At 43.0% G+C, this 489,296-nt stretch overlaps 2 protein-coding genes and 3 long non-coding RNA genes across 11 annotated transcripts; 3 read left to right on the plus strand and 2 right to left on the minus strand.

Annotated features, from left to right (window-relative positions):
- Positions 1-18,505: 18,505 nt before the first annotated feature.
- Positions 18,506-366,595, plus strand: STAG1 (stromal antigen 1). 4 transcript variants are annotated; one of them, XM_030574674.1, is made up of 36 exons: positions 18,506-18,635; positions 25,569-25,703; positions 55,807-55,858; positions 98,115-98,255; positions 105,203-105,305; positions 113,419-113,586; positions 128,828-128,924; positions 172,017-172,093; positions 181,189-181,393; positions 186,667-186,818; positions 200,924-200,997; positions 208,538-208,661; positions 216,181-216,279; positions 224,926-225,005; positions 231,915-232,022; positions 237,830-237,944; positions 242,201-242,318; positions 249,516-249,619; positions 266,469-266,561; positions 266,670-266,759; positions 266,957-267,160; positions 271,532-271,602; positions 284,534-284,621; positions 286,333-286,413; positions 299,398-299,490; positions 310,417-310,591; positions 314,600-314,739; positions 325,261-325,362; positions 329,950-330,098; positions 331,763-331,891; positions 342,563-342,768; positions 346,382-346,553; positions 347,529-347,639; positions 359,770-359,884; positions 364,173-364,253; positions 364,345-366,595. In XM_030574674.1, exons 4-36 carry the CDS (start codon positions 98,227-98,229, stop codon positions 364,366-364,368), a joined length of 3,777 nt encoding a protein of 1,258 aa, XP_030430534.1. In that variant the 5' UTR covers positions 18,506-18,635; positions 25,569-25,703; positions 55,807-55,858; positions 98,115-98,226; the 3' UTR covers positions 364,369-366,595. The 4 variants fall into 4 exon arrangements, with proteins under 4 accessions (XP_030430534.1, XP_030430532.1, XP_030430536.1 ...); XM_030574672.1 differs by lacking the exon at positions 25,569-25,703; XM_030574675.1 differs by lacking the exons at positions 18,506-18,635; positions 25,569-25,703 and adding an exon at positions 50,593-50,613.
- On the minus strand, positions 337,883-343,751 carry LOC115657211. 2 transcript variants are annotated; one of them, XR_004001917.1, is made up of 4 exons: positions 343,269-343,751; positions 339,409-339,531; positions 338,958-339,064; positions 337,883-338,087 (listed from the first exon to the last, which is right to left on the minus strand). It is a non-coding gene; the product is annotated as an uncharacterized LOC115657211 (long non-coding RNA). The 2 variants fall into 2 exon arrangements; XR_004001916.1 differs by having other exon boundaries at positions 338,958-339,067.
- Positions 366,596-379,536: 12,941 nt separating the features above from the next.
- On the minus strand, positions 379,537-387,857 carry LOC115657210. Its single transcript, XR_004001915.1, has 2 exons — positions 387,662-387,857; positions 379,537-379,933 (listed from the first exon to the last, which is right to left on the minus strand). It is a non-coding gene; the product is annotated as an uncharacterized LOC115657210 (long non-coding RNA).
- A 217-nt stretch (positions 387,858-388,074) lies between these two features.
- PCCB (propionyl-CoA carboxylase subunit beta) lies at positions 388,075-465,547 on the plus strand. 3 transcript variants are annotated; one of them, XM_030574677.1, is made up of 14 exons: positions 388,075-388,252; positions 405,198-405,266; positions 416,581-416,637; positions 418,592-418,705; positions 422,421-422,531; positions 428,401-428,509; positions 430,407-430,527; positions 433,801-433,882; positions 436,579-436,702; positions 451,550-451,657; positions 456,469-456,569; positions 462,050-462,148; positions 462,386-462,479; positions 463,785-465,547. In XM_030574677.1, exons 1-14 carry the CDS (start codon positions 388,085-388,087, stop codon positions 463,904-463,906), a joined length of 1,479 nt encoding a protein of 492 aa, XP_030430537.1. In that variant the 5' UTR covers positions 388,075-388,084; the 3' UTR covers positions 463,907-465,547. The 3 variants fall into 3 exon arrangements, 2 of the variants coding, with proteins under 2 accessions (XP_030430537.1, XP_030430538.1); XM_030574678.1 differs by lacking the exon at positions 388,075-388,252 and adding an exon at positions 403,151-403,218; XR_004001914.1 differs by lacking the exons at positions 456,469-456,569; positions 463,785-465,547 and adding an exon at positions 395,408-395,527 and having other exon boundaries at positions 462,386-462,477.
- Positions 427,453-428,111, plus strand: LOC115657212. The gene is made up of 3 exons (XR_004001918.1): positions 427,453-427,564; positions 427,655-427,660; positions 428,102-428,111. It is a non-coding gene; the product is annotated as an uncharacterized LOC115657212 (long non-coding RNA).
- Positions 465,548-489,296: the final 23,749 nt, after the last annotated feature.

A 489,296-nucleotide genomic window follows, 5' to 3' on the forward strand; every position in this document is an offset into this window, starting at 1 on the left:
CTGCAGAAAAAATTCAGTTCACACATTCTCAGTACAGACTTGTACTTGCTGCTCTGGTGCTGATACAAGAACAGAGAGCAGGGAATGATTGTGCTCTCAATGATTCTGATGGCTCCGACACAGCAAGAAGCCAGCCTTACTCAAGTGTAGAAGGGACAAAAGCCAGACCTGAGGAAGAGGGATGTGGAGGAAGTAGATTGAGACAGACAGCTGGGGGAGGGGGAGGCGTGTGGAAACTGACAGACTGGCTGGGCAAGGAGACTGGGAACTGGATTTTGAGATGGGGGAGTCCTAGAGCATGTACTGAGATTGGATAAGGAGCCATGGATGGCAGAGACTGGAACTGACTGGGCAAGAAGACTGGGATGAAAAACCCAGGGTAGAGAATGGGACAAGAAGATGGAGAAAGGCTGGAACACTGAGATGAGCTAGGATGTGGAATAATTGGCTTTGTTAAATCCTAGGAAACTACACACAAATAACTATGTTAAAAGAACATTAAGAATCACTGCTAAGTTCCAAACCCTATCAACTAATGGTAGATGCATTCGCTCAAGTCAAAGAGACTGATATTACCTGGGCTGCTTCTCCCACCCACCATGATCACCTCCGTCTTGTCTAGCTTAAGCTTCAGCTAGCTTAGTCTCATTCATGCCCCAATATCCACTAGATGCTGGCTAAGGCACTGAATTGAGTCAGAAAAGCATACAGTTGGTGGTCACCCGTTTTCCATGGGAACAGCAAAGGGAATGGAAGTAACTCCCTCCTTCTTTTTTTTTTTCTCTCAAGTCCCTGCTCCAAAGCATGGATTTTTGTGACAAGGGCAAAGTAACATTTCCTCTAATGTCTGAACTACTGTTGCTGAAACTTTCCAATATCATTGTGCCTGAGGCAGAGCCCCCAACATGGAAAATTTCAGTTCAAATGATTAAAGTTTGGCAAAACGATAAACTGAAAATAACATCTTCCCATGGAATGCATGAGACAACCTGAACTATAGATGGTGCTACCAGCTTCTACCTTTAACATAAGATTAATTCCACGCTCTTGACAAATGTGGTGGTGCTAACAATGTTGTATCTAGAGCTGGCACATCCATGGTGTTTTCATACCATAAATACACATGGATTTCACCCTAAATATCTCCCAGGGCAGTGAAGCCAGCATGCTAATGTGGAGAAAGCTTTCTTAACCTTGCCTACCAGCTTATACTTAAGGATCATTGAGAGATGTGGAGAGCACCAAATCTGGTTTGAATGGGCTAGGTGAGAGAGTCATAGGAACACTCAAGATTGTGTGGGATGGCTAGGAAAACGTAACTTCATTCTGTTCCTGCAACTGAAGAAAAAATAATCTGACTTTGCAGGTAAACCAAGACTAGACAAAATTAAATATACATGTAGGCTGTTTATTTTAAAACCCTTTCCCCACCCTCTACTAGCTTGTTCCAACTTGTAAGTAAAATATTTTTGTTTTAAGGGGACTCTTGGTCACAGATCCCTGAAGGTGGAAAACCAGGTGCCCCAAACCCAGTTAGGCCTGCAGTGTGACAAGAGGAGCCACATGCTCAGGTTTTGGTCTGGAAGTGGAATAATTGTGAGATTCCATCCCAACACAGGGGAAGGCAAGAGACCAAACCTCTGGGTGTGATTTGGGTGCACTTGGTGAGATCAGAAAGGAGGCAGAGATGCAGCAAGTCCCACAAACATGAGACATAAGACTCCATTTTTTCCCTACCCTTCAAGGAGTAGTCCCTTTAAAAACAAGGAGCTATAGAAGACATTTTGCTTATTTTAACAATCATATGTAAACATTTTATTTTTCACTCTTACAGAAAAGTTCAGATTCCAATTTCTTCCAGTATCTATGGAAAAGAGAATTGTAAGGGCAAAATGCATTTGTAGACAGTCTCTACAGTGTAGTCAAAGCATCCCTGAGGGAAATAAATAGGACCCATCCTGGGCAACTGTCTGAAAGGGGATGTTGAATTCATTTGGAGTTTTGTATAGATGTTTGATATTTCTGTTAGTGCTGCACTTTAAAGCACTGATAATTTCAGTGGATGGAAGAGATGTAAATAAGGAGCTGTTGCATGTAGAGTAGAGAGAAATAGAGAAAGGAGAATGAGGGGAGGCGGGAAGAACCAGTTGATTATAATGATGGTTCTAATATTGAGCATATTTTCCTATTGAGTATTTGAGTAACCATGAAAGGGGGTCAATATTTATGAATTCACCAAGGTGCCAGCTACACTTTAAAGCTAAAATCTAACAAACTAGATTTGCCAACTGGGTGAGTGTTGTACCCATTACAGAATGGAATCTAACAGGATAGCCGCTTTTTTTTTTTTTTGAGTCCAGGGAGCATTAGTGTGCAGAATGAATCCTTGTATTCGCACCATTGAATAATCTTTGTATAAAAATCTGCCTTGTAAGGTATCATTTGAAAACTAACTCCTCACTGGTCAATAATATGATGAAATGGGAGTAGCAACATTATATGTAAAGTTATTAATTACCCCTGAATAATGTTGGTAGCACATGTTCAAACCCACATAACCCTGTTTAGGCAGGACTAGTCAAGCAGGTCTTAAAGGAATGTGTTTACTTCAGTTTACATAGTAGTGAACAAGGTCCTTGCAACAGCAAGAGGAAGACAAGGCAAATTTGCATTTTTAGCAAACAGCACGAAACCTGTTTCAAGCCAAGACCCCATGTCTCCATCCGCACAACTGGAAAGAACTTTATCTAGGGGTAACCTTCAGGAAAATGCATTTCAAAGGGTGACTTAACTATGAAACTGAGGGGCAAAAACATTCTCTCTCCTTAGCTGTCTCTCTCTTCTTAACCTAAGATGACAAAAGAAACTGCCTATGGATGTTGGAAGCAGATTCTGACCTGGAACTTGGTCAGCAATGTTGCTGGGAACCTGTGGTAAGAATTTCACCTTGAACAAATTAAATGTTAAAGACTTAAACCTCTTGTTTAAGTTTGGAAAGCATTTTTTTTCTCTTGTAACCATTTCTGACTTGACTGCCTTATACTAGTACTTACATAGACCTATCTCTTTGTAGTTAAATAAACTTGTTTTATTCTTTAATTAAAACAAATCTAGTGTTGTGAATTGTTTGGGAAACTTCATTTAAGGTAGCAGGCTGTCCTACATTGATCCCCTTTGGCCCTAATCTATGTAGTACACACATTTAGGAGTAAAAACTCAGGATTGGGAGTGTGTTGGGGTCACCCTGCAATTAGTGACCAAAGGCTGCTGGAAGCAAAGTGTAGCTGGTGTTTGCTGATAGACTACAGGGGTGAGAGGTGCTGGACCAAGGCTGTGGCTATACTCTCACACTCGAGGTGCAACCTGCATGCTGGCAGCTTGTTTGTGAGTATCCCTGGAGTGAGCTACAGCAGTAAAGCATTGGGAGGAACCCCAGGTTATAGGACAAGGGTGACACAGCCCCTCATCAATCTAAACTGCATCCTGGAAAGTCAACATTAACTTACTAATTTTAATGCTGGTTTTTCAGGTCAACTTTAAGTTAAACAGTATTTCTCAAAGCAGGACACTTGCTTATTCTTAACCAACAACTTACTAATTCATCCAGAATCACAGTAATATATAATCAACAATTCACCATTCAAATGTAGACAACCAATATTGGCAGGTATGTACTACAGACACAATTGTTTGCAAGATTGTATTATCACAGATGAGAGGTGAGGCTCAGCCGTTATATCAAGGAATAATTCAAATTACCAAGATTTCTTATTACATTTACTCATTATCATTAATTTTCAAGTCTTTAGTGCCTAACACATTTAACACACAACCAAAGATGCATGTAACTTTCAGGCATTTTGAACAGTATGGTTACTACTGTTTGAATGAATTGGTCTAAAACAGTGGTTACCAAACTGGGGTTCATGAACCCCTGGGAGTTTGCAAAATGTTACAGGGGGTTGTTGGGGGGCAGGGATTCCCTAATGGTGGACAGAGCTGTCCCTACGGATCCCGGACAGCATGGGACCAGCAGCCCGGAGCCCCTGGACTTCTAAGAGCTAAGCAGATCAAAGCAAGGATATCTATCTCACTGAGGACATTTAAACTTCAAGACTCCTTATAAGAAATGGAAAGGGAGGTGGATATTTTTTGCTGTTTTTAAAATGAATTAGGCAGCTTGTATTGTTTTTAAAAAGATTATGAAGAATGAGTTTAAGCTTTGTTGTAACATGTGTGGTTTGCCTGGACTGCTCAGACCTGAATGCTTGTGTAGGAGGAACTCTTTGAGTTGGCTTCTTAAATACCTTCATGCTGTTTCACATCTGATACTCCTTGATGGAACATAGGAGCCTTGTCTTATAACAGGCTTATTCAAAGTGATACAAGCTACAAAAGTGAGCTCTTGGAAAAGTGTTGCCATTTTCATAATGTAATAAAAAATACTGTAATAAATAATAATTAATAGTGTGTAATAATGTCATAAAAACCAATTTTATATTTCCAAGATAACTGCTTTTATAATTTATGTGCAGGTAAAGGAAAATCCCTGGAAATATTCATTTTTTAGGAGGAGGTTCACCAGACTTGATTTGACATAAAGGGGTTCACAGGTTGTTCAAGTTTGGGAACCACTGGTCCAAAAGGAAGGAATTTAGAATATTAAAAGCAACTGCTTAAAGTTATTGTTTTCAATCTCATGGGCCAATTTGTCTGGAGTTATAAAGGAATTAAAATCTAAAATATGGGTGCTTGAGGTCTCACCAGAGTGGAGACTTAGCAAGATAACCTACACTTATTTATATTAAAAAATAAAAGGGAAAATACAACCTGTGAAGTCTCCCTATTTCTTATGCTACTAACTATGGAATGGGAAAGAGTCTGTTCCACACAACTAGTCTAAGCATTAGGTGTACTTAGACTCTAAGGTCAGAATGGACCATCACTATCATCTAGTCTGACCTGCTGCACATTACAGGCCACAAACCCTCACCCACTCACTCCAATAATAGACACCTAACCTCTGGTTAAGTTACTGAAGTTTTCAAATAATGGTTTAAAAATGTAAAGTTACAGAGAATCCACCATTTACACTAGTTTAAATCTACAAGTGACCTTTGCCCTATGCTGCAGAGGAAGGTGAAAAGCTCTAGGCTCTCTGCCAAATCCAATCTGACTTGGACAGGGGCAGTGACTTATGGACCCATGGGGCCCATGCTCCAGCAATAGTCAGGAGCTGGGGGCCCAGCTCCACCAATGTTCAGGGCCAGGTCTCTTCCCCCCTGCCACCCTTGCATATCTCCCTCACATGTCCCTGCCTGTGCCCTGGGCTGCGGGTGGCTGCTCCCTGCAGTTCCATGCTGTGCTCTGCTCTGCCGGCTCCTGGCATCAACTGCTGCTGCAGGGTCCTAGAGCTGCCCCCAACCACTAGTGCCAGGGCAGGTTGGCCCTGACCTTTCCCCATAGATGGACCCTTCCCTTTTCCAGTGGGCTCTTCCGTCAGCACAGGGGGTCCCCCCACCTGCAGTAACCGCTCCTGCCACAGACTGGGCAAGGGGCAGCCCCATCCTCCACCCCAAGTGAGGCTACAGTGAGGTACAGGAGCAGGGGAGGAGGTGCACACATGATGGAAGCCCTTCCCCTGCACCCACCACAGGGGAGGTGAGGGGGCTCCCTGGACCTGAGGGGCCCTAAGAGCATGTGGTGGTGTGAGATGAGTGTGCTGTCGGGGGAGGGGAGGGAGAAGAGGTGAAAGAGCGTGCAGGGGGGACCTCACCTGGAGCTCACTGCTGCCAGCAGGGAGAGGGCTGGAGGAGTCCTCTCTGGCTCCAGCTGGGGCCAGCCTGCACACCAAACTCCTCATCCCCAGCCTTGCCCCACCCCAGAGCCCACACCCTCAACCCTCTGCCCCTTCCTGGACAATGAACCCCTGGACCCCACCCAAGCCCTCACATTTTTACATTTAAAATATATATATATATCAGCTTACAAGGCAGGTATTGGGGGGTGGGACACAGTTGGACCCATTCTGGGCACTACCAAAAATTATACAAACCTGCTGCCCCTGGACTTGGGAGAAAATTCCTTCCCAACCCCAAATATGGTGGTCAGTTGGACCCTGAGCATGCGCCAAGTGAGTGCTTGGATTTCAGTTCTTCCTTCCTCTCCTGTTTCCATCAGCTTCCACTATATGGAGTTTGTGTTCAACAGTTTTCTTTGATTCTCTGATGGGAGGCTTTTCAGATTTGATTTATTTTAAGGATTCTATTTCATTAATCAGCCCGTAATATCAATTGGGACTCCTTCCTTTTAAGCAATTACTCTTAATATTCCAAACTTATACCCTGGCTTCTCTTTTAACATTCCTTCCTCCTTGTTGCAGACAATTTCTAATAATTCTGCAGTGCAACAATTATTTACAATGAAAATGAACAAAATCCCTAAATCATCTAAATTTGGAGGATGTACACCACACATTCTTTGACTGTAAACTGATAATGGGTGTTGTTATCTTAGGAATGGACATGGAAATATGCATCCGTCAAGTTGAGGGCAATATACCACTTGCCAGGATCAAAGGAGGGGATAATGAAGGCTAGAGTGAGAATACAAAATCTTATTTTTATTATATATTTATTTAGCCCTCACAGGTCAAGTATGGGTCAGAGACCTCCTTTTGCCTTTGGAACCAGGATGTAGCATGAATAAAACCCTTTATCCCGGTGAAGAGGAGGAATCTCCCCAATAGCTTCCCAAATGGAGAAGAGACTGGACCTCCTTGAGGAGGACAACCTTGTGAGAGTGGTCCCTGAAGAGGGAAAGAGAAGGGGGTGGGAGGGATTGAAACAAACCACTGCACTTCCAACCCATTGATTCGTGGTAACATGGATCCAAGCATCTAGACTATGGGCTAGACTTTTGGAAAACAGGGGCAGGAGAAGCTGGCGTAAGCAAAACTAATACACTGCGCTCAACATGGCAGTCAGACTGCTTACCACTTCCAGGCTGCCTAGAAACAGTTTCCAAAGAAGAATACAGAAATAGAATTCTCCTCCTATAATTCTTCCTGGACTGGTCAGATTGTCTAAGCATAAAACAGTGGTATCATTGAGATGACTGAGGGTGGAATTGTTTCTCTTTAGGATATGGCTTGTAAATCTCCACTAATCGCAATGTAGCCCTTGAGTTGGAGATTCTAAAGTTTCTCATCAGTTTGCTGGGAGAAGAGGATTTGATTCTCAAAAGGGAGATCCTCTATACTGTTGTGGACCTCATGTGGAAGACTTGAAGTTTGAAGCCAGGAACACTGTGCATTGTTACTGAAGATGCCATGGCTCTTGCTGCTGGATCTGTCCCATTCAACACAGCTTGGAGAGAGGTACTAGCCATGAATTTGCCTTCCTCCAATATGGCCTGAAACTCCTGCCTGGCATTCTTTGGTAACTTGTCTATGAATACAAGCTCATTGTCCTAGAGGGAGAAGTAATATCTGGCCAGTAAGCCTTGCTGGTTTGAGACAAGAAACTAAGTCAGAAGTAGAATAAATCTTTCTACTGAAGAGGCTGCATCTCTTTGCCTCTTTTGTCTCTGGAGTAGAAGAAGGGTGCACCCTTTATGCTCCTTTTTGTTTGATGCCAATGCAACCAAGGAGCCTGAGGGTGGAAGGGATGCAGAAATGTTCATATCCCATGAGGACGAATATGGTATCTCCACTCCATCCTCTCGGCTGATGGCAGCAGAAATGGTGACATTTGCCACAATACTTTTGTGAGTTACAGTAGGGCTTTGTTTACAGGCAGACACACCAAGGAAGATTCAGCTGACTCCAGTATATAGATTCCAAGGCCAGAAGGGATCATTGAGATAATCTAATCTGACTTCCTGTATAACACAGGCCATAGAACTTTCCCAAAATAATTCCCAACAGCATGTCTTTTAGAAAAACATCCAATCTTGATTATCCATTATGGAGAATCCACCAGCATGCTTGGTAAATTGTTCCCATGGTTAATTACTCTGTTAAAAATGTATGCCTTACTTCCAGTCTGAAATGGTCTAACTTCAACTTCCAGACATTAGATTGTGTTATACCTTTCTACTAGATTGAAGAGCCCATTACAAAATCTCTGTTCCCCACATAGATACTCACTGACTGCAAACTACTTAACCTTCTCTGTTATACTAAATAGACTGAGCACTTTCAGTCTCTCTCTACAAGGCATTTTTTTCTAATCCTTTACTCATTGCTGTGGCCTTTCTCTGAATAATCTCCAATTTATCAACATCCTTCTTGAATTGAGGGCACCAGAACTGGACGCTGTTCCCGTAACATCAGTGCCAAACACAGAGGTAAAATAAACTAACTCCTACTTGAGATTTCCATTTATGCACCCCAAGACTACAATAGCTCTTTTGGCCACAGCATCACAGTGAGAATTTATGTTCAGCTGATTATCCACTATGACCCACAAATCTCTTCAGTCACTGCTTCCCCAGATAGAGTCCTTCAGTCTGTAAATATGGTCTATGTTCTTTGTTCCTAGACATATACATTTTCATTTAGACATATTAAAATGCATATTGTTTGCTTATAACTAGTTCACCAAGTGATCCAGATCATTCTGGAGCATTGATCTGTCCTTCATGATTTACCACTTCTCCAATGTGTGTGTTTGTCATCTGCAATCTTTATCAGTGATTATTTTATGTTTTCTTCCAGGTCATAGCATAGGGCCAATTCCTCCAGGACTCCACTGGAAACACTTTAGCTCAATGACCATTCCCCATTTACAATTATAGTTTGAGGCCTATCAGTTAGCCAGCTTTTAATCCATTTAATGTATGCTATGTTAATTTTATTATTCTAGTTTAATCAAAATGTCATGTGGTACCAGGTCAAATATCTTACCTCAGCACTATACAGTTATCAAACTTTTAATCTCCTCTAAAAAGAGTTAGTTTGACAGCATCTATCTTCCATAAACCCATTTTTTACATTAGTTACATTATCCTCCTTTAATTCTTTATTAATTAAGCCACATATCAGCCCCTCCATTATCTTGCCTGGAGAATTGATCTCAAGTCTATCATTACCCAGGTAATCTGACCAGTCTATAGGAGTCTTCTTGTATTACCTTAATCTGGATATCCAGAGAGGGGGAAAAACCCTGCTAAATCCTGGTTAACCCTGTGGTCAACCTGAAGAGGGGAAGACCACCCAATGAGGCAGTGGTGTCTGTGGGGAAGAGGAGCATAAAGGAGGCTGAGATGGAGTCTTCTGTAGCTTTGCATCCCCAAGGCATGTTCTGGTGGGCAAGACTGCCTATGCTCAATACCAACCCTGGTACTGGGGGAAATGTTCTGAGCCTTTTCCCAAAAAGTACAACAACATGTGGAAGATCTGGAGGGAGGAGGAAGTAGGGAGGATTTGGCAGTGAGAGTAAACTCCCATGGATTCTAGTATGGCTACTGATAGGACACAAGGCCCCCACCCCTACACAAAAAAGTATCCAGGACCTTAGATCGTCATGGGACCTCCACTGGGTACCAAGAGCAGAATCCACTCAATGCTGGAGAATGACCCCCTTATATCCTTGCAATAAGGGTATAGGAGCATATTTCTAACTCCAAGGAAGAGCCCAAATTGCCCAACCATGAAGGCATGGTACACTGAACTCAAGGGGACCGGTGATGCATCCCTGGAGACACCAGTACCAAAGGCAGCATGCTGGACTTGCCTCTTGACAGTACCAGGTGAGAAGGCACTGAATGGTGCAAACCTGCCCACAGTACTGAGAGTTGGATGCTACTCACAGGAAAGTCGAATTAGGTTTGAGGATCAATCAGTACTGGATTACTTGACTCTTGTACAGGGCCAGCCTATAACATTTTGGCACCTGAGGCGGGGAGCTCAAATGATGCCACCATGCCCCCTCACTTGGGCCAAAACTTTGAAAGGTCTCAATTGTGTCTTCTTCCTGTTCTACTCCTCTCATGGTACTGCTCTGCTACCTACCCCAATAAAGGAGAACTAATCATTTTAAATGCCTTGTTCCTGTCATAGCATTATCCTCCATAATGGCAACTATGGCATCATCTATCTTCCCAATTTGGTGTTTGATAGGCTTTATCACCTCCATTTGACTTTCCCATCATGTGGCACTCAGTGGTTTCAGTGTCAGAGAGGATGTTTCCAGATGTTGCTTCAAAATTTGGCATCGATGAGTTGATGCAGAGAAAAATAGACATAGACACTTTGAATTACATTAAAAAATTCAGCAGCCTCACTAGAAGCTGATGCTGCATCAATGACCACCAAGTTCAATGAATGAGAACTGCATGGGACAAAAAAAGCTCGAGGGTTTAACTCTTGGATCTGTGTCTGCGCTCCTCTGTTCTTTCCTCTCATGTCGGCACCATTATCGTAGCCCTGAACTCTAGGTCATAGAATTCTATGATTCTATGACCTCTCATGTCAGCTATCGCAATTCCTATATCTTCCAGCTTTTTAAGAAGCACGTTTGTTATACCAGCTCCTGTAGTATCATCAATGTCAATAAATTCTAGAAAATGCTGTCTGACAATCACCATTGCAGGGATATTTTCACTAGGTTCTGTTGTTACAAAATGCACCATTAAAGTCATTTGTTCTGTATGGTTGCTGTCAGGTGTGCAGTAGAGAATAACAGAGTAATATTCTTGCTGACATCAGATCTGCCACAATCTTCCGTTTGACTTTTGTTGCCAGTAACTGCATGATCTCATTTTGAATTGTTTTTCCAAGGTAGTGGTGTGTGTACACTTCTTGAGTGGTGACTCTTCTTAGATGCTCCTGGACTACAGCATTAAACTCAGCCATCAGCTCCATAATTTTAAGGAAGTTTCCATTGTTTGGCACATACAGTTGATCTGAATTGCCATGCAGCACTAGGTTTTGGGTAGCAAGCATTCTCACAATGGCAATGAGCCTTATCAGAACACTTTGCCAGTAAAGAGACTCTGATCCAATCTTCTCTTGATGATGATCATCTATGGTGGCCTTTAATCTTAGTCTCATTTTAAGCTCTTTCCACCTATGGAATTCTCTCTGGTGATTTGCTGCCTTCTCATGGAATGCCAGATTTCTCCAGTCCTTTGTTCCTGTAGAACCCAATGTGGCTGGAACATTAGACTGAAAGAGTTTGCACCAAAAACAGAATGCAGCATTATGGGTTTTTGAGTACATAAGCCATGGCCTCTTCACTTCGTCACCATTGGGAATTTCACGCCAGTAATGTCTTGAATGGAAACTTCTATTTTCATTGTCCTTGGGGAACATGAAGTTTTTCACTTGCTGTGGTCCATGCTGTACAAGGAAGTCCCTCAGGCTTCTGCTCAAGTGGGTCCACAGTCCTGGATCATCTAGACTTATAGAACTAAACTCAGCAACAGCTGTTTCTTGCGCCTCCACCACAGTCTTCTTTGATCTACACTTTTTTTTTCAGGAAAAAGTGCATGGTTACATCCATTTGAGATGGAGATATGGATGCTGCAGTAGCTGCCAGGTCACCGGCACTCTCACTAACTGGAAGATCAGGCATCTCCTCAACATTCACATCCTCACTGGGGCCAGAAGGCTCACCCTAAACATTTGTGTCTATGCATCTCAGGAGAGCTCCTTCTTGCTTAGATAGAAAAGCTTCCTTTGCTTTATTTCTTTTTCTGAATGCTGCCCCAGAGGGGAGTTTTCTTCTTTCACTCATGACTGCTGTTCTGTGCCAGCTATAGTGACTCTCAACATTCAATTGAAGGGGACAATTAAGCAGGCGGGTAGCCAGGCCTGAGTGAGGGAAGATATCAGCCTCTTAAGGGCCTAACTGGCTCCTACTACTTCAGTTGACTGCCTGCTCTCCTCAAGTGGGTTCAGGGAAGCAGCAGGAAACAGGAAGCTACCTGAGAAGCTGGTGTTAATCAGTCCAGGCTCCTGGGGGTGCTAGAGAGGTACATAAGAGGCTGCTCCTCCTTTCTCTCCCTGCAGCTCCTGCTGCTTTCTGTTATTCCTTCTCACCTTTTCCCCTGCCTGCCTGTTATGTCTCTTGTGCCCTCCTTCCTCCAGCACAGCACTCCACCATCTCTGTGCATCTAGAGCAGAGAGAATACACATGCACCAGCAGCAGACACAATTTTCTACACTCTGGGTCATAGTGGTACCCCCACCCCAAGGCTGGCATCTGAAGCGGCCGCCTCAGTTCACCTCATGGTAAGACCAGCCCTTCTCTTGTACCACTGGAGTATCCAGTACCAAGAGGCATAGTAGATACCATGCTGCAGCATACGCCTCTGATGTTGTCAGTACTGAGATGCTGCTGCATTGAAGAGGTCTGTACTGCAGAAGAGGTTGGCCTTAATGGCACAGATGGCAGTGTTGGCAACCCGGTACCAACTTCATCTCATAGAAGGACTTCATCTCTGAGGATACTGTACCCAGTCTTCCAGCTTTTTCATGGTAGATGGTATAGGAAACCTTGATTTCTTGGTAGAGGCTGGCTTCTTGGAAGCATACTGTGTATTTCTTCTTTAGTACTGGGGAAGGAGAGCTATGCAGAGTCTTCAACAATGTCTGGAGGGATACTTCTGAGGTAGAAGTGGTTGGTGCCTCCCCAAATGGGAAGGTTGTGAGGGTGGATACAAGGCTGCCGCCATGAGGAGGGGGTGCAATCTCACCTCTCTATCATTCTTAGTCTGGGGTTTGAAGTCTCTACAAATTTGACACTTGTTCTGGATGTGACTCTCACTGAGGCACTTTAGACACATTGAAGGACGATAACTCACTGGTATCGACTTCTTGCAGCCAGTACAAGCTTAACACCCAGAGCCCAAGGCATTGCTCACTACTGAGAGTCGGTACCTAGAACAAACAGGAAACAACTGTCTAAATAAGAATAATGAATTAAACTTATCCTAAACTACTAACTATATACAGGAGAAAAATTCCTGAAAGGGAGAACAGTTGCAAAGCAAGCCAATATACTCAGACTACAGATCACAGGCAGTAAAATGGAATTGAGGGGTGTCAGGGGCAGCTCTGCTCTTCATACCATTGCACAGCAGCATGACATGACAGAGGGCACATGTGCCACCCTACTAGGTACCATTAAGAAAAATATGTGTGGGGCTTATGCACTGGGCATGAAAACACCTCAAGTGGAATGGTCATGTGAGAAATCTCAAAGAACATCATCTACAACAATACCTCATTCTTGTCGCATGTTCCTTGTGAGGGTATCCAGGATGATGCTAAATAAGAGAGGACTCAATGCTGATCCCTGATGCACTCCCAACCTTTACCAATGGTTTGTCTGTTAAACCAGTAGAAGTTCCAACTATTGACATTGCACCTACATACATGTCTTGGACAAGCTGCACATAACATTTCTCCCTCAAACACCACCAGGTTACTTCCCTTCTAACTTGGTCAAAGGCCTTTTCCAAATGAATAAACATCATGGGAATATCTTTTTCTCTCTAACTTTTTCCATTTGCTGCCTCAGTGGGGGAAAAAAACTGCATTAGCTAATTTTCCTAGCATAAAGCCATAGTGATTTGCAGTAATACCTACTCCACTTCTCAGTCTCTTATAAATGATTCTTGCCCACAATTTCATTGTACGACTCATTAACTCTTTACCTCTATAATTTATAGAGGTGCCAATGTCACCTTTTCTATTATACATTGGCACTACTATGCTTTTCCTCCATCATGCCCATCCAGAACCTCAAATTGAACCCAAGATTCCTTGTGCTGTAGTAAATAGTGGTGAAATACATTAGCAAAATGTCTCTTATTCCCCTCCAGTGACAAATGAAGATCAAAAACATGCTACTGCGATAATTGTTTCAATAGCTCAAGAGGTAATGGACAGCACTGCAGATCTGAAGGTCCTAACATCATGTAGTGGTCAATATGATTTCACATGATGGCATTTCTGATGTATTTTTTAAAAATGTAGGAAGTTGCATTTAAAGAAACTTACATGGAAAGAATGTTAAGGATGCAAAAATCAATACTCTAAAGGTAGAAGACAACAGAATTAAAGTTGCCTACACAACATTAATTCAGTTTCCTTCTGTATATGCTTTTGACAGTCTTTAACTATATGATCACATACTATTTACTTCATAGGACCCCTATGATAAAAATGTAGAAAGTGTATTATTGTAATAACTTTCCCTCCATTTTTTTCTTTACTTAGGATGATCACAAGAGCAGATCTTCTGTTCCGTGGAGCCTTTACAGGCCACAGTATTGGAGCTCCTCTCTTAAGAAGGTATTAAGGCAATTTTCTCTTCCTCACACGCCAGGAGTCCCAATCTAAACAGACCAAACCTAGGGTAGGTTTACACAGCAACTAAAAACCTGTGGCTAACCCATGCTTGCAGGCTCACGTTGCTGGGCTGTTTCATTGCTGTGTAGACTTTTGAAGTCAGTCTGGAGCCCAGGCTCCAGGACTTGGCCGCCCAAATCCCACAAGCCTGACTTGGCTGGCATAGGTCAGCCATAGGTTTTTCTTTGCAGTGTAGGTGAACCCATAGGTTACCTGGAGGCTCAGTCTAGACCAATTGACAACTGTGGTCAGGGAAAACTGCCTTCTTCTCTTTTTAAGTTATCTAGGTGTCAGGTCATAGTCATAGAGTGTAAGGCTAGAAGAGATTACCAGATCATTTAGTCCAACCTCCTGCACACCATAGGCCACCAAACAGCACCCAGCCACTGCCATACCAAATCCAACAACCAGAATTAGACCGAAGTATTACAGCTCTCAGGAGCCTAAACTATTCTGTACCACAGACAGAGAACAGGAGGGACCGAGGTGTACCAATGCCCGAGGCCCCTGCAATGGCAGGCAAATGATTGTCAGATATACCCAGAAGATCCTAGCAAATGACCCACACCCCATGCTGCATAGGAAGGTGACCTGCTCTTTCTTTCTCTCTCCCCCTGCCCCTTCTTGATCCCTGTCACTCTGACCTGGGAGAAAATTCCTTCCCAATGCTGCACATGCACATCAATTAGAGCCTGAGCATGTGAATAACACTCACCAGCCAAGCATCTAAGAAAGATAATTTTCAATATTGCCTCAGAGCACTGACCCACCCCAGCCAGTGTTCCATTTCCAGCTATGGCCATTTCTGATGCTTCAAGGGAAGGAGGGGACAAAACCCCAAACCTCCAGAATATACTGGGGGAAAAAATCCTTTCTGATCCCTATAGATGACCAACTGAAGCCTTGAAGCATAACATTTTAGAACTGTAAAATGTAAACCAGAGAGGACCGCCAGGCCTCCTACCACTGCAGGCAACCTCATCATACACTTTACTGAAAGGTACCAAGCTCTGTCTTAAAGCTAATTAGGCTGCCTGCACCTACAACTCCTGTTGGAAAGCTGTTCCTGAACCTCATCCCTCTGAAGGCAAGAAACCTTCTAACTTCCAGCCTAAGTTTATTCATGGCTAGATTATACCCATTTGTTCTTGAGCCAACATTGTCCTTTAACTTAAATAGCTCTTCGCCCTCCCTGGTGTTTACCCCTCCCCTTACCAATGTATTTATAGAGAACAATCATATCCACTTTCAACCTTCATTTTGCTAGACTAAACAAGCCAAATTCTTTTAGTCTCCTCTTGTAAAATAGGCTCTCCACTCCTCTGAACATCTGAGTAGCTCTTCTCTGCATCTGTTCATATCCCCCTCACACACATAAAACAGGGATGAGCTGAGAACAAGTATACTCAGTGGATGTCAGAGAGACCTGAAGAGAACACTCAGTGAGATAAATGTCAGAGTAGCAGCCGTGTTAGTCTGTCTCCGCAAAAAGAATAGGAGAACTTGTGGCACCTTAGAGACTAACAAATTTATTTGAACATAAGCTTTCTTCGGCTACAGCCCACTTCATCAGATGCATAGAATGGAACATACAATAAGATATATATACATACAGAGAACATAAAAGGTGGAAGTTGCCATACCAACTCTAAGAGGCTAATTAAGATGAGCTATTATCAGCAGGAGAAAAAAAAATTTTGTATTGATAATCAAGACGGCCTATTTCAAACAGCTGACAAAAAGGTGTGAGGATACTTAACATGGGGAAATAGATTCAATTTGTGTAATGACCCAGCCACTCCCAGTCTCTATTCAAGCCAAAGGTAATGGTACCTTTGGGTGCCTCCTATGCTGCAGATTGGCATGTCAAGCCAAGTCCCTTCACTTCTCCCTACATTAGCTTCAAAGTAGGAACTTTTAGGCCATTTCCTGCCTCCAGCTGGTAGATGCACTCCTCACAGCCCATTGACTACCACCTTCTCTCCAGTCCTACACGGAGGAGCTGTGAGGAAGGCAGAGCTGGTAATTGACTGGCAGCAAGGAATGGCCAGGAAGTCTCTTTGTGCCCTTCAACTGTGCCTTCCTTCAAAAATGAAGGGAATTTGCTAGCCATGCCCTGCAGACAATTCTGCTCCTTTTGAGTGATGTCTCAAGCAATACCTCAGCAATCATAGGCCTGTATCCTTCTGGAGCATGTTGTTTTTTCTTAAGGATAGGTGAAGTTTGGTTTGGTCTCAATGCTTACTGCCAGCGTCAAGCAATGCTAAGGGAGTGTGCAAGACATTATCTTAACTCTGTAAAAAGCAACAGAGTCCAGTAGAGTAGCTAGTGGAGTGCAGTGGAAGCAGCCGCTTCCCCTCAGGACATTTAAGAGTCCTGTGGCACCTTAAAGACTAACAGATGTATTGGAGCATAAGCTTTCATGGGTGAATATGAAGTGGGTGTTCACCCCCAAAAGCTTATGCTCCAATACATCTGTTTGTCTATAAGGTGCCACAGAACTCTTTGTTGCTTTTTACAAATCCAGACTAACATGGCTACCCCTCTGGTATCTTAACTCTGCATTTCTTGGTTTTCAGATGTTAAAGTTAATTCTAGAATGGCCCAAGGTAGTGTTAGACAATCTGAACTCGAGATTAACAAAGTTTTTAGTAGTGAATTATAGGTCTATTGCAAGTACCAGCATGACACTTGGTTAGATAACATCATTTTTTCTCCCCTTTCTGTCCATTGGACCCTTAAAAAGACAGAAGAGGAGAGCCAGGGATGTCTGTCTTGAAACTGGAAGCCAATCCCAGAGCCTAGTGGGAGATCAAAGCCTTGTCACTGGCTTGACCACACATTCATTGAGTGAAAGAAGTCAGGCCTACTTTGGTGTGAAATCATCTTCCTCTGCTGGAGTCTGCACTTAAATAAATGTCCCTGCATTAATTACACTTGGTTCATATTTAAAAGATTCCTCCATCATGCAACAACCATAAAGGCTAGAAACACAGCTTTTCTTCATGAAAGCTAAGATTCTGACTCATCACAAGACTGGGAGGCAAAGCCCAAGGTACATGTCTATAGGGCCTCAATTCTGCTGAAGGGCATATCTCAGCACTACTGAAAGAGACCAGCAAGGCCTGTAGGATCTTATTTTGAAGATCTACACAGTCTGTGGTGACAACTCCTTCATTCTCAGCTCTCCAGGGGCTTGTAGGAGGACCAGAGAAGAAAAATATTACTTCCTCCCTCTTCCAATTCAAGCCATGGTTCTGGCTGGTTGGATCAGAGCCAGCATAGGGCAGCATACCAGAATCAGTTCATGCCAGGCTACCAGGGGTATGCTGTACAGGAGCCTGAAATTAGGCCCGGTGTCAGATGCAAATGAAACCTTGGCAGGGTATGTCTTAGAAAGCAGATTGGAGCATCCCGACAACCCAAGTCCTGTCCCTAGGCAGAACAGGCCCTAAGAGGAGCAGGGGACGAGGCAGCACACTAGGGACCACGAGCTCCAAACTCGCTTCCACCACCAGGGGCTATTCCGTCCTTCACTCAGCAAGGTCCAGCGGGAGACAACCCAGCTCCTCAGCCCACGCCCCGGAACACGGCCTGCTGCGGGCACCCTCAGGTGAGTGCGGAGAGCGCGCCAGGAAGGCGCGAGCCCTTCGCCCCAGCCCCACGCACGCGGCCCGGCAGACTCCACTACGCCCCTTCGCACGCGCTCCGCCCACCAGCTGGCACCCTGGAAGAGGAATTCCAGCGGGCGGGGCATGGGAAGAGCAAGTCTAAGGACCCCCGCGCTCTTTCTGTCTTCCAGTCCCAGAGGCAGCGCCCGCTAACTCCGCCCATTGCTGCTAATCTGGGACAAACACCGGCGAACCTTGACGCCTTACGCTCCTTAGGCCAGCGTGCGCGCACACTACTCCCGTGCACGGGGGCGCACGGGCACAGAACGTTCTGCGCATGTCCACGGTTTTCGCGCGAAAGTGGTGTGCGGCGCTCCGCCCCCGAGTGCCGCGCTCAGACGGAGGCGGGGCCGATCGACCAGTTTGGGAGGGGGTAGTGGCGGCGCGCGGCCAGCAGGGGGTGCTCGGGGTCCGGCGCGCGGCGGCGGCTGCGCCATTGGCGGGTCGGAAATGCCGCCAGATGGCGGTTTAGGATTGCGGCTCCGCTGAGCGCGGCCCCCGCGAACGCCACCGCCCCGGCCCCGGCCTGGCTCCGGCCCGCACCCACCTAGACCCCACGCGCCAGCCGTAGCGCAGGCTCCAGGGGCGCTGCCCGGCCCGAGGTGAGCGGGGCGCGCGCGGGGGGGGACGACTCTAAGGCGCCGATCCAAGATGGAGGCGCGGGGGGCGGGGGCAGCGGGTTGGGGCCGCTCGCTCGGTCTCCGCGGCGGCTGGGCCGGGAGCTGGCGCTGCCCGTGCGGGGAGGGGAGGAGAGAGAAGAGGAGGCGGGGCGGTGCGGCTCCTGCCGGAGCAGCGGGTGCCCCGGGCGGGGCGATCGCCGCCATCTCATTGTCTCCGGCGGGGCTGCCGGGGGCGCCGGGCGGGTAGAGCGGCCTCTCCTGCCGCCGGGCCTGGGCCTTAGCGGCGATGTGGGGATAAGGTCCCCCTGCCCTGCGTTGGGCCAGGCCCGCTGTTTCCTCAGCAACCCCTAAAGCTGCGATGTGCTGCGGGTGGTGGGAGCGCGAGCGGGGTTGGCGGGTCTGTCATGGGGGGAGGGAGGACGGTACGGTAGTCTGAGGGAAGGGACAGCGGGGAACGAAGGTCCTGTGACCTGGGGGCACGAGCAGGGCTGGTGGCGCTCTGACTTGGGGCGAGACTGAAGAGTGCGAGTGGGGTGTTTGGTGGTGCTGTGACCTGGGGCAGGCTGTGGGGTCAAAAGCGCTGTTGAACTGAACTGGGCTGGGCTGTGTATGGCGGGGGTACAGCGCTGTCACTTGGCTGGGGCGGGTGATGGGGGCTGTAATGCTTTCAGTGGGGGCAGGCTGCAGATAGTGGGAGCGCAGGCAAGTTGCACTGTTATCTGTGCTGGGTGATGGGGTGGGGTTAGTGGCACTGTGATTTGGGGTTGGTGGCAGTGCTGGGATCTGGGTGAGAGATGGGCAGTGATATAATTGGCTGCACTGAGTTGCAGAGGGAGGTGGGCAATATGAGGGGGGTTGGGCAGTGGTGTGAGCTGTGAAGCAGCTTGGTAAGCAGGGGTGGGATTGAAGGTGCTGTGACATGGATTGGGAAGTGGGTTGCAGTAGTGGGTTGGTGGTTCTGTGACTGGAGGGGGGATGTGGGTGGTTAGCAGGAGCAGGGTCTTTGGCAGTGCTGTGACCAGGGGATGAAGGGGCAGGTGGGTAGTAGGGGAGGAAAGTGTGCAGTGGAAGCAAGATTGGCAGCAAACCTGGGCAGGGATGTGGGCCACAGTAGCAATGGTGTTGGGATATCTGGTAGGTGGACAGCAGTAGCAGCAGTGGTTGGAGGAAGACATAGGAAGCAATAACCTGTGGTTGTTGGGGTTAAGAATCATTGGCAGCCTCAATGTGACTTAGAGGGGGCAAGTGGGGCATATCTCTGGCGGGGTTGACACTTGGGAGGGATGTAGGGGCTAAGAGTGTCATCAGAGCTTTGACCTATGTGGATTGGATGGAGGTGTAGTAATTTGTATGTCTGGGAAGTGGCAGCAATGGCATTATAACTTGGTGGCACTGTGACCTGTGGGGAACAATTGATTGGCAGTGGTGGTGGCAATACGGTGAGCTGGACAGGGAAGGGGGGAGGTGGACAGCAGGGCATACCCTGTGACTTGGTGGTGAAGTGAGAAGGAATGACATTGATGCTGTGGCCTTATGGTGTGATAGGCAGAAGTTGTACTGGTGGTGCTGTGACTCATTGGGGTAGGAGGTTTATTGGAAGCAGCAATGATAATGGTGACCATTGTGGTGGTGGGGGGGTGAGCAGTGGTGCTGTGACTGGAGGTGGGTTATGGACCATTGTGGCTTTGTGACTTGGGAAGCAGGGTGCAACCATCAATATTTCTAGCACAGTACCCAGTGAGGTAGGTTGGAGGCAGTATCGGCAGCTTTATGGCCTGGGAGCAAAAGAAAACATTGGAACTGGGAGCACTGAGATCCGAAGATGAGGAAGGGGCAGGAGCAAGGTGACATGGTGTTAGCAGTGGGAAGAGGTGGTGCTGTGACCTGGCAGAAAGCATGAAAGCAGCATAAGGATGAGGAAGGGGAACAGCAGCAGCAGTGTGGTGATCTGTGGATGAGACGATAAGGGCTGATGAGGCAGGGTAACTCATTATGTTTCCAACAATTGTTTTTATTTCTCTGTGATTGCCTTGCACCACTCAAACTCCCCTCACTCCCTGGTAATCTGCAGGGATTCCCCCTCTCCACCCCTGCTTGTTTTAATGGATGGGAGGCCTTTGGCCTCTGACAGGTGAAATGTGAAGTAGTTTGAATTATAATTGCAATATAATTATTTATGGTTTGAATTATGTACTACAGATAAATTCTGTTTCTGAAATTAGGGGAGGCAGGGATAGATGAAGGCCTGAGTACATAGGCAATAGGTCTTGCTTTTTCCACTTTCCAAGATTGCAGTATAAGGTAGCTGTTGGAGGTAAAGGCTTGTCTAGACTAGAGTTACCTGGGTTGTTCTTAACTTGAGTTGTGTATCTGAGGGTATGGCTACACTTGCAGCCGTACAGCGCTGCTGCGGGAGCGCTCCCGTGGCAGCGCTTTGAAGTGCGAGTGTGCTCGCGGTGCCAGCGCTGGGAGAGTGCTCTCCCAGCGCTGCAGGTACTCCACCTCCCCGTGGGGATTAGCTTACAGCGCTGAGAGCCATGCTCCCAGCACTGGGGCAGTGTTTACACTGGCGCTTTACAGCGCTGTAACATGCTGTGCTCAGGGGGGTGTTTTTTCACACTCCTGAGTGAGAAAGTTGCAGCAGTGTAAAGCACCAGTGTAGCCAAAGCCTCAATTATAATAACATAATCACATCTACACACAATAGTCATGTGTTTAAAACTTTAGTCTTTCTTTGTATATTGGTGCATCATTCATTCATGTTAGGGTCAATGATTTATGCATTCCAGAATTCCTGGGCCAAGCTGATTTTGCATGGCCTTTTGAGAGGTCTTATTTGTTCATTTGCGGATTGTAGATGGCTAGATGACTTTAATAAATGAGCTCAGGAATTCACTGGTCGGGAAGGCTGTACCCTTATCAGCTACCTGGTTGTGAGCACCTTTCCTTGCCTGGGAGCTTGGATTCCTCACTTGAATGCCTCTTGCTGCACTTTCCGGCATCTTATTTTTTCTCCAGCCAATGAGAGGTCTCAGTGAGGGTGTCCTGAGTAGATTGCTGATCCAGGAATGGCAGTCCAAACAATTGTGAATTATTGGTGACCAAGCTGCAGGAGATACTTCTCAGTTATTATGATTTCTTGTATTGATTAATGAAACGCAGTAGATTGAGTGGTGGTTCTGGGATTAGCCCTCAAACATATTGTTGAGACTATTGGTTCTGGTGACCTTGGATGACCAGTAGTGAGTGCAGGCTTTCAGATGAACAAGGCCACATTTTCGAAGTTGTCTGAGGAGTCCATCAGGCTCAGATGACAAGGCCTCAATATCAGGTCAGATGGGTGTGTGTTACCCTTTAGTAAGAGTCAGATGTTGCAAGTTTCCTATCTGTTGGGAATAAGTTTGGGGTTGGTAGGTTCATTGTGGGTGCCTTAGTCTGTGGGGTTTATTTGGCTATAAAAGTGTTAGGCTGTAGACATGTTGTGAAGGCGGCTGATGTCCCTGAAATCATTGAGGTGTTCTTGCAGCTGGGATTTCCAAACTGTACAGGAGCTATACATACCCATAATCTGCTGTCCACAAAGTGCAAATGAGTACATTAATAAAAAGGGCTATTACTCAATTGTGATTCAGGTGTTTTAGGAGTGTTTTATGGGTATAAATACTGTAAGTACTTTCAAAGTGCAGGACACCAGGATGCTTGTGAGCAAGCAGGAATGCATTTCTGAAGAACAACATATACATCAATGTTCCCACTACTGTTCTTGGGGATTTTGCTACCTACTGTTTCCCTGGGTCATTACGAGACTTACCCTGACTCAAGGCAGCCAGATAGAAGATGTAACTACAACCTTGGCAGATGGATTGAAAGTGCTTCTGGATGGCTCAAGACTTGATGGAGAAGCTTACTTAATCATAATTACTGGTCACTACAAAATGTTCTGGCGGTGATAGGAACGTGTTTCTGCATATTTGACTTTTTCATCAGAGTAGTTGGCAAATGCAAATGCCTTGCAGGCAGCTTTCAGCCAGCCCGAAAGCAGACTACTGACTCATGGGTTTAGCACCAGGTGAACTTTGGAAATTTGTATGGAGACTGTCAATGCACTTTATGATTGGGAATGCATTTGCAATTACTATGGATTTTGTTGGGAACTGTCTCATGTTTCAAGCAGTAATGGCGATACATTTATGGATGATATATACCGTATGATATTACTTGTGCATTGTCAATAAATGTATTTGTGCAGAGGTCTCCTCAAAGAATAGGGAGGCCTATTCTGGGGATTCACCAACTGTTTAGATTGCAGTGGTGGAATCTTTTAGTAGCAATGATAATTGGAGCATTCTTGTTCTTCTTTTCCCTTACAGTTCTGAACGTTTGGAACTGAGTGCCTCTGTTCCTTCCAACTGTGGTAGTAGACTGACTAGAAACCTCATTGTGTCCTTCAGAATGGATTGTTTCCAGTACTGCTGCCATGTTTCTAGTATACTCAGTTTTAAAATTTTGTTTGTTGTTTTTGCCAAAGATTTTTGGTAGATTTTGGTGGGAATGCTTAACTGTTTTTTTTAGGAGCCTAAATCTCATTTTCAAAAGAGATTTAGGCTCTGAAATCAGGATTTGAAACACTAAGTGCAGCAGTGCCTAAATACCTTAAAAAATTTGGGCCTGAGTGGAGATCTGTGGTTCACACATGTTATAACTGTAAATTAAGGAACAAGAGTTGAAGGTGTGCTTCTTTCCCTGCCACTTTTCTTGCTTCATATTCACAGGTGCAAGGTTTGACCTGCTTGGGGAAGGTCATTTGCCTTCTTGTTGCTCTATGTGTAGTGCCTTCACCGCAGGAGCAGAAAGGAACATCAGAATTGCCTCTAAGCTGTGCTATTGCAGAAAGCATTAGTGGCTAAATCTTCTGGCTCTGATATGCAGAAATCCATAAGTTCTGGAATACAAGTCTTAGTTCTGACCATTGAAGGGGCTAAGAAGTCTGACCATGTCTTGTTGCAGATATCTGCTTCCTTGACTGAAGCTACACCAAACGTTCCAGTAACTATGAATCCACAAAAATCAGCTGTGACCAAGCGCAAATGCTTGGTCTCTGCTGAAAATAACAGTCCTTGAGAGCATATCTCGAAGAATCTGGCTTTCCCATTTCTGCTCACTGAAGTGCAAAAGCATTCTCATAAGGCTCTGACTTCTAAAGACCTTTGAAACCTCCTGATAAACCTGTAATTCACCTGATGCTTCCCTGAAGTCAGCAGATTTTACTAGATCCATGGTTACCATGATGGCTCAGATTCATCACATAGAGTTCCTTGAACTCCTTCGTTCAGATCTGCGTTTGGATTGGGGTCCCCCATTACAGCACTGGATAAGTTTCCATCAGTGCCCAAAGATAGAGGAAAGAAGTGTAAGGCATTGGAGCCAGTTCTTCCTTCTCTTTCTCCAGGAAGGAAAAAAATCTTACAAAGTTAAACCTGTTTCCTTAGCTATGCAAACCTCCCCCTAAGACCTCAACTGATTCTCCAGGGAAATATGTTTGGGCTTTTGAACTTTGCAGTTACCCAAGCTGCTTTGGATTCACATTCAGGTTGGCAATCAAATCATAACTGTTCTGATGCCTTTCTTTGCTCTCTTCCCAGGGAATAGATCAGGGAACCTAGAGAGCATTATCAAAACTATTGTTTCCATCTCTTCAGACTGTGAGATCACCCTCTCTCCCCCAGGGATTATGTTGGGGAGTTACCCACTGGTAGGACTGGGAGGTACCACATGGGCAATGTGGTCGTATTGGCCTTCACTGACTCTGTCAGAGGGTGGAGATGGATGGCAGGAGAGAGATCACTATGTATTAGCCTAATTTTAAGAGGTCTGAAGAAAAGTAGCTTCAAAGGGAACCTTCTCCCAGGATTTGGTATAAATGTCATGTACCAAATCTGTTCTGTCCGGATCTATCACAATCATTGGTACTTAGGGAACCATCTCCTTTTACTAGTCCCACACATACCATCTGAAGAGGAAGCAGAACATCTTATTGAGTGTCTGAATGCAGATAGAGCTACTGATGTTTAAACTTCACTGGATGACTGTTTGGGCGCAACATCATCTTCCTCTCCTTCCAAAGATATGCTTCAATTTCATGAACTCATAGGAGGGATGACTACCTTAAAAATCCTTTCAGTGGCATCAGAGAAAACTACACACCCAGTTTTTGATGTTTTGGTTTCATCATCTAGGAGTCTTTCCTCTTAGACAGTTTATTACAGCCAGTGACAAATACTCACTTAAACCCTGCATCTTGGCAACTTCTCAAAAAGGAGACAGGTTGTACCAACTGTCTCTTAAGGGCGTTCCACGCCTATAATTCTCAAAATTCACTAGTGGTGGGATCTGCAGCTCAGAGGGAACTAATGGGACTCAAGTACACTTTGCAGTCTCTGACAGAGAAGGTAAGACACTAGATGCTCTGGGCATTAAAATAGCTAGTTATCAGGCAGTGATGTCCTATTACTAATATCCTTTATAGGAAAAAATAGCACTGTTTCCCCAGTTGCTGCCAGAAGATCAGAGCAAGCTGGTCAAAGCATTGATTACTGAAGGTTGTTTGGTTGCTAACCACACCCTGAAATATTTCTTCAGTGCTTCTGATCTAGCATCTAAAGCTGTAGAACCCTCAGTTACTTTGATGTGCTACTTGTGGCTATGTTCATCTGGACTTCTTTTGGAAGTAAGAACCTGGAGAGAGACTTCCTATTTGATGGTGAAGGGCTGCTTAACTTTAAAAGAGTAACTCCTAGAGAAATTAAAAGATACAAGTCTACAACAAGGTCTAGGGATTTCACAACATTTTCGGAAGAGATTTGGTGTACCAATGTTTTGTTACTAGAGACAATCTCTGCTTCCTGTTCTTTTCAGGGAAATACCAGCAACGATCACCTGCTCAACTTCAACAGACACACAAACCCTACAAACTTTTAAGTTAAAAGGTAGATCTGCCTCATCAACCTCTGCACTGGCCTCTTGGTTTGACAGGATTCATGAAAACACCAGGTAGGATTTAAACCTGCAAATAGCCTCTTTTTCATTTGGAAACAGTCTCTCACTTAGAGCCTGGGAGTACTGTCACCACAGACTTGTGAATCTTGGAGATTAACAGGGTTACTCTATTCAGTTTGACACTAGCATTTTGCTCAACTCCCGCTTCATCATCTCTCTTCAGTGATCCTTCTCATGAGAACTTGCTAAGATCAGAAGTTGGTTCACTACTAGAGTTAGTGCCATGAGATTTAGTTCCGGAAGATTTTTGGGGAAGGAGTTTTATTGCAGGTACTTTTTGATCCCAGAAGAGGTCTTCAACTCAGTGTAGACCTTTGGAAGTTCAGTTCTATCATCAGAAGATTCAGGTTTCTCATGCTTACTATAGCTTCAGCCATCACATTGTTGTCAAGTATCAGGGCTTAGCCGTGTTAGTCCATATCCACAAAAACAACAAGGAGTCTGATGGCACTTTGAAGACTAAGATTGGGTTTGGGTTCTTGATTTGCAAGATGCTTATTTACACATCTCAGTCAGATATTTGCATTGAAAATACTTGAATACTTGTTGTGGGCGAGATGATCAACACACGGTCCTAACATTTGGTATGTCTATGACACCTCAAGTGTTCACAAACCTTTTTCAGCAGTACAGGCACAATTGAGATGTCCGGATACCCATATCCTGACTTGAATGTTTAGCACATCATGGTATCCTAATAGAAGAATCTGGAGCAAAAGCTATATTATAAATACCTACCTCATTCAAATATTTGGTTTCAAAATATATTGGACAACGTCACACAATTGAGAATTGCCAATAAAAGTCATGATCTGGGTTGGAGCTCTTAAGAAGGCAGTGCTTTCCTTCTGGAAGAAAGATATGTGAAAATCTTTATAGCACTTAGAAGTGGAACTGGAGAACTCATGTCATACAGTGATTGATGTTCTTTCTTACACCATTTGCGTTATGATGTCTGTGATGTACACAACAATACGCATATCTAAAGATGAGCTCTCTCCATTGGCTAGCAAAATGCTATTTATCACATACAGATGGCATGTTTATGAAATTGATATTCCACTATTGAGAGATATATCCCTCATACGTTGGGCTCTTGAGCCCTTTCTTCCTCAACTGTAGGGTGGAGTGGTTCAAGTATTGACTATAATGTTTTATGTCAACAGACAAGATGAGGCACATTCTGGCCAACTGTGCAGAGTTGTATAGCCCCGTGGGAGTTGGGAGTTGTACCAAACTAATCTTAAATAGCTCTACACCTTGCAGGCATGAGCAATGTATTGGAAGACTAGCTGGGCAGACATTTACACAGTCAACATGACAGGTCATTCAAGAATTGTTAGTGAACAATATTTCCCTCTGGGGGAATGTTTGGCAAGATGTATTTCCAGATGCTAGAGGTTTTGCTTTACAGTAGGAGGAGACAACCAGTTCATCTTGGATATAGTCTTTCTAGCCTGTGTGGGTAGATCGCCTCTATGCATTCTTCCAATTCCTCTGATTCAGAGTTCTCAGGAAAAATCAAACAACACAAAACCAGGGCCGCTGTTATTGTCCCAGGCTGGGTAAGAACACAGTGATTCTCAGATCTGCTGTGACTATCACAAGGTCTGCGGCAATTCCCGACCTGTTGACTCAACAGAGAGTTCAAATTTGCTCGTAGTACACAGACTCTCTCCACTTCACAGCATGAACTATTGGACTTTGACAGATTTAAAATTTTTATTAAAGTTAATGTTTAAAATTAAATATACACAAGTTAAGAGGGAAGGTACTGTACATCTGGGGTCAGGCTTGAGTTACAGGTATCAGTTGCAAGGATGAAGAGATGATACATACATATCACGTAGCCAGCATAGACCCAAATTGGGGTGCAAGAGTTTTTAAAGTGTCGGTGGATAAGTGGGCTCGGGTACGCCACCCATGGACTGTATAAGGAGTCCAAGTCGGTATCCATGTAGCGAATAAGTACATGGGCGGGGTGTGTCCCTTGGTTCGTCAGGGAAGGAAGTGGGTTATTTCCCTGGTCGGCGGTCTCAATTACTTAATGTGGTATTGATGATGTCCTGTGATGTGTTCCGTATAAATACTACACTTGACCGCAGCTCCAATTATAAACTCTTCCCAGAGACCAGTGTAGTGTGTAAAGTGACTGCAGTGTATACTGTGGGGATGAGAATGTGAGTGCAGGCATAGAACCAAAGTGGTCAGGCTAGTTGTCCACTCTTTTGCATCATTAGAACTGAAAAGATCTGCCTGTCCTGCACTTTCATTTCCTGATCATGTATTATTCTGCCTTTGTTGTCCTAAGTCCTGGCTTTGATTTCTTCCATCAGTTCTTCAAGCATCTTTATCTTTTTTAGCTCCAGCTGATAGCTCTGGTCATATTGACCAGCAGTTTCCCTTTGGGACTCCTGTAGTATGCCTGCCCTGATTCTTCATTGTTTGATTAGAGGGTTGCTCAATATTTGAGGCATTCATAGGTCTCTCTTTTTTTTTTTTCTTAAAAGAGTAAGCCTTGAAAGGTCCAGGGAGAAAGTAGAGGGAACTTTATTAAAAAATAATAAAGGGTGGATGGGGGAAGGGAGTAAATAAGAATAATTTCCATGGTTTATCATGTTTTTCTTACACTGTCCATTAACATGGGTGCTTTTTATCTTTGGTTTCACATGCCAAACTTGAGGCATTTTTCTCATCTTTTCCAGTGTTAGAGGGGTAGACACCCTTTCATATTTTGTTAGTGGTTTACTTTTCAAAATTTAGATGAAGTAATTAAAAAAAAATTAATACTAATTATCAGGTGGTGGGGTCAAGGGAGAAGCCCAAAAGCCGAGGAGAGCAATGGCAGTAAATATTCCACATTATTTTATGTAGTGGCTACTGTGAACTATAGCAGTATTCTTGAGTTGCCAAAGTGAAAAAGGGAACAAATGTTGCAGGCAGTTGGACAAAATTCAGCACCAGTTGCAGCTGAATTTTTTATCTGTTCGATAACACCAGACTGCTGGAGGAAAGGCATAGGTAAGAGTTCTGTTTGAGATGAGATATGCAGGGAGGAGGAGGAGGTGGCAGAGGCTGGCTTAGCTTTCCACACAATTTACTTGATCCCTTGGAGAATGTGCTTAGTGAAAAGTTTTCTCACATTTTTTCACAGGCATAAGCAAAGATAAGATCTAAAATTAACAAGCTTTTAAGGTAAAGTCTGTTACAAGTACTTGCAGAATGCAATACCTCCTTTTTCCCCATCACCACCACTGTCCCTAAATTAGTGGTTCCCAAACTGGGGTTCGCAAAATGTTGCAGGGGGTTGTCAGGGTGGGGGGGATTCCCTAATGGCTGACAGAGCTGTCTCTAGGGACCCTGGACAGCATGGGACCAGCAGCCCGGAACCCCTGGACTTCCAAGAGCTAAGCAGATCAAAACAAGCATATCTATCACACTGAGGAGATTTAAACTTCAAGACTCCTCAGAAGAAATGGAAAAGGAGGTGGATATTTTTTGCTGTTTTTAAAATGAAGTAGGCAGCTTGTATTGTTTTTAAAATGATTATGAAGAACAAGATTAAGCTTTGTTGTAATGTGTGTTGTTTGCCTGGACTGCTCAAGACCTGAATGCTTGTGTAGGAAGAACTCTTCGAGTTGGCTTCTTAAATACCTTCATGCTGTTTTGCATCTGATACTCCTTGATGGAACATAGGAACCTTGTCTTATAACAGGCTTATTCAAAGTGATACAAGCTACAAAAGTGAGCTCTTTGAAAAGTGTTGCCATTTTCATAATGTAATAAAAATACTGTAATGATAAATAATAATTAATAGTGTGTAATAATCATGTCATAAAAACAATTTTATGTTTCCAAGATAACTGCTTTTATAATTTATATGCAGGTAAAAGAGAGAATCCCTGGAAATATTCATTTTTTAGGAAGGGGTTCGCGAGACTTGACATTTTAGTGAAAGGGGATCACAGGTTGTTTTAAGTTTGTGAACCAATGCCCTAAATGCATGTGTGTGTTCAACCTCTTTGTGTGTGTGTTTCTGTTTTTTTCAGTGTGTGGTTTATGCTTTGCTTTATGGAGGAAAACTGTTTCCCTGTATTGCATTTTTGCCGGCATATGCTGTTAGTACCATTTACTGACGCAGTGACATGTGTGAGCTGTATGTGAATTAGTGTTTTCTTATATGGCTAATGAATTATGACTTGCTGTTTGCATGTATACCAGTTGAAATCTGCCCATTACTGTCTTAACAATAAAAATACACTTGGTTAAGCATCAGACATTGTGTGTGTGTGCACTTTTCTGATCCCTCCTCCCCTCCTTGTCATTTATCAGGAACATGTCTATGTGCAAGGGCAAGGATTGGGGGTGGGAAAAGCAGGGAGGGAAGAGGGTGAAGGGACACAACATTTTTGCTGTAAAATGTAACGTCTGCAATAGTAAAGCTTTTAACAGTGACCACCATTACTCCCAGACCACATCTTTACAAATATAAAATTATGAAAGTCATTTACAAGCCTGAGAAAGGTGTGTTCTCAACATTTTTGAAGTCTAGATCTACCTCCAGTGATGTGTGTGTTTGAAAGTTCCTAGAAGAGGTCCTGGGATTTTGTCAGCGTTTTCCCAGGCCATGAAGTTTCAGCTGTGGTGGGCCCTGTTTCAGTAGCATCAGCCACAGTGTTCTGTGACTCTAAGCTTGGGGTCACTCTTGTCCCGTTTTAGTAGAATGGTGGTCCTTACTGTCCATAGTATGTTCTGGGATTGTGTTAGGGCATATACTAATTATATGGTCCATTTAATCATAAAATTGAAAGTGAATAAGGTCACTTCCATATTTGGCCTTATCCTTAGCTTTTTGGCAGGTATGTTTCGGGCACCTTATCTCCTCCCTGAATTGGTCTCCCATCTAGTGTATCTCCATTTGGATGAGCAGCTTTGCAATGCCATTATAATAGGCTTTTATTCTTATTACTGGTAACAAATTTATGCACTGATGGCACCTCACTCCAAAAGTTTACTGGTACTTTTTATGACTGCCTCTGGCCGGAAGGCAATATGTAATGCCTTTTGCTAGCCATGTATTTGAATCCAGGACCTTATACTCATAGACTTAAAGACTTTAAGGTCAGAAGGGACCGTGATGATCATCTAGTCTTACCTCCTGCACAATGCAGGCCACAGAATCTATCTCACTCCTGTAACAAACCCCTAACCTATGTCTGAGTTATTGAAGTCCTCAAAACGTGGTTGAAAGACCTCAAGGTTCAGAGAATCCTCCAGCAAGTGACCCGTGTCCCATGCTGCAGCGGAAGGCATAAAACCTCCAGGGCATCTGCCAGTCTGCTCTATAGGAAAATTCCTTCCCAACTCCAAATATGGCAATCAGTTAAACCCTGAGCATGTGGGCAAGACTCAGCAGCCAGACACCTGGGAAAGAATTCTCTCTAGTAACTCAGATTCCACCCCATCTAATGGAAAGAAAAGTTGTTCAATGTAAACAGCTCACAAGAAAAGGCCCATAACAATGTACTGGACCACTAATTCGTAGCTTCTAGATCAGGGGTGGGCAAACTTTTCGGCCTGAGGACTGCATGTGGGTATGGAAATTGTATGGCGGGCCATGAATGCCCAGTGTGGGAGGGAGACTCTCTGGTGTTTAGCATGCGGGGTTGGGGAGCTCTATAAAGGATGTTACCGAGATGTGGGGAGGGGAGACTAATGGAGTGTGTGTGTATGGGGGCTCTAGAGGGGTGGTACTGGGGACTTCTAGGGGCCCTACCAACAGTGACACCAAAGCGGCCATACCAGGCACAGCCATGGGAAGAGGCACCCTAGCTGGGACAGGTGTGGCCCTTGGGCAGTGTTGAGGCTCTCAAGGGTGGGGCCATAGGAGACTGGGAGGGGATTGGGTGTGCTGTTGCATTTGAGGGGGAGCTGCTGCAAAGGATTGGGAGTTCTGATCCTGGAAACAGCACGGTGAAGTCATGCCTGCAGAGTGTGGCTCTATGTGTGCAGGAAGATGGTGGACTTGTCAGTCGGGGGCTGGGGAGCGCTGGGCAGGCGGAGCGGGGCGAGCACCTGACCCCTATCTGGTGGGCCGCCAGCAACCCATGGGCCATGGTTTGCCCACCCCTGTTCTAGACTCTGTGACCTCTTGACCATGGAGAACTGGAAGGGGAGCAGATGGTCAGGCATCCTCACTGGTCATTTTGAAGGACTGATTTAGATATATTTTAATCCTGCACTGACCTGGAGGTACACTGACACACTGAGCCTAACACAGGGCTAAAGCCTAGGCTTTGACCTGGATTAGCTGACAATTTGTAATTTATCAAGCTCATAATTTAGAGATTTGGGAATGTGATCAAAGGGTGAATTAAAGTTGAGGGAATCACTGAGCTATAACAACCATAAATCCTAGTTTAGATGAGACCCTAGTGTGAAAGAGAAATGAACCTGAAGGTTGCCAGATCCTTTTCCCATGTCATGCTGCAAGCTCCATGCAATGGGGCAGCTGTGTCAATCCAAAACTGTGTCTCCGCTCCTTTCATCTGCATCTTTCAACAGGTTGCTTGTGTTGCATACCACCATCCTTTCTCCAAATCAGTTTTGATATGTGGGCTCTCCATTAAGTCAAACCCTTAACAAAGGATGCAGAAGGAGGGTGACATCACTGTCCCAGCTTAGTTTAACTAGAATACTGCTGTTTTCCTAACAGGTCTTTGTGTCTAATCTTATCAACAGAATGCAACAGCCCCTCCCTTCTAACAGGAAATTAAGGTAAAGGGACTGAGATGTTAAAATAAAAAGAACCAAAAAAGATATTAAAATTAAAGGTTAAAAAATGGACATCTGAATATCTTGTGATATTTTAAATCACTTCTGCGTATGCATTACAAATTTTAATTACAAGAGTCCTTTTTTGCCACAGGATTCCTAAGGCCTAATTTTTAGTTCCTTTTCCACTATCTGCACTTTTTTTTTAACCAGTTTAAGTGTATGTTCTTCGAATGTTACCTCTAAAGTATGTTTGCTTTGATATATTTGTAAACTACAGGATGGCTTACTTGATCTTCAAAGTTCATAGTGTCACTGAGATTTAATCTTGAAAGTGTCATAGCTTGCTAAATCAGGGGGTATCGAACTGGGGGTCAGGATCCCTCAGGGGGTCGTGAGGTTATTACATAGGGGAGTCTTGAGCTCTCAACCTCCACCACCATCCCCATTTGCCGCCAGCATTTATAATAGTGTTAAATATATTAAAAAATGTGTTTAATTTATTAGGGGGGTTGCACTCAGAGACTTGCTGTGTGAAAGTGGTCACCAGTTAAAAAAAAAGAAAAGTTTAAGACCCACTGTGCTAAATTCTATTACTCTTGGATATATTTTCTTTTGCCGGGAGAGTAAACTAACATTAATTTTTATCCATTACCTCAAGTAGATGAGATGAGTAGATTTTGTGCATAAGTAGCTAAAATGTCATGAGAACTAGTGATGACCAATGGCTTTGCTGCTCAAGTACTGTAAGAAAAGACTTTTCTGTAGTAAATGAGATCATCTGTAAATATGTGAGAATTGGTTTACATTAAACTCAAATCCTGAACATATTTCAACAAAATTCCTCTTATTGTGTATTTGCTTCCTGGAGAAGTTTTCGTTTTCTTTTATTACTGGAAAAATCTACCCCCTGGCTGCTAACGTTACTGACGTATTGATTTGCAGTCTCCTGTAAAGAGACTTCATGAAGATGGTGATAGGTTTCATAGCAGTACTTATTTCTACAGTGTCATAGTTCTATGTTGAGCTTGATATCCATAAGACAGCGTCCTGCAATGCATGAGGTTATTACTCAGTAAGACAGGAAAAGCAGATACAAGAGGAAAACACATGGGGAAAACAGTGCAAGGGAAGGTGCCCAAACCCTGCAATAGACTGCTGCATGGGAAGTGTGGATGTGAAAGTGCATATAGATTCTGTTTAGCATTTGGCAAAAGTACAGAGTTTGTAAGTGTAATCACTTTGTCTGACAATACAGACAAAAGAAAACTGTAAATGCCGTGAAGAAACCCTGTTCCAGTGCTAAACCATTGTGCGCTGATTCCATACAATAGTTGTCAGGGTAGACAAACTAAACTATTACATTGAACACCCGTGGCACATTGTGTATAATGTGGACGCAGATGCTGAAATCTTGTATTACCTACGTGATCATTGTGCAGACGGAAAAACAGACCTCCATTGATGCTGTAAGTGATGGATTCCTTATTTCTGTGGTGGAAAGCTGCTGCTTCGCTTCAGCATGTAGAAAACCAAGAAGTTAGGCACACCTGTATCACTGTCTCAGTGGGGACAGAACACCTATTTTACATCTAGAATCAAGCCAGGAATTGGGTCTTGCAAAAGTACAAGCTACCCTGTGTATGGATAGGGCAAAACAAAAAGAGACTTTACAAGGGACTGTGAGTGTGTTAACTTGGGTTGGAAAATTCATAGATAATCTAATTGATAAAACAGTGCATATGAGAAGATTGCTGAGCTGAGTGAAACAGTCAAAATGAAAAAATATTACAGTACTCATCTATGAATTTTCATGGCAATATTTTAATGTTTTTTGACATATAAAAAGTTCCTTGCATGCGTCTAAAAATGGACTAGGTGTAGTACTGCTGCAAAGGAAAGACCGACTGGGGACTTGTAGTATAGGCACTCAGAGCCTTCCCAAACACAGAACGCAGATATATGTAATTCGGAAAGGACACTCTGGTAATCACCTTTGATTGCTAAGCTTTCGACAGCTATGTCAGTTGATTGTGACTGAAACTGATCGCAAGCTGTTGCTAATTGTTTCAAGAATCTATTGCAAGCATCACAAGTTTCAAAGCATCTTACTGAACTTAAAAAATGATTGATTTCAATCAAGGAAATCTATTTAATTGTCCAATATTTGGGAGGAATCATCCCATTGAGATCAAGATCCATAAACTGAGGGTATGTCTACACTATGGGATTATTCTGATTTTACATAAACCAGTTTTGTAAAACAGATTGTATAAAGTCGAGTGCACGGGGCCACACTAAACACATTAATTCGGTGGTGTGCGCCCATGTACCAAGGCTAGTGTCGATGTCTGGAGCGTTGCATTGTGGGCAGCTATCCCGTAGCTGTCCCATAGTTCCCGCAGTCTCCCCCGCCCATTGGAATTCTGGGTTGAGATCCCAATGCGGAAGCAATGTCTCGGGTGATTCTGGGTAAATGTCGTCACTCAATCCATCCTCCGTGAAAGCAACGGTAGACAATCATTTCGCGCCCTTTTTCCCTGGATTGCCCTGGCAGACGCCAGAGCATGGCAACCCTGGGGCCTGTTTTGCCTTATCACTGTCACAGTTTGTGTATTGGATGCTGATGATAGACGTGGTACTGCAGTGCTACACAGCAGCATTCATTTGCCTTTGCAAGGTAGCAGAGACGGTTACCATCCCTGTTGCACCGTCTGCCATTGTAAATTGGCGATGAGATGATGGTTATCAGTTGTTTTGTACCGTCTGCTGCTGTCATGAGTGCTCCTGGCTGGCCTTGCTGAGGTCGGCCAGGGGTGCAAAGACAAAAATGGGAATGGCTCCCCGGGTCATTCCCTTTTTTGTTTTGTCTAAAAATAGAGTCAGTCCTGCCTAGAATATGGGGCAAGTGTACTAGAGAAGCAGAGAGCACAACCGCTCCGTGTCAGTGCCCCAGAGATCCCGCAGAAATAATGAGCCACATGCCATTCTAGGGGGTGCCCCTGCAACAACCCCACCAGTTGATTCCCTCCTCCCCCAACCCTCCTGGGCTACCCTTGCAGTGTCCCTCCATTTGTGTAATGAAATAATAAAGAATGCAGGAATAAGAAGCACTGACTTTTTAGCGAGATAAAATGAGTAGGAGGAAGCCTCCAGCTGCTATGATAGTCCAGGCAGTACAGAATCTTTTCTCTAGACATGAAAGGGGTGAGGGGGCTGATAGAGCTCAGCCTCCAGTTGCTATGGTGAGGACGGTTACCAGCCGTTCTGTACCATCTGCCGGGAATGACCGGGAGTCATTCCCATTTTTACCCAGGTGCCCCCAGCCGCCTCACCGAGGCCAGCCAGGAGCACTCACAGACTGATGATGACGATGGATAGCAGTCATATTGTACTGTCTGCCGCTGGGAAGGGGATGCTGGTGTTCTGCGCTGCATCACCCCGTCTACCAGCAGCATGCAGTAGACATAGGGTGACGTTGAAAAAAGGTGAGAAATGTTTTTTTCCCCTTTTCGGGGGCGGGAGAAGGGTGTAAATTGATAACATATACCCTGAAACACCCGGGAAGATGTTTTTGACCCTTCAGGCATTGGGAGCTCAGCCAAGAATGCAAATGCTTTTCGGAGACTGTGGGGACTGTGGGATAGCTGGAGTCCTCGGTTCCTCCCCCTCCCCCCCATGAGCATCCATTTGATTCTTTGGCTTTCCATTACGCTTGTCACACAGCACTGTGTTGTGGACTCTGTATCATAGCCTGGAGATTTTTTCAAATGCTTTGTAATTTTGTCTTCTATAACGGAGCTGTGATAGAACAGATTTGTCTCCCCATACAGCGATCAGATCCAGTATCTCCCGTACGGTCCATGCTGGAGCTCTTTTTGGATTTGAGACTGCATGGCCACCTGTGCTGATCAGAGCTCCACACTGGGCAAACAGGAAATTAAATTCAGAAGTTCACGGGGCTTTTCCTGTCTACCTGGCCAGTGCATCCGAGTTCAGATCGCTTTCCAGAGTGGTCACAATGGTGCACTGTGGGATACCGCCCAGAGGCCAGTACTGTCGATTTGCGGCCACACTAACCCTAATCTGACATGGCAGTACCGATTTCAGCGCTACTCCACTCGTTGCGGAGGAGTACAGAAATCGATTTAAAGAGCCCTTTATATTGATATAAAGGGCTTCATTGTGTGGATGGGTGCAGGGTTAAATCGGTTTAACGCTGCTAAATTCGGTTTAAACGCGTAGTGTAGACCAGGCCTGAATCTGATGTCATCAACATCAACTGGATAGAGTACTCAGGTGCTATCTCACCTCACCTGGGAAAAGTAACAGGTGATAGAGAACAGGATGAGACACTGCAGTCCGTGATATATGCTGTACTTCTCAGATGGAAAAAAGCGTCTAAGTACTATACACATCACAGGCAAAAGCTCTCTGTGGTAGATGGTGTTCTCCTTAAAGGTAGGTAAGTGGTGAAAGGTGGAGGTGTTGTGGTTTTGTAGAATGTTGGTCCATCTTCTTTGGGGAGAGGGGACTGTATAGTTTGGCTGGCCTCCACCTCCACAGAAGGGGTATCAATCTCCATGGGAACAGGCTGGCTAGAGTAGTCAGGAGGGGGTTAAACTAGTAGCAAAGGGAGAGGATAAAAAGAGGGAAGATATGAGCACTTGAGATGATCAAATTAATTAACCAAAACACATGAAGAGAAGAAATTCTTGAATTGCCTTACACCAATGGTAGACAGCTGGATAACAGACAAGAGAAATTGACGTTACTCATTTATCAGCATAAATTTGATCTAGTTTGTTTTACTGAAACCTGGTGGGATGATTCACACAATTGGAATGTTAACCTATTTAGGAAGGTTCAGGAAGGCAAAGGGGAGGGAAAGTGATGCTTTGTCAAAAAAATGGCATTACCTGTTTGAGTCAATCTTTTAATAGTTATGGATCAGTGTCCTAAGAGATACAGCACTAGATGGGATACTAGCTGGTGTTTGTCTGCTACAGACCGTCAAATCACACTCGGAACCAGGATGACTGTCTCCTTATGCACCTCTTTCTAATGTATCGGAGAGGGAACCCTGCATGACATTGGAGGACTTGAGTTTGAGTGACATATGCCTGATATCTCATGCGGACAGTATTAAAGCATCCTTGGAATTTCTAAACATTATAGATGACAATTGCCTAATTCAAAAATAGTGGCAGTCAACACCAGGGAACTTTTTTATTAGCTATGTCTTGTCCTACCAGATAAAGAGGAACTGATCACAAAACTAAAAATTAATGGTAGCTTAGGTGCAAGTGATCATGATTTGATCAGATGTATAATATGCAGAATAAATCCAGAACAGTCTTTATATATATTCTTGATGCTTTCATAGGTCCAGTTTCACAAAACTGAAAACAATTATGAGCTAAGTCAGTCAGGAGGAAGAATGTAATCAGAAAAATGAATGATAATTGAGGATCATTTAAGAACATCTCTACTAAGATGCTCAAGAAGCCAGAATCCCACAATCAAGGAAGAAGGTCATGCTAGTTAAAAACTGACCTGGTTTAGAGGGGAAGTGAAAGCAGCTATTTAAAAAAAAAAACAAAAAGGAACAAAGGGGAAATTATTATTAATGAATATAAATCAAAAGCTAGAAATTGCAGAAAATTCATAAGGGAAGCAAAGGGACACCAAGAAAAATCTATGGCCAGCAGAGTTCAGGACAATGAGGATTTTTCAAAATATATTAGCAACAAAAAGAATCCTGACAGTGGTGTTGGTCCTTCTACTAGATGGAAATGGTAGAATTGTCAATAATAATGCAAAAAAGGCAGAAATATTCAGCAAATATTGCTGTTCTTTATTTGGGGGAGAAAACAGATTGTGTAGTCTTATCATATGATAACTTTATAGGTAACTCAGTCTTTCTGATCCACTAGTATCTCAGGGGGATGTTAAACAGCTGTTATTAAAGATAGACATTTTTAGTTCGGCAGGTCCAGATGACTTGCACCCAAGAGTCTTGGAGCAGCGGGGAAGTTCTGGAAGAGTGAAAGAAAACTAATGTTGGGTCAGTTTTTAAAAGAATAAATGGGATGACCAGGATAGTTACAGGCCCATTAATGTGATATAGATCCTGGGCAAGATAATGGAGTGGCTGATATGGGACTCCCTTCTTTAATAAACAATTAAAGGAGAGTGCCAGTCAGCATGGGTTTCTGGAAAATAGACTGTCAAACTACCCTGATATCTTTTTTCATGAGATTACAAATTTAGTTGATAAGGATAATAATGTTGACATAATGTATTTTGACTTCTCTAAGGTGTTTGACTTGGTAAAGCATGATATTTTGATTAATGAGAACTGTATAAAATTAAAATGCATGTTAACTGGATTATAAACTGGCTAACTGTTAGGTCTCAACTGTAATTGTAAATGGGGAGTTGTCATGGAGTAGGTGCATTTCCAGTGGAGTCCCACTGGGATCAGTTCTTGTCCTTATGCTGTTTAACATTTTTATCAGTGACTGGGAAGAAACATAAAATCGTCATTGATAAAATTTGCAGATGACACAAAATTGGGGGAGTAGTAAATAATGAAAAGAAAAGGCCACTGATCCAGAATGATCTGGATCACTGGGTAAATTCGGTGCATGCAGATAATGTTAATTTTAATATGGCTAAAAGTAAACATATACATCTAGGAACAAAGAATGTAGGCCATATTTACAGGATAAGGAGACTCTATCCTGGGAAGCAGTCACTCTGAAAGATTTAGGGGGCTGTGGGGGATAATCAGGTGATCAGGTACTCCTGTTTTGACACTATAGCCAAAAAGAGTTAAGGCTATACTAGGATGCATAAACAGGGGACTCTAGAGGAGGAATAGAGGTTATTTTATTTGTCACTAGTGTGACCTCTGCTGAGCACTATGTCTGGTTCTGGTGCCCTCTGTTCAAGAAGGATGTTGATGAATTGGAGAGGGTTCATAGGAGCGCAACAAGAATGATTAAAGCTATAGGAAACATGCCTTCTAGTGATAGACTGAGCTCTTTGAGTCTATTTTAGTTGAACAAAGAGAAGTCTAAAAAGTGACTTGATATAGTCTGTAAGTATTTACCTGGGGAACAAATATTCAATAGTGGGCTCTTCAGTCTAGCAGAGTAAGGTATAACATGATCCAATGGTTGGAAGCTGAAGCTAGACAAATTCAGACTGCAAATAAGCCATAATTTTATTACAATGAGCTTATTTAACCATTGGAACAACGTACCAAGGTTTGTGATGGATTCAGCATCCCTGACCATTTTTATATCAAGACTGGATGTTTTTCTAAAAGAGATGCCGTGGGAATCGTTTGGGAGAAGTTCTATGGCCTGTGTTATACAGAGGTTAGGCTAGATGATCAAAATGGTCCCTTCTGGTCTTGGACTCTGTGAATCTGTGTAGGCACTTTGTGACCCAGTTAAACTAGGGAAAAAAGTAGCTTACTGAAAAAGGGTATTTGAGGGAATGGTGAAGTGCAAAAGCAGGACAAGCAGTAATATATTGGCCAGGTATGATCAAAGATATCATTTATAAGGCAAATATTTCAACCACATGCCAAATGTATAGACCACCTGTAGGTAGGGAACCATAATCAAGTTATAGACACATGAGTTAGAGTCTGGGATCCAGATGAGGTGGACATTTTTTGAAATTATTGTGCCATTATTGATGCATATTCAGACTGTCCAGAAGTGGCTCAACTAATTGTGGAAACCTCCACTGGCTTTCGGAGAAATAGTACAGCTTGGTTATCTATCTGTCTGTCTATCTATCTCCCTCTTCCCCTCCTCCCCCACCCCCTGGCAGAGTAATTAGATTTGCTTGGTAATGATGTGTCAGTTATAGCAATGTCAAAACAACAAGAAGCAGTTGCACCTCTGGGTCCATCAACTGACTGGCCTGCTGCAACTTCCAGAAAAACAGTGACAGAATGATTTAATGGCCCCTCCTCCCCCTCCATTCCACCAGATTGATTGATTTTTGGAATTAATTTGTTCATATAGATGATAGAGAATTTTAATTTTTTTTATAAAAGTGTGGCACAGGTGCTATTGTTACGTACAGGTGTTGAGCGTACCTGAATAATTCTGAGTTACTCTTCACATACCAATGCCTGTCTCTGACTGCTGAGCAGAACAAAGAGCTGGTTGCTTCAGCTTAGGAACAGACTTCTTTTTTTTGTACCATTAGTTGGTTGTAAAGTTATAAAGGATCTTATTTAACACAAACTCTTCTTGTGTTAATGTGGAGAACATCACAGATTACGTCTTAATAGAAACTGTGTCATATGGATAGCCTCCCCTCCCACTTATAGTCACACAGAAACTACCCTTGTTCTCTCGTCTGCAACTGTATAATGTCCCTCTGGGAGGAGGAGAAGTTTTTATGTAGGAAAGTATTTTTACTTGTCTTCCAGATTCAAGCAGTTGGAAATGAAAGCTAGCATCCTGTGACTAAGCAGCTGTGTGAACCAAAAACCAGTGGTCTGAGAAGTAGAGTCGTCTTCAGATTAGTTTTTGGACCCTCTGTGATCTTTTAGAAAACTATTCAAGCATAAAAACTTTAAGGCTATGTGGTGGTTTTTAAAGGAATGAAAGGTTAAATTCTGGAGAAATTGCTGTCTTAGTTGCCTTCTTCCTGCAACTTGCCACTGGGAGGAAATCCTGAGTTGAGACCTACTTGCTCTGCAATTTCTTTAATGTTTAGTTTACCTTCTTAGTTTTTCTAACAAAATAATTGTTTAGCTTTACATGACTTTTTAAAATATATGTATAATTCCTTAGACTTTAAAATTTTCCATTCTGTGACTCATTTAATGAGATCATCATCCCTCTGAACCTTGTAGTCTTCAACTGAATGGTTTTCTCAGGCCTTTTTTCCTTCTTCATAATGTTGTTGGAGATAAAGTATTAAAATACTAGAATGCCTGTAACAGTTTTGCATGCCTTTGTGTATCTTTATTTATTTCTGTATTTTGATCATATGTTAATATGACTATGCTATTTATATGAAATTACTTTGATACCTTTAAAGAACATAAAGGTTACAAAGTCTGACACTCGATGCTAGAATTATAGTTACCCATATATCCTTTAATTTGATTCCCCTGTGTGTATACATTGATAGTCATTATTACATACTTTTTTCACAGGATCCCTAACTTAATCAGCTCATAGGACGGCTGGTGCTTAGGGTGTGAATCTGAGGCCATGTCTACATCTAAAATTTTGCAGCGCTGGTTGTTACAGCTGTATTAGTACAGCTGTATAGGGCCAGCGCTGCAGAGTGGCCACACTTACAGCAACCAGCGCTGCAAGTGGTGTTAGATGTGGCCACACTGCAGCGCTGTTGGGCGGCTTCAAGGGGGGTTCCGGGACCGAGAGAGCAAACCGGGAAAGGAAACCAGCTTCGCCGCGGTTTGCTCTCTCGGTCCCGGAGCCAGCCAGCAAACCGCGGGGAAGGAGACCTGCTTGCTCGGGGTTCCGGGACCGAGAGAGCAAACCGGGAACGCCGCGGTTTGCTCTCTCGGTCCCGGAGCCAGCCAGCAAACCGCGGGGAAGGAGACCTGCTTGCTCGGGGTTCCGGGACCGAGAGAGCAAACCGGGAACGCCGCGGTTTGCTCTCTCGGTCCCGGAGCCAGCCAGCAAACCGCGGGGAAGGAGACCTGCTTGCTCGGGGTTCCGGGACCGAGAGAGCAAACCGGGAACGCCGCGGTTTGCTCTCTCGGTCCCGGAGCCAGCCAGCAAACCGCGGGGAAGGAGACCTGCTTGCTCGGGGTTCCGGGACCGAGAGAGCAAACCGCGGCGTTCCCGGTTTGCTCTCTCGGTCCCGGAACCCCGAGCAAGCAGGTCTCCTTCCCCGCGGTTTGCTGGCTGGCTCCGGGACCGAGAGAGCAAACCGCGGCGTTCCCGGTTTGCTCTCTCGGTCCCGGAACCCCGAGCAAGCAGGTCTCCTTCCCCGCGGTTTGCTGGCTGGCTCCGGGACCGAGAGAGCAAACCGCGGCGTTCCCGGTTTGCTCTCTCGGTCCCGGAACCCCGAGCAAGCAGGTCTCCTTCCCCGCGGTTTGCTGGCTGGCTCCGGGACCGAGAGAGCAAACCGCGGCGTTCCCGGTTTGCTCTCTCGGTCCCGGAACCCCGAGCAAGCAGGTCTCCTTCCCCGCGGTTTGCTGGCTGGCTCCGGGACCGAGAGAGCAAACCGCGGCGTTCCCGGTTTGCTCTCTCGGTCCCGGAACCCCGAGCAAGCAGGTCTCCTTCCCCGCGGTTTGCTGGCTGGCTCCGGGACCGAGAGAGCAAACCGCGGCGTTCCCGGTTTGCTCTCTCGGTCCCGGAACCCCGAGCAAGCAGGTCTCCTTCCCTGCGGTTTGCTGGCTGGCTCCGGGACCGAGAGAGCAAACCGGGAAAGGAAACCAGCTTGATTACCAGAGGCTTCCTCCTTCCACGGAGGTCAAGAAAAGCGCTGGTGAGTGTCTACATTGCATTACCAGCGCTGGATCACCAGCGCTGGATCCTCTACACCCGAGACAAAACGGGAGTACGGCCAGCGCTGCAAACAGGGAGTTGCAGCGCTGGTGATGCCCTGCAGATGTGGACACTCTCAAAGTTGCAGCGCTGTAACTCCCTCACCAGCGCTGCAACTTTCTGATGTAGACAAGCCCTGAGTGATATTGTGAATGAGGCTGTTCTCTGTAGGACTCCTGCTTTGTTTATTGTGAAGAGTCAGGAGACTGCAGGAAGAGAATGGATGGCGGTCTAGCTAAGGCAGGTAGCCTGTCTTATTTTCTAGTTGGTTAAGTGGGGGCAGATGTGGACAAGTGCTGAAAAGTTCATGATTTGGCCCTTGTGCTGTCAATCCCCCCCTTTCCCCACACACAAGAGAGACAGGGCTTGTCTACACTTACAGTTTTGCAGCGCTGGTAGTTACAGCTGTGTTAGTACAGCTGTGTAGGGCCAGCGCTGCAGAGTGGCCACACTTACAGCAACCAGCGCTGCAGTGTGGCCACATTTACAGCACTTGCAGCGCTGTTGGGAGTGGTGCATTGTGGGCAGCTATCCCACAGATCACCTCGTCCCATTTCGGCGCTGTGGCTTGTGGGAAGGGGAAGGAAGTGTGAGGGTTTTTCCGCTTCCTGTTCCAACGCCCCGTGGTGCTTTGCTACACATTTCAAGCAGTTCGGCGGCATTGTGATTCTGCAGCGCGATTTCTGCGGTTTTTGTTATAAATGGAGCCTGAGCTGCTGACGATCTTGCTGATGAATGTTGCCAGCACATCACGCATGGCAATGGAGCTATTCCTTCAGCTGCAAAATGAGAGTGACAGTGACAGTGAGGAGTCAGACGATGATATTGAATCGCCTCACGGTGAAGACAGTAAATTGCTTGTGGCAGTAACAGACGTGCTCAGCTCCGTGGAACGGCGCGTTTGGGCTCGGGAAACCAGCAGTCAGTGGTGGGATCACATCGTCCTGCAATCCTGGGAGGACGAGCAGTGGCTGCAGAACTTTCGGATGAGAAAAGCCACTTTCATGGCACTGTGTGCTGAGCTCGCCCCTACCCTGCGGCGCAGGGACACGAGATTGAGAGCTGCCCTGCCAGTGGAGAAGCGGGTGGCTATTGCAATCTGGAAGCTGGCAACTCCAGACTGCTTCCGATTGGTGGCGAACCAGTTTGGACTGGGAAAGTCTACCGTTGGAATAGTGCTGATGCAAGTTTGCACAGCCATTAATCGCACCCTGCTAAGAAGAACCGTGACTCTTGGGAACGTGCAGGACATTGTGGATGGCTTTGCAGAAATGGGTTTCCCTAACTGTGGAGGGGCAATAGATGGGACGCATATTCCTATTCTGTCACCACCCCACCTGGCATCAGAGTACGTTAATCGCAAGGGGTATTTCTCCGTGGTTCTGCAAGCGCTTGTGGATCACCGTGGGCGTTTCACTGACATTTACTCAGGATGGCCTGGAAAGGTGCATGATGCACGCATCTTTAGGAACAGTTCCCTGTTCAGGAGGCTGAGGGCCGGGACTTTTTTCCCAGACCGCAAGATCACAGTAGGGGACGTCGAAATGCCCACTGTGATCCTTGGAGACCCCGCTTACCCCTTAATGCCCTGGCTCATGAAACCATATACAGGCAAGCTTGACAGGAGCAAGGACCGGTTCAACTACAGGCTGAGCCGGTGCAGAATGACTGTGGAGTGTGCTTTTGGCTGTTTGAAAGCCCGCTGGCGCTGTCTTTATGGGAAGCTAGATTTGGGGGAAAGCAGCATCACCGCTGTTATATCCGCGTGCTGTACCCTCCATAATATTTGTGAAGGGAAGGGTGAAAGATTCAGTGAGGAATGGACCTCTGAGGTTCGACGCCTAGAGGATGAGTTTGCTCAGCCAGAGAGCAGGGCTAATAGGGAGGCCCAGGAAAGGGCTTCAAGGATTAGGGATGCTTTAAGGGAGCAATTTGATGCTGAGAGCCAACAGTAATGTTTGATGCATTTGATGTGCTTTGCTTTACCTTGGTGTACAATATTTACCACTTCCAGCAATAATATAACGTAGTGAAAAAGAAAAAAAATCCTTTATTCAACATACAGTACATAAAAGGCAAGGGGGTTGGGGTGGTGGACTGTACATTCACAGGTTTGAATATGTCCTATTTTGATCACTATTCAATGTCTGCTGCACTTCAGGATTACTATGCTGCAGGATAATGTGGGTGGAGTGAACAGGGTAAGAATTATAGTTATCAGGGCTGGTAGGTGATCGTACAGGTGTTGGGGGCAGCTGGGGATAATAAGGAACTGGCTGCTGGAGAAAGTTGTTTTGTGGAAATACTGGGGAACAAGAAAGAGGGCTTTGGGAGGGCTGTGGGTTACAACGGTACATATTTGTCTGCATGGCTACGAGAGACTCGAGACTTAGTTTGGCGAGCCAGGAGGCTTATCTGCTTTGTGGTTTTTTTGGCAGACAATTCCTTTCTCCTGCTTTCTGTTTGCCTCCATTCATGTACGCTCTGTCTCCATTCATACATTTTCTCTCTCCATTCCTGTGTCTTCCTACTTTCTTTGTTGTAGTGACTCATAACAGATTTGATCAATTCCTCTTTTGATTTTCTGGGATTCCTTCTCAAGTTCTGCAACCTACGTGAGGCCGGTGATCCGGCTGCAGTAGTCAAGGTCACTAGAAAAAAGAGAGAGAGAACCATGTAATACACAGAGGCTACATTGTTTATTATCACACAGTGAAGGACTTTTTAGACTTTTGGTAGCATCCTTCTCACATACCTCACATAACACAGAGAGGGCAGGGAAGCTAAAAGTCATGGCGAGCAATGGGGTGAGTGGTTTTCCCCCGATTTCCCCTTGGGAGTGGGAATTGACCAATGGGTCACTGGGGTTTATCTGCAATGGGTACAGGAGGTAGCTGGTGTCCTGAAGAGGGGATAGTAGTGAACAGGAAGGTGGTGAGCTGCTTGGGGGGGGGGTTGGGCTTTGGTCCGCGTTCACGCCGTCCTGCTGGTGGGCGGGGGGAGAAGCACCGCGGTGCTGGATGCCTGCTCGGGGGGGGGGTGCATAACACCGGAGCACACCGCGTGGATGCCTACGTGCTGGGAGGGGGAGTGGTGAACACTGGAGCGCACCGCGGTGCTGGATGCCTGCTTGGAGGGGGGTGCATAACACCGGAGCACACCGCGTGGATGCCTACGTGCTGGGAGGGGGGGTGGGGAACACCGGAGCACACCACGTGGCTGGCTACGTGCTGGGGGGGGGGGTTAACAACAGAGCGCAATGGGCTGGGGAAACGCGAACCTGGCGCCCTGCACTCAAGTATCCCTAAATTCTCAACAGGGTTTCCTACTGCCAGACATATCACTGCTGCGTATTACCTGGGAAGAGAGGGAGGGTCTTCTACAGGAATGTGAATACCGCCCTGGCCCCTATGCAGCTTGCCTGTGTGCAGCCATGGTCCCCCCACCCCTCGCTGCACAGTGGATCGGACGAGTTAGCCTGACCAGGACAGGGACCACGGTGGCTCTCCCGATCAACTTGAGAAAGCAAATTGCAAACGCTCTTGCTGCAACTTTTCAAGAGATTACCGAGGCAGATTACAGAGACGTGATAGAGCAAATCAATGGGCTATTCCACGTTTAGGCATGGATGCAGGCAGCCATACCCAAAACCCTCCTCTCCCAAAACATAAAAATCTACTTACCCCGAGCACGATCCTCAGTTTCTTCCTCACCATCAACTTCCTGCTGCTGCGACTGGCTAGCCTCCTCCTGGCTTGAGAAGAGCTCCTGACTGCCTGTGTACTGGGACTCCGGGGTGTCTCCCTCCACGCCAGTAGCCTCACTGTCGCCGTCCTCTACAACCTCCCCCACTTCTCCCTGCTCTGAACTCTCCATCGTGCTCCTAGGATTGGCAGTGGGGTCACACCCAAGTATGGCATCCAGCTCCTGGTAAAAACGGCAGGTCGTGGGGGCAGCTCCTGAGCGGCGATTTCCCTCACGAGCTTTGCAGTAAGCACTCCTCAGCTCTTTAATTTTGACCCTGCGCTGCAACGCGTCCCGTTCATGGCCCCTTCTCATCAAGGACTGCGATATCTGCCCATAGGTATCATAATTTCTCCTTCTGGAGCGCAGCTGTGCTTGCACAGCCTCCTCTCCCCAAACACTTATGAGGTCCTGCAGCTCTGCATTGGTCCATGCTGGGGCTCGTTTGGTGCGTGGAGGCATGGTCGCTGAGTGATTGATTGATTAATTGCACTCCACACCTGGCTGAGCAAACAGGAAGGGGATTTTTAAAATTCCCGGGGCATTTAAAGGAGGGGTCAGGTGAGCCCAGGGCAGTGGAGTTTGCATGATTACCAGAGAGGCTTCTAAGGTATGCTGGGATACCTGCTTATGCCACGGAGGTCAATAAAAACGCTGGTGGGTGTCTACACTTGCTGACCAGCGCTGGATCACCAGCGCTGGATCCTCTACACCCGAGGCTCGACCGGGTGTACAGCCAGCGCTGCAACCAGGGAGTTGCAGCGCTGCCTGTGCTGTGCAAATGTGTACACATCCTAAGTTGCAGCGCTGTAACCCCCTCACCAGCGCTGCAACTCTGTAGTGTACACAAGGCCACAGTCTTCCTGCTCCAAGTTCTGTTGCTTGGCACTACAGTGGAAAATTGCAGCTCAGTCCTACAGTGGAGCATGCTCATTCACTTTGTTGGGGTAGTGCATGTATAATCTGGGCTCATAAAAGCTGTGTGGGGATGGAGCATGCATATGAAAACTTTGAAGCCTCTCCTCAGCACAAACTGACTTTCGGAGGTTTACAACTCAGCCAGATTACAGTGGATTTTCACAAGGATGGCAAAAGGCACATCGCTGACACAAGGGCAGTCATCACTCTCTCTATTCGTACTGCATTTAAAGTTCCTATGCCAAAGTATGGAAGCACTGGAACTTAATTGTAAGAACATTTTAACATGTGCAAAACAATATAGTTTCCCCCTAACTTCAGTCTGAGAAACAGCTGAACTGTTTTTTAATGGAAACTTTTCAAAACAGTTCAGCCTCGGGCAGGCACCCAGCAGGGACAATTTCAGCCCAAACAATTACAGCTTGTAAATTTACAAGCAAATTAAAACATGAGTTTACAATGGGAAGTATTTGGCACTGACAGCCTCCTATAATGTCAGGGTGGAGTGATTTAAATCAAGGAACAATGTAAGCTGCCTTTACCTCACTAAGAGCTTTGACAAGCTTCTAGTTAACCGTGTTTAGGTCAGAATTGTTGATAGCAACAGGCCAAAATGTTTACGATCAGATGATGTGTGCATGTCTGGATCTTTATTATTACTTATCAGCTTTCATGGGAGAAGGTTGCTATCCATGTTCAACTTTGCGTTTCTGGGGAGCAGTTGGTAATTTGCTTATGCATGGCGTCAGGATCATGGCCAGCACCATCACCAGTAGGTGAAACCCATAGCTATTCTGTCATACCGTTAAGTCTTTTTTCCTGATTTTGAAACATGCTCTGACCAGATGAGTTGAAGAAAGCAAACCAAACAATACTCCATCCTCTGTAGTGTCAATTTCTTCCCTCATCTTATTCCTCCTATCTTCTTTTCTCATCTTGCCTTCCATCTAATAAGAGTCAGCTTGTCTAGTGAGGACAGAGTGAACTTTGCAATGCTTTGCTATGACCAAAAAGGCAAGCTGAACGATGCTTTAGGCCTCTCTAGTTAAGTTTCGCAAGTCCTTTGGTGGATAATAGGGGCTGTCAAGCGGTTACAAAAATTAATCACACAATTACAAAAATGGAATACCATTTATTTAAATATTTTTGGGTGTTTTCTACATTTTCAAATGTGCTCACTTTATATTTATATTTGATTATAAATATTTGTGCTGTAAAGAACAAAAGAAATAGTATTTTTTCAATTCACATAATACATGTACTGTAGTGCTATCTCTTTATCATGAAAGATGAACTTATAAATGTAGAATTATGTACAAAAATAACTACATTCAAAAATAAAACAATGTAAAACTTTAGAGCCTACAAGTTCACTCAGTCCTACTTCTCATTCAGCCATTCACTCAGACAAACAAGTTTGTTTACATTTTGCAGGAGATAATGCTGCCTGCTTCTTGTTTACAATGTCACCTGGAAACGGGAACAGGCATTCGCATGGCACTTGTAGTTGGAGTTGCAAGATGTGCTAAAGATTCATATGTCCCTTCATGCTTCAACCACTATTGCAGAGGACATGCATCCATGCTGATGAGGGGTTCTGTTCAGTAATAGTTCAAAGCAGTGCAGAGCGGCAAATGTTCACATTCATTATATGAATCAGATACCACCAGCTAAAAGGTTCATTTTCTTTTTTGGTGGTTTAGGTTCTGTAGTTTCCACATCGGAGTGTTGCTCTTTTAAGACTTCTGAAAGCATGCTCCACACCTTGTCCCTCTCACATTTTGGAAGGCACTTCAGATTCTTAAACCTTGGGTTGAGTACTATAGCTCTAGAAATCTCACATTGGTACCTTCTTTACATTTTGTCAACTCTGCAGTGAAAATATTTTTAAAATGAACAGCATATGCTGGGTTATCATCCGAGACTGCTATAACATGAAATATATGGCAGAATGTGGGTAAAACAGAGCAGGAGACATGCTATTCTCCCCCAAGGAATTCAGTCTAAAATGTAATTAATTCATTATTTTTTTTAACAAGCGTCATCAGCATGGAAGCATGTCCTCTGGAACGGTAGCCGAAACATGAAGGGGCCTACGAATGTTTAACATATCTGGCGCGTAAATACCTTTCAATGCCGGCTGCAAAAGTTCCATGTGAACACCTAGTCTTATTTTCAAGTGACATTGTAAATAAGAAGCCAGCAGCACTATCTCCTGTAAATGTAAACAAACTTGTTGTCTTAGTGATCGGCTGAACAAGACTTGGAGTGGACTTGTAGGCTCTGAAGTTTTACATTGTTTTGTGTTTGAGTGCAATTATGTAACACAAAAAACCCTACATTTGTAAGTTGCACTTTCACTATAAAGTGATTGCATTATGGTACTTGTATGAGGTGAATTGAAAAATACTATTTCTTTTGTTCATTGTTACAGTGCCAATATTTGTAATAAAAATAATACAAAGTGAGCAACATACACTTTGTATTCTGGGTTATTAAAATCAATATATTTGAAAATGTAGATAAATATCCAAAAATATTTAATACATTTAAATTGGTATTCTATTTAACAGTGCGATTAAAATTGCAATTAATCACGATTAATTTTTTTAATCCCAATTAAATTTTTGGGTTAATCACGTGAATTAACTGCAATTAATCAACAGCCCTATAATCAGGTAATATAGTATGTACTTTGCCAGTGTTTTTCCAACAACTGAATTGCAAGTATCAGACAGAATTTGTTTTTCTCTTTTTCTGTATCCCCTTTTTCTTATTTGTTTTAAGAAGAAACAGAATTGGATTTTAACCAGTATCCCAACAATTTACTACAGAGGATATATATACACTGCAGCTGGGAGCTTACTGCTGATTCGAGTAGCATCTCTGTTCGTGCTCTACTTTAGGTATGCATGCACCTCTCAAGCCCTTGATTGAACATTTCTAGCTAGCAGTGTCCATTCTGCCAGTGCACGTGCCCCATGCCTTCTTGTGGCAGATACCATGGCTGTCTGGGCGACCTATCATCAGTTCCTTCTCTACCACCTTGGGGTAGCAGGGAAATTCCAGGAAACAGGAAGAAAGTTAATGGTGGGCCAATTTTTTAAATGGTAAATGGGATGACCTGGATAATTATAGGCCTCTTAGCCTGATGTCAATCTCAGGCAAGATAATGGAGTCATAGATACAGGACTTGAGTACTGAAGAATTAAAGTAGGGTAATGTAATGAATGAAAATCAACATGGGTTTATGCAAAATGGATCCTGTCAAACTAACTTGATTTTTTTTTATGAGAAGTTTGGTTGATGAGGGTAATAGCATTAATGTAATAGTAGACTTTTCTGAGGCATTTGACTTAGTGCCACATGACATTTTGATTAAAAAACTAGAACAAAATAAAATTAACATGGCACATATTAAATGGATTAAAAACTGGCTAACTGCTGAGAGGTTTTAGAGTTTATCTGTGAGTGAGGAATTGTCATCACGTGATTGTGTTTCTGGCAGGGTCCCATAGAGATTCATTCTTGGCCCTATGCTATTTATCCTTCTTATCAATGACCTAGAAGAAAATGTAATATCGTCACTGATGATAGGGGATGACACGCAAACTGAGGAATGGTAAATAATGAAGAAGAAAGATCACTGTTCCAGAATGATCTGGTTGCTAGGTAGATGGGGTGCAAGCAAACAGGAAGCATTCAGGTAAATGTGTACATCCAGGATCAAAGAATATAGGCCATACGGATGGGGGATTCTATCCTGGGAAGCAGTGACTCTGAAGATGATTTCGGTGACTGTGATGGATAATCAGTGGAACATGAGCTCCCAATGTAATGCTGTGGCCAAAAGAGCTAAAGCTATTCTGGGATGCATAAATAAGGGAATCTCGAGTAGGAATAGAGATTTTACCTGTGTATTTGGCACTAATGCAACTGCTGCTGGAGTACTGTGTCCAGTTCTGGTGTCCTTAATTCAAGAAGGATATTGATAAATTGGCGAGGGTTCATAGAAGAGCCCCAAGTTGAACAAAGAAGGCTAAAAAAAGTAATTTGATTACAGTTTATAAATATTTACCTGAGGAACAAATATTTAATAATAGACTCTTCAATCTAGCAGAGAAAGGCATAACATGATCCAGTGGCTGGAAGTTAAAACTAGACAACTTCAGACTGGAAGCAAGGCATAAATTTTTCATAATGAGGATATTTAACCATTAGAAAAATTTACCAAGCATCATGGTGGATTTTCCATCACTGACAATTTTTAAACCAAGATTGGATATTTTTTTCTAAAAGATAGGCTGTGGGAATTATTTTGGGGAAGCTCTATGGTCTTCATTATACAGAGGTCAGAATGGATGATCAAAATGGTCCCTTCTGGCCTTTGAATCTATGAAGTTGCAAGTCCAGTAGCAAAGTTTTTTAATAAATCTATCAAAACTAGAGTGGAGAATAACTAACATTGTAGCTGTATTTAAGAAGAGAAGAAAAGCGATTCCGGCAACTAGTGACCTGTTAGTCTGACTTCAGTAGAATACAAACTTTTGAACCAAATTTTAAAGGAAAGAATAATTAGAAATATGGAGTTAAGTGAAAAATGGGACAAAATGCAACAAGGGTCTGCAAAGGTAGACTGTGCCAGACTAACATGATACTTTTCTTTGAGTAGATAAATGTTTTCTTAGACAAAGGAAATATAGTAAATCTAGTCTGTTTGCATTTTAATAATGCACTTGACTTGGTACCATATTGGAAATTATCAGTTTTGCTGGAGAAGATGGGGATTAGTACAAGAATAATAAAGTGAGTAAGGAATAGGCTAAACGGGGAGGCAACAGCAGATTATGCTGGAGGGGGAGGTTACTAGTCAAGTTCCTCAAGTATTTGTACCAATCGTATTTTAATATTTTTATTAATAACCTTAGCACAAAATATAGGAATCTGCTAATGAACTTTTCTGATGACACAAAGGTGGGCGGCATTGTCATTACAGAGGAGGATCAGAATATTATACAGGAAGAATTGGATGACCTAGAGGACTGGATGAAATTAGATTAAATTTAAGAGTACCAAGTGCAAGATCATGTACTTAGGAACTAATAGCAAGTATTTCTGCTGTAAGTTGCAGCTCATCAGTTGGAAGCAACAGAGGAGAGGAAAGACCTGGGTGTATTAGTTTACAGGATAATTATGAGCCACCAAAGAAATACATTTATTAAAAAAAGGCAAATGTGATCCTAGGATTTGTGAGGTGAGTTGGTAGAGATATAGGCAAGTATTACTGCCATTGTACAAGGCAGTGATGAGACCTCATCTGCAATATTGTCTACAATTCTAGTCATTAAAGGACAATGTTAGAACAAGAGCAAATGGGTGTGAGCTAGCCATGAAAAAATTTAGGTTGGAAATTAGAAGAAGGTTTCTGACCATGAGAGGAGTGAGGTTCAGGGATAGACTTCCAATAGAAATAGTGGAAAAAGAAAATTTACCTTGTTCTAAGATAGAATTTGATAAATTTATGAATGGGAGTAAGACATAGTTGCCTGCAATATCGGGACTGGACATGGTGATCCAGGAGGTTCCTTTGAGTCCTATGTTCCTATGTAAGCACTAGGATTTGATGGAATTACAATTAATAAGCAGCGTGAATTTTCTAAAAACATCGGATTCCAATGATGAAGGCCAAGGGCCGTTCTGGCTGAAGAAATGGACACAACAACCTACCCACAACCTTTCCTTCTGCACATATTCCCTTACTCACGTTGCTGTTATTTTGGCATGCTTAATATAGTAGTTTGTGCTTGGCGGTGGTAGTTAGTGAAGGCTTTGCATGGATGGCATCACTAAAAGGCTGAAATTAAAGTTGTGGTCTTCGACGTATAGTTGTGGCAATGGTGAGGTCTGTCTGGGTGGAAGAATATAGGTTATATGCTGATAGGTGCCTGAATTTCTAATTTCTCTACTTTTTGCAGTAATTGTATTTCTTCTCTTCACATCCCTTGACACCATGATTTATGATGTTCATGACTCCTCTAGTCTGCATTGCATGGTGTTTGTACTGTGTTTACTCCATTACTGTTTGTTGTTAAATGACTTCCAAACAATCTAACTAGTCTATTCTACAAGATTGGTTTCTGTGCCATTGTGATGAAGGCCATTCAAACTCTCTAGATCTCTTTTCCATGGAACATGGCTAACATTCCACGAAAACAAATCCCTCTGTTTTATACCACTTACCTAGCTCAGAGGTTCACCTCCCCTTTGCTCATGGGATAAACAGGCTCTTCAGAAATATCACCTGGCCTTTCCTCTCTTCCAACGTCCCTGAAGTGTTCAATAATCTTTGAAGCGTGATGTCATGCCACTAGTGCCAATATGTTTCATTGTCAGCAGAGTCTTGTGCGCCAGCTTCAGAATGCCATCTTATCATATCTCTTCTCTTAATTCCAGGAAGAGGGCGCACAATTCTTCTGTTTTTTGTTTTTGTTTTTTTTTGTCTCTTGCAGAACTTTTTACTCACTTCTCTTAACATGGAGTCCCTGAAAACAGGGACTGTTCATGTCTTCTGTTGGGCAGGTGTGATGTCCTTCTGGATTGAGCAGAGCAGCCATCCTCATATATGTCCCCTGCAGCTTTATTTTGTTTCTCTAGTGAAATTTCAGAGAGATTTTCTGCAGATGCCTTGTAGACTACATAAGAATAGCCATACTGGGTCAGACCAAAGGTCCATCTAGTTCAGTATCCTGTGCTCCGACAGTGGCCAATGCTAGTTGCCCCAGAGGGAATGAATAGCACAGGCTATCAAGTGATCCATCCCCTATCGCCCATTCCCAGCTTCCGGCAAACAGAGGCTAGGGACACTATCCCTGCCCATCCTGGTTAATAGCCATTGATGGACCTATCTTCTATGAACGTCTTTAATTCTTTTTTGAATCCTACCTGATAATGTATTCTGCTATGTAGAATGCCTTCTGGTTCACTTTCCTCTAGTGATCATAAACTGCCAATCCTCCTTTCTGATTTCTGCTTTTGACTCCTTCATTGTTAATTCCTTCCCTTGTTGAATCTGTGGCAGTGATTCCCAAATCTTGTTGTTCAAGAAGTCTTCATTCTCTTTGGTACTGTCAGGTTGATGGTTCTTCAAGACCACATCTTTTTTTCCAATCAATTTGCACTTCACATTCAGGAAAACTCTAGTGCCTTCAGTCAGGAAGGAAAACATGGACATCTCCTCCAGGCCGCAAATACTGTTCCAATGTTATCCATTATTACTGTTGTAGAAATGTACCTAGGTAGAAGATAAGCAAATTCCCTGCTACAAATTCCTTCAAACACTCCCGTTAGCATTTGCCTATTCTCTGACTCAGAGTTCACTTTGCAGCTGGCGTATTTAGCTAGTATAATTGGGTTAGCACAACTCCTTCGTTAACAAGAATAATTTAAAACACCTGGAGAGATCACACACATGGACTGGAGAGACTCGAAAACCCAATCACAAGGCCCTTACAGAAACCTACCAAACTCACAAATTAGCCAAGGCTGTTACCTCTGAGCACAGGATCTGCAGTTACTCCTCAGAAACTCCCCTCTTACACTGATAGGGACATTCTAATCTATTGCACAGGCTTTAGGTAAATGGTGACCATTTTAACTGAAAGTAACCTATGGCCTCAGTCCTATTGCAAATAATTAAAATTTGCTTGAGCACACAAGAGGTGTTTGTTCCTTACCTCTGTAGAACTGAAAGATTAACATCTGTGGGTGAATTCTTGAGTTAAACAGAAGAATTTGTCATCTTCAGTCTCTGAAGATTGGTGGAAGATCTTGAGGTTCCTTACAGAAAATTTCCTTATAACTAACTTTTGGCTCATTTTACATTCTGTTAGTCTGTCCAGCACATGGAGGATAGCTGTATTGGCAGTGACTAAATTATGAACCCAAAACAGGTTCCAAACATTTGTTTGGAGAGCTCCTAAATTTCCGTCTGGAAGTGGTGGTTCAAGTTTGAGGTCATGCTTTATACCTCAAGATTTATTGGCATCGCGGAAATGGTTGGCAGGAGAAACCTAATACACACTTGATTTTTGCTTTTCTAGGTATCAGGAGTGGCAGCCAGAGTTTCCATTGCATGTTAATACATTCTTAAAGGTAAGCTTTGTTGATCAATATTCCAGCTTCAAATAGCTAATGCCTTAGAGATATATAGTCTTGGTACAGACACAAAACTTGAATTATATCTGGTGAAATTACAAAGGAGTTTTAAGGTTGTGGTGTGGGATCTGTGATGTTGTGAATGTGGTAATGGCAAAGTGTATGATTGTGGCTAGAGCATTGAAGGGTCTGTACTGTAATGGCATAACTTTTTTCATTTCTCGCTTGTTTGTGTTTGTGTCAGGTGTATTGTGTGTAGTACAAGTTAACTTGACTATTTTACAATTAAGTTTTTTTTGTATATTAATTTCCTGTGGTTTTTTCATGCTTAATGGTAGATGACTAAGTAAGGAGGACAAACCTGTCTGAGATGGAGAAGTGTACACTTCACATCAGTGCTGTGTGCCAGACCCCCATATATAAAATATTCTGCCCAGCAGCATATAATCTGACTGAAAACTGTAACTATGTTGATGGAGTCTGTTTTTTATCTATACAACAGAGAAGAGTATATTTGACAAAAATTTGTCACACATAGTTTCAACTATTATGAATCTCTTAAAAATGACCCAAAATACAATTATAAGTACATATTGCATCAGATGTACTAAGGGATAAATCTGTCTACCAAATTGTGTAGGTAAATAGTTTCACTGTTAACAGTGAAAGTTTGGACTGTCAAGGACAAGGTTCGTAAAAAGCCCAATTTCAGATTTTCTGTATTAAATTCAACAAGAGAAAATGTGTGAAAACTAACCATGTGTGAAATTCACTCTAAAAGGACTTCTATATTAAGGAGAGAAAAATATTTTAAACCCATTTTAGAATACAACCCGATCTAAGGTATAGTTACTAGGCTCCACTGTAATCATAATAATGGTAGCTACGGGAAGACGTGACAAGTAGATGAAAAGAGCAAGCTGGATATGAGGGAAGGAGGATGGAGTATCAAAAATAGGATATTTCAGCATAGTCTGAGAAGATACTCTGACTCTGTCCTCCTGGTCAAATGCTCAGAAGGGAATGGTACGTTACTGAACTAGAAATATCTCAACAAGCTTTTGTGCAAAGCAAATTAGACATGATCTGGTCGTTCAGTATTAATGACAAAAACAGCCAATAGCACTTTGTGCAGTATAATACAGAGAAATTTCTTCACTGATGAAGGAACTGACAGTTCTTCTGTATCTGACCCATGTCATATCGCACCTGGGTACTATTCAGAGTTCTAGGTCTCAGTATCCAAAAAATTCTGATAAACTGGGGAAGAATATTTTAGCACCTGGAGGAATGTATTCAGAGCTACTAAAGGTTTAAAAAACTAAAATATGTATGGTGCAATAACTAACAGGGATATAATCATACGTATGGTCAATATTTAAAGGCAATGAAAACACCACGGAGGAATAATTGTTTAGGGTGTAACAGTGGCGTGTAGATAGATGTAATTTGATTGAAATTGACCAAAAGTACACTTAATAAGAGGTCAGCTAGACTGGAGTAGTCTCCTGCTGCTTCAGTCACTTAAAATTAGACTGGACAAATCATTTGAATATTCAGGACAATGTTTTATTGGCAAGTGGATGGAGGGCTTTGTTTCTAAATACAACCGGGGGAAAATCTGTGCGCTTGGCTATTCCTTACATTCATCGTTCATTGGTTTTAAATGAATAATTCCCCATGAAAGTGATAAACTACACTATCCCCATCCCATATGTAATGTGCGATGTGAATAGCATGATCAATAGTTACAATTGGGGTTAATTTTTCTTGGCATGTTTTCTTGCTGCTGTTTATATTTCAGTTAATGTACGAATATAAGCTATACTGTAAATTGCTGCCTCATATCCCCTTTGTTTGTAGTATGATGTTTCCATTTTAATGCTGTTAAATCAGTGTAGAAATTACTTGTAAACTGTCTCCTAAGGATCACGTCAGGTGAAATGTTTGAATTGCTTTAGTAAAATAGTTTTCTGCTGATGTAGGAGCTGGAGTAGTATGAAAACTGGATTGCTCAACCACTGTATTAACTTGCCTGGGATCCAGGTCAGGCTGTGACAGGCTTATAATTACCTAGGTCATCTTGTTTACTCTTTTTAAAAGTTGCAGCAATACTAGCTTTCTTCCAGTCTTCTGGAACTTCCTTGCTGCTCCAAGATTTATTGAAAATCCACTTTAATGGCTCAGTGAGTGCCTTAGCTAACTGGTCTAATCAAGGAGCTTCACCGATTTGGCTGAGGAAAGATTTTGGTAACCGGTTCTCCATCCAGCAACTGTTCTCACTCTCCCCACCCTGTGCTCTGGCTTTGCAAGGATTACTCTACTATCAGCAACTGACTGATAATGGCAGCTTCTCTGCAGAGAGCAAGGATCTTGGTTCTGTACCTGGAGTCTGATTATAGCTAGTCTTTTTGTGCCTTTTGTACCGTCCTGGAACAGTTTCCCATCCAGTAGCAAAGAAGTCTAAGGCCAGCCCCACCCATGGTAGTCACTGGGGCCTTGACTGCTGCCAGAAACTGCCAGGGAGGCTATTGAGGCATAAATGGAGTTTGTGTTTCTGAAATTTTTTGACAATAGAGAATTTATCTGCAAAACCTATTGCTCCCTTGAGCCTGTAGAGACTACTTATGTATTCAAAATCCAGAAGGGACCACAGTTTTGATCAATCTATTCTGACCTGTATAACACAGACCATAGAACTTTCCTGAAATAATTGTTTGTTTTATTCTAGAACAGCTCTTTTAGAAAAAAGTCCTATCTTGATTTAAAAATGACCAGTGATGAAGAATCCACCATGACTGTCGCTGAATTGTTCTAGTGGTTAAATACCCTCACTGTGAAAAACATATGCCTTGCTTCCAGTCTGAATTTGTCCAGCTTCAGTTTCCAGCCACTGGATCATGTTAGACCTTTTTCTGCTAGATTGAAGAACCCATTATTAAATATTTGTTCCCCAGGTAGGAAGACACTAATCAAGTCACACCTTTACTTTAAGGTAAATAGAATGACCTCTTCGATGCTTACCATAATAAGGCATGTTTTCTCATCTTTTAATCATTCTTGTGGCTCTTGTATGAACCCTCTCCAATTTATCAATAACTTTCTTGAATTGTGGACACCAGAACAGGGCACAGTATTCCAGCAGTGGTCGCATTAGTGTCAAATGCAGAGGTAAAATAATTTATCTGTTCCTACTCAGCATTGCCCTAATTATGCATTTCATGATAGCCATAGCTCTTCTGGCCACAGCATCACATTGGGAGCTCATTTTCTGCTGATTATCCACCCCAGCCCCCCAAATCTTCTTCAGGATAGAGTCCCCTATCCTGCAAGTATGGTTTAAATTCCTTGTTCCTAGATGTAAATGTTTACATTTGCTACTTTTATTAAAACGCATATTGCTTGCTTATGCTAGTTTACCTTACAAAGTGACCCAGATTACTCTGAATCAGTTACCCATCCTCCTCATTATTTACCGTTCCCCAATTTGTGTGTCATGTGCAAACTTTGTCAATGATGATTTTGTTTTCTTCCAAAGATTGATAAAAATGTTAAATAGTGTGGGCCAAGAATCAGTCCCTATGGGACTGCACTGGAAACACACCGAAGTGATCTGTTTATGATTACATTCTGAGACCTGGGATCCAGGACAGGCTGTGACAGGCTTATTATCACCTAGGTCATCTTATTTACCCTTTTTGAAATTTGGAACACTATTAGCTTTCTTCCAGTCTTCTGGAACTTCCTTGCTGCTCCAAGACTTCTCTGCATTATTATTGCTAATTCTACCATTTTCATGTAGTAACAGACAAGTACTATTGTCAAGATTATTTTTGTTCTTAATATATTTTAAAAACTCATTGTTCTTCGAGTGATTATTCAGGTCCATTGCAACCAGTTGTGTGCGTGCGCCATGTGCACGCCAGCTGGAAGATTTTACCCCAGCAGCGTCTGTTGCTCTAGAGGGTTGGCTTGGGTGCCCTCTAGAGTGGCGCCTTCATGGCGCCCAATATAGGGCCCTGCCGACCCACCACCTCCTCAATTCCTGCTTATTGCTGGTGACAGCTAGCTGGAACTTGGCTCGTTCTCGCAGCAAGCGTCTTAGTAGTATCTGATAGACCTTAGTTGTATATAGTTCTCAGTTTAATAGTTGTTTCCCTATAGTATAGTTAGTTGGTTGTTGGGACATTTTTCCCCCCTCCTGGGGTATATCCCTGTCTCCAGGGTTTAAGATCTGTGAGGCCTGTGGCAAGTTTCTGCCCAAAAGTGATCCTCACTCTTCCTGCCTGTGGTGCCTTGGTGAGAGTCACTAGAAGGAGAAGTGCCACTTTTGCAAGGGTTTCCACCCCAGACTCCTTAAAGATTGAGAGCAGAGACTAAAACTCCTGCTAATGGGGGCAGCGTTGAGACCACAATCTGACCCAGGACCCAATGACCCGGCACTGAGCACCTCCTCGGTGCGGAGTGCTCCGGCACCAAAGGTGCACAAAATGGGCCCGACAAAAGACTCCAAAGCCCACTGGCACCGCCATGGGTTGGCCTCAGTACGGCACCACTCATCATCATAGATTCATAGATTCTAGGGTCAGAAGGGACCAATGTGATCATCTACTCCGACCCCCTGCACAAAGCAGGCCACAGAACCCTACCCATCCACTTCTATAACAAACCCCTAACCTATGCCTGAGTTATTGAAGTCTTCAAATTGTGGTTTGAAGACCTCAAGCTGCAGAGAATCCACCAGCAAGTGACCCATGCCCCACGCTGCAGGGGAAGGCAAAAACCTCCAGGGCTTCTGCCAATCTGCCCTGGAGGAGAATTCCTTCCCGACCCAAATATGGCGATCAGCTAAACCCTGAGCACGTGGGCAAGACTCACCAGCCAGCATTCAGAAAAGAATTCTCTGCAGTAACTCAGATCCCATCCCATCCAACATCCCATCACCAACCACTGGGCATACTTATCTGGCGATAATCAAAGATAATTTGCCAAAATTAGGCTCTCCCATCATACCATCCCTTCCATAAACTTATCAAGCTTAGTCTTAAAGCCAGATATGTCTTTTGCCCCCACTACTCCCCTTGGAAGGCTGTTCCAGAACTTCACTCCTCTAATGATTAGAAACCTTCGTCTAATTTCAAGTCTAAACTTCCTAGTGTCCAGTTTATATCCATTCGTTCTTGTATCTACATTGGTACTAAGCTTAAATAATTCCTCTCCCTCCCTAATATTAATCCCTCTGATATATTTATAAAGAGCAAGCATATCCCCCCTTAGCCTTCTTTTGGCTAGACTAAACAAGCCAAGCTCTTTGAGTCTCCTTTCATATGACAGGTTTTCCATTCCTCGGCTCATCCTAGTAGCCTATCTCTGAACCTGTTCCAGTTTGAATTCATCCTTCTTAAACATGGGAGACCAGAACTGCACACAGTATTCCAGGTGAGGTCTCACCAGCGCCTTATATAACGGTACTAACGCCTCCTTATCTTTGCTGGAAATACCTCGCCTGATGCATCCTAAAACCGCATTAGCTTTTTTCACGGCCATATCACATTGGCGGCTCATAGTCATCCTGTGATCTACCAATACCCCAAAGTCCTTCTCCTCCTCTGTTGCTTCCAGCTGATGCATCCCCAATCTATATCTAAAGTTCTTATTATTAATCCCTAAGTGCATGACCTTGCACTTTTCACTATTAAATTTCATCCTATTACTATTACTCCAGTTTACAAGGTCGTCCAGATCTTCCTGTATGATATCCCGGTCCTTCTCCGTGTTAGCAATACCCCCCAACTTTGTGTCATCCTCAAACTTTATTACCACATTCCCGCTTTTTGTGCCAAGGTCAGTAATAAAAAGGTTAAATAAGATTGGTCCCAAAACCGATCTTCGAGGAACTCCACTAGTAACCTCCTTCCAGCCTGACAGTTCAGCCTTCAGTACGACCCGTTGTAGTCTCCCCTTTAACCAGTTCCTTATCCACCTCTCAATTCTCATATTGATCCCCATCTTTTCCAATTTGACTAATAATTCCGCATGTGGAACGGTGTCAAATGCCTTACTGAAATCGAGGTAAATTAGGTCTACCGCATTTCCTTTGTCTAAATAGTCTGTCACCTTCTCAAAGAAGGAGATCAGGTTGGTTTGGCACGATCTACCTTTAATAAAACCATGTTGTAATTTGTCCCAATTACCATTGACCTCAATGTCCTTAACTACTTTCTCCTTCAAAATTTTTTCCAAGACCTTGCATACTACAGATGTCAAACTAACAGGCCTATAGTTACTTGGATCACTCTTTCTCCCTTTCTTAAAGATAGGAACTACGTTAGCAATTCTCCAGTCGTACGGTACAACCCCTGAGTTTACCGATTCATTAAAAATTCTCGCTAACGGGCTTGCAATTTCATGCGCCAGTTCCTTTAATATTCTTGGATGAAGATTTTCTGGGCCCTTCGATTTTGTCCCATTAAGCTGTTCAAGTATGGCTTCTACCTCAGATGTGGTAATATCCACCTCCATATCCTCATTCACCTTTGTCATCCTTCCATTACCCCTAAGCTCCCCATTAGCCTTATTAAAGACTGAGGCAAAGTACTTAATTAGATATTGGGCCATGCCTAGGTTATCCTTAACCTCCTTTCCATCCTCAGTGTGTAGCGGTCCCACTTCTTCTTTCTTTGTTTTCTTCTTATTTATATGGCTATAGAACCTTTTACTATTGGTTTTAATTCCCTTTGCAAGGTTCAACTGTACTTGGCTTTTAGCCTTTCTCACTTTATCCCTACATGTTCTGACCTGACTAAGATAGCTTTCCTTGCTAATCCCACTCTTCTTCCACTCATCCCCCCTGACAGTAAAAAAGAAAAGGCCGTTCAACCCTCCCGAAACTTACAGGATCGCCAGCGTCCACACGTGCCTCCTCCTTACTTCTGCCCAGGGTTTTGTCGAATCCTGTCCTGGTCGGGGTTCAGTCAAGTCTGACCCCTCCCCCACGCCTCCAGTCACCCGACGGACATACAGCCACCATCGACGCTGGAGGCATTTGAGGCGGCCATGGACTTGATGCGCCTCCCGGTACCTTCCTCCCTGCAAGGGAGGGTTAAATAGCCGGTGACTGCGCACCCCCTGTTCCGCTCCACAGGTAAAGCGGCCATGATGGCCCACCGGTCTCCATCTCCGGCACTGCCCATGCAGGTGCAAGAACCACACCGCTTCCCAGAGTTGGAGGCCCGATTGTTGATGACCCAGGGTACTACTCCTCCGTGGTCCTCCTACTGAGAGACCTCAGAATGGGAAGCAGACTCTCTAATTGCTCCAGCAGGTCGTGGAGCAGGAGGTCCAGGTCGTGGTGGAATTACCAACCATATCTGGCACCGTGGCAGCAACAATGCCAATCTCCTGCCCAATGGCCCTTCTGGACACCCTGGGCTTACCATCAGAGCCAGGGCCAAGTCTATGGTCTGCGGTACAGAACTGCATCGGTGTCAGCAACATCCTTCATCCGATAGTCAGCGCCGGCACCCCCAGTGGCAGCACTGCCATCTGCGAGAGCGGCACCGCTGGATCAGACAGCTCCAGCATCAATAATTCAACCAGCTCCAGCACCGTTTCTCCAGACAACAGCACCGCCAGAGGCTCCAGTTCCGATCCCTCTGACGCCATCAACCTCAGTACTGCCAGACTTGGTCCCAGCAGCGACTGTAGTGCCAAACTCTCCATCAGCTCTGGGCTCACGGATCGAGCACCGGGTGCCCAGGGACCTCAGGGGTGCTGAAGGTAGTGAACAGGGCCCACTACCTGTCCTCTTATCCTCATCCTTGCCTGATGAAGTGGTTGTGGGGACATTGACATCGACAGCCCCAGCTCTGGAGGACAGCCGTGTTCTTCAGCAGCTCCTGAGGCGGGACGCCCAAAGCCTGGGAATACAGGCAGAGAAGGTGGAGAAGGATGTAGACCCTGTCATTGATATCCTGGCCCACTCTGGCCATCCAGGGTTGCATTGCCACTGATTAAAACTAGAACTGATACATCTAAAAATCTGTGGCAAACCCCTGCTTCCCTGGCCCCTATGGCTAAGAAAACTGAGCACCACTAGTTCGTTCCATTCAAGGGGTACAAACATCTTTATACTCACCCTCCCCCAGACTCTTTGATGGTCGATGCAGCCAATCAGAGAGAATGGCAAGGTTTTCAGGGCTCCACCCCGAAAAACAGGCACACCGAGAAACTGGACCTATTTGTCCGAAAAGTCTGTTCGACTCGGGGCCTGCAGCTCTGGATAGCCAACCAGCCGGCCATAGTAAGCCGCTGCAGACATAACACCTGCTCGTCTGTGGCTAAGTTTGCGGAGCTCCTTCCCCAGGAAGCTCAGGTGGAGTTCTCCGCACTCATGGAGGAGGGGAAACTGGTCTCCAGAGCATCTCTGCGAGTGATTCTGGACGCGGCAGATGGAGCCTCCTGCGCGTTGGGCACAGGGGTAGTGATGACATGAGGCTCCTGGCTGCAGGTCTCTGGACTGCCACACGAGGTCCAACAGACCATACAGGACCGTCCTATTGAGGGATCAGCTCTTTTCCCTGAAAAGACAGATAAGAGACTTCATAGTTTGAAAGACTCAAGAGCTATCCTGCAGTCATTGGGACTTCATACACCGGCTACCCAGCGCTGGCATTTTAAGCCTCAGCCTGCCCCTCAGCCTTATCAACCACAAAACCGCCAGGACATTCCATGTAGGCGAAACAGGAGTACTAGGAGGAGGGAACCTCCCTCCTATGGGCAAAACTCTAGCCAGCCCAAGCCTCCACCTGGGCCTTAACCACCATTTTGAGTGTATGGTCGAGGTTGGCCTTCCAGTATGACTTCTGGATCCTTCCCATCTTACCTTCTCGTCCCATCGATCCCCTTTCTACTGTGCTTGGTCCCAAATCACTTCAGACGGCTGGGTGCTCCGCGTGGTAGAGAGAGGATATACCATCCAATTCTATACCCTCCCTCCCCCGAAATCCCTTCCTCATCTCTCTTCAGAGCAACTTCTAATTCAAGAAGTGCAGTCCCTCCTCTCCGTAGGGGCAGTGGAGGAGGTTCCTCAGGAGCTAAGGGACAAGGGGTTCTACTCCCGGTATTTCCTAATATCGAAGGCCTAGGGGGGCCTCAGACTCATCCTGGACCCGCAACAGCTCAACAAGCATGTAAAAAAGAAGCTCATGTGTTGCATGGTCTCACTAACCTCCATTATCCCCTCACTGGATCCAGGAGACTGGTACGCCGCCCTCAACTTGGAAGGAGACACATTTTCGTATTGCAATAGTCCCACATCACAGATGCTACCTCAGATTCGTAGTCAGCAGAGGCCACTATCAGTTTGCCATCCTCCTGTTTGGACTGTTGACCGATCCCGAGTATTCACGAAATGTATGGCAGTCATCGTGGCATTCCTGTGCAAATGCCAGATGCAGGTTTTTCCCTATCTAGACAACTGGCTAATCAAGGGATGCTCAGGAGCCCAGGTGGAGGCTCAGGTTGAATTCATAAGAAGGACCTTCGTTGAACTGGGTCTCCTCCTAAATGAGGAAAAACCTACTTTGTCCCCAGTGCAAAGGATAAAGTTCATAGGTGCGGTCCTGGACTCTACCCCAGCCAGGGTGTACCTCCTAGAAGCCAGGATTCGGTCACTTCGGGATATCGTACAGGGCCTCATCAGATAGTTCCCCACACCTAAGCAAGGAACTGCCGAAGACTACTGGGGCACATTGCTGCATGCACCTACGTGGTGCAGCACTCCAGACTCAGACTGAGCCAACTCCAGTCTTGGCTGGCATTGGTGCATCGGTCAGCTCAAGACACTCTGGACTGCATTGTAACCCTGCCCCGTCCTGTGTTGGACTCGCTCCTGTGGCAGCTTGACCCGTGAGTGGATTGTGTGGGAGTGCCCTTTGCCAGCCCTCTCTCTCTTTGGTGACAGACACCTTGGCTCTGGGCTGGGGAGCTCACCTAGGGGACTTCAGAACCCAAGGCCTCTGGTCTCGGACAGACCTCGCTCTACACGTCGGTGTCAAAGAGCTGAGAGTGGTGCGTCTGGCATGCTATGCTTTCAAAACCCACATAGCAGGCAGGTGTGTCTCAGTCCTCACAGACAACACCTCGGCGATGTTCTGTATCAACAGATAGGGGGGTGCACACTCTTCTCCCTTGTGCTGGGAAGCCCTCGCACTGTAGTTCTTCTGCGTAGAACACTCGATCCACCTACAGGCGTCATATCTCCCAGGAGTTCAGAATGCACTGGCACACAGCGTCAGTCAGACCTTCCATGGCCATGAATGGTCCCTTTGACCAGATGTAGTGAACTCAATTTTCTGATTCCAGGGCCCTCCCCAGATAGACCTGTTCGCCACTCGTGGCAGCAGGAAGTGTCAGGCATTCTGCTCCCTGAGGAGTCACAGCCTGGGGTCCATCGGGGATGCCTTCCTTCTCTCTTGGGCGGGCCACCTGCTCTATGCTTTTCCACCTATCCCACTGGTCCTCAGGATCCACAGGGACTGGGCTCGAGTTATGCTGATAGTGCCGGTGTGGCCGCGCCAGCACTTGTTCACTGCACTCCTGGAAAAGTTGGTAGCGGCTCCACTCACTTTACTGCTGGTCCAGGACCTGATCACACAGGTCCATGGTCGACTCTGGCACCCAAATCTGGGGTCACTTCACCTCACAACCTGGATGCTCCGTGGCTAAGCGCTGCAGAGCTGTCAAGGTCGGACCAGGTCAAACAAGTCCTCCTGGGTAGTAGAAAGCCTTCCACCAGGGCAACATACCTTGCCAAGTGGAAACGGTTGTCCATCTGGGCAGAGCAACGCCATCAGTCTCCTCTCCTCACCCCCAAACCATTCATACTGGACTGCCTCCTGCACCTAAAACATCAAGATCTGTCCCTGTCATCAATCAGGGTCCATTTAGCAGCCGTCTCCGCCTTCCATCTGGGTTCAGATGGGTTCTCGATCTTTGTAAACCCTATAGTCCGTTGCTTCCTCAAGGGTTTGGACAGGCTCTTTTTGCACACTCGTCAGCCTGTCCCGGCCTGGGACCTCAGTCTAGTCCTATCCAGACTTATGGGCTTCCCATTTGAACCACAGGCCACCTGCTCTTTGTTGTATGTCTCCTTCAAGGTTGTGTTCCTCCTAGCAATTACCTTGGCTTGAAGGGTTTCAGAGCTTAGGGCCCTCATGTCTGAGCCCCCTTACACAGGTTTTCATAAGGACAAGGTCCAACTTAGACCTCAGCCGGTTTTCCTCCCTAAGGTTGTTCCCAGTTTCGCGTGGCCCAGAACGTTTTCCTCCCAGTGTCTTACCCCGAGCCATACTCCTCCAATGGGGAGCGCAGGCTGCACTCACTGGATGTACATAGAGCCGTAGCCTTCTACATAGAGAGAAGTAAGTTGTTCCGGAAGTCTGTCCAACTTTTTATGGTTGTGTTAGACAGAATGAAAGGTGTCCCTGTGTCCTCTCAGCATATCTCGTCGTGGATCACATCTTGCGTTAGGGAGTGTTATGGCCTGGCGAAGGTGCCCGCCCTACCCATTACTGCCCACTCCACAAGGACATAGGCCTCCTCGGGGGCGTTCCTGGCCCAAGTCCCCACTCATGAAATTTGCAGGGCAGCTATGTGATCCTTGATACATACATTTACGATGCACTATGCAATTGCACAACAGGCCAGGGTCGATGAGGCCTTGAACGGACAGTGCTGCAATCTGTGCATGATTCTGACCCCATTTCCTGAGCTTTGACTTGTGAGTCACCTGCTTGGAATGGACATGAACAATCACTTGAAGAAGAAAAAATGGTTACTCACTTTCTCGTGACTGCTGTTCTTTGAGATGCGGTGTTCATGTCCATTCCAATCCCCACCCTCTTACTCCTCTGTTGGAATAGCCGGCAAAAAGGAACTGAGGGGGTGGAGGGTCGGTGGGGCCCTATATTCAGCGCCATGAAGGCGCCACTCCAGGGGGCGCCTAGGCCAACCCTACAGACGCTGCTAGGGTAAAATCTTCCGGCCGGCATGCACACGGTGTGCACAAACTTAATTGGAATGGACACGAACAACACATCTCGATGAACAACAGTTATGAGAAAGTGAGTAACCGTTTTTTCTTAACTATTCTGGCCACAGATTTCTCTTAGCATCTCTTTGCTTCCCTTATCAATTTTCTACAATTCCTAACTTCTGGTTATGTTCATTACTATCAACTTTCCTTTTCTTCCATTTGTTATATATTTTTATAGCTTCCTTTACTTCCCTTCTAAACCAAGTCAGTTTTTTCACCAGACCATCTTTTTCCACAATTGTGGGAATGTGGCTTTCTGGGCATCTAGTAAGATGTTCTTAAATGATTTCCAATTATCATTCATACTTTTTTGATGGAATTCTTCCTAGCTGATTTGGCTCATAATGGTTTTTAGTTTTGTAAAATTGGCCTATTAAAGGTAGGGGTATGTGTGTGTGTATATATATATAAAACTTACTAGTCTGGACTTTATTCTGCTTGCACATTATAAATGTGATCAAGTCATGATCACTTACACCTAAGCTACCATTAATTTTTAGTTCTGTGATCAGTTCCTCTTCATTTCTTAGGATAAGGTCTGATAAAGAATTTCCTGGTGTTGGATATAACAGTTCTTGAATTAGGAAATGGTTATCAGTAGTGTTTAGATATTCAAAGAATATTTTAGTACTAGCAGCATGACACCTCCAGTATACGTCACTCAAACTGAAGTCTCCCAGTGTCTCACAGGTTTTTTCCCCTATACATTCTAGATATAGGAATAGTTGTTAATACCATATTTTGTGCTCATCTGTTAGGACATAGATCCCTAAGCATTCAAGATCATTTTCATCCAAGTTATCAGAGACTCAGGCTCAGGTAATGCCATTTTTGACAAGAGTGCAGCTCCATCTCCCTTTTTGCCTACTTGATCTTCCGAAATAGGTTAGAACCATTGATTTTAACATTCCAGTTGTGTGAATTATCCCTCCAGGTTTCAGTGATACCAGCTAGATCAAATTTGTGCTGATAAATGAGCAATTCCAGTTTCTCTTGTTTGTTACCCAGACTTTGAATATTGGTGTATAGGCAATTAAAGAATTTCTTCACCTCATGTCCTTTGGTTCCTTCATTAATTTTGTTCTCAACATCTCAGTTTTGTGCGGAGTGCTCATATTTTGCCACTTTTCACCTTCCCCTTTTGTTGAGAGTTTAACCCCCCCCCCCAATTACTTTAATCAGCCTGTCCACAAGGAGATAGGTCCCTTTCTTCAGAGGTGGAAAGTCATCCAAACTTTCCCCATTAAAGATGGACCAATGTTCAACAGAACCCAAACCCTCTACCTTACACCACTTACCTAGCTAGTGGTTCACTTCCAGAATCTTCTGCCTGCCTTTGCTCGTGGGACAGGAAAAGCCTCAGATAAGATTGCTTGACAATGTTTTTCTTGGGATGCTTCCTAGTGTCCTTAAGTAATGTTATCTGTGTGATATCCTGTTAGGCAATGTCATTAGTGCTGATATGAACCATCACCAATGGAGTCTTTCCAGTTGACTTCGGAAGCCTGTCCACTCTTGGAGTGACATCTTGTGTCTTGGCTCCATGCAGGCAGCATGCTGTCCTGTTGTCCATCTGTCTCTTGCAGAATGATTTTTTGGTTCTTCGGAGTATTGAATCTCTAGCAAGGAGCTTCTGTTTTCCTTGGATGATTGATGATCTCTTTGCAGGCAAGGTTGATTTTATTACAAGTCTGGCCAAAATGCCATGAACATGTGTCCCACACATCATCTGTCCTTTCCTTTTGAACCTACTGGGTCTCGAGAGAGATCTTACACAGTTTCCACAGAAGAACCTGGTTTGATTCAAAACTTCTAGCTATTTGGAATTCCTCCTCGTCATCTTCTCTGTGGTGGCCACAGCCTGCCCATCTTCATCTGTCTTCAGCTGTGTAGAAAGCAACTGTGACCTCTTGCCTCTAGTGGATATGAACTGCCAGGCCTCCTCTCTGACATCCCCTCTCTCTGATTCTTTTGTTGCCAGCTCCATTCTTTCTTGAACCTAGGGTACTGAGGTTCCCAAACCTGGCTATCTAGGAAGTAATCTGCTTCTCTTATTCTTATTCTCAGTAGCATCTTTACTTGCTCCTGCAATCCAAGAATCTTTTCCTCCAGCACACCGCCAACTTGCACTTCATGCACATGAAATCCTTTCTGTCTTCAGGCAGGAAAGAGAACATGGCACATCCGTTACAGGTCATCACCACTGTTCCATCACTGGCCATTTTGATATCATAAGTGTAGTGATAAATTTGGAAGGAAAGCCTCTCTCACTACCTCTCAAGTCCCTCTGAAACTCCACTGTGAGGTGCCTCTTTTCATTGCTCTCAAGTTTGCCTATCCAAGTGGTTTGTTGTTTTTTTTTTGTTTTTTTTTTGTTTTTTTTTTACCAAGTCTTCCCTGTTTAGCTCAGATCAGCCCCACCCCTCACCACCAGGCAGCGTTTAATCAGTCTGAGATGTCAAACAGCTAGACTGATCAAAGCTCCAAGGTCTAGACGCTCACCTCCAAGGGCTAGCCACTCTGCTTACTCAGAGTTCCATGGCCTAGCTACAAAGCTTGTACGTTGAAAACAAAACAGTCAGACAGCCACAAATGGGCCAAATGCACCACTCACTGTTGCCTCCAAGCACAGTCTGCAGCTACTCCTCCTGAAACTTCCTGTGTCTGCTAGTACAACAAGCAATGTCTAAAAACCCTAAGGGCTGGTCTACACTACGGGGGAAAATCGATCTTAGATACGAAACTTCAGCTACATGAATAACGTAGCTGAAGTCGAAGTATCTAAGATCGAATTACTCACCGTCCTCAGGGCGCGGGGTCGATGTCCGCGGCTCCCCCTGTCGATTCCGCAACTCCGTTCAGGTTGGTGGAGTTACGGAATCGATATAAGCGCGTTCGGGGATCGATATATCGCGTCTAGATGAGACGCGATATATCGATCCCTGAGGAATCAATTGCTACCCGCCGATAAGGCGGGTAGTGAAGACGTACCCTCAGATTAGTTTTAATGCAGGAGGAAATTAGTCTCTTAGAGAGGTGGTTCAGAACCCCACTTAAAAAAAAAAATTTTTTTTTTCAGCATGCTTAAATCATCCTTATGGTTTCCAGAAAGGTTTAGAATATAAAACTGGTGCTGGAGCTACAATTCTTCAACAAATATGTTTGCTCTATCATTCCATCCAGAACTTGATAAAGAAGCATCTTAGCAGCTGTTGCTCTGGGAAATTTCAGACTTCTACTGATCTAAACAAAACCATCTTCATAGCAATCTGATCTTGCCTTTGAAGATTCTGGTGGTTTTTGTTTTTGTTTTTTTTTTTGTGGGGGGAGGTGCAGGGCCTGGAAGAACAATACTTGTAAAAACTTCTGTCGTTTTGGTAGTAACAATCCTGAGAGTGTTTACCACAATGTTTATAGAGGAGAACCATGCATTTGTACTTTCTTGAATGATCTCAACTGGACAAATTCTAGAAACGAGGCTCAAGACTACATCAAGATAACAGTACAGACATTATGGATTCATAATAAACTAGAGAACATTTTGAACCTACAAGGAAGCTGGGAGTATAGACAACACAATTAAAAACTACACTGCTCCAGGGACGATAGCAAAAAATACATCTCACTAGCTCAGTGGTTTCTGTTCAACAATCAATAAGATTTTAGGATATCTGTTGAGATTGCTGATGGTGTGCCCTGCAGTCATATTAAATATTACTTCAAACATTTTTATAGTGGTTTTTCTGTGCCCAGGCATTCAGAAATAGCAAAAAGTTTTTTAAAAAATTAGGGAATGTGCCTCTTTTTTCTGATGATGCATAAAGCTTAATTTAAAGCAAAAATTTCTGTTTTTTACCCATAAATTGAAGTCTTTTTCCCTGTTTTTGTTGGAGGACTTCAGGCGAAGCTTTATTGTAAGCTCTAATACTTAATTGAAGGGATGTGTGTGTATTGAGTCATTATTGAAAGCTTCCTTTAACTGAAGTTAATTAGCTGTTGGTGTTAAATGGCTGTTAACAAAAACTAAGCTTTAAATCATCTGACTAAAAATCCCCCATGTCACTCTTTGATCTTGTGATGTCATCATTTTACTAGCTGCCGGTGCATCTTCAAGCCAAGATGAGCTTGAATTTTCAATGTGAAAAGCAAGAAAGGGAAATCTCTTAAAAATACGAACCAATTCCTCCCCTCCCCCCCCGGCCTTTATACATCATTTTTTCCCTTTGCAACTTAAATGCAACCCTATGTTTATGTATTACAGTAATCTATTACATGACCAGATGCATACTTTTTCCAATAATACTAGCTTTATTTCTGCATCTTTAGATGTGTGAGTGCAATGACCCTCCATTAGTAATCAGTAGAGGTGAAGCTGGATTTAAGATCAGTATTACTACCATGCTGAACGGGCTACTCGGGGGGGTGGGACAAGTGGGGCAGTTTTCCTCAGGCTCCGCACGGGCCCCCACTAGAGTTTTTCGGGGCCCCTGGAGCAGAGTCCTTTGCTCCCGGAGCCTGGGCTCCCGGAGCTTCTTCTGCTCCGGGTCTTCGCAGGAGACCCCGAAGACCCGCGGCGGGGGCCCCCACCACCAAATTACCGCTGAAGCGGGACCTGCCACCGAAGTACAGCCAGGTCTTTGGCGGCAATTTGGTGGCTGGGGGTCCTTCCGTTCCGGGACCTGCCGCCTAAGTGCCCCGAAGACCTGCTGTGAGGGGCACCCCGTCGCTGAATTACCGCCGAAGACCCGGCTGCACTTTGGTGACGGGTCCCGCTTCGGCGGTAATTTGGCGGCGGGAGGCCCCGCCGCAGGTCTTGGAGCCACTTCGGCAACGGGTCTCGAAACGGAAGGACCCCCCGCCGCCGAAGACTCCAGGCCCCTGTAATCCTCTGGACGGCCCTGGTGCTGAATGATAAGGCCCTAATCTAACAAAGTTCTTAAGTATGTGCTTAACTTTAAATATCTGAGCAATCTCAATGAAATCATTAAGGCTATGCTTATTTTCTTTGCTGATTTAGAGCAAGAGTTTTTAGTTCCTTGTAGAATCAAGCCCTAAAAGCATAAGGCCTTGGCTACACTGGCACTTTACAGCGGTGCAACTTTCGCGCTCAGGGGTATGAAAAAACACCCCCCTGAGCGCTGCAAGATACAGCGCTGTAAAGCCTCAGTGTAATCAGTGCCGCAGCACTGGGAACGCGGCTCCCAGTGCTGCAAGCTACACCCGTAGAGGATGTGGTTTATGTGCAGCACTGGGAGAGCTCTCTCCCAGCGCTGGTGCTCCGACCACACTCACACTTCAAAGTGCTGCTGCGGCAGCTCTCCGAAATTTCAAGTGTAGCCATACCCTGAGTCTTTACCACCTGAGCTAAAAGAATTGGCTGTGAGATGTAGGCTATTACCCTTGATGTGAGCCTGTCACTGCAGGGAGGTATGGTTGCAAATACTTAACCAGTGCACTACACTCGGTAGCAGAGCACAGTTAATTTAGCTTCTTTTTGAAGATGCATGTGGGCCAAGGCAATTTCTCATACCCTCAGATTTTCCTTTGATAGAGATTATATCTTTCAGGAAGGATTTCAATGAACACCAATACTTTGTTGTTAAGAAAGATATAGTGCTCATAAATGGTGTGTCCTTTCTCCTGAAATTGAACACCTTTCGTATCTCAGCAAGTTACTTTGATACCTTTTGTGATAAATATTTAATCATAAAAAAGTGGTGATTGAATAGCACTCTCAGTCTGCAAGAGGGACACTCAAAACACTTTTCAAGGGAATTCAGAAACTAGGGTCCTGTTTATTTTGTACTATTCAGTGGCGAGGGACTAGAGCTTCCAAAGTTCTCATAAACTCACTGGCTTAGAGTTTGCATTAATGAAGTGTAGGAAGTGAGAGGATCTCCTCATCTTCAGATGCAAGTACCAACTGCTGTTTCATGGGTTAGAGCTCATGTTTTGCAGTTAAAGGGATAGGAAGGCAGTGCTTGGTTCTCAATTCGTACATTTCATAGAACTACAATTTAACTTACTAGCATCATGGAGTAACGTCTTAAACTCTCAATACTTCAAATTTGCGCAATTTAATTTTTTTAAGTTTCCCTGATGATAATGTTCCCTCGCTAGGATGACTGATTTACTATTTGTCATGGTTGTATATATCCTTTTACTAATATTAGACTCTAAGTTTAATATCTTTATTTCCTCTGTCTGAGGAGACTTGCTCATTTAAAGGGTGACTGATTTTATAGATTGATAGCTATTAATGTCAGAAGAGGCACGATTGTAATCATATAGTCTGACCTCCGGCTTAACACAAGACATAGGTTTCACCCAGTGATTTCCTGAAATCTAGTGAGACTGGGTCAACCGTATTTTCCTACCCAATTTAAACATTGATCTCCCTTGTGTAGATATTTTTGCACAAAAACAAACAGCAGAAGCCTAAATTATTGGACCCTCATGTAGCCACCAAATTCTTGGCTGATCATGCAGAGGATTTCACAAACTGCTCAGGCCTTTTGGTTATAAATTTCTTTCATTCCCTATTACAGATCATGAAATTTGTGTGTGTGTTTCAGTAGACATGCAAGTTATACAGCCTGGTTTTAAAGAAATCAGCAATTGTTTTTATCAGTCAGGAGTCTAAATATAGAATGTATACCACCATACATCTCACATTGGACATGATGGACATAATGTTTTTCATAGTTTTTCTTCAGTGTTTCACTTTGATATTGTGCTATTCTGAACCTTGCTTATTAATTGACAAGATATGCTACACTGTGCGATGGCACTTAAAATGCATAATATGTACTGCAGAAAGAAATCGTTGCTATAGCAACTTTCTAGTAGGTCACACACAATGTTGTGTATATATGATTTGGCTGTTAACACAGACCAGTATGCCTGATAGAAAAATGGGTAATGTAGGAGTCAGGGAAAAGGCAGCAAAAACCACTTAAAATCAGCTGACACGGTAACACTGTTTTAAGTTAAAATGATAATATTAAAAAAATTTAATTGTTATTGCACAAACTGGTAAAAAATGGAATTCCAGGAACTATAGTTAAATTTTATCTACTTTTACAAAAATTGCATAAACAAGCTATTTAGTAACCTTCCCTTCTGATTTTTCCCTTTGAAAGTATGGCAGTTTAATTGAAAATGCCATTCCTTTTCAAAATAATATTCAGAAGAAAATGTCAGTGCAGTGGCAAACAAAGGTAATTTTGTAGAGGCATAGCAGATGTTACATACTAGAATTATGGGATTTAAAAATAAACTCAGGGGCCATGCACTTTTCCATGTTTCCGGGTATTGCTATTGTATTGCAATACGAAAAACAGTGGAAACAATTTAGTAACTATGGTTAGCATTTTCAGAGGGGCTGAAGGGAGTGAAATGCCCAGTTCCCATTGATATTTGCTGCTTTTGGCCTTTTTGAAAATTTCAATCTATATTGTATAGCTGATTTTCCCTGTATTCTTTGTATGCAAATACAGATATTTCATAAAGTACAGTATAACCTCAGTTACAAAAACCTTGGGAATGGCGGTTGTTCGTAACTCTGAAATGTTGATAATGCTGAACAAAACTTGCTTTCAAAAGTTTACAACTGAACATTGATTTAATACAGCTTTGAAACTTTACTATGCAGAAGGAAAATGCTGCTTTTAGCCATCTTATTTTAAATTAAACACAGAAACAGTTTCCTTATCTTGTCAAATCTTTAACTTCACTGGTTTTTTTAGTAGCTTACATTTAACACAGTACTGTACAGTACATGTTTTTTTGTCTCTCCTGCTGTGCTGCCTGATTGTGTATTTACAGTTCCAAATGAGGTGTGTCATTGACTGGTCAGTTCGTAATTTTGGTGTTTGTAATCTGAAGTTCTGCACTGTATCACTATATTTTTATGCACGTTAGTAGATATCAAGCCATTGGATTGTTAAATGGAAAATTCGAAATAGATATAATAGTTTCAAACTTGAACATAGTCAATGCAAAATCTTAGATTTCAATAGCATACAATCTCTCACTGAACATATATACAATATTTTAGTTTACTGGTTACTGTTAATTGTTAGCTTCTAATATGATACATTTTGTGGCATAGTTACCAGAAAACTTAACATTTACGTTTCCTGATTTGTGTCCACTTTTTCCTCCGTCATTGCATGAAGCCTCTCTGTAGTGACTTTTTTTCAGATTTTTAGACTGGTACATTCTTGTATCAGACAGTGGAAGATGGGACTTCAAAGGAATTTTTTTTTTATTAAAAAACGTAGTACTTACTCTTTTTCTGGAGGCAGCCATATTACTGTTAAAAAGCTGGCCTGGAATGGAATGACTTTGTCCCAATGACTTCAACAAGAAAAGTCTCAACTCTGGAGTTGTGTAGTGGTATCTCTATGTATTTCTGGGGCCAGATTTTTGAAAGTGCTGAGTATTAGCAGCTTCTGAAAATGTGTTCACTTCATTTAGGTGTCTAAACAAAAGCTGATTGCTTTTTAAAAGCCATCCCCATTGTGGGTGCTGAGCACATTTGAAAACCTAGCACTAATTCTGCTTCAGTGGCAGGGATAGTAAATAAAGCTTAGAGTTTAAATTAATTTGTTAATTTTATAGGCAGATGGAATTTAGGCCATGGGCAAGAGAACATGTAAACTGTACACTTCCACATACTGAGAGTGGTCTGTGAAGGAGCCTTTCCCCTAACTGATACTTTCCCACTATGTGTAAGGATGCGAGATTTCACTCTCAGTTCTAATTGAAAGCTGTATAATAGCTTAAAGAAAGTCAGTCTGCATTTAACAGGGAAGTACTTCAAGAATACTCTTACTGTAGTCACTTGGCAAGCTCAAGTACAAATGACTATCAATTTGTGCTGTTTTTATTATTCAGTTTCATAAAATGAAAACACTGACAAGACATCTTCATCCCTGCTCAGAAGGTAGAGGAAAAAGAGGAGTTGGACGCAATCTCCTCTGTAGCTAAAGCATCACTTTTCTCACCCCTTTCCTGCTTTCAAAACCTTTAGTTTCTCCAACAGCTGCTAGTGAAGTGGCTATTGTAAATACAAAAAATCTGTGGCACACAGAAAATAAAATTCTTCCTCGTGGGCACCTGGTGCTCCATGATCCATTACAACCGGTTGTTCCTCCACAGAGGCTGCTCTTTGAAAATTTGTCTAGTTTCACACTGTACCTCTAGCAGATGAGCAGCTTGCAAAACTGACAGCTTCTCTAGCTCCCAATGCCTTGTCTCTGGTTGAAGAAGCAGGAGCTTCTCTAGGCCTCTTCTTTTTTAATCTCCAGGCAAAGAAGCTTTTTCCATTAGTTTTGTTTATTTTTGTCCTTTTTCCTTACTATGGCAGTAGCAAGGAGGCTATTTTTGAGAATAGAAGTCTGCAGGAAACTGGTATTTGAGGAGGAAACATGGCAGCGTAGTAGGCTCAACTAAAATCAAAGGGCCTCCTGCCATATCCCACATGGCCTCCCTCACTGTGCAGCAATATGGCAGGCAAGCCTTAAACTGATGGGCAGAAATTTATAACAGGAGCTGGCTTTGGGGAATCTTGAAGTCACTAGATCCTCGCTACTCAGGGCTTCTGACCAAGGTGAAGAATGACAGTAAGTGCTCACTCCAACAGGAGCAATATGGCAGGCAAGCCTGAAGTGGGAAGGAAATTCATCAGCAGGATGTGGCATTTTGGAAGCTATATCCCAGAGACCCTTGGCTGTTTTTTCCTCTTCTGACTGGGGTGAAATATGTTGTCTGAGAGACTGGCAAGTCAGAGGGGCAGAAAAATCTCAGGTGCAGGACCCCATCCCCCAAACACCACCACTTCTTTCAGACTCCCATTGTAACCAAGTACTTTTGCCCTGATTGCTCTAGGAAGGGCCTTAGCCAGTCTTGGGTTGTGGTCATTATCCTGAACCTGTGGTCTCTCATGTAAGGTGCTTTGCATGTCTTGAAGAAGGGCAATTTCTGTCCATATGCACCATCTGCTGAATCTTTACTCCAAGAGTCTGTAAGGGCAGATGAAATAGGTTACAGGCAATCTTTCTCCAAGAGTCTTCTATCAGCAAAGTCCTACAGGTTTGGGTGTGTCTAATGTCATAGAACACAGAATGAAAAGATGAGTGTTGGCTCTGGGCTCAGTACTGACTAAGACAAAGTTGCCTACAAAGACTCTAATATCAGCACTAGAATTACCTACAGAGCCTGTAGCGTGCATTGCACATAATACACTGGATTAGATTAAACTGAAAGCCCTTTCATACCCGCTATCCTCAGACTTGTCAAAGGCAGAACCACATGTAAGACCATGGTCTGATGTGGTTCTGAGGAAGGCAGGTAAGAAAAGAATGGCCACTGTTGGCAGGGCTGAACTCTAGATAGGAGATTCTTCAGATCACTGGCTTCAGCGTGGCTGTACATAGAGCTACTTCAGTTGTCAGAAGGTGTATACAGGATGTGTCCATTGTTACGGGTTCTACTATTGCAACAACGAAGCAAGATCTTTCATCCAGATCCTGTGTAATAAGACTTGAACAAACCTTGAAAGATCTTTTTCATTGGATGTTCAGCTAGAATTGAATTTGAGGAAGCAATTGCCAAGCAAATGTTACTAGCTTAAGTGGTCAAGATTTATGACTTGAATGGACAGCAAACCAGAGCAATCAGAATTGGCTTCTACTCAATATATTCTAGAATATTTACTGCATATGAAGACTGAGGATCTGTGGGATTATTTGCTGAAAGTTCACTTAATGGGTATATCTGCATACTACAATTTGATAATAAATTGCTATTTACTCATGGGTCAGTTAAAAGGTTCTTGAAGGGACTTGGAAATTTTTATCCACCATTGAAAGACCCTGTACCTGTAGGGGACTTCAGTTTAATGTTAGCACAGCTGATAAAATGCCATTTGAATCTTTTGTAGAGTGTACATTATTTATCTTTTAAGATTGCTTTTTATTATAACTGCAGCGAGGCAGGTCAATGAAGTAAATGCCCTATTGGCATATCCTCCTTTCTCTATGCTTTAGAGACCCAACTCAAAATTTCTAACCCATGTTGTGTCAGATTTCAATGGCAGTCAAACTACAGCTGCCATTTCTCCCCTCACTCAAACCACACAATAACGGGGAATTCATGATTTATAATTTTGATGCTAAAAGAGCCCTTGCCTATTATCTTAATAGAACTCAAGAATTTTACAAATCCTAATAAATGGTTTATTTCATATCTAGACACTTATAAAGGTCAGACAATATCCTTTTTAACCATTTCCAGATGGATCGAACTGTGTGTCAGGAAAGGTATAAAATAGCAGTGCTCTCTTCCGCCATAAGTATTAGCTTGCATTCTGTCAAACCGGTGACCACCCCATAGCTTGATTTAGATGTGCGTGTGTCGAAGGACTATGTAAAGCTGCCACTTGGGACTGTGAACCAGGTGTTCATGAAACATTACACATTAAATCTGGCAGCTAAAGCTGATGCAGTTTGGTAGAACTAGAGTTGTACTTCAGTCTTTGTTTTGTTAGAACAGGGATTGGCAACCTACAGCACGCGTGCCAAAGGTGACATGTGAGCCAATTTTGTCTGGCACTCGGCTGCTGGCCGGGGTCCTGGCCGCCGGCCCCGCTTAGCATCCTGCCAACCTGGGGTTCATTTATTCACTCTAATTTAAGGTTTTGCATGCCGATAATACATTTTAATGTTTTTAGAAGGTGTCTCTCTCTATTAACTATTGTTGTATGTAAAGTAAACAAGCTTTTTAAAATGTTTAAGAAGCTTCATTTAAAATTAAATTAAAATGCAGATCTTATCAGTTTAGTGCAGTGGTTCTTAACCTGGGGTGCACGCACACCTTGGGGCAGGGCTGGTGCAAGGATATTTTGCGCCTTAGGCAAAACTTCAGTATAAAGGGCTCTTAAAATCGATTTCTGTACTCCTCCCCGACGAGGGGAGTAGCGCCGAAAACGACATTGCCATTTTGAATTAGGGTTAGTGTGGCCGCAGTTTGACAGTATTGGCCTCCGGGAGCTGTCCCTCAGTACACCATTGTGACTGCTCTGGACAGCAGTCTGAACTCGGATGCACTGGCCAAGTAGACAGGAAAAGCCTTGCGAACTTTTGAATTTCATTTCCTGTTTGCCCAGCATAGAGCGTTGATTAGCACAGGTGACCATGCAGTCCCAGAATCAAAAAAGAGCTCCAGCATGAACCGTACGAGCTATACTGAAGCTGATCTCTGTATGGGGAGATGAATCTGTTCTATCAGAACTCCGTTCCAAAAGACGAAATGCCAAAATATTTGAAAAAATGGGCCATGATGGACAGAAGCCACAAGAAGGGCTCAACACAGTGCTGCGTGAAACTTAAGGAGCTGAGACAAGCATACCAGAAAGCCAAAGAATCAAATGGGCTCTCACGGAGGGAGAGGCGACTGATGACTGTAGCTATCCCACAGTTTCTGCACTCTCTGAAAACCATTTGAATTCTTGGCTCAGTTCTCAAAGCCTGAAGGGTCAAAAACGTTGTTGTGGGTGGTTCAGGATATATGTCATCAGGCAGTCGTCATCGTCATATGTCTACTGGATGCTGCTGGCAGACACGGTGCTGCAGCGCTACACAGCAGCATCCCCTTGCCTTGCCTTGCGGACGGCAGATGGTACAGTAGGACTGATATCCGTCGTCATTGTCCCGTGGGTGCTTCTGGCTGGCCTCGGTGAGGTCGGCTGGGGGCGCCTGGGCAAAAATGGGAATGACTCCAGGTCATTTTCTTCTTTAAGTTTTGTCTAATGGAGATTCAGTCCTGCCTGGAATATCATGGCAGCTGGAGGCTTCTGCCTCAGGCTGCTCTCCCAGTCAGCAGCACTGCGCGGTCGCCACTACCCCAGCCTACTCCTTGGTACCAGGGCTCACAATCAGATCCTTAAACCTTTACATTTTGCTGCAAATAAAATAATTAAGTTGCTGTTTAGAACTGTCCCCCAACATACATATCCTGGGACATTTTGTATTTTACCGGGGTCAACCAAAGGCCCACACACAAATGGAGATTCAGTCCTGCCTGTGCTTCTATCCTAGTGCTTGTAACAGATTCCCGTTTTCAGCTATAGGCTGAGCAAGTGCAGAATGGTGGTTCACTCTACTTTGCTGTAAGCTAACCGCCCTCCCCTCCTCGCTTTGATCTCTGCAGAGGCAATAAAGTCAGTGTTGTTTCTTATTCATGCATTCTTTATTACTTCATCACACAAATGGGGGGATAACTTCCACGGTAGCCCAGGAGGGGTTGGGGAGGAGGAAAGCAACGGGTGGGATTGTTGCAGTGGCACCCCCTAGAATGGCATGCAGCTCATTTTTGCAGGATATCTGGGGCTCTGACCTGGAGCAGCCATTTGCCTCTCTGGTGGCTTGCCTGATATTCTAGGCAGGACTGATTCTCCATTAGACAAAACTTAAAGAAGAGAGTGACTTCAGCTATACACTGTTGTTACAAACACCTCGCTCTGTATCCTGCAGTATGTACCCAGTCAGTACAGGAGCCGCTATGTGGAACAATGTGATGCCACGCAAGCTGGAAGACCATAGAGCAGAGCAATTGGCAGTTGCTGGCAATAGTCATGCATCACCTTGACACAGTTGAGTGCTGCTTCTGAGCCCAGGAAACAAGCACTGACCGGTGGGACCCCACATCATTATGCAGCTATGGGATGGCGAGTAGTGGCTGTAGAACTTTTGAATGCATAAGGCCACTTTCCAGGAACTTTGTGAAGAGCTTTCCGCAGCCCTGAAGTGCAGCAATACTAAGATGAGAACTACTCTGACAGTGGAGAAGCAAGTGGTGATAGCTCTGTGGAAGCTTGCAATGCCAGACTGCTACCGGTCAGTGGGGAATCAATTTGGAGTGGGTAAAACTACCGTGGGGTCTGTTGTGATCCAAGTTTGCAGGGCAATCAACAGACTTCTAAGAAGGGTATTGACTCTGAGCAACATGCAAGACATAATGGATGGTTTTGCTGCGATGGGGTTCCCTAACTGCTATGGGGCTAAAGGCTGAATGCATGTCCCTATCTTGGCATCAGAGCACCTTGGCAAAGAGTACATAAACCGAAAAGAGTACTTCTCAATGGTGTTGCAAGCGCTGGTACATTATAGGGGCAATTTCACCGACCTCAATGTGGTATGGTCGGGAAAGGTGCATGACGTGAGCATCTTTCGGAACTTAGTCTGTTCAGAAAGCTGCAAGCAGGGACTTTCTTTCCAGACTGCAGAATAAAAATTGGTGATGTTGAAAAGCCATTTGTGATCCTGGGAGATCTCGCCTACGCCTTGCTCCCATGGCTCCTGAAATCATACACAGGCAGCCTGGAGACCAGTAAGCACCAGCTGAACCATAGGCTGAGCAAGTGCAGAATGGTGGTGGAATGTGCCTTTGGACATATTTCAAAGGTCGCTGGCATTGTTTGCTCACAAGGTTAGACGTCAGTGAAAGTAATATCCTCATTGTTATTGCTGCCTGCTGTGTGCTCCATGATATCTGTGAAACAAAGGGAGAAAAGTTTACGGTGGGTAGGGGGTGGGTGGTTGAGGCAGATCACCTGGTACCCAATTTGGAGCAGCCAGATACCAGTGCAATAAGAAGAGCACACTGAGGGACTCTGCATCTCTGTGAGGCTTTGAAAACCGGTTTCAGTAATGTGATGCTTATGTGTTGTTTCTTACCAAACTGTCCTCTTCATTGTATTTTATCCCCTGTAACCTCCACCTGCACTACCTGCCATGTGTTGAATAAATAAAAAGCCTGTTCATAATAAAACGTAACATATTGAGATGCACACAAACACACAGAGACAGCAAAGAAAAGTATGATAACCTGGGGCAAAAGGGCGGATAACACTGTGGGCGGAAAAACAAGGACAGCTTGCTTACGGATACACTGTAATAATAGTCAAAGGTGTGGGAATGGGCTCCCTTCTGGTCCTTGTACCCTCCCCTCATAAGACGTTTAGAGGAGGAGGATGTGGAACATGGCGATGATGGCAGCAGGTTCAGCATAGGCTGCAGAGCGACTCTAGCATCCAGCTGCCTTTCTTGAATCTCAGCCAGACGCCTCAATGTGTCTGATTGCTCGGTAATCGGCAGCATCTCTTCCTGTGTGATACACTCTTGTTCTCTGCATGTTTTCCTGTCCTCCCTATCCATGTCCAGGTTCTTGGACAGTGTAATCCTCCATGCTTTGAGCTCCGTCTTGTCACTTTTGCAGTAGCCAGTGGTTATTATTACGTTGCAGCTTGTAGTGAAGTGCATTGAGGGGTGAGCTTTTAATAAAAAGAAATTACATTGCTTCTGGTGTAAGGTTATGCACTGTCAGTGCTACCCTTGTGCTCTGTATTCCTTGCATCTGAAACCTTATCAGTCGGTGCATCCTCCCCACTGGGACAGAGACTTTCCTAGATTAGAAGGCGGAAAAAGACAACTTGGGAGGACATGTTCAATGAGTTAATGGCACCTCAAAGAGTTCCAAGATGGAGCTCAAAGCATGGAGGATTACACTGTCCGAGAACCTGAACGTGGACAGGGAGGACAGGAGAACATGCAGGAAACAAGCGAGTACCACACAGGAAGAGATTCTGCGGATTATGAAGGAGCAATCAGACACGTTGAGGCATCTGGTCGGGTTTTTTAAATTATTAGATGTCTTATTTTGTTAGCTGCTTGAATCAGAGACTGTCCTTAATGGGAGCTTGGAAAGTACCCAGCACACAACACACACTACTGTAAACAGTCAATCAATATAAGTAAAAAGTAATCATCAAAACTCCTTGCTGCCTCTGTTACTCTCAGGAGAATAGTATCGCATATGGTTACCCAGGGAAAACGGGGGGTTCCTTCCTGTTTGTCTCCCTCCTTTTCCCTCCCAAAAAAACCCAAACAAACAAAACCAAACCCGTGCCGTTTTTGTAAAAACAAACTATTTGGGGGGCTTTACACTGGTGCCTGTCCTCAAGCACAATACAGGTTGCTAGGGGAAAGGGGGCTTTTTGGAAGTTTCAACCAGTGATCCTAAGGATACCTTCACAAAAGCTGTAGCACAAGACCTCTCACTCATGCCTTGTGGCCTTACTCACCGTGGCTGGATGCTGCAAGTGTCTGGGTACAGACCAGATCCTTATGTTGCAATGCTGTGTGCTGCAGTGATGGCAGCTGACTTAATACTGTGGTGGATGAAATAAGGTAGCCCTTCCCAGAGACCTTCTGCATAGGATTGCAGAGTACCTCCGTGAAAGCTTCCTAGAGATCTCCATAGAGAATTTCAGGGTCATTCCCATTCACATAAACAGCTTTTTTCTGAGCGGACCCTCTGCATAGCTGGAGTGGCCAGTGGTACCCACTGCACCTACTTTTTTGTTCAGAATAAACTTTAAAATAGCATGTAACCCCTATGGTTTGATTGGAAGTATGTACTCACCAGAGCTGCCTTCCCCGGCATCACACTCTGCCTACAGCTGTTCCTGTGAAGGGATGGGCTCCAGGGATAAAAACAGTTCTTGGCTGTCTGGGAGAATGGATCCTCTGATTGCTTGCCACACACACTCCCCCTCTTCCTTCCTTGTCAACAATGTCCTTGTCATTGCTCATGGTCGCCCAGTGTTCCTGGGAGGTATCCACGGAGCATTTTGGGGTAGTGTTGGAGTTGCTGCCAAGAATCATATGTAGCTCCTCATAAAAGTGATATGTCTATTGGGTAGAACCAGAATGTTCGTTCGCTTCCCTTGTCTTCTAATACACTTGCTGAAGCTCCTTTATTTTCACGTGACGCTGCTGTGTATCCTTGGTGTAGCCCTTCTCCCCCATGCCCTGGCGATTTTGGCATAGATGTCAGTATTTCTTCTGCTGGGTCGGAGCTCTGTCTACATGGACTCTTCTTGCCTCACAGCAATAAGATATACTACCTCCTGTGTACTCCATGCTGGAACGCGTTTGCGGCCTTGAATCTCCATGATCATGTGCTGGGTGAGCTCTCCACACTGAGCAAACAGGAAATGAAAATTCAAAAGTTCCCTGGGGCTTTCACAAGGGAGCAGCTGTTTCCTGTGTACCTGGCTGATGTGCAGTGGAGTTGAAAGTGCTCTCCAGAGCTGTCACAGCAGATTGCTGTGGGACACCTCCTGGAGGCCAATTCATTTGAATTACACAATGCATTGTCTACACCAGTAGTTCTCAAAACCAGTCTGCTTGTTCAGGGAAAGCCCTTGGCGGCCAGCGCATCCCTCAGCCTGCGCTGCTTTCTGCAGCCCCCATTGGCCTGGAGCAGCGAACCGTGGTGCGTGGGAGCCGCGATAGTCCGAACCTGCGGATGCAGCAGGTTAACTGGTCCGGTCTGCCAGGGGCTTTCCCTGAACAAGCGGCGGACCGGCTTTGAGAGCCACTGATCTACACTAGCCCCATGTCGACCCATGGATGTCAAATCAAACGCTACGTTTCTCACGGAGGTGGAGTACAGAAGTTGACTTTACAGGCCACTTAGGTCGGTGGAAGGGACTTGATAGTGTAGATGCATACAGTATTCAGTTGACCTAACGTGGCTTATGTTGACCTAACTTTGTAGTGTAGACCAGGCCTGAGACGTTACCCAGGGCATTACCAATTTTTGCAGTAAGTTCCAGTTGAAGGAGAAATATTTCATTTTCCCTTATGGAGCATTTTTACAGAGTGGGGAAAAATCTTGGAATTCTTTCCTATTGGGATCTGACTTTGCTGTGTAAGAAATGAATAAGTAGATTTTTGGTGATAGCTAAATTTTGTAATGTTTATGAATCAAAATTGATAATGTGCCTTCTCAGCTTGGACTGGTGACTGAGGCTTCAGTTATCTGAACATCTCTCCTTGCTAGAAGCACATTATGAAACTTGAAAGGAATGTTTAAAATAAAAAAAAAAGAGGCTGGAGTCTCTGTGCTTGGAAGTTGAGGAGTAATAAACGAGTTGTAATGGATCACAGAGCATCAGATACCCACTTCAGAGAAGAAAAAATTATGGTTAGATAAATCATTTTTTTTACTGCTTTGGAGCAGCATAAAAATATATTGTTAGCACTACTGTTTCAGTAGTGCCTCATGACCAACTGAGATCAGGGCCCATTGTGCTAGATGCGATTAAAAAAACAAAATCTAAAAGATCCCTGCTCCCAGCTGAATATCTGGCTGGCTCCTCTGAGGAGTTTTTCATTTCCAAACCCATGTGGCTGAAAGGGAAGGGGTGGGATTGCATGGGCCCTGGTGCCCCGGTTGTGGAGGGCTCCAGCGTGGTTCTGAGTCCTGGACTGAAGGGAAAAGACATATCAAAATAACAAAATGCATGCTGTGTCAACTGTATTGTGCATTTTCATACTTAATCCTGTAAAACAGTCCATTCTTCTTTGAGTGTCCTCTGCATATTCCCACTCATGGGATGCACCAGTTGGTGCAGGCTGGACAGTGGAAACATTCTAGTAGAAGTGTCTGTTAGATGCCCCTTCTAGCCCTTCTTTCTGCATTTGTGACTGTAAGACTGTAAATGGGGTGTGACTCTTCCATACCGCTCAAGTTCTTTTCAGCTGCACCAGAAGACAGATGTGAACCTCTCCAGGTCCTTTGGCTCCACATTTGTTTTCAAAGCAAGTTTAGAGATCTTAGTACTAGTTTTGCTGTTAATCTTAGTTAGGAGAGCTTAATAATTGTAAGATAATTTAATTCCTTTGTTATAATTAATAATACTTAGCTCTTCAGTTCCATCTCCAGTTCCATGTCAGAGCTGAAGAATTTTAAAAAGTGTGTATCCTATCCAGTCATCTTCCTGGTGTCTGATGCTCAACCTAGTGCCTCGTGTGCCTGGATGAGGGCTATTCTCTATCCAGATGATCAGTTTGCTCCACATTCCCTGCGCAAGCTCAGAAGGATCTACAGAATAGACTTCAAGAACTGTTGGCTGTGTTGTGTTGATTACAAATTTGAAAAAGCCCAATGCTAAGGACAGGAGTCCTGTCGTGGCTCTGGGCAAGTTCAGAATCAAGGAGAAAGTAGTTCTGTATAAGGCATTGGTCTCTGCACTAGACTATGGATCCAAGGCAGTATCTGAATGGAAGGAAACCTTTCAAGTCCTGAATGAAAGTAAAGTGTCCTTCAATTTTGTCATCTCTGTCAAATGTCAAGTCACAAGTTTGACATGAGGATTGAGAGCTGCAGACCGATCAACAGTGTATCCACTTCCCTACCATTTGGAAGTTAGCTTTCTCAGTTCCTCCAGGCATGGACCTCAGTCACACTGGACAGTTGGGTTTTGGAAGTAATAGAGAAAGTCTGTGCCTTTTGAATTAGAAAACCTTTATCGGTCCCCTTCCTCTCCCTTTTCAGGATACCTGTCCCACGAGAACATATTAAGAAATCCAGTCTCTGATTTTATTAGGAGCAATTAAGGAGGTTCCAAGGGGGTCCAGAAAGGGGTGTTGTGCACAAGATATTTCCTAATTTTAAAGGAAATTGGAGGTCTCCGTCTGCTATTAGACATGAGAGAGCTTAACACACATAGCAGGAAGCTCTAGATTCATATGTTGACTCTGGTGTTTATTATTCATTCCCTTTTGACTCTAAGTTGGTTTTCAACTTTTGAACTAAAGGAGGATGCATATTTCCATATCTTTGTAAGGCCAAATCTCCACACACATCTACACTTTGCTATCTGCTAGGATAATTTTCAATACAAGGTTCTATCTTTTGGCCTTTTCTGCAGCACAACAGTTTTAATGTTAGTTTTGTTAGCAGCTTGTCTGAGACGTTATGGTATTTTTGTCTGTCTATATTTGGATGATTGGTTTCTCAAAGCTACAACAAAAGAAGGCCTTATGAAAAACATTTGTCTGATGTGTACTCTTTTTTGGAAAATTTAGGACTTGATGAATATGAAAAAAGTCTCTTTCCTACTCAAAGAATCACATTCACAGGGATGCAGATCTTGACTCTCAGAAAGGCAAAGTTTTTCTTCCAGTGGAGAGAGATCTAAAATTTCAGTCTGTCATACAGATATTGATATAAAATCTCCTCTCAAAAAATAATTTTCTTTCAGGGTTCTTCAGCTTTAGCAGTTTATGTCACGCTTCATACCAGACTCAGAATGAGACCTTTTCAGCATTAGTAACACAGACTTTAAACCCAAGCAAGGCCAACATGTTCAGAATATGCCATCCACAGCCTCAGGAACAACTCTGACATCATAATAAAAAAGGCTGACAAAGGAGGTGTTTGTCATCATGAATAGGTCGGAATATGAATGAGAGGCTGCTAGGCAGATCTCTTACACCACATTCTACAGGCGTTTACCCTCTGATCCCACTGAGGGTTACCAAAAGAAACTACAGCATCTGCTCAGGAAACTCCCTGAAAAAGCACAAGAACAAATCTGCACAGAGACCTCCCTAGGACCCCAACTAGGGGTATTCTGTCTGCTACCCAAGATCCATAAACCTGGAAATCCTGGATGCCCCATCATCTCAGGCATTGGCACCCTGACAGCAGGATTGTCTGGCTATGTAGTCTCTCTCTGCAGGCCGTATGCTACCAGCACTCCTAGCTATCTTTGAGACACCACTGACTTCCTCAGGAAACTACAATCCATTGGTGATCTTCGAGAAAACACCATCCTGGCCTTCTATGGATGTAGAAGCGCTCTACACCAACACAAAGATGGACTACAAGCCGTCAGAGCAGTATCACTGATAATGTCATGGCAAACCTGGTGGCTGAACTTTGTGACTTTGTCCTCAACCACAACTATTTCACATTTGGGGACAAGGCATACCTTCAAGTCAGTGGCACTGCATGGCCCCACAGTATGCCAACATTTATATGGCTGACTTAGAACAACGCTTCCTCAGCTCTTGTCCCCTAATTCCCCTACTCTGCTTGCGCTACATTGATGACATCATCATCATCTGGACCCATGGAAAAGAAGCCCTTGAGGAATTCCACCATGATTTCAACAATTTCTATCCCACCATCAACCTCAGCCTGGACTAGTCCACACAAGAGATCCACTTCCTGGGCACTGCAGTGCTAATAAGTGATGGTCACATAAACACCACCCTATACTGGAAACCTACTGATCGCTATACTTACCTTCATGCCTCCAGCTTTCATCCAGACCACACCATACAAATCATGGTCTGCAGCCAAGCTCTAAGATACAACGGCATTTGCTTCAATCCCTCAGACAAACAACTACAAGATCTCTATCAAGCATTCTTACAACTACAGTACCCACCTGCTGAAGTGAAGAAACATTGACAGAGCCAGAAGGGTACCCAGAAGTCACCTACTACAGGACAGGCCTAACAAAGAAAGTAACAGAACGCCACTAGCTGTCACCTTCAGCCCCCAACTAAAACCTCTCCAGCGCATCATCAAGGATCTACAACCTATCCTGAAGGACGATCCCCCACTCTCAGAGATTTTGGGAGACAGACCTGTCTTTGCTTACAGACAGCCTCCCAACCTGCAGTAACCACACAACAAAAACACCAACACAGGAACTTGTCCTTGCAACAAAGCCCCCTTCCAACTCTGTCGTCATATCTATTCGGGGACACCATCATAGGACCTAATCACATCAGCTACGCTATCAGAGGCTCATTCACCTGCACATCTACCGATGTGATATATGCCATCATGTGCCAGCAATGCCTCTCTGCCATGTACATTGACCAAATCGGACAGTCTCTACACAAAAGAATAAATGGACCCAAATCAGATGTCAAGAATTATAACATTCAAAAACCAGTCGGAGAACATTTCAACCTCCCTGGTCACTCAATTACAGACCTCAAAGTCGCAATACTCCAACAAAAAAACTTCAAAAACAGACTCCAGTGAGAAACTGCAGAATTGGAATTAATTTGCAAACTGGACACCATTAAATTAGGCTTGTATAAAGACTGAAAGTGGATGGGTCATTACACAAATTAAAATCTATTTCCCCATGCTGATTTTTCGCCCTACTGATGCTCACACTTTCTGGTCAACTGTTGGAAATGTGCCATTCTGATTATCACCACAAAAGTTTTTTTTCCTCCTGCAAATGTCCCACCTTAATTGATTACTCTCGTTACAGTTGGTATGGCAATACCCATTTATTCATGTTCTCTCTGTATATATATCTTCCTCCTGTATTTTCCACTGCATGCATCTGATGAAGTGGGTTTTAGCCCATGAAAGCTTATGCTCAAATAAATTTATTAGTCTCTAAGGTGCCACAAGTACTCCTCATTCTCTCCCAAAAGCAATTCTGGTGCTGTGGTGGACTCAGCCAGAGAATGTTCTCAAAGGAATATAGAATCATAGACTTTAAGGTCAGAAGGGACCATTATGATCATCTAGTCTGACCTCCTACACAATGCAGGCCACAGAATCTCACCCACCCACTCCTGTAACAAACACCTAACCTATGTCTGAGTTATTGAAGTCCTCAAATCGTGGTTTGAAAACTTCAAGCTGCAGAGAATCCTCTAGCAAGTGACCCGTGACCCGTGCTGCAGAGGAAGGCGAAAAACCTCCAGGGCCTCTGCCAATCTGCCCTGGAGGAAAATTCTTTCCCGACCCCAAATACAGCGATCAGTTAAACCCTGAGCATGGGGGCAAGACTCACCAGCCAGCATCCAGGAAAGAATTCTCTGTAGTAACTCAGATCCCATCCCATCTAACATCCCATCACAGACCACTGGGCATACTTACCTGCTGATAATCAAAGATCAATTGCCAAATTAATTGCCAAAATTAGGCTATCCCATCATACCATCCCTTCCATAAATTTATCAAGCTTAGTCTTAAAGCCGCATATGTCTTTTCCCCCCACTACTCCCCTTGGAAGGCTATTCCAGAACTTCACTCCTCTAATGGTTAGGAACCTTTATCTAATTTCAAGTCTAAACTTCCTAATGTCCAGTTTATATCCATTTGTTCTTGTGTCCACATTGGTAATAAGCTTAAGTAATTCCTCTCCCTCCCTAATATTAATCCCTCTGATATATTTATAAAGAACAATCATATCCCCCCCTCAACCTTCTTTTGGTTAGACTAAACAAGCCAAGCTTTTTGAGTCTCCTTTCATATGACAGGTTTTCCATTCCTCAGATCATCCTAGTAGCCTGTCTCTGAACCTGTTCCAGTTTGAATTCATCCAGAAATGCACACGCTATTCCAGATCAGGTCTCATCAGTGCCTTATATAATGGTACTAACACCTCCTTATCTTTGCTGGAAATACCTCGCGTGATGCATCCTAAAATTGCATTAGCTTTAACGACCATATCACACAGGCGACTCATAGTCATCCTGTGATCAACCAATACTCCGAGGTCTTTCTCCTCCTCTATTACTTCCAACTGATGTGTCTCCAATTTATAACTAAAATTCTTATTACTCCCTAAGTGCATGACCTTGCACTTTTCACTATTAAATTTCATCCTATTACTGTTACTCCAGTTTACAAGGTCATCCAGATCTTCCCGTATGATGTCCCGGTCCTTCTCTGTGTTAGCAATACTTCTCAGCTTTGTGTCATCTGCAAACTTTATTAGCACATTCCCACTTTTTGTGCCATGGTTAGTAATAAAAAGGTTAAATAACTGATCCCTGAGGAACTCCACTAGTAACCTCCTTCCAGCCTGACAGTTCATCTTTCAGTGCAAACCGTTGTTGTCTCCCCTTTAACCACTTCCTTATCCATCTTTAAATTTTCATATTGATCCCCATCTTTTCCAATTTAACTAATAATTCCCCATGTGGAACCGTGTCAAATGCCTTACTGAAATCGAGGTAAATTAGATCCACTGCGCTTCCTTTGTCTAAAGAATCTGTTACCTTCTCAAAGAAGGAAATCAGGTTGGTTTGACACGATCTACCTTTTGTAAAACCATGTTGTATTTTGTCCCAATTACCATTGACCTCAATGTCCTTAACTACTTTCTCCTTCAAATTTTTTTCCAAGACCTTACATACTACAGATGTCAAACTAACAGGCCTATAGTTACTCGGATCACTTTTTTCCCCTTTCTTAAAGATAGGAACTATGTTAGCAATTCTCCAGTCGTACGGTACAACCCCTGAGTTTACCGATTCATTAAAAATTCTTGCTAATAGGCTTGCAATTTCATGTGCCAGTTCCTTTAATATTCTTGGATGAAGATTATCTGGGCCCTTCGATTTTGTCCCATTAAGCTGTTCGAGTTTGGCTTCTACCTCGGATGTGGTAATATCTACCTCCATATCCTCATTCACCTTTGTCATCCTACCATTATCTCTAAGCTCCTCATTAGCCTTATTAAAGACTGAGGCAACGTATTTATTTAGATATTGGGCCATGCCTAGATTATCCTTAACCTCCATTCCATCCTCAGTGTTAAGTGGTCCCACTTCTTTTTTTGTTTTCTTCTTATTTATATGGCTATAGAACCTTTTACTATTGATTTTAATTCCCTTTGCGAGGTCCGACTTTACATGGCTTTTAGCCTTTCTCACTTCATCCCTACATGTTCTGACCTCAATAAGGTAGCTTTCCTTGCTAATCTCACCCATCCTCCACTCCTTGTAGGCTTTCTGCTTTTTCTTAATCACCTCTCTGAGATGCTTGGTCATCCTGCTTGGTCTACAACTCCTGCCTATGATTTTTTTCCCCTTTCTTGGGATGCAGGCTTCTGATAGTTTCTGCTGCTTTGACTTGAAGTAATTCCAGGTCTCCTCTACCTTTAGAGCTGCAAGTTCTTCAGTCCAATCCACTTCCCTAACTAATTTCCTTAATTCTTTAAAATTAGCCCTTTTGAAATAAAAAACTCTAGTCCCAGATCTATTTTTGTTTTTCCTTCCATCTAGTTTGAACTGAATTAGCTCACGATCACTCGAACCAAGGTTGTCCCCTACAACCATTTCTTCTATGAGGTCCTCACTGCTCACCAAAACCAAATCTAAAATGGTATCACCTCTTGTTAGTTCTTCACCTGCTTGGTGAAGAAATCCATCAGCTATCACGTCCAGGAAAATCTGAGCCCTATTATTGTTACTAGCACTTGTCCTCCAATCTATATCTAGGAAGTTAGTCTCCCATGATCACACAATTCCCATTAGTGTTTACTTCATTAAAAACCTTAAAGAGGTCTCTGTCCATATCCAAATCAGATCCCAGCGATCTGTAGCAGATCCCCAGCACTATCTCAGGGGAGGCTCTAGTCGCTTTCTTTCCCAATGTGATTTTTGCCCAGACAGACTGTCTTATCCATTCCATCACTTCTTATTTCTTTACAGTTAACCTCATCATTGACATACAATGCTACTCCACCACCTTTGCCTTTTATTTCTGTCTTTCCAAAACAGCACGTAGCCTTCAATACCTGTACTCCAGTCGTGACTACTATTCCACCATGTTTCTGTTATCCTTATAATAATGGATTTCACTTCCTGCACCAGTAGCTCTAGTTCCTCCATTTTGTTACCTAGGCTTCTCACATTAGTGTGCAGACCTCTTAATTTTTGCCGATTGGCTTCACTGACATTCTTTACCCGGCTAGGCACAGACATTCTACCACCAGTATCACCTGTTAAACTGGTATCTACACTACCCTTCCTCCTTATGTCCATTCTTCTGCCCACGGCTGTATCCTCTCTTACTTTTTCTTTCCTCTCAATGTTAAATTCCAGCGTGGAGATTACCTGGACATCTCCCAACCATCTCCCCCGAATTCCTAGTTTAAAGCTCTCTTAATCAGTTGTGCTAGCCTCCATCCTAGAAATCTATTTCCCTCCTTACTCAGGTGAAGTCCATCCTGAGAGAACAGTCCTCTGTCCATGAATGCTTCCCAGTGGCCGTACATACCAAGGCCCTCCTTATAGCACCACTGCCTGAGCCATCTGTTGATTGCCATAATCTTGTCACACCTTTGTTGCCCTTCTCTAGGAACAGGCAAAATCCCACTGAAGATCACCTGAGCCTCGATTTCCTTAAGCGTCTTCCCCAGTCTGGCATAGTCTCCCTTGATACGTTCTAGTGAGAATCTAGCCGTATCATTCGTTCCCACATGAAGGACAATCAACAGATTCTTTCCCGCTCCCGTTAGGATCCTTTTCAGCCTCAGGTCCACGTCCTGTATCTTAGCACCTGGCAGACAGCACACCCTTCTGTTATCTGGATCAGCTCTAGTTACAGGCCTGTCTGTCCTTCTCAGTAAGGAGTCCCCAATCACGTAGACCTGCCTTTTCCTGGTGACAGTATGATTCTCCGGTCTATCCCCTGCTCCCACTGGCTGCAAGTCCTCTTGATTCCTATTCACCCTTGCAATCCTCTGCAACTCATCCTGTATCATCGTGGGGCTCATATTTGGTGGTGTCTCCATTGACTCTTCCCCTCTTCCTGTGGGACTAGCTGCTCTTCTCTTTTTCCTTGCCCTCTCACCTTCAGTGACCACCTGCTGTGTCCCTTCTTCATTTTCCAACTCTGCAAACCTGTTCCTGAGCTTTATTTCTCCTTCACTGGCCTGTCTTTTCCTCTGCCTGATTCTCTTAGTCACATGCTTCCACCATCCACTTTCCTCACCCAGCAGTCTCCCCTCAGAATTCTTTGGTCCTGCTTCCATCTGCAAGTCTGAGCTTATCCCTTCAGCCTCCTCATGTCTTTGCTCCATCGTCTGCTCGAACCCCCTTCTAAACTCAACCAGAGTTTCCACCTGCATCTCCAGCCCTCAGATCTTTTCTTCCATCAGCTCTTATCAGGTGGCGCTTCATGCAGTCAAAACTCTTTTCAGGTACCCCCTCCAGGTTCATGTACATGCCGCAGCTTCCACATCCAATCATCCTTATTGTGTCTTTCACAGCTGCCTCTGTATCAGTCATAGCCTTCCCACCTAAAACCTGTTAGTCCAAGAAACACAAACCAAAACAAACCCCCAACAGGCACCAGAACACTGGCAGACCACTAATTCAAAACACATTCAGCTTTTGAAGGTTTCCAGAGAGAGTTCTCTTCACCATCATGCAGGACATGCAGTGTCTCATTTCTTCTCAAGAGCAGACAGAAAGTCTTGCTCATGTTTCTTCTGAATTGGGGGAGAGTACTGTTGCATGCTTTCCACTAATACAGAAGGTACTGAGAGAGAAAAGACATGATGGGACCAAGGTAATCTTAGTAGCTCCTCCCTGGTTAAGGTAACGGTGGTGAGTGTTTGCCTACTACTGAAATCTATGAAAGGCTCTATCTTTAAGAATTCAGAGAATTTTAGGCCAAAAGGTATCATTAGATCATCTAGTCTGATGTCCTGCATATCATAGGCCATTAAAATTCACCCAGTTGCTCCTGTATTGAGCCCAGTAATTTGTGTTTCACTAAAGCAGGGGTAGGCAACCTATGGCACGTGTGTCGAAGGCGGCATGCGTGCTGATTTTCAGCGGCACTCACACTGCCCGGGTCCTGGCCATTGGTCTGAGGGGCTCTTCATTTTAATTTAATTTTAAATGAAATTTCTTAAACATTTTAAAAACCTTATTTACTTTACATACAACAACAGTTTAGTTATATATTATAGATTTATAGAAAGAGACCTTCTAAAAACGTTAAAATATATTACTGGCATGCAAAACGTTAAATTAGAGTGAATCGATCAAGGCTTGGCACACCACTTCTGAAAGATTGCCGATCTCTGGACTAAAGTGTAACTTATGTTTTGACTAAAGCACATGATCCAGAAAGACGTTATACATCTTTTGATCTGAAGACACCAAAAGATGAAGAATCCACTTCCCTTGGCAGTTTGTTCCAATGGTTAATCGCCTTTGCTGTTAAAAACCATGAATATGTGTGCCAATTCAGAGTTTCATAAGGATAAATGTTATATTTAATCCACACAAACTGCAGAGGCTGAAAGAAAATGTTGTAAGTATTTTGGTTATTGGTCACCCTTTTGTATGCTGATGTTGCACATTTGCAGGTTTGAAGGTTGAGAGATGTGCTTTGTGCTGACAGGAATGGGGAAGCACACTAGGCAGAGCTGCTGCTGCGGCTGCTTCTGACTATTTTCCAGAATTGGGAAAAGCTATAGCATGTTGTCATCACTACTAAATATGATGTGTGTTGCTCCTGGAATATCTACTTTCAGTACCTTTTTAAATGGTGATAAAATGACATGGAGACAAAAACTTTCCTAATGCATGTTGCAGTCTCTCATGTTCAAGAGGTTTGACACAAATCATAGGAACAGCTTCTTCATTGCAATTTCTACCTTTGTTTCCCAGGCAGGTGCAGCTCCCCTTGTCATTTCCCTAATCTTGCGGAACCCTCTTAAGTACATCAGCCAAGTATAAACATTAGGAGATTAACGTAAAAAATCCCTTTATTTTAGTGACTCTTTAAGGATCCATCAGGATGCACTCAACTTTAAAGGCTCGGAATGAAAAGTTCCTAGCATTCATTTCCCCCTTCACAATGTCTACAAGGCTTTCTGTAACACACTGCAGCACTCCATAATGAAGGCTATGTTTTAGTCACGGGTAGTTTTAGTAAAAGTCATCGGCAGGTCATGAACAGTAAACAAAAAATCATGGCCCTTGACCTGTCCATGACTTATACTCTACCCCTTATTAAATCTTGGGAGGACTGCAGGTGCTTGTGGGGGGCCTGCAAGTGCTCAGGCGTGGCTGCACAGGGAGGGGGTGCTCGGGGTGCCGCAGGTGCTGGGTGGGGTTGATGGGACTTGCAGGCTCCCTATTCGGCTTCTCAGAAGTGGTGACATGTCCCTCTGTAAGCTCCTATTTCTGCTCGCTGCTAGCTGTGCAGCTCCCATTGACCGGGAAGCACGGCCAATAGGAGCTGCGAGGGTAGTGCCTGCAGGTGGAGGCAGCGTGTGGAGCTAGGAGCTGAGGGATGGACATGTTGCTGCTTCTGGGGAGACCCCACAGAGTTCTCATCCCCTTCCGCGCGTGAGCCCCCTCCAACACCCGAACTCCTGCTGGTGGGGGGTGGCCTGAGACTGCCCCAGCAGTGGCCAGTGTGGCTGACCGAGCCGCTGCAGAAGTCATGGAGGTCACAGTCATGAAATCCATGATCTCCATGACAAGCTCGCAGTCTTATCCATCCAGACTTGCCTTATCTCATCCATAATGCATTCACTTTCACTTCCCACAGATACTGAAAAGCAACACACACGCTTTATTGATCAAACTCACATCTAATACAACAACTTTACAGCAGCTCCTCATATTCTGTTGTATCAACAGATCAGCCCATCTGAGTTTCACACAGTCCATTAATTTGGAAAGTTGTTCCATAGAAGTTGCCTTTGTGATGTGATTAACTCACTGGTCTCCAGATTAGAGGGTTCCTCTTGTGAGCATGCATAATTGTCTGTTTTATTTTAAGTTCTGCCTTACTGTGTAAGGTGCACAAATTTAGCCTTGTTTTTGGAATCCTCATGGTTAAAATCCTTTTCAATACAGTTAGACATTCTTGTATCTGCTGTTTGGATTGCATAGAGGGAACAATCATCTAAAATGCTCTCATCCTGCATTTTATTAGCTAGTCTCATCAGGCAGCTGGAGTTCTAGGAAGGTAATGTTAACAAGAAGAGTTTTGTTTTAAGGTCTTCAGCTCAGGATTAACTTTCGGTTGAAGTTAAACCCTATTGAATAGGTTCTGTTTTTCTTGGGTTGAACAGAAAGTGCGTTCACTAGTTCCTCACACTCTATACTCTTATATTTACATTTATTTTGTATTGTTTGTGTCTTTAGTTTTTTGTTTTCTTAGAATATTATGTATACAAAACTCTGTTAATGTGATTTCAGCATGAATATATATCTAGGAATACAAAATGCCATGCATGTAATTTCTTTAAAAATGTCATATTGTCTAGTGTTCAGATTAGTGTGGCTGGGCCCAGTTGTAATGACTGTATGCAAGGATATAGCCAAGTTGCAATGGGATATTCTTTCTGAATTTTTGGAGTTTCGTATGATTGAAATAGTAAACTTAATACAAAGCTAACAGATTTTAGTCTATAACCATGTTGCATTTAATATATTGAATGTCCATTTTGAAATCATGAATTTAACAAGTTTTCATCTTTTTATTTTATAGATTGGACTTTGAGATTAATGAACATAGTTACCAGGAAGTTGTCTTGTAACATCATCATTAGAAGAAATTCTATGTAGTTCTAATATTTCAAAGAGGGTGCTGTGCTACAAAAATGATTACTTCAGATTTGCCGGTGTTACAGTGAGTAGTTCAAATTTTTTTCTTTTTTATTTGAATTCTCCAGATTACTAAAAACTTGAAGAAGAATACTTCTTGTGGAGGAAGAGATGCTACAGACTTCCTGTGTGGCCTGTAAGTGGGGTGACCAGATGTCCTGATTTTATAGGGACAGTCCCAATATTTGGGGATTTGTGTTTATAGGCGCCTATTACCCCCACCCCCCTGTCCCAGTTATTCATGCTTGCTGTCTGGTCACCCTAACTACAAGTCATCCGAAGTAGTAGTCTACATTGAAAAGTGACTATGTAAAAGTGATATCATCTCACTGAACAGATATGTTTCTTTTCTTCCTGCATCAGTAATAAAAATAATTTTTCACCATTTCTTATTTCTGATAGCACTGGAGAGCCAGCAGAACTGTGAAAGTATGAGCTGGATTCTAGTCCTCACTTGTTATAAACAAAATTGTTAATTATTCCAGTTGTGCATTCTCCTTTATAGCCAGATCTACATATCTCACAAAAGATCTTTAGCTTCTGCTGTAGGATAGTAGGCTGGCTGAGTTTGCCTACAAGCACCCCACAATGTTTGCTGGGGAATGTAAGTAGGTTGTGCAGACGAAATGAGTCAAATGAATCCAGCCTAGATAAGGTAAGGGCATTAGAGTGGATTGAATGGAGTGGCTGTCCAGAGTGTAAGATGAGCAGATTGAAGGATGCAATTATAGGAGCATCCAAGTCTGGGTAAAAGTTGGGGCAGAACTTTTTTGCCTTGTTAATGTCTTTAATGAAAACCAGACCCTATGGAGGGGTCAACTTAGATCCTATGTAGTGTGGACTGTGTGAGAGAGCAGGTTAGGAAAGGCACCTGCTTACACGCTGCTTGGAGGCAGAAATCAGGCTTGTCAGTTATTTCCTGAGGTCTGGGCTCCAGCCTTGGATTGCATACCAGTTCTCTCCTATCTTTAAATGGCAGCAGGACAGCATATTTCCTTCTCCAAAGCAAGAGCAATTTTTTAAAAGTATATTCTAGAATTTTAATTTTTTTCACTTCATTTGGGACATATATGTGCTTGGCTGTCTAACTTTTCTGAGCAGGACTGCTCTTCAAGATCTGCTGAAATCTTGAACTATCTTTCTCTCCTGCAGCTCAGTGTGCAGATAGCACACTTGGGAAAAAGAAGCCACAACCTTTCTCTTTCTAAAATGACTAGATGGGAATTTTTGCCGCTGATGTTCCCAGGCACCTTCTACCCAAGTGGAAGAGAGAAGTAACTGTTCAGGCTTCCCTACCCTGCCAGCAAATTCCCTTCCCCCAGCATTCAAGCAGACTGTCAAGGAGCAGTCAAAAAAGGTCACTTCACCCTACCAACCTTAACTGTTATCCCGGGGCAACTCAAACAAAGCTCAAGATAGCAGGAACAGACAGCTGCACCTCCTGAGAAGCAGATCCTTCATAACAGGACAGACATTGGCTCAGGAATGAAAGTCTCATTAATAAAGGGAGGTACCTTCAGCAGCTTTTAGGGATCAATGGCCACAGTAATGTCCAAATGACTGTTTCCTTCTTTGTCTCTCAAGAAAGGAGCCATCCATTTTGTCATGTAGGAACCTCTTTTAGATTTTCTGCTCCGCAGCTTGGGAGTAAGAGATCCCAGATAGTTTTGCTGGTATTAAGACTCTGTAGGCTCAATTTCATCTAGCTCATAGTACCCAGCCATCTGACCCTTGGACCTTTCATCATGGAGTCAACACCTGTATTTTTGCTGGCATTCAACTGTTTCAGAAGGATTCCTTCCAAAGAGAAGTCTGTTTCTTCAGAGTGCAAAACACCTGTGCCTCTGAGTACTTCAAGGCCAAAAGCAAGGTCTTCTGCATGTGCTCTTGCGAATCCTACAAAGAAGATGCTACACAACAACCTGAATTCATAGTCTGTTTCTGAAGTGCTGCAGAACAGCCCCAAAGAGAGAAATGAACTCTGCTTCTTTCTCTGACCTGTCTGACCCTTCCAGAGATTCCAGGAAGAAGGGCACACCCTGCTTTGGTGATTTTCCAGGTGACTTAGTGTAATGGTAGCAGGTACTACATTTACCCCTGGCAAAACTTTAACAACCTCAGCAACAATAGCAAATGTCCATCATTGATGTATATGCACAGGTTAAGAGAGTGGTGTGTGTTCACAGCAAAAATGTGAGGTTATCGCTAAGGTTTGGCTTGCAGCATAATGTGTTGTGTAGTATGTTTCCTTATCTGTTTGAAGCAGAAGGAGTTTCTTAATGATTTGTGTAGTCTGTTCTCAGTAGAAACCTGCCGTGTTAGGAGTCTGATACAGTTTAAGAGTTGTCCAATAACCTGACATTTTCTTATGGCCATTAACTTGTCACCAAGGGTTTGCACTTACCCAACCTTAATTGGTTTAAAAGTAAGTTTTTGTTGATGCTAATGTGGCATTTCTAATAGAGGAGTTGAAGGGAAGCGTATTGGGGGCACATGGAAAAGTGAAGAATGGATGGCTCTCCTCACTTTCCTTATGGTGTGAGGAAAATGACTGGAGCACAGATGTTTATGATAGTGGAGAAAGCAGAGAGTCAAGTGAGGGCAGGAATGGGTACAGGAATACCTCTGAGTGTCAGTTGTCACATCCTTATTGCAGGGCTAATGAGGTAGGTAATGTTCACCTGAGAAAACTTTTCCCTGTGATTCTGCAGGATTTGTTGCGGGATGGAGGAGATGAATGCCACCCAGTTCCCCTACTTATCCCATTCCAATTTTATGGAAGGGTGTGGATAAGGGAAAGGATATAGAAGGGATAGCTCAGTGGTTTGAACATTGGCCTGCTAAACCCAGGATTGTGAGTTCAATCCCTGAGGGGGCCACTTAGGGATCTGGGGCAAAATCAGTACTTGGTCCTGCTAGTGAAGGCAGGGGGCTGGACTTGATGACCTTTTAAGGTCCCTTCCAGTTCTATGAGATAGGTATATCTCCATATATTCTTGTTTGACTTATGAGGTGGCAGGTTAAAGCACTTTGTGCATCCTTCCCTTGTGGCCTAAATCTTACTCCAGCTCAAGAATGCCTATACCATTATGAGAGAACCTGTAGCATCTGCTCTTCCAAGCCCTTTGAGGCTCTTCAGAGTAGAGGAGCCTCTTTTGAAGCTACGGAGCTTTGAAAGAAGTTAGGGAACCTCCAGCACTGGAGCTCATAGCTCCTGTACCGTGGGAATCCTGGCTACTGCTTCCCATGAATGGGCCTGGGTTCACAGCATACAGGAGATATGGACCTCAGTGCTGGGGGCTCTCTTGCTCTTGTGGAAGGTCTGTGGCTTTGACAGAGACTCCCATGGTTTGAGGTGCTGTGTATGTTGCATATGACAGGCTGTTTCTGCCAAGGAGTGGAGGCTGTTCTTTACTTCATGTCCCCACTACATCGGATGGAAGGGAAGATTTGCTGTGGGGAGCAAATCTTCCCACCTGACCATGTGCACCATTGGAGTCCTCCTTGAGCTCTCACTGCTATGCCCTTTGCATGAGGACTCACCGCTTCATTAGACTGAGTGTCATGTAGTGAACTTCTGATGAGGATCCCTGCAAACCAGACGTATCTTGCCATCAAGAAAGGTGATTGAGGAGTGGGTCTATCAGAAAGATTGAGAGTGCTTTGCTTCCTATAAAGAGTAGAGGGGGGGGAGAATTATAAATTATTCAGTTGTTCCTTCCACACCCACCATACTAGTGTGATGGTCTCTATCTTGTCTGACACATAAGGGATTGAACTGAGACTCTCCAGATCTTCAGCAAAGAGCCAAGCACTTGCTTTAGGACTGTAGCAGATTTACACCTTCTATTGATTCAAAGGAGACATGTAGCACTTATTGACTTTGTGGAGTTATGCTTATGCTTTATTTGTCAAAGAACGTGACCATGTGCCCTAGAGCTAGGAGTACTGTAGGATTTGTTGAGGCTAGGGGAAATCTTTGGAAATTAGGAGTTCTGGAGGCATGCTGTGGCAAAGGTAAGGGGAACCCACTGGGGACCTTCCTTCCTTCCCGCCACAGTCTCCTGGACCCCATCTCCTAATAGTTTTCTGTCCAGTTTTTCTGGGTTGGTCATCTTCTCTGAGGCCACCCTGGCTTTAGTCCTATGGAAACAATATGAGATGGTAGGCATCTTTACAAAGGGCAGCCTCTCTTCCACATGCAAATAGTGGTCCCCTAAGGCAGTCTGTCTTCAGTCACATTTATAAGTTACAACAAATGGTGGCTGCTTTAAATAAGTCAGTTAGCTACATCATAACCATTGCCAGTATTATAGGCATAATCATCAGCATTGTCACTTTTGCTGTACTGCTGCAAACTGGTTTGACACCACTCAATTAAGTAAAGTAGTTAATTGTCCACTTTTTCTTTGCATTGTTTTTCTTTTTCTGAGAATAAAGAATTATCTTTCTGCATATATTTTCATGACAACAAGTGTTCCAAAAAAAGTGACACCCTTTCTAAAAATCTGAAAGAAGTGATTTTCTAATAATCTTATATTTGACAACAACAAAATCTTGTAACTCAAATACACTTTAGGAAATTCAGACATATTCAGATTTATATATCCATTACTTCTCTCAAAAAATATTTAGGTGAGAACAGAATTACAAAAGTCTCAAGGGAGATTCTAGCACAACCTTAACTATGATGTTCATATAGTTGGATATAGTTAAATGAAGAAGGATGGTGCCAGATCCACAGAATGAATCCACACTTGTTTGCGTTTAAGGCCGTATAATCTTATCAAAATTGGCCTGATTTTCCCTTCACACCCAATTTATACCCGTGTAACTCCCTTTACTTCAGAGGAGTTACCTATGATTTTCGTTAATATGAAATAAAAATGAGACCCTGATAATTCTGAAAGATGGATCAGGTGTTCTGCCACAAGTAGTCTTTGACCCATAGGGATCTTTTTGAATTAGTTTATTGGTAATACAAGTGAAAGTTAAAATAAATTCATTCATGTCAGCTTGAGAAATAATCTCATTTATGAGCTCTTCAGGGGCAGAACCCAGTACTCCAGAGGAGGAGTGACTGGTCAGGTTTCTTCAAGTAGTAATCCTCTGGTTGAAGAGCCTTTGTAGGACCAGTGGACCTGACTTCCAGAAGAACAGAAATTTTCGGGTAACAATTTTTACTATTGAAAGTGTGGTTCTGCTCTGAAAAGTGACTGAAAAGGTGGCACTGTGGGCTTCCACACTTAGGGCTGGTCTACATTACGTAGCTAGGTTGACATAAGGCAGTTGATGTCGACCTAATTATGTCAGTGTCTACACTACAGCCTTCTTCTTGCTGATGTAAGTGCCCAATATGGCAAGGCACTTCCTCCATTCCTCCGGACTTAGCACTTCCTGCTCTGGTAATGATGGGCCTGGGGTAATCAGCCCCACTTAGGGCAGAGTTTGCCTTCCTCCTTTCTGCTCCTTTGGTCATATTCTCAGGGTTGGCCTATGGGCGATCCTCCACCAAACAGAAAGGAAACCGCCTCATAAACACACAAACCCCAGGGGTATACCTTTTGCTGCCTCCTTGCTGGTGCAGGGTGTCATCCTGTTGGTTGCCCTGGATTATCAGTCCTTCCCCTAGCAGGCACTCAGGTGTGGCTGTTTCCCCTATAGGAAGGATCACAGCCTCTCACCCTGGAGCAGGTTATTTCCCTGCTGTCACTAGCCTGGCAGGAGCTTCTTTCTCTCTTCCCCCTTTCTCTCGCCAGAGGAGGGGTTTTGAAAGATCTTAGGCAACCCCTAATTGGATTCAGGTGTCCCGAATTGACCTAAGGTAGCCCCTTCTCAGGTAGTACGGAAGAGGGCCTTTAACATTCTAGGGCTAACATCTGCTTTCCAGCACCCAGCTGCCCCCGGCTTTCCAGGAGAGCTGGGGTGAGAGCTTCGGACCCCTCTGGGAGCTGGGAAGTCTTGTCAATTTCATGGCTGGATGAGAGAGTTCTGGGTGGCTTCCCCCGTGGTGGAGATCAGGGAGTGGAGGCAGGGGGGGCAGCCCACTGAGAGCCTGTGGGGCAGCTCCAAGCAGGGAGCTGCCAGCAGAGCTGAGAGCCTAGTCTCTCAGCTCCCCACACTATCCTTCGTAGGGTCAGTGGAAGCACTCCTGATGAGGACGTGCATCACCGACCTAAAGAGAGGATAATGTGGACATGCAGTGATTACTGTGGTTGCTGTTTGTTGACCGAATATATAGGTTGACTTCCACTTCTAGTGTAGACATACCTTAGTCTCTCAATGACTTGCAGATCAGATTTGCTCATTGTACAAGTGAAAATGTTTTCCTAAGTCCCAGAGCCACAAACTCAACCCTGGATGAGAAAATCAAGCTGACCGTCTCTCTGATTTGTGCATCATCACCAGCAATAAAGATTATTCAGGATAAATCCTGTCCTTATTTGCAGTGTGCAATCCCATTGTCTTTGAGTGCAGCTGAGGTTAGAATTTGGTCTATAGTTGGAGTTTACATAACCACTTTAATGAAGTGAGAGCTAGAATAGAATCCAGCTTGCTTTCCTGATAGCTGTATTGGCTCTCCACGCTAATGAGTAAATAGTAGTAAAATCTTGTTTTGGTCATGAGAACAAGCCACTACGACTGAGTACACACAAAAATGGATCTGTTAAGAAGGTTAAGAAGGTTCTGTTTAACATAGTCAATTTTCAAAGTAGAATTTCACTTTAAAAGAGCCAATTATTTAAATGAGTCTTCAGGTCTGAGAGCATACACTGTCATTTCTATCTTCATAAAACTTACATAGTTTAGCATTCCTCCATACGTAGCAATCTTTGAATTTGCAGAGTGAATGCTGCACAAGGCTTTTAAAGGATAATTTGTTTTGTTCTATACTACACCTAAATATTTAATCAGTGTTAATTAATAATTTGTTTAAAATAATTGTAATTTGACTAGTATTTTTTCCCCTAGGGATTCAACAAATGAAACTACTGCACATTCAGATGCTGGCAGTGAGCTTGAAGAAACAGAAGTCAAAGGAAAGAGAAAAAGGGGCCGTCCTGGCAGGCCTCCAGTATGTGGTGTTCAGTTTTGTTTTGTTGTGAATCAATTTAAACTTGACTGCAGATTGTTCTCCCATCCTGTCCTCTTAGTGTTCACAGCAATAGGTTTGCAATGAACCATTTGTCAAACTATATGAAGATTTATAGTGCATAATACATGTCAGACTGATACGAAAAAAATTGCTGAAATAGAAGTATAGGATCTAATTAAAGGATAAGCGGGTAATAGCCATTAATACATTTTCCTTTACATACATACACATTAACATTTTATATTTCATTATTTGTCATATTACAATATTCTTCCCAGGCATGAGGGTAGTTTTATTAAACATAACTCTTTTCTACTATTAAAATTTTTAATGGATACTTCACTTAAGTACTGTGAAACGATGCTTGAGCCATTTTTTTAAGTGTCTTTTAATTTCTTCATGTGAACTGGAGAGTATGCTCACACTTTTAATATAATGTTTAGATGTCCTCTAGGGAGATCTAGTAATGTAGGTTAAAAGATTAAGATAAATGAACATATTTTGTGTCCTGAATCTGGGTAAGGAACTTTGTTCTTTAGTATAATATAGTTATCGCTAGATTTGGTATCTGCTGTGTAGGTATTTACTTACAGAAGATTCTTCTTCAAGGTCCTTTGTACATTACCACACCATGAATTGAAATGTACCTAGGCAATTAAAAAACTCACAGTAACTAACAAGTAGCCCTTTCTTTATTTATAAAATATTTATTCATAAGAGAAGTAACTTCCTCAGCAGGCCTATATAATTGTGGAGGCTGTGTTTCATCAAGCTGTTCTTTGTAGGTAGATTGCCAGAGTCATCACAAGTATTAATATTAATGTTTGATTATTTAATCAGAATTACACAGTGTGTAATAAGATTTTTTGTAAGAATTTTGCATAATTTTTTGTGAGCTTCTAATAATTTTGTCTATTTGCCAGTTTGTTACTTCCTCTTGAATGTTCCAGTTTTAGCTCAGCTAGAGTACGTTAATGGAATATGTTATAAAAGATCATATAAGTATATAGAACATATCTGCTGTTTTAGAATATCTGGTTCTAAAAGATTATTATAAAGATTTGAAAATCCACCCAAGTACATGTATAGTAGGAAAATGACGTTTTCCTGTAAAATTTTAATCCTTAATTGTCCATCGCTATGTTAGCTTTGTAGTTAACAGCTCTATCCACTGAAGGATTTCCAGCTTGCCAGATTCACTTTGCAAATTTTTCAGAATCTGTTGGAAGCATAGGATTGGAATGGACCTCCTGGGTCATAGAGTTCAGTCCCTCGCTATCGCCGGCAACCTTGTCACAAACTCCTGTTCATACATTTATCAAGATCCTTCATAAAACCACTTAGGTTATATGCTACCACTACGCCTACTGAAGGGTGTTCCAGAACCTCACTTTTCTTATGGTTACAGGGAACTTCTCATACTGGTCTGGTCATGAATGCTGAGTACCTGTCTTGCATCCAGAAACCACTTCATGCAGACCTTTTCAATTATTTTTTGTCTTAAGCTTTTCAGCTGATCTTGCTGTCACATTTGTATTGTTTCCGTGTGAGTCTTCAGCTGAATGTCCCTGTGCTAGAAAACAGATGTTTCCTCTCAGTGCTGTTTCTGAGAGCCTCTTTTTTAGGTTTTTTATTTCTTCTCTCCTTTCCATCATTCCTAAAAAAAAAAAATAAAAAAAAAAATGGAACTCTTCAGAAGGGATTCTAAGAGCAGCCTGGGGGAAAATCATTGATCCAGTGGGATTTTCTTCTTGTGCTTCAGCACAGCAGAGGCTCAGCTGCAATTCAAAAGACTGCTCTCTATAGCAGCTTTCCTACTCACTAAAGTCTGGAAGTATGGCCTCTTCGTCGAGGCCCAGGAGAGCTTTTTTTTAAACACACACAGGCCGCCTCCTACCCCAGTAGGATGTGGAAAATTTCTCAGATGGCTAATGATGGAAGGAGAAAATGCTTTAAATGTACTGGTGAGACAACACCCCGTTTTCAGTGGTGATCCTTCGGATCAGCACCTGCAATCCAAGAGAGTTCCTACTCTTTATCTCTCCAAAACTGTGTTTTTCCCCTGATGGCCACCTAAAAGCAAGTTCATTGATCCTCCATGGCCTGTCTCTTAAATTTGAGATGGAAATACTTGAATGGCTTGTTCTTTTCAGAGGTTGATCAAGAAATCTCCTGTCCAAGGGCACCATCTGAATCAGACAGGGAAGGTTCCCTTCCTTGTCCCTTCCCAAAACCACTGCCTGCAGATCTTCCTTGTATTTGTGAGAGCTCATCCTCTTCAGTGGCCTCTTCCTACCCAAACAAAAAGACCCAAGCTGCCGCTGCCTCTCCTCCTTCTCATTTGAGGAGTATACCACAGAGAAGGTCAACATCAAAAAGCAATAAGCCTGATTAATTTTTCCTCTCTGTTTATCACAATAACAAAGTCAGTTGTTATATAAATCGATGGTCCAGCCTACTGTAATACTGTCTGCTCTACTGATCGCCTCTCAAGAAGGATATTTAAGTATTAGAGAAGGTTCAGGGAAAAAAAAGATGTTATTTATTAGGGGCATGGAAAAACTTTTACACAAAGAGAGAGAGGGATCCTTTACCTTAGAAAAAGGCAAGTAAAAGGGTACATGAAAAAAGAATGAGGGTAGATTGGGAGTATCTCTTTTTTTCCTGTCTTGTGACAGAAGAACAAGGGAACAGTCAATGAAATTGAAAGGAGGAAAATTCAGAACTAAGAAAAGGAAATACTTTTTCACACAGCACCTAATTAGACTGTGGAACTCCTTGCTACATGATTCCATTCCATTAAGGCAAAGTATCTTGCAAGGTTCAAAGAAGGATTGATCATTTACATAAATAACAAAAATATCCAGTCTTGTTATGGTTAATGCTTAAAGTTTTGCAAGGGATATGAAACTATATACTTTGGGGTTAAACCACTCTCATTTTGGGGTTAAGGTGAGGCCTTCATGGGTGACAGATTATCGCACTTCTGCCTAATGCAAGGTTTCATAGATTCCAAGACCAGAAGGGACCATTATGATGATCTAGTCTGATCTCTTGTGTAAAACAGGCCATAGAACTTGCCCAATATAATTCATAGCTTATCTTTTAGAAAAACATCCAGTCTTGATTTAAAAATTGTCACTGATGGAGAAACGACCACACCCGTGGGAGTGTTGTTCCAATGGTTAATTATTCTCATTGTTAAAGCTTTATGCCTTATTTTCAGTTTGAATGTCCAGCAGTTGCATTGTTAAACCTTTCTCTGCTAGAATGAAGAGCTCATTATTAAATATTTGTTCCCCATGTAGATACTTGTAATCAAGTCACCCTTTAATCTTCTCTTTGTTAAGCTAAATAGCTTGAGCTCCTTAAATCTGTCTCTAGAAGGCATTATTTTGTAATCCTTTAATCATTCTTGTGGCTCTTCTCTGAACCTTCTTCAGGTTATCAACATCTTTCCAGCTCTGGTGCCCACAGTTCAGGAAATGGTATTCCAGCGGTGGTTACACCAATGCCAAATAGAGAGGTAAAATAACCTTCCTACGTGAGATTCATCTGTTTAAACACCTTCCTCTGAAAAATCTGGTGCTGGCCACTGACCAAGATAGGATACTCTGCTAGATGGACTACAGACTTGATCTAGTATAGCAATTTCTGTGTTCCTGAATTTTGGCTGAAGGGAGATATTTTTTTTTTCTTTTCCAAATGATCTAATCAGATATAGTAATCTCCTTTGGAGAGAGATGACCTAGATGGCTGAGCTGTTGCATACCAATCTGGAGATGAAATAATAATCTTTTATTCATTCAGTCCAAGAAAGACCTCCCTCAAAATACAGTTGAAAGAAATGAAAAAGTAGTTTTTCTGACCCTTAAAAGAGTTGGGAGGGTACGGGGGAAGGACCCTGTATGGTTTTATCCAGTTAAGAGGCCCTCAACATAGCCTTTTTAAAAACGCATCAGTTACAACAGGATCTGTGAGCTCCCCATATAGGGCCTGGCTACACTTGCAGTTGTAGAGTGCTGGGAGTTAAACCAGCCTTCGGAGACTGCAGCAGCGAAAACACTGCCGAGTGCTTACACACTCAGCTGGAAGCACACTGGTGTGGCCACATTAGCAGGTCTTGCAATGCCAGGAAGAGCAGTGCATTGTGATAGGTATCCCAGCATGCAACTGGCTGCAATGCGCTTTTTAAATGCGGGGAGTAGGGTAGAGTGTGACAGGGAGTGTGTTGTATGTATGTGGAGGAAGAGAGTGGATTTTTGGGGGGCTGAGAGCATGTCAGTAAGTTCAGACTGCAGCAGACCTCCCCCACCCCCACCCTGCCTCTCTCTCTCTCTCACTCAAAGCAAGCAGCATTCCTCAGTAATGGTTCCTTTGTCCTGGAGGAAATAAGCAGCCAGCTGTCAGAAAGGGAGCTTTGAAAGGGCATATCCGCATTCCTACAGCATTCCTACAGCGAGTTAAAAAAAAAATGACAAGAATGGCCACTTGACTTAAGGGGATTATGGGACGTTTCTGGAGATCAGTCAGAGTGCAGTAATGCAACACCTTGTTCACACTGGCGTCGCAGCGCTCCAGTGGGGGTGCAGCAAACATTATTCCACTTGCTGAGATGGAGTACCAGCAGCACTGTAGCCATGGAGTCAGAGCGCTCTACGTGTCTTGCCAGTGTGGACAGGTAGTGAGCTAGTGCGCCCCGGACTCCTTTATTGCACTATAACTCACAAGTGTAGCAAAGCCCTAATTCTCACACTGTTCTCTTCTTGATTCAAATACAGAAGGGAATAAGTAGTTGAGGACTAAAGGCAAAATCAAAGAAAAAACTAAAATCTAGTAAAATATCTTTTCATAAATTAAGGGATTTTAAGGCCCGAATGAACCATGACCAGGAAAGCTTCACTCGGTGTTTACTGCATCAGACCCAATAACCTGTGACTGAGCTAGTGTGTATTTCTTAGAAAAACTTCAGATCTTCATTTAAATACTCCAAGTGATGGAGAATCTACCCTATTCCGTGATAATCTATTCCTATGGGTAAATACTGTCACTGTTAAAAATTTGCACCTTATTTTCAGTTTGAATTTTTTAACCTCTGTTTCTAGCCATTGGATCATCTTTGCTTTTGTCTGCTAGATTAGAATCCTCTAATAATAATAATAAAAAATAACTTCTCTTCATATAAATATTTGTATATCATGATCAAATTGCCTCTTAATGTTTTCTCTGATAAACTAAATATATTGTACTCCTCAAGTCTCTCATTGTAAGGCATGTTTTCCAGACCTCATGTCGTTAGCTATCGTGTACATTAAAGCCTGCGGCATTATTGTATTTTTGGACAGAGTCATCCTCACTCTAGATCACAGAAATATATAGTTGATAATTGGGGATACAGATATCTCCCCTAGAGAAAACTTCATCCCAGCAACACTGATGGCACAAAACTACTCAGCTAGTCCCTCATTAAAACCTTGAAGGATTCTTCAATGAAATAAGTCCGGAAAACTCAGCCAGAGAACCTAGGAGTAGTTACAGAACTACCTGCCTTAATTCCATGTGCTTCTAATGCAGACAGAGCTGCATGTTCTTTAATCCCTCTGTTCCTGTGGCACCTGAAAATGTTTCTCTGGCAGTAGTGAAAAGAGCTCCTCTTGTGGGAGGGTGGTGGTGAGGATGCTGAGCCAGCTTGCTCAAGATTTAGGGGTCAAGCTGAAAAAAAGAATTTCATGCCTGTGACCAGGACAGCCACAGCCACATAGGCTTTAGAAATGATCAAAAAGAGGTATTAAAAAGATTTTCAGTGTTCTCCTATTTCATTCTATTCCCCACCCAGAGAAGTAGTAAGTCATACTGGACTCAATTCAGAACTTACTATATCCATCAGCAGGAGAGAGAGGAGCACTGAAAACAAACAAACAAAACTGGAAGCTTCCACCCATTACTTGCTTTCTTGTCTTTGGATCTGCAGATATGTTAAGCTCTCCATATTTTGGAAATTGCCCCCTCGTGATATCCTTTGTTCAGCTGATCTAAGGGAAGTCTTCCTCTGTGTGCCCATTAACTCCTGCCAATCAATATTTTCTCCAGTTTGGTATCCAGAAGCAATGTTTGCAAATCAAGACTATGCCACTGAGCCTCTCACCTGCCCCTTGGATGTATCTGAAACTGATGAAGATCCTAGTACCAAGTCTCATGTAGGAGGGAATCATATCTTCATTACCTATTTAACCTCTTGGTAAAAGCTTGTCCACAGAATCAGCAATCCAGCACAAATTCAGGACAACTCAGGTTCATAGCTAACTTTCAGTGTAACTCCTTAATGCCACTTAAAAACACCAGCCACCTGGCTACCAAATAAAGTCCATCTTGGGCCTGGTGGTCTTATTTTGTGAAAAAAGCCTCAGGCTATATAGTACACAATAGATCATTTTCTCAATACTCCACAGTCTTGACATGGAGCTGCTTTTGGTTAACTAGATGGGTAGTATAATATGTAAACATAGTCCCATAGGCAATGCTTCCTCTGTATATACTTGCATAATGTTCCCACAAGAAATGGGAACTTCCTGTCTCTCACAGGGCCAGGGCTGGAATCTCCAGTCCACATGCTCACAACTTCTTGATCCTGTGCCATCTAGCCTCAACTTAAGTTAGAGTTCTGAGGAACAAACAGCCCTAATGTATGCCACTCGTGTAAGGTCCCTCAGTGACCTTAAACCATGGGATATGAGGCACAGCTGTGCTCCACTCTGCCTTGCTTCTCCTCCTTTCTCCTAGCCCACCCTATGGCATGCATCTGACTCACCCTTTCTTCCTCTTGTGGAGAAGGTTGACACAGAAGTCAGTTCTTCTGCCTACCCAAGCTTTTTTCCAGATGAGTTTCCCTGTGCAGAGAGAATTCTCTGCTGGGTATATCTGGTCATTTGAAGTCCACATGTTGCTGCTATGTTCAACCATGCAAAATAGATTGAACAAGCCAGAGACTATGACCCTTAATGCTTCATTCTTTGCTTTGTGAAAGTCTAGGCACAACCTGCTCAGAGACAGTAAGCCCCTGGAGGAGCCTCTCTCAAGGCCTGGATGAACAGAATATTTTTCTGTGTTTCAAGGCAATTAGTCGCACCAGACGACTTTCTGCGGAATAAACCTTCTGGAGCTGTGAGCAGCAGTAAGCGCAGTAGAGAACTTCCTTCACACAATTCCCCTAAAACAGTTTCACCATTCACATGGCAAGTGATAACAGAACGACGGTGGCCTGTGTACAGTCATGCCATCAGAAGATTAACTTTTTGTAAGGAACTAACTATCTTGAGCAAAATGGTTTACATACATGGAAGACTGATCTCCAAGCTGTTTGGCTCATGTAGAACACACAAAGGGGAGCTATAGGTATGAAAGAACTAAGGAAATCTTATATTAAATAACATAGATTCATAGGTAGAACTTGTGTTGATATCAGGAGGCCCTGGATTTCCACCACAGATTTAGTGGCAAGAAGGGACCATGTCATCAGTTGTATCTATCAGTCCCATATAAATCCTATTATTGATTAATTTAATTTTAGTGGTATGGAGGGAGAACAGCTAAGCCTTTCTCATGGGCAAATAATGAACTATAAACAAATTGTAGTTGGATGGTGATGAAAGGGGAGAACACAGTTTCAGTATAACAACATGCAGTTGGTCCCTAGGAACTTGGTGGTAATTGTCCTGAAGTAAATAGGATGCGGTATTTCTGTAAATAAAATGCACTAGTTATTGTGTAAGTAAGTATATAGCAGAGATGTTTTTGTCACATTGACCATCATTTTTAATTTTCTTGACTTTTGCACATAATTGCACGCATGAATTGCATTATTTTGTGTATTTATTGTATTGGTTAAGACTAGTAGTATGGAAATTTGTCCTGTTAGCTCTTTGGTGCTAGGAAGTCATACTTCTTAACTTGACATTACACGTAAAATGCCTACCAAGTACTTATCACAACAGTTGATGATTGATGTGTATAAATGGTTTACAAGCATTTTGAATTCATTCATTCAAATTTTATAAATACTTCCAATTTTCATTATGCTGTTCCCTTTATCTAGTCTGCCAATAAGAAACCTCGAAAGTCTCCAGGAGATAAGAGTCGTTCTGAACCTGGAACTAGAGGAATAGGTCGTGGAAGAGCTAATGGTCATCCTCAACAGAATGGAGAAGGCGGGGACCCTGTCACTTTGTTTGAGGTGGTGAAACTGGGGAAAAGTGCGATGCAGGTAAAATAACTAATGTGCTGTTTGTTCATCTTTGTTACAGCTTGATCACTTAATATTTTCAGACTTAAACAGTTTTTGTAAGCTATTGTATTGTGGTTGTATTTTTGATAATCTGTATGAGACTGATGGAATCTCTGGGTATTATGCTAAGATTTTCCCCTTATCTTGTATGTTGAAGTAAAGAAAGAAATAAGGAATGTGATAAAGCTGAAGATTATATGTGGAATATTATATGTGGAATAACCATAGTCCTAGAAGAAGTCTTCTTCACTATTTTGTTATTTTAAAATGGAAAAACAAGTGAGTACTAAAATTAGGGAATATTTAAAGCAGCTTTCATGAAAGTTATCATGTATTAAATATAGCAAGCCAGAAAAGATGTGAGATGTTTAATCACAGCAGGTAAACTTTTCAAAAGTACTGAAGTGACTTAGAGCCCAAGTCCCATTTGCAATTAGTTCTAGGGAAAAGAATTCACAGCCTTCACCTCCAGGATTACAGGCTTATGGCTAGTGGAATCATTCCACAATAATGGGCTAGTCAATTATTTTTTATCAAGATCCAGACTCCAGAGAAAATAAATAATAATATAAAAGTAAATAAAAAGATTTCAGGGTCCATTCAAAAGCATCTGGATTTAGCCTGCGATCCATCTATTGACTACATCTGCAGTAGATCATTAATTTTCACTATGGACCCCTAGGACTGCAGAGACCTTCCTGGTGCAGTGTAGGCATTAAGTATTTTGACAACTGAGTAATAGAAGGTATTGGGAAGGAAGGTAAGGTTATGAGAGAAACACTATGCTTGGTCTGATGCTTATATATGTACACCTCTACCCCGTTATAAAGCCACCCGATATAACACGAATTCGGATATAACGCAGTAAAGCAGCTCTCCGGGGGGGTGGGGCTGTGCGCTCCGGTGAATCAAATCAAGTTCGCTATAACGCGATTTCACCTATAACGCGGAAAGACTTTTTGGCTCCTGAGGACAGCGTTTTATCGAGGTAGAGGTGTATAAGCATCTCTTAGGGAGATTTAGGCAAAGCCACTTAAGTGCTTTTGAAAATTTTATTCTAAATGACTTCGGCTAAGTCCCAGTTTCAAAAGTCACTTACTGAACTTAGGAGCCTAAGTCTCATTGACTTTTATTAGCACTTAGACTTCTAAGTGCCTAAGTCACTTTTGAAAACAAGACTGTCCAAAGTCACTTAAGCCCTTTTGAAAATTTTACCCACCAGACATAAATCCATGATGGGACTGGGTTGTGGATTAATGTAGAGAATGTAGGAGTAAACCTGAAGAAAATCAGAATTCTAAAACCTTTTACATTTTGTGAATTTGGGGATGTAGGATTTTTACCCTTCTTATCTAGTAGGTGAAGACAGAACAAATTTTCTCATAATAGAACTATGGAAATCTTCCTGGTGCATTTTCTTCATTTTATTTTACTGCATCAGAGCTATCGCTTCTGTTCATTTTCAGTACATTTTCAGTTTTGTTTTGGCAGGATTCCAAGGTTATTTTGGAGTTAGTTTTCAGTTTTATTATGAGAGAGGAGATATATGATATGATCTGTGTTGGGTGTTTATCTGAGAGCCATTGATATAAATGGAAGCCAGAGAAAAGGTACATGTGACTGCTTTGCTGCTGTAGGATTTATTTATTTATTTATTTATTTTGGTGAGTGCCTTTGTGAGTGGAACTCAGTTGTTTAAGAAATAGTTGTATTGCTTCTGTTCTGAATAAGATCCACTTACAGCAAGATATAAAGGTGGTGGGAACACAGACTCCAACAGTACTTCCTGTACTTGGCAAATTTCAAAGGAGAAATTTGTGTGTGTGTTGTGACACTCTGGGATTCAATTCAGAAGGAACTGAGTTAGGGAAAGTGGCATTTTAATGAATTTATTTATTGTGAAGGAAGTGTTATGAGCTTGTTGGAAGAGAGATCTTTTTAAAGGGCAGGAGCCCTGGGCACATGAAGAAAGTAGTAGTGTGAGTGATGTTACTCTGATGCCTGGGGCAACATTTTCAGAAATTCCTAAGTCCCATTTTCAGTAGTAGCTTAGGCACTTAGGCAAAATTTTTACCCCGGTCAACAGTAAAAAATGACTCATTACTGACAAAGGTGTTAGTACAGATAGTGCTGAAATGATGCTTAACAGTTGTTTAGTTGTAAGTATAGACCGAGAAAAACCACGTTCACCAGTGTTTCAGAAACCAAGATTAAAAACTGGTCAGACTTATATCTGTATATGCCTTTTCTACTCTTTCATTCCTCCCGAGGTCCTCCATACTGACTTCTAGAGATTGGTGTATGCAGTGTTGTTGTAGCTATGGTGTTCCTGGGATATTAGAGAGACAAGGTGGATAAGGTAATAAATTTTATTGGACCACTTCTGTTGGTGGACAAGCTTTCAAGTTTACACAGACCTGAAGAAGAGCTCTATGTATGCTTGAAAGCTTGTCTCTCTCACCAACAGAAATTGGTTCAATAAAAGATATTATCTCACCCACCTTGTCTCTGTTGCAGCGGCGGCTGCAGGCACCAGCGCTGCAAGGATGTGCCTGGGGCTGCAAGCCACGGGGATGCCCTGCCGGTCCCTGTGAGGGTGGCAGTCAGGCAGCCTTTGGCGTCGCGCATGTGGGAGGTCTGCCGATCCCGTGGATTCGGCAGAAATTCGATGGCAGGTATGCCGAAGCTGCGGGACCTCCCGCAGGCAAGCTGCTGAATCTGCGGGACTGGGGACCTCCTGCAGGCATGCCGCAGAAGGCAGCCTGCCTACTGTGCTTGAGGCGGCAAAAAAGCTAGAGCCGCCCCTGCTCTCTTGTAGAGCTTGTAACACGATCGTTATGAACGGACAGAGTTCTTATTAGTGGCTCTTTCTGTGCAGGTCTTTGCAGTGCACAACAATAACATTATTGAACCCACCAACTTTAAGACAATGCTACATATTCTTGTGTTGGTAGATGGCACTCTATCTACATATAAATGTGCGTTGATGTATTATTTTTTTTTAGCGAGCTCTCTGTAATATCTCTCTTCCTATAATGGAAACTGAATCTTTTTTAACTAATATCATAGTCTTTGAAATTACAAAACAACTTTACTGCTCTTCTGCTTCACGTAGTTTTATTTTCAGGCCTTCTTCCTGTTGCTGTTTGCCCTCAGGAGATTTCTGTGCTCCTAGATTTTTCTGGCATTATTTTTGTGAACTCATGAAGCTCAAGTGAACTCACTTCACATTGATTGCAGATTTTTCTTGTATCTTGATCTGTGGTAGGATTCATTTGTGTCTTCTGTTCAGGGTAACTTTTTGTTGGTTCTTCTAAGGGAATTATAGTTGCAGAGGTAGAGTTGTTTGTATTTCTGCCTTGTGCTGCTCTTTGCAAATATTTCCTGCCCCGTCTGTTGTCTCTGTTGTTAGGTACTGCCTGTACTCATATTAACTGTTCTATGTGGAGTTCAAAGAGCATTTTGGTACTTCTGTCATAGTAGTATTTGGCTTGTTGTCATTGCTTTAATTTGTGTTCTCAACCTTTCCACTGCAGCTTTGTTCAAAAGTTGTTCTATAAGTAACAGTCTGTATGTGGTGTGACATGAGATACCATTCGGGCCTGCTCTCCATGCCTTCTGTCGGTGTATTTTTTCCAGTCAAGTGATGCTGTGCATGGGTCTTTGTCATGCCAGTATGCCTTTTTTAGCAACTGCTTGGCAATCTTGAGATCTGCTTCTGCTTTACCATTAGACTGGCTGTGATGCAGAAAGGATGTGATATGTTCAAATCCTGCTTATGCTGCAAACTGAAAATTTACCTATAGGCCCACTGAGACCCATTATCTGTATCAACAGTTTCTGGGATTCTATACTGATTCTTCATAGCATTAAGTGGTAGAAGCTGCTCTTGTGTGCACGGGATTTTTTTCCTAATAAAATCAGAAATTATAATCAAGGATTAGGAGGGATACTTGATTTCCTAATATATGTAGGTCCATGTCTGACTTGTTCTATGGTAGATCAAATATTTAGTGGATCATAAGTGATTTGCTAGGAATTCATTGCAGATACTTCACTAGTGTATGAAATCTTTGACTTCACTGCTTATGTTCAGCCAACACAGGACATCTTGGCCTTATGTAAACATGCTTCAGCACCAACAGGCTTCAGTGTATGAAAACTAGCATTTCAGGATTTCAGACCTTTAGGTCTTTACCCTACTGCCTTAATATAGAATACCGTTTTGTAGTGTCAGTATATTTGAATTGAATATTGGCTAGACAAAGAAAATCTAAGTGGCCGGGCAGATGTCTTCCTGTCTGGTCATCCTGACCTACAGACTGTTGCAAATGCTTAAAATTGACTGTGCATTTGGGTATGTCTGTATCTGGGGCACCTGCTTATCTGTCACACAATAGAATTCTGCTTGGCTGATGTTCCTGGTGAAACTCCACCTTCTGGTGTATGTACAAGATTTCATAATTAAGGGCTGTCAAGCTCTCACTGTCTTTTGGCACTCATGCTGTGGACAAAAGGTATGCACAATCAGAACATCAGGATGAACATTAAAGATGATCTTTTGCATTGTACATGCAAGTGATATTTTTGATATTATTTCAAGATAGTTTGAAACTGTTAACAATAGCTTTTTGAATATTGGTTCCAAAGGTTTGTTGTTTGTTTCTACATGAATATGATCATGGCCCAGGACATACTAGTCAAACTTGGTATATGGAAAGCAGTGAGTAGGAATTCTTTCTGTATTTGAGCATGGGTTTGCTCTGTTGGAAAGTGTGTCCTGGAAGCAAGTGCTACTGACTGATCATCTTGTAATAATACTGCGCCCATTCTGCATTCACTAGCATTATATTAAATTATACCATAATATTTCAGGATCAGATGGTTAATCACTCACTTTTGGATCTGTTTGAAGGCATTTAGCTGATGGATTTCCCAACACCATTCTTCATCTTTTTTAGTCTTTTAAGGGGTTCACCAATCTGTGAGAAGTAGGGAAGAAATTAACAAATCTCAAATTACTCAAACCTTTTCGTGGTCTGGTTTTCATAGATTTTAAATCCAAAAGTGGCCATGATTATAGGAGAGCTAAAGCTCTACCATAGTGAAGGTTGAGACTGGTCTTCTGTTTCAACTTCACTTTTCTAAGTGCTCTAAAATATATAGTTATCAGATATTAATACAATCCAAGTATGCCTCATAGGGATGCAGGGTTCTGATAGTGATCCAAATTTGAGCTGACTGGAAAACTGCCTCTTGATCACAGGACCTGGGTGGCTGTTAGGGAATGTCCCGATCATTGAATCCAAGCTCACCCCCTGTGAGTTAAAGTCCAACCCAGGACAAAAATCTGAATTAAAAAAAAAGAAACAGGCACATTGCACCAATGTACCTCTAGCAAAGAGGATATTTATTTTGAAGAAATGTAATCTGTGAGAAGCACAATATTCAGAAAGTGCTAATACTTTTAAAAAAGAAAATAAACTATACAGGCAATGCTCTCTGGGAGGGGAGGATGATTAGGAGTAGTAGAGTAGACGGAGGGAGGGTTTGTTTGATCAGGTGATGGGGAGGGGAAGGGGACTAGGGGGAGTGGAAGAGGAAGTGTGAGACGTTGGCAATGGGAACATGGGTGTGTTGAATTCTCTTATTTAATTTGTTTCTCTCTCCAAAAACCTATATTCATTTGGTTGGAGGCATTCTTCTGTATTATATCTTCTCACCATTATTGTAATCCTGGCTGCATCCACTCTTGCTTCTTTGAAAAGCTACCATTTTTCTTCTATGCAGTGTTGTTGTGGCCATGCTGGTCCCAGGATTTTAGAGAGACTAAGTGGATGAGGTAATATTTTTTTGTTACACCAACTTCTGTTAGTGAGAGAGACAAGCGTTCAGGCTTACACAGAGGTCTTCTTCAGACTCTAGTTTGCTGTGTCATCTGTCTTAACTCTACAAATCTGCTGGGGAGTTGCACCTTGAAATGCCACTTTTCTGACCCATCTGCTACATTTCTACTATTATGCGCACTGTCTGCCTTGAGTGATGTTGTCATCTTTAGTTTTATTTTGATTTTCCCAGTGACAAGATGATGGTCACTTCCAACATCAGCACTTCTATACACCCTGGAGTCCAACAGTGTTCTTCACCTACACTTACTAATGGCAATGTGGTTACGCTGCTGCTGGATGAAGACATCATTTGCTCTCCATGTCAGTTTGTTTGTCCTTGTGTGAGAATAGTGTTTCCCCAAATGCAAAGACTGCATAGTTCAGAGTTCAACAAAACATTCACCATTTTCATTCTGCCCTAGGATGCCATATCTGCTCATAATGTGTTCATGTCCAGTATTATCAAAACAACCTGTGCATTTACATCTCCAGTCAGGATAAGAATGTCTTATTTCTTGGTATTGCCAAGGATACTATGCTGTCTCTCATAAAAACAGTCTTTGATCAGTTTTCGTTATTTGTTAACATTGAACAACTGTGACTTTTGCATGGACTGTCAGTGAGCAGTCAGTATTCTGAAATTAACAGGTTCCCGTTATTTCAGTAGCTTCTTTACTCAATAATAAGCCACCTTATTCCTGATGTTTATCACCCTCTCTTCCCGAATAGAAAACAGTCACACACATGATAATTTGCCTTGTCCAGTCCATCTCATCTCACTCAGTTCAAGTATAATTAAGCCAAATATTTTTATTTCTCTGATAACTCATGGCAGTCTACCTGTGTTCCAAAGCGATTTAACATTCCAACTTTACTTGTGAAGATAGCCTGTTTCAGATGGAAAGCTTCCTTGTGGCTTTGATTCTCCATCATCACAGTGTCGGCTGAATTTACTGGTTGGCCAGAACTATCTTGTCATCTTTCCATTGCTTTATAGCTCTCCACAGTTGATATTCATATTTGCAAATCTGACACTTGCCTATGGTTTTTGTGTTTGTAACAGCATTTTTTACATTTGTTAGCCTGACTCTTTAACAACCTACTAGGAAGATTGGTGGACTGCCTGTAATCTGTCTTCTGCCCTTTGCCCTATCTGTCTTTAGTGACCCTACAAAGAATTACACTCCCTCCAGCTTAGCTCGCAGGGTCTTGAGAGCTCTCAAGCCTTCCCATCGTGTCAAGATACAGTCCCAGCTATTCTGGAACAAAAATATGCAAATACAGACAAGGAAGTTAAATGAACATGTAGAAGAGATGAGAGAACAGATGGAAAGCAAAGCAAGAGCAGCTGAGAAGGTACACAAGAGAGGGGATTATAAAAAGCTTTTTCTAGTATCCAAACAATTGACATCATAGTTCTTGAATTGTTGAGGCATTGTGAAGGCTTGAGACAGTACACTTTTAACATAGAAGCCTATTGGATGAAACATGTCAAGGCTGTGCTCAACCGGCCAGAACCACTAACATACATTGAGGGATGTGAAGAAATAGCGAACTTACCTACATTCCCTGAGAAGATTTATTGAGAAAAGCTTGGAATACCCCCAGATTATTATTTTAAACTTCATTGATTTTACAAAAGCATTTGTAAGTGTCCACAGAGAAGCACTCTGGAAGATCTTGACACACTGTGGAATTCTAGCAAAGATTGTTGATTTGATGTCTTGTATGACAAGTCTGCATGCTACATTAGGATAGAGAGCAGACACACAGAGTGGTTTTAAGATTTTCTGGTGTAAGGCACGGTTGCCATACTATCCCCGCTTCTATTCTGCATTGTCATAGACTTTGGGATGAGAACAGCGATGGTTGTTGCCGAAGATACAGCAATTGTTTGGGCAAGAGATAAACTGTCTTCAAATGTACATGTTTAACTACCATGCATGATTTTCAAAATATGACCTTTTAAACTGGGATTTCAGGACAGTATTTATTGACAGTCTCCCATTGGATGTTTGAGAAGAGTTTAATTCCTTTGTTATGGAGGGCCATTTTGTTGCAAGGACTTCTCTTCAGGCAGCACTTTTTGCTGTGACACAGCTTCTGGGGCAGTGGTGACATCTGTCATAAAGCGTAGAGCCTCTTGGCTTTAGATGTCTCGGATCCCTACAGAAATACAACAGACTATTGAAGAACTGCCTTTTGAGGGATGCAATTTCTTCTGTGACAAGACTGATGAAGTGTTGCATTTTCTCAAGGATTCTCAAGCATCACTACATTCTCTTGGGTTCTGTACAGCAGCCTTATAGAGGAGGCAATACAGATCTCTGTATAGACAGCTTTAGTGCACTTCCAGACAGGCTGTTAAGTCTCAAGGGCATCTTAAAACTCAGAAGGCCACCAGCTCCTACTACTTTGGACACATCACACCAACACTCATCTGTTCCAAAGCAGTCTATGTGACTGCTTTCCTCCCAATCACTTCCATTGGAAACAAGTTGTGCCATTTTGTTGGATCAGTGAGTTCTGAGAACTGTGAACCTAGGTTACATGATTTAATTTCAGTCTGTCTTACTGCTGTCTACTTTTCAGCGACCACTCTCACGAGTCTGCACTTCAAGAGGTGCAGATTCTTCTTTGTCTGAGCTATAGAGAAATTGCCCCTTCAACCTAGGAGGAGGGATTTCTACTGTCAGTACTTCTTTATGCCCAAGGTCTGAGGACCATCCTAGATTTGCAAAAGCTAAACATATTTATCAACAAAATGAAATTTTGGATGGTATCCCTTGCTTCCATTATTCCTTACTTGGATCCTGATGACTTATGTGCTGCTCTTGATTTGCAGGGTTGCAAATCATGTGGGCATCTAATCGAGCCACAGGAAGTATCTGAGGTAGATAGTGACAGGTCTCCACTACCAATATACTGTCTTCCCCTTTGGTCTGTTCTTGGCTCCAAGGATCTTCATCAAATGCATGTCAGTTAAAAGTGGCTCACCTCAGGAGAATTGGCAGGTATTTCTGTATCTGGAAATATAGAAATACCCACCAGCTGTTTGACTTATGGCCAGTTCAGTCAAGAAATGGAGGATAATGTACAGTAAACTCACTCCCTGTTTGTTCAGCTGGGCTGATTAATAAACTAGGACAAATCAGTTCTGTCCTGAGTACAAAGAATTGAGTTCATTGGAAGGAGGGACAGGCTTTAATCTATTCTAGATTTCTGCAACAGCCTGCAATCCCATCCAAGGACAAAACTGAGGATTTGTCTCTGGTGGTTGGGACATTTGGCTTCCTGCATGTATCTGACTCAGCCTGCCAGACATCAGCTGCGATGCATGTAGGCTTTGCTGAAGTGACTCTATTGCCCAAGCAAACATTCTCTGGGCATGCTGATTCCCAAAATTGCCAGGGTTCTGTTCTGAGATTGGTGGAAGAATTCAGTCAGTGCATGCAAAGGGTTGCCATTCTCTCTTCCCCTTCCACTGAAAACTGGTTAGAATGCATCTAACTTAGGGTAGGATGCACATCTACAGGGAATGCAGGCTCAAGCACTATAGTCAGCTCAGGAGTCAACGCTGCATGTACATGTGCTGGAGCTAAGGCCATGCAGCAGGCATGCTAGACCCTTTTACTTGACATCAAGGGTTTAACAATCCAGATTCTAACAGACAATATCACAGCAATGTTCTGTCAGAACAAGCAGGGTGGTTCCAGATCCAGTAAGCTATTTATTCAGAAAAGGATTAAACTCAAGGCCTCTCCTCTTTCAGGAGTACAGGGTACTCTTGCAGACGATTTCAGCAGAAAGTTCCTGAAGGATCATGGATGATCCATGAGAAAAGCAATATAGTGAGGTTGATTTTCTAGAGACAGGGAATCCCCTGTGCAGACCTGTTTTGCAACAAAGAAAAACAGAAAATGCCATCAGTTCTGTGCCAGGGCAAGTTAGAACCCTGGTTCTCTCACTGATGCATTCCTGTTACCAAAGGTGGGTGGACGGGGGAGACAGGAAATTGGGTACTATATGCACTTCCACAGATCCCACTCATCCTGAGGTAATACAAAAACTAAAGCAAGACCACACAATGATCATCCTACTAGCTCTGGAGTGGCTGAGGCAACACTGGTTTTCTGACCTTCTGAGGCTTTCGGTTTAACCTCCTCTACTATTATCATCGGCAACGGATCTCTTGAGTTAAAGCCTCACTGCCTTCATCTCATGATGTGGCTGTTGAGTGGCTAAATCCTCTGGAAAAGATTTATTCTTGTGTTGTTCAGAACACTTCAATTAACAGTAGAAAAAACTCCACTCGGACTACTGTCAAGGCTGATTCCCCACTCTCTGGCACTTTGAGTGCAGAAGGTGGGGGCCTGCAAGGATTCTAAAAATTAATACTGGCCATTCCAGGCTTGTATTAAACTCCCAAGGTTACAGTTTCTCTCTGACCTTGGATAGGTAGATGCTGCCACCACCCAAAGGCAAAAAAAAACCCCTTTGACACCAGAAAGGCGCATTTGGGAATTCCTTCCTGTGGGGTACCCTCAAGCCCTTTCACCCCCCTCCAGTGAAGAGCTGAGAGAGAAAACCAATGGAAATCAGTTGTTGCTGTTAGCTAGGTTAACAACATATGCACAAACCTCTTAGGACACTAAAAATCCAATCCTGTTCTTAAAAAAGGTAAATTTTATTAAAAACAAAAAGAGAGAAAATATATCTGGAACTTAGACTTTTGCTAGATTTAAAAAACCCATTTATAAAATGTAAACATCAAGAATAACCTTCTTGAAGTCCAGCTTAAAGGTTACAAGCAAAAGAAAAAGCATTTGGGGTTAGCACAGAGTCCACAAGCCAATAAGAAATAAACAGAAATAAACCTAATCACGTCTTTCTAGACCAGGGGTCGGCAGCCTTTCAGAAGTGGTGTGCCGAGTCTTCGTTTATTCACTCTAATTTAAGCTTTCGCGTTCCAGTAATACATTTTAACGTTTTTAGAAGGTCTCTTTCTATAAGTCTGTGATATATAACTAAACTATTGTTGTATGTAAAGTAAATAAGGTTTTTTAAATTTTTAAGAAGCTTAATTTAAAAGTAAATTAAAATGCAGAGCCCCCTGGACAAGTGGCCAGGACCCGGGCAGTGTGAGTGCCACTAAAAGTCAGCTCGCATGCCGCCTTCGGCATGCGTGCCATAGGTTGCCTACCGCTGTTCTAGACATTCCCTAATTTACTTACATATCTAGGGGTTCAGATAAGCAATCTCTAGGTATGATCTGATGGTTTTTCATATCTGGCTTAAGCTTCTCAGAGCATAACTGCTCCCTGTTCCCCTCTTTCCCAGAGAACCACAACACACAGACAAAGGGAAGTTTTTCCCCCAATTTAAAAAAATTCTAGCCCTCCCATTGCCTCTTTTGGTCAGGTGCCTCCTCCTTTCCTTTTACCTGTGGGCTTGTTAACCCTTTACAGATAAAGCAAGTAGAGAACAACCACCACGAGGAATTCCATAGCCAACTGGCTTACTGGGTATCCACAAAAGGGAGCTATTCCCCCCTCTTATTTATCATACTGAGTCAAAGCTTCACTGCCTTCATCTCAGGACATGGCTGTTGAGTGGCTAAATCCTCTGGAAAAGATTTGTTCTTGGGTTGTTCAGAACATTTCAATTAACAGTAGAAAAAGCTCCACTAGAACTACTTATTTGGCAAAATGGAGAAGATTTTCAGTCTGGGCTTCTCGCTACAACATATCTCTATATGATTTAGGACCAGACTGAGGTTCTTACACTTCAAAGAGAGAGGCACTTCAGTCAGTTCATTAAGGGTGCATTTAACTGACGTATTATGCTAGGATGTTCCATTTTTGCCACACTTTGTTAGGAAAGTGTTTTAAATGGCTAGGCACGCATCAAACAGTGTTTTAATCTTACCTATAAGTTATTTTCTCTGATAGGAATTCAATATCCCCTTGCATGAGAAGGAATAGAAGATTTTTTTCACTGATAATTCTTTGGTGTATATCTGTGAATAGTGCCATAATAGAGGCTCAAACTAATTGTATACCCCTATAGTGTAAAAAAAAAAAAAAAAAAAAAAAGCAAGAGAACAAAAGAAAAGACACCATGGCTAAACAGAGTGAATGAGGTAGAGACCAAAAAAAGTCGTTTAAAAATTGGAGGTCAAATCCAATGAAGGAATATAGAAATGAGCTTAAATTCTAGCAAGTCAAGTATAAAAGGCCAAAAAATAACTTGAAGAGCAACTACCAAAATACACAAAAACTAACTACAAAAAGTTTAAGTACACCAGATGCAGGAAACTTGCCAACCAATCAGTGGGTCATTGGACAATTGAGGTATGAAAGGAGCACTCACGGAAGACCAGGGAAGTGAGAAGAAGCTAAATGAGTTCTTTGCATCCGTCTTCACTGCAGAGGATGAGAGAGAGATTCTCACACCTGAGCGGTTCTTTTTGGTGACAAAACTGAGGAACTGTTGCAAATTGAGTATCAGTAGAGGAGATGTTGGAACAAATTTATAAATTAAACTGTAGTAAGTTATCAGGAATGTATAGCATTCACCCAAGTGTTCTTAAGGAACTCAAATATGAAACTGAAGAACTAATAACTGTGGTGTATAACTTACTACTTAAATCAGTCTCTTTAGCTACCCTCCAATCTTCTGGTAATGTGACACCAATTTTTAAAAAAAGACTCTTGAGGCAATCCTGGCAATTACAGGCCAGTAAATCTAACTTCAGTACAAGGCTAATTGTTTGAAACTGTAGTAAAGAACAGAATTATCAGACCTAGAGATGAACACATTATATTGGGGAAGAGTCAACTTGACTTTTGTAAAGGGAAATCATGCCTCATCAGCCTATTAGAATTCTTTGAGAAGGTCAACAAACATGTGGAGAAGGGTGATTCAGTGGATATAGTGTACTTGGACTTACAGAAAGCCCTTGACAAGGTCCCTCATCAAAGACTCTTAAACAAAGTAAGCTGTCATGAGATAAGAGGGAGGACTCTCTTGTGGATAAGTAACTGTTTGGACAAAAGGCAGGACGAAATGCTCAGTTTTCACGGTGGAAAGAGATAAATAGTGATGTCCCCCAAGGATCTGCACTGGGACCAGTGCTGTTAAATGTATTCATAAATGATATGGAAAAAGGGGTAGACAATGGGGAGGCAAAGTCTGCAGATGATACAAAATTACTCAAGATAGTTAAATTCAAAGCAGACTGCGAAGAGTTACAAAGGGATCTCACAAAACTGGGTGACTGGGGAACAAAATGGCAGATGAAATTTAGTGTTGATAATGCACATTGGAGAACATCCCAACTATACATTCAAAATAAAGAGGTTCTAAATTAGCTGTTTCGCTCAAGAAAAAGATCTTGGAGTCATCATGGGTCGTTCTCTGGAAACATCTGCTCAGTCAAGAAAGATAACAAAAAGTTAGGAACCTTTGGCAAGGGATAGAAAATAAGACTGAAAAGATCATAGTGTCACTATATAAATCCATGGTAACCCTTATCTGGAATACTGTGTGCAGTTCTGGTCTCCCCATCTCAAACAAGATGTGTTAGAATTTGAAAAAGTACAGAGAGAAGGGCAACAAAAATAATTAGGGGTATGAAACAGTTTCTGTATGAGGAGACTAAAAAGAATGGGTCTGTCCATCTTAGAAAAAAGAGGACTGGTGAGGAGTTGGGGGTGTGTGGTATGATAGAGGTCCATAAAATCAAAATGGTGTGAATAAAGTGAATAAGGAAGTGTCATTTACTCCTTTACACAGGTGTCTCCCAGTGAAATTGGTAGGCAGCAGGTTTAAAACAAACATAAGTACTTCTTCACACAAGGCAGTCAACATATGGAACTCATTGCCGGGAGATGCTCTCAAGACCAAGAGAGCTCTCCCAGCGCTCTTAAAAAAAAAACCCACCCCCATGAGAGGCGTAGCTACCAGCGCTGGTGCACTGTTTACACTGGCGCTTTACAGCTCTGAAACTTGCTGTGCTTGGGGGATGTTTTTTCACATGTTAAATAAACAAACATAGTAACATTTTAGTCAATTAAAAATGCGTGTAATTGTTTCTATTGCTATGCTAGTCATCTTTGGAACTAAGGAAACTAAGGGTTTTAGTAATGTTGTTCCCTAAGTTAAGGGGGTGGTGGTGTTTAGATATGGGAGGAACCCTCATCTATTTTACTTCCCTCAGAAGATAGTGATTTCATGGTAGTGGGATCTAGAAGAACCTCATACTCTCGTCTTGCTCCTTCAGAGAAGTTGGTGCTTTTTCCTAGCTTTTTTCCATTGTCTCTGCCTCTACCATTTTCCTTGCCTGCCTCAGCTGCTGTAATACCATGTAACACCTTCTCTCCTGCCCCAGCAATTATAGAGTATCAGCATTAGATTTTTAGGATTAAGTTGGTGCATGGGGAACAGCTGAAGACATCTCTAGTGTGTGTCTTTACACACTTTCTAGCTGGTTTTGTGTCTGTGCCATATACTCTCTCTTACTTCTTGATTTCCCTCTTCCACTAATGGGCAGTGTTCATTCAGTGCCTTAACTTATCAAGCAGCTGAGCCTGCTCTTCATCATGGTGACCTAGCATATGATAGATGTCAAACAGTTCTTGTCCTCTGTCTACTTGTCTGTCTCTGTCCCTGTTATCATAACTGTTGATGGCAGGCTTTGTACACCTCATTAGGAGTAATGTAAAAGTGTCTCCCTAATACTGATCGAGTTCTGAGAGACCATGGTTCAGTTTTTTGTTGCAATGGTATAGGTGGCTCCCACCTATTATTTTTTAGTTGAGAATGTTTCCCATCATCAACTGTTTAATCAAATCATATACTCTATTTTAAAATTGTGACCCATGGCTCATTGACCATTATCAATATTAGAAGACTTCCATCTTGCAAAATAAACAAGATGCTTATCCGCAGAGAGCGTTACCCTGCTGAAAATGTTTTCTTGATGGAGTTCTGAAATAAGACAGAATGCTTCTGTTCTCAACAAACTTGTTAGATTGAATAAATACCTCAAGCACAATTTTGGTTTTTTAATTAATTTGCCTTTGAGCAGCTAACTATTTATCCTAGTTTAACACTAGAAAACAATACATGTTGACTGGAGCTTTAGCAGTATTTGTTCTGTCTCCACCAGCTAAGGGAAGGCCTGTTGATTTCTGAATTTGTACTCACACAGTTGTGTGAAGTACATTTTCAGTTATAAAATTACTTTCTGAAAAGATTGTTCTGAAAATTCATTTGCATTTATAAATCTTTTTAAGAGTATTTGATACGTTTTCTTTTTTTCTTGACAGTCTGTGGTGGACGACTGGATTGAATCATATAAGCAAGACAGGGATATAGCGCTTCTGGATTTAATCAACTTCTTTATCCAGTGTTCAGGATGTCGAGGTACAGTGGAAAAAGTGATTTAAAATAAATCTAATCTAAGTGACAGTCATACAATGTATATTTCAGTGTGAGTGCTGCTAAACATGCAGGAGACCTTGGGTCAACACTCCTCATGCATGGTTTAGTCAGGCAGTTGTAGTATTTTTGTGTGCTTCATGGAATAATTCCAGTTAAAGTTTGTTTGTCGAGAGCCTTCTCTTTCTCTTTCTCCGTCTCCATTCTAAAGAGTACAAATCCTCACAGAGATTGGTATGACTCATCAACTAGCACAAAAGGAGACAGGAGTTATTAATCAAGGTAGGTGTATATTTATATATCTCCGACTCTCCATTTCTAGTACTTCTCAAATCTTTTTTTTTTTTTTTTTAACCAGAAGCCCTGTGTGCAGGTATACCTTAACTTTTTCCTTTTTTCCTTCCCTCTAGGAATTAAGTTTTGAAAATTGAAGAGAGGATTTTTTCTTAGGCTTCAACTCCCTTTACATTAACCCCAAAGACGACTCATATGGGGATAGGGCACCAATCCTGTCTGTCTCAAATTCCCTTTCGAGCTATCAGGGATAAGGCAATTATCCTGCCCCACCCTCAGACTTTCTCCATTGGTGTGGGAGTGGCAGCCCTTGTAGGATCTCACCTGCCACCCCATCTTCTTTGTGAGCATACAGTAGGTCAGTGGTTCTCAACCAGGGGTCCAGAGGCCCCTAGTGGGCCGCGAGCAGGGGACTGCCAAGCATGTCTGGTGTAAGACTTGCTAGGGCCCAGGACAGAAAGCCTAAGGCCCTTCGCACGGGACTGCACCTGGGGCCTCAAGCCCTACCACCTGGGGCTGAAGCCAAAGCCTGAGCAACTTAGCTTTGCGGTGCCCCCTGTTGCGTGGGATCCTGGGCAATTGCCTTGCTTGCTTGCTATCCCCCAACACCAACCCTGGCTTTTATATGCAGAAAAACAGTATTGTGGCACAGCTGGGCTGTGGGGTTTTTATAGCATGTTGTGGGGGCCTCAAGGTTGAGAACCCCTGCGCTAGGTGTCTTTGTTCTTTCACTTGTCCATAATAAATAAATATAAAAAAGGCCCAGTTCTATTGATCTGTTAGTAGATAACAGCAGGAGAGAGTGGGTTACCCTTTGTAGGTTCTGGAGGACTCCAGGGACTCAGGATCTCACTTTCTGCTTGTTTTGGCTGGAATGGAATAGTTAAACCAGTGATACTTAGACCAGGGTTTTTCAAATGGGTTGCTGCTTGTGTAGGGAAAGCCCCTGGCAGGCCGGGCTGGTGTGTTTACCTGTCCCGTCCACAGGTCTGGCCGTTTGCGGCTTGCACTGGGCACAGCTCGCTGTTTCAGGCCAACGGGAGCTGCTGGAAGTGGCGGCCCTCGGCCCATGCGGCTTCCAGCAGCTAGATTCCTCAGCTAGTTTTCAAAATTTGCTGGGCAGCTTGCTTCAAAGTGGTTATATTCTGTCCATTTGATCTCTTCCTCCCTCCCTCCCAATTTCCATTTGCTGATGCGATCTCTTTATATTGATTTTGGGCTGGCATATTAAACCTTAGAACCCAAAGATATGTATACTCATTGAAGTTGTAAGTTGAGGGACGGGCGCTCCTTCACTGCTGCTTTCCCCTAATCTTCTGCATGGCATTCTAGCATGCTCTCCTTGTCAGGGAAAGCAGCAGTTCTAGATCTGAGACACTATTTTTTGATCACTGCCAGAGTGTGATGCAGAAGCTGAGTGACACCAACAGCCACAAGCTGCTGGAAGAACCAACCCGATGGAAAGGCTTCCTGTCATCACTGACTGTTAATTACAGTTCTGCAGGTGCCTGGCAGCAATTTACAAGAAGAGAGAGAGAGAATGTTGTCATTGCTTTTGAGATGGCTTTGTCTGTCCATTTCTCTATAGTCTTCTCCTCTGGTACCCATGGTGACATCAGCTTCAGCTCAGTTGCTCTCAGTTTAGATTGTTTAGTTGCTTATTACACACAATTAGCAGTGGAAAAAAATGGTAGTCTACAGAGGATAGCAACAGTTGGAAAGAGAGTTCAACCCCCGGGTGGCTCTCTGGCTGACCGCACACAGTTCTTTCCCCTTCTTCAGTAACCTGCTTATTTTCTAAAAGGAGAAAGTATTTTCCTCACCTATTAGCTCTGTGCCCTCATATTGATGTGTAGGTAGTATTTAGGATGATATATGAATGGGTGGAAATTTCATCCAGAGGAGAGTTGGATTCTTTGTAACCCAGGTTCTTTGAGATACGACCTATCTACTTTGATTAACCAGCTGGCGTGCATCCTTAATCTGAAAGACTTTTCTTCACAGGCAGATGAGGACTGGGATCATATTCTGAATATATCTTAGAATTTTTTTGTTCATTTTGCCATTCAGGATGTGCTATGCATGGACTATATTAACTGAAAAGAAAATTTAGGATTTTCACGACTTTATACCCTTCTTACTGGCAAATATCAACAATAGAGACAAGAAAGAGCAAGGAAGCATTAACCCACAGAGTCTTATTGTGGATGGAGAAGAACTTCCTGTCCATATTGTTGGAATTCTGAACTCTTCAGTTCACTGGCTGTAACATTCATATCCAGGTGTGGAAATTGCAACTGCACAAACTGGCATTCTTCTATGTTCATTTTCATCCTTTAGTCTTAGATAAGGCTACGTTTTAGTCACGGGTATTTTTAGTAAAAGTCACGAGCAGTAAACAAAAAGTCATGACCCGTGACCTGTCCATTACTTTTACTAAGCATACCAGTGAATAAAATGGGGGTGGGTTGCCTGGAGGCCCCACGAGTGCTGGGGGAGGGCTGCCGGCTGTTTGAGGGGAAGGGCGGCTGTGCACAGCCCAGGACCCCCACTGGTGCTGGGGGGGTGCGGAGGTTGGCAGGGCCAGCAGGCTCCCTGCCTGGCTCTGTGCCTCCCTTCCCCAGCAGCAGGGGGTGGAGCCCAGGGGCATGGTGGCCCGAGACTGCTCCAGCAGCGGCTAGTACGCGTGGTTCAGGGGCTGCCTGAGTTGCCTCTGAGCCAGGCGCACTGGCTACTGCAGAAATCAGAGGTCACGGAAAGTCACAGAATACGTGACCTCGTGACAAACTCGCAGCCGTAGTCATATATTTTTAAGGCAAGAAAGGATGGTTAATGTTTTATTTTCTGATCTCTTATGTTACACATGTCGGGGGCTGGACCCATGCAGGAGTGCCTCCTTCTGGTCAGCGGTGGCTCTGAAATCCTCTAGGTCATGGTGCCCATTTTCCCAAAAGCATTTTGAAGTATACACGTGAGGTCAAGATCATTTAAGAAGTCTGGTTCTTTGGAACCAGTTTTATTAACTCAGAAGAAAATAATAATTTCTTTTGCCCGTGTCACGGGACAGATTCAGTCCTTTCCCAGCCTTTCTGCCTGGGCAAGTTTGATTTCTCTTCCCTGAGGTCTTCATAAAGTCTACTCTGTTGAGCATTAAACTAACGAACACAAAGTCCAGAAATGTAATCAATTCAGAGTCCAGCTGTCTTGGCCCAGCGTTCCAAATCAATTTTCATAAGTCTGACCAATCTACTTCCTTTGTCCAACAGGAATCCACAAGATTTCCTAAACCCTCCTCTTCAGGGTTTCCCCCACAGGAACCAATCTCTCACCTGTTGGGTCTCTCTCAATCCTGTACTGGCCCCAGGCTTGTGTGCCTCAGGGCTCTCCTCTCACTGAGCTTCTAGCTCTCTTTATTTCTTTTTTTAGTTTCTCCCCACACCTATTAATCTCCCTTGTTAGGAAGGTACTCAAATCAGATGCCCTCACTCTTGGGCCTAATTAATCAATTTAAGGGGTGTGCTGATCCGGTGCAGGTGCGCTGGCCTTATATTACTCTCGAGTCAGTCACTCTGTGACAACATGTGACAAAATTTTGCCCAGTGATTCTGTATCTGTGGTTGAACTAGAGTATGAACTCCCCAAGAAAACTAAGCTTCATATCCCTGTGGGGTCTAATCTGTTACTAAATATTCTCACTAGTCCTGGTTTTAAACAGAGGAAAGTTTTGGATTCTTCAGCTTTTGAATAGACTTCTGTTAGATATCTGCTTATTAAAGAAAGTGTGTGAATTCAGAATTGCCAACCCTAGGCATAGAAAAATCATGTCAGGACCCCAAAAATTGAAAATTTAAAAATAATAAATTTTGGATTCTTTCTTTCGTTTTGGTTTTTGAGTCATTTTGGTTCATGTGTTCAAGCTTGTTTCCAAAGTTGAATGATCATATGATTCCAGGAGCTGGGAATTTAAGAAAAACACTAAGTATCGCAAGACTTGTGATAAAATCATGAATTGAATTGGCAGTATTGTTTCAAGCTCTGCCAGGGGCCTTCTAACTATAGACAAACTAAGCAGCTGCCTAAAGTGGCAGATTTCTGGGAGAAGCATTTTTTTAAATGTTCATGGCCTGTACTTCTCCTGCTGCTGCCAATGCTGCTCTCATGGAACTATCCCTGTCACGGGCACCCCTGTTGCCTTCAACCGCCATGCTGTCAGCCCTCTGCCCAGAACTCTACCCACTGTACCATACAGCGACTCGCCTCCCTTGCCCCCCACATAGATCTCCACCCATTGTACCTCAGCTCTGCCTGCTGTACCATGCAGCCACACACTGGACCATAGAAGTCTGGCCACTGTACTACATAGCCATGCCCACTGCATAGAGCTCCACCTGTTGTACGTGGACCCCCGCCCACTGTATATAGCTTTACCCATGGGGGTAGCACACTGAAGTTTTGTTGAGAGTTACAGATTGTCTTGAGGAGTCTTTGAGCTCTGCCCACTAGGGATCCTTAACTGGAATTTCATTAAGAGAAATTGGTGATTAAGCATGTTCCTGAGGTGACTTCCCTTTTCACTTGACTCAGGAAGCCTCTCTCTACCTTATTTTGTCCATCCATTCTTGAATGAAAGGAACTTCCATTATGTTTTTATTAGGTGTCCCAAAAAAATCCAAGTGCTTCCAAGGCTTTGATGGCTCAGTGGGTGTAGATTACATGAAATAATTTTATACTACCTGAGACACGGAGGCTCTGCCACCTATCAGTGCCCTTCCCTGAAGACCAATTACTGAATCAGATTTGTGGATTGAGAGAGGAGTTGCAACCCTTTGCAACCGAATGAAAGCATCTATCTAATGTGGTTTTTTCAAGTATCTTTTCATATCAGACTTCACAAGTCAGCTTTGGTGGATGCCGTTAGTAGTTTTGTTTAAATTATTAACTAGGCATTAGATAACTTGGCTCCATCAATTTATTAAATCAACACAAGCACAAAAGTTTATATGTTACCACTATGGAGTGCTGGGGGAGTGGGGCTCATCAGGGGTGTTCTGAGTGCAGGGAGTGAGGCTCAGTGGGAGGGTCTGGGTATGTAGGGGGTCTGGATGCACGGGGTTTGGGCAGATGGGGGAGCAGCAGAGAGTTTTATACATTACAAGTCTGGAGAACAATCTTTCAGTAGTTACATTTTTTAATATGTCCCGAGATATGAGATCAATTGTGTATTACAAGTAGAAGATTCCACTGTATTATTACAGACCTTACTTGTCTTTTGTAATTTAGTTTCATACCCATATTTGAGTGTACAAAGACATCTGTACCAACCATCCCCAGCGTAATGTACCAGCCATACCTAGCATACTTCATATTTGGCAAGCCTCAGCAAAACATATATCTTGTTTCTGATAAATTTTCTATGTACGAAGATCGGGGGTATGGTTATACAGTTTGACTACTAGTACATTGCCACAATAATGCTTAGCATGAGTACAAGACATCCTGGAGATATATGATATTGGCTAACAGTCTCTTTGGGAAATGGATCTTGCATTATGAATCCATTTGCCTTCCAAGTTTTCTTTGTGGCTCACTCTGGTTATAGTTGATGACTTGATCTAGGCTAGAAATGTTTGTTCTAGGTCAAAGGAGTGGATAGTATCCACAATAGCCTTTACAAATGTGCTAAGTGCCTGAAGATAGTTAGCAGTCGACAAATTCATGGTAGAAGTCTAGTCTAGACAAATTCTAAATTTTATATTCCTGAGGGCATTCTGCACAAAAAGATTTAAAAATTCTGCACACAGTATTTTAAAATTGTGCAAAATTCTGCAAATTGTATTTGTCAAATAAATGTGGAGGCTCCAGCATGGCATTGGGGTGCACAGATCACTGGCTTCATAGAGGTGGGAGATCACTGTGCAGCTCCCTCCCCCTGCCAGGACACAGACTCAGTGGTGAGGCTGCAACCAACCCTGACACAGTGCAAGGACCCGGCCTGCCCCAGAAATACCCCAAGGCCCTTCCCCTCAGTGTGGGCAGGCAGGCTCAGCAAGGCAAGATCCAAGTGTGGAGGGGCTTGAGGTGGGGGCATCCAGAGGGTTCTGTGTGGGGCAATCTGAGTGTGGGCGGCTCAGTGGAGGATCTGGTTGCAGGGAGGATCTGGATGCATAGGGGCTTGTTAGAGGTTATGGGTGCAACAGTAATGGGACTCTGCCGTGGGGTCCAAGTGAAGATGGTTGGAGCTCAGTGAGGTGGGATCTAGGTACAAATGATTGGGGCTTGGTGGGGTAGGGATCCAGGTGCAGGTAGCTCGTCGGGGTAGTCCAGGTGCCGAGGGAGTGGGGTTCATAAGGAATGTTCTGAGTGTGGGGGGGTCAGGCTCAGTGAGAAGATCTGGGTATATGGGGGTCAGAATGCATGGAGTTTGGGATGATGGGGGAGCAGCTCCCTGCCCAGAGATCCCTCCCCTGCAACTGAGGAGCAATGGATGCAGAAAGTGGAGGTGAGGGAGATTGTAGAGCTTCCTGCAGGCGGGGGAGAAATCTGGGGGTGGGTCTGACGCAGGGTAGGAGCCACCAGCCAAGTCTTCCCTAGTCCCACCCCCTGCCCCCCAGTTATTTATCTCTCTGCCAGCTGCCCTGAGCACCTGAAACCTACTGCTGGGGAGGGTCGCATGACTGCTCTTTTGGCTTCTCTTTGCTTTGCCATTAGAAAGTAATTTTTCTGCAGGGAGGCAAATCCGCAGAGGACATACATTCTGTGCATGCACAGTGGTGCAGAATTCCTCCAGGAGTATGTTACAATATTACTAAATGGATAGTAAAGGAAGATTTTTTGGAGTCTGACTCTTCTCATGTGGCCAAGCCCAAAGTCCTGTCTCGATGCAGATATAATATACCTCATCATACGATACTTATCTTTTCCTTTTGAGACTTAAGTGAACCTGAATTTTCTTGTTTTTTCTATATCATCACGTATTTTCTGTTTCACATAATCTAGCCGTTACTAGCAGATGAGATCAATACTTTATTTCTTTGATTCTGAGCATTTTTGCTAGGAAGCCCCAGAAAGATGAGTAAAGGATCATCTGGTAGCAGTTCACTAACAGTTTGTGATACTGGGGTATGAACAGCGTCCCAATAGTCTTTTTAATAATTGGATACTGTCAAGGCTGAATCCCCACTTGGTCGCTCCAAGTGCAGAAGGTGGGGGCCTGCAAGGATTCTAAAAATTAATACTGGCCACTCCAGGCTTGTATTACACTCTCAAGTTTGTTACATCTTTTTTCTGACCATGGCTTGGTAAACACTGCCACCATCCAAATGCAAAAAAACAACAACCCTTGGACCTAGGAAGGAGCACTTGGGAATTTCTCTTGGTGGGGTACCCTCAAGCCCTTTCACACACCCCTCCAGGGAAGAGCTGAGAGAGAAAACAAAGGAAATTAGCAGTTGCCACCAGGTAATCAAACAGCATAAGCACAAACCTCTTAGGATACCAAAAATCCAATCTTGTTTTTAAAAAAGGTAAATTTTATTAAAAACAAAAAAGAAAGAAAATACATCTGAAACTTTAGGCTTTTGCTGGATTTTAAAAGAGCAGTTCCAACAATTAAGCATCCAAAATAGCTTTCTTGGGGGTTCATCTTAAAGGTTACAAGCAAACAAAAGCAACTGGGGTAGCACAGAGGAGTCCACAAGCCGATAAGAAATAAAAGAAATAACCCTAATCATATCTGCAGACATTCCCTAATTTTATTTACGTATCTGAAGCTTCAGTTAAGTAGGTTTGAGGTATGAATTGATAATCTATAATCGTACCTGCCTTAAAGCTGGTTACAGCATTACTGCTCCGGGTTCCTGCAGCCCAGAGAACAACAGGCAAAGAGAAAGTTTCTTTCCAAATTTTAAAAAGTTCTATTTTCCCATTGGCTCTTTTGTTAAGGTGCCCACTCCTTTTCTTTTGCCTGTGGGCTTGTTAACCCTTTACAGGTAAAGCAAGCAGAGAACAGACCAAGAGGGGTTTTACAGCTAACTGGCTGAGTGTCCATCAAAGGGAGCTACTCCTCCCCCGTTCATGTATCACAGACACATTCACCATATATGCATAAAATCACCTCTTTTATCACAGTTTCTCAAACAAATATTCCCACTCAATCTGTATATTTTCACTAATGTAAGGTAGCAAGACCACAATTAATATCTTAAATAAATTCTTTTATCATACTACAAATTGAGTTTGTTGATTTTTTTTTTTTTTTTTTTTTTTCCTGTGTCACAAGTCAAAGCCCATTGCCTGGGTGTAATTTGTCTATCCAAATCCTTTCCACATCATTTTGGAAATTCATGTTTCTTTGTTTTTTTTGGTCTCTGCTATGCCATCTGATTGTGTACTTCTGCTTCCAAATGAGAGGTGTGGTTGACCGGTCAGTTTGTAAACCTGAGGTGGTTCTTGGAGTAGTTGCTCATTGGCATTCCAACAGGTTTGTGCATTCACTGCATGCATGATTGTTTTTCCTCAGCGGTACCTGTCAAGTCTACTGTGGAGCCCACTGGAGTGGCGCCTTCATGGCGATGTAGATAAGTCCCTGCTGACCCGCTGCCTGATCAGTTCCTTCTTATCGTTGGAGCACCTTAGTCTCCTGCATTCACAAGTGCCTACCTAGTGGTCCCCCTTTTCTTAGTTGTGAATAGTTTCATAGAGTTGTAGTTTAGTTTCATAGTTAGCTAAGCTTACTTTGGGAGGTTCCCCCCCTCCCCCCCGCCCCAGTTTTCTCCAGACATTGGGGCATGCTTCGGTCTCAGGGGTTTAAGGCATGCAAGAGGTGTGCAAAACCTATGCCCAGAAGCAATCCGCATGCTGTTTATCTTAAGTGCCTCGGAGAACGTAATCAGACAGACAAGTGCTTAATTTGCAGGAGCTTTAGATCCAGGACTGAGAGAGAGAGCAGGACTATCGTTCGAAGCTCCTCCTAATGGAGTCGGCCCTCAGCTGGTACTGGAAATGGTACCGGCATCATTGGTGCGCAGTGCTCTGGCCTTGGTGTGGGATTCCCCGGCAGTGAGAAAGAGTTCTTTCAAGAAGCGTCAGAACTGCTCCCTGGCTCTTAAAGCCAGTTCTAGCAGGTGGCACTGCTCAAAGTCACCATTGCAACATAAGAAGAAGAAGGCAGATGGGTCATTCCCCCATCAAGAAGCTGTGAGGGGATTCCACTGGGATGTGTCCCTCATCGGGACACCCGGGACCCAGCACTGTTGACTCTGGCCCCGACTGGAGGTCTGTCGAGTCTGCTGCTGGTGGACTTCCCGACTCGTAAAGAATTGGAGGAAGAACTTAGCTCCCCTCCATGCTGGATACCTTTGAGGCAGCACGGGACTTTATTGCCATGACAGCACATTTCTTGGCCCTGCAGACATGAACACCGGCAGCGATCCAGACGTTGGCTGAAGTTGGGGCACTGATGACGGCACTGTATGCAACATCTATGGTGGCATGGCATGTGGCACTGTCTCCAGCACCGTTGGCAGCACGGCCCCCCTTTCACCACTGGGGCGAGCCCATAATGTTATAGCACTGCTTTCTGGCACCATTGGGCTCTGCGTCCCCACGGTCAGGCTCAGAATACTTTTCCAAGTTGGAGGCTGAGTCTTCTGTCTCCTGATGCAGTTGGTACCGCTTGTGGTCCCAGCTCCGCAGTGTCGTTGACTTGGTGGCACCAATGGTATCCTGGCCACCCCATAATAGGGCCTGGTACAGTGGTCTTTTTGTATTTCTTGGGCCTATCAGGCTCAGGGACAGGTTTCCAGATCCTCATCAGTGGTATCTGCACCCCTTGCTCTCCCCCCTCAGCAACGTCAGTGTCATGCCACACCCCCAGGGCTCTGGAGGACCCCCCCACAGGACAAGGATCTTGGGCCTTCACACCCGGGCACAGTATCCAAGCCAGCACCATTAGTGGTATTGGAGTCACCTCCAGTCACAGACTGGACCGATGCATCCGACCCGGCCTCTAGGGAGCCAAAAGGTCAGGCCTCCTCCTCCTTGCCAGACAAGGCGGTGGCGGAAAGTGGCCCAAAACCTAAACCTCCAGGCGGAGGAAGTCACAGAGGACTCAGATCCAATGGTGGACATTCTTGCCCCAGAGGATCCATCTAAGGTGGCCTTGCCCCAGTAAGAACTATCCAGAACACCACTAAGCTGTTCTGGCAGACCTCAGCCTCAATACCACCCACCGCTAATGGTGTGGAGAAGGAGGTACTTTGTGCCACAGAAGGGGTATGAAGGTCTATTCGACCAGGAGGCTCCAGCTTCGAGTTGCCAACCAGCAAGCAGTACTCAGCCACTATGCTTTCAGTTCCTGAAGGGCATTGGCAATGTTTCAGAAGTTGCTCCCGGGTGACTCACACCAGGAGTTTAGTACACTTCTAGAGTAGGGCAGGGTGGTGTCAAGAACCTCCTTGCAGGCTGCGTTAGACTTGGCAGTTCGGACTATGGTCACCACCATTGCAGTGAGACAGCATGCGTGGCTGCAGGTGTCAAGTATACCAGCGGAGGTCCAGAACACCATTTAAGACCTGCCTTTTGACTGTGTGGGCTTGTTTACTGAAAATATGGACTGTCAGTTGCAGTCTTAAGGACTAGTGGACGACCCTGAAGTCTTTAGTGATCCACATTCCTGCACCCCAGAGAAGGCCATTCAAGCCTGAGCCCCCTTCCTGCTTCTCCTCTGGGCCCCCGAGGTGGGACTTGTCCAGTAGATGGGGCAGGAATAATAGGAGGCGCCCATTGCAGTCCTCTTCAGGCCAAGGCCAGGGTTCTTCCACACAGCTCCCTCTCCTGAAGCCTAACTTTTGAAGGTGTGCCCCAGGACAGAGCACCAGTTCCGAGCTCAGATCCTTAGCCCCTCTCCCCGCCTTTGTGAATCGACTGTCCCACTTCTACCATGCTTGGTCCCAGATTATGTCAGATGGCTGGGCACGCTGGAGGTGAGATATTCTATCCAATTCTGTGCCCTCCCACCCACCTTCCCGGTCCCACTTCAGAGACCCTTCTCATGAGCAACTCCTCCTACAGGAGTTGCAATGACTCCTCGCTGTAGGGGCGATAGAGGAGGTTCCTCAGGAGTTCTGGGCAAAGGGTTCTACTCCCAGTATTTCCTAATCCTAAAGGCCAAGGGTAAGCTTCGGCCTGTCCTGGATCTGCGAGACCTCAACACATTCATAAAGAAAGTGAAGTTTTGCATGGATCCTTTCCTGGATCCAGGGGACTGATACACCACCCTCGACTTGAAAGATCTGTACTTTCATATCTCCATTATCCCAGCCTACAGATGGTATCTTTGTTTTGTGGTCAACGGCCAGCATTACCAGTTCACGGTGCTCCCACTTGGGTTCTCGGCAGCCCCTTGGGTATTCACGAAGTGTATGACGATTGTGACAGCCTTCCTCAACAAACATCAGGTGCAAGTCTTTCTGTACCTGGACAACTGGCTCATCAAGGCTAAGTCACAAGCACAGATTGCGGAACATGTGACACTGACTCGTGCCATCTTCCTTAGACTGGGCCTCATACTGAACATGCCTAAATCCACACTAACCCTAACGCAGAGAATAGAATTCATAGGGGCTCTCTTGGACTCCACGGAAACCAGGGCATTCCTGCCTGAGCTGCGCTTCCAAGCTCACAGAGACATAATCAAGAATCACCGCTAGACCCCCATGACAACGGCCAGAATTGTATGAAACCGCTTGGGCATATGACAGCTTGCACATATGTGGTGCTGCACACCAGATTGCGTCTTCGGCTCCACCAGGCGTGGTTGGCACAGGTGTGTAGGCCCAGTAGGTACCCACTGGACAGAACAGTTATCCTCTTGCTCACATTCTCGAATCTTTCCGCTGATGGCTATAGCCACAAGTGATCTGTGTGGGAATACCCTTTGCCAAACTGCAGCCTTTGCTATCATTGGTCACCGACGCCTCAGTGCTGGGTTGGGGAGCGCACTTGGGCAATATCAGAACCGAAGGCCTATGGTCCCAGGCAGAACTATTGCTACACATCAATGCAAGGGATCTGATGGCAATTCCTCTGGGGCATACCAAACATTCGAGGCCCACCTTCAGGGCACGTGTCGGTGCTGATGGACAACACCACAGTGATGTTCTATATAAACAAACAGGGTGGCACTCGCTCCTCTCCCCTGTGCCAGGAAACAATATGGCTGTGGGACTTTTGCATCCCCCACTCGATACACTTAGAGGCATCATACCTTCCTGGAGCACAAAACAAGCTAGCCGATCACCTCAGCCACTTGTTCCATGGTCACAAACGCTCCCTCAGAGCGGACATCATTCTCTTGATTTTCTAGAAGTGGGGTTTTCTCCACAGAGACCTGTTTTGTGATGCAATGCAACAGGAAGTGCCAGCGGTTCTGCTCCTTTCTGAACCACAGCCCAGGCTCTCCTGTGGACACTTTTCACCTCCCATTGCCGAGTCACCTGCTATATGCGTTCCCGCCCTTCTGTCTCATACACAAAGTCCTCCTCAAGGCCCTCGAGGGCAGGGCTTCATTAATCCTCATAGCACCAGTGTGGCCCCACCAGCACTGGCTCACCATGCTGTTGAATGTATCAGTGGACAGACTAGTAGCCCTTCCCATGTGCCTGGCCCTCATCACACAGAATTGCGACCATCTGCAACACTCCAACCTGGTGTCCCTCCACCTTACGGTGTGGAAACTCTGTGGTTGAACTCGCCAGAGCTCCAGTGTTCAGACTCAGTTAGGGAAGTTCTGCTGGGAAGTAGGAAACCCTCCACTTGTGCCATGTACCTAGCAAAGTGGAAGCGGTTTTCCATCTGGCCTCTGCAGAAGGGCAGGCCACTGCAGCAAGCATCAATTCCCTTTGTTTTGGACTACCTACTATACCTCAAGCAGGGGTTGGCAATATCATCCGTCAAAGTGCACCTGGCTGCCATTTCAGCCTTCCACCCGGGTCAGCGGGTAGGTCAGTCTTTGGGAATTCCATGGTGGACTGGTTTCTCAGGGGCTTGGACAGGCTTTATCCCTAGGTGTGGCAGTCCGTCCCCTAGTGGGACCTTAACCTGGTCCTGTCCACACTCATATGAGGACCACTTTTGAGTCCATGGCAACCTGCCCTCTGTCCTACCTTTCCTGGAAGGTGGCCTTTCTGGTGGCCATAACCGTGGTTAGAAAGGTCCCAGAGCTCAGAGCGCTGACTTCCAAGCCCCTCTATACAGTCTTTTATAAAGACAAGGTGCTTTTAGGCCCTCACCCTGTGTTTCTACCAAAGGTAGTCTCCCACTTTCATGTGAACCAGGACATATTTTTTACCTGAGTTCTTCCCTAAGCCACATTCCAGTAACAGAGAGCGAATGCTCCATTCTCTGGACGTCAGGCGTGTCCATGCCCTCTACATTGAGCGCACAAAACCATTTTGTAAGTCACCACAGCTCTTTATTGCAATCACAGAGAGAGTGAAAGGGCTTCCCATCTCGTCCCAGTGCATTTTGTCGTGGATCACTTCCTGCATCAGAATGTGCTGTGACCTAGCTAAGATTCCAGCCCTGCTATTGATGATGCACTCCACAAGAGCACAGGCTTCGTCCGCAGCATTCGTTGCATAGGTCCTTATTCAGGACATATGCAAGTCAGCAACGTGGTCTTCCATCCACACCTTCACATTGCACTACAGTGTCACCCAACAGGTGAGAGACGATGCAGCCTTTGGCAGGGCAGTCCTGCATTCAGCAACCAGGTAAACTTCGACCCCCTCCTCCAAGGACACTTCTTGGGAGTCACCTTATTGGAATGCACATGAGCAATCACTCGAAGAAGAAAAACTGGTTACCTACTTCTCGTAACTTGTTCTTCGAGATGTGGAACAGTGTCACACTGTTGACTCTCATTTAGCTAGTGATCCACTAAACCCCCAGATCCTTTTCTGCAGTACTCGTTCCTAGGCAGTCTTTTCCTAATTTGTATGTGTGCAATTGATTGTTCCTTCCTTAGTGGAGTACTTTACATTTGTCCTTATTGAATTTCAGCTTATTTACCGCAAACCATTTCTCCAGTTTTGTCCAGATACTTTTGAATTTGAATCCTGTCCTACAAAGCATTTGCAACCCCTCCTAACTTGGTATTGTCCGCAAACTTTGTAAGTGTACTCTCTATGCCATTATTTAAATAATTTGTGAAGATATTGAACAGAACTGGGTCCAGGACCGATCCCTATGGGACCCCACTTGATAAGCTCTTCCAGCTTGACTGTGAACCTCTGATAACTATTCTCTGGGAATGGTTTTTCTGCCATTTATGCACCCCCATTATAGTAGCTCCATCTAGGTTATATTTCTGTAGTTTATGAGAATATCATGCAAGACAGTACCAGAAGCCTTACTGAAGTCAAGATACATTCTCCTGTATCCACGAGGCTTTTTACCCTGTCAAAGAAAGTTATTAGGTTGACTTGACATGATTTGTTCTTGAAAAATCCATGTTGACTGTTATTTTTCACCTTATTATAGTCTAGGTCAGTGGTCCCCAACCTTTCAGTGTGGGCGAGTGCCGGACGACTAGCTGCCGAAATGCTGCCAAGGAGCGTGGCCACTAGACAAGCAGCTGCTGAGAAGCAGCAACGCAAAAAAGCGCCGCCGCCAAAAAGCGTTGACGCTGAAATGCCACAGAGAAGCAGCGTCATTTTGGCGGCTGCTTGTCCATCGGCTGCGCTCCTCGGCGGTGGGGCACAGTAGGCGGGCGCACATAGATGCCCTGCTTTGCTGCCCCCTAATGTTGGCCTGGCTTTCAATCTACTGTTATGCAGAAAAACAGTTGTGGTGGTACAGATGGGCAATGGAGTTTTTATAGCATGTTGGGGTGGCCTCAGAAAGAAAAAGGTTCTGAACCGCTGTTTTAGGATGTATTTCATCAAGCCCTGCCAACTTGAAGACATCTCACTTCTTTGATTAATTTTTAACTTGATCTTTCCCTATTTAGTCTCAGATCCTGCCTCATTTTCACTAACATTCACTGTGTTAGTCGTCCAATTGCTTCTAATGTTTCTGATGAAAAGTTTAAAAAAAAAAAAGGGTCATTTAGCACTTCTGCCATTTCTCTTGTTATTCTTTAGCTGTATGGCATCTGGGTTCTCTCCTCAACCACACACTTTTTTTCCCTTTGTCACTCTAACTTTGCAAAACTTCTTCAGCTTTGGAAAAGTTGGACTGGCAAAGTTTGTTTTATTTGGTTTTCCTTTTTTTGCTTTTGCCCCATGTAACTTTTACAGAGTTGGAGAAGTTTTGAAGTTAATGACAACAGGAAAAATAAGTCAAAAACAAAAGTTGTATTTGAAACTAAACAAAAGAAAAAATGTTTTGTTGCAACATTTTCTGGGGGTGGGGGTGGGGAAGGGAAACATTTTGAATGAGAGTATTTTATCCGTAATTTTTCACAGGAATTTTTTGCAACCTATTCAAAATCAAGAGTAATGCCTTTTGAAAATGTATGCCTTCGTTCCACTACAAGTTGTTGTGCTAGATGCAGCATTCACTGTAAGAAATTTTGCCTGTTATTCAGGAGGTTAAATAGAATGACTCTTAAAGCATCATCATTAGTTTTGAGCACTAGCTTCCTGCTGAGAGAAATGGGGACCATGTATATCTCTTAAAGCTGTTGTTTTGGGTGTGCTGCAGACTTAGTAGACACCTTTGCATCATTACACTTGATTCAGGTATGGAAATTTTGTCTTTTTAGCTGACAGCTTGCCTTATACAGAAACTAAATATGTAATGGGAGTGAGGGTAAATATATTCAACAGGGGGATGCTGATATTGGTCGTGGTACTTCACACCACTGCTATAGGAATGCCTATCAGGTTACTCTTTTATTTAGATTTATAGCCTTTCCTAGGCTTTAGGAATTATTGGTATAATTAGAAGTATGACACAAAAGATAAAACCAACTTCTCCAAAGCCAGAAAACTAAGATAATGACGAACTAAAGATAACCATGAAACCCAAATAATGTATGGATAGTAATTTACTTCACCAACAAATACCAGCCCTAATCACACACACCCTTTCCCTAAAGCACGGGCAAAGAGATGGGCTTTGCTCTTTGCCTTACTGGTCAAGAGTCAGGCTGTTTCAGTCCAAGTTTAAGGAGTGAATTCTAAAGAAGATGGCTCTCACATAGAACACTCTGCCAGTAGTTTGCCCTGTCTTATATTGAGGAGGCTCAGTCTTAAACACCACCACAGATAATGACTATGACATGTGGAGAGAATGGTATCTGAGGTCTGCAGGTCCCAAATCATTTAGGTCTTTAAAAGTCACAATCCTCACCATAGCCTCCATCTGGTATTCAGCGAATGCAGATTCCATATAGCCATGGTATTACATAAGAACGGCCATACTGAGTCAGTCCAAAAGTCCATCTAGCCCAGTATCCCTTCTTCCAACGGTGGCCAAGGTCAGTTGCTCCAGGGGGAACGAACAGATAATCATCAAGTGATCCATCCCCTGTTGCCCATTCCCAGCTTCTGGCAAACAGAGGCTAGGAACACTATCCTTGTCCATCCTGGCTAATAGCCATTGATGGACCTATCCTCCATGAGCTTATCTAGTTCTTTTTTGAATCCTGTTATAGTCTTGGCCTTCAAAACATCCTCTGGCAATGCACAGTCAACTTGTGGAACTCATTGTTTGAAAAAATACTTATTTTTATTTGTTCTAAATCTGCTGCCTATTAATTTCATTTAGTGACCCCTAGTTCTTGTGTTTTGTGAAGGAGTAAATAACACTTCCTTATTTATGTTCTCCAAACCAGTTATGATTTTATAGACCTCTATCCTATCCCCACTTAGTGGTCTATTTTTCAAGCTGAAAAGTCCCATTCTTATTAATCTCACTTCACATACGCCTAATTTTTGTTGCCCTTTTCTGAACCTTTTCTAATTCTAATATTTCTTGTTTGAAATGAGGTGACCACATCTGCACGCACTATTCAAGATGTAGGTGTACCATGGATATATATAAAGGCAATATGATATTTTCTGTCTTATCTGTCTCTTTCTTAATGATTCACAATGTTCTGTTAGCTTTTTTGATTGCCACTGCACATTGAGTGGATGTTTTCAGAGAACTGTCCACAAGGACTGTAAGATCTTTCTTGAGTGGTAACAGCTAATTTAGACCACATCATTTTATATGTTTAGTTAGGATGATGTGTTCCAATATGCATTACTTTGCATTTATCAACACTGAATTTCATCTGCCATTTTGTTGCCCAGTCACCCAGTTTTTAGAGATCCTTTAGTACAGTGGGTCTCAAACTTTTTTACTGACAACACCTTTCACACAGCAAGCCTATGAGTGTGACCCCCCCCCCAATAAATTAAACACACTTTTAAATATATTTAACACCATTATAAATGCTGGAGGCAAGCGGGGTTTGTGGTGGAGGTTGCCAGCTCGTGACCCCCATGTAAGAACCTCACGACCTCCTTGAGGGGTCAAGACCCCCAATTTCAGAACCACTGCTTTAGTAGCTCTTCGCAGTCTGCCTGGGACTTAACTGTCTTGAGGAATTTTGTGTCATCTGCAAATGTTGCCACCTCACTGTTTATCCCTTTTTCCAGATCATTTATGAATATATTGAATAGGAGTGGTCCCATTACAGATCTCTGGGGGACACCACTATTTACCTCTCTCCATTCTGAAAATTGACCATTTATTTCTACCCTTTGCTTCCTAGCTTTTAACCAGTTACCAGTCCATGAGAGGACCTCCCCTCTCATCCGATAACAGCTTACTTTGCTGAAGAGCCTTTCGTGAGGGACCTTGTCAAAGACTTTCTGAAAATTTAAGTACACTATATCCATATGCTTGTTGACTCTCATAAAGAATTCTAGCAGATTGGTGAGGCATGATTTCATTGTGAGCCCTTTGTTTGATGTATAACTTAACAAGCAGGCTTCTGCACTCTGCACTAGCTTCAGTTTCTGGAGCGATTTAAGATGTGGCACCTGTCTGTAGTAATCTACTGTTGTGGTGAGAAAGACAGGGATTATTGTAACAAGATTTACATTCAAAAGAAACAACCACAGTCTCTGGGCACACAAAGATATAAAAGAAATCTTTCTGGGAAATTGCTGCCATATGACCATCCAGAGAGTACACCCAGCTTTGGGAACTCTATTAAAACATGTTGGGACACTCTTAATTACAAAGGCACACACAAATTCTTGTTGCCTGCATCTTCCTCACAGTATCACCCAGTCTTCCTCAGATTGATCCTCAGACAGACAGCTAGCCCTTATCCTTATCAATCTCTACTAAACACTGGATAAGGCATTTGGTGGCACTGTCAGGATCAGATGCTCTAGAGAAATAACACTGGTGTCACCAGTATACTGAAAACACCCTAACCTACACATCTGCCCTAAACTTCCTTAGTGCCCTGTATACACACACTGAACAAGAGAACACATCTGAAAGCCCTTGGGGTGGAAGAATAGTGGTTGAAAGCTACCCTCCTGAGATCTCTTTGAGAGAAGAGAAGAAAGTCATTGAAATATAATGCCGCCTGCTTTGGCTAGGTTTTACAGGTCAACCAACACCACCTTGAAATCAATGGCATTAAGGTAGCTAATACATCTAACAATGTCACTAGATTTTTGTCCATCACCAGGAGTGACTCATCTACCAGCACTATCATACTCAGGTCTTTCCTCAGACTGACAGAAGTCAAGATCTGAAGCACTCAGATTTCATTCAATACAACTTTCTGATAAGCTTAATCAGATAAGGTTAGATGCTGAATAATTGTCAGCATCAGGTAATGTTTTTTGGGGTGATTGTCGATACACCATCCTTGATAGAAGTTGGTAATCTCTCCTACCCAAATAAGGTGTTGATAATCTCCATCAACCCTAACTCTAACTCTTCCTTCAGGGCCTTCACCAGTAGAATAGAGATGGGTCCATAGCACTCGTGCGATAAAGTATCCCTAGTATCTCAACCAACAGTGCCCTAAACTTGAGAAGAATTAATGTTTTTTTCTTCCAAATATTGTACTGTGTCCATAAAAGCAGGCATTTCAGTCTGAATCTGCTTGATTTTTATCTGGAAGGTAACACAATTTCTTCACAGTGAATGGAAGTCTTATAGTTTACCAAATGAAGACTGCTCTGTTTAATTAGGCTGTCTGCTACTTAAGGGAAGTCAACTGTCAAAATTGTCAGGCACGATTGTGAATGTGAAGAAACTTTACCTTTAGCACAGTCATGGAATAAACTACGTTTAAAAAAAATCTCTTCATGCAACTATTGAGATTTAGGATGTGAATTCAACTATCAGAGTCCTACTCACATTCCCTCCATCTTCAGTTATTTCACGTCACCTGTAAATCATTGTGATCTATGAGGATAAAATTGGAAGAGAATGCCTAGAGGCCACTAAGCAGTAACTGAGGACAGAAATCACTGTAAAGTCCTATCAAGCGTTAAGTAGAATGGTTTGATTTTCCTCAGACTCTGAAAATGATCAGTTTTCAATAATCTCAGGGGCAGACCATCAAAACACTCTGTGCATCAACCTCAAATCGCAAGAGGTAATGAGTAGCCAATGAGCAGAATTAAATTTCCAGTTGCCCCACTTTTATTCTCTGCTCCAGTACTAGATCTAAAATATGTGGCCAGTGTATGAGTTGATCCAGCAGTCATCCAGGTTTTAATGGTGGCTACAAAATGTGAAAATGTCTCAGAAGAATGGCAGGTAAAATGGAAATTAGGAGGACTGAAAGTAAATCTCAAGATCAGATATTGGAAAGCAGGAAGCTTGCAAGAGAATGGGTCTGCTAGAACTCCAGGGAGCAAAGGATACAGCTAAGCTAAAGATATTGCAGAGAGGGTAACTGATTTATTTGTATCAGTGTTCATAATATAAGGTATGTTGGGTAGGGTACACACACTATAATATAGCAGAAAAAGAAATAATAAGATCCAGAGTTTGTAAGGTGAAGCTAGACAGATTCAGTCTAGATATAAGGCACTTTTTTTTTTTTTTTTTTTTTTTAAACAGGGAGCATAATTAACCATTGGAACTATTGACCTTAGAGCTATGGTGAATTTTGTATCATATGAAGTCTTTAATTCAATACTGGATATCTTTCTAAATTATATTATATAGCTCAGGCAGATGATTAGCATGAGATTCTTTTACCTGTATGGTGGAGGAAGTCAGATTAGATTATCACAATGGTCCCTTCTCATCTTAAAAGGTGTGAATATATGAATCTGTATCTTGCATCTGATTTTTTCAGTTAATACATACTATCCTAGATTGAAGTACCAAAAGAGGAAGTGTGAAACAAACTGTCGCATTGAGGATCTACAAATTACTATTATCAAGTGTACTGAAGCACTTTAAGAATAATGTGTCTGCACTGCTGACAAAAACATGCAATGTCTCATTATAATCAGCTGTTATATGAGAGAATTGGAGAGTTGCAGGTATTTTACTTATATAATTCCTGAGGTCTTTATTAAACATATCAGCAGTCTTTACATCAGTATCAAAGTAATTGGTTGGAAATATAATTAATGAATAAAAGAATTAAAAAGACCTACAGAAATATGTTAGTGACAAATCAGCATGACTTTTGTAAATTAAAATGTGATTATAATCTATTCAAATCCTTTGAACATGTGAAGAAAAGAATGTATAAAGGTGAATGAGTTTGCGTTTATTTGAACTTTCAATAAGAGGTGATTAAGGAAGCCAGGACACATGATGTGAGAACTAAAGTACTGTCATAGATTAAAGACTAAGAAATAAAGAATAGGAATACACAAGCAACTGTTAACATGGCAAATGGTTAACAGTGGTTCTTCGAGTGCTTGCTCATGATAATTCCATTCTAGGTGTGTGCGCGTCCACTTGTAGCCATCGGAGACTTTTGTCTTAGCGGTATCTGTATGGTCTGCTGCAGTGCCTCTTGAGTGTCACACTCATGCTTCGGTATATCAGGTGCCACCGACTCTACACCTTCTCAGTTACTTCTTACCGCCCGTGATGGTTGGTCGGAGTGCCTTGTCTTGCATTGCAAGAGCGTTCGCAGTTCTTTTAGCCTATTGTTCTGTCTCCTTTGTAGTTTGTCTTTAGGTACTTAGTTTGACCATTAACCTTTAGAGGCCCAACTGGGACTTTGCCATGGAATGAGGCATGCCCTATTCCCCAGGCTTTAAGCCATGTTCATCGTGTACCCGGCTGATGCCCATTAGTGACCCCCCACGTTAGCTGTTTGAAGTGTCTGGGGGAATCACAGAAAAGACAAGTGCAGAATCTGCAGAACTTTTGCCCTCAAACTCAAACATGATATCCACTTGAGGACCCTGCTCATGGGGACTGCGCTTCGTCCTGCTTTGGAGTCCTCCAGGTCGGATTCCACACCTAGTATTTTGGCGTCAGCACGCACCGCACCACCAGCATTGGGACCCGCCTGGCACTGTTCCCCTTTGCCGGTGCCAGAGAAGCGTCTGAAGCTGAAGGGCTTTTCGGCACTGCAGGACAAAGGGGCTTCGGGCAAAAGGCCTTTGTTAGGCCACGTGCTTGACCTGGAGCTACACTGGGGTACTGGTGTGGTTGGGCCCCCTAGCCCAGCCAGAGATCTGCCGCCGACTCCCGGGAGTGGCAGGGGATCCTAGCCCGTCGTAGGACCACCTGTGTCCAAGGCGGCCCCGGCGGCCAAGGACCAAGTAGGCCGGCCCGTACACAGATGCCAAGCCAGGCGATTGACCCAGTTAAGGCCCAGACCTCTAAGGGCAAGCTGGTCATGGGACCTGTCTTCAAAGTAACAGAGCATCCCTGGTCCATGGACCGCATGCGTCAATCCTTGTCACCATGACCGAGGACCCTGGCACTGGAGCCTTGATCTGCGGGTAGAAGACCCAGGTCTCTAACACCAGCATGCCCCTACGAGGCCCAGGACACCTGAGTCATGGTGCCGATTCCTGTATTTGCGGTACCACCAGGCCTCCTGCCAGAGATTGCAGTGCCCATTGCATCGATCTGCCTTGCTGTGGGAACATTCCTGGTCATGGCATTAGTCTCCGACTCCCCGGTACCACTCTTCAGGCTGGCTGGCTGGCACTGTTCCTTGACCTTTCCCTATCAGTTGCCGACAAGGGTAAGCCAACAGACTCAGGCCTCTATGGCTCCATCCTGGTTGCTGGAGGGACAGTGGTTTGAGCAGGAGGGAGAGTTCATCCCCTCACCTAGGAGAGCTGAATCACCAACGGCCCCTCATGCCGGTCCTGTTCTCCCACCGTTCCTGCCAGGCCGCGTTGGACAAAATGCCTACAGCCCAGCTGGCAATGGCATCAGAGCACAGTGCAGTGTCTGACCTGGGGGCAGTGTGGCAGGCCTCAGTGCGCAAGGAGCTGTCCCTGACCAGGCCAGGGGAAACTGCACCTCCACCTATAGTACAGTCATCTTCATCATCCCCAGATGAGGTGGTGGTGGGCCCCTTGCAAATGAGTAGCCCCCATGATGATTTCAAGGAGCACCAGGCACTGCTCAAAAGGGTGGCTGCTAACCGGAACCTGGATGTCGAGGAGCTAGCAGAGGAGTCCGACCTCTTCAGAGTCATACCCTCCCTCACCCTGGCCCAGGTTGCACTGCCCATGTACCCAGGGGTCCTGAAAATTGCGAAGTTGGTGTGGCAGACCCCCCTCTTTTGTTCTGCCTACCTCCAAGAAAGCTGAAAAGAAATATGTCCCAGCAAAGGGATTTGAATACCTGCAGTGTCCCTGGTAGCATCTGCCATCAACAAAAGAGACAAGCAGGGCCAGGCCAGTGGTACCCCCAAAAATAAAGATGTCAGAAAGCGCAAAGGCATGCAGATTTACCCATACGTCAATGACTAAATAATAATAATATAGATACATAAAAAAAAGAATAAAAGACAGATCCTGGGATCTGGTGTGGCGTCATCTCGACCTGGTTTGCTCCACCTGTTGCAACCTGTGGCTATTGATAAACAAGACAAAGTAAACCTTAGTCCCGATGCAGCACATACAATTTACTGGAACTGCCCTTGATTCTACCCAGTCCAGGGCTTTCCTTCCCAAGGCCTGGTTCCAGGCCATGTTAGACCTGATCTTGTGTATGCAAGCTCACTCTTTCACCACCACTTACACGTGCCCGCAGCTGTTGTGCCACATGGCAGCCTGTACTTACTTGGTTCGGCACGCACAACTCCACCTTCGGCCACTGCAGGCATGGCTGGTGTCTGTCTATGTTGCCAACAGATACCACAGGGAATGTGTAGTCAAGATCCTGGACCATGTTTGGTTGTCACTAGTATGGTGGCAAAACCCTGCTGTCGGTGACCCTCGTCTCCAGTGCTTTGGGCCTGGAGTGGGGAGCCCACCTAGACTATCTCAGCATGCATGGTCGTTGGTCCCGCTTTGATTGTTCACTGCACATAAGTGTCAGAGAGGTCCGCTTGGCCTGCCACATCTTCCTACCTCGCCTGGAGAACAGAGTGGTCCAGGTCCCGACGGACCATATAGCGGCCATTTTCTATATCAACAAGCAGGGCGGAGCCAGGTCATCTGCCCTTTGCCTGGAAGCCCTCAGGCTATGGGACTTCTGTGTGCAACGTGACATCCATCTCATAGCCACACACCTCCCCGAGACCAGGAATGTTTTTGCAGATTGCCTCAGCATGACCTTCTTGTCTTGCCACAAGTGGTCTCCATTCGGAGGTGGTCAGCATCATGTTCTGCAAGTAGGGCACTTTTCCGGTAGACCTGTTTGCATCCAACCAAAACCAATTTTTATTATTCCATGAAATTCAGAGTTAAGGATAGACCTAAAAGAAATCAAAACATATTAATGTATAGAACAAATGCACAATTAGAGTGCCCAAAGAACCTTAACTATGCCCTATAGTGACCAGCATGAGGGAAAAAGAAAATCTAATGTGCCTTTATTAATCTGGGACCTCAAATACTTTAATTATCACATGGTTATTGCATGGTATCACTAAGCAAATTAAATATTTAGAAAATAAAAGTTCTGTATGATTTGCTTAGAAAATACTCTTTCCTTCAAACCAGTATTGGTTTGCAGCTCTTGACTTTAAAGATACCTATGTTCACTTTTTCATAAGTAAGGCATTCATGATATAATATTGCTATCTTACTCTCTCTGGCTATGTAAAATTGCTAGCACTAACATTTAGAAATATGGAAATAATTCTGCTAATAAAGTAAGAAATACTTAATACATTAGCAGTACTTTTATTAAAAGCATGGAAAATTTCAACCAGCTCTCATGGTTATATTTGTAGTATAGATGGGTTCAAAGTATTGGGAGAAGAAATTGTAGCTGACACACATATCCCAGAATTATGATTTCTGCAAAATAATAAACACCTCAGCTATACTATACTCCCTTCTCCTTGTGGTGATGTTCTCTTTCCCATTTGCCCTGCCATCTGTGGTACATTTTGATTAATTTTTGTCTCCTTTTTCCAACTTGTTTCCTTTAAGTCCTTTAAGTCCTTTCTTGTACTAACTAGCCCTCTTTACTTATCTCATTTTTGTTCTGACTATCCTTTTCCTTTTTCATATGTCTTTAACCTTTTTATCCCCTCATACTCTCTGCTCCCTTCACCACTTCTCACCCATCAACGCTCTTTCCATTCCCCATCTCCTCACCCTTTGCCCCTTGCACCGTCCCCTTTTTATAGTCTTACCTTTGTTACCTCTGCACCATATACATTCCTTCTCTTACAGCTTCCACCTCTTCTCATTATCTGCCTCCGAATACTCCTCAGTGAATTCCAATCAACCAGTGTTCCCCACTCCCTTCCAAATCATTCTCCGCTCCTTACCTTGTATTGTCCACCTAATTTCATTTTCCCTACATATGCTACCACTGCCTCTGCTCCCAAGCCCCTTCTGCACCTTGCTCTCAAGGCTTTGCCTCAGCGCACTCTTCCCCTATACACAGCAGCTCTGTCTTCGCACCACAGCCTCCAATTCACCTCCTGCACTACCAGTATTACCTCTCACTTACCCTTAAACCCCTGGACCCTCACTGATTTTTGCTTGTAACACTCTCACACCCTTACCCAGCTGCACCCTCAGCAACTTTTCCCCTGGCAGCCTGAGCACCATGCACCTCTGTCATGAGTCTTTTTTCTCTGATCTTATTCCCTATGTCCCTTCTGTTCCTGCCTTTACCTCTTATTCCTGGCTCCTCTTGGCACAAAGCTATCCCTGTGCTCTCCTCCGTTTTACTCCCATACCCTGCTACCATCTGGATTCCTGACCCTGCTGTCTGAGGATCTCAGCTAGGCAGCTCTCTTTGCTTTCTCCTTGCTGCCTCCTTATTCTATATAGGTTCATATGTAACCCGCATCACCTTAGTACATAAGTAGATTTTAAAACTTGTGAGCTGCTGAAGCCATTGAATGATGGAGGACAATAGCTAGAAGAGGGTAGAGGTGGGGAAAGGACTCTTATTGGCTAAAGTGAGGAGCATGACGTTATCCTCTGGTGCCCAGAACAGGAACTACATGCTTTTTTTTAAAGGGACCTGGTAAAATCAAACACTGGAAATGTCACTCTCCATGCAGGAAGGTGAGGCCCTAGATTGCAGGCCCAGATAGAACAGACTGACAGGCTGAAGCTCACAGCAGGCCCTTGTTGCTGTGATATGAGATGCTTAAATAATGTAACACTTAAATACAAGAGCTCTATGGCTTAATAAAAGCACATCAGTCAGTTTAACAATGGCTTAAAATGCAGCTGGGATTCTTCAGCTGGTTATCTAGTTATAGTTATCAATAAAATAAGCATGGATATAAACATAAAAACTACATTAAAAGAGCATTAAGTTTGCAAAGTCAAGAGCTCAAATGGTAGAAAAAGCAATCTTTATCCATGTGTGCATATGCATTATAATAGTCTTTAATTGCATAGTGTAGCGATGTGGGACTCACCCCTGTGGCACCTCCTGCTGGTCTGGTATGGGAATTAGCTCTCCAGCCTTGCAGCGCCTTCTGCAGGCCAATGTCCTGCTGTTGCTGGCCCCGTGTCCCTCCTGGACCCCGATGCCTGTCTCTCTTGGGTGCTGCCCCCTGGCAGTACCCCCACTCCCTGGGCACCCCTCCTGAGAGAATCCCCACCCTCTATCCCCACTTTGCCTCAGTGATCACTGCCAGTCCTCATCTAGCCCCCGCATTCTGAGGCAAACTGCAGTCCATATCACTCATCATCGGCAAGGGGGGTTTGAACCTGCTGCCTCCACCTACCCCTGGGCTGCACCTCTGCAACCCCAGTACCTTTTCCTAGGCCTGCAGCCTGGGGGTTTTCCAGGCAGGAGCTCCCCAGCTCCCTTGCCCTATTCCCCATCACTGCTTTACTCCCGGTACCTTCCTGAAGTCACAGGCAGCCAGGCCCTTTTCTCTCTGTGCCTAGAGACAGACTGCCTCTGCTCCCAGCCCACAGCCCCTTTTAGGGCCAGCTGCGGCCCGATTGGGATGTGGCCCAGCTATGGCTACTTCTCCAATCAGCCCAGGTTTTACCCTACCACAGCCCTCTCCCAGGGCTGTTTTAAGCCCTTCAGGGCAGGAGCGGGTGGCCACCTTGCTACACACAGTTACATATTTTTTCCACTGGACCTCTTCCTTATTCAGTGTACAAGATGGCTGGTGCTCACTGAATGAGCGGCTATTCAATATTTTGTTTTATTCTGAACAGTGTGTTGCCTCAGGATTCAAACCTTGTTCTGAATACAAAAGTATTTCCTTAGGGACTTTACTCTGGGTGTTCATCACTATATGTCTGCTTGAGAAACACTAATTTATCTTTGTAACACCCACGTGAGGATTAGGTATTAGTATCTCCATTTTACAGATAGTGAGCTTGTACAAGGTGCATTTATTTGACTTTGCCTTCTGTAACAGAAACATAGAGGGGTGTGTGTGTAAAACTAAGTAAAAAAACAAATGCACACACTGGAGAGAGGATGAGAGAACAAACGTTAATTATGTTGCTTAATTCACTGCTGGAAGGTGCTCGGGTACTACTGTGATGAGTGCAGTATAAGATCTTGTACAGAATACAATAAGCAGTTGTGGATGTTTAGAACTTCTGATAATCAGACCCAGTGTCTTGAGCATCCAGAAAAAGAAGTGTAGATAATGAGACAGTTGTCTGTAGGATTCCTGCCTCATTTGCTCCACCTACACAATGCAGATTAATTTCCAGAGCAGATCCATCCTGTGCACCAAATGAGCCAGGAGATATGGAAACAATTGAATTTGATCATGTGATTAATTATTGCACCATAATACATAGGTGGAAGAGGGCCAAATTATGGTTGTATGTATGGTTGAATCTTAATTTTGAGATTTCCTAACTTTTGAATGCTTAACTTGTAATCCTAATAATGTCCAACTATAACATGCCCCCCCGATCATATTTGGGGGTTGAACACTGGTCACTCAGGACTACAGTACAGACCCCTAGCACTTGCACTAAAGGATAAGTAACAATAGCTGCCTCAAGCAGAAGGTTGTTATTCACTGTGGACCAGTCATTAAAGGAATATGCGTAACACACTGAAACAGCATGTTACACAGGTATAAGTAGCCCCGTTTATGTACAACATGACTAAGTACTTAGATTTAGCAGATTTTTTGTCTGATGGATTATGTTTGCCATATTGGAAATCTGGAATCTAGCTGTGAGGCCTTGATAAATAATAATAAGGGCTCAGAATTATTGCCAGTCAGTAGAAGAAAAAGTGATATGGAATTCATGTTCACCTGATGCCCTGCCCAGTGCACCTTCATCTCGAAAGGATACTTTAGACAGCAGGAAGAGGATCATCTGTTCATTTTGTCTCTCTTCAGAAGGCACGCTGTGTGTTGCACACTGAAGTGGGGCAGTACAAACACAATGCTCATGTTTGGAGTTATTGGTATCAATTTAAGACAAAATGAGCAGAATACAAGAAATGGTGATTTTCAACAGCTCATTATCAATTTACACAGGGCCACCAAGGACATCACCTTAAAACCAAAACTGTAGCCTTATGCCAAATTTCAAAGACTTGTTTCAAGTCAAAGCAAAGTCTGAAGAATTTTTTGTAACGGCAGGGGTTAGGCAACCAAAATCTAAGGGTCACTTCTTCTGCCTCTAGAATAATAAGACTCAAAAGTTAGAATCAAGAGGAGGGTTTCTTCATAGAACAAAAAGTACAGGTAAATAGTTTCCTTTTGTGCCTACCCAAATTCATGGATATAGCTGTATTTCAGTAGTGGATTAAATCATCCCTGTTTGTAGTTCATACATCTATTTGTGAAGCACTTGAGAAACAGTAAAATAAGACAAGGCATAAATGCAAAATATTATTCCTTTCCATCTGGATAGTATTAAGATTTTTTAAAAAAATTTTCACTATCAAGCGGCAGAATTTTTACCCTTGATATGAGAGGAGAATCAAAAACATTCCAGTGAAGGATTTTAATATCTTTGGTCTAAACGTGCTAGCATCCTGCCTATGGAAAGGAAATAGTTCCAAGTTTACCAAGAACTGGATTTGAAGAAAAGATTAGTTAGTTGCAGAGCTGGTTGATCTTTTTTAGGTGAAAATATTTTTGGTGAAAATTGGAGGTTGAAAACAATTTTTTGTGGAAAAATGTTTTTGATTAAAATTTATTTTTTTGTTTCAAACTTTTTTAAATTTTTTGTTGGGAAAACTGAAATTTTTTATCATTGTGGAGAAATGCCTACTATCAGTTTGTTTTTTTCAACTAGAAAAATAAGAGAAAATTAAAATAAGAGTAACAGTTTTTGAATTAACATTTCTTTAACTTTTAACCTTTCTCTCTCTTCAAATCAGAGAAAGTGACACAAAGTAACACTATGACTTTTTTTTTGCTATGGGGAAAAATTAAAAAGTGAGTGTTTTTCCCCATACACATTTTTATTTACTGATTTAATTGTCCTCCCTTTTGAAAAATTGTTGTGATGTTTAAAAATTGAGAGAAAATGTGTGTTCCCCAATTTCTTGCACTTTTTTGCTCCCTCCTTCACTTCTTTGCCAGAGGAAAAAGAGAGAGGGTAAAGAATTAACAAATAGAGAGTGTGAATTTTCCTAATCAAAATCTAACTAAAACATTTTTTTAAATTTCAATTTGAAATTTTTATCAAAAGATAAAATTTTCTCAAAAGTGAAAATGTTTTCTATTTTTAGAAATTTTTTTGTGGCGAGAACAGACTGCTTTCTCTAGTTATTTTTTCTCGTCTGTTTTTAGACCCTGCTCAGAAGATGAAGAAAAGTAGTCTCAAACAAATTCTCAGAAATAGCTCTAATGGTTTTCTAGAGGAAATTCTGCTTCAGTTTATTCAGGGAGATCCAGTTCTCTAAATTTAAGTCATTTCAATAGAATATTCTTAAATCTTTATTCTTTTGCTGTGAAGTGTACCATCCTTTATCAGACTGGTGTTAAGGTCCTATAACTTTCTACTGTAACTCTGTTTACAATGTTTCAGTGTGTCTGTTTATTTTAATATCCTTACTCGATATATCAGATTATTTACTATAGATTAAGCTTGTGGATAGAATGAGAATTAATGTTTATTTTTGACTTCTTTATGGTTTCCAAAATTGTGTCATGATTGGTTCCAAATAGCCTTTGGGATTTCTGAAAGTGGCCATCCAGCCAGGGAACTAGCATTTTGGCACTGTATGTAGATTGCTAGTATCAGTGCTCTCCTCCTCCCATCACTTCTTTCCTTCCACATGTTGGGATAGTTAGTGACTTTAAAGTTGATAAAATTTTGAAGTACTGGATTTGTCCTTTAGATGACCTTTCAAAGATATATTAAGGCTGCTACTTCTTAGTATTTAAATAAATAAATAAAGATCAGTTGGTTGGAGGGAGAGAACTAAAAGCACACTACTGTCGTTCCTCAGAGCTGTAAGAAGCTAGCATGTCCAGCCCTGCTGCGCTCCATCAGAGCTGTAGTAACTCCCATGATTCAAGCACGACAAATGGAAGGGCCTGGCCTCGTGGGGATCAGAGTGGGGAACAGAATTGTACGTGGCTCTGAGACCTTATTCATGTGTAGTCTAGGAGCCTATAAGATCCATTGGGAGTCTATAGTTAAATCCTTTTCTTTTTGTAATTTCTTTTTAGGATCTCTTTCATCTTCCCTTCTTCTTTACTACTTCTGAGAAACACTGAGAAATAGGGCTATAGAAATAAAAGTAACAGAGGACTGAGCAAGGACTCAATACTTCCAGCAGGGGAAGCAAAAAAGACTGAGGGAAAGAGGGTGGAGCCTGGCTATATATTCCTCCTGTGGTTGTCTTTTGCCTCCTAGCTTTGTGGTAAGTGGAGGTATAATGCTTGCTGTATGGTATCTTGTTTTGTACAATGAGAGAAATGGAAACATATGAGTAACAAGAAGTTTGCTTGTCTGATTTTTTTGGGGAAAAAACCTGGTAAAAACAAAAATGGGCCAGCTTATTAAGAAATTTAGGAGTAATAATATTACTGGCATGGAGCTACTGTGCTCACAATAGCTATCTTGTCCAGACTGCTGGCAGTTGCGCTTTAGTTCAGCTGCCACGTGACTGGGATATTGGAGCTGAGGTTTGGTAGAGTTTCCCTTTTCAGGATCTGATTCACCAATGGAACTGGGTTAATACATTACCAAACTTCCTTGTGGGGTTGAAATAAATCACTAGACAATGAGACATTCCCCCTGTGGACTAGTCTGAGGTAGGTCACAGGGTTGATGTAGAGCAGCAACATTTATTTGATTGTATTTATTTATAGCTCCTGTGCGTCCACCATAAATTATAAAAACCATAAATAAAACTAACCAGCCAGAAGAATACAATGCATCCATTCCCCCCGGCCCCAGATCTAACCCCCATCAGAACCCACGAGCATGTGGAAATAGATTCACCTTCTAGCACACCCTGCTGGTCAGTTGATCAGAGCTATTTCAGTCTAGATTAGGAAGCTGTTCCAGAACAGAGGGCTCCTCACAAGGCACATGAATACTAGCCTCCTCTGTGTGAAATCAAGGGGGATCCAGCTTAAGTACTTCTGCGGATTGCAGCTGTGGTAATATGACCTGGACTCAAGTATGAAGGTCCCAAAGCCATTTATGGCTGTAATAATCCCCAACATCATAAATGCAGTCAGAAACTGATAGATCAGGGAACCCTAAGCATCATGTGCTGCCACTGAGAAGCTCTGCTTAATCAGTAGGCTGTTGCATTCTGCACCAGCCTAAGTAACTGGACTGATTGAAGATGTAGCCCCACATAGAATGCATTGCGGTAATCCACTATAAAGGTGGCAAAGATATGGATCACATTAGTAAGGTCTATATCCAGAGGAAACAGTTGCAGCCTCCTAGCTACAGGCAGAAGTGAGAGAGTCTGGAAAAATCCCAGAAACTAGCTGTTTTTTCTCAAGGCCTGGAATGGAAAAATTAGAAATGTTGGTAAAAAATGAAAGAAACTCATGGGAAATATTTTCTCGCAGAATGAACAGCGAAAGAATTTTTAGATTAATGTTTAAAATGACATAATTACTGCTGCTCTTTAGTCCTTCAAAATGCTTTCTAACAGCTAATAAGTATTTCAAATCAAGTTAAATTTTAAAAAGTTATGGTATTTGGCAACTATAATTCCTATATACTGTAGGCCTATATACCATACATAGCAATGTAATCTTCCAGGGTATATTATTAAAGTCCCCAGTCAGTAGAGAGCGCTTCCATGTTTACTAAAGAACAGGAGTGAGTACAGGGGCTTTTCTTATGGATTCCTGCCTGCCTGCTTCTGGTAACTTCTATCCTGGACATGGAATTTAATGTGGAGACAATCTGAGCAGGAGGGGAAAAGCAGCTGGTACTTTGAAGCTGCTGTCCTCTTGACTAGCCCTGGTGAGAAGCCCACTCATCCCCTCAGCGGGAAGTTGAAACAGTCTGCCTGTTTGTGTAGAGTCACTGGGGCAGATAGCAAGAGGCCTATGCTTGCAGTATCTTGGAGGGAAATCTTTAGGGACTAGAATGGATCCTGCCTGAGAGTCTTGATCTTGAGATCTACAGGAGGAACCATCCACACCCAGCATGGAGGAGGTCTTATTTTTTTTCTCCCTCAGCAGAAATGGTGCATCCATCTTCCTAACTTACGGAAGTATTCCCACACTGAAAAATCATTCAGATAAAAAAGGACTTGTATTGTGCAAATACTGCCAAATGAAATACCAGATGTTGCCAGTATTACCAGACACAACCTTACATGTATGAAATGACCTGCAGACATTAAAAAATCCCCCATGAGCGGAAATAAAGATCAAGAATAAGAAGTGAGGTAAATGACTCTGAAAGTGGTTGCAGTTGCAGCACATGTTCTCAATCCAGAAGTCCTTCTGTTTCTTTGCTATCACGAGCTGGAAGTGTTGTACGCTCAATTTCAGCTCTTCAGTCATCAGGAAAACAACAGGCATCTCAACCAACTGTATCCAAAAGACTCCCAACAATGACTTCCTTTGTAGACAAGATGACACCTGAATATCAACAAAAAAATTGATCAAGCCCTCTCAAGAGCAATATATGCTTCCAGTAGTCCATTATCAGTAACTGAAAACAGTTAGTGGCAGGCAGCATTTAAACTATTAAGACCATCATACTATTTATCCAGCAGACATTCTTTGAGCAAGTCTCTCCTGCAGCCGAAATATGAATGTGATGCAAACTTAATGAAAAAAAAAATCACTGAAACATTTTGTCAGTATTCCAGATGAGTGGACAAATGTACAGGGGGAAGGAATCATAATCTTTGTAATAACTACACCTCAACCAGTTTTTTACAAGAGCATTGGAACAGGAGAGAACAGATAGATATACTTAAGAATTTATTAGTAGTGAAGTATGTGGAATACTAGAGAGGATTGCTAGTGGGAAAGAATTGGCTCTGCTATCTGACAGTGCCAGTAATATGAAAGCAGCATGGGACATCATAATGGACAAATATCCACATATTATTGCAATAGGATGTGCTTCCCATGGCCTAAACCTGCTTCTTAATGATTTCATGAAGTTGGGCACACTGGAAAGAAAATATTTAACAGGGCAAAGTAAGTTATAAAATATGTGAGAACCACTCATATTGTAGCTACAATCTTTTGGAAGAAGCAGGTCGGAAAGTATTAAGAATAAAATGGTAACACAGCCTTTCTAGCAAAACAAGATGGGGAAGTGGTGGATTTTAAAATTTATTAAAAAAACAAAGCTCTTCAAGAACCAGTGATAATCTTGCCTAGCTATCTCACAGTAAAACCTACAGTTCTCAGACAATTGGAGACTAAGAGAAAGCCCTTTAAAGGAAATGGGGCAAAGTGACCAACCATTAAGAGCTTCTTTCCACTCTCTGATGCTCCATTTGGGGATTACAGATGCAGTTAGGGATTGAGAGAATTTTGCAGTTTGTATTGCATGTGAAGGAAGTTGGGTGACTGATAGAGAGTGAGTATTGGGGATAGAATAAAAAATGATCCCATTTACTAACACTGCTACAGACCTGGCATAAAGTTCTTCTCACCCGCCGTTCCTTTCCCTTCCCAAAGACTCTGTTAACATACAAGTTGTATTTTAATTTGGATAAGACACTAGAAGACTTTGAACTATGGTAAGAAGAAGGTGTTAGAATTAAAAAAACCTTATATGAGAGAGAAGAATTTCATGATTGAGAAAAAAATTTCAGTGCTCTCTATATTTATTTCATGCACATGTACCTCGACAGAATGCCATAAATAGCATCCTAAAAAGAATACAAAGGAGTAGCTAGAGAGAAAAGGGCATTCATTTCTGGAAATGCATGTGAAAAATAAAAAAGGGCACTGAGAGAGAAATCCAAAATGGGTTAATTTTTGGAGTAAGAACATGAGAATGGCTATCCTGGGTCAGAAGGATGGTCTGTCTAGCCCAAGGATCGGCAGCCTTTGGCATGCGGCCCTTCAGGGTAAGCCCCTGGCGGGCTGGACTGGTTTGTTTACCTGCTGCATCCGCAGGTTCGGCCGATTGTGGCTCCCACTGGCCACGGTTTGCTGCTCCAGGCCAATGGGGGCTGCGGGAAGCGGCATGGGCCAAGGGATGTGCTAGCCACCCTTCCCACAGCCCCCACCAGGGGCTTTCCCTGGCGGGCTGCGTGACAAAGGTTGCTGATCCCTGATCTAGCCCATTATCTTATCTTCCTACAGTGACTGCTGCCAGATGCTTTGGAGAGAGTGTTCAGAAAAGGGCAATTAGTGAGTGATCCATCTCCTGTCATCCAGTCCCAGCTTCTGGCAGTAAGAGGTTTAAGGACACTCAGAGCATGGGGTTGTGTCCCTGCCCATCTTGGGTGGTAATCATTGATGGACCTGATCTCCATGAACTTATCTAATTCTTTTTTGAACCCAGTTATACTTTTGGCTTTCACAACATCTCCTGGCAATGAGTTCCACAGGTTGACTGTGCATTGTGTGAAGATATACTTCCTTATGATTATTTTAAACCTGCTGCCTCTTAATTTCATTGGGCGATCCCTGATTCTTGTGTTATGTGAAGGAGTAAATAACACTTCCTTATTCACTTTTTCCACACCATTCATGATTTTATAGAACTCTATCATATCCCCCCTTAGTCCTTTTTTTCCTAAGATGAATAGTCCCATTCTTTTTAATCTGTTTTCGTATGAAAGCTGTTCTATACCCCTTGTCATTTTTCTTACTATTCTCTCTGCCTTTCCAATTCTAATATTTTTTGTTGAGATGGAGCAACTAGAAATCCGTGCCGTATTCAAGGTGTGGGCAAACCATGGTTTATATAGCTACATTATGATATTTCTGTCTTATTGTCTATTCCCTTCCTAGTGGTTCCTAACACTCTGTTGGCATTTTTGGCATTCTGTTGGTACATTGAATAGATGTTTTTGGAGAGCTATGCACAATTTTTCCAAGATCTCTTTCTTGAATGATAACAGCTAATTTAGACCCCATCATCTTGTATGTGTAGTTGGGATTATGTTTTCCAATGTGCATTACTTTGCATATATCAATATTGAAGTTCTTCTGCCATTTTGTTGCCCAGTCACCCCGTTTTGTGAGATCCCTTTGTAACTCTTAACAGTCAGCTTTGCACTTAAGTATCTTGAGTGATTTTTGTATTGTCTGGAAACTTTGCCACCTCACTATTTTACCCTTTAGTCTAGATCAGGGATCGGCAACCTTTGGCATGCGGCCTGTCAGGGAAATCCACTGGCGGGCCGGGACGGTTGTTTACCTGCAGCGTCCGCAGGTTCGGCCAATTGCAGCTCCCACTGGCCGTGGTTCACCGTTCCAGGGCAATGGGGGCTGTGGTAAGTGGCGTGGGCAGAGAGATGTGGCGGCCAACACATCTCTCTGCCCACGCCGCCTACCGCAGCCCCCATTGGCCTGGAACAGTGAACCGCGGCCAGTGGGAGCGGCAATTAGCCGAGCCTGCGGACACTGCAGGTAAACAAACCGTCCCGGCCCGCCAGTGGATTTCCCTGACGGGCTGCATGCCAAAGGTTGCAGATCCCTATTCTAGATTAATTATGAATATGTTGAATAGCACTCGTCACAATACAGAACCGAGGGCGGCGGGGGTAGGGGGCACCGTGCTATTTACCTCTCTCCACTGTGAATACTGACCATTTATTCGTACCCTTTCTCTCCTATCTTTTTAGCCAGTTACTGATCTGTGAGAGGACCTTCCCTCTTATCCCATGACTGATTACTTTGTTTAAGAGCTTTTGGTGAGGGACCTTGTCAAAGACCTTCTGAAAGTCCAAGTACATTACATCCACTAGATCACCCTTAACCACATGTTTATTGACATCCCCAGAGAAAGATTTCCCTTTACAAAAGCCATGTTGACTCTTCCCCAACATACCGTGGTTCATCTATGTGTCTGATAACGCTGTTCTTTATTATTGTTTCAACCGGTTTACCTGGTCCTGAAGTAGAGGACTATCTTCCTGGATCTGACATAATAAGAAAAAATTGCTTTGACATTCTGTAATGCATCTCTCTCAAATAAATCTTACATTAATTTATGGAACGGGCAGCACTGGCTCTGGGGAGTGACTATAGTGAGCAAGTACTTTTTTTTTCTTTATGTGGTGGACTTGCACAAGGATTGCACATGACTAGTCTATGATGGAGGAACAAATACAGTTGGTAACCCGTAGGTATTCTGCCTATTGATCCATTGTTTGTACTTCTGTTGTCAAAAGCTGATGCTGAAGTATTGGATGAGTTACATTAACTAGCATTCAAAGCAAGGAATTTATTTAAAAAATTTTTTTAAATGTTTTTGAATATTGGTGAAGAAGGCTGGACATGAAACAGAAGAAAATGGGCACTATTGAAGTCTTCAGCCATGTGGGAAACAAAGTCCTGCTAATTAACAGAGAAAAGTGTATTTGTATAAATAGTGCAAAGGGAGATGTTGCCAGCTATGAAGAAACTCTGAAAGCAGTACATTTCAGACAGAATTATATAAAGATTGGTTCTAGGTAGGTACTTCATAAACTACCGTTTTCTTTCTCTTTGTACTGTACAAATATTTCCATTTGTGAAAGTGAATAAACCGTTTTATAAAAGGTCTTCTTGTGACTGGATTTTATGTAGGCATCTTAGATTATTACAGATGGTGAGTGATATAACTGTTAATAAGTTTCATATAATCATTATGAGAACAGATTTGTTTTCAGATTGTGAGGGAGATTTTTAGTTGGAGTCAGGTGCCTATCTGATCTTTGTGTCTTTGAAAAACTGCCTCTTTAAATCTGGGGCAAAGACTGTATTTTTGCATATTGTATAGTGCCAAATGAATTGTTGGCACTAAATAAATAATTATTGTACTGTTTCATTACAAATAATCAAACCTTTGAGTTGTAACCTTCCAAAATAATCTGCACTGATTTTTTAAAAGTGATTTTTCCTTAGTCTTAGTTTCATAGGGTGCAGTCCAGAAGCAATAAAAATGATGATTAGTTCTTTCACGTGTCTTTGATGAAATGTGTTGAAAAGACTGGGAGTTTAAGGTAGTCACAAAACAGTGTAGCAGTGTTGAATTAAATTAAACACTATTCTGCTTTGCAAAATCTTAGATTCTTCTAAGGCTGAGACCATTATAGTTTCCTAATATGACTTCATTGTATTTTCACTAGTTATTTCTTTGTCAAGCCTCAAAGAATCCTGTGGCACCTTATAGACTAACAGACGTTTTGGAGCATGAGCTTTCGTGGGTGAATACCCACTTCCTCAGATGCATGTAATGGAAATATCCAGGGGCAGGTATATATATGTGTGCTAGCAAGCAAGCTAGCACACATATATATACCTGCCCCTGGATATTTCCATTACATGCATCTGAGGAAGTGGGTATTCACCCACGAAAGCTCATGCTCCAAAACGTCTGTTAGTCTATAAGGTGCCACAGGATTCTTTGCTGCTTTTACAGATCCAGACCAACACAGCTACCCTCTGATATTTGTCAAGCCTGTAACTTCTGATTGAGCTAAAGTGTATTTCTAGAAAGACAACCAATCCTGATATATAGACTTTAAGTGATGGAGAATGCATCATATCTCTTGGTAAATTGTTCTAATGGTTAATTGCACTGCCTTAAAAAAAATCTTATTTCCAGCCATGATTTATGTAACCTCAGCTTCTTTGTAAGTTGTTCTGATGGCAGCTAAAGATCATCTGGCAATCTGAAATATTTCTCTGAAGTACAGAAAATAAGAGATTGGCTCTGTAGTCTCTAGTATTTCCCTCAGCCCCTCAGTTCAGGCCTCTACTTCTCTTTTGTTTCTAAATAATCATCAATAGCTTTATTCTCAGTACCTCTCAAAGCATCTGTGTTATGGCATCCAGAATTCCCTGCTTTCTCCTAGTTTTTTCTCTCAGGCCTGGTCTACACTGCGGGGGAGGGATCGATCTGAGGGTACATCTACACTACCCACCGGATTGGCGGGTAGTGATTGATCTATTGAGGATCTATTTATTGCATCTAGTGTAGACACGATAAATTGATCCCTGATTGCTCTGCCATCGACTCCTGTACTCCACCATGGCGAGAGGTGGAAGTGGAGTCAACGGGGGAGCGGCGGCAGTCGACCCTGTGCCGCGAGGAAGCGAGGTAGGTCGAGCTAATAGTTGTCAACTTCAGCTACACTATTCTCGTAGCTGAAGTTGTGTATCTTAGGTCGATCCCCCCTGGATCGATCGCTGCCCATCGATCTGGCCGGTAGTGAAGACATACCCTCAGTCTTGCAACACTTGGATCTCCATACTGTTTAGATTATGCCCCTTAAGACTCTGTTTCAATTTTATATAAATGCATCCTTTTCACTGGTCATATCTAATTATGCGAACCTGCATTGCATTTTGCTTCTCCCTGGAACTTCCAAACACCTTACTCATCTTGATAGCTCCACAGGTGTCTAGTTTCTGGCTTTCTAGTGACTGTCCCAGTTAATATGAACAGTTAGCAGTTTATTTTAATTTTTTGCCAATAACTTAGAACACTACCATAAAAATTGGTAGGCGTGAGTACATGCAAGTTTTCCTCTGATTGTCTCCCAGAGTTTCTTCCAAGGTTTTATTCCTTTTTATGGGCTTCACTGCTCCGAATCTCAAACATAGTATGAAGCTGACTGTGTATGTACAAGTCTCTCAGCTTGTTTCTGTTGAATGTAGTAGGCCAGATTTTCATAAGTGTAAAGGCTATATCATCATGTTCACAAACCCCAATAAGGGCACAAATACCTGCAGTTTAGGATGTGTAATTTTGAAAGTTTGGCCCTTTGGTCAGTCTCTCTGGCAACCTCAGCAAGATTTGACTGCATTTTATTCTCTTCCTTCTACTCTCCTCCCATTTATTAACTGGGCAATGATAGTTTTGTTCTCATTCCTTTCTAACCAAGAAATGGCAGTTTTTCCTTTATTCTTTAAATCTTTTGGATTGAAAATCGCGTAACTGATGTATCTCAAAAAGTAACTGGTAACAGGTAATCCTGATCAAGTGAGGGTTTTTCTAGTGGGGTCAACAGGGATCTGTTCTTTGCCCCATGCTATTCAATATTTTTATGAATGCTTTAGAATTACATATGAAACCATTGCTTGTAAATTTTACAGATGGCACAAATATTGGTAAATGACATAGACAGGTCACTGATACAGAGCATTCTAGATTGCTTTGTGGTAACTGAGTTGAAGCAAACAATATACATTTTAATATTGCCAAAGGCAAAAATTCGTAAATGTAGGAATAAAGGAACTCGGCCACATTTCCAGAATAGGGGACTGAGCCAGAGGTGTTGAAATGAATGAGCAGAAAGAAATGGAACGGTTTGTACAGACAGCATATGGAGACATTGTGGAGCAGGCCCACCTCAGAACTGACTCCCCTGATTTTCTTGTTGAGAAAAGTAGTCACATGATGAAAAGGCACCAAGGAGGCTTGCAGGGGCACACCCTCTTATATGAGGCCCATCTTCTCACTGAGATAGAGGAAGCTGATGATAATTCACACAGTGAGACGGTCGCTCCAAGAGATGGGATTACAGTTGGGACACACAAGGTAGGCTGCATTAATAGGGAGTTTGATCATCAGGAATATAAACAGCTAGATATATAATGATTGTAAGGTAACTTTCACTGGCTTGCTTGCCAGGTGTAAAGATAGCAGATATCAAGAGACATCCAGACAGACTAGTGAGTGCTAGGAAGGAGAGAGTGATAAATTGGAATGTCGTGGAAATAGAAGAGGACCTTGATATAATTGGCATTACAGAAATGTGGTGGAATGGCAAAAATCGGTGGGACATTGGAAATATATGGGAAAGGCAGACTAGGCTAAAGAGTTGGGGGAAGGTCACTGATAGGATTCCATAGAACATAGTGTGATATAATTCTGATTGGGGTGAATCACGTACACCACTACCTCGATATAACGCCACCCAGTATAACATGAATTTGGATATAATGCAGTAAAGCAGTGCTCTCGGGGGGCAGGGCTGCACACTCTGGTAGATCAAAGTAAGTTCAGTATAATGCGGTAAAATTTTTTGGCTCCTAAGGACTGCGTTATATCGACGTAGAGGTGTAGTTGAATCTGTATAGATGCAAATTCCAATCTGTAAAAATACAGATATTCTTGGTGGTAGGGTTATACTGCCAGCCTCTAGCTCAAGAAATGGATATTGAGAGTATGTCTACACTCCAGCTGTGAGGTGTGATTCCCAACATGGGTAGACAGACTTGCATTAGCTCAGTTTGAGCACTAAAAAATAGCTGGGTGGATGTTGTGGCACAAGCAACAGCTTGGGCTAGCTGCCTAAGCCTGCCTAACCCCCTGGGTCTGAGCTTGGGTACTAGCCTGAGCTGCCTCCCATGCCACAATGTCCACACTGCTATTTTTAGCACATTAGTACAGCTCGAGATAGTGTGAGTCTCTCTACCTGTGCTGGGAATCACACCTGCGAACTGCATTGTAGCATACTCTGCATTCACGATATAGTAAGAGAGATCAGAGGCACCAGTCTAACAAAAAGATGGTACTTGGGGACTGCAACCATCTGCATATGAATTGTTTAGAGAAACAATTTTTCAATGCTTTTAGCAAGTGCTTCTTAGAACAGCTCGTTCTAGAGCACACAAAAGGAGAGGCTGTTCTTGACTTGGACTTAAATAACATACAGGAGTTGGTTCAAAAGTAACAATAATTGAGCCATTAATTAATAGTGACCACAATTTAATTATGTTAAACATCCAATTGGGGAGGAAAGATAGCTAAAACTAACAGTCATGCTGAACTTTGAAAAGGGAAAGTTCAGTAAAATGAGAGAGGCAAAGTAAAAAGGAAGTAAAATCCTTGGATATGGCCTGGATGCTACTTTAAGATTACAGTAATAGAGTCTCAGAATGCATAAATAGCTCTGAACAAAAAGGGAAACAGGAGGGTAAGAGTAACCCATCATGACTAAATAGCAAGGTTCAAGAGGTTGAGTTGACCAGAGTTTCCTCAAACTTTGGAAAATTAACCCTAGTGAAGCCAGTGAGAGGAGCATGAATTATAGTAGGAGAAAATTTAGGAGGGATGGATTTCAAAGAGGAAATAGCTAAAAATATAAAAACAAAGCACAAGAAATTTTTTTAAGTGTATCACAAGTAAAGAAGTTAAAATAGAAGATTTAAAATGAAAAAATGATTTAACATCGATATTACTTTTCTTCAATTAGACTTCTCACGGTAGTGTTTTGGGATTCTTGTTTTGGGATTCTTGTTTAATGTTCATATATGACAGGTTTAATAATTTCTTAAAAGAAAGGAAATTACTGGACTAAAAAACTATATTAAGATCGAGAGTACATATCGGTAATCTCAGGATATAAAATATTACAGGGACTTTGTGATTATTTCAGAAACAAGTAGTTCAAATCCAGGAAAGCTAGAGTTAATGTATTTCCATATTTTGGGTTTCCTGTGTTTGTAATTCTTGTTCTGGGAATAATTTCAACATCCCTGCAATGTTTTATGCTCTTAAGTTACTGATATATGCTCTCAACCTTAAGTCTAAACAGATTTTTGTCTGGGACTATAACAACATTTTTTTCCCTAGAAGCTAGGCGTCTATTCCTTTATTTGAATTTTGTGGATGTAAAACTGAAGACTTTGCAGATCTGGTAGAACTTTTTGCAAAAGTAAAGGTGCTGTTCTTAATGTAATTAACTAATTTGGAATGTGAGTATGACATGTATAGAATGTGGGCAGCATATATGGCTCCATAAATATACCTGTATAGTTTGTTTATATTTTTCTTCATTTCTTCTGTTAAAATGTTATCATGCAAAGCACAGAAAGGCTGCTGAGTTCCAACCCAGAATGCACTCCACTTTCAGATTGGGCACTCAGTCAATTGCACTAAGTTGATGTAAAGTTATTTGAGTCACATATATTGATTTTTATTTTTCATCAACAAGTTTAATATGTAAGTATTACATCATGCTAGTTTTAGTTGTAGTTTTGTTTGGTTCTAACAAGTATCTTGATTATTAATATGATAATAGACACTGAATCAGAAAGATAATATTAGTTTGGTTTTACCATAAAACTTCAAATGTTCTACTCTGAAAACTAGTTGAAAAAAGGCATGTGGAATTCCTTATATATTTATTTTTTTCAGGACTTTCATATCAAATTTATTAGTTGTACAAATAAAAAGATAGGGGATATTCTAGCTACCAGTCCTATAGTATTTCACAGAACAACTGGTGTATAAGCAATTCTTGAAAAATGTTTTTGAATTGTTAACTTCTGTATAAACAACCACAAGCAAGCATATTATGGGATATTAGTTAACTTCTCATTGAAAGAATAACATTGCTAACTTTACAAAATGCCACCAGTAATGGCTTATGGGGAAGGCACTTTGGAGTCATACAACTGTCTGAGATTCTCCCTCTCTTGACATCAGGTTCTATCATGTCTTGTTAAGAGTATTCCTGCTAACATTACTGCTAGATAAGCTTTCAAACCAATTTCAAATGGCATAGCAGTGGAAAAACTTTAAAATGGACTGATATTATGAGTGATGTATGGAAGTAAAGTGGACTAATTATACTTATTCATTCATTACTTCACAGGTACTGTAAGAATTGAAATGTTCAGGAACATGCAAAATGCAGAAATCATCAGGAAAATGACTGAGGAATTTGATGAGGTATAGTATATAAATATTTACACTGAAGAGTTTTTGAAAACTGGAAATGTAAGAGTACAATATATTTTCCTTCAAAACGGCATAATTTTATTTGTTGCGCAGTGGGGCTTTTCAGAAACCACTGGGCTTTATTCTGATGGATAAGCAATATCTCAATAGAAGAAACTGTACTGACTGAGAGTAAAGAGACAGATGAAGTGACAATTTAAACAAGTAGATAAAGAAGTTAGAAGGTTGCATTGGTATAGAAAAAGTATTTGCAGAGACTAGCAGAGGAGTAGGAAGAAAATACTAAAAATGTGTAAATGGTAGTAATTTCTAGAAACATTAATCGGAGACTCAAAAGGACACTTAAAAAACAATTATCTCACACCACTGAAGTCAGATGTACTTCTGCATTGGGAGTAAGATTAGGCACTGCTGGTTAAAGGATAGTTACAGCAAGGGGGATCTTGCCTAAGAAATCTGAAGTTATTTTTATATCATGGAGTTTAGTGTTTGTGTTTATTTTTATATATAATATATATGTATATATAAATAAAAAAATAAACACTTTCAGCCTTGAATTGGTTAAATGTTCAGAGAGTAGGGGGCAGGGAATCAGATGGCTAGTGACAGCTGAGAGATATCCAGTCAGAGTTCTTGAGACTCAGAAGGAGGAGAATCAGTGTTGCAGAAGGGAAGCTGAAGAGTGGAGGAGGAAGAGGACTGGAAGGGAATGAAGAGGCAGGGCTTTTCAAATGCATTTCTATATATGGTGGGGACACTTAAGGGAAATGAGAGAATAGATCATTTATATGGATCATATAGTAACAGCCTTTAATCTTTGTTTCATTAAGTATTCAGTAACTCAGTTATTTCAAGATCAGTCTTTTCTTTGTCCATCATCCTTCCTCTTTCTCTTCCAAACATGACTTGACATGAAAATGGTTTCTCATAATGAGGAGATAAGGTAGGTGAAGTAATATCTTTTATTGGACCAACTTACACAGAGTTCTTCATAAAGATAGCATTCTGAGGCTTTTAACATGTATCCTACTCCAACAAAATAAGCATGGTAATATGCATCACAAATGAGATAAGCCTTGTAAGATGACAGACCCAAAGAGCATGAGATCAAATGGAATCGCAGAAGTTAGGCATAGAAAAGTCCTATCAGGTGACTAAAAGTTGCAAAAAGTGAAGTTTCCACCACTTCCTTTGGGAGACTATTCCACAGTGTAATTCATTTCACACCAATGAATATTCCTGATATTCAACTTACTTTTTGTTTCTCTAAATATAGCATCAGTACAGGATATTTAGTCATGGGTTTCACACTTCCAGTGTAAGACAGAATCCTTTAGCTGAAGAGTTTTGTGGATTCCTTGTTTGACTCTTTGAGGTGCAAAAGTGCTAGATAGTGCTAGATAATAGGTTCTTTCACTGTTTCTGTCTCTAGAAACATACGAGTTTCTTCTTGATCTCATTCAGTGAAGGAAGTCCCCAAAGTAACTATAGCTTGACACCAGGAACTGCTGCTTTGGCTCTCTGCTTATCGTACAGTCATACCTTTCTTGCTTTTAGACATGCCTTTTCACTTAGATCCATAATAATGTAATTGGTTTTTTTTGGCCTGTGATGCTTTACTGAACACTCTGGGTTTGTTGATCCTGAAAGTAAAGGCCTGTTGAGCCCTGTGATTCATCTGCAGCTTGTCTTGCAGCAGCCAGTTCAGTTTTCCCATTGGAGCATTTCCATGTTTTATTAGTTGTTTCGTGGTATTCAGTGGCTTATTTTTCCATGCCAGAACTTTGCCATTTATTTGACCCTTCTTGCATATTTTGTCAGAGGTTCAGAGAACGTTGTTGTTGTTGTTTTGCATCACCACAGACTTTCAGTGCTACTTACTTTCTGCTGGTTGTTTTGGAGCTCTCTCTTGGTCTTTTGCTGTCGTCTTCCTCAGTGCTCCAATGATGTGTTACTCTCAGTGCTTTCTACTTTTTAGGATTGTATCTGCTGTCTCAGTCCCTGTGGAGGAAGGAAAGTAGCTCAGTAGTTTATGAGGTGGAAAGATTTCAGACATGGATGATGTGCATCCTCTCTACATCAGTCTGATTCAGGGAGGAGTGCACCTTCCACTATGTCCAACTCTGATGCTGACGGAACCACCCCCATCAATCTCGTGGCAGGACCTAGTCGGGAGATAAAGCAGCTCTCCCATAAGCATAGGACTTGGCATTCCTCCAAATCAAAGATGAATACTCCTTGCAACAGCTTGGCCTAAGGAGATAGAGTATGTTCCAAGTTCCACAGGAATGAGAAAAAGATCCCATAAACGATGGGATCCAGAGAGATCTGGAACTGTCACTGCACCTCAAGATATCTTTGCTTTGCTGGATCCAGAGTCTCCCCCTCCATAAGGTCCCTCCACTTCCAAAGAGATCATATCCCCACCATGGAACATGCCTATGATACTGGGTCCCTCACCCTTTGCTCCTGTGCGCTGCATTCTCCTGTTGGCTCCAATAGTACTGTCATTAGAATCAGAGTCTGCCTTTTCCTCTTCTGATGAGTCAGAACTGGGGGAAAAACCACCCTTACCATACCACTTCTGTGCACGATCACGGAGACCAGCATGTCCATGCAACAACTGCTTCCTCATCCACTCCAGAGCCACTGGTATCCAGTCCTATGGGGACCCTCACAATCTCAGGTGGATCCAGCCTGTTGGTCATATTGGGGACCCGGGGCACAATATCTCCCCTCCAGCATGCTCGATCCTCAAGAGAACCATCACCTGCTTCCCCCTTGAAGGATCATTCCAGCAGGGACATGGATCTGGTGGTGGAGGAAGAATTTTCTAGCTCAGTCACAGTGGAACTAGCAAGATTCCCTTCCTTTTCACCAAATGAAGCAGTGCTCCCCACCTGGTGACTTCAGACAATTCCAGGAGCTTTTGCGGAGAGTTGCAGGATACTCTTGGTCAGTGGCAAACATCAATACTGCCTCTACTGCTTGAGAGAAGCCCTCATTGCATCCAGCTGCAGTATCTGTCAGTCCTTCCCTAGGCATGCCTGAGAAGGCTGAGCTCTCCTTCTTCCAAAGCACCGTATGGAAGTTGCCATAAGGCCTCCCTTGGACTCAAGCTGGCCAGGGGATCCACTCCATACATCAGCCTGGAACAGCCAGGAGCATGCCTCCTGCTACTGAGTCTGGATCTGGTACTAGTGGGCTGTGGACCTGTAGACGAGCAGACTCACCCCTGCAGCGCCTCCTGCTGGTTACTTCTGGGAATTAGCTCGTTCCAGCTCCAGAGCGCCCTCTGCAGGCTGGTGATCCACCTATCCTCCTGTCCTTTGGCCCCGGGTCCCTCTCTGGACCCAGTGCCCTTTTACCTGGGGTGCTGCCCCCTGGCAGTAACCCCTTTCTCTGAGTCTCCCCTCCCCAGGAAACCCCCACCCTCTATCCCCACCTCGCCTCAGTATATGGCTACTGCCAGTCATTGTCTAGCCCCTGCGCCCTGGGGCAGACTGCAGTATCAGCCTACTCATTAATGGCAAAGTTGGGTTTGGACCTGCTGCCTTGGCCTACCCCTGGGCTGTCCTCTGCAACCCCTAGTACCCCTTGGCCTTATGCTAGGCCGCAGCCTGGGGCTTTCTAGGCTGGAGCTCCCCAGCTCCTCAGCCTGTCCCCAGCCCTGCTTCACTCAGGTACTCTGTCCTTAGCTCCCTGAAGCCAGGTCCTTCTCCCTCTACAGGCAGAAGGAGACTCCTGAGCTCCTGGCTCCCAGCCTCTTTATACAGGCCAGCTCTGGCCTGATTGGGGCGTAGCCCAGCTGCAGCCATTTCCCAGTCAGTCCAGCTTAGTAGCTCCCAGCCACAACTTTCCCCCAGGGCTGTTTTAAGCCCTTCAGGGCAGGAGCAGAGTAATCACCCTGCTACAGGACCCCATGCCGGGACCTAGTTGGGAGATAAGGAAGCAGGCCCATAAATGTGGCATTAAATCTTCCTTGAAACTGAAGAAAGGAGGTGCTCCTTCCATGAGTTCGAGTCACTGAGAGGGAATGCGGTCAAAAGCACATAAACATAAGATGAAGTCCCCCAAGCAATGGGATCTGGCTGTCCCGCTTACTAGACTGCAGGTACTGTAGACATCAACATCCCATAAAGTGTGGAATCCATCCAATCTGGGGAAGTCCACTGTGCTGCCACTAGTGCTGTGTAAGGAGAGGGCACCCTTAACACCAGGGAGATCAGGAAAAGCACTCCAACACCAAGACGTCTTCACCTTAGAAGAACCAAGATTGCCACGTTTGCTGAGAACCTGCACCTCTAGGGAAACTGTTTCTCCCACTCATGACATCACCATTACGAGACCCCTCACCTCCTGTTCCAATGGTCTCCACATCTCTGAGGGAACTGGAGTCCACGTTTTCATCCTCGGAAAAGTCGGGCGATGGGCAAGGACCATCCATCCCCTACCACCAGTACAGGTACTCCAGAAGACCATCTATATCATGTCAATATCCTCCATATCCACCATGGGGCCCACCACAACACTCTTTAGATCCAGCATACTGGCCTTGTTGGGGGCCCAGTCCCAATACTCTCTCCCCCTCCCCCGAAACCTAACCTGTCTAGTCCTCAAGGGAAACTTCACCTGCCTCCCCATGAAGGGCGCCTTCGAATAGAAGCTCAGAGACGATGCTGGAAGAGGAGCCTCTTAGCCTGGTTCTAATGGTGCCACAGAACTGGAGAGATTTTAGTCTTCCTCACCAGATGAGGCAGTAACCTCAGCATCCACTTTGCCTCCAGATGACTTCAGAAAATTCCAGGGCTTCCTCCGTAGAGTGGTAGGGGAGCTTCACATTCCTATAGAGGAAATCCAGGATACACAGCGTAAACTCCTGGATATCTTTCATTCATCTGCACCAACTAGAGCTGCTTTGCGAATCAATGCCATCCTCGAGCCAGCTAGGAGAGTAGGGCATACACAGGCATGCCTTCCCCTAAATAGGGATTCCAGCTAAGTGGTCTGAGATTGTTTTCCTTCCCTCTCTCCCCCAAATTCACTTGTGGTCCAGCAACACCCACCTTCCACACTGTGCAGCAAGAGGACACGAAATTGGACCTTTCAGGCCGCAAGGCCTTTTCCTTGACCAGTCTTCAATTCAAGATTTCAAAGCATCAGGCTTTACTAACAAAATATGATTTCCTGAATTATAGCAAACGAGTAATTTACTAAAAATCTTCCACAGCAAGACTGAGCTCACGTCTAGGCAGTCATGGAGGAAGGGAAAGTGGTGGCAAGAACAACGCTTTAATCAATGGTGGCTATATCTTCCAGGTCTATGGCTTTCGACATAGTTATATGGAGGGAGTCATTGCTCCACTCCTTTGGTTTACGCAGGGAGGTACAGAACACCATCAAAGACCTCCATTTTGATGAATCTCATCTTTTTAGTCAGAGAATGGATGATTCACTTCATACCTTCAAGGATTCCAGAGTTACCCTGCATTTGCTTTATATTTATATACCTGCCCTGAAGAGTAGATTCTGCTGCCCACACAATGCTACAAGTCCTCCCAGTTTTTCCACCAGAGACTTTATGAGCCTCCCCAGAAGCAGTAGAAGATACAGAGATCCTGGCCCCCAGGATCACTTTCACAGACTTCTTCCACATAGATGCAACCCCCAGCTAAAAGATATTTCTGGAATATTCTCAAGAGCCACCAGCCACCTTGCCTACCACCATGCGACCATTCTCCCCATTTCCCTTTTCCCCTAAGCTTAAAAGTGCAATAACAGTGGACAAATGGGAGCTAAATGTCATCCACCATGGGTATATGATTGAGTTCATCACACTACCTCATTGGTAGCCCCCGGTCACTCCTCAGGGACTGCACTCATGATGGCATCTTCACCCAAGAGATGAGTGCCTTATTGCAATGAAGAGTTATAGAGTGCATTCCTGTGGAAAAAGTTCTATTCAGTTTGTGATGAAGTGGGACTGTTCTTAATGTTTCCTCTGAATACTGTGTGGGTGCCTCAGTTTCCCCTATGCATTTCTTAAGTCTCCAGCATGCATAAACGACCAACACTCTGTCTCCTGGCAACAAATGGCCGGGGCCCTTCCCCCCCCTCCCCGCAAGGGGATGGCTAAAGGTAAAAGAAGGAATCAGGTGACTTCCTGGCCCGGGTAAGAGACAAAGGCCAGAAAGGAAGGGCTAGAGGGGGTTTCAGTTTGGAGGTGGCTGGGGATGGGAAGTGAGGGCAGACGCGGTTGTCTGGCTTGCTGGGATGCAGAATGGACCCAGCTGAGGGGTCCTGCTCTGTGTACCTACAAGCTCTGTTTTAGACTGTGTTCCTGTCATCTAATAAACCTCTGTTTTACTGGCTGGCTAAGAGTCATGTCTGACTGTGAAGTTGGGGTGCGTGCAGGACCCTCTGGCTTCCGCAGGACCCTGCCTGGACGGAGTCACTGTGGGAAGCGCACAGAGGGGCAGAGGATGCTGAATGCTCCAAGATCAGACCCAGGAAGAGAAGCCATGTGAGCTTCTTGCCCTGAAGATAGTCTGCTCCAAGGGAGAGGAGGCTCCCCAAAGTCCTGACTGGCTTTGTGGGGATCTGTTCCAGAGCATCGCCTGGGGACTCCGTGACACAGCTTACTTCCTGATATCCAAGAACAAAGGCAGATGGAGACCAGTTCTGGACCTGCAGTTTCGCAAGTCCAAGTTTTGTATGGTTACACTAGCAGCAGTCATCCCATCCTAGAAAAAGGCATGTGGTTGCCTCTCGATATCCAAGATGCTTTCACATTGACATCCATCTGGCCCATAGACAGTTCCTGAGGTTCATGGTTGGCTCGCCCCATTTCCAGTACAGCATTCTTCCGTTTGGACTCACCACCATTCCCAGAGTCTTCACTAAGATTTTCTCCATCATAGTAGCCTACATCAGGTGTTATGGTGTCCTCGTATTCCCATATTTTGATGAATGGCTCCTGGCGGCATGATCCAGATGTGAAGTCCAAGTTTCAACCTCCATGTTCTTTGGCCTCCCTTCCTCCCTCGATGTCAATGTCGAAAAATCAACCTTGGACCGCACAGGATCCCTCGACTTTGTAGGGACCACCATCGACTCAAACAGGGCACTCTGCCTACCACGTTATAGGTTCTACATACTGCAAGAATTCATAACTTGCATAATAAGTCCTTCTGTCCTGATCAGGCCTTGCCTGTCCCTCCTTGGCCACATGGACTCATGTACATACGTCACTTCTTTCTCACAGCTCCACCTTTGCTGCCTCCAGATGGTTTATTCCCCCAAGCATCATGGCATGGACCTCATGCTAATGGTTCCCCACAAGGTAATTTCATCCCCGCCCAATGGGGGATGGACCTATGTCATGTCTGCATAGAATTCCTTTCTTCACATCCTTCCTGGACAAGATTATCATCAGCAATGCACCCACTGTAGGCTGGGGAGCACAAACGAGCAATCACATGATACAGGGAACTCCAGGGGATTGCAGGAAAGGAAAGGATGGTCTCATGGTTAAGACATGTGAATTGTACCCTAGGGAATTGGAGTCTATCTCTGCCTCTGCCATGGAGTCCTTATGTGATGCTGGGCAAGCAAGTTAAACCAAACTTTTCACAGGTGGTCACTAATTGTGCATACCTCATTTTCTAGGTGGCCAACTTGAGGCCTTTGGGTCTGATTTGTGAAAGAGCTGAGCATTCTTAGTTGCAATTAAAGTCAATGGCAGCTGTGCTCTGAACATATAAAGTGTTATGTATAATGCCAAGTACTATTAAAAATCAGGTCCTAGTCATCTCAAATAAGGCACTCAAAATTAATGGAAACTTGATCTCCCTGTGTCTTAGTTCTCCATCTGTAAAATAGGGATATCAGTTCATCTCACAGGGTGTTGTGAAGCTAAATTAATTGTTTGTGAAGCATTCGGATATTCTAGTGATGATCACCATAGATAAGTCCATGAGGAAATTAGTAATTCTGTCTTCAGAGTACGGTTTGAATATTGTGCAGCAAATAAAGTCTAGGAGCCTTAACAAGAAGAAGAAAACAAAATATTGAATAGTTGCTCTTTAAATGGTCAACATCCATTCTGTGCACTGAATAAGGCAGTGTCTTGTGGAAAAAATCATATGCGATCATGTAATTAAAGACTGTATCTTAATGTATGTACATGGGGAGAGGGGGTGAATTAAGGCTGCACAGGCGACCGGAATTCTAACATTTCACAGCTTTTATCTGCTTGACTTTGGAACCTTAATAATTTTCTTTTAAGTTTTTGTGTGCATATTTGATTTGTTTACAGAAAATGCATTATTTTAATGTTGGCTGCCAGATAGTAATTGTAGCGTGTGCAGCTTTCTTTTTCAATACTAACAAGTTATTTGAAAATAAGAGTTTAACATCTGCTTATTTACATTGCACATTTCAGTCTGCTCTGAGAGAGGAGTCCTAAGGAAATAATAGCATTTGATCACAAAATTAAAGGCTGTATCAGAATGCAAATGCACAAGGAAGCAGACTCAAAGCTCCACAGAAACTTTAATTTTGGTATTGCTTGACTTTTGATCATAAGTCTGAAACATTCAGGTTTCATAGGGTTGTTTTGATAGCATACGTAATCACTGATATTATGGAGAGACAGCAGTTACTCCGTAGTTAAACCTGCCACTGGGTTTATATTTTACATGTAGTCCTTTCACTCTGGAAAATAACAAAGCACTTACAAACTGTGTATGTGCTGTGCCATCGAAATGCAGCTATGTCTGAGATGATGAGGTTGGGAGAATAGCAAGGGAGAGGTGACTGACTGAACTGAAGGTATCACACCCTCACTTCCACCATGTAATTACTGAAAAGTGGGACTAGGAAGCTGGTTGTGTTCCCAGTGCAGTCAAGTAAAGTTCCCATTGCTTCAGTGGTGCAGGATCTAGCCCTAAGAGAAAGGGAAATCCATATACACAACAGAAAATCATGCGTGTTTTCCTTTTTGTAGAATACAAATTCTGTGTATAAAATAGGATTGAATGGGAAGCACTTGTAATATAGAGTATAAATGTTTTCTCTTTTTTCAGGACAGTGGTGATTACCCACTTACCATGCCTGGGCCACAATGGAAAAAATTTAGATCAAACTTTTGTGAGTTCATTGGAGTGCTGATTCGACAGTGTCAGTATAGCATCATTTATGATGAATATATGATGGATACAGTGATCTCTCTTCTGACTGGTTTGTCGGATTCCCAGGTCCGAGCTTTCAGGCATACCAGTACACTTGCTGGTAAGTAAGCACAAAGGTTGGAGTTTTCCATACACTCATTGGCCTAAGTATCTCCACATTGAATTCAAAGGAAGTTTTACCATTGACTTCAATGAAAGCAGAATAAGACATACACTGAGGGCTTTTGAAAATCGCACTCAGATTGTAAATATCACATTTCAATTGTACTAAAGTTCAGGTTCCTAATTAAACACATGTACACTAAACTATAATACGAAAAGTAGGAATTCTTCAGTAGTATGGTTAAATATTAATAGACAATTGAGATATTTTTCAGTGTAGTTGGTTATATTTATACAGTCTACTGTATAGCTTTTCAATTCTTATGGCATTTTTGTTTTAAAACATTATTTTCTGTATGAATGTATTGCTTGAGAAAAATCCTTGACTGTCAGTCCAAAAACTGAAACTCTCCTTACCTACCAGCCATATGCAGTACAGGCAGTAGCAGTGCAAACTGTTACTGATGCTTCCCTGCAATGTGTCATGAACCTGTCTTGAAAGCTCACTTCATGTCTCTGAAGGTTACCTGTTACAGTGAAGGCAGCTTTCTGACATAGACTCGTGTCCACAAAGGATTGAGCTGAGATGAAGTCGTTTCACACACACCACTGAACAACATTCAATTCTTCTTTGAGTGATTGTATTAAGAACATAAGAACGGCCATACTGGGTCAGACCAAAGGTCCATCTAGCTCAGTATCCTGTGTTCAAACAGTGGTCAGTACCAGGTTCCCCAGAGGAAATGAACAGAACAGGTAATCATCAAGTGATCCATCCCTTGTCACCCATTCATAGCTTTTGGCAAACAGAGGCTAGGGACACTATCCCTGACCACTCTAGTTAATTGCCATTGATGGACCTATCCTCTGTGAATTTATCTAGTTCTTTTTTGAGTCCTGTTATAGTCTTGGCCTTCAAAACATCCCCTGGAAAAGAGTTCCACAGGTTGACTCTGCATTATGTGAAGAAATACTTCCTTCTGTTTGTTTTAAACCTGATGACTATTAATTTCATTCAGTGATCCCTAGTTCTTGTGTTATGAGGAGTAAATAACACATCCTTATTTACTTTCTCCAAACAAGTCATGATTTTATAGACCTCTATCAGATTCCTGCTTAGTAATCTCTTTTCCAAGCTGAAAAGTCCCAGTCTTATTAATCTCTCTTCATATGGAAGCTATTCCATCCCCTTAATCATTTTTGATGCCCTTTTGTATATCTTTTCCAATTCCAGTATATCTCTTTTGAGATGGGGCAACCACATCTGCACACACTATTCAAGATGTAGACATACCATGGATTTATGTAGAGGAAATATTATATTTTTTTGTCGTCTTATCTATCCCTTTATAATGATTCCCAATGTTCTGTTAGCTTTTTTGACTGCTGCTGCATACTGAGTGGATGTTTTCAGAGGAGTATCCACAATGACTCTAAGATCTTTTTCTTGAGTGGTAACAGCTAATTTAGACCCCATCATTTTATATGTTTAGTTGGGATTATGTTTTCCAGTATGCATTACTTTGCATTTATCAGCATTGAATTGATCTGCCATTTTGTTGCTCAGTCACCCAGTTTTGTGAGATTCCTTTGTAACTCCTGGCAATCTGCTTTGGACTTAAGTATCATGAGTAGTTTTGTATCATCTGCAAATTTTGCCACCTCTCTTTTTACCCCTTTTTCCAAATAATTTAAGAATTTGTTGAACTATATTGGTCCCAGTACAGACCCCGAGGGGACACAACTATTTACTTCTCTCCATTCTGAAAACTGACCGTTTATTCTACCCTTTGTTTCCTATCTTTTAACCTATTACTGATCCATGAGAGGACCTCCTCTTTTATCCCATGACAGCTTACTTTGCTTAAGAGCCTTTGGTGAGGGACCTTGTAAAAGGCTTCTGAAAATCTGAGTACACTTTATCCACTGGATCACGCTTGTCCACATGCTTGTTGACCCTCTCAAAGGATTCTAGTAGATTGGTGAGGAATGATTGCCCTTTACAAAAACCATGTTGACTCTTCCCCAATAAAGCATATTCATCTATGTGTATGATAATTCTGTTCTTTACTATAGTTTCAACCAGTTTGCCCAGTTCTGAAATTAGGCTTACTGGCCTGCAATTGCTGGGATCGCCTATAGTGCCTTTTTAAAAAATTGATGTCGTATTAGCTATCCTCTAGTCATTGGTAGAGAAGCTGATTTAAATGATAGCTTACACATCACACTCAGTAATTCTGCAGTTTCACATTTGAGTTCTTTCATACTCTTCGGTGAATACCATGTGGTCCTTATTACTGTTTAGTTTATGAATTTTGCTCCAATACCACCCCTAATAACACTTCAGTCTGGGAAAGTTCCTCAGAATTCGTTTAGTTTCTCCTCAATGGCCTTATATCCTTTAGTGCTTCTTTAGTATCTTAATTGTACAGTGGGCCCCATTGGTTGTTTAGGAGGCTTTCTGCTTCTGATCTACATAAATTTTTTTTTTCTATTACTTGTTGAATCCACTGAGGGTTATATGCATGCACCATGCATCAAGAGCTGGAGATTTTGAAAGTAGTAGCATCTGTTGGTCCATGCATGTGCCTTTGCGCCGCCTCATGGTTTTGGCCCAGGCGATAAAGGGTGGGGTTGACCGACCACCTCTCAGTTCCTTTTCACTGCCTCTCTTCCTCTACCCTCCCGGGACTATGGCCAGGATTCCGGGCTTCAAAAGCTGTGTTTCCTGCCCATGCTCCTTATTTGAGAGAAGAACACCAGTGGTGCCTCTGCTGCCTGGGTAAGGCACACATGGTGGCACACTGCACCATCTGTAAGTCCCTCCTGCCCTGGATCAGGGAAGCCCATGAGCTCTGCCTTTGCAGATATCTAATAGAGGAAGCAATGAGGCCCTGGGTGCATTAGGATCCAGGCCCAGGAGAGCCCCTGTATAACAGCTAGCACTGGCAGTGAGCACCCCTCTGAGCACTACACATGTCTTGGAACCAGCAGTACTGAAGGCTAAGGACAAGTCCCGACATGAGAGCAGAAGACACACTCATGAATATAAGAGCTGGTCCCTGCAGTAGACTGCTCCCAAGCATAGTGTTTCCTCCCCGAGCTGATCCAGGTTGGGTGAGACGTTGCTCACAGAATCAGCTGCACTGGCTTCCCCAGGTGGAAGGTAAGGCCAGACGCAAATGGGATCCGACGGGATCTCACCACACAACCAGAATGCTCACTGGTACATGCACCACCCACTTTGCTGGTGCCCACAGGCCTTCCAGACAGATTGGCCCACCAGACACTCGCCAGGCCCCTTCAGCATCTGCATTGGTGCTCCATGGACCCTGACTGCTCAGAGACATTCTTGACAGCAGAGGAGTTAATCCTCCCATCCCTGCAATGTCTCCTTCTCTCCAGCCCTCTGCTTACCTGCAACATCTATACTCCTAAGGATGAACCCCTCCTGCTGCTGATGGAGAAGCCCAACTCTCTGACTCATCACAGCCCTCTGGTATGAACAGTATTCTGAATCTGAGGAGTTCTCGGAGCTGGACCGGTCTTTTTCCTTGATGCAACACCAGAGTCTTGGATACGTGACCTGGACTGCCCTCCCCTCTGGCATATGACCCTACAAAAGGGGCCCGGCACTGTGTCTGATGGACTCCTCTTTTTGGCTGATCCTGGGATCCCTACCACAGATGGCACACACTATCTCAGGCGTCCTACTGACCATCTACTAGCACCATCAGTGTATGAAGAAGAGGAGGATGTTGAGCTGGTGCTGCTAGCTCCACCGGTCCTGACTGGCATATCCTCGTCACTAGATGAGGCAGTCATTCCTTTCCTGTTCTCTCTACCAGATCATCACCGACAGTACAGGACTTGTTGCAGAGGGTAGCGGCAGACCTGGGAATCCCATTGGAGGAGATTCAGGACTCTGTGTTGACTCCTGGACATCCTCCAACCCCAAGGGTCAGCCATGGTGGCCATCCTGGAACTTGTGTGGGCAGTGTGGCACATACCAGCCACGTGTCGCCCACACTTATGTGGGTGAGGAGGAGATACTTTGTGCCAGCTAAGGGGGCAGATTTCTTATTCACCCACCCATTCCCCAGCTTGCTTGTTATCCAAGTGGCTGCAGAATGAGCAGGTCAGCAACGACAGAAGTGCACTCCTCCAGACAAAACAGCTAAGAGACTGGACCTGCTGGGCAGGAAAGTCTATTCTTCTGCGGGCCTACAGTTTCACATTGCAAATTTCCAGGCTCTGCTAGCCAAGTATGACTCTTAACAACTGCAATAGGATAGCAGAGTTCAAGGACAAGATCCCTCCAGAACACCAGGAGCAATTCCAGGCACTGATAGACGAAGGGAGATACCTGGAAGGTGAGCCTGCAGGCAGCAGTATTTTGATGTGTGTGGGATTGGGTGGGCAAAAAACCAGACTGTGGTTCTTTGTGGGAAAACACTATATCTCCTGTCAGTTTGTCATAAATAGAATTTCAGCAATATAAAGCAATTTTTTTTAAATAAAGGTTTTAATACTTAAATTTAAGCGAGGGATTGAAAGAGATTTGATGTCTGTTGTAACGAAGTATTTTTTTACATGTTTTAAGCAAGATTTGTTTTATTCTTTTAGTGGTAAATACTATGTCTGTTTGTTTATATATATAAATAAATAAAATTAACCAATGCTGTGGGGTTTTTTTTAGTAGCATGGGGGAAATCTCTCTTTTAGGATTTGCAAGCTCTTAAGGTTTCTGCTGGTGGAAACAGGATAAAAATGCCAGAAACAATACCAGAGTGGGTATTGTGGGGTAGGATGGGAGCGGGATTAAAAAAATAGTCCCATGCAGGGCTTTACTTCAGCTCCCTTGAGCAGAGTTGTTGCTCATATTCATTCTCCCTAGTGTGTCAGGATCGACATAGACAATTTTCAATGGAGAAAGGAAAGTTATTTCCAGTAACTGGACTTCTCTAAGTATATAGATTCTGCAGATCCACACTCACTTGCTCTCCTTCCCCAACAAGGAATTTGAATGTTACTCTGAAAACTTGGGAAGAAACTATGAGGGTTGGGGCCACAATTTCTTATATACTCTCAGTTCAAATGTTTGGATCAGTGAGAGGGTTGGATGTGACCTTGATGGGAACTGTTTTCGAGATGGTTTTGTATCCATGTGTCAAGGGTTGCTCAAGTTTCATGAGTGTGGATCTACAGAGGCAATGTGCCTGAGCTTCAGTTACAGGTGAGTAACCTTCCTTTATCTTCCACTCTTTACAGCTATGAAGCTTATGACTGCTCTTGTGAATGTTGCCTTAAACCTTAGTATTCACCAGGATAATACACAGAGGCAGTATGAAGCTGAGAGAAACAAAATGATTGGTAAGAGAGCTAATGAAAGATTGGAGCTGCTGCTTCAAAAAAGGAAAGAGGTAAGTCAAAGAACGAAAGCTATTTTCCTAGTTATATCATTCACTCTCCTGAAAACATGTAAAAGAATATCTAATGCACAAGTTATTTCCTGAAAAAAATGTAGCCTTTTATAGTATTTATAATTTTGAAAATATGAGTGTTTTTTCTGTTTGTAGTGCAAATTTTCAAATTAGTCTATATTCTACCACTTCTCAACAAAGGGGAGCAAATCAATCAGGTACACTGAACAGATTTTGAAATTTAAACTATTCATGCTTTCTTGTGCTGTACTTGGGGAGAGAGTTAGGTTTTGTGGTTCAAGCACAATATTGGGAAGCAAGAGATGAGTTCTGTCAAAGAAGTTCTCTGTGTGTTCAAGCATATTACTTAGGGCTACATTGTCAAGTGTTAGGTTCACACACACAACTAAGATTTAAAGCACTAGCTCTTCTGCACATCTAGAATGATGGCTATTTTCTAAGATTAATGTACGTGATGAGGCAGGCTGAAAATTAGTCCAGAATTGTGCATAGCATGCAGATTTTTGCTCAACATAGAACAATGAGATTTTGAAGCAAATTCTGTGCTCCATCCAACTGTATTGCCCACTTCTCCCTTTCCTGAGCACAACTGTAGCTCAGAGAGTGACATTACTTCTTTTTGCATGTACTTTGAAAGAACACCAAACTAAGGGGATATTAAAGTCGCTTGGTAAATGCCAGTCTGGTACTAGGTGAGAAAAAAACATTATGGGGATGATGTAATTATCCAAAAATCAAGTATTAGATCCCAGGAAATTCAGAGTTAAGTTTGCACTTAAAAGAAATCAAAATATGATAATGTCCGGAAGTGCACAGATGAGTCATCCAAACAACTTTAACTGTACCCTGTAATGACGCCATGCAAAAATTATATGATTATGATAAAGGCATTTTAGTGTTTATTGTCTTAGACTAGATAAAATTGATTAGAAAAACCCATTAGTTTTAAAATACCCCCCTTCGCCCCCGATATCTCTACAATGCAGAGTTAAATTGGATTAAGGTTGGTTGGGTGTCTTAACTGTGCATATATTTTGGATTTTTTTGAAGTGTAATTTACATTAATTTATACTACTTGGATTTGGGATAAATACAGCTTTCCTGTGATGTTTTTACCCTTTTTCATAGTTTTGAAGGTCAGAAGGGACCATTATGATCATCTAGTCTGAGCTCCTATATAACATAGGCTATAGAAATTCTCCAAAATAATTCCTACAACATATCTCAGAAAAACATCCAATCTTGATTTAAAAATTGTCTATGATGGAGAATCTACTACTAACGTTGTGAATTCAATTGTTAATTACTCTCACTATTAAAAATTTGCTCCTTATTTCCTGTCAAATTTTGTCTAACTTCAGTTTTTAGCCATTGGATGATGATATACTTTTCTCTGCTAGACTGAAGAGCCCATTATTAAATATCTGTTCGTTATGAAGATCCTTATAGGCTGTTATCAAGTCACCCCTTAAACTTCTCTTTGTTAAGTTAAATAGATTGAGCTCCTTGTGTCTATCGTTGTAAGGAACGTTTTCAAATCATTCTTGTGGCTCTTCTCTTGAATTGTGGACACCAGAACTGGACGCAGTATTCCAGCAATGGTCACACCAGTGCCAAAATTAGAAGGAAAATAAACTGTCTAGTACTACTTGAGATTCCCCTGTTTATCCATCCAAGGATTACATTTGTTTTTTTGGCCACAGCATCTCACTTGGAGCTCTTATTCAGCTGATTATCTATCACAATCCCTATATCTTTTTCAGAGTCTCTGCTTCCCATGGTACAGTCCCACATTGTGTAAGTATATGTAGTTGGGATTATTTTTTCCAGTATGCGTAACATTTATAAGTGCAAAGCAGAATTTCATATGCCATTTTGTTGCCCAGTCACCCTGTTTTGTGAGATCCCTCTATAACTCTTCATGGTCAGCTTTGGACTTAACTATCTTAAATAATTATGTATAATCTGCACTATTCTTTGCACTGTTCACTTCCTTTTTCCAGATCATTTATGAATATGTTGAACAACAAAGATCCCATTACAGATGGTTGGGAAGCCTGGCTATTTATGTTTCTCCATTGAGAAAACTGACCATTTATTTCTACCCTATTTTTCCTATCTTTTATCCCGTTACTGATCGATGAGAACTTCCCTCTTATACCATGACTACCTAGTTTTCTTAAAAGCCTATAGCTCTGTCAAAGGCTTTCTGAAAATCTGAATACACTGTATCCACTGTATCACCCTAATCCACATTTTTGTTGACACCTTCAATGAACTCTAATAGATTGGTGATGCATCTTTTCCCTATACAAAAGTGGTGTTGACTCTTCCCCACCAAATTGTGTTTGTGTGTCTGATAATTCTGTTTTTACTATAGTTTCTAACATTTTGCCTGGTACTGAAATTACTTATGTTCATCAGCCTGTAATTGCCAGTATCACCTTTGGAGCCCTTTAAAAAAAAAAAGTGTTACATTAGCTCCCTTCCAGGTATCTGGTACAGTGACTTGTTTCAGTGATAGGTTACATACTACAGTTAATAGTGCTGCAATTTTATATTTGAGTTCCTTCAGAACTCCTGGGAGAATACCGTCTGGTCCTGGTGACTTCTTACTGTTTAATTTATCAATTTGTTCTCCTCTTCTATTGACACATCAGTGTGGGACTGTACTTCAGATTTGTTGCCCAAAAAGAAGCAGTTTCAGCTTCTCTCTTCCTCCTTATCTTCTTGCCAGCTTGTCAGTTCTCACTGATGTCCTGGGCTATTCATTTAACCACTCTACCCTTTTCTGAATCCAGAGTGCTCTAATATTTAGTATCCTCCTTTTTGGTCCTAGGCGTTAGCCTTGGGAAGAGTAAGCTGTTCTTAATCTGACTGGAGCCAGGTAGGGTGTATTTTGCTATAAACAGATTTCAAGGACTCTTATCTGTGTCATAATTTTACCTTTCCTTCTTGGTTCCTTTAACACATGGCTCTCAACCTTTCCAGACTACTGTATGCCTTTCAGGAATCTAGTTTGTCTTGTGTACCCCCAAGTTTCACCTCACTTAAAAACTACTTGCTTACAAAATCAGACATAAAAATACAAAAGTATCGCACCACACTGTTACTGAAAAATTGCTTACTTTCTCATTTTTATCTTATTATAAAATAAATCAATTGGAATATAAATATTGTACTTACATTTCAGCGTATAGTATACAGAGCAGTATAAAGTCAGTATGAAATTTTAGTTTGTACTGACTTTGCTAGTTCTTTTTAATGCAGAATTTCATATGCCATTTTGTTGCCCAGTCACTCTGTTTAATGAGTTAATGTACTCCCTGGAAGACCTCTGCATACCCCTAGGGGTATGTGTACCTCTGGTTGAGTACCACTGCTTTAACAACCCCTTTTAATCTAGTTCCATATCAGACAATCCATGTTAAACTAATACATAGAGGGGCACACCATACTTCTAAGAAATAAGACAGATATTTCCCAGTTTATCACATTGTTATTTAGATCATTCTGGGCAAAGAAAAGACCGACACAAATGTTAAATTTATCAAAGAAACCATTTAAAAATGAAATGTAATTCATAAATTCATTAATGGATTTACTTGTAAATTCAGAGAAAATTCATTCTGGACCCAAATTTGGGGGAAACTCAACTTAGTCTTAACTGTGGAGCTGCAACTGCTGCCTCCATAATAGGTATACAAGAAATGGGTAACATTTTACCACTTCTGCAGGAATGATGACAGACCTGTCAAATACATGATGGCCACCTGAGATGCATGATCTTTGGCAGGCCTATAAGGTGCTAGTGTTTGTTGGTGAAGAGAATAGGGATCCATTTAGGGTTTGTATGGACCACAAACCCAACTATGTGTATTTCTAATAATTATTATTACCATAACTATTACCTGTGTCTTCTTAATAACTGGGATCCTCACCCACACAAGAGGATACTATGACATCATCTGGATTGAGGGTCCCAGCTGTAGGATCGTTTCCCTCTGCTCCAGCTTGATGTTCTTTTTCCTTGAGACTTTCATCCTCCTCAACAGCACAGAGGCAGTCAGACTGAGGATGAGATTGTTCTGCTGTGGCCCTGAAAGTCTCCTCTATATATACCTCTCCAGTTCAGCCACTCAGGTCTCAAGAATCTGTACTCGGTCTCTGAGGGGAATGAGCCAGGAACACAAAAGTGGCTGTTTAAATGCATTAGGAGCAAAAGAAAGACGAAGGAAAGTGTAGGTCCTCTACTTAGCAGGGAAGGAAAGCTAATAATTGATGTAATCAAGAAAGTCAAAGTGTTTAATGCTTATTTTGTTTTGGTCTTCACTAAAGAGGCTAATGCCAACTAGATACTCAACAGAACTAATATTAACAAGGAGGAAAATAGAGAAAGAACAGACTAAAGAATATTTAAATAATTTAGATGTATTCAAGTTGGTAGGGCCTGATGACATTCATCCTACAGTACTTGAGAAACTAGCTAAAGCAATCTTGGAAACATTAGTAATTGTCTTTGAGAACTCCTGGAGGATGGGTGAGGTCTCAGAAGAATGGAGAAGGAAAACGTAGTACCTTTCTTTAAAATGGAGAACAAAGAGGACCTGAGGAGTTAGAGATCAGTCAGCCTAACTTTGATATCTGGAAACATATTGGAACAAACTATTAATCAATTTGTAAGCAGCTAGAGAATAATAGGGTTATAAAGAATAGCCAGCATGGATTTGTCAAGAACAAATCATGTGTAGGTAACCTAATTTGACAGGGTAATGCTTTGGACACAATCTCACATGACAGCCTCAAGCAAACTAGGCAAATTCAGTCTAGATGAAATTGCTATTAGGAGGGTGCAAAATTGGTTGAAATATTGTACTCAAAGAGTAGGTATCAATGGTTCACTGTTAGACTGGATAGGCATATCTAGTGGAGTCCTGGAGGGGTCAGTCCTGGGTCCAGTACTACTGAATATTCTCATTAATGACTTGGATAATGAAGTGGAGAGAGTGCCTATAAAATTTGCAGATGGCACCAATCTGGAAGGGATTGCAAGCACTTTGGAGGACAGGATTAGTATTCAAAATAACCTTGACAAATTGGAGAATTGGTCTGAATTCAGCAAGATGAAATTCAGTTGAGACAAAAGCCAAGTGCTACATTTAGGAAGAAAAAAATTAAATGCACAAGTACAAAATGGGGTTAGATAGTAGTACTGCTGAAAAGGATCTGGAATTCCATTGGATCATCAATTGAACATGAGTGAACATTGTGATGTAACTGCAGAAAAGATTAATATCATTCGGGAGCATATTAACAGGAGTGTTGTGTGTAAGATACGGAAGTAATTGTCCTGCTCTACTTAGTACTGGTGAGTCCTCAGCTAGAGTACTGTGCCCAGTTCTGGGTGCCACACTTAAAGATAGATGTGGAGGAATTGGAGAAAATCCAGAAGATAGCAACAAAAATAAAACATTTAGAAAACCTGACCTATGAGGAAAGATTAAAAAAACTGGTTATGTTTAATCTTAAGAAAAGAAGACCGAGGGGAACCTAATAGTCTTCAGATGTTTTAAGTGCTGTTAGAAAGAGAACAGTGATCAGTTATTTTCCATGTCACTGAAAATAGGGCAAAAAGTAATGTGCTTGCTCTGCAGCAAGGTTGATTTATATCAGATATTAAGAAAATCTTTCTAGCTCAAATAGTAGTGAAGCACTGGTATAGGCTTCCAAGGCAGGACATTTGAAAAAACAGGTTGGACAAATACCTGTCAGGGATGGTCTAGGTCAGGGGTTCCCAAACTTCATTGCACTGTGACCCCCTTCCAATAACAAATTTACTACATGACCCCAGGGGGAGGGTCGGAGCCTGAGCCCTCCTGCCCTGGGTCGGGGAGAGGGGGCCGCAGCCCAAGTCCTGCTGCCCAGGGTGGGGGTGGAGCTTGGGCTTCTGCTTCAGCCCTTGGTTCCAGCAAGTCTAATACTGGCTGTGGCAACCCCATTAAAATGGGGTCTCAGTCGCCTTTGGGGTCCCGACCCACAGTTTGAGAACTGCTGTTCTAGGTTTATTGTTGCTGCCACAGGACAGGGGTTTGGACTTAATTCCAGCTCTACGTTTCTGTGAATCTACGAATGGGCACATCACACTTTTTAAAGCTTTCTGGGCTGTCTCCTGAGTGAAGAAGACAACCCTGCACTGGTTTGCACTTAATTCATATTTGTAAGGTTCTCTTTACAATCAAAAGGACTGGAAACTTAAGTCAAAATTTTCAAGCCTAGGTGCCTAAAATTAAGCACTTCGGTCTAAATTTAGGAACCTAAATAAGTGTCCTGATATCAAAAGACACCCAGCATCTTTAGCCCAAATTGATTTCAGGGGTGCTCAGTGTCTCTGAAAATTGGGCCACTTTAATTTGGGTCTAGCTTTAGGCAACCAGGTTTTTAAATGTGGGTTCTAATTCTTACATGTGAATATGTAGATTCTGGATCACATTTCTACAGCGTCAGGTAGGTTCTGCATCAAATTCCATGGACTTGAAAACTCAGAGTATACAAAGCTCTGAAAACATCTCTGCCGAATAGCCCCCTTCTATCTTGATGTTTCTGCACCAATGAGATGGTCAGTGAGCTCCTGCTAATCCTTATTGCTGTGTTCTGCTCCTGCCAGGCTTGTTAGCTTCTCTCTCTTGCCCCTCAACTTGCGCTCTTGTGATCCATTAGGCAAAATTTTCAGAGCAGATGTTTAGTGAACAGGCACAAAGTGGCTAAAGGAACAGCCAATGGTCATTTGAATGTCTGTTCACAAAGCACATTGTGCTTTAAAGATTCCTGAGAGGAGCCAGAGGCAATAGGGCACACCAGCATGCCCAAATGAATGACAGATATTCAAAACATGGGTGCCAGTTTGGCAGGTTGCTTAGGGATCACAGAATATCAGAGTTGGAAGGGACTTCAGGAGGTCATCTAGTCCAACCCCCTGCTCAGAGCAGGACCAATCCCCAACTAAATATCCCAGCTAGGGCTTTGTCAAGCCTGATCTTAAAAACCTCTAGGAAAGGAGATTCCATCACCTCACTAGGTAACGCATTCCAGGGCTTCACCATCCTGCTGGTAAAAAGTTTTTCCTAATATCCAACCTAAACCTCCTCCACTGCAACTTGAGACCGTTATGTTACTATGCCCACACCTGCCAGAGTAGCATGTTCTGATAGATCATTAAGATGCAGATTCACCCTGCACATAGAAAATCAGCCACTACAGAGTTGGACATGCTACCAACAAGCCTGATAGTATTGCCTTATCTGTTGTGGTGATGATCCCAAAAGATAGCAAAAAGAAGGTTAAGTTCCTCACTGAGGAACTATTAGTGCAGAAACCAAGGCTTGTAGAGATTTGCTCTGTAAGATTAACACTGATCAGAAAAAAATAACTGACATTGTCCGTGCCGTGGATGGGCCCCGGAGGATTATGAGATCAAAGATGACAGAGAGACCTGTATGTACATTCCAAGGACAAATTGACCATAAAGAGTTGTGAAGGGGCATCTAGCTAAATTGAGGGAGAACAGCAGATAACTCAGTTGGTGGCCTAGACCATCATCATAAACCAATGAGCAGCTAGTGACAGCATTAGCAGAAATAAACAGATATTTTTTAATGCATCACTGACTGGCTTTGTGACCAAAACAAAAAGATTAGAGTTTTCTTTGATGTCCTGTCGATGTCCCAATGTCTGTGATTGCCAGTTCATTTCTGATTGTGCAAGTAATCTTTATTGCTTGTTTGGTTTTCGTGTGTTGGCAGCTTCTGCCAGCCCACAACTTGCCATCTTACTAGACTCTTTAGCTAGCTGAGGCGTCAGATGGATGGAGATTCTTATTTGGTCAATGCTCATTCTGGGGGAAAAACCCAGAGGGTGGAGACTGATCTGGTAATTTATAAGTAGATTCTGTATTTCCTCCTGGATGTGAAAGAGGAACACCCAGAACTGGGCCAAGAGAGATGACAGGCACAAGGAAGATGCTTTCTTTTACTCATGCCAGTGTCATGGCTGATGGTGCAGAAGCACTAACAGTGGAAGATAATTTACAAATCTCAAGACAATCATTTTAATCAACAATTGGCTCAGAACATAGTCTCTCAGCAGCGCTTCACCATGTTGAGATGGCAGAGACGTCCCACCTTAGTGACTCAGCACCAGCAGAGCTAGTTGTGGAAGCGGCCAGTACCCTGCTGTGCTTCCAGTTACTGCTGCTCAACACCGTGGCCAGCGATTCTGGGTCCATTCTCAGCTAATCTCAGAGCCACTGTGGAAAACACTGAGGGAAAACAAAGGGAATGAACCCTCTACTCTGTCCCGTGACCTACCCCATTGAATCTTGTACATTGCAGCTCATTTTCTCATTTGAACTGAATATCTGTGTATTGCTTAGTCCTCTTTTTGTGTACTCATAAGAGCGGCCATCCTGGGTCAGACCAAAAGTCCATCTAGCTCATAAGAACGGCCATACCGGGTCAGACCAAAGATCCATCTAGCCTAGTATCTGTCTACCGACAGTGGCCAATGCCAGATGCCCCAGAGGGAGTGAATCTAACAGGCAATAATCAAGTGATCTCTCTCCTGCCATCCATCTCCATCCTCTGATGAACAGAGACTAGGGACACCATTCTTTACCCTTCTTGGCTAATAGCCATTTATGGACTTAGCCACCATGAATTTATCCAGTCCCCTTTTAAACATTGTTATAGTCCCAGCCTTCACAACCTCCTCAGGTAAGGAGTTCCACAAGTTGACTGTGCGCTGCGTGAAGAAGAACTTCCTTTTATTTGTTTTAAACCTGCTACCTATTAATTTCATTGGTGACCCCTAGTTCTTGTATTATGGGAATAAGTAAAAAACTTTTCCTTATCCACTTTCTCAACATCACTCATGATTTTATATACCTCTATCATATCCCCCCTTAGTCTCCTCTTTTCCAAGCTGAAGAGGACTAGCCTCTTTAATCTTTCCTCATATGGGACCCTCTCCAAACGGTAATCATTCTAGTTGCCTTTTTCTGAACCTTTTCTAGTGCTAGAATATCTTTTTTGAGGTGAGGAGACCACATCTGTACACAGTATTCGAGATGTGGGCATACCATGGATTTATATAAGGGCAATAATATATTCTCAGTCTTATTCTCTATCCCCTTTTTAATGATTCCTAACATCTTGTTTGCTTTTTTGACTGCCTCTGCACACTGCGTGGACATCTTCAGAGAACTATCCATGATGACGTCAAGATCTTTTTCCTGACTCGTTGTAGCTAAATTAGCCCCCATCATATTGTACGTATAGTTGGGGTTATTTTTTCCAATGTGCGTCACTTTACATTTATCCACATTAGATTTCATTTGCCATTTTGTTGCCCAGTCAAGTAGTTTTGTGAGATCTTTTTGAAGTTCTTCACAATCTGCTTTGGTCTTAACTATCTTGAGTAGTTTGTATCATCTGCAAACTTTGCCACCTCACTGTTTACCCCTTTCTCCAGATCATTTATGAATAAATTGAATAGAATTGGTCCTAGGATTGACCCTTGGGGAACACCACTAGTTACCCCTCTCCATTCTGAGAATTTACCATTAATTCCTACCCTTTGTTCCCTGTTTTTAGCCAGTTCCCAATCCATGAAAGGACCTTCCCTTTTATCCCATGACAGCTTAATTTACGTAAGAGCCTTTGGTGAGGGACTTGGTCAAAGGCTTTCTGGAAATCTAAGTACACTATGTCCACTGGATCCCCCTTGTCCACATGTTTGCTGACCTCTTCAAAGAACTCTTATAGATTAGTAAGACACAATTTCCCTTTACAGAAACCATGTTGATTATTGCTCAACAGTTTGTTTTTCTATGTGTCTGACAATTTTATTCTTAACTATTGTTTCGACTAATTTGCCCGGTACTGATGTTAGACTTACCGGTCTGTAATTGCCGGGATCACCTCTAGAGCCCTTTTTAAATATTGGCGTTACATGAACTAACTTCCAGTCATTGGGTACCGAAGCCGATTTAAAGGACAGGTTACAAATCTTAATTAATAGTTCCGCAACTTCATACTGAGTTCTTTCAGAACTCTTGGGTGAATGCCATCGGGTCCCGGTGACTTGTTAATGTTGAGTTTATCAATTAATTCCAAAACCTCCTCTAGTGACACTTCAATCTGTGACAGTTCCTCAGATTTGTCATCTACAAAAGTCAGTTCAGGTTTGGGAATCTCCCTAACATCCTCAGCTGTGAAGACTGAAGCAAAGAATCCATTTAGTTTCTCCGCAATGACTTTATTGTCTTTAAGCGCACCTTTTGTATTTTGATCGTCAAGGACCCCCACTGGTTGTTTAGCAGCCTTACTGCTTCTGATGTACTTAAAAACATTTTGTTATTACTTTTGGAGTTTTTGGCTAGCTGTTCTTCAAACTCCTCTTTGGCTTTTCTTATTACACTCTTGCACTTAAGCTGGCAGTGTTTGTGCTCATTTCTATTTGCCTCACTAGGATTTGACTTCCACTTTTTAAAGGAAGTCTTTTTATCTCTCACTGCTTCTTTTACATGATTTTTAAGCCACGGTGGCTCTTTTTTAGTTCTTCTACTGTGTTTCTTAATTTGGGGTATACATTGAAGTTGGGCCTCTATTATGGTGTCTTTAAAAAGGGCCCATGCAACTTGCGGGGATTTCACTTCAATCACTGTACCTTTTAACTTTTGTTTAACTAACCCCCTCATTTTTGTATAGTTCCCACTTTTGAAATTAAATGCCACAGTGTTGGGCTGTTGAGGTGTTCTTCCCACCACAGGGATGTTGAATGTTATTGTATTATGGTCACTATTTCCAAGCAGTCCTGCTATAGTTACCTCTTGGACCAGCTCCTGCGCTCCACTCAGGATTAAATCTAGAGTTGCCTCTCCCCTTGTGGGTTCCCGTATCAGCTGCTCCATAAAGCAGTCATTTAAAGTATCGAGAAATTTCATCTCTGCATTTCGTCCTGAAGTGAAATGTTCCCAGTCAATATGGGGATAATTGAAATCCCCCACTATTATTGGGTTCTTAATTTTGATAGCCTGTCTAATTTCCCTTAGCATTTCATCATCACTATTACTGTCCTGGTCAGGTGGTCGATAATAGATCCCTAATGTTATATTTTTATTAGAGCATGAAATTTCTATCCATAGCGATTCTGTAGCTCAGTATCCTGTCTTCCGACAGTGGCCAATGTGAGGTGTCCCAGAGGAAATGAACAGAACAGGTAATCATCAAGTGATCCATCCCTTGTCGCCCATTCCCAGTTTCTGGCAAATAGAGGCTAGGGACACCATCCCTGCCCATCCTGGCTAATAGCCATTGATGGACCTATCCTCCATGAATTTATCTAGTTCTTTTTTGAATCCTGTTATAGTCTTGGCCTTCAAAACATCCCCTGGAAAAGAGTTCCACAGGTTGACAGCTAATTTAGACCTCATCATTTTATATGTTTAGTTGGGATTATGTTTTCCAGTATGCATTACTTTGCATTTATCAACACTGAATTTCATCTGCCATTTTGTTGCTCAGTCACCCAGTTATTTAAGATTCCTTTGTAATTCTTCACAGTCTGCTTTGGACTTAAGTATCACAAGTAGTTCTGTATCATCTGCAAATTTTGCCACTTCACTGCTTACCCCTTTTTCCAGATAATTTATGAATACGTTGAAATGTACTGGTCCCAGTACAGACCGCTGGGGGCACCGCTATTTACCTCTCTCCATTCTGAAAACTGACCATTTATTCCTACCCTATGTTACTACCTCTCCCATATTATTTATAAACTTAAATTTTGCATCCTTGACTTTGCTTTCATACTGTCATGGGGTCCCTTTACCGTTGATCGTGCATCTTCCTGGCCGTCCTGGGGATTAGCTCTGCCAGGTGTCGCCTTCCTCTGGCAGTGTCCATACTCGTCATCCTTTCTCACTCCCAAGCCCATCTCCCTCTGAGAACCACAGCCTCCTCTTCGTGACTCAGCATTCCGTCCAGGTAGTATGTAGTTCCCCCTTGTATGCCCCACAAAGTATTTCTGAAACAAAATTTCCCTGCCAGTCCACTGTCCTTTGCCTGGTCTGTGCCATGTGTTCAGGGGCTGGTAAAGGAACCAGGGCTCGCCTTCTACTCTGGCTTCCAGCTCAGGGGCCCTCCAATCAGTAGCTAAGACCTGCATTGTCCTACCTTGCTGCTTTCTGACTAGGCCTTTTCTACCTTCCTGGTTCCCCCATGTTTTGCCCGCCTCCCAATTCCCTTCTCCCTTGGAGTTACTGCAGCCTATTTCCCTGTAGCCCCCTTCTGCTTTCAGGGCTTTATACAGGTCCCTCCTGTTCCTGTCGAGCTGAGCCTTCCTATCTAATCAATTCCCTGTGCCCTGGCTCCTCCTTCAGGTGCAGCCTGGGCAGTTAGGTAGGCACAATAACCCCTTCCAATCTTGTGTGGGGTGGACACCCCATCACAGATACTTACCTCATTTCTGCATAAATTAACAGTTCATTTCAGAATTCCTCCTTGGGTTCTAGTTCTTCCTTAGAATGAACAAGGCCCTGCCTCATCTAGGATGACTTCCGCCATAAGTGTCTGTTCATGTGGCTGCCTGTCTGGGGCTTGTGTGTCAGCTGCTGCTGCTTTCATATAGGATATGAGGTCAGCAAAGGCAGCACTGGTTAAAAACTAGCTCAGCCTATGCCCTTGCAGCTTCATGTGCTTAATCCTCTAATTTGTCTCTCTAAATTGGCTTGAGTCCGAAAATACTGGGTTGCCTGTTCTTGAAGCCATGCCCACAATCCTGTCCTTTTGGGTATACTCATCCTTTTGCATTGTACAGGGACTATATGTGCCCAACTGTCCCTTTTGCACTTATCCCTTGCTTGGACTGTGGAATAAACGTGTCTGTGGGGATTTATGTGTGCAATTTTTTGAAAATTTAGCCCTTCGTAGAATCCTAGAATATCAAGGGTGGAAGGGACCTCAGGAGGTCATCTAGTCCAACCCCCTGCTCAAAGCAGGACCAATCCCCAACTAAATCAACTCCTTAACTCCTGGGCACCTCAGTTTTTTCCATATGTTAAGTGGTGTATAATGCTTCCTCTCCTCTCAGAAGTAGGGCTGCCAACCCTCTGGGATTGTCCTGGAGCCTCAAGAAATTAGAGATTAATCTTTAATTAAAGATTGTCATGTGATGAAACCTCCAGGAATACCTCCAACCAAAATTGGCAACACTAAAGTGTGAGGTGTAACTATTTGTTCATTTGAACTCTTCCCCAGGATGAGTTTTCACAACGGGAACTCAGAAAAGAAATTATTTTACTTGTAAAATTAGCATATTTGATACAGAAATCAATCAGGGAGAATCAATGTGAATCCTCATTTTGCCATTTTTTTAGAGGGTCTGTTTTTACAGTAGATCTTCCCTTCAGGGCATGAGACTTGATATCAGGGAACTAGCCCCAACTTAAGCACCTAGGTACCGATTCTAGAAAGTTTCCCTATGCAGTGAAGCAGTTAAGCATATGCTTAACATTAAGCATGTGCATTGAAGTCAATGGAAGTTAAGCACATACTTAAAGCCAAGCAGATGCTTTAATGCTTTCCTGAACTGGGGCCAGAAGTTGGAAAATTTTACTCTTCTAAATTCATAATTAGGCCTCGTAAGTGGCCTGATTTCCAGAGATGCCGAGCACCTGCAGATCCACTTACTTGAATGAAGATTGAAGGTGGTCAGCAGAATTGGGCACTTAATCTCTCCTTCCCTCAATTTCCTTTGCAAAGAAGGGGATCATACTTAGTCAAAGGGCTGCTTCTCAGTCTAAATTCATTAATGTTTGTAGGATGTATTAACTTCCTTTCATGAAAGCACTATGTATGTATAAAATGTTTTTATTTATGCCTATTGGGAGGAAGAAAAATGCTAATTATAATACCTTTGAATGAAGCATACTTCTTAAAGCTAATAGTATAATGTTTCAGGATGCTAGTACTATAAATTATCAGGATGTCCGTCTGAAATATTAGTGATCTTCTATTTCTTTTTTGCAGCTGCAAGAAAACCAAGATGAAATCGAAAATATGATGAACTCTATTTTTAAGGGTATATTTGTTCACAGATACCGGTAAGAAAATGAGCACTGTAGAAGGCATCATTTGCCAGATTTAATTAAAAATATGTTGATTTTTGTGGTATAACATTCTAGGTCCCTCCAAAACAAAACTAAAACCATTATAATCTTTGAGGTTAAGGAAGAGAATTTAGGTGTCTCCCTTTTTACCCAAATAAATAATATATCCAGACAACATTAATTTGGTCCTAAGTAACACCATAGGGGAGAAAAAAAAATGAATTCAGTGTTAAAATGCAGTTTCAGCTAAGGTGAGACCACAAATACTGAAATGCCTTAATAATAACCACCATATGGTTATTTTGTGTTGTACAGAGCAAAAAAGTTAATTGGGTGCCTTCACTGTACCTTTACATGCCTTAACATTTTGGATGTCTTTTAAGATTAATCTTAACTCTGAATTTCCTGGATTTGTAATTCTTGTTTTAGCTACTATTACAACCATTATTATAGTAGTTTTTGTCATTAAATTACTGATGTGTACTCTCCATCTTAATTCCAATTTAACAGTGTTTTCACTTGGGAGTTTTGGGGGCTTTAAATTATTTTTAGAGCCAGATAAACCAGAAAGTTCTGGCAGTTTTGTGCTACTTTGGAGCAGTGCAAATCAATCACGTTACAATGGCCAGTAAGAAATGGATTTATGGCTGCTTCAGAGATAGTGCAAAGCAGCTGGAGCATACTGGTGAATTTGTTCCTTATTTTACAACTGATTGCTTGGTTTATTTATGTAAGACAAGATAATATTTTAACATTGTAATTAATTGTTAAAAAAACATATAAACTTGCCAAGTAAGCTTCCAGGATATGAAACTGTGGAATTTAACTGTTTTAGTCATAAAGAAACATATGTTGTTCAACTTTAACATTTTGGTTGTCTATGAAAGCCTTGAGACAGATTGGGCAAAAAGGGAACAGTGGGTGGATGAGAGTGGGGCTGTCTGGGGGTGTGTGAACAGAAATATGTAGGAATGATAGGAAGTTGATTGGAGATGACAAGGGGAAGGGGAATCTGAGGTTTCTGCATGGGTAAGGTGGACAGAGGAATTTAGTGATGATGTTGAAATAGATGGAGACGACCAGACATGTGCATGGGTCTTTTGGAGGATGGGTTATGTGCAGAGGGGCCTGGGTTAGGGAGAGCAATGCTGTGAACTGGGCAGGTGTCTGAGGTGGGCCCTCAGGCTTTCGATGCCAAGGCATGATGCTTGAAAGACTGCTCATGGCAATGTTGCGTCAGCTTGACTGAGGGATTTCTGCTGGGGAAGCTAAGGCAGGAACTTAGAGGAAGCCCTTAAAAGACAGAGACACTGGGACTCAGGGTCTGGGATCCTCCAACCTCTTTGAATAGCACTGATTTCCCTAATATAGCCCTCTTCTCTGCAAACAACCCTTTTGCCCCTAGGCTTTAGGCACAACCTTGCTTCCTTTTGCCCCGCACATCCACATTCTGTCCCTGTCTCCCACATAGCCTCATTTACTATCTGCTTGGTTCTTCAACACTAGAAAGCAGCACTATGAAAAACAGGAGAGTGGCCAAGTACTTGGAGGGCAGGGATATGTGAATGAAGATGTGAAGGGGCACTAGGGAAAGGTCAGCAGGTCTCTGAGATGTTGGTAAGTCGAGAAGAGGGTCTCCAGGGTCGTGGGCTAAGTAGGGATATAAGCATGATATTACATTCAAATGATTTGAGGGTTTTTTTTGCATTTGTGTTGTGATGGAAATAGGGTGGCTACCCTGCTTCTGTGCTTACCTGTCAGGATCCGGGATTGTGATTTGTCAAGTAGTCTACAGTGAAAGAGATGAGCTGGCACTGGGTCTGTGGCGTCATATAGCCAGGTTTGATGGTGCAGACTAGAACATAGATCTCTTATTGCTAACCACTTTATGAATGACAGAATTCCTTTGCCCACTGACATTGAACTGCATAAGCTGGAGCTCCTGGGGCTCGATTGTGTTCTGACCTCATTGTAAAGACATTAGAGTTATACCACTGAAGTGGGCATAACTCTAACTCTAAAACTGGTCTGAGAGCAGAATCAGACTGTGTTGGTATGTGCCTTTGCGTTAGCTCTAAATGAGAACTCCAGATCCATCTATGAGTAGAAAGGCAAGCTGATGTGTAATGGATTTGTTAAGTGTTGGTCTACCACTGAACCAGATGCCTTGGATGAGAGAGGTTTGCTTGACACTCCCCAGCAATATGTTGGTGTTATGATGTGAGAGGAGTCAGAGCTTGCAAATTGTCTCCTTTTAGTGCAGAAAGGGGTCATAGAGGTACTTTAGGTTTTGAATTACATAACTAACATGAAGATGGGGGCTCTTGGTCTTGTCACCAAACAGAGGGAAGAAAAAGCTCTTCTTTCTACTAGTAGCAGTTTTGAGGGATTTTGCAGCCCTCACCTCCACCCATGCATTGTGGTGGCATAGCCTATAAAAAAAACAAAAAAAAATTCCATACTTCATAGCAGTGTTTCCCAAACTTGGGATGCCGCTTGTGTAGGGAAAGCCCCTTGTGGGCCAGGCCGATTTGTTTACCTGCCCCGTCTGCAGGTTCGCCCGATCACAGCTCCCACTGGCTGCGGTTCGCTGCTCCAGGCCAATGGGGGCTGCGGGACGTGATGGCCAATATGTCCCTTGGGCCACGCCGCTTATATAAAAAATAAATATTAAGTGAGCCCTGTACACTTTGTATTCTGTGTTGTAACCGAAATCAATATATTTGAAAATGTAGAAAACATCAAAAAATATTTAAATAAATGGTATTCTTGTTACTGCTTAACAGTGCGATTAATTGCAATTAATTTTTTTAATTGCTTGACAGCCCTAAAAGAAACCTTTGTCCCTCTTCTTTGAGGGGTTTAGATTGCACTCCACAAGGACCAAGCTGGCTTCTGTGAGCTGCCTTAAACATACCCCAATGTTAGAGATCTGTGGAGCAGCCACTTTGTTTTTATACATTTACGAAACACTATTCCCTATATCTGGCATCCACATTGGATGCTCAGTTTGGTACTGCAATATTATAATTGTTATTTAATTAGGACTCCATGCCCCACAATATGCAGGCAAGAGTGCTGCTTATGAAATTATGCCACGAGTGGGAATGTGCAGAAGCTACTTCAAGAAGAAGTGAAGGTTACTCACCTGTAACCAGAATTTTTCAAGATGGATTATGCACATTGATGGTCTCTTCCCTCATTTCCTTCTCTCTGAGTCCTACTTCAGCTTTGGACCTGAGGAAGTGGTGGAAGGAACTGAGGCGGGTGGAGTGCCATGCTCACTTATATAGCCTCACCCTCAGGAGGTGAGCAGGAGCAGAAAGAGGGACGTGTGAGAGTGCTTCAACGCACACTCCTTCAAATAGGTTCCACAGTCAGAGCTGCACCATCTGTGCATCCCATGAGTGGGAATGTGCAGAATCCATCTCGAAGAACTGCAGTGGCAGGTGAGTAACCTTCATTTCTGTCTTTTAGAGCTTCTTTGTGTATATTTATTCTTGTGCTGATTTAGGGAGCTCATTCATACATCCTAATATTTTTCTGTCAAGATGCATGTTAGCATATTGAGTAGCATCATCATGCTCTCCTCTGAAAGCCACCTGTGCTTGACTCTGTTCTTTCTGTAAGAACAGATTATGAGAAGAGCAGCAACTGCAATCTTTGTCTTCGATAAGTGAATGTGAACAAATGTATTTGATTATCCATTTTGGGCTCAATATTTCAAGTTGTTGAGTGCTCCAGCCCTCATCAAGCAAAGCACATAAGCATAAGTTAAGGATTAATCATATAGTTAAGTTCTTTTCTGTATAAGGGCCGCAGTACCTAATACCTTGCATGAATACAGCAAAAACGAATACACACACACATAATTCTTGAATGCCAAGTCTATTTTACCTGAATTGTCTGTGGCATCCTCCATTGTAGGATGATTTCCTGTATATTGTACTGTTGCTGCAGGATCAATATCCTCAAATGTAGTTTTTCATAGGCAGCTCTGACTGAGAACTGGGAAAGCTCCAAACAAGCCCTCTTGCCCAGCTGCAAGGAACACCTCTTGCATATTCTTAATTTCAGTTAAGACTTTTCATTGTTTTATAACAACACCCTGAAGTGGAACATCTGTGATAACCCTATTCAAATTGGCCACTCCAATATGTACTATATGATTAGATTAATTGTACTATTAACTATTGAACTTTGTCAGTCCGTTTGGTTCTTTCTTACACTGATGAGACTGATATACTGTGGTGTAAGCAAAAGCAGACTCCATAGGCAGAAGCAGGCTCCATAATCTGCTTCTGTCTCCAAATACTTGATTTTGGTCTACAAGTTGTATATTGCTGCAGACATCATTCTTTCCTACTTCATTTTCAGTTATATTGAACTTCCCACATAGGTCAGAGATGTCCTTTTTTTATAAACAGCAGTGTGGACTGAATATCGGTTCTATGTCCCTTGAGTTCTGTGAGAATCTCTGGCATGTCAACTTTTGTAGCAAGAAGGATCTTTTCTCTCTCTGTTTAGGTGGTGTTTCCTTCAAGAAGCTAAGAGAGATCCTCTTGAGTACAAATGGCTTTATGGAATAGTTGTGATGGCTTGGATTTCTTTTTTGGGGTTGTTGTTAAATTCTTCTCAAATGATTTTTAGGTTTAGATGGTGAATTTGGAAAGAGAATGTTTCTGCATCTGCCCAGCGGGAGTTGAGATATAAGGCATCCCCAGCAAGAATGCCCTAATGGTTGTGTTAGTTATATTTATAACCTTACATACTTGACCATTTTGTTTTGGTCCTTATGAATTACCTTTTAGACTGTTCTTTAACCCTTACATTCTGTTTCTTTCATTACTCTTTCTATTTCTTTCATTTTAAAATAAATAGCCCTTTTATTTTCTTCTCTCCCTTCAGCTACAGTTCAGGTGGCCTACCCCTTTGTGGACTCCACTAACCTCCCCTTCTTCTCATTCAGGCCTGCCGCCTCTATACTTTGGTCTGCATGTGATATAATTACCTCCACTCCAGAAAACTCTTTTTAAAACAACTGCCAGTAAGAGAGAGATTCCAGCTTATTCTGTTCTGAAATATTGTATACTTGAAATACTTAGTAGATAGCAATTTCGATTAAACAGCACCTTTTTTTTTTATCATGGCTGCTTCCCCAAGAAGGGTAAAAATTTTCCCACAGCTCAATCTATCTGATTTATTGGCATTTATAAAGCATTTTTCTTTATCTCATGTCTGTATATGGATTAAAAACAAATTGAGAGATACCTGGTAGGGACAGCTGGTTCATTGTCCTACTCTGCTAATAATGAATATTATCTCCATCATGGACTGAATGGTTTCTTTAATTTGAGGTTGGGGTGTACCCATCTTAGCAGGTGACAGATGGTTCAGCCTTGTAGGTTGAAAGAACCAGGGAGTTTCAAAGGAGACTTGAAGTTTCTATGGTGATTGCCTGCTTAGTACCATGGCGCAAACACCAATAAAAATCCTTAAGTCTTTTTTTATAAAAGATACACAGAAGGAAAAAAAACAGCTAAAGCATTTGAAATATAAAGTATTAAATTAGACTTTCATTGTAACAGCATCCCATGTTCCCTTTCCCTTCAGTTGCAGAGTTTTTAGAGTAAAAAACTCTGTTTAACAGTCTCTTGGATGGCATTAAAGATAACTGTCCTTTTTGATGAAAAGACAGGTAGTTAGCTGAGATGGGCTTGAGCTGTCATTGTTAAAGTCCTGTCCCATTTCCGAAGAAGACAAAACACGCACAGGCAAAAGGGGAGAGAAATGAATAGCAAAGATAGAAAATGCAGCTTCTGTGTCTGATGTTGATTTTCACTTGCAGCCTCATTGCTGAAAAAAACAGATCTAGCACATGGTCTGATCAACCACTCTGAGACCTGGCAAACTTTACCAGCATTGAAGTGTTAAGAATATTGCTTTAGTTGCCTTTTTGGTCATGATTCATACCAGTGTTACAGAATATGCAGTCTTGAGAGTCTGGCTCAGCCATTCATTAGACAAAAGGAAAAAGGAGAGGGCTATAAGAACAGAAATAAATGGGGAAGGACAAGAACACACAAAGGTGTTTCAGTGTCACTCGCTCTCACATCCCTAGTGGTATTCAGGATTTAGCCAAAGCTGGTGGAGGTGGCAGTGTCATCTGGCTCGCTGTCTCTGGCCAGGTCTGGTCAGGGCATCTTTCAGGATTTTGATGGAGGAGGTCGGGATTCCCAGGAGACTGTGGGTGTGGAAGCTGTTATGGTGAAGCTTGCTCCTTCCTTTTTTCTTGCCTTTCCATCAGTCAGCATCGTGTTAGCCTCCATCTAGTTATCCGTATTTCTCCTCTCCCCTTCCCCCCCATTTTGTTTAAGGGAGTGGTAGGCAGAATAGTCCATCCTCTCATTATTTTGTTCTCCAATAAGATCACTTTCCAACACACCAATTTTGGTTCATAAATTTTTGTTCTCATACTTTTCTTGTTTACCTCAGATATAATCTTTACACAGTCCTTGAATTATATCTGTAGGCCTTTTTGTTTGTACTAATACAGTCTCTCTCCCTTTTCCTTTTGGAACTTTTCCCATCATTGTTTATTATAGGCTATTTTGACACTTTATGAACGTTCACACACTTTTTATAGTTGAGGTCACAATTAGGGTAAATTTGTAGACCCAGTTATCACAGCAGATGGGAACTGTAGAACTACCCAAGACCAGTAGGTGGTGCTGCAACATGGGTGTTTCCATCCACAACTTCCCTGACTACAGTGAAGATCCCTGGTCCTCTCTCATGTGATCAGTTTGCATGCAGTACTGTGGCCTGCCCCTGCATCAGTTCCTTTGGTCTCTCTGCAGGCAGTGAATCATAGGACTGGGTCAAACCTGGTGGCTTTGCAGCCTTAAGCTTCTCTCCCCACCTCAGAGTCGTCCAGCACCGCCAGTTCTCAAGTTCATTTCAGGAATGGAGATCTGAGTAGGGGTCTCTGGCTGAAAAAAACTGGATTGATTCCTCCTCATTGCTTCCAGGTTTTCATGCTTTTCTTCACAAAAGGAGCCTGAACACTCATAGAAGTTTCTGGACAAAAAAAGAGAGTCAAGCAACCAGATAGATCTTTGTAGATCATATTTTGGAAACAGATGGAGTAGACAAAGTCAAGACATTTGAGATTGACAGCTACTTATGGAACTTTGAAATAATGGAAGAAAAGAGACGGAGTAATTGAGGAGTGGAGTAGAGTGACACTCTTTTTAGGATGGCAGAACCAGCACACTTAAATACAGAGGGGATGGGGTGAAACTGATAAGTTGATGGATTTGAGGATGACAAGTTTAGAGATATCAGAGTTGAACACAAGGATAAAAGAGTACAAAGTCAGACTGGGGGTATGGTGGAGAAAGTAAAGACAGACCCATAAATATTGTGGTATGATAAGGTGCTAGTAAATTATCACTAGACTAATGGGGATGAAGGGAAAATTGTGTTTGACTTGAACCTTGTTAAAAGTATTATTTTTTTTCTTTTTCTCTAGTGATGCTATTGCTGAGATTAGAGCCGTTTGTATTGAGGAAATCGGAGTGTGGATGAAAATGTACAGTGATGCCTTCCTGAATGATAGTTATTTAAAATATGTTGGTTGGACACTACATGACAGGGTAAGTAGTATTTTCCAGAATACGACACCAGGAAAAATGCATGTTTCCTTTTCCTGTTCAGTATATCACCTTTTGATTATTTTTCTTCCTTTCATTTATTTCTTGACTAATATATTTCTGTAGTCATCATCTTCATTTATGTAGCTTGAAACCAGCAATGTTAGATGTCCAGGTCTAGGCTGGTGATCCAATTGATTGCTTCAGATGACATGGAGTGGATGACCGAGAAACAACCAAAATATGATTGATTGGGACATTGGTTGACATGATGTCACACAGTTTGAAGTTCATTTCCATACGCACAAATGGGTTTGGATCTAAGTTTCCATTTATGGAGTAGGTTAGGTGCTTCTGCCGTGTGATGTATAGGTTTATAGTGGACTTTATTTTCCATGGAATTGAAAAGCCATTGGGTTCTTCAATTGAATCCTTGAGATGTTTGTTCGGGATGTTGTCATCTTCCTCCTTGCTTGCCACTGATTTTCATGGGGAGAAAACCCTGAGCCTTTGAGCTCTTGCACTGCAAGCCAGAAAGGTTTTCTGGATTTACTTCAGTTTTTTCAGATATTATTTAGGCCTTCCTGTACTGGGAGATCATTGTTCTCTCAAATATGATGAGACTCCTGAAGGATTTCTGTGTTGCAACAAATTTGGGGTGAATGAATGTACAGCAGTACAAGGAAGCTATGGTTGTGGCTTTGATTTTTACTGTAATGATATGCATGACTGGTTAAGTTGAGAGTTGGCAAGTGATGTGAGGGAGCTATGTGCCCAGATTGGTGAACAGTATTCTGCAGTATAGTAGACAAGGGCCACTGCAGAGGTCCATAGATTTTTTTTGTATCAGCTCATCAGGTCGTTCCTGCCCATTTTTGGATGAGATCTACACACATCTTTATTTTGTCATGAATATTTTTCAGGTACTGGTGATTTTTGTGAGGTTTTGGTCTATGGTTACACCAAAATATTTTGGGATAGGATCATATCTTATCTGCTGGCCACAAAAGTCCAAATACAATTCTGGTCCAACTATTTGATAGTTTTGTTAGTATTTAATCTAAACAATCTTAGTGGGATTTGGTTTTAATCAGAGCAATGTCATCAGCAGACACAAATTTCGGTGGTGATGTTTGAAGAAGGTTGCTGGTATAGATATTAAACAGAATTGGTGATAGGACTGATCTCTGTGGTAGACCATCATTGACAGTGCATGGCCTGCTGACCTGGTCACCAAGGACAACATGAAATCTATGATTGGTCAGCACTTCTCAGAAGAATTTTATCATTGCACTGCATGGAATAATTTTGCAGGTTTTTAGAAAGAGGCAGTAATATCCCTCATACCACGTTGTATGCCTCATATAAGTCTAAGAAAGCTGCCTCAGTCATGAGTTTTCACTGGAATTCCGCCTTTGTGTGATGGTAAGGCTAATACTTGGTTAGTACAACTGCAGCCTGGTTATATACCTGCTTGTTTGGTTTGGCATTGCTTTTACAGGCGGTATGATCCTTGCCAGTAATATTCTCTCTATAAGCTTGTACGACAAGCAGAGGAGTGAGAGAGGCTGGTACTGTGAAGGATTACTAGTTAGCTTCACACTGGATTCTCAGGACAAACCCTGAGGAATGGATATTGGGGAACAGTATTGCCAGCCATTTTTTGTACTTAGCTCTGAGGTTGTTAACAAATTTCTGGCAAAACACCACCAGGTCCTGCAGCTTTCATGAGTGAAAGGGTCTTATTGACCTCAGCAATGAAGGACAGTGATAGCAAGGAGGAGGCAAGTGGTAAGATGACTATTTGTCACAGTATTCTGCGCACATTGCACTCAATAAACTTGTCCTGTTGTGCTTTTTATGTGCATAAGAAGTATTCCTGCAGTCACATCAGCTGAGACTTGAGTGTTTCACTGTTTCACTGCCTTTGCAAGCCCATGCTGGTGCAATAATATCCAAGCTTAGCAACTGGAGTGAGTAAAGTACAGAGCTTCAACCATCTCAGTCCATCCTTGGCGGTGCACTAACTTCAGTGACTATAGTAAGGATGTTGAGTATTTTCATCCGATGACACTTAGCACTCATTTCAGTTTCTTTCTTTCTTTCCACAATAAGGTATATCCTTTTCGATTGCCATAAGGGATGTTTTTTTCTTGTACCTATTTAGATGATCTGGCTGAAACAATCAAAATTTTCAGGTCGTGTTGGAATCACATAGATGGTAGATTCAGTTGTCACAGAGAATCCTGGACAGTTTGCCTGTTGCAGCTCCACTGGATTTAGGCAATGACATGATTACTGGGAGTCCAATCCCAACATGGATTGTCACCAGTTGATGCTGACTAGAATATTTTTCTGACCAATTCTGAACTAATCTTAGATAAAGAAACCTAGATCTAGGTTATAGTGGGTTTCAACGGGAAGAATGAAAAGTGCCCCTCCCCTCTTACATTTATCTCCAGACGACTTCTCCTTGTCCAGATCTGTTGCGCCCCCAATAATCTTTTATTCATTGAACTTTTTGAAACTTTGCACTTTTAGAGAGAGGTAAGGGATTGACTCTGTGTACACACTTTTGCAGAGGGACAATAGGGTTGAGGTCTGTTTTTTATTACCTCTGTATATTTTTTATTTAAAACATTTTTGCTGTTAACAAGCAGGTTATCTTGGGAGACACAAATCCAGTTTGAGAACTGCAAAGCTAAGCATCTCTGATGCTATCTTCTAGACTGAGCACTGAGTCCCATTGGGTAGATAGAAAGATTAACCTAAATAATCTATACAGAAGTCCGTGGAACCCCATAAAATTGGGTCTGTAGCAACGCGAAGACTTACCAGCACAGCGTCTCCTGCTGGTCATCCTGGGAATTAGCTCTCCAGCTCCGGAGTGCCCTCTGCTGGCCAATGTCCTGCTTACCTCAGGCCCCTGTGTCTCTCCCAGACCCTGGTGCCCCTTTACCTTGGGTGCTGCCCTCTGGCAGTAACCCCACTTTCTGGATCTCCCCACCCAGGGGAACTCTCAACCCTCTTCCCCCACCTCGCCTCAGTGGCTACTGCCAGTCACCATCTAACCCCCATTCACTGGGGCAGACTTCAGTCTATACCACTCATCATCGGCAAGCGGGTTTTGGACCTGTTGCCTTTACCCACCCTGGGCTGCACGTCTGCAACGCTGGTACCCTTCCTGGCCTTTACCAAGGCCTGCAGCCTGGGGGTTTTCCAGTCTGGAGCTCTCCAGCTCCTCTGTCCTTTCCCCAGCCCTGCTTCACTCTAGGTACCCTGCTGAGCTCCCAAGCAGCCAGGCCTGTCTTGCTCCACAGCTAGAGAGACACTGCCAGAGCTCCTGGCCCACAGCCTTTTATAGGGCCAGTTGTGGCCTTATTGGGGCGTGGCCCTAGCTATGGCTTTTTCCCCAATCAACCTCGTTTTTTGGCTCACAGCCCCAGTCCTCTCCGATGGCTGGCTGTAACTCTCGGGGCCGGAGAGGGTGACCACCCTGCTACAGGGTCCCTAATCCATGAACTATTGGAACTCATTTACAAAACTTTTCTTAAACATTACATGAATATATTGTCTAAAACCAAGTCTGCAAGACACAGGTCTCCAGGAGGTCCCTCCCAGTCTCCAGCCTCCTCAGTTTTGATGCATTTGTCAGGAGCACAGAACCAATTTCATTGTATTCTTTATCTTCCTTTAGGGCCATCAGGCCCACTACCAAACAGCTTGAAAGCAGATTGTGAAGAATAGCTACTGCATCCTTTTTAAGTCTAGGCTGCCTCTAAATTCTGCTTTGACATTTCATCAGGGATCCTTTTGATGAGTTATTACTTCTAGGTGAATTCTCTTCTACAGAGCGATCCATAGAAGAGGTTCAGAGTCAGTACCAAAGGAAAAGCTTCTACAGCAGGCACTTCCTCATCCAAAAGAACCTCTCCCTCATATTATCTTTTGGAAACTGAAGAGTTTCATCAGAAGATTAATTCTGCCTTCTGTCTTTGAGAAGCATCACTCCCATCCTCCTGCCCTGCGACTGTCTCAGTTCTTTCACCCTAAAGGACAGGCACTTCCATGTACTAATGCGGCCATTTAGTGTGAGCAACAGACACTTTCAATACAAGGTCCTGTCATTTGGACTGTCAACAGAACACACAGTTTTCACCAAGTGCTTGGCAATGATGGCTGTCCACTTAAGATGAAACATCAATTTCTACCCTTGCTCAGACAACTGGATGACAAGAACTAGATCCAACAACCTACTCAGTTTATCAATTCAAACAGCCTGCAGTATCTTCAGATCAGCTGGGAAAAGTTTCCCCTGGCCTCCATACACCAGATATCCTTTCTAGATGCAGTTATGGAATCCATACAAGTCAAAGAAAAGGTCTGCAGCAATCTTGCAGTAAGTCAAAATTGTTTTATATCTGCAAGATTTTTCCTGATAGCTTTAGCCATTTATACAATCTCTTAGGCTTGTCTCAGGAAACGATCTCTCTAAGATTTGATGGTCCAAAATTACAATGACCTACCTTATGCTTTGTAAAGCTTGACAGATCAATTGGTGGAAGTGCATAGAAATCACGTTAAAAGAGTCTGTTGCATCTCTCAAGCTTCCTCTGCAGTAGTAATCCCAGAAACATCGAAGCTAGAGTACACCCTACCAAAGATTGACAATACCAGTCTCTCATGAGTAGAAGTATGCAAAAGCTCACCAAAAGGAAAGTGGTTACTTAATAGTAACTGTCGTTCTTCAAGGGTTGCTTCTGTATACTTCCACTTTCTGCCCATCCACCCCTCTTCCATCTTGGATTTATGGAGTTCAGGAGAAAAGAACTTAGGTGATTAGGATTCTGACCACATTTATAGTCTCAGTCTCTGAATGTTCATCCTGGTGCTAGTTTGAGCAGCCTTGAGGTGCAGCAATGAGCACAACATAAGCTGACACAAGAATCAAGCTCTGTCTTTTTCATGAGGTTTCAGTGACTTGTATTATTTTCCTGGGGTGCCCTATGCCTTAAAGTTGCAAAAAGGTAACAAAGAGGACCCAGGGAATTAGAGACCAGTCGGCATAACTTTGATACCTGGAAAGATATGGGAGCAAATTATTTAACAATCAGTTTGTAAACACCTGGAGGATAACAGGGTTATAAGGAATATCCAGCATTGATTTGTCAAGAAGAAATCATGCTAGACCAACAATTTCCTTCTTTGGGTCACTGGCCTAGTGGATGGGGGAGGGGAGGGGAGGAGGAAGCAGTAGATGTGATGTATCTTGATTTTTAGTAAGGTTTTTGGGAGTGTCCCATGTAGCATTCTCACAAGCAAACTAGGGAAATGTCGTCTAGACAGAATTACTAAAAGATGGGAGCACAATTGGTTGAAAGACATACTCAGAGTAGTCATCAATAGTTCACTCTCAAACCAGGAGGGTGTATCTAGTGAAGCCGCCTGGGGCAGTTCTGGATCTGATATTATTTAATATTTTCATTAATGACCTGGATAATGTAGTGGAGAGTATTCTTATAATTTATAGAAAAACCAAAATGGGCGGGATTACAAGCACTTTGGGGGACAGGATTAGAATTCAAAATTACTTGACAAATTGGAGTATTGATCTGAATTAAACAAGATGAAATTTAATGAAGACAAGTGCACAAACATGAAATGAGGAATAATTGGCTAGATGGTAGTACTGCTGAAAAGGATCTGAGGGTTCTAGTGGATCACAAATCGAATGAGTCACCAGTGTGATGTAGCTGCAAAAAAGGCTAATATTCTTGGGTGTATTAACAGGGGTGTTGTGTATAAGATATGGGAGGTAATTGTCCCACTCTGCTCGGTACTGGTGAGGCCTCAGCTGGAGTACTATGTCCAACTCTGGACACCCCACTTTAGGAAAGATATGGAAAAACTGGAGTGAGTCCAGAGGAGAGCAACAAAAGTGATAAAAGGTTTAGAAAACCAGGAATGGTTAAAAAAAAAACTGGGCACATTTAGGCTCGAGAAAAGAAGACTGAAGGAGAGCATGATAGCAGTCTTCTAACATGTTATAAAGAGGACAGTGATCAATTGTCCCTCATGTCCACTGAAGGTAGGACAAGAAGTAATGGGCTTAATATGCAGCAAGGGAAATTCAGGTTAGATGTTAGGATAAACTTTCTAACTTAAAGGGTAGTTAAGATCTAGAATAGGTTTTCAAAGGGAGGTTGTGGAATCCCCATCATTGATTGGCACTTATCTATCCCCCATCTCCTCAGAGTTAAGAGATGATGGGTTTTTCTTTTTTGATATTTCTTAGCTTTGTGTACCATACAATGTGTGTGAAAAGGCATTGAGAAGAGATAGGTACTTGTGGAAATTTTGCACAAGCTGACCAGTGCCCCTTGCTAATGGCTGTTCTCCAAGATCATAACATGAAGCAAAGTTAAATCCAGACTTTCATATTGTAAAGACAAAAAATTCACTAGGGGGTCAATCTTTTGTATATTCAATATACATCTTCAGAAGACACTGTTAGAGATGGAAAGAAGGAGCAGGAGGACCCATAGGCGGATTGAGTAAACCGACTTCTTTATTGCGGTAGTTGTTCCCCTCGGCCCAATTGTCAAGTAAGACCTGAATTAATCACATCACACTCTTTTTATCTAACTTAATATGTAAGTACCCACGTTTATTACAGTGCCCCCAAAACTCTTGTTTAATAATATGAACACCCATATAATGAATATTAATAGCTATATACTGAATATAATTATACCTGCCCCTGTTTACAGCATTAAGCATATTATACAGACCTTTTTACCTTGAAGATGCATTTCTTTACAGTAATTGTAGCCACAAGTTCCCTTAATCAGCAACTCACTGGGGAAGGAGGAAGGGGCCATGACCCCGAGCTCGTTTATGTAACTGGGAGAGGAAGGGAGAGGGGAGATAACACTTCTTCACACAAAGGGTATCCTTCAGACAACCATATTCCTTATGCAGCTGCAATGCTTATCTATCCTTAACAAGCGGAAGGGAAGGAAAAAGAATGGTAACTTTATTTATCAAGCGAAGAAATAGTGCTCGCCTGTGCCTTACTCCCTTTTACCATGACAACGGTTACCCAGGTATTTACTTAACTCTTACATACCCCAACAGACACGAGTTTCAAATAATTCTTATATTTTTCCCGCTGGTTTGGGGGTTTTTGTTTGTTTTGTTTTGTTTTCAACATCAACTGAAAGAATCTTTAGAAGCCAGCTTTGGACTCAGTCCTGCCTCCATGAACTTCAGTGGTGCAGGTTGGGTCTTTTCTGTATACAGAAGCAGAAGAAGTATAACACTTGTTTTTGTAGAATATTCCCTAATATTTTTGTACATTTTAATTTAACTGTTAGATTATTTAATGAGGTTGTTTTTGGTAACTTATTTACATAGAATTTTAAATGTACAACAAAACTAGAGATTACTAGATGGATGCTACTTAATCTTCATGTACATTTCATTAGGATATTTTGGCTAATCTTAGTGTGTTTTTCTTTAGCAAGGTGAAGTGAGGTTGAAGTGTTTGAAAGCTCTACAGAGTCTGTACACCAACAGGGAGTTGTTTCCTAAACTGGAGCTATTTACTAACAGATTCAAGGTAAGAGTGAAAAGAGGAAATGTGATTTTTTAAAAAACTGTAAAACGGTAGAATTGTCTCTTATCTATCTAGTCATTTCACATCTCTTAAATCGTGCATTAAATTATGTGAAGAAGACTCACCTGCTTCTGCCACTGATTAAGTGCTTTTCATGAGGACTATCCAGCTACAGTGGTGAAACAATCATGTTTGCTATTTTCAGTAGGAAAAGGGCTCTTGGTCTTTTAAATTACAGAAATGTGACTCATTTCAGAAGCAGAAGTATTCCTGAATGAAATTTATGAGGGTGATACCAGCACATTTATTTTTGAAGTTATTTATCAAATATCCATCACTAGATCTGGGCATGATTCTTACTTTCCCACTGTCCACTTGTCCTCTCACATTACCGAATAATCCTATGATTTTTATATTTTAATCTCAGTGAATTTCAGGGCTCATGAAGGTTTTCCCATGTTCTCTAATATTTACTTTCATATATAAAATTATATTATATTAGAAAGTAAGTATTTTTATATATAAATGTTTACTTTCTATTATAATATAATTGATTAATATGGAAAGAGATGCTGTCAAGATAACTCTTTAATGAAAGTGTGTGAGAGCATGAATGACCAGCTGACCAACCTCAGGGCACATCCCAGTGATGCGATATATATATCATAATTCTCATAATTGAAATTAACATGCAGTATGTTAATCAGTAATGTAAAATGTTCATCTAATGGTACTTCTCTGGAATGATTCCACACTATTCTTTGAAAGGACAACCAAATAGGTTGTTTCTGGCTCGGTGATGGAATTGCTGGGATTTACCATGTATCTTATTTAGTTATTAGCTATTATAAGAGTGTCTATTTGTAGGCAGATGGGCTAATTTAAGAAAATGTCATGAAAAAATAATTTAAATGAAAAATAACTTTTCAGTAGTGCTCCCCGGAAAACAATTCAAGGCAGAGGCACGCTATAACCAGCACAAGATGGCATACTATGTGAGCATGTTCTCTAATTGATGAGCAATGTAACAACGTTAACTGGGGCGACTTTAAGTGAGGAGTTATTGTACTTAATATTAGACCTCATTGAACAAACCTGAACAACACATCCAGGAAATTCTGCTACAGGGCAGATTGCAGTCTGGGCTCCATAACAGCTGCTTTTCTTCTTTCCTCGTCAAATCATCTGCTGTATGCATTCCATTCAATCCCTGTAATTCCAAGTAATCAGAACATAGACAAAGCAGCCATGAACCTCATAGCACCTGCCTGACCAAGGCATCATGGACTTGTATTAGCTCTCAATTCAACCACCCATAGCTTGATCACTGGTGAAGGATCTCTTGTCTCAAAACCAGGAACAAATCCCTGCACCCCAACCCGCAAACTTTGCAACTCACTGCTTGGATAACCTCTGTCTAAGTAACTCAAGGGGAAAAGTCTGTTTTTAGGATGTCCAGGCTATCTTGGGAAATAGCAGAAAGGACTCCATGAGTCACCTATTCAGCGAAATGGAATTTTTTTTAGTCTCTGCTGAATCACATCAGTTATCAGCTGGTTGCACACAGATCAGACAAATATTGAGCTACCCATGACATTTGAAATCTTCTGGTTTCTCATTTAGTTCAGTAAGAGTCTATTTCGCAGCCATTTTTGCTTACATCCACCTGTCAATGGATTTTCAATCTCTTTACATCCCTTGATAACTAGATTTCTAAAGGGATTTGTACATATTTACTCTCCTGTGTCTAATGCAGTGCCCTCATGGGATCTAAATTGAGTACTGTCATGCTTAATGAGTTTCCCTTTTGAACCTTTGGCAACAGCATTCTTACTGTTGCTATAAATTAAAAGAGTGTTTCTGGTAGCAGTTACTTCTGTGAGGAGGGTATCAAAGCCTCAGGCACTACTAGCTGACTGTCCTTTCACACACTATTCCACAGGGACAAGGTCTCTCTCAGGCTACACCCTAAGTTTATGCCTAAGGTTGTTTCTGCATTCCATCTCAATTGGACCATATGCCGTCTGGTGTTTCCAAAGCTTCAGTGTAGTAGGGATGAGATAAAGCTTCAAGTGTTGGATATTCGGAGGGCTCTGTCCTTTTATCTAGACCATACAAAATCTTTCAGATCTTCTCTTAGACTTTTTGTAGCCTATGCTGAAAGATTTAAAGGACAATCTGTTAGAGATCAGTGTATAGCCCACTAGATTTCTGATTGTATCAAGCTCTGCTATGATCTAGCTAAGGTCTTTCCTCCTCAAAGGATAACAGTCCATTACACTAGGGTCATTCCTGTTTGTCAACCTTTTTGAGCAACATACCAGTAATGAAAATTTGTAAAACAGCATGTAACTGTTTCCAGACACTATGCAGTTATTCACCCTTCCCAAAATAATGCAAGCTTCAGCAAGTCAGTCTTGCAGACTCTCTTCAGGTAATCTGAAGTCCCACTACTTGTAAGAAAATTGCTATTGAGTCACCTACAGAGGACTGTATGTGTGTACAGTCACTTGAAGAAGAAAAAAGTGATAACTTATGAGGGTACAATCCAAATCAGTTGGGGGCAGTGTCACCCCTCCCCTGCAATCTTGGGTACCTTATAATGGCTTTCTGAAGTAGCTCCCAGTAGGACCACTCACAGACAGCCTTCCAGCATGCAAGCCACACCCTGAGTGTCTCTGTGTAAGTGCAAGCCTGCCAGCCACACTGGGATTACACTCTGACTCTCACCTGCCTTCGTTATACTGCAGGATGACACCTACGCATCCCCGGTTTCAGATTTTCCCCCAGAAATGTATGTCGTGTACTGCCCAGCCCTCCCATGGACAGTATAATATTTTAATGCCATTATTCATTCAAGGGAATAATATGCCCTTTTATTACCTTAAATAGTTATTCAGACACTTCAGTTGAAGCGCATTGGATTAGATAAAAGAGGAAAACAAGTTTTATTAACTACAAAGTGATTTTAAATGAGCACAAGTAATGAGACATACAAGTTGTAAATGGATATAAAAAATAATAAAACATTTACTAATGCTTAATTTAACAAACTATATTAGATTAAAGCAGTTTCTCACCATATGTTTCAGTAGATTACTGACCAAACTCTCTGGTCAGGATTTTTCCTCCTCCGATGACTGCTTCCTATGTCTCTTTAGATGCAGTGCATGTGATGGGCAAGGAGAGAAAAGAGGGGTCCCTTTTTATAGTTTAAGTCCCCTTCTTGAAAAACATTTGTGGTTGAGAACCAGTCTTTGTGGAAGGATATTCCTTGCTGGTTTTCTTCACCTGTTTGAGTTTCCTTTGTCTTCCCTTCCTACTTGATGATACTGTTTACTGTTTAAATGCAAATTAAGCAGAGCACACATTCCTTTGTTTAGGACAGACCTGTTTGCTAACCTCTGGGCCGTGCTGTGGACTTTGGAACATGTATTAATAACGCCACGTAGAGGAATCTTATAACTTCACATACAATTTTGTCATACATATTTTACCACGACAATACTGACCAGTAAATTGTGAGTTTTCAAATGATACCTCACAAGGCATACTTTTGTGCAAAGATTATTACAATAGTATGTAGGGTGTGAATACAGAGGTGTATTCTGTCACACTTATCTGTACAGTAGCAATTGTTCTTTGAGATGTGTTGGGCGCACACACATTCCTTGCCTCTCCCGCCTTCCTCTCTACTTTGCATCTTCACTGGATGTCAGTGTGAAGGAATGGAAAAGGAGGCAGTGACCATATCCCTTTATACTCTCAGCCCCATGCTCAAGAACAGGGGAGCACATGCTGCCTGCTAGTTCTGCTGGCAAAAGCCTCTGACTCAAGCTTCCGACTCAAGAACATTGGGTGCACATGCTACCACTATAGACTGTATATGGGCATAATCACTTGAAGAGTAAATACGGGTTAATAACCATTTTTTGAACAAAAATTTAGTCTAGCTGGTTTGGCATGTTGGTCAGTCAAAGAGAATAGTTCACTAATCTGTTAGAAAGAGCAGTGTGATACTGGCAAGAAAACTGCGTTAAAAACAGCACTTCTTTGTGTTTTACACTAATACAATTGAAAAACTCTGTACAAAACCACTGAGATGTAGCTGTCTCAGGGATGGAGGGCAATACAAAGACTGAGACCTGACACATAGCACACTGAACTGCATATACCTTTCTTGCAAAAGGAGTGTAGGTTGTCCTAACAGAGATGTATTGTGAGAGTGATTGTTCTTTCATGGAATGTTGCTTGCACAAAGTTGTTGGAGCAGCATTTTATCATACTTTGGTTACCACACTAATCTAGTACCTTGTTTGACAGTCTTATCAAAGAAACAAACTATAGAAGACATATCTATCAATTCACCCCTGCAATATGATCACTTTATTTCAGAGGGAGGCATCTTGATAGGTCAGTGTGGGGAAACTGTCAGAGCTGCTGTATTGCTGCACTGTCTGTGGAGAGATTTCAGTCTCCATTGCTGCTCTATCCACCATCTTTCACCAGTAGATTTAAATTCTCTACTCACAAAATATCTGCTGGGCAGTATAGTGAAAGATTCCCCACATTGCCTCTTCTATACTCTGTCGTTTAGTTTGATCTATCATTAAAATTTCACTAGAGTCCCTTCAAAATGAATTTCTTTGGTGTGGTCTCTTCACTGGTAGAAGAGAATTCGGCCGGCAGGGAGGAAGGCAGATACCTTATTTATCTCCTGGATACATAGTATCTACTTGGCAGTTCAGGCAAGTGCCAAGAAAATCCCAAGAAAACCCTCAAAGCGTTCTCCCTAGTGCTTCTTCATGTGATTTGTGCAGTCTCAAGGATTTGCTTGTGGCTACTTCTTCTAATCAATCTCCTTTAAAAAAGATCTCTAAAGCTGTAAGTCAGTCTGAGAGAGAGAGACACACTCCTGGAAGTCGGAACTAGTCACATGCCCCAGCAGTTTCTCAGAATCATTGGGTATACTTTGATAAATTTTCTCTCTATCATGAAGTTTGAAGAACTTCAGGAACAGATTAATTCTAATGGTGTCTTCCTGTTTTGAGGTACTAGGGAAGCTGCTTGGTTTATCAGTCCAAAAATTATTTGGAAACAGCCTACTTCTTCTGGTGCTAAACCTGCTTTGGTTCAAATTGGTACACTTGGTCAAAAGTTCTCAGGAAAATGCATTTCTGCCCCAAATTGAACTCTCTTGCTCCCCCCTGCTCCAAGAAAACACATCTGCATGTGAAATCTGTATTCCTACAAGCAAAATAGAGAAAACGTGAAGGGTTACATGAAAAATAATGTATTTAATTGCCATTCAGTTTTCCTTGGCTGCTTATTATTCATATGTTTCCAGGTCAGCTTTTTGCTAGCTCTAGCGGTTCAGTAGGAGTTTTGCTTGTCCATCCCTCATAGCAGGAGAAATCTCTCTAGAGATACCGTGGCTGTTAAGAGTTTAAATGACATAGCCTAGGGTGCTCTGTGTTTGGCCTCTAGTACTCTTTTCACCTCTCTGTTAGCTTGAAGGGCCTTTGTGATTTGACCATTGAGGTGAAAGTGGGGGAGGTGATATCACTGAGAATGATGGCTCTTCCTTTTCAGAGTTTCTGCCTGAAGAGGTGGTAGATACTATTCCAGTGCTTAGTCAAAGAAGTCCAAGTGTCATTCATCAAGGAAAAACCACTTGTTTTCCACCAGGAAATCACCTATTAAGTACAAACACAAAATGAGACACTGTAGGGATTGTGGGAATTATTCCTTTTCCAGGCCAAATCAAAAGTACAAGTGTAAAATTTTCGAAAGTTCCTAAGTGACGGAGAGACAAAGTGGGTGAGATAATATTTTTTTATTGGATCAACTTCTGTTGGTGAGAGAGACAAACTTTTGAGCCACACACTGCTCTTCTTCAGGTCTAGGAAAATTACTCTGAGCATCACAGTTAAATGCAAGGTGGAACAGACTATTTAGCATAAGTAGTTAGCACATATTATAAGGGACCATACAAGGTAGAGTGGCCCAGATGTGCCCAATTTTGCAGCAACATCAGAAATATTAGCTTTGACTGTGTCAGTTCCTTGTGTTTGTGTAAAGTTCCAGACTTTTCCTTCAGCAACTTCTGTATGGAAAGTGCTAAGAAGTGTAGCTTGGCACAAAACTGATAATACTTTCAGCTCCTGTGTGTCCCAGAAGGTCTGGATTAGGGAACTTAGTAGAATCATCTTCTGTGCAAAAATGTCCTTCAGCAAGGACCCAAGCACAACATAAGCCAACACACTTCAAATTGCTCAGCTTGTTTTATAACAGAGCACTTCAGAAAGAGCTAGAGGTTTCTGATAAGATAGCCGAAACCATGTTATGCTCTAGGAAAAAGCAACTTCTTCACTAACTATACAGTATAGCCAAACTTTTCTGTATGATGCAAGGCTAGGAAGTTTTCATTATAAAACGGGGAAGATCATTTCCATTCTAGACTTTCTTCAAAAACATTTTGATAGAAGTTTGCACCTAGCCACTTACTGATGCAGACCTCTGCCATCAACACTCTTTGGAAGTCCAGTCAATAGAAGAATAGTTGTCTGATGTTAGTTTCCCATTTCTTAAAGGGAGTCAATCATCTTTCTTTAGCTCCTCTGACAGTGGTCCCTGATAATGTGGCATTTAAAAATTGCTATTAGAGGTTATGTGAACTTTCATTTGATCCTTTGAGGACAGTAGATCTGAATTTCCTTTTCCCTGAGATTATTTTCTTAATGGCCATTTCCTTGGCCAGGACTCAGAGGAAACTGGCAGCACTGAGGTCTCTTACCTTACATCTAACCACAAAGGACAAGATGGTTTGTCATATCTATCCCAGTTTCCTACCAAAGACATCACTCCACTTTCCACTTAATACAAAATATTTCTTTTCCAAGCTTATGCCATTAACAGCAGTCCACAGAAAAGAATCTCATACTCACATTGGACTTCAAATTCACAGAACTTTCAAATTTTGAAAGGAAATCTCCTTTCTGGAAAATCATTCCACTATTTTCTTCTCTTTGTAGGCACCAAACAATCTTTAGGAGCATCTAGATATAGCAAAGATACCTTGTCCCATTAGGATCAAGGATCACTCCTCTGAAGTGTGATCAGCAAGAGGCAACGCTTCCATTAACAAACTTTTTAAGGCAGCCACTTGAAACTCCTTAAATATTTTTACTAAACACCATATGTTAAAAGTGCATATGTCTGCTTATGCTTTTGGGTACTTAGAGCCATTGTCCCTTGGAATTCTAGAAGAGCACGGGGACCAGGAATTGCTTTGCTCAGTTCATGGCCATTCTTAATTTCACCCCCTAGTCCCTCGTTCATTCCTTTTAGTTAGCTCTCTTTTGTTCTTTCTCAGCCCAGGTATTTTAACAGTAGCATTTCATAAAACCCAAGGTCTGTGCTTGAGTAGGCCAAGTCTCAGAAAACAAATTTTATTTCAATTTCCCCAGTTTTTCTTTTACTTGAAAATATATCAAAACCCAAAAGAAACTGTGTTTCAGGGATCAACAGACATCTCTGCAGAGAAGGAGGGTATTCGTTTCAATTTGAAAGAAATCAAACTGGGAAAGGAAAGGAAGGAAGCAGTAGAGGAACTCCTCTAAATGCGTGAAAATCCTGCCATTGAATTGGCCATTGGTCTGCTGGAATTCACAGAGAGCAGAGATGGATTACTGTTTTGTGGGGCTCAGGGCCAGAGTAAGTGGGAGGCCCCTCCCCACCCCTTCGCCCTGCAGTCCTCCTGCCCCCATGATTCTGCTGGGGAAGAGGGGTCAGGGCATGAGGGCTTGCGCTCACCTTCCTGGCACTTCTTCCAGGGTGCGAGGTCGTGGCGCAGGGGCTTCCCCCTCATGAGCACCAGGTAGGTGGAATGGGGCAAGCCCCCACATCCCAACTCCATAGCCTGGCAGGAGCAGTGGGTGGTGTGTGGGTGCCCATTTTGGGGGGCCCCCAGTTGGCCAGGGCCCCTGGGCATGGGCCCCATTGGTCCAGTGACTAATCCGCCATTGACGGAGAGAGAGAAGGAAAATCCATAGTTGTACCACAAAATTCCTCAAATTACTTATAAAAGGGATGTGGGATAATTATTAAGGCCAGGTGGTGGCTTTAAGTCATGGGCATGCAAAGGCCATGCTGCAGCAGCTGCTTGAGGTGAGATTCTCTGCACAATGCTCTTTCACATGCATACATCCTGCCCAAAATGCACTACCGGAGCTCTATTGGTCATTGTGAAGGAGACAAATTGGGGCTACAGCCCTGCCCTTATCCAGCCCAATCCCATCTCCTTTCAGCAGACTGGTACTGAGGAGACACTTGCTCAGAGTAGTGCCTCAGTTCCCCAGCCTGAATTTGCCTGATTTTTACATGGAATGGCAGGAGGGGAAAGTTCCTTGACACATGTTCGCATTCCTGTTGCATGTGCAGTGTTAGAATCAGGATATACAGAACCTGGCATATCTATCCCATGAAAGCACATTGTACTAGATGAACTTATCATGGTTGAAAGAAGTCAAATGGTTGTCATGTTTCTGTGGAAAGGTGTGTCCATCAAAGACTGTTTATTTTGTAACTTAAATATTCATTTTCTGAAAACGTTGTGTGTTTTGTCATTCTAATACAACTACTTTTCAGGATCGCATTGTATCAATGACACTTGATAAGGAATATGATGTCGCTGTGGAAGCCATTCGATTAGTCACTCTAATACTTCAGTGAGTATTTTTCAAAGCTAGCATAATTCACTATGAGAAGCACTTTTGTCAGCAATATGCATCAGGTTTAGATTTCTCAAGTGTATTATGAAGGACTGAAGGTGGATTAAATGTGTAGTAATTTCACTGAGCAATTTTTGGAGAAGTTGAAATAGGATAAATGGCTGCATAAAAATACCCTGGTGAAATTCAGAAATTTACTAATTCCTTGGTGCCAGTAGTTTCAGTGTATCCATTCATACACATGAATGCCAGACTGGCAAAATAGACTGACAGTACAAATAGATCATTTTAACTATGTTATATTGTTCTCTGGTCTTTTTTTTCTTTTAAATGCAAAAAGCTACTTGTGTGCGAAGTATAGCTGAGAAATTAACTAAACTAAAGTCAGGAAATGCTCTGGTAACCTTAACGTTGCAACTTTAATTCTGTTCTAGTTTCAAGTCAAAGATACAAAAACACAATAGAAAATTTGCAAGTTTAAGAATATATTTCATAATGTAAAATGCTGCATCTGTATATGTGCATACATGAATGAAGAAAAACTGCACTGTCATAATATATTCAGAACTACTGGAAGGATGTTTGTTTAAATTGATTAATAAAAACAAATACACTGAAGCATAAAATGGATGATACATTTTTGTTAAATACACACTGAAAATCCCTAATTTAAAAAAAAATCAGTATGTAATATTGTTCGTGTGTTCAAGTCTGGCAGAATCTAAAGTTCTCATCCATGGAAGTGCCCAATATTGAATTGGGACCAGTACCTGTTATAATTCAAGAAAAATGACTTTTCAAAATACTATGTTTGTGTGCTGTCACTGTAATATCTGAAACAATAAAGATCATGATTGACATAAAACAAAATTTTGGCACATTATTGAGTTTTCAAAACATTTAGATAAAAAAAAATAATTCCCAGAAATTGTGATGACAATTCTGGGCACAACTCTACAGTTAAGGTTGAAGCAGGGATTAATCATCTCTGTTAAATGTTAATGATACAGTGAATCCTTTCAAGATTTATAGTACTCAAAGAATAAGTATAGAATGAATTTTCAAAGAAATCTGATCATTAGTTTGTTGAAATACCTCAACATGTTCAGATTTCTTAAGTTTAACCTTAACTCTGAAGTAAAGATACTCCATGTTAAATTTCCCTGGTTTGTATCTAGGGAAGGAAACATTGGTTGAAAACAGGGATAGGAATGATTAAGGCACTATGAGGTGGGCCATGGTCTTGACTGTATGGTAACAGCAGAGATCAAGCAGGTTTTTGCTGCTAGGAGGAATGTTTCATGAGGCTTGTCCTTTGGGTCATGATCCAAAGCCCAGTGAATTAAGTAGGAATTTTTCTATTAACTTCGTTGAGATTTGGATCAGGTCCTTTATGAAGAATCCGAGTAGGTTTCTAGAGCTAAGAGATGAGGTTCAAAACTTGCAACATGAGCAGGAATAATGTAGGAAATTAGTGGTAAGTGTCTAGTAAGACAAAGAGGATGGAGCTCGGTTGTTCTCAATGGTGGCAGATGACAGAACAAGGAGTAATGGTCTCAAGTTGCAGTGGGGGAGGTTTAGGTTGGATATTAGGAAAAACTTTTTTTCACTAGGGGGGTGGTGAAGCACTGGAATGGGTTATCTAGGGAGGTGATGGTATCTCCTTCCTTAGAGGTTTTTAAGGTCAGGCTTGACAAAGCCCTGGCTGGGATGATTTAGTTGGGAATTGGTCCTGCTTTGAGCAGGGGGTTGGACTAGATGACCTCCTGAGGTCTCTTCCAACCCTGATATTCTATGATTCTCACTGGAGGATTCCATTAAGGCTTCCATATCGGGGGTGGGGGGGGGTGGGGGGTGGAGCATAGAAATGGGGTTACTGTTGTTGATTTGCATCAGGGTTTGAGGATAGTCCAGAATGTATGAAAGCTGGGAGAAGTGCTACTTGACTCTCTAGGACTGGGAAATAGATAGCAATCAATATAAATTAGAAATTATGATGTGCAGAAAATAATACATAGGGGAAGTGAAAGACATGAGGGAAATATCCCTGGCTGGCAGACTATGGACAATAAGGAGTTTTAAAAATATATTAGGAAAAAGGAAATAATAGCTATGGTGTAGGTCCATTATTAGATGAAGAGGGTAGCATTGTTAATGATGCAGAAAAGGCAGAATGTTGAATAAATTTTTTTTCTCTATTTGAAAAGTAGCAGGATGATATACCCATATCTAGGGATGGCATAGCTTGATTTTTTATTTTTTTCTAGTTTTGATAGTTTTTATCAATTTTTCTATTTTTTAGAGTTGTGGGTGGTGGGATTGGGGTTAGGACAGCGCTGCCAGTGGGGCAGCAGGGAGTTCCTAATGCAGCTGAGGGGCATGACACCAGGGCTCAAGGGTAAGGGGAGCAGAGGCCCCTGGTCAGGATTGTAAAGAGGAGGACAAGCCTATCGTCATGGGGATGCTGCCCAGCTGCTGAACATTTCTGGCTCAGGGACTGTTCCCATTCTTTTGGCTGGTGAGTGAGGGAGCAGGGCCATGACACCAGAGTTGCAGAGGGCTTACCACATGATCCCTGGAAGTGCAAGATGCGGGGAAGGCTGCAGGGTCAGAGCAGAGACCCCCCAGCCAGATCTATGAAGAGGAAGACAAGTCTCTGACCATGGAGGCGAGCACTGAGTCATTCAACAGTGAGTCAGCCACCTCTGCAGCCGGGGACAACGATGACTCCTCTTCCTCACAGTCCTGGCCAGGATTTCCTTGTCTGCTGAGCCAGGATGTGCACAGTGCCCCACTCACTGACCAGCCCAAAATACAAGAGCTGTTCCCAGGCAGAAACTGTTCAGCAGTGGCATGGCCAGCTGATGAGTGAAAGCAGGGCTACAGAAAGCTCCCTGCCCTGCCCCAGGAGCTATTAAGTAGTGGGGTGTCCTTCCCCGCGCCCTGTGGTTCATCTTGCTTCCCCTCCTTTCAGTCTTGGCCAGAGGTATCTGCCCTGCCCTACCAGGACTGCAGCCTCTCCCTGCACCTTGTGCCCGCAGGGATCAGATGTCACCTGCCCTATGGCCATGCAGGGAGCCCTCTGCAATGCTGCTGTCATAGACGCGCTCACTCATTCTCATGACAGCTTCTGCAGAAAGCTCCCTGCATGGCCAGTGATACACAATCCCTGCAGGCACACTGATTGTTACCATGCGATATTTTTTCATTGATCTCATTGTGTCAGGTGAAATTGAGCTTTACTGACAGATATCTATTAAAATTTAAATCTGCCAAGCCTATCTATATAATATGAGGATGATGAAATACTTTCCAATCCATTAGTAACTAAGGAAGATGTTAGACAGCAGCTACTAGGGATCAATGTTTTAGATCAGCCTGCCTGGATAACTTGCACCTAAGAGTCCTAAAACAATTGGCTGAGAGATCTCTGGACAGTTAATTTTTAATTAATCTTGGAATACTGGGGAAATTTCAGAAGATTGGAAATTAACTGACATTGTGCAAGTATTCAAAAAGGACAGGTGGGATGACCCAGCTAACTATAGGCCAGGGAATATGACATGACTCATGGACAAAATAATGGTAAAACTGATACAGGATTCAATTGATTAAAAAAAATTAAAAGCTAGCATATATTAATGCCAGTCAAGATGGTTTTATGGAAAATAGGTCTTGTCAAACATACCTGATTTCATTCTTTGATGAGATTGCAAGTTTGGTTGCTGAAGTTAATTGTGTAGGTGCATTTGACGCGATATTCTAATTAAAAATTAGTACTATGCAGTATCAGTAAAGCACACATTAGGAACTAGATAACTGATAGATATCAAAAAGCAATTAATGCAGAATCTTCATTTAATGAGGGTGTTTATGATGAGGTTCCACAGAGATCAGTAGCCTATTCCATGTTTCTTCAGTAATCTGGAAGTAAGCATAGTGTTACTACTGATAAAATATGTAACTGGCACAAAGACTGGTTGATCGGTAAACAGTTATGAGGAGAGGACAGACATACTGAGGGTTTCATCTGTGCAGCAAGGAAAACTCACGACTCCCTCGTGCCAGCTGCCTTGTGCTTGTGGGTTTGGGCTGCAGGGCTCTTTCATTGCTTTGTAGACTTCCAGGCTTGGAGTGGAGTCCAAGCTCTGGGACCCTCCCACCCTGCAGGGTCGTAGAGCTTGGGCTCCCACCCAAGCCCGGAAGTCTATACAGCAATGAAACAGTCCCACAAGCCAGAGTCACTTAGCGTGGACCAACTGCAGGTTTTTCTTTGCTGTGTAGACATATCTATAGTGATCTGGGTCAGCTGGTACACTGGGCCCACTCAAACAAAATTTGTTTTAATACAGCCAAATTCAAGGTCATACAGCTTGTAGCAAGGAATTCAGGTAATACCTACAGAATGGGGGATTATATGCTGGGAATCAATGGCTCTGAAAAGCATTTAGAGATCATAGCGGACAAGCAACTATACATTAACTCTCGGCGTAATATTGTGGCAAATAGGACTAATACAATCCTGGGATATATAAATAGGGAAGTAATGAGTAGAAGCAGGGAGGTGATTTTACCTCTTTACACAGCATTGGTGAGACAGATACTGGAATAATGCATACAGTTCTGGTGTCCACATTTTAAAATGATGATGAAAAACTGGTGTGTGGAAAAGAGCTACCCAAAAAAAAAAAAAAGAAATTCCTCACAATAAGGGACTTAAGGAAGTTCAATCAGTTCAGCTTATCAAAAAGAAGATTGAGAAATGGCTTGATTACAATGTACAACTGCCTTTACGGAGTGAAAATATTGTATACTGACGGGCTCTTTATCAGAGGAAGGCATAACAAGATCCAGTAGCTGGAAGCTGAACGCAGATAAATTCAAATTCAAAATTAGGCACACATTTTGAACAGTGAGGGTGATTAACCACTGGAATAAAATATCAAGGAAGTGATGGATTCTCTATCTCTTGATGTCTACAAATCAAAACTGTGCTATCTATCTGGAAGATACAGTTTAATAAAACACAGGTTATTGGATTCAGTACAGATTTGTAGATTCTGAGGCCAGAAAGGACCATTGTGATTACCTAGTATGATCTCCTGTATAACACAGGCCATAGAACTTCTCAGAATAATTTCTTCAGCATATCTGTTAGAAAAACATCCAGTCTTGATTTCAAAATTATCAGTGATGGAGAATCCACTGTGACCTTACCTGTGATAGAGAATCTACCATGACCCTTGGTAAATTGTTCCAATAGTTAATTACTCTCACTTTTAAAAATTTATGCCTTATTTTCAGTCTGAATTTGTCTAGCTTCAACTTCCAGATATTATATCAAATTCTACCTTTCTGTGCTAGAATGAAGAGCCCATTATTAAATATTGGTTCCCCATGTAGAGATTTAGAGACTGTAAACAAGCAACACTTATCCTTCTCATTGTGAAATGAAATAGCTTCAGCTCGTTGAGTCTATCTCTAGAAGGCTGGTTTTCTGATCCTTCAACCATTCTTGTGGTTTTTCTCTGAACACTTCAGTTTATCAGCATTCTTCTTGAATTGTTGACACCAGAACTGGACACAGTTTTCCAGCAGTAGTCACACCAATACCAAATACAGTTATAACTTCTCTACTCCTCTCCAGATTTCCCCCGTTTATGCATTGCCAGAAGCTGGGAATGAATGGCAGGGAATGGATCACTTGATGATTACCTGTTCATTCCCTCTGGGGCACCTGGCATTGGCTGCTGTTGGAAGACAGGATACTGGGCTAGATGGACGTTTGGTCTGACACAGCATGGCCGTTCTTATGATCCCATTAGCCCTTTTGCCACAGCGTCACACTGGGAGCTCACGTTCAGCTGATTATCCACCAGAACCACCAAATCTTTTTTATAGTCACTGGTTCCCGTGATAGAGTGCCCCAGGGATGTCTGTGTGGAATCTTTTGTTCTGTGATATACAGGAGGTCAGATGATTTTAAGTGGTCCCTTCTAGCCTTATACTCTATGGATCATCAACAATGTTCCCAATGTCAGGAGAGGAAAAATCATGATTTAGACCCCAAATAATCAGCTGATTGACATAGGAAGAGCTCTGTCCCACCCCTATGCCAAAGTATGTGGAGGAGGTGCACATTGCCCTCCTCTCTTCATACGGCTAAGGAATTCTCAGCTGGCCATTTACAGCAATCTAGAGCAGTGCAAAGGAAACAGTTCAAAATGGAGATTCTGGCCCCAAGAGTTTTATCTTCATGCAAAAGGTATTGTGATTAAATCACTCTTTTGGTTTTGCTTTTAAGTTCAGGGTTTTTTTTAATGGTTAACTCAGACAGGTTAAATGGATTTTGAGCACACTTTCCAAAAAATAGTTTATTTTTGGCTGAATCTATGTGTGGGGCGTCTCAGCCCAAAAGAAATTTTCTGGAAGAAATTAACATTCAAGTGTAAATGAACATTTATAATGCCTTCTCAGTTTGAACTACAGCATTAGCTGTAACTCATTTTGTAAATTCTGAAATGTGTACACTTCAATAGAAGCAAAATTTTAGATTTTTTTCCCCAAAGGAACCCTCTTAAAGTATTGGCAAGTTATTAAAACTAAAAATGTTGCCATTCAAATATAAGAAAATGTTTAATCATTTCCTAGTCTACTACATTCATAAGAAGCAGCCATTTTAACTTGGAGGTGGGTTTTTTGGGGGGTGGGGGGGCTAATTTATTTTTGGGACGTAATCCTAAGCTCGTTGAAGCTAATGTCCCATTAATTTCTATGGGGTGTAGATGAGGACCAGGTAGCCCTATTATAATAGACAGTCTGTATAAATAAAGTAACTTATGGGAGGTGGTGGAACTGAAATTAAACATTTGTTTTGGTTCAGGTGTTACTTTCTGACTTTTTCAGTGGAAGTGAAGAAGCTCTGTCCAATGAAGACTGTGAGAATGTTTATCACTTGGTGTATTCGGCACACCGGCCGGTTGCAGTAGCAGCTGGAGAGTTCCTTCATAAAAAGTAAGCTGCCTCTCATCCTAGAATGAAAAATAGACTCATGATAGCTTCCTGAGACCAGAAATGCCTAGTGAGATCTAGAAGTGACAGTAATTAGGCCATAGTAAGTATGGCCTAATTCATCAAAGCACTTAATCACAAGCTTAACTTCTTAAGCACTGACTTTCAATAGGAGTACTTGCATGCTTAAAGTTACGCATCTTCTTAAGTGCTTTGATAAATCAGGATTTATGTCATGGTTTTCTTGCTGTACAGTTTAAACAGTAATTTCTATTAATTTAGGACATTAAAGTACAAACAAATATTATGATTGTATGCACTTTTTGTAAAGATCTGTTGAATTATGTGCAAATCCCTTGAGTTTGTGTCGGGTTTTCATTGTAGCTTCTGATACTACGTATTGTGGACATGCCTGAGTGATTGTGTAAATTACAGTTTATTTTACTCAACTTTGAAATAATAGGATATCAATTTACTCCAAAGTTAGCAATTTTAACAGGATTTTCTTATTTTAAAAACTATCTCTCTGTTCATTTACTTGCATGTCAAAAAATGGAGTGAATAATTAGTGGTAGCTAGATACCTTTGATGCCAGGTGATCAGAGCTGTCCAGACATTTTTCCTTCACTCTGCTGTACAGCATGGAAGAGCTGCTATCTCAGATACAAAGGGCAGAATCTCAACTGGTTGTTCCTCTGCAGTCTAGACCAGCTGAGGATCTTAAACAATATTTTTAACATTCTGAAGTATTTAGTATTTTCTCTTCCCCATTTTTAAAATCGCTAAAGATTTTTGCAACTTTTTACAGGCTCTTTTTTGTATAAGAATTCATTTAAATGGAATTTTTCAAACCAGAATACACTTGAAAGAAAAGGCCTTTTATACAACCAGCAGTTTATTTCACCAGGGATATTTTGTGTTTCCTTTGTTATTTGCATTTTGAAAATGAGTCGTCCCCCCCCAATAATACACCAGATTTCCTCTTTGATCAGCCACAAAAAACATGATTCTATGCTTGTAGTGACAGTCTTTTACTATGAAAGTGGATGTGATGTTGCAAATTCAGTAATATGACCTCACTGCATGATAAATAATGGAAAAAAATTATATACATAAAATATCTTCAGTAATTAACAAATGTGGCAAAACAAGTATGAAAAAAATCTGAAAGATAAATTAGTTTGTCTAACATGAAAATTTCTCCCAGTGTGGAAAGTCTCTTTTGAAAGTGATGTCATCCCATTTCCTATAAACAGACCCACTGAAGGGGGTTAGGGATGAGGGGCAAAGGGAGCAATTGCCCAGGGGCCCGGTTCTCCAGTTTACAATATTTGCAAATTAGAAAAAATTAGTACTATAAATAAAATGTGAAATGTATCTTTCACCGCCATCATGCCCCTTTTGAAATGCATCCCCATACAAGACTTCTCCACCATTACCTGTTTTCTAGCGTGCCCTCCACTCTTGGTTTCACATCCCCATCAACCTGTTTTTCCTCCTCTATTCCCAGTGCTGGGAACCCCTGGAAAAGATTATATCGTTCCCCAGGTGATACTTACCTCACTGTGATGGTGGACCGACTACAGGAAAATCCTGGAGGGGGTTCCTCCAGACTTCACATGCAAATAGGGCTTCCGTTATGTTGGCTTAATTTACATATGACATCTTATTTCCTGTCTGAAAAAAACCTGTTGCAACTTGTCCTGGTTACAGGACCAGCACCAGGGTTTTTGGCGCCCTAGACGCAGGGCCGGCACTAGCCATTTTGCTGCTCCAAGCACGGTGGCACGCCACGGGAGGCACTCTGCTCTGCCGCTCACCGGTCCCGCGGCTCCGGTGGACCTCACGCAGGCTTTCCTGCAGAGGGTCCGCTGGTCCCACGGCTCCGGTGGACCTGCCGCAGGCGTGCCTGCGGATGCTCCACTGGAGCCGCGGGACCAGCGGACCCTCCGCAGGCACGCCTGCGGGAGGTCCACCGGAGCAGCCTGCCGCCCTCTCAAATCCTGGTGCCCTGGGTGACCGCCTAGGTCGCCTAAATGGAAGCGCCAGCCCTGCCTGGTTATATAGATTACAAAATATTTTTAGTAGGTACACATAACTCTCTACATACCAACTGTACATACATCTCACAATGTTTAAGATACCAGTATTATATGGGTTTTCATTTGATACCTCACACAGCCTTATTGTTAGATAAATTCTATGACAGCAATGTTTTTGTTGTAATGATAGGAGTTGCTGACGCAGAATAGTGAACCCTTTGTTAGCTGGCATCAGTGGCTGCTTCTGTGTCACAGCAACACCTAACATCTGCAGGAAAAATGTGTGGTGGTGTGATGAAGAGAGTACCTGAAATCCCTGCTAAGCCAAGTAGGGCCAGAAAAGTGCCTACAGCCAATCCTCACTCTTTAGGCATCTGCCAACAGAGAAGAACATAGAAATTGGTATACCAGATCAGGCCACAGTGTCCTGCTAATCCAATATCTTTTCTCTAATAGTGGATAGTACCAGGTGTTTTAGAGGAAGTGTATAATGTATAATTATAGATTAGTTCAGGGGTCGGCAACCTTTCAGAAGCGGTATGCCGAGTCTTCATTCTCTTTATTTAAGGATTTGTGTGCCAGTAATACATTTTAATGTTTTTTAGGTCTCTCTCTATAAGTCTATATATTATATAATTAAACCATTGTTGTATGTAAAATAAACAAGGTTTTCAAAATGTTTAAGAAGCGTCATTTAAAATTAAATTAAAATGTTTATCTTACACCGCCAGCCCGCTTAACCCGCTGCCGGCCTGGAGTTCAGTTCACCTAGGCTGGCAGTGGTCTGAGCGGGGCCTGCGGCTGGGACCCCAAGTGGCAAGGCTGTGGCAACCAGAACCCCAGACCGGCAGCGGGCTGTGTGGGGCCGGTGGCCGGGACCCCAGACCGGCAGTGGGCTGAGCCGCTCAGCGCACTACCACTCAAGGGTTCCATCCGCTGGCTCCTGCCAACCAGGATCCTGGCTGCTGGACCCGCTCAGCCCGCTGCCGATCTGGGGTCCCGGCCCTGCCCACATACAGTGGGTACCTACCTTCTCCCTGGTTCTGGCCCATTCTCTTCCTCTCTCTGCACTGAGCTCAGGGTGGGAGTGGACTGAGCACAGGGATGGAGGTGAAGGGTCTGGCCAGGAACTAGAATGAGGTAGGGGGCTCAGGGTTGGGGCAGGAGGTTTGGGTGTGGGGCACTTACCTGGGCAGCTCCCATTGGTGCGAAGGGTGCAGGTGGGAATGGGGGCGGGGGTGCAGGAGCTCCCATTTGGTGCTCAGGGTGGGGATGTAGGGGGTGCAAGAGTCAGGATATAGGGGGTGCATGGGGCATGGCGGGACTGGGTATGTGGGTGGTGCAAGAGTCAGAGCAGAGGGATGGGGGCATGTGAGGGGGTGTTGGTGTCAGGGCTAGGGGGGCTGGGTATGTGTGGGGGTGCTAGAGTCAGGGCTGGAGAGGGTGGATGAATTAGTCAAGCAAAGGGCTGGGTGCGTATGGGGTGGGTACTGGGTTCAGGGCACGGGACTGGGTGGTCAGCTTGATCATAGCATCCTGCCTGCTCTCATTGCGAGCATCCTGCCTGTCTTCGTGTTACGGGACTCTACAATTGTTTGCCTCCACGCATTCAGCTGGGCCCTATCAGTGCAAGAGGACTGCATAAGCTCGGCAAACATGTCGTCCCAAGTTCATTTTTTCTGCCTTTTAATCTGGACCAGTCTCTGGGACTGAGTAGATAGGGCAAACATTTGCACCTGCGGGAGGAGAAAAGGGGAAGGTAGTATTTTAAAAGATACATTTTAGAGAACAAAGAGGACACACTTTCTCAGTGAAACAGGCAATTCATGGTACACAGCACATGTTCTTTCTGTACAAGGTCGTATTTGCCTCATACTGAGTGCCTGCCACTTTGGTGTGAGTAAGCCATCACATGCAGCCAGGCAACAGAATTTAGCTTGCAGGCAGCCATGGTAAGCCCTAGGAGCATACAGTGTTCTGCTTCTTCCGCATTCATTTCAATGCTTTCAAACTGCCAGGTCCCCTTTCCCGTCGCAAGCAATGCCTGGTGGGTTTTCCATTTAAAAGGAAGGCCTGTGGGCTCTCTGGGATGATCGCTTCACACAGCACACACATACACCCCCACACCCACTGCGTGGCTCTGATGAGGCTCTGAGCAGGGATGAGCCCTTTAAACCAAACACAAACAGTCCAGCGCAGCTGGGTTTCCCCTCACCACGTGGCTCTGATCAGGTCTCACTCACCAGAAGTGCCTTCCCCAGGAGTCATGGTCTGGGAGCCCACCTTGGGAGTGGGGGGAGGCTATTGGCTCCAGCGTTAAGAATAGTTCCTGGCTAGGGGGGAAAACAGGTTCCCCACTTGCCACCTGTGCACTGTCCTACTCCTCCTCTTCATTCTCCAATAACTCATCCTCCTTGCTCCATGCAACTCCCCCCTTGCAGGTGTCTGTGGACAGTGGTGGGGTAGTGGTGGCATCACCCCCCATAATTGCATGCAGCTCACGGTAGAAGTGGCATGTATAGGGCTGTGACCCAGATTGCCCATTCGCCTTCCAGGCTTTTTGGTACTCTTGCCTGAGCGCCTTGATTTTTGTACGACAGTGCTCTGTGTCCCTGGAGTGGCCTCTTTCCGTCATGCCCTGGAGTCTTTAGTGTACATATTTGTGTTTCTTTTTTTGGAACGTAGTTATGCCATAACAGATTCGTGTCGCCAACATGCGATGAGATCCAGTACCTCCCATTCGGACCATGCTGGAGCTCATCTGCAAATCCAGTACTGCTTGGTCTTGTGATGGTAGATTCCACATAGTCACCTGTGATGGTGAACTGTGCTGATAGTCACCTGTGCTGAAGGTGACTGAACAGGAAATGAAATTCGAAAGTTCTCTGGGCTTTTATTGCCTACCTAGCTGATGCATCGGAGTTGAGAGTTTGTCCAGAGCGGTCACAGGGGAGCATTCTGGGATGGCTCCCAGAGGCCAGTAACGTCGAATTGCATCCACAGTACCTGTAACCTGGAACTGCCATCTTGATTTTAGCGCAACTCCACTTGCCGAGGTGGAGTACAGAAATCAGGTTAAAAAGCCCTTTAAATCTGGAAAAAAAAAAAAAAAAAAAAGGTTTGGTTGTGTGTATGGAATCAGTTTTATTTCAAATTAACTCTGCTAACTGGGAAATAACCGCGTACTGTAGACCAGGCCTGAGATTAAAGCCTTGACCTCGGAACTGCCATACACGATCTTCTACAAGGACAAGGTTCAGTTGCAGCCACACCCTGCCAGTGTGCACAAAATTAAGTAAAAGTGAAGATTAAAAAACATACAAAGATTGGGCTGTAACTCATTTTTATCCTCAATATTTTTATGAAATAAAGGTCGGGGGGGGGAACAGCCTCCTTTCATAGTTAGCATTTTGTCTGAATACTTGAGTTCAATTTATGATTACTAAACCATTGTTAAAGCAGGCTGCAATCCAGTTTAGAGCCTCCTACAGTTAGTTCTTAAATTGGTAGTGTCACAAATAACATTGGTTTTCCGCAAGATAGCCATACCAGTACAAGACTTAAAACTTTAAAATACTAGATGTAATATAAACATTGTTTGAAGTGCTTCTGGCCCTGTGAAGCTGAACAAATGCAGTTTGTTTGTTTTTTGAGGGGAAATGGTTTGGGGTTTTTTAATTGTATTTTATGAATGAACACATTAGCCATAAGGCTGAGCAAACAAAGCTGTTTAATATAAATATTATAACTCCTGTTACTTATTTCTAGACTATTTAGCAGGCATGACCCCCAGGCAGAAGAGGCATTAGCGAAGAGGAGAGGACGGAACAGTCCAAATGGGAACCTCATTAGGATGTTGGTTCTTTTCTTTCTTGAAAGTGAGGTAAAAACATTTCTGATACCAATTTTATATATTTAGCAAAAGATGAAACTTATTTAAGGTGATTGATCAGCTTTTACAAACAGTTTTTAATGCTAGTGACACCAAATGCATTGGCTCCCCTTCTCCTTGTCCCTAAAGTAAACTCAAACCAATATCCTCCCTAGGATTTGTTTTACTCTTGCCTGGCTTCAGAGTAATCAACTCCGCTCTCCCCACTCCGGCTACTCTAGTTCACCAGAATGTATATTTTGGTGGTGCCTGTTGCAGGACAAACTATAAAAGAATGAGTCTGTGGCCTGTGCTTTAAAAGAAGAAAGTAATCATATTTTTTGGGCAACTTTATTTTAACCAGTCACAAAAGGGAACAAAATGTAATTGAAGTCTCACAGCTTGAGTGTCCTCCGGATGCTCTTTGAAGGCATTTATTTATTTATTTTATGGTCACACCAAATGCGTGCTAGTCACTTTCTGGACATTGAAGAAGTCTGGTGCCTATTCCAGGGAGCTCACAATCTAAAGACACACAGACAGACTTACAGGCAGAAGATAGTAACGGGGGAACAAAAACAAGGCAATGTATGTACAAATCAATGCCATTCACTGTTAGCTGCACAGCAGAAATTAGTCTCAAAGGTACAAATCAATGCCATTCACTGTAAGCTGCACAGCAGAAATTAGTCTTAAAGGGGACTTACATATGAATAGGGTAGCAGCCTTCTGATGGGTTCAGGAAGGTTGTACCATGTATAGGAAGTTGCATGATCAAAAGCATGGAGGTGACTATAAGAAGCTAACCAACAGACAAGCCTGGGAACATTGGTGGAATGGAGGGATAGAGGCAGAATGAAATTTGAAAAGGGAGGGGCAGAAATGTGGAAAGCTTTGAAGATGATAGGAAGCTTGATTCAATAGTAAGTTGATAGCAAAGGAGGGATTGGAAGAATGGTTGACGTGATCAAATCTATGGACAAAGAAGGGCAATGTTTGTGTTTGAGAAGTCAGAAAGGAGGGTATTGCAGTTGCATAGGTAGGATATAATAAGGGCTTGTACAAGAGGTTTGGTTGTGGGAGTGGAAAGAAACAGATGGATCTTGGCGATATTGAAAAGTGAGAAGGGGAAAGATTTGAATGTAGTCCGATGGGTGTAACATCTCCCAGAAAGCCACAAGTAGCCACTGGGGATCAAGGAGCCAGGAATGCAGCCTTTAGTGAGATACTTAACTTATAATGTGGGCCACTGCTGTCTACACTGGTTTCTGCCACCGGAAGGTTTTGAAGCATAGCCCTATATGGAGTAGATTGCTATATCTAATCTTGGTTTGTGGTGGAGAGAGCTATGTATGTGTCCTTGGCATAAAATGATCGCTGAAGCCAGATGGGTTGATGAGGTCTTCCAGAGACAGGGTTTACAGTGAGAAGAGAGAGGTCTAAGGGCAGAATCTTGCATAACCTGCACACAGAGCAGAAAGGAAGAGGAGGCTCTGCCAGAAGGACACTAACAGAATGCTCAGAAAAATGTGAATATGTGCCTCAAAGTAATTACAGCAAAAATCACTGCAAAATAAAAACATACGGAAATGGGTTTATTTGCTTTCTTCTTCCAGGAGAGAGGTCTCTAGAGCTTGATTCTTTCTATGTCTCCCCCTGGTCTATCAAAGGTGCTGTTCTTATACATTCCTCACATTCCATCAGACCTTGCTGGAAGTGAGGTCTACTGTTATGGCAGCCATGATGAGCTTCAGTTCCCAATGTGCTTTGCTCCCTTGAATCTCAGAGAGATTACCAAGTGCCAGCCTTGTCCCTCCTCACTGAGGAGAGAGGAGAATGGAACTCTAGTCTTGGTCCCTAAAGCCAGGTTCAGCAAAATGTGCTTTTTTGTGTAAACCATATGGTTTCCCTGAGACCACTTATTCTGTCTCAGTGTCAGTGTCTGCCATTGCTGTCATAGAGGTGTTTCTTAAAAACAACCTAGAATAGTATGGTGCTGGCTTAGCAGGCTACCCTTCATAAGGATTGTGAAAGACATGAGACTGGTATGTAATAATTTATGAATACTGTATGTGACCTGGTTATTGGGCTCATAATTGTATATCTATTTTGGATCACTGGACATTTTTACTGTACACATACATGTCTTAGTTTAATAGCAGGAGGTTGGGAGATAAGCAGGAAGGCCAGACAGTGACTCCAGCTAAAATACCTCCTAGTAAACGCTGCAAGGGCTGAGAGAGAATACCAGAACTATTTTCTGTGAAGAACCTAATTCCTTGGTTCCAGCTATATTACACAGCTTGTTTGCTCCGTCTGGGAGCCAAAGATCAATACGACAAAAAGACTCTCAGATTAGAAGTGAGGTACATGTCACGGAGCTGTTGGGTGGGATGAGGGGCGGGGGAACAGGCATACAGACCATCCTGGGGAGTCTGAAGAAATTAGGTTTTCCAAGGAGATGATAAACTTAAGATAAGTTTACTTGTTTGCGGTGTTGTTGTAGCAATGTTGGCCCCAGGATATGAGAGAGACAAGATGGGTGAGGTAATATCTTGGACCAGCTTCTGTCAGGCTACACAGAGGTCTTCTTCCTTCCCCAGACCTGAATAAGAGCTCTGTATTGCTCAAAAGCTTGTATCTTCCACCAAGAGAAGCTGATCCCATAAAAGATATTACCTCACCTACTTTGTCTCTTTAGATAAGATAGACATGCATGTAGCCTTTTTATTGTTTTAAAACCCTTTTCTCTTACATAATATTTTGTGCTTACTGCTGAAATTAAACAGTACTTTGATTTAAAAGGCCTGTCTGATTACTGTGTTTATCCCTGGTTGCAAGCTCCCCAAGGATACCCAAACCCAGTCATATCTGTCCATAGGATACTGTAGCCCAGGACCTGGTTTAAGAGTGGGAGAATAGAGGGATTCCACTCTAAGAAAGGTAAAGGCATGAGGTCTGAACTCCTATGGAAGTGCACTCGGAAGGGTCAAAGGTACAGCTAGCCCTGTGACCATGACAAGCATCAAAGAGCTTTTATATCCCATTTCAGTTCCTCTGAGAACAGCCCATCAGTGCAGAAGTTTATGAAAGCTGGCACTGACCTCAGTTACCTCTAACATCCAAGGTTTCTTTATTTGGGGTCAGCACCATTACTTGGTAATTAGTCAAATCAGCATGCTGTGGTGTTGCTTGTTGATGGTAGCTCATGATTGTCTTACAAGTCAGTGGAAGCTAATGACTATTCTTTCCAGAATGATTTTTCTCAGTTTAACTGAATGCCATTATTATAAAGAAACTTTTGATGGGATTTTCAGAAACACTCAACATTGGCTTAATTCTGCACCCATTGCGGTAGATGAGAATTTTACCATTGTTTTCAATGAGATGCGAGTTAGGCCAATGCTGAGCAGTTTTGAAAGTATCGTGCATTACGTTTCCAGATCTCAGAGATACTTTCAGAAGCTATTTGGTTCCTGTTGTGTCTGTGCTGAAAAGTGGATAGGTCTGCACACAAACTGAAAAATCTTTAATAATTTATTGTGCATAAATAGTACCCTTCCTCCTAAAAATTTTAAATATTTCTTAGATAAATGTTTCAGGTCCATTCGCTATTGTTGAGCGGTGTTGTTAAACAGTAGTTCATTAGTTTTAAACTTTTAGCAATATAGTTGTAAGGTGTTATGTTGAATGAACACTGTTGTGTAGTTTTTCATTATTACAGTAGATATTATGATGCTTAAGATGTATACTGTATTAAAACTAACATGAAATTCCCTATGCCTATTTCATACGGTTAATAAAAGAAAAATAAACATCTCAATAGAATGTGTCTCACCCCCCACACACCCATTGTCTGCTATTATGACACCTTAACTCTACAGAAAAGTGTGACAAGCATTCGGATGGGATTGGGGGTTAGATAAAATGACCCTTGCATTCCCTTCTAACCCTGTGAATCTATGATTCTTCTCATGTCATGTTATAGGCTGTGACCTGGAAGACACCTGTAAGTAAAGTGTTATATGAGAAAAAAGCCCTCATTTCTTTCTCCCACTCCACTTACTCTTTCCATAAAATAAAAATTTCACTATGGTTATGCAGTTACATGTCTTTTTGTTGAAAAGTGGACCTTCCGACATTAATTTCAAATGTAGTTTTCCTTCTTAGTGATACAAGAACACTGCCCTCACTCAAACCATTATAATAGTTGATGAAGCTCTGTTTGAACCAGAAAGCTTTATTGACATTTGACTTGTTATTTCTAGTTGCATGAACATGCGGCTTACTTAGTGGATAGTTTGTGGGAGAGCTCTCAAGAACTACTGAAGGATTGGGAGTGCATGACAGAATTGCTACTGGAAGAACCAGTTCAAGGAGAAGAAGGTATTTGTGTCACTTTATTAAATACATTAAATTGATGTAATAAAATATGGTTAATTCTTAATAAAAATACTGTTAATCTTTGGATGATATGAATGTTTGTTTCCAGTCCTACATTTAGAAGTGATATGCAAAATGGAGATATTATATTTTAATGAATCTGATTTTTTTTGAGTTAATGCAAATTTTCAAGTAGAATGCAACACATTAAATGGAAACTGCCTTAATGCATCCTCAAGACACAGTGATCAAAGGGACAAGCTTTTTTTGGTTTCATATTTAATTGAAACAATGGCATTACTAATTGCTCACTAGTTTTCATATTACTATTTTCGTGCCTCCTTCATTCTGACATTGTCTGCAGTTAGAGGCCAGCACCTTCTTTTCTTATCTGAACACTGATGTAACTAGCATGTTACTGGGCACTTTAAACTGGATAATTATAATAATAATATGACTTTGAACAGAGCCAGTACTTCAAGTGATGATTATTGAATTTAGGGGTTTATATAAAACATTGCTTTATGAACAACAATTATATTGCAAAAAACAGCTATGTTGGGAAAAAGGGGCGGGCTGGGAGAAAAGAATCTTGCTACTGAATTCCTTTGCTGAATCTAATGTAATGAATGAAATAAGAATGGATGCCTGTATTTCTGCATACGATCCTGGGAATATATGTTAACAATAGGCTTCTGTCAAGCCTGAAAGACAATACTTTCCAAATACAGTTTTTCTGTATCTCATATTGAATTCCTCTAGTGATTTTTCTGACAGGCTCATTAGGAAGTCTACTATCTGAACAATCTGTTAATGGAAGTTAACATATTGCTCTTTGGTTTACAACTAAGAGCTGTTGCTGAGTTCAGTTTCTCTCCTGTGATGAAATCCACTCAGGAGGGGCCATCAAGGAGTATGCTCCCTGATTTTGTGGACCATTCTGCACTGGCTCCAGTACAAGCTAAGGGCCAGATCTCTCTTATGCCAGCTGGGAATTCATGCAACAGAGCTGTGCTCCACTTCTATCTGACTCTCTCTGTGCCTGAGCATCCCAGTGCCAGGGTGGAGAGAACAGTTGATGCAGAAAATGATTCTGTGAGTTTTATGCTAGATGAGAGATCCTCTCTGCTGGGCCAATTCACAACTGGTCTCCTACAAGGATATTCTAGCTCCATAGTACCATCAGTTAGTGCAAAGGAACAGGATTGTTGTAGAGATTTTTGCCCAAATTCAAGTTCTTTAACTTTCCTTTGTAAATCATTGTTGTGATTAGGGAATTATGGGGGATATTATAGTTGAGGCTCATAACTGTCTGAAACATTCAACCTTGGGAATGAAATTTTCCATGCTTGGCCTCTGCCTCAAGGTGAGTTGTTCAGGAAAATTTGAATGAAACTCATTGAGGTGTTTTTGAATGAGAGGTGAAAGGAAAAAATGTATTCCTTCACCCCCATTTTTGGATCTTTCTTGCAGCTGAGGAGCCTCATTCAAAGAAAGTTGGATTTAGTTTGATTTTTCAAAAACAACTAACTGAACACAAACAGTAGTTATTTTTCAATTCTTCTTTGAATGGTTGCAGACTTGTATTTCTCTCAGCTGTGTGCTCACCCAGCGAGCTGAAGCTGGAGAACTTTGCTTAGCAGTTCCCATCAGGGCAGTGCACGCACTCTCTGGCTCTTTATGGCCTCTCCCAAGGTTATTTAAGGGTAGCGTTGCCCCAATGCCCCTCAGTTCCTTTTCACTGCTGTGGCTTGAGTCAGAGCTTTCGGTGGGGTATGTTACATCAGGCTTTGGTGTCACAGTGATTTTTCTGTGAATGTGTGTCCATAGTTATTTAATTGCAGTTAGTAGTAGTATGCTTAGTAATTTGTTATGTTAATTATTTAGTTAAATATTATTTAGTCCAGTGCAATGCCATTGCCAGATTTCAAACACAGTCCATAATGTGGAGTAGCTATCCCCAGTAGTGAGTCTCACACTCGCTGTTTACTGTGCCTTAGAGAAGGGCAAACATAAAAGAAAAGTGTTCCATTTGTAAGTTGTTCAAAAAGAGGATGCACATAGCCCGAGACATATGCCAGAAACAGCACCTCATGGAGCAAACCAAGAGGCCTGTTTTAGTGCCAGGAGCCTCCACAGATCACCTAGCCCCTCAAAGAACCTCCGCTTTGGCACAGGTGTTACCAGGGATTTTCAGAACCCACAGCAGGGGCAACTTAACTATTTTACTTCAGGCAGTGTCAGGAATAAATCAATAGGAACACAGCAATTCTGTCTGATCAAGGATTAAATACAAGTAAGCATGCTCTTATCTAACACTGCAATTTATTAGATTTAAGCACACACAGACATAAGCAATAAGTTTAAAACATCCTAGATATTTACCTAACATCTGGAATGGTACTGAGTAATTAACAGCAGGATCGCAGTGGCCAGTTGCTCACTCACTGGGGAGAAGGGGTGTTACAAAAAATGTCTCTCAAGATGGCTTCAGAGGACTGATCCAAAGTACACTCTAATATCTAGACTTTTATAACTAACTTCTACAAAACACATAGGTCATATTAACCCCTTCTAAATTATCAATTTTCCTACATTCAATAAACTTTTAATATTAATGGCGTCTAGATTCAGTGTTTTCCAGCCACCAAGATTTTCAGTCTCAATTGTTTACTTGTCTGCCCGCTGCCCCCATTCTGATTAGCAGAAACGGCCAGCTAGATATGACCTTGTATCTAAAAGCCTGCTTCAAATTAACCCTTAACTATGTGGTGTTCTATTTCATTAATTCATGGTGGCTGAATTAACATAATATGGTTGCAGTTGGCTTGATCACATTGTGGGGTCTACACACCCCTCAAATCCAGGGCAACAGGGCTGCTGTTGCCCAGCCATACTCTGACTCTTCTCTGAGGAGAAGAGGTCATTATTCCTCTTGTCCTCTGAGGAAGAGGACTTACAAGACTGAGCAGAGCCATTCCAGAGTGTGGAGAGATTCCTCCTCTTCTAAGAAAAGTGCAGGTCATAATCAGGATTGCTTGAGTATGCAGGATAAAGCATGGCTGTCTACCTGCTTCCTTGTGTTGAGACAAGATCAATTCATCAGCATACAGTCGAGTCTCATACCATTTGCGGGTCATCCCTCAAGTTCAGTACCAAAAACATCAGTCTCAGCATCAACCATATTTATCCCACAGTCTTATCAGGCAGCATCAGACTTGCTCTACATTATTTCCTGATTCCCAAGTCCAAGAGATGGGTGAGATCTATTCTAACCTCCAAGGTCTCAACAAGTACATCAAGTATATGAGATTATGTATGGTAAGCTTGCTACAATTATCTCCATATTAGATCAAAACAACTGGTTTTCTGTCCTCCATTTTCAGGATGCCTGTTTCCATGTAGTGATTTTCCCCAACCAACCAAAATTTTCTGAGATTTGTAGTGGCAGGTCAGCATTATCAGTACACATTACTCACCTTTGGCCTATTCTCAGCCCAATGTGTATTTACCAAATACATATATGTAGGGTCAGCCTATGTAACATTTTGAGGTGCAACCCAGACCAGTGAGAGGTTGTGTCACCGCTTGTCCTTTAATCCTGAGTGCCCTAAAATGCACTGATTATGGAGATCCCTGTCTGGACATTCCCAGTCACCATACAAGCATGCACTAAGTATCTGTGTTTTAAGCAGCCTTCGTTCAGCATCTCTGACTTCAGCAGCCTGCTTGTTACATCATAGCCACACTCTGATCTCCCTCAGCCTTGGTTACTCCTAACTGAGTGACGCCAACACATCCCCAGTCCCAGATTTCCCCCAAACCGTCTGCCCTGAAATGTCCAGCCTTCTACTGGAACTTTTAGAGAAGTAAAGGTTGCTCCATTAGAGACAAAAACACAGCAGTTTGTTGCTTTAACTGGAGATAACGATCACTTCACTTCAAACACAGCACTGGCTTGGTTTAGATTAAATGTAAAACGTTTATTGGCAAAAAGAGAGAAGATTCTAAGTGAATTCAAGTGTAAGGGCGAAAGTAAAAAATGGTTACAAGCGAATAAAAGTGAAAAATGCTTTCTAATGACTTCAATCTTGGTTCAAGGTAAGATTCTTACTACACTTTCTTCCAGTAAAATGACTGACCACACCCTGGGTCAGAATCTCATACAAAGTCCAAAATGCTCAGTTCCTTTGTCATCTTAGGTGAAAATATAACTTGGAGTTCTTTGTCCCTCTCTTTTATAATCCTGTGAACTTTTGAAATGTGTCCTTCTCAAAGTCCAGTGCCCCTGATGTGAGGAAAGGTGCCATTGAGTTTGGAGGTGGATGTTTCTTTCCCTCTGATGCTTCCTACAATGCAAATTTATCTGTCCCTGCAACCTCAGATATGCCAGTGTTTGTTAATTGTCTGTGATTGCAACTGGATGGAGGTCTTGGCCTTTCCTTTGTCTGGAAAAACCTGTTTACACACTCCCCCAACTTGTCTGATTTAAACACAATTTAATCCCATATTTCCTTCATATTTGTATGGTCCTTTGGGCATTTACCATACATACACCATGCAAGAATATTAATGATTAGTGTGTTATGGAACCATTGGAACAGATTACCATAGAATGTGATAAATGCTCCATCACTTGACTTTTTAAAATTAGAATTGGATTTTTTAAGATATGCTCCAGATATAGTTGTTGGCTTGGCTTGATGCAGAAATCACTGAAGTCTTTGGCTTGTGTTATGCGGAGATCAGACTAGATAATCACAGTGGTCCACGCTGGTCGTAAGTCTACAAAATGTTGAAGAAATTGCCAGAAAATAGACATGATTTTCTGCCAATGAAAATGATGGAGAAAAAAGGGTAGCAGAGAACATCATTAACCTCCAGACTTGCTGAGGATACTTTTCAAAAGTGGAGGGAAAATCCTGCATCAAGTAGAATTGCTCATCTTTGTACATTCCCCATCAAAATATCCACATGGCTTGGTGGAAATATGCAGAGTCAGTTTTCCAGGTGGGGTAAGCTGATGAAGAGAGCTAATGACTTGCCAAAAGTTATAATTAGTAAATTTGTGATAAATCTGGCACAAGACACACTGGTCGTTGAGGTGGCAAGATCCGTAGAGTTTATACACTAGAGCACAGTGACTCGTAGAAATCTGTTCAGATCTCTGCCCTTAGTTAGTAAAATTTATGTAATAATTCATAACCTCATTTGTAAAGTGGTTTGATGGCTACTGGTAAAGAAGCATTAGGTGAATCCAAAATATGGGCACACAAATCAATGGAGTAATTTGATGTAGAGTAATTCACTCCCTTTCAGCCTATTTTTTCACTGCCGTGCACCTTTTGTGGACATTTATAGCTGTGTAAAATGAGTAAAAGGTGGGTGAAATATGCAAGGCAGTAGAGAGTTCAGGCCCAATATTTTCAGTGACATAATTTGATAGGTTAACTAAAACACTTGTGGCCTAGTGGGTTTATCAAAGGCTTTGGAAGCAGGAGACCTTGCTTCTAGTTTTGGATTTGATGCTTAATTTGCAATTGTTATTTAATGAGTAGTGAAAATAGACTTTACTGTTCACACTTTCATATCTAATTGACATACGTGGGGAAAAAACAAGTATCTCTTGTCAGAAATGCACTAAAAGAGTAAGTGCTTAGCAGGAATCATTGTTATCTTCACCATTTACTTTTTAAATTTTATATTTATATTTTTATAGTTTATATTTTTTAAACTATCTTCATTTCCCTGAAGAAACCAAAATATAAAACATATAAACGTGGGAAATTCCAAAACCAAAAAATTTTGTTTCAAAAGTGAGTTATGATTTTTAGGTATAATTATCACATTATTTATAAAATCCAAGATCCTAAAATCTAATCCTGATAAACATGGTGAGCAAGAAATGTGAAAGTGCTTAAATGACTTGATAAGCTAGGCACAATCAAACAACGTTCATTTCAATACAACCAAATGCAAGGCCATATATATGTAGGAACAAAGAATGCAGACCGTACTTACAAGATAGGGAACAATATGAAAAATGGTGACTCTGAATAGGACTTAGGGGTGATAGTGGCTAAGTGAACCTGAGCTCCCAGTGCAATGCTGTGGCTAAGGAGGCTAATGCAATCCTTGGACTTATAAATAGAAATTTCAAGCAGGTGTAAGAAGGTAATTTTACCCATGTATGTGGGATTCGTGGTTTCTAGCATCCACACTTTTAAAAGGATGTTGAAAAATTGGAGAGGATTCAGAGAAGGGCCACAAAAATTATTTGAAGGATGGAAAACCTGCAATAGAGTGAGAGACTTAAGGATCTCAGTTTATTTTGCTTGTAAAAGAGACAGTTGACTTGATTACAATCTACAGGTGCCTATATGAGGAGAAGATCTCTGATGGTAGAGAGCCTTCTAATCTTGCAGAAAAACACATATCGGCGTACAATAGGTGGGTGGTGAAGCTAGATAAAATCCAAATGGAAATCATTTATGAATTTTACAGTGAGTTTAATTAACCAGTGGAACAATCAATTAAGGGAGTGTGGTGGATTTTCCATCACTTGAAGTATTTTAATCAAAATCAGTTGCTTCTCTAAAAGATTTCCAGCTCAACCAGAACTTACGGGCTTGATGCAGGAACCACTGGATAGAACTCTGTAGCCTGTGTTCTATAGAAGGTCAGAGTAAAAGATCATAATGGTCCCCTCTGGCCTTAAAATCTGTTAAACCAGGAATTTCTGTTAATGGTGAAATAGATTATTTTGAAAAGCTTGTATAATGGTTCTAAACAGATTGTGTCCTAAACTAACATTTAGTCTCAGGATAGAATTTTCAGAAGTACCTAAGTCCCATTTTCAACCTTGACCTTAGGTCCAGATGTTCAAAGGTATTAAGGTGCCTAATTAGATTTTCAGAAGCCCCCAGGCACCTAACTCCTAATTAAATCAATGGGTGCTTGTTAAAAATCTCATTAGGCTCTTCTCTACTTCTTTAGGATTCTAAATGCCTTTGAAAATCAGGCTCTAGACCTAGACCCCTTTTTGAAAATGGGATTACAGCTTCTAAATCACTTAGGTACTCTTGAAAGTTTTACCATGGACTAGTTTATTGCATTTTGTGCATGCATTCCATAAAATCACCATGTATATGATTACCTTAATACAGATGATCAAATTTACTTTCCTTTTCTTTCTCACAGCAATGTCTGACCGACAAGAGAGTGCTCTGATTGAGCTGATGGTGTGTACAATTCGACAAGCTGCTGAAGCACATCCACCAGTGGGCAGAGGGACTGGCAAGAGAGTAAGTTTTATTGAAATAGGTGGTTCAGACCTTTGTATCACTATGAAATGTTTATATGTTAAAGGTGTAGATATATTGTAATACTTTTGTCTGTCGAGTTTAGTGTGTGGATGGCTGGGTGATGTTGGTGGCTTGTGACATATAGGTCGTCAGACTGCATGATGTGGTGGTCTCTTCTGGCCTTACACTCAATAATCTGTGATATTATATTGATGTACTGTAGAACCATAGTGACAGTTTGTTGCACTTGACAAAACATTTTATGGGACTTTTGTAACCACCTAATTGTGTTTTGACCTGAATTTTTTTTGAAAAAAGTAATGGAAATGATAAATCTGAATACGTTTGAATTTTTTGAAGTTCTTTTGCATTCCTAAGTAATTAGGTAGTTGTAAAATTATATCTTGAGAAAAATCACTTTCTTCAGAATTTTAGACAAGGCATCTCATTTTTTGGAATGCTTTTGTTGAAAGTAACAGACAATAAATTTTATTAAAATATTTATAGAAAAATAATTTTTTATTTGATTTTTAAAAAGCACAGACAAAATTAATAACTGCTTTACTTAGGTAAGTATTATCAAATCAGTTTGCATCAGTACAGAAATATGACGGAGTTCATAAATGTTAATGATGTCAATATTCCTCAGCTTCACAGAATAAGGTTCAACTAGAGGTCACCAAATGAAATTAGTATGTAGCAGGTTTAAAACAAGTTGAAGGAAGCATTTCTTCATACGACGTACAATCAACCTGTGGAACTCTTTGCCAGAGGATGTTGTGAAGACCAAGACTATAACATAGTTCAAAAAAGAATTAGATAAATTCATGGAGGAGATAGGTCCATCAATGGCTATTAGCCAGGGTGGGCAGGGATGGGGTCCCTAGCCTCTGTTTGCCAGAAGCTGGGAATGAGTGACAAGGAAAGGATCACTTCATGATTACCTGTTCTGCTCATTCCCTCTGGGGCATCTGGCATTGGCCACTGTCAGAATACAGGATACTGGGCTAGATGGACCTTTGGTCTGACCCATTATGGCCATTCTTATGTTCTTATCACTGTAGACTGTTGTTGAAATAGATCTTACAGTTCCATCAAATATTGCAACAAAATTTAACCACAGTAAGGATTTCCTAAGGTGATTTCCATCAGCCATAATGGAGTTAGAGAGGAATTTCCCTATTTTACATGGTTTTCCTGTTGAAAATTAGATTTTTTTAAAGAAACTGTTTCTGCTTCTCACAGAATTGATACAAATTGCTCAGTTAGAAAGGAGCATGCAGACTTTCCATTCCCCTACAAATCACCTGTGCTCATCAATAGACACCAGTTAGCCTTGCTTAACTCTACCCTGGGTCGAAAAGATCAACCCTGTCCCTAAACAACACTCACTACAAATAACAAGAAAATCTACATGACCGAAGACCGCTCACCTACCTACAATACTGAGGGAATCCCATAACAAGTGCTCGGTGCCATCTGCAACAGTACTGAAGCCACCCTCCATAGGTTCCCACTCAGCCCAATCTTTGATATGGTCAGTATCTCAAGAGTTAGGTACCCTAAGGATCTAATAATACCTTTTGAGCCAGAGTCCCCTCTGTTAACAAGTGCTGCAGATTAGTCAGTTGTCAAGACTCTCTCGATCACTGATCCCGCTATCACCTAGAACACCACATTGCCTTCATCTACTCTGCAAGCTGAACAGCTATGAGTATGTGGAAGAGGACTCATCAGACTCTCAAATTTCAGGGCAGGTTTCCCCTACCTATTCTAGGACACATTGTTCTCCCTCCTATACTGACATTGTCATAAACATACAGCTAAGGGTAGCATAAAATCTCTCCTTTACCTGTAAGGGATTAAGAAGCTCAAATAACCTGGTTGGCACCTGACCAAAAGGACCAATAAGGAAAGAAGATACTTTCAAATCATGCGGGGGGGGGGGGCAGGGAGCTTGTGTCTCTTTGTTGTGCTCTCTTGGGACAGAGGGACCAGGTCGGGAAAAAAACCTATCCTAAAACCCTACCTGAAATAAGCATCTAAGATTACAAAAATTATAAGTAAAACAAGGAAGTGCATTAGATAATCTTTTGGTTTAGCTTGTGAATTTTCCCTGTGCTAAGAGGGAGGTTTATTCCTGCTTTTTGTAACTTTGAAGTTGAGCATAGAGGGGAATCCTTTGTGTTTCAAATCTTATTACCCTGTAAAATTACCTTCCATTCTGATTTTACAGATGTGCTTCTTTTACTTTTTTCTTTGTAATAAAGTTGCTCTTTTAAGAACCTGATTGGTTTTTAGTGTCCTAAAAACCTAAGGGTGTGATCTGTGCTCACTTGGTTAACCTATTGGTTGGTATATTATACTTAAGCCTCCCCAGGAAAGGGGGCGAAGGGGTTTGTGGGGGGCGTATTTTGGTGAAATAGGAACTCCATGTGGTCCTTTTCCTGAATCTTTGTCTAACTCACTTGGTGGTGGCAGCAATACCATCCCTAGACAAGGAAGGGATTTGTGCCTTGGGGAGTTTTTTAACCTAAGCTGTTAGAAGTAAGGTTAAGGGGGCTTTCATGTGGGTCCCCACATCTGTACCCTAGAGTTCAGAGTGGGGAGGGAACCCTGACATGGTGGCAGTGCAGTGGGGATCATTTTGAACCAGAAGCACAGACCTCAGGATTTTAAAAACATTTTTTCTTTTGGCTGATTGAAAACCAGGGAGGTTTTTTTAAAAGGACTTTTAAAAATATAAATAAATAAATATAGCTGAGAGCAGCTGGAGTTTTTTTCTTTGCCTGGAGGCAGAGGAATTCAAGTTACAGCAAGGGAATTAACAAGCTGGTTTGTTTTGGTTTTGTTTTTCTTGCTAGCTCTTGGGTTGGGTTACGCTAGGCTAAGCACAGGAAGGCTAGGATGACGGAAAGTGAGGTCCAAAAGAAACTAGAATTAGCTAGATTGGAGGCTGAAGAGAAACAGAAAGAACATGAAAGACAGATGGCCTTAAAGTACTTGGTGTTGGAAGCGGAGGAGAGGAAACATGCAAAACGCTTGGATATGGAATTAGAGCTGAAGCGCTTAGATCTGGAAAGGGCTAAGCTGAGTCTACCAGATAACCCTAACAATCCTTCTGCAGGGACCGCTCCCCATTCCAGAATATTCCCCACCTACAAGGCAGGCGATGATCCAGAGGCCTTCTTAGAAAATTTCGAAAGGGCCTGCCTTGTGTACAGCATCTCTACAGACGAGTATGTGGTGGGGCTGAGGCCAGAGCTCAGTGGACCCTTAGCAGAGGTGGCAGCTGAAATGTCTAAGGAACACTATAACAGCTACAAACTTTTTTTTAAAAAAGGCCAGAATTACAATGGGTTTAACACCCGAGCATGCCCACTGGCGATTCAGAGCCCTAAGGTGGAAACCAGAGGTGACATTTTCCCGACATGCCTACCACATTGTAAAAAAATTGGGATGCCTGGATATCAGGAGCAAGTGTTAAATCTCTGGAAGCTCTGTCTTTCCTAATGCAAATGGAGCAGTTCTTAGGGGGTGTTCCTGAGGAAGTAGAAAGGTACATCCTAGATGGGAAGTCCAAAACTGTAATCGAGGCAGGGAAGATCAGAACCAAATGGATTGAGGTGGTGGAAAAGAAAAAAGCTAGTAGCAATTGGAGTGGATATCAGAAGGGGCAACCTGAAACACCACCCTGCCACCGGGGGCAGCCCAAGGCCCCACCAACATCCCAAGGAAAACCCCAAACACCTTATTGTCCCACTCCACCAGTCTCCAACAAATCACCTTGCCCCAGTGACCAGTCAGCTGGACGATGTTTTAAATGTAACGAGCTGGGGCATGTAAAGGCCAACTGCTCCAAGAGCCCCAGCAGATTGTAGTTCATTACACCGGAATCACACCAAAGGTCCCCAGGCCCAGATGCTTCCCAGATACCCTCAGAGTGAAGCGAAACTGTGAGTGTGGGCGGGAAGAAGGTTATTGTGTGGAGGGACACTGGAGCGCAGGTGTCAGCTATCTACCAATCGTTAATGGACCCCAGATTCGTCAACCCAGAGGCCCAAGTGACGATTCAACCATTCATATCAAAATCGTTAAAGTTGCCTACAGCTGAGTTGCCTGTCCAGTACAAGGGCTGGTCAGGAATGTGGACATTTGCAGCCTGTGATGATTGTCCCATTCCCATGCTGCTGGTGGAAGACTTGGCCAACCATGTGAAGCTAGCCAAGAGGGTGGGAATGGTCACCCGCAGCCAGGCTAAGCAAGCCTCAATATCTATCCCTGTACCAGAGCCCCAAACTAAGGTGGTAGAACCGGATGCCCTGCCAACGACTGCAACAGCCATAGTGGATCCAGTCCCAGAGACCCAACCAGAACCAGTCCCAGAACCGGAGTGGGCGGGGCAGCCAGCACTGCATCCAGCACTTGCAACCCTGTCTACAGCTCTGTAGCAAGGCAGTGGGATACCCCACAGCCTCTTTGAGGGACAAACCTCCCCTAGCACCAGTGTGGGCGGAGCCACGGGGTCCTGCGCCCACCCCTCAGAGGTCACAGTGCAGACCCGGAAGTATAAAGGCTCACCGGCGGAGCTCAGTGGAGGCCCAGCCGCCAGAGAGGCCAGACATCTGCAACCGAGATCCCGCTGAGGAGACAGCAGAAGGTCGCGGTCGACCTGACGTTGCACCAGGCTGGCCAAACCTACCCCTCGCTCACTACCCTGGGGAGGCCTGGCCGAGTCTACCCCTAGCTCGTTACCCCAAGGAGGACTGGCCAAGCCTACCCCGCTCCCGCTACCCCGAGGAGGACTGGCGAAGTCTGCCGCTTGCCCGCTACCCCGAGGAGGAGCCGAGCTTACCGTTTGCCACTTACCCCGAGGAACCGATGGTATTCGAGACCACTGGTGATACCTCGACGACTCAGGTACCTGACAAGGGGGAGAGTGGAAATAGCCCGGGGGCAGCCGACCCCAGTCTGGCTGCAGCACTGCCAGAATCAATGTCAATGTGTTGCGGCCATGATCCCCACTGACAGCAGCGAGTTTCTGCCGCTGCTAGGGCCCCGGACTGGGACGCAGTGGAGTGGGACGGCCTGCGTCCCCCCTGCCACCCTTCCGAGGGTGGCAGACTCCCCCTTTTCCCTGGCCTGAGGAGGCCCAAACCTACTATTGCTGCTCAGCCCTGCCTGAGGGCTTGAGCCTACAGACTCAGTATTTGTTGCCCCACCCTGACCTAGGGCTGTGCTAAAACTATTGCTGCTCAGCCCTGCCTGAGGGCTTGAGGCTACAGACTCAGTGTTTGTTGTCCCGCCTTGACCCAAGGCCAGGCTTACGACTATTGCTGCTCGGCCTTGCCCGAGGGCCTGAGTGTTTGGACTCAACGTCGGTTATTACGCCCCGACTGAGGACTGGGCGAGAGACTATTGGTAGCGAGGCAGTGGGATATCCCACAGCCTCGCTGAGGGACAAACAGCGGCCGCGCCGCATCACAAGCTCCAATGCCACAGGGCACCACCGAGCCTGCACTGGCAACAGCAGATAAACCTACACAAGAGGCTCAGCCGGAACCTGAAATACAACATAGTGCACCAGCGAAGAGCGGGTCACAGTCAACAAATAACCCCATCACCTACATCGCTTCCAGAGGGACCAAGCCCAAGTCCACAATCCAGTGAGGAACTGATGTCTCCAGCATCACGGGGACAGTTCCAGGCTGAGCAGAAAGCAGACAAAAGCCTCCATGGAGCTAGGACAGCAGCATGGAGCAACCCAACACCTGTTAGCTCTTCTAATCAATCCCGGTTTGTTGTAGAAAGAGGACTTTCATACAAGAAAACTCTTTCTGGTGGGCACCAGGAAGACTGACATTCTCAAAGACAGTTGATAATTCCAATTGAGTACCAGGTAAAGCTCTTGAGCTTAGCACACGATCATCCTAGTGGCCATGTTGGAGTGAACAGGACCAAAGACCATTTGGGGAAGTCCTTCCACTGGGAGGGAATGGGCAAGGACGTTTCTAATTATGTCCGGTCTTGTGAGGTGTGCCAAAGAGTGGAAAATCCCCAAGACCATGTCAATGCCCCTCTCCAGCCACTCCCCATAATTAAGGTTCCATTTCAGCGAGTAGCTGTGAATGTGACACCTACGTGGCAGGAACACAGATGGCTGCCACAACCTATGCTATTTGGGGCTCCTCAGTGGCCTTGCTGGGATCTGCGGGTGTTCTATCGCCAACAGTTTACATTGCAGTCCTCGCACTACCGGAAGAAACAGAGAAGAACCCATTCTCCTCACCCCTCTTTACCATCACCTAGGCCAGAGAGATCTTTAAGGAGTAAGAGGCAAGGGTCGATGAGGGAGGTGACACCTCTTACTAATATATCCTACTTATCTCCTAATTAAGCTGTCATGTCTTCATCACCTTCTATGGTGGGTGACCTCAGGCAGTTTCAGGCACTGATGAAGCAGATTGCTGACATGCTGCAGGTTCCCTTAGAGGAGGTTCAGGAGTCTCACCATAAACTCTAATATGTTACAAACTTCTACATCTCTGAAGATTGCCATTCCAGTCAGTGAAGCTCTTATGGTGTCTGCTAAGCTGCTTTGGCTAACCCCTGATGCCACACCACCTACCTATAAGAGAACAGATTCCAGCTAGGGAATCAGAGTTTTTCTCACCTAGCTCCAAATTCCTTAGTAATGGAGGCTATTAATGAATAAGGCAGACAACATAACTAAAAGTCTACCCCATACAGTAAGGATCGCAAGAGACTCAAACTTTTTGGTTATAAATCCTACGCTGCAGTTCAGAATAGTGAATCATCAGGTGATCATGGCCAAATACATCTATTTACATTATAATAGTTTCAATTATTTTATTGCGCATCTGCCAGAAGAACATCTGGACAGTTTAAGTCCCACAGTCCAAGTCCCACAAGAGGGTCAATTCTTAGCAAAGACATTGCTCCAGGCCTCCTTGTTTGCAGCAGATACTGCAGCATGGCCTATCTCCAGTGGAGTGGTCATAAGAAGAGCATCTTGGCTACAACTGTTGAGCTTTACAAGAAAGGTTCAGAGTACTATCAAAAACTTTCTTTTTGATGGGTACAAGCTCTTTGGGGACTGGACAGATATCTCTCTCCACACTTTAAAGGGCTGAAGAGCTACATTGCAACCCCTAGGGGTTTACACTCCAGTAAATAAAAGGATATTTATTAGGTCTCAGTTGACGCAAAGGGCATGCCCACCCATATTCAACATATTGTAGAACTTCTGAACCTCTGTCCAAGAGACCAAGATACACAAAAAAGAAACCTCCTTTGACTACAGCTGCATCATCTTAGTCATCCAAGTGACAGTTTTGATGGCTTGGTCAAGATTCTGAACCATCCAACTGACAGGGTCTTAGAGCTGCACTATATCACACCCTTCCATCCTTTTGGATGCCCTCTCCCATTTTCAAGATGCATGGGAACATATAACATTGAACCAATGTGTTTTGGAAGCCATAACAGCTGATTACACTATGCATTTCAAATCTATCCCTCCTATCCATTCCTTCTCCCCATCCCTCTTCAAGGACTCCTCTCATGATCAGTTACTAGAGCAAGAGATGACCTGTCCTCTACATTTAGGAACTATAGAACCAGTTCTTATGCAACACTGAGGATTCTATTCAAAGTAAGTACTTCCTGATTCCCAAAAAGAATGAAGGGTGGAGGCTAGTTTTAGACCTCAGATCTCTAAACAAATGAGTAAAGCAACGAATTCAGGATGATGACCCTTGCAGATATAATTCCTCTGTTAGAAGTAGGAGATTGGTTTGCAGCTCTCAACCTAGAAGTCATTTTAATGTTGCTATTCACCCTTCACTACAAGAGATTGCTTTGTTTTCTGATAAACACTGAACTGTACAAATACAGGGTGCTCCCTTTTGACCTATCTTCAGCACCAAGGATATTTTCAAACATTCTGGCAGTCGTTGCTGTTTGCCTATGTAGTTTGGGTATAATCATTTTCCCACACCTAGACAATCGGTTGATCAGGGACAGAGCATATCAGGAAATGTTGACGTCAGTAAAGAGTGCTTGTTCCCTGTTTCACAGCTTGGGCCTTCAAATTAACCTTGAAAAGTCCTTTTTGATTTCTCTACAGCATTTAGATTTCGTAGGAGTTTCCCTGGCTGTACTGACAGGCGGAGCATAGCTACCATCCAGCAGATTTCATGCATTAGCAAATCTCATCTAAAAGATTCTGGGTGGTTCTCAGGTAATAATAAAAGATTGTCTTCAGCTGCTTGGACACTGGTCAGCTTGTGTCTTTGTAGTGTGCAGCATGCCAGATTACACCTCTGAGGTCTACAGGGATGGCTTTGAATGTATTACAAACCAAACAAATGCAGTTTAGGCAGATGAATGTCTATACTCTCAGATGTAACCCACAATCCAAAAGTGAAGCATGTAGTGTTATCACTGTGATGGAAGGAATCTACAAGAATGAAACATCTGTGCAGGTTTTGGTTTGCTACTACCACCAAATGAGTGCATAGCTAACCACATATTCATTTCAGCTTCTTGCCTCCCAGGTATTAAGAACGCTATGGCAGATGACCTCAGCAGACATTTCTTTCAAAGTTACAAATAGGAACTGAACTTCTGAGTTCTTCACAATATATTCTGAGCTGGGAGAGTACTGTGTTTGCCATGGCAGCCAACGCAAAATGTATCAATCTGACAGTCCATATCCCTATGTTCACACCTTTTTCAAGACTATGATAAATTTTGTACAAACTGCGCATTGTAAGGTATCATCTTAAAACTCATTATTTGCTGATCATTATTGTCCTGGTCAAATACGTGTGGCAACAGCGCATGTAAAGTTATAAGATTCTACTTTATGCTACTAAGACATTCCAAATCTGGGGAAGCAGCCACAAACCAGTTCCTCGGAGACAAAAAGCAAACTGATGCCTCAAGTAGTGTCAACAAAATGGCCTCTCATCTGTTTAAGCAGCCATTCTTTGGCAAGAAAAAGGATGTGAGCAAGACATTTACAAAGACACAGCTGAAGGTTCCTGTCCCCACAGACTTTGTCTCCTAAACCCCAGCTGGAGATGATTCTCAAAGAAGAGGAAAAAAAGTATAAAGAATGAAGAACAGATGCCCCAAATCATTTCTTCCTTCATCTCTACTCACAACATTGATAACACTTGAAGGACAAAGGAAGCATCATTGGATTGGCGAGGGATCCTGGCAGAAAGGAATTCGGCTAGTAAGACTGCAAAAACATGTAGTGAGAGAGACTTTTGCTTTGAATTCACTTAGCTTGTTAAATTAGGTATTAGTTGCATTTCACCTTTTATTTCTTTGTAACCAATTCTGACTTTTATGCCTCATGACTTGTAATCACTTAAAATCTATCCTTCTCTAGCTAATAAACTTGTTTTATTGTTTTATCTAAATCAGTGTGCTTGGACTGAAATGTTTGAGAAAATTCATAAAATGACGGACTTTATATGATCTTGTATTGTCCAGGAGAGGGCTGTGGAGTACCAGATAGACATTTCTGGGGGCTGTTTGGGACAGAGTGTTGTCTTGCAATACTGACCCAAGATCCTGGTTGAACACTTCACTCCACCCTGCAGATTCTGAGGTGCCAAGCATGGTTCCTTGACGGTTCTTGGCAATAGAGAGATCCTATTTGTCAGAGGTGCAATGTGTTTTATTTAAATAGTAGAAAAGAATCTACAAGAAATACTTACATCCCAGAAATGGAAATGATATTAGCTTTGGTGTAATCATCATCAGATTTTGGCTACTCGCTCTCCTTTTCCCAGAGTATTGGATTACCTATTGGAACTGAAACATCGGGGCTTTCTTTGAATTCCATTAAGGTTCATTTAGCAGCAGTAAAAGCTTTTCACATACCCATAGGAGATTTTTCACTCTTCACTCATCTAACTACAACAAGATTCCTAAGAGGTGTAGGAAAAAGTATGTGATCATGTGATTTAATGCTGTCATAATTCAGATATACAAGAGAGCCAAATTAAGGTTGCCATGCTGCCTGAATGTTGGGGGGTGGGGGGGAGCAGTCTCTCTCAGGCTTACAGCCAACGAAGACAGACAGTAGCAGACAGAAGATTAGCTGCACTTGTCTACTCTGGTACGCTCCCTCACTGAGGTTGCAATGAGGTATGTAAATCCTGCTCCAGGCAGGAAAGAGTTAAGTTGTTGCTCTGGGCTTAGGGTGACCATATGTCCTGCTTTGGCCAGAACAGTCCCTTTTTAGGCCCCGTCCCAGCTGTCCTGATTTTTTTCCCACAAAGAGGCATTTGTTCCATTTGCTCTTGCTGGCTTGATCAGTTGGCAAGAGCAAACAGGACAAATGCCCACTTTTGTCAAAAATGTGGGGTGCAGTGTGGAGGAAGTGAGCAGAGATGCCACATCCCCACGGGGGAGGCAGGGCTGTGGGGGAATCAGTGTTCCAGCATGCATGAGGGGACCCCCTGTTGCATGGAGGGGGGGCCCTCAGGGTTCCAGCGACCGGGCAACAGCCTGGCTCGCAGTGCAGCGTGACAGGATTACAGCAATGGGCAATAGCAGAGGATGTCCTTGGGCGAGCAGCTGGGGTGTCCCGTTTTCTCTTTGGGAAATATGGTCACCCTATCTGGGCTGGAGTGGCCCCATCCCTTCCACACCTGCAAGTCATATTGAGAGTGGAGGAAGAGCTAAAGAGGAGGGGAAGCTCAGCTTCACAGAGGATAACTCTGGGAGCAGAGCACTGAGCTTCCCAGCTCACAGGGAGAGGCCTGGCAGCAAGTAGAGCCTGTTCCCTTGTCTAAAAGAAAGCCCCAAGTCCTCTAAGGTGAAGGGGGCTGAATTATATTCTTTATGCTGGTCATCCAGCAGGCTATGAACTGGATTGCACCCCATCCAAGGCCTGTCTGAAGGAAGAAAGGCAGAGGCCCAACTGGGACTGACTCTAAATTCCTTTTCCTTCATTTATTTTCCTGCTTTATTTTTTGTTATTTCTTGGGTTCTCAGAAGGGGTGAGCATCCAGAGACACTCAGCTGGAGAGTTAAGACTTTGTTACCTTCAGAATGCTTCCACTTGAGTGACTGGACCTGGAGTCAGTATAGAACCCCATTAACACCTCAAAGGGGCACTGCTGAAACATCAAAACCCTTACAGAGGTCCATAAATTAGCCTGACACAGCAGGAGGAGGAAAATTGTGGGCAAAGATTGCTTTGTAAGACTCAGGGTCTGAGTCCTTTTCCAAGTGATGTAAGCAGAGAGCCCAGTGAGCAGCTTCTGCCAGTACAGAATCAGAATACTGGACTTGTGATGCAATTAAAAGGTTTATCCATGGGCAGCTATTCAGAATTATAACTTCTTAACTGGAGAATTGTCCCTGTGAGTGCCAGTGGGCGTGGTGAACCCCATAGAATGTTCCACACATGGGACTGGCAGGAGCCTCCTGCGTCATCCATTCCAGTCCCCTACTGTCATCGGTAATACAATCATATAATCTTATCATAAATTTATGAAGATCTATCTTAAACCTAGTTAGGTTGCTTTCCCCACTACTGCTGTTGAAAGGCTGTGTCTAATTCTGGTGCCGATAATTCAAGAAGAATTTTGATAAATAGGAGAGGGTTCAAAGGAGATCCATGAGAATAATTAAAGGATTAGAAAACATTACTTTTAGTAATAGATTGAAGGAGCTCAATCTGTTTACTTTAACAAAGAGGAGAGTAAAGGGTGGCTTGAGGTCTATAAGCACCGACATGGGGAACAAATATTTAATATTGGGTTCTTCTGTCTAGCATAGAAAGGTCTAGCATGATCCAAAGTCTGGAAGTTTAAACTAGACAAATTCAGCCTGGAAGTAAGGTGTAAATTTTTAACAGTGAGAGTAATTAACCATTTGAACAATTTACCAGTGGTCCTTGTGGATTCTCCATCACAGGATTTATAAATCAGGATTAGATGTAGCAACCTTTTATGTACTTGAAAACTATTATCATTTGTCTTCTTTCCATGCCCCCCCCCCCTGTGTTGTCTTCTCCAGACTAAACAAACCCACTTTTTAAATCTTCCATCATAGGTCATGTTTTCTAGATCACTATTCATTTTTGTTGTTCTTCTCTGGACTTTCTCCAATATTTCCACATCCTTTCTGAAATGTGGCATCCAGAACCGGACACAATTCTCCAGCTGAAGCCTAATCAGCTTGGAGTAGAGTGGAAGAATTTCTTCTTATGTCTTGCTTAAAACATTCCTGCTAATACATTCCAGAATTATATTCCCCTTTTTTGCAACAGTTTTATATTGTTGACTCATATTTAGCTTGTGTTCCGCTATGACCCCCAGATCCCTTTCCACAGTATTCCTTCCTAGGCAGTCATTTCCCGTTTTGTATGTGTGCAACTGATTCTTCCTTCCTAAGTGGAGTACTTTGCATTTCTCCATATTGAATTTTATCCTATTTACTTCAGACCATTTCTCCAGTTTGTCCAGATATTTTTGAATTTTAATCCTGTCCTCCAAAGTGCTTGCAACCCCTCCCAGCTTGGTATCATCCACAAACTTTATAAGTGTACTCTGTATGCCATTATCTAAACCATTGATGAAGATATTGAACAGAACTGGACTCATTTGATATGCCCTTCCAGCTTAACTGTGAACCACTGATGGTTACTCTCTGGGAATGGTTTTCCAGCCACTTATGCACCCACCTTATAGTAGCTCCATCTAGGTTGTATTTCCCTAGTTTGAGAAAATCATGAAAGACAGTATCAAAAGTCTTACTAAAGTCAAGATATACAACATCTACTGCTTCCCGCCTATCAAGAAAGCTTGTTATCCTGTCAAAAAAAGCTATTAGTTTGGTTTGACTTGATTTGTTCTTGACAAATCCGTGCTGACTGTTACTTATCACCTTTTTATCTTCTAGGTGTCTGCAAATTGATTGCTTAATTATTTGTTCCGTTATCTTTCCGGGTACTGAAGTTAAGCTGAATTGTCTGTAATTCCCCTGATTGTCCTTATTCCTCTCTTTATAGATTGGCACTAGATTTGCTTTTTCCAGTCCTCTAAAATCTCATCCATCTTCCATGCCTTTTCAAAGATAATCACTAATGGCTCAGATATCACCTCAGTCAGTTCCTTGAGTATTCTAGGATGTATTTCATCAGGCCCTGGTAACTTGATGGCATCTAACTTGTCTAAGGGCATGGCTAGACTTACAGATATAGAGCGCTTTGAGTTAAACCAGCCTTCATAGAGTGCAGTACAGAAAGAGCTGCAATCTGTCCATACTGACAGCTGCAAGTGCACTGGCATGGCCACATTAGCAGCTCTTGCAGCGGCCACAGAGAGCAATGCATTGTGGTAGCTGTCGCAGCATGCAAGTGTCTGCAACATGCTTTTCAAATGCAGGGGGATGGGGTGGAGTGTGACAGGGAGTGTGTTGTGTGTATGTGGAGGGGAGAGAGTGGATTTTGGGGGGGCTGAGAGCATGTCAGCATGCTGTCTTGTAAGTTCAGACAGCAGCATTCCCTGTTTCCCCCCACCTCTCTCTCTCACAGCATTCCACAGTAACGGTTGCTTTGTCTCGGAGCAGATAAGCGTGCCAGATGTCAGAAACAGAGCTTTTAAAGGGCATATCCGCATTCCTGCAGCGACGACAAAACAATTACAACAATGGCCACTTGACTTAAGGGGATTATGGGACATTTCTGGAGGGTGATCAGAGCGCAGTAATGCAACACCTCATTTACACTGGCACCCGGGCGTTTCAGACAATGTGCACCAAGCGTTAATCTTCTCGCTGAGGTGGAATGCCAGGAGCGCTCTAGCCCTAGAGTCATAGCACCCTACATACCTTACCAGTGTGGATGGGTAATGAGCGCACTAACTCACAAGTGTAGCCAAGCCCTACATAATTTTTATTTTGTTTTTTCTCTATTTTAGCCTCTAATCCTACCTCATTTTCGTTGGCATTCATTGTTAGATGTCTAATTGCTAATAAAGATTTTGGTTAAAATGAAAAAGTCATTTAGCACTTCTGCCATTTCCACATTTTCTGTTATTGTTCCCCCTCCCCTTACTGAGTAACGAGCCTACCCTGTCCTTGGTCGTCGACTTGCTTTTAATGTATTTGTAGAATATTTTCTTCTTACCCTTTATGTCTCTAGCTAGTTTAATCTCGTTTTTGTGCCGTGGCCTTTCTAATTTTGTCCCTATTTTTTGTGTTGTTTGTTTATATTCGTCCTTTGTAATTTGATATAGTTTCCACTTCTTGTATGATTCTTTTTTGAGTTTCGCATCATTGAAGATCTCCTGGTTAAGCCAGGGCAGTCTCTGTCCTATGCAGTGATATAGTTTTCTCTTGTGCCCTTAATAATGTCTCTTTGAAAAACCGCCAACTCTCTTGAACTGTTTTTCCCCTTGTAATTGCTTCCCCTGGGATCTTACCCACCTTACCCTGAGTTTGTTAAAGTCTGCTTCCTTAAAATCTATTACCTTTATTAGTCTTTTTCCCCTCTTACGATTCCTTAGAATCAAGAATTCTATCAATAATTTCATCATCACTTTTTCCCAACCTCCCTTCCACTTTGAAATTCTCAACCAGTTCCTTGCATTTGTCAAAATCAAATCTAGAACAGCCTCTCCTCTAGTTTCTTTCTCCATCTTCTGAAATAAAACATCTCCAGTATAGTCCAAGAATTTCTTATATAATCTCTGCCCCTGCTGTGTTATTTTCCCAAAAGATATCTGGGTAGTTGAAATCCCCCATCTCCACCTAGTCCTGTGCTTTGGCTGATTTTGTTATTGTTTATAAAAAGCCTCATCCACCTCTTCTTCCTGGTTAGTTGGTCTGTAGCAGACTCCTACCATTACATCACCCTTTGTTTTTACCCCTTTTATCCTTACCCAGATATTTTCAACAAGTCTGTCTCCTATTTCCATCTCAGCATCAGTCCTAGTGTATATATTTTTGATATATGAGGCAACGCATCTTCCCTTTTTACCCTGGACATTGTAATTTTCAGCTGCATTTTTCTCAGAGACCATCAAATCAGTGGAACTTACACTCATGGGGAAAGACTCACTGGTGCCTTCAGGCCCCTCAGGGGCCACTGATCAACAGATCAGGACACACAGATATCATCAATTTCCTTGCACATTTCTAGCAAAAAAAACAAAAAAGGTCAGGAGTCTGGATATGTTTCTCTCCCTTCCTAGAAGTACTGAGAAAAGAACTCCCTGCACCAGTTGCAAAAATTATATTGTTACAACTCAGGGCATTGGAAGTTGTATGGTGAATTCTCCTGTCTGATTATTCCAGTCTACTCAATCTACAAGAATAATGACTAGAGTCTAACATCAGGATATTGATTGGCTTGTTGTAGGTCGGCCACATTCCCGGTGACCTTGGCTATCTGATTGTAAGTCTGCATTAGACCCAGAATCTACCAGTGCCATATTGATCACCTGGACTGGGCCTATGAAATTTTAGGGCCCAGGACCAGCAGCAACTCAGGAGTGCCTATAATGGCAGACCATGTAAGGGAACATACTAATATGTTTTGGGGTGTTTGCAGTAGAAGCTGATAAGGCATTCAATTTGGTTCATTATCCATTCTATCCCTACCAGTAGGACAGATCATTCCTAGCAGTATGCCTGTTGAATCCCTGCCTGACTTCTTACACCAAAGGCCAGACATCTTACTGACAAATTTCAGGAGGGACTCTGGTCTGATCTAGACGCTAGTCTTAAGACCTCCATGATCCAAGGATATTGGAAGGTGACCTGTTTGTGGACCTGAGTGGAGCTGTTGAGCAGAGTCCCTGCTCTGGCTTTTCTTGCACCCCACTTACTATGACTCAGCGCACAATGCTGTGGCCAATAGAACTAATGCGATCCTTGGAGGCATAAACACAAATCTCAAGTGGAGAGGTTATTTTACCTCTGATTTGGCACTGCTTCAACCGCTGCTGAAATACTGTGTCTGGTTATGGTGCTCACAATTCAAAGAATGATTGTCATAAATTCAAGAGGGTTTGGAGAAGAGCCATGAGAATGATTGGAGGTAATGATTTCTAGGGATAGACTCAAGGAGAGTAAGCTATTTATCTTAACAAAGAAAAGTTTAAGGGGTGACTTAATGACAGACTATAATACTTTCATGGGGAACAAATATTTAACATGGGCTTTTCAGTTTTGCAGAAAAGGTCTAACACAATCCAATGACTGGAAGATGAAGCTAGACAAATTCAGACTGGAAATAAAGCTGTAAATTTTTATAGTGGGAGTAATTAACCTTTGGAACAGCTTAACAGGGGTCATGGTGGATTCTCTGTCATTAACAATTTTTAAATCAAGTTTGGATGTTTTTCTAAAAGATATGCTTTAGGAATTATTTTAGGTGAAATTCTATGGCCTGTGTTATACAAGAGGTCCGATTGGATGATCACAGTGGTTCCTCTGAGGGCCAAACGTTGGTCCCATTATAGGCAATAGCAAAATTTTCATTGACTTCAGTATTGCCAAGTTTTGGCCCCCAACATAGGGGATGTATGGAGACAGTATCACAAAGAAAGAAATGAGGTTTTCCTTTAAGGTAACTGGAGTTCTTACTGCTTTCCCATTCACATGCTTTTCATCCCTGATGATCTCACATGCTTTTCATCCCTGATGATCTTTTTTTCTTCCTTCCTTTCTTGCTTTCTTTCCATTTAGAATTAGCTTCCACTTTTGGGATCTTGACCCTTCAATTTATTATTATATTAATGACATTAAGACATTTAATTATTTTATAGCACATTTTTCCTTATTTTTACAGGTGTTAACTGCAAAAGAAAGGAAAACTCAGATAGATGACAGAAACAAATTGACTGAACATTTCATTATTGCGCTTCCTATGTTACTTTCAAAGGTACAGTTTCACACAAAATATATTCTTTACTGATAATGTATATCATGTTTTCATTCTGTAGTATAGACGTTAATTGTTCTTCATTTTCTTTATTTCAATAATTTCTAGTATTCTGCTGATGCAGAGAAAGTAGCAAACCTTCTGCAAATCCCTCAGTATTTTGACCTGGAAATCTACAGTACAGGCAGAATGGAGAAGGTATGGTACACTCTGCAGGCACTCTTGTGGCTTTCAGCTGACTGATTAGTCATATTCATATTAAATAGCTACATTTGGAATAGCATGTAGTAATCTTTTACTGCTTTGATCTGTTGCTTAACATTCTCTTCTTGAATTTCATTGTTTATGTAATATTCTGTGTAATGTGAAAACTGACTTTTTTGTCTGATCCACAGCATCTGGATGCCTTGTTAAAGCAGATTAAGTTTGTTGTGGAGAAACATGTAGAATCAGATGTTCTAGAAGCCTGCAGTAAAACCTATAGCATCTTGTGCAGTGAAGAATATACCATTCAGAATAGAGTTGACATAGCCCACAGCCAGCTGATTGATGAATTTGTGGACCGATTCAACCATTCAGTAGAGGATCTGCTGCAGGAGGTTTGTTCTTTTAAAATTAACCTTGTTTTATCATCTAAATTTGCATCTTTGATCCTTTGTCCATTTTGTAATATCCATTGTAATTTCCTGCATCACCATCAACTACCTGATGAGTTGTCATGTGCATTCATACTAACACATTGCTCAGTTGTAAATCGTGACTGATAGAGCAAAAGAGGTGACCTCCATAGAAGAGTAAATGAAAAACTTCAAAGTGATATAATTACATTTCAGTTAATATTTTTTCTAATTAGGAGTCAATCCTTAATCCTAATCTCCTAACTTTAACTCTAACCCTTTCTGTCTGTCTGTCTTTCTATAGCAGTAGCATCCAAAGAAAACACATACAGCACAGGATAGGCATTGTGCTAGGTGCTGAAAAATAATTGACTCAATGAAAGACAGGTAATAGTCTGTCAGCCTTGTTCACTCCTTGCTAAGGCATCTACTTGCCCATTGTCTCTGAGGGACTGGTTTGGCTACTCCCCAGACGTCTACTTTTAGTCTTGTTTTCAGCTTATGTCTATAACTTCACATATAATGTTGCTGCGTGCTTTTTGTCAAGATGTTATTAAGTAAATTATGAGTTTTTAAATGATATCTCACAAGGCATACTTTGTTCAAAGATGATTACGATACTGTGTAGGGCATGGACACCAGGGTACATTCTGTTACAGCAGGTGGATATTGTGTTGTTTTACATGTTGGAGGCATCTGAGACTTACTTATAGAAGGATGGAGTTTGGAAGAGAAAATGTGGTGTGGGTGTTACAGTATGTTAAAGAAAGATGGAACCCTTACCTGGACTTTTTCTTACATTAAACGGTTTGTGTGGGCTGAGTGTTACCCTTGTGCAAACTTAAATATGCTTTTTAAGGTGAATATAGTAGAAAAGTGGAAAATTAGATCCTTTCTCCCCTTAATAAAGTCATGTAAACTTGCACATACCATAGTAATTTTGAATAAGCAATACACGTCTAGAAAGTCAAATACATTTTTATATTTTATAATTGTGTACTAAAGAGAAGAAACATTTTAATATTGTTTTCCTGAGAGAGGTGAAAAAAACATATTAAAGAAAGAGAGAGTCTCTGAAATAGTAAATGTATAGCTTGGACCTCAGAACATGTACAGAAAAACACAGCAGTCCCCTTTCATCATATATTGTTGACCATTAACCAATGCAGACGTTAGAAGATGAACATATAAAGCTGATATGCCCCTATAAAACTGGCTTCCAAAACCAAACCTTACCAAAATCTGTCTGAGGTACTCCCACTCCAGCTGGTCAAAGGTTTTGTCAGCATCCAAAGAAAGCAGCACATAGGAAGAATTGCTAGAATTAGCATTATAGATCATATTCAGAGTGCTTTTGATGTTGTCAGATAGATGTGCTACCAGAAGGAACCCAAACTGGTCAGAGTGAATATATTTGAGCAAGATAACACTGTCTGTTTGCTAGCACCTTATCATTATCTTTAACAGCCACAGTAATTAAAGAAATAGGTCTACATGATGTGTAACTGGTAAGAATTTTTCCCTCTTTAACCATGCCTCTTTCCATTAATCTGGAAATTTGTTCCCTGTACTATTGCATTAAACAATTCAGTTAAAATAGGGATCAACACTTACCTTAGAGTTCTGTAATATTCCCCAGCAATCTCATCAGGATCTGGAGCTTTATTGGATTTTAAATTCTTAATTATACTATAACTTCCCCTGCAGCAATTTGCCTATCAGGAGCTGCCACATCGTCCTCTGAGTACTGAGATAGTTGGACACTTCTCAGATATCTATTTATAAGTTCAGGATTTGGATGTTAGTGTACAAAGTATGGAAAAACTTAACACCTTTTTCAGAGATCTAGTTGATACCAGTTACTAAATCTCCCTTTTTTTTTCTTTTTTCTTTGAGTTACTGCACAGGTCGATCTTACTCATGGTGTTCATAGGCCTCAGCACAGGAATTCGGAACAGTTTCATTAGCAGTGATTAGTGGGGTTGCACATGCACCCTGCATGCCCTCATTACCCTTTTCCCCAAGGGCAAACTCAGTCTCTCTGCATCTCATAACCTGGATGTTAGCTGGATGTCTACAATAGACATGGAGTGTTCTTCAGAGGTGCAGAGTATTCTTCTTCAGAGTAGGAAATTATCCACTAAGACTATCTACACTGCCAAATGGAAACATTTTTCTTTATTGCCAAAGTCTAAAGGTTACTCTCCATGTAAATATTCTATTCCAATAATATTGGATTACTTCTTATTTTTAAAGCATTCAGAACTATGTTTCATCAGTCAAAGTCCATTTGGCAATAATATCTGCATTTCATCCTCCAGTATAGGGAGATACAATTTTCTCTCATCTATCAGTGAACAGATTTATGAAATGGTTTGTCCACGTTTTTCTTCCTGTGAGAAAAATTGCTCCTACATGGGACTTCAATTTAGTGCTTTCTTCACGTATGGACCCTCTCCTCCTTTGAACTTTTATCAGATTGTCTAATTTATCCACTATCAATGAAGGTCATTCCTGATGGCAGTTACATCTGCTCATAGAATAAGCAAATTACAAGCCCTAATGATAAATCCTCTGTATAGTTTTACACATGAATAGAGTAACAAGAGGACTGCATCCATCTTTTATTCCTAAAGTACTATGGGATTTTCATATCAATTCATTCATCAGGTCTTTTCCAACACCTCATTTTTCACCTGCTGACTCTAAATTATCTACTTCAGATGTGAAAAGGTCGCTGTTATGGCTCTTTACATCAAACATCAAGACTTTTCATTACTTATGGTAATAAATTAAAAAGGATGGCTGTTTCATCACAGACACTTATACAACGGATATCGGATTGTATTTAAACTGCTTATGATATTAATGAGTCCTCTACCAAATATCTAAACTCACTCCACCAGAGTGCAGGCTGCATCAATAGTATGCTTAAGTCGGGTTCCAGAATTGGAAGTATGTGGAGCAACTACCTGGCCTTCAGCTCATGTGTTTGTGAAACATTATTAGTTAGTCACCACTTCAAGATATGATACCAGTTTTGGAAGAACTATTTTAAAATCTCTTTTCACATATCTACTAGCTTCCCACTTCTTAAAGTTGACTACTAACTAATTACCATAAGTATGATTCACATGTGCAGTAACTCAAATAAGAAAGAATGGTTACTTATCTGATAGTAACTGTGGTTCTTCGGAATGTTCTGCATGTGGATCCCATGACCTTCCTTCTGTCCCCACAGCTCAGTCTTATAAATGAGGATTCTTGGCAGTAAAGGAACTGACTGGTGGTTGGGGTTGCTGTATCTTTTATGCCCTTGGAGGAGGTGGGGCTTAAGGGCATTCAGGGTACATGCACGTCCCCTACTGGACACTGACTGAACAGAAATCAGCTGTATATACAGACAATAGATTTCCAGAGGCATCCACACTTCCATTCAAAATTTCCAAAGAGGTCTGCACCACCACTGGAATTATTTTAGGAGTCCACAAATGAAAAGAAGCTTGAGAACCACTGGTTTAATGCATTCAGATATGTAAGGCACTCTGTTACTGTGGTGATGGGGGCAGGATAAGGACCTGAACTAAATGAGAGAGTCTGCCATTGGTCTATGTAAACTCCTGTTGCATCAGTGGAGTCTCTGCTATGAACTGAGGATTGCATTGTCTCTCTTTTTCTAGCCCCAGCTCTCAGGTTATAATTAAAACACAGTTCAATCCTTTTTACAGAATGAGTTTGAAACCCCTGCCTCAGGTTTTTTCCTTGGGAAATGACTACGGTAAAAGCTGTTTTATCTGGCATGTTGGAGGAATGGGGGGGTGCCAGTAAGTAAAAAATGCTGGTTAACTGAGAGGGAGGGAGTTTAAGTGTAGGAGGGAGTGCAGGGCTGGGACACCCCAACTCCTTCCCAGAGCCCACACTCCATACCCCCTCCCCCTCCCACACCCGAAACCCCTGCCAGCACTACACCAACACGATTATAAACCGGACTTTCAATGAAGATCCGAAATGCTGGTTTATAGAGCTTTCCAGCTGGTGAATTGCCAGATAAAACAGTTTTTACTGTACTACTACTCAGAGGTTGTTTGTGTGAATATTAATACCGTGATGTTGCTTAATGCTGACAGGCAAGTCTTGCTGATTTCTTAGAACTACCCAATGGTTACTTAAAACGTCCATTATCATTATTTTTCATTGAAATCAAGGGTCTAAGCACAAAACGGTGCATGTGTCCTCATGAGCCAGTTCAAATGTCAGCATAAGACTCTGTGTAACTATTAGTCATCCTCATCATGCAAAGAGAGAAGCTTATTTGTATTGCTGAGTCCTTGATGAGTATGCTTTCATTTCCAGGGAGAAGAAGCTGATGATGATGATATATACAATGTGCTTTCCACTTTGAAGAGATTAACTTCTTTTCATAAGTATGTGATTTTACTTGGATCAGCTATGTCTAGTGATGTATAATGTTAGCCAATAAAAGATGATACTCAAAGTTAGGAAAGATGAGGAAAACGATGTGCTAAAATATGAAAAACATACTGAGTGTGCCAGGAGATATACAGCAACAGGAGGGCTTTGATTCAGGAAAGCACTTATACGTATGCTTAAGTCCATCTGAAATCAATGCTTTACAACTATTTTAATTGGGCGTGTGATGTTTTCATTGAAATAGTTATGCTGTAAAACCCTCTAGGTGACTTTTACTGGTAGAGCTTATTCGCCAGTCTTCACAGCAGTGGCCCTCTCTCTGTCCACATCAGCTGGGCGCAAAACAGAGCTTTGCTCTGAGCTGAAGCTTAAGACCAGACCTCTAGAAGAACTCTCCAGAATTTTCTGCCTCCAAGGGGCGCACAGTAGACTGAAGCACTCTCTTTGTGTCAGAGCTTTCATAGGATTTTCAAAAGATTTTTAACTAAAATGTCAGTTTCTTCATTGATTTGGAGGTTTTTTCCTCAAAACTGCAGAACTTTAAAAAATAAATAAATAAATAAAAAGGCTTTCTGAAGGACAGCACTTAGCCTCCCTTTCCCCCAGTGATATCAGGCCACAGGAGAAAACCTGATTCCCAGCTAGCTTGTGAGAGAAATCCACGCTGAGACAGTTGAGCAAGGCTGCATGAAAGTTCTCTTCAGTGAAACCAGGTGAGAATTAGTGGCATGGAACTGAGCATTCTTTAAAGCCCTCCTACCTCTCCACTAAGCCATGGGCCCTGTTAGGGGGCTTATTCCTTCACCCTCTCACTTCCCTGGTCCTTCTCTCATGAACAGAGAGCAACAGTACCCGAAGTCCAAAGGCGCAAACAATTCAATGTTTATTGGGGTGAACTTCCAGCAAGCATGATTCCAGTTTCCTTCCTTAGTGTCCCCCTTCCCAGCTCTGACACCACAGAGCCTTGCCTGTGTCCCTGTCCTCATCCCCTGTTCCCGTTCCCCTTTGCCAAAACATAATCCCAGTTCCCCCATCCCCAGTCCCTGTTCCTATTTCCCCCCACCCACTTCCTGATTGACTGCAGACTATATAGTAAAAGTGAGGATTTCACAACTACATCTATACAGACGTAGGGTTTTCCAGCTGTGTCTATTGATAAGTGAGTTCTTGCCAGACAGGATGCTATATTCTAGGCTCTTCCTTTTCTCTGGAGGTGATAAATATCAGAGCAGGATTGTATTCCTAATAGCTCAATAGCACCTTATTTCAGTGGGACTAGTTTGTAATGTGAGGATGTGACCATACACTTCCCAGCTTATGGCTGCCTTTGCTGCTTAGCCGAAGAACCAGGCCTCAGACTGTCACAGTAGGAGAAGGCCATTACACAGACAGTGATCTTTGATTCTTTCTTTTATACCTCTATAACTAGCTAAGTGATAAGAATACGCCCAAATTCTTAAAGTATAGGCCTTTGCATATCCTAACAGGCCCTTTTTCCCTCAGCCTGCAGAGGCAGGAAGCGAATCCAGCCAGCATGTAGGCAAGGTCTGTGCTGAGATGACGACAAAGCATCCCCTTTTCCATAAGCTGCTTTACCTGCAAGGCCTTAGCTGCCATGAAAGGTGCCAGTGTCTGAGACCTCACTGATACCAGTGAATCACTTGTCTCCAGTGGCTCTTTCTCAGTCCTCATTCTGTGCATTTAGTTCAGCCTGGATCCAGCAGCAGGGAGCATGGTCTGGTGTGATTCAGATCCCCTTTCTTGTGTGATGGACCTACATCCTCTCCCCTTCCAGCCTCCAGGAATCCAATAGGTGGTCATAAAGTATCTACTGTTTTCTGTAGGACAACATGCACTATACATGCCTGCAGACTGTCTTTTCAGTTTCCTCGGTAATGCCTCTCCCTCACAGGGCCCTTCCCCCTTTCTCTCAGGGTTTTGACACAGGGACTAGTAAGGGATATTGCTCATAATCAGCTCTTAATAGGGTAGCACAAACTCTTAAAATATCTCAGGAGAGTGTATCCCTTCTAGATTCTCTAGTCTCAAGAAAAGGAAAGCTCTCTGAAACGGGTTTTGAGCAAGATACCTCAGACTTTTAATTAAGCTTTCCAGAATTCAGCACAAATTGGAGAAGGAGGGAGTCTAACTTCACAGGTATGTTTTTAGAAAATGAAACATTAGGGGGAGAAAAGGGTAACGTTGGGGAAACCGCTGTAATTCTTCGTCACCTGATTCATGCAAGACTAATTAAGGTGGAGTGAGAATTCCCATTCAAGACTTACTCATACCCAAATACTAAAGTGTGTGCTTTGGAGGACAGGGTCAAAATTCAAAATGATCTGGACAAATTGGAGAAATGGTCTGAGGCAAACAGGATGAAGTTCAATAAAGATAGATGCAAAGTGCTCCCCTTAGGAAGGAACAATCAGTTTCACACATACAGAATGGGAAGAGACTGTCTAGGAAGGAGTATGGCAGAAAGAGATCTAGGGGTCATAGTAGACCACAAGATTAATATGAATCAACAGTGTGATACTGTTGCAAAAAAAGTAACCGTGATTCTGGGATGCATTAACAGGTGTGTTGTCATTCTTCCGCTTTACTCTGCGCTGGTTAGGCCTCAACTGGAGTATTGTGTCCAGTTCTGGGCACCGCATTTCAAGAAAGATGTGGAGAAAATGGAGAGGGTCCAGAGAAGAGCAACAAGAATGATGAAAGGTCTTGAGAACATGACCTATGAAGGAAGGCTGAAGGAATTGGGTTTGTTTAGTTTGAAAAAGAGAAGACTGAGAGGGGACATGATAGCAGTTTTCAGGTATCTAAAAGGGTGTCATCAGGAGGAGGGAGAAAACTTGTTCACCTTAGCCTCTAATGATAGAACAAGAAGCAATGGGCTTAAACTGCAGCAAGGGAGATTTAGGTTGGACATTAGGAAAAAGTTCCTAACTGGCAGGGTAGTTAAACACTGGAATAGATTGCCTAGGGAAGTTGTGAAATCTCCATCTCTGGAGATATTTAAAAGTAGGTTAGATAAATATCTATTAGGGATGGTCTGGACAGTATTTAGTCCTGCCATGAGGGCAGGGGACTGGACTCGATGACCTCTCGAGGTCCCTTCCAGTCCTTGAGTCTATGAGTCTGTTCTGGCTAAGGTTAAGCCTGCTGTAGCCTCCTTAGTAAAGTGCATAGTCAAATCAGCTGAGGGAGTATTCCTGCCAGCCACGAGAATAAGATTAACACTCAGATCAAACTTGGATGCAGTAGCAGCAGCCCTGAGAGTATTGGCTGGAGTCTCTTATTGTGGAGGTCTGTACTCAACTAGGAGGCCATTGTGAGTATCCACAAAAAAAAAAAAAAAATCTACCGTATATATTCATTCATAAGCTGAATTTTTTTAGTATAAAAGGGAAGCACCAGAGAAGGGGATTGGCTTATGAACGGGTATAGGGAGGGAGAGGTGGGACACAGCCCCTCCCTTCAACAGAGGGAGCAAGGAGAGGCAGCACAGCCAGCAGGGCCAGTCTCTCTCTGCTTCTGGCCACGCTGCTCTCCCCCCAGCCTCCGAAGCAGCTGCAGCTCAGGGGCTGGCAGGCTGCAGCCATGCCGCTTGGCCCTGCCCCCCAGAGCAGGCTGTGGCCGTGCTGCCAGGCCCACCGGAGTACACTGCGGCCATGCTTCCCAGCCCAGCCCACTGGAACATGCTGCGGCCACACTGGCTGGTCTGGCCCGCTGGAGCAGTTCCAGCCATGCCAGAGAGATTCTCCCCTGGCCCTCCCCAGATAAAGTGGGAAGAGATGGGATGGGGAGATTGTGGGGGTCCTGGGCTAGGCTTGGGATCACGTGGAGGGTTTGGTCATAGGGGTTACTCCTCTGACTCCTAGCTTCTTCCCCCACGCTCCCCCCCCCAAATTTCCCCACCAGTTGCTGTTCCAGCCCATCAGGGTAAGCAGGACACTGTTTACTTAGGTTTACCTCTGTTTGGTCATAGGGGTTACTCCTCTGACTCCTAGCTTCTTCCCCCACGCTCCCCCCACCCAAATTTCCCCACCAGTTGCTGTTCCAGCCCATCAGGGTAAGCAGCTGGTGCGCCAGGACACTGTTTACTTAGGTTTACCTCTGTGCCTGCAGACACTCGAGGCAAACAAACCATCTTGGCCCACCAGCGGCTTATCCTGATGGCCCAGGAGCCAAAGTTTGCTGACCCCTGAATTATAGGGTCGGTTTATAAATGGGTTATAAAAAATTTCCATTTGTACTTATCCATCTTGTGGTGGGGCAGCTTATAAACGAACAGGCCTATGGTCAAGTATATATGGCACTTTAAACTAGGTTTCCCTAGCAGGGTTTTCAGGACTGATGCTTCTCCTGACTCTGATTTGCTGTGTATTCAGATCTCTCAAAAATAGATCCTAGGGTCAACTATGGCTCCACTTGAAGAAAATAGACTTGCAGGCTAACATCTGGTGTCTTTCTAAATATTTTGTTGGTAGACTCAAAGGAGAGACTCGTAAGGAAAAAGCTTACCCCTCCTTCCAGTGAGAGAATCTTAAAATTTCCTTTTCTCAGCAAGTATTCCCTTTGTAGCCACTGCTCTTAACCAGGTTGTACTATAGAGATTACACATTAGGAGGAAGCCTTTGCTACCTTTCCTGAGGCTTGGAAGATCTAGGCTGGATCTCTCGAAAACTGTCCCTCTCTTGAAAACTGTCCAACTCCAAAAACGTCTTTGATTTTGAGTGTCCCATGTCTTGGGAGATTCCCCCCGCCCACCCCCAATTGAGACGTTTCAGCTAAGGGCATCATCTGGGAGTGAACCACATCAGAAAATGGGGGCTTGAGGTACTCAGAAGATGAAGTATGAGTTCTGTGGAGAGACAGAGATTTTGGAAAGGACACAAGATTCTTTGTAGTTCAAAGAGGAACAATAGCATGCAGCCCACTTCACATCTCAAGTCCCTCAACAAATCCATAAGGAAATCAGTATTCCAGATAAAAATACTGAAATCCGTCATTAAAGAATTTTCTTTCTAAGTTTTCATAATATGAAAATAAGTCCTTAGAAATCTACCAAAGGTATGATCAGGGAGAATTACTAAGAAATACAGAATCACAGGACTGGAAGGGATGTCAAAAGGTCATCTAGTCCAGTCCCTTGCACTCATGGCAGGACTGTGCATTATCTAGACCATTCCTGAGAGGTGTTTGTCTAACCTGCTGCTAAAAATCTCCAGTGATGGAGATTCCATAACCTCCCTAGGCAATTTATTCCAGTGCTTAACTACTTTGACAGTTAGGAAGTTTTTCCTAATGTCCAACCTAAACTCCCTTTCTGCAATTTAAGTCAATTGATTCTTGTCATATCCTCAGAGGTTAAGAAAAACATTTTTTCTCCCTCCTTGTAAAAACCTTTTACATACTTGAAAACTGTTATCATGTCCCCTCTCAGTCTTCTCCTTTCCAAACTAAATAAACCAAGTTTTTTCAATCTTCTGCCATAGGTCATGTTTTTTAGGCCTTTAATCATTTTTGTTGCTCTTCTCTGGACTCTCTTCACTTTGTCCATATCTTTCCTGAAATCTGGTGCTGAGAACGAGACACAATACTCTAGTTGAGGCCTAATCAGCACGGAGTACAGTGTTAGCTTCTGCCCCAACGAGAGGCATTTTCAGTACAAAGTGTTCCCTTTTTGGACTTGTATCTTCTACTCAAATGCTATATCATCCTTCTCTTCAAGTGAAAGGGATGTCTGAATGACATTTTCATATTACGCAGAGTCCAGTAGCCATTGCTAAAAGCCTTCAGAAACATGACTTTGAGCAAACAAGTGTAAGGACCAGTTACAGCCTTCACAAAACTCCAGCATCTAAGTTATCCTCCAGCACAATCTTTATTTCAGAAGGGAGATGGCAGAAGATAGTGTCTGATTTGCCAAACATTAGCATATCTCTCCTAAGATTAGAGTTTCTGACTGAGGTTCTGGGGTTGTTGGTTTCATACATGGATAACGCAGAACAATTCTTGCTTCACTGCCAGCCAGCAAATCTGTATATAAAGATCTTGGTCCAGATACAGAACTAGTATCCCTTGGTGAATTCATTCTTAATATTATTTAACAACTACCTAATGTCAGGCCGAAAGAAGCTGGCCAGCAAAACAGATACCAACAGACTCCGTGTAGGGGATACTCATGGCCCCACAAGGTGACATGGAATATAACCTGTCTCATGCTAAGGACCATCTAACTCACATCTCCATTTCCAGCAGATGACTCTTCAGAATCATGGTCTATATGTAACTGATAAAAAGGGAGAAAACATTCAGCACTGCTTAGAGAAGTAGCTTTGTTCATGTCTTGTATAGAAACTCTCACTCTGTTCTTCAGGGTTCTACACCAAGAAGCGAGTGAGTCAGCTGGCTCCACAAGACACACTTAGAAACAAAGGATTGCCATCTAGATCACCTAGTCTTTCAGTGCATCACAGGACAGGTTGAAAGCCTGTTGATTAACCTATTTGCATCCAAGTCCAGTTAGAAAACCGAAAGAGGTAAAACATTAGGAAGAGACTTTCAAAAGCAGAGGCAGTGATCTCCTTATTTCAGAAGTGAGCTAAAGGGCTTTCTTTATGCCTTTCCTCTCCTACCCCCCAAGCTTCTGAGAATAAAGATGGTATAGATGATGGTGAAGGAACAGACCAAAGTGATTAAAATTACCTTCTTGTTAACTCTCAAATCTTAGTCCTCGAACAGATATGACTGTAACCGCCTCACAAACTTGCAGCATGCACAACCACCCACTGAGGATCATGAACCAATATCCGCTTTGCCTAACCCATCAGTTGGGAAGCTGAGAGGAAGCAGCTACAGCTACTTGTAAGAAAGTGATTAACATCTTCCCAGCATTTTAAAGGAAATGCAAAATCATGTATATGTATCATCTGATGAGATATCAGGGTTATATGGGATACACATCAAGGCAAAGTCAGCTGAAGCAAAGGACATTCTGGTGTTTTTACAACATAGCCTGACCATGGGGTTCAAGGCCAACACTTTTTGGAAAGAGAAGTCAGTGACTGCAGGAATGTAGTTCTGTAAGAAACCCATGAGAATCTCATCATCTTCATGTAACAGCTATCTGAGGACAGTCATAGCACCAGCATAGGAACAGGAGAATGGTCATAGTGGGTCAGAACAATGGTCCATGTAGCCCAGTATCCTGTCTTCTGACAGTGACCAATGCCAGATGCTTCAGAAAGAATGAACAGAACAGGGCAGTTGTCAAGTGATCCATCCCCTGTCATCCAGTCGCAGCATCTGGCACTCAGATGCTTGGGGACACCCAAAACATGGAGTTGCATCTCTGACCATCTTGGCTAATAGCCATTGATGGACCTTTCTCAGTGAAGTTATCTAATTATTTTTTTAACCCATTTACACTTTTGGCCTTCACAACATCCCCTGGCAACAAGTTCCAAAGGTTAACTGTGCACTGTGCGAAGAAGTACTTCCTTATGTTTGTTTTAAACCTGCTACCTATTAATTTTATTGGGTGACTCCTGTTTTTGTGTTATGTGAAGGGATAAATAATACTTCAGTATTAACTTCCTCCACACCATTTGTGATTTTATATACCTCTATTATACCACCCTGTAGTCATCTCTTTTCCAAACTGAACAGTCTCAGTCTTTTTAATGTCTCTTCATATGGAAGCTGTTCCATACTCTTTAACATTTTTGTTGACCTTTGTTGTACCTTTTCCATTTCTAATATCTGTTTTTTAGATGGGGCAACCAGAACTGCCCACAGTATTCAAGGTGTGGACATACTATGGATTTATATAGTGACAGTATGATATTTACTGGCGTATTATCGATCCTTTTCCTTAATGGTTCCTAACATGGTTAGCTTTTTTGACTGCCTCTGCACATTGAGCAGATATTTCCTGAGTATTACTCACAGTGACTCCAGTATTTCTCCCTTGAGTGATAACTGCTAATTTAAACCCCATAATTTTGTGCATAGAGTTGGGATTATATTTTCCAATATGCATTACTGCGCATTTACCAACATGTAATTTGGTAAATGCCCCATCACCCAGTTTTATGAGATCCCTTTGTAACTCTTTACAGTCTGCTTTGGACTTAACTATCTTGAGTAATTTTGTGTCACTGCAAACGTTTCACAGTCTGCTTTGGACTTAACTATCTTGAGTAATTTTGTATCACTGCAAACTTTTCGACCTCACTGTTTATCCCTTTTTCCAAATCATTTATGAATATGTTGAACAGCACTGGTCCCAGTAGAGATTCCTGGGAGACCCTGCTGGTTACCTTTCTCCATTCTGAAAATTGACCATTTATTCCTACCTTTTGTTTCTTGTCTTTTAACCAGTTACTGATCCATGAGAGGACCCCCTCCCTCTTATCCCATGACTACTTAATTTGCATAAGAACTTTTGGTGAGGGACTTTTTCAAAGGCTTTCTGAAAGTCCAAGTATAGTACATTCACTGAATCATCCTTGTCCATATGTTTGTTGACCCTCAAAGAATTCTAATAGATTGGTTGAGGCATGATTTCCCTTTATAAAAGCCATGTCGACTCTTCCATCGTGTTTATCTATGTGACTGATAAATTCTGTTCTTTATCATAGTTTAAACCTTTTTGCCTCATGTTGAAGTTAGGCTTAGTGGCCTGTAATTGCCAGGTTTGCCTCTGGAGCCTTTTTTTAAAATTGGGGTCACACTGCTATCCTCCCGTCATCTAGTATAGATGCTGATTTAAGTGATAAATAACACACCACTGTTAGTAGTTCTGCAATTTCATATTTGAGTTCTTTCAGAATTCTTGAGTAAATTCCATCTGGTTCTGGTGACTTGTTTTCATTTAATTTATCAGTTTGTTCCAAAACTTCCTCTGTTGACACCTGAATTTGGGACAGTTCCCCAAATTTGTCATCTAAAAACAATGGCTCAGATGTAGGAATCTCCCACACATCCTCTACAGTGAGGACCAATGCAAAAAATTAATTTAGCTTCTCTACAATGGCCTTATCTTCCTTGAGTGCTCCTTTAGCCCCTTGATCGTCCAGTTGCCCCACTGTTTGGCAGGCCTTCTGCTTCTGATGCACTTAAAAAAAAAGTTGCTGTTTCTTTTGAGTCTTTTGCTAGTTGCTCTTCAAATTCTTTTTTGGCCTGCCTAATTATACTTTTTCATTTGACTTGCCAGAGTTTGTGCAACTTTTTATTTTCCTCAGTGTGATTTGATTTTCAGTTTTTAAAGGATGCCTTTTTGCCTCTAACTGCCTCTTTTACTCTACTCTGTTCAGCCATGATGACTTTTTTCTGACCTTCTTAGTGTTTTTTATTTTAGGGTATACCTTTCCCTATGTCATTGGTACCAATATGCAAATTCCTGTCATGACCTTAATCTGTGGGGTGCAGGTCCTAACAACAGCATCTTCCAGCTTTGCAGTTGATATATCTTCTTCTCACTGAAAGTATCTTGCCTGCTTACCACCTCCTTGTCCCCAGTGGGGATTGAAGCTTAGTGTGCTCTCAGTGAAACCTCAGTTTACATGTTTTATGATACACGAGCGTACTATGAACTAACCATGCATCCATCTCCAAGGTCATCTCAATTTTCCTCATATAATAGGAAATTATATTGTTACTGCACTGGCTGAATCTATGCATTCTAAGGAAGTGGAAATGCATAAGTTGGGTGTGAACAGAACCTACAGTGAAATAAAGGTGCATATAGCAGAGGCATTCAAAGCCTCCAGTACAACAGCCATTACCAGTATGAAAAGAGCAGTGGTCTTGTGGGCAAAGAGAGATACTCATCTTTTATAGATTCCAAGGCCAGAAGGGACTGTAGTAATCACCTTGTCTGACCTCCTGTATAGCAGGGCCAGAGAAATTCCCCCAAAATAATTCCTACAGCATATCTTTTTAAAAAACATCCAATCTCGATTTAAACATTGTCAGTAATAGAGACTTCACCATGACTCTTGGTAAGTTGTTCCAATGGTTAATTACCCTCACTGTTAAACATTGTCTTATTTCCAGTCTGAATGTGTCTAGCTTCAACTTTCAGCCATTGAATCATGTTATAGCTGACTCTGCTAGACTGAAGAGCCCATTATTAAATTTTGTTCCCCAGGTAGATAGTGATATACTATGAGAAAGTCACCCCTTAACCTTCTCTTTTTTTAAACTAAATAGATTGAGCTATATTTCACTAGAATACATGTTTTTAATCCTTTAAACATTCTTGTGGTTCTTCTCTGAATTCGCTTTAGTTTATCAACATCCTTCTTGAATTGGGGGTATTGAAATTGGACACAGCATTCCAGCAGTGATCATACCACTGTCAAGTATAGAGGTAAAATTACCTCTTTACTCCTACTGAGATTCTCCTATTTGTGCATCCCAGGATTGCATTTGTTCTTTTGGACACAGCATCATACTGGGAGCCCCTGTTCAGCTGATTATCCATCATGACCCCCAAATCTTTTTCAGAGTCACTGCTTCCCAGAATAGTGTCCCCTATTCTACAAGTATGCCTTACATTCTTTCTCCCTAGATGTATACATTTATGGTTAGCTTTCACAGAATCACAGATTATTAGGGTTGGAAGGGACCTCAGGAGATCATGTAGTCCAACCCCCTGCTCAAAGCAGGACCAATCCCCACTTCCCTAAATGGCCCCCTCAAGGATTGAACTCACAACCCTGGATTTATTTATTGAAACACACATTGTTTGCTTGTGCCCATTTTACCAAGCGATGCAGATCTCTATGAATTGGTGATCTGTCCCCTTCATTATTTACCATACCCCCAATTTCTGTGTCATTGCAAACTTTTGAGGAGAGCCTGTAAAGCTTATACATGGCCTTAAATCCTTACTTTCTGTTGCCATTCTCTTGCTGCTAATGCAGCATTTGGTAGTAGAAGGGTGTCACAGGACAGAGTGCCCCAGTAGCCCTGAATTGTCTTTTCAGTTTTACATACATAAACTGAATCTTCCCTCCCTGGGGTTGATTTACTGCTTTCTGCATCCCACTGTAAAGACTGTCTGACATGGAGGGAACTAAGAGGGAAAATTCTGTCTTATCAATTAATTTTCATTCTAGTACCCTCCATGTCAGACAGTCTGACCCTCCCTCAGTGTATTGCATTATGACCAAGTATTCTTTTGGCTGTTGTTCACTTGTTAACTAGTTTGGAAGAGAAGAGGGTGTTCCTCCAAGAAATCCCAAAATTTCATGTCAAAACTCTTCTGCAAATAGTTTGAGTTGAATTGCACTTTTAAACTTCTGTATAGTTAGTACTTTGCCAGCTTTGGAGGTTATCATTTTGGAGAATTTTTCCTGAGGGGCAGACCTAAGCCCAGGCATAAAGCAAGGATCTGATCTGTCTTCAGTTGCCATGGAAACAGAGAACACCCATGTGAAGACTGTCTGTCTGTCATTGAGGGTCCTAGAATAAAAATTCACAAATAAGACAGAATTTTTTTTTCTCCTTCCCAGGAAAAATAAACTGTTTCAGCATGACTGCAGCTACACTAGGAGATTGTGTACCGCTTTAACTCTGTTGGTATTATTCAAATGATACAACTTTTGTGTATAGACAAGTCTTTGTGCTTTGTTGAATCAGGGTCAGTGTATTCAACAAGATTATTCAGAGGCAGTGACCTAGGGGCCTAGAATTTACATAATACACATCTTATTATCATGGAGCCAAGCCTATCTGAAATTCAACTTTTATGAGGGTTGGTTTGTCTGTCTGTCTTTAGGGTCTTCTACAGTTCTGCTATTCAAGAGCTTTTACTTAAATGACAATATGAGCAGGTACAAACCAATAGCAGAGACTGCCCCAATATTTCCTCACTTTTCAGTACAAAAGGATTAGTTTTTATAACTGCGTATAACAATCAGTTCTTCAGCAATAAGAGTGTAGCTTTACATTAAGGCCATGTCTATACTTACGGGTGATCTATGCTGCTGTGATTGATGCAGCAAGGGTTGATTTGGCGGGTCTAATGAAAATACAGTGTGCTCTCCGATCGACTTCAGTACTGCACCAGAACGAGAAGAGTAAGGTTAGTCGATGAGGGAGTGTCTCCTTTCGACAGAGCGTGGTGTAGACACCACAGTAGGTCAACCTAATCTATGTCGACTCCAGTTAACATTCACATAGCTGGAGTACTGTAATTTAGGTTGACTTATTGTGATAGTTTAGACAAGGCCTAAGTCATTGAAATCAGTGAAGTTCTATGTAGGTCAGGCATCCACCCATATGGTTCTCTTTGCAGGATCAGAGCCTTACAACTTGAGGTGAAGTGATGGGTCTTATGAGCTTTTCTCAGTATTCTTCACCTCCGGTCTCCTGTAACTAGATCCCTTCTGTCTTACATTAGATGTTTTAGAATGTTTACTATTTTAAAATTAAATATTTTATTGCAACTAACGAGAGAAAAATACCTTACATTTACTTTGCCTAAAAATTATTTTTCATTTAAAATATTTTATTTGATTTCCCTTTTTGGTATGTGCCAAAGTGCCAGAGAAATGTCTGCTGAAGTTCCAGCAGTATTTAGAATCACAGAAGTAAGCTGATTTAGAGGCAAGTTTGAGACATGGTAGTTTAGCCACAGTTCAGCTACCTCTATATATATAAAACTGTATTATTTGCATTGATTTTAATTCTGCATTAGTAAAAATCTCTTATGGTAAAATATTTCTAGTTTATGAAAAAGCACAACTTCAAATTTTAATTTAGTGTGAACTCATTTATACAAGTCTTTCAAACTGCTCTTTTGTCTCAATGTTGCAAACAAATACTAAACTATTGATTGAGTCATAAAGACAGTTATCTTCTCATGAAACTAAACTAATGTATTTTTATTGCCTCTTGTTTTAGTGCTCATGATCTCACGAAATGGGATCTGTTTAGTAACTGCTACCGATTACTGAGGACTGGAATTGAACATGGAGCTATGCCAGAACAGGTAAAATTAGCAATATATACATTATATCATTTTGGGGAGTTAAGCTGTATGAGTTTTAGTAGAATAATCATAGAGAAGCACAATAAGTTGATGCCCTAGCCTTTAATTTCCTGATACCACAGTTTAAACCATGCTTTTTGGTCTCTCAGTGAAATTAATTTTAATGAAATTCCTGGGATTTTCTATGAAAGGTCAGTATTAGTGAGGTGCACGGCCAGGAGTCAGGAGACTTGAGTTATGTTCTTGGCTCTGCAGCTGACTCACTGTGTAACTTTAAGTCACTTAGGCCCAGGTCTTTAAATGTATTTAAGCATTGCTATACCTAAATACCTTTAAAAATCTGCTCCTTAATCTTCCTGTGCGTTGGTTTCCTCCTCTGCTATGGAACGTGCTACATACATGCTTGATAAGATTAGAATTATGATTACACTGTAATGCTGGTTCAATGACTATTTAAGTATTTGTTCACAGTGAAGCAATCACTGGGCCAGAGAGCAAGAATAACTTTGTAGTCCAGTGGTTCGGGCACCCATATAGGAGACCCAGCATCCATTCCTCCTGCTCCAGTCACTCATCATTTGTACACAGTGGTATAGCTTGAACAGAAGAGATGGAAGGAGCCCCACCTCAGAGTTTCCCATAGCTCAGTGGTTAAAGTAGTCTTCTGAGGGACAGGAGAATCCTGTTCAGATCCTTTCTCCCCCTCTGGTGGAGAGGAGAATCGACACTGGACCTCCTACATCCCAGGCCAGTACTCTTAATGACTGGGCTAAAAGTTATAAGGTTGGCACCTCCTCCTCCAGTAGCTTCTTGCTAAAATGGCTTAAGGTGCCTAAATCTAAAGAAGTTTCCTGGCTTCAGAATCGCAAGCAGAGCTGGTTGCTTCTCTACAGACTAAGAAGCCTGTCTTTGGGGAAAGGGCTGGGTTTAGCATGCACTCCTCTGGTCCGCATCTCCCATTCGCTGTCTTAGTTGGTTCCCACCTAGTGTTCTTGCTTTTATGAAATGCAGTTTATCCTCACATAAAACTTAATTGTGAAGCACTTAGGGCTGCCACAGATATAACATACCTGACAAAAAACCTCCAGCATAGAGAAATAAAAAGTTAAGCGCTCTTCCAGTGCAGCTTCTCTGCCCCTAGACTGTGTTCATTTCTATTGATTGTGGGAAGCATTACTGATCTGAACAAGATTTTGAGAGGAAGTCACAGTTGTTCTTTACATTTCTTACTGAATTTCAGGTAACACCTCCCACTAATATCTCTGTTTGTAGCACTAATATTATCCCTGCCATCTCCATGAGACATGCGTTCTCTTTGATTTGCATCATGTTACCATGCTATCATGCTGACAGTTTAAGAATTCAGTGGATTAAAACACATGCTTTTACATGGAGATAGCCAGATGCTGGGTCATACTTTTGTCATGTTCAGACTTGCCTATGCCTTTCTTTACTCTGCTTTGACAGACAAAGACTGTTACAGTTTTCCTTCACATTACCTACATTTTTCCCCCCACCAAATGAGGTAAACGATCTTTACTTATACTAAGATGGCTAAGGGGTAAAATCATATCTTTGAAAATGAGACGTGCTACACGAGCTATTCTCTTCTTTTCCAAAATTCTTCATAAACTTTAGCTAAATTTTAGTTTAAGACTCATACTTGATGTCTTCCGGTATATTGGCATTCTTTGTGTTCCCTCTATTACAGATAGTTGTTCAGGCACTACAGTGTTCTCATTACTCTATTCTCTGGCAGCTGGTGAAAATCACAGAAGGGTCCCCCTCCAAAGTAAGTATAAAAATTCCTATATATACAGCTGTTACTGAAGAAGTTTAACCTTGCTTAGGTCACTAGGTATATTGGGCCTGATTCCCCATTCCCTGTATTATGTGCAGTCATTTTTACACCAGTGCAAAATGGGTGTAAATCGTTACCATTCTAATTTACTAACATTTAATATCCACTTTGATGAGACAGAGTACAGGGCAATGGAGGATCTGCCGCTCTGCTCTGTACTGGAAGTTGATCCTGATTGATTTTTCATTTCTAAAGATGTCTAATACACTTCTCTAAGGGCGCAGATGCCTGTGCCAGAGATTAAGTGTTGGTGGTACAGCTTATCCAATTAGAATGGATTGCAGTTTGGGAAATAATGTTGATTTGTAGCATCACAGATAACTGAAGACCTACACGGTATTTAATTTTTAATGAATAACTATATTTTTAATGTTGCCAAGGGCAAATGTAAGTTTGCTAGTAGTGGATGTTACTAATGAAGCACTAAGCAATAACTATCAGCATTATTAAAGCAGAAAGGTCTCTTCATATTATTAATGTTACTGATTTAAAACAATGGTACAAAACTAAATCTAATTATCATAAAACCATGGGCAGCAGCAAACACTTTGCATACGCAAAGCCGTGGACTGCCCAACACCTCATTTCTATAGACACATCACCTCCCAAAAGACCTCTTGTGCTCCTGACTTGCATTGCAGTGATTTCTTTATGTAACAGATACAGCCTTACCATGTCAAATGAAACTCTTCCAGTTTGTTCCTTAGTCATATTAATAAAGAGCCTGATTCAGAAAAGCATTTCTATTCAGGACAGGACTTAAGCATATGTTTAAGTGTTTCTGGAATTGGGGCCAAAATGTGAAGCAATGTCTGCTATGTCAGTGTAACTGTGCTATAAAACTGTGACACGAAAAGCTCTTCCACCTTCTAAGAATCAGCCTCTTTGTAAAACAAAGGGAAGTTGTAGCTCATTTTAAAAATGATTTTTAGTACCATTTGTCAATCAATAAGCATGTATTTAATATGATTCTGACACAGGAGGTAAGAGACGACTGCATTCTAGGATGCATAATTATCCAGTAGGCCGCATTAAAAAAATCCTACAAATGATTTTAAATTGTTGTAATTTGACTTACGTTATAATGTGTATATATATAACTGCATAAAAACAAAAAAGAGCTCACTTCCCCATCTCTCTTTGAAAGATAGAAAAGCACAAGTAGGTTAAGGCATCCCCGGTAACAGTGTATAAAATGCTGAGTCTAAATGAGGCAAATGCATACTTTGTTTTATAATGAGTTTTATAGGAAATGACTCATGCTCTGAGCAAGCAGGAATGCAAATGTTGTGAAGACATTCTTGTATATGTATCCTTATTCAGACTTCTTCACTAATTCTTTTAATAGGTTAATCCAGATTACATTGATGCAGCTAGACAGTCTTGAATTAGAAAAAGTACCATTGGAAGCCCCTAATTTACCTTTTTTAGTTTTATAGTTTCTAAATTTTCTGTTCTAACTCTTGAACTTTCCTTTCCTATATGTGCACTGATGTGCTGAATCATTTTAAAGTAATTGGACAGAATTTTGAGTGACATCATACTAATAAGTAATACAGCTGTGGAGCTGTTACTATTTGAATGGCTTGGCTTTGTCCCCAGAATAGCATAAAGTTTACTGGAATGTGTCTGAGGCTTGCTCTCCCTGAACAAATGAAAAGGAACATTATGTTGTCTTTATTCCAGTGCCAGAGACAATATCCTTCATCTGGCAACTTCTGCTCACTTTTCCAAAAACCTCAGCCTGGCCAACAACAGAAGCACCTCAGAGAGAAGTGAGGTGCAGCATCTGTTGCTCATATGTGCTTTTAATAGCTTCTAAGGCCAGAAGAGACCATTATTGATCATCTGGTCTTACCTCATGTATAACACAGACAATAGACCTTTCACAAATTAATTCCTAGCACAGATCTTTTAGAAAAAGATCCAAACTTGATCTAAAAATTGTCAGTGATGGAGAATTCACCCTTGGTAAATTGTTCCAGTGGTTAATTACCTTTGTCATTAAAAAATCATGCCTTATTTCAAGTCTGAATGTGTCTAGCTTCAACTTCCAGCCATTGGATTGTATTAGACCTTTCTCTGCTAGAGTGAAGAGCTCATTATTACATATTTATTCCTGTCACAGAGTAGCTGGTCTCAGTGGATAGACTGAGCACTGCTCCCCTGGAGTAGAGCAAGTGAGCTTAATCCAGTTAATTAAAGAGAGCTGAGCTACACCTGGGTCTATGAAGGGCTGCTAGTAGGCAGCCGAGAGGGAAGGACTGTGACAGGCTGAGTTCTGGGCCGTAAAGGCCACACGGGAGTGGAACTAACTCCTGTGGTGAGTCCCTGGAGCAAGGGAGGGTTTAGGGAAGCAACCTTGCAGCTGCTCCTCTAAGCGGGGAGCAGAGCTGACTGAGGCTAAGAAGATGCCGGGCACTGGGCGGGATTGCCCTGAAGACTGGGAGCCAGATACTGACTTAAGACTGCATTCTGGTTGGTTAGTTGTTTAACCTTTTATTGTAAAAGAATAAACCCCTTTAACTGAGACTGGGCATGGCAGCCCATGTTTGGAGCAAAGGTGAATCAGCAGTCATCCTAGTGACAGGTGATACCAGAAGTGGGGTCTTAGTCCACCCCTACACTAAGTGGAAAGATGGAGTTGGTGATCAGCCTGTTAGTGGCAGGGGAACAGCAGAAGATAGCCGCTATGCAGAAACAGCAAGAACACCAGACCCAGATTTTGCTGATGCAGATGATGGAAAAATCAGCAGAAACAGCAGAAGACCAGTTCACTACACAACAGAGGTGGCAAGAAGTCCACTCCAAACAACAGGAGCGGATACAGAAGCGGTTGGGCTGCACCACACCTGGTAATGCAAATGGTGATGGGACTGGGATCTGGGCCTTGCAAAGTTTTGAGCACAAGATGACCTGGAGACCTTCCTCCAGACTTTCGAGTGGGTGGCAAAGGCAACGAACTGGGAGGAGTCTATTTGGGCAGCTCACATAGCACAGTTTCTGAATGGTGAGGTGCAGGTGACTTACTGGGTAATAAATAATGAGCAGGCAAACTCCTACCCAGTGGTGAAGGCAGCTATCCTGGGCTGGTTAGGGCTGACTCCAGAGGCTTATCAGCCCAGGTTCCTGGTGGAACCATTCCTGTGAGGGGCACATCTGCAGCCTCTTGACGTGGTGTCTCTGCCCAGAGACCAGGTCAAGGGAGGAAGTTCTCGATCAGGTGGTCCTTGAACAGTTCCTGAAGGTTCTGCCCAGAGGGGCCCAAAGCTGGGTAAAGTGCTTCTGGCTGGCCTCAGTGGAGGAAGCGGTAGAGTGAGCTGAAGCCTTCTCTGAGGCTGAAGGAAACAAGCGACCAGGACAAGGTAGTAAACTGAAGGAAGTTCACCAGGGAGTAACCCAGGGGAAGCCCTCAAGTGGGAAATATACCCCATGTATCCTAAACTCAGGAGGTGCATAGCACCTACAAAGGTCCTGGGGAGCCCTGCAGGTTACTGGAAATACTAGTGGGAAGGGACCAAGAGGCTCTGGGGTTTGCTTCCCTTGCAGCCAGGCTGGGCATATTTAAAAAAAAAAAAAAAATTTGCCCAGTTATGAACTGTCACTACCTAAACTTTTACTACAGTGAGACCAAGCTGTGGGGTCCACTCTGAGAGTTGAGATGGGCACACGGTGGATAGTAGCAGTTAGGGTGGGAGGAATTGTAGTTAAGAGACTTGTTTTGGGTGCATTCTGGTTCTGGAAGATCAGTTGAAGTTAAATATCCTGGACAGACAACTCCCAGTGAATGTCTCCTGTATCCATAGTGAGACCCAAGTCCACCCCACTGCAGAAGTTGAACTGAAGGCATGGGATCAGAGAGATTGACTGTTTGGGTGGTAAAGGGCACCTTGGCCCAAAATTCTGGGAGAGAGACTGGGTGCGTTTCTCAGCCCTCTTGCAAAAAGGGCTAGTACAGCAGCCTGGTACCAGGACGGTCCAGGACCATCTAGGAAAGGAAGTAGGGTGGCTAGGAGGTAGAGTAAGGAGGGCAAAGAGGGACTGAAAGGGAGAACACAATTTTCCCCAAGATCTGAGGGACCAGCTTAGCAAGTGCCATCAGGAATTGGACAAGGTAAGTACCTCACGGGAGAAAATCATCAGCCAACTTGTCAGGTTAGAACAAGTGTTGGTCTGGGTGCAGATGGGAGCCAAGGGGCAGAGGAAACAATGCTTGGCCCTGCACAAGAATTGGCCCAGGTTGAGAGAGGGGAAATTCAGCAGGGTACAGTGGGGACACAGACAGACCTCAGGTGCAGCAGGATACAGCAGGGACCCAGACTGAAACCCAGACACAGGAGAGTAAAGTGAGGAACCAGATGAAGCTTGGGAGCAGGAGAGTACAGTGGGGACCCAGAGTCCCACACTCACCAGAGTACTGAGGGGACCCAGACGGAATCCTGGGTTCATCAGGATACCGTAGGGACCCAAACAGAATCCCAAACTCAGTGGGGTACTGTAGAGACCCTAACAGAGTCCTGAGCTCACCAATGTACACCGGGGACCCAGACAGAATCCCAAATTCAGTAGGGTACCGTGGGAACCCAGGCTGCACTACCTGTTGAACAAGCTGGCATGGGGACTCAGACAGGACCCCTCCAACAGGGAAAAGCCCAAGAAGGGGGCTGAGGTAGGAAGCAGGATGCCAGGGCAGGGAGAACCAGAATTGGATTCAGTATTCCAGCAATAGTTACACCAGTATCAAATAACCAGTAAAATAACCTCTCTACTCCTACTTGAAATTCCCCCATTTATGCATCCCAGGTTTTCATTAGCTCTTTTGGCCACAGCATCACACTGGGAGCTCATGTTCAGCTGATTGTCCACCACAACCCCCAAATCTTTTTCAGAGTCACTGCTTCCCAGGATAGAATGCCACATGCTGTAAGTATGGCCTATATTATTTGTTCTAGGTTTATATTTAGCTGTATTAAAACAAATGTTGTTTGCTTGTGCCCAGTTTACCAAATGATCCAGATTGCTCTGTATCTGTGACCTGTTCATTTCATTATTTACCACTTCCCTAGTTTTTGTCATCTACAATCTTTATCAGTGATGATTTTGTGTTTGCTTCCAAGTAATTGATAAAAAATGTTAAATGGTATAGGGCCAAGAACCAATCTCTGCAGGACCCCGCTGGAAGCAGACCTACTCGATGACAATTCACCATTTACAGTTACATTTTGAGACCTATCAGTCAGCCAGTTTTTAATCCATTAGTTTGTGTAGCAAGCCCAAGATTTGGTATGCTGACTGAGCATAAATCCAGTCTGCCATATGTCTGCCTTTCCTTCATTTTGGGAGCCATTTGATCCATGTTCTTTTTGCTATGGGTTGTGTGTGTTAGAGATTATTCACTTCTGATGGGTAATCCAATTCCATCCTCTCAGTTACAAATCTGGTCATAGTAGTGCATGCATTTGTGACCTTCCAGGTTTGACTACTGCAACTCCTTATAGTGGGAATGAAGCCAAACTGACAAAATAAGCTTAAACTGATACAAAATGCAGCAGCCTATTTGTTGAGTAACACAAATAGCTATAAACAGATTGCCTCTGCTTTGCCCTCCGTGTTGGCTCCCCATCACTTACAGAGCCAAATTCAATTTCTGTTATGGTTTTCAGAATGATCCATCAGATTGTCCCAAATCTAAGAGATCATCTCTTCTTCCTTGACCATGACTTCCTACAACAACCACATTCCACCAGAATTATGACCAACAGAAGACAAAACTTTCTTGAGAGCGGGACTCAAATTTTGTAATTCACTGTCAGAGAGAGAAAAATGGTCACTAGCCTCACAGCTTTCAAAACTAAATGCAAAACCTATTTACCTGTGTTACCACAATATGTCTTCCTGTAATCCTCACACATATATGGAGGAGACAAAGGATGAGGCAGAAGTCGTATTCTAGTTTTCAAGCTACTTTTTACAGGAAGGGAAAGAGAGAAGAATGTTTGGTAGTTGTAGTTTTTATTTAATTGGGAGGTCTTCATTCACTACGGTGAAGAGGAGTATATAGGTACCTAGATAGATTTTCCCTGCTTGGGTTTTGACCACTGTCACTCGCGAGGTTCTGGACATATTAGTAGAACATTATGCCACATCTTGTGTGCTGCATCCTTCTCCTTTTTGTTGATAGGGTTGTTGATGTGTCTTTTAAGGAATGCAGGGTGCCAGTTGCTTTAAAGGAGTGGTTCTCAACCTTTCCCAATAACTGCAACCCTTTCAGGAGCCTGATTTATCTTGCATACTCCCAAGTTTCACCTCACTTAAAAACTACTTCCTTACAAAATCAGACATAAAAATACAAAAAAGTGTCACAGCACACTGTTACTGAAAGACTGCTTACTTTCTCCTTTTTACCATATAATTATAAAATAAATTGATTGGAATATAAATATGATACTTACATTCCAGTGTGTAGTATACAGAGCAGTAAAACAAGTCATTGTATGAAATTTTAGTTTGTACTGACTTTGCTAGTGCTTTTTATGTAGCCTGTTGTAAAACCAGGCAAATATCTAGATTAGTAGATGTATCCCTGGACAATCTCTGCATATCCCCCCCAGCTACATGTACCCCTGGTTGAGAACCACTGCTTTAAAGGACTCACTCTTGGCCTCTGCTCAAAAAGTTATCTTTTCACATTGGGAATCTTGCTAAGCATTAACCCAAATTTAAATTTCCATTTTTGGTTACAAATATGAAAAAGGTTGGGATCATACAACTATAAGTATCTTTACCTTGTCAGTCAGGATTCCTGTCTGGGTACAGCACAGAGACTGTATTTATTGTGCTGATCAATGATCCTAACCTAATGTTGGATAAAGATTTTGTGCCCAGGCTGATATTCGATCTATCAGCTGCCTTCAGCGCTGTGGATTTTTAACATGCCTATGGAGCTTGGCAGAAATGGGTTAGACTGTCCTTGGGTTGCTTTATGATTTTTCTCACATGAAGATCCTAGAGAGTAGTATGGGCAATTGCTCTTCTGCACCGAGGGCCCACATGTGAACTACCACAGAGTTCCGTGCTGTCACCTGTCTTATTCAATGAATGTGCAAGGACATTAAGAGAGCCATTTAAGAGAGATGTTTAATATGTTCATAACACACAATTGCTGTTCATCTTGCCCAATGAAGTGTCCTCTTGGTGACTGGACCAGACTAGTGAATACCTGAGAGCATCTCAAGGTGAAGATCAAAGCATTTCATTTGTATTTGTGAAGCATTCTCAATTGTTTATTGAAACTCATTTCTGAGGTGATTCTTTAGCATTTAGTATCCACTTGGTAAGTCTGCATCTAGACTGTATTAGGGCTCGTCTGTGCAAACAGTTCTTAGCAAGCAGTCATTTAAATCTACCTCAGACTAGCCTACCATACTATAACTGTCTGTGTGGACCCAGCTGCCATGTATTAAAGATTTTAGTTCACACTGACCTCCTCCTGTTTCTCCCCCTTTTTCTTTGTCTTTTTTTTTTCCAGTTTTTGCCACTGAGTGCAATAGATTGAAGTCCAGAGGTTTCCTTCACTTTTCCATTTTTAAAGTTTTCATGTTTCCTTTTGCTACTCTGTAACTTTTCAAAACTTCTCCAACTTCAGAAATATTACAAAGTTTTCCTTTTGTTGCTCTGTAACTTTCCAAAGTTGAGGAAAATGTTAGAGTGGGGAGGAAAAAAAACAAAACAAAAAACAGAAAAAAGAACAAAACTAAATCCTAGACATTATTTATTCTATTGCATTTTGCAGCCAAAAAAGGAAAGGGCGGAAATCTTTTTTCTCTTTTCTTTTTCAATTTGAAAAGTCAGGAAAAAGTAGACAAATGTTAATTATCTTCAGTCTCTGTACTGAACTCATAAGTATTTTATGTAAGCTAGGGCTAGAAAACAGTCAAAATTATGTCAATATTTAAAAAGGGTAAACAGGATGACCCGAGTAACAAATGACTGGTTAGCCTGATATTAATCACAGACAAAATCATGGAATGGCTGATACAGTACTGTACCAATAAACAGTTAAAGGTCAGAGACAAAATTAATACCAATAAATATGATTTAATGGAAAACAGACGAACCTGATACTGTTGTTGACAAGATTGCATGTTTGGCATAATCATACTGATATAATGTATTATGGCTTCTGTAAGATTATACAAACTCACTGAGGTCTGTATTCAAAGGATTAAAAAGTCCTTAACTCTTAGATCTCAAAAGTAATTGTAAATGGAGAACCACCATCATCCACAAGGATCTGTTCTCAGCCACATACTATTTAATATTTTTATCAATGACCTGGAAGAAAAGAGAGTCATTTAAAGACTGCAGATGATACAAAGATTGGTAGTAAATAATGATGAGGTCAGGTCACTGATACAGAGTAATGTGGATCACTTGAGAAACTGAATACAATCAGATAACAGGCATTTTAATGCATTTACATACGAGAACATACATTTCGGAACAAGAATGTAGGTCACAAAGGTCTTGTCCAAGATCAAACAAGATGGAGCTCACATCATACTAATAGCCCCAGCATGGCTTCACCAACATTGATTTTAATCTCTGCAAGCAATATTGGTCAAAACCCCTATGCTGCTCCCTAGAGAGATGGGACAACAGCTACAGCAGGACAACAGCTACCTTCTCTATCCCAGTCTACAGGTCTGCTTACTTGCAAAATGGAAGAGATTCTCCATTCAGTCTATACAAAGAGACATCCACCCAGCACAAGCTTGGATTCCTCATATCCTAGATTATGTCCTATTCCTGAAACAACTGGGGCTTTTCAGTAGTTCCATCAGAATTCACTTAGTAGCTATCTCAGCTTTCCACTCTCTAGTGAATAACAAATCAGTCTTTTCTAACTCTTGTCTGTTAGATTTCTAAAGGGTTTAGACCGATTATACCCACAAGTTCACAGGCTTGTTCCACAGTGGAGTTTGAATTTCATTCTAACAAAGTTGATGGCGACTTGTTCCCTATTACATCTATCTACGAAAGTGGCTTTCTTGGTCTCAATTACCTTGGCCAGGAGAATAGGAGAGCTGAGTGTCAGAACCTCCGTACACAGTTTTCTTCAATGCTAAAGTCTTCCTTTGGCCTCACCTTAAGTTCCTGACTACGTGGGTTTCTGGTTTTCACATTAATCAAGAAATTAACTTCCCAACCTTTGTTCCAAAGCATCATTCAAGTAGATGTGAAGAGAAACTGCATTCTCTTGATCTTAGAAGGACTTTGGACTTTTATCTGGATCAGACTAAACCATTCAGATCAGCCTTGTAGTTATTCATGGCAATTTCAGACAGAATAAAGGGCCACTCAGTGTCTACTCAAAGAATCTCCTTCTGGATTACTGGCTGTATTAATCTATGCTATCATTTGGCGGGTACAGAATCTCCATCAAAAGTGGTGGCTTGTTCAACTAAATCACAGGCAGCTTCTGCAGGCTTTCTGGCTCAGATGCCCATCCTGTACATTTGTAAGGTGGCAACCTGGTCTTCGATCCACACATTTACTTCCCGCTGTGCCATCACTCCTCAGTCTAGAGATGATGCCAGATATGGACTGGTGGTCCTACAATCCCTGTTAAAGTAGACACCGAACCCACCTCCATCTCAGACTGTCACCTAAAGTGGAATGGACATGTGCATCACTTTTGAAGAATTAAAAACAGTTACCTGACTTTCCATAAATACTGTTGTTCTGGGAGTGTTGCACATGTCCATTCCATCATCCACCCTCTTTCCCCTCTCCATTGGAGTCTCTCCAGGAGGAAGGAACTGAGGAGGGTTGAGGGCAATGGGACCTTGTATAACTACATGCATTGACACAAGGCAGGGGCGCACATGCTGCCCTGACAGGTACTGCTGAGTGAAAACCCTGTGACAACTGTGCATGAGGTATGCACACACCTACAATGGAATGGACATGTGCAACACACATCTCGAAGACCAACAGTTATGGAAAGGTAGGTAACCATTTTTCCTGTCACCCACACACTTCCCAATGCACTATTTATTCCCAGTGAATCCTCCCTTCTCCAGTCCGTCAAACCTCTCTCCCTCTGTTCCCCAAGTTATTACTTCCTGTTCTCGGGCCAGTACATCAGCAGGTTTTTCTACAAAGCAAGCTTGCCTTTCTAGCTCCCCTCTCTGCAGATTATTAGGACCTTGTGATGTTGTTGGACTTGATGCATGTTTATTGATGTTTAACAGTTTTCTTTTCATGTTGAATTATCCTGGAACCAAGTTCTAGATAAATACCATGTAAGTTTACTTTGTTGTCTTAAATTTTTGTTTGAAAACTTTTAAAATTCAAATCCAAATTTAAAATTCAAGCAGTTGTAACTAGTATCTGCATTTTAAAAATATCTTGGGTGTGATGATAGTATATTCTTACTATTGTTTACTATCAGAGTGGTACCTAGACCCCTTTACAAATTACCAATTGTGCTAGGTGCAACACAGACAGTGCTTCTCCAGAGAGCTCCTTGTTTTTCTTTTCATTGCCTCTCCCTTTTTGCTTGAAGAGCTGTAGGCTTGAATATGTGTGAAATTATTTGTCACCTCTTTTATTTTGCTTGTCCTGGCAATCTATTATTAATAGATTGGGAATCTGGGTTTAATAGATTATTAATAAATAGGGGGGAATACCAAAGAAAACCACCATAATAGCATTTAGCTTCAAAAACAGGAACTACACAAAAATTGGGAAGCTAGTTTAAATGGAAATTAAAAGGAACACTCAAAGGAGTGAAATGCCTGGAAGCTGCATGGAAACTATTTAAAAACACCACAGTAGAGGTTCAAATTAAATGTATATTGCAAATAAAAAAACAGTAAGAGGACCAGAAAAATTCCACCATCACTAAACAGGAGGACAAGAGGTGGTTAGAGATAAAAAGACATCCTTTAAGAATTGGAGGTCAAATGCCAGTGAGGAAAATTGAAAGGAGTATAAATTCTGGCAAGTCAAATGTGAAAATATAATTAGGCAGTCTAAAAAGGAATTTGAAGGGCAGCTACCAAAAGACCCAAAAACTAATGCAGAAAGTTTTTTCAAGTAATCAGAGGCAGGAAGCCTGACAAACAGTCAATAGGACCTCTAGAGAACCGAGGTGCTAAAGTAGCACTCAAGGAAGGTAAGGCCATTGTGGAGAAGCTACATGAATTCTTTCCATTGGTCTTCATTACAAAGGATGTGATGGCGTTTCCCACACCCAAACTATTCTTTTTAGGTGACAAATCTGAAGAATTCTCCCAGACTGAGATGTCAGTAGAGGAGGTTTGGGAACAGATTGATAAACTGTAATTAGTCACCAGGACCAGAGAGTATTGACTCAAGAGTTCTGAAGGAACTAAGATATGAAATTGCAGAACTGCTAACTGTGTTATGTAACCTATTGCTTAAATCAGCCTCTATACTAGGATAGTGTAACATAGCTCTGGCTTTGCCTTGGGAGGTCCTGCACTTCTAGGCAGTTATGGCTTGCCTCAGAGGTTTGCTGTGACCCTCAACCGATCTGGGTCTGCCACAATAGCTAATGTAGCACCAATTTTTTTAAAAAGGCTACAGAGGGATTCCTGGCAATTATAAGCCAGTAAGCCTAACTTCAGTACCAGGCAGATGGGTTGACATTATAGTAAAGAAGTGAAATCATGCCTCACCAATCTATTAGAATTCCTTGAGGGTGCAACAGGCACATGGACAAGGGTGATCTAGTTGATTTAGTATATGGGACTTTCAGAAAACCTTTGACAAGGTCCCACACCAAAAGCTCTTAAGCAAAGTAAACTGCCGTAGGATAAGAGGGAAGCAAAGTAAACTGCCATAGGATCAGTAACTGATTAAAAGATAGGAAACAAAAATAGGAATAAATGGTAAGTTTTCACAGTGAAGAATGATCCATAACAGAGTCCCCCAAGGATCAGTACTGGGATCAGTGCTGTTCAACATATTCATAAATGACCTGGAAAAGGGGGTAAAGAGTGAGGTGGCAAAGTTTGCAGACAATACAAAATTACTCAAGATATTTAAGTCCAAAGCTGACTGCAAAGGATTACAAAAGGATCTCACAAAATTGGGTTACTTGGCAAGAAAATGGGTGATGAAATTTGATGTTGATAAATGCAAAATAATGCCTACTGGAAAACAAAATCCCAACAATACATACAAAACAATGGGATCTAAACTGGCTGTTATTTCTCAAGATACTACTCTGAAAATATCCACTCAATGGGCTGCAGCAGTCAAAAAAGCTAACAGAATGTTAGCAAACACTAGGAAAGGGATAGTTAATAAGACAGAAAAATACCATAATGCAACTATATAAATCCCTGGGACACCCAAACCTGGGATACTGTATGCAGTTCTGGTCAACCTATCGCAAAAAAAATTATGTTAGAATTGAAATAAGTATAGAGAAGGACAAAAAAATGATTAGGGGTGTGGAACAGCTTCCATATGAGGAGACATTAACAAGACTGGGACTGTTCATCTTAGAAAGGAGATGACTGAGGTGGGTATGATAAAGGGCTATAAAATCATGACTGGTGTGGAGAAAGTGAATAAGGAAATGTTATTTACTCCTTCACGTAACACAAGGACACGAGTCACCCAATATAATTAATAGGTAGCAGGATGTCCCTAAACCTGTCATTGCCAGAAGCTGGGAGTTGATGACAGGGAATGGGTCACTCACTAATTGCCTTGTTCCACTCATTCCCTCTGAAGTATCTGGCACCAGCCACTATCAGAAGACAGAATACCAGGCTAGATGGGCTATTGGTCTGACGCAGTGTGACCATTCTCATGATCTTATGTTTTTGTGCTCTAATATTTAAAGAATGTTATCCCTTTTTAATGTTTATTCAGGAGGACTTGTTGATATTGAGGAAAACTGTGAAATCCTTTCTGGCTGTCTGCCAGCAGTGCCTATCGAATGTCAACACTCCAGTCAAAGAACAGGTAAAGAAATGCAGTCACATGTTCTTTACAAAAGTTTGATCATTTAAGCATAGCAAGAGTCAAAAAGAGGCTTTTATTAGATCAATCTTGTTTGAAAAAATCTTCTGCGCTATTCCTTTTAATAAACGGAACAAACTGTCCATAGAAATATATTCATACAGACTCTTTCTGAGCACAGCATAATGCATCTAGAGCCAAATTCATCCTGCACCATAAACTATGATTTTAAATCAAGGATTAATTTAGCATGTAGTGTTTTAATGGTGTATATATTTAACACTGTTTCACATTATGCTGCCCCAGTAATGCAACAGAATGCAATATCCCACTGGTACATGCTGTGACAGTTCTTCACTTCTGTGTCTGTGCCAATCTGAAAATGGAGAACTCTGATACTTCTAGAGTTGGAAGCCATTGGCTTTAGTAAGGCATGCTTCCCCAACAGGAGAACCAGTGTCTCCCATAGCAGTTCTTTTATTGCCTCTATGGTATAGGAATACCCTGGAGGACACTGAATCAGTGATCTCAGATGTTGTTTTGCAACAGTCTTTCTATTTGCAAACAGCCGTTTCTTCTTAAGGAAAACTCAGTTTTTCTTCAAAATTGATATATCCAGTCAGTGTCTCTTCCAGTTAGCTCCTAACTCAAAAATCATACTTGGGGAATTTTCTGGTTCTCATAATGTTCACTTCCTTGAGAATCAGGGCTTACTGCTTCCTTTCCTGTTTGCCAGGTTGGTTGAAATTCTGTGTGCATGCATGTGCACATACATTATGATAGTATGGGTAGGCAGCAGATTTTCATAAAGTGTAATTGCCCATTACTATGTATTAGATATTGGAAGGGTCTCCTCTCAGAATTGGTCCATATGTATAAGGCTTTAGCAATACTTTGTGAAATCTCATCAAAAGACAATATAAAGTTTGCTTGACAAGATCTAAGTTCTATAAAACTATGTTGGTTTGCATTAATTTTGTCGTTATACTTTAAGGTTTTCCTGAAGGCTTTCCAGGAACTTGCCCAAAATCAGTATCATCCTATCATTACTTAGATTATCCCATTTACCCTTTTTAAATATTAGCACATTTTCTTTTCTCCATTTCTCTGAAACTTTCCCAGTGTTCCAGGATTTGTTAAACATCAACGGCTCTGAGATTTCCTTAGCCAAGTCGTCTTAAACTTTTGGGTACAACTATCCCATTCTGCAGATTTAAAATGTTTAACTTTAGTAGCTGCTGTTTAACATTCTGCCTAGTTACATAAAACATGTTTCATTATCACTGTAGGATGTGAATATGTCATCCAGCTTCTTTTCAAATTCAGATCAGAAATATTTATTGAACACTTCTCCATTTTCTGCGTCAGCATTGACAATTTTACCATCTTTATCTAGTAATAGAGCTATACCATTGCTAAGAGTTCCTGATTTTGTTCCTGATATCTTTTAAAAATTTCTTTGTATTGTCCTTAACCCTAGTGGCCATGGAGTTTTTCACTGATATCTTTAGCTTCCCTAATCAAATTGTTTGCATTTCATAACTGCTAATTTATAGTCATTGCTATCAACTTCCCCCTTTTCCATTTGTTTGATTGATAGAATTTTATTAGTGCATTCATTTCCCTTCTTATCTAGGGTGGGTTTTTCCTCTCATTTTAAATCAAAAAAGTCTTATTTTGTGATTTGTCAAATTGGTGTATCTGATAAAGTTTTCTTAAACAACTCCAAATTATAATTCACATTGTTTTGTCTAAATTTCTCCTCCCAGTCAGTTTTGTTCTTAATTGTTTCCAACTTTGGAAAATTGGGCCTTCTAAAGCACTCATTTTTAGAAGCTCCAAGGACATATCACCAGTGGTAGCATAAATCCTCCACCATATGTCCCCCAGATTGGAAGCCTCCATGATAATTCAGTTTTTCTTTCTACACAGTAAAAATAGATATTTAAAGAGCTGTTCATCCTGTTGTCTAGTCTGATTTGGTGTCTAAAATGGATGTTTAGCTGATTTTGTGCTTTATCATTTGGAAGTCTGAGCCAGAAGCATTCAAGGTCCTGCAGATCAGAACTGTGAATTACTCAAAAGCTACTTATTAGTATCTTTGATGTACAGTGATATTGCCCTCCCCTCCTGCATGCTCTATTTTTCCCAATAAGGTGTATCCAGTGATTGTAACATTCCAGTCATGTGACTTATCCCACCAGATTTCCATAATACTATTTGTGTCAAATTTATTTTTAAAAAATGAGTATTTCTAATTCCTATTGTTTATTTTCCAGGCTTCTAGCATAGATATGTAGACAGAGAATTTTTTTCTTTATCCCTTGGCACCTTGATCCTTTACATTCATGATACCTCAAGTCTGAGTTATGTGATTTTGTATTTGCATTTTGCTTCCCCCTTAATACTCTTCTCTTTTGTTGCTAGTTGAATGCTCTCCTGAATAATGCATCATCCTTGGTCCCCCATCTACTAAATCCAAACCATACTGTGGTGATTTGGGGAATAAGACGGCACAATTTATGAATTGTGTGTGAGATTATGAATCCGCTATATGTATGTTTACCAAGCTACAAAATCCATTTTGGATATGGGGTTCTTTATCTTTTTGTGGTACTGTTGCCTCCATGTTGGCCTGGAATTCCAAAAGGTTAACCAAGGAGGTATATTGACTTAAGTGGAGACATACTGAACTCTAGACAAAAGACTGGCTCCCACCCAAGAGAACTGGTTTATCAGGGGACCATCACCTAGCAATGAAGTCAACTGGTAAGAGTCTGGGGTCACTTGTTGAAGCTAAATGGAGTCACCTGACAGAGGAGACTGCAAGGTTATAAAGGGCAGAAGCTGCTCTACTGGCTCTCTGGTTATTTTTATGAGCTTAAGATGAGGGATGCTGCTGCAAGAGCTGGATGAGGTAAGGGGGCAGAAGGGCTGGCAACCTGAACTCAGATGGTCCCCCAAAGGAAGGGTGAGCTAGAGAGAGGGAACTGCATGTAGAATTTATTATTTTTGTGGGGGTCTTTGTATTTCTCAGGTGAGTAAATAAAACACAATGATGTGTTAAATGTCTGTGCAAAATATGTGTTTGTTTTGGGCTACATCTACTACATGGCTCCGAAGAGACTTAAACTGTAACCCAGCAGGCTCACACATTCAGTGGAATTCTGGCAGAGGCTGTGCTTAAGCTGCAGGCGGAGTCTGAGGTGTCAATGCTGGTTCCAGGGGCTCAGTAGCTCCCCTGCCACACCCCTCACCCCTCCTGCACCCCACACCCCAACTCCCTGCCCTGAGCCCCTGCCACACCCCACACCCCTCCTGCACCCCCTGGGGGCAGGGATGGGGTGGGGATATTGGGGAAGGGGTGGGAAGAGGCAGGGCCTCATGGAAGGGGTGGAGTGGGGGCGAGGGCAGCGGGGGGAGGTGTCGGTAATGCTGCCCTCGGGCCAATGTACTAGTCCTCATGTGGCCCTCGTGGTCATTTGAGTTTGAGACCCCTGGAGTATACTATTACAGAAAAGGAAATGTATCACCACGAAATTGTATGCACAAACATAGAGCTGATAGCATTTAGTGTGACTCAGCACCAGTCCCTCAGCTCTTTGACTATGTCTTGGCCCACATGTTCTCAGTTTTGGTCTCTTCAGTCATGTTCCATCTATCAGACATCTTGGCCTGTCATATTCCTCGGGACAGATTCAAGTTATCTACTGTCTCTAGATTCATGAAGGATCAACTTAAATGCCACTCTCTAGTGGACCTGAAACTAGTCCTCACAAAGCTGTGGGAGTATACTTTCAAACCCCTAAGGAGTACACCTTTTAATACCCACCTCTGAAAACACTTCACTGTGACTATCAGCTGCACAAGAAGAGTGAGCGAGCTTCAGGCATTAATGGCTGGATTTCCCTTAGAGTCAGAGATGTTAAGGCCAGACCTTGACTGTCATCTAGTCTGACCTGTTTCATAACACAGCCATAGTTTTCACACATTTTGTTCCTGCATTTAACCCAACAACTTGTGATTGAATAAGACCATGCCTTATAGAAATATATCCAGTCTTGATAAAACTCTAGATGATGGGGAATTCAATACATCCCTTGTTAAGCTGTTTCAGTGATTGATTACCCTCACTGCTAAAATGTGTGTCTTATTTCTAGTTTGAAATTTGTAATCTTTGAAGTCCAGGCTGGATTTTTTTATATAATTGTTTTCTACTTTGAAGAGCCATCTATGATCAGGTATTTTCCCTATGTAGGAACTTATACTCTTATTAAGTCACCCCTGATCGTCTCTTTGGTAAATTAAATAGATTGAGATCCTTTAATTTCTCATTTCAAGGCACATTTTCCAAGCCTCAAATCATTCTTGTCGCTTGTCTCTGAATCTTCTCCAGTATTTTCAACTTCCTTTTTAAAAGTGTGGCATCAGAACCAAACACAGTTACATAATATTCTAGTTGTAATCTCCCCAGTTCCATATACAGTGATAATGCCACCTCTCCACTCCCACTGGATAGTCCCCTATTATTATTTCCAAAGACTGTGTTACCTATTTTGCCCACTGCATTGCACTGAGAGTTCATGTTCAGCTGGTTCTCTTAGATTACCTCAAAGCCCTTTTCAGAGTCCCCGCTGGGTTGACCAGATGACAAAGATGAAATATCGGGATCCAGGGGGGGCAGAGGGGAAAAAAAAAGCCAGCAATGGAGAAAAAAATAAAAAGCTGCCAGAGGATGTTGACAAGGCCAATTCAGTCAGTGTGGGTGTGGTCCACTCCCAATAATTGATGAGGCGGTTTCAATACCAAGGGAGGGAAAATTGCCACTCCCAGTCCCTATTCAAGCCCAAATTAATGGTGTTAAGTTTGCAAATGAATTGTAGCTCTGTAGTTTCTCTTTGAAGTCTGTCTTTGAAGCAAGGCCTTGTCAACACTGGTTCTCCACATGTAGAGTGACTCCCTTCATGTACTAGTATATTTATACATGTATCTCTAATTTTCACTTCATACATCTGAAGGAGTGGGGGGGTTTACCCATGAAAGCTTATTCCCAAATAAATCTGTTAGTCTTTAAGGTGCCACCGGATTCACGTTGTTTTCAGCTGAGAACTCTTCAACCCACTTTCCCCTGGGAAGTATGTCTTCCAGATTGCCTTGAATGGCACCATACAGAGATTTCCAGAGAAAAAAAGATTACTAACCTGTAAGTGCTGCTGTTCTAGGAACATCTCTGTTTATTCAAACTACCCCCAATATTCCCTTCTTCCTTAGGTTCTCTATTTATTCTTAGACTCTGAGATTGAGGAGAAAGGAACAGAGGTGATTGAAAAGCTGCACTCCCTTATAGATGCTCAGGTGCTGAATGTTCACAGGCACAACACGGCACTTATACAAAGTAGACTTCCTAACTGTAAGCTGCTGGAGCATGGGCAGCCTGCCTAGTGGGTGGAGCAGGACCTTATCTGGTCATTGCGATGGCAGTTCTGAGTAGTGATGTGCGTAGATCCAGGAGTCAGGTACTGGCTGAGGGTGAAGCTGGAATCAGGGTTGAGGAGCCAAGCAAAGGGTCAGAACCAGGGTCACAATCAGGACACCAAGCCGAAGGGTAAGTTGAACTCAGGGTCAAGAAGCCAAGCCAAGCAAAAAATTGGAACCGGCGTCAGGATCAGGAACAAGGCAGGGAGTCTAAGGCCTTGTGTACACTACACCGTCTCCTTGTCAAATTCACACTTCACTGGCTTGGCATAGAGTTGATTCTGTAGCAAAGCCAATCTAGAATATGTACATGATAGTCATGGAGCTCTTGATTTTTAAGAGAAGATGAGAATGTTGCCTATATAGATGGACCGTGCCAGCTAGGAAGATGAAGTGATGAATAAATTCCTTCCATAGGTTTTCCTCTAGGTAATTCTGGAAAGGCCTGTAGGTCTGGCTCAGAGAGAGTGTAAATGGGGAGTGGAGGTTCTCTTTGGAGTTCGATAAGGCAGTTGTAACTGTGGTGCAGTGGTAGGGTGTCCATCTTCTGTGTGTTGAACACCTTGGGGAACTCCAGCTATTTGACAAGACTCTTAGGTGTGGTTAGGCCCACTGTTTGTGTCTCTGGGAGTCTTGGGGATTGGAGCGTACCATAGAGTGTGATCAACTGAGGACAGGGGCTCAGGCAGCATTCTCATTGGCACTGCAGGGAACAGAAGAGCACTGTCCTTGATTGCTAGAAAATTAGGGAGTCACGGGCAATGAGCCTTGGGGCACCAACAACAACTGGTAAATGCAATGTATGGACCATCCTGAACTATATGATTTCCTGGTGGCTGCTGCTGGTGGTAATCTCTGTGCACTGTCTCATACATGATGGGCCCTAAAGAGAGGGGTGACCCTTCACTGGTCTCAACAAACTGAGTAGAGTTTTTGTGGGAGGTAGGATTTAGATTATTTTTAACAATTTCTTGGTTGACACAGTTACTAGATGTGCATGAGTCAACAAATGCCTCCAATCAGAGGTCAGGCATCACGGAATGCCAGAGGGGCAAGGAAGACAAGTGATGTTCTGGTTAGGGATTCTCATGATTCCAGCAAAGTGGCAGCAGAGTGGCTTACTGTGAAGTGGAGTGAAACACTGACCCAGCCCCACCCCACCCCTACTTGAATTGGTTTCTGGCATTTCCCAGCCTGGAGGGGTTGTGGTTCTTGGCTGAGCACCATGCTGCAAAATGCTTGGATTCCTCGCAGTGCAAACAGAATCCTAGAGCCCAGCACCGGTACTTGATCGACCTGCATTACCTTGGGCTCCGTTAGATTACTCAGTTGCATATGATAGAGAGGTCCAATCCGATGAGGGTCAGGGGCTGCACTTTTTTACATGCCCTTGTTCCGTTAGCCAGTTATCAATCCTAATGCACAGCTTGATCAGGGCCCCCTAAGGTACGGGGGGGTTCTGCCTGAGATAATTCATCTTTAAAAAGATCATTGAGTTCTTCCTGGAAGTGATTTTGTTGCGCGGCTTCATCCCAGCAGGGATTGGCTGCCATGCATCGAAACGTGGCTGCATATCTGATGACAGGCTGGAACCCCTGTCAGAGAGCTGAGTGCAGCTTCTGCGGTGTGCTCTCTGTTAGGGTCATCAAAAATACTTAAGAAGAGGGTTCAACATCTCCAGTAGTGGGGAGGCCTAAACCAGGGCTTCTCTGGTAAGCAGGCTAATCACAAGTCCTGCTTAGGAACGGTCTGTGGGGTATGATAGCAGTCGCAGTACGAAGAGCAGGTGACGTTAATTTGAAAAACCCCAGCATTGGGACAGTCTCCAATTAAATTGTCAGATAGGGGGACCTTGGGCTCTCAGGTAGCAGTGTGAGGGTCGGGAGCTCACAGGCACCATCCTGGCGTGTATACCTGAGCCTGAAGGACTGCATTCTGTTCTCAAAGTGTGACTCTCCCTACTTCTGGTCCTTGTGGACTGTTCAAACTGTAAGCTGCCAGGGTGTGAGCGGCCTTCTTATGGTGGAGTGGGATCTTATTTGGTGGTTGCGGTGGCAGTTTGGAATAGTGTTGAGCGTCCATCTTGGAGTCAGGTATCAGCAGAGAGGGAAGCCAGAATCAGGGTTGAGGAGCCAAGCCAAGGGTGAGAACCAGAGTCAGGAGCAGGGCTGGGAGCCAAAGACTAGACTGGAGCTGCGGTGAAAGATGGAACAAGGGCTGGAGGCAGGAGCAGGGCACAAGCACAGCTGGGGGTGTGGTACGCACTCAGCTGCTGCTCTACTGTTGCCACTTCAAGGCTCATGTAGCAGTCCGCAAGCTCTTCTGCCCAATCAGGAAGCATGGTCATTTGGCGAAGGCTCATGGTGCTCAGCTGAGCTTGCTGGGTTGCCTAGTGATGAAGCTCGGAGCCAGCTGTGCCCCTGACACTAATAACTGAGGATAAGATTTAGTCATAGGTATTTTTAGTAAAAGTCCTGGAGAGGTCACGAGAAATAAACAAAAACTTCACAGCCCGTGACCTCTCCAGGACTTTTACTAAAAATACCCATGACTAAATCTCTGCTCCTGGGCCCCAATGCTCTGAGGGGCCCCTACTCCAGTGGTGGGGGCTGATTGCCCCTGGTGGCCCACTACTCCGAGGCCCCAGGGAACCGCTCTTCCAGTGACCCCTGCGACCGCTGCTGCTTGGGTGGTCCCTGTGGCCATCCTTGGAACTGATGCTGGGTGCTCCGTGCGGCCTCTGCTCTGGCCACGCCCAGGACCACTGCTGCTGTGGCACTCCCTGGGACCACTGCCCAGGTGCTCCCCGGGGCCAGCTGCTCAGGGACATTCCAGCAGCAGCCAGTGTGGCTGGCCTCATGCCCACTCCAGCAGCTACTGGCTGTGGAGTGCCCAAGCAGCTGGCCCTAGGGTCAGCCACACTGGCTGCTGCAGCTGTAGAATTCACAGAGGTCGTGGAAAGTCACAGAATCCGTGACAGAATCACAGCCTTACTAATAACTAACCTCCCCATCTTTTGTTCCAGGAAATCAGTGCCTAAAAAAGCAGTAAATGCATATATCATTGGCAAGTCAGCATATTAAAGAACACATGAAGTTCAGTTTTGTTCTAGAATTGTCATCTTCTGCAGCCAACTTCAAACAATTTTTATCTAGAAGATTTAGGGCAACAACATAGATATCTGTTACAAAGAATTATAACTGAGACTCAGGCTTACAGCAAGAATCAAGGATTTGCTTAGTTAGCAGTGTTTTTTTAATCCTTTTCCCAGACTAGTGCCTTAACTCATCCATTCCCTCATAATTTATTTCATTTTGGATGTCATTCTAGTTTTTCTATCTAATTTTTTTAGAGATAACTTACCCCTCTCATTATTTTAGTTTTTATGTAACTCTTTGAACCAATAGTGACAGGTTGAATCACAGAAACCCCTTTAGGACTTCCACCTGATGTCCCTAGATTACCTCTGAGCCTGTTTTCCCTGCCAGCTTGGGACTTCAGTACCTTGCCTTGTTTGAGCCAGACACGCTTGCCTGCTGCAAACATAGATCCAAGTCTGAACCATGTTCCCCACAAGCTGCAGGCTTGACTGAAAACATCTTAAGAAGTGCTCCTGTCTCCAGTTGTCAGATGCCCTGCTCTCAATGGGGTCCAAACCCCAAATAAATCCATTTTACCCTGTATAAAGCTTATGCAGGGTAAACTCATAAATTGTTCATCTTCTATAACACTGACAGATATACACAGCTATTTGTCTCTCCCCCTCCCCTTCCCTGGTATTAATACTTAATCTGGGTTAATTAATAAATAAAAAGTGATTTTATTAAATATAAAATGTGTTATTACTTGGAACCACTTAAATCCTAGACAGAACAAATAAATTACCAAGCAAAATAAAATAAGACATGCAAGTCTAAGCCTAGTACAGTAAAAACTAAATGCAGGTAAATCTCACCCTCAGAGATGTTCCAATAAGCCTCTTTTACAGAGTAGACTTCCTCCTAGTCTAGGTCCAGCAATCCCTCACACCCCTGTAGTTACTGTCATATATTCCAGTCTCTTTCAGACATCACCTTGGGTGAAGAGGCTATCTTTTGTGCCAGCTGAAGACCAAATGGAGGGGTTTTCAGGGGCATATATAGTCTCTCTTTTGTGGGTGGAAACCCTTCGCTCCCCCTCTGTACAATCCAGCTACTATATGGAGTTTTAGTGTCACATGGGCAAGTCACATGTCCATGCATGACTCCTTTTTCAGCAGGAGGTTCCCAGGAAAGCTCATATGTGGATTGGTGTCTGTCAAGGTCCATTGTAGCTTAAATGTTTCTTGATTGGGCACTTACTGAGAATAGATTTTTCTCAAGAAGCTGACCAAATGCTTCACTGAGGCTGCTTAAAATCAAACAAGTACATAGCCGATATTAATAACTTTGAATACAAAAATGATACATGCATACAAATAAGATGAATATATTTAGTTGATCATAACCTTTGCAGAAATATGTTACATGGCATATCTAACACAAAACATATTGCAGTTATGTCATATTTACACTCATAAGCATAATCCCATAAAGCGTTATGGGGTGCAATGTCACACCAACGTACATTCTATCTTTTATCTCAGTTTTCCCTTGTTGCAGCATCTTAACTTTCAGGGGGCAGTGCAGTCTGGTGGATAGAACTCTAGACTGGAACTCAACTGACTTGGACTCAGGAGTCTGCCACTAGCTTGCTGGGTGACCCTGAGCAAGTGATTTCAACTCTGTGTACCGCAGTTTCCCCATCTGTAAAATAATACTTGCCTTTGTTGCAAACACTTTAAGAACTATGGATGAAAATCTAGGTATTATTACGGATACTTCATTGTTGCATATTTTATTGAAATCCTCCAGGAGCTATAGAGTGTCAGAGTAGGGATCTGTCACAGTATGTATCTCTGCAGAAGAGATAATTGCCTGCTGCCTACTCAGCCCTGCAAATGAGCATGTGCAACTTCCATGGATTTCAAGGAAAACTGGGCACTTTTGATCTTTTGTTCTTGTAAGATAAACAGCTGTGATAGATCTTCACTCACGAACCCACACACCTATCTTAGTGTTGGAAGTTTTGTTAACTCTCATTTTCCTTTTTCCAATTCTAATTTGTTTGTTTCAGTAATAAAGAACTGGCAGTTCGAGGTAGTGGGGGTCCACCTGATGCCACTGGAAAGGTGGCAAACAGTATTCTGTTAGAAGTCAAAGGTATAAAACTTAAGAGTTATAGAAGTTCCCTGTGATCTCCTTCAAAAAGCATGGACCCAAGAGTATCAAACTATCACAACTCTGCATTGTTACAGAAGGGCAATTACCAGTTAGTGATGGGAAAATGTCTAGAAATTATATAAACAGCATATTTATATTTTAAAATGATCTTGACCCTTATGGGTTAACTGAATGCAGTAACTTTGTGTTTCAGGCTTTCATGCTGCTCTGTGATCTCTTGATGATTTTTAGCCACCAGCTGATGACTGGAGGTAGAGAAGGTCTTCAACCTTTGGTGTTCAATCCAGACTCTGGGCTCCAGTCTGAACTCCTTAGCTTTGTGATGGATCATGTCTTCATTGACCAAGATGACGAGAACCAGAGCATGGGTATGTTTAGCCACCACGTTTTGTACTTGTCCTCTCTCACCTGACACACAAGACTGTCAGGAAAAAATACAAATCTGTGCACCGAAATGTATCAAATGAAGTTCTTGGTTTTGCCTCTTGCTCTCTTTGGAGATAAATGTTGGTACACGATCAATAGCCCTGCACACCTTTACAACAGATAATGATGTTATAAAGTGAAATTTCATAGAGCATTTTCATTCAGAGGATGGGAGAGAGTGTAAATGGCCATGGCATACATCTGTAATAGCATTCTTCCTTCATTGTTGTAATTTTTTTTAACGCATCTGTTCAAGACCAAATACTTTTCTGGAAGATGCACTTTAGTCAAACATAAGTTATTAGGCTCAATCGAGGGTGAAATTTTATGGCTTTGATTTAAAGAAGGTCAGATTAGATGGTCCTTTCTTGGCTATAAACTCAATAAGTCTGTGAAAAAGTGGTCCCTTCCCTAAATAGTTCACAGTCTGAGTACAGGGTGAGAGATAACAGGTGGTGCAAGAAGCAGCTAGCAAGGAGAGCAGAAGGTGAGACGATTACAGTTAGTGTCATAAACAGCAGTTACAGCACATCAGATCCTCAGCATTGAATGTTTCGCAGGCATCACGACAGAGGTGTATTTTCAGAAAGGATTTTAAGATGAATCTGTCCTCCTTTCCTGTCTGTCTATGTTCCTTTCTTCCTGTGGAAGGAACAAAGCATTTCCTTTATAACTGTGAAAGAGGACAGATCAGTAGTGTTGCTTTTCAGCATCCAGATGTCATGTTCTAGTTAACAACTGTTGTTTGAACAGTGCTTTGAAGTGCTATACTATAGCTGAATATTATTTACTTGTTCTAATCCTGATACCAATTTTGCTCTTCCTAACATCTGTGCTATGTAGTATTCACTTTCAGAAAAACGTCATTAAAATGTAGCTAATACTTCTGCCTCACAACCATGCCTTCTGCTCTCTGTATTTCTTTTCAGATATGAAGATACCTGATCTGTGTATGAAACATAAGGAGAGAGTGATCTCCTACCATAGTAAAGGAGCAGATTGTTGTGCAAAAATATCAGGAGACAGATCCTGAATTTGACAATCCTACATTTGCTGATGAAAATGTGAGGGTGACTTCTGCATCCTCTCCATCTGAAAATTCTGTTGCTTTTCATGAGTTAATGGAATGAATGGCAACTACTCGCGAATTACTAACCACCTCAATAGCGGAGAATTCATGCCCAGTCTTTGACATCCTTGGTCTTTGCCCTTCTGATAGAGTTTCACTGCTTGTGTTAGATGGTTTTCTACAACTTGCAAAATTTAATCTGGTCAAGTACAGATTCTGTTCAGGTGATGTCTAAAAAGGCAGACAAATTATTCCACATGCTCCAAGACAATTTCTCATATTTCCCCACACATCTAGCCATGAAGTCTTTGGTTGTAGAGGTGGCTGTACAAAGATCTAAAAATGGACAGGTGCATACTATTCCTTCAAATGTCTGGATTTACTGGGGTGAAAAGTCTCTCTTCCTCTCTTTTAGGTTTAAGGGTGGTGAATTACCAAGATATAGTGACACTCTACCAATATAATCTTAGGGGGAAAATGTCAGTGTTCACCAAATCTCCCCAAGATAAACAGAGAAAACTCACATATGCCATCATTATGGAGGGACATTATGTTGTGAAACGTGCCCTGAGAGCATTGTTTGATTCTTCAGGTTCTGCAGTTAGAATTGTAACTTCCGCAGTTTCCATTGGAAGGTATGTTTGGCTTAGATCTTCAGGCTTTCTCTGAAACGAACTCCAGTGTTGATGATCTCCCCTTTAGGGAAAAGGATTGTTCAGTTCTAGAACAGAAGAGTTTCTGGAAAAATGAAAGAGCAGGTACAGCACTAGACTCTTGGGCATTTATTAGCAGTCCAGGGAGAGTCCTAGAATATCAGTTTTCAGGTACCAACAACCCAGAATTCATCATCTTCCTCTTCCTCATACATTACCTAAAGGAGACAATATTATCATCAACAATATCATCATCAACAGTCTTCTCAGCAAAAGAAATGGAGCTTTAAACCACAAACCAAACCACAAACAGGAGGCGAACCAATTATCTTCACAATCTACTGTGCCAGGCCTTAGGTCCCAAGTTTGACATAATGCCTGAGAGTTGTGATCCAATTTTAATCTAGTCTCATTCCTTTTGGAGACCATCTGCATCTAATTTCTAAACATCTATTACCACAGACAAGTAATTTTAGAAATTATTCACAAGTATCCAATAGAATTCAAAATTATTACTCCTCTCAATCGCCTCCTCCAATTCTTATCCAGGGATCCCTTTCAGAAGACCCTGTTGAGATCAGAGGTTCTGCCCTTCTTGCTCTTCTCAAGTACTCCAGCTGAGGCCTCACCAGTGCCAACGAATGTGGGACAGTTACCTCCCGTGACTTCACACTGCTGTTAATACACCCCAGAATGATGCTAGTCTTTTTTGCAACTACATCACATTGTTGACTCGTATTCAATTTGTGATCCACTAGAAACTCCAGATCCTATTCAGCAGTACTTCCACATAGCCAGTTATTCTCCATTTTGTAATTGTGCATTTAATTTTTTCTTCCAATACGTAGTACTTTGCACTTGTCTTTATTGAATTTCATTTTGTTGAATTCAGACCAATTCTCCAATTTGTCAAGGTTGTTTTGAATTCTAATCCTGGCCTCCAAAGTGCTTACAACCCCTCCCAGCATGTTGCCATCTGAAATTATGTAAGGATATTCTCCATTCCATTATCCAAGTCATTAATGAAAATATTGAATAGTACTGGATTCAGGACTAACTCCCGCAGGCCCCACTAGATACATCTTCCCAGTTTCACAATGAATTATTGATAACTACTTTTTAAATATGGTCCTTCAGCCAGTCATGCACCTACCTTATAATCATTTCATCTAGACCACATTTCCCTAGTTTGCTTATGAGTATGTCATGTGGGACTGAGTCAAAAGCCTTACTAAAATCAAGATATCTCACATCTAATCCTTTGTTAAGGTCACCATTTTTTATACTTACCTGTGGACTTTTCTCACCTACCCCTTTTGAACCTAGGTTAAACACCTCCTTGCTAGGTTGGCAAGCTTAGGCAGCAGTACTGCCTCTGCAAAGCAACTCTGACCCTTCAAGCCTTCTCTTCTTCAGGGCACAACTGCAACTTGAGCTGGAGGCAGAGGGAATTAGGGGAACATTGATGGGGTCCTATTCATACCTTTGGCCCAGAGCAACCGGGGCTTGAGGGACATGCACATGACCGTGCCCATCACTACTGTTTGAAAAGATTCTGTGCCTAAGTAGCTGTTCAGTAGAGGCAATATAGTTAGAGAACAGGTGTTACAAAAGGTAAATGCTCCCCTTTTATATACCAATTGTGTTTTTTAATCTGGTAGAATTAACTCTACAGTGAAGTGATCACTGTTCTCAATATTTGCATCTAATGTACTTTTTTACCAAATTGGTGGAAGCTCATTTATTATGTTGTGGCCTGTTATTTTCACGTTTGATTATTATATCTTGTTGTTTTCATTCACAGAGGGTGTGCTTATGTTGCATTTTATGTTAATGTTTCTCACAATCAGGTGACATTTATCTTCTATTATTAGTTGCTATTTTGGGGTGCCAGGAATGTCAAATCAAAGCATGTCCTAGAGGTTTTCTTGCAAAAATAATTCTGCAATATGATTGTTATTTTTTATTGTTCATATGTGAAATGCATAGGTTCAATGCAACCAGATTAAAGAAGCATCTGCAAATTGTTCTCTTGCCAAGATTGTTAACAAAAAAACAGCTTGAGTTTCACTCTTTTTGGTTTTAGTTTCTCCTGAAAGTACGCAAGATATATTTTTGGCGAGTTTAATTTTACAAAAACTGTTGATTTTATTAAACAAAAATAATAGGGTTTTGTGTTCCCTTAGAAAACAGCAGATGTTAATAAATATTTTTTTTACTGTATTTAGAGGGAGATGAAGAAGATGAAGCTAACAAAATAGAGGCTTTACATAAAAGAAGGAACCTTCTGGCAGCCTTTAGCAAACTTATTATCTATGATATTGTAGACATGCATGCAGCAGCAGATATCTTCAAACACTATATGAAGGTATGATTCTATATTTTTATCTTCTCCTCCTCCTAAATGAGCACAGAAATTGTAGCTGGAAAAGTCTTAAAATATTAGGCCATTCTGTTCCTCTCTCTGCCAGTGCTGTTTTCTTTCCTGTTGCGTATTCTTGAGTGCTGTCTCCTGTCTGATTTTAATTGATTACTGAGATGCAAAAAGCTCTGTGATCAGGTTGCAGCAAATATATTTTTGAAATCATAGAGCCAGGTGGTTAACTTCCGCTTGTTTTACTGTGTAATTTTCCCTAAGGTTTAAAGGGCCCTAAGTGCTTCCTAATATTATATATTGTATGGACTTTTATGAAAGCCTGACTGTTATGGGAGCAGGAGTAATAAATTTAAAAAAAACAAAACCTTAAAACTAGAGAGATTAAATATGCAAATGAAGCAGTGCATATTTATGAAATAGGCCAGTTGAATCATTTCACTTCCTTCATTTGTTATGATTTTGGGGTTTTATTTACAGCTTCCTTCACTTCCCCTGTAGATCAGATTGATATTTTTAACTAATTTGGCATTCCGACTTTGTGGGCATCTAGTAAAGTGTTCTAAAACAATTCACAATTGTGATTCACATTTTTCTTATTAAATTCTTCCTCCCAACGGATTTGGCTCATGATTGTTTTCATATATATATATGTGTATATATAAAAATAAAAAACTTATCTGGACTCTGTTCTGTTTCCACACTAAAAATATCATCAGGTCATGATACTTAAGATACCCAAGCTACCATTAATTTTCAGTTCTGTGATTAGTTCCTTTTTATCTATCAAGACTAAATCTAATATAGAATTCCCCCATGTTGGTTGAAATACCTTTTAAAATAGGAAATAGGCATCTATCACATGTAGAAATTCCAAGGAAGTTTTAATACGAGCAGCATGAGATCTTCAGAGTGTGTTAATCAGATTGAAGTCTCCCATAATGATGCAGCTTTTTTCTCTACGCATTATAGATAGGTGCATAAGGAGCCAGTTATCCTGTTCCCTAGAGTGATTTGGTGTTCAACACTGATGCCCCATCTTGTGCTTTATGTTAGAGCATCGATCGATAAGTGTGCAAGATAGGTTTCAGAGTAGCAGCCAGCTAGTCTGTATCCGCAAAAAGAACAGGAGTACTTGTGGCACCTTAGAGACTAACAAATTTATTTCAGCATGAGCTTTCGTGAGCTACAGCTCACTTCTTCGGACGCATTCGAAGAAGTGAGCTGTAGCTCACGAAAGCTCATGCTGAAATAAATTTGTTAGTCTCTAAGGTGCCACAAGTACTCCTGTTCTTTATGCAAGATAATTTTCTTCTGAATTATCAGTGACTTGGAAACAGGAAATGCCATTTTTAACAGAGTGCTACTTCCCCCTCCCCTTTTGCTCACTCAATCCTTCCTAAATAAAACATAACCAGTGATTTTAACATTCCAATCATGCAAGTCTTCCTATCAGATTTCTGTAATACTGACCAGGTTGAATTTACGCTAATAAATGAGCAATTCCAGTTCCTCTTGTTTGTTATCTGGGCTCCTAGACAATTAAAGAATTACCCTCCCCTTTTGTTATTAGTTTACCGCACGGGTGACTACTTTAGCCAGCCTGTCCCTGAGGAGACTCAGTCCCCTTCTACTGATGTAAAGGCCATCCAAAAGATTTCACCCCACAGAATACCAAAACTCTCCACCACTTACCTGCTCAGTGGTTCTCTTCCAGAACCTTTTGCCTTCTATCTTTCTTCAGTCATGGGACAGGAGGGATCTCAAAGAAGATTACTTGGACATTATTCTTCTTCAGCACATGTCCAAAGTCCCTGAAGTCATCAACTATCTGTGAGATATCCCACAAGGCAGTGTTATTAGTGCTGATAAGAACCATCACCAGTGGATCCTCACTTGTGAACTTCAGAAGTCTGTTTAATCGCAGAGTGACATCTCATGTCTTGGCTATGAGAAGACAGCACACTGTCCTGCTGTCTGCTTGTCCTTTGCCGAATATTCTTTCGATTCTTCAGTAGTGAATCCCCAGCAAAGATTGTCTGTCTTCCACGGACAGCTGGAGAACTCTGTTGTGTGCAACTTTGCTTTTCTTACAGGTTGGGCCAACCTACCATCTATAAGTGTACCCAAATGTTATGCTTTGTACCAAATGGCTCTGGAGAGGTAACTTCCCCACGGTTTTCATATTGAGGACCTAGTATCAATTGGAATCTTCTTGCTGTGTGGAATTCCTCCTGGTCCTCTTATCTCTGTTGGCCACAATATACCTATCCTCATCTGTCTCCAGCTTTGAAGAATGCTGCCCTAACATCTTGCCTCGGGTTACGAACTGCGAGAGGTCCTATCTGATTTCCTCTTTTTCTAACTCTTTAGTGACCAGCTCCCTTCTTCCTTGAACGTAGGGTACTGATGTCTCCCAAACCTGGCTGTCTAGGAACTCCTCAGCATCTCTAATTCTCTACTTGCCTCTTCAATCCAAGAATCTTTTCCTCCAGCACAGCCACCAGCTTGCACTTTTTGCACATGAAGTCCTTTCTGGCTTCAGGCAGGAAAGAAAGCATGGCACATTCATTATAGGTGACCACCACTTTTCCATTGCTGACCATCTTGAAGCTGTGTGTAGACCTAATTCTGGAAGGAAAACCTCTCACATTCCCTGTCTATACTCCCTCTGAAACTTTTCTGTTAGCTGCCTGTGTTCATGGCATTTGAGTTTGCCTAACAAGTGACTTTTTCTATCAATAGCATAAATCCCATTTCAGATGCTCCTAAGTCATTTTAGGAACCTGAATCCTACTGAAAGACACTTCGGCACTTTTGAGAATTTTATGCTTTAGAGTCTAACTTGAGGCCCTATTTTTGAAAAAAATTGACCTATGTCTGTGTCAGGCTATCTGGGATGGCTCACAAATGTGAGTATGAACCTCAGGGCAGACTATTACTAATCAGGTCACAAACCCCAAACTGGTTGCGAGTTCTGTGCTTAGATTTCTTCAAGTATCAAGTGTGAACTTCTCAAGCACTATACCTATGGCCCTACCAAATTACCAAATCCATGGTCCATTTTGGCCAATTTCAGGGTCATAGGATGTTAAAAATCATAAATTTAATGATTTCAGATATTTAAATCTGATATTTCACACTGTTGTAACTGTAGGAGTCCTGACCCAACTCTGAAGGCATCAGCGCAGAAGGAAGAGTGGCATAGTATGGTATCGCAGCGCTGCTGCTGGTAGGGCGCCGCCTTGAGTGCTGGGCACCTGGTCAGCTGCCACCACTCTCTGGCCACCCAGCCCTGCAGGCAGCGCAGAAGTAAGGGTGGCAATACCGTGATCTCCTACAATAACCATGCCACACACACACCACTGATCCATTTTTGGATTGGGACCCTCAGTTTGAGAAATGCTGGTCTCCCCCTGTGAAATCTGTATAGTATAGGGTAAAAGTACACAAAAGACCAGATTTCATGGTCCATGACACATTTTTCACGGCAGGGATTTTTATTCCCTTCTCTCGGAGTTCAAGTTGTGATGGGACATGTCTACCTGCACATCTCTCTTCAGGGGCATAGGGCAGGGGGAGCAATCAACAAAGTCTTTTGGCCACTGATGTTCCACCATGGTGTCTATAGGCCTTCTTTTATTGGGCAGGAAATGACACCTTTTGTGGTAAACTGGTATATCACACTTGGTCATGTTTCTCTCCTGACTCTGGAGGTTTCCAGTTTCAGAGCAAACACTTTTATATTTACAAAACAGACACTTAAATATTACCTTATAACATGAGATACAGATATTAAAAGCGAGATTAATGCATTCAGCAACTCGCAAACATTTCATATAGCCGAAACGCTAATTGCATTTCTATAAATCGTATACTTATTTTAACAATACTAACACAGAGATGAGCCATACTAGTTTCCAGCTAAGCATTTGTCAGTGTTCAGTGAGACCTAAGGGCATTAGCATGAGCTGGCACCTGGTCTGGCAGAGTCGTAGTCTGGCCTTAGAGTGGGTGAATCAGGAGCCTTTTCTCGCTCTTGCCCATTTATGTTTTTCATCAGATGTGATGTACTTCAGAAATGTCTTCCTCTGGGTTCTCTTTCCCTTTCTTATTAGCTAGGAATGTATATTCCTAGGTTTTGTCCTAATTCCCAGAATCTTATGCAGACACCTGTGTCACGGAGTCTCCAGGCGATGCTCTGGAACTGCTCTCCACAAAGCCAGTCAGAACTTTGAGGAGCCACCTTTCCCTTGGAGCAGACTGATTTCAGGGCAAGAAGCTCACATGGCTTCACCTCCTGGGTCTCTCCTTGGAGCATTCAGCATCCTCTGCCCCTCCGTGCACTTCCCACAGCGAGTCCGCCCCGGTGGGATCCCGGGGAAGCCACAGGGTCCTGCACCCCCACTTTGCAGTCACACGTGACTCTCAGCCAGCCAGTAAAACAGAGGTTTATTAAGATGACAGGAACACAGTCCAAAACAGGTCTTGCTAGTACAGACAACAAGACCCCCTTTAGTTAGGTCCATCTGGGGCCCCTAGGGAGGCCACAGCCCCGTCGGGAGGCCCAAACACTCCCCTCTATTTTTCAGCCTGCTTCCAGAAAACTCCCAAACCCCCTCCAGCCCCTCCTCTCTGGGCTTTGTCCCTTTCCCAGGCCAGGAGGTCACCTGATCTTTGTTCTGTCACACCTTTAGCATCCTGCTGAAAGGGGGGAAGGGCCTGGCCATTAGCGGCCATGGAGACTTCGTCACAACTGGCATTCCATATATGTAGATAGACCCCTAAAATTCTATCCAAGAAAGATTGAGACAGCGAAAATTTCAACAGCTGTTCTTATGGTGTCGGAGCCCTAAGAAAATTTATCAGCAGTGGCTTGGTTCAGTTTAAATATAAAACAAGTTTATTAATAAAAGAAAATGAGGATTTTCATTGAATTCAAGTCTAAAAGGATATAATTAGAAATGGCTGAAAGCAAACAAAAGTGGAAAAATGCTTTCTAATGGCTAAGGCCATGTCTACATCTAAAATTTTGCAGCGCTGGTAGTTACAGCTGTATTAGTACAGCTGTATAGGGCCAGCGCTGCAGAGTGGCCACACTTACAGCAACCAGCGCTGCAAGTGGTGTTAGATGTGGCCACACTGCAGCGCTGTTGGGCGGCTTCAAGGGGGGGTTCGGGGAACGGGAGAGCAAACCGGGAAAGGAGACCAGCTTCGCCGCGGTTTGCTCTCGCGTTCCCCGAACCCCTCTGCAAACCGCAGGGAAGGAGACCTGCTTGCTCGGGGTTCGGGGAACGAGAGAGCAAACCGGGAAAGGAGACCAGCTTCGCCGCGGTTTGCTCTCACGTTCCCGAACCCCCTGCAAACCGCAGGGAAGGAGACCTGCTTGCTCGGGGTTCCGGGAACGAGAGAGCAAACCGGGAAAGGAGACCCGCTTCGCCGCGGTTTGCTCTCGCGTTCCCGGAGCCACCCAGCAAACCGCAGGGAAGGAGACCTGCTTGCTCGGGGTTCCGGGAACGCGAGAGCAAGCTGGGGAAGGAGACCAGCTTGATTACCAGAGGCTTCCTCCTTCCACGGAGGTCAAGAAAAGCGCTGGTAAGTGTTTACATTGGATTACCAGCGCTGGATCACCAGCGCTGGATCCTCTACACCCGAGACAAAACGGGAGTACGGCCAGCGCTGCAAACAGGGAGTTGCAGCGCTGGTGATGCCCTGCAGATGTGTACACCTTCAAAGTTGCAGCGCTGTAACTCCCTCACCAGCGCTGCAACTTTCTGATGTAGACAAGCCCTAAGACTAAATACACCAAGCTACACCCTCTGTTCAAGATAGTTTCCTTACCAATCTGCCTTCCAGCAAGATGGCTGTCAACCCTTCTGGTCAGGATCTTCAAAGTGCTTGATTCCTTTGTCTTTGTAGGTGAAAGATAACTTTGTACCTCTCTTTTATAGTACAGTGAACATTTGAAATGGATTCTTCTGAAGGTTACCGCTCCACCCCCACCCCCACCCCAAAGTAAAGTTAATTCAAGCTGTGGCACGTTTCTTCCCCTGCTGCTGTTTGCTAAAATGTAAATTGATCTGTTTCCTGCAATCTCCTGCCCCTGGCATGATGCTGAGTGGTTCTCTCCTCCTCTGGTTGCCTTGATGGGTCTGTTTACCTTTTATACAAATTGCATTCCCACTGTTTCTTAATGTACCCTGGAAATATCTTCAAGGTGGCAGAACTACATTCCTTTATCTATGATGAGGCAACTTCACCACAGCCTGTCAAATACACTTTAAGAACGTAATTCCCAATACGTTTGTAATTTTGAATTTCTCCTCCATGCATACACCAGGCAATAACATTAATGATCAGTATGTTGTCACTTTCTATTGATATCTTAACCTGTATCTAAAAAGATGTCATGTATGACATTAGTGAGTGGGTACAGTGAACTGGTCAGTCCCTTTGAAACTCACTACCACTTACCAGTGAGCCCTCTGGCTTCTTGCATTGGGATGCTGTTAGGGTCACACCTGTCTGATACTGTACCCAAATGATAAAATTCATTTTCTGTGGAGATTTGCACAGTGGCCACATGGGGCTTTGCATATCTTCTCAAAGCACTAAAGATATAGTTTGTTGCCTCCTTGGATGCAGTTTTTGGCAAGTATGTCCTAAAAGAGATTGTTCATATAAATAGTACTTTAAGAGATGCTATAACACAAGCTAGGGGAGTGATTCCCCTGCTCATGTACGCATACTTGTAACTAGCTCTCATCAAGCTGGCATGAGTATAAATAACAGTGTAGAAATGGTAGCGCTGGTAGTGGCAGTGGAGGCATGGCTGAGCCACGCCAAGTGCAAACTCAGCTGGGTATGAGGTCATATGACTAAGTCTAGTGACTTCTAGATCATTCAGTAGTGCCTGCAGTTTCCAGCTACTGGATCTTCCATTCTCCTACTCTGTGGACATGTGGCGTGGTGATTGTTTCATAGGCCTGGCATGACCTGTATTGATCTCATGCTTGTCTGATCTACATAATAGAATATATAGAACATAGAATATTCTGTGGACAAAATATTCTAATCTGACACTAATTGCCAGTAAGTTACCTTTTGACTTTGTGTTAATTGGGCTCTTGCACAGTGACAAATCTCTAATACACCTGTCACAATCCTAGGCTCTCTGCTCTTGAATGGAATCCCACCTTCCCATATCAGACCCTAATTAGATCAAACCAACATGGAACATCTTACTTTGTTATCACAACTAGATAATCTCTCTGCAGGTCGAGTAGCTGTAAGAAACCATCAGAGAAATGCCACATCCAGGACTATAGGGGCTATTAGTCACTTGGAACCCAAACTGAACCAAGTCTTAATAAATAATTTCGAAAAGTTTTATCAGAAGACTGGCATTTCTACAGAAAAAGCCAGACTTCATCATCCAATATAGTTCAAGAAAGAGGGTACAGGACTCCATCCACGTAATAAACTAAATTCTATGTTAATTATTACTCATTAAGAGCAAATAACCAAAAAGATAGATCAGAATGGAGTACAGTTACATAGTTCATACATCACACTACAAAACCAATCCAGAAGCAGATTCTGGGGGATTTCACCTTTCATTCAGTTACAGGCACTCATTTGTCATTTACAGAAAGAAAAAGAAATTTAGGCAAAAGTTTCTTAACTTAATTTTTAATATATTACTTGAGTAATGCATTATTTAGCAATTACTATGGAAGTCACATTTTATAGTATAAGAGTTAAAGCATAAAAATGTCTCTCTTCTCCTGCAAATGGGGTTTTTAGGTTAAAATTTTAGAATCTTTTGACTACATTGATGTCAGTAGGAGTTTTGCTATTGACTGCTGTGGGGGATTTCACCTTAAATGTCTTAAAATATTCTTAGGAGGTTAAGCTGTAAAACCTTAGATATTATTCCAGTGAGGTTTTTATAGCTGAGGTTTGAGTAATGACTCAATTTAGTTGTGGTCAGACTGCAGATGTAGGAAGGGCTGCTCCCTTACGTGTGGCTCAGTTTGGTGGTTCTCCCACATAACTAGTCTCAAGTACTAGATGCATGGCTTTCTTCCTCTTGGATTCCATCCTTGGACTCTACATGAACTGATGGATGTGAAAGGTGCAGAGATGCCTTTCTCGGGAGTGTGGGGGGAGTTCTGCCTCTTGGTAGAATGGTGAATTGTCAGTCCTCAGCTCATACTGAAAAGTTCTAGGAAGAATTTTTTAACTTCCAGCCTCATTTTCACCCTGTGTTCTTTTATAGTTGCATACTGGCTAGTCTTACTTCCATTTTACCTGTTACTTTCACACCAACATATGCTGGGGCATCTCCAATTTCCCAGCTATAACTCTCAACAAGGCTGTACCAACTACAAGAATCACCTACCCCATTCATGCTTCAGTTGTCCACAGACCAGACCCAGTTACTTCCTCTTTTTTCCTGTGACGAAGTTGGACAGTAGGCCCAGAGATGACCCAGTGTTATTTAACACTTTGCATGAAATATTTCCAGTGCCACAGCCTCCATAGTTGGTCACTGTGGTAGTGTAGGTAAACAAGGTAGCCAATAATGGCCCTGTGATGGAGTATATAAACCTTACACTGGGATAGAAGAGGAGTTAAGAAACAGTTTTGGGGCTCAAGTGCCCCCACCGCACCGCACCTGCAAGGCTGCTCCAGCTCATGGAAGAGCTTAAAAGAGAGCCAGACAGCAAAGAAAGGGAGAGGATAACAGGGAAGGATAGCCTTATCCTGAGAACTCCTGAGTGAGGGTACAACAGGAGTCCTTGCTGCAGGAAAAGGGGGTCCACAAGTGGCAGTAGCTACCTTAGGCACCAGAATAGGGAATAGCTTGTCCTTAAGGATTAAGAAATACTTCTCTCTATCCTGTGTTGGATTGTTTGGGAGACTAGTGAAGGTGGTATAAATTCCTTGAGATAAGGTAAATAAAGACACCGTAAGCCCTGAAGTAAGTGTGTGAGGTCTTCAGGGGTTCCGAGTTGGTCCAGAAACTCCTTTTGGGGAGATGTTAGCTTTTGTTACCCAAGAAAGGCATGGACATCAAGTGTGACCTGGTCAGAGGACTGAGTTACTATCTGCCAGAAGGGAAACCAACACAAATGTCAGAGCACCCACCACAGTGGAAGCTAAAGACAGGGGACAGTTGTGACCCAGGGACCCGACCACTTTGTGATACCACTGGTAAAGCCAGCCCTGTCACAAGCTCACATTTGTATTGTGTGGCCCAGAACCATACTTTGATGCTCCTTTGCACTGGTGTTCAGTGGCTGCTGGTGACTTGCTTGCCTGTCTTCACAAATACTTGGTGATACCCTGCCTGCCCTATGTGCCCTCAGAGGTATTAGTCAGAGTCACCATCTGATGAGGTGTCCTACTTAACCTGGAAATTCCTCCCACTGCCTTTGTTCCCCTTCTACTGTTGCCTCAAATGTAAACTTCTTGTCACCACCTGAAAGCTCTAGATAACACCGCCCCCCTGGCATATCCTCCTTTGTCAGGCAGTACATTGATCCCTGTCCATTCCTCTCTAGCAGCATTCCCAGCCTTGTGCGCCTGTTGGTCAGCATCTCACAATCACCTCTGTTTCTTCTATTAGCCTGGCCACCGTGCCTGAAATGACCTTCCAGAGCTCATTTGCATAGCCCCAAGCCTGCCCATATTTAAATCTCTCTTAAAGATCCAGTTCTGCTCTGCTACTCTGAATCAAGGTGACTTTTATATCAATTGTATATGATTTGTCTATTTTTGTTCATGTTCCTGTTACCCTATTCTATTTGCCTCTTCATAGATTGTGAGCTCCTTAGAACGAAAACCATCTTTCGGAGTGTTTGGAAAGCACACAGTATGCCCAATGTAAATAAATGATAAATAGTAACAGTAATAATGGGAGAAAAGTAGCCCAACCACCCAATCTACAAGGGTTTGTTGAAGTTTGTTTATAATAGAGATATCATGCCATCCGTTAGCTCCTTATTTAAAATATAAAATAATTTCTATTATTTCTGTTGATACTTCATTCTTTGGCTACATGTGTAATCAATTTTGGGCTGCCTAATATACTCCTATTTTACTTTCTAAGAGTGAGATCTCTTAAAACCTAATTTTTAAGGAAAGAACTCTGACTATCCTGTAGTACTTTTTCTTTGAATTTGATGATCACCTTCAAACTACCTTCCAAGCAGAGTAGATAATATTTTTGATTTATATTTTTCATTCAATTTTTTAAAAAAGAACTGACAGTTAAAGCATTTGCTGACCTCGTCACTGGGTAGGTGGGTCCCAGCCGCTGATGAGTCTGAATTTACGTATCAGGTCATTGCATATTTGTCACATGGATTCAGGAGCAGGGCTTTATTGAAACTACTGCCTTCTCAAAACAGGAATTACAAGTGAACCATTTTTATTATGAAAAGCATGAAAGTTATGCTAAATAATAAATTCTGCCTTTAAAAGTTTATTTTTCCCCTTTTCTCACAGTACTACAATGACTATGGCGATATCATTAAGGAAACATTGAGTAAAACAAGGCAAATTGATAAAATCCAATGTGCGAAGACACTGATTCTCAGTTTACAGCAGGTAAGAATATTAGTTTTTATGATAGTATAATCCCTCGTTCCAAAAAATCCCTGTGCATGGCTTTGTCTAGTGCTCTGTACTCCCAATCAAAGGCCAGTCTAATGCCAAAAGGAGCTGATTTTCAGTGGCACTCACACTGCCCAGGTTCTGGCCACTGGTCCAAGCAGCTCTGCATTTTAATTTAATCTTAAATGAAGCTTCTTAAACATTTTGAAAACATTATTTACTTTACATACAACAATAGTTTAGTTATATATTATAGACGTATAGAAAGAGACCTTCTAAAAATGTTAAAACGTATTACCGGCACACAAAACCTTAAATTAGAGTCAATAAATGAAGACTCGGCACACTACTTCTGAAAGGTTGCCGACCCCTGGACTAGATCATCTGAATGGTCTCTCCTGGCCTTAAACTCTATGGAACCTAATATAGGTTCTTTTACATCCCATGTGAAGTCATGCCAGCCTCTTCTTGCTTTTAGTATTACTTATGTATTTTTCAGATTGACTATTGGATTCTCCAGCTTTTTACATTCTTGTGTTAATTTGGGGCTTCCTTTCCTTTCACCAATGATTATAAAATGTTCAGTTAAACCTCACTGAAGCCAGTGGGTGTTTTTCCATTAACTTGAATGGAAGTTGGAGGGGACTATGGATTTTCCCCCCATCCCTATATTCTTTTTGGAAATTTGATATTTCTCTCATGCTACCCTCCAAGAATCTACTTTTTAGTATGTTGAGTTCAGGAGTTTATGGCCACTGATGCCAACTTTCCTGGCTATCCTTATATTCTCAAGCAAGTCCTCCCTTGTTGGTTAAAAAGTAGGTTGAGAATGACTTCTCCTCTGGTTGGATTATCTATGATATGTTCACGAAGATGTAAATGTATTCTTGTAATGTTTTAACCTGATAATCCATGTTTAGCTGTGTGGAGATTTTCATCTTAGTTAGTTAAAGTTCTACCGATTACAGTATCCTTTGGTTTAAAACTCCTCATTGATTGGGTCCTGTGTAGTGATTTTACTTCGTTGCTTATTTGTCATATCCTTAATCATGTTTTGGGGATGTTATTTTTATTACCAAGTTGCAGATTGCTGGTTTTTTTTAAATTCTTTGACAAATATTGAATGAAATATCTAGGAAATTGTTCCTATATTGAGGTAATCTCATGTAGGATCTAAGGTAAATAGCAAATTTTTAAGGGTGCCCAACATTAGAGATGTGAAAAAAATCCAACTGCATTTCATTCATGTGCCCTTAGTCGTATTTTCCATCATTGAGATCGTGTGTATTTCTAATACTACCCTCTTGCATATGTGGAAATAATGTGCTTAAGAATCTTCTCTCATTGTAGAAGTCATTCCAGTGCTCCTGAAACCCACAAATGCCCTCTCTGGATTGTTGGCTTACCATGCAGTTTGTTTCCAGTATCCATCCTAGCCTTAGCACTTCTTTAGTCTCTTAAATTCACTACTGTGCAGGTGGTCTGTTTTGGAAAGAGGTTCTTTCTCCACCTATTTCAAAGGCAAAAGTGAGGCTGGAGCTGGCCATCTACACAGCAGTGAATTTCACTCTCTGAGATTATCATCAGTGTCATTGATCCAAGATTGGTAATAGCTGAACTACGTAAGAATGGATGTACTGAGTCAGACTAATGGTCCATTTAGCCCTGTATCCTGTCTTTCGACAGTGGCCAGTGCCAGATGCTTCAGAAGGAATGAACAGAACAGGGCAATTAGTGATCCATCCCCTGTCATCTAGTCCCAGCTTCTGACAGTCAGAGGTTTAGGAACACCCAGAGCATGGGGTTGCATCCCTGACTATCTTGGATAATAACCATTGATGAACCTATCTTCCATGAACTTATCTAATTCTTTTCTGAACCCAGTTATACTTTGACTTCATAACATCTCCTGACAATGATTTCCAGAGGTTGACTGTGTGTCAAGGGTCCTATAGAAGCCACCTAAAGATTAGTCAGCCTGGAGAGATAGTTTGTGGTAGAGTTTATATTGAGTTGTTATTATTTATGTTGTCAATAAACCAAAACCCCAGGGAAGGGAAGGGAAGAGATGAGTGACCCCTGATAAAAGTGTATTCAGACTTCGCAGCAGGGTGGAAATGCCACCTGCTTGCAGGGGGAATATTTTTTGGGGATGCCAAAGGTCAGTGGTTCTGTTCATGTTTTTTCCTGCCCTTAATAGCTGTCATATTCTCTGTCCTCCTCCATATCCCTGTCAGTCACAGTCTAAACACAGCTCTCCTGACGGTGCATCACTTCATAATCTATTTCTCACATATTTCTGAGACTTCAGCAACTTGTTAGCTCCCTCATGATTCTTCTCCACAATGCCAATCAGCCGTCATTTCACATAAGGCATTGTGGCCTAGTGAAGAGGCCAGTGGGCTGGTACTCAGGATATTTGTAAATTCTCAGGCCAGAAGGGACCACCATGATCTCCTGTATAACACAGGCCACAGAACTTCCCTTAAATACAGTTCTGTTTGACCTAGCACATATGTTTTAGAAAAACACCCAACCTTAATTTAAAATTCACCGGTGATAAAGAATCCAACACAACCCTCGGTAAGTTGTTCTAGTGAGTAACGACCCTCACTCTTAAATCTGCGTTCTGTTCCCAGCTCTGCCGCTAGTCTGTTGGATGACCTTTGGCAAGTTACTTCCCCTCTGTCTGCCTCTGTCACGTGCTTGAAGTTAATAACAATTTGAGATTGTCAAATAACAGGCTCAAATGGAACTTTTTAATCAAAGAGTAACAGTCTGAGATTAGTACAGCATTATGCAGAAAACAGGAAGAATAGGTACATCATCACCATTGGAGTAAGCTAAAAAGCCTCTGTCTCTCTCCCCTCTGTAGCTGGTGGGATTTGCACTCCCCAGTTTTACCTTTCAAGCCCTCTATCTTTTATAGTGCAGGAGACAAAGAAACTCCATTTTGGAGGGGAAATTGCTTTCCCACATTTAATTTCACTGTTTCTGACATTTTCATTTATTTATTTATTTATTTATTTATGGATTTATTTATGGATTTTTTATGGTATCTTTAGGTTACATTAAGACAAAGGGAATTCTAATCCGCTCATTTTTACTGACAGCTGACACAGCTGATTTAAAAACATCTTTCAGTGGATCCTTATTTCATCCATTACAGAAAATATCTGCAATAACAAATGCCTCTGATCAATCATAGAACATAATTAGATCATAGGCACCCCTTATGAATCACCCACTCTTGTTTACACCATACTTCTGTAGATACTTTTTGACAGTTTGAGGGGTCTTTTCCTTAGACATCTATATTCCCACAGATTTGGAGGCACCAGAAAATAATGAGGTACAGTCCAATATTTGATCATGTGAAGTTTCTGAATATAAATCACTTACGGATTAAGAACCAACACTCTGGGCCTTAGAACTCAGACACCCTTTTTACTAATATTGTAAAAGATTGTAGGAAAATACTGAATGTGCAAATTAATTTAGTATATGAGAAGAATTGGAAAAAGGATTAATATTTACCAACAGTTTCTGCATTTGTAAAATAAGGATACTTATACTGACCTCCTTTGTAAAGTGCTTTGAGATCTATGGATGAAAAGCACTAGATAAAAGCTAGGTGGTATTGTTGTTTTTCATAAAGAAATAGGTCACGGCATAACTGTCAAGTTCTGCTTGGGGGCACCAGTGCTCCTGCTTGCCAAATCACCATGAGAATTTGAATAGTTCTCAACTGTGAGCTCCGTGACCCTGCATTTACTTATACATAGTTTCCAGACACTGGGTCTTGTTATGCATTTCTCCACTAGATTAAAGAGCCCTTTAATACTCAGTATTGTCTCCCTGTGAAGGTACTTATACCCTGTAATCAGGTCCTTTAGTCCTCTTTTTGATAAACTAAACAGATTGAGCTCTTTAAATCTTTTAATGTAAAGCATTTTCTTCAGCCCTCAAATCAGTATTGTGGCTCTTCTCTGCACCTTCTCCAATTTCTCAATATCCTTTTTAAATTGTGGGCCACCAGCATTGGTCTCACCAGCACCTCCTTATGCCTACTCACTGTTCCCCTTTATGTGCCTCCAAGAATCACATATCTTGTTCCTTCTTGTTTGAATGGACCAGTTTACCAATTGATCCAGATTACTATGTATGGGTGCTCTGTTTTCCTCGTTATTTACCACACCATCAATCTTTGTCTCATCCACAAATTTTATCAGCAGTTTCTTTATATTTACTGGCAGATTATTGATCAAAATGTTGAAAACAGGCCAAGCACTGATCCCTGTGGAACCCCACTAGAAATATCTCCATTCAGAGATGATTTCTTAAAAGGAGGTTCTTTATCAGTTATTTAACCTATTTATTCAGAAATGTTACATGAGTGAGAAATTTGCACTGAGAGCCACAGCTTTCCCCTGTGATTCCTGCTTCAGGAGCTGCTAAAACAGGGCCTGATCCAAAGCCTATTGAAGTCAATGAAAAGGATTTCGTTTGTTAAGGAATAATCCTTCTTTAGAAAAATGTTTCCTATCTCATGGGTTTTTAACAGTTCAATTCTTTCTCTAGCTGTTTAATGAGCTTGTTCAGGAACAAGGTCCCAATCTGGACAGGACGTCTGCCCATGTCAGTGGGATTAAAGAACTGGCCCGTAGGTTTGCCCTCACCTTTGGGCTGGATCAGATCAAGACAAGAGAGGCTGTAGCCACACTGCACAAGTGAGTGGTGTGAAATACTCGATCTTCAATTAAACTAAAAGTTTGCCTCAGCATATTCTTCCCAAAAGGGGGGAGAGAGAGAGAGAGAGTGTGTGTGTGTGTGTGTGTGTGTAAATATAATACAGGTGCATGTATGTGAACATAGAGAGGCTATATGATGATGACGTGAATATAAAGCTTTTATCATGATGAAATTGAGATGACCGTGTTGCATATGTATTACAATGCCATATGTGAGTTATGCAGGCTGTACCAAACAAGTGATGATAAAGCCTTTATTGCCACTTCATCATGGATTCATCATGCACCACATTTTATTTAAAAAAAAATTGTTTTAGAAATGTTTTGGAGACTTAATTTAAAAATACAGACTGTTTCTTTTATCTAACTAAATGGTTCAGAGATACAAGGTGACTGAAGTAGTACCTTTTTTATTGGACCAATTTCTGATAAAAGATGTTAACTCACACACCTTGTCTTGCTAATATTCTCGGAGCAACACAGCTGCAACTACACTGTGTATCTGTTTTGGAGAGAGAGAAAAAGTGGTACTAAATTACCTCTTAAAATGAGCTTAACTTTTCAACACACAAAAATATTATAGTTTTAAAGTTCACTATCTCAGAACCACCCAAGACTATGAGCAAATGCCTCGACTCATTGGAAAGATGGGAATCTCCAATTGGTATAGCAGTTCTCTTTCTAGACTTGCAGGGTCATACTGCCAGTCCTGTACCACAGAGTATTTTAATTAGGTGTGAAGAAAGACTTTCCACATATGATTCTCCCACATTTTTGTGGAGGTTGATTTTTTTAAGTATGGTAGTAGTTTGGATTTCCTCAGAAGTTTGTAATGTTTGAATAATTCTGGGAGGAGTGAAACATTGGTGGGCAGAGTGCAGTTGATGAGGTCAAAGGCACATGATGAATGCATATGATGTTAAAGGCAGTACCATTATGTATGCATGCATACACAGAGTCCCAATTATGGTTGTACAAGCAGCCTTAATAAATGGCATTTCCTTAATTGTTGAGTGTTTGACTTTGCAACCTTAATAATGTTCCTTTAAAGTAGCTTTTTTTGTGTGTGATATATAATAAATAAAAATACATTATGTTGCACTTTTATTTTTGTCTCTATAGCTAAAGGTTATAATGTATTTCCATTATAAACAGAATTATTAAGTATTGCATGTAAAAGAGCGCAAAGCATTTTAGTTAGTGTACTAAATTGAACTACTGGAATAATATTAGAAATATTTTCTTAAATGTTTAGCATTTCTTTACTTATTTTAATTTGACACAAGCTGTTTTCAGGAGGATGGGAAAGAAATGAACAGAGAGAAAAAGACAGAAAAGATGAAGAGTAAAATATAAAGAGAGAAGAGAAAAGAGAAAAAAATAAGTTAGATTAAAAAGATGGAAGAGAGATTAAAGTCCACAGATGCCAATTGTATGTGTTTGATATGTCACTGAAAATGTTATAAATTTTAAAAGTTCTTTTGACTTCCCTACTTGTTTCTTTAAAAATAAAATCTGTATTTTGTATTTGTAGCACTAGAACGAAAAAAGTTTTTGAGACTCTTAAAAGGAATAAAAAGCTTACAGCATTACAGGAAATTGTTCACAAATTTGTAAACATTTTACATCTTTCTTTACTACAGAGATGGCATAGAATTTGCCTTCAAATACCAGAATCAAAAAGGACAAGAATATCCACCTCCTAACCTTGCTTTCCTTGAAGTGCTTAGCGAATTTTCTTCTAAACTCTTGCGGCAGGACAAAAAGACTGTGTAAGTGATACTCTGTTGCCTTGTTATGGGCTTTGCTAAACTGTATTATTCATCATTGTGGTGGGTGGTTAACCTGTGCGCTTTAAGATATTTCCTATCAAAGTGCCTGGTCCTGCAAATATGTATACTTTTGCATGAGAGTAGTCCCACTGAAGCCAGTGTTTGAACTTAAACTTAACCATGTGTATGTTTACAGGATCAGTGCTTTAGGCCGAGATCCACAAAGGTACTTTATGCACCTAATATCCAAATGTAAGTGTCTATGTCCCAGCTTTAGGCTCCACAACAATCTGCAAAACTCTAACTCAGGGTATGTCTACACTATGGGATTATTCCGATTTTACACCCCGTACAATGTGTTTGACCCTACAGGCATTGGGAGCTCAGCCAAGAATGCAAATACTTTTCGGAGACTGCAGGGATTGTGGGATAGCTGGAGTCCTCAGTTCCCCCTCCCTCCCTCCATGAGCATCCATTTGATTCTTTGGCTTTCCGTTACGCTTGTCACACAGCACTGTGCTGTGGCCTCTGTCTATCATAGCCTGGAGATTTTTTCAAATGCTTTCTCATTTCGTCTTCTGTAACGGAGCTGTGATAGAACAGATTTGTCTCCCCATACAGCGATCAGATCCAGTATCTCCCGTACGGCCCATGCTGGAGCTCTTTTTGGATTTGGGACTGCATGGCCACCTGTGCTGATCAGAGCTCCATGCTGGGCAAACAGGAAATGCAATTCAAAAGTTCACAGGTCTTTTCCTGTTTACCTGGCCAGTGCATCCGAGTTCGGATTGCTGTCCAGAGCAGTCACAATGGTGCACTGTGGGATACCACCCGGAGGCCAATACCATCGATTTGCAGCCACACTAACCCTAATCTGATATGGTAATACCGATTTCAGCGCTACTCCTCTTGTCGGGGAGGAGAACAGAAACTGGTTTTAAGAGCCCTTTATATCAATATAAAGGGCCTCGTTGTGTGGACGGGTGCAGTGTTAAATCGGTTTAACGCTGCTAAAATCGGTATAAACGCGTAGTGTAGACCAGGCCTCAGTTGCTGCCTAACCATTGATGTAGGTCTTGATAGGGCAGAATGGTGTTGACCCTGAAGACCAGAGCAGGAAGGCTGAATTTGATATGCAGGGCAATGGATACAGAGGAACAAATTAAGAGATTCAAAGAGAGGGTTGAAGTGATGTGAGTGATGGGTAAGGATGATTATTTTAGTGGCAGCATTTTGGAAAGCCTATAAGCAGGAGATGGGGTATCAAGACGACAGGAGAGAGGATCTTGCAATAGTCAAGGCAGGAAATGAATAGAATGAGGACAAGCCATCAAGCATCAAGATAGATAGGAAAAGTAGGATTTCTAATATATTGTGGAAAAAGAAACATCAGGATTTAGTCACAGCCTGGATGTGGTCTAAGGAAAGTCAGGAGTCCAAGATTACACCAAAAACGTATTCCTCTTTTACAACAGAATTGTCTGTTTTTGTGGAAGATCAGAAGCTCAAGATTCGGTCCTTAAGATTTGTGATTGCAAAGATCTGTCTAAGGATTTTTGACTTCAGTAGATCTAAGTGATATCTATCTGCTGTGCATGTCCTAGCTGGCCCTTTTTGCCAAAAAAATTCTCAGGTGTGCTATCAGTTCATTTGATGTAAAGACCACTTCCCTTTCAGTTTATCATTGTGAAAATCATAGGACTGATCTGTACAAGAAGAAAAAAATCAAATTAGTTAGCCTATTTAAACCTCTAGTATAAACACACTTAAACCAGTTTAAACTTTGTTTATGTCAATTTAGCCTGCATTGGTAAATTACCAACTTAAGCTAATATAAGAGAGGCTTAAATCAGTTTAAATATTAGGAGTTTACACCAGTTTAGCTACACTGAATTTCAAATACATTTAATTAAACCGGTGCATTTGTCTAGTATGCACAAGGCCCTCATGTCAGCTGCCCTGCCTTGTGATGGAATTTGTATGATTCTTTTCCTGAAAGAATGACTGACTGATCTAGGAAAGTTAGTAGGCCCAGACTTTAAAGGCCATGTCCAGAGTGAAAGAGGTATTTGCCTATATGAGGATTTTAATCACAAGAGAAAATACTCCATCATGCCCCCAGTGAACCTTCTCCATCTGGTAACAGATACTGTCTCCATTTCCCAATGGAGGAGCACCTTGTTTCTGGTCTGAATTTGTCTAGTTTCAACTTCCAACCTTTGATTCTTATACCTTTGTCTGCTAGATTGAAGAGCCCTCCATTATCAAATTTCTGTTTCCCATACAGGTACTTGTAGACTGTAATCAAGTCGTCCCTTAACTTTGTCTAAAGATACTGAGTTCCTTGAGTCTGCTATTAAAAGGCCTGTTTTCCAATCCTGTAATCATTCTTGTGGCTCTTCTCTGAACACTCCTCTATTTATCGGTATCCTTCTTGAATTGTAGATGCCAGAACTGGACACACTACTCCAGTAGAAGTCATCCAGTGCCAAATATAGAGTTAATATAACCTCCCTATTCCTACACAATATTCCCCTGCTTATGCATCCAAGGAGCGTATTAGTGCTTTTTGGGCATCAGGTCATACAGGGAGCTCAAGTTCAGCTGATTATCCCATAGCCCTCAAGTCCTTTTTAGAGTCTCCGCTTCCCAGGATTAAATTCTCCATCCTGTAATTATCTCCTTTGTTCCTATATATATGGCTTTACATTGGGGCATATTAAAATGCATGCTGTTTGCTTGAAGCCAGCTTACTAAGGGATCCAGATCACGCTTTATCAGTGACGTGTGTTCTTTGTTGTTTGCCCTTCTCCCAGTCTTTGTTCTGCAAAATTTGTCTATAATGATTTTACGTGTTTCTTCCAGGTTGTTGATTAAAATGTTGAATTGCATTTAGCAGGACCCAACTAGAAACACACCTGCTCAGTGATGATTCCTGTTTGCAGTTTACATTTTGAGACCTATCAGTTAGCCATCTTTTAATCCATTTAATGTGTGCCATGTTGATTTTGTATTGTTCTGGTTTCTTAAAATATCGTGTACAGTACCATATAAAATGCGTTACAGAAGTCTTAAGTATATTACATCAACACTATTACCTTACATCAACCAAACTTGTAATCTCATCAAAAAAGTTACCATGTTAGTTTGACATGGTCTGTTTTCCATAAACCCATGTTGATTTGTATTTATTATATTACCCTCTTTTAATTTATTATTAATTGAATTCCATATCAGCTGTTTCTACATTTTGATGTCAGGCTGACAGGTCTGTAATTACCTGGGTCATCCTATTTACTCTTTTTAAATATTATAACAACACTAACTTTCCAATCTTCCTCTGGAACTTCCCTATTGTTCCCACATTCACTGAAAATCGACATTTATAGGCCAGAGCTCCTCGGACAGCTCTTTTACAAGTCTTGAATGTAAGCTATCTGTACCTACTGATTTCAAAATGTCTAGTTTTAGTAGTTGCTGTTTAACATCCTCCTAAAACACTAGTGGTATAGAAGATATTTCATCATCGTTTGGTGTGACTACATCATCTGATTTTTTCCCAAATGCAGAACAGAAATATTTACTGCCTTTTCTGCATTATTATTGACAGATCTACCATTTCCAACTAGTGATGGACCAATACTACCATTAGGATTCTTTTTGTGTCTAAAATACTTTTTAAAAAAACTCCTTCTTAAGGTCTGTAACTCTGCTGGCCCCATATTTCTCATACTTTTGCTTCCCTTATTATTTGTCTACAATTCGTACCTTCAGATTTATTTTCATTAGTATGAATATTCATTATATTCATTCCCCTTTCTTCCATTAATTATATTTATATTTAAATATATGTTATAGTTCTTCTTTGAGTGCTTGCTCATGTCCATTCCATGTTAGGTGTGTGCTTGCTACATGCACCAGTGCCGGAAGCTTTTCCCTCAGTGGTACCCTCAGTTCCTTCTTACTGCCAGTGACGGTGCTGGAACATTCCTTTGCTTCGGCAAACCTTTCCTTCTCCAGATGTTAGTTGTGAACTTTCTGTAGTAAATAGTTATATCAGTTAGTATTAGTTCCCTTAATGTGTTGTTAGTTAGTTGTAGTGTCCCGGATGGGGCGTGCCCCGCTCCGCGGCGTTTAAGAACTGAGACTAGTGTAAAAAGCCTGTGCTGGTCAGTGATCCCCACACCAGTTGTTTAAGGTGCTTAGGGGAGTCTCAGATTAGCAACAGGTGTTGCATCTGTAAGAGCTTTAAGCCTCGCACTAAGAAAGAGTGACTTAAAGCGCTCCTTATGGAGTCGTCGCTGACACCGGCACCGGAGCAGCCGCAATCAGACTCCGCACATAGCACCATGGCTTCGGTTCAGAGCACCCCACCGGTACCATTGTCGAACAGGCAAAAATCCACCTCACCAACCTGCAAGAAGAGGAAGACTGGAAGAGATCAGTCTCCTGCATCCGTGGACCTGGAGAGGATGGGAGGCAAGCCTAGACCCACAAAGGTGGCTCGTGACTTCCAAGTTGAGCGGGTTAGCCCATCCTAGCACATGGAGATGCCGGAGGCCCTGCAAGTGACGCAGGATATCTTGTCCCTCCCGGTGCCACCCACACCAGTGATGGCAACTCCCAAATCAAGTGGTAAGCCTGCTCTTGGACCACCCCTCATGCCTGTCAGTGCAGCTCCACTCGCCACCTCAGGGAGCATCCCGCCACCACTCGCCTGCTGGCAGCCACCGCACATTGGACATAGGGCTGCCTACTAGTTGGAGCCCTTGGTGCCAGTCTCCAGATTCCAGCCATCACTCTGCGGGCTCGAAGTGTCAGTCACCGGTAGTGTGGCATAGACCTACCAAGGCACACATGAGCCCATGACCCTGGTACCGGGAGCATCATAGACACTCTCCTTCAGTATGACACCGATCCTGTGAAAGCCCCCATGAGGACTGTCTATAATGGTCACCAGCCTACAGATATAGGTTGCCATACCAGCATCAACACTTGTAATCGCTGTGTATATCATTGGGGTACTGCCATGGATACGCCGAACACTGATGCTGGTTACCGGGATATCGATAAGGTGGGTTGTTGCCTATGTAAGGATCCCACTTGGAGCATGGAGGTGGATGCAGCTGGAACCGGGTCGACACCTGGTCAGCCTCGGTGCGGTCCCAGTTTCGGAAAATGGCCCTCCATCTCAGGGCTCAGAGTCGCACCAAGAACCCCTACAGGTGAGTCAAGGTCCTCCGTTGACAGCACCGGTCCTCCCTGTGGCACCACCAGGATTGCCAAGGGCCTATGCCACGGCACCCCTGAAACCCATCGGGGTTCCCACACCCCGTCTCATGGGCATAAATCAGTTTTGGGAGGCTCCAACCAACCTTCGGCCACTGTCTCCCACCCACGTGAGATGGAGGCCACCGTGCCTGGAACCCTCCAGATGAAACATACAGGGGAAGGTGACCCTGCTGAGCAGATCACAGGCAGTGACACCTGCTGCACCTGCATCATCCTCATCCCCTGATGAGGCCATCATGGGGCCCCCACCTGTAGTCCCCCAGGACAATGTCAAAGCTCATCAGGAGCTTTTAAGTAGGGTAGCCTCAAACTTGGTACTAGAAACCGAGGAGCTAGAGGAGCCTAGGACACCCCCTTCAACATCCTCAGCTCGGCAACCCTGGCAAGAGTTGTGCTGCCAGTGCATGAAGGGGTGACTAAGATTACCAAGGCTCTCTGGCAGACCCCCTCATCACTACCCCCAATCTCCAAGCGTGCGGAGTGCAAGTACTTATGTGCCTGCAACAGGGTATGAATATCTTCATACCCACCCTGCCCCAAACTCTTCAGTGGTGTCTGCAGTCAATGAGTGGGAAAGGCAGTGACAACCGGGAGCTACTCTTAAAAATAAAGAGGGTGGCGAATCATCGGGCCCTATTGGGTCTCTATGATTTTAATATTTGGCAATCAATGGCCAAATTTCTGGATTCCCTGCTGAAGGACCTCAGAAAAGAGTTCCAGGCCATCCTGGAAGAGTGGAAAGGAATGGCGAGGGCAGCACTGCAGGCGGCCTCAGACGCGGCTGATTCTGCAGCACAGACCATGGCTTCAGCCATAACTATGAGGATGGCGGCGTGGCTACAGTCCTCGGGCTTGTCGGTGAAGGTCCAGCAGTCCATCCAGGACTTCCCCTTTGATGGCCAAGCTTTGTTTGCAAAGAAAACAATCGATAAGCTAAACGGGCTGAAGGACTTGCGCACTACGCTCAAGACCCTGGACCTATACACCCCTGAGCAGCAGAGGAAGCCGTTTAAGCCAAATCCTCCCCATCTGCAGTGCAACCAGGCTAGGCAATAGCCTTTCCAGAAGAAGGGCAAGGGCTATAAACGTTGTCAGGGCCAACAGTCCTCTACCTAGGCACAGGCCAGCTCTTCCCACTCCCAGCAGGGCTTGAAGCAGGCGTTTTGAGAGTGTGCCCGAGGGCTGCATTCCAGCCACTGTCCTGGATCCTGACCCCCTCCACTTCTCCAACCTCCTTTCTTTTTTCCTCCCAGCCTGGGCGTCTATAACTTCAGACCATTGGGTCCTCAGTACTGTGGTGCAGGGCTATACCCTCCAATTGGTTTCTACCCCCCCATCCCACCCTCCCTCCCCATCCCTTTTCAGGAACCCCTCTCGCAAGAGTCTACTGCATCAGGAGGTGCACAGCCTGCTGCAGAAAGAAGTCCCCCTAGATTTCAGGGGCCAGGGGTTCTACTCCCATTACTTTCTGATTCCAAAGGCCAAAGGGGGCCTAAGGCCTATCCTGAACCTGCGAGACCTCAACAAGTATCTCAAGAAGTTAAGGTTCCGCATGGTCTCCCTGGCTTCCTCCATCCCCTCCCTGGATCCAGGGGACTGGTAAGCCACCCTCATCTTGAAGGACGCATACTTTCGTATAGTGATCTTTCAAGGACACAGATGCTTTCTCTGCTTCACAGTGGGATCCACACATTATTAGTTTGCGGTGCTCCCCTTCAGCCTAGCAATGTCACAAAGGGTATTGACGAAATACATGTCAGTGGTGACAGCTTACCTCTGGCATTGAGGTATCCTGATCAACGACTGGCTGGTCAAGGTCACTCCAGGTCCCAGGTCCAGGATGCTCTCACGATGTTGCTGACCACGTGCAGGAGACTGGGCCTGCTGATAAACAAGGAAAAATCAATGTTGGTCCCTGTACAAAGAATAGAGTTTATCAGGCGGTCCTTGACTCCACAAGGGCGAAGGCATTTGTCGCACATCAGATTTCAGACAATGAGAAACCTCATCGCCAAAGTCTCTGCATTTCCTTTCACGACGTCAAGAGTCTGACTATGGCTACTGGGCTACATGGAAGTATGCACATACATTGTCTGCTATGTGAGGCTCCGAATGAGACCTCTTCAGCAGTGGCTGGCTACAGTCTATGCCCCGTCCAGGGATCTCCTGGACAAGGTTGTCAGCATCGCACCAGGGTACTCACCATGTTGCAGTGGTGGACCTACCCTGGAACAGTCCTCGATGGAGTCCTGTTTGACAGCCCGCATCCTTCGGTATCGCTGATATCAGATGCCTCAGACCTTGGCTGGGAGCGCACCGCGGTGCAATGCAGATGCAAGGTATGTGGCCTGCAGAGGAGATGACATTGCATATAAATGTCAAAGAGCTCAGGGCAGCTCGCCACTCCTGCACAGTTTTCCTCCCACAGTGTCTGCCATTTGAACCCTTGGGCTCTTGTTCCCTTTCCCACCTATTGTGGAAAGTTGCCTTCCTGGTGGCAGTGACGCTGGCTAGATGAGTGTTGGAGATTAAAGCCTTGACCTCAAAGCCACCTTACACAGTCTTCTTCAAAGACAAGATACAGTTGCGACCCCATCCGGCCTTCCTGCCAAAGGTGATGTCTTCCTTCCATATCAACCAGAGCATCTTCCTCTCGGTATTCTCTCCTAAACAGCACAAGACCAATGAGGAGAGGCAGCTGCATGCCCTGGACTTCACTGTGCCTTGGCCTTTTACCTAGAGCGTACCAAGCCCATCTGCAGGTTGATACAGCTCTTCATCGCGACAGTGGATAGGATGTAAGGCCTTCTGGTGTCCTCTCAAAGGATCTCCAACTGGATTACCTCCTGCATCCAGACCTGTTATGAGTTGGCGCAGGTCCAGCTGCCACCTCTGGTGAAGGCCCTCTCGACGAGAGGGCAAGCATCCTCGGCAGCCTTCCTGGCACACATCCCCATCCAGGACATTTGTAGAACTGCAATATGGTCTTTGGTTCACACCTTCACGGCACACTGCGATCACCCAGGAAGCCGGAGATGATGCTGTGTTCAGCAGAGATGTGTTACAAGCTACAAATCCATGAACTCCTGCCCACCTCCATTGGTACTGCTTGGGAGTCACCTAACATGGAGTGGACATGAGCAAGTGCTTGAAGAAGAAAAGACAGTTACCTGTTCCGTTACTGGTGTACTTCGAGATGTGTTGTTCATGACCCACCCTCCTTCCCCACTTGCAGAGTTTCCAGCAAAAAGGAACTGAGGGTGGGGGGAACTGGCGGCGCCCCTTGTACTGCACCATACAGGCACCACCAGAGCCAGTCCCCTGTGGACACCACTGAGGGAAAAACTTCGGACTGGTGCATGTGGCGAGCACACACACCTAAGTTGAAATGGACATGAGCAACACATCTTGAAGAACACCAGTTACAGAACAGGAAACTGTCTTTTGATTTCACTTTCCCTCTAACCCAAGTTGATGTTGTTAAGGAGTGTGGGTTTCTTTCTTGACTGTGGCCTTTTTAGACATCTGTTAAAATGTTTTTAAACAATTCCCATGTTCTTATTCAAATTTTTTGTTTACATTTTTTGTGCACTGATTTGGCTCATCAGTTTTCAGCTTTGTGAAATTGGCCCTTTTAAAAGCACCAAGTGCGTGTATATATTACTCATTTGGACTTTTTTCTGCTGAACATAGCAAACGTGATCAAATCACAGTCACTTGTACCTAAGCTACAAGACAAGGTGTGTTATAGAATTTCTTCTTGTTGGATTCAGCACTTTTTGAGTTAGAAGTGTATCTATAATCTTTAATTACATCTATAGCTTTTAGAAATTCTGAAGGTGCTTTAGCATCATCAGCATGAGACCTCTAGGGTGCCACTCAGATGAAGTTCCCCATAATCACACGGCTTTTTTCCCTACACATTATAGATATGTGCGTAAGGAGTCAGTCATCCAGTTATCCAGTTATCTAGTGTGATCTGATGATCACTAGCAGACACCATCTTGTGCTTTATCTGTTAGAACACTGGTCATAAGCATGCAAGATTACCAGAAACTGGTAATGCAATTTTTGATATAGAGTGCTTCTCCCCGTCTCCTTTTGCTCATTCCTTCCTAAATAAGTTATAACCAGTGATTTTAACATTCCAGTCATGTGAACCTTTCCACTAGATTTCTGTAATACCAACTAGGTTGAATTTATGCTCATAAATGAGCCATTCCAGTTCCTTACGTTCATTATCCAGGCTCCTAGCATTGGTGGGGAAGCAGTTAAAAAATTTCTTCTCTTCACTTCCTTTGGTGTCTTGATTAATTTTGTTCTCAACATCTTGACTTTGTGCTAAATGAGTGCTCATTTGTTTCCTCTTTTCACCCTCCACACTTGTTTTTAATTTAACGCCCTCCTGACTACTCTAGTTGGGTCGTGTAGCTCCGGCAATAGAAGTTCATACTTGTAGCTCCAGAAGTCTTGGGTTTGGACCTCACTACCAATGACACACCCAGGGGTGTTGTGTTAAATGATAATGTAATTAAAGGTTGTCTCATAATACATTTCTCAAAAGAACAGAATTAATGTTGCACAGACATCCTCAGTTCTGGGATTTCCTAACTTTTGAGTGCTTGACTTCACAAGTGTAACAATACTTTTTTTAACAGTTTTTGTATGGATTATCATATTAATCTGACTGGCTGTTCTAGATTGCATGGTTAAATAATTGAAAAAGACAAACCAAAAAAGCCTGAAGTTCACCAGAATATACACACAAACTTGTAGTTGGTGGAGATCTAATTTGGAGAACAGGCCCTGAGGTTTTTTTCCACAAGTATTGCAAGTATGTATGAATGCCAGCAGGAACAATTGGGCTCCAGTGCCTACAGTTTGTCAATATCTTGAATTTCAAAATAATTGGTTGTGTTTGAGAAAATAATTCTCTCACTGTTCCTCTGAAAAAAGTATGCCATGCTCAGAATATTGCCAAATTCAATCCATCTGTTTACATGGATGGAATATGTATGTTGATCGTATTAGGGATTGAGACTAGAAATAGCATTCAGGTATAGTATAAATGTGGTGAATGATTTCAGACCACGATGAGTGTGTTATGGGAGAAAGAGCACTTTGCATTGTTCCTCAGGGAATATTTGTAGACAGTTAAGCAGCTGTTGTAACTAGTTCTGAAGGGAATTTTATTGAGTCATCTTCAGTCAGAAAGATGGTGCCTTGCCAGCATGTGTTTGTAGGATTAAAATAGGAGGAAACAGCATGGGAGATCTTCAGGGCCTCAAGATGAAAGTGTGAAGAGGGCCCCTTAGGGGTTGGGCAGAGGGGAGATGATGCACAGAAAGTTATTTTACACATTGTCTTCTGTTTTCACAGTCACTCATATTTGGAGAAGTTCCTGACAGAGCAGATGATGGAAAGGAGGGAAGATATATGGCTTCCACTGATTTCCTATAGAAATTCACTAGTGACTGGGGGCGAAGATGACAGGATGTCTGTGAACAGCGGAAGTAGTAGCAGCAAAGCATCTTCAGTGAGGAATAAGAAAGGACGACCTCCACTTCACAAAAAAAGGGTGGAGGGTATGTATGGCTTTACATTATGCCTTTAATTAATACATTAAATTAATTAACCCTTCTTTTCTTTCATGAGTTCTATCTGGCATTGAGGTTGGCACTGAAATATACACATACACACTGCACTGATTTAAAAAAACAAACTTGTTTTACAAATTCCTATAGATTTTTCTTTTTGAAATTGTTTACACATATCCCCACTCTTGGGGATGTATGCTGAGATTTGCAGCTCCAGAACCATTAAAAGCATTTGGTCTTAGTATGGAGATAATATATGATTACAAAGTTACATGTTAGTCCTACTGCTTGTTCCCCCTCTGATTTCTGTTTTTCTAGCTTGTTTTGTAACTTGTTCCGATCCAGAAATTACATTCTCTCACTAGCGTTGCCACACAAACCCAACTGCTAAATTCTGACATAGCCTGACATTTTGGCAAAAACATAGGAAAAATGATAAAAAAGGAAAAATATAAAAATTAGTAAAACTTTAGAGAAAGGTGACTTACTAGTATCTTGTTCTTGGAGGTGATGGTCTATATTGAGTTACATCTGTTGGATGCATATTCGTCCTTGTTACAGAGCCATCTAGAAAATAGTGTCCATTGCGACCTCACACATGCTTCATAAAGGATCTACGTGTTCATACATAATGGCATATAGGGAGCCGACATCCCGAGCACCACTCATTCCTTGTCTCCACTAACTCTAAGTTCCATTGTAAGACTCCAAATAAACAGAGAACTCAAGTGGGAAGTATCAAACAGTAACTTTATCCCCTCCTAAGCAATGCTTGCAGGACTGCTTTCCCAAAGTGGGCATCAAACCTAAAGACAAAATCAATAGAGCTGTGCTTTCATCTTCATTTAGAGACATTTGAGTCCTGCTGTGAAGGCAGCTTTTGTATAGATGAAATTAGTTTTAAAACCTTCAGGTACAGACACTCTTGCAAAGTCATAGCAGGTTTTCAATCAAAGTCTCTATTAGTTCCCTCTGTGTTAGTTTCTATATTCAGAAATTATCCAGCGGATTTACAAAAAAGCTTAATCCTTTCCAAATTGCAACTGAGGGCATGTCTACACTTACCGGGGGATCAGTGCTGCTGCAATCTATGCACTGGGGGTTGATTTAGCGGGTCTAGGGAAGACCCGCAAAATTGACTGCAGATTGCTCTCCCGTCAGCTCTGGTACTCCACCGGAATGAGAAGAGTAAAGTAAGTCAACGGGAGACACTCTCCCGTCGATGCAGTGTAGTGTAGACACCGCAGTAAGTCAACTCCAGCTATGTTATTCACGTAGATGGAGTTGCGGAACTTAGGTTGACTTACCCTGGTAGTGTAGACAAGGCCTAAAAATCCATTGGGAGCATGCTAGGGCAGAAGAAAATCATTACAAGCTGACCCTTGAAAGAGACAAGAAAGAGTAGAAATGACAAGCCAATTTTATCCTAGCAATTGACTAATAGCAGGTCGCCACAAGATTCGGTACTGAGATATTGAATACTAGGATCCAATAGTAGGATTAATGAGCCAGAAAAGTTGCTGGGGACCAAGGCCAGGCAGGGAGTGTGGGCTGCGATGGGGAGGAGATGCAGTGCGGGGTTGAATGGGTTTGCAGACTGAGGGTGCAGGGGAGGGGGTAGGATAGTGGTGTGGAGTGCAGGGGACAAAGTGCGGGACTTGGCTGGGGCAACCTGGTGTGGGCTGGGCCAGTGTTTGGGGGCCAAGGTGCAGAGACTCTGACTTTGCCCAGTGGGAAGGAGCCTGCCAACTCCTGTGCTAGGGGGATGGGCTTCCAAGCTGCCCATTCACCTGGGCTCAATGGGCTGGAAGCTGTCCGCTGATGATGCCCATATCCCTCTGTGGCTGAGCAGGGGCTTGCTCCCCTTTAGAGCCCTGGACACCTGGTATCAAGCTACCTGGAAAGTGTACACGTTGGGATCTCTCCAACCCAGCTGTATGAAGTTTGGGGGTGGGGGTAGTAGCATCAGGGAAGACACTAGGGGTCCAAGATCAACTTTTAAGGAGGTGGGACGGGGCAGCACACTGATGTTTTGCCTAGGGCAGCAGATCGGATTGAGTGGCCTCTGCCAGTGATTAGGCAGTTGGACCTTGGGGTCTCAGCTCAGGATGTGTTAGAGGATCCCAGAAGGGGTAGTGCCTGGAGTCTGTTCAGGCGCTGGAGTCTTAAAGAACACAGATTCAGTTTGAATTGCGTCACAGCTCGGCCAGATCTGGGACAAGTGCAGCTGACAGTCTGGTCAAGAGTCTATATATGGTTGATACTCAACACAAATCTGCTCTCTGTATGGATTTCCACTGGCATTACTTAATGCCTAAAGGAAATCAAGCACAAAAGAGGAACTGAAAAGAAACTATGAGATAAATTTGAATGGCAGAGGTGTTCCAAGGGCATTTGTGTTAGGGTAAATTCAAGAACAAGCAGGCAACAGTTAATCCCAAAAAGAAAAAGGCATGAGAAAAATGACAAAATCCAAAGGGATCTCCCTTCCCTTCCATCCTTTCCTAATCTCTCTTATCGCTTACTACTTTCCCCCATCAGTGAAACTGAGATATCTTGTCTTTCTCCTCTAATCCCTCCGCCTGCCCCAGCAACCTTATCCCATTTCCTGATCTCCCTCGCTCACGCTGTAATCATCTCCCTCGTCTTTCTTCTCAATCTCTCCCTTCCCTGTGGTTCGTTCTCTTCGCAGTACAAGCAGGCATCCTTTAGTCTCTCCCATGTTAAAAAAAAACTCATGGTTAATTCTGGTTGCATCTCCAGCTACCACCCCATCTTCCTCTTCCCTTCATTCATAGGCTCATTGAACGCTCTGTCTGAAATTGCTGTCTGGAGTTCTTTTCCTCCACTTCCATTGTAAACAGAGACTCTCCTTTCTAGCTTCTACTCACTCCTCTCCCACCAAAGTCTCTGATGACCCATCGTTGGCCAGATCTCCATCCTTATCTTGTGCGCCTCCTCATCTGTTTGTTATATCCAGATGTTGTCTTTCATGTTATAAATTGATTGTAAACTCTTCAGGGTTGGAACCATCTTTGCTCTGTGTATGTTCAGCACCTGGTTCTCTAGGCACCGCTGCAATACAAATATTTATGATTGATTATTATTGTTGTTGTTGTTTGTTAAAATACCTGCTTTGAAGTTGAAATGTTGTTGGGAATACCTGGTAGTTCAAAGAAGGGGGTGAATCTTGTTCCTAATTGTTCTTTGGCATAAGGAGTTGGGATCCTTCCTCCTGAGTACTAATACAAAATTAAATTAGATCTGGAAATTAAACTTCTTGGAGATTAATCCAGATTAATCCATCACCCAGTTACCTATTTATGGTGTAAAATACTGAATTTGTAAACTTATAGTTTTGCAGAATTTGCTCTAACTGAGGTAGTGAACTTATCAAAATGTACTAGTGGATGAATACATAAATTCAAGTCCTCAGTTAGCACTATGTATGCGTTCTAAAGCTTATACTCTATGCAATATGTGCCGCCAATAAATATCCTGTTTAAAAGTTGGCCTGAATAAGTTATGAATCATAGTAATATTGTGCTAAATAAATTCACTGTCTCAAGTAACAAGCTAAATGTAATTTCTGTTTTTATAGATGAGAGTCTGGAAGGCTCATGGCTAAACAGGAACGACACCATTCAAACTCCAGGGGCTCTGCAAACACCACAGCTCACTTCAACTGTATTGAGAGAGAACACTAGACAAATGGGAGAGCAGATTCAAGAGCATGAGTCAGAACATGGATCTGAACAAGATTTTTTACACAAGTATGTACCAAGATGTTATGCTCAAACGTGTTGTGCTGAACAAGAAACATTTGCTAAACAAAACAGTTGTGATAGCAGTAGCAGTTATACAACATGTTTATGGTTTTACATTTGCAGCATATATTTTGGAGGAAAAAAATATCTTGCCTGGTAATTCCATGGGTTAGCCTGGTATAAATTGTGTCAAATGAAAATATTTTAGATTCTCAGAAAACAAACTGTTAAAACAAAGATAGAAAGGGCATATCCATAATTTAGGGGGGAAATATATTACAAGGATGCTGAAATTATCCAATGCAATAACAATACAATTATTTTAAGGCATTTTAATGTCTGTGGCCCACAGTTAGTTTTAACTGATTTTTAAAGACAAGATTTTTCTTTTATTTTTTCACCACCACAAGGCAGAGTTAGTTATTTGGGTGCCCTAACTGCATTTTCATAACTTGAAAAATGTTTGAATTTCTTTTAAGTTTACCTTAAAAGCTCTTTTCCTGAGTTTATAATGCTTGTTTGGGGGATAATTATAACATGCCTGTAACTTATTTTATCCTAAATTACAGATCTTAACTCCAACTTTTTGTAGTTTTTCGGAATTTCCTTGGTTATCTTAATTTAAAAGTTCATACATGAACACTGAACAAGAAACTGTGAGAATGCTACTATGTGATATTTGTAAAACTTTGAAGATCTGTAATATCAGCCATACATTTTGTTTGTTTGTTTTAACTTTTATAGGCAAATTCACTGGTATGCTCTGGCTGCATAATATCATTCTGGAGCAAAGCAGCCAGGCCATACTAGCCAGTGAAACTGAGTTTACAGGAACTTTGTTTTGCCGGTATAGTGCAAAGCAGCTAAAGCATACTGTCTTGAAGTTGGCCCGAGAAGAAACTTACTGATGTGGCATCTAAAAATAATAAATACAAAATCAGTGTTGTGACTGAGTTAGTAATGCTGCTCTATATGTGTTAGTCCTCAGATGCAGATATCTTGGTTGGGCCAGCAGAAGCTAGAAGATTTAAATCGAAAGGACAGGACAGGAATGAATTACATGAAAGGGAGAAGTGGTGTAAGACATGCAGTGTAAGTGTTCAAACCACCAAAGATCCTTTTCGTGATGAGTAATTGAATCAGTGAATCTGTTAATGATGGACTTAACCCTGCCCTATGTAGCTGCTATTTTATTAGGGTTTGTAAAACATTTTATCTCTCTTAATACAAGCACACTAACAGCTTTATGAAGTTATGATGTGCATCAGCAGAGGGAGTGTGGCCTAAGGTTTGGCACTCAGCTCTGCAAGACATTGATTGCTCTGGCCCCATCCATCAAAGCATTTTAAGCATATGAGTACTCCCACCAAAGTCAGTACGACCACTCATTTGAATAATCATTTGCTGAAGTGCTTTGCTAGATTGTGGCCAAAGTGTCCAGCATCTTACAATATCAAGCCATTAACGCTCAGGCCTGGGAACCAGTTTTGGGTTCTATTCCCAGAATTTCTGGTGATTTACGGTGAGACCTTAAGCAATCACAAGACCTCTCTGTACATGCTTGCCCTATTGTAAAATGAAGCTATTACCACTTGCCTGCCCTGAAGGGTTGTTGTAAGGTTTAATGCTTCAAGTAGCATCCCTATGAGTATTCCACTTCCAATGTGCATGCACCTCTCGAGCCCTTGATCAGAGATTTTCAGTTAGCAGTGTCTGTTCGACTCACGTATGCCTCCTGGTACCAGACACCAAGGCTATACAGCTCTCAGTCACCTCATCCTGAGACAGATCCTTAGTTGCGCACCTTGAGCGTGCCTTGGCTTTTCTGTTTTTCTGTACTTGTTAAGATAGTATTGTCAGTTGTTAGTACAGTTATATTAGTTAGATAAGTATTGAGAGGATTGTGTTTTTTCTCCTCTTTTCCCTTCAGGAAGCTTGTTTTTCCTAGCAGGGCATGCCTGGCTCGCCAGGCTTCAAATGCTGCCTCTCCTGTCAAGAGGTTATACCTGTAAGGACAGCCACTCTAAATGTGTCTTTGTTGGGGGGGTCCCACGCCTCCAAGAAGTGCAACCTCTGTCTGGCCCTCAAGTCCAGGGCAAAGAAGAATAGGGAGATTAAACTCTCACTGTTGATGATGGAACACAGCCATAGGCCAGCTTCTGAGTCACTCCTCCACATACCTGTCTCTCAACTGATCCAGGGCCCTTTCAGCCTCAGCACAGGCTTCCCCTAAGAAGGTGAAGACTTTGAAGGCTTCATTGAAGACTTCTAAAAAGAGGAATGCAGAGTCTCACGTTAAGGAGCCAGCTCTGAAAAAGCCCAGGAAAGTTCTACAGAGAGATTTACAGTCTCCAAAGCCTCAACCTCTTGACTTGGTACCACTGAGTTGGAGGACTTCTCCTCTGGTGCTGCGGAGGTAGTGAAGTCCCAAACTTAAAGGACAGACATGGCTCCCATAGGACCTCAGTACCCTCTAGCATCAAGGAGGGAAAAGATACTGGACTGGCACCATCAGGCTCAGACTAGCTGTTGGTACCTATGTATTTGTCACCAAGCAAGCATCTACTTCAGTACACTCACCATCAGTGGTACTGTCAACTTCAGCAACTGTGTGCTCAGCTACTGCATCGGTAGTGATCCCCTACTTGGTACCACAGACATTCAGTTGCACAAAGGATCTCTCTATAATGGATGAACCAAAGTCCCTGCTCTTTATGGGTATCAAGTCTCTCTCAGTACCAAGATCTCAATCTCCTGATCACCTTCCTCTGGTAATGCAGGACACTGCACCACTTTCTGTGAATGCTCCTCCACTGGATGAGATGGAGGAGAATGAAGGAGACTTCCAGTCAGTCTCCTCTATTTCTGTTCAGGGTTCTTCAGCATATCCCTTCAGGAACTTACTCTCTGACAGTCACAGGGAAGATCATTATCGAGCGTGGCAGAACCAACCCTGTATGCCATCCCCACTTCCACATGAGTCTCGCTTTGGCCATACTTGGATCCTGGGGCTGCCTATTGGAAACAATTGGCTTGATCACCAGTACCATTTTATAGGGAGGCCAGAGTTATACAGCCTTATCCTCCCCAACCAGTCCCCTCAACACCACAAGAGGAGACGTTTGAGAAACAAGAAGCCGGGGCACATAAGGAGACCACCACTCAAACACCTATTTCATCCTCTTCAGTGGAATCAGTTGCCTCCACCATCATCCATGGCTGATGATTTTCAGCAGTTTTAAGATTTCATAAAGCGGGTAGCTGACTCTCTTCAGATTCTACTCAAAGAGTTCAAGGATTCACAGCACAAACTGTTGGATATCATGTAGTCAGCAACACCCTTTAGAGTGGCATTACCCATCAGTGAGGCACTCCTAGATATAGCTGAGACTGTGTGGCAGACACCTGCCACTATTCTGCCTTCGTGTAAACAGGTGGATAAGATGTATTACGTCCCCCCCTAAGGATTCTGATGTTTTGTTCTCCCATCCTCCACTTGACTCCCTATTGGTGGATGTGGTAAATGAGCATGGTAGGCAGCACTTCTCTAAGTCCACTGTATATGACAAAGACTAGAAAAGACTGGATCTCTTTGGATGAAAGTCCTATATATCAGCAATCCTACAATTCAGGATCGCAAACTATCAGGCAGTCGTGGCCAAATATAATTTTACAAAGTCACAGCTTTTATTGAACATCTGCCACAGTAATATAGGGAGCAATTCCAGTCCATCATCTCTGAAGGCCAATTATTGGCCAGAATTCCTCTTCAAGCATCCTTAGATGCTGCAGGCGCTGCTGCCAGGTCCCTCTCCATGATGGAGTTATGTGCAGGGCATCATGGCTCCAACTCTTGGAGTTTCAGAGAGAAGTACAGAACACTTTGGAGAACCTCCCCTTCATGGTTGTAAACTTTTCTCGGAGACCACAGATGAGTACTTGCACACACTAAAGGATTCTAGGGCTACTTTACAATCCCTGGGCATATATATACCTACAAATAGGAAAAGGTTTAGTAAGTCACAGACTTCCCAGAGATTGTGTCCTGCTCTGTTTTCTGGATTCCACAGAGCTTCCAAACCGCCAAGGAAAAGACGCAGATTCATAGAAAGAGGGCTGCCCAACCACCTAGTCCAGGGATCTCAAACATGCGGCCCATGAGGTTATTTCTGCGGCCTGCAAGCTCCTCGTGGTCCTCCTCTCCCTCCCCCAGCGTTTACCTAGAGCGGCTCTAGCCCGGGGGCAGGGCAGGCTCCCTGCCTGCCTGCCCTACCCCTGCGCCAATCCAAGGAGCTGACAGAACCTGGGGGAGGAGAGGTGCGGTGGGGGTGTTGAAGTTGCTTCAGGCATTGCCCCCAGCAGCTCCCAGTTCCCGGCCAATGAGAGATGCTGGAGGCGGTGCCTGAAGCAACAGCAACACACACACCCCTGTGCTCTTGCTCACCCACATTCCAGCTGTTTCCCGGAGCAGCGCGGGGGCAGGGCAGGCAGGCAGGGAGTGCCGGGTGTGCGCCGGGCCAGAGCGTGCCCCCTGAACCCCTCCTGCAGCCAAACATCTGCCCTGAACCTTTTGCTGCACCCCGACCCCTTGCCACACCCCAACCCACTGCCCTAGCCCCCTGCCACACCCATCACCCCTCCTGCACCCCACACCCCAACTCCCTGCCCTGAGCCTCCTGCCACACCCCTCCTACACTCCAAACCCCTGCCCTGACCCCCTGCTGCACCCCTCATCCCTCCTGCTCCCCACACTCCAACTCCCTGCCCTGAGCCTCCTGCCGCACTCCTCCTACACTCCGACCCCCTGCCCCCCTGCAGCACCCCTCATCCCTCCTGCATCCCACACCCCAACTCCCTGCCCTGAGCTCCTGCCACACCCCACACCCCTCCTGCACCCTCTGGGGGCAGGGAGGGGATGGAGGGGGAGGTGTCAGTAATGCGGCCCTTGGGCCAATGTACTAGTCCTTATGTGGCCCTCGTGGTCATTTGAGTTTGAGACCTCTGACCTAGTCATCTTTGAAGCAACAGTTTAGATGGTTGGTCAAGAGTTTGAATCTTCCCTCACATCTGATTTTACAGCTGCTCCCATTGCCCCCCCTTACTCCCCTTTGGAAGACCAACTTTGCCTATTTCCAACATGCTTGGGGGAGGATCACTACAGGCAAGTGGGTCATAGAGGTCATCACATCAGGTCATACCATGCATTTTATATCACTCCCCACCTTGCATCCCCCTTTCCCATCCCTCTTCAGCATCCCCCTCTTGAGCTTTTGAAGTGACAAGAAGTGAATTCTCTCCTTCAGTTAGGAGCAGTAGAGCCAATCCCTCCTCCTCACAAGGGCAAGGGATTTTACCCAAAGTATTTCCTTGTGCCAAAGAAGGACAGAGGGTGAGAACTGCTCTTAGATTTAAGACTTCTGAACATATTCATAAAGTCTCAAAGGTTCAAAATGGTGACTCTGGAAGTTATAATTCTTAGAATGATGGTCCCTATGTATTCCACTAAGGGTTATACTCAGGCGCCATGCGTCTGAAGCTGGAGATTTTAGAAGTAGTAGTGTCAGTTGGTCCGTGCATGCACCCTTGTTCTGTCTCATAGTTTTGTCAGAGGTGAGGAAGAGCAGGGAGGGCCAGCTTGGCCCTCAGTTCCTTCTTACTGCTGCATGGCCTGAGTTGGAGCCTCTGCTGTTCTTTTGTCTCTTGTGATGCACTTTCTAAAACACATGCTTGTATATAGTTAGTATTTTTGTTGTTTTTACAGTAGTTTAATGTTAGTAGTAGTTTTTAGGATTTGTACAGACTTTGGGGTGCCGTTTACTGGTCTGCTTTCCCCATCACACACATCTGGGTATTGGATTATGCCAAAGACATTGGGGTTCAAGATCTGCGCCTCTGGCCCTCGCTTGTTCTTGGTCAGTGTTGAGCACCAGCATTGCCTTTACTGATTGGGAGAAGCCCACATTGCATCCAGGTGCAGTATCTGCCTCTCCTTCCCAAGCCTTTACTTCCCCACCTGGGAAGGCTGGTCTGTACCTCAAGAAGCACCTCATGGAGGTCACCATGAAGCCACAGTCGGATCCAGGCTGGAGACCCCTCACCCTGTACAATGGCCTGAGTGATCTAGACGCACACCTCCTACCGCAAAGACCCAGTCTGGTTCCACTGGTACCAGTGCTATGGATCCCATTCTGGGGCCTAGTCATCAGGCAAGAAAGCTTATTCATAAGCAAGGCAGTAAATCTTCCTCCAGGCCCAAGAAAGAAACTGCACCGTCCACAACTTCCAGCCACAGAGAAGCAGCATGTTCCAAGGCTTACAAGCACAGCAAGCAGTCACACACACAATTCCGGACCCACCAATTCTGTCCACCGAGTCATATATCCATTCCAGATCAGCACCGCTGAAGTCAAGGGAATTCTCAGTCCTCCATTCCAGCTCTGGTTCTGACTGCGGAGCATGTACCGTTGACATTGGAATTGGCTCCCGAGCCTCATGAACTCTTTGCCTTGGAGGAGGTGACATCTCCACATCTTCAGGTTCAGTCTCCATCTAAGGGGGTATGCTGTCCTACCTTGGACTTACCTCCTTCAGATCATGTTCCTGCCTGCTCCCTTACATCTCCTGCAGTTCTGGCGGTACCGCTATTGGAACCAGGCTCTGACTTCTCAGCATCAGAGGACTCAGATAAAGCGCAGGATCTGCCCCTCCTATACGGTCAATATGACTAGCCGAAGGTTCCGCCAACTCAGTGGCAGTGCTCTTCCTTTCTCCAGCAAAGGAATCATTGGTACCCCAGTCCTGGGACCCTTCCACAGCAACTATTGGCTCCAAGCGCAAGTTCTACAGCCTGCCACTGACGCAGCGTTTCAGAATTCCTCAATTCTTCCATCAGTGGCCCTATGAGCATCCTTGCATACGACAGAATATCTAATGGCCCCGTCCTCTTTCTTCATTGTCATAGCCTTCATTATCTCCTACACAGTCTTTGCAGAAGCAATATTTCTGAGTGCATCTAGAGAGCTGCTAACCAACTTGCCTCATGAGATATACCCGACCCACCCCCTTTGGGGGGCATCTAGCACTCTTTTTTTATCAGCTTGGAGCATGATAATAATGGACAAGTGGGTCCTGGATGTCATTCAACGTGGCTATACAATCGAGTTCACAATGCTGCCTCATCCACATCCCTCACTCTGGCCCTGCCTCAGAAGCCACTCTAATGACAGTATCCTCACCTTAGAAGTGGACTCTGTACTCCAAAGGGGAGCAATAGAACCAGTGCCTGTGGCCTATCAAAGCACAGGGTTCTATTCCATGTATTTCCTGGTTCCCAAGAAGAAGGGCAGGCTGATCTTAGACCTCTGTGGTCTGAACCACTTCCTACGCAAGCCAAAGTTTTGTATGGTCACCCTAGTAGCCATCATATCTTCACTAGAAAAAGACATCTGGTTTATGGGTTTCGTTATGCAGGATGCTTACTTTCATGTAGATATCCATCCTACCCACAGACGTTTCTTGATATTCATGGCAGGCCCTTGACACTTCGAGTACAGGATTCTGCTATTTGACTCACTACTGCACCACAGGTCTTCACCAAAGTTTTCTCTGTAGTGGCAGCCCACCTCTAGTATCAAAGTGTCCTTATAGTCCCTTATCTCGATGACTGGCTGCTAGCAGTGTGATCCAAATGGGAGGTTCAAGCCTCAACCTCTGTGCTGTTCATACTCCTCTCCTTCTAGGTGGTGAGCATAAACATTGAAAAAATGACTTTGGTACCCTCTCAGTCCCTAGAATTCATTGGGGCCTGCATCGATGCAGTCTTCACGCACACCTGTCTACCAGAGGACAGATTCCAGATCCTCCAAGAGCTTATTGACAAGGTGGTCTCCATTCCTTCTGTTCTGGCCAGGGCTTGCCTTTCCTTTCTTGACCTTCACTCGTCTTCGCTTTCACTGCCTGCAGCTGTGGCTCCAGAGGGCCTAGTCTCCCACCCACCATACCATAGATTTCCTACAGACAATACCACCCAACGTTCTCTCCTCCCCAGGTCAGGTCTGCATCAGGATACTGTTCCTTCCATCCTCTTTGAACATAATACTCATTACTGATGCGTCGCTTGCTGGATTCGGCACCCACATGGGCAATCACATGACATGGGACTTGGACTGCTCAAGAATCCTGGATGCACATCAACATCTTAGAACTTCGGGCCACGCATTTCTCCTATCCATTCACTCCTGTCATGTTCTCATCATGTCAGACAATGCTACTGCTGTTTACATCATCAAGAAACAAGGGGGGCACAAGGTCACCAGTACATTGTGCAGAAGCAGTTAATTCTGGGGATTGGTGCATTACCCACAAGATCCTGTTGTCAGCAGCATATCTTCCCAGGACTCCAAACATAAATGTGGAATCTCTCAGCAGGAAATTTTGTTCGATCATGAATAGGAACTCAACAATACTATGGTTGCATACATTTTCGACCACTGGGAGACTCTGACGGAGACCTCTACACCTCCCATACCAACAGCAAATGCACACAGTACTGCTCTGGATGGAGGTGAAGGGGTTGGCACCCTCTCCCAAGGTGATGCCCTAGTCATACACTGGTTGGAATAGATCAGTTATGCCTTTCCTCCCCTACTGCTCCTGCCATGTGTCCTACACAAGATCCAACAGGAGAGAACACCGGCTATTGTGATCGCCCTATTTTGACCTCACCAGTTCTGGGTTCCCCTCTTTCACTGTATGTCAGTGCATCCCCCACTTCTGTTGGCAGCTTCCCTGGAACTCCTCACACGTGATGGCGGCAAGATCAGATATCCTGATCAACAGACATTTCACCTATGAGCTTGATTTTTGGATGGACTCTTCACTAGAGCGTTACAAGACATCCTCTCGAGTAGCAGAAAAGAGTCAGTAAAGTGGTCCTGTAGGACTAAGTGGAAGCATTTCACCTCATAGGCCCAGCAGAGGGGTCTTGCCTCTGAGGGCGTAGACATTCCTCTATTCTGGACTATCTCCTGTCCCTGAAGGCATCAGGACTTGCTCTCAACTCCATCAGGGTGCATATAGCCGCTGTTGATGCCTTGCAACACCACCACCACCCATGGAGGGGCACTCTGTCTTTACACACCCCTTAACTACCAGGTTTTGGAAGGGCCTGCTACAGATTTATCCACCTGTTCAACCCATTGCTCCCCAGTGGGACATTAATCTTGTCTTCTTGGTGTTGATGAAATCACCATTTGAACCTCCTGCTCCCTGTCTGTCCTTTCCATGAAGGTCATCTTCCTGGTAGCTATTACTTCCATGAGAAGAGTAGGCGAAGAGGGGGCCATGATGGCAGACCCCCCACTTTACCATGTTCCATAAGGACAAGGTTTCACTGCGCTTGCACCCCAAGTTTCTGCCAAAGGTTGTATCCTGCTTTCATCTCACTATCCCATATACTTACCTGCTTTCTTTCTGAAGCCTCACACCTCAACGGAGGAACGGCACCTTCACTCCCTCAACATCCACAGAGTCCTGGCCTTCTACTTGCAGAGGACAAGATAATTCAGGAAGTCCCTAGACTGTTTGTTGCTCAAGTGGAAAAGATTAAGGGGCAAACGATAGCCACTCAAAGGATCTCTAAGTGGGTTTCGGGGTGCATTACACTCTGCTATCAGTTGTCAGGACTGTCTCCACCCCTTGGGGTATGAGCACACTCCATAAGGGCACAAGCATCAACTACAGCCGTGCTTCATGGCATGCCACTTACAGACCTATGTAGGGGGGCCATATGGAGTTCAGTACGTACCTTCTCTTCCGATTACACTTTAATATGAGACTACAATGGATGCCTCATTTGGCATGGCTCTTCTCTGTTCCACAGTTCCATCGTCTTCCTCATACCCTTGTCCTAACTAGGTATTGCTTGTTAATCACCCTCAGTGGAATACAGTAGGAACCATCGATCAAAGAAGAAGAGGTGGTTACTTTAATGTAACTGGAGGTTCTTCAAGATGTGTGGTACCTATCTGTATTTCAGTCCCTCTCACCTTCCCCTCTGCTGCGGATCTGTTCCATTTGCAGTGGAGAAGGAACTGAGGATGTGGTTGGTCCTTCCCACCCTTTATCACCTCAGACAAAATAATAAGGCAGAGCAAGGGTGTTTTCAGACCCTACTGCTTTTAAAATCTCCGGCTCTGGACTTATGACACATGTTTATAACACTCAATGGATAACAAATAGGGACCACACATCTCGAAGAATCTCCAGTTACAGGTAAGTAACCTCCTTTTTTTCCACTAGCGAAAGGGGATTGGTCATCAACCCTCGAACTACAAGATACCTATTTTTGTACAACAATACACCCATCACACAGGAATTACGTACACTTAATTATAGGCCAGAATCATTTATGGTATCAAGTGCTCTCTTTTGGTCTTTCCTCGGCCCCAAGGTTGTTCTCAAAGCTCTTGGTGGTAGTGGCTGCTTACCTCCAACAAAAAGCAATCCTAGTCTTTCTGTATCTCAACAACTGGCTACTCAAGGACTGTTTTTGTGAAGCAGTGCTATCTTTCACCCAGATAGCCCTTGCTCTGTTCCAGGAGTTGGGTCTGCAGCTTAATGTAGAAACATCCTTATTAACCCCAGTACAGAAGATAGAATTTGTAGGGGTGCATTTAAACTCATTAACAGCCTGACGCTACCTTCCCTTAGACAGATTTGTAACTTTGTCAGGTCTGGTGTAGGCAATTCAAGGAGCCCTTGGACCACAATAAGTAACTGTCGAGCTCCTGGGACAAAGGGCACCGTATACCTTTGTGATCAATCACTCAAGGCTACCCCTCTGCTGCTTCCAGGATTGGCTCAGAGACAACTTGTATAGACAGGTGATGGTTCCTCTACAAGTGAAGAAGTCCCTAGACTGGTGGAAGGATCAACTCAATCTCTGTGCAGATGTTCCTTTCTGTCACTGAAATCCATCAGTGACTTTAACAGACATATCACTTCTGGAATGGGGAGCCTACCTCAGTGCCCTGACAACTCAGGAAACCAGTCTCCACATCAATCTATTGAAGATCAGGGCTGTCAGGAGAGTTTGCCTTCATTTCTTACCCTTTATCAAGGGTGAATCAATCAGGGTCATGATGGACAATGTATCCTGCATAGTCTATATTAACAGCAGGGAGAAGCAAGATCCCTCTCCCTGTGTGCCAAAGCTATGAAACTATGGCACTAGTGCATAACTTATCAGATCCAGATTTCAGCAGTCTACCTCCCAAGTGTTCAGAACACCACAGCCAATGTCCTCAGAAGGCACTTCTCACAGGACTGCGAAGGGGAGCTAGACACCAAAGTTCTCCACAGCATATTCCAAAGATGGTGGATCTCTTGGCCACCTCCAGAAACAGGAAGTGCCCTCTCTTCTGCTCAAGAGTGGGTGTGGGCCACCAATCCCTAGGAAATAACTTTCTTCTGTCTTAGAAGAAAGTGTTCTATGTGTTTGCTCCATTGCCACTGATATTAAACTTGGTGAACAGGATGAGACAGGACAGAGCCAAAATTATCCTAATAGTGCCAACCTGGCCAAGACAAGCTTGATTCTTTTACCTATTTCACCTAGTGTGCAACCATAATTCAGGCTTCCAACCATTCCTCATCTCTAGTCGAAGGATGCCAGTCACGTTTTTCGTCCCCATCCTAGTGCTTCTCCACCTTAGGGCATGGTGGAAGTACAACAGGTGTTACTGAATAGTAGAAAGAGGTCAACCTGTGCTATTTACCTGCAGAAATGGAAGAGATTCTTCCACTGATGTTGTCCTCACTGCCTCCTGCCTGAGTCGAAGACACTTTAAGTCATCCTGGATTTATCTGTTGGATCTGAAGAAATCAAGGTTATCAGTTAGTTTGATTAAGGTTCATCTGGCCACAATATCAGCCTTTCATCCTCTGGTAGAAGGATTCTCCATTTTTGCTCACCCTGTATCTAGGTTATTAAGAGCCTGGGGAATCTCTATGGCCACATTAGGGACTCCACTGCAACCTGGGACCTCAACTTGCTATTTTGAGACAGTCATTTGAATCTATGGCAATCAGTTCTCTGTTCCTTTTATCTGTGAAGACAGCCTTTTTAGGAGCCATTATGTCAGCCAGTAATGTCGAGGAGATTGGTGCCTTGGTGACTCTTTGCAGGAATCTTATTTTCATACCCTGCATGTTAGAAAAGCTTTGGCTTTCTACGTAGTTAGGACCAAGCAATTTAGAAAGTCACTTAGGCACTTCATCTCCTTCACGGATAGATCCAAGGGGTTTAGATCTCTCCTCAGAGACTATCAAGATGGATATCTCAATGTATTCTCACTTGCCATGATGCTGCAGGCGTTCATCCCTCCCAAAGGTAATAGCACATGGGACCAGATCACAGGTAACATCTACAGCATTATTTAAGAATGTTCAGAATCTGAAATATGTAGGGTGGCTACATGAGCTTCGATACATATATTTTTGAACATCAACCCTGATCCATGCCACCAGATTTGATACTACCTTCAGTTCTGCACTAACTTTCTAAACTCCTTGCTCCGTCTGGGGATATTGCTCAGAAGTCACCTGAAGCGGAGCACCCAGAGGGATACTACTACTTGAAGAAGAGGCAGTTACTGGGTGCAGAAACTGCAGTTCTTCAAAATGTGTCCCCCGACGAGTGCTCCACTACAACCCTCCTTCCCCTTTGTTTAGACTGGTCTCTATGGGACATTTGGGTGAAGAAGAAACTGAGGGTGGTTCACCCACATGCCGCTATATAGTCTCAGTGTTCAGCATGAGGTGGCAAAGCATGCATGTGTGCGCCGAACAGATACTGCTAACTGAAAATCTTCAATCAAGGACTCAAGAGGCGCAGGTGCACCTGAAGTGGAGGGACACATCTCAAAGAACCACAGTTACTGCAGAAGGTGAGTAACCTCTTCTTCAATGTTTGCAATGCACCTATAGAGGACTTTTTACCTTAGTCTTTCTAAGGGTGCTAAGTTATTTTGACATCTGAGATCTCCATTCAGTTGATAACATGATAATGGGTTATTTTTGTTTCCAGCCAACAGTATTAATGTGCAGCCCAAAGAGTGGAAGGCTGGTTGTTTGTAATTAAAATTTTTTTAAAAAGGAGAAAACAAAGCCATGTTGGGAAGTATTAAATATCTTGACAAAGTTTTTTCTCTTTAATGATCAGACGGGGTCTAATGGAGGATGATGCTGAGCCCATCTTTGAAGATGTAATGATGTCCTCACGAGGTCAGCTAGAGGATATGAATGAGGAATTTGAAGACACCATGGTCATTGATCTGGTCAGTAAGGCTTGAGTGTTAATAACAAGTTTTAAATGGGTCAGGATAGTTAAAGGGTAAGAAACTACAAAATCAGCTTCTCAAAATGGTCTGCCTGCCTTCCAGTTTTTTGAGCACCTGATTGAGGGAGGAGATTGGAGGGCCATCAACTGTAAGTGCGGACCCCACTGATCCCCTAATCATAGAAATGCAGGAACTGTTATTCAGCCACAGCTCCTTCCAGTTTAATGTGCTATTCTAGGTTGTAACAAGTACCCAGTGCTTAAAGAAGGTTAAAAAACCTCACCATAATATATCTCGCCAGTTGTGAGAACATTCTTTCCTAATAGGAGATCTGCTTATACCCCAAAGCATGAGATATAATTTCCCTTGTATTGTTGTGATGGGTGACTGTAACTGGGTCTCTTCCTCTGCCTCCCTTGCTGCAGCTCCCTGCTGTCTCAAAAAGCACTCTGAGCCTCCTGGATGCAGCACCCGTGGCTTTTTATTTACACACGGTTCCCACCACCAGTGATTCTATTTACAGGTCTTACTCTCCTCCTCCTCCTTTACAGGGAGTCTGCCCCAGCCTGGAGACTGCAGGGCCTCTGGCTGTTCTCTCCCCCCTCCCTTCCTCTGGCAGCCAGCCAGCCTTTATGGCCCTTGAGCCTGCAGGCCCACAGGTGCAGCCCGTTCAGAGGCCAGGCACCAGGCTTCTCCCCAGCCCCAATCCATTTCACCTGATTGGGGCTGGCTGAGCAGGGGCTAATTAGCTGCCTCTGCAGCAGCACCCTGCTACATACCTCCCCCCTTAAGCCGGTGCCAGGCCTGGTCGCCTTCGGCCTCTCTTCCCTCGGCTCGGGATGTTACTATGTGGTGGGGCTGCCTGCTCTATGGAGAGGCCCCCAGGACCAACCCTTTGGGGCTTTGGCACACCCCACCCACAAAAGGTACATTGGGTACGGGGTGGGGCACCCCACAGGTCCACGCTTACCCAGAGGTCCTCCCACCATTCACATGGCTGGGCCTGCCGCTCCAGAGGCTCCGGAGGCTCCTCCTCCCATTTCCCTGGAGTTGTTGACTCCGAGCCCCCTGCCCTGAGTCGGCGCCCCGCTTCCGGGCCAGGCCTTTCACCTCTGTGCTGTGGGGCCTCCCCGTGTGGGGTGTCTTTAATCTCCCCCCGGGCGTCCTCCCCCGGAAGCTTCCTGATCTTCCCAGCCATTCCCTCTGGTTTGTTATCTTGGCTTTGTTGTCTAGGCTTTTTCAGCTGTTCCCCTGGAGGTTGCAGGTCTGCCCCTTGCTCCGGGTCCACCTCCCCCAGGGTCAGGCTCCCCCTTTCCAGGGTCCTCTTTCCCTTCTTCCACTTTAATGGTCGCTCCCCTCCGGCCGACCTTCCATTTAGGGGAGAGCGCCAGTCCTGCCCTAAGAGCACGGGATAAGCTAACCCTTCTAGTACCTCCAGCCGCTTCCAGGCAAACCGTCCGTTTACTTCGAGTGGTACCTGGGCCACGGGACAATACTCCCTATCCCCGTGGATGCATTCCACACACATCCGTTTCCCAGGGATAAGCCACCGCGACCTCACCAAGCGCCGCTGTACAAAGGAGCAGGCGGAGGCCGTGTCCACTAGACCCCGCTGGAGCTTTCTCCCTACCCTCACCGGGACTGTGTCCAACCCACGCCTCCTTTTCTGCGCCCCACTCCAGGTCCAGCCACAAAAGTCCACCACCCCACACTCCATCACCGAGCAGTCCCGACTTTTGTGTCCCAGCTTCCCGCACCGCTAACACTGGGCTGTCCTGGGCGGCTAAGGGTCCCCTAGGGCTCTTCCCGTCGCTTGTCCAGCGGCTCCCCTCCCTCTCTGTGTTCACGGGGCTTCCTACCCCCCTCTGGATCCTGCAGGGCTCAAGGTTCCCACGTTGGAAGGTCCACCTCCGTATATTCCTCGGTCCTTTGTACCGCTGCTTCCAGAGTGGCCGGCTGGTGTCGCCGCACCCTACCTGCACACTGTCTGGGAGGCCTTGTAAAAACTGCTCAAGGATCACCTGGTCCGTTATCTGGTCCACCGTGTGGGCACCGGGCCTCAACCATCAGGTTGCCCAGTCCGTTAATTTCTGTGCAAAGGCCCAGGGTCGCACATGCCCTGCCCACCGGGCTGCCCGAAACTTCTGGCGGTATTTCTCGGCCGACAGTCCGAGGCGGTCTAAAATCATCGCCTTCACCACATCGTAATCCCTGGCTTGGATCTCTGTCAGGGCCATATAAGCGGCCTGCGCCTCCCCGGTGAGATACGGGTCCAGCCGCAGGGCCCATGTAGTCTGGTCCCAACCGGTGCCTACGGCCACCCGTTCAAAAGTGCCCAAAAAGGCATCGGGGTCATTGGCGGGGGCCATTTTACAAAGGGTGAGGCCTGGGGTCCGGGTACCATCCCCCTCTGCAGGAGCTGTTGCTGCGCCATCGACTGCTCCTTTGTGAAATCCTGGAGGGCCTTCTGTTGCTCTGCCTGCCAGACGAGGAGGGCCTGCCGCTCCACCTGGTGAGACTCCTGCAAAGACTGTAGCGTCTTCTGCATTTCAGTTTGTTGTTCTGCTAGCCATTGCAGGGTGTTCTCCATGCCCAGGCCACCACACTGCGTCTATGGCGCTGGATCCCGGACAAGCCCCCACGTGTAACCGGGTCTCTTCCTCTGCCCCCCCTTGCTGCAGCTCCCTGCTGTCTCAAAAAGCACTCTGAGCCTCCTGGATGCAGCACCTGTGGCTTTTTATTTACACACAGTTCCCACCACCAGTGATTCTATTTACAGGTCTTACTCTCCTCCTCCTCCTTTACAGGGAGTCTGCCCCAGCCTGGAGACTGCAGGGCCTCTGGCTGTTCTCTTACTGCCCCCTTCCTCTGGCAGCCAGCCAGCCTTTATGGCCCTTGAGCCTGCAGGCCCACAGGTGCAGCCCGTTCAGAGGCCAGGCACCAGGCTTCTCCCTAGCCCCAATCCATTTCACCTGATTGGGGCTGGCTGAGCAGGGGCTAATTAGCTGCCTCTGCAGCAGCACCCTGCTACAGTTGCTAATTATTCATAGTAGTAGCAGTACAAGTGCCTCACTCATACAAATGGTCTTTTTTTTAAATCCAGTAACTGCGTTTGCCTCAGTGACCTCTTGTCACAGTACTGGCTGGCTATGTACTGCCTAGTATTTTCTTTTACTGATTCTGAATTTACTGTCATTTTAATTTTGAATGTGGTTGATTCGTATTATGCAAAATGAGGAAAAGGAAGGACGGATCAGCTTTCACTGTACATTTGCATACCTCAGCCAAGCTCCTCTTATCCTAGCCATCCTAAATAATCGTAGGTCACATTTTCAATCTTAGGTGTTTGAAGTTACATGTCTAACTTTAAGCAGTCAGCGTGTTGTAAGGTTGGTTCCTAAGAGCTCTGCTTTTCTGCAGGGATGTCAGTAACAATTTAGTTGCTGCCTCAGAAGGCTTAGCAGCTGTTAGCACTCCTAGCATCCTGCAAGGTTGTTTTTTTAAATCGCTTTTTTGTGAGTAATCCAATAAGAGAGGAGATAAAGGGTTTGGTCCAGGTCCCATTCAGGTCAGTTGAAAACTCCCATTGACTTGAATAGCCCAAAGGGAACAAATATTCCCTAACACAGACTACACTGTATTCAGGCCTTTTTCAAAAGTCTGATTTATTTACTATAGTTGCACTCCAATTTCAAAGCTGGACTGGCATGCGAGAAAGGTAAATCTTAGATGTGAAGAGTACCAGAGAGTTTCATGAACCCCAGTCTATGGCCCTGATTCTGGAAAGCATCCCTATTCAGGAAGAGCACATAAGCAAGTGCTTAAAGTTAAGCACATGCTTAAATCAGATTGGAAACAACTGGAGTTAAGCATAAGTGTGTGCTTAAGTACCTACCTGCATTGGGGCCTATATTAGGCCTGGTCTAAGCTTAGCAGTTAGGTCAACATAGCTATGGAGCTCCAGGGTATGAAAAATTCATACCCCTAAGCACTGTAGCTATCCCAACCTAACCCCTTGTGAAGACACAGTGAGATTGATGGAAGAATTCGCTACAGTGCCATAGCTGTGCTGCAGTAGTGCCTATAGTGTAGACGTGGTTTTAGTATCTAGAAATCCTTGCCAAACCCACCTCACCAGAAGAAGCCACTAACATGCTTCTGTATATTGTATGTATCCTGTACTTACTTTTATTTTATGTGACATGAACATAGTATGTTACTCTAAATGAGGAACTATTCTTACTTCAATATAGAGAGCAATTCAATAAATGACTTCTTCTTCCAGCCACCTTCAAGAAACAGACGAGAACGAGCTGAATTGAGGCCGGACTTCTTTGACTCTGCAGCTATCATTGAGGACGATTCAGTAAGACTTTATTTAGCATTGTTTGCCATTTGTTTGAGGTTTTTTTATTTTACTTCCAAAGTTAACTGATGTTTTTTAATCATTTTTCTAGGGATTTGGAATGCCTATGTTCTGAAGTCTGGGGAAGACGTTTTACAAATTTGGAACTCTATTGTTTAGAGCTAGAGGCCTATATACTGTGATAGCTTGTATGAAAACCACATTTTTGATGTGATATGGTTTGATTTTTAACCAAATGAATAAGGTCAATCCCATTTTGTAGTGAAGGAGAAGAGGACCTTCTTAATGATACAAAGGAATGTTGGCCAGTCCAATCACCTCAGAAAGGCTGACCTAAAAGAATCATTTGTATCCCTGTTCTTGACTGTCCTTATACAAATGTTTTTTTTCTGGATGGGAAGGGAGTTTTAAATTGTTAAGACAGCTGTCAAAATAAACACTGTTCTACACATGTTTTCTGAAAACATTGAATGAAAACAAAAAACTTTTTAACTTTATTTTTCTGCTGTACATTTTAAAACTGTTTTAACATTTGCCTTTTTATGTTTTAAAAGCTAGCCATTTTTATTAAACCTATGCCTGTCAGCAACTGACTAGCAATGATGCTATAAGCAGGTCATCCTGGCTGCAGAAATGTGTTTTTAAACACACTGGATTTGATTAACAGTATGGTACGTGTATATCCTCTCATAGGCATTGAAAAGAGCAGAACACTCTTACAAAAGAAGTTAGAATTCTAATGAAGTGCATCTCTGCCAAAAAAGTCAGATTCTGATATGATAAACCCAGATTTTATACTCTTGAGAAGATTTATTTTTATTTATAATGGGGCATAAAATAAGAGATGTCCATGAAGCCACTTTTCCAACAGATGCTGTGTAACATTCATTTTATATAGCACTAGGGGACACAAAAACAGTACATTTTCTATTGGTACTTGCTCTGTGCATTTTTAGCAACTTATACCAGCAAATAAAGTATTCTCAGTAAAACACACAAATGGTTCTCAAGTAGTCACTTTGCTGTTTTTACTACCTATTTCGTGCCCTGCCAATCCAAGGTACATAAACAGCAACTTTCCTATATAAAATAGATCAAGGGTGGGGAGGGGGGGAAGGAATCGCTTTAGCATTCTAAAAGCAATTTTAACTGTACCATATAAAAATGTCTACTTTCCATGCCGCAAATACCCTTTTGTGCTATTTTTGTAAATTAATTTTGCCAGTTAGAAGTACTGTATGTGCTGCATAGAAATTTGTGCTTAGATGGTGAAGTTCTTAAGCTTACAATGGAATACAGCTACATTTTCAGTGTTAACTGTGCATATTAAGAGTAATTCTTTGAAAAATACAGATTTTCAAAAAAGTAAAGAAAACCCAAAAAGTTCTCAGCTAATTCATTGTAATAAGAGATGTTCAGTGTCTTCAATGATTTGGAATCTCATTATGCTTAGATTTTATGACTGCCTAGTAGCTGCTACTGTAGTTTAAAACTGGCCTGATATTCAGAGGTGCTGAACACCCACAACTCCCACAGACTAAAGCACCTCTGAAAATTAGCACCAAAACATTAATCTTCCTTTCTGAGTTTGAATGTTAGCATTTGAGATACAAAGCATATTGACCCACTTCAAGCACAGCAGGTTTAGAGTTGCTTTTATTAGCAACTGCAAAGTTATCGTGGAGCTTTCTCTTTTACGAAGTCATTTGGAAAAAAACAACATGTACACCTAGTACTTACCTTTGGGGAAGGAAAAACAACTAATGTAAAAACAAATCATTCTTTTCATTCTTTTAATAGCTGAGATTTTTCTCAATGTGTACAGTTCTCAGAAAGACTTGGTTGCCAAAAATGTTTAACGTGGTAATTCAGCCATTCCTCAAGTGTAGATGGGTAACTATTGCAACAGCCCCTGAGGTTACTGGATTATTTCTTTATAACTAGGCTGCAGGTTACCCCCAGGGGGTACAGGGTGGGCAGGAATGGCTGCATTATCATGTCAGCACTGTAGTTCTGTGAGCATAGTAGCATAATAAATGCTGCATGGTTTGAGTCATAGTCACAGATAAACCTCGTGCTTCACAGTCCTCTGTGTGGAAAATTGAACCCTGAGTTATAGATTGTAGACTACTATATAACACAACAAAGATCACTTGGACAGCCCCTCCAATGGTTTCCAGTTCAGTTTGCAGTCAATAGGTTTTTTGTATTAAGAGTGTCTCCTTGATTGGTTTTGCTAGTAATTCTGTAAATTGTACATTTACAATATGAGGTTTTTTTTTCCTTTTTGTACAATTTAAAACTGATGCTTCACCTTTCCTTTAATAAACTATTCAAAGTCATGTGTGTGTGGTGAGCATCCTCTTCGCCATACATCATTTTAAAATAGCATCTGGCCAGTCATCGCAGAACATTCCCAAAGTTAAGGTTGAAAGGCAGCTTTCCCTTTAAGCTCCAAATCCCTTTCCAGACTCCATGTGGCTATTGCTCATGCTCAGGGCTAAGGAGATTTGTGTTTGTTTGTTATTTGCAGTAAATCTGATGAGAATTTTGAACTATTACAGGCTTTCACATTAGAGAACAGCAATGTCTTTGCCATGATTCAAAGACACATTTCAGGTGAATTACACTCCTTTCATTTGAGCTTTAAGTAACCATGCAGGTAGAGTACAGGAATAATTCAGAAATAAAAAGTTTTAACATTCCAATAGGCTGGAGTTTGTGCTAAAGATTTACAAATTCACCAAGGTGACTGATGTCTCTTCCACTGCTACTGAGAGTCTGAAAATCTGGCATGACTTTCATCAATGCCAGCTGTGAATGTACTCGCTTCTACAGTGTCAGGGAGAACTTTTTGAGGTATCTGCTGTTACTGGTTCTCAAAGATAATTGGTTGAACTAGTGAAGATGCAGTGTGGACCAAGGGGTAGTGTACTGAGCTAAGATTCAAGGGACCTGCATTTTGTTCTAGGTCTACCATTAGCAGGTTGGGTGATCTTGCTCATGTTGCATCACCTCTCTGGCCTGGATCTACAAAGGGACTTGGACATTGCAATACTACGCAGCATGATGCCTAGCAAATCTCAGGAACATCACTTCAGTTCAAATAGCTTGAGCTAGGCTCCCTATACAATGAATAGAGAGAGATAGGATGTGATCCGTAAAATGTGATCCACAAAAGCCAGCATATGGGGCAGGGAGCTGCCTGAGCTGGCCAGTGGGAGATGATGATAAGGGTACATGCTAAGCCTCGTCTTTCTCATGGAGAGAGCCACTTATCTCTGCTAGTGAGTCACAAATGGAAACAAGCTACTTGGAGTCAGGCAGCTTAGGCACATAAGCATTTCTTGTGGGAATGAGTTAAGCACCTGCCTCATTCTTCGCACACGGGAGGCGAAGGTGGGGAGGAGCTGGTACCCACCTTATACCTTTTAACCCAGTGATTTAGAGCACTGGCCTGGGATGTGCAAGACCCCTGGTCAATTCCCCCTCTCTGCCAAAGGAGAGGTGAAAGAATTTAAACAGACATCTGTCTCTCAGGAGGATGCTCTAACCACTGAGCTCTGGACTGTTCTGATATGGAGGACATTTCTCACTTGTCACTTCCATTGATGATGTTCCAGTTTTGATAAATAATGATGGGAGCATGGTGACTGAGCCTAGTGTCTTCCACCTCCCAGGTGGGTTCCCTAACCACTGGACTATAGGGTCATTCTCTCTTCCTTGCTTTCTGACCTGGTGGAAGGTAAAAGTTGGGAAAATGAGTCACAAATCCACCCAATTTAGGCTTAATCAATTTTCCTATTTATAAATTTCATACAGAATTATTGTCACATATGGTGTCTTCACATACATTTATGCCATATATATAGGGCACTACCAAATTCACGGCCATGAAAAACGCATCACGGACCGTGAAATGTGGTCTCCCCCCAGGAAATCTGGTCTTTTGTGTGCTTTTACTTTATACTATACAGATTTCACGGGGAGACCAGTGTTTCTCAAATTAGGGATCCTGACCCAAAAGGGAATTGCAGGGGGGTTGCAAGGTTATTTTCGGGGAGGGTCGCAATATTGCCATCCTTACTTCTGCTCTGCCTTCAGAGCTAGGCAGCTGGAGAGGAACGGCTGTTGGCCGGGCGTCCAGCTCTGAAGGCAGTGTGCCACCAGCAGCAGTGCAGAACAAAGGGTTGCAATACCCTACCATGCCTTCCTTACTTCTGTGCTGATGCTGCCACAAGCAGCAGTGCAGAGGTAAGGGTAGCAATACTGCAATCCCCGCTACAATAACTTTGCAACTTCTCCCCCCCCACACTTTTTTTTTGGGTCAGGATCCCTACAATTACAACACTGAAATTTCAGATTTAAATAGTTGAAATCATGAAATTGATTATTTTTTAAAAACTTATGACTGTGAAATTGACCAAAAATGGACCATGAATTTGGTAGGCCCCTACAGATAAATAATAACAGTCCAAGTTACCACATTCCGGGTGTGACATTCCGCAATACAATTCAGACTAGTGAGGGGCTGTGTCATCCCTGAACTTGGAAAATGAGGGGGGGAATCTCTGGGGTGTTTGTCCCTCCTTTTTCTACTTTCAGTCCCTCTCTTGAAAAACATTTCCAGCTGAGATCCAGGAGACAAAAAGTCTGTGTAGAAGAATGTTCCCTGCTCGTTTTTTTTTTCTTGTTCAATTTTCCTTTGTTCTCCGTCTCTGCTTGATGATCTTGTTTACTGCTTAAATGCAAATTAAGGCAAGCACACATTCCTTAATTTATTTAGGATAGACCTGACTTCGGCTTGGGCAGAATTGTGGGGTTTGGAACATGTGTTAACAACATCAGAGAGGGGAGATTTGTAACTTCACATACAATGTTGCCACATGTATTTTACCAGGACAATATTGACCAGCAAATTAAGAATTTTTTCAAATGATACCTTACAAGTCATACTTTGTACAGAGATTATTACAACAGCATGTAGGGTGTAAATACAGAGATACAGTCCATCTCACCTCACTCCCTTAAAAAGCTGCAGTAGGATTAGCTATTGGCTGACCTGGAGGCAGCAGGTCAGGGCCCTCTTTCCTGGACATGGCATCTTCCACCATCGTTTCTTTTCTTTTTATATATACAGTTTGCATATCAGTGTCTGAAGCATCTATACACGGTTCAGACACTTCGTCAAAAGCTAGACTAGAGAGAAAAAGCTTTCCAGACAAAATTTTTCTTTACCTTATCAAAACCCTCCTGACATGTCTTTGTCCATACTACTTTGTTAGGCTCAGTCTTTTTATAGAGATCTGTGATTGCAGATACAATGTCATTAAATCCACACACAAACTTTCTGTAATAGTCTACCAGTCCTATGAAAAATTGGACCTGATTTTTAGTTTGGGATTGCAGACCAATTTACAGTGCCTTCAACTTTCATGGGATCCGGGGATATTTGACATTCACCTACCTGGTGTCCCAAATAAGGAATTCTGGCTGCCCCAGTTTTACGCATAGAGGATTTTACGGTTAAGCTTGCCTTTTTGAGCTTTGACAGCACAATTTCCAAATGTTTTTTGTGATCAGACCATATGTTGCTAAACACTGCAATGTCGCTGACATATGCCCTTGCAAAATTCTGAAAATCATTTCACATTTGGTTGACCAGCCTCTGCAAAGTGGCTTCTGTATTAACTAAAGAAAATGGCAACATTTTGAACTCAGAGTCCCATATCAGTGATGAAAGCAAATTTTTTCTGTGCTTCCTTGTCTAAAGGAATTTGCCAGTAACCTCTAGTTAAATTCAAAGAGCTGAGATATTTGGCTTTGCTCAAAATGTCCTGTATGTCATCAGTTCTAGGCCTGGGGCATACATCTGGTACTGTGACAGGACTGAGTTTTCTATAATTAACACAAAGCTTTACAGTGTTATCTTTCTTAAGGACCATGCCAACAGGTAATGCCCAATAGCTGTCAGACTCTTTAATTACTTCCAGGTTTAACATGTTTTGTACTGCTGAACGAATTTGTTCCTGCATCTTGCCAGTGGCACTGTAGGGTCACTGGGAAGTGGCTGTGTCCTTCTGTAATGATTTTATGAGTCAACAAGTGTATCCCTCATCATGTCTTTTAACTCTCTTCTGAACCTTTGTACATATTAAATTACTGGTTCTCCGTCTGCCTCAGTGTTAGAGCTATTGCCTGAGGATATCTGGTGGCAAAATCCACCACCACCAATATATATTTCTTCCCCCTTTGGCTGGTATGTGGCAAAGGGCCCACACTGTCCATTGCTACTCTCAGAAATTCCTCTTGGACAACAGCCAATGAGTATAGAGGAAGTTTCTCCGCATGTTCCAGTCAGACCTTCTACTCTCATCTCTCTGTGACGCATAAAAAAAACAAAAAAGCCAGTTTTTAGCATTGTACATAGTGTAATAGACCCAGGCCAGTTGGGAACAGCAGAGTAGTAGAAGGGAAATATACTGGCCAGTGGATAAGCAGTTTTCTGTTCCCTGAGTGACCAGAGCAGGGGCTGCTCCAGGCTAATGAGAACACCTGACTCCAATTAACCTGCTAAGAGTCAGGTGAGGCTGTTAAGCACCTGACTCTAATTAAGGCCCCTCTGTTGCTATAAAAGGGCTCACTCCAGTCAGGCCAGAGGGAGCCAGAGGAGAGGAAGTGCGTGCAAGAAACTGGGAGCAAGAGGCATGCAAGAAGCTGAGAGTGAGTAGACATACTGCTGGAGGACTGAGAAGTACAAGCGTTATCAGACATCAGGAAGAAGGTCAGGTGGTGAGGACAAAGAAGGTGTTGGGAGGAGGCCATGGGGAAGTAGCCCATGGAGCTGTAGCTGTCGCACAGCCGTACTAGGAGGCACTCTAGACAGCTGCAGTCCACAGGGCCCTGGGCTGGAACCCGGAGTAGAGGGTGGCCCGAGTTCCCCCCCAAACCTCCCAACTCCTGATCAGTCACAGGAGGAATTGACCTGGACTGTGGCTTCTACCAGAGGGGAAGGTCTCTGGGCTGTTTCCTGACCCACAGGGTAAATCTGTGAGGCAAGCGAATCCACCAATAAGCGCAGGATCCACCAAGGTAGAGGAGGAACTTTGTCGCAATAGTTAATTTTTGTTGTTGTTTTACTGTAGTTTCAGGACTTTGGGATGCCTTTTTTGATGGTCCCTCTTCCGCTTCCCCACCCCCAATCCTCCTCCCCCCCCACACACACACCTGGGTTCTGGATTATGCCTAAGATGCCGGGGATCAAGATCTGCACTTCCTGCCCGCGCTCATTCTTGTCAATGCTGCTTTTACTGCTTGAGAGAAGCCCACATTGCATCTAGGTGCAGTATCTGCCTCTCCTTCTCAAGCCATACCTGAGAAGGCCTGGCTCTCCACCTCAAGAAGAACCTCACAGAGGCTGTCATAAGGTCGCAGTGGGACCCAGGTTAGGGAATCCCCCCATACATTGTTCTGAAAAACCCAGGCATGTGCCTCCTACCACAGAGACCCAGTCCGGTTCCACCAGTATTAGTACTAGGGACCCTGTGCCGGGGCCTAGTCATTAAGCATGGCACTAAGTCTTCCTCCAGGCCCAAGAAAGACAATGCACCTTCCACAAGTTCCAGCCATGGAGAAGTGGCTTGTTCTAAAGCTCACAAGCACAACAAGAAGTCGCATAGTCCACCAGACTCACCGGTTCTGTCCATCGAGCCATGTATGCCTTCCAAGTCTGCACCCCTAAGTCAAGGGAACCTTCAGTACCAAAGCAGTTCTCTGTTCTGCTCTGGTTTTGGCTGTGGAATGCATACTCTTGACACCATGGAGACTAGAGTTGGTGCCCCAGGCCTCATGAAATCTTTGCTTTGGAGGCAAGGTCTCCACATTTTCCGCTTCAGCTGGTGCCTGAAGAGGTACGCTCTCCTACCCTGGACTTACCTACTTCAGTTTGTGTTTCCGCCCACTTCCCTATGGCTCATATGGTTCCACTGGTTCCAGTGGTACCACTGTTTGAACCGGAATCTGATTTCTCGGCATGGTAAGATTCAGATGGAAGGCAGGGACTGCCCCTCCCCTACCATATATACAAATATCCAAAGGCTCTGCCAACATTGTGGCAATACCCTCTGCTTCTCCAACAAAAGAATCACTAGTAACCTGCTCCTTGGGGCCCTTCACAGCATCTGATGGATCTGTCTCCTTGGCCATAGTGGGAGTCCTGGTCTTCGTATCCACCTTTGGAACTTTCCCATTCAACCAGGGAAGAGTCCCCCATCTCTCTTTGTTGGACATCCTTGCATAGGTATTTGGAACAGATGTTGGAGGATGAACTGCTCAGCCTGGCTCCAACAGTACTGTCAGAACAGGTGCAGTTCCCTTCGTTGTCTCCAAATGCCACAATGTCTTTCATTCCTTCTTGCCCCTGGATGACTACCACCAGTTCCGGGACCTCTTATGCAGGGTGACTGAGGCCCTCTACGTTCCACTGGAGAAGGTACAGGACAAACAGCATCAGCTTGTTGACATTTTGCATGCCTCAGAACCAACTAGAGTGGCTCTACTGATCAACAATGCTATTCTGCAACTGACTCAGACTGTCTGGCACACCCTTGCCACTTGTGCACCCACACCCTAAGGGGCAGAGAAGAGGTACTGTGTACCAGTGAAGGGGTCTGAGTTTCTGTTTTCTCACCCCCCAACCAATTCCCTTGTGAAATAAGCAGCGATGGAGCAGGTCAGGCAGCAACACCCACACTCCGTCCCGGCAAACCAGGAGGGTAAATGTCTGGACCTTCTGGGTCCAAAATCTTCTCGGTCAGCTTTCAATTCCGGATTTCCAATTACCTGGCACTAAATACTACTTCCTTACTTGCAGCAAGCTGGCCGACTTTGCAGACAAGCTTCTCCAGCAGCATTGTGCCTGTTTCCAGGCTATCTTAGAGAAGGGCAAATTGGTTGTGAGGATGATGCTCCAGGCCACTGTGGAAATCGCAGACACCGTTTCATGCAAGATGACTGTGGGGATCATCATGAGGAGGAAATTGTGGCTACATTCAACTGGTTCCCCTCGGGAAGTGCAGAATACCATAGAGGATCTCTCTTTCAATGAGTCTCATCTCTTCAATCAGAAGACCAGTGATTCCTTCCACTCCCTCAAGGATTCCAAAACCAGTTTACAATTGTTTGGTATTTACACACCAACACCAAAGTGGGGAAGTTCTTCCACCTGCCACCGACAGAATAATTCAGAATTCCTCGATTCTTCGATCAACAGCCCTATGAGTCTCCTCACAAGTAACAGAAGACCCAACGGTCCCATCCTCCAGGCTCCTTCTCATAGCCTTCAACATCTCATGCTCAGTCTTTGCAAAAGCAATATTTCTGAGTACACCCAGAGAGCCACCAACAGCTTGCCTCTCCCTGTACAACTCATAGGCACCGACTTCTGCTCCCAGAGGTGGGTGCTTGATCTCCTCTTCCCCCATCCCCGCCCTGCCTCTTCCCACCCCAGTTCCACCTCCACCCTGCCCCCATTCCACCCTCTTCCCCAAGCCCCCATCCCTGCCTCTTCCCCCCGAGTGTGCTGTGTCCCCGCTCCTCTCTCTTCCTCCTGGAGCGCCGCCAAACAGCTGTTTGGTGGCAGGCAAAAGTGCTGGGAGGGAGAGGAGCAGGAATGCAGCATGCTCAAGGGAAGAAGTCGGGGGAGCTTGGCTGCTGGTGGGTGCAGCGCACCAGCTAATTTTTTCTCATGGGTGCCTCAGCCCTGGAGCACCCACACAGTCGGCGCCTATGCTTAGACTGTGAAAGCAATAGACAAGTGGGTCCTGGATGTGATTCAACATGGCTATACAAGCTAGTTCATGATGCTACTCATCCATGTCCTGACCCCACCTCAGGAACCATTCTTATAACAGTATCCTCACCCTAGAGGTGGACTCTCTTCTACAACAGGGAGCAATAGAACCCATTACAATGACTTACCAGGGTGCATGGTTCTATTCCATGTATTTTCTTGCACCCAAGAAGAAGGGCAGATGGAGACCAGTCTTGGATCTGTGTCATCCCAATCAGTTCATATGCAAGCCCAAGTTTCATATGATCACCTTAGCAGCCATCACTGGAATGAAGCATGTTGTGTAGGCTCTTGATATGCAGAATACCTGTTTTCACACAGACATCCATCCAACCGACAGAAAGTTCCTAAGATTTGCTGTAGGCCATCGATGGTTCCAATACAGAGTTTTACCGTTCGGACTCACCACTGCTCCGTGGGTCTTCTCCAAAGTTTTCTCTGTAGTGGAGGCCCAGCTCCAATGTCGGGGGGTCCCTATATTCCCCTACCTTGATGACTGGCTGCTAGTAGCGTGATCCACAAGGGAGGCTTAAGCCTCGACTTCTATGCTGCTCAGAATCCTTTCCTCCCTAAGAGCAACTGTAAAAGTTGAAAAATTGGAGCCTACATCAATGCAATCTTGGCATGAACCTATCTATCAAGGGAAAGTTCCAGATGCGACAAAAGCTGATCGCCAAGATGGTCACCAGTCCTTCTGTTAAAGTCCAGACTTGCCTTTCCCTTCTTGGCCACATGGTGACATTCATGTACCTCACCACCTTGCTCATCTTCACCTTCATCATCTCCAGCTGTGGCTCCAGAAGTCTATTCTCCCTCACTACATACCAGGAACCAGCCATTGACCGTTTCCCCAGAGGTACTCTCCTCCCTCAATTGGTGGATGGACCCAAATCAGGTCTGCACTGGGACACCGTTCCTTCTGTTCTCCCTGAGCATGATGATCATCACAGGCGCCCTACTCCATGTATGGGACGCTCACATGACACAGGGGACTTGGACCGCTTGGGGATCCAGGATGCACATCAACATTCTGGAGCTATAGGCGGTGCAGAAAGCGTGCTGCTTTTTTCTCTCATGCACCCACTCCTGTCATGTTCTGGTCATGTCAGACAATACCACCACTGTTTATTACATCAACAAACAAGGGAACACGTGGTCACCAGTGCTTTGTGCAGAATCAGTTTGTCTATACTAGAATTGAGTAATTGCCCATGAGGTCCTCTTGTCAGCAGCTTATCTTCCGGGGACTCAGAATGTGCTTGCAGCTTCTCTGAGCAGGAAATTTGTGGCCAACCAGAAACAGGATCTCCACAATGCCATTGTCAGCAATGTTTTTACCCAGTGGGGGACTTCTACCAGGGACCTCTTTGTCTCCCCACCAACAGCATATGCATCAAGTACTGCTCAGAGGGTCTTGTCATCTGCTTACTTTGTCATCTGCTGGTTAGACCAGACCAATTATGGTTTTTTCCCTGCTACTGCTCCTGCCATGTGTCCTCCACAAGATCAGGTGGAAGAGAGTCACAGTTATTCTCATCATCCATTTTTGACCTCACTAATTCTATTTTCCTCTCCTTCTGTGCATGTAAGCAGCTCCCCTGCTTCTGCTGCTGACATTTCCGGAACTGCTCCAGCAATACATCAGCAAGATCAGGCATCCTGATACACAGACACTTCTCCTCAGAGTTTGGGTTTTGGATGGACATCTTCGCTAGAATGGGAATGTTCATCGGCAGTACAAGACATCCTCTCAAGTAGCAGGAAAGAGCCCACAAGGCATTCCTATCAAGCTAAGTGTAAATGTTTCACTTCCTGGGACCTACAAAGGGGTCTTGGCCTTGAGGACATGGACATTCCCCTTCTTTTGGACTACCTTCTGTCCCTGAAGATGTCAGGACTCCTCTTCAATTCCATCAAAGTGCACGTAGCGGCTATTAGTGATTTCTGTCTGCCTGTGGAAGGGCACTTTCTGTTTACACATCTATTGACTAACAGGTTTTGGAAGGCCCTCCTTCACACCTATCTACCCATTCAACCTGTCGCCCCCCACAGTGGGACCTCAACCTCATCCTCTCAATCTTAATAACTCACCCTTCGCGTCTTTGGCCTAATATTCCCTCTCTCTCCTTTCCATGAAGGTTGCCTTCTTGGTAGCTAATACTTCAGCGAGAAAGCAAACTGAGGGACATAATGGCAGACACACACACCCCTTATCACATTTCATAAGGATGTTTCCCTGCATCTGCACCCAAAGGTTGTATCCCACTTTCATCTCAACCAACCCATACTCTTACCTGCTTTCTTCCCAAAACCTCATGCATCAGCGGAGGAATGGCACCTTCAATCTCTCAATGTCCGCAGGACCTTGTCTTCTACCTGCAGATAAGACCATTCAGAAAGTCTCCTAGAGTATCACTATAGCTGAAAGGATTAAGGGACAAACAGTTTCCACACAGTGGATTTCTAAGTGGATTTCAGGGTGCATTATGCTCTGCTATCAGTTATCAGAACAGTCTCCACCCTTTGGGATATGAGCCATTCTATGAGAGCACAAGCATCAACTATGGCTGTGTTTCATGATGTACCACTTTCGGACATATGTAGGGCAGCCATATAGAGCTCAGTACATATTTTGCTCTTTAAGCCTTGGTGCAAAACTTTGCAAAGATGCCTCGTTCAGCAGGGTGGTCCTCCATTTGATGTTTTCGTCATCTTCCTCACACCCTACTGCTTGTTAATCACCCCAGTAGAATACAGTAGTGACCATCACTCCACAAAGAGGAGGAGGTTACTTACCTGTAACTGGAGATTCTTCAAGATGTGTGGTCCCTTTCTTCCCTCCTTCCTGCGGAACTGTTCTATTTGTGGTGGTGAAGGAACTGAGGACTTGGTCAGTCCACCCCACCCTTATTGCCTCGAACAAAATCATGAGGTGAAGCAAGGGTACATGCATGGACCAACAGGGACAATACTACTATAAAATTCTCTGGCTCCAGACACAATGGCACTGTGTATAACCCTCAGTGGAATACAGATAGGGACCACATATCTTGAAGAACCAGTAACTTTCATCTTTTCTGTGCCCCCAAGTGACCAGCAAAGGGACAATCATGCTAGCAACATTAATTCTCCACAGTGCTGGGCAGGCACAACCAAATGTTGAAAGGGTTGCTCAGGGCTTTTGTTTTTCTTCCCATATGTGCCTCCCTATACAATCTCCCCATCTTCCCATCCCCCAAAAAACCCACCTCTCACCCCCCCCGCCCCATATGCCCAATTTTCCTTTTTTGGGGCTCCCTCTAGAACACATCCATGTGTGTTCTATAGAGTGGGATCCATCCTTTTTTCAAAGGCAAAATGCTGGCAGCTGATATCTGTGACAGCTTCTTTAGTCACAGGGGTCATCTCCTTCCCTGCAACCCTGAGGGCATGCTGCTTTTCTCTGCCGTGAAGGAGCTAGCTTCAGTCCCTGGAAACACATTGTTTCCTTCTGCTGCATAAGAGTTAGGAGACCTTCCCTTCCCCCCTCAGCAGTTTCTGGGACTTTATCACTCACCTCTGGGATCCCAGCACAATATTCCCTTTTGCTACAGGTTATCACACTAATAGCCTTAGTCATATGCAAAAAATCATCCCAATGAGCATTTACATGGGGATACTATCCAGCACCCCCTACTGTTACCTTCCAAATCTCCCCATTCCACATACCTCTTGGCTAAAGGTACAGGAATCTTACGTCCTCCCACTGCCAGAACCGCCACTTCTTGATCAGGTAACTTGCCAGTCTTTTGGACCATGCTTCCCTTAACCAGAGAGATCTGGGCTCTGGTGTTTCTCCATCCTATTCACTCTTTATTTATTCTGGCAACTTTTAATAAATTTCTTATTTCCCCCTGTAGAGGCAGTCCTCATCAGGTGAACTGAAGGTATCTCTGGGGCTTCTGTGTTAAAGACAGCTGCATTAATATGGCTTAGATGGGGCTTAGTTCTTTTTAGCTCAGGGCCTTGATTTCTTTGGTACTCAGTGGGATTATACTGGAACCACCTTTTTAGATGCTTTTCCTTCACAGGTTTGCAATGAGTATTTCCAGGTGAGGAACCATTCTCAGGGAGAGTGTGCTTGGGCTTCCAACCACCCTGCTTCTTTCTGGGGTGAAAATGGGATTTCCCACGTCCTTTACACTAGGTTTGTAGCCCTCTATCTGTGGCTTCCGCTCATTAGATATCTGGACTTGCACAAAGGAATCAGCCAGGGTGGCTATTGCTTGCACAGAATTTAAAGCAAATTATGAGTTTTCAAATGATACCTTAAAAGACATGCTTTGTACAAACATTATTACAATAGTATATAGGTTGTGAATACGGGGTGTATTCTGTCACACTGGGGCACTGTGAAGTCCTTCCATGCACTGTTGTCACCTTCTATGACGCTTTCATCTGGTCCTTCAGTTGCATTCTTCAGTTTAGGGGCCAATATTTCTCCACTTTGGGCCCAGGTTCGCTTAGGTCTTCTATACATTTCTACATTACAAATTACTTAATCTTTATCCAAATGTCTATTAACCCTTTGGGTTTTTTGTAAGCCGTACATTATGCACGTGCAAGCTTCAATTACCAGCTTCTGCAATTTTTCCCTGGGGGTTTCAGTTTCTTGGTCATGTCATTTATATGTCACCCTACTCTGGGTCGTCCCAGGGAAAAAGAAAGGGAGGGAAGCATATATGGTGGTTGTGACAGGTGTGTTTTAACCTCAAAACTTGCAGCACATTGTTAGCAATATTATTATTTTAAGCACATCAACAATTTTATGTAAAATAAGTTGCAAAACCAAAAAACCACACACATTTATGCTAGCAAGGCCTTGGCCTAAGTATTCTCACCTGTGGTATAGGTAATATACTATTACTCATTAACTACCCATAATTACATATTTGGAGAGCATGCTGTGATTCTTTAATTTCAACATTTCTTTCTTTCTTTAAATACGGGGTTTTCATTCAAAGTTCAGGTTTCTTTGTGAATCATTACAAAGAAAAGTCATTAGAAATTTTCCTGTGAATGCATTTTGGTGGGTGTCTCGATTTTACAGACTTGATATTTAGTTGCTCTTAATGGTACCCCCACATCCACCCTCCCTCCAACATGCTTGGAAATACGATATTTGCAAAGGTGTCACTTATTTTACATGATGTAAAAATGAACGCTTTTCCTTTTTAGTTTCTTTAGCCATCTTTTAACATACACTTTATTTTACAGCACATTATAAGCATTACTACAGGGATCCAGAAGGAGAAATGGCCTGATGTATTGTCCAAGGCTTGCATGGTGTTTCCTGTGCACTGCCCACTCCTTCCCTCAGGGCATGTTGGGAACTGTAGCTGTCAGGAATCCTCTAGCAATCTAGCTCCCTTCTTCTTCCCCAAGCAGTCTCTTCTATGTGTGAACTGGGCTCTGCTGGATCCAGCAGCCCTTAGTGGCATCCAGCAGCACTGCAGTCCATTTCTGTGAGGGAAAGGAAACTCTGTGCACACGTTAATTTCTGCAAAATTCTGCATTGCACAGTGGCACAGAATCCCCCTAGGAGTAATAGAAGGATTGCATTGTGGAGAATCACATCAGCCGATCCATTTGGCTTGCACCTTTGTGTAGCAGTCCAGAAGGGGTGCCTGTCACCATTCCATGTGAGTGTTTCACCAGTGTCTGAGGTACCTATCCACATTACTTAAAAATGGAGTCTTTGAGGATAGCTACCTACATACTATGGTCTCATACACATCCATCTTCTCAGTGGTTGATAGGGAAAGTGAGAAATAAGTCTTCTGTATAGTAACTGTAACCAAGAGGAGACATTGTTACCTCAGCTAGATATCAGAGGCTATCAGCCTCCATGCACAGTTGTACCAGTCCAGCAAATATTTATTGGTAATGAAGCTAGGCATTTTCCATGCTTGGATCTCTTTAAAGGTTTTTGACTGTTTCTGAAAATTATATATATGTATAGGGGGAGAGAGAGAGAAAGAGAACAGAATGTGCATTTTACACACACCCCTATTGCATTTCATGTTACCCATAGTGTGATTTCCAATTTAATCATTATTTTGACTGATAAACCCTTTCCTGGGTTTCCTTTTTCATTTCAGATATTTATCATTACTTGATCTTCTTGCCACTCTTGCACCTTTGTTGTGGCATCGAAACACCAAGCAGCCAGTCTTTGTCTCACACCTATGTTGGGGCTTCCCACAGGTTACTTCTCTCACGTGTTCTTTTATCTGTAGCAACCATTGAGCAGTTACAACAGCGTTGTACCAAGCTTGGCACAGCACAAAGCAGTCGTTCAGGCAACACCATTTTATACCTGCCAGGATTTCAAAGGGTGCTATCCCCATTGTTCTATCAGAGTAGCTCAACGAGCTGTCGGTATTAAGGGAAATTTAATGTCCCAATCTTTTTTTTATTTTCTTCAATGTATTTAGTAAGCATAAAATTTAAAGTTCTATTATTTCTTTCTCCCAGTGTTAATGACTATGGCTGATAAGTGATATTTTTTTTCTGTATTCCCAGCATTATGACAGTGTTACACATTCTCTCACTACTAAAATGTGTTCCCTGATTTGAACCAATTATCTGTGGGCACAGGTGCTGACTCTGTGGGTGCTCAGGAAAAAATTAGCAGGTGCTCAGAACCCACTGGCAGCTAAATTCTCCACTCTCCCTGCCCCCCAGCACCTCTCCCCCGCTGATCACTCCTTCCCCTCCTGCCCGCTGCAAACAGCAATTTCACAGTGTGGAGGTTGGCTATGGGAGGGAAGGGAAGTAGTGAGGATGCAGTGCTCAAGGAGGCTGGAGGAAGGGCTGTAGTGGGGGTGGAAGATTGAGGAAAGGGTTAGAGTGGGGGCGGGGCCTGGCCGAAGGGAGGGGTCAAACACCCCCCGGGTAAAGGGGAAGTCGGCACCTATGCCTCTGGGAAGTCCACATCTGGTAAAGCTCTGCTCAAGCAGAACTTTAACAATAGCAACTGCCTCATTGTTTCTTATAGGGATCGGTTCTACCCATTTGGGGAGAGTGTCCATGATGTTCAAGGTGTATAGATTGGCAATGGGCCAATAAAATCAATTTGTAGTTGAATCCAGGACCATCAACTTGTTGATGTCTCCATTTTGCTTTTCTGTTGACGGGTTGAGAATTTACTTGGGCATAAACTAGAAAATGTTCTACATATTGCCTAACATCCTGATTTATCCATGCCAACCAATCAATCTGCTGTATTCTGCCAGTGTATGTTTAACACCTTGATGGCTGCCAGTGGGTATATCATGACACATGAATAAAAGTGATTTTACATTTCTCTGGTACAATCCAAAGTCATTGATCACTGGGTTTGGCTACCCAGACTGAGTCTCCATCACAGGATTGTAGAATCATTAAGGGACCTCTTTTCTGTTCTTTTGAATCTCTGCCTGGGCTCAGTTTAGCTATGGTAGGATCTTGTTTTTACAATCTGGCCAAATCAATATTCCCCTGTTCAATGGGCATCTGAGGCTGAAGGATTTTCCCCAGAGAAGCATACACAGATGTTACCTTGGCTTCCAACTCAACCTCTGAGTTCCAGCATACTCCGGGGGGAATTTTTCACCTGTGCCTTTACCTTTACTACAGCCAGCGGGGCAGCCTTGGCTCTTTTAGTTGCCAGATTTTTTTATATGTAATATATTGTAGTGGGAAAGCATATGTGAAAGGTTTACCATAGCCAGAGTGAAATCCATGGTAAATCCAATATGGCAATCACTAAGTCAATGCTTTGCACATCCACAGTGTTCAAATGAAGCAAAGAAACCACTTTAGATGAAAATTTGGGGAATGGTCATAAAGTCACTTTTGTTCTTGGAGATTTGTGTATAACAAGGTTCTGGCATCAGAGCCTACAACTGTCAGATTCTTCTTGCAGACCACTGAGTTGCAAGCAGAACCATCTTTACTGCTGCTAAGAAGACCTTTGCCAACTGCGCTACCTGGTCATGAGACCATAGTCAGATTCCAGTACATCACTGGTACGAGGCAAGCAAGAAATTCAACTTCAGTAAGAGAAGTGACCAGAAATGACCATGAATACAAGAAATAGCAGACAACCTGGCTGCACTGGGACTTCAACAGACTGGTGACCAGTGCTGGGAATAGAGTAAGCAACTCAGGAGAGACTACCAGAAAGCCAGGGGTGAGAACTACACGTCTGGGAACTCCCTGTCATCCTCTCTCTTTTATGAGGACTTTGGGTGCTGGGAACTGCATCAAGCACTGAACCCCCAGTGGTTCAAGATAGCCTGGACAGCCAGAGTCATGACCTTCTGACCCCGAAATCTAGTACCAGTCCAGAGGGGAGCCAACAGGTGCCTCAGAGATGAAGCTAGCAAAATGACTCTGGTGTTCCCACCAATCCCTGAGGAAGCTGTGCCACTGAAGCAGCTGCAGCATGTCCTGGGTCCATACTTGGAGGAGCTATTTGATGACCTCCTTGGAAGAACAGCCTGCTGCAAAACTGGCAGCAGAAACAGAAAAGGCAGAAATAGCCCCAAAGGCTGGTAAGTGTTTGGCTCCTTGTTGTTAATTATAATAGTCAAATGGGAGGGATTTCTAGTTAATGACCGATTGCGCTTTTTATTACAGGACATAGGTAGTCATGTGTATCTGCTGATGTTGGAATGTACACCAGCATCTTGGCATCACTTTCCACACCACCACCACATGGCATTGAAAATGGAGATGAAGAAGCACAAACAACTGTTAAACACGCATTTAACACTAAAGTTTTGTTAAATACTCGCACATGCTTACAAAGATGGGCTGGGACATCAAAAGAGAGAATACTGCCTTCCCTTTTAGTATGCTATATCGTAACAAGCTGCCTGTAAACAGTAAGCTGTACATGAAGGGTGGGGAAGATGTAGTACATGGGTGATTAAATCAATGTCTAAAATATCATGGTGCGGTGGGAGGAAGAATGCAGGCAAAGGAAGGGGGATGACTGGCTATGTAGTTCTTTGAGAGTTCATATTGTCAGGTGTGTTTGCATGTAGTCCATAGTATTTTTAGTCAGAGCAGGCTGTATTGAAAGCTACAGGGAGAAAGTAAATGGTGTGGATGCTAACAAAGCATCCTGTTGATTTCCCCTTGAATTTTGACCCAATCCTGGGTGCTGATAGCTGCAAACTTTCCACAGAGTAGGAATTCCCAATGGGTAGTCTCATTTCAGGAAAGGGCATATTTCTGTGCTCTCCTAATCAGAACTGTAGTCCACTCCACTCATAGATGTGCTGCTCAGTCACCATAAGCTTGAAACCTCTGTAGCATGGACAGCTGGCCTGCCACCAATAGCTTGGCATAAAATCTTTCTTTGGCATGCAGGAACTTCTAGTATTGTCATGTCCCCCAGACTGTGGAATGCCTCAAAGGACTGAGAAACCTTAGGTAGTAAACCATGGCATAATCCCACTGCCCCAGGCTACAAGTCTGCAATTTTTAAACACATAGCCTTTGTAAATGTCATCTTACCATTATGTGTGCACTCTTATGCCAGGGGTAGGCAACCTATGGCACACGTGCCAAAGGCGGCACACAAGCTGATTTTCAGTGGCACTCACACTGCCTGGATCCTGGCCACCAGTCTGAGGGGTTCTGGATTTTAATTTAATTTTAAATGAAGCTTCTTAAACATTTTTAAAACCTTATTTACTTTACATATAACAATAGTTTAGTTATATATTGTAGACTTATAGAAAGAGACCTTCTAAAAACGTTAAAATGTATTACTGGCACGTGAAACCTTAAAATAGAGTGAATAAATGAAGACTCGGCACACCACTTCTGAAAGGTTGCCAACCCCTGCTTTATGCTCTGCTTAACTCAGTTATGGCCATGAAGCTTCTAGGAACTGAAGCATTCCTCTGAGAACATAGTGAAGCTAGGGCAACCAGACGTCCCAATATTTACTTGTTTGTCCTGTGTCACAACTGAACATCGGTCGGGACGCGAATTGTCCCGATATTTTGCCTTCCGGCGCACAGGCAGAGGGGGCTCGCGCCCCCCCCAACTCCACCCCAGCCCCATCCTGACTCCACCCCTTCCTCCCCCACTGGATCCCTCCCCAAATCCCTGCCCTGGCCTCGCCTCTTCCCCAAGCATGCTGCATTCTTCCTCCTCACCCCCTCCCTCCCAGGCTTGTGCTAATCAGCCGTATAGCGGCGCAAGCGCTGGAGGGATGGGGAGAAACAGGATGTGGCAGCCAGCTCAGGGGAGGTGGAGGCAGAGTGAAGGTGGGCAGGGGGGAGTGGAGCTGCTGGTGAATGCTCAGCCCCCAACAATTTTTCCTGTGCTTTGGCGGCTTTTTGTTTTGTTTTTTTTGTTGTTGTTGCTCCACCAGCGGCATCCCCCCCACCCTCGTCCTGATATTTCACGTCTCTCATCTGGTCACCCTAAGTGAAGCTGAGTTTTACAAAGTATCATTTTTTTAGTCTTGAGATGCTACAGGCACTTTTCTCTGAGGATGCACTGAACTTTTTTTTTTTTTTTTTAAAGTACTGAGACAATATATTGTTTGAGGTCTGCTGTCAGGCACTTTCACCTCTGGTCCACCTGCAGCCCAGCCATGGTCCAGCAGGAGCCTGGGATTTTGAACTGTCAAGGAGTGGACAAAGAAGAAGCATTTCTGTAATTAACACATAGTGGAAGTCCTGAATGGAGTCAACAAACAGACACAATTCCAAAGGGAAAAGGATTCATAGTGGCGGAAAGGCACAGACAGGCTGTAGAGCACAGTGATAGATTTGCAGTGCAACTTCTGGAGCAGGAATGTTGCTTGAGGGAGGAAGATCAAATACAGCAGAAAACCCTGTTTGAGCAGCTGCTTGTGCTAATGGCTGTAAGAGTGCAGGCTCCTGCTCTGCTCATACCATGTCCTGAGATCCCTTCACAGTACCATGTCCTCAGGGCCGGCGCTACCATTTAGGCAGCCTAGGCAATCACCTAGGGCGCCAGAATAATTGGTGGGCGCCGTTTTGCCGGAGGGGGCGTCAGGCGGCTCCGGTGGAGCTGCTGCAGTGGTGCCTGCGGAGGGTCCGGTGCTCCGCGGCTCCGGGGAGCTGCCGCAGTCGTGTCTGCGGACAGTCGGCTGCTCGCATGGCTCCGATGGACCGCCCGCAGGCATGACTGTGGCAGCTCCACCGGAGCCGCGGAGCACCGGACCCTCTGCAAGCACCACTGCGGCAGCTCTACCGGAGCTGCGGGACCAGCGCGCGGGCGGCGAAATTGCCGTCTGCCTAGGGCACTCAAACCCCAAGCGCCGGTCCTGCATGTCCTACAGCCCAGGAACACATTGGACAATACCATAGTTGGGTGGCTCACGCAACCAGGACTCAATGCTTGTTGGACAGGGCAAATATTTCCCCAGCAGTCCTCTACACCTCTTCAGCAGCACCCAGTGCGTGCTACTTGTGCTAGAAAGGGAAAGGAGAACGGGGACCCAAAGACATGCAAAAATAGGAAACTGGTTTCAATATTTTGCACGGTTCAATGTTCATTATATACACTTTATTTTATTACTGGTTTTGGTGTCGGTTTATTATTGGTGTTCAGTGTTGTAATGGCAGCTGCTGTGCCTGACAATATTTTAGTATTGTTCATAAGGAAAAGCTTTTCTTTCATTAAGAAAGTTTATTACTCCTGGAGGAATTTTGTGCCAAAAAAATTAAAAATTCTGCACACATTTTAATATTCTCCATATTTTGTTAAAATAACACAATATAATCACTCCAGTTTCAATTATTGTGGTAATTTCTTTCAAAAAACCTGTCAACAAGTATGTCAACAGTATAGATAACAGCAAAAAACATTCCCCAGGAGTAGTGTGTTAAAGAAACCCCTACCACAACCCAGTTCCAGTTGGGGGGGGTGTGCTCAATGAAGCTGTGTGGGGAGCCCAGACACCTGCACTTCCATCCCTCCAGAGCCCAGCTGCAGGGCACCCCCTGGCAGAGACACCCACACCTCCTTTCCCCCCCTGAGTCCAGGCAGCAGCATCCCCCCTCCCACCAGAGCCCAGCCCTGGGGCACCCCCACAGCCTAGATATCCACACATCCCTCCCCACAGAGCCCAGCCACAGGGCAGCCCCCTGACACAAGCCCCACATCCCACAGAGTCCAGCTGCTAGGCAGCCCAGAGCCCAGCCACTAGCCTGCCCCCTCCTCCCGTTTAGGTGGGATTATGTTTTCCAATATGCATTACTTTGCATTTATCAACGCTGAATTCATCTGCCATTTTGTTGCCCAGTCACCCAGTTTTGTGAGATCCCTTTGTAACTCTTTGAAGTCTGCCTTGAGTAGTTTTGTAGCCTCTGCCTTGAGTAGTTTTGTATCTTGAGTAGTTTTGTATCCTCTGCAAATGTTGTCACATCACTGGTTTGCCCCTTTTTCTAGATCATTTATGAATATGTTGGTCCCAGCACAGCCCTTATGGTACATCACTATTTACCTCTCTCCATTCTGAAAACTGACCATTTATTTCTACCCTTTGTTTCCTATCTTTTTAACCAGTTACCAATTAATGAGAGGACCTTCTCTCTTATCCCATGACAGCTTATTTTGCTTGAGAGCCTTTGGTGAGAGACTCTGTCAAAGGCTTTCTGAAAATCTAAGTACACGATATCCATTGGATCTCCCTTGTTGACCCCCTCCAAGGATTCTAATAGATTAGTGAGGCATGATTTCCCTTTACAAAAACCATGACTCTTCCCCAGCAAATCATGTTCATCTGTGTCTGACAATTCTGTTCTTTATTATAGTTTCAACCACTTTGCCCACTACTGAAGTTAGGTTTACCAGCCTGTAATTGCCAGGATCACTTTTAGAGACTTTTTTGAAAAACTGGTGTCATATTAGCTATCCTCCAGTCACCTGGTACAGAAGCTGATTTAAATAAAAGGTTACATGCCACAGTTAGTAGTTCTGCAATTTCACATTTGAATTCCCTCAGAGCTCTTGAGTGAATAGCATCTGGTCCTGATGACTTACTGTTTGGTTTATCAGTTTGTCAAAAACCATCTCTGCTGACAGAGCAATCTGGGAAGGCTCCTCAGATTTATCACCTAAAAAAAAGGCTCAGGTTTGGGAATCTCCCTCACACCCTGAGCTATAGAGAAGTTCCAGGCCCAACTTGGTTCTTGCCACAGAGCAAGGCACTTAGCAGCCCCGCTAGCCCTGGCCTCTGTCAGATGTCCTAAGGCTACTGCTCTGGCGTAGGGAGTCTGCCAGGGCTCTGGGGCTTGGCAACTCTTTGCTGCAGAGCCCTGGCTCCAGCTGGGGGTGGAAGGGGACATGCTGGGGGCTGCTAGGCTCTCTGTGGGTACGGGCCCTTGTGAGCCTGGCAGGTTTCCAACATAAACTTGCTTGTGTTTTGGCAAGAGTGCTGCCTCTGCAGTAAATTAGGCGAAGAAGCGCTTGGAGTAGCTGCAAAGCTTCCCTCCCTCACCGACCGGCGTTGGGCTATAAAAGTGATTCCCGCACCCACCTGCTCTCTGGTAAATTAGGCGATGAACGGTAAAACAGCCCTTCCCCGCGGAACGGACTGTATCCGACCGGCAGGGAAACAAAGGGCCGCGCTTCACCAGTCCCCAGCGTTCCCCCCGGCGGAGTACGGCCGTGGGCCGGCACAGGCTGAGGGGAGCGTGGGGCTGGCCCGGCCAGCGCAGCGCTACGAAGCCGGGACCGGGCCGCGCTCACGGCCAGGCTCGCACGTGCTGTCGCTGGGCTCGCCAGGGCGGCAGGCTGGGAGCGTGGCCGGGCGCCAGACAGCCCAGCCCGCCTCGTCCCTCAGGAGGCCGAAGCTGGGCTGCTGCTGCCCTTCCTCGAGCCTAGCCAGGGCCGGGCCCGCGCGGCCCCTCAGGCCGCTCACATGCCCCGCCCCCGCGCATGCGCCCTGCTGCTCTCTGTCATGGCAGCGCTACGGTTCTTGCCCCGGCTGCTGCCGGTGTCTCGGACTCGGCTGGTCCGGTCCCACTCGGCCAGTGCCTCCGGCTCCGTGCCCGAGCGCATCGCCGAGAAGCGTCGCGCCGCGCTGCTGGGGGGCGGCCAGGCCCGTATCGATTCGCAGCACAAACGGGTGAGCAGCTCCGCCGACCTGGCCTCCCCCGACACAGGCGTCGCGCCCCCGCGCCTGACCCTGATCCCCGCTGGTACCCCTGGCCCTGACACCAGTCCCCCCGCGCCGCAAACATCGCCCCTCCCGCCCAATGCCTAACCCTGATCCCCGCTGGTACCCGCACCCCAACACCGACACCAGCCCCCCCCGCCACAAACATCGCCCCTCCCCCCTAATGCCTAACCCTGATCCCCGCTGGTACCCAACACCGACACCAGCCCCCCCCCCGCCACAAACATCGCCCCTCCCCCCTAATGCCTAACCCTGATCCCCGCTGGTACCCAATACCGACACCAGCCCCCCCCCGCCACAAACATCGCCCCTCCCCCCTAATGCCTAACCATGATTCCTGCTGGTACCCCCACCCCAACACCGACACCAGCCCCCCCCCCGCCACAAACATCGCCCTTTCTGCCCAGTGCCTAACCCTGATCCTCGCCGGTACCCCCACCCTGACACCAGCCGCCCCCACCGCAAACATCGCCCCTCCCCCCAGTGCCTAACTCTGATCCCCGCCGGTACCCCCACCCTGACACCAGCCCCCCCCTCGCCGCAAACATCGTCCCTCCCCCCCAATGCCTAACCCTGATCCCCGCCGGTACCCCCACCCTGACAGCAGCCCCCCGCACCACAAACATCATCCCTCCCCCCCCGTGCCTAACCCTGATCCCCGTCGGTACCCCCACCCCAACACCGACACCAGCCCCCCCGCCACAAACATCGCCCCTCCCCCCTAATGCCTAACCCTGATCCCCGCCAGTACCCCAACCCTGACACCAGCCCCCCTGCGCCTGACATGATCTCCGCCTGTACCCCCACCCTGACACCAGCCCCCCCGCTGCAAACATCGCCCCTCCCCCCCTGCGCCTGACTCTAATCCCCGCCAGTACCCCCACCCTGGCACCAGCCCCCCTGCGCTGCACACATCGCTCCTCCCACCCACGCCTGACTCTGATCCCCGCCTGTATCCCCATCCTGACACCAGCCCCTCCGCGCCACAAACATCGCCCCGCCCCCCCATGCCTAACCCTGATTCCCACCGATACCCCGGTCCTGACACCAGCGACCCCGCGCCGCAAACATCGCCCCTCCCCCCCACGCCTAACACTGATCCCTGCCGGTACCTCTGGTCCTGACATTAGCGCCCCCCCTCTCCCCGCCACCAACATCACCTCTCCCTTCCCCATACCTGACCTTGATCCCCGATAGGGTGACCACACAGCAAGTTTAAAAATCCGGACAGGTGTGAGGGGTAATAGGTGCCTATATAATACAAAGCCCTGAATATCATGACTGTCCCTATAAATTTGGGATATCTGGTCATCCTAATCTCCGACAATATCCCATGGCCCTGACACCAGCCTCAGTGCCAACACCACCCTTCCCGATCCTGTACCTCGTCCTCCCCCACTTCTCTCCTTCCCCTCCCCCGAGCACCTGACCCTGATCCCTGACAATTCCCCCTGGCCCCTGACACCAGCCTTCTTCTCCAGCCCCTGATTCTGGCCTCCCCTTCCAGGCCCTGAGAACAACCCCACTCTCATATCCCCCTGGCTTCCCCTGACACCAACCCTTTTCTCCCCTAGTCTGGTCCCTGACACTAGCCCACCCCCGAGACTGCTTCCCCTCCCACCAGCCCCTGACACCACCACCAACTCCTAAGACTGATTTGCCCCCAATTCTTTCCCAGTCCCCTGATCCTATCCCCCACCACCTCTCCCTGACACTGACCACACACACACACACACATCCCAAGTACAGACACTGACACCCGTGCAGCCATCTTCTGATGGCTGTGACCGCTCCCTGCACTGATTTTCCCCACCAGGCAACCAGCCCTGATCTTCTCTGGGACTAATGACCTGCCCCTGCATGACTTAAACCCCCTATTCCCAGCTTGGCAGTGTCCCCGTGGGGCTGGCACCCCTGTCCCTGACAATGGGGTCTGGGTGATAGGCTCTCTCATAGAAGGATGGATTATGGGGGGACGGGTCTTCACTTTCTGTCACTGGAAGAGGCGCTAGCAAGGGGCTAAGTTCTCAATGGACTCTCTGCCATTATGTCCCCAACCCACTTTTCTGTTAAAGAATTGTAGCAGCACTCTCTCCAAACATAAGACTGCAGAGGTCGATGTAGAAAACCTAGTGGCATACAATGTGAAGGACACAAATAGTCAGATCTGCACTAAGGAGCATGTTCCACAGGCAGCCCTGTTCTTAAGTAACCCTAAAGTTGCCAGCACAATTTTGTTTGACCTTAACAGAGTGTTTCTATCAGGAACGTTTTTTGTTGGTACCATGAATAGTTGTTTATAACAGGTTTCACTGTACGTACTCTGCTGATGGAGGTCTTTGATGAGTTAGACTGCTGGACTTGTGTTTCGGGGTTTAAGCCACTATAACATAGTAGGGCACAATCCAGACTGATGAGTAGCTGTTTCACCCCTGGACTGTAACCTGGAGTGCCCTTTACAATGCATTGCTGCGGTAGCCTCCAACTTGGACTGCTAACAACCAACCTCCAGCATGGAAATCATTCTCAGCTATGTCTGTGTATGTGTGCTACCGCAGCCGACTAGCCACACTGTGTCTTTTATCAGCCTTAGTTATGCTGCAGGGTGACCCCAACACATCACCAGTCCCAGATCTTCCCACAGAAATGTTTGTCCTGTACTGCCCAGTCCTCTCCTGAAATCCATTATTCCTTGAAGGAAACACAGAACCTAAGTTGAGACTTCACAGTTGATGAGTCTTCTCAGATATGGTTCCCTTTTTCCAGGAATTTCTCAAGCCCTGTGAGCAGCATGCAGAAAACCCCTTTCTTGGATATATTCGTGCCCAAGTATACTTAACTCTGGGTTGCCTCATGAGAGCATCTAATTTAATTCGATCCATGGATACTGGGAGCCACAGACTTGGATGGCTGAATTTTTTTACTCTTAGCCACATCACTGAAGAGAGACCAAACCTTGTTCATGAAACAGGCCATCAGAATGGTCATAAATGTCTTCAAGTGCACACACTTTTTCCTTTACAGATTATACTATCTGTTCCTCTCTGCTCAGAGAAATCTGAGATCTGATCTCATTAAACTCCCTGCAATCTTTAGTGCTACTTTCCACCCATATAACCTAATCTGCCCTTCCAGTATAATTTATAGACAGGAATGATGGAATCCCATTGACTATTTTGTTTCTCATTCTGCCATGTTTCAATATTGTTTATTATGTTTCGGTCATCTTCTATTGTCAAGCATTCCATTTTACCTGTGTTTGATTTTAAGTTTCTCTAATTGTTATGTAGATACTATTTTATTTTTGACCATGTACCAATTTCTACCAAACTCCCTAGTTTGGCACCCTGTTTTCAGGATTTTCCTGTTCCTGCTTCAGTTCAGCTGTAATTTCTGATCAGTCCTTTACTAGGTGCAGGACTACATTTGTACTACTGACAACCCTAACCACATGCCCTTATCTGTCTTGTGTCATCATCGGCTATCCCTCAATACGAGGGTGATATCTGCCAGGGTGGAAAGTCATTGATGAGACTTAAGATGACTGAGGAGTCCAATTCATGCTTTATAGGTTTTTTAACATATATGACAAGTGTTTGCGTGGAAAGAGCACAACTGCTGGGTGGGATGCTGTAGCTTTTCCTTCCTCATCTGCTGTTTCTCGGCCTCTTGAACAGGGCGATTGTCTTCAAAACCGCATGAGGGTTGATGTGTGATGCAGTGCCACTGCAGTCTGTTTCCAGTCAACTCTTCCCAATTCATGATCACTGTCTCCTTTCTTAAGATATACTTTCAGGGTGTTCTTGTACCATTTCCTCCGTTCCCCATGGATTCTCTTACCATGGCTAAGTTGAGAAAAGAGAAGTGTTCAGATGGCTGATACTTGTCTTCTGAAGCACAAGCAACCAGCCTGATGTACTTGATGTTTCATAATCTTCACCTCAACATTGGTGATATTGGCTCCAGAGAGAACACTCACATTGCTATGATGGCTTTCCCATCTAATACAGAGAAGCTTCCTAAGGCAGCACTGTTGGTACAACTGCAGATGCTTAAGATGGCTTCTATATGTCACCCATGTCTTGCACCCATACAGAAGAGTGGGGATGACTACTGCATTGTAGACCAGGATCTTCGTTTCTATCCGCAGATCTCTGTCAATAAAGACATAATGGAGCAACATTCCGAAGATATACTGGCACAACAGATCCTATGTTCAATCTCCACATCAAGACTGGCTATCTGGGCTCAACGTTTTCCATGGTTTCACCACTGATTACAGTTTGTGGGAGAATGGGGGCAACTTGTGCTGGGGCAGGCTGGTGGAGCATCTTGGTCTTTCCAGTATGGAGGGAAAGTCCCAGGCTATGATAGGTGCCTGAGAAGACATCTAGGTGGGTTGCAAGTCAGCCTCGGTGTGCGCGAGGATAGCACAGTCATCCCCATGCTGAAGGACAGTAATAATAGTCCTGGTGACTTTAGTCTTAGAATCAAGACATCACAAATTGAAAAGCAGGCCATCCATGCAACACTCAATCCCAATTCCAGAAGAAAGGTAGTCACAAATAAGAATAAAGATTATGGCACGATAGATGGAGGGAAAAAAAGGCTGGGACAATAACACAGCCCTGTTTAACACCAGTATGGATGGTGAACAGGTCTGTCTCCCATGCATTTCAGTGACAGTGCTGGTCATCCCATCATAAGTAGCCTGAGAACATGACAGCACCTTCAATAATGCTTCACGATTGATTGAATCAAAGGCCTAGATCAATAAATGCCATAAAAAATGGCTGGTGTTGTTCTCTACACTTCTCTTGGATCTGTCATGCAACAAAAATCATGTTGGTGGTGCCCTGAGACAGTCTGAAACCACATTGGGATTCCTGAAGGACAACTTCAGCAAGAGGGAGGAGACAGTTCAAAAGGTTGTGAGCAAGGATCTTCTCGGCAGTGGAGAAGAGGGACATACCTTGGTAATTCCTGTACTTTGACTTGTCCCTGCTATCTTGTATACTGTTGAGTTGATGGGAGGAGGAGCTTCAGACCGATCAAGGGATAAAATGTTCCTAACAGACACCCACTGTGGAACTGGAAGCATGTCAGGGAATGACAGTACCCGCAGAAGCCCTACGCCAACTCCTTTTTGCTCACAAACAGTTGTTGCTTGATTTCAGAGATGGGCTCTTGCAAGTTAAGTCTGTATTTTTATCTAGACAGAACAAATCACAAGGAGTGTCCTCCCCTCACCCACTTAGTCAGCTGGACTTTAGAAAGACTAGCTCCAAGAATGTAGGTTTATTTAACTTTCCAGGAGGCTAATTCAGGTCACACTGACACTTGGACGATACTGATTGGTACAAATCTTGTCCCAAACTTTGCTTTGGTAAATCCTCTGATTTTCCTCCTCAGAGGATCTAGCTAGTTGTGCTGTGCTTCTGTTCTGTTCTCACACTGCCCTCTAGCCTTTCCTGCTGGCCCTGGTTCCTCCAGGGCAGCCCCTACTCTGCAGGGAATGGCTGGCTTTTTCAGGGCATGCAGTTCTGAGAGCCCAGTCCTTTTGGCTCTGGATAACACCCTGCTCTGGCCAGGGCAGACTTTGCTGAGTACCTCCATGTTATCCCTTTACCCTGCCACCAAAACTGAGAAACCCGCTTGCTTTGCTTATCTCTGGGAAAGAACGATCTAGATCAGTAGATTAAAGAGTCAACAACATGAAATACTATTTTGAAGGTTCACATGATTTTTCTTTTTTTATGTATCAATTGAAGAAATCAAAGGTGAAAGCCCTGGTCTATGCTCAAGGCTGCCCCCAAGGGGGTGCGGGGCCCAGGGCGGAAGTGACAGATTCATCTCTTCTAGGACCTACCACACCGGCCAATTGCACTGTCCCGCAGGGCCCAGAGCGATCACCCCGATTCACCATTCCCAAGGGACAGCTCTGTCTACACTACAAACTTATCTCGGTATAACTGCGTGACTCAGGGTTGCGGAAAATCCACAACTCTGAGCGACATAGTTATGCTGACCTAACTCCTAGGTAGACGGAGCTATATTGATGGAAGGACTTCTCCCATCAGCATAGCTACTGCCTCTTGGGGAGGTGGAACACCAACACCAATGGGAGAAGCGCTCTCATTGTCATAGGTAGCATCTTCACTAAGCACTACAGCATCACTGTATGTGTAGACAAGCCCATGTAGTGTCCCTTTATGCTAATACACTGGGGCCAAGGTTTTAAAAAATCTGTAGCTGCTGGGTGCTTAGCACTTTTGATTTAAAAAAAAAATCGGTTACTTGTTTAGGAGGAAAGTTACAAAAGTAGGAGACTAACTTTAGGGTCCTTGTAACAGGGGACACCTCTTGAGCATTTCCTGCCTTTGCATCTGGTAGTGCAGGTCTTTTCCTGCTCCTGGTGGTCCCTGTAGGTTATCAGCTTTGCTAGGCACATCTCTAGCAGTTCAACCCTCCAGCCAAGTCACAGAGTCATAATGAAGGAACTCCTTCCAGGGTAGCAAAGAGATGAAACTGTCATCCCCCACCAGGATCTTCAGCCCTGTCTCTGGGCCCTTTAAATCCCACCCTTCCCTTAGGCTTCTGAAAAAGCTTTGTCCTCTTCTCAGCGTTTAGGCCATTTTCCCAGTGATCAGTTGGGCAACCCAGTTGGGCCACCCACTACTCCTTGCCCAACCCAGGGACCCTAGAAACAACAGCCACATACTGCTTCTTTTGGTTGCTGCTACATTCCCTGGCCTTTTCCCACCTGGTTTCTTTTACCTCCAGTCATTAACCTGGACCAGATGCACCACCTCTGTCCTGATCTTCCCTCTAGTGATAATAGGATTCACTTTCCAGCTGTCTGTTTTCTGTTTCCAGTTTATTTTGCATTGTGTTTGCCTTAACTGATATTGTGATTACTTTCCTTATTTTAAATATTGTGGTGAAGGGGTGAGGCACCTGCTTAGTGAAACAAGTATGGGGATGCTTCTGGACTCTTTGATAAATATTAATCCCCACGTGTTTTCTTTTAATGGTATTAAGTTATGCCTTGCAGGATGTTTAACCAAATGGTGGTCTTGTTAAATGTGTTTTGCTGCGTTTCAGGGAAAGCTGACAGCAAGGGAGCGAATTCTTCTGTTGCTGGACCCTGACAGTTTTGTTGAGTATGACATGTTCGTGGAACACAGATGTGCAGACTTTGGGATGGAGTCTGATCAGAATAAGGTATTTCTGTTCAGTATCTCTCTTGTGCTTTTTAATCCTTATGGTGATAAATTGTTCTTCTTATCTAGTGAGGACAGGACAAGAATTAAAGAGCTTCAATTGCAAGAAGGGAGATTTAGATTAGACATTAGGAAAACTTCCTAAATGTAAAGGTAGATAAGCACTGGAACAAAATTACCTAGGGAGATTGTGGAATCTCTGTCTTTGGAGGTTTTAATAACAGGTCAGACAGACACCTATCAGGAGTGTTCTAGATAATACGTAGTCCTGCCTCTGTGTAGGGGACTGGAGTAGATGACCTATCAAGTTCCCTTCTAGTCTTACAGTTTTATGATTCTTAGGATTCTGTTCTCTAGCCCAGTGGCTCTCAACCTTTCCAGACTACTGTAATCCTTTCAGGAGCCTGATTTGTCTTGCATACTCCAAGTTTCACCTCACTTTAAAACTTACAAAATCGAATACACAAATACAAAAACAGCAAAGAATCCTGTGGCATCTTATAGACTAACAGACGTTTTGGAGCATGAGCTTCCATGGGTGAATACCCACTTCGTCAGATGCATGTAGTGGTGTAGTGTAATTTCCAGGGGCAGGTATATATATGCAAGCAAGCTAGAGATAATGAGGTTAGTTCAATCAGGGAGGATGAGGCCCTGTTCTAGCAGTTGAGGTGTGAAAACCAAGGGAGGAGAAACTGGTTTTGTAGTTGACTAGCCATTTGCAGTCTTTGTTTAATCCTGAGCTGATGGTGTCAAATTTCCAGATGAACTGAAGCTCAGCAGTTTCTCTTTGAAGTCTGGTCCTGAAGTTTTTTTGCTGCAGGATGGCCACCTTAAGGTCTGCTGTAGTGTGGCCAAGGAGGTTGAAGTGTTCTCCTACAGGTTTTGTATATTACCATTCCTAATATCTGATTTGTGTCCATTTATCCTTTTCTGTAGAGACAGTCCAGTTTGGCCGATGTACATAGCAGAGGGGCATTGCTGGCATATGATGGCATATATTACATTGGTGGATGTGTAGGTGAATGAACCAGTGATGGTGTGGCTGATCTGGTTAGGTCCTGTGATGGTGTCGCTGGTGTAGATATGTGGGCAGAGTTGGCATCGAGGTTTGTTGCATGGATTGGTTCCTGAGCTAGAGTTACTATGGTGCGGTGTGCAGTTACTGGTGAGAATATGTTTCAGGTTGGCAGGTTGTCTGTGGGGGAGGACTGGCCTGGCACCCAAGGCCTGTGAAAATGTGGGATCATTGTCCAGGATGGGTTGTAGATCCCTGATGATGCATTGGAGGGGTTTTACCTAGGGACTGTATGTGATGGCCAGTGGAGTCCTGTTGGTTTCTTTCTTATGTTTGTCTTGCAGTAGGAGGCCTGTGGGTACACGTCTGGCTCTGTTGATCTGTTTCCTTATTTCCTCGTGCGGGTATTGTAGTTTTGAGAATGCTTGGTGGAGATTTTGTAAGTGTTGGTCTCTGTCTGAGGGGTTAGAGCAGATGCGGTTGTACCTCAGTGCTTGGCTGTAGACAATGGATTGTGTGATGTGCCTGGGATGGAAGCTGGAGGCATGAAGATAGGCATAGCAGTCAGTAGGTTTTCGGTATAGGGTGGTGTTAATGTGACCATCACTTATTTGCACCTTGGTGTCTAGGAAGTGGACCTCCCGTGTAGATTGGTCCAGGCTGAGGTTGATGGTGGGCTGGAAGCTGTTGAAATCATGGTGGAATTTTTCCAGAGTCTCCTTCCCATGGGTCCAGATGATGAAGATGTCATCAATGTAGCGTAGGTAGAGAAGGGGCGTGAGTGGCCGAGAGCTGAGGAAGAGTTGTTCCAGGTCAGCCATAAAAATTTTGGCATATTGTGGGGCCATGTGGGTGCCCAGAGCGGTGTCACTGATCTGGAGATATATATTGTCATCAAATTTGAAATAGTTGTGTGTGAGGATAAAGACACAGAGCTCAACAGCCAGCTGTGCTGTGGCATCATCAGGCTTAGTGTTCCTGACAGCTTGTATTCCATCTGTGTGTGAGATGTTTGTGTAGAGAGCCTCTACATCCATGGTGGCTAGGATGGTGTTTTCTGGAAGGTCACCAATGCATTGTAGTTTCCTCAGGAAATCAGTGATGTCACGGAGATAGCTGGGAGTGCTGGTGGCATAGGGTCTGAGTAGAGAGTCCACATATCCAGACAGTCCTTCAGTCAGAGTGCCAATGCTCGAGATGATGGGGGGTCCAGGATTTCCGGGTTTGTGGATCTTGGGTAGTAGATAGAATAACCCTGGTCGGGGCTCTAAGGGTATGTTGATTTGTTCCGGTGTTAGTGTAGGGAGTGTCCTGAGTAGATGGTGCAGTTTCTTAGTGTATTCCTCAGTGGGATCTGAGGGAAGTGGCCTGTAGAATTTGGTATTGGAGAGTTCTCTGGCAGCCTCCTTTTGGTAGTCAGACCCGGTCATGATGACAACAGCACCTCCTTTATCAGCCTCTTTGATGATAATGTCAGGGTGGTTTCTGAGGCTGTGGATGGCATTGCATTCTGCATGACTTAGGTTGTGAGACAAGTGATGTTGTTTTTCCACAATTTCTGCCTGTGCACATCGGCGGAAGCATTCAATGTATAGGTCCAGACTGTCATTTAGACCCTCAGGAGGAGTCCATGTGGAGTTCTTCTTCTTGTGCTGTTGGTGGGAGGGTACCTGTGTATCAGTGCGCTGTTAAGTGTTGTCCTGAAAGTATTCTTTGAGTCGGAGATGGCGAAAGTAGGCTTCCAGATCGCCACTGAACTGTATCATGTTGGTGGGGGTGGCAGGGCAGAAAGAGAGTCCCTGAGATAGGACAGACTTCTCTTCTGGGCTGAGTGTGTAATTGGATAGATTGACGATATTGCTGGGTGGGTTGGGGGTACCATGGTTGTGGCCCCATATGGCAGGTAGGAGTTTAGACAGCTTACAGTCCTTTTTCCTTTGTAGAGAGGTAAAGTGAGTAATGTAGATCTCCTGTCTTATTCTAGTGAAGTCCGTTTGTATAGAAGTTTGGTTATTAATGAGAGTCTCCAGGTTGGAGAGCTCTTTTTTGATGTTTTCCTGTTTCGTGTATAGGATGCTGATCAGGTGGTTCCTCACTTTCTTTGATAGAGTATGGCATAATCTCTCACTGTGGTCTGTGTAGTATGTAGATAGCAGTGGATTTTCTACCTTTAGTCCATTTGGTGTGATGTCCATCCATTTGCATTTGGAAAGGAAGATGATATCTGTCTGTATTTGTGCAAGTTTCTTCATGAGGTTGATGGATTTCCACTCCATACGGCTAAATGCAGTGCCTTACATGGTGCCAAGTATCAGAGGGGTAGCCGTGTTAGTCTGGATCTGTAAAAGCAGCAAAGAATCCTGTGGCAACATCTACAACCCATCCTGGACAATGATCCCACACTTTCACAGGCCTTGGGTGGCAGGCCAGTCCTCGCCCACAGACAGCCTGCCAACCTGAAACATATTCTCACCAGTAACTGCACACCGCACCATAGTAACTCTAACTCAGGAACCAATCCATGCAACAAACCTCAATGCCAGCTCTGCCCACATCTACACCAGCGACACCATCACAGGACCTAACCAGATCAGCCACACCATCACCGGTTCATTCACCTGCACATCCACCAGTGTAATATATGCCGGCAATGCCCCTCTGCTATGTACATCAGCCAAACTGGACTGTCTCTACGGAAAAGGATAAATGGACACAAATCAGATATTAGGAATGGTAATATACAAAAACCTGTAGGAGAACACTTCAACCTCCCTGGCCACACTATAGCAGACCTTAAGGTGGCCATCCTGCAGCAAAAAAACTTCAGGACCAGACTTCAAAGAGAAACTGCTGAGCTTCAGTTCATCTGGAAATTTGACACCATCAGCTCAGGATTAAACAAAGACTGTGAATGGCTTGCCAACTACAAAACCAGTTTCTCCTCCCTTGGTTTTCACACCTCAACTGCTAGAACAGGGCCTCATCCTCCCTGATTGAACTAACCTCATTATCTCTAGCTTGCTTGCATATATATACCTGCCCCTGGAAATTACCACTACATGCATCTGACGAAGTGGGTATTCACCCACGAAAGCTCATGCTCCGAAACGTCTGTTAGTCTATAAGGTGCCACAGGATTCTTTGCTGCTTTTACAGATCCAGACTAACACGGCTACCCCTCTGATACTTGACAAATACAAAAGTGTCACAGCACACTGAAAAATGGCTTACTTTCTCATATTTACCATGTAATTACAAAAAAAGTTGATTGGAATATAAATATTGTACTTGCATTTCAGTTTATAGTATGTAGAGCAGCATAAACAAGTCATTGTATGAAATTGTAGTTGGTACTGACTTCACTAATGCTGTTTATGTAACCTGCTGTAAAACTATGCTAATATCTAGATCAGTTGATGTACCCCCTGGAAGACCTCTGCATATCCCCCTGGGTACACGTACCCCTGATTGAGAACTGCTCTAGCCAACCCACCTATTCTCAAACAGGCTTCCTGCTTCTGATAGACTTTGATAGAGTTTCTTGGTATTTGTCTTTGTGTTTGGTTGCTTTTCAGATTCCCTCTTTGCATTCCTAATTCCCATTTTACCTGCTATAGTTATGCTCCTTTCTGTTGGCTTCACTTGGGTTGATTTTACATTTTTTGAAGGATACCTGTTTGCTCAAATAACCTCTTGATTGTTGTCTCAACTTCATGTATAGCAGGTCCTCAAACCTCAGTAGTTAGAGCCCTGGCAATTGGTCACATTAGAAACAGAAACATAGGCGAACAAACTTTTGCATTTATATTGGGCTTGAGGCAGAAATTACTGGGTGAAATCTGTGGCCTGTTTTGCAGGTAAGGTCATAATGGTCCTTTGTGGCCTTAACATCTATGAAATGTGCATGTAAACCCTGGTAATTACTGTAGTGAGTGGTTGGTGAATGAAAATAAGACAAAATGGGAAGTGTCCAATGTGTGCACTTGTCAGATATGTGAAATAGTGTATGTTGTGGTGTATGTGAAATAAATTAAAACAATTAAGAGTACATGTTTGCTACAAGTGTTTTAAAAAAAGTCAGACAGCTAGCCCTGGTGGAAGCCATCAATTTTAGCACCTTGAACTGGAGTTCATTGAAGTGCTAAATCAGCTTTTCCCAGTAGTAGCCTCTTCAGCACGTGCAGAGAATCAACTTCTCTGTAGGAGAATAACTAAAAAATAGAAATGCAAACTGAGATTGAAATCTATTATTTAGATCAGGGGTCTCAAACACACGGCCGCAGCCCGCAGAGTTCTTCCTCTCGCCCGCCAAGCTCCCTGCGCCCCCCTCTCCCAGTTACTTCCTGTCGCCACCAAACTCCCCTCACCCCCACCCCTAGTTATTTTATATGGCAGCTAAGCTGCCTGCGTGCTGCTCCCCAAAGTTTGGGGCTAGGTCTCTCCCATGGCCATGCCTGTGACCCCTACACACCTCCCCCAAGTGTCCTTCCCCCAAGTGTCCCCTGGCCCCCACTTGCTGCCCCCTCACTGACCCAGAGCCTGCAGGCTGCCCTTCCCCTGCCTTTCTGCCCCAGTCCTGAGCCTCTCCAATGCCCTGAGCCTCTCCAGTGCCCCAAACTCCTCATCCCCAGCCCTCACCCCTGCACCCCTTTCTGTCCCCAAACTCCATCCCAGAGTCTGCACCCTAGACCCCCTCCCCCACCCAAACTCCCTCCTAGAGCCTTAGGTAGGTGGGGGAGGAGTTTGGGGGAGGGCAGGTTCTGGGCACCAGCAGAATTTCTAAAAACATGCCACCCCTGGAAGAGGCAGAGCAGGAGTGGAGTGGTGGTGCAGCCCAGTGCAGTGCGGGTGCTTTACTGAGTGTATATATTTTAATAAAACCGCTTGGAAATGATTTCGTCAAAAAAAAAGAACTCTCATGGAAGAAAAAAGTGTTTCAAGACAAATGGGAGAATTTAATTTATTTTTTCACAGAGATAAAAGATAAAATTCAATGCATTATTTGTCAGCAAACGATTGCTGTTCCCAAGGAGTATAACGTGCGTTGGCACTACGACACGATGCACCATGAAAAATATGATGCATTCACTGGAAAAATCCAAGAGGAAAAAGTTCAGCAACTTAAGGCAGCATTTGCCAAGCAAAGAAATTTCTTTTCGGGGATTAACAAGTCCAGCGAAGATTCAGTAAGAGCAAGTTTTGCGATAAGCGAAATGATAGCTAAATCATCGCAACCTTTTACAGAAGGCTTATTCGTAAAAGAATGTCTTATGAAGGCCAGCGAAACTTTATGTCCTGATAGGAAGAAAGTTTTTGAGGCTTAACTTGTCTGCCAATACAGTTGACTGCAGGATAACGGATTTAGTTGATAATGTGCGAAAACAATTGATTCAAATGGCAAAAGACTTCGAAGCATTTTCAGTTGCTCTTAATAAGAGTACAGATGTATCAGATACTACACAGTGTGCAATGTTCATTAGACGTGTGGATTGCAATTTGAATATAACTGAAAATTGCTAGACTTAATGCTACTGAAGGGTACTATAACGGGATGTGACTTATTTCAAGGACTGGAAAAGTGCATTGAAAAAGCTGAACTGCGATGGAATAAACTATCTTTGACTACGGACGGTGCCCCGTCAGTGTGCTCTGAAAACATTGGTATGGTTAGATTATTGACGACCAAACTGAACAGCCTCAATATACCAAGAATTAGCTTCACCCGTATACATTGTATTTTGCACCAAGAAGCCTCGTGTAGTAAAAGTCTACAGATGAAGGAAGTTATGGATGTAGTTGCTAAAACTGTTAATTTTATACGTGCAAGAGGGCTGAATCACAGACAGTTCACCTCTTTTCTAGCAAGTATGGACAGCGAATATGAGGAACTTCTGTATCACGCTCAAGGTAGATGGCTGAGTCGTGGAAATGTTTTGAAGCGTTTTTTTGCACTTAGAGAGGAGCTTGATTCCTTCATGAAAATGAAAAACAAGAAGGTTCCACAACTTGCTGATTTCACTTTTATCTGCAACCTTGCTTTTCTAACAAACATAACTGATCACCTGAATGCACTGAGCTTGAAACTTCAGGGTAGAAAACAAATGATAACACAGATGTATGACAGCGTTAAGTCATTCAAAGTCAAGCTTACTTTGTGGGGGAAACAGCTGACTGCTGGCAATTTGGTTCATTTCTCAACTCTGAATTCCTTAGGAAAAGTTGAACCCAAATCCTTGAAAGAATATGCAGAGATCATTTCTAACTTACACAAACAGTTTGATGTGCAGTTTAAAGATTTCGAGGCACTTGAACCACATTTTCAACTTTTTTCCACGTTATTTGCTGTTGAAATTGACTATGTTGCAGAGGAAATGCTGATGGAGTTAGCAGAGCTTCAGTGTGACACCATTTTGAAGCAGAAGTAGACAGATGTTGGAATTCTACAGGTTTCTTTCACAAGAAAGATTTCCATGTTATTCTCTGCTTCCGCAAGGATAATGGCAGTGTTTGGAAGTACATATATATGTGAACAGTTTTTCTCTTCCATGAAGATTAACAAATCTATGCTAAAGTCAAGGCTCACTGATTAACATTTGAAAGCAACACTGAGATTGGTTTCATCTCAGGATATCAAACCTAATATTGATGCTCTAGTTGATACAAAAGTCTGCCAGGTAGGTGGCCAAAACTGAAATGACTGTCAAAATTAGCACTGACTTTTCACATTACAGTTAAAGAAATTAATAAAAAAGTTAATAAATTGACTTTTAATGGCATAGTATATTTTAATACTACACCACTATATTACTCTTTTTTTTTTCTCCCCACCTCCAGGCGCTTCCCACCCCCAAACCGCCAAACAGCTATGGGTGGCGCTTAGCACTTTCCAGGAGGGAGGGGAGAGGAGCGGGGAGCCGTGCTCTCAGGGGAGGAGGTGGAGAAGAGATGGGGCAGGGGCAGGCCCTCACGGAAGGGGTGGAGTGGGGGCGGGGCCGAGGGCGGCGGGGGGGAGGTGTCAGTGATGCGGCCTTTGGGCCAATGCACTAGTCCTCATGTGGCCCTCGTGGTCATTTGAGTTTGAGACCCCTGATTTAGATCAAGATTTGCTGATTTAAAGTGTGATTACAATTGGTGATGTATATCACTTTGATTTAGATCAGGGCTGAGCAAACTATTCTCCTGCTCCCTTCTCCGCCCTCCGCCTCCCCGCCCTGCTCCCACAGCTCCCATCAGCTGGGAAAAGGGGACCGCAGCCAATGGGAGCTTCAGGGGAGGTACCTGCAGGTGAGGGCAGCACATGAGGCCCTCTCTCCCTCCCCCAGGGGCTGCAGGGATGTGGAGCCAGGGCAGGCAGTCAGCCTGCCTGGGCGCTGCTGCTACCCCGGAGCCGCTCCAGGTAAGCGGCACTGGGCCGGAGCCCGAACCCCTCCTATACCCCACATCCCAACTCCCTGGCCATAGCCCTCTAACCCCCTGCCTTGAGCCCCCTGCCATGTTCCAAACCCCCTCTTGCACCTCAACCCCCTGTCCATAGCCCCCTGCCCTGAGTCTTCTGCCACACTCCACACCCCTCCTGCACCCCAACCCCTTGCCCTGAGCCCCTTCCTGCACACCACACTCCCTCCCGCACCTCAACCCCTGCCCTAGCCCTACATTCATGGCCCTGCATGCAATTTCCCCACCCAGATGTGGCTCTCAAGCCAAAAATTTGCCCACCCCAATTTAGATCAATCCACCCTGGTATTAGAGCAACGGTGTCAAACTCATTCTGTAGCGTGTTCTTAATTATGGTCTGGGATATGAATTTAGGACTGGGTACTCCCCTTGGTCCACAGCAGATTACCAATGTCAGTGGAAGGTTTATGCAAGAGGCCAAAGGGAGTATGTGGCATTTATGTAATAACCATTAATTAGTGTTTATTAAATACAGTGATTTTCCGGATGCAGCCAGTTTATATATGGTACCTTCCATGACACCTTTTAGATACATGTCATGACAACAGTGTGTTGGGGAAATTAAGTGCATGAGGTCTGATATGGGTTACAGTATGGTGGTCTCTCAGCCAGTTGGCATTGATGGGCTCCTAGGGTTACAGTGTGCCGATAACTGTGTTTCCTTATGTTCTAGTGTGTAGTTAGGGGGGGGGGGTTCGGTGTCCCCTTAACACCTTAATTTGTTTGAAGTTTAAATAAAACTACAAAGTTCTCAACATTTTTTCCGTACTAAGTTTTTTTTATACACCTCTATCCCAATATAACGCTGTCCTCGGGAGCCAAAGAATCTTACCATGTTATAGGTGAAACCACATTATATCGGTGTAGAGGTGTACTTTGATTATATAACTTGCTTTGATCTTCCGGAGTGCGCAGCCCCCTCCCTACCCTACCCCCGGGGCGCTGCTTTACCACGTTATATCCGAATTCATGTTATAGCGGGCCGCGTTATATCAGGGTAGAGGTGTATTATAGTAGAACTCCAAATGTCCTTATCAGGATTGGGGGACGTTAAGGCCCAGCACAAACACAGAGGAAGAGACAGCCCCATTCCCAGATTAATAAATATTTTGTCTGTGAATTCAGAAGACGTTGACATAATTTTTTTAATGAACTTTATTACTGTTCTGACCTATATGTTCTTTGCTCTTTCATGCAGTATCCTGGAGACAGTGTGGTAACTGGCCAGGGCCGGATTAATGGGAGACTGGCTTATGTCTTCAGTCAGGTATTCTTTTGCTTTGTGTCAGTTACATGTTGTGAGCTTGACCTTTCAAACTTGCTAATCTTTTGTAGAGTTTGTCTAAACTGTTTGTCTTTTAGCATATCTAAATTATGTAAATTGTCCCTCGAGTTAATATTGTTCCAACATAACAACAGTGTGTTAATGCACAACATATTGCAACATGTGGCAGCAGGGTAACAGAAATGTTCTAACAATGTGTAGCAATGGGTGAGGGGGCAAGGAGAGGCTCACAGTGTTGATGATAAACTCCATTGTGTTAGAGATCAGATCAGGAACATGAGTGGTGAGAGTTTGGCCTAGAAGATGTGGAGACTGATGTTTGTAGAGGACAGAGAACTAATGGGAATCTTTCAGGATGAGGGAACTGTTATCACCAATGGTTAAGAAGGCTTGATGGTGATGCTTTAACAGACTGGAGTTTTGAGATGACTTGAGTTGGGAGTTTCATTAATTCATGGTCAAATGATTGAGCAGTGCATAGTGCACTAGTGGCATGTGCAGGATTTGACACTGATCCTGCCATGGAATCTGTTTGGATGGACCACTAAACCTGCATGGAGCCCTGTCGAAATTAGTGGGGCGCACTATGAATCACTGCAGTCTGTCTGCTCAAATCTGATTACAGGATCAGGCCTTGTGTTTGTTACAGAAGTCATAGCTAGACTTTGGGATTGGGGATGCTCAGGCAAACTTGATTGCTTTTCCAGTTAGAACAGTAAAATTTGTTAAAGGGACTACAGTAGATGGAATATTTGGATTTTTCCTTGAAAATGTTTTTTTATTTAGGTATAAAATACCAGTTTTTGGCCTCTGAGGTGGTGTTTTGATTTTTTTTCTCATAGTTTTTGCAGCAGTTCTTAGTGCTACTTTCTTCTCAAACTTCATGGCACACCCTCAGATCTTGAGATTCTTCAAGGCAATCCTAAGGAAACCTCATAGGCAGCATCTTGTCTTAGTGGAATCTATTATATTAATTTAAATGGAATAAAGAGGCCCAAAGAGTCAAAGGTGTTAACATAGCCCAGTTACTGCCAAACATTAAACTGTGTTAAACAAAGTTCAGGGTTTGGTATACAGAGACCTCAGCCTGCTTTGTATCAATGTAAACACACTATTAAATCCTCTTAACCTGTAAACAGTTAAAGGATTTAAAATGTGAAGTATTAAATAAGGCTTTTATTTTAGCAGCATCCCCTTTTCCTTTGGCTGGAGAGTTTTTAGAAAGAAGAAACCCCTTTGTTTGATGATGTCTTAAATGCTATTTAAAATGGTAATAACTTTCCTTTTTGGGCCAAGAGAAGAAGTTAGTTGAAATGGGCTTAAGTTGCTGCTACTGCTGTTAAAGTCCAATCTCATTTCCTAAGAAGACCAACCAAGACAAGCACACACAAGAAGGGGAAGAAAAAAGAAGCAAAGATAGAAAATTGCAGCTTTGGTCTCTGAAGTGAGTTGACTCTTGTTTGCAACTTACTGCTGCAAAAAAATAAGCACAGCACATGATCTTATAAGCCACTCTGAGACCTGACGGACTTGTACCAGCATCGCGCTTTTATTTGCCCCTCTCTGATCACAGGTGTACAGACCCATTTTGGCTCATTGATTTTTTTGGTTCCACACTTTTTTTGTTTACCAACCATGATCTTAACACAGTCCTTGAATTTATCAGTAGGCCTTTTTATTTGGAATAATGTGGTCTTTCTGTCTCACTTTTGCACCTTTTTCTCATCAGTATTTGTTGTGATAGGTTATTGTGAAGTTTTATGAATTTACATTCACTTTTCACAGTTGAGCTCGCAATTAGGGTGAATTATGTATCCCAAGATAATCCCTCTCTTTTATGAACCGGTTTTGCCTAGGGTCAGACATTGGTTCATAATATTACAATTACAAAAATAAAATCCTGATTTCATTTTAAGCATGTAGAAAAAAGGAAAAGAAAAAGGTACTGTCATAACTGTCCTACTCAGATCTGAACCTTGGAGTTCAGAACATGAGAAGCTAGCATGAAATCTCCAAACTTAATTACCAGCTTGGATCTGATATCGCTGCCACCAGCCAGAAAAATTCCAGTGCCCTGAGTCTCACCACAAAGGGAAATAACCCACTTCCCTTCCCCCTTTTTACCTCCTCCCAGATTTCCCCGCCCTGGGCACCCTAGGATACTCCCTGCTTCAAGTCCTTGAAACACAAGTACCGAGAGATCTAACCTATCCTTGTACTTACAACTTGGAAACAGAAGATTAGAAAGCTTGGAGATAGAAAGATCACTCTCAGAGCCGAGAGGGTCACTGAACCAAGACAAAGAACTTACACCCAAAACTTCCCTTCACCCAGATTTGAAAAAGTCTTGTTTCCTGATTGGTCCTCTGGTCAGGTGTTTGGTTCCCTTTGTTAACCCTTTACAGGTAAAAGAACATTAACCCTTAGCTAGCTGTTTATGACATGCCCCCCAAATTGCAGACAGTGGGGAACCTCACTGGCGGCGATTTCCTCCTAGAACTTTAAAATAAACAGATTAATACAACACATGCACCTTTACATATACACTAAGTATATAACTAACAGACCTTTACATTTTAAGAACACTTTTTAACTACTGGATTCTGGGAAACTTTTACGAGAGAGTACATCAGATTTGCCTTGGAAGTCACGGTTCCTGTTTTCTTGTGTCGGGGTGCCCTCTGGTGTTTGTTGTCTGAACTGCTGGCTCTGTTGTCTCCTGGGGTTTGCCTAGCAACAATGCCTTTTTTTTTTCTAGCTAATCTTTTAAATGTAAAGTAAACCAGAAAAACCACTTTATTTGCATGTGTGTTGTGCTGGGTACTTAACTCTCAATCGGAGTGCTATAGTTTAACAAAAGACCCTGTGTCGACCTTAATAGTTCCTTGCTTAATATGCAAGCCAAACTGCAACCAGAGAACAGAAAAAAAAATTCTCTCTGGCTCTGTTTAAAACCACCCTTTCTCTCTGCATAAAAGCCCTAGCAGAGAAAAAGAAAATAATATTCCTACTGGCTTCTGGATCTTATCTTTCCCACCACTGCCACTCATGTCATAACTGTCCTACTCAGATCTGAACCTTAGAGTTCAGAACATGGGAAGCTAGCATAAAAGCTTCAAACTTAATTACCAGCTTGGATGTGATATCACTGCCACCAGCCAGAAAAATTCCAGTGTCTGGCTCACTCTGGTCTCCCCGAAACCTTCCCTGGGGAACCCTAAGACTCAGATGCCCTGAGTCTCACCACAGAGGGAAATAACCCACTTCCCTTCCCCCTCTTTACCTCATCCCAGATTTCCCCGCCCTGGGGACCCTAGGATACCCCCTGCTTCAAGTCCTTGAAACACAAGTACCAAGAGATCTAATCTCTCTCCCCCCTCACCCAGAGGGTATGAAAAGTCAGGCTTAGTAAATCTAACACACAGAGATTTTCCCCCTCCCTTCGTTTCTTAGCCTTAACCAGTAAAAAACACTCAAACAGGTCTTAAAAAGAAAGCTTTATATAAAAAGAAAAGAAAAGGACATAAAATGATTTCTGTATCAAGGTGACAATATACAGGGTTAATTGCTTAAAAAAAATAAAATGCATAAACAGCCTTATCCAAAAAAAATACAATTTAACACATTCCAGCAACTACACACATGTAAATACAAAAAAACAATATAAACCTATTGTCTTACTATCCTTGTACTTACAACTTGGAAACAGAAGATTCGAAAGGCTGGAGATAGAAAGATCACTCTCAGAGCCGAGAGGGTCACCGAACCAAGACAAAGAACTCACACCCAAAACTTCCCTCCACCCAGATTTGAAAAAGTCTTGTTTCCTGATTGGTCCTCTGGTCAGGTGTTTGGTTCCCTTTGTTAACCCTTTACAGGTAAAAGAACATTAACCCTTAGCTATCTGTTTATGACAGGTACTTACTGTATATACTTGTTCATAAGCTGAATTTTTTTAGTAAAACAGGGAAGCACCAGAAAAGGAGATCGGCTTATGAACGGGTATAGGGAGGGAGAGGTGGGACACAGCCCATCCCCCCAACAGAGGGAGCAAGGAGAGGCAGCACAGCCAGCAGAGACAGAAGGGAAGAGGTGGGGCCAGAGTCTTTCCGCTTCTGGCCACACTGCTCTCCCTGCAGCCTTCGAAGCAGCTGCAGCTCCAGGGCCATGCTGCTCAGCCCCACCCCCCAGAGCAGGCTGCGGCCGCGCTGCCTAGCCTGCAGGAGCAGCTCCAGCCAGGTCAGAGCCATCCTCCCCTGGCCCTCCTCAGATAAGGTGGGAAGGGATGGGATGGGGAGAGTGTGGGGGTCCTGGGATAGGGGTGAGGTCATGTGGGGGGTGATCAGAGAGGTTACTCGCCTCACTCCTAGCTTCTCCCCCGCCAAAAAAATTCCTCATCAGTTGCTATCCCGGCCCACCAGGGTAAGCAGCTAGTGTGCTGGGACCAGTAGCGTAGCTGGAGGAGAACTGCTGCTCCTCACTGAGCACATTCCCCAAAAGTGGTGCCTTTTTAATTTTTACGCTCACTCCAGCAGTCCAGGTATTTGACGGCAATTCGGTGGCGGGTCCTTCAGCCACTCCGGTCTTCGGTGGCAAGACTTGGGTTTTTCTTTTTTTTTTTCTTTTCTTCACTGCTTCGGCATCTTTTTTTAATGTGTTCGCTCCCCCTGCTGGTAGAACCTGGCTGCCACTGGCTGGGACACTTAGTTTACTTAGGTTTACCTCGTGCCTGCGGATGCTTGAGGTAAACAAACCATCTCAGCCCACCAGTGGCTTATCCTGATGGCTCGGGAGCCAAAGTTGCTGACCCCTGAATTATAGGGTCGGCTTATGAACGGCATTTTTACTTATCCATCTTCAGGGAGTCGACTTATTAACGAACCAGCTTATGATCGAATATATACGGTAGTTATATTTTACCATTTGCAAATTTCTTATTCCAGAACTGGGATTTAGAAATTTTACTTGATTAAATATTACAAAAAGTACAGTTAAGACTTTTAAATGTTAACAGAGCTTAAGAGCTTACAACTCACTTTGTCTCTAAAACAAAACTTAAAACTGCTTCTGTTATATGTTTGTAAGATGTTTGAGAACAAACCAGTTCCTATTACTTCCTTGGCTGTACATCCAGGACAGGTAAAGATGGAACCATGCCCCATGATTTTATTTTGCATTGCTTACATAGTTATACCTGTACGTTTACACAAGCTGAAAATTTCATTCCCCTAATGGTTAAAATAGCTTACTCGGAGAACATTTTTAGCCCTGATGACATTTTTACCTAAGTGTGTTGCCTTCTTTAAAAAGAAGCAACAAAATGATTTTCTTTGGAACCACTTTTGCATTCGTGAACTATTTGCAACACCCAAAGGTGGTAAAAATTCTCCAGCGTTTTAGTCTGTTACAGACCTTGCCCACCTGTTTCGCCACCAACATTTGTGAGGACAACATGGCCATTGTAGCACTTTAGCCTATTATGGAGATATAAGCTGCAACACTAGCACTGTGCACAAAATAGCTACAGTTACTGACATCGAAAACAAAACAGGAAAAAAATATAGCAAAACACAAAACAGGAAAAAAAAGGTTTGGTGCTGCAATAGTCCTTGGTTATGGTGGTTTGAAATTTAATTTACAGTTAATGTAGATGGCATTTTGTTAACAATGGGGAGAAGGAGGGTTACCCATGGAGTTGTTTTAGTAAAGGTCTGCTTTAGCAACTTAATCTTTAATATTTAAAACTTCATTTTTGCCACTTTCTTTTTTTAAAAATATCTTTTTATTAAACCTTCTAAATTATTACTAATGACAGGAACAACAAACTTGAAAAGAAAAGAAAAAAACCAAAACAAAACATTTGTTAAAATATATTTTTTTTAAAAACGAACCTTAAAACAATTAACAATTTAGAACATTTTTTCCAAGTTAAAAACATTAACAGCTTACTTTGAAGGCTTATTTTAAACAAGTTTAACACATTTAAGGATTTTAAACAAGCTTTTGTTTTAAACCAACTTTGAAACATCTGCTTGTTTGCAAAGGTGCCCCCTTCTCAGCATGTATTTAATCCTTTAGGCTTACCCAAGGACAGCAAAAATGTTGTATTAATTTAGATGAAATAAAGGGGCCCAAAGAGACAAAGGTGTTAACATAAGCCACTCACTGGCCAGCATTAAAGTGCGTCAAACAAAGTTCATGGTTTGGTATAAAGAGACCTCAGCCTGCTTACTACCATGGCAAATACACCATTAAATATCCTTTTAACAACTGTTTTAAAGTTCAGGTTTTTTAAAACCTTCTAGTGTCCTAAGAAGACAAAACAAGGCGAACATACAAAAGAAAGAAACTTTCAGCGTCTGTTTCTGGAGTTGTGATCTTACTACTGTAAAAACACAGGCACAGCGCAGGCTCTTAAAAGCCACCCCAAAACTTCGCAAACTTGAACCAGCATCGAGCTTTTTAGGGCATTGCTTTTAGTTGCCTCTTCCAGGTCACAGACCTACAGCAGTATTGCAAAATGTATTCTTATTAAATATCAGAGGGGTAGCCGTGTTAGTCTGGATCTGTAAAAGCAGCAAAGAATCTGGGGCATCTGAAGAAGTGGGTATTCACCCACGAAAGCTCATGCTCCAAAACGTCTGTTAGTCTATAAGGTGCCACAGGATTCTTTGTAGTCTTATTAGACTCTTACTAGACAGAAGGACTAAAGAGAGGGCTAGGAAAGAAGAAAGAATAAGGTGGGGGGGGGGCAGGAGAACACATGGAATAGGAAAACAGTTGCACATCCCAGATGGTGTTTGGGATTCAGCTAGAGCTGGTGGAGGTGGCATAGTCATTTGGATTCCTTTGGTCTGGTCAGACACTTTTCAAACTTGGGACAAAAAAAATCCAGAGTCCCAGTAAATGGTGGAGGTGGCAGCCATAATGGTGAAGCTCTCTTCAGTAGCCAGTTTTTCTCCCCAAAGCCTCTTTCTTTTTAAAAAATAAATAAATAAATAAACCCAAAAGGGGCAAAATATCCTGTTCTCCTCATTATTTTGTCCACCTATTCAACCTAGTTTTCAACACCCATTTTGGCTCATTAATTTTTGGTTGCACACTTTTCTTGTTTACCAGTCATGGTGTCAACACAGTCCTTGAGTTATATCATGAGGCCTTTTTGTCTGGATTAATGCAGTCTCTGTCTCACTTTTGCACCTTTTCCCATCAACGTTTGTTGTGATGGGTGATTGTGACATCTTGTGAATTTACACTCACTTTTCACAGCTAATCTCATAATTAGGGTAAATGTGTAGGCCCAATTGTCACAAGAAGTCTTAATCTAGTCGTAAAAGCATTGACTAAACCTTGATTGATGTCTATATTTGACAGTGAAAATAAACTATCACTCTAACAGGCCGGGCCTTCCTTGGGTATCCCCTCGTGACAGGAAGTTGCCCTGCAGGCTTCCCGCCTCAGTCCCTCCCCCAAGGTCCCTCCCAGTACTTCTCCAACACACTCTTGGGCTCAGAACACCTTTGTCATGGGGTAGTTGATTATTATACATGTCTCAAAGACATTAGCAGTGAATTCCCATCTTGTAAGTCAGACACCTCTGTCTCAGCAGCTTTTTTCACTCTCAATCTTTCTTTAAACTGAGCGGTTCTGGGCTTATCCCCATTGTGCTCTAATGGCGTTCAAATGAAGCAATAACACAACCAATGGCTGCCTGCCCTGGCTTCATAAGACTCAAGTCCCTCCTGGGTTGTTTCCCAGCTCCCTGCCACGCTTCTGGCTCCAGAGTCTCCATCTCTTGCTGTCCATGCCTCCCTGCTTCTGGTCTGTCTCTCATTTTTCCTAGCTCCCAATCCTCCTTATGTAGCTCCTGTTCCCAGGTACTGTCCCTCCATCTAACCAAGACCAGCCAGGGTGCACCTGTTTAGTCACAAGAGGACTGAGACCCTCTCCTTTAATGGGGCTCAGTCACCCTGTGATAATTACCTTTAGCCAGAACAGTCATTGCTGTGCACGCTTGGGCAAGTCACTTCTCTCTGTGCCTCTCTTTTCCCTTTCCCACTTCATTTGACTTGTCTTATTTAGATTGTAAGCTCTTTGGGGCAGGGGCCATATCTTGCTATGTGTGTTTACATCTTGCTGTTTCCTAGTGCAATAGGGTCCTGATTACAGCTGGGGTCTCGAGGTGCTACGGTAATACAGGCAATGATAGTAAAAGAGGAAAAGATACTCTTGTTGAATGGGAGAGAAAATAAAAGCAAGGGGGAGACAGTACGTTTATTAATTATTTTTAATGTAAAGTTTAATGGTATAATACACACAAAATAGATGTCTGACGTGCAAAAAATTGTATTTTTGAGGAAAATCAAGAGCCTGATTAATAATCAAGGTGGTGAGGAATGGAGATGGGAAAGCAAAATAAAATAGAGGAGGGGAAACACGGGTGGAAATACCGTGGGATGAGGGATGAAGAGTTTACTTTTGCATCATGTCTTGGGGCCTGAAACTCTAGTTATGTCCCTCTGAAACTGACATGCAGGTAGTCATTTTTACTGAACTTTCTAGGCTTGGGGAAACCCTTTCTTCATGAGCAACACAAGTGTGATCCTTGATGCTGTTACAGGGAGTGAAGTCAAAGATGAGATCCTTGCTCAACTCTTCTCTCACATCTAGCAGCAGTATAGGATTGTGCCCGTGATAGCCTGGCTCAGACTGTCTCCATAGCTCAGGTTGGGAGTGGGAAACTGACTAGCTTATGTCAAGTAACACTGCTGCTTCTGCTGGCTGTTGGGAAACACTGTACACAGGAATGGCAGAACTGGAGCAGTCACCTATAGACTTGTCCTGACAGAATTAAAGTTTACTGTTCTGTAGCAACAGTTCACATCAGGGTGAGGCAAGTTTTCAGGTTGATTTGAGAATTGTTTTCTAGAATGAGGATACCGCTAGAAAGCAGAGGTCAGCCTAGGCTGCATGAATCTCAGAATGCAAGGTCAGATTCTGATCTCACATTAGTTCTAGGCCAGAGTAACTGTAACTGAGGCCTGGTCTACACTACGCATTTAAACCAAATTTAGCAGCATTAAACCAATTTAACCCTGCACCCGTCCACACAACGAGGCCCTTTATATCGATATAAAGGGCTCTTTAAACCGGTCTCTGTACTCCTCCCCGACGAGAGGAGTAGAGCTGAAATTGGTATTGCCATGTCGGATTAGGGTTAGTGTGGCCGCAAATCGACGGTATTAGCCTCTGGGTGGTATCCCATAGTGGACCACTGTGACCGCTCTGGACAGCAATCTGAACTCGGATGCACTGGCCAGGTAGACAGGAAAAGCCCCATGAACTTTTGAATTTCACTTCCTGTTTGCCCAGCATGGAGCTCTGATCAGCACGGGTGGCCATGCACTCCCAAATCCAAAAAGAGCTCCAGCATGGACTGTACGGGAGATACTGGATCTGATTGCTGTATGGGGAGACAAATCTGTTCTATCAGAGCTCCATTACAGAAGACGAAATGCCAAAGCATTTGAAAAAAATTTCCAGGCTATGATAGACAGAGGACACAGCACAGTGCTGTGTGACAAGCGTAACGGAAAGCCAAAGAATCAAATGGACGCTCATGGAGGGAGGGAGGGGGTACCGAGGACTCCAGCTATCGCACAGTCTCCGAAAAGCATTTACATTCTTGGCTGAGCTCCCAATGCCTGTAGGGTCAAACACATTGTCCGGGGTGATTCAGGGTATATCTCGTCAATTTACCCTCCCTCTCCCCCTGTGAAAGAAAAGGGACAAAAATCGTTGCTTGACTTTTTTCAATGTCACCGTGTGTCTACTGCATGCTGCTGGTAGACATGGTGCTGCGGCACTGAACAGCAGCATCCTCTCCCCTCCTTTCCCCGGTGGCAGACAGTACAGTGCAGAAGGACTGGTAGCCGTCCTCGTCATCATTCCATGAGTGCTCCTGGCTGGCCTCCGGTGAGGTCGACCGGGGGCGCCTGGGTAAAAATAGGAATGAATCCTGGTCATTCCCGGCAGATGGTACAGAACAGCTGGTAACCGTCTTCATCATAGCAACTAGGGGCTGAGATCCATCAGCCCCTCCCTTTCATGTTTAAAGAAAAGATTCTGTACTGCCTGGACTATCATAGCAGTGGGATGCTGGGCTCCTCTCCCCCGCACCGTTTAATGTCCTGCCTGGACTATCATCGCAGCTGGAGACTGCCTCCCTCTCATTTTATCTCACTAAAAAGTCAGTGTTTCTTATTCCTGCATTCTTTATTACTTCATCACACAAATGGGGGGGACACTGCAACGGTAGCCCAGGAGGGTTGGGGGAGGAGGGAAGCAACGAGTGGGGTTGTTGCAGGGGCACCCCCCATGAATGGCATACAGCTCATCATTTCTGTGGGATCTGACACGGAGCGGCTGTGCTCTCTGGTACACTGGTTCTCTAGTACACTTGCCTCATATTCTAGGCAGGACTGACTCTATTTTTAGATGCAACATAAAGGAGGGAATGACCCAGGGAGTCATTCCCATTTTTGTCCTTGTGCCCCTGACCGACCTCAGCGAAGGTCAGCCAGGAGCACCCATGACAGCGGCAGACAGTACAGAACGACTGATAATCGTCATCTCGTCGCTAATTTACAATGGCATGGCAGACGGTACAGAACGACTGATAACCGTCTCTGCTATCTTGCAAAGGCAAATGAATGCTGCTGTGTAGCGCTGCTGTGTACCGCTCTGTCAGCAGCATCCAGTATGCATATGGTGACAGTGACAAAAAGCAAAACGGGCTCCATGGTTGCCATGCTATGGCATCTGCCAGGGCAATCCAGGGAAAAAGGGCGCAAAATGATTGTCTGCCGTTGCTTTCACGGAGGAAAGAATGAGTGACGACATTTACCCAGAATCACCCGTGACATTGTTTTTGCGCCATCATGCATTGGGATCTCAACCCAGAATTCCAGTGGGCGGGAGAGACTCTGGGAACTATGGGATAGCTACCCACAGTGCAACGCTCCGGAAATCGACGCTAGCCTCGGTACATGGACGCACACCACCGAATTAATGTGCTTAGTGTGGCCACGTGCACTTGACTTTATACAATCTGTTTTACAAAACCAGTTTATGTAAAATCGGAATAATCCCATAGTGTAGACATACCCTGAGAGAGAGGATCAGGTCTCAAGTGTATGACCCCAACACTATCTTGAAAAGACTAACACAAGGATATAATTTTATTTGGCAATTGAACTGTTTCTAGGTGCAATTTTAAAATTTGTTTTTCTTCCAGGATTTTACTGTATTTGGAGGGAGTTTGTCCGGTGCTCACGCCCAAAAGATCTGCAAGGTAAACATTTTAGAGGAGAAAAGAGCAAGTTGCCAGTGCCTCTCTGGCAATATGTTGTCCTACTGCCTTGAGTAACCAGATCTGAGAATGGCTTGGACCAGGGTGGATAAAAATCAATTTTTAAAAAAATAAATAAATAAAAGATGGACTTTTTTATTTAAATCGAATTTTTGATAGGTTTTTTTCTTCAGAAAGAATTTTATCTAAAGATAGTTTTAATTAAGATACATTATAGCTCAAAGATATCTCATCATGGAATAGGGAATATAAATTCTAATTCTATAGTATGAGACAATATATTCAGGTAATGTTTAAGAAAAGTTTTGTAAATGAGTTCCACTAGTTCATGGATTAGGTATCCAATTTTATGGAGTTTCACAAGCTTCTGTATAGATTATTTAGGTTAATCTTTCTATCTACCCAATGGGACGCAATGCTCAATCTAGAAGATACCATCAGAGATGCTTAGTTTTGCAGTTCTCAAACTGTGGATTTGTGTCTTGAGGTAACATGCTTGTTAACAGCAAAAATGTTTTTAAATAAATAAATAATATATAGAGATGAGAAATAACAGACCTCAACTCTATTGTCCATCTGCAAATTTGCATACACAGAGTCAATCCCTTACCTCTCTCTAAAAGTGCAAAGTTTCAAAATGTTAAATGAATAGAAGATTGTTGGGGGCAGAATAGATCTGGACAAGGAGAAGAAATCTGGAGATAAATGTGAGAAGCGAGGGACATATGCTTGTTTTGTTAAAATATTATATGTTTGCTGTTGAAGAAAAAAATCCAGAATACATAACGTTATTTTAGTTAAATAAAACAATTTAAATGTTTGTCTGGTGATGTCCTCCTCCTAATACAGCACGGCAAGAAAATCCTCCAAATATCAATGATTAACCTGTTGAATTGGAGATAGTTCACCTCCCAATGACTTCATAAATATCTGCTTCAATTACCTTTGGTAAATGAAATAACCAAACAATCATTCATTTTCTTATATAGCTGTAATACTAATCTGAAAAGTTTTCAAAATAAATCACTGTTTAAAAATGTATAGTGTGTACCTTCTAAAAATGAAACCTACATCTATCTCTGAGTTGTAAAGAATATATATTACGGTTATAACAACCAACAAGAATGGACTTTTATGTAGAAAACCATGATTAAATCGAGTCTTCCTGACTAGTGATTTAAATCATGGTTTAAATCAATTTGATTTAAATCAAATCCACCCTGGCTTGGACTCTGCTTTATGTTGTTAGCAAGTTGAAAGTTGCTGTCACTGCTTTGGGATCATCTGGCCCAGAAGAATACATCACTGCTCTTATTCAGCCTTTGCCATTTTCTATTTTTGTACATTATTTCTTTTCCTGGTCAGTTCCTAATATACTTTAAATTTATTATTCACTTCTCCCTTGTGCGTGTTTACAACATGGGGTCTGATTACAAGATCGTGCCATATTCATTGCATAGGCTGGGCAGCGAACACTGCAAGGCAGTGTGTACGTAGAAGATAAGGCAAGGGGTTCATGCATTCAGCCCAGGTTGGATGATGCACTGTAAGGCAGGGGACCCTCACGAAACACTGAGGATAAAAATATTGAACCACTGACTCACTGAATGTGAACCATTTAACTTGCGTACAGAACAAGCCCAAAGATTGTAACTGATCGTGTAATTGAATACTATGATAATCCATACACCAAAGGGCAGAGTGAAGCTTACACAAGTGACTTTAATTGTGACATTCCCTGACTTTTGGGCAGTTCCCTTTGTAACTTCATAATTTTTGTGTGGAATATGTAGTGATTTTATTTTGTTGGAGGTTTTGGTGGGTGGGGCAAATGCGCAATAGTAAGTTTAATTTACCTCTGGTGATTTTCAGCTTGAGCTGGGCTGGTAGTAATTGTTCATCTTGTCTAATCAGCAGTTTGTGTGTTTATCTCCAGATCATGGATCAGGCTGTCATGGTTGGGGCTCCTGTAATTGGGTTGAATGACTCTGGAGGAGCCCGTATCCAGGAAGGAGTAGAGTCTTTGGCTGGCTATGCTGATATCTTTTTGGTAAGTGGCCTATTAGATGAGATCTACTGATGAAAAACACTATATAAGATTTACTATTATTATTATACAATGGATTTTTAAATTAGAAGAAAGGAAGAACAATTTACTAAATATAATATACCCTTTTGAGTCATATTAAGGTCTAAATTCCCATGTATATGCTGGAATGTAGGTCAGAAAAGCAGAACTTTCTTTAAATGAGACTTACTCCTGGAACTCTGCTCCCTCGTATGATACTGGGGGAGCTAGCCTAGCTGTTAAGGCTTTGTTCCCTAGTTTGGCAGTGCATGACACTCCCTAATCATCATTGTGCACATCCTCACCTCTGACTTGGAATCTAGTCAGTTTCTTCTTGTTCATAGTTATTGAATACAAACCTGGCAAAGAGCATCTTGTAGCAGACACTCTTTCAAGTGCCTCTGTAAATGGTAAAAGCAAAGAGATGCAGGAAGAGACATTCTACAATATATTAGAACCAAGAGGAAGACCAAGGTCAGGGTAGGCACCTTACTCAATGAGGGGGGGAAACAATAACAGAAAATGTGAAAATCTAAATGATTCTTTTGTTTGTTTTTACCAAAAAAGTTAAGAGTGATTTGACATCTAACGAAGTGAGTGCCAGTGAAAATGAGGTAGGATCAGAGGCTAAAATAGGGAAAGAACAAGTTAAAAATTACATAGACAAGTTAGATGTCTTCAAGTCACCAAGATCTGATAAATACATCCAAGAATACTGAAGGAGCTGACTGAGATAATATTTAAGCCATTAGCAATTATCTTTGAAAAGTCATGGAAGACTGGAGAGATTCCAGAGGACTGGAAAAGGCCAAATATAGTACTAATCTATAAAGAGGGGAATAAGGACAACCTGGGAAATTATAGATCAGTCAGTTTAACTTCAGTACCTAGAAAGATAATGGAGCAAATAATCAAGCAGGAGTGTTGCAAGAAAGACACAAGTAATTCTTCTTCTCTACTCAGTGCTACTTACGCCTCAACTGGAGCATTGTGTCCAGTTCTGGGCGTCACATTTCAGGAAAGATGTGCACAGATTGGATTAAGTCCAGAGGAGAACAACAAAAATGATTAAAGATCTAGAAAACATGATCTATGAGGGAAGATTAAAAAAATGGAGTTTATTTAGTCTGGAAGAGAGAAGACTGAGGGGACATAACAGTTTTCAAGTACATAAAAGGTTGTTACACAGAGGAGGGAAAATAATTGTTCTTCTTCATCTCTGAGAATAGGACAAGAAGCAATGGGCAGCAAGGGAGATTTAGGTTGGACATTAGGAAAAACTTCCTAACTGTCAGGGTGGTTAAGCACTGGAATGAATTGCCTATGGAGACTGTGGAATCTCCATCCCTTGAGATTTTTAAGGGCAGGCTAGACAAACACCTGTCATGAATGTTCTAGATAATACTTAGTACTGCCACGAGTGCAAGAGCCTGGACCAGATGACTTCTCAAGATCCCTTCCAGTTCTACAATTCTATAAGAGGAGTTTGAAGTAAATGTGATGCAAGTGCTGCCCACATCTGAAAATACCTGACAAGTCCAAATGAGAAACACAAAATACACCTTGAGAGAGTACCTCTTTATATTCAGTATATATACTACTCAATAACAGACCCAAAAGTTTGCGGACGATACCAAGCTAGGAGAGGTTGCAAGTGCTTTGGAGGATAGGATTAAAATTCTTAAACAAAAAAACTTCAAAAACAGACTCCAAAGTGAAACTTCAGAACTGGAATTAATTTGCAAACTGGATACCATCAGATTAGGCCTGAATAAAGACCGGGAGTGGTTGAGTCACAAAACCTAAACCTAATTTCCCTAATTCTAATTTCCTCCTACTGTTAATCGCACCTTCTTGTCAACTGTCTGAAATGGGACACTCTCATTACCGCTTCAAAAATTATTTTTCCTCCCTTGGTATCCTGCTGTTAATTGTCTCGTTAGACAGACCTCACACTTGGTAAGGCAACTCCCATTCTTTCATGTATTTATACCTGCTCCTGTATTTTCCACTCCATGCATCTGATGAAGTGGATTCTAGCGCACAAAAGCTTATGCCCAAATAAATGTGTTAGTCTCTAAGGTGCCACAAGGACTCCTCGTTATTTTTAGTGGTATCTGAGTTGAACATGAAACGATTGAATGTACCACCACTATAGAAATGAAATTGCTATGTACCATCAAACCAGATATCACTGAACATAAAATTACTATCAAGATGAAATTACTGCATACAATGGGATTCTGTAGAAAGAACAGCTTGTCATAACACAATTCAACATGAGATTGTAAATACTAATCGTAATCCACAGTGCTCATCTGTGTTGAAAAGTATAAGAGTATTGAAAAGTATAAGAGCAGCTCATGCTGTGTCCTGTTCTGGATAGGCATGAATGCTGCCATCAACAATAAGTTATCAGTGTTAAATCCATGATCAGTAGAGGAACTTGAATGTAACTAAAAACCACTGACACACTGAGATTCCTGATAGCCCTCGGTCAAGGATTGATGCACATCTCTATTTCTAAGACCAGAAGAATTGCCATTGGTGGGAAAGGCTCTGCCAGTTCCCCACTGCTGTAGCCCTTCTCCTTCAGGGGGAATGACTCTGTTATCTCCCCTCTGCTGTAGTATTTCACCACCATAGGGAAAGACCTGCTGCAAGGCAAAGGTTCTGGATAGGGGGAGGCAGCGAGGAAATGGCTCTGGCAGTGGAGAACTGCTGAAGCCTTTCCCTTCTGTCTCCCCCTTGCCAGAGCTCTTCACTGACACACGGTAGTGTGGATGCAGCCTTCTTTTCACTGAAGCATATAGCCACAAATACCATACACTCTGCTGATAGTGCTGTGTAGTGTAGACGTAGCCTTAGAGTGGCAGGATTCAGTGTGTCCTCTTTTTTTTAATTTTTCCTCCTTTTTCTGTTACTTGCAGCTACAGCCTGGGCCACCCACATACATACATTGCTTTCCACTGTCTACTGCCACCATACCCCACCCAATATAACCCACTCATCCAGCCCTTCAATATATTTACTATCAGATAGGAGCCCTGCTTTGAAAGGCCTCATACAGTGTGTCAGAGGTGGGCCTCCTCCTACAGACCTCATATGCCCATTCGATTTTAGGCTTTTAGTGCTCATGCAAAAAATGAGAACTGTGGAAACCCAAAGGGTTTCTGCTGAAAGTGTTTCAGCAGAGCCCAGCTAGTGCCCCATACCAATATGAAAATATTGGTGATACTTTTTGAGGAGGTGACAAGTTTTGGTTTATGTGGTGAAGGGATTGATGCCAGTACAGTGGTAGTGTAGGGAGAGGTTGTCAGCTGGGGAAGGTTGCTAGTGACTAAAACAGCTGGTCCTATAGTGAAGGGTTGAGCTTTGTCCGGAATACAGGTATGTGGATCCTGCATGCCAAGAAGACAGAATTAAAAGAGAGGATGGCACAGAAAACTCTTTAGCCATTCCTCACATCCTGAAAAGCTGTCTGCATTCTCCATTTTCATTTCTTTACTGTAAAATTTAGTGTATTTGAGAAAATATATGTTCCTCTCCTGCCTGTCATTGGGTATTCTTGTGGAATCTTTCTAAATCTTATGTCTTGCTTTTTCCTTCCCTTTGACATGTGACTATTAGAAGCTTTTTCGGGGATTTATGAATCAAGAGACTTTTAATATAATTGGTTGCTTCTTTTCTCTCGCAGAGAAATGTTCTGTGCTCAGGAGTAGTCCCACAGATCTCCCTCATCATGGGTCCCTGTGCTGGTGGAGCAGTCTATTCGCCTGCTTTAACAGATTTCACATTCATGGTGAAGGTAGGTGTGACCCTAAGAACCCCTCAGTACCAACTGGCAAAGGGTTCACTGTTCTGTAACAGAAACTCCTAACAAGACTGACAAATTCACTACACCTAGCACACTGCTTTCATAATATTTGTCCATAAAGACTGTCATGTGAGGTCTTTAATAAAAGCTACAATCACACAGGTCATTAATAGCATTGTGAAATGTATGTACAAATACTGTATAAGAAGAGATGTGTGTGTTGAAAAAAAACTATAAAATATGTTCCTCAATGTCTGAATCGAGGCAGAGCTGACAAACAGGTTTCTGCCAGACAAAGGATATATTCACCTGTCCGCCCTGGTTCACATGTAAATTAAGCATTGTAAGCCAACACAATGGAAGCCCCGATTGCATACAAAGTCATCATGAGGATGTGAAGTCACTATGCAGTCAGCACACCAGTGAATAAACCACAAAGGTTGTCTTGACTCAGGGGACAAACAATAACGTTGAGAGGGAAAGGCATAAAGACACCCATTTGTCCTGCACCTGAGAAAGTCATCAGTTTGATTACAGTCATGAAAATGGGATCCCAACCAGCCTTAGTTGGAAATGCTGCAAGCAAGTTTTGGGTGAGATTCATAGATTCTAAGGCCAAAGGGACCTTTGTGATCACCTAGTGTGACCTCGTGTATAGCACAGGCCATAAAACTTCCCCAAAATAATTCCTAGAGCAGATGTTTTAGATAAACATCCAGTTTTCATTTAAAAATTGTTAGTGATGGAGAATCCACCATGACCCTTGGTAAATTGTTCCCATGATTAATTACTGTCAACTTAAAAAATATACTACTTGTTTCCTATCTGAATTTCTCTAGCTTCAACTTCCAGTCATTGGATCGTGTTAGACCTTTCTCTGCTAGACTGAAGAGCCTGTGATGAAATATTTATTCTTCATGTAGATATAGACTGTAATAAGGTATTCTTCACCTTCTCTTTGTTAAACTAAATAGATTGAGCTCCTTGAGTCTATCATTAGAAGGCATGTTTTCTAATCCTTTAATCATTCTCATGGGTCTTCTCTGAAGCTTCTCCAATTTATCAATATCCTTCTTGAATTGTGGACACCTGAATTGGACGGAGTATTCCAGCAGTGAACCAGTCCAAATACAGAGATGAATAGGAGTAGAGAGATTATTTTAAGTTTTCCCTGTTTGTATCCCAGGGCCTTATTAGGTGTTTGGTCACAGCATCACAGTGGGAACCACCAGGACCTCCAAATCTGTTTCAGTCACTTCTTCCCAGGATAGCATCCCTCATCCTGTAAGTGTGACCTGTAGCCTTTGTTCCTAAATATATACAGTAGAACCTCAGAGTCACAAACTGAACCAGTCAACCACACGCCTCATTTGGAATCGGAATCACACAATCAGGCAGCAGTAGAGACCAAAAAAAAATAAAAATACAGTACTGTGTTAAATGTAAACTAATAAAAAAAAATAAAAGGATTAAATTAAAAAAAATATATTTGACAAGGAAATGAAACTATTCCTGCACTTGTTTGATTTTAAAATAAGATGGTTAAAGGCAGCATTTTTCTTCTGAATAGTAAAGTTTCAATGCTGTATTAAGTCAATGTTCAGTTGTAAACTTTTGAAAGAATAATCATAACGTTTTGTTCAGAATTACAAACATTTCAGAGTATGGGCAACCTCCATTCCCGAGGTGCTCATAACTCTGAGGTTCTACTGTACATTCACATTTAGCTGTAATAAAATGCATATCGTTTGCTTGCGCGCAGTTTACCAAGCGATCCAGATGAAACTCTGTCAGTGACCTGTCCTCTTCATTATTTACCACTCTCCCAATTTCTGTCTCATCTGTAAACTTCATCAGTGAATATTTTCTTCCAGTTCATTGATTAAAAATGTTAAATAGTGTAGTACCAAGGACCAGTCCTTATGGGACCCCATTGAAAACATACCCTGATTGATGACAGTTTCCCATTTACAATTAAATTTTGAGATCTATCAGTTAATCAGTTTATTATCATTTTAATGTGTACCATGTTCATTTTTTAATCAAAATGCCATGCAGTACCTAGTCAAATGCCTTGCAGAAAGCTAAGTATATTACATCAATGCTGTTACCTTTATCAACCCTACATGTAACCTCATTTAAAAAAAAAAATGTCAAGTTAATTTGACAGGATCTGTTTTCCATAAGCCCAGTTGATTTGCATTAATTACATTACCCTTCTTTGGTTCATCAGTCATCAAGATGAGACTGCTTTTGGACAGATGGTCAGCATGTTAAAATTTAGTCTTTAAAAAGCACGTATTGATTTTGTTTTATATGTCATCCTTCGCTTCTAGTATATTTATGAACTCAGAAATCGTAGCCTTTTGTGACAAACTTAGATTTCTAGTGAAAGAGCTGTGATGCTATACGGGAGCTGATTGTCAGTGAATCAAACAACCTGGTGTGTACACTGTCCCCTATGAATAGCAGACCTGGTATTTCTGTGAGTAGCCACTGATGGGTTGGATATCACAGGGGAATGTTTCAAAGGAGATCAGGGAGTGGGATGCACCTACTGTTAACCTGCAAAGAAAAGTGAGGGCTAGCATTTCCCTGAGGACATTGCTTGGTGGCTAGCAGGCTGTTGTCAGGCAGCTGACACCCAGTTAAGCACCATCAGGTCTTACGCTGGAGGCAGAGGGCTAACAAAGTTAATCACAGTCTTGGGCACCCCGAAAGAGCAACGCAGTGAGAATGCAGCATCTGTTGATAGCATGGAGCAATCTCATCTAGATTAGAATCATGGATGTCCTTTCATCTTTGGAACCCTTAGGAACTAGAATCCCCTACAGAAACTTCATTCATATAAGAGCTGTTAGCAATGGCCTTATGCCATATTTTAAATAAAGAACAATTGAATATTTTCCCCCAAAAGCAGTTTTATGCTTATTTTTTGCATTGGAAATATACTATCTTCCTTGGGTCTGTTGGATGTAGATTGAGAGCTTTTGCAGCCCTTAAATAAAGGGGTTGGGATGCTGAATCTTAAACAAAGAAAGTTTTTTCTCTCAAATAGTTGTTTTTCCCCCTAAAATAGCTATATAATTCAGAGGTTTAAACAGTCTAAATAACAATAATTTCCCCTCTCAATCAGTTGTACCAATTCTTCTAAGGAAAACAAGTCCTGAGTATTTTTACATTTAAAAAAAACAAGAAGGAACTTTTTAAAAACTTCCAAGTTTCCATCATATACAGTAACTCCTCACTTAACATCATCCCGGTTAACATCGTTTCGTTGCAGATCTATTCAAGAACAATGTTGCACAATGTTCCTTATAATGTCATTTGGCTGCCTGCTTTGTCCATTGTTTGCAGGATTCTCTGGAAGAGCAGCAGTTCCTTGTGGGGGCTTGGAACCAGGGTGGGCCAGCAGCCCCCCATCAGCTCCCCTAAGTTCCCTATAAGTAGGTGTGCAGGCAGTTCAGGTGACCCTCCTCCCACTGCCTTGCTTCTCCCCTCCTCTGTCTTGGAGCTGCTCCCAGGAGCCTCCTGCTTGCTGTGCAGGGGTGTTCTCCTCCCACTGCTCCTATACCCCATCTCCACAGAGGAGGGGAGTGGGGACATGACACGGCTTGGGAGGGAGGGAGCTTGCTGGAAGCTGCTGCTGTTTCTGAAGTTGCTGATCTACTTAAAAGGGCAGCACACGTAAAGGAGAAATGCCCGTCTCTCTGTCTGTCTGTCTGTCTGTCTCTCTCTCTCTCTCTCTCTCTCTCTCTCACACACACACACACACACACACACACACACACACACACGAGCGTGAAAAGTCTGCAGCTGTGCGTGCACCATCAGGAGGGGTGGAGGGAGTGGTGCACTCCAGCGGGAAAGCTTGGGTTCATCAACATTCAGTTTCCTCAGGTAAGTGTTTGCAGCCACTACTGTGTGTCTGTTGTGTTTCCTCCCTGCCTCAGTCTATGCTGCCTTGTAGAGTGTGAGGCTACATTAACAACAACGTGTTAACCCTTGAGGGCTAAGCCAAGTGCTAGTTCATCATTTAGCAGTGTGGAATTCCCTAGGAAATATCCCAACTTCTTCTTCCCTCTGACTCCACCACCTCAACCAAACTTCACAATCATCATTGCTGTGTACAGTATTAACTTGTTTGTTTAAAATTGTTTAAAACTTATACTGAATATGTATATAATGTCTTTTATCTGGTGAAAAAAATTTCCCTGGAACTTAACACCCCTATTTACATTAATTCTTATGGGGAAATTGGATTTGCTTAACATCATTTTGCTTAAAGTAGCATTTTTCAGGAACATAACTATAACATTAAGTGAGGAGTTACTGTATTACAAAAAGGCAAAAAAAGGCACAAACCTCATATGACTCGATGGCATTGAAATCAGACCTGCCTTTGAGAGTAATCACGGCCTCCCAGTTGGATTTTGAAGATCTGATCCATCTCCTTTTTTCAGGGACTGCTTGATTTGGAATCTTCCCAGGCTGGTGGCAACTCACTGAGTGAAGCAAGGCCAGGGAAGAGACAACTATTTGGGTGGGGTCTGCTGGGGTCGGGTTGCAGGAGGTGGGGAAGGAGAGAGATCTCCCAGGCTTTCCTCAGTGTTTCCAGAAGCAGAATTTTGGCCCTGTAAAGGGCTGCAGACAGACACTTGTTATGGGAGTTGGTTACATCTAAGATCACTAGTAACTAAAAGATATTAAAGAAAAAAATGTACCGTATATACTTGATCATAAGCTGGTTCGTTTATACGCCAACCGCCGCAAAATGGATAAGTAAAAATGGAAAATTTTTATAACCCGTTCACAAGCCGACTCTATAATTCAAAGGTCAGCAAACTTTGGCTCCCGTTGGTGGGCCGAGATGGTTTGTTTACCTTGAGCATCCGCAGGCATGGAGGTAAACCTAAGTAAACAAAGTGCCTCGGCATGCCAGCTGCTTACCCTGACAGGCAGGACAGCAACTAGTGGGGAAATTTTGGTGGGGGGAGAACCTGGGAGTCAGGGGAGTAACCCCTGTGACCACCCGCCACATGACGCTGTCCCTAGCCCAGGACCCCCACACTCTCCCCATCCTCTCCCTTCCCACCTTATCTGGGGAGGGCCAGGACTATGTCCATTCCATTGGTGTGCTTTGTGCATTTGACTATACAAGAGACATATTGAAGCTGGCTATACACATACACAATTAGGCAGTTTTCCTAGTTGAAACTTTTGTGTGGCTTGCGCAGAAAAAAGCAGGTATTTTACTGTTCCAAAATCTAGTCTATTACTGACAAGGTTTTATTTTGCTTAGTTTGAGATATAAAATCATTGCACTGTTGATGAAATTGTGTGTAAACCTGAATGAACTTTTGTACCAAATTATTTTTCTGCATAAGTTGAGAAAGAAATTGTGTAGACAGGTCAATAAATCAAAAATAAAAGATGTGGGGAAATGCCAAAAGTGTAGAGGCACTGAAAAGCCTTTGGATTAGGTTTGGGTTTTGTTTTTCACTTAAAGCCAGGGATTCAGTCTCAGGCTTCATTCTCTGTCTTTAATGAAGAATGCAGAGGACTCTATCCAAATTAACAACACACAATCTGTGGGAAATTATTACGTTTTCTGGGGCTTTTCAATTAAATGTGTTGCTTAATTAATCTTGACTCTTAAAAAAAAAAAAAAAAAGGGACCTTGAAGAAATTTCTTTTGTTTCACCTTTTTTCATATCCCTTTAGGGAAAGTGTGAGAGAAGAGGAAAATCACCTATTTATTTATTTATTTATTTATTTATTTATTTATTTATTTATTTATTTATTGTCAGTGAAGTGCTGTTGCAGCTTGGAACTCACACTTCGCAATCTACTTTTTCAGGACACATCCTATCTTTTCATCACTGGCCCTGATGTAGTCAAGTCTGTTACCAATGAAGATGTTACCCAGGAACAGCTTGGGGGAGCAAAGACACACACTGCAGTATCAGGTGAGAGCTGATTATTTTACTTAGTTAGCATATGATCCAGTTTTCCAAACTGAATGAATCAGCAGTAGATGTTAGAACTACTTTTTCTCACTAGGGGCCTCCATGTGAAATTCTTCTTTAAAGGTTATGGGGTTTGGGGTATTGGATTTTGGGCACTGAATAGCACCATTTATTTTTGCACTTTGTAGTATATCAATGGAATAACAACTACTAGACATGCATTGAAGGTTTTAAGCAAGAATAATATGATCCTTTCACACGAGGGGGAGTTCATATATATTTTCAAGTCTTTTAAGTCATTTTAACTCAAGATTATAGAGTGTTTTACTGCATTATGGTAACAAACCTGTGGCTGAATTTGCTATCCCTTTCCAGCATTCCTTTTTCATTCTTTTCTAATGCTTCTCTTCCTCTTTTGGAACAAAGTTACCTATGCAACTTCTTGTCTTGGAGATGACTTTTAAAAAAAAAGACTAAACAAAATCTGACTAGTGAGTTGTATGGCTGTGAAAGTTTACTTTTTAAAGGAAAGAAATGTTGCCATAAGTTGAAGCTAGTTCTTCATTTTAAGCTTAATTTTGTCCTCCTTTCTAGCTTTGAGAAAACTGAATTAAACCTATGTGAAAATGTCTGTGTGAGACAATGCTAGAGTAGGTATTTTAGGGGAAGCTAAGGGGATGTTGGACAAAGTGATTTTTGGAGGTGTGGTTATTAATATTTTAATAAAATTATCCATTCTTAGAAATTGTCACGTCTCAGAACCCTTTTTCTGGCTCATCGTATCTCAGAAAAGACTTGGCATAGCTCCAAAACTGTCTTATTCTGTTGGCCTCTGTGAGGACTGGTATCTTTAGCTAATTTAGTAGAGTTGGTTTGGTCAATCATTTACTTATTAAAAGTTAAGTCTATGTGAACACACTGCATCCCTGAATGGGCACAGACAGGCCTCATGGCCTTGTAGACTTCATAAGGGCCAGATCAGAGTAGGCTGTCCATTTGCAGAAGAAGAGGAATGTTAAGCATAGGAAGGAGGGAATGTGGTATGCATGGAATATGAGGAAAGGAGTATATAGGGGTGCCTATGGGTATCACTGCAGACCTTTAAGAATCTATCTACTTAACCATTTCTACTGCATCCATCACTGTAGTATCTAGGCATTAAATACACCAATGAAGAGTGAGGAGCAATATCAATTGCTCTCTGAGAATGGACCACTTTCTCCACACCTCATTAGTCTTTCCCATGAGTAGGAATATGCAGAGGACACTTGATGATGAAATAAAGGTTACGTACCGATAACTGGAGTTCAAGATGAACTCTACATATTCACACTTCCACACCTACCTTTCCCCACTTCCTCAGAGTCCTGCTTACTAAAGGACCTGGAATTAAAGAAGGGAAGGAACTGCAGGGGAATGGAGCACTCATGCCCCTTTTATACCCTTGCTTGCAATGATCTGTATTCACTATGAGGAGGTCTGAGGAAAGTATACTAGTGCGACAGTGGGCACTGCTAGCAAGAGTTCTACCATTCAAGCTGTACTGGTCAAAGCCTGGCGTGAGTGTATACGCAGAGTCCATCTCAAAAGAACTCTGGTTACAGGTGAGTAACCTTCATTTGGGTCTAATACAACATCCTGGTATCCAACCACAATGAGCTGCAAAAAGTAGTAAAGCTATTTTTTAAAACACAAAAATAAGGAGAGTGATCCAGAGCTCCTCAAGGAAGGAAGATTGACATACTTAGATGATTCTCAGACTCTTCAACCTTACTGGAGTTTAAAACTTGATGGCTCTGCTGACTTCAAAAATCTTGATATGATTGATGGGTTTGATGTGTTAAAAAATCCAAATGGAACCCTTGTAAAGTAGTATTATTTTGGCTTTTTTCTCCAGGGGTCGCACACAGAGCCTTTGAGAATGATGTAGATGCTTTGCTCAATCTCAGGGAGTTCTTTAATTACCTACCTCTCAGTAATCGTGATCCAGCCCCTGTTCGCAAATGCCATGATCCTAGGTAAGTGAGGGGCTTGCACATGATATCTCACGTTGTTGTCAGTTTAATGTCAAATGTTTTTTCTGACAGTGTGAATACAAGGAAATGAGCATGTTGCAGCTAGACTTGTGATTTTTGCCTTCTTCACTGATTAATTCCCTCTTCCAACATGTATGTGTGCACATGTTTTGTTAGCTCTTTGTTTAGGAAGTTTTTTATATATGTACTTTGTTTAGCAGTTTTACAAATCATTGTCCCATAGCTACCAGAAGTACAGTATTAACCACTAAAAAAATGAACTTACCAGTCACTGTTTAGAGATTCATCCTGTGTTCCTGTGAGGCAGGAATAAGTTATAGGACAAGCCTCCTTACCCAGAAACAATATCTCCAGGATGATGTATTTTCTTAAACAGGAGGACATTTCTGCTTTGTCTGATATTGACAAACCAAGAGAGTCTATGATACTGATTAATATTCTGAGAAATTTGTCAAATGTTATGTTTGTAGTCTTTTGCCATGTATGAACTCGATGAGTAAATTTTCCATATCAGTAGCATCCCATGTGGGTTTTTTTTCTTAAACAATTACTCTAATATTGGGCAATTTATTTTTTTCTGTGAGAGGCTACCAATAATCTTGCAGCTACTAAGAGATGAGAGATTAATTCTCTATTTCCTTGGCTGGGATCCATTTCCACTAGCAAGCCTCAGAAGGATTACTACAGGATGCCCAAATAAATGTGTTAGTCTCTAAGGTGCCACAGGGACTCGTTGTTTTCACAGGATCTCTGTGTAATAAATGTTTAATAGTTTGTAATATGAGGTTATGAACTGCATCTCAGTGCTCTAATAATTTGACATATCCAACATATATGCATAAAATAAGTTTTTTTCACCACAAATTTCTCCAATGTTTCTTACCATCCATATTTTTTAATACTTATTCAGTGGATACTTGCACCGACATCTTAAATGATTTTTCTCATATAGTGTTATGAATCAAGAGCACTGCTCTTTTTCCCCCAAATCTAAGCCAGTTTCTCTGAGGTAATATGTCTGCCTAAATCTTTGTCCTGTTATATCATATATACAGATATTTTCTTGCCAGAAAAATTGTCAGTAAATACTGATGTGAATTATGAGTTATAGTTGTTTCCTATTAGTCCAGAAGCTATTGAAATTAGTTTCCTCTATAAATGAGTTTATCTACAGTGCTGAGAAATATAGGGTTTTATTCTATCCTCATTGAAGTCAGTAACAAAGCTCCAATTGACTAGCTTTGATTAGGGCCATAATTCCTAGGTTGAAAGTACTCGTCCCATGGGAAAGCAGGCCAATAAAAATTAGAGTTGTTTACTGAAGGAGTTAGAAGACTCTCTTCAGTAAACAATTGGTCAGCCATGAATATTCCATTTCTCTTCCACTCTGAAAACTCTAGTTCATTGTTTGTGTTAAAGTCTGGACTATAGGGAATACCCAAAGGGAGGCTGTCACTGCCTCTTGGTGTGGTCTTTCGAGGCGTCTCAGCTGATCTTCACTGAACTTCCTTAGTTTATCCTTAGTCAGGTCCATTACTGGACCCTTAACCCAGTCAAGTCTTTCAGCCCTTCAATTGTTGGGCTAGCAGTCTCCCTTACTCTCCTGGCTGTTTTCTTGGTGCAGGGCTGTTTTCTTTGTTATCCTTGGCCTTTCTGCCTCCCTTTCCTTCTCTGTACTCTCCCCTTTATAGCAGGTCCTGTTTACTCTGTTGGTTGCAGCTGTGGGTGCCTGCCTCCATGATTGGCAGTTCTGGCAGCTGCGTGGGGGATGTGATCAAGCTGCTTGCTTGTAAACAGGGGGAACTGACCTCCCCCTCTGTCTACGCTCAGTATGAGGTTTATAGACCCCATTACAGAGGCTCTTGCCAAAGGGTGCCTACAGATTCTGGAGGTGTAATTTTATTAATCCTTGATAACCTAGAAATATTACTGCAATTTTCTTGTTCAATAAAAACTAGTATTTGCCTGGATTAGAGGTACCTCAACTAACCAACAACTACCTACAGTTGGCTTGTTTGATAGTACCATATTATATTTGGAGCAGCTAGTCCATTCTGCATAGTGGGTCTGTGTAAAGTAGCTGCACCCATTCTCAGCCTTCTCTTACTTGTATAATTCTAACAGCATCCTCTGGATAACTGCTGGAGTTTTATGATTTGAAGAAGACTTTGAAACAAGACCAGTATCCTGGGCTAAACATTCATTTTATTGATGGCAGTTCTCTCTCACCAAGAGACTGTGGTATTCCTCCAGCACGCCAGAGCTCTGTGTATTTCCTGTGATGGTCTGATGTTTCCATTGTACAGATCCTCTAGGTTACTTAAGATTGGATTCCCAAGTATCTTGCAGAATGTTTTAGCCATTTATACCCAAACATTTTCTGGACAGTTGATATCTCTGAGTCTGTTAAATGTATATCTTCTTTTATTTTTAGCATGATTTAATTAAAATCAGTTGTTTTCTTCAAATTAAGGATTTCTTTAGATAATGATTTTAGGGAAACATTTGAGTAAAATATTATAACAGCCACGTGACAAACTATTTTACTGTGTATACCTGCCAGTTTTATTCCATTAATAAACATATTCTCCCTTGTTCAAAAGACTTTGTGGCCAGTGGGGAAAGCAAAGGAGAGTCCCCCGTCCCTCCCAGCTCCCCCATATAACTCAGACAGGAAAGATGTCAGCCCATGGATTTGCATCACTGCTTTAGGGCTGATATAAAGAGCAGTAATTTTATTTATTTTAATTTAGACAGGTTGACTGGAGCTTTGTATGATTACAGGCAACTTTTTCCTCACTGGTGATTCTCTCCCTTCCCCCCCTCTTGCCTTCCAGCTGTGTCCAACCCAATGACTGGGGAGACAAAAATGAGAAGGCTTCTCCTCTTTCCCTTAAAAACTATTTTCTGTCTCCCCCCACCCTACCATCTCTTGGTAGCAGCTGGCTCCTGTGTTACTGTGGCCAGCAGAGCCTGCAGCAGACAGAAGATGTATAGATCCTGTAGTCCTGCAAGAACACACACACACACACACACACCACTGTTCTATGTCTTAATGCACAAGTCGCCAGGTTAAAACTAAGAAATTTTTTTCTCTGTATTTGGAAAGCTTGGTTGAAGATGCCAGCATCCAGATAGAGTCTTGTCAAGCAGTCCCCAATGGGAGGAGTTACAGGTGTATGTCTTCTGTATGGAATTTAATCTGGTTTTGTGAATACTCATGTCATTTTTAACTACTTTGCATTTTGTCTGAAGTAATCGCCTGGTTCCTGAGCTGGACACAGTTGTCCCAATGGAGTCTACTAAAGCCTATGATATGGTCGACATTGTACATTCGGTAAGCCTTCTGTTCTAAAGAAAGTATTTGTGACAAATTATTAAATGGCCCAGAATGCTGGAAGCAAACTAGCAGAATGCCACAGGAGACCTACTTACAGTTAACTCTGTCTTCACAATAGCCATTCAGATAATTCTTTCTCCATGCATTGATCATAAATCCAAAGGTAACAAAAATAGTGAAAATAAGGAATCTAATGTATGAAAGGAATTTTAGATTTGGGATTTGTCTTTAGGACTCATTTTTGTCTTTCAAATGTCCATCCATCACATAGATGGAAGACAGTATTGTTCATGTTTCTTTTCTTAAAAAGTGGATAAGGCAGTTCCCAGATAAAAAACTGGAAAATTGTACACCTTAGTGCCCTTATCTTTTTATTTCTCTTATGAGTGTAAATAATGTTGTTGTGTGTTTTACTATTTTCCTTAATTTAAAGGGAAGCAAACTTTGGTGATTCCAATCTATTCGTAGAAACTTGAAATAAAAGAATGTTATTACGTTTCCAAAGTCAAGCACTCAGAAGTTTGGAAATACCAGAATTAAAGTTGCATGGAATGAGGCACAGGTGTCCTGTGGAAAAAAATAGTATGTGATGTGATATAATGCAGACGTAGCATTAAGGTTACTTGAGCAATTTTCATACTGGGGTTTTGTAACTTTTTTAGTGCTTTATTTTGCAGTCTTAATGTTCTTAACATATTTTCATGTTTTTTAACAAAAAATAAATATGCGATTGTTACAATTTCCCCTGCAGGTCATCATCAGGGTTTGAATTTTACACCTCCAGATTCATGGCACAGAGCTCTACCACTTGAGTTAAATGTTAGGTGTCTTATGCTGTTATCCTCTGTGGACCAGCCAGAAGGGGATAGTGTGCAACACACTGAAGCAGTGGGTTACATATACAAGAAAAACTCAACTGTACTGGCAGTGTGCCCTATCACTTAGATTTTTCAGATTTTCTGAGAGGCAGTGTGGAAGAAGAGGTGTGAATTGTCTCTTCCATATTAGGGTATAGTCTCAAGTTTGACAGAAATGACTGCCCAATCTCCATCGAGCCTGTAAAATAGGTGGTGACTCTGATATTTGCCTGCCTGCTAAAGTATAGTATATGTGTATGGACTTATTAATATTGGTCTATAGAAAAGATGAAATCACAGAAATCAGGGTCTAATGGCTCCCAGCATTTTCCTCTAACCAAATGGTATTCTGATGGGGGAAAGCATGAGTAACAGGATGCAGTTTATCTGGCAGTTCAGCTCTGGGGAGCTGCTTCATAATGGTGCCAGAGGCTCAGTGGGGTCTGGGAGCATGTTCAGTGTGGGTGGAATGTTCTGAATATTAAGGTGCAAACCTTGTCACATTCTGTTGCGAGAGCTAAAAACTTGGCCACATGTGGGTGAATTGTCATGGGGGTAAGCAAAAGACTTATCCTCATGCCAAAATTCAAGCACCTGCTCCAAAAGAAAGGATGGGATTTGCACAAGTGCCTATGTGAGTTAGAGAGAAAAGTCCAACTAACTTTCAGTAGGACTTGTGCTCCTAGACCAGCTGCTGTTGAAAATCCCACCCTGAGGCACAGAGCTATTTAAAATATGGTCAAATATTTTTGCATTGTTACAACTGTCTGTCCTTTACCATGTACTCAGAAATAGCTGAACTGCTTTCACTCAAACTTAACAAAACATTCTGAGACACAGACCAAGCATGGAAAACTGCAGCCTGAATGATTGGTAGGCAAAGTTATTGTAAGCAGCTGAAAACGGGTTCATGATAAAGTGTTAGGAAACCATAATATAGGTATCAGTACTGCACCATCTATAATTATGCAAACTTATGAACACGTGAACTTTGCTTTGCATCTCTGTGGACATCACTTTACAGAACACACACTGAGAAGCCCATCCCTAGGAATAAGGGCTGGTATGAGGAATTTAGCCCTGACCTGAGAGGTGGAGGGGCACAGAAAGTAATTTGGCTTTAAGGGAGGTTTGAAGAATCTTCGTTGCCTGTCCCTATAAGTGGTAAAAGCAGAGCATGGCTGAGAATTGCTTTTCAGGGAGACAGCCCTGCCTTGTTTCTCTTACTGTCTCAGTTAGATAGATGGCATTGACATAGTATAAAAACGAGGAGTCCTTATGGCACCTTAGAGAATAACAAATTTATTTGGGCATAAGCTTTTGTGGGCTAAAATCCTCTTCATCAGATGCGTGGAGTGGAAAATACAGTAGACAGGTATATATACACAGTACATGAAAAGATGGGAGTTACCTTACCAAGCAGGGGGTCAGAGATCTCTGTTTGACATGCAAACCAGGAGTTTGTCTGTACCAGTGTAAAGATATGGGGTAGACCCTCAGCTGGTATTAATTGTCATGGCTCAACTGAAATGAATGGAATGAAATGGAATTGCACTAACCAAGGGTCTGTGAAAACTAGAAAAGTGCCTTTATTAAAAGGGAATCCATTAAAAGGTTTGCTTTGGTGTCATGCTGAAGAAACAGTCTGATAGAATATATTCAAAAGTAAATGCAGCATCAAAAATATATTGACGTATGCATTTGTAAAGTAGAGAGAGATTCATTTTTAAAACCTTCTAATTCCCAAGCAGTGTGTTTTCTTTCTCTGTAACATTGATACTGTTGTAATTCCCAGCCTCTAGCCCTGAGGATTCTGTCTAAATCTCATTCTTGCAGATTGTTGACGAAAGGGAATTCTTTGAAATCATGCCCTCCTATGCTAGGAACATGATTGTTGGATTTGCAAGGATGAATGGAAGAACTGTTGGAATACTGGGTAATCAACCCAAAGTGGCATCAGGTAGGAGCTAGCTGCCTGGTGCTGGGAATATATATTTCTAACAAAAGGGTGTTTGTAAGCTGCCTGCTAATTCTGTTTTGTTTATTACACACATTGGGAGGACATATGTCACTATAGTAACTAGGTGTACTTTCTCTAAAAGTTGGATCTATGATTCACTTTCCCCTAGAAGTTTAATAGTGGAATAGGTTCTGTGGTAGGACTAGCATTTTATGTCACATATTAATGATCTGGAAAAGCAGGGTAAACAGTGGCAAAATTTGCAGATTATGAGCCTAAATAATTTTGTGTCACTATTAGAGAAACCAATGAAAAACTTCAGTGGGACTAAGCAAAACTAGTTAGATGGGCAGCATAGCATGATGGCAGATAAAATTCCATGTTGATCAGTGTAAGATGATTTATGTTGTGTGGAATAAAAACTATTCTCAACTGCTGCCACTCAGAAAAGACAACATGCATCTTACTGGTCAGCTCATTGAAAACCTCTGCTCAATGTGCAGCTAAGGATGCATAATAAATGAGAGAGGATACTACTGAAAGAATTCTAAATCCATACTATACATCAGTGGTACCTCATCACATGGAATATGGCATTTGGGCTTCCTAGCCAAACAGACACAGCTAGGTTTGCCAACCCTCCCGCTTTTGCTGGGAGTCTCCTGGAGGCTACTTCAGCCAAACCAGGAAATTTTGGACATTAAAACTCTGGCGGTGCAGTGGAGCTAAGACAGGTTCCCTACTTGCCTTGGCCCCACGCCACTCCCGGAAGCAGTCAGCATGTCCTTGTGGCCCTGTGAGAAGGGACAGGGAGTCTCCACGTGCTGTTCCCAGCCCAAGCACTGACTCTGCAGCTCCCATTGGCCAGGAACTGTGGCCAAAGGGAGCTGCAGGGGCGGTGCCTGTGGACAGTGGTTCGCAGTGGCCCCCTGGCTCCCCCTCTAAGAAGCTGCTGCCAGAGGGATGTGCCAGTTGCTTTCAGGAGCTGCCCAAGGTAAGCACTGCACCCCTCATCCCCTCCTGCACACCTGACTCAGACCGGAGCCCGCAGCCAAACTCCCCCTCCCACACCCAAACTCCATCCCTCACCCCGTCCCACATCCAAACACCCTCCGATAACCTACATTCCCTCTTGCACCCCAGCCCAGAGCCCACACCCGAACTCTCTCACAGAGCCCGCACCCGCTCCTCAGACTCAACCCCCTGCCCCAGCCTAGTGAAAGTGAGTGAGAGTGAGGAAGAGCAAGCAAAGGAGGCAAGGGGGATGGAGTGAGTGGGGGGCAGGGCCTCGGTGAAGGAACAGGATAGCGGGGCCTCAGGAAGGGACAGGGCACAAGTCTTTGGGTGTGCGATTAGATAGTTGGCAACCCTAGACACAGCTGAAAGAGAGAGGATTCACAGGCAGCCAGCAAAAATGACTAGGGACATAGAAAAACTGCCATCTGAAAAATGAATGAAAAGATTAGAACCATTTTGTTTAGCAAGATGGCGAATCTGAGGGGCTTGATAAAGTTATATCAAATAAACAGTATGGAGAGGGCAGTTCAGGCACTTCTTGTCATCTTTTCTCACAGTAAACAAACAAGGAGGCATTCAGTGAAATCAATAGCCAGCAAATTGAAATCTGATAAATGATGTGCTTTTACACACAACTAGCCTGTGGAGCTTATTGCCATTATATCTATGTATAATTAATTGAGGTTAGACATTTTGTTTGATAATAAGCAGATCTGGAGTTGCCATAGTAAAGATTCTTTTTAAAAGATGAAAAAATGTGGAAAGGCTATAAACCCTTCTCTTTCAGGGCATACAATAATCTAATTAACAGATGGGGATTAGCCCTTATTTCCCTTTCGTATTTCTCTGACATCTCTCTGGTACTAGCCATAGGTTACTGTTACTGGATTATAGAATCATAGACTTTAAGGTCAGAAAGGACCATTATGATCATCTAGCCTGACCTCCTGCACAATGCAGGCCACAGAATCTCACCCACCCACTCCTGTATCGAGCCTGTGTCTGAGCCGTTGAAGTCCTCAAATCATGGTTTAAAGACTTCAAGGTGCAGAGAATCCTCCAGCAAGTGACCCATGCCCCACGCTGCAGAGGAAGGCAAAAAAAACCCAGGGCTTCTGCCAATCTGCCCTGGAGGAAAATTCCTTCTCGACTACAAATATGGCTGTCAGCTAAACCCTGAGCATGTGGGCAAGACTCACCAGCCAGACACCCAGGAAAGAATTCTCTGTAGTAACTCAGATCCCACCCTATCTAACATCCCATCACAAGCCATTGGCCATATTTGCCGCTAGTAGTCAAAGACAAATTAATTGCCAAAATTAGGCTATCCCATTATACCATCCCCTCCATAAATATATCAAGCTTAGTCTTGAAGCCAGATATGTCTTTTGCTCCTACTTCTCCCCTTGGAAGGCTGTTCCAGAACTTCACTCCTCTAATGGTTAGAAACCTTTGTCTAATTTTAAGTCTAAACTTCCAGTTTATATCCATTTGCTCTTGTGCCCACATGGGTACTAAGCTTAAATAATTCCTCTCCCTCCCTGGTATTTATTCCTCTGATATATTTATAGAGAGCAATCATATCTCCCCTCAGCCTCCTTTTGGTTAGGCTAAACAAGCCAAGCTCTTTGAGTCTCCTTCCATAAGACAGGTTTTCCACTCCTCGGATCATCCTAGTAGCCTCTCTCTGAACCTGTTCCAGTTTGAATTCATCTTTCTTAAACATGGGAGATCAGAACTGCACACAGTATTCTAGATGAGGTCTCACCAGCGCCTTGTATAATGGTACTAACACCTCCTTATCTCTACTGGAAATACCTGGCCTGATGCATCCCAAAACCGCATTAGCTTTTTTCACGGCCATATCACATTGCCAGCTCATACTCATCCTGTGATCAACCAATACTCTGAGGCCCTCCGCTTCCTCTGTTACTTCCAACTGATGCCTCTCCAGCTTATAACAATAGTTCTTGTTATTAATCCCTAAATTCGTGACCTTGCACTGTTCACTATTAAATTTCATCCTATTACTATTACTCCAGTTGACAAGGTCATCCAGATCTTCCTGTATAATATCCAGGTCCTTCTCTGTATTAGCAACACCTCCCACTTTTGTGTCATCCGCAAACTTTATTAGCACATTCCCACATTTTTGTGCCAAGGTCAGTATAAAAAGATAGGTCCCAAAACCAATCCCTGAGGAACTCCGCTAGTAACCTCCTTCCAGTCTGACAGTTCACCTTTCAGTATGACCCATTGTAATCTCCCCTTTAACCAGTTCCTTATCCACCTTTCAATTTTCATATTGATCCCCATCTTTTCCAATTTAGCTAATAATTCCCCATGTGGAACTGTATCAAATGCCTTACTGAAATTGAGGTAAATTACATCCACTGCATTTCCTTTATCTAACAAATCTGTTACTGTCTCAAAGAAGGAGATCAGGTTGGTTTGGCACAATCTACCTTTTGTAAAACCATGTTGTATTTTGTCCTAATTACAATTGACCTCAATGTCCTTGACTACTTTCTCCTTCAAAATTTTTTCCAAGACCTTGCATACTGTAGATGTCAAACTGACAGGCCTGTAGTTGCCCAGATCACATTTTTCCCCTTTCTTAAAGATAGATCCCTCGTCTGAGCTGGTATGGGAATTCTTACGTTACTTTGAAGGACATTTTGTTCCGTGTGTTAAATGATTTTGTCTCCATGTGGTAAATTACATTTTTGAGATAATTAGATGGTCGTATGACTACCCATGATGGTTCTTTTTCTGAAGAACAACTTGATCAAATACAAACATTTCCTGAGTTAAATTGCTAACTTTCTTACTGGCACCTGAGAAAACTAGCGGTTTTTACTGCTGTTTTGCTTTTGATTCAATTTTTAATTTTGGCAAAGATGTCTAAAAGCTCAAGGCTGTCTCTGTTCTGTATTGGTTTTGTATAGTTTAAATATGATAAAATATACGTTTTATTTGTTTTTTGGCATGGAAACTTCTTTGAGTGTTTTAGTAACTAGCGAGGACATAATAGCAGAGCTGGTCTTAGGAAAGAACTTTGGATCAAGTGATAACAGGTTGATTCAATTTAAATTAAAGGCTAACTAAAACAAGGTTGTCAACTGTGATTTTAATTTCAAAAGGGCATTTCAGAGATTAAGGGAATTAGTTAAAGAAATCAGCTGGACTGAAGAGCTCAAGGACTTAACTGTGGATGAGACTTAGAATTTTTTCAAATCAGTTATACAAAAACTGAAATTTTCATCCCAGGAAAGGGGGAAAAGGCGAGAGAGGCTCCAGGTGGTTGATTAACCACCTCAAAAAGATTATTAGGAGTAGGCAGAGAGCCTATAGGGATCGCAAAGGGAGGTTAATTAGCAAAGAAAGCTACATCATGGAGGTTAGAAAATGTAGGAATAAAGTGAGAATTGCTAAAGTCAAGCTGCATTAGCTGTTGCCAAAGAAATTAAAATAAATAATTTGTTTTAGTTCTATAAATAAACAGGGCTGCCCAGAGGATTCCGGGGGCTGGGGCCATCGGCGGCAGGCGGCTCCAGTGGACCTCCCACAGGCGTGCCTGCGGAGGGTCCGATGGTCCCGCGGCTTCGGTGGAGCATCCGCAGGCACGCCTGCAGGAGGTCCACCGGAACCGCGGGACCAGCGGACCCTCCGCAGCCATGCCTGCGGGAGGTTCACCGGAGCTGTGGGACCAGCAAGCGGCAGGGGGCCCCCTGCGCGGTGAAATGTCTAGAGCCGGCCCTGTTCGGCGGCGGGGGGCCCTTCCGTTCTGGGACCCGCCGCTGAAGTGCCCCGAAGACCCGCGGCGGGGGTCCCCCGCCGGCGAATTACTGCCGAAGCGGGACCCGCCGCTGAAGTGCAGCCCGCTCTTCGGCGGTAATTCGGTGGCGGGGGTCCCTGCCGTGGGTCTTCGGGGCACTTAGGCGGCGGGTCCCTGAACGGAAGGGCCCCCCGTCGCCGATTTGCCACCGAAGACCGGGTTGCACTTCGGCGGCAGGTCCCGCTTCGGCAGTAATGCGATGGCGGGGGGTCCTTCCGCCCTCCAGCGAAGACCGGGAGCAGAAGAAGCTCTGGATCCTGGCCCTGCAAGAGTTTTCTGAGGCCTCTGAGCGAGTAAAGGACCCCGCTCCAGGGGCCCCGAAAAACTCTCGTGGGGGCCCCTGCGGGGCCTGGGGCAAATTGCCCCTCTTGCCCCCCCCCCCCCCCCCCCCCGGGCAGCCCTGTAAATAAACAGAATAAAGAAGGATGAGGTTGAGCTGCTATGCAGTGTGAAGGGAAGGGGATAAAATTAAAATAAATCCTTTGCCTTAGTTTTGAATAACGATAATAATGTGGAAAATGTGCATGGATGCAGTGCGGCTGATGGAAATGAGTGTCTAGAAGTTGAAACAACCATCTCTGAGGTGGAAGAAAAATTTAGAGCTTAATACACTCAAATCGGGGTGGGGACTAAATAACTAGAATACTGAAAGAACTGGCACATGAGATTGTTAGTCCAGTAGCAAGGATTTTTAATAAATGTATTATTTGGGGGTAGAACCATAATATTGGAGAATAGCTAACATCATACCTCTATTTAAGAAAGAGAAGAAAAGTGATCTGGGCAATTGCAGACCTGTTAGTCTCACCTCAATAGTATGCAAAGTTTTAGAGCAAATTATGAAGGAAGGAATAAATAACATCATGGAAGTAAATGGTAAAGAGGAGGTAATGCAACATGGGTTCACCAAAGTTTGATCATGCCAGACTAACCTGATTACCTTCTTTGAGAAACTGATTTTTTTTCGATAAGGGAAGTGCAGTAGATATAATATACCTGGACTTCAGGAAAACATTTGACATGGTACCACATGGGAAATTATTAGTTAAATTAGGGAAGATGGGGATCATGAAAAACATTGTAAGATGGAGGAGGAATTGGCTAAAAGGGAGAAGGTTATGCTGAGAGGTGAACTGTCAGGCTGGAGGCGAGTTGTTATAAGTAGAGTTCCTCAAGGATCAGTCTTGGGACCAATCTTATTCAATATTTTTATTAAAGACTTTGACTCAAAAAAGTATGTGTACTAATGAAATTGGGTTATGAAACAAAGTTAGGAGGCATCTTCAATGCAGAGGAGAATCAGAATATTATGCAGGAAGATCTGGATGATCTTGAAAACTGGAGTGATAGAAATGGGATGAAATTAAAAAGTACAAAGAGCAAGGTCATGCACTTAGGGTCCAATAATAAGAATTTGTGCTACATCAGCTGGACACATCAGTGGAAGAGCGAGACCTGGGTGTGAGAGTCCATCATAAGGTAACTAGGAGCACCAATATGAGGCTGTAAAAAGGCAAATGTGCCTCTTAGGCTGTATCAGATGAGGCATTTCCAGTAGAAAGAGAAACTTATTAATGCCTTTGTACAAGGCACTGAAAGACTTCATCTGGAAGATGGTGTACTGTTCTGGTCACTCATGTTCAAGAAAGATTAAAGTGGAACAGGTGCAGAGAAGACATATTAGGATGATCAGGGTAATGGAGAGTCTGTCTTATTAGAGGAGACTGAAAGATCTTGACTTGTTTAGTCTAGCAAAAAGAAGACTGAGAGGGGAGATGATTGCTCTCTATAAATACATTAGAAGGGTAAAAACCAGGGAGGGCAAAGAGCTGTTTAAGCTAAAAGACAGTATTGGCACAAGAACAAATGTATAGAAACTGGCCAGAACAAATTCAAGCTGGAAATTAGAAGGTTTCTAACCATCAGAGGAGTGAGGTTCTGGAACAGCCTCTCAATAGGAGTTGTGCAGGCAAACTTAATTAGTTTTAAGAGAGAGCTGGACAAATTTATGAGTACAGTTGTATGAAGGAGTTGTGTGTGAGTGGAGATTAAAGCTCAATAGTTGTGGGGCTCATTTCTGGTTTATGATGTTCTTCAAGTGATTGCTCATGTGTATTCCACAGTGGGTGTGCATACTCGCCATGTGCACCAGTGCTGGAAGTTTTTCCCCTAGCAGTACCTGCAGAGGGGGAGCGCCCCCTGCAAACCCTGGAATGGCACCTGCCTGGCGTGGTATAAGGCGAGCTGCATGCTCCCCCCACTCTCAGTTCCTTCTTGCCGCCAGTGAAGGTGCATCGGAACTGCTTTGTTGTAGCTCTTCCCTGTTAGGGGGCTTATTCCTTCACCCTCTTATTTCCCTGGTCCTTCTCGCATGAAGAGAGAGCAACAATACCCGAAGTCCGAAGGTGCAAACAATTTGATGTTTATTGGGGTAAACTTCCAGCAAGCATGATTCCTTTCCTTTCTCAGTGTCCTGCTTCCCAGCTCTGACACCACAGAGCCTTGCCTGTGTCCCTGTTCCCATTCCCTCCCCCCTTAGCAAAACATGATTCCAATTCCCCCACCCCCATTCCCTGTTCCCATTCCCCCCTTACTTCCTGACTGACTGCAGACTATTTAGTAAAACTTGAGTTCTGCTTAGCTATACCTTAACTCATCATTTTACTGAGATTTTAACTAACCAATCCTAATATATTGTAACATGATTATTTAACCAATTATATCCCACCACCTTAATTGGTTTACACCCAACAAAATTAATTATACAGCAGACATAAACAATCACAGAACCAGACAGAGATTATACAGACAAACAATAGGGAAGTGGAGACTACAGTGATAGAACAATACAGAAATGAGGATTTCACATCCCAACTATTGATAAGTGAGTTCTTGCCAGATGAGGATGCTATCAGACTAAGTTTCCGTTTACATCTTCTAGGCTCTTTCCTTTCTCTGGAGATGATAGGAATATCAGGATAGGATTGTATTCCTAACAGCCCAATAGCACCTTATTTCAATGTGACTAGTTTGGAATGTAAGGATGTGACTATACGCTTCCCAGCTTATGGCTGGCCTCTGCTGCTTAGCCAAAGAACAGGGCCTCAGACTGTCACAGTAAGAGAAGGCCCTTACACCGGCAGACATTGATTTTGATTCTTTCTTTTATACCTCTATAACTAGCTTAGTGATAAGAAAACACCTAAATTTTTAAAGTATAGACCTTTGCAGACAGGCCTGAATATAGTCCCCGGTTCTGCTCTTGGGGGGTCTGGGGAGGTGTGCTATCTCCAACGCCTTTCTCCTATCTTGGTCAGGCTGGCTTCTCTGTGCCTTCCCCCCATTCCCTCTAATCTGCAGGGTCCTGGAGAAGATAAAGTCGGACAAGGCCCAGGCAGTATTGCTATAGGACCCTCACAGGCCTGGCGGTAGCTCCACCATGGCCGTTGCCGCTCCGCCCAGACCTGCTCTCACAGGACCAGGGCCGCCTCCTCTATCCCAACCTAGCAGCTCTTCACCTTATGACATGGCTGCTCAATGGTTAGGTGGAGAAGAAAGAACATGCTCAGAGTAAGTTCAGCGGGTCCTCCTCGAAAGTAGATGTCCCTCCACTCGTCGTGCTTATTTGGTGAAGTGGTCCTGATTTTCTAGGTGGGCGGCAGACCAGGGTGTCTCCCCAGTGACCACCCCAATCCAGCTTATCATTGATTACTTCTTCCACCTGAGGGCCCATGGCCTGGTGCCCTCGTCCGTCAAGGTGCACCTGGCGACCATATCGGCCTTCCATCCGCCAGTGCAAGGACACACGGTGTTTTTCCATGCTATGACTGGCCAGTTCCTTAAGGGTCTAGATCATCTTTTCCCATATTCTTGATCCCCGGTTTCCACAGTGGGATCTGAACCTGGTGTTGGCTCATCTCACAGGGCCCCCGTTTGAACCACTGGCCATGTGTTCCTGGTCTCACCTCTCATGGAAGGTGGCCTTCCTGGTTGCTATCATGTTGGCCAGGCAAGTCTCAGAGCTCAAGTCCCTGACCGTTGAACTGCCTTGCACAGTCTTTCATAAGGACAAGGTCCAGCTCCTCCCACACCCTGTGTTCCTCCTAAAAGTGGTCTCTGCCTACCACAGGGGTCAGGACATTTTTCTATTGGTCCTCTTCCCCAAGCCTCATGCTTCTAGTCAGGAACGCTGCCTCCACACGCTTGACGTGCGGCGTGCTCTGGCTTTCTACCTTGAGCGGACAAAGCCATTCAGAAAGTCCTTGCAACTTTTTGTCACCTCAGCTGAGCATGCAAGGGCCAGCTGATTTCCACCCAGCAGCTTTCCAATCGGATCACTTCGTGCATCCATTCCTGTTACAAGCTGGCAGGTGTTCCCCCGCCACCCGTTGTGAGGGCACACGACCTGGGCACAGGCCTCGTCGGCTGCCTTCGTTGTCACATCTCCAGCCAGGACATTTGTAGGGCCTCCACATTGTCATCAGTTCACATGTTCACCTCACACTATGCATTCATCTCCCAAACCAGGGATGACACAGAGTTCGGCAAGGCTGTACTCCATCCCGGGAACTTGTGAACTCCTACCCACCTCCAACAGATATAGCTTGGAATCATCTACTGTGGAATACACATGAGTAATCACTCAAAGAAAAAACAGTTACCTTTTCCATAACTGGCATTCTTTAAGATGTGTTGCTCATGTCTATTCCACATACCACTCTCCTTCTCCTCTGTCGGAGTTGTCTAGCAAGAAGGAACTGAGAGTGGGGGGAACGTGCAGCTCCCCTTATACTGAGCCGGGCAGGTGTCACTCCAGGGGTCATTTTTCCCTCCCCCCCCCATCCCCATGGGTACTGCTAGGGGGAAATCTTCTGGCACTGGTGCACATGCACATGGCACTGGCATGCACACCTACTGTGGAATAGACATGAACAACACATCTCGAAAAACACCAGTTACGGAAAAGGTAACTTTTTTCCTAAAGCTCAAGCTTCAGGGTTTCAGTTGGCCACATGGAAGGGGTCAGGAAGGGATCTTTCCCCACCTCGCCCAGTGTATTCTGGGAGATTTTTTGTCTCCTTTCTGTGAAGCATCAGGGATGACCATGATTGGAGATGGGACTCTGCATGGGGTGGGCCAGGGCTCTCAGGTAGTACCTAGCATTCTCTCTTTCAGGTTCTTGGCTTGACTGGTTCTTGCTCACATGCCCAGGATTTAACTGATCACCATATGTGGGGTTGGGAAGTAGTTTTCCTCCAGGTCAGATTGGCAGTGACCTTGGGGGAGTTTCACCTTCCTCTGTAGCATGTGGGCATGGGGCACTTGCAGGAATTATCTGGATATAATAAATGGACCACTTCACCTGGAATGGTCCCTTAGACTCTCTAACTACTTATGCTAAACTATCAGTTTGATCTTGTATTTAGCTGTGATACTGAGTGCCATTCCCAGACTGAAGATGAGCTCTGTGTAGGTCAAAAGCTTGTCTAGCTCAGCAACAATAAAATATTTCAGCACCCACCTGGTGTCACTAATGTCCTGGGACTGATACAGCTACAACACTGCAGGTATCTCACTTAATCATTTCTCTGCAATTGCAAGGGCCTCAAGTACTAGTGCATCTCACTCCCTCCTGTTCTCTGCCTGTGGATCTCATTTTAATTTGGTCTTATTTCAGTCGTTGGGTTAGTGTGTGGGTCCTGAGTAGTGGTGGTGGCCTGTGACATACAAAAGGTCAGACTAGATGATCTGGTGGTCTCATGTGGCCTTAAATTCTGACTGTATGAACTGAAAATGCTTGTGTTGCTCTGCGTGTCAGAGTAAAGTTGTGGTTTTACACTGGATGTGGAGACATATGAGCTACTGGTGCAGGAAGTGAAGCCAGATATTATCGGGATAACAGAAACATTGTGGAATAGTAGTCATGACTGGAGTACAGGTGTTGAAGGCCATGTGCTGTTTAGGAAAGACAGAAATAAAGGCAAAGGTGGTGGAGTAGCATTGTATGTCAACGATGAGGTAGACTGTAAAGAAGTAAGAAGTGATGGAATGGATAAGACAGAGTCTGTCTGGGCAAAAATCACATTGGGAAAGAAAGTGACTAGAGCCTCCCCTGAGATAGTGCTTGGGGTGTGCTACAGATGGCCAGGATCTGATTTGGATATGGACAGAGACCTCTTTAATGTTTTTAATGAAGTAAATACTAATGGGAATTGTGTAATCCTGGGAGACTTTCACTTCCCAGATATAGACTAGAGGACAGGTGCTAGTAATAATAATAGGGCTCAGATTTTCCCGGATGTGATAGCTGGTGGATTCCTTCACCAAGTAGTTGAAGAACCAACAAGAGGGGAAGCCATTTTAGATTCGGTTTTGGTGAGTATTGAGGACTTCGTAGAAGAAATGGTTGTAGGGGACAACCTTGGTTCAAGTGTTCATGGACTAATTCAGTTCAAACTAGATGGAAAGATAAATAAAAATAGACCTGGGACTAGGGTTTTTTATTTCAAAAGGGGTGACTATAAAGAATTAAGGAAATTAGTTAGGGAAGTGGATTGGACTGAAGAACTTGTGGATCTAAAGGCAGAGGAGGCCTGGAATTACTTCAAGTCAAAGTTGCGGAAACTCTCAGAAGCCTGCATCCCAAGAAAGGGGAAAAAATTCATAGGCAGGAGTTGTAGACCAAGCTGGATGAGCAAGCATCTGAGAGATATGATTAAGAAAAAGCAGAAAGCCTACAAGGAGTGGAAGATGGGAAGGATTAGCAAGAAAAGCTACCTTATTGAGGTTAGAACATGTAGGGATAAAGTGAGAAAGGCCAAAAGCCATGTAGAGTTGGACCTTGCAAAGGGAATTAAAACCAATAGTAAAAGGTTCTATAGCCATATAAATAAGAAGAAAACAAAGAAAGAAAAAAGTGGAACCACTAAACATTGAGGCTGGAGTAGAGGTTAAGGATAATCTAGGCATGGTCCAATACCTAAACAAATACTTTGCCTCAGTCTTTAATGAGGAGCCTATGGATAATGGTAGGATGACAAATGGGAATGAGGATATGGAGGTAGATATTACTACATCCGAGGTAGAAGCCAAACTCGAACAGCTTCATGGGACAAAATCGAAGGGCCCAGATAATCTTCATCCAAGAATATTAAAGGAACTGGCACATGAAATTGCAAGCCCATTAGTAAGAATTTTTAATGAATCAGTAAACTCAGGGGTTGTACCATATGACTGGAGAATTACTAACATAGTTCCTATTTTTAATAAATGAAAAAAAAGTGATCCTAGTAACCATAGGCCTGTTAGTTTGACATCTATAGTATGCAAGGTCTTGGAAAAAATGTTGAAGGAGAAAATACATCTCTACCCTGTTATAACGCCACCTGATATAACATGAATTCAGATATAACACGGTAAAGCAGCACTCCGGAGGGTCGGGGCTGTGTGCTCCGGCGGATCAAATTAAGTTTGATATAACGCAGTTTCACCTATAAGCGGTAAGATTTTTTTGGCTCCCTAGGACAGTGTTATATCGAGGTAGAGGTGCAGTTAAGAACATTGAGGTCAATGGTAACTGGGACAAAATACAACATGGTTTTACAAAAGGTAGATTGTGCCAAACCAACCTGATCTCCTTCTTTGAGACGGTAACAGATTTGTTAGACAAAGGAAATGCAGTGCATGTAATTTACCTCAATTTCAGTAAGGCATTTGATACGGTTCCACTTGGGGAATTTTTAGTTAAATTGGAAAAGATGGCTATCAATGTGAAAATTGAAAGGTGGAAAAGGAACTGGTTAAAGGAGAGACTACAACGGGTCATACTGAAAGGTGAACTGTCAGGCTGCAGGGATCGGTTTTGGGACCAATCTTATTTAATCTTTTTATTACTGACCTTGGCACAAAAAGTGGGAATGTGCTAATAAAGTTTGTGGATGACACAAAGCTGGGAGGTATTGCTAACACAGAGAAGGACCTGGATATCATACAGGAAGATCTGGATGACCTTATAAACTGGAGTAATAGTAATAGGATGAAATGTAATAGTGAACAGTGCAAGGTCATGCATTTAGGGATTAATAACAAGAACTATTGTTATAAGATGGGAAGGCATCAGTTGGAAGTAACAGAGGAGGAGAAGGACCTCCGAGTATTGGTTGATCACAGGATGAGTATGAGCCAGCAATGTGATATGGCTGTGAAAAAAGCTAATGCAATTTTGGGATGCATCAGGCAAGGTATTTCCAGTAGAAATAAGAAGGTGTTAGTACCGTTATACAAGGCACTGGTGAGACCTCATCTAGAATACTGTGTGCAGTTTTGATCTCCCATGTTTAAGAAAGATGAATTCAAACTGGAACAGGTTCAGAGAGAGGCTACTAGGATGATCCGAGGAGTGGAAAACCTGTCTTATGAAAGGAGACTCAAAGAGTTTGGCTTGTTTAGCCTAACCAAAAGGAGGCTTAGGGGAGATATGATTGCGCTCTATAAATATCAGAGGGGTAGCCGTGTTAGTCTGGATCTGTAAAAGCAGCAAAGAGTCTTGTGGCACCTTATAGACTAACAGACGTATTGGAGCATGAACTTTCATGGGTGAATACCTACTTCGTCAGATGCATGTCATCCGCTGAAGTGAGTATTCGCCCACGAAAGCTCATGCTCCAATACGTCTGTTAGTCTATAAGGTGCCACAGAACTCTTTGCTGCTCTCTATAAATATATTGGAGGAATAAATACCAGGGAGGGAGAGAAATTATTTAAGCTCAGTACCCATGTGGACACAAGAACAAATGGATATAAACTGGCTATCAGGAAGTTTAGACTTGAAATTAGACAAAGGTTTCTAACCATTAGAGGAGTGAAGTTCTGGAACAGCCTTCTTAAGGGGAGAAGTGGGGGCAAAAGACATATCTGGCTTCAAGACTAAGCTTGATACATTTATGGAGGGGATGGTATAATGGGATAGCCTAATTTTGGCAATTAATTTGTCTTTGACTACTAGTGGTAAATATGGCCAATGGCTTGTGATGGGATGTTAGATGGAGTGGGAAACTGAGTTACTACAGAGAATTTTTTCCTGGGTGTCTGGCTGGTGAGTCTTGCCCACATGCTTAGGGTTTAGCTGACAGCCATATTTGTAGTCGAGAAGGAATTTTCCTCCAGGGCAGATTGGCAGAAGCGCTGGAGGTTTTTCGCATTCCTCTGCAGCATGGGGCACAGGTCACTTGCTGGAGGATTCTCTGCACCTTGAGGTCTTTAAACCACATTTTGAGGACTTCAGTAACTCAGACATAGGGTAGGAGTTTGTTGCAAGTTTTGTTACAGGTGTGAGTAAGATTCTGTGGCCTGCGTTATGCAGGAGGTCAGACTAGATGATCATAATGGTCCCTTCTCACCTTAAGGTCTGAGAGTATAATGTTTAATGATGAAGTTATCTAAGGTTTATGGCAATGAAAAGAAAAAAGGATACTTTAAAATGGCACTGTTTGATTGTAAGCTTTTGGCACAGGAACTGTCTCTCATTGAATTGTACAGCACTTACCACAATGCATCACTATCTGATTGAGGCCTCTGTGTGGTTGCAATACAAAGAAATAATATAAAATGAATACAGATAGAATACATGTCACATTCTTAGTGTTAAAGTAATATAACCCTATAGCATGCTATATTATTATGGGAGAATATCCCATAATATTAAAAGCACCTAGGTCTCTCTGACTTTCAGTTAGACTTAGGTGTTTTAAATTTTTTTATCCATGACCTTGAAGTGAAGTGAAGTGGGGAACATCATGAACCAGACAAACAATAGTCCTCCACAATTAGAAATACAGAAACAAGAATAATTTGGATGAAATACAAGATAATACAGAAAAACTATGTAGTGAGATCCTGATAGTACCCTGAATGCACTATCAGAAGGTTAGAATTTATTAGAACAGTTTAAAAGCACCATAAAATATGTCGTCCTCTCTGTTTTTTAACATTAGGGTGTTTAGACATAAATTCTTCTGTGAAGGGAGCCCGTTTTGTTCGATTCTGTGATGCTTTCAACATTCCTCTGATCACTTTTGTGGATGTTCCTGGATTTCTACCAGGTAGGCCCTCTGTATTTGTAACTCTCTATGATTGGGGTGAGAGGGCAGTCGGGCTAGGATATTTAATACCATTTCTCTTTGTTTCTTTATCTAAGGTTGTGTTTGTCAGGTAGGGTGTGTTCATCCCCTGTCGGTGTCAGAGCAGTTGCAAAGTCATCATGCAGGGCCCAGCCAAAGATGGGCTGTTTCCTTGCCAGCACCCCAGAAACCCCTTTCATCGCAGCTAGATCAGAAGTTATTTGCACTTCACTTGCTCTGCATTTTCTTGTTATTTTGAGATTCCAAGTACCTGAAAAAGGGCTCAGCTATAGTGTTCCTACTCTGCCTTGTGTTAAGGTCTTGCAGAGCTGCATTGCTGCCTCGGGAGGTGTGAGAGAAATTATTCCTGCAAAGGTGCAGTTGAGAGCAAACCCACTGCATCACCTATTAGTTCTCCTGACTTGTGATGTGGGGAGAAAGGGCCAGTGGGGCGTAATTCCCGGTTGACCACCTGTGTCAGAACAGCTGCAGTATGTGTTTCCAGCAGTTCTTCTGCTCAGAGCCCTGATAAAGGAGAGACTTTCAATCTCTTTCCCCTTTGGGGATGGGGACCTTCGCCTCCTACAGACTGTTATCCTGGAGTATGCCAGGCTCTCTGGGCTTCAAGCAGTACATCTCTTGCCGGGAGGCCATCCTGGTCAACGATGGACATTCCTATTTTATCTGCTGCGTGGGAGAGTCTTATATCCAACAAAGGTGTTCCATCTGCACTGCTTTTAAGGACAGGGCAAGAAAAAATCAGGAGCTAAAACAGACTCTTAATGATGGAGCATTTCCTCCAACCAGCCTCAGATCCAGGCCAGGAGACCATCTCCCTCCCACCCACCGACATCAGTGCTGAGGGAACACGGTGCCCTGTCAACTTTGGCACATTTACCTTGGTCTACCCAAAGTAAATCCACAGAGAATACCCACAGAAAACTGAGTCATTCCCACAGAAAGATGCCACCTCAAAAAGACTTTGATCCCCACAGAACAAGACCGCTGTGGAAACCTCACATTCTACCCTGGGTACAACTGAGGCTCCAGATGCTCTTAGTATTGATTCTCTAACCAGGGCTCCGGGCTCAGCAGAGAAAAAGGGCAGCAAGCATAGCTCAGTAATGAAACATTCAGTGCTGCACAAGCAGGACACTGCATCATCGAAATATTCCGCCTCTCAGAGGACAGCACCCACAAATTTTTCATTACCGTCTACATCCAAGTTGGCCTCAGTACCAGGAAGATATGCCTCTCATACAGTCTCAGTGGCCCCTGAGGCATACTCATCAGTACTGTCTACTTTGACCAGAGTGGACTTGCCAGGGCAGCATATACCTTCAGTACCAAAAACAGAACAGAACTCTGCTCTTCAAACCCACCCAGTACTGCAGGAATTCAGATTCTCAAGGGATCTATTTCTGTTGTAGGTGCCTGTCTCCCTTGTTAGTTGGTAGTAAGAAGTTATCGGTACCAAGACAAGCATGGTCGTGGAGATGGGACCTTTCCCCTGGTGCCGCTTGACTCTCCAATACTTTCAGAATGCTGGGGCTCCCCCTCTTAAAGAGGAGGAATTTTCCTCCAATTTAAAAATTTCGATCCAGTGCTCCCCAACACTTCAGAAAAGTGATTTTCATCCTGACGCTTTTGACAATAAGGGGGAGTTCCACCAAAGACAGGCCTCAGGTTCCTCTGACCTTATTCGAGCAACCAATGGATGCCACTCCTGATGCCTTTCAGATCTCTCCATTGGCCATACTGTGATCCTTGGGCTTCATATCATCAGCAATTGTCCCAGGCCCCTAGTTTCTTGTGGGGAATATGGAGGAGACGCTTCTCTGCGTCAACTCCTCCTACTCCATTGCCTCAGGCACAAAAACCCTTTGAGAAACAAGAGACTAGAGCAGATAAAGAGATTACTCACTGTGACGGGGTGTGAATCACCATTCTGGCGCCTTCTGCCGGCTGTCATGGGAATTAGCTCTGCTTCCCAGGGCCCTGTAGTCTGGTGGTGCATTGCTCCCATCTCTTTTGTACCAGGACTCAAACCACTCCCAGGACTGTGGCATCATCTTTAGTGACACTGCCCTCTGGCTGTGCCACACTCTGTGTTCCACCGCTTCTGGGGGACCTGCAGTCTCTCTGGGGGACCTGCAATCTCTGTCTAGCCACTCCCTCAGTGGCAACTGCTGTCCATTGTCCCAGGGCCGCTTACCATGTGGCTCCAGCACCCTCTTCTGCCCTTACCTCAGGGCCTCAGCCTGCAGGCCCTAGCAGCCAGCCAGGAGCTCTCTCTAGCTCCCCTGGTCCCTGCTTGCAGCACTGCTCTGTCTCAGGTGCTGGCGCTCCTTCCTCCTGCTAGGAGCCTGGTCTTCTCCTCTGGAGCTTCAGTCAGCTACTGAACTCTGCTCTGCCTTGCAGCCCTTCTTGTATGAGCCTGCCGGGCCATGACTGGCTACTCCTCTCAGCCCCTTTCTAATAGGCTGCTTTTAACCCCTTTTCTAACAGTGAGGGGCAGCTTCCCCATCACTCTTCCCATATGAGGTGGTTATACCTCCCCTATTGTCTGTGGCTGATGAGTTCAGACATTTCCAAAAGTTAATGAAGCACGTTGCAGATTCCCTTGAAAGTCACAACATAAGCTCCTGGACATCTTCCAATGAACTCCCTCTACCCAAGCTGCCCTGCCTATAAGTGAGGCCCTGGTGGATCCTGCGAAATCCATTTGGTGGGTCTCTGTAACAATTCCATTGATGTGTAAATGAGTCAGTAAGAAATATTACATCCCAGCTAAAGACTCTGAGTTTCTGTTCGCCCATCCAATTCTGAACTCACTAGTTATGGAGGCAGTGAACGAACATGGCAGATGATATCATGCAAAGGCTATGTGATCTGTTAACATCCAAAAATGCTTTGATCTGTTCAAGAGAGAGACTACTCATCTGTGACTTTTCAATTTAGGATTGTGAACTGTCAAGCTCTCGTAGCTAAATACAATCATTCAAATTATGCCAAAATCACCACCTTTATTGAGCGTCTGCCAGCTGATCAGTGTGACCAGTTTCAAGCTGTTGTTAACAAGGGTCAGCTGTTAACCAGAACATCGCTACAGGCCTCATTGGACACAGCCAACACTGCTGCTCAATCCAAGTCTATGGCAATGGTCATGTGGAGGGATGTCCTAGTTCCAGCTGTCTGGATTTCCAGGGGATATCCAAAGCATGGCGGAGGACCTTCCCTTTGATGGCCTCAAACTGTTCACAGGGACCTCTGATGATTTGTTGCATACCTTTAAGGATTCCAGAGTCAGTCTGAGATCTCTTTGGACTTACACACCTATAAACAAATGAAGGTTTAGTAGATCCCAAATGGCTCCAAGATCCTGCTCCACTTCATTCTCCAGATCCCAGAGACTGTTTGAACCACCCAGGAAAAAATCAGATCTCAGAGAAAGAGACCACCTGCTCCCTCTGCACCCACTACAGAACCATCATCATCATCCAAGCATCAGTTTCGATGGACTGGTTGAGGGCCCGGAACTGTCCAACTAAATTGAGCTATATATACACCATTTTTCCCACCTTCCACCCTTCAGAAACCATCTCTCCTGCTGTCTTCCCACATGGATGAGAATCACATTGGATAAATGGGTGCTGGAGATTATAAAATCTGGGAAATTTTACCTTCCTCCAGTATACCCACCCCCCATCCTGTTTCTCCTCAGCAACCCCTCTCATGAACATCTGTTAAAGCAAGAAGTCGACTCACTTCTGTAAATGGAAGCTGTGGAACTATTTCCTATTAAGCACAGAGGGAAAAGATTTTATTCCAACTATTTTCTGGTCCTGAAAAAGAATGGAGGGTGGAGATTGATATTTTAGATCTAAGATTCCTAAACAACTTTGCCAAGTCTCAGAAGTTCAGGATGGTGTCTCTTGCAGCTGTATTTCCATCATTAGAACCAGGGGAATAATTCCTCAACCTTGAGGGGAACCCAGGACCTCAGAGTGATGGAGGAAAACTCTTTGTCTGCCTGCTCATTTCATTTCTTAGAAGGGACATGTCAGCAAATCCTCCCCTTATTGACTGCTTTATGTTGGGAGAAGTGTAGTTAGGGCACAGATTTTTATCTTTCATTCCTTTTCACTGTAACTCACCAGATCTGCTGTGTCTCACTGATGTTTTCTTACCCAAATTAATTGCAATATGCCCGTGGGAGCCCAGTATTTGTTTCCAAGTATGGCCTGAGATTGTCTTTGCTGTCTGTGTTTGTAATTATTCTCTTGTGTAGGATTCACAGCTCTGGCAAGTTCTAGGAGGGAATGTCTTTTTCTGCTGCTGACCCTGAATGATGGCTTTGAACTGTCCTTGAGTCTGAAGTGAAAAAACACATCCTTCTCCATGTAAGAGTATCATGTTTCCAGAGAATTGAAATTAGCAGATAAGGAGGAATTTTTCTCTGATAAATAGGTTGGGGTCTTGTACTATTTTTCAGCTGAACCAAAATTTGCCACCAAGTGGGAACCTATTAATATTTTTATGGTATTGTGATACCATATAGCTGCTGTTCACCTGTGGTATACATTCACTGCAGTTCTCCATATGAGCTTTCCTTACCCTATTGTCCAGCATGGAGATGTGGAGAACACTATTGTACAGTAAACACCACTGGGGGTGTGCGACTTTGATAAGTTCTAGCTGACCTGCTTGCAGCACCTGGAGAGAGCTGTCCACATGAATTGATGTTTTTGGTAACTTTCCTGAAAGGGTTTTTTGGTTCTAATAATTTTTAGGCACAGCTCAGGAATATGGAGGAATCATACGTCATGGTGCAAAACTACTGTTTGCCTTTGCAGAAGCAACTGTGCCCAAAATTACTATCATCACCAGAAAGGTAAGGTGTCATTATTTCTTGATGTTTTCCAAGGCCTCCTGTTCTGCTGGAAGTAATGTTATTCAGAGGTGACTTCCTTCTGGACTCCTCTTGTCTCTTTCTTCCTCTCTCATAAAGCTTCTTTCTTTCAACTTTCAAGCAGCTTATGTCTCTACTCACCTGTCTGAATGTTGCTACAACTCCTCCCTGCCCTTTGCCACTAAGCTCCTTCAATAGTCTGTCTGCTTTCACCTTCATTTCCTCACTTGGATCTCTTGCAGACAAGTGTCTGTCCCTTCCACATCACTGAATTTCTCTCACTGAGGTCACAAATGACCTAAATCTGGCCAGATCCAGACTTGGCATTCTCTGAAGTTTTTGTGATTTAGACAATTGAATCCTTCTATTGCATCTCCTCCTAGAGCTGTGATAAGCCTGTGTTCTTCTCCTTCTTCCTCTGCTGCTCTGTTAACATTTCCTTACATGGCTGCTCCTCTCTCTTAATGCTTTTTCATTTTCCCTCAGAGCTCTGTCCTCAGTACCCTTCCCTTTGCTCTTCTGTTCCTATCTATCTGTTGTTTCTGTTAGACACCATACTGATAGGTGCCTTGTAAATGCAACCTCTATATACCTTAGCTGCTCTCAGGGGTTCAGCTACCATCATCTCGCTTTTCCTTCTCGGTTCAACTTCACCTTTTGAACTGCTTATAAGACACTCTTCTTATATGCTTATAAGAACTTATCTTTCTACCCTTCTCCCTACTTTCTCTATTGTCAAAAACTCTAGAATCCTTTTCTCCTGAGCTTGCCACCCTGGGGTCATTTTGACTCCTCCTTGTAGCATAATACATTCATCAAACCCTGCTACTGCTTCTTCCTGTCTAATCTCTCACTATTTCTTCTCTGTCCATATAGACTCATAGACTCTAGGACTGGAAGGGACCTCGAGAGGTCATCGAGTCCAGTCCCCTGCCCTCATGGCAGGACCAAATACTGTCTAGACCATCCCTAATAGATATTTATCTAACCTACTCTTAAATATCTCCAGAGATGGAGATTCCACAACTTCCCTAGGCAATCTATTCCAGTGTTTAACTACCCTGCCAGTTAGGAACTTTTTCCTAATGTCCAACCTAAATCTCCCTTGCTGCAGTTTAAGCCCATTGCTTCTTGTTCTATCATTGGAGGCTAAAGTGAACAAGTTTTCTCCCTCCTCCTGATGACACCCTTTTAGATACCTGAAAACTGCTATCATGTCCACTCTCAGTCTTCTCTTTTCCAAACTAAACAAACCCAATTCCTTCAGCCTTCCTTCATAGGTCATGTTCTCAAGACCTTTCATCATTCTTGTTGCTCTTCTCTGGACTCTCTCCAATTTCTCCACATCTTTCTTGAAATACGGTGCCCAGAACTGGACACAATACTCCAGTTGAGGCCTAACCAGCGCAGAGTAAAGCGGAAGAATGACTTCTCGTGTCTTGTTTACAACACACCTGTTAATGCATCCCAGAATCACGTTTGCTTTTTTGCAACAGTATCACACTGTTGACTCATATTTAGCTTGTGGTCCACTATGACCCCTAGATCTCTTTCTGCCATACTCCTTCCTAGACAGTCTCTTCCCATTCTGTATGTGTGAAACTGATTGTTCCTTCCTAAGTGGAGCACTTTGCATTTATCTTTATTGAACTTCATCCTGTTTACCTCAGACCATTTCTCCAATTTGTTCAGATCATTCTGAATTTTGACCCTGTCCTCCAGAGCAGTTGCAATCCCTCCCAGTTTGGTATCGTCCGCAAACTTATTAAGCGTACTTTCTATGCCAACATCTAAATCGTTGATGAAGATATTGAACAGAGCTGGTCCCAAAACAGACCCCTGCGGAACCCCACTTGTTATACCTTTCCAGCAGGATTGGGAGCCATTAATAACTACTCTCTGAGTACGGTTATCCAGCCAGTTATGCACCCACCTTACAGTAGCCCCATCTAAATATCACTAAGAACCTGCTCCTTGAGCCCCTTCAGAACCTTGTTTTGGAAGATGCGTGCCCTGACTCAATAGTCCCAGAATGTTCAGAGCTGTGTAACCATGACTGTTACATATGGAGCCTAGTGTTATAAATCATGACTGTTCCCTCTGTGTGCCCCATCACAAGTGATCTTGGGACCCTAACCATTCCTCTTTCCCTTTCTCTTGTGCAGTTCTACTTTAACTGAAACTTAGTGTGTGTTTATTATAATTCAACATTAGTAGTAAAATAATAATAATAATAAAGTTTGGTTGGCTAGTTCTTGATTGTTTGAAATGGCCGACAATGTGAAATGCCCAGTCTTCAGATTGTGGGCCTTGTGGAGTAAAAACGCCTTCCTTCTCACATGCCAGCATTGTTTGTGTCAGGGGTATCCCTGTGAGCCTCTTTTGCCTGTGCAACATTTGCTTTTAGAATAAGGACTAGCAGAGATGGCTTTAGCTGCTCACCCTGTGGAAACTGCATTGCAACACTGAGACATCTTTGGGTCCAGCACCCAATGAAAAATGCCCATCAGGGAATATTAAGAAGTCCATGGAAGTACTGTTCTGCTGTCATGTAAAGGTAGGTTCCTCCAAGAGGACAGATAAAGAAAAACTTAAGAAGATGATTGAGTTCTCAGATCACATCGTTACAGCACTGTGCAGATTCTGCATCCAACTGGCTTCTCTTTGTTCCTGTCACAATTCTGAATCATCAGAGTAGAGCTGAGCAGTTTAGATCTCAACAGGCCTGTGAGAGTGAGTCTGCAGGAGGAAAAAAGAACTTTGAAAACATGGGAAGAAAAAGTGTTTTCCATGAGGACAGCTACTAACTAAGCCAGAAAGATTGCCAAAAAGGATTGCAAGAACATTTTTAAGTGCATCAGAACCAGGAAGCCTGCCAAATAAGCAGTGGGCCACTGGACAATCAAGGTGCTAAAGGAGCACTCAAGGAGTATAAGGCCATTGCAGAGAAGCTAAATAAATTCTTTGCATCAGTCTTTACTGCATAGGATGTGAGGGAGATTCCCACACTTGAGCCATTCTTTTTAGGTGACAGATCTAAGGAGCTTTCCCAGATTGAGGTGTCCGTAGAGGAGGTTTTGGAACAAATCAGTAAATTAAACAATAATAAGTCACCAGGACCACATAGTATTCCTTCAAGAGTTCTGAAGGAACTCAAATGTGAAATTGCAGAACTACTAATTGTAGTTTGTAATCTATTATTTAAATCAGCCTCTGTTCGAGATGATAGTAGGGATAGCTATTTTTTAAAAAGGCTCCAGAGGCGATCCTAGCAATTGCAGGACAGTAAGCCTAAGTTCAGTATCATGCAAATTGTTCAAAACTATAGTAACGAACAGAATTATCACACAGATAGATGAACATCATGTGTTGGGGAAGATTCAACACGGCTTTGTAAAGGGAAGTCATGCCTCATTACTCTATTAGAATTCTTTGAAGGGGTCAACAAGCATGTGGAGAAGGGTGATCCAGTGGATATAGTGTACTTGGATTTTCAGAAGACCTTTGACAAGTTCCCTTACCAAAGTTTTTATGCAAAGTAAGCAGTCATAGGATAAGACGGAAGGTCCTCTTACGGATCAATAACTGGATAAAAGACATGAAACAAAGGACAAAAATAAATGGTCAATTTTCAGAGTGGAGAGAAATGAATAGTGGTGTTCCCCAAGGATCTGTACTGGGATTAGTGCTGTTCAACATATTCATAAATGATCTGGAAAAATGGGTAAATAGTGAGGAGGCAAAATTTGCAGATACAAAATTACTCAAGACAGCTAAGTCCAAAGCAGATTGCGAAGAGTTACAAAGGATCTCATAAAACTTGGTGAGCGGGCAACAAAATGGCAGATGAAATTCAATGTTGATAATGCAAAGTAATGCACATTGGAAAACATAATCCCAACTATATATACAAAATGATGGCATCTAAATTAGCTGCTACCATTCAAGAAAACGATCTTAGTCATTGTGGATAGTACTCTGGAAACATCCACTCAACATCCACTGGTGCAGCGCCAGTCAAAAAAGCTAACAGAATGTTAGGAACCCACTAGGAAAGGGATAGATAATGAGACAGAAAAGATCATAATGCTACTATATAAATCCATGGTACACCCACATCTTGAATACTGCATGCATTTCTGGTTGCCCCATCTTATAAAAGATATATTAGAAATGGAAAAGGCACAGAGAAAGGCAACAAAAATGATGAAGGGTATGGAACAGCTTCCATATGAGGAGAGATTTAAAAGCCTGGGTCTTCTCCTTTTCCAAGCTGAAATGACTAAAGGGTGACATGATAAATGTCTTTAGAATCATGAATGGTGTGGAGAAAGTAAATACGGAAGTGTTGTTTACCTGTTCACATAACACAAGAAGCAATGGTCACCCAATGAAATTAATAGGCAGCAAGTTTAAAACCAACAAAAGGAAATACTTCTTCACATAGCGCACAATCAACCTGTGAAACATTGCTGGGGGATGTTGTGAAGGCCAAAAGTATAACTGGGTTCATAAAAGACTGAGATAACTTCATGGAGGATAGGTCCATCAAAGGCTATTAGCCAAGATGGTCAGGGATGCATCCCCATGCTCGGGGTGTCCCTGGTTTCTGTTTGCTGGAAGCTGGGAGTGGATGATGGGATCCCCTCGATGATTGCCTGTTCTATTCATTCTCTCTGAAGCACCTGGCATTGGCCACTGCTGAAAGACAGGATACTAGGTAATATGGACCATTGGTCTGATCCACTGTGGCCATTCTTATGTTGTCATTAGTTGCAGCAGATTCACTGTTTCATGACTTGGCAACACATTATTTTCAAATAAATTTCTGAACTCTTAAGATAACTTTTGATTTCTCTCTTTTATGTTCAGCATTGATTAGGATACCAGCAATATAAGAATATAGATGCTAAAATTGGATGTCTTGATTCTGCACTAATTGGTTATTTGATAGAACCATAAAGATGAAGATAGTATCAACTGAATTTGTTCAGTTTTCTTTTTTCATTCTGGTATAGTTTTGCTCAGAAGTACTATTCCCAACCTGCAATGATAACTTGTCATTTTCAATAGGTGTTTCTGAGTCGAGACCAGCAGGTGTGTATTATGGCACTACTGTACTTTCAATACATTAACCCTTTTGTGATGAGGAAGGAGGAGGCCTTTGCGATGGACACATTTATAAAAGCAAATAGTAATAGTTGTGCTTTCATGTCATTAGGTTTAAACACCTCCGTTGTCTCACTTTAGTTTAGTGCTTCTGATAGAGGTCAACCTGGACACAGGCTTCCTGTGAATTTTGGAGCAAAGTTATGCTAATGCTGAGCAGTTGCTCTCGAAATGCATCAACTTGGGCTCTCTTCAGTGTGTCCTTGTCTCTAGAATGGCAATACTTGCAGAAGGGATTTAGTTTGTTGCTGTTGTGCACTTGTCTGATATCAATGACTTTCTGTCTCTTCCAGGCTTATGGGGGTGCATATGATGTGATGAGTTCAAAACATTTACGAGGAGATGTTAATTATGCATGGCCTACAGCAGAGGTTGCAGTAATGGGTGCAAAGGTAAATGCAGGCTATGTTTCACTTCTGACTTCCAGGAGCCATAGCTATCTCTGAAAAATCACTGGATACGGCTTGCTGAGATTAATACAACTGATTTTTCTCTGAAGTATCTTACTATTTTATAGCACAGCTTTTATTGTAGTGCTTTAAATCCTATGCCTTAAATAAGAGGTTTTTTTTTCAAGATGGATTAATTATTTCAGTCCAGTTTCAGGGCATGTTTGTATGTCTTTCTAGGGTGCTGTCCAGATCATTTTCAGAGGAAAAGAAACAGATGCAGAGGCAGAATATGTGAATAAGTTTGCAAATCCCTTCCCTGCGGCTGTCAGAGGTACCTGGGACTTTGTTCTTCAAGTTCCTTTCTTAAATTCCTTGGTTAAAGTCCTTTGAGAGTCAAATTTCACTTGTGTAGTCTGTGGTCACGGCTAACACTTTGATCAAATATTAGTTTAATCACACAGGGCATTTTAAAGACAAGGGATTTAGGAATGAAAGTGGCACTAATCATAGTTTGGAAATTATTCAAATGCTCTTACATTTTTATTTTTGTGTTTTTATTTTTTTTTCCAAATTCCAACTACAAAATAACACATCTGAAGGGCTTCTATACAATTTCTTTGAAGCACTGGTGATATGTAGGACACAGGGTCATGTCTGAGGTGCTGATAAGCGTAATAAAAATGCTCTAAATATGAGAGGCATTTCAAAACCTGGACAACTTCCATAGTACTTGGGAGCACTGTGACAATCTGGGTGGAGTTTAATGAGGTGTGCTGGTCAATTTTAGAAGGGGCAGACTTCTGGCTCAGCTTCAGTTCCCCAACATACACTGCTGCCCCAGGTGGTTGGCCAAGGGCCCTTAGTTTTTGTTGTTGTAGTAGTGGATGTAATTCTGTATTTCCATATATTTAAAAGTTCATTTCTTATAAGTTGAACCTTAAAGTGCATATTTACTCTGAAAGATGTGTGTGTAGAAATGGCTCTTTCTCAATCAGACGATCAGTTCCCTATATGTTTTAGTTACATCTGCTTACTCTACTGATCAGTATATTCATTTGTACCACATTTTAGTCCTGTCAGTAGCACAGCGTGATAGCATGCACAACAAGATAGATTGTTTCCTGGCTAGTGGATTATCAACAGAAGTGTTAAATGTTTTCACTGCAGTGTTTATTGTTGGGACTTGAGCCAGGAAAAAAACAGAATTTCACTATCAGATGCCAGGTTGAATTTGCAGAATTGTCAGAAAATACATCTTGTCATTTGTAAACCGAACTGACTTGTTTTGAACTGCGGGAGACTATACATATAGAACTTCCCAGTGAAATTTACAGTTATTCTTGAATTGAGCCCCACTGTAAGTTTAAATTTCTTGGCTTTCTAATGTTTACTTATTGGATAATGAAGTTTATGCAAAGCGTTTTAAGTTATTGAAACACATTGTCAACTTTGTCAGTTTAACTCAAATGCTTCTCTTGCGAGTTAAGTTATAAATTAACCGTTGCATGCAGTTCTCTAATACATTAATTGTTTAGTGACTGCATAGTTTTGATATTGCAAAGTAATTACAACTAGATATATTGTGGTTGGGAGGCAATAGTGTTTGTGTGTAATTTGTTTTTGGTAAATTAAACAGGGTTTGTTGATGATATCATTGAACCTTCTACCACTCGAGTCCGCATTTGCCGTGATCTGGAAGTGCTGGCTAGCAAAATGCAATCTAATCCCTGGAAGAAGCATGCGAACATTCCACTGTGAATATGATGAAGAATTGGCTACAAAATGAAGCCACTTTTGCGACACGGGGAAGTGTTCTGAATACATATATTCCTTAGCTAAAGTGGAGAACCTGAACTTAGCACTATGAACATTTCTTTTAATTTTAATTTGCTTAAGTATTATATAGCAATAAATTTTGAGAGAATGGTTTTATCTGGTATTACATGATTACTTTTAATTAACAGGTTCTTTATTTAGACAACAGTCCTGAAATTGCTTCCTCCTTAGAAGTCTTGAGTCCAAATGGATTTCAAGACCTCATGGTCTGATCATCTGCAATGGAGACAGGGAAGGAATGTCCCTTGAGTCCATTGGCTTTCTATCGTTGTTTGGCACAGACAGAAAGGGCTCCAATAGAGAATCATGCCTTTGGATCCAGTCAGACTTTGGTATAGTTGAGATTTGGGCAGGACAACGATCTGGGAACGGTGCATCATCTCTGGATCCTGGCCTATTGGTTCTGTCCCTGCCTTACAGAACCCATCATATTTGTTAGGCAAAACTCCCAGTATGCTCCCTCTAATGGTGCTGATGGTGGGGTTCTTGAAGCATTGGGAACCATCCTGAATGCAGTCTCGAGAAATTTGCTCTTGGGCTCCATAGCTTCACTTCCTCTGATATTCTCTCCAGAGCAGCTGGCTTTATGCACCTATTGAAGCAACACTCTTTGGGTAATATTGTATTCTCATATGTGGGTGTAATAACACTTGGTGGGTAGAAACTTAATTGTTTGTCTAGTTAAAGTTGGATTTAATGAAGAGGGTAAAATGTGCTAAAGTATCTGACATTGCTCAATCCACTGTTACTTTTATCACAACTTTCTATTGCTTTTTGTGGCAAGAGCCTGACAGAAAGTAAATTAATATACAACAGTGGAAATTAGTGATGGCTAATTGAAAATAAACAAGGTATGAAAATTACTGCACTTCAACATGCAGATTTGTGCATTTGGGGAATTTAAATAGCACACTGACTGGTGTTTTCAGTGCTTTGTGTGTATGGGACTGGTGCCTTGTTCCTGTGGGTGTGATGATGCAGATTGTCAGGAATCAGGACCTACAGCAGATCCAGTCTCTGGGCAACCTAACAAGCACTGCCAGCCTGTAGTAGGCTGCCTGATTGACTTCACTGCCTGAGTGTGGGAAGAGCCAGCAGACAGGCTCTTAAATACAGCGGCTGCTCAAAGCATTTGCCCACAGCTGTGGTAGCTCCTGCACCTGCTTGTTCCCAGTCTTGCTCCCACCTTGTTCCAGCCCTGATCCGGTCTTTCCCCAGTCTTGCTTTGCTTCAAGTAACAGGCTTTTGACACTCAGCTCTGATTCCTATCTTTTTTTACTCTGGCATTTGGCTTTTGACTCTTGTTCTGACCCTGAGCTCCAATTCCTAGCCTCTGACTCCAGCTCTGACCCTGAGCTCCAATTCCTGACTACATACTCCTGTTCCAACCAGTAGACACAACTACCATGTCCTGGTTTGTAACACAGATATAGGTGCCATGTGTGAGGATGTTGGCATTGTTTAAATTGTGTGATTTTTCACTTTTTAATTTTCATGTATAAGGTTTATTTGTTGTATGTATGACACTGAGAAAATGAAATTAAAATCCACAAATAAAGGGAACAATTGGTAATGTTTTCCACTACCAACACTGTGATATCAGACTACATGCATGTGTGCTATTAAATAGTACAGGAACACAAAGAGCCTCCTGCAGGTTAAAAAGAAAGAAAGAGGAAAAAAAAGGTGGTGGGCAGAGAGATGATTAGAGGAAAGAAATAAACAGGCCAGGGTGGGTTACACAGCCTCTGCTGTCAACAAAGTGTACATCTGTGACTGAAGCCAGCGTAATCCAGTTGATTTAAATATGTAACTGTAGTACTGTGGGGTAGAAACGGGTATCTGAGTGCGAAGTAATTTTTAGATAAAATTACTAAAAACACCAACCAAATTATTCAAATTGATAACTGGGAGAAACAATAATAAAACAATGGAATTATTAATTGTTTGTCAGGTGACTAGTTCAGGGAAACTAAAGTCAAAATAACTGTTTTTTTTTAGATAAGGGAAGTGCAATAAATGTTATATACTTGAACTTCAGTAAAATATTTGATAAGGTGCCACATGGAAAATTATTAATTAAATTAGGGAAGATGGGGATCAGTATAAGAATTGTAAGATAGGAACTGGCTAAAGGGGAGATCAGTCTTATTTGATATTTTTGTTAATGACATTCATCAGCACGCGCCTGTTTTTTGTGCCAAACGAAGCTGGCAGCATCAATAGAGAAGGAGATTGCAATATTATACAGGCAGATCTGGATGACCTTGAAAACTGTAGTGAAAGAAATGGGATGAAATTCAGTAATACGAAGTGCAAGATCACTTAGGGTCTAATAATAAGAATTTCTGCTACAAGCTGGGGACTCATCAGTTGAAAGCAACAGAAGAGGAGAGAAACCTGGTTGTGTAGGTTGATCGCAGGGTGACTGAGCAACCAGTGTGATGAAACTGAAAAGGTGTCAGACGAGGCATTTCCAGTAGAGATAGGGAAGTATTAACGCTATTGTGCAAGGCACTGGTAAGACCTCATTTGGAATACTGTGTACATTTTTGGTTCACTCATGTTAAAGAATAACTGGAAAGAGCTTGGCTTGTTTAATCTAGCAAAAAGAAGTCTGAAAAGGTATATGATGGCTCTCTATAAATACATCCGGGTGAGGGTAGGGGTAATACCAGGGAGAATGAAGAGCTATTTAAGCTAAAGGACAATGGCAGAAAACCAAATGGATATAAATTGGCCATGAACAAATTCCGGCTGGTAATTAGAATTTCTAACCTCCTTCTCTAAGTTCCTGCACATGGATCCCACTTACAGTTTCCATGTGCCCCAGCACAGGAGTTTGAAGTATTTTCATTAGTAGTGTCCAGTAGGAGTCTTGTATGCACTCATGTCCACATAAAGGTCATTCTTATAACTGACTCTCATGACAGATATCTGTACTGTCTAGGTGAGGAACATATCACTAAGTGTGAGATTTGCGAGTCCTTCAAGAAGGGCGCACAAAAGGAGAGTGCGTCCAGACTGAAGCTTTTTCTGATGGAAAGCTCCATGAAAACTACTTCAGACTCAGAGGCTTCTGTTTTCACAAGGTCTCTCTTCAATGCTCCTGTCACCAGAAATGTGACATCTAATTCTGGAGCAATTAAGTAGACAAAGGAGACTCAGAAAGGTTCTCCAGAGAGTCAGGGACCTTTGCTATCCAAGGATTCAGTGTCTCTGATTCTGTTTCCCAGCACTGAGCTCTGTCTCTGCTGCCAGGAGTCTTCAAAGGAGGAAGACTTCAAAGGAGCCACTAGTGCCAAGGATTGCAGAGCAGCTAGTGCAGATGAGCTCTGCCTGGTGTGGGAAAAAGAGAGAATAGGACCTGACATGCTGCACTGCAGCACAGAGCTGATACAGAAACTACCCCCTTCAGCTGAAATATCTCAGGGAAAGAAGAATCACCTGCGTTCCTCCTCTTCAGCACCATCTTCAGCAGCACTGCCTCTCTCAGAATCAGAGTGCTCAGGACAGTCTTCTGCAGAGCTTCCCTTGTCAGCCTTGATCAAAGCCTGCTCGGCACCAGCAGGTTCAGCTGCAGAGGAAGCTTCAGAGCAGAGAGAGGCACCTACAGCATCCTCACTGCAGGGACCTTTTACAACTACATTTTCAGCTGCAGACTCTGACAGAAGTCCTCCACAAAAAGGGAAATCACACAGATGGAAAGAAATTAAGTCTAGGGAGGCATATGGAAAGTCCTGAGGATGCTAGTAGTCCTGAAGATGCTAATTCTAACTCTGCTGCTTGGTTCCATCCAAACTGGCCAAACATCCCTTTCTCCTGTGGTCCACAGCCTTGGCTATATTGGCCCTCATGGCCTCAGTAATCACAATTTCAAGGACAAGTTCTCCCACAATATACAGGATCTATTTGTGAGTTACCTGCTGTAAACTTTTTTAATTCTAATAACTCTACTGGTCAAGTTCAAGATGCAGAGGAACAACAGATTTCAAGTGATGGTGAAATACCAGCCCATCAAGACAGTCCTTCTGATCCTGTACTTCATTTTTCTTCCTTTCCTTATAAAAAAACATTTCACAGACTTCAGCTGATGATTTTATCACCTTTCAGAAATTATTGAAGCATATGGCAAAAATGCTACAAGTTCCTTTGGAGACAGTTGAGGAAAAAGCATATAAACTTTTTGATACTCTACAGCCAGCATCCTGAAGCTGGGCTGCATTTCCTATTAATGAAGGGATACTGGATCCAGACAAAGATCTCTGGGCTACTCCAGCTTCCATTTCAGCTAATGCAAAATGTGCAGATTGTAGATATCAGATGCCATCCAAAGGATTTGTGTATTTTTATGCTCATCTGGCTCCATCACTGGTGGTTGCTGCATCCAATGAGTGATCAAGAGAGTCTGGGAAATTTACCCTTAAAGAGAAAACCCAAGACAATGCATTTGTTTTGTTTTTTTGGGGGGGGGGATTTACTCTTCCTGAGTTTTACAGGTCAGCATAACAAAATATGATTATCTGCAGTGGGATAGACTGTGCGAGTTTAAGCACAGGTTACCCTGGGAATACAGAGGTGAGTTTAAAGCTACTTGTGAAGAAGGGCAGCTTATTTCCAAAACCTCTCTTCTAGATGTATTGAATGCTGTTGATTCGAGTGCTCATTCAGGACAAGTCTAAACTACAAAATTAAGTTGACTTAAGTTACATTGATGTACAGCCACCACAGAAATTAAACTGCTTTTGCATGTCCCCACTATGCTCCTTGAAGTGGCAAGGCACATCCTCACCAGGAACACTTGCACCAATTTATCTGTCAGTGTGGAGCATTGTGGGATGGCTTCTGAAAGGGAAACAGTCAATGTAAGCAACAGTGTGTCTATGCTGACAGTGCATCAACCTAACTACATTGGCTTAAGCACTACACTTCTCACTGAGGTGTAGTGCTTAACTCTGTATTGTGGGCAAGTTACATCGGTGGGAGCTGCATTTTAGTGTAGATGCTTACAGAGTTGGGTCTGTGTAGGCTGCCTTATGTCAACCTAACTGTGCAGTATAGATCATAGCTTAGTGACTAAATGTATTGTGTTGCAACTCTCATCATGGTTATCTGTCAGTTTTACCAAAAGAAGTCCAAGCGCTTATTGAATATTTGTCAGTCAGTGGTTGGAATCTGTTCTGTACCAAGGCTGATGAATCTCTGTGTTCATTAAAAGACTTGAGATCCACACTCAGACCATTGGATTTATACACTCCTCCTTTTCAAAAAGAAACAGTTTTGTCATCAATCTTCACTCCTCAGATCTAAGAACACTCAATATTCTCCTTTTTCATAATACCAACATCAGAGACCTTCCAAACAATCTGTAGAAGGAAGGCTAAATGTCAAAAGAAGTCAGCTCCACTACCCTCTTCTGTAAGTAATCAGTCGGATCAGACACAAAAACGTCAAATTTGATGTGATGGTCGAGGATCTTGGACTAACTTATAAAGGTGTCGTATACCTTTTACTTCACCCTTTGGTTCCTGTCTATCTTATTTCCTGGAGACTTGGATGGCAATCACCAAAGATCAGTGGATCCTTCAAGTAAGTAGGACTGATTCTCAAGTTCAATTTCAATCCCTTCTCCTTGCCACTCCCCTTCCTGGTCCCTTTTCAGGGACCAATCTAATAAGAACGCCAAGCATCAAGAGATAGACAAACTGGTCAAATTCAGAGGAATAGAGTGAGTACCTCAGGAGTGTATTGGAAAAGGTTTCTATTCTCACTATTTCCTCATACCAAAAAATAAATGTATCTTATGTCCGGTTCTAGATCTCAGGAACCTCAACAAATGCATCTGATATGCCAAGTTCCACATGGTAACTCTCGCTTCGGTCCTCACTACACTGGATCCCATGGATTAGTCCCTTACACTCGACTTACAGGATGCTTACATACACAAAATATCTAAGTTTTATGGCTCTAGGGAGTCAGTACCAACTCACAATTGTGCTGTTCGGAATTTCATCAGCACTGAGGGTGTTTACAAAGTGCCTATCAGTAATTGCAGCTGATCTGCGCATATTCAAGGGTTGTATATTTTCCCACACAAGCCAATCAACTACGTAAGGGAGAAGTTGTGAACACAGGTCATAGTGGCAGTAAAGAAAGTGATTCATTTATTTCCATTCCTGAATTTGAGGATTAACTTTAAAAAGTGACATCTGATTCTATCACAGTCCCCTGAGTTCATTGGTGCTCTCTTAGTCTCAATAGCAACGAGTGCATTCCTCCCACCATACAGTTTTCAAATTTAAAAAAAAAAACCCTGATTTTCCACTTCGCACTTACCCTCAAACAATAATAAAGACGTGCCTCAAACTTCTTGGTCATCTGGGTTTATGTACATTTGTAATCCCATTTGCCAAGTTACATATCAGTCCATTTCAAGTGTGGATCAAGTCTGTTTACAGACCAGCAATCTTTGATATGCCAATGAAAGTGCTGATTCCAGATAAAATTCTATCCTCAATGAAATGGGAGATGATAGAGGGAACTGTATGTGTGGAAATTCCATATATCCTCTGATGTGTGTCTAAAACTTTGATAATAGATGCATCCAAGATGAACTGGGGCAGGGCCGGCTCTACCATTTTTGCCACCCCAAGCCAAAAAAAAAAAAAAAAAGCCATCTGAACTGCCAAAGCAAAAAAGGCTGCCTGGACTGTGCCGCCCCAAGAATGGACGGAATGCCACCCCTTAGCATGCGCCGCCCCAGGCACGTGCTTCCTCCGCTGGTGCCTGGAGCCAGCCCTGAGCTGGCAAAAACATTTATATCATATTCAGGCTCATGGCCTCTGGTCTCATCTAGAATCCACGATTCACATAAATGTACCAGAACTAATGGCGGTGACTTAGGTAGAAATGTTTTGCAAACTAATCATAAAGAATTCTTCAAATTCTCAGACAATTCCACAGCTATCTATTACTTAGACGGGGAGGCACATGATGAGGTCGTCTTTGACAACAACCCATAAAGCTTTGGGAATGGTGCATTCAGAATCACACCAATCTGACAACTCTTTAATTCGCTGGAGAGAAAAATGGTTTAGCAGATTCATTAAGCAGGAAATTACACATCCTATGAATGGCAATTAAAAAATTGAATACTAAACCAGATATTCTAAAAGTGAGGGCTTCCCCAGATACACTTAATTGTATCAGTTCAAAACAGGAAATGTCCTATATTCTCAAGAAGGAAAGAGTCCAGGATTTCTAGCAAGCACATTCACAACACACTCCCAGTCCCGGATTTTTCCCAAAACCATGTGTATGCCAATCTCCAGCCCCCTCTGGGACAGTTAAGAGGAATAATAAGATTTGTTCCTCTAAAGACACAAAAACATATCACAAATCTTATTAACCTAACCGAGTGTAAATATACCCTTCCCTTTAAACATAGCACTGTTGTTTATGGTAAAAATGAAGTGAATTTATTAATAAAACATGCACAGGATTAAGTGAGCTCAGGTATAAAGAACAAAGATAGAATTACAAGTAAAACAGAATATGTTTCTATCTAAAATTTAATATAGCAGGATACAGGCTTTATTCAAGATGGTTTCTCTCACCAGGAATTTTCTTACTAGCAATGGCTGACTTTCCCTCAGTTGGACCTCCTAATTTCTCTTCTTGTCAAGGTACAAGGTACTAATTTCTTCATCTTAGATGAAAGATCTTTACCTAAGGCATGTTTCACACATATATTCAATTCCAAGACTTTGATCTCCTGCTTGGTTGAGGAACTCATCTTACACAACTTGCAGCTTGTGTCTGTCTACTGATGGATGCCAAAAATGGCTTTTGTCCTTGCTTATATCTCCCAAAGCTCAGTGACGTTGTTTCAAGAGACAGGATGACCTCGTGCTGTTCTTCCTTTCCTGTGGGCTTCCCATGTCCTATATCGGGGGGGGCAAACTTTTTGGCATGAGGGCCAGATTGGGGTTGCAAAACTGTATGGAGGGCTGCGTAGGAAAGGCTGTGCCTCCCCAACAGCCTGGCCCCCACTCCCATCCTACCCCTCCCACTTACCGCCCCCTGACTGCCCCCCTCAGAACCTCCAACCCATCCAAACCCCCTGCTCCTTGTCCCCTAGCCATCTCCTCGTGGGACCCCCTGCCCATAACCGCCCCCGGGACCCCACCCCCTATTCAACCACCCTGCTCCCAGTGCCCTGACTGGTCTGACCTCATCCACACGCCTACCCCTTGACAGGTCCCCTGGGACCCTACACCTATCCAACCCCCCCTGTCCCCTGTCTGAACATAAGAATGGCTGTACTGGGTCAGACCAAAGGTCTACCCAGCCCAGTATTCTGTCTAGCAATCGTGGCCAATGCCAGGTGCCCCAGAGGGAGTGAACCTAGCAAGTAATGATTAAGTGATCTCTGTGCTGCTGTCCATCACCACCCTCAAACAGAGGCTAGGGATACCATTGCTTACCAATCCTGGCTAATAGCCATTAATGGACTTAACCTCCATGAATTTATCCAGTTCTCTTTTAAACCCTGTTATAGTCCTAGCCTTCACAACCTCCTCAGGCAAGGAGTTCCACAAGTTGACTGTGCACTGTGTGAAGAAGAACTTCCTTTTATTTGTTTTAAACCTGCTGCCCATTAATTTCATTTGGTGGCTCCTAGTTCTTATATTATGGGAACAAGTAAATAACTTTTTCTTATTTGCTTTCTCCACATCACTCATGATTTTATATACCTCTATCATATCTCCCCTTAGTCTCCTCTTTTCCAAGCTGAAAAGTCCTAGCTTCTTTAATCTCTCCTCATATGGGACCCATTCCAAAACCCTAATCATTTTAGTTGCCCTTCTCTGAACCTTTTCTAATGCCAGTATATCTTTTTTGAGATGAGGAGACTACATCTGTACGCAGTATTCAAGATCTGAGCGTCCCATGGATTTATATAAGGGCAATAAGATATTCTCCATTTTATTCTCTATCACCTTTTTAATTATTCCTAACATCCTGTTTGTTTGTTTTTTAACTGCCGCTGCACACTGCATGGACATCTTCAGAGAACTGTCCACGATGAGGCCAAGATTTTTTTCCTGATTAGTTGTAGCTAAATTAGCCCCCCTCATATTGTATGTATAGTTGGGGTTATTTTTCCCAATGTGCATTACTTTACATTTATCCGCATTAAATTTCATTTGCCATTTTGTTGCCCAATCACTTAGTTTTCTGAGATCTTTTTTAAGTGCTTCACAGTCTGGTCTTTTCTTGATCGTAGTATCATCTGCAGACTTTGTCACCTCACTTTTTACCCCTTTCTCCAGACTGCCCCAACCCCTATCCATACCCCTGCCCCTAATGGCCGCCCCAAGACCTCACCCCCTTCCAACTCCCCTGCTTCCAGTCCACAGACTGCTCTGACCCCTATCCATACCCCTGCCCCTTGACAGGCCCCCTTGGCACCCCACACCTATTCAACACTTCCCTGTCCCCTGACCCCTATCCACACCCCTACCCCCTGACAGCCCCCCCCCAGGACTCTCACGCTTATCCAGCCCCCATCCCCTGCCCGCCCCCCCCCGAGAACCTCTACCCCATCCAACTGCCCCCTGCTTCCTGTCCCCTGACTGCCCCCTGGGACCCTCCATCCCTTATCCCACCCCCTGGTCCCTTTACCATGCTGCTCAGAACAGCATGTCTGGCAGCCGTGCTGCTCGGCCAGAGTGCGCCACCCTGCTATCCAGAGCACAGCCCACACAGTGGCATGGCTGTGGGGACAGCGGGAGAGGAGCCGGGGGTAGCCTCCACAGCTGGAAGCTCACAGGCTGGCAAGACGGTCTCGCGGGCTGGATGTGGCCCCGTGGCCATAGTTTGCCCACCTCTGTCCTGTATGATTTCTTTGTTAATGGTGCATCCATTGTTTCTGATTCCCCAATACTTAATTTATGTATGAGACAGATAGATAAGTGTGACATTCCCTACTGTCTGGGTAAATTATACAATGACTCTCTAATTCCTTACATAGTGTTAATACATGTACAGTATTTCACAATGATATTGATCACCAATATGTCATTAGCTTTCAGAAAAGACCTCACTCTATTCACTTTTGTAACACAGTAATATTGTATACAGTCAGTTGGTTCAGAGCTTCTCCTGCTGACATAGTTACCTCCATTTGTGGAAGTGGTTTTATTATGTCAGTCGGAGAGCTCTCTCCTGTCGACAGAGCAGCTACGTGAATGATCTTACAGCAGTGCAGCTGCAACCTCATAAGTGTAGACGGGACCTAAGACTTTCAGGGTTTTACATACAATAGCTCTGAAATTCAACTGTGTAGAATGCTTTCTAAAAAGTCCTGAAAACACAGAAATGTAGGGTTAGTCCACGTTTTTTTTTTTACTGAGAGTTATCTCATAGTTATTGTGATGACGTGGCCTAGTCACCATATCATAAAACTAAAGTGTCACTTGGGATTTTTTAGCTACAAATAAAATGAACATAAGGCGCTTCAGTTTTCCTGCAAGGTAATCTAGGGTTGGTTAACCAATACAAGGGTGCATTGCTGACCTTGCTTGCTTACCTTGTGGGAAACACCTCGAGTCTCCAGTTAGGATTCTCCAGTGAGATAACGATCCTGCCATGAGAACTTATCCTTCAAAACTCTGCACCCTTTAGTAGCAGTCTTATGTACCCAAAAATTTAGGACCTCTCTGGCTAAGTGCATCAAACTACAAATAGTCAAGGACAGTTACAAAAACTCTGAAATCACTTTGTTTTTAAATGTATTTCATGCCTGTGGTCATCATGATGTTGAAATGTATATGTAATATGAGTTTGTTTCTTGCAGCTTCTGCTGGATTACTGAAAACTTTTTTCCCCAAAAAAGCTATATTAGGGAAATAATTAACTGTAATAAACATCAACATGGCGGGTAAGGTGAGGGTTTCAGCATATATTCTGTTGTTTTCTTAATACATTACCTTCAACCACCCCACTTGTATTTTTTTAAGTCACATTATCTTTGTGCTGTTATATTTCCCGTCCCCAGTCATTGACTTCACTTGATTAAAATGTTATAGGTGATCTAATTAATTCAAATTAAATTTTATCTCCAACAATAAAATACAAACAGATTTTTCTAAACCACAAAACATTGGAACTTAAGAAAATTTGAGCTATGTGCCTATGTAATTGTTGTGATGGCCTGTGAATGCTGAATTGTTGAGTTTGGCTTTCCATGCTTAAAACAGAATCAACCTCAAGAGTTCTTCTAGTCCAGCCCCCTGTACTCAAGGCAGGACTAAGTATTACCTAGACCATCCCTAGCAGGTGATTGTTTAGCCTGCTTTTAAAAATCTCCAATGACGGAGATTCCACAACCTCCTTTGACAATTTATTCCAGTGCTTAACTAATTTCTGCAATTTACATGTCAGACCTACAAAATAATGTCCAGTTACTTTACGGACAGATACTGTACATTTGCAATTATGTAAATGTTTTCTTCTGTGAACAATACTCAGGAAAATCTTTTGAGGAAGAAAATAGCACAAGTTTTGGAAGACAAGAAGAGTAACACATTGTAAAGGAATGAATAAAATTGTCAGACTTAACCTGCATCAATTTTCTGCTAACTTTTCTTTGGAAGGCATGCAGTACTTATTTTCATGTAATAGAACAGAATCATAGACTATTAGGATTGGAAGAGACCTCAGGAGGTCATCTAGTCCAACCCCCTTCTCAAAGCAGGGTCAACACCAACTAATCATCCCAACCAGAGCTTTGTCAAGCCAGGTCCTAAAAACCTCTAAGGATAGAGATTCCACCACCTCCTTAGGTAACCCATTCCAGTGCTTCACCTCCCTCCTAGTGAAATAGTGTTTCCTAATATCCAACCTAGACCTCTCCCACTGCATCTTGAGATGATTGCTTCTTGTTCTGTCATCTGCCACCACTGAGAACAGACTAGCTCCATCCTCTTTGAACCCCCGCTTCAGGTAGTTGAAGGCTGCTATCAAATACCCCTCACTCTTCTCTTCTGCAGACTAAATAACCCCAGTTCCCTCAGCCTCTCCTCATAAGTCATGTGCCCCAGCCCCCTAATCATTTTCGTTGCCCTCTGCTGGATTCTCTCCAATTTGTCCACATCCCTTCTGTAGTAGGGGGGACCAAAACTGGACACAATACTCCAGATGTGGCCTCACCGGTGCCTAATAGAGGGTAATAATCACTTCCCTCGATCTGCTGGCAATGCTCCTGCTAATACAGCCCAATATGCCGTTGGCTTTCTTGGCAACAAGGGCACACTGCTGATTCATATCCAGCTTCTCATCCACTGTAATCTCCAGGTCCTTTTTTGCAGAACTGCTGCTTAGCTAGTCGGTCCCCAGCCTGTAGCGGTGCATGGGATTCTTCTTTCCTAAGTGCAGGACTCTGCACTTGTCCTTGTTGAACCTCATCAGATTTCTTTTGGCCCAGTCATCCAATTTGTCTAGGTCACTCTGGACCCTATCCCTATTCTCTGGCATATCTAACTCTCCCCACAGATTAGTGTGATCTGCGAACTTGCTGAGGGTGCAATTCATCCCATCATCCGGATCATTAATGAAGATGTTGAACACAATCATGACTGACCCCTGGGGCACTCTGCTTGATACCGGCTGCCAACTAGATATTGACCCATTGATCACTACCTGTTGAGCCCAATAATCTAGCCAGATTTCTATCCACCTTATAGTCCATTCATCCAATCCATACTACTTTAACTTGCTGGTAAGAATACTGTGGGAGACCGTATCAAAAGCTTTGCTAAAGTCAAGATATCACATCCACTGCTTTCCCCATATCCACAGAGCCGGTTATCTAATCGTAGAAGGCAATCAGGTTGGTCAGGCATGACTAGCGTTTGGTGAAACCTTGTTGATTGTTCCTGATCACCTTTCTCTCCTCCAAATGCTAGAATATATTCTATACCTCTATTATAATGGAATCATAATAATGAATGATGGGCCTGATCCTCCAGCACTGGGATTATTTGCAATGTTAACACTAACTTTAATGGGAACAGGATTAAGATTTTTTTTGTATTTCCCACAGAATCTCTTGTGCTGCATATTTAATCACTATAACAAATGTATTTGTCAGTTACATGACAAATGAGTATAAATTAAAAATATTTCCAAAAAAGTTGTAAATTAACTTTAGTTCTCTGTTATGTTGTTGTGATGTAATGTAGCCCTGTATTTGCACACTACTGTAGTAATCTTTGTACAAAGCATGCTGTGCAAGTTACATTTGAAAACTCATAACCTGATGATCAGTGATATCAGGGTAGAATGCATATTGCAACATGTGAAAAGTGATGAATGTAAGATGAAATCATGACTGAAGTGTGTTTCCCAGGTAAATCTGGGGAGAGGCTAAACCAGTTTCTCAAAGACAAAGGGCAAGCTGATGCCCCAGCCAGGTGTCAGGAACACGGATAGACTATAACCTATTAAAAGGCCTTTTTTTGTCAAGGAAGAGGGGTAGGGAGAAAGAGATTTGCATCTTAGGCTACGTCTACTCTATTGTTTATGTTGGAATAACTTATGTCGCTGCAGGGGGTGTGAATAAATCACCCTCCTAAGTGACATAAGTTACACAGACATAAGCGCTGGTGTAGACAGTGCTATGTCAGCAAGAGAGCTTCCCCAACAACATAGCTACTGCTGCTCACAGAGGCTGGAGTAGTTAAACTGAGGGGAGAGCTCTCCCATCAGGTTAGAGCGGCTACATTAGAGAGCTTACAGTGGCACAGCTGCATCGGTGCAGTTGTGACACTGTAAATTCTCTAGTGTAGCCATGCCCTTAGCAACAAAACAGTGTGAGGTCTCCTTCCTCCACCAGACCCTGTCTCTTCGTTCTCAGCTGGAAATGCTTTTCAAAGAGGGACCAAAATTATAAAAAGGAATGGTAAACATCTGTCTATCCATCTCACTTTTTGCACTTAAGATGACAAAAGCCGCCGCCATTGGACTCTGGGGGAGGGGTCCTAACCTGAATAGTTTGGTCAGTAATGCTGTTGAAAAGCATGTGGTGAGAAACATTGCTTTAAATCTAACATAACTTGTTGAATTAGACACTAGGAAGTGTTTTATCTTTATTTTTCTTGTAACCATTTCTGACACTTATGTCTCTTTGCGTCTACTCACTTAAAATCTCTTTGTAGTTAATAAACTTGTTTTATCTAACTCAGTGTGTTTAATTTAACTTAGTGTGTGTTAATTTAATTTAGTGTGTCTGGGTAACTAAGGTAACAAGCTAGTGTATATTATTCCCTTAAAGGAATAACAGACAGTACAGTTGAACTGATCAAGAGAGGGCTGGGCAGTACAGGACATACATTTCTGGGGGGAAATCCCAGGACTGGGGATGTGTTGGGGTCACCTTGCAGAAGTGACCAAGGCTGGTAAAAGCCAGAGTGTATAACTCAAGTGTGACTGGCATGTTGCAGTTACACATAGCCCCTCTGGGTGTGCCTTGCATGCTGGAAGACTGTGAGGCAGCAAAACATTTTAAGGCACCCAAGTGAGACAGATTTCTGTTACCGATCTGACTGAGGCGTCAGGTGAGCAGGCTGAGGTCGCAGGATCATTAGGGGAGGAGATGAAGGAGCACACCAAGTGACTAATTTTAAAGCTTGATTAATAAAATAACAGCGGTGAGTGCGGGAGATCCCCACGTCACTCAAAGGAAGAAAGCGATAGTGACCATGACCTAATCCACTTTCACACTCACGCACAACCCAAGACTGGGTGTAACGTAAGAAGAAGAGGAGGAAGGGTGGACGAGTGTTCTGTCCTGTGCACAGACTGTCCAGGGTCCCCTGTTGATCTCTGACTTGCTTTGGCTCTCAGGAGGGTTTTTATGTTCTGGGTTCTTTTGGGGGCATTTCATTCTCTGTCCCCTGTGCTCTTTGTCCCAGTCCAAACTGTCTTTCTGTGGCTTCCTCAGCTTTCCCAACACACACCGGCTTCAGAGACGTGAGACTTTGTTTTCCCCCTCGCTAGCCTTCACATTCTTGCTAGTTTTTGCAGCCCCTGCAGTTCTGTTCAGCTGAATCCTCCTTTCTACAGCTGGTTGGGGTTGAAATCCAGGCCCCCGTCTTTCTTGGCAGGCAGCCAAGAGTTGGTTGTGTGCTGTGGCTTTGGGCTGGAGTCAGTGTCTTATCTTCAGACCTATCTGGAGCGTCGAGTTAACCCATTCCTTTCTCTCTTCCTCCCCCTTCAGCCTCTTGCAAACTGCAAAGGAATCTTTCACTCCACACTCACATCTTTAACCCTTCCCAAAATGCCTTATGATGCCTGCAACAGTGTTAGCAACATACAATGCTGATCTGCCTCCCCAGGAGACCCCCTGAGGGAGGGGGCCATGGGGTTGTGATACAAGGTTGCATGGAAGTGTGACACAGTCCCTGTGTCTAGATTGCACGCTGTATATAAAAAAGTTATCTAATATCAAACAGCAACAGCAACAACAAGCCATATATTTTCACTGAGCAATGATGTATATTTTTTTTAATTCAACAACTAATTACAACCCTATAGTAAAAGTCCACCTTCTTTTGTATTCAAGCCATCACAGCTCATACTGTGTACAGATCTCTTTTATATAGATACGGTAACTCCTCACTTAAAGTCATCCCGTTTAATGTTGTTTCATTGCTGCTCAATTAGGGAACATGTTCATTTAAAGTTTTGCAATGCTCCCGTCTGTCGTTCGGCAGCTGCCTGCTTTGTCCACTGCTTGCAGGAAGAGCAGCCCGTTGCAGCTGGCTGGTGGAGGCTTGGAACCAGGGTGGACCGGCAGCCCTCCTATCAGCTCCCCGGTTCCCTAAGTTCCCTGTGCAGCAGTTGCCCAGCAGGTTATCAGTTGCCGGCAGTTCAGCTGTCCCTTCCCCTATTTCTACGTGCTGCTCCTGCCCTTTGCCTTGGAGCTGCTGCCCGAGACTCCTGCTGGTTGTGCAAGGGAGAGGGGAGGAAGAGGAGAGCTGTCAGGGTGTCTCCCTCCCCCCGCTCCTGCACCCCACTTACCCCATCTTCCACAGAGCAGGGGGGACACACAACAGGGCTCAGGACAGAGGGAGCTTGCTGGCAGCAGCTGTGGTATCAGCAAGCTGATCTAATTAACAAGGCAGTGTAGGGTTAGTATACTTAAAGGGGAAATGCACATCTTTCTCACACACGGTATGTGTCTCTGTTTTTGTCTGTGATGCTGTCTCCCCTCCCTCCATTCCTGCTGCCTTGTAGAGTGTGAGAGTTAACCCTTGAGGACTCAGCCAATTTAGCAGTAAGGCATTCCCTGGAAATATCCCACCCTCTGACTCCTCCACCTCAACCAAGCTTCACAATCATTACTGTGTACCAGTATTAAATTGTTTGTTTAAAACTTATACTCTGTGTGTGTGGGTGTTTAATATATAAGTGTCTCTTGTCTGGTGAAAAAAATTTCTCTGGAACCTAACCCCCTCATTTATATTAATTCTTATGAGGAAATTGGATTTGCTTAATATCGTTTAGCTTAAAGTCACATTCTTCAGGAACATAACTACAATGTTAAGTGAGGAGTTATTGCATGCCTTATAACAAATCTAAGAGTTGTGAAAATATATAGTAATTGCTTAACTCCAACACTTGACTCCATCATCACATATCCATTTTCTTTTATTAGCAGATGGGGCACTTCCATTCTGCAAAAAATAGAAAGGTTGAAGTTGTGCACACCAGGAAACAAGCCCTACAACTCTTTGAACAGTATTATGGCAGTCCAAGGGCTGGACAACAAGGAATAGTCAAAATGAGAATTGCACTGACCTCAAGATACTATTGGCAAGGAATGATTAAAAAAAATCCCAGACCTGATATGTAAAGGAATGAAACAAAATGCTGAAATATTTAGTTTAAATGTAAATACAAATTTTAAATTTACTTTGCAAATAAAAGCGATTAAGAGTCCTGTGGCACCTTATACACTAACAGAAGTATTGGCGCATAAGCTTTCATGGGTGAATACCCAGTTCATCAGATGCATGTATTGGAGCATAAGCTTTCATGGGTGAATACCCACTTTGTCAGACCCATGAAAGCTTATGCGCCAATACTTCTGTTAGTGTATAAGGTGCCACAGGAGACTGTTGCTTTTTACAGATCCAGACTAACATGGCTACCTCTCTGATACTTTGCAAATAAAGATATTTATACTTTGTGTGCAAGTGTAAACTCAGTTCCTTTGCAATATTATTCTAATACAGGAATGCTAATGTCATAGTATTCACTCCAAACTAGGTTGAGAGAGATCTGCATTGCCAGAAAATGGGAAAGGAATTAAATTTGGATGTCACCTTGAAAAGCATAAAGGTGGATTTTGGAGGAGTAGACATCTACTACCTATCTCTTGAAATTTCTTTTGCATCCTTTCCATTGTCAATGCATTAGGAATGGTCTCAGTGCAGACTACATTTATGTGGTACAAAATCTTATTCCCTTCCTTGGAAAGCAGTAAGGAATCTTTTAAAGAGTGTCCAAGCTAATTGTTTATCATTATCCATGCTTATTATTGCTAGACAATAAGGCATGGTGCATTTCTGTAGGTTATTCTTGTGTCATTTTTCCTATCCCTATTCCTATATTTCTTCTGTTTTGTTTGTTTGTGTTTTGTTTTCAAAAACAGAAAATAGATTCTTATTAGGTGGTTGGGGAAACCACATTACAGTGTTTACTCTATAGGGTCTTATTGCACAGGTGGGCAAACTTTTTGGCCCAAGGGCCACATCCATGTATAGAAATTGAATGCCAGGCCATGAATGCTCATGAAATTGAGGGTGCAAGAGGGCTCTGGGGTGGGGCTGAGGATGAGGAGTTGCAGGTACAGGAGGTTGCTCTGGGCTGGGACTGAGGGATGTGGAGGGCAGGAGGTGGATCAGGGCTGGGGCAGGGAATTGGGGCATGGGAACTGGTCAGGGGGCAGGCTCCAGGCAGCACTTACCTCAAGCAGCTCTCAGAAACAGCAGCATGTTCTTCCTCCAGCTCCTACGCAGAGGCATGGCCAGGCATCTCTGCGCACTGTCCTATCCGCAGGTGTTGCCCATGCAACTCCCATTGGCTGTGGTTCCCAGACAATGGGAGCTGCAGGGGCAGCATTTGGGGTGGGGGCAGCATGCAGAACCCCCTGGCTACCCTTATGTGTAGGAGCCAGAGCATGGGGGGATATGCTGCTGCTTCCGGGAGCCATGTGGAGTGGGGCTAGCCCCCGACCCTGCTCCCTGGCTGGAGCAGGGCAAGCCCCCAACCCCACTTCCTGGTGGGAGCTCAGGGGCCAGATTAACATGTCTGGAGGGCGGTATGGGGCCCCCAGGCCGTAGTTTGCCCACCTCTGCCTTATTGAGAATATTTAATAAGAGAGATCCAAAGTAACTTGTACCTAGGACAATAGGCCTTGGGAATTGGTGGGAGTGGATGTAATAGGGCCATTACCAGTGTGACAAAGTTCCTCCTCTACCTTGGTGCGTTCTGCACTTATTGGCGGATTTGCTCACCTCAGTGATCTTCCCCTCTTGTGGAACCCACAGTCTGGGTCAGCTCCTCCTGTGTCTGATCAGGAGTTGGGAGGTTTGGGGGGGAGGAATCCAAGCCCACCCTCTACTCCAGATTCCAGCCCAGGGCCCTGTGGATCGCAGCTGTCTATAGTGCCTCCTGTAACAGCTGCATGACAGCCGCAACTCCTTGGGCTACTTCCCCATGGCCTCCTCCAAACACCTTCTTTATCCTCACCACAGGACCTTCCTCCTGGCATCTGATAATGCTTGTCCTCCTCAATTCTCCAGCAGTACACTCTCTCACTCTCAGCTCCATACCCTCTTGCTCCCAGCTCCTCTCACACAGTCCTTCTCCTCTGGCTCCTCCCTGCCTGACTGGAGTGATTTCCTTTTTAAACCCAGGTGTCCTGATTAGCCTGCCTTGATTGGCTGTAGGTGTTCTAATTATAGTAGCTATCTCCACTGCCTTCTAGAAAGATCTTAATTGGCCCCAGGTGCCTTGATTAACCTGGAGCAACTGCCATTTGGTTACCAGGGTCCTATTGGCATCCAGCGGGGGTGGGCGGGCGAAGCCCGCCCACTTCTAAAGGGCCTCCCCCAGCCTAAGGAGAGGACCCACAGGTCTGGGACACCAAATAATTACGGGGGACAACTAATGAAAAAAAAAACAGGATCGGGAGTGAGGTCATAGGGCTAAACGAAGGGAACCCGATGGGGACACCGAGCAGAGAACCCCGGACAACGCCCACTGCTCCTCGAAGGCGTCAAGGGAGCCAGTGGACGCCGCCCAGAGGAACTCAGCCCGGATGCGTGAGCAGACGGAGGAACGGAAATAGGCCCTACAGTCGCAGGAAATCCCGTCGGCCAACCTCCTCTCCCTGGTGTTGTAGATGGCCAGTTTGGCCAGGGCCAAGAGGAGGTTGAGAAGGAGATCCCGCGACTTCGTGGGGCCACGGATGGGGAGCGTGTAGATAAAAAGGTGAGGGGAAAAGTGCAACCAAAAACGCAGGAAAATATTCAGGAGGAGCCGGAACAGGGGCTGCAACCTGGCGCACTCCAAATAAACGTGCGCCAAGGTCTCCTTCTCACCACAGAAAGGGCAGGTGCTTGGTTACCAGGGTCCTAGGGATTTGTTTAGCCTGGTGCTAACATACCTGTTTCTCAGTACTTTACTGTAGCCATCTGGCCTTGCCCCATCACACCAGCAACAAACACAGGGATACCAATATATCTTGACAGTCACGTATTATCTTACAAAATGGGTGGCATAAGTCAGCACATGAGGTGGCAAAGAAAATCTGTAAAATTATAAATTGATTTGGATGTCTACAGTGAATCTTGATGGATCTTGGTTCTGAATTCAGTAATGAGGTAATGACTTATTTTTGAGATTTTTTTCACCATTTCTTTAACCACAGTATCGGGTCATAGATATTTGACACTGACTATGGGCTTCATTGTCTTCATGATTTTTTTTTTACTGTAAATTGTTGCTGACACATTTTTCTGTCTCCTTACCAATTTTTTTTATAACAAACTGATTGCAAACTTATTTTTCCATGTAGTTATTCTAAAAGATAGATTAGGAAACCACAGTAATTATCTGTAAAATCAATTTAAAATAGGAGAAGGAACATACATGCAGACATTTCCAAAGGAAACTTTATGGCATAATTTTGTTCTTTCACTTTAACCTGGCCCTTTGTGGGGAAAAATGGGGATATAACAGCTTCATCAGCTCATACCAGTCACAAACCAATGGACTGGATGAAAACAACAAATCCATCAAATTTTAGAGGGGGAAATTTCAATACTAAATACAAGTAGCATGTACCAGGCCATTAGCTACATATTGGTAATACCTCTTCAAGGTCACTTTATTACATCGCAGCTCTTTTTATTGTATCACGTGTGAAATTAAAAATAATCAAAGGTCTGCACTGTGATCTCCTCCTTAGGCCTTCTTGATTCCATATAACCTGTCTCAATCAAGACATCATGTTAACTATTTGTTTTCACAAACTAATCAATCACCTTTTCTTACAGAGCACTGCAGAAGTTGGTTGATAACACTGGGAGTAATTGGGATGAATTTTTTTATAATGTTTTATTTTCTTTGAAATCTAAACTGCAAATGAGAACAAAAAATGTCATCCTTTCAGCTGTAGTATGACTTTGAAGCAACATTTCCAGAGAAAGGCTCAGAGAATTAAGTGTATTTAAATACCATCAGTACGTAAGTACTAAGTAGTAGCAAACACAGTGCTATGTAGGGGAATGAGTAAATACGGTAAGCATGTACTAAAATTGGGAAATACACTTGTAGCCAATTAGTTCATTTAATCTTCTATTTATTATTATGTCATGTGGTGTTCTGATCAATTCATATGCTATTTCATACATAATCAAATAGATTTAAGTTAATAGGCCATAGGCTTAAACATGCTTGACATGAATGGGTGATTTAGGAATAACCCTGCACCAGTAAGGTCATGAGATTACTGCAAAAGATGTGCCAGTAGGTAATGTTATGGAAAAAAAAACAGATTTAAATAAACTGCAAGCTGTTGTCCAAGATCATGAGACACATGATTGTAACATCATGGAAAGTCCTGTCCTGACTGCAGGGTACATGTTATGCATAGATGCTAATGGGAATAAGAGGAACTAAAAACAACCTATGTAAAATGAGGCACCCCAATATTCATGGAGTGTGAAAGTACAGATAAGGAAAAGAGAGTTTTCCTTAGAATATCTTTGAGGATGTGAGTATGACTAAATTCTTAGTCATTGCAAGCATTTTTGCAGGATTTACATATGCATGGATAATTGTAACTTTGCTTATTGCTTTAATAAAACTTGTAGTACCGATAAAATTTGTATGTCTGTGGTCAGTATCTTTGGACCTGTGTATTTCTAAAGTCTCCAAATTTGAGAAAAGCACCAGAGGTAATGTTCACTTTGAGCTTGAAACTGTAGCAACAGGAGTTGAACCCATGATAGTGTAATACAAAATTACTAAATTCAATTTAAATAAAAAAGGCTACACACTGTAATCTAGATTGCATGGTTTGCCTAATTGACAAGTATAACTGCATTTTTCTTTTTTCAGAGAACACAGACTGGAATGCAAAATGATGTATTATTTCTTCCTTACAATGCACCAGGTCACTGGGTTATTGCAGTAAGATGTTTTCCATTGTTATACTTTGGGATTGTATCCACTAATGTAGTACTACATAATAGGATTCAAATACAGCGGTGATATAATTTCCTGTATTTTGTGGGTTTTCAATAAATTTAATAGATACAAATGAAAATGGAACTTCAATGTAAGGCTTGAAATGCTGAGGACTACAGTTTAAAAAAATTAATTGCTAGTCTGAAGAATTTGTTGTTAGATTAGTAATGTATATTTAAAAAATATACCAAGAAATTCACAATATGATTTTCTCTTGTGTATTAGTGAGATATTACATGAGTATCTGCATGCAATGTTTTGAAAAATCATAAAATTGTTGAAATTATATTACCAATAACATATACATTTTAAAATTATATACTATTAATGGAATCAAAAGAATTGTTAATAATTGAGCCCTTGTGTGATGAGACAAGAGATGTGAAAGAACCTTCTTGAGGAATTGGAGGTGATTTTTAGGTACTTTTTTCATAGTTTACAGGTAGTGTTACTGTGAAACTATTTTCAGTAAAGATGTTATAACAACAGTGAAGACAATATGATCCTGATAGCTACAAATAAAAATGGAAACAACACATTCTTGTACTTACTCTGTTTAGTACTGGACATTGACTGAACTTGTAGGTTTTGAGCATGGACTTACTATTTCATTGAATGTGGATCCAAAATACTAGCATTTAGCATGAGTGTGAAGGTGGTGTTTGCAACACATGCCATAGCAAATCAAATGATATATTGCATACCACTCTATACCATAATATGAAACAGTGTGTGTGTGATATATATACTATCAGCATGAAGTAATTAAAAATTGTGGAACACAGGAGACAAGCAGATGGGCACAACTGTGGGCCACTCATTCTAAAATTATTCAGTGTAAAATTTGTATTGTTTCTTAATGATGTGTAATTATGATGTGTTTTCTAATTAAAAATGTTAGTTTGTAGAAATGTATTTAGAGCATAAAGACATCAGTACTGTGGAAATCACACAAGAGACTCTAACTATGTACAGAAGAAAAATCACAATTCTTTAATGAAAGTCAGGTAATAACTTTGTTTACAAGTACCTTGTGAGACCAGAGTATATGGGAAGATAACAGGAAAAGTGGAATAATGTCTTATCACAAAGTTATCTTAATACACATACAGTAGGATATGTCATAGGCTTGGTTCTCTAATAGTCTCTCTGTATGAATGTCTTTGATTAGTGAAAAGTGGGGAGTAGGTAGATGGTTGACATTGAAAGAGCAATGAAATCTAATTGGATATAATTATATCCACCAGCAGTCAACTAAAAGTTTGAGATAGACAAGGGTACCAAATATAATTTAAAATATGACCCCCCAAAAGAAAAAAATATTTGCAAATCAGTAACTTAATACTTGAAATAATTGACATTCATGAAGAAATCAAGATTTCAATGTAGAGTTTTGGTCATAAGGTAATCATCATTTGATTACATTATATTGATTTTGCAGAGAGCATGAAGGAGCACTGCATATACTGTGCCTTGTCATACGCAAACATTAAAATTAAGATTGCATGCTGATAAGAAACACAAAATTGCATAGTTAACACCATGTTTGAACAGATAAGTAAACAGAATACTGTATGATTGTTTACAGCACAAGAACAAATGTCATGGCCCAAGACCCATCCAGTTGCATATAGACCTGATGGAATAACTTCGCTAAGGATCAGGATTGTTGTAATAATTCCACATTAGTAAATATTTCCACTGCTGCTGACTAACTTTGACTAATGATTATATGTTCAAGGAATATTATTTTATAATTGTATGAATTTATTGAAATTATATTTAGCATAATTAGCTCTGTCACAATTTTCTCATCTATTACTTATCAAAGGTACAGTTTAACTCTTGTAAAAGGTAAGCATATGTGCCCTACCTTCCAGAGGAAACCAGTGAAGACATCCTAAGCGATAAAACAGAAAGAGAATGACTGCAGCAAGTGTGTATAGTTGGGATGTTTAAAAAAATGTATATTGTATGATTGTTTTCTTAAGGTCAATATTTTTATTTTTTGTTGGAATACAAATGTGTAATAGAGAAGTTAAATGTTAATGTTAATTTGAGTGAAGGAAAAATATGTTAATCACTTTCTAAAAATGGGTTTAGATGCTTGATTTTGAAATAATGTTGAAATGTAAAGTAAACTATTCTTGTTTATATACCTTGTTATAACAAGTTTTCAAAATATAAAAAATACCTGGATAGTAGCAAATTGTGACACAGCAGCACAACCATTTGTCACAATTTGCTACGTCCGGATCAGAGGATGGAAACGGTGGGAGGTGACAAATTGTGACATGGCAGCAAAACAAACCCCCCTATAGATGTCAGTAACTACTACCAGTAGCAAATTGTGATGACAGCAGTTTTAGACATTACAGCAGGCCAGGGTCCCTGCTGGGCTGCACTGAGCCAAGACGAATCAGGCTTTTTGAGAGTCTGTGCCAGTCTCAGTTGAAACATGCTGGGGTGGGGTCTGTTCTAAGTTGTGCTGAGCCAGGCTGGATGGTGGAGGTCTAGTCTTTGCTGTGCTGGGCCAGGTTGGGCAGGGGTCGGGGCTATGCTGAACCAGGTGTGGTGTGTGTGTGATGAATTGTACTGAGCTGTGTTGGATGGGGGGGGGCATGCTTGGCTCCGCTGAGTCATGCTGGGTTGGGGTCTAAGTTGGGCCGTGCTGAGCCAGGCTGTGGGCCTGTACTCAGCTCTACTGATCCAGGATGTGGGCAGGCTGGTGCTGTACTGAGCCATGCTGGGTAGTACAAGGTTGTACTAAGCTGGGGTGTGCACGGGATGCATTCTGGGCTGGACAGGATTGAGGAGGGGGTCTGTGCTGAGGGGAGTTCATGCTCGATGATGCCAGGCAGGGGTTTGACATTGCCTGTGCTGGGGTCTGTCCTGACCCATGCTGGGGGTAGGGTGCTGAGCAGAGCTGGGCAGGGGCTGTGCTGGTCTGGAGTCCGGGCTCTGCAGTGCTGAGTTGAGTGTGTGTCTGTGTGTGTGTCCGTCCAGGCTGGACTGTACTAAGCCATGCTCAGTGGAGACTGGGCTGAGACCAGTAGTGGTCTGTGTTGAGTCATGTTGGGTGGGGGTTTGTGGTGGTCTGAGCTGGGTAGGGATCTGTGTTGGGTGGGGGTCTGTAGTGAGCTGAGCTGGGTAAGGATCTGTGCTTGGATTTGTGGTGGGTAGGGGTCTGTGGTGGGCTGAGCTGGGTATGGATCTGTGGTGGGATCTGTGCTGGGGGTGGGCTGAACTGGGTAGCAGGGCTGGCTCCAGCTTTTTTGCTGCCCCAAGCAGCAGGGGCAAAAAAAAGAAAAGAAAAACCTGATTGAGCTGCCGCCAAAGGGGAGGAGAGGGAGTGAGGGACCCCTCGCTGCATTGCCGACACAGGCCAGGACCTGCCGCCCCAGTAATGGATGGAGTGCTGCGCCTTTCTGTTGACCGCCCCAGGCACCTGCTTCCTTCGCTGGTGCCTGCCCTGCTGGGTAGG

Source organism: Gopherus evgoodei, chromosome 9 (assembly GCF_007399415.2).
Source record: "Gopherus evgoodei ecotype Sinaloan lineage chromosome 9, rGopEvg1_v1.p, whole genome shotgun sequence".
Taxonomy (NCBI): Eukaryota; Metazoa; Chordata; order Testudines; family Testudinidae; genus Gopherus; species Gopherus evgoodei.

Bases quoted from the DNA above. Each gene is read 5' to 3' on its own strand.
- PCCB (XM_030574677.1), top strand. From the start codon at position 388,085: ATGGCAGCGCTACGGTTCTTGCCCCGGCTGCTGCCGGTGTCTCGGACT. The intron at 418,706-422,420 runs GTAAGTGGCCTA...TTTCTCTCGCAG, and splicing joins GCTATGCTGATATCTTTTTG to AGAAATGTTCTGTGCTCAGG. The intron at 451,658-456,468 runs GTAGGCCCTCTG...AATAATTTTTAG, and splicing joins TGTTCCTGGATTTCTACCAG to GCACAGCTCAGGAATATGGA.
- STAG1 (XM_030574674.1), top strand. From the start codon at position 98,227: ATGATTACTTCAGATTTGCCGGTGTTACA. The intron at 216,280-224,925 runs GTAAGAGTGAAA...ACTACTTTTCAG, and splicing joins TATTTACTAACAGATTCAAG to GATCGCATTGTATCAATGAC. The intron at 237,945-242,200 runs GTAAAAACATTT...TGTTATTTCTAG, and splicing joins TTTTCTTTCTTGAAAGTGAG to TTGCATGAACATGCGGCTTA.